Source organism: Caretta caretta, chromosome 5 (genome assembly GCF_965140235.1).
Source record: "Caretta caretta isolate rCarCar2 chromosome 5, rCarCar1.hap1, whole genome shotgun sequence".
Taxonomy (NCBI): Eukaryota; Metazoa; Chordata; order Testudines; family Cheloniidae; genus Caretta; species Caretta caretta.
In genome coordinates this window covers 113,566,754-114,143,469 of record NC_134210.1, presented here as the reverse complement: position 1 = coordinate 114,143,469, position 576,716 = coordinate 113,566,754, and the positions used below count along the sequence as shown (strand labels likewise).

General features: G+C 41.0%; 8 protein-coding genes, 1 long non-coding RNA gene and 2 pseudogenes across 17 annotated transcripts; 8 read left to right on the top strand and 3 right to left on the bottom strand.

The window, feature by feature from the left end:
* The first annotated feature begins 2,368 nt into the window (after positions 1-2,368).
* On the top strand, positions 2,369-2,953 carry LOC142072039 (interferon beta-like). Its single transcript, XM_075128256.1, has one exon. The coding sequence runs from the start codon at positions 2,378-2,380 to the stop codon at positions 2,951-2,953; it is 576 nt and encodes a 191-aa protein (XP_074984357.1). The 5' UTR covers positions 2,369-2,377.
* Positions 2,954-3,512: 559 nt separating this feature from the next.
* LOC142072038 (uncharacterized) lies at positions 3,513-4,889 on the bottom strand. The gene is made up of 2 exons (XR_012668316.1): positions 4,794-4,889; positions 3,513-4,252 (listed from the first exon to the last, which is right to left on the bottom strand). It is a non-coding gene; the product is annotated as an uncharacterized LOC142072038 (long non-coding RNA).
* A 14,565-nt stretch (positions 4,890-19,454) lies between these two features.
* On the top strand, positions 19,455-20,729 carry LOC142072037 (interferon beta-like). Its single transcript, XM_075128255.1, has 2 exons — positions 19,455-20,040; positions 20,686-20,729. The coding sequence occupies exons 1-2, from the start codon at positions 19,467-19,469 to the stop codon at positions 20,727-20,729; spliced, it is 618 nt and encodes a 205-aa protein (XP_074984356.1). The 5' UTR covers positions 19,455-19,466.
* A 5,128-nt stretch (positions 20,730-25,857) lies between these two features.
* On the top strand, positions 25,858-26,453 carry LOC125637407 (interferon beta-like; annotated as a pseudogene).
* A 24,003-nt stretch (positions 26,454-50,456) lies between these two features.
* On the top strand, positions 50,457-51,056 carry LOC125637194 (interferon epsilon-like). The gene has a single exon (XM_048851386.1). It carries the CDS (start codon positions 50,487-50,489, stop codon positions 51,054-51,056), a length of 570 nt encoding a protein of 189 aa, XP_048707343.1. The 5' UTR covers positions 50,457-50,486.
* Positions 51,057-77,659: 26,603 nt separating this feature from the next.
* Positions 77,660-79,511, top strand: LOC125637441 (interferon beta-like). The gene is given in 2 exon segments (XM_048851853.1): positions 77,660-77,753; positions 78,868-79,511. Coding segments are annotated over 2 exon segments (738 nt in total).
* Positions 79,512-96,146: 16,635 nt separating this feature from the next.
* Positions 96,147-97,248, top strand: LOC125637406 (interferon kappa-like). The gene has a single exon (XM_048851804.2). It carries the CDS (start codon positions 96,309-96,311, stop codon positions 96,870-96,872), a length of 564 nt encoding a protein of 187 aa, XP_048707761.1. The 5' UTR covers positions 96,147-96,308; the 3' UTR covers positions 96,873-97,248.
* Positions 97,249-101,031: 3,783 nt separating this feature from the next.
* On the top strand, positions 101,032-127,774 carry HACD4 (3-hydroxyacyl-CoA dehydratase 4). Of its 5 annotated transcripts, XM_048849370.2 has the most exons (8): positions 101,037-101,993; positions 103,489-103,516; positions 111,764-111,867; positions 112,644-112,771; positions 116,874-116,983; positions 120,790-120,896; positions 121,590-121,721; positions 123,115-127,774. In XM_048849370.2, exons 1-8 carry the CDS (start codon positions 101,771-101,773, stop codon positions 123,195-123,197), a joined length of 915 nt encoding a protein of 304 aa, XP_048705327.1. In that variant the 5' UTR covers positions 101,037-101,770; the 3' UTR covers positions 123,198-127,774. The 5 variants fall into 5 exon arrangements, with proteins under 5 accessions (XP_048705329.1, XP_048705331.1, XP_048705326.1 ...); XM_048849372.2 differs by lacking the exon at positions 121,590-121,721 and having other exon boundaries at positions 101,032-101,993; XM_048849374.2 differs by lacking the exons at positions 121,590-121,721; positions 123,115-127,774 and adding an exon at positions 121,084-121,583 and having other exon boundaries at positions 101,032-101,993.
* Positions 127,775-328,304, bottom strand: FOCAD (focadhesin). Of its 3 annotated transcripts, none has more exons than XM_048849366.2 (44): positions 328,197-328,304; positions 315,446-315,535; positions 312,202-312,276; positions 309,575-309,729; positions 302,879-302,983; positions 286,758-286,859; positions 282,352-282,556; positions 273,714-273,920; positions 272,269-272,356; positions 271,272-271,474; positions 265,564-265,821; positions 239,975-240,079; positions 239,456-239,557; positions 236,420-236,550; positions 233,878-234,004; positions 212,804-212,938; positions 210,018-210,068; positions 209,330-209,413; positions 207,224-207,353; positions 203,301-203,489; positions 202,710-202,831; positions 185,624-185,716; positions 182,243-182,331; positions 179,397-179,438; positions 175,917-176,025; positions 171,947-172,063; positions 169,335-169,573; positions 167,425-167,514; positions 159,875-160,022; positions 156,929-157,048; positions 152,807-152,929; positions 148,242-148,319; positions 147,764-147,835; positions 147,470-147,572; positions 144,945-145,025; positions 143,869-143,997; positions 140,796-140,911; positions 138,576-138,836; positions 137,677-137,766; positions 136,122-136,299; positions 133,528-133,625; positions 131,738-131,989; positions 129,208-129,283; positions 127,775-128,215 (listed from the first exon to the last, which is right to left on the bottom strand). In XM_048849366.2, exons 2-44 carry the CDS (start codon positions 315,500-315,502, stop codon positions 128,142-128,144), a joined length of 5,409 nt encoding a protein of 1,802 aa, XP_048705323.2. In that variant the 5' UTR covers positions 315,503-315,535; positions 328,197-328,304; the 3' UTR covers positions 127,775-128,141. The 3 variants fall into 3 exon arrangements, with proteins under 3 accessions (XP_048705323.2, XP_048705324.2, XP_048705325.2); XM_048849367.2 differs by lacking the exon at positions 328,197-328,304 and adding an exon at positions 328,084-328,182; XM_048849368.2 differs by lacking the exons at positions 309,575-309,729; positions 312,202-312,276; positions 315,446-315,535; positions 328,197-328,304 and adding an exon at positions 304,940-305,005.
* A 23,365-nt stretch (positions 328,305-351,669) lies between these two features.
* MLLT3 (MLLT3 super elongation complex subunit) lies at positions 351,670-575,808 on the top strand. 3 transcript variants are annotated; one of them, XM_048851068.2, is made up of 13 exons: positions 351,671-351,896; positions 352,168-352,233; positions 352,902-353,082; positions 485,115-485,197; positions 489,047-489,190; positions 502,795-502,917; positions 518,657-519,259; positions 547,447-547,525; positions 553,059-553,191; positions 557,454-557,553; positions 561,082-561,153; positions 562,575-562,646; positions 574,590-575,808. In XM_048851068.2, the coding sequence occupies exons 1-13, from the start codon at positions 351,885-351,887 to the stop codon at positions 574,719-574,721; spliced, it is 1,800 nt and encodes a 599-aa protein (XP_048707025.1). In that variant the 5' UTR covers positions 351,671-351,884; the 3' UTR covers positions 574,722-575,808. The 3 variants fall into 3 exon arrangements, with proteins under 3 accessions (XP_048707027.1, XP_048707025.1, XP_048707026.1); XM_048851070.2 differs by lacking the exon at positions 502,795-502,917 and having other exon boundaries at positions 351,670-351,896; XM_048851069.2 differs by lacking the exon at positions 352,168-352,233 and having other exon boundaries at positions 351,672-351,896.
* On the bottom strand, positions 400,474-400,727 carry LOC125637045 (small ribosomal subunit protein eS27-like; annotated as a pseudogene).
* Positions 575,809-576,716: the final 908 nt, after the last annotated feature.

Here is a 576,716-nt window from a genome sequence, read left to right as displayed (position 1 = left end):
AGTTCACTTTTATCCTTCCGCTGGCAGGCAGGAGGGGATACTCGCAGGTTTCTCCCCAGCCTTCATCATAGAAGCAGATGAGCCTGTGGCTTCTACACAGAACACTAGGTCTTTTCACACAGAGCTACTGAGTTTCTGCATCAGTTGTTGGGACCACTCAGAGCCCCGTTCTGGTCCCTGTCAGCCAGGTTCCATTACAGCCAGGAAACCAGGGCTTCCTTCAGACTGCAGTTGCCTCAGACACTCTCTGTAGGTGACATGGAGAGATGCACCCACCAGACCTGTAGTAGCACTGCCCCAGCTCAATGCGCGTCTGCTCGTTCCAGGCCCCACACGTGGATCATAACTGTATGGAGAACACCCCAAGAGGGAACTGGGAGCAAAAGCTTCTGACTCCACGGCACCTCATCTCACCCCACACACCCTTCCATGTGGCACAGGGAAGAGGCATAAGCAGAGGGCTCTACCCCTGCATGGATCCTCTGCAGCAGGCTCTGAGGCCCTTGTAACCAAGTTTTCTCAAATAATAGACTGGTTCTTTGCCTACTTGCTGCAGGGAAGATGGAAGTAGGGGTGCTGGGGTTGAGCAGCATCAAGTAATATTAGCAAGTGAATGCATGGTCTCCATTATATACAGTGTTTACAGTTTTGTTCACTGGCTTTCAGCAGCCATACAACAACAACTATTCAAGTACCCCTAAATTATTGTCACCATATAGATTTATTGAAAAAGATGATTTGGCTCCCCTGCCCCGCATTACCCTGTGATTACTTTGTTACCTTATCCTCTCCTAGTATTCATACTACAGTACTTATTTCCCTCTCTCCTCAACATCTTCTCTGGACTTCACCCTCGTGTGGGATAAACATCCCCAACACCCATGGAAAGTAATGCGAGAATAGGGAGCGTAGTGCATGGCAATCTGGGGGCTCTGGTAAGTCTGCTTTCTCTGCACTATTCAGAAACTTTCATGTCGCTGATGCAAGACTCTGATAGTTCTTATCAAAGTGCAGGAAGCCTTGGGAGACTCTAACCAAATTAATATGCACAGAAATGTTTTCATGGTTTATTCAGGTGATTCTTCCTTTCTAATTTCAGTGAAAATAGTTTTCTTTTTGGATGAAAACACATTTTCCTGCCATGATGGCAAAATCCAGCACAACAGTCTGTGCTTGGGGAAGAGAACCAGAAAATGAAATGTGACCACAGGAAACCAAGAGGCTAAATCAAAGCTGAAGAATTTCCCTGCCCACGCCAAGGGGAAAACAAAAAGTTAAGAGAAGGAACTAGCCAAAATGGTGAACACTGATTTTGATTTTTAAAAAATTCTTTGAATGACTACAACTCAGGGACATGCCTGTTAAATATACAAATCAGGACTTCTCTTACAAATCACCTCCTTCTGGCCCCACTGTAAATCACAATCATCCATGTGGGTACCTCTCTAGTATGTGTAACTAATTGCTCATCCTGTTTTACTAATTACCTTCCATTTTTCACCACTGTCAACCACTCAGAGTGACCAATAGGACAACATGTTCACACCATCTAACTGCATCGATTGCTCAGCTTCAGTATATACATTGAGATCTGGAAGTAAACAAAAAATGAAAAAAGGTTCCATTCTCTCAGAGCTCACTCTCTATCTCCTGTGTTTTCCTAGAAGGAAGATACCGATATTTGCTGGTGTCTTTATTAAGTGTATATTAAGTGTGCTTTTCAGGTTGCATGACTGAAGTTGAAATTTACCATTATTTTTGGGAGGCCTAACATAGGTGCTGCCATACCCCCTGGCTTGAAGTGGTTTCCTTCATATTCACGGTTTACAGTTTGGTTCAATGGCTCTCAACAGCCCCACTACACAAACTGTTCCAGCTCCCCTGAGGCCAACGCTTTCCTCCCACTTCCTCCAGGCCTCAAAACTTTAAATATACCTAAACTAGTTTTGTCTGTCAAATGCAGGAAGTGATGAATGAGAAAAGTGTAGGGTTTGATGAATTGGCGGTCTTCTCATTACCACTTCTGAAGTGTGGATGATCTTATTATATTAGATCTTTAAACTAATGCATCATGAAAAGCCTGTATGTATGTGGATCCAGCATAAGTGAAAGGGGTTTGGTCACTTTCACAACAATACAAAAAGGAGGAAGCGTGGTAAAAGAATCTAGAAAGCAGTGAATTATACAGAAAGAAAAAGACTGAAGCCTCCAGGAGGGAAAAACCTTTCAAAAAAACCAAAAAATGATGAAACAAAAATTTTGCAGCCAATTATTTAAAGTCAGAGACATGAAGGAAAAACACAGCAGTCTACATAAGACCCTCAACAAACTCCAGGCTCAAGGTTCCACACAAAGAAAAGAAGTGAAAGACATCGGCATGACCACCAGGTGTTTGCTGCACATTTGCCTCATACTGCTCTTCTCCACTGAAATCTCATCTTCGCTCTGTACCATGCTTCACTTCCAGCAGAACAAAGTGAACAAAGAGAGCCTGGAGCTTCTGGAGAAAGTGAGCGGAAATCTCCCCTCACAATGCATAAATGAAAGGGCAGCTTACAAACCCACCCAGGATGTCCTCCAACTCCCAGTGTCCCCGAAGGAGAATGCCAAGGTGGCAATTCAAGAGATCCTCCAAGAGATCTTCAACATCTTTAGCAAAAACCTCACTCAAAGTGCCTGGGATGCCACTTCCACAGTCAGGTTCCAAAATGGCCTTTACCAGCAAATTCAGCGGCTGGAGGCATGTTTGAGAGCACAGACAGAGAAGGGCTTAACCAACCCAGAAAGTCAGGACCTCCAGATCACCAGTCGGAGAGTGAAAAAATACTTTCAGGGGATAGATGCTTTCCTGAAAGAAAAGCAATACAGCCTGTGTGCCTGGGAGATCATTCGCGTGGAAATACCCAGATGTTTTGTACTGATTGACAAACTCACTCGAAGGCTGAGTAACTAAGGTACAGTACAAAACTTTTCCCTGGAGTAAATGAATTCACATTAAGGTAATTTATACAGCTGCACAGAGATAATGGATATTTTATAACTCTGCTTATATAGGGCCTGATCCTTCTTCTGTAGGATCAGTGGCCAAATCGCAACTGATTTCCATGGCAGCAGCTTTAGGCTCTTCCTGTCCTGTGCTGGAATTGGATTTTCAGTGACATGGATTTATTTTTTGGTGTTTCTACTATTATTTATTTTTGCACATCTTCATACTCTCTCACATATCAGTACTGTTGTGCAGTAGGGAATTGGCAGACCATGCAACAAAGTACACATATGTGGAATCCTTCGGCACCTCACCAGCACTTTGTGGTATGGGAGGGAAGGAAGTATCATTATCTGATGACCAAAGTACTCTGACTTCGACATACGTAGTGTGTTTCTACAATTATCAGCATGGCTATTTATTAATTTGTCCTCATGAGAACTATTTCTAGTATTCCAAGGTTTGAGAAGCTTCCTAGAGACATTTTAAAAAAATATGAACATACTAAAAGACTTGTGAGCTTACGTGTGGAAAAGATATTGTCATTTAATTTCTTGAGATCAATTCAGTGAAAATTATACTTTTTCCCTTTGTGTTGCAACTATTTCCGATTTCATTTCAGCTCCGGATGCTGCAACTACTGAGGTGAAGACAGACGGATGCAGTGGAATCCCTCCTCTCTGCACATTCTTCCCACAGTGACGTCTAACACTCCATAATGCTTGACGTATTACGCCGTACATTCACTCTCATGAAATTCCAACTGCACAAATTTCATTTTATGTGATAATATTCTGTTCATTTACTCAGTGTTTAAAATGCAAAATGAAGGATATTGATGCAAAAAAGTTACAAGACAATTAAGAATTATAAAAGAAAGGGTTGGACCTTAAACACTGTTGACATTGTGTGTTTGCACTATATTTCTATGGTTCATCTCTTATCTGTTCCAATCTCACCTCTGAACTGTAACATGCAGTATAACCACAGTATAACAGCATAACACATGTGAACTGGAACAGCTTCCAAACAAGCTCCCTGAGGCGGGAGTTCCATTCAGAGATTCCAACATAGACTCATCAGCCAGCTGGACATCTGGAGACAGGTTTGGTTGCAATGATGGAAAGCGGGACTCTTTTACAAGGAAGGAAGGATCTTCAGCTCACCAGGATGATGGTGAAGAGATACCAGTTCTTTCCTCTAGCAGACAAGCAGTTCAGCATCAGCGCTGGCAAGAGAATCCAAGTGGAATTACGCAGTTTTCAACTACAGGACAAAGTCACAAAGAAGTTTAGTTATTAAAAATACCAACCTTTTTCGAAGGACTAACTGAAATCAATGAACATTTTAGACATGATTTACAATGAGATGCAGTGGAATTTTAAAAGCTGTTGCGACTATTTATTCTATTTGTGCATTGTGGAAATAGTTTCAGATCATTTTATGATATTTGTAACAGGATATTTATATCAGTCGATTATTTATTGCTCTTATTTATATTTTATCGTAGATTAATTGGAATAAATTATTATCTTATACAAAATGGCAACAGAGTGGTAGTGATTTGGTTAAAAAAAAATCCAACCAAACACTCTATTATTGTTCAGCCTTAAAACCCCAAGTCCAGAAAGTACTTATGCACGTGACTTCTAGTATGTGACCCATCCTACTGGTGTTCATGCTTCCAGCTGGGAACATACTAAGATACAAGGATGAATCAGTGTGCAAGTTCACTGTACTTCCACAGGAAAAAAGGAGGTATAGAGTGATAATTAATCTTTCCATGATAACAAACCATGCACCACACCTGATCTCTGCCTCTTTTTCCTCTGCTACTTTTTCCTTGGTTATTTTCCCCGAGCAGATAACTTCTTGTTGTGGATGTTTGGTGGAGTAGATGTGCTGGAAGAGGCCAAACTACTGCTGGGAGCGGGTGCGGGGCAGGGGCGGGGAGGAGGCGGGGGAGAAGAGGGCACCAATCAAGACAGTATATACCTTCAAACACACACCAGTTAAGTTACCATTTAATTAGCTTGCCTATAACTCCATCAATCACGTTTGTGTGCCTTCACATACCACCTCCCCACAATACATTTACAAGCACCACCCCCGCCCATTAAGTGTGGGCTTCCATGAATGCTCATCATTTGTCTGTCCCACACACACATTCAGTTCCATCACTTTTGTGTGAGCACAGCACAGACAAAATTCATTCTTGAGTGCACACCACAAATAAAAGTCCATGTGAGTAATGAGAGTGGGAATAGGGCATTAGAATGAGGATTATCAAAGTTTCTCTGTCACCTCTAAAATGCAGCCCCCAGTTTGGGGGTGTCAAGGTTCCTTCCCAACTCTGAACTCTAGGGTACAGATGTGGGGACCTGCATGAAAGACCCCCTAAGCTTATTCTTACCAGTTTAGGTTAAAAACTTCCCCCCCAAAAAATATCCCCCCAAGCCCTACACCCGCTTTCCTGGGGAAGGCTTGATAAAAATCCTCACCAATTTACATAGGTGACCATAGACCCAAACCCTTGGATCTTAAGAACAAAGAAAAAGCAATCAGGATCTTAAAAGAAGAATTTTAATGAAAGGAACAGTAAAAGAATCACCTCTGTAAAATCAGGATGGTAAATACCTTACAGGGTCATCAGATTCAACAAACAGAGAATCCCTCTAGGCAAAACCTAAAGTTACAAAAATATACATTCCATTCAGCACAGCTTATTTACCAGCCATTTAAACAAAAGGAAATTGAATGCATTTCTAGCTAGATTGCTTCCTAACTTTTTACAGGAGTTCTGAAGAGCATTCCTGATCTGTTCCCGGCAAAAGCATCACACAGACAGACAGACAGACCCTTTGTTCCCCCCCACTCCAGCTTTGAAAGTAACTTATCTCCTCTTTGGTCATTTTGGTCAAGTGCCAGCAAGGTTATCCTAGCTTCTTAACCCTTTACAGGTGAAAGGGTTTTGCCTCTGGCCAGGAGGGATTTTATAGTTCTGTATACAGAAAGGTGGTTACCCTTCCCTTTATACTTATGACAGGGGGAATACATCAGTCAGTTACTATCCAGGAACAATACTGAATTCTTCGGAAAAAGTCTAACTGCCCCAAACCTATTGTGTGCCAGAGAGAAACCATTCCCATTCATGCCAGCAGACCTTGAATTAAAAAAGGGGCCATGCTGAGTGGAGAATTCAGTTGAGCTCTTTGACAATATCACCTGTATTATAAGGAGCAGCCAATCCCAGCTCGCATTTCTTAAAAGAGAGGAAAACTGTGTAAATATCCCCCACTGAAGTTCTCCCACATCCTTCCAATGGTGGGCAGGAAGGAGGAGGACCAGGTTGGACCCCAGCCTTCCTCATGGAAGTGGCTGTAATTCCATCTCCACACTCAGCAGAGTCTATGGTTTCTGCACTGATCAAAAAGGTCTCTCCAGACACAGATCTGCAGCATCTGTCTCAGCTCTGGTCCCATTAGATTCCCCGCCTCAGTCCTTTTCGTGCCAAAGAGTATTTTCAGAACTATGATCCACCTACACAAAACTTGGCGGAGAGGTGGACCCTCACTAGATCTGATGCCACCAGCAGGTTTATCACTATAAGAGCTGAGAAAGGAAAAGGAAAAAAAAATAGAAATCAGCTGTTGCCACCGGCTAAGTAAAAACCACGTGCAAAAACCTCGTAAGACACCAAAAATACAACCCTGTTCTTAAAAAGGGTAAATATTAAAAAAAAAAAGAGAGAGAGAGAGAGAAAGCTAATCACATCTTTCTAGACATTTCCTGATCTACGTAGATATCTGGGGGTTTCAAATTAGTAGTTTCTAGGTATGATACTGATGATATTTCATACCTGGCCCCAGGCTGCTGACAGCAGAGCTGCTGCCTTCTCGTACTCTCCAGCTGGGAGTACAGACAGACAGATAAAGGGAGAGTTTTTCCTCCATTTTAAGAAGTTCCAGCATGGTGAGCACTCACTTCCTTTCACTTATCCTTTGCAAAGAGACTTTTTACCCCTTTACAGGTAAAGCAAGAAGAGAACATCTGCTACGATGGATTTTACATCTAACTGGCTGTCCATAAAAGGGAGCTTCCTCCCACCTTCATTTAGCACAACAGCTTCACAAAACTTGCAGCCACCGGCCCCCCTCTGGCCTTGGGGCCACCGGTTAAGCCATAGACTCCTCCGCCTCCTGTAATCTAACATCTTGGAGATTCCAGCATGCCTGTCTCTCGCTCATCCCCCTTTGTTTTCCTGCACTCCAGTCAGTTACTGCAGGATTCTCTGTCCACGCGGTGCACTTTGATTCCAGTTGTCGCGGAGTCACTGTGTGATGCTCTGGAACTACTCCATACGAAGCCAGTCAGGACTCTGCGGGAGCATGCCTCCTCTCTTTGACCATAGTGTTTCCAGGGCAAGAAGCTTATACAGCTTCGACCTTCTTGGGTCTGACCTTTGAGCATTCAGCATCCCCTTTTCACACTGTGCGCTTCCTACAGTGAGTCCGCACAGGCGGGGTCCTGGGGAAGCGAAAGGGCCCTGTGCCCCAACTCCCTAGTCAGAGGTGACTCTTAGCCAGCGTTAACAGAAGGTTTAGTCGTCAACAGGAACACAGAGTAGAACGGAGCTTGCTATTACAGACATCGGTGACTTTCAGCCAAGTCCATCTTGGAAATCCTGAGCCAGACATTGTAGAGCTGTGCAAAAGGAGAGGGCTGCACGCTGGAATTGGAAAATTCACCAAGGCACAGCTGATTGCCCAGTTGGAAGAGAATGATCACGCTAAGTAGCCGGTTCCTGAGCCAGCTGGGGCCGCGAGAGAGGCTGGGAGCAGCCAGGCAGCCTCTGGGGTCATCCCAGCCACCGACCCAACCGGGGATGCGGGAGGGGCTGAAAGCAGCCAGGCAGCCCCAGGATCCACTTACCTGACCAGAAGGAGATCTTCCCGACCGAGTTCCCAGTTGGTGGAGCTGAGACGGTTGGAGTTGGAAATGGGACTGAAACTGCCTCCGTTTAAGGAAGGGGATGATACAGATGCCTTCCTCACTGCCTTTGAGAAGCCCTGCAGTGTGCACCAGGTTGGCTTGCAGACGGGCTTCGGCATCTGGCCCCCTTACTGGGTCCCAAAGCCATAGAGATGTTCAGCCAGATAGATGAGGTGGAAGCAGGGGACAATGAACTGTTCAAACAAGCCCTGCTGCGCACATTTGAGCTGACCCCGAGGCATACAGGAAAAGGTTCCGGAGTGTGCAGAAGACCCAGGGGATGACCTATCTGAAACTGGTCACGCTGATGGGGAAATACACCCACCAATCGGTAAATGGGGCCAGGGTCCAGACCAAGGAGGATGTGATTGAACTAATGGGGCTGGAGCGACGATATGAACTCTGTCCCCCTGATCTGAGGATGTGGTTCATGGACAAGAGGCTGAAGGACCTGCGCCATGCAGGGTAGCTGCCTGATGAGTTTGTAGACAGCAGGTTGGGATATGGAATGAAATCCCAGGGGGACAGGCCCACCAAGAGGATCAGCTGGACCTGAGGTGTAATTACTGTGGGCAGCGGGGCCCACAGATGGGCCCGGTGCCAACAGCTCAGGGACAGGATGAGCAAACTGAGCCCTCAAAGGGTTAACTGGGTGGGAGCCCAGCCGGAGGAGGGTCCCCCAGAAGTACCGCCGCAGGCTACTGTACCTGGCCCATGATGTCCCTCTCTCGGGACACCAGGGAATCCAGTGCAGCAAGCAGAGGCTGCTACAGTACTTTTACTGGCCCAGGATCTTTGATACCATCCACAAGTACTGCAGGTCCTGCGACCCCTGCCAGAGGGTGGGGAAGGCCCGGGACAAAAGGAAAGCAGCTTTGTGGCCCCTGCCCATCATAGAGGAGCCTCTCCAGAATGTGACCCTGGACATAGTGGGACCCCTCAGCAAAGCAACTCGGACAGGGAAAAAATACATCCTGATGGTGGTAGATTTCACTACTCCCTGTCCAGAGGCGGTGGCCTTGTCCTCTATCCAGGCAGACACTGTGGCAGATGCACTGCTGACTGTTTTCGGCAGAGTGGGGTTCCCCAAGGAGGTCCTTACAGACTAGGGCTCCAATTTCATGTCAACTCTGCTCCGGTGCTTGTGGGAGAGGCGTGGGATCTGACACACCTGGGCCTCAGCGTATCACCCTCGGTCCAACGGGCTGGTGAAGAGGTTCAATGAGACCCTAAAGATGATTCTGAAAACTGTTATGAACCAGCACCCACAGGACTGAGACAAGCATTTACCCCACCTGCTGTTCGCATACCGGCAAGTGCCCCAGGAATCAACTGGATTCTCTCCTTTCCAGTTCCTTTGTGGGTGGAGAGTGAGGGGACCCCTGGACTTGATGAAGGACGAATGGGAGGGAAAGGCCTCCCCAGATGGAAAAAATCAGCGGTGGAGTACGTACTGACTTTCCCAGAAAAGCTTGCTGAGCTCACGGACTTGACCAGGGAGAATTTAGCCAACGGAAGCAAAAAGACTGGTACAACCGCTCAGCGTGTGCCTGCTCCTATGCTACCGGGGACCAGGTGACGGTTCCCATTCCCTTGACAATGGACAAACTACAGGATGCCTGGGATGGGCCCTTGAAGGTCATCAGGCAGCTGAATGAGGTAAACTATGTAGTGAAACCCTTGCGGCCAGAGTCGGGCGCCGGCACAACAAGAGTCCATGAAAAGGTTACATTTCTTCTGGGACAATTAGATCCTCAAAAGCTGAACACATCTTTAATGAAACGTATTCAACACAAGAATGGCCATACTGGGTCAGACCAAAGGTCCATCTAGCCCAGTACCCTGTCTTCCAACAGTGGCCAATGCCAGGTGCTTCAGAGGGAATGGAGAGAACAGGTAATCATCACGTGATCCAACCCATCGCCCATTCCGAACTTCGGGCAAACAGAAGCAACCGACAATGTCCCTCTTCCCACCAGATTTTTCAATTTAAAGCGGATTCACCCAGTCCCTTAACTGTTGTCATAAAGACACACGTACATATGCTGGACATGGACATTAGAGAAGCAATCTGCGACAAATAAGTGGAACAAGTTTTACATTTCTACCTTTCTTGTATGACTCTCAGGGCCAAATGTTTAACAGACCTCCTGAAAGGCTTCCTCAACATTTGTAGGCAGATTTATTTGCAAGGCAAATTGGTCAGTTACATGTAGTTTCTGGATTTGCATAAGACTTGGTGCAAATGCCGAGGTTTGGCTCTAAAAGATCTGTTAGCTAGCACTCAAACAGGAAACTAAAACCTACTTCTAAAGCAGATAGCTAATTTATTTACTGGCTTTGAAAGATTGCCGCCACCTTTTCGATAGTCCTTCGTAAGTTCTTGTTCGTAAGTCCTTCCCAGAAGGTCACTAACAATAATATCCACTTTTATAAATAAAATATTTGCACACCAAGAAGGGACACCATCAAGGTGAGTTCTCCTAACTCCCTACAACAAGTTACCACGTCTATGTTAAATTGAGGGGAAAACAATCAGTAAAGAAACAGATTTTCGTTTTGTGCCTTTTCTAGTTTGGAGTTTATTTATTGTTCCAAGGCAGCACAATCTATGGAGAATTAAAAAACAACAACAACAACAACAAACAAAAAACCCCGACACATTTGGGCTAGGCCAGGAGCTAAGTAAATTCAAATCTTAGCAGCACAATTATTTATACGACTTACCAGCAATACTTACTCACCCAAAAAAGAAGTTTCAAGGAGGCAATCTTTGATTTCATTTTGTATGAAATTTCTTCCAAAGGACTTATGGAACATGGAAGCAAAGATTTCAAAAGTAAGTGCAACCTGGGGTGGGGAACCTCGCTGGGCTCAGCTACCCTTGCGCACCACTTCCTTGGGGCTCGTAGGGGAATCCAGTCTCAACCTCAATTCTGGGTTACAGCCTAAGGCCATGTACTGTACAGCTATGTCAAATCCTCTACCCATATTGCAGTTTTCCCTGCGCCATTTCCTTCCTCACCTCTTTACTTCCCTTCTAGGTCTTCCAATCTGTTCCTTGGTTATTCTGGGTGCCTCCCTGCTCACTCAAGACCCTGCAGGCACCTTCTGGGTGCCTCCCTGCTCACTCAAGACCCTGCAGGCACCTTCTGACTCCCAGCATTTTCTTTCCTCCAACCCTTCCTTAGCTGGGCCCACTCAGCAGTTAAACCTGGAATCACCTAATTTCTCTCAGGTGGGGCCCATTCTGGTATCAGGGCTGGCTTAGTCAGGGGCTCTCTATTAGTATCATCTCAGATACTCAGAAAGAAGCTTTTAATCTACTTAAGAGCCATTTGGTGTTATCCATCATCTATGACTTTAGGTCTTCCTGTGGGAAAGCCAACCACAGGTGGACAAAAGGAAGAAAAACACCACCAATACATCCCCACTTAAGCTCCCCCTTTTCATTCCACTAGCAGGCAGGAGGAAATGAAAGCTGGGGAAACTGATGACACGATGGCTTCTGCACAGAACACAAAATCTTTCCAAACAGTGCACCTGAGTGTCTGCATCACTTCTAGGGCTTTGTTAGATCTCCCTTCCAGTCCCTATCAGCGTGGTTCCATTACAGTCACCCTGTCAGGGCTGCCCCAAGCTGGAACAATGGCTGCTGGGGGTGTGAAACTTCAATAAGAGCGACCAAAAGCATGGTCTCATTCATATCCTGGGTTTGCAGTTTTGCTCATTTGCTTTCAGTACCCTGCAACGTCTTCCCCTGGGATTTCACCCTGCTGTGGAATACAGATGCCCAACACCCCTGGAAAGTCATGGGAGAATAGAGAGCAGAGCCCATTACAACCTGCGGGCTGCGGTAAGTCTGCTTTCTCTGCTTTGCAGGGTGTCACTCTCACACACACAGAAAGGAAGAAAGAAAGAAAGAAAGAAAGAAAGAAAGAAAGAAAGAAAGAAAGAAAGAAAGAAAAAGGAAATGTGGTAAAAGAACTAGAAAAAAGCAAGAAAAATTCTGAAACCTTCAAGAAGGAAAATCTTGTAAACAGAAAATGATCAAAGAAACATTCTCCAACCAATAATTAAATTCAGAGACAAAAAGGAAAGACACAGCAGTCTACGTAGGACCCTCAACGAACTCCAGGCTCAAGGTTCCACACAAAGCAAACAAGCGAAAAGACATCATCATGACCACCAGGTTTTTGCTGCACTTTTGCCTCATACTGTGAGTGAACAAAGAGAGCTTAGAGCTTCTGCAGAAAAGGAGCAGAAATTTCCCCTCACAATGCACAAATGAAAGGGCAACTTTCAAGCCCACCCAGGATATTGTCCAACTTTCAGTGGCCCAGAAGGAGAATGCCAAGGTGGTAATTCAAGAGATCCTCCAAGAGATCTTCAACATCTTTAGCAAAAACCTCACCCAAAGTGCCTGGGATGCCACTTCCATAGTCAGGTTCCAAAATGGCCTTTACCAGCAAATTCAGCGGCTGGAGGCATGTTTGAGAGCACAGATGGAGAAGGAATTAACCAACCTGGAAAGTCAGAACCTCCAGATCACCAGTCGGAGTGTGAAACAATACTTTCAGGGGATAGATGCTTTCCTGAAAGAAAAGCAATACAGCCTGTGTGCCTGGGAGATCATTCGCATGGAAATACCCAGATGTTTTGTACTGATTGACAAACTCACTCGACGGCTGAGTAACTAAGGTACAGTACAAATCCTTTCCTTGGAGTAAATGAATTAAACATTAGTGTCAATTATACAGTTGAACAGAGATGGCGGATATCTTATAACTCTGCTTATATAGGGCCTGATCCTTCTTCTACAGGGTCAATGGCCAAATCGCAACTGATTTCCTTGGCAGCAGCTTCAGGCTCTTCCTGTCCTGTACTGGAAATGGATTTGCAATTACATGGATTTATTTTTCTGTAAAAAGAAAAGGGGTACTTGTGGCACCTTAGAGACTAACCAATTTATTTGAGCATAAGGTTTCGTGAGCTACAGCTCATTTCATCGGATGCATCCGATGAAGTGAGCTGTAGCTCAAGAAAGGTTATGCTCAAATAAATTGGTTAGTCTCTAAGGTGCCACAAGCACTCGTTTTCTTTTTGCAAATACAGGCTAACACGGCTGTTACTCTGAAACCTGTCATTATTTTTCTGTGTTTCTACTGTCATTTAGGTTTGCCATTCTTCATAATCTCTCTCATATCAGGTGATGTTATGTATTGCATAATTGGCAGACCATGCAACAAAGTACGTATGTTTGGAATCCTTAGCCACCTCACCAGTACTTTGGTCATCAAATAATGATATCCCCAAAGTACTCTGACTTCTATACATGTAGTATGTTTCTATTATGAGTATGGTTGCTATTTATTAATCTGTCCTCATCCAATTCCACAGCTTGAGAAGTTTCCTAGAGACATTTATAAAAAATATGAACATAGCGTCAGACTCGTAAGATGATGAGGTGCAGAAAAGATGGACAATCATAAATTTTCTATTGTATTTTTTCCTTTGTGTTTCAACCAAATCTCATTTCACTCCAGCTGAGGATGCAGCGACTACAGAGGTTAAAACAGTTGGACAAAATTGTACCGTTCAGTGGATTCCGTCCTCTCTACTGATCCTTCCCACAGTGACGTCTAAGACTTCTCAGACTCCATAATACTTGACCTTGTATTATGCAATACACTCACTCAAAATATGTTTGCTCTATAGTTCAACTCTTCTCTGATCAAATCTTATCTCTGAACTGTAACATGCAGCTTAACCACAGTATAACAGCAAAACAAATGTGAACTGGAAAAACTTTCCAACAAAAAAGATGTGCATAATTTTCCTCTAATGTTGAAACGAAGAGAGACATTTCAGGTGGCTCCAAGAGGTTTTCAGGCCTCGAGTGTCCCTGAAGGGGAATGCCCAAGTGGCAATCCAGGAAATCTTCCAACATATTTCCTGCCGCTTTGGCAAAAATCTCTCTGAAACTACCTGAGGTGGGAGTTCCAGTCAGAGATTCCTACACAGACTCATCAGCAAGTTGGACATCTGGAGACGTTTGGCTGCAGCGATGGAAAATGGGACTCTCTGACCAGGAAGAAAGGACCAACAGTTTCCCAGGATGAACGTGAAGAGATAACAATTCTTTCATAAAAGACAAGCAGTTCAGCCTCTCTGCTAGCAGGAGAATCCATGCGGAATTACGGGGTTTTCAAATGTCGGATAAACTCACAAAGAAGTTTAGAAATTTAAATATCAACATTTTTAGAAGTACTAACTGAAATCAAGTAATAATTTTGACATGATTTAAAATCTGATGCAGTGGAATTTTAAAAGGTGGTGTTATATATCTTCTGAAAATATTTTCAGATCCGTTTACGATATTTGTAACAAGGCATTTATGTCAATCTATTATTTATTTATTGTTCTTATTTATGTATTTATCATAGATATTTGTTACTTACCAATGAATAATTATTTTATATAAAATGGCAACCTATACCAGTAATGATCTGAATAAAATACCGATTGAACCAAAAAGAAAGAAAAGGAGAATAAAAAAACCCTGTGATTGTTCAGCCTGAAAACCCCAATTCCAGAGAGTACTTATGCATGTGACTAACTTAAAGTAGGTGAGCCATCCCACTCATGTTAGTGCTTCCAGTTGGGAACATCCTTCAATACATTGATGAACCAGTGTCCCAATTTGAACTAATTCCATTTTAAAAATAATCGTTACAGAACGATAATTAGCCTTTCCATTCAAACAGACCACACACCACACCTGAATTCTCCCACCTTTTACTATTCTACTTTGTACCAGGTTACTTGTCCCCCCAAAAACTTGTCAATTTGGATGTTTGGTGTAGTAGACAGTTGTGTTGGAAGAGGCTAGATTGGTGCCCTTTCCTCCACTAAGCAAGAGTGCATGCACCCCTTAACACACACCAATTACATGTGAATAATGAGAGCAGGAATGGGGCATTCTGTATTAGAATTATCAAAGTTTCTCTTTGTCACCTCGAAAATACATTTCCCCATTGGGTGGAATGCATCAGTCAGTTACTGCCCACGAAAACTATGGAATTCTTCTGAAAAAGTCTAACAAACCCAAACCCATTCAGCTCTGGGGGAAAACTGTTCCCCTTCATTCCATCACACCTTTAATAAAAGAAGGGGAATGCTGAACGCAATGTTCAGCTGAGCTCTCACAATATCACCTGTATCATAAGGAGCAGCCATGCCTGTGGGAAAGCCCAGCTCACACTTCTTAAAAGAGAGGAAAAAAATGTTAATTTCTCTCTCTGAGATTCTCCCACATGCTTCCACTCAGGGGCAGGAAGAAGGAGGGGTGGGTTTGTCCGTAGACTTCCTCATGGAAGTGGCTGTTGTTCCATCTCCACACTCAGCAGATTCTATGGTTTCTGCACCGATCAAAAAGGTCTCTCCAGACACAGATCTGCAGCATCTCTCTCAGCTCTGGTCCCATTAGATTCTCTGCCCCCGTCTTTTCAGTGCCAAGTAGTATTTCCCAGGGCTGCTCCAGGCTGCATGCAGTTGCCCCAGACAACTTTTAAAGTGTCATTTTTGGGCAGCTGGATTAGGGTGACCAGATGTCCCGATTTTATCGGGACAGTCCCCATATTTGGAGCTTTGTCTTATTTAGGCGCCTATTACCCCCCACTTCGATTTTTTACACTTGCTGTCTGGTCACCCTAGCTGGGATATCAGCTGGGAAGTCTCTGAAGCTTGGCTTGGGCTTCCTCAGCAAGGGGAAGTATGCAACCCATGCCTGGTTGGTGTGGTGCTCTGTCACTCTCTATTGGCACCTGAACCATTTAGAGATTGAGGAGTCTGCTACAACCCTGGCTTAAGAGGCATTATCACATGTTCACACAGTCAAGGCTCATGCACTAAGGTTCAAATGTCCAAGGTTCAATCCTGCCTGCTGACAACTTCGGTCTGTCGGCGTTACAAGTGGGGGCTCATCCAACATGTCAGCTGGGTTGTCTTTGAAGCTCAGAATGTGCTTTAACATGTCCTCTCCCAGAAATATACCCAGAGGTGTTTACCTCTTCCAGGGGCCATGTAGTATGTGTAGATTATAATACGGAGACACTTTGCACAGGATTCTAACACACAATTGCTATTTACTTAATCACTCAGAAAATACAGAAAATGGAACAAAAATTCTGCAATTCCCTGTCTCAGTTTCCTCAACACACCAGGCCATTCTATGAGCCTGTATCAGAATCACTTGGGGTCATCCAACATCCTTCTATTGCAATGCATCACTTATATGCACAAAAACAGAGCATTCTCCTCCAGCTCACATAACCTGGCCTTGGCCAGTTCATCCCCTTCCTTCCTCTTGCCCAAATGTCCTGTGGGTCTTCCCCCTGGGATTTCTTTTAGAACCTTTGGGTTTTGTCATCTGCTTTTTGTTGACCTTCAGTAGCTTTCCACTCCTAACCCCCATTCTCCTTAACACCAACTTCACTCAACTGGTTTCCCAACTGGTTTCCCATTGTCCTCAGCCTAGTGAGTACCTTCTGGAGGTCCTGTCCAACCGGATGGATACACATAGAAAGAGGTTTCCTATGATGACAAAATTTCATGACAACAACTTCATAATATCACTTTAAAATTAACAAGTCTTACAGAGACTCCACCTCCTCCCCCCGGCCTCCACCTGACACACACACAGACACACACACACACACACACAAACAAATCAAGCCATATGACTCAGGCTTGTGAACACTCAAGTCAGCAATTCTATCCCCCAGTTTTCTGACCAGCTGGTGCCACCCCTCCACACCCTCCAAATCAGGCGTGTGTGCTCCTTGCCACCAACAACCAGTTTGGTGCACAGAATGGATTAAACTTTCAGTTATAACACCAACAATGCCTAAAAATTACCTAAACCCAACATTTAAAATTATAGTAATAAACCTGCTGGTGGCATCAGATCTAGTGAGGATCCTCCTCTCTACCAAGTTTGGTGTAGGTGGATAGTAGTTCTGAAGAGCTATCAGTCAACAGTAGCGCTGCCAACCACATAATTCAGCCACAGCCTGAACATTTGAGACTGATTCAACATTTATGAAAAATGTTTGGCCCTTTGTAAACATTTTCTGAAATATTTGTACGTGTGAGTTTTTGTTGGAAAAGAATATCTCTGTAGTCAGAAAGTATAAGAAACACTCATATAAATACATATTTTAAAGAGACTTTTTCCAGAGAAGTTTGTGCAGCCACCTGGAAAGCAGTTTTGAATTTGAAGGCAACCATCCCAGGAACAGACACAATAGCACTGACTCAGGTGAACCATCACACAGAACAAGCAGCAAATTATGAACAGCAAAGGGAAGAGATGTGGTGACAAGGTCCTGAGCAATCAGAGTGGAATGTGTATAAATCATTTGTCAAATCATTTTAAATAAATACATTGGCACATTCTGAATTTCTTTGCAGATTATTTGCAAATAGGAAAAGGGGCTAAACTAATCTCTTATTTCATATTCAAATTAAGCTGGCTGACACAGAAAAAAATAATTCCAATAAAATTTCCTGCTATTTTCACTAAAATTTAAATGGACAGGATTTCCTCAAATTCTAGCAAATATTTCAACCAGCTCAGTCTCCATCTAACCTTTCCCAGAAAACAAGCTCATTACTGATGAAAATATGCTGAGAGACTTTGTGTCTTTCCTCCCATAGCTTTCTTAATTTAACAGGAAAAGCTTAAATTCAGATTATTTAATTCCTCTCCTTCACATAACTATTATCTCCTGAAGCTTCAACTTGCCAGGAAATGCACACGCAGAACTCCCAGTGGAGTAAATGCAAGATTGGGGTGCAGCACCTCTGGTATGATTGGGTCCCTTATATGGTATACTTATGTACAATAAACTGCATTCTTTAAAGTGACATTTCCAAATCGTTTAGGCAAAACTCTAGATTATGATTTTAAAAAGTGCTTGAGGTGATGGGAGAGGGAGATGTAAAAGAAGTGACACGGAAAGAAATATGGTCATGTTTTCTTCTTTTCCTTCTTTAAAATTAATATGAAAACATTCCTTTTCAATTTTTGAGTTGAAAACCATTCCCCTTCACTGATGGAAACTCCAACATGACAGCCTAGTGCTATGGTGTAAAAAACAGAAAGTGAAACTTGCTACAGAAAGAAGGCTGCAAACTTCACTCATCAGACCACTTGAATTTCAATGTCCAAGCTCAGTGAAATGCACATTGAAAAAAGAATAAAGCTTGAATGGTGAAAAGGCAAACACATTTGAGAGTGACATTCATTTATGTCAGTCGCTCTAGCATATTTTTTACCAGCCACACAATCTTTTTGACAGGTTTCAGAGTAACAGCCGTGTTAGTCTGTATTCGCTAAAGGAAAAGGAGTACTTGTGGCACCTTAGAGACTAAATTGGTTCGTCTCTAAGGTGCCACAAGTACTCCTTTTCTTTTTACAATCTTTTTGGACAACTCCCTTCCATGTCACTACACTACATCACTGGGAACTACTCAGAACTGCCCGAGAAGACAGCATGTTCACACCCTTCAACTGTACCTGTTCCTTGGGCTTTTCACAACTGGTATCAGGTTCTTAAGTAAACCTCACAGTTTCTCAGTGCTCTCTGTCCATCCTCTGGTATTGGCCTACACACATGGTTTTTCATCTCTCATATTTCAGATGGCCAGGAAATTGCGAGAGATTAATAGAGACTTCTCTGGCCCCAATGTCCCACAGGAATTCTTTCCAGGCTTATCAAATATTAAGAGGTCCCTTTAGTACTACTCCCTCTCAAAGGCTGGAAGGAAGGAATGAGAGCCAGAGCATAGCAGGCTTTTCTGATTTTGAGTGCCACACCAGAAAGGGAAAGTTTTCCATCTGCTGGCAAAGTGAAGGAACAGCAGCTTTACACATCACTTCACCGCTGTTATTTGCAGAGTCTAGCAAAAAGAAGCTCTGCAGTAGTTCCCCCCATCTGCCAAAATTCACTGTTATCACTTAAAAGCATGGATAGTCTTGCTGATGTGACAGACATTCAGACCTGCCGAGCAGTGCTAAAAACAGGAACTTGGGAGCAAACAGACAGGTCCCTACTCTAACCTGTAACTGGATGACACTGTTCATCATCATATTCTTCTTACTCTTTACATTTTCGTTATCTAAGAGAGCAGGAGGGACCGAAGGAAAGAAATGTTGGGGTTCAGTAATATTAAAGTAGTTACCAACTGGGATTTGGTTCTTCGAATGACTTGTTCACTTCCACGAACTAAAAAGAAGGAAACCAAAAGTAAAAACCTCAAGCAGAAAAAACCTTGAAAAGTAGAAAGTGATGAAAGAAAAATCTTTTCCGACAGAATGCTTAAATTCAGAGACGGGATCGAAAACACAAAAGTTTACAGAAGACCTTGAACAGGCACCAGTTGCTCAAGTTCTACACAAACACAGGGAATCTAAGACATCATCATGATCAGCAGGAGTTTGCTGCAATTTTGCCTCGTGCTGCTCTTCTCCAGTGAAATCTCATGTCTGGACTGTAACAGGCTGCATGTTCTACAAACCAGAATGAACAGCGAGAGTTTAGAGCGTCTGGAGAAAATGGGTGGCAACTTTCCCTTCCAATGTCTAAATGAAGGGATAGCTTTCAAGCCCAGAGATATCCTCAAGCTCCGACTGTCCCACCAAGAGAATGCCAAGGTAGCCATCCAGCAGATCCTCCAAGAGCTCTTCCATATCTTTAACAACAATCTCACCCACGCTGCCTGGAATGGGACTTCCATAAAGGAATTCCAAAATGGACTTCACCAGCAGATTGAGAAGCTGGAGACGTGTTTGAGTGCTGAGATGGAAAAGGAGGTAACCTACCCAGGAAATGAGAGCCTCCTGCTCACCAGCCTCAAACTGAAGAGATACTTCCAGACAATAGACGATTTCCTGAAAGAAAAACAATACAGCTGGTGTGCCTGGGAGATCATCCGTGTGGAAATATCCAGATGTTTCCTCATGCTCGACAAACTCACCAAGAGACTTGAAAATGAAGGTACCATCTTTTCTTTTTTCCTAGAAAAACTCAAATAATATTATTTGAATAAAACAGCTGATGAAAGATGGGTGATAGGGTTATAACTCCTAATACGTCGGGCCCAATCTTTCTCCCATAGTAATTTTATGCATACAGCTATTTCAAACGCATGCTCAAATCTTTTCAGAGTAGCATATAATTTAGTGCTTCTCTACCACACACAATATTCTATATGAAAAATATACCAATATATCATAACTGCTAACTAAAGACAAAATATTGTTACGTGATAACTAACTATGCCAAATAGATCTTTGACCAGTAAGTGTCTAAGTTGGGGAAAAGAACAGTGAGAAGCCCCCTTTCAACAACTGCCTCGTTAGACAACATTCCAGTTAGGACACCAGAAAACGGGGGGTCTGTGTTCACACACTTCTATCCCATCAACTCATTTTGCACATAGGGACGGCCGAGGGTTCTTATTCTGCTTTTCTTTCTTTTGTTTACCGCTAAATTCAACAGCTTTAGTAACAACAAATTGTGACAAGATTTCAAGTGCACTAAGGCTCAGGATTTAGGATTTGACATCTGGTTAGAAAAAGATGGCCTCTATTTGGCATTTGAATCTCTCCATGTTTGAACCAGTCCCCTTTTTCATTCCAGCACGTGATGCTTCCAGTAATGATGCTATGAAAACAGCTGAATGAAACTGCACCTCCACTGGAGTCCTTCATCTCTAAACTGATTCTCAAATCAGCAGCTTTCGAGACTCCTATCAGTCCATCTTGAATTAAGCAAACTGCCAAACTTCAACTGCACTATTTATAGCCTTCTTGCCATTACCAAGACTGATTTATTCACATGAGAAAATGTAAAACAGAAGATTTTGCTGAAAATATTGCAGAAGACAGCATAGTATTTGAACCGAAGGAGAAAAACCTTACCTGAGCAAGGGGTAGACCTCAACCAGAAGAGGTGTGGCCTCAACCAGAAGAGGCCCAGCCTTTAAATCCCAGGTCTTTAAATCTCGGGCTACCAGCTGCAGAGGCGGCTGGGTGTCCCGGAGCTCGGGGGTGATTTAAAGGGCCTAGGGCTCCGTCCACCACTACCGCAGTGGAGCCCCGGCCCCTTTAAATCGACGACAGAGCCCCAGGGGCTCTCTGCTGCCTCCGCTACCCCGGGGCTTAAAAAATGGATTTTTAAAAGTGTCTTTATGTTAATCCATTTATATTTATTCACAATATTAATGTATTGTTTTTATTTATTTTTTCAGAGGTTTTATAATATTTATAAATAAATATTTATTTCTACAAAATAGCAACCTACAGCAGTAGTGATTTGTACTAATTAGATTTTTAAAAAAACAGAGACTCAATAAAAATCTTCTCTTGTTTTACCTTAAGACTCCAGTTCAGCAAAGGACTTGTAAACATTTGCCTAACTTTAAGTACACGAGCTTTCCTTTGACATAAGTGGTTAAACTTGACAACATGCTCAAGTACATTGTGAACATAAACCCTGATTTAGCAGTGACTCCATAAGAAAAATAGCTTGGGTAATTAGTTTGACCACTCCAACAGACCACACACCACAACCTCAACTCCGCAGCTTTTGTGTTTCTGCCCATTACCAGATTATTTTCACGCACAACATTTGTAGTTGCAGATATTTGGAGCAGTAGTTCATTGTGATGAAATGAAAGGGAGGATGGAGACACAGGTATTCTAAGGGGAAGACTTCAGGCTGTCGTGGTACAAAGTTGCTTGTCCCCTTCCTCCCCAATGAGATGTGTGTGAACTGTCAGGTTTCCATGTGCGCAGACTCCATATCTCCCCCACCACCACCATCAGGAAGGGTTATGTGGGTTTAATTTTTCCCCTCCACCAGTCAGGTTTGGGTACACTTGGCTCACAAACACCATCAAGCTTGTACATACCCAACCCCTCCTGTGAATCAGGCTTGTAAGCATCTGCTGCTGCTTCCCTTTGCTCTCCCCCGGGTGCTCCCAAAACAAGCGTATGTACTTAGGGACTGCATGTTGCACCAACAACCACCAGCTGGAGGAGCACAGTGCATCAAAATTTCAGTTGAGCTGTGAATGACTAAAAATTACCTGAAAGCAAAAAAACAAAAACAAAAACAAAAACCATCCATTGGAACAAATCATGTAAGGATCTCTTTGCCAAGTTCAGGTATGTAGATAGTATTTTTGAAGAGCTATTAGTTAGTCCCATCATTGTCTACCATTAATTTAAGCCACACTCTAAATCTGGAGATTTCTTATTTAAAAGTTTTTAAAGAAGTCAAACAACCACTACATTACATGTTCAAATAGTGAAAAAACAAAGTGTGTGTGAATTTTTACACTGATTGGAAGCCTGCCTTTGGGAAAAAAACCAGGAAGGTATGTCCCATTTCAAATCCCTTTTGTAACACAGTCCAAACTATGGTGTCTCTAGCAGGAGACTAAATTCTTCACAGTACCTAGTCAGCTGGGTAGTCTTTGACGCTCAGAATGTGCTTTAACATGTCCTCTACCAGAAATATACCCAGAGGTGTTTACCTCTTCCAGGGGCCATGTAGTACGTGTAGATTATAATATGGAGACACTTTGCACAGGATTCTAACACACTATTGCTATTTACTTAATCACTCAGAAAATACAGAAAATGGAACAAAAATTCTGCAATTCCCTGCCTCAGTTTCCTCAACACACCAGGCCATTCTATGAGCCTGTATCAGAATCACTTGGGGTCATCCAACATCCTTCTGTTGCAATGCATCACTTATATGCACAAAAACAGAGCATTCTCCTCCAGCTCACATAACCTGGCCTTGGCCAGTTCATCCCCTTCCTTCCTCTTGCCCAAATGTCCTGTGGGTCTTCCCCCTGGGATTTCTTTTAGAACCTTTGGGTTTTGTCATCTGCTCTTTGTTGACCTTCAGTAACTTTCCACTCCTAACCCCCATTCTCCTTAACACCAACTTCACTCAACTGGTTTCCCAACTGGTTTCCCATTGTCCTCAGCCTAGTGAGTACCTTCTGGAGGTCCTGTCCAACCGGATGGATACACACAGAAAGAGGTTTCCTATGATGATGAAATTTCATGACAACAACTTCATAATATCACTTTAAAATTAACAAGTCTTACAGAGACTCCACCTCCTCCCCCCGGCCTCCACCTGACACACACACAGACACACACACAAACAAATCAAGCCATATGACTCAGGCTTGTGAACACTCAAGTCAGCAATTCTATCCCCCAGTTTTCTGACCAGCTGGTGCCACCCCTCCACTCCCTCCAAATCAGGCGTGTGTGCTCCTTGCCACCAACAACCAGTTTGGTGCACAGAATGGATTAAACTTTCAGTTATAACACCAACAATGCCTAAAAATTACCTAAACCCAACATTTAAAATTATAGTAATAAACCTGCTGGTGGCATCAGATCTAGTGAGGATCCTCCTCTCTACCAAGTTTGGTGTAGGTGGATAGTAGTTCTGAAGAGCTATCAGTCAACAGTAGCGCTGCCAACCACATAATTCAGCCACAGCCTGAACATTTGAGACTGATTCAACATTTATGAAAAATGTTTGGCCCTTTGTAAACATTTTCTGAAATATTTGTACGTGTGAGTTTTTGTTGGAAAAGAATATCTCTGTAGTCAGAAAGTATAAGAAACACTCATATAAATACATATTTTAAAGAGACTTTTTCCAGAGAAGTTTGTGCAGCCACCTGGAAAGCAGTTTTGAATTTGAAGGCAACCATCCCAGGAACAGACACAATAGCGTTGACTCAGGTGAACCATCACACAGAACAAGCAGCAAATTATGAACAGCAAAGGGAAAAGATGTGGTGACAAGGTCCTGAGCAATCAGAGTGGAATGTGTATAAATCATTTGTCAAATCATTTTAAATAAATACATTGGCAAATTCTGAATTTCTTTGCAGATTATTTGCCTATTGGAAAAGGGGCTAAACTAATCTCTTATTTCATATTCAAATTAAGCTGGCTTATAAAGAAAAATATAATTCCAATAAAATTTCCTGCTATTTTCACTGAAATTTAAATGGACAGGATTTCATCAAATTCTAGCAAATATGTCAACCAGCTCAGTCTCCATCTAACTTTTCCCAGAAAACAGGTTCATTATGATGAAAATATGCTGAAAGACTATGTGTCTTTCCTCCCATCGCTTTCTTAATTTAATAGGAAAAGCTTAAATTCAGATTATTTAATTCCTCTCCTTCACATAACTATTATCTCCTGAAGCTTCAACTTGCCAGGAAATGCACACGCAGAACTCCCAGTGGAGTAAATGCAAGATTGGGGTGCAGCACCTCTGGTATGACTGGGTCCCTTATATGGTATACTTATGTACAATAAACTGCCTTCTTTACAGTGACGCTTCCAAATCGTTTAGGCAAAACTCTAGATTATGATTTTAAAAAGTGCTTGAGGTGATGGGAGAGGTAGATGTAAAAGAAGTGACACGAACAGAAATATGGTCATGTTTTCTTCTTTTCCTTCTTTAAAATTAATATGAAAACATTCCTTTTCAATTTTTGGGTTGAAAACCATTCCCCTTCACTGATGGAAACTCCAACATGACAGCCTAGTGCTATGGTATGAAAAACAGAAAGTGAAACTTGCTACAGGATGCAAACTTCACTCATCAGCCCACTTGAATTTCAATGCCCAAGCTCAGTGAAATGCACATTGAAAAAAGAATAAAGCTTGAATGGTGAAAAGGCAAACACATTTGAAAGTGACATTCATTTATGTCAGTCGCTCTAGCATATTTATTACCAGCCACACAATCTTTTTGGACAACTCCCTTCCATGTCACTACACTACATCATTAGGAACTACTCAGAACTGCCCGAGAAGACAGCATGTTCACACCCTTCAACTGTACCTGTTCCTTGGGCTTTTCACAACTGGTATCAGGTTCTAAAGTAAACCTCACAGTTTCTCAGTGCTCTCTGTCCATCCTCTGGTATTGGCCTACACACATGGTTTTTCATCTCTCATATTTCAAATGGCCAGGAAATTACGAGAGATTAATAGAGACTTCTCTGGCCCCAATCTCCCACAGGAATTCTTTCCAGGCTTATCAAATATTAAGAGGTCCCTGTAGTATTACTCCCTCTCAAAGGCTGGAAGGAAGGAATGAGACAGCCAGAGCATAGCAGGCTTTTCTGATTTTGAGTGCCACACCAGAAAGGGAAAGTTTTCCACCTGCTGGCAAAGTGAAGGAACAGCAGCTTTACACATCACTTCACTGCTGTTATTTGCAGAGTCTCGCAAAAAGAAGCTCTGCAGTAGTTCCCCCCATCTGCCAAAATTCATTGTTATCACTTAAAAGCATAGATAGTCTTGCTAATGTGACAGACATTCAGACCTGCCGAGCAGTGCTAACTACAGGAAATTGGGAGCAGACAGACAGGTCCCTACTCTAACCTGTAACTGGATGACACTGTTCATCATCATGTTCTTCTTACTCTTTATATTTTCATTATCTAAGAGGGCAGGGGGGACCGAAGGAAAGAAATGTTGGGGTTCAGTAATATTAAAGTAGTTACTAACTGTGATTTGGTTCTTCGAATGACTTGTTCGCTTCCACTAACTAAAAAGAAGGAAACCAAAAGTAAAAACCTCAAGCAGAAAAAACCTTGAAAAGTAGAAAGTGATGAAAGAAAAATCTTTTCCGACAGAATGCTTAAATTCAGAGACAGGGGTCGAAAACACAAAAATTTACAGAAGACCTTGAACAGACACCAGTTGCTCAAGTTCTACACAAACACAGGGAATCTAAGACATCATCATGATCAGCAGGAGTTTGCTGCAATTTTGCCTCGTGCTGCTCTTCTCCAGTGAAATCTCATGTCTGGACTGTAACAGGCTGCATGTTCTACAAATCAGAATGAACAGAGAGAGTTTAGAGCGTCTGGAGAAAATTGGTGGCAACTTTCCCTTCCAATGTCTAAATGAAAGGACAGCTTTCAAGCCCACAGATATCCTCAAGCTCCAACTGTCCCACCAAGAGAATGCCAAGGTAGCCATCCAGCAGATCCTCCAAGAGCTTTTCCATATCTTTAACAACAATCTCACCCAAGCTGCCTGGAATGGGACTTCCATAAAGGAATTCCAAAATGGACTTCACCAGCAGATTGAGAAGCTGGGGATGTGTTTGAGTGCTGAGAAGGGAATGGAGATAACCTACCCAGAAATGAGGACCTCCTGCTCACCAGCCTGAAACTGAAGAGATACTTCCAAATAATAGACAATTTCCTGAAAGAAAATTAATACAGCCGGTGTGCCTGGAAGATCATCCGTGCAGAAAGATCCAGATGTTTTCTAAATCTTGATGTACTGACAGATCGGCTTAAAAATGAAGATACCATTATTGTATTTTTCTAGGAAACTAAATCATATTATTTCAATAAAACAACTGAAGAGAGATGGATGGTAGTTTTATAACTTGCATTACGTAGGTCCCACTGTTTTTCCCATAGTAATTTCAGCTATTTCAAACTCATGTTAATAAAACTGTTTTAGAGTCGCATATAGTCTAGTGTTTTCGTACCACACACAATATTCCATTTGAAAAACATAGAAATATATCATAACTGCTTACTAATGACAAAATATCGTGAGTGATAACTCACCATAATGAATATAACTTTGCCCAGTAAGTGTCTTAACTGTGGAAAAGAACAGCGAGACGCCTCTCTTCAACAACTGCCTAGTAAGCCAACATTCCAGTCAGGACACCAGAAAACTGAGGGTCTGTCTCCACACATTTCAATCCCACCATTGAATTCTGCCAGTTACCTCTGCACCTAGGATGGTCAAGGGTACTTATTCTGGTTTTCTTTGTTCAGTTTACCCCTGCATTTCAACAGCTTTAGTTAAAAAAAAATTGTCACAAGATGATAAGTGCACTAAGGCTTAGTATTTATGATTTGACATCTGCTTAGAAAAACAGGGACTATATTTGATGAAGAGGGTATTCACCCACGAAAGCTTATGCCTCAATATGTCTGTTAGTCCACAAGGTGCCACAGGACTCTTTGCTGCAGGGACAATATTTGACATTTGAAACTGTGTATGTATGTTTGAATCATTCTCCTTTTTCATTCCAGCATCTGATACTTCAGGTGAGGATGTTATGAAACCTGCTGAGTGAAACGGCACCTCCACTGGAGTCCTTCGTCTCTCAGTGGATTCTACTAGCAGCACCTTTCCAGACTCTTATCAGTCTGCCCTGCACTAAACAAGGGACCAACTCCTACAGAACTCCAACTGCACAATTTATATACTTCTTGCCATGACCAGACTGGTTTACTCACATGAGAAAATGTAAAACAAACGATATTTCTGAAAATATGCCAGAAGACAACATAATATTTGAACCAAAGGAGAAAAACCTTATGATTTCCAAATCATTGATGTTACACATTTGCTCAGAATTTGCCTTGGGCTGCTCTTAAAAAGGAAATCTTACCTCTGAACTGTAACAGGCTTTGCTTCAGCATTACAGATGTGAACCAGGACAACTTCCGAACAAAACGGAAGGATAATTTTCCTATAAAGTCAGAAAGAAGAGAGAGACTTAATGTGGCCCCAAAAGTTTCTCAAGCCCAGAGAGACTTACAAAGAGACTGCCACTTTAGCCATTCAGGAGATCCTCCAACAGATTTCCTGCATCTCATACCACATTCTCTCCCTAGCTGCCTGGAATGACAGTCGCATTCAAAGATCCTAACATGGACTCATAAGAAAATGGAGCTGTTTCTCTGCAAGGATTAAAAAAAAAGAGCATCCCAATTTCTAGGTCATTTATAATTAGGGACACTTGAATTTTAAACTATTGCTAACCTATATTCTCTTCCTGCACTAAGAAAATTATTTTCAGACAATTTTACTGGATTTGTAACAATATTTTGATGTTGTTCAACTCCTATATATTTCTAATATTTATTTATTGCTCTTATTTATCATTTTTTAGAGATATTTTATATTTATAAATAAATATTTATTCATACCAAATAGCAACCTACCGCAGTAGTGATTTGTATTAATTAAATATTTTAAAAAGCAAACACCCAATAAAAATCTTCTCTTGTTCTGCCTGAAGACTCCAGTCAGCAAAGGACTTGTCAACATTTGCCTAACTTTAAGTACATAAGCCTCCCTTAACATCAGTGGTTAATGTTGAGAACCTGCTGAAATACATTGTGAATATAAACCATGATTCAGCATTGACTCCGTAAGAAAAATAGCTATGGTAATTTGTTTTACTACTCCAACAAATCACAACTTCAACTCTGCAGTTGTTGCATTTCTGCCTGTTACCAGATTATTTCCCCCCAATATTTGTAGTTGTGGGTGTTTGATGCAGTAGTTCATTGTGATGAAATAGGCTAGTTTGGTAAAGGCTAATGAAAGGGGTGTTGGAAAGACTGGGGTTCCAAGAGGGAGGCTGTTGTGATACAAAGTTGCTTGTCCCTCCCTCTCTCCCTTCCTCCCATTAATGAGATATGTGGGCAAATTGCCTCCCTATCAGTCAGGTTTCCAAGTGCCCAGACTCCCTATCTGCCACCAATCAGGCTTGCCGGGGCCTAATTTCCCCCCTTCATCAATCAGGCTAGGGTACACTTGGCTCACAAACAGCATCATGCTTACATGAAACTACCCTTCCTATCAGTCAGGTTTGTAAACGGCTGGTGCTGCACCCTTTTGCCCTTTCCCTGCTGGCCCAAAATCAAGCTTGTAAGGTCATGGACTGCATGTTCCACCACCAACCACCAGTTTATGAGCACTGTGCATAAAAATTTCAGTTGTGCTGTGAATAATGACTAAAAATTATCCTAAACCAAATAGTTAAAAATTAATTGAAAAAAACAAAAACAACACAAAACTAGCCATTGCACCTGACCTAGTGAGGATCTACCTCTCTGCCAAGTTTGCATCTGTAGATAGTAATTCTGAAGAACTGCTACTCAATTATAGCACTGCCTAGGACAGAGCCTAAATCTGAAGGTTTCTAATTAAAAAGTTATTAAGAGAAATCAAACAACCATTCCATTAAATGTTCAAAGAGTATGAAAACAAACTGTGTGTGAATTTTCACACTTATTGGCAACCTGCCTTTATGGGGAAAAACAGGAATGTATGCCCCATTGGAAATCCCTTCTCTAACACAACCCAAACGATGGAGCCACAATAGGAGCCTCTGTAAATTCCTTGAAGTCAACAGATGGAAACACTGCAGAAGCCTTTACTTGTCTTTATCTCAGGGGTTCTCAAACATTTCATGATGTGGGCCTAATCTTACCAAAATTGTTCTCTTGACCATTTCCCCTCCCATTCGAGATCAGGTAATACCTTCATGGCAGGTACACCAAATGCTTACAAAGAAAGGTAGTACTAGGAACACATTTATATACTTTGAGCTGTCTTTAACGGAAAGTGGGAACTGTCAGTTCTCTGAATACCACCATCCAGTACTCCATGTACCACCGTGGAATAATGAACCTCAGTCTGCGACCTGCTGATTTTGAGGCATGTAGAAAAAGTTAACTCTAAAACAAACGCCTATCATGTCTCGTGGTACAGGTTTTTTTCAGTAGCTGTGCCTATCAGCAGAAGAAGTTCTTTCCTGCCCAAGTCTCTCTGCCTTTATTCATTCTTTGGTGTAGTTGAAGCCTACAGTTTATCTTGGCAAAATACTATTAATGTGTAAATAATGAGAGCCAAAATAGACTGTATGAACAAGTCAAAGATTATAAATAGATTGGTTCACAACCTCCAAAATGTATCCCCCGTCTCCGGTGGAACACGACAGTCATATAGCACCTGGGAGCCATTCAAACTCTTCAGCAAAGTCTAACTACTTCATGACCCCTATAATGCAGAGTGGAACCTCCTGACATTCATTCTATCACACTGTTTTAGAGGTGTGCAATGCGGAAGAATCCATTTATCTACTTAAGAAGCCATTTGATGATTTCTATCATCTATGATTTTATGCCTTCCTGTGGGAAAGCCAACCACAGGGGGATAAAAAATGAGGAAAACGCTACTAACACATCCCCATTTAACCTCTCCCTTATCTTTCCACTGGCAGGCAGGAGGTTAGTCGCAGCATTCATTATGGAAACAGATGAGGCTACGGTTTCTGTACAAAACACCAGGTCTTTCCGCACAGAGCTCCCGAGTGTCTGCATCACCTGTTGGGACCTGTCAGACCCCCCTTCCAGTCGCTGTCAGCATGGCTCCAATACAGCCACCCTACCAGGGCTTCCTCAGACTGCTGTTGCAGCCTGTCATTTTTGTGCAGCTGGCATAGGGAGAGGCACCCACCAGGCCTGGACTAGCACTGCCCAAGCCCAATGTGGGTCTGCTCACGGCAGGCCCCACACATGGATCATAACTGTACGGAGAACAACCCAAGAAGGAACTATGTGCAAAAGCACCTGACTCCACGGCACCTCATCTCACCCCACACACACTTCCACGTGGCACAGGTAAGAGTCACATGCAGAGACTTTCCATTGTGCCGGGGTGGGGGAGGCTTGACCAGCACCAGCTGGGCCACAGGCCCCGCCCCCATTCACCCCTTCCCTCAAGGCCACACCCCTGTCCTGTCCCCACCCCACCTCTTTCCACCCCGGCTCCCTCCCTGCCCTGCGTCTTCCCACCCCATTCCACCCTTTCCCCCAAACATGCCGCATTCTTGCTCCTCCCGCTTCCCTGCCAGCCTCCTGCGTGCCGCGAAACAGTTGATTGCAGCGGGAAGGAAGGGCAGGGAGGGAGGGGGAAGTGCTGATAGGGGGGCTGACAGTGGGTCCTCAGCACCCACCATTTTTTCTCCCTGGGTGCTCCAGCCCCGGAGCACCCGCGGAGTCAGCACCTATGCCTGCATGGATCCTCTGCAGCAGGCTCTGAGGCCTTTTTAACTAATTTTCCTCAATTAATAAACTAGTTGTTTGCATACTTGCTTCAGGGTAGTTGGAACTAGGGGTGTGCAGCTTAAGGTAATATTAGCAATTAGTTTCCATCATAGACGGGGTTTACATTTTTGTTCAATGGCTTTCAGCACCCCCACTATAACAACTGTTCCAGCGCCCCTGAATTGCTGTTAACATGCAGATTTCTTGAAAGAGATGATCTGGCTTTCCCCATATTGGCCTGTGTTTACTTTGTCACCTTAGCCTCTCCTTCTAGTAGTCATATTACTTATTTCCCTCTCTCTTGTACATCTTTCCTTTGGACTTCACCCTGGTGTGGAATACACGTCCACAACACCCATGGAAAGTAATGCGAGAATGGGGAGCGTAGCCCATGGCAATCTGGGGGCTCTGGTAAGTCTGCTTTCTCTACTTCACAGAAACCTTCATGTAGTTGAAGCAAAACTCTGAAATTTCTTATAAAAGTGGAGAAAGACTCGGGAGACTCTAACCAAATTAATATGCACAGAAATGTTTTCATGGTTTCTTCATGTGATCTTTCTTTTTTAATGTCAATGAAAATAGTTTTCTTGTTGAATTAAAACACATTTCCCTGTCATGATGGAATCTGTAGCACAACAGTCTGTGCTAGGGCTTTAGAACCAGAAAATGAAATGTGGCCACAGGAAGCGAAGAGGGTTAAACTAACCAGACAAGTTTCCCTGCCCAAGCCGAGGGGAATGCAAAAGTTAAAAGACAAGGAACCAGCAAAAATGGTGAACACTGAATTTGATTTTTAAACTACCTCAAACCTATTCAGCGCTGGGGGGGTGGTCCTATTCCCATTCATTCCATCTGACCTTTAATAATAAAAGGGCCATGCTGAGCAGAGAATTCAGTTGAGCTCTTTGACAGTATCACCCATATCATAAGGAAGAGCCACACCATTGGGGAATCCCAGCTTGCATTTCCTAAAAGAGAGTTAAACTGTGTAAATATCCCCCACGTAGGTTGTCCCACATCCTTCCACTGGTGGGCAGAAGTAAGGAGGGGCGGGTTTGTCCCCAGTCTTCCTCATGGAAGTGGCTGTCGTTCCATCTCCACACTCAGCAGAGTCAGTGGTTTCTGTGCTGATCAAAAAGGTCTCTCCAGACACACAGATCTGCAGCATCTGTCTCAGCTCTGGTCCCATTAGACTTTCCCACCCCGCATCTTTTCAGTGCCAAGTAGTATGTTCCAGGGTGGCTGCAGGCTGCAATTGCCTCAGACAACCTTTTCATGTGTAATATTTGTGCAGCTGGTTAGTGAGATGCACCCTGCAGAGCTGCAATAGGACTGCCCCTACCCAATACAAGTCTGCTCTGTACAGGCCCCTGACACAGATCATAACCCTATGGAAAACAATCCATGGGGTCCCAGGAAAGAGGGATGGGTGAAGGCAGCAGACCCTACTCTACCTCAGCCCACATCACACACTCTTCCATGTGGAGCAGCTGAGATGCTCACACGCAGAGTTCTATCCCAGCATGAAGCCTCTGGGGCAGGTTCTGTGGCTTTTGTAACTAACTTTCCTCAGACACTGTATGACATCTGTGCCTATGTGCTGTGAACATACAGATATACTGAAACAGATTCTGTTCTTTCATTAGCCTGCATTTACTCTGCTACCTTGGTCTTTCCTGCTAGTATTCATATTATTTCACTAATTTCACTGTCTCTTCAGCATCCCTGGGACTTGCCCTTATTGTGTGATACGTACCCAAAACCTCCATGCTTGCTTTGTTTTATTTGCTTGGTAATCTGCTTTCCTAAGAACATAAGAATGGCCATACTGGGTCAGACTAAAGGTCCATCCAGCCCATGCACACCCCATGGCAGGACTGGGGCTCTGGCACATTAGATATACATGCTTTCTCTTCATAAACAAGCTAAGGGAATGTGGGCTAAATGAAATGACCGTAAGGTGGGTGCAAAACTGGTTAAAAAACTGTCCTCAAAGAGTAGTTATCAATGGTTTGCTGTCACCTGGAAGTACATATCTAGTTAGCAAAAAGAAAAGGAGTACTTGTGGCACCTTAGAGACTAACCAACAAGTACTCCTTTTCTTTTTGCGAATACAGACTAACACGGCTGTTACTCTGAAACATATCTAGTTAGGTCTTGCAGGAGTCTGTCCTGGGTCTAGTACTATGCACTATTTTCATTAATGACTTGAATAACAGAGTGGAGAATATGTTGATAAAATTTGCAGATGACACCAAGCTGGGAGGGGTTGCAAACACTTTGCAGGCCGCAATTAAAATTGAAAATGACTTTAATAAACTGGATAATCGGTCTAAGATCAGCAAGATGAAATTCAGTGGAGACAAGTGTAGTAACTAGATAAGCATCTCTTCTGCAGGAAAAGATCTGGGGGTTATAGTGGGATAACGAATTGCATATGAGACACCAAAGTCATGCAGTTGCAAAAAAGACAAATATTAACAGAAGTATCATATGTAAGATATGGGGGGTAATTGTTCTGCTTTATTCAGCACTGGTGAGGCCTCAGCAGGAGTATTGCATTCACTTTTCTTCAACAAAGTTTAAGAAAGACGTGAAGAAATTTGAGACAGTCAGGGGGAGAACATATGATAAAAGGCTTAGAAAACCTGACCTATAAGGAAAGGTTAAAAAACCAGATGTGACGTTACACCCCATATTCTTTATGGAAATATGCTTATGATATGGATATGGCATAACTGATATATTTTATGCAAGATGGGTCTTGTAAGGTATCATCGGAAAGGTTATGATTTACTGAATGTGATTATCCAATTGGTATGCATGTATCATTTCTGTATCTAAGGTTAGGAATATTGACGATGTAACAATTACAACTGTGTGTGTATTTGGGAGACACCCACCAGACAACAGGTCATCAGCCTCCATGGGCCATTAGGAAGAAACAATAAGACTTTGAAGATATTAATCTCTCTCCTTCCTGAGAGGCATCCTGGGACGTGGCTGTGACACTATTAGGTCAGGTGGTCCTGTCACCCAGTACAAAACACCATCTTGGACTTCTAGTAATTTTCCACTAAAAGGAGGGGGAGGTCAAGACTGGGAAATAAAAGATTCCTGCCTTATGTAAATCTTATTTAAGGTTGTGGTGTAAAGCAAACAGGACTCTTCTCCATTGCCTTCCTGCCCAAGAAGAAAGACTGCTGAAAGTACCCGAAGAGACAAAGGAACTGAGCGGTGGGAAAGGCAAGAGCTGAGTCCAGACAGAAGTCTAATCTGTGAAGAGAAATAACTGGAACTCTAAACTACAGAAACTCTGCAACTTGCCTAAAACAACATTTAGGGTGAGAAATTATTTCTTGAACCAATCTCTTTAAGACTTAAGCTTAGTATGCTTGCTTTGTTTTATTTGCTTGGTAATCTGCTTTGTTAAGAACATAAGAATGGCCATACTGGGTCAGACTAAAGGTCCATCCAGCCCAGTATCCTGTCTACCAACAGTGGCCAATGCCAGGTGCCCCAGAGGGAATGAACCTAACAGGTAATGATCTAATGATCTCCCTCCTGCCGTCCATCTCCAGCCTCTGACAAACAGAGTCTAGGGACACCATTCCTTACCCATCCTGGCTAATAGCCATTAATGGACTTAACCGCCATGAATTTATCCAGTTCTCTTTTAAACCCTGTTATAGTCCTAGCCTTCACAACCTCCTCAGGCAAGGAGTTCCACAGGTTCACTGTGCGCTCAGTGAAGAAGAACTTCCTTTTATTTGTTTTAAACCTGCTACCCATTAATTTCATTTGGTGGCCCCTAGTTCGTATATTATGGGAACAAGTAAATAACTTTTTCTTATTCACTTTCTCCACACCACTCATGATTTTAAATACCTCTATCATATCCCCCCTTAGTCTCCTCTTTTCCAAGCTGAAAAGTCCTAGCCTCTTTAATCTCTCCTCATATGGGACCCGTTCAAAACCCCTAATCATTTTAGTTGCCCTTTTCTGAATCTTTTCTAATGCCATCTTTTTTTTGAGATGAGGGGACCACATCTGTATGCAGTATTCAAGATATGGGCGTACCATGGATTTATATAAGGGCAATAAGATACTCTCCGTCTTATTCTCTATCCCTTTTTTAATGATTCCTAACATCCCATTTGCTTTTTTGACTGCCACTGCACATTGTGTGGACGTCTTCAGAGAACTATCCATGATGACTCCAAGATTGTTCTCCTGATTAGTAGTAGCTAAATTAGCCCCCATCATATTGTATGTATAATTGGGGTTATTTTTTCCAATGTGCATTGCTTTACATTTATCCACATTAAATTTCATTTGCCATTTTGTTGCCCAATCACTTAGTTTTGTGAGATCTTTTTGAAGTTCTTCACAGTCTGCTTTGGTCTTAACTATCTTGAGCAGTTTAGTATCGTCTGCAAACTTTGCCACCTCACTGTTTACCCCTTTCTCCAGATCATTTATGACTAAGTTGAATAGGATTGGTCCTAGGACTGACCCTTGGGGAACACCACCAGTTACCCCTCTCCATTCTGAAAATTTACCATTTATTCCTACCCTTTGTTCCCTGTCTTTTAACCAGTTCTCAATCCATGAAAGGATCTTCCCTCTTATCCCATGACAACTTAATTTACCTAAGAGCCTTTAGTGAGGGACCTTGTCAAAGGCTTTCTGGAAATCTAAGTACACTATGTCCGCTGGATCCCCCTTGTCCACATGTTTGTTGACCCCCTCAAAGAAGTCCAATAGATTAGTAAGACATGCTCTCCCTTTACAGAAGCCATGTTTACTTTTGCGCAACAATTTATGTTCTTCTGTGTATCTGACAATTTTATTCTTTACTATTGTTTCAACTAATTTGCCCGGTACTGACATTAGACTTACTGTAATCACCTCTAGAGCCCTTCTTAAATATTGGCGTTACATTAGCTATCTTCCAGTCATTGGGTACAGTAGGTGATTTAAAGGACAGGTTACAAACCATAGTTAACAGTTTCACAATTTCACATTTGAGTTCTTTCAGAACTCTTGGGTGAATGCCATCTGGTCCCTGTGACTTGTTACTATTAAGTTTCTCAATTAATTCCAAAACCTCTTCTAATGTCACTTCAATCTGTGACAATTCTTCAGATTTGTCACCTACAAAAGACCGCTCAGATTTGGGAATCTCCCTAACATCCTCAGCTGTGAAAACAGAAGCAAAGAATTCATTTAGTTTCTCCACAATTATTTTATCATTTTAAGTGCTCCTTTTGTATCTTGATCGTCAAGAGGCCCCACTGGTTCTTTAGCAGGCTTCCTGCTTCTGATGTACTTAAAAAACATTTTTGTATTACCTTTTGAGTTTTTGGCTAGCTGTTCTTCAAACTCCTTTTTCGCTTTTCTTATTACATTTTTACATTTAATTTGGCAGTGTTTATGCTCCTTTCTATTTACCTCACTAGGATCTGACTTCCACTTTTTAAAAGATGCCTTTTTATCTCTCACTGCTTCTTTTATGTGGTTGTTAAGCCACGGTGGCTCTTTTTTATTTCTTTTACTGTGTTTTTTAATTTGGGGTATACATTTAAGTTGAGCCTCTATTATGGTGTCTTTGAAAAGCGTCCATGCAGTTTGCAGGGATTTTACTCTAGTCACTGTACCTGTTAATTTCTGTTGAACTAACCTCCTCATTTTTGCATAGTTCCCCTTTCTGAAATTAAATGCCACAGTGTTGGGCTGTTGAGGTGTTCTTCCCACCACAGGAATGTTAAATGTTGTTATATTATGATCACTATTTCCAAGTGGTCCTGTTATAGTTACCTCTTGGACCAGATCCTGTGCTCCACTCAGGACTAGATTGAGCGTTGCCCCTTTTCTTGTGGGTTCCTCTACCAGCTACTCCAAGAAGCAGTTATTTAAAGTATCAAGAAATTTTGTCTCTGTATTTCATCCTGAGGTGACATGTACCCAGTCAATATGGGGATAATTGAAATCCCACACTATTATTGAGTTTTTTATTTTGATAGCCTCTCTAATCTCCCTTAGCATTTCATCGTCACTATTACTGTCCTGGTCAGGTGGTTGATAATAGATCCCTACTGTTATATTCTTATTAGAGCATGGAATTACTATCCATAGAGAGTCTATGGAACATGTGGATTCATTTAATATTTTTATTTCATTTGATTCTACATTTTCTTTCACATGTAGTGCTATTCCTCCCCCTGTCCTCCACACGACCTGTTCTGTCCTTCCGATATATTTTGTACCCCGGAATGTTTCTGTGATGCCTATTATATCAATATCCTCTTTAACATGAGGCACTCTAGTTCACCCATCTTATTCTAGCATTTGTGTACAAGCACTTTAAAAACTTGTCACTGTTTATTTGTCTGTCCTTTTCTGATGTGTCAGATTCTTTATGTGAATGTTTCTCATCTGATCTGGCCCATACTTTATTCTCTTCCATCCCCTCCTCCTGACTAAAACCTAGAGAATCTATATCAATAGACTCTCCTCCAAGAGAAGTCTCTGTCCGATCCACGTGTGCCTCTGCAGCAATCGGCTTTCCCCCATCTCTTAGTTTAAAAACTGCTCTGCAACCTTTTTAATGTTAAGTGCCAGCAGTCTGGATCCACTTTGGTTTAGGTGGAGCCCATCCTTCCTGTATAGGCTCCCCCTATCCCAAAAGTTTCCCCAGTTCCTAATAAATCTAAACCCCTCCTCTCTACACCATCGTCTCATTCACACATTGAGACTCTGAAGCTCTGCCTGCTTACTTGGCCCTGCGAGTGGAACTGGTAGCATTTCTGAGAATGCCACCATAGAGGTCCTGGATTTCAGTCTCTTTCCTAGCAGCCTAAATTTGGCCTCCAGGACGTCTCTCCTACCCTTCTCTATGTCATTGGTACCTACATGTACCACGACGACTGGCTCCTCCCCAGCACTACACATAAGTCTATCTAGATGCCTTGAGAGATCCGCAACCTTAGCACCAGGCAGGCAAGTCACCATATGCTTCTCCCGGTCATCACAAACCCAGCTATCTATGTTTCTAATGATCAAATCTCCCATTACTAACACCTGCCTTTTCCTAATGACTGGTGTTCCCTCTCCCGGAGAGGTAACCTCAGTGCGAGAGAATACCCCAACATCATCTGGAAGGAGGGTCCCAACTATGGGAAACTCTGTTCCCATTGACTGCTCTCCTTCTCTGGGCCTTTCATCCTCCTTAACAGCGCAGGGGCTGTCTGACCAGAAGTGGGACCGGAGGTGGGTTCTGTTTGCTATCCCTTATAATCGCTTAAAATCTGCCTTTTGTAGTTAAGAAATGTGTTTTGTTTATTATTAAACCCAGTTTGTGCAATTTTCTAACTTGGGGAGCAGTAAGTTGTGCATATCTTCCTCCACATTGAGGGAGGGGGTGAATTTATGAGCTTACAGTGTATAGATTTCTCTACAGCGCAAGACAATATTATTTTGGGTGTACTTTTCAGAGGGGAGCTGCACTTAAGTGCTGGGTGATTTCTTAGCTGAGTCTTGTCATAAAAAACTGTTTGCGGAATCTGTGTGATTCTACAGCTGGTGCGTCCCTACCTGTGTGTGTGCTGCCAAGGGCCAGAGAGCCTAATTCAGCAAAACAGGAAGAGGGAGCCCAGGCTAGTGGAGCAGGCAGGCTCAGTGAAATCCCAGCACATCAGGTGGCATCCCAGAAGGGGGTCTAACCCATCACACCAGGCTTATTTAGTCTTGGGGAAAGAAGACTGAGGGGTGACCTAGTAACAGTCTTCAAATATGTTATGGGTTATAAAGAGGATGGTGATAAATTTTCCTCTATGTCCACCAAAGTGAGGAGAAGAAGTTTTTGGCTTAATATGCAGCAAGGGACATTTAGGTTAGATATTGGAAAAAACTTTCTAAGTACAAGGATAGTTAAGCAGTGGACTAGGCTACCAAGAGAGGTTGTGGAATCCCCGTAATGGGAGGCTTTTAAGAACAAACAGGTTAGACAAATGACTGTCAGGGATGGTTAAGATATACTTGGTCTAGCCTCAGCACAGGAAGCTGGACTAGATCACTGGTTCTCAATTGGGGGTCATGAGCAGGTTTCAGAGGGGCCATCAAGCAGGGCCTCCATTAGACACACTGGGGCCCAGGGTAGAAAGCTGAAGCCCAGGGCCCGGAGCCCCATCACCGGGGCTGAAGCCAAAGCCTGAGCAATGTAGCTTCACGGGGGCTCCTGTGGCATGGGGCCCCAGGCAGTTGCCCTGCTTGCTACTCCCTAATGTCGGCCCTGGATTTTATACACAGAAAACCAGGTGGACCAGGGAGTTTTTATAGTGTGCTGGGGGGGGCTCAGAAAGTTAAAGGTCGAGAACCCCTGGACTAGATGACCTCTTGAGGTCCCTTCTAGCCCTATGATTCTTTAAAGAGTCCCTGTCAAATAGTTGAAGCAGAAATGTTGAATCTGTTAACAAGAAAGTGCATGGGGAGCCTGGGGGCTCTACCCAAATTAATATGAACAGAAACATTTTAATATTTTCTTTATGGGCATTTTCTAATTACAGTGAAAATAGTTTACTTTTTGGAGTAAAACACACTTCCCTGCAGTGATGGACATTCCAACACAATAGTCTTGTGCTAGGGCATGAGAACCAGAAAGTGAAATGTGACCACAGAAAGTTAAGAGGATTAAAGAAACCATAAGAATTTCCCTGTCCAAGCCAAGGGAAAGGCAAAAATTAAAAGACAAGGGACCAGCAGTAATGGTGAACACAAATCTGATTTTTTTTAAAAATTCTTTTAATTATTATGTTCCAGCAACACACATATTAAAAATACATAGTATGTCTTCGCTTCAAAACCTCCTTTTAATCACACTGTAAACCACATCCATCACTAATTGCATTGTATTTACAGATCTGTTGACAGTAAATGAAGGTTCCTTTTTCTCAGTGCCCAAGATAAAATGTTGATGCTGGAAAAAATTGTTAAGTGTACTCTTTAAACTGCATGAAATCTGAAAAGTGCAGTTTAATCAATATTTCCTGAGCTTTTACTCCCATAGTTACTCCTGGATTAAGCAACTTTAAATATACCTACACCATTTCCTTCTCTCAAATGAAGCAGGGTATGAAGGAGAATTACCGGTTGATAGGAGTCTTTTATGATTTTCACTGCCTATCCGGAAAGGGAACAGTTTCCTCCTGCTGATTAAGTGGATAAAGTATAGATTTACAAATAAAAGTATAGTTCAAAATGCATCTGTGCTCTTAAAATGAGATTGCGAAAAATATAATACTGTGGGGTCACGATGGTTAGTCACTAATTGCCTTTAGATGATATTTGATTAGTTTTTAGGTAAATAACCTTTTACCTGTCCGTTCAGCCTGGCATCTGAGAGACAAGGTAGTTTCTCTTTAACTTGTATAGCATCACCAATAATACTGACTTTACACACAACATTCTTGCCTTAGGAACACCAGTGATTATCTTAATGGGCTCACACAGATGAAACTAAGGTGTTTGCTGAATGTTTGCCTTGTACTGCTCTTCTCCACTGAAATCTCATCTCGGTTCTGTACCATGCTTCCCTTCCAGTAGAACAAAGTGAACAAAGAGAGCTTAGAGCTTCTTGTGGCGGTTCAATACAAGACAGGACACGGCTTTAGGCAAGCAAGCAGGCTGGTCTGCTGATGGGATTACCCCTGTCAGCTTTTCCACCTCTTTTATTTCTCTCCCGCCTGCGCATCACATACCCCAACCGACCGCAAAAGGCATCAACAAAGGAAATAATATGACTTTGATTAATATTCCTATTTACTAGCCTCTATCTACTACAATCTTTATTCTCAGGCCTTGAGCTTCGGCCGAGGAAGCTTCCCACGGCTGATGTCCTTATTTTGACTTCCCAGATGGTCCATGTTTTCATGGTCCATGTCCTTGGATAGAACAGAGCAATGTGTGCATTGCTCCTACACAACAGTCAGGGTGTGCCCTGACTGTTTCCAGGTGCATGAACGCTACATGAACCCTTCATCCCCCCCTTTTGTTATTATTATGCTCGGCCATCTCATGGTAGCCATCAATTTGCTTTTGTAAGTGATTCAACTCCCGGACAGACAAGGACATAACTCGGGGAGCCTACCAGGGCGGATCTCTGCAAAGCCTTAGCAAGGAGGGAATACATTGTATACAGCAGCAGCAAAATATAAGCCCAACAATTACAAACACAGCATAACCGAAAAGTTGTCGCAGCCATCCTAGAGAGGGCAGCCATCCTGTAAGCCAATTCCAAAAGCCCTCAAACCCCAGATCTTGGCGTATGTGTGCTGTAAGATTGGCCAATTCGGCCAGTCTAGTTTCTATGGAGCGACTATTATCAGTTAAATTAAAGCAACACATGTGCTGAAACGTGGAGCAGCCTAGATGGTGTTTCAGGAGCAAAAAATCAATGGCTGCTCTGTTATCCAAAATTGCATCCCTTAATTCGTGTTGCTCTGTGTTAAGTAGGGCAATTGCAGCAGTCAATTATACTGCTGAACAGAGATAGCCAATAACATTTCAAGTGTTATTAAATAGGACCCAGTCCTTCTACCACATAATTATTGGCCAAATTGCAACTGATATCCACTGCAGCAACATCAGGCTCTTCCCATTTTGTGCTGAAAATGGATTTGAAATTACATAGATTTGTAATAGCATTTGGAAGTATTTCTACTATTATTTATGTTTGCATGTTTGTAAACCACCCTATATGAGATGATCGTATGCAATGGCTAAATGGCAGAACATACAATAAATTGTATATATCCAGAACAGTTAGTCACCTCACCAGCACAATCAAATAATACTTACATTCTTCTACTTATGGAGTATGATTAAGTATTATTATAATTGCTATTTTTAAACATCATCACAAGAATTATTTCTCATATTGCCAGCCCTGAGACACTTCAGAGAGACATGTAAAAATATGAACAATCTGTCAGAAAACCAGTGATATTCTGTATAGGAAAGATATTTTCATTTAATTTGTTGAGGTTTTTAAAATTATGCCACATTCCTATGTGTTTGAACAATTCTCCTTTTCATTCCAGCTGATGCTACAACTTTGGATGTTGTTAAAACAGTTGAATCAAACTGCACTGTGCAATGGAATCCCTCCTCCATTGCCTCTTCCAGCAGTAACTTCTGAGACACCATAACTCTTGACCTTGCTCTGTGCAATTGACTCACTCTCTTACGAAATTCCAACTGCACGTTACATTTTATGTGATAATACTTTATCGGTTTACTCACTTTTTAAAATGCAGAATGAAGTATATTGGTAAGAAAAAGTCAGAAGACAAAGAAGCATTTTAAAAAGAAAGGAATGGATCATAAAATTTCTTAATTATTGCTGACATTAGGCGTTAGCTATATTTTTGCATTATATTGCTCTTCTCCACCAAAATTGCATCCCTGAACTGTAACACACTTCACTTCAGCGTCTCTGAAGACAAACATCTAGGTGGCAATCCAGGAACTCTTCCAACAGACTTTCTACATTTTTTGCAAAAATATCTCCCATGTTGGCTGTGATAGAAGCTCCAAAATGGACTCACCAAGAAGCTGAGCAGGAAGAGAAATGTTTGATTTCAATGATGGAAAGCGGGGTACCATTTTTAGGAAGTATGGCCCACAGCTACTGAGGCTGGAACTGTAGGGATACCAATTTTTTTGGAACAGACAAACAGTTTGCTTTCAGTGCTGGCTACAGAATCCAAGTGGAATTAAGACACCTTCAGAGTAGGAACTAACTCACAATAAGCTTTAGAAACTAACATATCAGCATTTTGTGAAGAACTGAAATGAGTAATTGGTCCAATATTGGATATTACCTCACACGCATTGTCTCTCTAATACCTTGGGACTGACATGGCTACAACAACACTGCATATAATTCCTTTATATGTTATTTAAAATGAAGTGCACTGGAATTTTTAATTATTGTTAATATTTATTCTCTTACTGTATTAGGAAAACATTTTCAGATCATTTTACTCGTTGTATAACAGTACTTATCTATTGGTCAATTTCTAGTTATTTATTTATGTTTTTATCAGAGATATTTTATCTTTATTAATTTTTACATAAAATTAAAGTATAATTTTACTTTTAAAATAGCAACTCATTATAACGGTGATTTCTACGAATTTTATTTTTACAAAAATGAACCAATAAAAACCCCATTATTGTTCTGCCTTAATATACCCATTCAACAACAGTATTTAAGCACATGCCTAACCTTAAGCATATGAACAGTCCCATTGAAGTCAGTGCTTAAAATTGTGAACATGCTTAAGTACATTGCCGAATCAGGACCTAAGTTCACTATGACTCCATGCATCATGACTTCAGCTCAGTGCCCCTTTTGCACTTCAGCCCTTTGCCTATTTATTTTTCCTCAAACACTAATAGCTGTGTGCGGTTGATGTTGAATTGTCATAACACAGATGCACAAGGGGGCTAAATTAAGGTTGCGTGGGCTACCCAAGTCTTACAATGTGTCGATTTCAAACCAGGATTAGAACACAATTTCCCTGTTTCCTGGTCCTTTACCAAATACACAAGTTTATGCTCTCGCCATAAAGTTGCCAACTTTAATAGTCTCTTCTCAATCTGTAAACTGTATGATTGAAACTGCTTTATAATCTTGCCTCTCAGAAATGTTTCTAATCTCTGCCATAAAACACAGTTATAAGAAGAGCAGATGAGCTTTGAGGACAGTGTGTCCTGGCAGGCACGCTGCCCTCAGTTCCCTCCTAGCCCTCCCAATAATATGTTTGCAGTTCAGAGTACTTACAGTTCCCCTGCCTGCAGTCCAATTTATTAACTCTTTAGGAAGTGTGGTCTACTTTGGCCCTTCAGGCCCAAGACTGTCCCTCTTAGAGTTTCCAATTTCACCCTGAACTCAGGGCTTAAAATTTCTGGTTCCCCCTCCAGTTACCTCTGAGCTAGGGAACCCCGCCATTCCCACTTTGGTCTACATTTCCCACAGAAGATAATATCCAGCATTAAAGTGCTCCTAGTACCATGCTGGACCTGGATTCAGTATTGACTTAGGGCCTAGTCCTCCAATTATTCAGGGTAGACTGATCAGGGTGTCCACATAAGAGTGTCACCTACTGGATCACCTGGACACTTCCTGAAGCTCCAGGGTATTTAAAAGGTCAGGACAAAGTGATGATGCCTTCTAGTCCATCCCCACCCATTTAGAAACACATTACAGGGTAGTAACTTTCAAGCTGTCTGAAACATTGACTTTCAACACCATGATGCCATGTGCCACAACTGTATTATCATGTAGAAATGCACAAGTTTGTCCAATCAGAAAAATATTCAAAAGATGAAATGATGATGATATCATTGTTATTTAGACAGTGGTTCTGAAACTTATTTGGTTGCTCCCCACCAGCTTTGTGTCTGTAGTTGTTTACACCCCCCCTCCTGCCACACAAGTACACATACTGATAACAAATATCAACATGCAACTCTCACTAATATTAAAAACAGTAAGTCATTGATTCAAACAGAGCCATTTAAGTATGTAGTAATGTCCATTTTAAGTGAGATACTGCTTACTGGCATTACACTGTTGTTACTAGTGTGACGGGTGTGCCTGTTTTTTGGAGCAGAGAAATTCCACAAATTGCACAAATGAGCAACGATGGATTGTAATAAGAGCAAAAGCAAAACTGTGATTGTGGTCCATGCTTACAATTACATGTGCACACCACATCGTAGCAAACGGATTAATGTACAGATGGCAATGACTTTGTATAATGCTGTGCAAGCTTAACAGAAATCCACCAAAATGCACAGTGCCAGCTCGAGTCAAATGCACAGCGCCATTTGAAGATCTGATATGTCTGGAGGAATCAGCTTTGCTCGTTATTCATCGGTGTGGGTAAAATGTGCCCAGTAAATTGTTTTTTTCCCTAAAGCTTCTCACGCCTCCCCAGAATATATTCCATACCTCCGCAGGGGGTGCTCCCCTCAGTTTGAGAACCTCTGATTTAGATAAAACCTTATATCTGGGAATTTCTAAGCCCTTTGCTAACTTATCTATGACTTATGTCAAATATTACTGTTCCCATCTTATAGATAAACTGTGGCTCTGAAAGTTTAACTGATTTGTAGAGTGACAGCCAGAATTAGGACTCAGAATCCCTGAGGCTAGGCTTTCAACCTAAATCAACCATGCTGGATATCTTTATTATACAATTCTAAATGTTTTATACTGGGCGGGGCTGCTACATACTTTACTAATGTCTTACTCAACAGAAAAACGTTACAATGAAATAGAAAAGGGCAAATATACTGACAGAGAGATGCAATAGCCTTGAAAACAACCAGAAATCACATTACATGAATTTTACCTTCAAAAGGGAAGACGTAAAACTACCAAACAGTTCCAAATGTATAGGCCTGGAAGGATTTCCCTGAATGGAGGGTTTCATGTTCCTTTCTTTATCAAACCACTACTCCAATTTTTATGATAAAATCTTGGCTCTTAATTACGAAACAACTTTGCTGTGCAGGTTCCCATTTACCTTGTTACTTATAAGAATTAATCTGGGACTGATTCTTCATAATGTCTAACTGTTTCATTATCAACATCTGTGCAAGGGAACCCTATTCCCACTCATTCAATTGTTCAGTGAACAGTACATACCCCACTGTGCAAGAGGCTACACTAGCTTCTTCCTTCCTGGGGACATCACTCATCTCTTGGCTCAGTTGGCCCCTCCTGTGAGAAAACACATCATAGGGGATCAAAAAGAGAGGAATACTCCACCAGCATTCCTCACACAGTTCCACTCAAATTGTTCCGTCAGGATTGGGGTGGTGGAGAGGTTTGCCCCATTTCCCATGGAACCAGCTTCTTTTCCCAAATTCAGAAAACTCTCTGGTTTCTGTGTAGAATGCAGGGAATGTTCAGGATCTCTGCACAGGTGCTCTTTGCTTTTGCCACTTTTCAGGAGCACAAGAGCCTCTGCTGGTCTCTAGTAGCTTAGCTCCATGACAGCCACACTACTAGGGTTCCATCAGGTGACAGATTCTCCTGGGATTTCCATTGAAGAATAATCTATGTCAGGCTGGTGGAAGGGCGATGTAGCCCATAGGATCCACCCTCAGCACAGTCCAGCCTAGTCCCTTCCCCCCTAACCTCCATATTTCTAATTCCATGCAGAACAATTTCTGCAACCCAGGAAAGGAGAGAATGATGCTCGAAGGCAGCCAACTCCATATGCCAATATTCCCACACACATATTCTCTCCCACTCCCCCCCCACCCCAAGGACAGATCAGAGTCACTGCCACAACACCCCCGCCAAGTATGGATCTTGGAAGCAAGAGCTGAGGGCTTTATAACTAACTAATTTTCCCCATGGAACCACACTACCGATATGCAAAAAGAAAAGGAGTACTTGTGGCACCTTAGAGACTAACAAATTTATTTGAGCATCAGCTTTCGTGAGCTACAGCTCACTTCATCGGATGCATTCAGTGGAAAATACAGTGGGGAGATTTATATACATAGAGAACATGAAACAATGGGTGTTACCATACATACTGTAACAAGAGAGTGATCACTTAAGGTGAGCTATTACCAGCAGGAGAGCGGGGTGGGGGAAGGGGAACCTTTTGTAGTGATAACCAACGTTCCACACAAAGATGGACTACAAGCCGTCAGGAACAGTATCGCCGATAATGTCATGGCAAACCTGGTGACTGAACTTTGTGACTTTGTCCTCACCCATAACTATTTCACATTTGGGGAAAATGTATACCTTCAAATCAGCGGCACTGCTATGGGTACCCGCATGGCCCCACAGTATGCCAACATTTTTATGGCTGACTTAGAACAACGCTTCCTCAGCTCTCGTCCCCTAATGCCCCTACTCTACTTGCGCTACATTGATGACATCATCATCATCTGGACCCATGGAAAAGAAGCCCTTGAGGAATTCCACCATGATTTCAACAATTTCCATCCCACCATCAACCTCAGCCTGGACCAGTCCACACAAGAGATCCACTTCCTGGACACTACGGTGCTAATAAGCGATGGTCACACAAACACCACCCTATACAGGAAACCTACTGACCGCTACATGCCTCCAGCTTTCATCCAGACCACACCACACGATCCATTGTCTACAGCCAAGCTCTATGAAACAACCGCATTTGCTCCAACCCCTCAGACAGAGACAAACACCTACAAGAGCTCTATCAAGCATTCTTACAACTACAATACCCACCTGCTGAAGTGAAGAAACAGATTGACAGAGCCAGAAGAGTACCCAGAAGTCACCTACTACAGGATGGGCCCAACAAAGAAAATAACAGAACGCCACTAGCCATCACCTTCAGCCCCCAACTAAAACCTCTCCAATGCATCATCAAGTATCTACAACCTATCCTGAAGGACGACCCATCACTCTCACAAATCTTGGGAGACAGGCCAGTCCTTGCTTACAGACAGCCCCCCAACCTGAAGCAAATACTCACCAGCAACCACACACCACACCACAGAACTGCTAACCCAGGAATCTATCCTTGCAACAAAGCCCGTTGCCAACTGTGTCCACATATCTATTCAGGGAACACCATCACAGGGCCTAATAACATCAGCCACACTATCAGAGGCTCATTCACCTGCACATCTACCAATGTAATATATGCCATCATGTGCCAGCAATGCCCCTCTGCCATGTACATTGGTCAAACTGGACAGTCTCTACGTAAAAGAATAAATGGACACAAATCAGACATCAAGAATTATAACATTCAAAAACCAGTTGGAGAACACTTCAATCTCTTTGGTCACTCGATTACAGACCCAAAAGTTGCAATTCTTCAACAAAAAAACTTCAAAAACAGACTCCAACGAGAGACTGCTGAATTGGAATTAATTTGCAAACTGGATACAGTTAATTTAGGCTTGAATAGAGACTGGGAGTGGATGGGTCATTACACAAAGTAAAACTATTTCCCCAAGTTTATTCTCCCCTCCACCCGCCACTGTTCCTCAGACTGTTCTTGTCAACTGCTGGAAATGGCCCACCTTGATTATAACTACAAAAGTTTCCCCCCCACCCCCGCTCTCCTGCTGGTAATAGCTCACCTTAAGTGATCACTCTCTTGTTACAGTGTGTATGGTAACACCCATTATTTCATGTTCTCTATGTATATAAATCTCCCCACTGTATTTTCCACTGAATGCATCCGATGAAGTGAGCTGTAGCTCATGAAAGCTTATGCTCAAATAAATTTGTTAGTCTCTAAGGTGCCACAAGTACTCCTTTTCTTTTTGCGAATACAGACTAACACGGCCGCTACTCTGAAAACTACCTATATGTTTACTCGCTTTTAATATACAGATTTATTAAAAGAGATTTCTCTTTACTTGCATGACTTTAATTTGTTACTAAGAGTTTCTAAACATTCATCCTTCTTAATTGGTTTCTCTCTTTTAATCATCCTCCTTTGGGGCTTGATCCTACTATGGGATATGCTATGCTTCCAGAAGTCCCACTGAAGATTGTGAGAGAATAAGGTACATAAATTCATGGCAACACTGGAAATCTGATAATTTAGATGCATACTCCAATGCTTTCATGTCTTGAAAGACACATTGCCAAACACTTAAGGCTTCAAATATAGATTATGTGAAAAGAATGTGCATATTGCTCCCAGGGGATTTACCCAAACCAATAAATATACATGTGGTCATGAGGTTTTTTTCCTTTTTTCATTTCAGTGAAAATAGCTTTCTTTTTTAGATTACAATAACCAAACCACTATCCTTTAGAGATGGAAACTCCAATGCACCAGCCTCAGGCTGTGACATATGGAGAAGAAAGTGAAGCTGACCAAAGGAATTTAATTCAATTAACTAGACCAGTCTACTTTACCAGTCCTTGCTGAGTGAAATGAAAAAGTTGAAAACCAATGATAAAAAGCATATATGGTGCAAAGTCAATTAGATTTTTAAAATAATGTCCTTTTTCGTAATATAGGTTGTTAATAAGAAAGTGAAAGGAAAGTAAACATTTTATCATGAAAACCCGCTTCTAGCCAAAATAGAAAATTCATCCGACCCAACCATATGGGTCTTCCTTTCTTTTACAAATCCACATACAGTTTTAAGTGAGGTTTTACTCTGAAAACTAAATCATTTTTTAAACAAAAAGCAGGACGGGTTCCATGTTTAGTGTATCTGACTCCATCTCCAACACTCTCAATTTTCAAATAGAAAAAATGTCTTAACATCCAGCAATGGAAAAGAATATAATAGCCAGCTGCCCCACCCACTTCCTCCTGTAGAAGCTGAGTCTCTGCAAGACTATTAGGAATAAAAGTCTAATTTTGGTCACTAGAATTCACATAACTTTGACAATTATAATTATTTGTTGCATCGCAATTACTCAAAAGTGGAAATTTTAACTAGTGTAAAGAAACTTTCTAAGTCTGGACTGTTGTAAATTGTAATTATCCCCAATGGAAAAAAATTAACTTTACAATTAAAAGAGGTTCCTAAGTAATTTAGAAACATGATTAGTTAAACTAGTGTGAAGAAGAAAAGAAAATATTATTGACTAATGTAAGTATTGGCAGAGACTCACAGACAAGTCCACAGGAGCATGCCGAGATTAGGTGTTCTATAGGATATATCATGAATATTATATGAAAAGAGGATTTTTGTTTCTCTTGGACTTGCTGTTATTATGCTACAGAAGACAGTTTTCTGTGTGTCTATGTGCTCTATGCATAGGTGTAGCATGCAGTGGAGGAGGCGATGGGGATGGATAGAAAAAAGGAACAATATTAAGAACACACTGTTCTGCCACATTTATGCATAAGCCTTCTGAGTCATTCTGGCCAGCAAAGGACTAGTCCTCGAGATCTGGCCCAAAACCTCTCCAAGTGTGTTTACTCTTCCATTATCAGTTTATGTACTCATTAAACTACTTTGATTAGTAAACATTAAAAGGAGTTCTGAATTACGGTTAGGAAGGGGTGGGGACAGATGGCCCTTTTACAAGGGATTTTCATGTCTTAGTACAGCTAACTGATCTATTTACAGTTTGGGAAATGTTTCAGATCAAATGGAAATTTGCTATAACAATAACACAAATAATACCAGATATTAGGCAACTTGTTATGCTTTTAATAATTTGCTCACTTTCTTTTAAAAAGGAAAGAAATGCTGAAAAGTACCAACTAACAAAAAAGTATTTAAAAAAAACCAGAAAAGTGAAAATAAAAAGCCCTAATTAGTGAATGGGAACCTTGAGATGCAGAAAGTGACGAAAGAAAAACTACAGAACACTTAAATTCAGAGACATGGGTAAAAATACAACACACCAGCCTATGAAAGTCATTGCACAACCTCCAGTCTTCCAGTCTCTACACACAAACAAGGAATCTAAGTCATCATCAGCATGATCACCCTGAGTTTCCTGCACATTTGCCTTGTCCTGCTCTTCTCCACCAAAACCTCATCTGTGGACAGTAACATGCTTCATTTCCAGCAAAACAAAGTGAACCAAGCTAGTTTACAGCTTCTGGAAAAAATGGGAGGACAATTTCCTGTGCAATGTCTAAATGAAAATTCAAACTTCATATCCCTCCAGAATGATCTCAGCTTCAGAGAGTTCCAGAAGGAGAATGTCATTGTGGCACTCCAGGAGATCCTCCAACAAATCTTCAACATCTTCAGCAAAAGTCAACTCCAAACTGCCTGGGATAGGAGTTCCATGGTTGCATTCCAAAATGGACTTCACCATCAAATTGAGCTGCTGAAGACATGGTTCAATGGAGAAAAAAAGATGGAGACCACCTACCCACAAAATGAGGACTTCACCAGACTGAAAGTGAAGAAATATTTTTGTGTGATAGACAATTTCCTGAAAGAAAAGCAATACAGCCTGTGTGCCTCTGAGATCATCCGTGAGGAAATGAGAAGATGTTTTCTGTTTATTGACCAACTCACAAAAAGACTTAAAAACTAAGGTATTTTACAAAACACTTTTTCTAGAGTAACTGAAATAATAGTTTTGGGGAAAAACAGGTAAAACATGCTATGCTTTCATTTAGAAACTATTCTATAGGTTCTGTTGTATCCTTTATTAGAGAATATCCTGTTTATACTGCTGATATACAAAAGTGATATATGCACCTCATATAATATATCCAGGGATATGACTTTGTTCAATAGATTGATGAAATGGACAGGGGAATAAAAACTGGCCTGCTCTAAACAAATACCAATCAAGATAACTTTCCACTCAAAACACCAGAAAATCCATCCCTTTTTATCCCATGCTATCTTTAGATCAAGGTCTTCTGCAGGGGAGGACAGGCAGAATTCCCTATCTGCTTTCACTGGCTCTGTTCACCTATAAAGTTTAACAGTTTTAGTAAAAACCTTTTGTAAAAAGAGTTTCTTTGTTAGGCTTACTGGAAGACAGCTTAGGACTTATGATACAGAGTCACCATCATTTTCTAAATATTTCACTATTGAAGTGCTGTGTTTGAACCATTTTCCTCTTTCATTGCAGCTCGTGATGGTGGGCACTTTTACTACTGACGTAATGAAATCAGCTGAATGAAACTGCACCCTATGCTGGAATCTTTTCTGTCTCAGTTGCTTCTTCTAATAGTTACTTTTACCAAGTTAAAAGTTTGTACCTTGAATTAAGCAGCCAACTCACCCAGATATATTTTATATATTAGGTTTTCTTACCTTAATGTTTTGCTCACTTTTTAAAATGCAATAAGTGGGATGCATCAAACTGCTTTAATTTACTCTCTTTCTCTACTGTGAAAATATTTTCAGATCATTTTTCTGGAATGGTCATAATTTATCCACAGGCCAACATTTATTTATTTATTTATACATGTACTTATTGCCCTTATTTATATTTATAAATAAAATTATTTTATTTGAACTATAAATCTATTACAGAAATGGTCTGAGTTAATTCCATTAAAATGATGGTATCTTAAAATATTTACATATTTACCATAACATTTACCTCAGAAGTGGTTTACTTTAAGTTCACAATTCCCTAGAAAATACCACCAATTGTGTGGTAATCAATCTTTCCATTATATGGCATGAATCTGCATCCCTTGTACTTCCAAACTACTATTGCCAGGAATTGACGTCTTAGATGTTCAGGACCAGGAGTGCAGGACCAGACCCTCATTGTTATCTCCTGATATTTACTGAATTTATTCCCACTCTACCTGTACACATCAGACACTGTGATTCTGAAGAGTCCAATAAGACTAGTTTTTTTTCTGAGATCCTTTCAAAATCAAGCCTGCATTTCATATAATAATAAAATATTTCTTAAATGAAGATGATGTAATAAGGATAAAATATTCATATAAATTATTGCTATTCATACCTTGAACTTATATAGAGCAGATGTCAGAGCATTTTATAACCAAATCCTTATGCCTTTATTTATGATAGTATTTCCATTAAAACAAAATCCAAAGTGAATTACTTCAGTGGGGTGGGAACAAGTCACCAGATGGCATTATTGAAGACAGACTTGCCTCTCCTTGGGCTCTCAGGCATTCTCAGCCATTTTTATAGTGTGGAAGAGGGTGTTTCATACTATTGAGATGTTTTGTACATTATGACAATGATTGTTTCAGGGACCAGCTTCCCTGCCATTAGTGATCATATTCACAGAAATCATAGAAATGTAGGAGTGGAGGGGGCCACAATAGGTCATCTAGTTCAGTCCCCCGCATTGAGGCAAGACTAAGTATTATCTAGACCAGTGGTCTCCAACCTTTCTTTGTGAATAGCATATTCCTATTCCCAGAAGACGGTGGCGGGCGCCAGACACCCCACCGCCGAAATGCCACTGAGAAGCGGCAGCGGCGAGAAGTGCAGCCGCCAAAATGCTGCAGAGAAACGGCAACGCTTCTCGGCGGCATTTCGGCACGTGGTTCTTCGGCGGTGGCACTGCGGTGGTGTGGTGTCCTGCGGGTGCCCACAACTTCCCTGGCGGGCGCCACTGCACCCACAGGCACCACATGGGGGACCCCTGATCTAGACCACCCCTGGCAGGTGTTTGTCTAACCTGTTCTTAAAAACCACAAACGACAGAGATTCCACAGCCTCCTTCGGGCTATGTAAACATGACAATTTAAGTCAGTATAAGTTATGTCGCTCGGGGGTGGGAGGAAGCCACTGCCCTGCGCTACGTAAATTATGCCGACTGAAGCGGCGACATAACGACTGCCGCTCGCGGTGGCTGGAGTAGTTAAGTGGACAGGACAGCTCTCTCCCGCTGGCGTAGAGCATCGGTGCTACAGCAACGCAGCTACGCCCTTGTACGCTGCGTAGTGCAGCGACAGCCTCAGCGACTTGTGCCAGTGCTTAACCACCCTGCCAGTTAGGAAGGTTTTTCCTGACGTCCAGCCTAAATCTCCCTTGCTGCCATTTAAGCCCATTGCTTCTTGTCCGATCCTCAGAGGTTAAGAGGAACAATTTTTTCTTCCTGCTCCTCGTAAAAACCTTTCACGTACTTGAAAACTGTTATCAGGTCCCCTCTCAGTCTTTTCTTCTCCAGACTAAACAAACCCATTTTTTTCTATCTTCCCTCATAGCTCATGTTTTCTAGACCACTTTTGTTGCTCTCCTCTGGGCTTTCTCTAATTTGTCCACATCTTTCCTGAAACGTGGTGTCCAGAACTGGACACAATACTCCAGTTGAGCCCTTATCAGTGCTGAGCAAAGTGGAAGAATTATTTCTCATGTCTTGCATAAAACAGTCCTGCTAATACAACCCAGAATGATGCTCACTTTTTTTGCTCTTGTTGACTCATCTTTAGTTTGTGATCCACTATAACCCCCAGATTCTTTTCTGTAGTATTCCTTCCTAGACAGTCATTTCCCATTTTGTATTTGTGCAATTGATTGTTCCTTCCTAAGTGTAATACTTTGCATTTGTCCTTATTGAATTTCATACCATTTAATTCAGACCATTTCTCCAGTTTGTCAAGATCATTTTTAATTCTAATCCTGTCCTCCAAAGCACTTGCAACCCCTCCCATCTTGGTAACATCTGCAAATTTTAAAAGTGTACTCTCTATGCCGTTATCCAAATCCTGTATTATTTTCCCAACAGATATCTGGGTAGTTGAAATCCCTCATCACCACTAAGTCCTGTGTTTTTGATGATTTTGTTAGGTGTTCAAAAATAGTCTCCTTTGCCTCTTCTTCTGTGTTAGGTGGTCTATAGTAGACCCCTACAATGACATCACCCTTGGTTTTTTTCCCCTTTTACCTTACTCAGAGAAGTTCAACAGGTCTGCCTCCCCCTTCTCTCTCAACCTCAGTGCAAAGTGTATACATATTTTATATACAAGGCAATGCTCCTTCTCTTTTCCCCTGCCTTTCCTTCTGAACAAGCTGTATCCTTCTGTACCAATATTCCAGTCATGTGAAGTATTCCACCAAGTTTCTGGTTCACCAAGGAATGGGAAGAGCATCTTTGGATATAGACTGGCTAATCTAGTGAGGCAGGCTTTAAACCACGTTCGATGGGGGCAGGAGACAAAAGCCCATAAGTAAGTCCAAACATGGAGACCTGGGTGAAGGGTCGGAATCTGGGGGGAACATGGGAAATTGCGGCATAAGCTGGGAGAGACAAGAGGGCATATAGAGGGGAAATCTAACAAACATCTTAGATGTCTGTATACTAATGCAAGTATGGGGAATAAACAGGAAGAACTAGAAATAGTAGTGAATAATCACAAATATGACATAACTGGCATCCCAGAAACTTGGTGGAATACTTCACATGACTGCCGACTCAGCAGTCCTTCTTCCCGAAACAGGATCCCATAGTTGAGGAAGCCAAAGCCCTGCTGGCAACACCATTCATGCAGCCATGTATTTACCTGCAGAATGTGTCTGTCTCGGCCCAGACCACTTCCCTTGACCTGCAGGTGGTCAATGAGAACCCCACCTGCACCCCCTGCTCCTTCACCCTCACTCCCAGAGACCTGTAGTCACTTCTGATCTTCTCAGGGTCATACCTTGCAATTAGTGCCTACATGGATAAGCAGCATGAGGTAGTAGTCAGAGGGCAAGACAATCCTCAGCAATCTTTCAGTAGCATCTTGGATACGAGCCTCAGGCAGGCAGCATGCCTCCCAGGATGCCAGGTCAGGCCCTTAGAAGGGAGTCACTAACTACCACCACCTTTTGTTTCCTCTTGGGAGTGGTGGCTGCGATCCTTCCAACCTTGGAGGCACATGGCTTCTCCTCCTTCACCTCTGGGGGTGATTTCTCATCCCTCGTTGCCAGGGCAGATTTTTTTTATCTCTGTGCATGGTGGATTGGGAATAGCGTGGAGTACTGCCTGCTGCCAGAAGTAACCAGCAGCCAGTTTCCTCCCTGTGAAGGAGCAGTTTCCTTCTCCCCTGCAAATACAGTGCTCTCCAGCTGGATTTTTTCTTCAAACTTGGAGGGCTCCATATGCATGTTTTTAATGATTTCCTCCTGTGCATGGATGCTCCTCAGCCTAGTCACCGCCTCCTCTAGCTCTCCCACTTGCCCCTGTAGCTCTCTGACCTGCCTCCTGAGAATTTTACCTGTAGGCACCTCTCACATTGAATGGTCCCTCCAATCTGGTTTTCTATTATAGGGAAATGCAGTCCACTGTCTGCAAATCCACAACAGGATCTGGGGAGAGGCATCCATATTATGGGTTGGGCTAAATTTCATTGACACTGGTGGGTGTATCAACCATCCTTCATTTGGGAAAAATGTAAGAAACAGCTAAGCTCTTTTATGCAACCAGACAGCTGAAAGAGCAGCCTCCATCTAAAACACAGGGACCGTCCAAAATAAAGGCTCATGTAAAGCATGCGGGAAGATGGGTTTAACTGGACATTGTTTTGTGAAGGTCTGTGTGTCAGTGAAAGAAAGGCACAAAGTCAAAAAAAGCTGAGGTAGATGTCACCATGGAAGCACCAGAAACAGCCACAGAGGCACTGGGAGCTTGGCCCCAAGAAGAAAGCTTGAAAATCTAAGTGCTGGCTAGAAAGGAACTTGGACCTGTTAGCAAAGAAACTGTATCTTGCTGTTTGACTCCTGTTGTGTTCAGGAAAACCGCACTTTGTACATTCTTTGTAAATAAGCAGAACTGCATCAAAAGTACCTGCTTTCATCGTCAATTTCTCCTCCTAACCTAAACAACCCACAGGACCCAGAATTTCAGCTAACCTTTTGGGTCAAAAATGGGTAATAGTATAATATCCCTGTGGCAACTACAGAAGATGTTTATATTGCCAAGTAAAATTAGGATAGCATGTATTTTTAACTGTTTGTAATATTCTAGACCATACAGAAACAAGGAGCTCCAGGACAATCTCACCTGACAGTTCTTCAGGGCCTGCCATCAAACATTCTACAGACCATAAGTGCTGGTGATCCAGAGACTACAGCATGTGAATCACTGTTATAGCTGCATTTACAAGGAGCTGGTTCTTTAGAGAAATGCTTATAGTTAGTTCTGGTGCAGTTCTTTCCAGAAATTGTGCATATCACCAATAAAAATCTGTTAATGTATAAATCTCTGACTAAATTAATTCTCGTATGTAGCTGCTGCACACAGATTATACACACACAAGCAAACAAACCAAGATAAAGACAACAGGATTTGGCCCTACCAAGTAAGAAAGGGATATGAAAGGAGGATTTTGCCACCCCCCCAAATTAGCCACTTTCATGAGGGAATACTCATTTGTTTAGTAGCATGCAGCAACACTAGAAATTAGTGCACAAGAGGAAGTGAAGAAAAATTCTGTATCTATATGAAACTGCAAGAAGAACATAATTGTACTGGAATATGAATAACTAAGTTGGAATTCAGCCAGGAAACTGGAATTAACACTCCTAAAATTCAGAAAAAATTTCCAGGTGTCTTCAATGACCACACTGCTCACGGTCTTTGTTTTACTTACATAAAAGAAAACGGCACCATTCAGCACCACAGTACCCCAACACCAAGATAGACAGGCATTCCATAATGACATGGGGCCTACTGCTGCAGCACCTAAGCAAGTAAAACTCTTACTAAAGTCAATGACGGATAAAGCCATTTATAGTGCCTGATCCAAAGTCAATTGAAGTTAATGGAAATTTTTCCGTTAACTCCACTGGGCTTTCCATCAGGCTCATAGACTGCAGGAATAGCTCCACACAAATTGCCATCTGCCACATTACAAACACTACTTCCTGAAGATTTTAGGTGCTCTTTGGAAGGTCAGGGGAAGTGGCAGTCATGTACAGTAGTAGCGATGTGATCCATCCCTGCCCAGCTAGTAGAATATTTCATAGTCTTGAAGTAACTTTCAGGCTGTATGAAAAGTCATCTCACACCACTGTCATGTGATGTGTCTTTGCTGTTTTATGTGGCAAAATCCAAGTTTGTCCTTTTAGTCAAATAAAGACACAGAGTGAAACTCTGGCCCCTTTGAAGTCAATAGCAAAACTGTCATTAACTCCAATAAGGCCAGGATTTCTCCCATGGTTATAGTAATTTGCATTTATGTAAGATCTTCCATCAGAAATCTCAACATGCTTTACAAAACATTAACAACATAAAAAGTTATGTTGCCATCTGAAAGATGGTGTCATTTTCTGAATGTGTATGAATCTAAATGTAGTCTTGACCCCTTAGAAGTATTCCTGATATCTCTGTGGCAGGCCAAAGAACAGACAAATAAAAGCCAGGCCTTTGGACTTCAAAATATATTTACCCTGTTAGGAGCTTTGTTTCAGTTTGCCCCAGCAAGTCACTCCCAATTATCCACACTCTTTTTAGAAACTGGTGCAGATCCTGCTTAGAGGCGTTTGCCTTTAAAACAATTATAGGCAAAATAAACTAAGACAAATGGGTTAAGTTGGGTACATTTTCAGGAAAAAAGCTCATCATCTTAACCAGCCTCCTTCCTGCTCTTCCTGAATGTGGGGGAAATCTGGGATATAAGGGAGTAGATAAAACCAGGGTGCTTCCCAGAGACCATGATGACAAATGGGCTGCTGTCTATATTTCCTAGCAACCCTGCTCCCAAAAAATCCTACATAGAGGCCAGCTGGGCACTGAGCCAATGCTGTCCCATGCTACTGAGGGAAGAAGTGAGTTCTGACACATACTGCTCATAGATTCTGGGCCCTGGTTGCCTGAACCTCAGTGACTGTATCCCCCATACCATATGCATGCCTGAAAAGGCAAAATCTAGAACGGAGAAATGCTGATCCAGGAGGATTTCCTCAAAAGCCAAGAGGGCTGCTACCCAATCAGACAGAGTTACAATGAAGTGGAATACAGCTGATATACTTACAGAGATGCAAGAGTCTGGAAAACAAGAAGCAATGTTCCTGAAGATTTGGAGACATCAGCAAAAGGGAAGTCATGGGAGAGCTCAGCAACTACAGATTTATAGGCCTGTAGTATATTGGACGCGCTCTTCTTCCTTTCTTTATCACGGAATCTACACTCTTTCCTCCAAACACCCTTTACCATTATGGGGAGTCTTGATTCCTGTCTGCAAAATAACTTTGCTGAGCTGGTTCCTGTTTACTTTGTTACTTTGTTCAGAGTTACAAGATGCAATTCAGTTGGGACTGATTCCTCCTGAGTGTCTGTCTACCTCATTATCCCTTCCAGTGCAGAAGGCAAAACATATCAATATTCATTCTGTTTTCTTCTAAAAAGCACATAGTCCAGTTTAGGAGCTTCTACACTAGTTTCTGCCTTTCTTTAAAAAAGATAAAGTTGAAAAATTCATTTAGCTCTTTGGCGATATCACTCATATTTTGGGCAGACCAGACTCTCCTTCGGAAAAAAATCCATAAGTGGGAGAAAAAAAGGAAAGAAATACTCTGCCAGGACCCCTCACTCAGCTCATCCCAAATTGCTCTGTCATTGCAGGGACAAGTCCATCCCCGTACTTGTGGATCCCCTGCTATCTGAATAAGTCACAGAGGATCTACAGAGTCTCTCTGCAGATTGAGTAAGGGTATGTCTACACTACGAAATTAGGTCAAATGTATAGAAGTCGGTTTTTTAGAAATCATTTTTAAATAGTTGATTGTGTGTGTCCCCACACAAAATGCTCTAAGTGCATTAAGTGCATTAACTCGGCGGAGTGCTTCCACAGTATCGAGGCTAGCATCGACTTCTGGAGCGTTGCACTGTGGGTAGCTATCCCACAGTTCCCGCAATCTCCACCGCCCATTGGAATTCTGGGTTGAGATCCCAATGCCTTAAGGGGCAAAAACATTGTTGCGGGCGGTTCTGGGTACATGTCATCAGGCCCTCTCTCCCTGCCTCCCTCCTTCCATGAAAGCAATGGCAGACAATCGTTTCGCGCCTTTTTTCCAGGGTTACCTGTGCAGATGCCATACCACGGAAAGCATGGAGCCCGCTCAGCTCACTGTCACCGTATGTCTCCTTGGTGCTGGCAGATGCACTACTGCATGGTTACACAGCAGCAGCTCATTGCCTTGTGGCAGCAGACGGTGCAATAGGCCCGATAATCATCGTCATCATGTCCTAGGTGCTCTTGGCTGCCTCGGGGGGGTCAGTCAGGAGCGCCTGGGCAGACATGGGCACAGAGACATAAATAGGAGTGACTCGACCAGGTCATTTTCTTTAGTCCTGCTGGCAGTCATATTGCACCATCTTCTGCCGAGCAGCCACGAGATGAGGATGGCTAGCAGTCCTACTGCACCGTCTGCTGCCAGCCAAAGATGTAAAAGATAGATGGAGTACATCAAAACAAGAAGTAGACCAGCTTTGTTTTGTATTCATTTGCTCCCCCTTCTCTCCCTCTCTCCCTCTGTGAAATCTACGGCCGACAATTGTTTCGGTGAGGTCTGTCAGGGGCACCTTGAAAAATCCTGCCTGGAATACCAGGGGGAAGGATAGCTCAGTTGGTTGAGCATTGGGCTGCTAAACCCAGGGTTTTGAGTTCAATCCTTGGGGGGGCCATTCTGCGTGACAGTTGATTTTGTTTCTCCTTGATGATCAACACCCCCTTTGTTGATTTTAATTCCCTGTAAGCCAACCCTGTAAGCCATGTCGTCAGTCGCCCCTCCATCAGGGCAACGGCAGACAATCGTTCTGCGCCTTTTTTCCACGCAGACGCCATACCACGGCAAGCATGGAGCCTGCTCAGATCACTTTGGCAATTAGGAGCACATTAAACACCACATGCATTATCCAGCAGTATATGCAGCACCAGATCCTGCCAAAGCGAAACCGGGTGAGTAGGCGACACCAGAGTAGCGATGAGAGTGATGAGGACATGGACACAGACTTCTCTCAAAGCACAGGCCCTGGCAATTTGGGCATCATGGTGGTAATGGGGCAGGTTCATGCCATGGAATGCTGATTCTGGGCCCGGGAAACAAGCACAGACTGGTGGGACCGCATAGTGTTGCAGGTCTGGGACGAATCCCAGTGGCTGCGAAACTTTCACATGCATAAGGGCACTTTCATGGAACTTTGTGACTTGCTTTCCCCTGCCCTGAAGTGCATGAATACCAAGATGAGAGCAGCCCTCACATTTGAAAAGCGAGTTGCGACAGCCCTGTGGAAGCTTGCAACGCCAGGCAGCTACCGGTCAGTCGGGAATCAGTTTGGAGTGGGCAAATCTACTGTGGGGGCTGCTGTGATGCAAGTAGCCAACGCAATCAAAGATCTGCTGATATCAAGGGTAGTGACCCTGGGAAATGTGCAGGTCATAGTGGATGGCTTTGCTGCAATGGGATTCCCTAACTGTGGTGGGGCCACAGATGGAACCCATATCCCTATCTTGGCACCGGAGCACCAAGCCAGCGAGTACATAAACCACAAGGGGTACTTTTCAATAGTGCTGCAAGCACTGGTGGATCAAAAGGGACGTTTCACCAGCATCAACATGGGATGGCCGGGAAAGGTACATGACGCTTGCATCTTCAGGAACTCTGGTCTGTTTCAAAAGCTGCAGGAAGGGACTTTCTTCCCAGACCAGAAAATAACCGTTGGGGATGTTGAAATGCCTATAGTTATCCTTGGGGACCCTGCCTACCCCTTAATGCCATGGCTCATGAAGCCGTACACAGGCAGCCTGGACAGTAGTCAGGAGCTGTTCAACTACAGGCTGAGCAAGTGCAGAATGGTGGTAGAATGTGCATTTGGACATTTAAAGGCACGCTGGTGCAGTTTACTGACTCGCTTAGACCTCAGCGAAACCAATATTCCCATTGTTATTACTGCTTTCTGTGCGCTCCACAGTATCTGTGAGAGTAAGATGGAGACGTTTATGGTGGGGGGGAGGTTGAGGCAAATTGCCTGGCCGCTGGTTACGCGCAGCCAGACACCAGGGTGGTTAGAAGAGCACAGGAGGGCGCGGTGCGCATCAGAGAAGCTTTGAAAACCAGTTTCATGACTGGCCAGGCTACAGTGTGAAAGTTCTGTTTGTTTTTCCTTGATGAAACCTCCCCCCTTGGTTCACTCTACTTCCCTGCAAGCTAACCACCCTCCTCTCCCCCCTTCAATCACAGCTTTCAGAGGGAATAAAGTAATTGTTGCTTCACATTCATGCATTCTTTATTAATTCATCACACAAATAGGGGGATAACTGCCAAGGTTGCCCGGGAGGGGTGGTGCAGGAGAGAAGCACCAGGAGGGGTGGTGGAGGAGGGAAGGACAAGGCCACACAGCACTTTAAAACTTATTGAATGCCAGCCTTCTGTTGCTTGGGCAATCCTCTGGGGTGGAGTGGCTGGGTGGCCGGAAGCCCCCCCACCATGTTCTTGGGTGTCTGGGTGAGGAGGCTATGGAACTTGGGGAGGAGGGTGGTTGGTTACACAGGGGCTGTAGCAGCGGTCTGTGCTCCAGCTGCCTTTCCTGCAGCTCAACCATATGCTGGACCATATTAGTTTGCTCCTCCAGCAGCCTCAGCTTTGAATCCTGCCTCCTGTCATCACACTGCTGCCACCTGTCAGCTTCAGCCCTCTCTTCAGCCCGCCACCTCTCCTCACATTCATTTTGTGCTTTCTTGCACTCTGACATTGTCTGCCTCCATGCATTCATCTGTGCTCTGCAGTGTGGGAGGACAGCATGAGCTCAGAGAACATTTCATCACGACTGCGTTTTTTTCGCCTTCTAATCTTCGCTAGCCTCTGGGAAGGAGAAGATACTGTGATCCTTGAAATACATGCAGCTGATGGAGGAAGAAAAAGGGACAGTGATATTTAAAAAGACACATTTTATAGAACAATGGGTACACTCTTTCACGGTAAACCTTGCTGTTAACATTACATACATAGCACATGTGCTTTCGTTACAAGGTCACATTTTGCCTCCCCCCACTGTGTGGCTAACCCCTCCCCCCTCCCCCCACTGTGTGGCTAACAGAGGGGAACATTTCTGTTCAGCCACAGGCAAACAGCCCAGCAGGAATGGGCACCTCTGAATGTCCCCTTAAGAAAAGCACCCTATTTCAACCAGGTGACCATGAATGATATCAGTCTCCTGAGGATAACACAGAGAGATAAAGAACGGATGTTGTTTGAATGCCAGCAAACATACGCTGCAATGCTTTGTTCTGCAATGATTGTCGACTACGTGCTACTGGCCTGGCGTGGTAAAGTGTCCTACCATGGTGGACGGAATAAGGCTACCCTCCCCAGAAAACTTTTGCAAAGGCTTTGGGAGTACATCCAGGAGAGCTATATGGAGATGTCCCTGGAGGATTTCCGCTCCATCCCCAGACACGTTAACAGACTTTTCCAGTAGCTGTACTGGCCGTGAATGCCAGGGCAAATTAATCATTAAACACGCTTGCTTTTAAACCATGTATACCATTTAAAAAGGTACACTCACCAGAGGTCCCTTCTCCGCCTGGTGGGTCCGGGAGGCAGCCTTGGGTGGGCCTGGGGGGGTACTGGCTCCAGGTTCAGTGTGAGAACCAGTTCCTGGCTGTCGGGAAAACTGGTTTCTCCACTTGCTTGCTGTGACCTATCTTCCTCGCCCCCAAAACCTGCTTCCATGTTGCCTCCATTTCCATTGAGGGAGTCAAAGCACGGGGTTGGGGTAGTGGTGGCTGAACACCCTAAAATGGCATGCAGCTCATCTTAGAAGCAGCGTGTTTGGGGCTCTGACCTGGAGTGGCCATTTGCCTCTCTGGTTTTCTGGTAGACTTGCCTCAGCTCCTTAAGTTTCATGAGGCACTGCTTCGGGTCCCTATTATGGCCTCCGTCCTTCATGCCCTGGGAGATTTTGACAAATGTTTTGGCATTTCGAAAACTGGAATGGAGTTCTGATAGCACGGATCCATCTCCCCATACAGCGATCAGATCCCGTACCTCCCATTTGGTCCATGCTGGAGCTCTTTTGCAATTCTGGGACTCCATCATGGTCACCTCTGCTGATGAGCTCTGCAATCACCTGCAACTTGCCATGCTGGCCAAACAGGAAATGAGATTCAAAAGTTCGCGGGCCTTTTCCTATCTACCTGGCCAGTGCATCTGAGTTGAGAGTGCTGTCCAGAGCGGTCGCAATGGAGCACTCTGGGATAGCTCCCAGAGGCCAATACTGTCGAATTGCGTCCACACTACCCCAAATTTGACCCGGCAAGGCCGATTTCAGTGTTAATCCCCTTGTCGGGGGTGGAGTAAAGAAATCGATTTTAAGAGCCCTTTAAGTCGAAAAAAAGGGCTTCGTCGTGTGGACGGGTGCAGGGTTAAATCGATTTAATGCTGCTAAATTCGACCTCAACTCCTAGTGTAGACCAGGCCTAAAAGAGTCAGTTCTGGGGAATGATGCTCTGTCCCTCTTCCAGATCCCTGGTAGAATAGCTCTGTTACATCCACAGTCTCCTCTAACTATCCCTAAGGCCTATCTTTAAGTGAAATCTGCATGGAGCTGATGAAGGAAAGATACAGCTCCAAGGATTTGCCCTGTGACTGTCTGACCCCACCCCCACATACCTACCTCAGGACCTGCACTAACTCTGATCCCAGTCCCATAAAGAACAATCCACAGGGTCCTGGAAATTAAGGATCTATGGGTCTTGAAGGCAAAATGGTTCTCTAACTAACATTTGCCAGTGAGCAGGGTAACTTCTGCGTCTGCTTGCTGTTAACATTCTGATTTATTCAAAGAGTGTGCTTTTACTTCTTTGAACCATTTTTATCTGATACTTTAGCCTTTCCCGTTAGTATTTTTACTTCTTAATTTGTTTGTTTATCTTAGTCATCCTCTCTTGCAATTCCATCCTGACATATGATAAACAACCAGAATAACTACTAATGGAAGATTTCAGTGCAGAGCCAATCACAGTGACTCATATTGTTTCATGAACATAAGCAGATTTATTTTCTTTAAAGAGACACTAATTTAGGGCTGTCTTTAGTTTCTGATAAAGGAAAGTGCATTGTGAGTCTGGGGGAATTACCCAAACTAATATGAATAGAAAGGTTGTCACGTTTTGTTCATGCCTTTTTGCTTTCTTAATTTTGTGGGGAAATGTTTTCTTTTTTTCTTCAATTAAAAGGTCTCTCTGCCCCCTGAAATGATTAAACTCCAACATACCAGACTGGTGTTAGAGCATGAAAATCAGAAAATGAAATTTGACAGCAGGAAGCAGATTAAAACAGACCAGTCCAGTTTCTCTGTCCAAACCAAGTAAAATCCAAAGTGTTAAAATAAAACAAAACAATAACATCACTAATATAGTATAAATGGTAAAAGTCAAAGTAGTTTATTAAAATATCTAAATGTTAATAATCTAGGGTAACAGTGGTAATGTATTTAAGGTTTTAAATATATACACAATATGATTTTATAATTATTTCCTTTTAAACATATTATAAAAGGCCCTGTGTCTAGACAGGCAAAACGGGTGTTTTTCAAATGTGTTAGCTGCACTCAGTTTAGCTTAACATGATTTAAAAACCCAGTCAAGACACAGGCTAACATTTGAAGCTGTTTTAGCTGTTTGGGTTGTTTTTTTTTAAAATCTAGTGGGGGAGACTCTGCTAATGCAAAGCCAGTTAACACTGTTTCAAATGCACTACTCTCCATCTTGACAGAACTCTTCAGTCATATTAAACTAACTCTATTGAGATAACAGCTGAAACACACATTTTGCCAATCAAGGTATGTTTTAAAAGACATGGGGTTCTCTCCCTCCTCAACATTTATTGATAATTGCATAATCCGTTTTATGAATTACTCCCCATGTACCATTTTTCAACAAGGAAAATTACACAGAACTGATGAGCAGTTCAAGACCTCCACATCCTCCAAATGTAACTGTTCTTTGGGTATAGGACTTTTTTTCAGGATTAGTCCTAGATATATGAGCAAGTTTTCCAGTATTATCTGTCAATACTCTCTTGATTCTCCTACAGAAGTGTTTCCCCACAATCTACACTTTTAAAATTCCTCAAAGAATATAGACAATGTCATGGTCACACAGACAAGAAAGACCACATCATCATTTTGATGCTGTCAGGACATTTTATGACTATATAGAGAAATGAGATCTGCAATATTACAACCATTTTCCCTACACATAATGTCATAACTTTGTCAGAAGGAAGCTTCTGTTGCGGTAGCAGACATTCCTACCTGCCTTAGAGTGACATCTGCAGATAGATAGTTCTGAGTTAACTGAAGAAGAGTAACACAGATTGGAATATTCCAGAGTCAGTGACAATTTTAATGTCAGATAGCTCAAGAAAGAAAAAGAAGCATTTTACCAGAAAACAGATCCCCAGTTCTCCAGTGGGACACTCAGCACTTATTTGTAACCAGGACAGGAATAGACATATTGAATTTTAGAACTGTGTTTTTTTATAGATAAAATACTTAATTTTTGAGTTGTTAAAAATGTGTATGTTATCTTTTCTTCTTGTACTCTGAGGTGTACATTGTTTCACCACTTGTGAATCATGCAGTTATTCCAAACCAATGCCTTTAAATGGTTTTCAACAGTAATAGAAACACCTTATAAAAACAGATATCCCAGGATGTAATTTGGCCTAATATTTTGATGGGGTATGGATGAGAACAAAGATGAACCCTTTTAAACAGTCTCCAATCAAGATGCCATTCCAGTCAGGATCCCAGAAACTTGAGAGAATATTCTATGCCTTTTAAAAATCTGCACTATATTTAAGGTGATAGCTTCTGCTGAGGCCTTATTTTGAAATTATTGGTAGCTTAAAATGTTTTGGTAAAATCATTTCTAACAGGACTAATTGGAGTAAAATTAATGCAAGAAGGATTAGGATTTATTTTCTCAAGCATACTTTAGAAAACATTTAATAGGGAACTACTCAGAAATTGACCATCTGAGTTTTAAAATATTTCCTCTTTTTCATTTATGCTTCTATTTCTGATTCAATGAAAACAGTGAAATGAAACTGATGTGGGCACTGGATGCGCTTGTTTTTCAGTTGCTTCTTCCCATAATTATTTCCATCAAGCTAAAATGTTATACCTTGAATTACACAGTAGTATCACCGTGCTATGAAAATGCCATCTGCATGTTATATTACTGTATTGCTTTGCCTAGTTTATTAAAATTAAATAAGAAGGATGTTGGTGAAAAAGTGCTAGAAAACAAGTTACTAAACAGAAGGGCAAAGTAATAAGCCTCATAAATATAAATCAATAAAGAAACATCAAAGAAAAACAACAGAGTCAAGAAAGATTTAACAAGCTCCAACCTTTACAGTTATTCACAAAGACAAGAACTGTAAGACATCTTGATCATTTCAGCAACTGTGTGTTTGCTGAAAGTTAGCCATATGCTACTTTTCCCCACTGAAATCTCATCTCCAGACTGTAACGTTTCGTTTCCAGCAAGACAATGTGAACCAAGACTGCTCTCAAGTTCTGATAATTTTAAAATGGGTGGGATTTTCTCAGCAATATCTAAACAGACTGACACACTCCATGTTCCCTCATGAGGTTCTAAAGCTTGAATAGTCCCAGAAAGAGAATGTTAAAGTGGCAATCCAAGAAATCCTTGAACTCATCTGGAACATCTAGAGGAGGAATCTCTCCCAAGCTGCCTGGGATGGGAGTTCACAACAGACATTCAAAAATGGACTTCACCCAGTAAACTGATCGGCTGTGGGCATGTTTGAGTAAAGAGATGGAGAAGGAGACAACCTGCTTAAGAAGCAAGGGCCTCCAGCTCACCAGAAAAATAAGATTTCCAAAGAATGAACTATTTCCAAAATAAAAGCAATACAGACCCTGTTCCTGAATGACAATTTGAGTAGAAATACGATACTTTCTATTTATTAACAAACTCACAGGAGGCTTAAAACTAAGGCAAATAAACATTTTGTCCAGACATAAATGAAACAAGCAATACCCTTTTATGCCTAAAGCTGTTCTAAAGGTAGTAGATTATAATTGTTAGTACTGTTAGTAAGCACTGTTAGTACATAATCTTTAAGTGCATTGTCAAACTATTTTCAGGTCATTTCACTGGATCTGTAGCGCTATTTATCAGACTAGTCAACCTTTATTTATAATATCAAACAAACAATTGTCTTATGTTGTGACAGGATCACTGGGGTGCAGCCTGGGACTGTGGAACAACTGTGCCCCCTTATCTCTCCGGCCTGGGTTGTCTCTCACAATGCTTTGCTAGTGACAAGCAACAAACCCCTCCAGGCACTATTGTCACATAGCACAACAGCGTGTTGAGCCCCACACCCAGCTAGAGTGCATGAATGCTCCCAGAGCCACTCATGAATCACACAGGGAAAGGCACCAGCCAGATCCCCCCAGCTCCCAGCCTTTTACCTCAGGAATGCACTGTCTTGCACTGCTCAAGATGAGAAGTGCAATTTTATTAATCGGTTCACCACTTCATCAATGGAAAGTGGATATACAGCAGCCTTTGCAAACCTGAGCAGATTTACCAACATTTCAGGCAAAATCACGGGTAAAGATAAACAGTAAAAGAAAAGGAGTACTTGTGGCACCTTAGAGACTAACCAATTTATTTGAGCATAAGCTTTCGTGAGCTACAGCTCACTTCATCAGATGCATAAAAGTGGAAAATGCAGTGAGGATGTTTTTATACACACAGACCATGAAAAAATGGGTGTTTTTCACTTTAAAAGGTTTTCTCTCCCCCCACCCCACTCTCCTGCTGGTAATAGCTTACCTAAAGTGATCACTTTCCTTACAGTGTGTATGATAATCAAGGTGGGCCATTTCCAGCACAAATACAGGTTTTCTCTCCCCCCACCCCACCCTCCTGCTGGTAATAGCTTACCTAAAGTGATCACTTTCCTTACAGTGTGTATGATAATCAAGGTGGGCCATTTCCAGCACAAATACAGGTTTTCTCTCCCCCCATCCCACTCTTCTGCTGGTAATAGCTTATCTAAAGTGATCACTCTCCTTACAATGTGTATGATAATCAAGGTGGGCCATTTCCAGCACAAATCCAGGGTTTAACAAGAATGTCTGAGGAACGGGGGAGAGGGGGTGTAGGAAAAAACAAGGGGAAATAGGTTACCTTGCATAATGACTTAGCCACTCCCAGTCTCTATTCAAGCCTAAGTTAATTGTATCCAATTTGCAAATGAATTCCAATTCAGCAGTCTCTCGCTGGAGTCTGGTTTTGAAGTTTTTCTGTTGTAATATCGCAACTTTCATGTCTGTAATCGCATGACCAGAGATTGAAGTGTTCTCCGACTGGTTTATGAATGTTATAATTCTTGACATCTGATTTGTGTCCATTTATTCTTTTATGTAGAGACTGTCCAGTTTGACCAATGTACATGGCAGAGGGGCATTGCTTGCACATGATGGCATATATCACACTGGTAGATGTGCAGGTGAACGAGCCTCTGACAGTGTGGCTGATGTTATTAGGCCCTGTGACGGTGTCCCCTGAATAGATATGTGGGCACAGTTGGCAACGGGCTTTGTTGCAAGGATAGGTTCCTGGGTTAGCGGTTCTGTTGTGTGGTATTTTGTTGCTGGTGAGTATTTGCTTCAGGTTGGGGGGGCTGTCTGTAAGCAAGGACTGGCCTGTCTCCCAAGATTTGTGAGAGTGATGGGTCGTCCTTCAGGATAGGTTGTAGATCCTTGATAATGCGTTGGAGAGGTTTTAGTTGGGGGCTGAAGGTGACGGCTAGTGGCGTTCTGTTTGTTAGGCCTGTCCTGTAGTAGGTGACTTCTGGGTACTCTTCTGGCTCTGTCAATCTGTTTCTTCACTTCAGCAGGTGGGTATTGTAGTTGTAAGAATGCTTGACAGAGATCTTGTAGGTGTTTGTCTCAGTCTGAGGGGTTGGAGCAAATGCGGTTGTATCTCAGAGCTTGGCTGTAGACAATGGACCCTGTGGAGTGGTCTGGGTGAAAGCTGGAGGCATGTAGGTAGGAATAGCGTTCAGTAGGTTTCCAGTATAGGGTGGTGTTTATGTGACCATCGCTTATTAGCACCGTAGTGTCCAGGAAGTGGATCTCTTGTGTGGACTGGTCCAGGCTGAGGTTGATGGTGGGATGGAAATTGTTGAAATCATGGTGGAATTCCTCAAGGGCTTCTTTTCCAGGGGTCCAGATGATGAAGATGTCATCAATATAGCACAAGTAGAGTAGGGGTATTAGGGGACGAGAGCTGAGGAAGCGTTGTTCTAAGTCAGCCATAAAAATGTTGGCATGCTGTGGGGCCATGCGGGTACCCATAGCAGTGCCGCTGATTTGAAGGTATACATTGTCCCCAAATGTGAAATAGTTATGGGTGAGGACAAAGTCACAAAGTTCAGCCACCAGGTTTGCCGTGACACTATCGGGGATAGTGTTCCTGACGGCTTGTAGTCCATCTTTGTGTGGAATGTTGGTGTAGAGGTCTTGTACATCCATAGTGGCCAGGATGGTATTTTCAGGAAGATCACCAATGGATTGTAGTTTCCTTAGGAAGTCAGTGGTGTCTCAAAGATAGCTGGGAGTGCTGGTAGCGTAGGGCCTGAGGAGGGAGTCTACATAGCCAGACAATCCTGCTGTCAGGGTGCCAATGCCTGAGATGATGGGGCGCCCAGGATTTCCAGGTTTATGGATCTTGGGTAGTAGATAGAATATCCCAGGTCGGGGTTCCAGGGGTGTTTCTGTGCAGATTTGATCTTGTGCTTTTTCAGGGAGTTTCTTGAGCAAGTTTATTGACTACAAAAGATAGGTTTTATGTGATTATAAGTGATAGGCAAAAAGTCAAAGTGGTTACCAAAAGATAATAAAACATAAGCATGGAGTCTAAATTCTCAACTCCATTAGACTGGGCAACATCTAGATTAAGCAGTTTTTCTCACCCCACTGGATATTGCAGTTCAGAGTACCCAGGATTCACCCTTGAAACCTGGGCCAGTCTCCTCTGTTGGAGTCTTCGGTCTTCTGAGTGTCCTTGCTGCTTGCAGCATAAGTGGAGGAAGGAGAAAAGGCCCAGCATGGGGCCCTTGTGTTCTTTTTTATACCCATAGTCATGTGCTTGGAGAACACAAGTCCAGGCATGTCTGGTGGGCATTGCTGAGTCACCAGGCAAGGTTAAGCAATTCCCCTGGTGTGGCCTTATGCAGGTGAGTCATTGAATTGTAACTCCCTTGCTGGACAATGGCTGTTGATGCTTGTTTGACACCCACCCGGGCATTGGTTACTTTTCTTACTGTTGTCTCTGGGGAGCTAATAGCTGGCCGATTCCCCAACTTACAGCATGTTTTACTGACAACCATAAAACACAATCTCATCACTTCATATGCATTAATGATGTACATATTTAGATGGAACAGTGGGTTTCAACAGATCATAACCTTTCCCATGATACCTTACAAGGCATGCTTTATATGCAATATCACAATTATATGTAAATGAGGAATATGGGGGTTACAGGTTTAGAATGTCACATATGTAATAAAGTATTTCTTCATAAAAACAGATGTCTACTACATAAGTGACTTGGATTAATTACTAATTTAACCTGAGACAAAACAGTTACTTGAGTTAATTACACATTTAGGCCCCAATCCTAAACTTTAAGCACATAAGCAGTCCACTGAACTAAATTATACTAAAGATATTCTCAAAATTAAGCACATGTGTAAAAACTTGCAGGACTGGGGTCTCACCATGTAAATTACCACAAAATGATCACATTTTCTTGCAATAAATGCATCGTGACTGCTCGGGGAAAAGAATCTAATCCTGTATTCCGTTTCACACCCCCAAACTCCTGTTGATTTTGAATTTTATGCAAAGAATCCATAAATAGGTCCATAGCGTTATCTTCTCATAACTGCACTATTGATTTTATCGCTGCTAAACTTGTACAAACGCAGATACTATGATTCTGAAGGGTGATTGCAGGGCAAGTTGTACCTCTTCCCCCTTTCTGGTCTTTCTGAGTACATCCCCCTCAAGTGTTCTGCCTCTTCCCTTAACCAGTCTCAGGGTGGAATCTGGCTTCCACTTAGATCAGGACCCACATACACTACCCTATGCATACCAATCACTTATCACCCTGTAGGTCCAAATGGCTTTTGGACATCTGTATTTCCTCCCTTCAGGAACCTGTGAACAGTGATATTGACCAACAGCCTTCTTAAGACAAAATATTTGTATGTAGCAGTTGTAATAAAACATTAGAGAAAAAGAGGATTTTAAAAACAGCTAAGAGCCATCACACATATCTAATATCATATAATCCTACCCTACCCTTCAAGCTAAATTAGATAAGTTTCACACAATGTACAGTCAATCTGTGGAACTCCTTGCCAGATGATGTTGTGAAGGTCATGACTATAACAGGGTTCAAAGAAGAACTAGATAAATTCATGGAGGATAGGTCCATCAGTGGCTATTAGCCAGGATGGGCAGGGATGGTGTCTATAGCCTCTGTTTGCCAGAAGCTGGGAATGGGTGACAGGGGATGGATCACTTGATGATTACCTGTTCTGTTCATTCTCTCTGGGGCACCTGGCATTGGCCAGTGTTGGAAGACAGGATATTGGGCTAGATGGACCTTTGCTCCGACACTGTGTGGCTATTCTTATGTTCCTCTTAAATTACAGGAATGAAAGGGAACCAACTTGCATTCTCCTAATGAGCCCAGATCCTTCTGTGACCTACCCTGGTCACCATTCACAGCGTTAACTGCAGTTCTTCTTATTTGTCCAGGCAAGCTGTGGGATGTCTTCCTCAAGAGTTAGCCCAGGCTTTTAACCAAAGTGACCCCTCACCACCCCCACTCCAATCTATCCATCCACACAGAGAACCCTTTCACCCAAGTTTAGTAGTACTTTCAACCTGAGTTAGCTGACCTAGCTAGGGGTGTGGTTCCTGGGTAGATCCCAGGTTCCACCTTTACTCAGACTGATAACCTACCCACTTTGCAGTGAGGATGCAGGCTAAATCACTAAAGTATTGCTAGTCCTCCAGTGCCTTCCTACAATTTCCCCTATGTGCTGAGACGGGGCAAGGCCAGATGGCTATAGAAAAGTAGTGGGAGATAGATGCATTAGCTCCAGGCTAAACAAATCCCTGGTACCAGGATAAGTGAAATGGCAGCTGCTCCAGGTCAATTAAGACACCTGGGGCCAATTAAGAATTTTCCAGAAGGCAGGGGGAAGGCTAGGTTGATTGGGACACCTGAAGCCAATCAGGGGCTGGCTGAAACTAGTTAACAGCCTCCCAGTCAGTCAGGTGGGCGCGCATGTCAGGAGCTGTGGGAGGAAGTTGTGCTGTTGGAGAGACTGAGTAGTACACACCATATCAGGCACGAGGAAGGAGGCCCTGAGGTAAGGGTGAAGTGGAGCTTGAGGAAGTGAGGGCTGCTGTGGGGGAAGTAGCCCAGGGAATTGTACATGTCATGTTTCTAAAAGGTCAGCTACCATAGCTGATACTATTAGGGTCCCTGGGCTGGAGCCCGGAGTAGAGGGTGGGCCCGGGCTCCCCCCTGCCACCTTTGCCCCCTGATTAATCACTGAGACTGGGAGACAACAGAGACGGTGCAAGGAAGGATAACTTCTCCTCACCTCCCTCGCTGGCTTATGATGAAAATGGCTCAGTAGACTGTGACCCTTGTCTCTAGAGAGAGAAGGGTTATGTGCAGGGTCACGGTGAGCCTCTGAGGCTAGCGAAATCTTCCAGAAAATGCGGGACCCATGGAGGCAAGGACAGAGTTTTGTCACAGTGCCCAGGACAGCCAAGTTCTCTCACAATTCACTAGGAAAGCATCATAGAACTGTTCATCTTACTGAAGCATAAAGAATCATGGGATATTTCCCCAGGAATCCTAGAAATACATAGGGTGGAATTTAGCACCAATGAGGAGACAATAATTTGTGTGTGGCTTTACAGCATGGCTGCACACACCTGGGCTAACTCTGCAGCTAAGACATACCCTGAGAGTCAATTTTCTCAGTCTGATCCACTCTGCTCAAAGACTTTGCTTGTGAAGGATAGGTTGGAAATGGAGAAATAGTTTGCAAATTCCTCTGCATCAAGGATAATCTTTTCCAGGATTGGCTGAAATAGGTATGCTTAAAGGTAACTTGTAGGGAATTGTTTGAATGAGACATTGATATTCATTAGGAAGAGGCCAAGTTATACTTTGTTCATCTTCACTAGCCAGGAGGGGCATAGATTTGATTCACAAGTGATGGGTTGGGCAAATTGCAGGTATTCCAGGGATCGATCAAGTCTAGTTTAAGGGACCTACATCATACTGGGCATTTGGGAGTAGGTCATGCACTAGTTTATTGTTTCCCTCTCACATTCTATAAAAAGTCATGTCTGATTTTGCCAGTCTTCTTTGCAAAGAAATAGGAGAGCTCATCACACGTGGAGAAGTCTGAGTCTGTGAGAGACTGAAGGCTATGGCATTATTTATGAGGAAAGAGGGTGGGCCAGGAAATGGAGGGTTTCCTATCTGGGACTATGATGGGATCCAAGAGGCTAATGGATAGGGGCCTGAATCAGCTGGAGCCCAGTAGCATTCTCTGGATACCTGAGGGAACCTATTAAATAAGGAAAGGGAAACTATCCAGTTCCTGAATAGTTATGAATTCTTGTTTGCTTTCAAACCCAGATGAACAGAAATTGTTTTCCTCCCTTGCTGGTGTTCTTATCTGCTGAAGGCCACCTCCTATTTAGGTTGATCATGCAGTTCAGTGTCTACAACAGCTCTTTTGGGTTACTTGGTGGTGCTTTTGCAATTGAGAAGGTTTTTTGGGCCTCTGTCAATGTGATATATAACTGATGCTGAGCCTTGTGATGTTATTGTCCATGAAAAGTGAATTCTTTCACCATGTCTCTTCAAATGTTCTGTTTTGTACTTCATTTGGTGGAGTCTGTCCATGAACCATGATGATACATGAAGGCAGAACAAGGGGAGCATGTGATGTGAGCTAGTGCCTCATTGGTTACAGGTAGTCTTTAATTGTAGTGTTTCCTCAAGCAGTCTCTACCTTGAAGTTATAACTGAGAGGATATTCTCCTAGGGTCCTGTGGTATTCCCATGCCCCTCAGGAACCAAAAGAGGACATGGTCTCCCATCATAGTAGCCAGTAAATATTACATTTCACTCCAGAACCCCTCCCCAGGTTATGTATGATAGCTTTTGTAATGAATCCTGAAATTCAACAAATTGATGCTATTTCAGACTAGAGGGGAGTTCCAGAGCCATTGGGCCCTCAAGGCCAATGCCCTACTGTACCCCTTCCATTGTTGTGAGGGGATCAAGCTCAAGCACTTTTACTTTGGCATGGAAAGACAGGCAATGTCTCAGGTAGGCAGATCCCTTTGGCCTTATAAAGAGGAACGTCTCCTAGGAAAGTTGCTGTTGCTGAAAGATTCCTCTCCACTCCCTAAAAAATTGCTATAATTGTGTATTTGTGTTTAATTGGAGGACCACTCTGTACTTTGTGTTGATGCTTCAGATAACTAGGCCTCTTTCCCAAAGAGGTTTTTCTTCTGTATCCCTCCTTCTCCCAAAAGTCTCCTGCTTGTGCAGAAGATTTTGGCAGTTGGCTTGGACAGAAGCCCTTTGTAAGTTTGCTGGGAACAGGAGACTCCAAAGACGACATTTGGTAAGCATCCTGACAGTGTGGTGAACTCCTCTGAGGAGATGGTAGTTTTAATTTGGTGAAGAATGACTGCAGCAGCTTAGCAATATCAGCCATATCTATAAATATTTTCCTCAAGAAATAGGTTACTTCTATGCCTATTTATTATATATATATATATATATATATATATATGGCCTTTAAGTTGCCACATTGGTGTTTTTTGTTGACATTACATTTCTTCATTTGTTTTAATTTTTTTTTTATCTGCACATATCACTTAAGCCATCCATGGGATATGCTCCTAGAGTGACCACTGAAGATAACGGGAGATTGTGGTGTATAGCCACAGACTGTGTTGGGTCCCTGATATATCAGATACAGTGAAATATCTTTGTACCCAATTTTAGACTGTTTAAATAAGCCATAGGTAGGATTTATTAATACTAACAAATGTAACAAGACAGACTTATTAACATTTATGAACAGAAATTAATTTAACATAAAAATATTAATTTAACAAATACTTTTTTTTTAATTAAAATCCTCCCCTTCAGTGATGGAAACTTCAACAAATCAGCATTGTGCTAGGACATGAAAACAGAAAGTGAAACAGCTCCAGGAAATGAGCCTAATCAAACAGATCTAGTTTCCCTGTCCAACACGTGTGAAATGTAAAACTGAAACATCCAGCATAAATAAAGAAAAGTAAATTAGGTCTTTAAAATGGTTAGTGTTGATCATCAAGGATGTAGTAGTAATACAAGTAATTTTTTTTAAATAGACAGTATGATTTACCACAACAAAGTCCTCTATATCTATTAAATATACTAATAAAAGACCCACACAGATGAATGGAGGTTATATTGTGATTTAATCTGTTGGATTCCTAAATTTTAAACTAGCCAAAAGGCAAAGCAAATTCATATTCTACAACTATACCTGGTCTTCAGGAACACAAATTTCTCAGGACTGGCATCTATTGCATTGATGAATGTTCCAGTTTCTCAATGTCCTCTGCAAATTGCTTCTTGCTTCCGTCTCAAGTTATAACTGTGCTTTTCAGTTTGCTGGAAACTGCATCTCTCGAGGTTAATATTTTTTGGAAGGTGGGAGTGGAGGGAATACTCATTCACTGACAAAGCTTCCTCCCCCACAAACAGGAGTCACTCATTGGATTACCACACTTGATATATCCCTATTTCTCTCTCTCTCTCTCTCTCTCTCAAATACAGGTAGTAATGGAAGTGAAGGATACAACATGTTACAATAGATTGCACAATAATATAACCAGAAAATCCTTTACTGTTTAAAAAGCAGTACTACCCTGAAAAGTGCTACTGTAAAAATGGCATTGTGTGAGTCCATGTTTGTTATGCCTTAATGGCTCCGTATCAAAGTGCTCAGTTTAAAAGATAAAATGTGTTTTCCCAATTGACAGTGCTGCAAAATCAGTCTGGGAGCCTTTGGGGTGAAAAGATTCCATAGGGCATATTGTTCCAGAACATTCCTTTCTTGAGTCCTGCACTTGAGAACTGGTCAATTTTAGTGATGTTAAACAAGCCAGAATAAAATCCAGCTTGCTCTTATAGCTGTGATTAACTCTGAAGAGTTATAGTAACAAAGTGGTAGGAAAATGTATGGTACTAAGGTGAGCACATGTGACAACACACAGGCTACATATTTCTTCAGTAAGATGATTGTAACTATGTGGCTTGTCCCTTAAGGGATAGAGGCATGGGGACAGCCAACCCTCATTATTGAAGAGACACCTGAGAGAGATCAGGTGATTCTATTATAAGAGCAGCAGGAAGTTATAGTGAGTTCAGGAAATGGCAAAGAATGAGAGAGATTCTAGCAGGGGTGCTTGGAAGTCAGAGCTAGAAATCTGATCTCCACCCAGGTAAGGCTTGGGAACAGTGATTGAATTGGAACCCAGCTCTGGGAAGGTGGGCTGAGGTCTCTGAATCTAAGGGGAGAAAGACATTAAATGGGGGTTGGGCCATGAGGGCCAAATGCTGTAAGGACTAATGAATTGGACTCTAGGAGGGCAATGTTTTAAGTTAACCTTGGACTGGGGAGTGGAGTTTAAAAGCCCCTGAAGAGGAGAAACTGAGGCAGGCTGCCTAAAGTGTGACCCTGGGCCATGAAGAAGTGGTCAGCTCTATGACAACAGGCCTTGTCAGCAGGATCTGTAACATCCCCTCCCTTCCATCAAGAAGGCCAACGGTGCAGCAACAGAGAGCACGATGAAGGAGATACTGCAGTCCCTGGTGTGACTATCTTCTTGAAACTCCTGCAGGATCAGCAGAGGCAGTAAGAAATACTGTGGTTAGCCCAGCAGAATCGGCAGCAGTGACAGGAGGCCCACCACCATCAGCAAGAGTAATGCCCAGGGCTTCTGTGTCCAGTGTAGGAAACCAGGACAAAAAGAGTTTGAATGTCCCAGGTGGTAGCCTGATTCCTGGCTGTGGTCAGGCCAGGAGCGGAGAAATGCTGATGGATGGACCGGAATGCTTTGTGCGTGGAAAGGCTGGGTACTCTTCTATGAAGAAGCAATTAGGGAGATTCCTCCTGAACAAGGGAGGTAATTCTCCAGCCAGAGAGGTCGAGAGCGCAGCAGATCCCAACTCCAAAACCAGTAGAGACAAAGGCCAAGGAGCACTTGAGGCATCAGCACGCCCACAGGCTAAAGGAATGCTAAGGTTTGCTGTGCAAATGTGCAAAGACCAGAGACATGGCATGAATGCAGACAGTCATGAGTAAACTGATTATACAGCATAAAAGTAACCCCCCTTTTATTACACAGTATGACATGAAAATAAGGGGGCATTAACTTCATGTTGTATAATCAGTTTACTCATGTCTGTCTGCATACATTTTAGTTAAGGAATGTCTTTCAGCACAGTAAAGGTTTTCCCCTCCAGTAATAACAGTCAGTTCAGGGTGAACAGACAATATTTCAGAAGCTTCCTTTCTAGCTGTCATGTGCCCACCATTACAATACTCCATTAGCCTGCTCTGAGCCCATTACATTTCCCTACATCTCTTGAGTGTGTTTGCTGTTGGGTAACCAGATGAAATTAAAAAGATAACTTTGAAAGCAAGTTAGTGTAATAGTGAGACTAATGATTGCATTTTCACTCTTTTCTGAACAAATAGTTGTGGGTTTAACTACTAACTGTATCTTTAGAAGAAGCAGATAAACCTTGGGAAACCTCTGAGGAGGCACTTGACTTAGAAACAGCAGTTTGTGTCTGCTTAGCTCATTGAATTAGTAACCATTACAGTAAGGATACCTCTATTCATATATAACACTTGTACAGGAGTGACAGTTACTACACAAGGTGGCTTTAAATTGAAGTGCAGTGACACATATGGCCCACTTCAACTCTAGATATTGGAATACCAGCAGATATTGTATCTAAAAATGAAAGGTCTAATTGAATAATTTCAGGACTGAAATGTGTAGAATGCCATAGTTAGTACATTATACATAACAGCATTTATATAATTAATGACAAACATGTATGCATTTATATTACAATCTTTGTAATTTGCTCACTTCCATAACAAAGGGAGAGTAGAAAAAGTACCAAAAATAAAGTAATTAGACAAAGTGCAAATAAGCCTCAAGAAGGGAAAACTTGAGATGCAGAAAATGATGAAAGAACTTCACCTACAGTGTATTTAAATCACAGACATGGATTAAAAATACTTCTCTGAAAGACACTGCATAAGCTCCTGTCTCCAGGACACTGCACACAGAGGCAGAGTAAAAGAAGACCTCATGACCACCATGTGTTTGCTGCACATTTGCCTTATGCTGCTGTTCTCCATTGAAATCTCTTCTTTGGACTGTAACATGCTTCACTTCCAGCAAAATAAAGTGAACATGGAAAGCTTAGAGCTTCTGAGCAAAATGGGTGGACAATTTCCTCTACAATGCCTAAATGAAAATAGGAACTTCAGGTTCCCCCAGAAAGCTCTCAGGCCTAGAGAGTCCCAGGAGAAGAATGCCAAGGTGGTAATCCAGGAGATCCTCCAGCAGATCTTCAATATCTTCAGCAAAAACCTCACGCAAGCTGCCTGGGACAGGAGTTCTGTAGAGACATTACAAAATGGACTTCACCAGCAAACTGAACAGCTAGAGACATGTTTGTATTCAGAGATGGAGAATGAGAAACTCCTGTTCCCCATGCTGAAACTGAAGAAATACTTCCAAAGAATCAGGGATTTCCTGAAGGAAAAACAATATAGCTTGTGCGCCTGGGAGACCATCCGCTTGGAAATGGGAAGATGTTTTTTTTTTGTTGACCAGCTGATAATAAGGCTTCAAAACTAAGGTAAGGTATAAATATTATCCTCAGAATAATTATTTCAACCCAAAAGGCATGCAGTGGAATTTAATATACAGTTACTCCTCACTTAAAAAAGTTGTCCCAGATAATGTTGTTACGTTGCTGATCAATTAGGGAACATGCTTGTTTAAAGTTGCACAATGCTCCCTTATAACATTGTTTGGCAGCTGCCTGCTTTGTCCAATGCTTGCAGAAAGAGCAGCCTGTTGGAGCTAGCAGGTGGAGGCTTGGAACTAGGGTGGACCAGCAGCCCCCCCATTAGCTCCCTGCTCCCGTAAGTTCCCTGTGTGGCAGCTGCCCAGCAGGCTACCAATTGTGGGCAGTTCAACTGTCCCTCCCCCACTGCCATGTGCGGCTGCTCCTGCCCTCTGCCTTGGAGCTGCTCCCTGGAGCCTCCTTCTTGCTGTGCAGGGGAGGGGTGCTAATGTCAGGGTGTCCCCCACCCCATGCTCCTTTACCCCATCCACAGAGCTGGGACAGAGGGGGACACAAGAGAGAGGGAGTTAGCTGGCAGCAGCTGCTATCTCAACTTGCTGATCTAATTAAAAAGACAATGTACTTAGAGTCGGGTCAGTGTCCTTAAAGGGACAATGTGCATCTCTCTCTCTCTCTCACACACACACAAGGTGTGTGTCTCTGTCTCTCTGCCAGTCTGTCTCTCCTCCCTCCATTCATGCTGCCTTGTAGCATGTGAGGCTACATAAACAACGTGTTAAATTTTGAGGGCTCAACGGACTGCTAGTTCATCATTTAGCAGTAAGACATTCCCTGGGAAATATTCCACCCTCTGACTCCACCATCTCAACCAAGCTTCACAATCATCATTGCTGTGTACAGTATTAAATTGTTTAAAACTTGTAGCGTATGTGTGTACACACACATAATGTCTTTTGTCTGGGAAAAATTTCTCTGCAAACTAACCCCCCCCCATTTACATTAATTATGGGGAACTTGGACTCGCTTAACAACATTTCACTTAAAGTAGCATTTTTCAGGAACATAACTACAACATTAAGTGAGGAGTTACTGTATTTAGGGTTCTCTTCCCATAGAGACCATTGGCTAAACTCTTTGACTTCAATAGTAGCAAGATCAGATGACTACCTTCCTTTACTGTGTAGGTGCTGTAAATTAATACCACTGGATTTGTAATGGTATGTCTATTTTTCTCTTTATAAGATGCCATGTAACAATAGGGTGACAATATCTAGGTGATACATTGTATTTCAGTCCCCTTGATAGCCTCACCTGAGCCCAGCCCACTAATCCATCTCTGCTGGTAATAGTTCAAATATTGCAAACCCCTAACTGCTGCCTTTACATATTTTTAAAAACTTGCCAAAAATGTTTCCTTCCCCTCCACCCTCAAATGTGTACTCTCCCCCCTCACTCCCCCAAAATACACTAGCTTGAAGCCCAAGGCAATAACCTTCAGTTCTGAACAGGTGACCGTTTTAAAGTCAGACATGATACAACCAATCAGAAATAGAAACTCAGTCAAGAGGTGTGGGAGTTTTAGCTTTTGTTTAAGTATCTAGTGATTTTGGTGCCCACCTTGACATTAAAAGGACTCAACTTTCAGAGACTGGGTGCTTGACACTTTCTGGCCAGAACCTTTATACCAGAAAAGGGAGATTCTAAGTTTTCAAATGTGGCACCGAGCATTTGCTTCTAACGCTGAGGGACTAGAATAGATTCTAAGTGTCCCTTTTTCCATTAAAAAGGATGAACTTTCAGTAATCCTTACAGACTTCAAAGTTCATAAGTTTTTCTGTGTGTTCTATACAGCTTTGCCACTCTCAGGAGGCACAAATCCCTTTTCACTTATGTCAAGGTTTCTCCCCCACTCTGAACTCTAGGGTACAGATGTGGGGACCTGCATGAAAAACCTCCTAAGCTTATCTTTACCAGCTTAGGTCAAAACTTCCCCAAGGTACAAAATATTCCACCCGTTGTCCTTGGACTGGCCGCTACCACCACCAAACTAATACTGGTTACTGGGGAAGAGCTGTTTGGACGCGTCCTTCCCCCCAAAATACTTCCCAAAACCTTGCACCCCACTTCCTGGACAAGGTTTGGTAAAAAGCCTCACCAATTTGCCTAGGTGATTACAGACCCAGACCCTTGGATCTTAAGAACAATGAACAATCCTCCCAACACTTGCACTCCCCCTTTCCTGGGAAATGTTGGATAAAAAGCCTCACCAATTTGCATAGGTGACCACCGACCCAAACCCTTGGATCTGAGAACAATGAAAAAGCATTCAGTTTTCTTACAAGAAGACTTTTAATAAAAATAGAAGTAAATAGAAATAAAGAAATCCCCCCTGTAAAATCAGGATGGTAGATATCTTACAGGGTAATTAGATTCAAAACATAGAGAACCCCTCTAGGCAAAACCTTAAGTTACAAAAAAGATACACAGACAGAAATAGTTATTCTATTCAGCACAATTCTTTTCTCAGCCATTTAAAGAAATCATAATCTAACACATACCTAGCTAGATTACTTACTAAAAGTTCTAAGACTCCATTCCTGGTCTATCCCCGGTAAAGACCAGCAAATAGACAGACTATAGACAGACACACAGACCCTTTGTTTCTCTCCCTCCCCCCAACTTTTGAAAGTATCTTGTCTCCTCATTGGTCATTTTGGTCAGGTGCCAGCGAGGTTACCTTTAGCTTCTTAACCCTTTACAGGTGAGAGGAGCTTTCCCCTGGCCAGGAGGGATTTCAAAGGGGTTTACCCTTCCCTTTATATTTATGACAACTTATATTTTTTGTTTATATAATCACACACACATAATATATCCAGGAATATAATTATTTCCTATAGGTTGAAGGTTTAGAGGGAGCATTTTCTCCTCTCCATTCCATCTTCCTCAACTTTGTTGCCCTAAACCAAGGGTGGGAAAACTACGGCCCATGGGTTGGATCCATACCGCAAGCCATTTAAAGCCAGCCCACGAGCTCTTGCTGGGGTGCCGGGTCAGGGGCCACACGACACCTAGGATCCAGAGCCGTGCCATGCCTAGGAGCTGGAGAAGGGATATGCCACTGCTTCCAGGAGCTGCTTGAGGTAAGCGCCGCTCGGAGCCCTGATCCCACCCCTGCTCTCCAAACCTCTCAATCCCAGCCAGAGCCCTCACCTCCTCCCATACCCCAACCCCAATTTTGTGAGCATTCATGGCCCGCCATACAATTTATATTTCCCAATGTGGCCCTCAGGCCAAAAAGTTTGACCACCCCGTCCTAAACAGAAGCGTCATCTTGAGTGAATATTCCATCCCCATATTGCATTATAACTAAATAAGTGACTCCTGTTAGAGAGGGAGTGAGGGGCAGGCTGAAAGGGACAAGCAGAATTTTTCTGTTCATGGCTATTCAGAGCCAATAAATCTTACTTTGCTCTGGTTTGTACACAAGAGCACCTTTAACTTCCAAACTTTCTTGCATTAATCTTAAAATAGATCAGGGTGGGCAAACTTTTTGGCCCAAGGGCCACATCTGGGTATGTAATTGTATGGCAGGCCATGAATGCTCACAAAATTGGGGATTGGGGTGTGGAAAGGGGTGAGGGCTCTCTCTGGGAGTGCAGGCTCTGGGGTGTGGCCAGAAATGAGGAGTTCAGGGTGCGGGATGGGACTCCAATCTGGGGCAGAGGGTTGGGGTGCAGGTGTGTGTGTGTAGGCTCTGGGATGGGACTGCAGATGAGGGTTGAGGGTGTAGGAGAGTGCTCCAGGCTGGGACCAAGGGGTTAGGAGAGCAGGAAGGGGATCAGGGCTGGGTCAGGGGGTTGGAGCATGGGAGGGGTTCAGGGGTGCAGGATCTGGGCGGCGCTTACCTCAAGCAGCTTCTGGAATCAGTGGCATGTCCCCGCTCCGGCTGTACCTCTGCATAGGAGCTGGAGGGGGGACATGCAGCTGCTTTAGGGAGCCACGGCACACACGGAGCAGGGCAAGCCCACAACCCTGCTCTCTGGCAGGAGATTGAGGGCCAGATTAAAACATCAGAAGGGCCGGATGTGGCCTCTGGGCCACAGTTTGCCAACCCCTGAGATAGATGCACATTTCTGAAAACATTTGTTAAAGATCCATTTAGAAACGGACTGTGTGTTTGAACTATTTCCCTCTTCATTCCAGCTTGGAATTATCAGTACTTCAGCTACAGATACAAATTCAACTGAATGAAATATTGTATACCAGAATCTCACATCTCAGTTGCCTCTTCCAAGTGAAAAGTTTCTGCCTTTTGAACGAAGCAACAGACTGAGATAACATGCACTCTACACATGTTCTGTATTCAGGGGTGAAAGTAACTTAAAGGACTTATGGAGTCCTGAACAGGGGGCGTGGCCTTGGCCAGAAGAGGCAAGGCCTTTAAATACCTGGGCCCTTTAAATCAAGATTTGAAGGCCCCAGGGCTCTGGCTACAGCTGGGAGCCCTGGGGACTTTAAATCACCCCCAGAGCTACCAGCTGCAGAGGCAGCTGGGAGCCCCGGGGCTCAGGGTTGATTTAAAGGGCCCCGGGCTCTGGCTGCTGCTACCACAGCGGAGCTCCGGGCTCTTTAAATCACTGCCAGAGCCCTGCCACTGCTACCCCGGGGCTCCAGCGGGGCTCAGGTGGCGCTTTAAAGGGCCCGGGGCTCCAGCCGCTGCAGGGAGCCCCAGGGGTACTTTAAAGGGCCTGAGGCTCCCTGCAGCAGCTGGAGCCCCAAGCCCTTTAAAGCATGGCTGGAGCCCTGCTGCCACTACTCTGGGGCTCTGACAGCAGGGTTCGAGGGGCGCTTTAAAGGGCCCAGGGCTCTGGCCGCTGTGTGGAGCCCGGGGCCCTTTAAAGTGCCAGCCTGGGGAAGCTGGTCTGGTCCAGTGTGGTGTACTGGCTCTTGCTGGTACGCCGGACCGGCTTACTTTCACCTCTGTCTGTATTATCAAATGTCACTTTCATGATATTTTGAAATGCTTTGTTCATTTAAAATTCATGGAAAAGGAAAATGATGGTGGTGCAGCAGGGAAACCACTTTGTTAAAAAAAAAGTTTTAAGACTTGGACATAAATCAATTCAGAGACATGGATGAAAAATATTGAGTCTGCAAAAGACTTTACAATCTGCAGTTTATTAACCGACAAGGAGTGTAATACTATATGTATACTATGATCTTGACAGCTATGTGTCTACTGCAAATGCTAAGATGACAGTCCAAGAGATCGCACATCAGATCTTCAGTGCCTTTAATAAAAATCTCACCCAAATTGCCTGGAACAGTAATTCCATAAAGACATGCCAAAATAAACATCATGGAGACCTGTTCAGATGCAGATTTGGAGGCAAAAAAATAGATTCAGGAAGTTTGTGAATCTAAAGCTTTACCCTGACACTGAAAGGGGAATAAAACGTTGCAAAGACCTATTTCCCAAAAGGTGAGCAATACAGCCTGCATGCCTGAGATTCTCCAAACAGAAACAAATGATCTGTTTAAGCCTTCTGATGATGTTGAGTAAAGTCTGATATAAAGATCAGGTCCTGGATCAAACAAAACAGTTTATACAAAGTTATTATCTAAAGAGTTGAGTTTTTAAAACAATTACTTGTGTTTCCTAAACTGAAAACACTTTGTAGCCATATTTATGTTTGAATCTTATCACACTATTTGTAAATAAATATTTTTATAATATAGAAAACTACTGCAGTTGTGATAGTTACTCCAAAGCAGCAGTGACGCCTGTTGATTTATGTATTTATCACACAATCATGTTACCTTGCAGCAAGTTCAGTGACTCTGATTCTGCATTCCTAGAACACCCAGGAAATTAAATGCAAGAGTGTACCAAACATGTTCCCATGTGATCATTGCCTTTGATTTATTCCCACTTGATTTACTAGTTGTTAGAATTCTGGGGACACGGCAGGGATTCATCTCTTGCTACTATCCTGTCAAAATAAATGAAAAGGGCCAAATCCCACTCATTAAACCATGAGGGATTTTAATGAGACTAGTCATTTAAATAAAATCGCTAGGATTAGGCCATAGCTAACTAGGAAACTATGGCTAGGATTTTAAAGAACTCTAATTTTAAAGAATATAGCAACACTATAAAACAATTTAGAAGAAGAAATTAGTGTTGGTATCTAATGGAAACTGCACGGGGGATTTGAGAATTAATTTGTTCAGGTGCTAGAATTAACATACCCTAGTGTAGGGTAGAAAGGGGTGTTGTATTCTTTCCCAAGGTCCCTTTGGGGCTTCTCTCATTAATTCTCCCCTTAACACCTTGTGAAGTGGGTTGTGCCTGGCACAGTCCAAACAACGTTTCAGATGTGATTTTAAATCAGCTGCCATTCCTGGCCACCAGCACAATCTTTTTAAAGTTTCCACTGCCTCCTCAAACCCGGGGTATCATGATGTTTCATGATGCCTTCCAGTCCTGGATCAGATTTTTGCAACTCTCGAATTCGCTCTCTGTGATCTATATCCAGCCCACTTCTTGTTATCACTGCTACAAGAACGCTCTCTTTTGGCTCCCAGGGCCATGGGGGTGCCTCTGTTGCAGCCTGCTTGGCCTCTGCATCAACCAGATTATTTTCTTTGCTGTGGGGTCCTGTTTTCTTATGTGCCTTTACCTTCACCACATTGATCCATGTAAAACGGTGACTGAGCTCCTCCACTTGTTTCCACCAGGTAGCATGCTTGGTTGTGGAGCCGTCTGTTGCCCTGACATGATTATCCACCCACCATCTCAGCATTAATGTGGCCCCACGAAATACATCATCTGAATCTACCACCACCCAACATTCTGGCTCAAATTTGGGATCCACTTCATTTAAAGCTGTTAGTAAGGCAGACAGTTCTGCCTTCTGAGCTGACCTTGCTTCTAGTGAGAAACCAACAGTGCTGACTGTCTCATTTCCTCTGATTCCCACAACAGCTAAGCCTGCAGTTTTATGTCCCCCCGATACCTACAACTTCCATCCAAAAACCATACCAGTGTCCCCTCCTTTATCTGGTTGGGGTTAGCCACGTGATGTTTTTTACCTGTTGGGTGTTGGGTTTTACCTGGGCTGACTTCATATTGGTGTGGGATGCCAGCCAGATGTAATCCGGCTACCCAGACTATGGGTTCCTTTAACACTTCTGCTTTAATGTTTTCTGCCTGTAGAGCCAGCAACCATTTGGCAATATGCTACCCACTCACTGGTCCCTGTAAGACAGTGTGCTTGTTTAACAGCCGCAGGGGGTCATGATGAGATTGGACTATTACTTTCTGCATTCCCAGGAGGTATTTGAATTTCCCTACCCCCAGTAGGTGCACAACAGCACCTTTTCACACCATCCCTACTTCAGTTCCATAGCACTCAAAAGCCGAGAGGCAAAGGCCACAGGTCGGTCCTTTGCTCCATAATCCTGTGTTAACGCACAATCAATGGTAGTGTCCGATACCAAAGGGTACAGATAAAAGAGTTTCTCCCCATCTGCGGGAGGCCAGCACTGGTGCACTGACCAGGTTTTCCTTTAGTACTCTCACTGCCTCAGTACACTCTTCTGACAACTCGCAAGTTGAGGCTCGGGTTAGGTCAAATAGAAGCTGGGCTATTTCTGCTTCATTGGCCACAAAATCTCTGCAAAATCCAATTAGACCCAGAAAACTTTGCAAACTTTTAAAATCCGTAGGCAGTAGCAGGGACTGGATCAATTTCCCTTTCCATCTGGGACACTTCCACTCCTAAGTAGGTCACTCTTGTCTGTCCCATCTGAGCCTTTTTCCCATTGACCTTCAACCCTGCTCTTGCCAAAGCTTGCAGGATCTGCTTGGTTAGTTTCCTATCTTCCTCCTCTGTCTCTGACATTAGCAACAGGTTGTCTACATATTGTATGCACCTTGCTGAATCCACCCCCTCCAGAGCCTGTCTCATGTATCTGTGAAAAATTGCAGGGGAGTTCCAATATCCCTGGGGTAGGACTGTCCAACAGAATTGTCTGCCATCCCATGTGAATGCAGTTTTATACTGACATGAGGTAGCTAGTGTTAGAGACCAAAACCCATCAGCTATGTCCAAAACAGAGAAAATTCGGAACTGAGGTCCAATACGGGCTTGCATTTCTGGGTATGCTGCCACTACTGAGGCTGGTGAATTGGCCAGAGGATTTAGTGCCCTGTCATCAACCGTGAGGTGCCATGTACTGTTGGGCTTTCTCACTGGCCACACAGCAGCATTACAAGGGGATGCAACCGCTCTAATCAATCCCCTCTGTTCCAATTCCCCAATCATTGCCCCCACCTCTGCCAATGCCTCCAGAGGAACAGGATATTGTTTCTGTGGGGGAGGGTCTCCTCCCTCTAGCAGTACCTCCATGCTGTCCCTATCACAATCCAGGTTATCTTTATCCCACACAGGGGTGTGTCCCTGCCGGGGGTGTTGGGAGGACATGTGCCGCTTTAATGGTCACAGTGGCTATCCCCATGGGAATGGTATAGCCCTGACCGTCCTGTGTCTGCCCCAGTAAACACACCCAATTGGCTAAATTCAGTATAAATCCCAGTTTGTGTAAATCTCCTTCCCCCAACAGATTAAGCATATCATTACAACCCCACATGATCTCCCCTTCCCCTTTAATTCCTTTAATCTGTCCCCACCTCAGGGTTAACTGTGTCTCCCCTCCCGTTGCCCCTACAATTGTCACAGTTCCTTCTGAGTGTCTCCCCTGCCCCCATGTGGTTAAACTGATGGCTGCTTCAGTGTCTATCAAAAAATCCCTCATGGGACTCCCTTCAATCAATCCCTGGAGCATGGGGCGACCAGATGTGTCCCGTCCTAAACTGAGAACATGGACAGGAAACCCCTTAGTCACAGCACCCACCTCTGTCCCTCCCACTGGTTCACAGTGGGGGCTGGGGGTCCTGGCACCGAACACATTCCTGTCTCCAAGCAAAATTGTGTGCCTGGCATTTCAGGCAGTCCCCGTCCCCTGGCCTCCAGGGCCACTTTCCCCCTGATCTGGTAAGATCCTGGATAGTAAGTTTAGCCTGCAGTCTCTGGATCTGTTGCTCTATAGCTGCCCACTTGTCCTTGACTACCCTACCCCACCCCCAAAGCCACAATCTCTCCCTCTACATCCTCCCCTCTGGGCTGACCCACCCCTTTCCACCTTGTACTGATCCCCCGCAGTAATAACATGGACTGGCTCTCCCGCCGATGCATCTGCCTCCACCCATCTGCCTGTTCCAGAAACTGGGGTAGCTGATTGGGAGAAAGTTCAGGGTGCTGCAACCTTAAATACCCCACGAACTGTGGATCGCTCAGCTCCAACCATTTCTCCAGCAATTCCACACACCTGCCCTGCTCCACACCCCCACCAGGTCCTGGTGCCCCTGCCTGGGGTATCACTCATGGACCATCCAGGGGATCCACCCAGCACCATGCCCATGCCTGCATGCGATTAAGTGTATCCCACCCTGTTTCCCGAGGGATTCTCTTCATCTTATTCATCCCCGCAGAATACACCCCAAACAACTGTTTTGCCACCTGTCCGGGGATTAGAAATGGGTGTGCCAATCCTGCCACATTGATTCCTAAGGTGCCCCGTCCCAAAAGACTATGCCATATGATCACCTGGTCCTCACGAGTTAGACCCTCTATCTCCCTGCCCACCTCCACTAGCCACAGCACAAACTGATCCCATTTATCCCGGGGTACCTTTCCCAAATGGCCCAGTACTGCCTCCCGGTCCTTCAGGGACAAGGGGCGGATTTCTGCCTGTTCTACTACTTGTGGGGCATGTTCCCCCGACCCCGCAATCGGGGCCACTATTCCTGCCTCCTGCAGTTCCTCCCGGGTAGCCTCTCTCGCAGGGACTATAAGTGTGGATCGCCAGCTTACAATGTCCACTGGCAGTGGTGCGTACAGTGTTTTTTCAGAGTAGAGTGGTGAAGGTGTCTCCTTCAGTTCCATTAGTCCATTGCCCCCATGTTTACATTGATACAATTCCTCCTCTAAGTCTCCTACTCTCCCCAGCAGTTCATCCCTCTCTCTCCGGATTGCCTCACAAGACTCCTCTGTCCGTGCATCATCCCGTGCCTTCAAATCCGCTACCTCTACCACCAACATGGATTTTTCTGTTAAAATCCATTGGTGATCCACAATCCCCTCCAAATCCTTAATGTGTTGGAGGAGATCGGCTTCCCTTTTTACCCAGTATGCCATCCCAGCACATAAACCTTGTAATACGATTCCCTTTTTCCTACACTCCTTTACCTTGGGGTCTCCTAAAACCTCCCCTATCTCCTTCTCAATCTCATCCCAGGTGAACCCCTTCACCTGGTATGGGTCCTGATTCTTCCTTATCCATTTGTTCAAAAAATCCATTACCTCAGCTTGCCAGAACCCGCAACTACCATCATGAGAATTCGCCATACCCTCCCTCCCCCCAAGCAGCTGCGTGGACTGTTGGGGTGGGGGACTTACAGGCTGCCAATCACCTATCCGATGCAATTCATCCAAGTCATGGCACCAAGATGTTAGGGAGCTTATTCCTTCACTCTCCCACTTTCCTGGTCCTTCTCGCATGACAGAGAGCAACAATACCCAAAGTGTGAAGGTGCAAACAATTTGATGTTTATTGGGGTGAACTTCGAGCAAGCTTAAATCCAAGTTCTTTTTTCCTTATTTTTGAATCCCAACTTACTTCCTGTTTGCCCCTAATTTAAATAGTAATATTCTCAGCTATACCTTAACCAATCCTTTTACTGAAATCTGCCTAACCAATCCTAACATACTGTAACATAATTCTCTAACCAATTATATCCCACTACCTTAATTAACTTACACCTAGCAAAATTAATTATACATCAGACAGAAACAATTAGAGAACCAGACAGATTAACAATAGAAAAGTGGGGGCCATAAAGATAAAACATACAGAAATGGGGGTTTCACAACCACAGCTATTGAGAAGTGATTTCTTGCCAGGCAGGATGCTATCAAACTAAGTTTTCTTTAACCATTTTTATCTGGAGGCGATAGGCATTATCAGGACAGGATTGTATTCCTAACAGCCCAATAGCACCTTCTTTCAATGTGACTAGTTTGGACTACGAGAGTGTGACCGTGCGCTTCCCAGCTTATGGCTGCCTCTGCTGCTTAGCCAAAGGCCTTAGCTTAAAAACAGGGTCTCAGACTGTCACAGCGAGAGAAGGTCCTTACACAAATTCTTTCTTTTATACCTTTATAACTAGCTAAGTGATAAACATATAGCTAAATTCTTAAAGTATAGGCTTTTACAGACAGGCCTATATCCTAACAGTGTTGAGTACCAAGAAACTATTGCAAAGAACACTAAAAATGTATAGGCTAGAAAGGTGGTCCCAAAACTATTTTTTTTTTGTTGTGCACCCCCTCCCTTGCCCGTAATGTAATCTGTGTGCTGCCCCTCCCCCTCGGAGCCAGGGTGAGAGGCTGGAGCTGGGGCCAGGAGCAGGGCTGAGGTAAAGGCTGAGTGCAGTGGGGATGCAGCTTATGCCAGGGCTGGGTGGCACTCCCCCTGCATCCCCTGTGGGGGCTGACCGAGGCCCTGCCACGCTCTCCTGAATGTTCCTCCATGCCACCCTCTGCTAACTAAGGTTGAGAGGTTCCTATTTAAAGGACAATTCTAAACTCTACATGCTTAGGTGGATTGCCTTGATGTTTGGGGTGTCTTCTCGGGTAGGGTTACTGATCCGGCTTTGGGGGTCAACGGAGCAAGGGAGTTCCCAAGATACAGCATTTCTTAAAGCTGACACATTCAACTTTTTTTTTTTTTTGGATGCACAGAACTGGGGCTCAAACTCTGGCTCTGATCATTCCCACTGCACAACCGATCCCAGTCATTCACCATTTACCCAGCAAGTGCACGGCTCCCACAGCCCGCCTTGGGACATTGAAAATGTGACTTTAAAAAGGTTTCCAGTTCAGGATTGGTGCATGGCAAATGGAGGGGGTATAACGGTCCACTTCACGTTGAATGATCCCTTGAAATGTGTTAACTACTTATGCTAAACAATCTGTTCAAACCTGGTATTTAACAGTGTCACTTTGACTTAGACCTTGTCTACACAGGCAAGTTTCTGCGCAGTAAAACAGCTTTCTGCAGCATAACTCCGGAGGCGAACACACCGCCAAGCCGCTTAGTGCGCAGAAACTGCACAGTCGCAGCACTGTAAAAAAAACCCATCCCGACGAGAGGTGTAGAGCTTTCTGCGCGGGGGATACAGCGCTGCGGTGCCAGTGAAGACACCCTTGTCAATTACAGCGCTGCAATTGGCCTGCGGGAGGTGTCCCACAATGCCTGTTCTCGCCTCTCTGGTCATCAGTTTGAATCTACTGCCCTGCCCTCAGGCGACCAACTGTCATCCCCACCCGTAAACTCCTTTGCAAATTTGAAAGTCACCTTCCTGTTTGCTCGGTGATGCGTGCAGTGGTCTCCTCGCATCTTTCCAGGTGGCCAGGCCTGCTCCATGCACCAGGCGATCCCTCGCTTGGAGCAATGCCGAGCTGCTGGACCTCACTGGCGCTTAGGGAGAGGCAGCCGTCCAATCCCAACTGCGCTCCAGCCCTAGGAATTATGATACCGTCAGACAGATTTCACGATACATGACAGAAAGGGGCCATGACCGGGACACGCTACAGTGCAGTGTCAAAGTGAAGGAGCTGCAGAAGGCCTACCACAAGGCACAGGAGGTAAACCACCGCTCTGGTGCTGTGCCCACAAGCTGCCGGTTCTACAAAGAGCTGGACGTGATACTCTGTGGTGACCCCACCTCCACTGTGAAGGCCGCTGTGGATACTTCGGTGGCTTGCGTGCCAGTCGAGAGTGAACCAAGCCAGGAGGAGGAAATCTTGGGACGAGGAGGGGGAGGGGGACCCAGAGGCAGAGGATGACTCAGAGATCAGAGGTACATGCATCCCAGAGCTCTTCTCTACCCTGGAGGAGTCTAGCCAGTCACAGCTGTCGGAGCTTGGCGAAGTGCAAACAGGAGAGGAGGCCCCTGGTAAGTGGCTTTGATTTTGGGAATCGCTGAACCGAGTTTTTGGGGGCAGAAAGGTTGCAGAAAGCAGGCTTGCATCTGTATGACGCACATACCACCACATGCGTGGTCAGAGAGGCGGAACAGGGTGTTGATTGACTCCCTCACTTCATGGGAATCTGCCTCAGAGATCTGCAGGAAACTCTCACGGAGATACTGGGCAATCCGCTGTGCAGGTTCTTTGGCAGAGCTGCTTTGTTTCTTGCCCCATTAAGGGTAACTTTCCCGTGCCACTCTGCCATCACTGGAGGATGGGGGTGGGCACCATTGCTGCACACAGGCGAGCCGCACAAGGGCCAAGGCGGATGCCGCTTTCTTGGAGAAGACCCTCCCTTGATTCCCTGCTCACCCTCAGCAGCAAGATATCACTCAACAATCATTCTGCACTTGCTCAACCTGTTGTTGAACCGCACCTTTCTGCTGTCAAGGTGCCCCATTGTGGGAAGGTGGAGGGGGTCAAGGAGCATCCTGGGTCCTGTCCCAATGCCCCATGATGCATTGCTTCGCTTCCCAGCAATCCCTGTGCTTCCATCCACATTTGGTGCCATCTTTCAACCGTTTGTGTACTGCACGCTCTGCCTCTTTGGTCTGCAGGAATGGATCCCACACTGTTGACCAGAATGCGGTTTGCTCTGACTAACCCGTCACGAGTGGCAGTGGAGTTATTCCTTAAACTGCAAAGGCAAGAGGAGTGTGACATTGATCTCGCCATGTGTAGTAGCTACGACACGAGATTGCTTGTGGCATTCACGGAGTTGCTAACCACAGTGGAAACCCACTTTTAGGCTCGGGAAACAAGCACTGAGTGCTGGAACCACATCGTCATGCATGTCTGGGATGATGAGCAGTGGCTGCAGAACTTTTGGATGAGGAAAGCCACATTAATGGGACCGTGTGAGGAGCTCACCCTAGCCCTGTGGCACAAGGACACAAGAATGAGAGCTGCCCTGCCATTGGAGAAGTGCATGGTGATTGCCCTGTGAAAGCTGGCTACTCCAGACTGCTACCGATCGGTCACTAACCAGTTCGGAGTGTGAAAGTCGACTGGTGGACTTGTGTTGATGGAAGTGTGCAGGGCCATTAATCGCATCCTGCTCCAAAAGACTGTGACTCTGGGCAACGTGCATGACATTGTGGATGGCTTTGCACAAATGGGCTTCCCTAACTGTGGAGGGGTGAAAGATGGCACGCGTATTCCAGTTCTGGCACCAGACCACCTAGCCACCGAGTACATTAAGGGGTATTTCTCTATGGTTCTCCAGGCGCTTGTAGATCACCGTGGGAGTTTCACAGACATTAACACAGGCTGGTCCGGAAAGGTGCGTGATGCACACATCTTTCAGAATACTAGCCTGTTCAGGAAGCTGCAAGCAGGGACTTTCTTCCCGGACAAGAAGATCACCGTAGGGGAAGTTGAAATGCCTATTGTGATTCTGGGAGACCCCATCTACCCTTAATGCCATGGCTTACGAAACTTCTGAAAACCAGGAAATACACAATTAAGGTACATGACAATGCAATCTTAACTCTTCCTCCCTCAAGCTGGCAATAGCCACTGAGAATTATCTGCATGCATTCCAGTTGTGTTCACTGTGTTACACCAAGATGCACTGAATAGTGAAAGGAAGTGCTAGATTTAGAGAGATTTACACTTTTTTCTTTTCACAGTCTATATGTGATGTTAAAAGACAACTCTTTCAGGGGCTTGGCTGGATTGAAATATCAGCTGCTATCACCTTTTCATTGATTCAACACTATAATGTCCTGGTAGCTTCTTCAGCTCATACACAATCTACCAATGCACATGTAGCAGGACTGTAAATCATCTTTAATTTTATGGTCATCTTCCTTTTGACTTTGTGACAAGAAAATTCTCAGAACATCATTGACATTAGAATTTTAACTCTTTTATTTAGCTCATTTGCTGAGATATTCCTTTAGTTCCCTCAGTATTTAATAGGAGTTGAAATATGTTTCAAATCACTCCTTTTTCTAAACAAAGCCTTTCAGCTTTAAAAGTCTTTCTAAACTTAAAAGATTTTTAAAACAGTCTTTAAACTTAAATGATCATCAAAGAAGACACTTTCTCTTAACAATTCTTAGAGAGGTGCTTTCTGTCTTTGATCATGGTGAGAAAGTTATTTAAGCGGTGTCTGATAACTAATTCCCCAGTTAATATAAATAATTTTATACTCGTGACTTCTTAGCCAATTACCAGGTAATTTGATTCTATATTGATACATAAAATCTCACTGTTCACATAATGATATCAGCAAGTTATTTTAGATGTTTTCATTTAAATACAAAACATTTGCAAATGAACATCACAAGGTGAGTCTATACCATATCGAACATTTAAGGAATAAACAAAGATTTTTGCTTTTAAGTGGAAATATGAGGTTAGAAGTAAAAAACTTCCCAACTATACATGTTTCCACTAAAGTTAAACAACTGAAGATTGAGTACTTATAAGAGAAATCATTCCCATTAAGAATATTTCTATAATTCTTTGGGTAGATTTAAAATTGAGATTTTTCTCTGTAAAGAATATAGTCATATTCCCTTAACAAGGGGAAATGACAGGCTGTTTCAGAAGACACTCTTCTTGATTGTTTGCTTTATAACCAAATAGTTTCCAAGATTAAAACACCACAACATTTAAATACAGCTCTCTAACATAATAGAGAATACTAAAGACCCGTGTAATACATCTTATGTAAAACTTGCCCTCTGACAGCAAGCTGTGCATGGATTCAAAACACATTGAGGGCCTACTCAAGAGGGCCTAAGCTGGCAAAACTTCCACTGAGGTCAATGGGAATTTACCTGCAGAAACAGACCTTCAGATAAGACTGTCCGTTTTTGCATTATTAAATACCACTCCTGAAGCTCTGAAGTGTTCTTTGAAAGCTTGAGGGAAAGATGAGCACTCTCCCTCATTCAAGAATCAAGCCAGTCCAACTCTGTTTGGCTAGTGAGAGGTGACCAGAAACTAGCACAGGAGAAAACAGAAAGAAAGGAAAACAGCAGAAGAAACCTAAAATTGAGCATTACTTATCAAGATCCTAATATCAATGACATTGCCACAAGCTTACTATACAAATTCCTAAACAGCAGCCCTCTCTGCTTTTCTATTCACACTTCCTCACATCAGATTAAACAAAGCAAAGGAGAACGGAAATATACCATTTTTACAGATGGGGAACTGAGGCAGAGACTGCTTAACTGAATTTCAGGAAAAGTAAGTCCTGCTAAATAGTGTTAAAAACTTTCCTGTCCCCACAGGGAAATGATAACATTATACATGTATTTAAACAAGCTCTTCTGGTGCTAAAATATTAAGAACTAATGAAATTTCCATAACAGATCTGGCACTTCTTTGAGACCTCTTTCAATATGGAGTAAATTTGCAATAGAGAATTGGCAGGAGTATGGACTAGATGACCTAAGGGGAGATACCGTATTTTAATTTTCTGATCAAAAGAAAAAGGAAAGTGGTACAAGACAATGAAGTCATTAAGCAGAAAGTGAAAGTGGTAAGTTTCAAAAACATTGGGGAAAATCCTTGAAAACCAAAAATGATGAAAGAAAACTTCTCCTAACGAATAATTAAGTTTATAGCTATGGAAGAAAAAGTCAGGCATCTACAAAAGACCTTCAAAACATTCCAGTGTGTCTGTCTGGATTTATACTCAGTTGAGAAGTGTAAGACATCATCATTATCATGACCACTTTTTGTTTGCTGCAAATTAGCCTTGTGCTGCTGTCCACCACCAAAATCTCAACTCTGGATTGTAATACTCTTCCCCTCCTGCACAGCAAAGCGATCCAGGGGAATTTACACCTTCTGAACAAAATGGGTCAACAATTTCCTGAGCAGTGTCAAAGTGAGAAAATGCACTTCAAGTTCCCTGAGCAGTTACTAAAGCTGAGACAGAAAGAGAATGCCAAGGTGGAAATCCAGGAGATCCTGCAACAGACCTTCTATGTCTTTACCAAAAATCTAACCTTAGCTGCCTGGGATGGAAGAGCTCTTGAAAGATTCCAAAATGGACTTAATCAGCAAATTGAGTATCTGGAAGCATGTTTGACAGAGAAGATGGAGAAGAAACAACCCTACTCAAGGAGTGAGGAAATCATTAGACTGAAACTGAAAAAGTACTTTCAAAAGATAGATAATTTTCTAAAAGACAAACAATACAGCCTGTGTTCCTGGGAGATCATCCGCCTGGAAATGAGGAGATGTCTTCAGTTTACTGACAAAATTATAAGAAGGCTTAGAAACTAAGGTATACACATTTTGATCTGAGAATCAGAAAAAAAAAAAAAGAATTCATTTATCTACCTTCATTGTGAAAATGCTTCTAGTTAAATTTCACTGGATTTCTATTACTATTTATATTGGCCAATTATGTATTGTTGCATTTAAATTATTGCAAAGAAATATTTTATTCATAAACAATAAAACTTTATTAAACAAATAATTGCACACTGACCATAAAATAACCCACATAATTTTCAGAAACTATGACTGCTTAGGGAAGTGGTAATTTTGTGGCAATTAACATTATTGCTGTAGTGTTCCCTTCTGAGAAAAGTGTGCTATTTATTTTCGTTCCCATTTCACCTGCCTACACAAGATCTCTTAATTCTGAAGCAACCACCAAGCCATGACCAGGAATCATGTAAATCAATTATTTGGATTAAAAATAAAATAATTGTATTTTTCTGCTATATTTGTTTAAATTATATTTTTGTTTAAAATAATTCATCACTCTTTCAAGATATGCTATTTCCAGTAATGTATCTGATATTAGAGGGGTAGCCATGTTAGTCTGGATCCGTAAAAGCAGCAAAGAGTCCTGTGGCACCTCAGAGACTAACAGACATATTGGAGCAGAAGCTTTCGTGGGTGAATACCCACTTCGTCGGATTTATTCACCCACGAAAGCTTATGCTCCAATACATCTGTTAGTTTATAAGGTGCCACAGGACTCTTTGCCGCTGTATCTGATATTGTGTCTGATTAATTTCAATGTTTGCTTTGTTCAAGGGTTCAAGTTATCCTCTAAGTGTTTGTCTACAGAGGGAAATTGACCAGAGCAGCATATGAGTGTCGATACGGGGAGCTATTCCAGCACACCTATCATGTTTTAAATTCATACCCTGCCTTATTTTCCCTGTGTAGACACACCTTAGGGCGATGTTAGCCAACTACACCTCTTAGTGCTCTGTGTGTGTCTTCAAGCTGGCTGCTGAAATCTCACACACCGCTACTCACACTGTTTAATTACTACTTAAAATTTTCTGTCCCTTACCCTTTGTTTGGAAGTGCAACCACTGGCAAGAGTTAGCCTTTGGTATTCCAACCACTGTTCCCTCTAAGCTGTGCGTGTGTGCGTGCGCACACAGATCCTAAACCCCGTGCACATGTGAAACACCGCACGCACAAAAATTTGCACAGATGAATTTTTTTGCACACACGGCCTGTCAAAAATTTGCACAGAAGAAATTTTTTGTGCACCTGGCCTGTCAAAAATTAGAGGGAACATTGATTCCAACATATTTTACACAAAAGCCGCATGGTCCTGAACATAATAATTACAAAGTAAACGAGTTCCTCAAAATGCTAAACTTACTAGGGGTGAAATCCTGGGCTCTGTTGAACTCAATGACAAATCTGCCATTGACTTATATGGGTCCAGAATTTACCCTTGTGTAAATATTCACTGATAATTCAATCAGCTTTAGCTCCTAGTTTTCCCCTCATAACTTGATGTGTGTTATTCAGGGGAAAGCACATCTTCAGCAGTTCAAGAAACCAGGATGCAAAGTTGTAATGGTAAAATTCAATCTGATAAAAGATCAAGGATAACAATGAAGACAATTTTCAGAGTAGGAGCCGTGTTAGTCTGTATCCGCAAAAAGAAAAGGAGTACTTGTGGCACCTTAGAGACTAACCAATTTATTTGAGCATAAGCTTTCGTGAGCTACAGCTCACTTCATCAGATGCATTCAGTGGAAAACAATGAAGACAATGATACTCCACAGCCATTAAGACAGTACAGGTGTCACAGGTCTCTTTGCAGGATGTACCTACTAACTTTTGTCCCTGATATCCAGTTGTGGATAAAAGCAAAAAGATCAAGAATCAGCTAAAAAGACTAAGGTCCAAGGACAGCAGATCTGAAACAGAAACATCACAAATGCAATGAAGTACAGAAGGAATCAGGATCTGGGAGAACAAAAAAGAAAGATTGAGGAAACAAAGCGAAGACAGAAACCCACCCTCTTTTTAATGAGACACTAGTCAAAATACGGTTTATAAAATTAACTTTCTTTGCTCATGTTACTAACAATACACTTTAATATTACAGCTGCAAGAATGTTTAAACACAAATGTATGTTTATTTCTATTGTTTGGCTACTTTGTGTACTTTTTGAAGCCTATACTATGAAAATCAGTTAGACAGTTTAACTTTCTGTTTCAGATACACTAGCATGCTGCTGCAACATAGTATGTTGACATCTCAATGGCAAATTTTATTGAAATGTAAAAGTTACATTAAAATGTTAAATGTTGGAACTCACAGTAATTATTAAAGGGCATATGATAAAACTACACAACAGTTTAAGAAAGGAAGTGAAGAATACGGTAAATATCCAACTGAAACTGGGGGGAGATTTAGGAAAGCTGAAAAGAATTACTTCAAAATTAATTTGTCCATTAACACACTTAGTCTCAAGAAAAGATGCATAGGATCTTTAATGACAGACTGCACACCACAGTACTTCCCAGCACCCTGCTGTGCATATTCTCAGTACAGGAGCTTGATTTTGTAGTTCTTAAGCAGGCAAAACTGCTTTTGACATCAATGGGAATGCATAAGGACTTCAGGAATGAGCCCTCTGATAGAAGTGTTATCTATGACATCATGTTATAAAGCACTGAGGTTGTTTCGAGGATTTCGCATTCAAGCATCAATCCAATCCAACCTTTCTCAGCTGGTGAGAAGTGACAGAATATTAGCACAGGGTCCTCTAATTATTCCATAAACTCTTAGCTCATTAAGCTTCTCTTTTCAGTTCCTAGTCAATCACTCTTATTTTTTGCAATGTAATCTCTGCTGACTACAAATGTATGGAAATTATTTCAATCAAAGCTATACTGTACAATGCAGAAACTATGTTACATTGGGCACTAGAGGGCAAAGTGAGATTATAGCTAAAATGCCACAGTAAAATCGTTCAGTGCCTTTAAGGCAGTAAGAATCACACGGGAATAGGAGGAAGTTTATTTTGCGTTACCGATTCCAGTCAATTTCCCTGAGCAGACATGACCAAGAGTTTTAGAATTTAGCCTGTTATGCCATCGCTGTTTTCTAAAATCTCTAAATTTTAGGCCCAATCCTGCAAACCCCCATGCCTGTGTGATGAACCTTACACACCTGAGTTGACCCATTGACAATAACAGAACTACTTACAGGCATAAGCCTTCGCAGCTCGGGCGCACCGATAGTGGGAGCCATAAGACTTCAACGGGGAGGCTCCCTAGATTAATGTTCACCCCAATAAAAAGGAGTCAGCAATTTCCTCATAGATGGAGGGGTGGGGCAGACTGTGTGTATGTATGTGTGACAGAGAAATTTCTGGCACCCCCTGAGTAGCAGTGCAAAGGTTTGGGAGACTTACCGGGGTGATGGAGGAGCTGAGGGAAGGGGAAGTAATTGTTGGGAAAGTACTAGGGAATGAACCTGCGGGTTTGTTGAGTGTGGGTGAGAGAAGTCTGGAACTTTTTTTGTTTTTTTGGCCGGGGGGGGGGGGGGGAGGAGATTGTTAGGGAGTTGTGGAGCCTCCCTCATGCAGACCCTGGCTGACCCCTAGCCTCTCCCATTCAGTCAGGCACATCTGCCCCTCTCCTCATGTGTCGCTGCACCCCTACACACCCCCTGTCCCCACACGGCCCTGCACCCCTCACTCCCATTCAGCCCCTGGCTCAATGTTGAAACCCACTAGCTCCCAGAGGTGCTGCAGCACCCCCTGGCTTGAAGTGGTTCCCATCCTATCAGGGTTTACAGCTTGATTCAATGGCTCTCAGCACCCCTGCCAGCTCCTGTGCCCCAGCCCAGTGTTCCCCCGATAGCCCTTCGGAACCCCAGTTTGTGTGACACCGCGCAGCAGCCCCGTGTGCCCCGCTCTGTCCCTCCCCATATCCCGAGTCTCCTCACCTGGCCCCCGGAGCAGCGCGCTGCGCCTCTGGCGGCTCCCGCCCCTCAGCCAGCGGCCCTCTCTTCGGGCGGCACCGTGGGCACAGCGGCCTCTGGCGGGGGAAAGGGGTAATTGCAAGAAACCTCTGTTCGGCGCCGGGGGGGCGGGGGAGGGGGCGAGTGTACCAGGAACCAAAGAAACAATAAAAGGGAAACGTCTGGGAGCTCCCGCCATTCCTCCGTTTGCTCTGGGGGCTGAGTTTACCTCGCGTAGGTCCAGCTGGTTAAAAGGAACCCCGCGTTGTGAACGCTTCTTACTAGCGTTCACTGTTCTGAGAACTCCCTCCAAATACCCCCATGGGGGCGGTCACCAATGCTGGGGGGGGGGGGGGGGTGCAAGCTGCCGTCTGCCGCTAAAGTCCAGCTAACCCCGCTGAAAGCAAGAACTCTTGAGAGACACCGGATGCAGGAGGCTCTTCTACATTAGGGCACCCGCTGGTTTAGCTGGGCAAGTCCCCGCTGCGAGGGGGAGGTCCTCTGGGTGCACTGCCCGGGGAGTAAGACCAGCTTCAGCGCGGAAGTCTGGTGGATGAAGCCGAACAAAACCAAAAGGGGGCTGGTGGGAGGGACGCTGGATGTTCACAGACAGCCAAGACAAATAGCTTCCTACGCCGGATCGGCCAGAGCCAGCCGAGGAGAACGAGGAATGACCACGTAAAAGACCCTGCAGAAAACGGCAAAAGCAAATAATCACCCAGCCATAGCGCTGACGGTAAAATGCCCCCGCAGCCCGGAAGCTCTCTAAGAGCCAGACCCCGCTTCGTGTCCCAGGAATGCGAACCTCCTAATGCAACCCCAATGACCGTACGCTTTCCCGGGGTGCCAGAACGTGGCTGCTTGTGCGGGACCCACAGAGCTAAAGAAGACTGCTGATTGGCCCTTGGAACAGCCTCTGGGGGCAGGGGGGCGGGATGGAAAGATGCGCCCCTTAAAGACCCACTCCGCCGCGCGCGGTTTTGCGGCTGAGTTGCGCGCTGGGGCTGCGAGGGCGTTAGCGCCGCACACACGTGCCCGCCGGAGTCCCTGCCCCAGGACGCCGCAGGCTGGAAGCTCCTTGGTTTCCGGGTGCGATTTAAGACTATATAAAGAGATTGGGGTCTTCACGAGCTCGGAGATCACCTGCCGTCGATCATCAAAGACACGTGAGCGAATAACCTCCAGGTGTATCTGCGGGAACAGTGTTCTTGCTGCGTGGGCTGCTGAGCCGCTGTAGAATTCCAGTTCCTGCCTTAGGTTTGCTGGAAGCTGAAGTTATTGCCCTTCAGGACGTGCCGCAAGGCTAATCTGTGCGCTCAGGCTGACAGTCTGAGAACATGAGTGCCTCAAGTTAGGCTCCTGTGTCCCTATTTAAAAGTAAATTTTAAATAAGTAGAAGTAGCCTGACTTCTTAGGGGTGCTGAATAGGCTCCATTCCTGTAGACCTCATTCATATTTGTAGGTGCTCAGCACTTCTGAAGAGCAAGCTCCTTTCCTAAATACGGATTTTTGAGTCCTAACTTCAGGCTCGAGTGTTGTTCCTTCCCCCTCCCCCGTCTCCTTTTCTGATTGGACGATATTCGTGGTTGCTTGAATGGGGCAACAAAAGGAGTTAGTGGGTTCTTGGATGAAATTTGGAAAGTTTGGTTTTAGGTCTCTCTCTGTTGGGGAAGGGGGTGGCTGTTAACTATGGCATATTGATACATGAGCAGGGTGGGGGATGGAACCATTTTAGAAAAAAAACAAAACTTTTCCCCACTGGATTTCAGAGTGTAATTGGCCAAATAACTAGCAACCTCAATCCTCTAACAAAACAAAGGTTTGCGTTCCAGAAGGGCTGAGCACTTGCAGGGAGGTGGTTGGTGGATAAATGTTTCAGGGGTAACTTTATTCAAAACCTCCACAGGCCTAAACAATGAATGGAGCATAGTTTTTGCATATATGTGTAAAAGGGTGAGAATCAAAGTGGAATCTATGGACCAGATCACCCTCTCCCATTAAAAGAGCCACAGGACATGGTGAATGCACAGCACCTCTGAAAAATCAGGTCATACATTTTCATTATCAGTGTCATTACATTCACCTTCCTCTTATCCTCTGTCTTTGTTAAATTTTTTCTTCATACTGCCAATTACTTACAAAGATCCAGCCTTGCTTCTGAGTCATTTGCTTTTGCTCTTACTGTCAATTGTAGTCCTAAGGTTTCTTATCTTGGCAGGCCAGAGGCTGTGTTGCTTCCTTTGTACTATAGCTTGAATACTGACTGTTTATAGTTTGTCTTCCTTGATAAGAAATATCTGGAAAACTTTTTGTGTATAAAACAAAAATGTTTTTTCAACTGCTAAAAATACCTAGAATTGTTTCCAATGGTTCACTGAAAAAATAATACTTATTTACTTTCCTAATACACAATGTTCTCCATTTAGCCACCTCCACCATTGGGTACAGCCCTGAACTCCTTATCTGGGCAAACTCCCACTGGCTCTTTTGCAGATTTTTTTTATTATTTTGAATATCTTAAATACACTTTTGCTGCTCCATAATAAAATTTACACCATTGCCTTAGTGATGAGATTGAGTCCTGTTGCAGCTTCACACACACATTAAAAGAGGGTTTGCTGTGCTGAAAGACCTTTTTTTTTTTTTTTTTTTTTTTTCTAGGCATCCACTGGGAAGCAAAAGAGCCCTGGTAAGAGTTAAGGAATTTAAAAGGAAAAAAAAATTAGATACTATTTAAAGGGTCCTCTGTTAGACACTGGATTTTTATTTTTATTTTATTTTTTTTAAAAAAGCTCCATTTAAAAAAAATACAAATTGACATTTTTCTATTGATTTTTAAAAATGAACTGTTGAAATTTATATTAGATTCAGCTTCTTAAATAGCAATTATAAACAATGCTTTATAGTGGTCAGCTCAAATGATAGCAGTTCTTTACTACATCATAAACTCAAGCAACTTCTGTGCAGCACTGATTTTTATACATGGATTAAGATCCATTATTGAAAAAGATTAGTGTTTATTCCAATGTAGGAGTACTTGGCTGTGTGGTGTTAAGTTCTTGATTAATATCCTGTGGTCTGAGGTGATGTTTCCCCAATTTTTCGCCCCAAATCCACATATGCCTACACAATGAATAAAACATAATGTGTTTGCATTTGTGTGTCAGAGGGGGAGTAGCAAAGTGCAATGTAAAGGTCAAATCACCTCCTCACATTGGGGAAAAAAGAGCAACAGGAGAGGGTAAAAAGAAAAGGAGTACTTGTGGCACCTTAGAGACTAACAAATTTATTTGAGCATAAGCTTTCATGAGCTACAGCTCACTTCATCGGATAAGTTAAGGTTAACTCCATGAGGTACCCCTTAGAGTTTTCTCTAGATCATTCCTTTGGAGAGTTTGGCTCCCAGAATCTCTTCCCTGGCTTCAGGTCCCCTGAACTTCCTCTAGCTTTCTGGTAGCCCTGCTCCGCCTGAGCTGTACAGGCAAGGACTCTTCCATCAGCCACCACTTCTCTTCTGATAGTCTTTTTATTTCACATGGACATGAATAAACACACATTTCTAGATGCGTTTTCCCCTTTCACCCAGGTATTCAGCCTTGCAGGATTGTTTCCATTAGGATAAGAAATTGATTATGAGTTAGGGATGTTCTCAGTGTAACTTTTTTTTAATTTACAAAAACTGAACACTGTCTTGTTTTCCTGAACACAGTAGAAACATAACGGCAGGCAGTTCCTTTGCTCGGAAATCCTCACAATCACTGCTTTAGTGAGCTCTTTGCTTTAGAAGCCCTGTCTCTCTGCTTCTTCTCACAGTCATGCTCACTTCTTCCCCTGGCTTTCCTCTGTCTCAAACACAGAGTGCAAACCAATATCCTGGCCCCTGCTTTTGCAATCAGGGAAACAGCTCAGTCCACATGGTTTAGCTCTTACCTGAAATATAGGGTATTTTCTTGGGCAGTAGCCTCTCCCCCCCCCCTCCTTTTTTGCAACTCCTATTGAGCCTGTAAGAGCAGTTGGCACATCCATTGGCTTTAATGAGGTCTATGATTGTCTTTGAATCCAAGATTCCCTTCATGGCAACCATTAGCACCTTTCAGCCCAGCATAAAGACTCAAAAAGTTTGCTTTAAGATGGTGAACGTTTTAATTTAGGGCCATATCCTGGAAAGGGTTGAGAGTCTCCTGCCATGGTCAGAAGTCAATGAGAGTTGAAGGTGCATAAGACTTGGCGAGTGGCACTCAGCACCTTGCCAGACTGGGCTCTTAATGTTTAGGGCTAGCCTGTGAGCCTCTTGCCCACACTGGTAAGCAGTTACTCACACAAGTAGTTCAACAAAATCAAGTGGGACTACTCATGTAACTGCTCACTACCGTAAACACGAGGCTCACAATCTGGCCCATAGTAATTTGTTTTGCCCTGACTTATGACAACCACGTTTTTTAGACTCCAGATACCAAGCCATAAAACTCAGATAACCCTCTCTGCAGAAGCAGAGAAGACCAGAGCAAGAGAAACCTTTTAAATATTCCAGTTAACTTTTTCTATTACCTGTTCCTCTACATCAAATTTATCTTTCCTAGTACAATGTCTGGTTGAAATAATCACTCTCACAAAGATTAAAAGAATGAGGCCCCCAAATAGAAGGTATTTAAGATTCAAAAGTACTTGTCAAATAAAAGTTTGGAAAGAGTTTATTTTTAAGCAATTACTTTGCTCACAGCTCTTGGGCTTTAGGGATTTGATTGTTTGTACAGTGCATTTAAAAATCACAACATAGAGATCTGTGTCTCTTCCTTTTGAGCGAGACTGTAACCTTATAATCTTTCCTGAGTGAAGGAGAGCGTACAGCTGCATGGCTCCAGGAGCAGCCAAGACAATGAGTCACAATTCCACTCCTGCCTTGGGGAGCAGCTAAGTTACTTCACCCCTTTTCATCCAGTGTTTTGCTCACTCTTTGCTGTGCAGCCAGTCAGCTACTCTTATTGGGGATGGAGGAAATGAGCCATGGTTCCTCCCACTCTCCACCCTTCACTTCCTCATTAACTACTCTGTGGGCAATGGCAAGGGAGTATCTGTATTCTCTTCCCCCACATTTTGAGTCACAATGTCACTGAATATCCTCTTGCTCTTGTACTATGAGGGAGGGGAACACATATTCCTTCCTTACCTTCTGTGGGCCATTAAATATTTTGTATATTTTTTTTGTCATGTTTCCCCTCTGATTTGTCTCCTCAGTTTGTCTTTACAATCTCTCTACATCTGTGAGCATTTCCATGCCCCAACCACTCCTGTTACCTCTTGCTTATCTGGCTGTAATTTTGCAATATTTATAAGTGGATAAGTCAGCTAAAACATTACAAAAATACAGGGTAAAGCATTGTAATAAGCTTCAAATTAAATTATATCAAACAAGATGAAATACGGGTATCTTAACTTCTGCAATGCCTCTGGATGGCCTCTAAAGTGATAAGTAATATAGTCTAATGGGAGACACATTCACTCTATTAATCTACTCCATCAGTGACAATGTAGATTGCTTTGTCCTGTGTCTCATTATGTGTATTCTTGCTACTTTGATATATTTTGTCATGTCTAGTTATTTAATATATTAATCTTCTAAATTATTTAAAATGCAAACATCTGGATTAAATAAATCAAACACACACCCAGCAAATCTTGTATATACAGGATTGCATCTGACCAAACATTTGCACATTTCCATACTATAGGCATAAAAAGTGCAGCTTCCATTTCTAGTGAAGTAACAGAAACAGCGTTATGTAGCATATTTATTTGCTTTGGAGTCACTTAGAGTCTGCTGAAAATTAAATACCATCACTTTATCTTTTCTATTTATGGATACTTGTTTAACTGTCTTCTGTATCACCCTATGCTCTTCTCCAGAATAATCTGCGTTTAATTTTGCATGCTTACTCTCAACTGGCCTTTGAAAATACCTCTTCTGACTAACTGCAAAAACTAGTGGAACTGAGTCCAGAGGCACTATTTGTAATAAGGCAAAAAACAGGCCTGAGGTAGTGCCTGCAGAAGAATGATAAAATGAATGAGGATCCCTTGAGTTAGTGGTTCCTTCCTTTTTACTAGGAAAGTGTCTACTTCTTTGCAGTGCTGCTTTCAGTGACGCTGGGGGGAGAAAGGAGGAGGGGTAACCTCCTAGAAAACAGCTGTTGCAGCTGTGACCAGAGAGGGAGAGACAGATGCAGCAGCAGTGACCATCTCCACACCAACTAGTAACTCTTGAGCAAAGGCAAAACCAGCAATTCAACCCATTCAACTGCAGAGAAGAGGGGAAGGTAAAGGGGGCAGGGATATGCATGCAGGAGGAAACATACTTTTGTGCTGGTTTTCAGCTGTTTGTCCTTGTTCCCTGCCTCCCTCAGTTGTAACGCTTGTGGGGGGTGGGGAGAGTTGAACTAGAAGCTCAGATCAGTAGGACAAAGGAAACAAGGGCAGCAGATGGGGTTTTCTACCAGATTTTTTTTTTATTTTTTTAAATCCTCACTCTTCGGTTTCCATGAGCTATTGCTTCATCGGTGTCTATTTTATTAAGTAGCAAGTGTTCCCTTGGGGGTGGTGTGGAACTGTATAGCTACTAACGGGGTACTGTTCAGCTCTTTAAGCTGTTCTGGGAGATTCCTCCCTTGGAACAGGAAGTGACCCTGGCCACAGTCTGTGCCAAAACCTACACAGGTTGTCATGATCTCTGTCCTTTGGATGTACTATTTAGTATCATAATGGAGAGAAGCCTTAAGAGCAGGGGTTCGCCAGAAAAAATTCACTCATGGCAGCCAGAAGACCTGGGCATTGGAAGCAGCAGGTGGGCCCCGGTTGCAGGGCAGACAGCCGAAGCCCCAGGGAGAGCGGGGCCGGGCAGTTGGGGCTGGCAGCCTGAGCCCTGCCCCCGTGAGCCAGCCGCCCAAACCACAGTGCTCTGCGCGGGGCTGGCAGCCCAAGCCCCAAGGAGAGCGGGGCAGGGCAGTTGGGGCTGGCAGCCTGAGCCTCGGTGGTCAGTGGGACCTGCAGCCTGATCTCAGTTGACCGGGGCTGTCAGCAGGGTCCAGCAGCAGGAGCCCTGTGGAGTGCAGAGGAAATTTAAACTTAAATCCCCAGAAATATTCATTTTTAGGAGGGGGTTCATGAGATTTCACAGCTTAGTCAAAGGGGTTCGCAGGCTGTTAATGTTTGGGAACCATTGCTCTAGAGGGTACAGTGGAGGTTTACAAGCCCACTGTCAGATGCAGACACCCAGGTGCTAATGGTGACAGTCATCACAGAAACACAATACTATTAGATAATAAGAGTAGTAGTAATATGTAGTTCTGTAATCATCCTATTTCTGAAAAAATCTGACTTTCCAAACTAAAGCTGTTACCATCTCACATTCTCGGCTGGACAACTAAAGCATAAGCAAGTATATGCTATCTGCCTGTATATTTTAGGAGGAAATAGGACACCCCCATTTTGCGAGTTATGCATGCTGAGGGAAAACAGAGATCTGTTATCTAATGCAGTCTCTCACTTTCCCAGACCTGTGGGTGTGCAAGAAAAAGCAAAGTTTTTCTTCTGAACAAGTTGGGATCCGCCACTGGGTCACAGCATCATAAAGGTTTCAATGTATTTATGCAAAGTAATAATTATAACATTATAAAAATTACAACTAAAGCACTAAGAAAAGGAGTTCTTGTGGCACCTTAGAGACTAACCAATTTATTTGAGCATGAGCTTTCGTGAGCTACAGCTCACTTCATCAGATGTATACCGTGGAAACTGCAGCAGACTTTATATACACACAGAGAATATGAAATATATGTGTGTATATAAAGTCTGCTGCAGTTTCCACGGTATACATCTGATGAAGTGAGCTGTAGCTCACGAAAGCTCATGCTCAGATAAATTGGTTAGTCTCTAAGGTGCCACAAGAACTCCTTTTCTTTTTGCGAATACAGACTAACACGGCTGTTCCTCTGAAAACTAAAGCACTGTCCATAATGAACTCAGTGGGCTGGGTTTGTTTGCAGTGATGCATATCACTCTGTCTCTCCATTCCATTCAATTCTCAAAACAGGCAGGGTATTGAAATGCATAATGTTCCTAAAGAACCTTTCATCTGAGGATCTTAAAAGCAGTTGACAATATTAAGGGATGTATTCTTAGATCACCCCTGTGAAGTAGAGAAGTATGTCACCCCCATTATACATATGGTGAAAGAAAGGTACAGTGAGCGTGTGTGACAGATGTAGGAATAGAACAGCTATCTCCAGACATCCCATCCTGTGCTTTATCCAGTAGGCCATGCTCCTAAGAATGCTGCAGGATCAGGCAATCCAATGTAAATGTGTATGGATTCCTGCTGTCAGCCCAAAAAAAGCAAGAAATCTAATTAAAGCCAAACACCTTTGACATTTTCCCTTTAAGTGGAAACAATGACAGTGGAGTTTTGCTTCAGGCCTGTGTAACAGGTTCCCTCTCAGAGCATTTATTTTTGCTCCTCAGACATAAAAGATGCTGCAACTCACATATAGGAAATATCATAGCAAAACAATTGGACTTTCTAATGTATTATTTTTCATTCCATTTAAATCCTCTTTCTTCCTCAACAGATTTCCCCTCTTCCCTCAAAGGCTCTGCATGGTAGGAACCTTCCATGGGTGAAGAGGGCTGGGTAAGACTCCTTTTGGAGCTCCTCAAAGACACTTCTTGCGTAGTGCCAGAAGTCCATGTGGAATGAAGAAAAGTACTTCCAACAAACAGCCTAAATGTGCTACTTACACTGTTCTTAGCCACTGCCAGCCTGGTGTAGGAAAGCCCCAGAGTCCAGTGTGGTCCCTCATAAGACAGTGTGGAATGCCATCCTCCAGGTCAACCCTTCACTTAAATAATGTTAAGCTCTCTTATTTTTGGGTACTGCAGTTAGTGCCTAACATTACGTATTGATGCCAGTTACAACATAGTCCCTAACACACTTACACGACTCATCAGGATGAGTTTTAAAACAAAACAACAGGTATATTGGCCAAACATAGAACACTAGCGCATAGTTAGTATTTATAAACATCCTCTTGGTTACCATTTGTTCTCACATAAGTGGTTTAAGAGTTCACATGCGCCAGATATTTGGCTGATGAAAGGTTCAGAGGAATATCCCAAAATTCTTGGAATAGTTTCAAACTATATTGAGGAAAATGCTACAAATTGTACATACGAGAGAGAGAATATATGAATTAAAAAGGATATAAACACAGTGCAAAGCCCAGGTACTATCATTAAACTGTGGTGGCTTTTGACTAAGCAATGGAGGATCTTGCCAGAACCTCTTAATATCTAACAACTTGTTCATACTTTTCCTATTGTTATAATATATGGATCCAGTTACTGGTTATTAATGGTACTTGACAGTAATGTTCATGTTCGGTGTAACTTATTTTTCCGTTTTAGGAATTTTTTTTCCTTAGTGCAGTAAGCTACACAACCCAGAGGATGTCAGCCACTATTAAATCCTGTAGGGTTTTAGTGATATCTATACATCCCTGTTGGCTTAATCTCTATTAAACAGTATAGGACTTTTCCATAAGGTGTTTGTACGAATGTATGTAATATGACAATGGGGGCTAGAACACTGGAGCACCTCAGAGTACTGGAAAATAGAAATAATACAATCAATTTATCTTTCTTCCTTCCTGGCTTGTGGGAGAAATAGCTTGATTGGCTGTTAGGTGTGAGAGAGGAAGACAGACATTACAAAGGGAAAGTCATGTCAAAGAGATGAGTTTGCACTTAATTCTGATCTAGGCCATTCAGTGTCTGGGTCATCCTTAGACGTTGCAGGAGCAAATTCCACAGTCTAGGTCCAGCTCCTGTGAGAGTTCGGTCTCCCATGCTCACAAAAATCCCACTGTTGGTTGACATTTACATGCTTCCAGTAAAACATAACCGTTGTGGAAGGCCCTGGTGATTGGAGAAGAGATCTTCCAGGCAACCAGGGTTTATCCCTTGTATATCAGGAGGGAGCGCCTGATTTGGACTCGATAGCTCGTGGGCAGATAGCAAGGAGAGCAAAACACTGGAGTGATATTCTCATGGTGGCCTGTTGGGCTGATTCGTTGTATATCAGTTGGAGCTTTATTCTGGCTGTGAGGGTTAATTCCTAGATATGAGTTGCAATAATCAAGCCTGGAGGACATGAATATGTTGATCACCATGCCAGATAATGGATGGTCCAGTAGGTAATGAACTAGTTTAGGACGGGGGAGACTTAGTTTAAGACCCTACTCTACCTTGGACTTTGTGTGACCTTAGGTAAATATCAAGGCTATGTCTACACTTGCACTTTTGTTGATAAAACTTTTGTTGGTCTGAGTGTGAAAAAACACAAGTTTAACTGACAAAAGTGCTGGCATGGACAGCGCTGTGTCGGTGGGAGACGCTCTCCTGCCAACATACCCACCGCCACTCCTGGGGGTGGTTTAATTATGCCAGCAGGAGAGCTCTCTCCCACCAGCATAAAGCAGCTACACGGGAGACTTTACAGCGGCGCAGCTGCAGTGTAGACCTAGCCGAATCTCTCTCTCTCAATTCCCCACATGTAAAATGAGAATAACAGAATTCCCCTACCTCACTAGGGTGCTGTGAGGATAAATACATGAAAGATTGTGAGGCACTCGGATACAGAAGTGATGACAGCCTTAAAAGCACCTTGGAGTGATTTATGAATGTCCACAAGGAAGGAGCATGATTTTCTGGCTATTGACATAGACACACTTCTTTAAAGTTTCAGCTCCTTTTCCTGGCAGTGGTAGACGTATTGTGTGTGTGGGCGGGGTATAATTTGCTTTGGGACACTGACACAGATAGTAACATAATACAAAGTAATGTATTGTGGGTTTGCATATTTACTTTACTGTTCCTGCCTTTACAGCTGTACAATGTACACTTATCTCTTCATCTATTATTTAATCCAATTCTGTGGACATTCCTGGATATTTACAAATATGACCATCAGGTTCTTGTCATTTGGGAAAGGTAAGACTCTTCATTTTACATTGCTTTATCATTTTACTTTAAAATCCCTAAACTGGACATAACAAACTTTGAACAAATGTAGGACTCTTTGTTACTGTGTCAAGTTATAATTTGTTAGATTGATAAAATACTGCATCTTTCAATGCAGATGACCATTGGATTGGTTGAACAAAACAATACTAATACATCTGCACTATTTTTATAGCTCTTGCTGCTATGCTGTCTCTCTTCTGCTAAGGACAATTAATATTCCATGGTATTTGATCTGACCTGCCTTAATATTTTGGAAGATAAGAGCTATATTTGGCCCTATGTTGACTGAAGTTCAGGGACAGAAAATAACTGACTTCAGAGTTAAAAATAAATGACAAATATTGGGAATACAAAGGACAAAGGTTTACACATAAACTATAAAGTCCAGGTAGCAGATATTTTATTAAACATCAAACCTTCCTCTATTGCAGAGGAATGTTTTTGAAACCAAATATCCAGGTCCTGCACAGATTTATTCAGTGGTCATTATAGCCACTTCACTTAAAAAAAAAAAAAAAAAAAAAAAAGTGTGTCAGATGTAGACTATCCCATGCCCTTCTTAGCTTCCCCACTACGTATACTACTTCCCAGACATTCATTCTGTGCTTGTCTGTTTCCAAAGGTCAGTGGCATGTGAACTTTACTTTTTGACACCTCAGTGGTCTTATCTGAGGCTTGGCATAGAAAGGATTCAGAGATTTAAATAATAGCACTGTGTTTTTTCTTCTTCCCTGCGGTTGTAGATTCTTTGGCCGATACCTTCTATTCTATAGGATTCGTAATGTGCCTTTGCCAGTCGTTGTCCATATTAGAGCTCCTGCACATTCTAGTTGGCATTGAAAAAAACTGTTTTCTCCCAAGGTTTTTACAGGTAAGTCAATTTATACTGCACCAAAGAATCCCTGTCTCTTTCTGATTGGATTTAACCTGAGCTGCAGTTGGTGACTAGGAGATACTTACAGGATAGAATTCCCCAGCATAATTCCTAATGTAACTTCCAGCAGCTCTAACTCGCTTCCTTGCCCCTTCCCTACAGTTAAGTGTATACTCGTCAGCAGACCAGCATGTTTGGTATCAGAATCCCCAAATGTATAATGGCAAAAGAAAAACAAACACAACGTAACCTACTGGGTGACCAGTAGAGCAGAATGAAGGGAAGACTTCCTTCATGGACAATTGAGTTCTTTCTGGAGCAGTGTTTATAGTCAGTAGGAGACTGGCTAATTCTGAGCGGTTGAATTCTCCCCACTTCCGTCCTGGAAGATAAGTATATCTCCTTGACTTCAATGAGAGACTCTTTTATTCAGGGTATTAAACAGCTTGGGGACCTGCTACTGTCTAAGGCTCTGAGGGACCACTAGGAGGTACTGTGTCAGGAGAAAAGAAAGGAGCTGGGCCATTAGGAGGTAGTCGGGGCACAAACCTCACCTTTAGTGAATTCCAACTGGCTCTGCTTTCCCCTTGCTGTGCTCAGCCTGCCTAGCTGCCAGTTCCTAACCAGTTCCCTAAGGCAGGAACGAGCAATGGGGAGGCACCACATACATAACCATGTGTGAGGAGGAACAGCAACTGGATTGCAAAGTGGTGGCTGAGAAACCCTTCCCAGCAGTTCAACAGGCTCAAGCTGCCTGAAGGAGGCACCGTTTGTTGGTGCTCATTGAGGGGAGGATCTCTTTTAGAGAGGGGTGGGCAGGGAGAGAGGAAGGGCTATGCCTGGGCTGGGTAGGAGGAAAAAGCAGTTCCTTTTTTTGACTAAAGGTCAAAAAGTTAGCACAATCACATGTCCAGACATATAATCAACTTACAAAAGGCTCCAGGGGTTGTGACATTTTATAGGAATTTAAGTGCATACCTTTTGTTGTGGGAGCAAAGAAAGAGGAGAAACCCGAACAATGTGCTCTGGCAGAGAACGAGAGAATTTTGTGTTATGTTCTCCTGGGAACTCTTATTCTCTGCTTTGGAGTTAACTTAAACTTGAGCTTTTGGTCTTCCTCTCTAAGAACTGAAAAGCCAGCAACTCCACACCTCCGATTCCTTAACAGGTGAATATTGATGAAACTGGTGCTACTGTCTGTGGTGCAAAGACAAGCACATTTAGTTGTGTTTTTAGTATTTTGGGTAACCCCCTCTTTTCAAATGATGCCCAGAATAGATGATGTATCTCTTTTGAAATCTGCATTTAAAAAAGGGATTGACTAATACAGATTTTTATCCTGAGTGCTGATTCTCAGGCATGGTGTCAAATGTAGAAAGTCATCAAAATGCAGCTAACTTTTAAATTGAAAATACAAATTCTTATAAGTCCACATGCTCCTATGCGCACACACACAAAAGTGTGCTGTCCAATGTATCCTGAGGCAAATGCACACACGCCTCATCTCTTAGAGAACAGCTATCTGCTAAGGCTAAGACTATTTATTGCACAGAGGTCAGTCTTGGCTGAGCTCACACGTTCTCTAGTACTGACATAGACTTTATTATGAATGGAATTTACGATGGAAGCTCAGAGCAGGAAAGCCAGCCTGAAGACACGATTCTATGACAATACAATTGCTGTGGATAAACCAGGTTAGATGGTAGTCATGGAAGAAATAACTGACAACTGGAGAGCTGCCACAGCCTCTGTAGACAATGGGCCAAAGGCTGCCTTTCACAGCACTCCCCCCTCCCCATCCTGTCAGGGAGAAGACTCTAATTACAGTAAAACTACTGTTTCCACTGTGCAAATTAGGCAAGCTATGGAGAGACCATGCAAGAAAACTCTGCACACTATGAATCACTGCAGTGCTCATCAGGGCAGCATGGAGAGGATTGCAGGTGGGGTCTCGGAACTGGGTAGGAATGGGTCAGGAAAGGATATGAGCAGGTATTATTTGTATTGTAGTTGGACTTAGGTTATGTCTTCACTGCAGAGTTAGTCCAGGCTCCTTCCTCCTGTCCACACAAAAAAAAAACCCAGCTCACTTGATGTTAATTTCAACCCAGGCAAGCTGGCGTGGTTGGGGGTATGGGTTAGAACCTGGGTGCTGCTTTCACTCAAGCTGGTAATCTGCCCACTTTGCAGTGAAGATACAGGTTAAATAACTCAAGTGTTGATACAGTTCTCCAATGCCTTCCCACAATTGCCCCCATGTGCCCGGAAGGACAGACAAATTACTCCACAATTCACTCTGAAAGAATCAGAGTGGATCACAAAGAACCATGGGATATGTTGCCAGAAGTCCGAGCACCACTCATGGGTGAGTGCAGCACTACTGAGGATGCACTTCACTAGAGTGTGGCTGTTCACACCTGAATTAGGCTAAGCCTGGGTACTGATTACTGTGACTAAGGACATACATTTAAAGGCCTCCTCCAGGGCAGTGTTCATGTATGCACACATGGTCCCTGTGCCAAAGAGCTTACCATATAAGATGAAAGACAAGTGGATATAAACAGATGGATGGGGGAGCACAAGGTAACCGTTAATGTTTATGGTAAGTGTAACAAGCAGCGATCACACCACATTGGTTGCCTGGCCATGGTGCTTTGTTCTCTACACAGCACAGCTGAGGTGAATTTTAAGGAGAGATTTGAATGTTTACAAAGAGGGATTGTGCAATCTATTTTGTCCTGATTGAATCTGATTTCTTGCTGTCTTGCTTACTCTTAAAATGGTCAAATTGTACTGTGGAAATTTGAGCTTGCGTACAGGACTGAGTGGATGCTGGAATGGGGTAACTGTGAGAGAGAGGAAATTCCACTTTGATCTTCATGTACTGAATGAGGACGAATGAAAAACAAAACCATACTGTTTACATTTTGTGAAATGACTGCACATGCTTCCTTTTCCCTTTTTAAGGACATGAAAAGACATGGTTTCTAGTGAAATTTTTTTAAGAGTATCAGGGCAAATACTTTACCATAGTCAATTAGGGATTGTAAGAGCGAGAACACAAAGCCACATGCAAACCCTCATTTACACATAAAGCAGAATTTTTTTTCTTTAAACAAACAAAAAAAACCCCTACTTTCTTCCCAATTTACTAAGGTACTAACTCTGTCAGCTGCTCTGTGTTGACAGATCCCTGAGAGCCTGTGAGGAACCCCATTGACTTAAGCAGGGTTGTTGCTGGCAGCTTTTTAGTTTAATAATTTCTGAAGGCTGCTCTGTTAGTCCCTTTCATCTTTGCTCCCTGGCTGAGACTGGAGTCTGATTCACTCCCCTCTAAGAGTTTACTTTGTGTTAACAACTGAAGGGAAAGATATGGCCAGAGAGCAAAGCTTAATCTGTGGCATACGTTAAAGATTTTCAAGAGGAGGAACTGGATCCAGCAGGGGGGGTTGTGTTCTGTTTCTAGATAACTAGGGGCTGGCAACAGGAAATCCGTTCTCGCATCAGTTTAATGAAGAATAAGACGATGCGTGGACATTCTGCTGTATCTGACAGATGTGGAAGAGCTTTGTTGTTAAAATTATAGTCTGTGCCCAGAGTTCCACACAGGAACTGGTAAATAAGATATAGAAAAAGTGTTGTACAGACATTCTATTCTAGTTACGCAGTGTTCTTTTCATGACTTCATAAGTGGGTAGATACTTTGCCCATTAAATAATTTAAATCTGTAAGAGTTAACAGAACAGATTGTGTGGGTCACTTGCTCAGCTGGTATGACGTCAGTGTAGCTATCTTGGTTTACACCAGCTGAGAATTTGTCCCTATATTTTAAACACTTTCAATGCAAGTATAATCCAGAGTGGATTAACGTCAGGCTTTTGGGAGGATTACACAGGCCTTCAGGATTTTTGTTACTGCTAAAGGCATGAATGCAGCCTGGGGACCTAAGCTGAAGGAAAGAACAGGGATGCCAGACTTAGTGTAATACACACTAGAGTGTCATGACATCCTTGTTGCTGAAGTGATCCAGAAGTCAGAGATACACAAACCATGCATATGAGTAGAAAGTCATTATTACTGTAATTTTTTTTCTTGTCAGATAACTGAGAGAATCATCATTTTATTTGTTATCACCAGTCAAGAAGAAGTTCAAGGGAAATATATTGTGTGCGTTTTATTTTTCCTTTGGAATTTACTGGATGTGATCAGGTAAGAAATCGGTCACCTCATAAAAGTAAAGCAAGCGCTTCTGTCACATGGAGCTATCCAAACCCAGTGCATGCCATCTGATTTTTTTCATTGTTTTGACCTCGGCAGAAACACATTTTTACGTTTTACACAAATGTTCATATTTGATAAGGCACCCTGGGGTTTCTAGAATAACTGGTGTATCAGTTAGGCAAACTGAAAACCTATTACCATATTACAAGAGTCAGCCCCTGCATTCAAGTTTTCTATTTCAAAAGATTTGACCTTTCTGACACCAGTTGAGAACAGCAGCCCAGCCTTTAAGGAAGGCCGTTCCCGAACGCTATCTCCAATACCTTTGCTTTGAGGTAAAAGCAACATCTCCTTTTTACAGCTCATGTAGGCCATGTCTACGCTACACGCTAGGGGGTGATTCCCTTGCTCACGTACACGTTCTCACAGCCGCTGTCCCTGGGCTAGCGTGAGTGGAAACGGCAGCAGCGCCACTGTAGCAGCAGCAGAGGTATGGCTGAGCCCGCACCCACCAGTTTCAGGCAGGTTTATACTGTGCATGGGTCAGCCATGCCTCTGTTGCTGCTGCCCATGCCCTTGGATACACAGCTATTTTTACTCATGCCAGCTCAATGAGAGCTACTGCAAATACATGTAAGTGAGCAGGGGGAAGACAGCCTTAGACACAAGACTTGTAGTACAGTAACTCACAACTGCAGGCCATTCATTAAGATTTTGATCGTTATATATCAAGTGGACAATGCATTTCAGACTGCAAAGAGACCTAGTTCTTGCCCCTGTGACCTGAAAGTTTAGGCTAGATAGGGCATATAAATGACACAGGGAGAAATCACAGTAGGCAAAGAGCATAGGAATAGAAAAAAGATTTACACAGCATGAAGTTACAGGTGACTTTCAATGGAATGTGTGTTAAGTCACTTACAATCCCACCCTGTTAGTTTTTGCATTGGACATAAAACTCACCCTGTGCAGGAACAATGTGCCTCTGTGGATTTCTGTTTGTTTTTTTTTAACTTACATCAAGGAAGACATGTAGGCTTAAGTGGCACTTAAGCAGTGTATAGCCCTTGCACCAGTTCTCTGCAAAGGGATGATTTTCACCTTGGATGGGTTTTTGTTCCATTATTTAAAATTCATTCATTTGTACTGAGATGACCTTGATGTCACTGGAGAGGTAGCTGAAAGATGTATGGTATGAAGAGAGCTGGAGAAGGAAGATGAATGGCATATGGGATCAAGATGTTTGTTCGGGTTCTAGGTGAATTTGTTTTAATTATTCATATCCCATTTTTTTAATTTTTAAAGATTCAAAGGTAAAATAAAACCCAATGAAAATGCACTCTTCAGCTAATGCGAAAAAGAAAACATCAGAAACAAAAAGCTCCAGCATAGAATTGTCAATATGTTATTATTTACTATAATCCTTAAAGACCAACTATTACAGTCAAAATAATGGCAACCATCGAGTATGCAAACGGATGAGACCTCCTACATAATATTGTCTCCAGCATAAATGTACGGTTCAAATAATAATGTAAAATGTTAGTATTGATTTAGAAATATTTTGAATCTAGTTTACTTTATAGTTCCTCCTTATCTATGGAGAACATATCTGTCTAGTTCCCTTTCCTTCGTTTGTTCACCATGGGGGTATGTGTGTAGATAGATAGATATAGACTTAATCAGATTTGTATCACAATCAGCCATCAGTAATGGATACATTAGCCCTGTCTGCTTGATTGTGTTAGACTCATTAAGTGTTCTGTTATGTCTTTGAGGCACAACTTCCTTGGGGGGTGATTGTTTAGGAGAAGTACCTGCTCCTTAAGAGAATTTCCTTCAACTATATTTTAAAACATACCAACAGAAAATTCACTGGAGACAAACCCCAGAAAAACAGCAGCTGTCAAAGGTTATATTTATTTTCAATGTTTCCCAGCCTCTAGGGAATACTTGCATTGTCTTTATTTACTGATTAGGGTTGAGCATCTGAGAAAGCATTATTTGAAATTACAGAATTCGGTGGCAGATTTTCTAGTGAGGTATAGTAGCTTTGTGCCACAGCACTGGTAGATCCAGCGGGCGTAGTGTGGGGAAGATCACACCAGCAAAAGGCGATGTTTTGGTGATAGAGCCAGGAGGAGGCTCTTCTTTCATACCTTAACAACCAGTTCTAGATACATTCTTAAAAGAGATGGAAGTTTTCTGAGCGTTAGAGCTAATGACACAGGGAGGGTGAATTCTACCTACCCCTACACATCTGATCTTTCTTGCTTATTACCAAGTGCACAGTCTGCGTTTTCTACTGTATTGCAGGTTTGCTTTAAAAAAAAAAAACTGGTGAAAAATAAAGGGAGAGAGGAGAAGGAACAGCACAGGTTTCCCTAACCTCTTTACCTTTCCATCAGGTGTACCACCCAGGATTTCACAGAAAGTTAATACTGGGGCCACTAGGAAGTTTGCTGAGGGCTGTGTTATCTGCCAGAAACAGTCCCAGCTAATGGTGGCTTAAACACTTTTTTTAAAGCGATCTACCGTAAGCATAGGCCTTTCAACTGACCAAAAATGTGATCAAACCAGTCTCAAATCTTCAGAAAGTTACTGGGTCACTCAGTTCAAAGAAGCTGGTAAGAATTAGACCACCTTGAGAGTCTAACAACCAGGAGTTCTGGATTCCCATTATGCATGATGACTGTTCGATTTCAGAGGAAATTGCTAATTACCCTATAGCCCTAGGACAGAAGTCTCCATTATGAAGCAGCAGGCATTCCACTTAACTGACAATCTACCAGTGTTCTGGAATTCTTGTGCTAGTACATAAACAATTTTCCATTTTACTCTTCTGAGATGGCCAAATCCTACTCCCAGACCCGACAGGGAGAGACAGGGAGACATACTGTTCTTAGAGTTCTTCCTCTAAGAAGCATTAGCCTGCATTTCTTGACACAAGGGGCCCTGTGGGCTTTTTTTTAACCGCCTACTAAAATCATCTGAGGATTCAAGGGTGTACATAATTGGGATATGGAGACTTATTGATGGGCCCTTTCTGAGAGGGCTGCTAGGTCCTTGGTGTTCTCCTGAGTCCCTATATCCACCTCAAAACTTTTTAGAACGACACCCATGTTGTGTAGTTACTGACTCTGACCCTCAGTTTTTTGCAGTGAAGATAAGGGAAATATTCCAGTGTGTATTTCTGGGCCCCATGATGGGGGGCTGCCCTCTTACTGAACACTAGTGCCATCTGTAACCATGGCAGTAATCCAACTTCTAGCCTGCTTCAATAATTTAGCAATAATAATATATGATCTAAAAACAACTATAATGGACTATATTCTAGTGTCCGTTACATGTATGAGCCTCCCATTGAAGTTACATGCATACCTGAAGCCCATTTCCTGACAAACCAATATGAAAGCACATTGGAAACTGGTTTGCATGAGAGCCTTCACGACCAGAAGCACAATATAGAATGCACCATATTATTATTGTTTTTATCTCCCCACCCTATGCCAGTGTCACAAATAAAAACTTTTCAGCAAGTTAGCTGTCTCTGGGTGCCGATGAGTTTGACACGAAATAAAATGGGTGCAATTTTTCTTTAACAAATGTCCAGCATTCCACCTGAATGGCTAAAACGATTAGAGTACAGGAATCTGGAATCCATCAGTTTCTCAAAATAGGTGACTGTTTTAAAGAGTAAGATGTTTATTCATTCCTATTTTATCAGAATTTGAAAAATAAACACAAGTTCTCCTCTCCCCCCCCCCCCCCCCGCCTTTTTTTTTTAATTCCAGATACACTTACTGCATGTTATCAGTGACAGGAACATACTATGAAGCTTTGACATGGCTGAACTACACACTATGGATTCCAGTATATCCCCTGTCAATTCTGGCTAAAGGTAAAAGGGAGGGAGTAGGCAGGAGGCAAATTACTTTTTTCTGAATCTCACTCAGTAGAATTTGATCATTTTGATGATCAGTGTTTTTGAGAAATAAGACACATTTAACCCCTTTACTCTTATCTACACACTTTTTCATCCTTTCCCCTTTCTCTGTTTCTTTATCTTTGTTTCTTGGTTTCTACAGGACAGTTCCTTTCTCCTGGAAAATTAACAATTTGTTAGTGCAACGAAAGCCACAGAACATCAACCTAGGATGCCGACACTTTTCTGCAGTCCTTCGTGTAGCTTAACTCTAGGCACCCAGTGCAAAGCGCAAAGCGAGCAAATGCACTGGTGCAGCTGACCATACTTGAAACCAACTTATGCATGGTACCATTGTGGCTTATAGCAGTTTACTGTATCTATACTAGGTGTGCACACTATACCTGTAGCTGAAAACCCCAGCAGTGATGAGGACTAAGTAAATATTTGCTAATCCTAGTTATCAAAATGATTACAACTTCAGTCTCAAGAAAATGAATTAAAAGTAAAGCCATGCATGCATGCCAAGTATAGTGTTTCATACAGATTACATTTCTCAAGATAAGGCAGTAGACCAAGACCCATTTTCATGCCTTAAATGTAGTTTTCTTAGAGATGGCCTTTCTCTATAACTCCAGATTTAAAAAACATCAAAACATTATTTTGCAGCATTTGCCATCTATGAATCACTGCCTTATTTTGAATCCTTCGGCACATACTCCACCAAGCTGCCATTTCCAGTTGCCTTATCGATCTGCTTCCCGTACATACTAAAAATGTACCTGGCAATGCTGTTTGTAGGTAAGATTTTCATCTCTTGTGAGCAGGATCTTAATGCCACTATGCTGGAATTCACAAACCTGAGGTGGCAAAAATCGAATCAATGAAAATTCTTTGTAAGCTGTGCCTTCTCCTAGTCAGTTCCCGCATTGACACCTGTGTGTTAAGCGGAAGTCTAGTTCATGTTGCTCAGGAGTTGACTGCTTGGAATTCCAGCATCCCATTTGGAAGTGAATTATCTGTTTCTAGAGAGAGGGAGTGTGGGGAAAAGAACTATTAAGAAAAAAGTGGATGGAAAATGCATATAGTGTGTTTGAGCCACCATCATTATAGATGTTAATTCAACATAAAGTCCTGAGTCAAGCTTTGATTCTGCTGCCATTTGTAGTCAATGGAAACCTTTCCACTTATTTCCAGTGGGCATTAGATCAGGCCCACAGTGTGTGTTCTTTTAAACTAGGTCTGACATCCTGTACTAAAACTCCTCAAGGCTGGAGGAGATTTGGAGCTAAATCCAAACTTCATAGCTTGTTCCCTCACTTACGGTTACTGTGGGTTGCAGCAAAACCCTGGATCCAAACAGGCCTGCGCTTTGGAGAAGTTTGCGTCTACATCTAACTTTCTGGCTGACCGCATCTGAACCCCCTCACATTTGGGTAAAGGGTGCTAATTTTTGTAGCATGTGCCCATCTGTTTTTAAAAAACTCATTGATCCTTTTAGATGAAGTACAGCGTTGGCTGGTTTATAAGGGATTCTTGTTCAATCCTCGACCAGTAAAATGAGGACATGAGTCATGATGGTGGCTGTGGGGTGGACCTGCTAATCTGAAAAAATATCTGTGTACATATGCATCAATGTAATGGCAATAACTGCAGTATTATAATTACCCTATATATAGTAGGTGTGCTTTAAGGGTTCCAGGAAAATGTTTCAGGACCTGCATTGGCTAGATTTATTTACTGAGGTCTCATAATTTAGTATGTGCATAGTCGTCTAGCCAAGCGAAGGCATCTTCAGTGGCATGATGCAGTTCTAGGCCACTGCTGAAGCTAGTCAGCGGGCATTCATCGACAATGTGCGTCGTGTGTTGCGGCACAGCGGCACAAAGGGCTGTCACGAAGGCCCCCGCAATACTGGTTGGCTGCACAGAGACCTTGCCTGGATCTGGCATTATATCTCATATAATGACAGATACCTAAAAATATAGTGTGGTTAGCTACAAGAATATAGAACCTGTCTGAAAAGCCTTACTCCTGTGGGTTTACTGAGACCACCCACAGGACCATTTGGGTCGATTGGACTCATCCCATTAGGGTTTTCAGGTGCAGGTCTAGGTCCACCTGTTCTTTCTAGGTGAATGCTGGCCCTTTTGGAGTCTGCTTCCCTGCACTTACATTTTATGTTTCAATTTAGGTATGTACTTCATCACCAGGTACCTCTGCTCAGAAAGGAAAGCTCACCTAGGAGCCAGCTACATGAAAGAGAAAAGGAGCTAAGTTGATATCTTGTCTCATAATGAGGAAAATTCTCTAGAACTATTATGCTAGCACATTGTGTGGAAATTTAGACTGAGATTTTCAGAAGTGATTAGTGATCTTATGTGCCCAACTTGGAGCACCTTAGAGGTTCCCAATTTATGAGGGCAGGTGCTCCACACTTTCTGAAAATGAGGTCTTTTAAGGCATCTCACATGGGGCACTCAAACATAAGCACCTCAAATCTCCCGTCACTTTTTAAAGTCTTGGCCTCAGAAGTTACTCTGTCTTTTTCGAACATAAAATGACAGGTTACAAACTGTGGCAAAAAATGTCAAATCATATCAGCATTTCCTATATTTTAATAATGGTTTCCTATTGCAGCAGTAGCATGTATTCTGCATTTTATATTAAAGTAAAATGTCAATGGTATTTTGTTAGTCTAACAGGTGAGATGATAATACAATGTAAATCAGATGTATGAATATCAAATTTGCTGGAACTGCAACAGATTATGAAGCAGAAGCTGCTGGTTCTGCGTTTTGCCACATTCACACAAATACCAACAGGTAAAACTGTTCACAGAAAACCCATCCTCCTCCTCCACTTGCCCCCACATTCTTAAAGTAAATGTAAGTGACACATGCAGTTACAGTGTCTATTCAATACAAGTCCTAGAGGGCATTTAACGTACAGAAGTAGAAGTTACGATTCTAATATATTTCCAGTAGACACTATTGAAGAATCAGTTTTTCTTACCGGTGACATCCAGATTATTTTGGAATTGAAGAAACAAGACAGACAGACACACTCACTCTTACTTTAACTCAAAGTGTGATATAGTCAGTCCAAAAAATACTCTGCCTTTAAAAATAAGACAATGGATTATATAAACTGTGGGCCAAATCCAAATTGTTTCACACATGAGAACTGTCCCATTGATGTTATTGATGTCAGTGAGGTTATTTGTGCAACAAAAGTAATTAGGATTTGGTCCCATGAGGTGGGAAACTACTTTTATATGAGAAGCAAGAAAATAGGATAGGTTTTCCTGGGGGATAAATTACTTTTCTGACTGCACAAGTTACTTGGAAATAACCATAGGCTGACTTGTTCCGCATTGGTACTATTTCCCACCACCCTTTGGGCTTGAAAAAATGAAGTGGATTAAAGAGTGAAATGAAAACACTTCTGGTCATGAAAATTCTCTTTCCTATTTAAGCCTCTGAAAAAGTGAAACTTAAGTAGGCTTCTGTCTTAAGACAACATTTGAATAACCAATGAGTGAAGAGCATTTCAAATTGATGATTTAGTGGCTCTAGGACAAGTCCAGAGCCACAGTCAGGCAGCTCAGCTGTATCTGAACTGCCCCTACCTGTGCTACCACGGCTATGCTGCTATTGATGCTTGAACTAGCTTGAGTACATGTGCATGATTAAAGGAATCATACTCCTAGCTCATACTGTAGACATAGCCTTAGATAAGTATATTTGTATGTTACCTGGGAGCAGTATACTAGACTGGGTACCATTAAACACTTTGCTTTTGCATCTAGGTATTATTGTGTATGTGGCTAACATACAGCACTTTTGGTCAGTAGATCTCAAAGCGCTTTAGAAAAGAGGTAAATATGGTGTTGCCTGCATTTAGGAAATAGAGTGAATATTGTTGTAATGTTATTTAGTTACAAAAGCAAACGTGATGTTTTTAACAATGATCATGTTATCTGCTGAAGGATGGATTTATGGGATCTGAGCAGGGGAGAATTCTCTCAGTGCAGGATCTGAGGAAGACAGAGGACCCTCTTAAGAATCCTGGGTAGCAGCTGTGCCTGGTGTGGGAAGGGAGTATCAGAGGCAGGGCTGTAGCATGTTACCCAGCAGAGAGTCCAGACAGCACAGTTAGCTGGGGACATGCTGCTGGAATGTTGACAGCCCACCTGAGACCACTTTAGCCTCTGGAGCAGTTCAGTTTCACAAGGGCTGAAAAGGTGGGTCAAAATGAACTTAGCACACCCCTGCCAACCCATTCCACAGGCTGGGAGCTCTGTGCTGTATCTCTTAGAAGCACAGCCCAGAATCTCACCTTATAAAGCATATCCTGAAAGAGTAAAATGATGGCTGATCCCTAACATTTGTTGAAAAATTATGATATTTTCCATTCTGTTTACATGGTATAGTCTGGTCAAAATTTTCAAACTCAGCTTCCTAAAGTAAGACGCTTTAAGTCTATGTTTCAGCACCCTAACAACTGGCTTATTTTTCAGCTGAACTTTGCACCCACTCCACCAAATGAAGAGAGGGAGTTGTAGGTATTGACTGCTTTTGAGAATCAAGCCATTCTTATATAGGGGTCTAAATCTGAACTTAAGCCAACTTTAGGCATTCAAAAATGAAATTGTTTGCTGAAGTTTGTTGGTGTAAAGTTACTGATCCACAAACCTATTGTAGTTGCTGGTGTTGGCAATTAGCTTTACCATTTAATTGACTGTTTTTACATTGAACCATACTTATGTGTAAAATCCCACCACTAATATTGTATTTCAGTTTGATACATTCATATTTACTTAGTGAACATTATTTTTAATCTGTGCAATTATTTTTTTAATTTTGAATTATAGCAAACCTATTTTAAAAAAATCTTTGGTTGAAAATATGGAAGTTACTACCAAACCTCATTTATCCGCACATGGGCACCTGGAGCATGTAAATGGCTTTCATTTTTATAGTGTGTATATCAGTCAACACTGATTCTGCACTAGCAGGGTGAAGATGTCGTGGGCCAGGTGTTCAAACTCATACTACGTTTGCAGCTGCAAAAAAGTGTGTTTAGTTAATCTCAAACTACTCAAAGAATTAACAGGCTGATTTGATGAATCATGCGCTCATGTTCTAGATCAGTGGTGCTCAAGCTGTGGCCTGCTTGTAGCCCAGTCAGCACACAACTGTGCCCCATGTGACATCCTCAGAGCCATATAGGTTGTGTGTGTGTGTGGATGCAGCCCACATAAACGGGATGAGAACCACTGGTCTAGATGGTTCTTAAGAATCACTACTGGCATGTTAATGGTAATACAAAGGCTACATCTACACTGTGCCCTAGGGGTGTGATTTCCAGCTCATGTACATGTACTTGCATTAGCTCTCATCAATAAGAATGAGAACGGCAGCAAGGCTTAGCCGCTTGAAACCCACGGGTACATGTACACAGTGTAGTGGAGCTATGCCACCATTGCTTATGCTGCCATAGCTACACTACTATTTATACTCGCACTAGCTCGATGAGAACTAATGTGAGTATGTGTACTTGAGCTGGGAATCACACCCCGAGGTCATAGTCTAGACACAGCCAAAATGAAAACACATATCTTGAGAATGCATATGTCTACTGCAATATAAAGCATACACAAGTACCATACCAGATTCTCACTGTTTAAAGGGTCTTGGTTAAAAGAGGCAAATAGCAGGCATAGAAGATTTATTCATTCACTTCAGCTGTTAAGAATACTTAACTGGGAATAGTAATAAGAGAATAAATATTCTAGTGTGGCATATTATGAAGATGAATACTTAACTGAGAAAACCACCATATATAGGATAGCTAAATTATACATGCTCAGACTAAGATCACTGCAGTAGACACTAGGGGCCAGTATGGGATTACTCAGTCAATTACTGGTGATGTTTACCCCAGTGCAGAGGGGGCTTCTTCAAGAACCTGAGCACCAATTAAGCTGCTCTTTAAGCTCCATCTTGTGTGGACCCTTGCATTGGGGTATATTTTTTCCTATTTAAGTTGGAGACATAGGCAGCTAAATTGTGAGGCACATGGGTTAAAGGTAAGTAGAGGGACCAGGCCAAAATAAGATTCAGAAAGGGGACTTATAAATGGGAGGGCACAGAGCCAGGAGGGTAACATTAGAAAAAAAGAAGAGGGAAATAAGATTTCAATAGCAGGAGAAATGAAGGCACTTAGAGGGAGGTGAGAAAATGTACTCCCCAATAAGAGTAGCTCCATATTCTTGCTGGGAAGAAAGGAGAAGTCCTATGTCCTCTCAGAGACACTAAGATGCTAAGGAGAGAACAGACCTGCCATCTTCCTTTTAAAATGGCAAAGGTAGAAAAGACCTGCTGTCCTCCCCCTGCTGAAAGTTGACGCTATCTCTGTAGCAGGGAAAGGGTGTTGTTGGAGTGGGAGATTTGAGGAGACGGAACATTCTGGAATGTAAGGGAGATGGGGTCATCTTAGGTTTTGAAAAGTATCCAAGCTTCTGGAAAATTATCAAGATCCCAATTTTCTGAGGCCCTGAATTGGAATATTCATGTTTAAATGAACCTGACATTCATCAAACTGTATCTAGCAATGCCCAGATCCCACGCTTACCTGGATAAGTGTCCCTGGTAAAATTGTTACAAGGTTAGCAACTATGCTACTATCACAAAAATAGCGTTGTTCATGATATAACAACAATGGATGATGAATGCTATAATATGGCAGGATCATAATGTTAACAAATTTTGTCAGTTGAAATTAAAGCTAATTTAAAAGCCAGAATAAAGAAATATGTCTTCTAATAAATACACTATGTCAAACAACAATTTTGCAAGATTTGTTTTTAATTTTTCCACCTATTCATATAAAGCTTTCTGCTGTCTGCAGCTTTCACTACACTATTTAAATACCTCTGAAAAAATTAAAATTTCTATCTCACATTCAAAATGTAGCCCAAAGCTTATCCTCATACCAGGGCAAGACAGCTCACACACAATAGAAGCTGGCCTACTGACCAGTCAAACCAAATGACTTTTCCTCTCTCTGAATCCCTGGGAAGAAAATCCCTTAATACTCAATAGTATAAAATTTCTCTGGAATGACACTTATTGATGACTGAACATTTCTTCTATTCACTTTTCTCTCAGTATTAAGGGCCGTTTCTTTATCAGATATGATGATGCTGTCTTGTGGCTACCAACCATAAGCCTTAGTCCATACTGCTTTCTTCTTGAACTCTGGTAGAAACCTCAAGGCCAGAAGTGTAGCTGAGAAAACAAGGACAAGCACATGATTATGTACAGACTGTATAGTAAAAGACAAGAATCACCTGTATCACAATTATTTCTATATTATTTTCACTGGCTGTTTGCAGGGTTCTGAAGAAGCTAGTACAAGGGGGATGGTATTTGAGCCGGGGTCTCCAGGTGCAACCACAATACAAAATAATAATAATAAATAAACTTTTCTCCCATCTCCTCCTCTTGCTAATAATCTCACCTCATTCCATGCTCTTCCCTGTTACTCCCTAAACCCCTTGATGCTTCCATATGAACGGCAGGACACCATGAAAGGGATTAGCTAAGGAAGTGTGTATAATTTCCAGCAAGGGCAGGTTGATCATATCACAATTTGCTCCTCCCGTGGGACCCAACCTGTTCATGGCCACTACAAACACTTCCCTGTCCCTGCAAAAGCATCCCCGGATGCACTCTGAAAAAGTTTAGGAAAATGGTTAGTCCTGAAGCCGTTTAATCTTTGACAGCCAGTTTAAAATTATTTAAGGCGACATTAACTGATTGGATTACTGGTCTTCTCACAACAATGACACACTAGGAAATGCAGAAGAAAGCTTGCACTAACACTTGAAATTTTTAAAAATATATATTTTTTGTAACTAACTTTCCTTAAAAACAACAACATGTACTCAAGCCATTGATGTGTGCCAGTAACCTTAACTGGACATTAACAAAGTTTTTAGCGTTCGACACTATTTTATGCTAAAACTGAGAGCAAAATATTATTCTGTCTGGATTTTCAGTTGCCTGGTGAGTGAGATAAAAGGAGGGATCAAACAATCTGAAAAAGGATTTAAAAAGAGAAGAATGTTTATTTGCCTGTGGAGGTTATCTTAAAGCCAATATGTAATTCTGTCATCAACGTGTTGTTAACCTACAAACATTTTGCTTCTTTAACAGACTAATGCTGTTTTCCTCTGCTGAAGGAAATACAGGAATAAACAATATCAGAAATACATTACCTTTCAACAAGTCTCTGGAGGATTCAGATAGCACTTCTTTAGGGCTCTCCATTATATTAAACAGCCAGTCAATAAACTAAGATTAAAATGAATAGCAGTTGTAAATTAAAAGAATGTCCATATCAGAACATCACAAATTCTGTCGGACCAGACTGGCTTAAGACATGCACCCTACTTAAGTTTAGCTACAGTATATTCGGACTGAATGGCAAATCCACCCACGTTAGAATTTGCCCATCACTGCATTACAACAGTCCATTAGTATTTCATTTAACACAACAGTACAGGAATTATCTGAGTGATTATCAAAGTTATTTATTTCTGCAGTATGAAAATGAGGCAAGCCCTTACTGTTGACTATTTCTATGATGATACTCATCTTTGATCAGTGAATTCCCAAGACATCATTTATTTGGTTGCTGGTGAACCTTGTTTATTCCTAGCACGGACATATAATATTCAGTGTCTTACTATTAAATCTATAAAGTAGTAACTAAGGTGTGGTGTAGAGAAAAAAATCAAATAGAAAATGAGAGTCACTATGTTTATATTTTTTCCAAAAATCATTGTTAAGCTATTAGAAATTGTTATGGATGTAAAACAGATTTAGAACTAGATTGCAGCTTAGAGCCAGCTTTCATGTCAGAGGGCAAAAGTTACTGTCTGATGTTAGATTTTATAATTATTTTTCAAAGGCTATTTGTTTGCACACCTGCTACTTAAGTTTTTAATCATCAGGCTTGGGTAGGATGGGACAGACATTTGGGCAAAAAAGGAGCAGCGAGCCATTTGGCTGACTTGATATTTTGTTTGCAAGGCATGCTGACGTTGTGGTTTGTAATACACAAAATTGCTAAAGAAAACAGTTAATAAAGTTCTGAACTTTACTCACGCAGAACACCAACTAAAATAGTGGACATGCAAAATAATAAAACAAAACACTGCAGAACTAGGGTGGATTGAGAGGAGTTGGAGAATCATAGTAATAAGAGATGGAAAACACGTTTTAGGTCACTCAGTGTATCTCCCCGTCAATGCAGAATTGGTCACTTAGTAAGTATTCAAATATTTGGTCCGGTCTAATTTTAAATATTCCATGCAATGCAGTTTCCACCATTTCCCTTGGAAGAATATTCCACAGCTTAATATAGCCTAGTACAACCTACTGTCACAAGATCTTGCCTGACTGAATTTTGCCTTCTGGGGACATTTCCCTTCATCCCATTATCCCCAGTTATACTACTTTGTAGCATAGCAAGCACAGTAAATAATTCATCTCCATATTTGATGTTTACACCTTTAAATATCTGCACTCATCCTCCTTTATCAGTCTGTAAGGGTATGTCTACATTGCAAAAAGAGACCTCAGCAGTGAATTTCAGAGCCTTGGGGAACTGACTCAGTCTCATAAGGCTCACACTACATGGCTAAAAAGAAGCAGTGTAGATGTTCTCACTCGGGCCAGCGCCTGGTCTCTGTAACCTGGCAAAGGGAATGGATCTCAGAGACTGGGCTCCAGCCTGCGCAAGAACATCTACATTGCTATTTTTAGCCCCATAGTGCTAGCCCAGTTGAACCAGCTAGAGTCAGTTGAACCTGGCTCTGAGACTAACTTCTGTGGGTTTTTTGGGGTTTTTTTGCACAGACATACCCTTAGCCAGACTTCCCAAAGTCAATGCCTTCAGCACCCAGATCATTTTTAATCACTTTTTATTTTTATTTATTTATTTTACTTTCCTCCAATTTTTGTTGTCTTTCTGGTAATGTCTGTTGCCTAGAGGAGAATACAATATTTCCGATATATCTGGGTAGTTTATTTTTTCAAGGCACAGACTCAAATGCTTTACGAAAACCTAATCACAAATTTGCACATTAATGGCCTAGTTCTGCATTCTTCACATCCTCCAAACTCTCACTTCAGTGGGAGTTTTGCACATGCAAAGAAGGCAAGATCCAGTCCTTAATGCATACATGTTTGTTTAAAATAATTAAATGTCAATGTACAGAGGTCACCATTTATATACATTACAGGAAACTCAAGTCAGATTTCCCAAATTAGGCACATAGAATCTCACGCACACACTTGTGCATACCTAATTTAGGCTTGCAAGTAAATGATGTGCACAATAAACTGTGGGGGGAAGGGAGAGATCGTCCACTGGTGTAAATTACACTAGCAGAGGATCTCCCCCTAAGTGTTTGCATGCCGAACTAGCCATAGGCAGGAGTAAGTACGCACATGCATGCGCCCCTCCCCCCTAAGTAAACCTACTTAATGTTAAACAACCAACCCTTAAAGAACACTTATCAACTTGCATCTTAAGGGCATGTTTTAAGTAAGTCATATCTGACTGCACTAAAGAAAAATGAGAGCTCAAGTCAGATGCAGTAGATACAGAGGAAAGAACAGCAGCCTCACATAAGACCTGAGCTGACTCCATTGAAAACTGAGGGTGATCTGTCACCCTCAGAAAGTGCTTAACATCTTGCATGATCAGGCCTTTAGAAAGTAAATTATGTGCAGCTTTACCTTTTGCGTTTGTTCTTTCCAAGGCTCTTTAGCCAGCAAAACCTGCACACTGTTTGGAAGGAGAGTAAGAGTCTCCTGCACAGAGAGCTTTTCAATTGGATGCTCGCCAAAATCATCTGCAGACAATTCTGGCAATACTTCTTTGTGTTTCCATGACGACCAGCTGGCACTGAGGCCAAGTAGTAGTGGTGTAGCATGGTCAGCCCAGGCAACCACAGAAGCTGCAAATATCCACAACAGGAAGTCTACAGCCTAAACAGGAAACAGACAAGTTTGGTTCATTAGTTAAATAATAAAGAAGAAAAAAAGTGTTACGACATCTTATTCTCCAGGATAAATCCTAGGCAACTGAATACTCAAACTTTAAAAGAGAAAGACTAAAGGCAGTTTAATGGTCTGGCTTTTGTAATTTAAAGTAGTACAACAGTATTTAAAAACTACAATCCTTAAAGCAAGGGAAGCAAATGGAAACAATTCTGAACCAGTCTTCTTTAGCAATGGACTTCTTCATTTTTTTTTATCTACACTGGAAAATAATGCTTTATGGACAGGCATTTCAATAAATCTGGCATCCTGTTCCATGCAGCAACCAACAGCTGATGCTCAAGGACAGGGGTGGGCAAATTTTTTGGCCTGAGGGCCATATCTTGGTATGGAAATTGTATGGTGGGCCATGAATGCTCACGAAATTGGGGTTGGGGTGCAGGAGGGGGTAAGGGCTCTGGCTGGGGGTAAGGGCTCTGGGGTGGGGCCAGAAATGAGTTCAGGGTGTGGGAGTAGGCTCCGGGCTGGGGCAGTGGGTTGGGGTGCAGGAGGAGGTCAGGGGTACAGGCTCCAGGCAGTGCTTACCTGAAGCAGCGGCATGTCCCTTCTCCAGCTCCTATGCGGAGGTCGGGCAGGTGGCTCTGCGCCCTGCCCTGTCCGCAGACACTGCCCCTGCAGCTCCCAATAGCTGCAGTTCCCGGCCAATGGGAGTTGTGGGGTGGTGCTTGGGGCGGGGACAACACAGGGAGCCCCCTGGCTTCCCTGAACATAGGAGCCAGAGGGGGGAAATGCTGCTGCTTCCGGGAGCCTCAGCACACGGGAGCAGCCTCCGACCCCGTTCTCTGGCTGGAGCAGGGCAAGCCCCAGACCCCACTCCCCAGCAGGAGCTCAAGGGCCGGTTTAAACCGGCTGGAGGGCCGGATGCAGCCCCCAGGCCGTAGTTTGCCCTCCTCTGCTCTAGGAGGATTAGCCACATGCTCACCTCCATACTGCACATGGCCAATAGTACTATAGTGTATTGGAATACTGTATAACAAGGGAGGAGGATCCTTTCTGAGCTCTGCAGCAATCAAGCAATGCCCCAAAGCATGAGATTTAAGTATCTTAGTAAGCATAACTACGAATAATATTGGTAGCCCTGAAACTGTCCAACCCTTGTAAAAAAAATGCAGCTGCAGTACTCTGAACTACTGGGACAATGAATGCCACAGATGAATTAACATACCGTAAAGGAGCTTTTTCCTTTTAACAGTTCTAAGTGTATAGAGTTCTACATGATATAGGTTCCTTTTATACTCCGTCATTGTTCTCACAGGTTAGTTGCTAGACTTACTTATTTAAAAGACTTCAAATATATGCCCTTATTTTAAAAACCTTTTGAGGACGATCAGTGATTTTCCTTATGGAGATAACAGGACATTATTCTAAAAGATAAAAAGTGAGGGAATACTTGTTCCTTGGAAAGGACAAATTACACTAGAAACCATTTTTTTCTGAAAGCTACATATTATTTTCACAGGATGTACCTCTTTAAAATCCACATTTTGTATAGATATTGACTTGTAAGCAACATTTCTGATATAGCCCATCAATTCTAACAGCCAGTCCATTCTTTTCAATACTCCTGTAAGAACAAGAATATTGTCTTATGTAAAATGATAGCAAATACTCCTTCTTTAAAAAGCAAGTACCAGGAACCACCATAGCAATCAAACAGCAGGCCAGGGGAGGAATAATAGCAACAATCATAACATTTAATTTTTGTGTGCCCATGCCAAAAGGCATATAGGCACCTTAATAATAACAGCTGAAACTCACATTATAACATAGACAATGTGGCTGTAACAATCCCTAAAGCTAGCAAACTAAAAACAATACATTGAAAAAGATAATGAAAAAATAATCTTTCATAATAATTCCATCCTGCAGATATCATTGATCTGCTCTGTGGACATCCCATATAGATTCCTGATTATGACGTTCCAACACTAACACAGAAGATCACCCCCCCAATCAAATAAATCTAGGCTTTGCGTCGAGTCCAGTGCATGTTGGGAAAGAATCTGGGGAGTATAAGAAGTGGTGTGTAAAACCTCTTCCAGTGCAGATTTGATCAATAAAATTAATACAGTAGCTATATGCTTAATCAACTAGTCTTAGTGCTTTAAGGAGCCTCCCAGTACCCAAGGGCATACCACCAGTGGTGAGCTGCCAAAATCTTAACAACCGGTTCCCTATAAAAAGTTCTGATTTAAGGGATGTGCCCCAATATGTATTTTTTGTATCAACAGGGTTACCATACATCTGTATTTTAAAAATTCCTCCCGGATGGCAATTTAAGAACCAAGAAGCCTGACCTGTCCGGGAAAATATGGATGTATGTTAACCCTGCCTAAAGTTCTTTTTTAAAAAGATGGGCCTGAACTAGAAATGAGCTCCATTTCACATGTGTGGGTCCCCGCCGCTCCCTGGGGGTGTGCTAGGGAGACCAGATGTCCCGATGTTATAGCGACAGTCCTGATTTTGGGGTCTTTTTCTTATATAGGCTCCTATTACCCCCCACCCCCTGTCCTGATTTTTCACACTTGCTGTCTGGTCACCCTAGGGTGTGCACATGTGTGGGTCCCAGCTGCTCCCTGCCCCCCTCATTGAAGCAGGTGTGCAGGGTTACTGCCCTGGGAACTGCAGGGCACCAGTGGATGTGGGGCCAGCTGCAGACAGGGGCGTGGGGCAGGGCTAGCTGGAGGCAGGGGGTGCAGGGCTGGCTGCGGGCAGGGCAGAGGGTGCGGGGGTGGCTGGAGACAGGGGCTGGTGCAGGCAGGGCAGGGGGTGCGGGGGTGGCTGGAGACGGGCTGGTGCGGGCAGGGCAGGGGGTGTGTGCAGCAGGGGCTGGCTGCAGGCAGGGGGTGCAGCAGGGGCTGGTGCGGGGGTGGCTGGAGACAGGGGCTAGCTGCAGGCAGGGGATGCGGGGGTGGCTGGAGGCTGGGCAGGGGGTGCGACAGGGGCTGGTTGCGGGCAGGGTGGTGGGTACTCATGGGGAGAGCAGCAGGATGCAGCCCAGGCCCAGCAGAGCAGCCGGGGACCCACCAGGCAGCATCGGGAGCCCCAGGGCCAGGGGAGCAGCAGCAGCAACAGGGCTCATGCCCAGGGCCAGGCAGCAGCCCACATGGCTCCCACAGCGCAGCGCCCCCGGCGGCCAGAGGAGGAATTACATCACTTCCCAGCCTGAGCCCATCAAAGCCTCAGCGCCCCCTGCAGGGAAGCGGGTTAACAACCGGTTCTAAAACTGCTTCAAAACTTAACAATCGGTTCACGCGAACCGGTGCAAACCGGCTCCAGCTCACCACTGCATACCACCATATAACTGTTCAGTATAACTATAAGATTCCTTCCCTATAACTGCCTCACTGAGTTTTTGTCAGAGCTACCAAGATCAATCACAGTCTTTTCATCAATCAGTCAGACCTGGCTAATCCAAAACACAGTCCTGCCTTCTTTATCCAAACAAAACACCAACCACTTTCCACGCGCAAATTGGGTGTGTACTCCATTCCTTCCTAGGTTGCCTCTTAGTTGCTCCTTTTATCATCTCCTGCTACTCTTAGTTTTGTGTCTTCTTTCATGCATCTCACTGCTTACATATTAAGTAGCCTCCCTTATTTCAATCAAATACAGCACTCTTGCAAATCCTTCAAACACAGAATACGTCTGAAGTCCTTTCCATTTAAACTCCTATCCATTTGTATTTGTATAAGTTAGGCTTTAAATTTTGGAGAGCAGTGACCTTGTATTTTGGTCGATAAAAATCCTCACATCCATTTATAATACTTCAGAAATACACCGGACCCTCACTAGATCGCGGGGTTCGGGATCCATGCAGGGTACCACGTTAATGTGGGGATCGCATTATAGCAGGAGTGCGTTACCATGGGTCCCAATTTAAATATTTAAATTTGGGATCCATCGCCATGACCGCACAATATGTGAATCCGCGCTCTAGCAAGGGTCCACTGTAATACATAACACACCTAGAAAGACTTGATTGGACCAAAACTTTTATTTAAAATAATTCGTGCAGATTCATTAAGCTTTTTCGCTTCTTCCTTCAGTGTGGCCTTACCTGTATTTTCATGGCTTACAATTCGGGCATGGTAGAAACTATGAAACAACATCCATGCCATAGTTTCTTTCTGCTGGCATCTTACCGCAATACCAATCACATCATTCAAGCTCAACAAACACAGTCGGCCTTGAGAAACTAAATACACTTTGATGAAAGTGGTCTTTTCTATATTGTTCTGCAAAAGCAACAAAAACTTGATTAAAGTAAAACATTCTTCCTGGGTGAGAACAGTAAAAGATACTACATGTCTCTGTATAGAGATGGGAGGAATCCTTCAATCATTAAGCCAGCTGATTTCTTTTTTTTTTGGGTGGGGGAGGTTAAATGAATTGGACAGGATACAGTATATAATACATATCACGTGGGGTCATATAATAGCACATGAAAGGGGGGAGGGATAGCTCAGTGGTTTGAGCATTGGCTTGTTAAACCCAGGGTTGTGAGTTCATTCCTTGATGGGGCCATTTAGGGTTCTGGGGCAAAAATTGGGGATTGGTCCTGCTTTGAGCAGGGGGTTCGACTAGATGACCTCCTGAGGTCCCTTCCAACCCTAATATTCTATGAAATGCACGTAAGTCAGTACAATCAGACCCTGCTTACACTTGTAAACAATGATTAGTGCTTATGGAAGGGATCAATGTGACAACCCTGGTGTAAGTCTTAGTTGCACAAAACAGGAATAACATGGACTGTAGCAATGCAGATTTTCTCATACTGCTTTTCCAGTGTGACTTCATCCTGATCCCAAGGGACTAACCTCGTAGTGAGAGGATAGTTCAGTTTCAAAGGCCTGTTTAAAATTTTTGGACTGCTCTCAGAGTCTGCCAGCAAGGGTACCATGGTGGTTATGTGATGTAGACACCCGCATATAAGGGGGCTTGATCTGAGATCACCAACTCATTCCACAGAGGTCAATTCATCACCAGATCTTAACTTTGGATCACTATCAATCTCAACTCTATTTGAGCAAGTGACCTGGAGTTGGAAAGCTCTATATTTCATTATCCTCCTCAGCCATACTGTCCACTATAAAATATTTTGAATGCATTTGAAATACTGTGTGGTAAATCTATAATAGCGGCAAGTGTGAAATCAAAAAATTGCAATACACTTTTTCAATTTTGCAACAGTGTCCAGGATACATCAACTCAGACACAGTGGGTTACAACATTGTATTTAGTATGTTTAAAGAATCAGATGGCCAGTGTATAGAAGGGGTTGGTCTTGTGGTTAAACCACTAGACTGGAATTCAGGAGACCTAGTTTCTGTTACTGACCCTGCTACAGACTTGTCTGAATTTGGGAAGTCATTTAGGGTTTGATTCAAAGCCCACTGAAGTCAATAGGAGTTTTTCCCATTACCTCAGTTTCCCATTTGTAAATTGAGGATAATGACATTACCACACAGAATTGATGTGAGGATACATTAATCAATATTTGAGAGGTGTTAAAATATTCTAGATGATGTATAAAACTGTACAGGTGAGTCTTCATCCCATACATAAACAAGTGTTGGGGAGAGATCTAGAAGCCTAGAATGAAACACGATTACCTTGGAGAACTGGGCAATCCGGTCAACCTCTGCATCGGCCATTTCTGAGAGGCATTTTGCTACCTCAATATACATCTCCATTTCACTTCTCTGGAAAAAGAAAAAAACGTGGATAACTGTATTTTAATATCATTAAAGTAATGAAGACACTAAGGGCCTTTTTATTCATTGGGATCATTTAATAAAGTTTCTAAGTAAAATGAAGCTGGAAAATATATCACTTATTTTGCATTTATGCTGGACTTGAATGTATTTAATTTGACTGTTTAACAAAAACAAGAAGTTGAAAACTTCTAAAGAAAAGTGCTTTTCCTTTTGTGTATTTTCTGTTTGTTGTCCTCAAGAAATTTGCCACTGTGAGAAATTTTCTGTCTAACATTGTTTTTTTCCCATGATTATTCTCTGCTTCCATTTCAACAATTATTTTACCTCAGTTCAAATTCTTTATTTTTTTTAAATTGCCTAATTATTTGTGAGGCAAAGTCCACTACAAATTACCATAATCTAAAGACAGGTTTCAGAGTAACAGCCGTGTTAGTCTGTATTCGCAAAAAGAAAAGGAGTACTTGTGGCACCTTAGAGACTAATTGGTTAGTCTCTAAGGTGCCACAAGTACTCCTTTTCTTTTTGCATAATCTAAAGAGTATCTGAAGAAATTTTCACCGGAATGGTATTAGAATATTTACCCAAAACGCCTGCTTCGAATTTTAAATCTAATGGCTCAGTGCAGATTTCATGAAAAAAAAAAAAAAGTTTTTGCCAACAGTAGAAAACTCAGGTAAACATCTTATAGTGGCTTTTTTATCTCTCCATCCAGCCTTGCTCCCTAAACCTTCCCTACCCTAAAAAACCAAAACCTTAAAATTCTGTACTAGAATGTGAATATTTACTTCTCTTACCTGAATCTTTTCTGGCAAAAGCTCAAATATTTTCTCTGCAGCCTGGCACAGAAGGCTCCAGCAGTATTGGGCAGGGCTTGGAAGTTTCATAGCCTGGCTGAGTCCTTGTAAGATGCTCTGGCAAAGCTCAGGATTTTTTGGGTGCTTCTTCGTTTCAAAATGCTGTACTAAAAACACTTCAATAAAAGTCTGTAGTTTGTCTTCTGCAACGTGTTTCATCCACAGGGGCAAAGTAGTAAAAAGATATTTCCTGGTTTTCATCTGAAGGGCAAATACAGGGCATTACTGGACATTGGTTTTGCTCAAAGTCTTTCCTACTACCTGAGATAATTAATACCATTATCTCACTATTCCTAAGGTGATTCCTTTTATTAAGTATAGGGAATATTACTAATATTGACAGGTTTCAGAGTAGCAGCCGTGTTAGTCTGTATCCGCAAAAAGAAAAGGAGGACGTGTGGCACCTGGAGTTGGAAAGCTCTATATTTCATTATCCTCATCAGTCACACTGTCCACTACAAAATATTTTGAATGCATTTGACATACTAACAAATTTATTTGAGCATAAGCTTTCGTGAGCATCCAATGAAGTGAACTGTAACTCACGAAAGCTTATGCTCAAATAAATTTGTTAGTCTCTAAGGTGCCACAAGTCCTCCTTTTCTTTTCAATAATATTGAGGTAACATTAACTAATTATTAGAGGCAAAATTGGAAAGTTTTAAATGGCTCTAGAGTACAGTACCCAGAACACAGAACTTAATCTTCCAGTATGATTTACAGCAGAAAGTAGAAGAGATTTACCAGTGACTCAAATAGTTTCTTTCTTCTTCTGTGCTAAAAAATTTGGACTCCACCTGCTCTTAGTTTTAGATCAAAACCTCCATTGTCCCTCAGCTATAGACAAAGCGTAAAATTTTTAAAAGTGCCGAAGTCACTGGGACTTGAGGCACTTTTGAATTTTTTTCATCCCAAATAACTATAGATGCTTCTCCCACTTCTTTATTATTATTATTTATTATTTGTATTACCATAGTGCTTAGGAACACTAGTTGAAGCAGTAATTTAATCCCTTGTGATCTGTTAAGTTTTCCTCAGGTTCTCTCACATACTGAGGATTGTGTCCTATCAGATAGACTACAACTTGGGCCTTCCAGCAGAACTCTTGACCCATGCAACGCAAAATGCACAACTCAGTACAATTCTTTGGCAGAGAAGTGCAGAAGCAGTGTACTTCAAACCTCTTGAAGGTTGCTTCTCAATTTTCAGGACGAGGCTAAATTCTCCGCTTCGTGGAGCTGAATGCACTGCCCTTGTGGCCTGCAGACTCTGCTGTGTTGAGAAATGAGAGGCTCAAACTCGAGTCTTCTCCTTGCCAATGACAAACCCCTTACCAAATCCCAAAACTTTTAACATCTTTACCAACTCAAATGGATTACCAATTCACTAAACCATGGAGAACTGGAGGATCATAGACTAAAATGAGCAGGATTTTCTTCTAATGATTCTGGGCCAGCTTCTCAGCTCAGTTCAGCTCCACTGAAGTCATCAGAGTGACATTATTGATCCTAGCTATGGTTGATGTGGAAGTTTGCAGGATTTCTAAAGCACTAATTTTATGTGTTGCTGGGGGCCTTGTAGCGCCCATACTGAATTTCCACAACTTGATTCCCACTTTTCATCTGAGGATAGCATGAATTTTGATGCTAACATAGATTACCCTTTCAACTGTATAAAGACTAATTTAGAGGAACAGAAAGGAAGGAAAGCAAGATGAATAACTGACATAAATAACAGGTTTCAGAGTAGCAGCCGTGTTAGTCTGTATCCTCAAAAAGAAAAGGAGGACTTGTGGCATCTTAGAGACTAACAAATTGATTTGCACATAAGCTTTCGTGAGCTACAGCTCACTTCATCGGATGCATTCAGTGGAAAATAAGTAAATAGATAGGTGATGGAAAGTCTCAAGTCTGCCTTGAGTTTGAAGTCTCTGTTATAAGTAATTTCAGAGAGCCATTAAAAGCCATTTGCTGATCTAACAAAACTTTTAGAAAATTCTGCACAAATGTCACTTTGTGTTTGGATGAAATGCAGGGCTGGAATAGTAAGCATGTAGGTGCACAGGATTAAGATGTGCTTTCCTGTGTAAGGAAGCTTGTACACAGAAAAGAGGACACAGAGTATTCATAAGCCTTCTGGACCGCAACGCTGATATACATACGCTAAGACTGTAGACTAGAGGTGGTACTACCCACATCCCCAAGAGCATTGCAGCATTCTGAGATGACTGAGCCTGGGTCACCGCAAGTTCAATACAAAGTTGCTGAATCTCTTCCCCTAAAGGAGAAGAAAGTGAATGGTTTACAATGCAATTCTTTTAACTTTCAATTTGTTCTCAGCCCATAATGCTGAAAAAATAAAAATGAAGGTAAACGTTTTTATTCTAGCAGAAATATGTTGTATTTTTTGTGACACCACTGGTAACATTTAGAGCAGACCTCTCTCTCTATTTATGTAACTTCATTACCCTTGGATGTGTCCAGAATCCAAGCATGTGGCATTCACTCAAATTTAATTGAGAAGAAAAGCATTAAAATGTGAACATGGAGAATAAAAAGAATCAATGTTCTTTGCTAAATGGAGAGAATAATCAAACTATTAAAGAACCCCGTGAAGGGGAACCAAGGATTGATATTCCTTTTTTGCTAAGCTCAGCCTGTTCTGCTCCATTTACATTCAGCATGCTGTGCACCAGTGTAAATGTCAACTTCACAGAACTACAGGTGAATCATTGTTATTGCTGTTGGAGCATGGGCACAGACATTCTTCTGGTCTGGGTGTAGGGGATCTTTCTAAAGAATAGAGTTCTTATGTTAGTTATTGAATTCGTAATTAGTGGGTCCTGTTCAGGCTCCCCAAAAATCTGAAATTGTCCGTCTCTTGATAAAGATAACCATACAAATCTGAAAAGAGTTTGCTTTGCACAATGGAATGGCTTTCATAACAGTTCATTCTATTGTAGCCGCACACGAAGGACAGGGATTTCAAATTTAATACTGACATTTAAAGTTAGACTCATAGATTTAAGATCAGAAGGGAACATTGTGATCATCTAGTCTGCCCTCCTGCACATTGCAGGCCACAGAACCTCACCCACCCACTCCTGAAATAGACCCCTACCCTCTGCCTGAGTTACTAAAGTCCTCAAATCATGCTTTTAATACTTCAAGTTACAGAGAATTCACCATTTATGCTAGTTTAAACCTGGAAGTGACTTGTGCCCCATGCTGCAGAGGAAGGCGAAACCCCCCCAGAGTCTCTGCCAATCTGACCCAGGAGAAAATTCCTTCCTGACCCCAAATATGGCGATCAGTTAGACCCTGAGCTTATGGGAAAGACCCACCAGGCAGATACCTAGGAAAGAATTCTCTGTAGTAACTCAGAGCCCTCCCCATCTAGTGTCCCATCACCAGCCGTTGGGAATTTTTGCTACTGGCAGTCACTGATGGGCCACATGCCATTTTAGGCAGTCCCATCATACCATCCCCTCCATAAATTTATCAAGCTTAGTCTTAATTCAACTTTGCTTTATATACATTTCCAGAATACTTGAAAGTGGAACCATTTGTTTTTTAATCTTATTTATTTGGGCCAAAATTTTCAGAAATGGGAGCCTAAAGTTCACTGTAATGGATGCTGTTGAGTAGTTTTACTTCTGAAATAAGGTTATTCACTTCAATGTCTAAATATGGATTTAGGAGCCTAACATTATGCTCGTGATTTTGAGAATCTGACATAGAAATTTAGCCTTTTTCTTTAGCATATTGTTTGGTACCCAATCCAGATTGCTACAAAAGTATTTGTGATTTGTAAGCATTCACCAAATAGTTTGGATTAATAATTTACAGACTGTCGATTGTTTGCAAACTGTTCACCCAAGCTATTTGTTATTCAGTAGTTGTGAGGTATGCCTATCCTAAATCACATAGTGTTGTTTCTGCTCCACGAATGCAGCACTGAACTTTTTAAAACAGGAAAATAATCTGCTTTTGTTATCAGTTTATGGATGAATAAATCATTCATGTTAGAACATGTGAAACTTTCAGGATTCATAACCATATTCACAAATACCCATCCCTCATTCAAATATTCATGAATAACTATTATTATGACTGAACTCAGTATGTATCACAAAAATATTCATGATCATGTTTCTTGAAAATTACTTCAGGGTTTCACATTTCCAGTTTGGACGTCAGGCTAAAATACAATTGCTCTGCTTTCTGCTTCTGTAGCCCAACATCAGCACTGCTCACGAACCATCCACTACTAATACAAAGGGGTATCTATTCACTTCTTCATGCATATATTTAACTTCCATAATTCTACTCAGGTACAATGACAAGAGTTTATACGTCAAAGACCAAGCAGTCTCAAACGAAGGAATGAAACAGATGCACTGTTCCTTCGAATTAAAACAAAGGAACTAAACGGATGCACTGTTTCTTCTGGAACTTCTATGGTTTACAATAACATGAAACTCCTCTTTCTTCGGTAAAAGAGGACACACAATTTTTCCCAGTGTGTTAAACAAGTTTCCACATTCAAAGCACCATTCAGATATTAGAGCAATATGGACAATTTGGTTCAATATGAGAAATACTCTTGCAAATTTCTCTTATATAACTTAAGAGAATTCATTGAAAGAACACATCATCAGGCAAAAATATCAACAAAACCTCCTATGATCTTTCTACATCTGGCAAGGGCTTTGCTTTCCACAATGACAGTTTCATAATTTCCAGAATTTTGGATTTAAGAGCACCTTGTAAATAAATAAAATGGCTAACAGCAAGAAATAAGTGCAGCCTCGCTATTACTGAGCCCTCCAAAGCCACACAATCTAAATCCAAGAGCAATTTTTATGGCAACTTCCAGCTTCTCCCTTACCGTGGACACTGACAAGTTTAGGTCCAGGTCCCAATGTTGCAGTTGGCTCCTATTACTAAAATGGGCCAAATCCCAAATCTGATCCAGAAACTCCTGAATTCTGGGGAATTTCAGATCTAGATCTGAACTTTGTGGCTCTGATTCTTCTCTAATTTGTTCCAGTATTGGAATTCCAATGTCCCCATGGGAATGTTTGCAAACATAAGCTCAGAAACAAAAAAATCATACTTCAGGGTGTATTAAATGCTCTACACTCTTGAGAGAACTCGAGTTTTACAGTATGATCTTTTGAACACAAGTCACATGAAAATGATCCAAAGGACTCATAAAATCATTAAACTTACCAAAGTTTAGTCTCATCAAAGGAGAAAGAACTGACGCCCAGTTGACAGGTGGATACTGGTAGCTTTCTCCAACTAAAGCTATAGGTGCCAAAGCTACTTTCACCAAGTGAGGGGGAATGGATTCAGGGCCTGCAACAGAACAACCAACTATCACTTGAATTTCATGATGAGCAAATCGGGTAAAATAACCAAAACAAGGAATATAAAAGCATAAGGCATGAATTTACAGTATTACATACTGGACTGAAAAACAATTTGTAATGAAAGACGAAGACATTATAAAAGCACCTAAAAATATTCTGTCGTTTGTATTGACTGCAATTGGCTGAATATGCTGCAAACTTTTTGGAATGCAGTTGTTGGATTATACAAAGAACGGTCTGCTAAAGAAGTCTTCTTCTGTCTCTGCTGAAGGGGAGCTAGTCTAAAATTAATTTTAGAAATAAAAATACTTTAAAATAATTTGTACTTCTACAGCAACTTCCATCCGAAACTCTCAAAGCACTTTACACACATTAATAAATTAAGCCTTACACCACTTCTCTGAGGTCAGTTATTATTGTCTTCATTTTACAGGCAGGGAAACTGATGCAGAGAGATTGCATGATTTATCCATATTCACACAGGAAATCAGCACCAGAATTCAGAACAGAGCAAAGCTTTCTGCCACCAGTTACCCTAGTTCCATCCAACAGACATCTACAATGCAAATTATAGCCGTCATTTAACTTCTACCCAAGCCCAAGTCGAAGGCTTTGTCTTTACTGCAAAGAAGGTGGGGGTTGTTTTTTTAAATGTCAAGATAGCTAACTCAATATAAAGTCCGACTGGAGTAAAGGGCTGGCCTCAACTAGCTATTCTGTAGAAAAAACTACCTTATCTTCACTCTGATTTTCTACACAAATTTAACAAGGTTCCAACATGGTTTATATTAAAATATTCTTCATTGAAATTTTTATTTTTAATATAATTCATTAGTGATTTTGTATAGGTTTTGACAGGTAAAAACATAGGTCAAATCACATTTGACAGAAGCAGCACATTTTCACATCATTATGGAATTTGCTCCATCTCACCTTTCTTTCCTCCTTCAATGGCAAAGTCAATAGCTGCCCTGATAAAGCTGTTTTCAGGCAAGTAGCTGAAGTCTGGAGGAACTGTGAAGACAAAAATTATGAAATAAGCCAGCAATTTGGCAGGACAAATAATAATTTCCAACTCCCTATACATTCAAAGGCAAAATGAGGTATTTATGAACTGATCCTCGGTTAACACACTGATAGTGACTATTTCTATTAGATCAAAAGACTGATGCAGATGTTATCACTGGCTTCCGCCCCACCCATCTTTCTTTCCATGTGAATTTAGTGTTGATGAAAGATGCTGGACTGCCAGCAATGAGGAACAGATTCATTCATTTGTCCACTAAAAAGCTATTGTGGTGTGTAAACTTCTCCCCACACCTCAGTTTATAGGGCTTTACCCTAACCTGTAGGGAACACTGCGAAGGATAACAACACAGGTTACACTCCATACCCACTAAGTCCTTGGCCTCTCTGCCAAGACTGCCACCAAGAGGATTGAGGGTTGTTTTTGTGGTGTGGCCATGTGTCCCTTCTTGATGCTACTGACTCATTTACAATTTGAGTCAGATTAAAACTAATGGCCTATATTTAGCTCCCTCTATTGAATTATATTTCATCAGTCACCTTGCCCTGCAATCATTTACCTGGTGGATTACTGGTGCAGTTATAATTGGTCACTCCAAACCATTAGGAGAAATTCACACCTGCACTGAGGGCCAGTAAAGAGTCTATGTACCATTTAAATCCCACTTTTGCTCTTTTATAGGCTTAAGTGGGACTTAAGTGATGCATAGCCCTCATGCTGACCCTCTGCACAGAGATTAATTTCATCCTTCGTGAATAGCTGTACTGGACTGCTTATGAAGACAGATTAGTTGTGCCTTTTAGCTAATCAGAGAATAGCTCACCTGTAGGAGTACAGTTATGAAAAATTAATCTCATTTATTGTCCTTTCTTTGTATTTGTTGGTTTTTAAACGTTTAAAATATTTAAGGGGAAAAGATGCTGAAATAAGAAGTCAGCAAAACTGGAAATCCAATTAGCTCTCAGAGCACAGTATAAATATTTCAGTTGCAAAACACAGTTCAAGGTCCTCCTGCACAAATCTAATTTTAAAACAATTATGAATTATTTTCTAGTTTTGAATTTACAACACAGAATTTTTTAAATTAATTTTAAAATACAGATTGGACTGGAAAAGTTTAGCTTGTGAGCTCTTACACTCTGATTCTGCAAGCAGAAACATGGGAAGAGACCCTTGCACTCAACACCACTGACTTTAATGACAGGTTTCAGAGTAGCAGCTGTGTTAGTCTGTATCCGCTATTATCAGCGGGAGAAAAAAAACTTTTGTAGTGATAATCAAGATGGCCCATTTAGACAGTTGACAAGAAGGTGTGAGGATACTTAACATGGGGAAATAGAATCAATATGTGTAATGACCCAGTCACTCCCAGTCTCTATTCAAACCCAAGTTAATGGTATCTAGTTTGCATATTAATTCAAGCTCAGCAGTTTCTCACTAGAGTCTGTTTTTGAAGCTTGTCTGTTGCAAAATTGCCACCCTTAAGTCTTTTACTGAGTGGCCAGAGAGGTTGAAGTGTTCTCCTACCGGTTTTTGAATGTTATGATTACTGATGTCAGATTTGTGTCCATTTATTCTTTTGCTGGCAAATACTCTCCAGCAACCACACAACAAAAACACTAACGCAGGAACCTATCCTTGCAACAAAGCCCAATGTCAGCTCTGTCCACATATTTGTTCAAGTGGCACCATCATAGGACCTAATCACATTAGCTCCATGAAGGGCTCGTTCACCTGCAGATCTACCAATGTGATACATGCCATCATGTGCCAGCAATGCCCCTCTGCCATGGCATGAGGGGCATTGCTGGCACATGATGGCATGTATCACATTGGTAGATCTGCAGGTGAACGAGCCCTTCATGGAGCTAATGTGATTAGGTCCTATGATGGTGCCACTTGAACAAATATGTGGACAGAGCTGACATTGGGCTTTGTTGCAAGGATAGGTTCCTGCGTTAGTGTTTTTGTTGTGTGGTTGCTGGAGAGTATTTGCCATCTTGATTATCACTACAAAAGTTTTTTTCTCCTGCTGATAATAGCTCATCTTAATTAATTAGCCTCTTACAGTTTGTATGGCAACTTCCACCTTCTCTGTATGTATATATATATATATATATCTTCTTACTATATGTTCCATTCTATGCATCCAATGAAGTGGGTTGTAGCCCACGAAAGCTTATGCTCTAATAAATTTGTTAGTCTCTAAGGTGCTACAAGTACTCCTGTTCTTTTCACTGACTTTAATGAGGCTCTGCATGGGTATAAGGATCTGATTGCATGTTACAACTTCCAAGTTCATGCCTTGGATTGTGAGCTTTTAGAGCCAAAGATCGTCTTTTCATTTTATGTGGCTGCAGTGTTCTAGCACAAGGGCCTCCCCCTAAAGCCTGTCATCTATTCTTAAACAACAACAACGGAAGCATCTTACCGGACGTTCTGTTCTGGGTGGAGGACAAACTGGATTGATGAAGGTGTCCTAAAAGCCAAGCTGCATTTGTTTGAAGACCAATCACCCCAGAAAAACTGACTATCTGTGAAGGCAATCATTGGACATGAATTTGTAGGCTAGTCTCATTATCTCTTCATTCCATGCTGCAACAGCAAGCTGGACACAAAAACAATGGTACTTTTTTTTTTTTTAAATTAAATCTGGATCCTCCACACGAGGTACTGTAGTACAGTTCACATCACACATTATTGGAGACAGACATGATCCTCTCACCTGCGTCAGGGTTCTGATGATTTCATTAAGTTTATTTTGAAACTGGGAGGACTGGATAGCCTCAGATTTCAGCTGCCAGGAAAAAATAAGCAAAACTATGTGAACATCTGAAGGAAAAGCAAAACAATGAAATGCATAATTGATGGTGGAGGAACAGGTTTAGCTCTCATACCCAACAAAAATTGTTGAAAGCAACCTAAGGACCAAATTTTCTTTTCAAAGATATTATTCTGACAGAGGAAATAAATGTTTGTACAATTAATTCAAAACTCTGCAGCAAACTGAATGTTTTGCTATTAAGTAAGCCTAGTTATTTAATTATTCAATGTATTAAACACCACCTCCCCCCCCAACAAAAAAAAAAATCCATTCTGATGTTATAGGTGCTCATAGAGATGTGATCCCATTCTTTTCCAGCCTGAATCTTTAACTTTGTTTCTAAAGGAAACACAAGTATCATGTGCTTATGTCTTTTTACCTGTATCATGGATGCTTCAGAACCCACCAATGCGACCAGTCCATTGACAGCAGCCAGACGCTGCATTGTGGGAGACCCCTATAAATCCAAGCAAAACCAACACATGACAAAGGGGTGGAAGGTGGCAAAACACTGAACAGCAAAGGCATTTTCCTCCAAGAAAAGACTTTCATTTTAATTCTGAACTATACAGACATACCTCTTCCCCAACACACTCATATGCTCGCCTCTGAGTGTGAGACCCAACTATGTTACCAAGGTTCTGAAATACATAGCATTTCTGGGACTTGCTCCTTTTCTCAAACAACAGTATATTTCTCATTGATGTAGCAAAGCTCATGCTCAAATAAATTGGTTAGTCTCTAAGGTGCCACAAGTACTCCTTTTCTTTTTGCATCTCCCACTACAGCATGTTCCAGTCTAACATCTTTGAAGTGCATCACCCATAAGAACATGCTGAGATGACAGAGTCTTTATACAGACTGTCAAAATTTTGTGTTGCTGTTATTAATATTTACCTTCAAATCCCATCTTGGAGAATTCATTTAGGATCTGCTTTTAAAATTACATTTCATATGTAATTTTTTGGCACAATGGGATAAATCATTACTACGGAATTGTAAGCATAATAAATGAATACATTTCACTCAATTTTCTATTCAGTTAAATGACAGTGATTAATGTTGCCTTCAGTAGGCCTAGAATTGTTCAGCTCCACCTACTACACTAAATGCAATCTAAGCATCACAGCGTAGCTTCAGTATTCACTGGGCATACAGATGGCAATTTACAGGCTGATAAAAGTAGAGCTAAAGCCATTTATTACTTAATGAAATATGCGCTTAGGGTAAACTTACAGTGAACAGCAAAACACAACAATTCCATTTGCCAGTCTAATTTTTGTTAAGTACCACCTTACTTCATAAGTAATCTCAATGTTAGTGTGACTACTCATGGACTAAGATACTACTCAATGTGAGTAAAGAATGCAGTTGAGCTCTCACAGACTATCTGGAATATTTTTGGTAGAGAGCTGTCTTACATTACCTTGTTGCTTATAAAAAAACCCAACAGTTAATAACCTTTCTGTAACTGATGTTCTTCAAGATGTCCATACCACGTTAGGTATGAGCATGCTGGGTGCACAGTCACCAGAGATTTTTCCCTCAGTGGTATCCATCGGGCTGGCTCTAGCGCCCTCTGGTGCACCAGTATAAGGAGCCAAGCCAGCTCCACGACCTCTGAGTTACCTCTTGCTGGCTAACTCCGACAGAGAGGCAGGAGGGTGGGTCGTGGAATGGACATGACCAACATATCTCAAAGAACAACAGTTACAGAAAAGTTATTAACCATTTTTTCTTCTTTGAATGCTTGCTCATGTCCATTCCACATTAGGTGCCTCCCAAGCAATAGCTTAGGAGTTAGGCTTACAGTTCATGGACATGCAGATTGCAATACTGCTCTACCAAACCCAGCATCATCTCTAGCCTGCTGGGTGATGGCATATGTTAGGATATAGATATGCAGGCCTGTCTGTAAAGGCCTATACTCTAAGAATTTAGGTGTATTCTGATCACTTAGCTAGTTATAGAGGTAAAAAAGAAAGAATCAAAATCACTGTCTGCCAGTGTAAGGGCCTTCTCTTACTGTGACAGTCTGAGGCCCTGTTCTTAGGCTAAGGCCTTTGGCTAAGCAGCAGAGGCAGCCAGAAGCTGGGAAGCCAACGGTCACATCCTCACATTCAAAACCAGTATAATTGAAATAAGGTGCTATTGGGCTGTTAGGAATACAATCCTGTCCTGATAGTGCCTATCACCTCCAGAGAAAGGGAAGTGCCTAGAAAATCTAAAAGGGAACTTAGGTTGATAGCATCCTGTCTGGCAAGAACTCACTTATCAATAGCTGGGATGTGAAATCCTCATTTCTGTGTTGTTCTATCATTGTAGTCCCCATTTCCCTATTGTTTGTCTGTATAACTCTGCCTGGTTCTGTGATTGTTTTTGTCTGCTTTATAATGAATTTTGCTGGGTGTAAACTAATTAAGGTGGTGGGATATAATTGGTTAAATAATCATGTTACAATATGTTAGGATTGGCTAGTTAAACTTCAGTAAAATGATAGGTTAAGGTATAGCTAAGCAGAACTCAAGTTTTACTATATAGTCTGCTGTCAATCAGGAAGTAAACGGGGGGGGGGGGGGAATGGGAACAGGGAACGGGGGTGGGGAAACTGGAATCATGTTTTGCTAACGGGGGGGAATGGGAACAGGGACACAGGTAAGGTTCTGTGGTGTCAGAGCTGGGAAGGGGGACACTAAGAAAGGAAACTGGAATCATCCTTGCTGGAAGTTCACCCCAATAAACATCGAATTGTTTGCATCTTTGCACTTTGAGTATTGTTGCTCTCTGTTCATGCGAGAAGGACCAGGGAAGTAAGTGCATGAAGGAATAAGCCCCCTAACAGCATAATAGGATGAAAAAGTATGCACTGACGACCAGGTCACAACCTTCCAGGAGAGGTATGACAAGGGGCACGATGTCAGCAGCTCAAAAGGAGGGCCTGAGAGTCTTGACAGGACCAGGTTTAGGTCCCACGGGGGAATGGGTTCGCGAATTTGCAGGTATAATCTCTCTAAGCCCTTGAAGAAGGAAATGGACATTTTGTGACAAAAAAAACAACTATCCTCCACCAGAGGGTGGAAGGCTGAGATGGCTGCTAGGTGTACCTTAAATAGATGAAATGGCTAGGCCCTGCTGTTTCAGAAGAAGCAGCATTGACTGGAGAGGTGATCTAGCAGGTCAGAGGTCTCGTTGGGAAGACCACATGGAGAAAATGCTTCCATTTGGCGGGGTAAGTCGCTCTAGTAGTGGCCACGTGCTCCCTTTTGCTCCCCAGCAATGAAACCACCGACTCTTGTACTGCAGGCAAAAGCAGTACCAATAGCTAAGGCTAAGTTTTTGTCATGATTACTTTTAGTAAAAGTTACGGACAGGTCACAGGCAATAAACAAAAATTCACAGAAGCCGTGACCTGTCTGTGACTTTTACTGTTGCGGCTCCCTGGTTTCCCCCCACCACCTTAGTGGCTGGGATCTGTGGGGTTCCCCCTCCACCCAGAGTGGCTGGGAGCTGTAGGGTGACTGTATTTCCCAAAGAGAAAATGGGACATCCGAGCCGCTTACCCGAGGCATCCCCATCCCCCGATGCGAGGCTGTCGCCCACTGCTTGTACCCTGAGGAGGGCCCCCTCAGGAGTCTGTCACTTGTCACTGGAACTTTGCAGGGTCCCCCTTGTCGCTTCTTGCTGCTAGCACCTGTCACTGGAACCCTGCCACTGGCTGTCAACTCCAGAGTCCTGCAGCCCTGGGGCTGAAGCAGAGAATGTCATGGAGGTCTCTGGAAGTCATGGATTCCGATTCTGTGACTTCCATGACCTCCGTGACACAAATGCAGCCTTACCGATAGTGCCAGAAGGTCCCTGGCTGCAATGAACGCCTCCAGAGTAGACAGTACCGTGATCCCACTGGTGCTGTATTGCCCCTCTGATGCCGAGGGATTGTCTGGGACTGGACTCAATGGAGCCTGCATATGAGGCCAACTCAATGGTGCCCCCCTCAGAGCGCGGGCAGAGGAGTGGCCTCACTCAGGCCGCACTCCACTGTGCTCCCCATGCTTGGCTCTCTTCAGAGTCCCCTCTTGGCCAGCTGAATCTTATGTTTTTTCTTTGGCACAGGTGAAGGAGAATGGTGCCAAGAGACTCCCACAGTGGGAGGAGCACTCCGCACCAACTCTGAGGTACTGGGTGCTGAGTGGGACCTTCTCGGCTCCAATGAGGGACTAAGTGCTGCCTCCATCAGGAGGGACTTCAACCTGGCCTCCTTGTTCTTCTTTGTATGGGACTTGAATTTCCGACAGAGGTCCCTGATGAGTCTCTCCCAGGCACTTCAGACAACTGGAGTGCGGGTCACTCGCAGGCATGGGTTGGCTGCAGGAGGCACAGGGTTTCGAACCTGGGGACTGAGGCATGCCCCAGCACCAGATGAAACTCCACTAACAGGGTGAGAAGCACCAACTAACTACCTACAACTAATCTACAACAGTCTAAACTGAGAAAATAAAGAACTAGGATAGAGAAACAAGGGAAAAGGACTAAACTAAGAGCACTGAGTAAGAGTTTGTCAAAGCAGGAGGAGCTGTTCCAGCGACCGTCATGGGCGGTAAGAAGGTTCTGAAAGGATGCAGAGACAGCAGGCTCCTTATATTGGTGCATGAGCACACAACAGCACAGGGCACTAGAGCCGGCCTGATGGATCCCACTGAGGAAAAAGTCTCCAGTGACCGTGCACACAGTGCATGTACACCTATCATGGAATGGACACGCGCAAGCATGCAAAGAAGAAAATTTTGCTTTTTCTTTAAACAGACTGCAGAGAGATTCTTGCTTCTAAACGTGAATCTAATTGCCCGCTCAAATAATTAAAACTATTCTTAACTATTTCCTTCTCCTTAATGAAATAAGCTCATTAGTAATTTTTTTTTTAAAAGGACAGACAGACAGCTCCTCTACCTCTGCAAGCACAATTTTCATCCAGGCAGGAAGCAGTCTGTTACTCAAATCTTCTGCTTTCCCATGTCCACAGACTGACAAACCGTGAACTATGCTACCCAATGCCAAAGCAAAACCGGATGTCTGCAGGAAACACAAGATGTCAAAAACACAGATTATAAAACAGCTTTCACAAAAGCCCATGTATTCCTTTTTTAAAAGAAAAACATCCCGCATTCTCCAGATGCAGTACTTCCTACTGATATGTTCATTAACACAAGCTACATCATCATTCAAAATAGCAGGTGCTTTTAAAACCAATAGTTGACTGAAACAAAGAGACAAAACTACAGGTATCAATTTCAGGAAATCGAATTATATGAAGCATCCAGTTTTACGATGTTGAGCCCTGTCATGTTGTAATCTACCAGTTTGATGCATGTCTATGTATACATATCAGGGAATGACGTTGCCCTCTAATGACTGGCTTGAAAAAAGGATAGAGACTGCTACTGCTATCAGTCAATGGACTTCTTTAGGTCAAGTGACAGATACCTGTTTTTTGAGAGCTGAAGAACAAGTGTTGTAGTTCAGAGAGATATTTAGGCCACCATCAGCAAAAGCTTAAGCACCTGCTTAAGTCAATGGCATCACGCGTGTACTTAAAATTAAGCATGTACGTAACTGTGCGTTATTTGCAACATATATATTTGTAACTATACCAGACAACATCAAGGCCTCCTTTGCCTTAACCTGGTGACGAGGAAGGAACTAGTGGAATGCAAATTAGTTAATAATGCAATTATTAGGACATCAGCACCTGTATAGACACTCATCATGATCAGAGTGGATTCTCATTACAAGTTTCTACTCCTTGATTCTGTGGGACAAAGTCCGTGCTTTAAGGCAGGGAATTCTCAACCTTCTTCAGTATGGATCATATTTTAATATCAACATTGTCTCCTAGACCAAATCCCCTCCCATTGACAGAATACCTACTTCACAATTACACAACACCCTTGTTGCAACTGCAGCAATTGTTTACATGAAACAGTGACATTAGGCAACAGCATGATGTATTTGTAGCTTCTTTAATGTGATTTAGCAGCTGGAAAAAAGAAGGAACTAGAATCACAGAATCATAGAATATCAGGGTTGGAAGGGTCATCTAGTCCAACCCCCTGCTCAAAGCAGAACCAATCCCCAACTAAATCATCCCAGCCAGGGCTTTGTCAAGCCTGACATTAGAAACCTCTAAGGAAGCAGATTCCACCACCTCCCTAGGTAACCCGTGACAGTGCTTCACCACGCTCCCAGTGAAAAAGTTTTTCCTAATATCCAACCTAAACCTCCCCCACTGCAACTGGAGACCATTACTCCTCATTCTGTCATCTGGTACCACTGAGAACAGTCTAGATCCATCCTCTTTGGAACCCCCTTTCTGGTAGTTGAAAGCAGCTATCAAATCCCCCCTCATTCTTCTCTTCTGTAGACTAAATAATCCCAGTTCCCTCAGCCTCTCCTCATAAGTCATGTGTTCCAGCCCCCTAATCATTTTTGTTGCCCTCCACTGGACTCTTTCCAATTTTTCCACATCCTTCTTGTAGAGTGGGGCCCAAAATTGGACATAGTATTCAAGATGAGGTCTCACCAATGTCGAATAGAGGGAAAGATCACGTCCCTCGATCTGCTGGCAATGCTCCTACTTATACAGCCCAAAATGCCGTTAGCCTTCTTGGCAACAAGGGCACACCGTTGACTCATATCCAGCTTCTTGTCCACTGTAACCCCTAGGTCCTTTTCTGCAGAACTGCTGCCTAGCTACTCGGTCCCTAGTCTGTAGCAGTGCATGGGATTCTTCCGTCCTAAGTGCAGGACTCTGCACTTGTCCTTGTTGAACTTCATCAGATTTCTTTTGGCCCAATCCTCTAATTTGTCTAGGTCCCTCTGTATCCTGTCCCTACCTTCCAGCGTATCTACCACTCCTCCCAGTTTACTGTCATCTGCAAACTTGCAGAGTGTGCAATCTACGCCATCCTTCAGATGGTTATTGAAGATATTGAACAAAACTAGCCCCAGAACCGACCCTTGGGGCGCTCTGCTTGATACTGGCTGCCAACTAGACATGGAGACATTGATCACTACCCGTTGAGCCCGATGATCTAGCCAGCTTTCTATCCACCTTATAGTCCATTCATCCAGTCCATACTACTTTAACTTGCTGGCAAGTTAGTATCACAGTATCATGACTAGTATGAATATGAAACTAGTTATATGAATATCATATGACTAGTATCATATGACCAGCCAGCTGTTTGCAGACCACCAGCAAGTGCCCCAGGGACTAAGATGCAGGAGTCTCTGTTTTCGAGGATGGTTTTCTGATGTGAAGAAAAAGGATTACAAAAGTAAATGTTGATTTGTCTCCCATTTCCAGATACATTTACTAGTCTGCTGATTATTGTGAACAGTCCTGTCAGCATTTCCTCTCGGTGACAGAACTTCTCTTTTCCCATTGGTAGAGATTGGCTCGACGAGGAGAAAGAAGCAGTGCTGAAACAAGGCTGTTGGAGCGAAGGGAGTCAAACTGTGACAGAAGGGCAGTCAAGGGATGCTGAAGTAACAAAAGAATGCTGTTTTGATCATCTGTTAGATGGAGATCCTAGAACAGGGATTCTCAAACTTCATTGCACCATGACCCCTTTCTGACAACAAAAATTACTACAGGACCCCAGGAAGGGGGAATCAAAGCCTGAGCCCAACCAAGCCCTGCCAGCCCAGGGCATGGGTGGGAGTAAAGCGAAAGCCCCATCTCCCCAGGCCAGGGGACCAAAGCCAAAGCCAAAGCCCAAGGGCTTCAGCCCCAGGCAGTGGGCCTGTAACCTGAGCCTTGCTGCCCAGGGCTGAAGCACTCGGGCTTGGGCCCCGGGCCCCAGCAAGTCTAAGCCAACCCTGGCAACCCCATGAAAATGAGGTCATGACCCACAGTTTGAGAATCGCTGTCCTAGAACACTGACTGTGTGGAAAGGGAAACCCTAGAAGAAGTTGTGGTTGAGACACCAAGCTATTAGGATTGTGTTTGTGATCAGCAGTATGGAGTCTACAGAAAGAGTAAAATATAATTAAGGCTAAGATTTTATCATGGATATTTTTAGTAACAGTCATGGACAGATCACGGGCAATAAAGAAAAATCAAGAAAAAAAGCCCCTGACCTGTCCTGACTTTTATTAAAAATATCAATGATAAAATGAGAAGGGACTGGGCAGCTGCGAGGTGGCTGGGATCTCTGGGGCCCCCACCACTGGTGGGGACTCAGAGTTCCAGGACCCTCTGCCACCAGTGGCAGAGGGGAGCTGTATGGTCCCCTTCCCAGTGGCAGGGAGCACTGTGGGGATCCTCCTGCCCTCCACGACAGCAGGGGAGCACTGCTGGGGGCCCCTTGCCCCCTGTGGCAGCAGGGGAGCTGCAGGGCTCCCCTTATCCTCCTGCAGTGGCCCCCCTGCCCTGCCACAGCAGCCGGGGAGCTGCTGGGGGTCTCCCCTGCTGCTGTGGCTGGCAAGGAGTTGCGGGGTACCTCCACTGCCCATGGCAGCTGAGAGCTTGGGGGCTCACTGCTTCAGGAGGCGGTGGGTACCTTACAGCTCCCTGCCACTGCAGGTGATGGGACCCTGCAGCTCCCAGCCCCCAGGGCTGAAGTCACAGAGTTCTTTGGAAGTCATGGATTCTGTGACTTCCTCGACCTCTGTGACAAAACTGTAGCCTTACCTATAATTCAAGAGAACCCAGAGAAAGGCTATTTCCCCAGTGAGAGAAGGTCTCAAGAACAGAACTAGGAAGAAGATATTAATTGGGAGGTTCAAGGTGCTGAGACACCCTGAAATCAAAATGTAAGCTTTTCCCTTAAACATGGTCAGCATATATAAATTCAGTTTTTGTCTCACCCTTTGGTCATGAACAGTTATAGGGAATATACATATCAAACAACTGGCCTTCATTGTACACTCCTCAAATCACACACTTTCAAACAAATACCCAAGAAATCAGGGAATTTCCATCTTATGCTGACATGGGTGCAGTGTTAAAGATACATAGGAAAAGAAACTAATATAATGAAAGAAAGCGGTCCAAACTGTGGATATAACCTGCTGATTATTTTCCGCTAATGTCCGCAACTTGTTCATGATCTCTTCAGCCTCCACTGCCTCTATGATTTTCATGCTGAAAGCACACACGCAGGAACAGGCAATGGAGTAGGAAAGGATCTGAATAAAGGGAAAGGGGGAAAATACAGGTAAAAAAAAAAAAAGACAGGTTAACATTTCCCAGGGTGGGAACACATAGGAAACACCTTTTAATGAATACTGTAGATATACACCAAGGCACCTCATTCCCCCACCCCACCCCAGATAATGAGTAATCCACCCCAAATGTATTCAAGGATACCTAATTCTAGGAAACAAGTGAAATAAATTGTGGATACAGTCATTTAGTATAGGAATAAGTCCACTGTAAAATAACCAGACCAATACAAGCTTTCCATGTGGTTTCCAATGTTGCTGCATGCTACATGTCAGGATTGTGATAACACTCAAATTTACAGTATCTGGCCATTAACGGACAAACAATCAAACATTAAAATTACACTACTAACTGATACTCCAAACCAAAGGAAATCTAATGTTGAGAGCTAAACATACGCCCTCAACCCAAACTTTTGTGCCCAGGTACTACAGATAGTAAGAGACGTACCTAGTATTTTGAAATATTTATGAATTCCTATATCTAAACCAAAGTAGTAAATTGTAATTGCTGCCTTAACTCTGGTCTCCTTTGCCTTTGTATATTTTATTCAATCCAGTGTTAGCACAATGCTTGTATTTATTGTCCGTCTGGAGACAGAGTTGTGACATTTAAAGAGCATCCTAAATTCTTCAGTGTTGTGAACAGAAACTTTACATAAGATTATAAGAGATGGGAGTCTAGGGCCCCCCGGGGGGGCCGCAAGCAGGTTTCAGGGGGTCTGTCAAGCAGGGTTGCTAGACTTGCTAGAACTCAGGGTGGAAAGTTAAAGCCCCACTGTGTGGGTCAGAAGCCCCACCACCTAGAGCTGAAGCCAAAGTCTGAGTAACTTAGCTTTGTGGGGCCCCTGTTGTGTGGTGCCTAGGGCAACTGCCTTGCTTGCTACTCCCTAATGCCTGCCCTGGTTTTTAATCTACTGGATATGCAGAAAAACAGTTGTGGGCCAGGAAGTTTTTATAGCATGTTGTGGGGGATCTCAGAAAGTAAAAAGTTGAGAACCCCTGGTCCCAGGCAATGCAGGATGCTGATGGCTTATGTATTTAAAAACATGCGGTGCTGTTCTGGCATAATTATAGTTACGGTAAAGAAGTTTTTTTACAATTATAAGCCTTATTTTCAGCTGTTTTTAATTTCCTAGAAAGATTCATCCTCTGGACTGATATTTTTCGTGCTTAAGTCCAAAACTACATGCTTAAAAATATTTTGGTAAAATTTTGTTTGACCTTCTACACACAGAGTCACATTTTTCAGTATGTGTAATCAGGAGATCACACAATGAAAGAAAATACTTTGAGGTTATACCACAATGTGCTGTGATCCCATCAGCTCTCAGATGCAGCAAGGTTGGACCAGGTCAGTACTTGGATGGGAGACCTCCAAAGAACACACTAGTGCAACAGGATACAATACTGATGAGTCAGGGATTAACCCTGTATGATGCAGGTGTGGAATGTTGAACATATTGGACAGGAATAAGACAGGGAGTGCAGAAACCTTCCTCACAAACACAAATGGTAAGCTACGGTCCCAACCACTTCTGGTCATCAAAGATTCCATGGCTTTTTTTGTAAGTGTAGTCATGTCCCAGTATCCTGGGCAAACTGTAACTGGCATAATTACATACCTTCTCCCTAAATTCCCTATGGAGTTTCAAATTGAAAAGAAGTATGCTTTACTTCTTATCCCAAAGTCTTTTGTAATGTTAAACAGCTGCTGCATGTCACTCCAGCAGTTGCTGCACTGAACCCTGTGTAAAATTTGTACATCAGTTAAGGTTCAGTAAAGCACTCTAGAATCAATGGGGATGAAACATTACTTTATAGCTATAAAACACTTCATTGCAAAATCCAAGAACTATAGAAGGCTAATCCACAACATATATTGACTACCAGCAAAAACTGAACTATATAAAAATATACCTTTATTTTAAAAAAGAAAAGAAACAAGTTTTAGTGCTGTACAAAAAAAGTAGAACTCTGTACTGATGGCTTATAAATCCCTTAGAAAAACAGGGGATTATGTAATTCAACTATTCAGCATGCAATGGGCTTAAATGTGACAGGAACAGGCTTTTTTTTAAATATAAGCACATGCTCTAATTTGCTCTCTCTCTCAGTCTCCATTACGGTTTCCCCAGTTTTGTCAGCCTCACTAATCAAGTTACATCTCAACTTGAATTGTAAACTCTTTGGGGCAGGGATGACATCTCATTTGTCTGTTAAGTGTCATGCATTTTGGCACTATATAAATAATGTTATGCTTAAACCCCACTCATCTGAGTTTTAAAACACTTGAAAACTGTTATAATGGGAAATGCTGACAAACTCTCAGCCACAGTAGCATTCCTTAGTGCTACAATCACAGGAGCAAGCAAAACGAACTTTCAAAGAAAGGAGCAGAGACCACTTTAAAGGAAGGGTTATCCTTGTTTATCAGTAACTTGCTTTGTGCTTTCTGGGAGACTATCCCTTGCAGCAAGGATACTACCTAAGAAGAGACAAAGTTTCTATCTAAAAATAGTTTGATGCATTATTTTTTTGTGCCGGTGCTGTATTAAATAAAAAACACAGAATCTCAAATAAGCTTTGTTTAATAAATATAAAGCTAGAATGTTATGATAAAAGAAAAACTAGAGGGCAAAGGTTCATGCATAAAAGAAACATACCTTGGAATTGTGTATCGTTAGTCTGGGATGTATGGCTATGTCTTCAGTAAAAATCAGTGTTACGGGTGGGGACAAAGGAAAGGTGGAGGGGATAGAAAGTTATGATTAAAAAAAAGAGTCCTACCTCCTGGAATGTTCTGCTTTGCTCTTCACTGTCATCCAGGTAGTTACAGAGTTTCCTCAGAGAGGCAGAGACATGAACCCGTGATTCTGTTTGGCTGCTGTGACTCATAAATGAAAGAACCAGTCCTACACCCAAGATGCATCCAGTGCTTAAAAAGAAGAGAAAACATAAAATGGATAGGTTTCAGAGTAGCAGCTGTGTTAGTCTGTATTCACAAAAAGAAAAGGAGTACTTGTGGCACCTTAGAGACAAACAAATTTATTTGAGCATAAGCTTTCGTGAGCTACAGTTCACTTCATCGGATGCATTCAGTGGAAAATACAGTGGGGAGATTTATATACATAGAAAACACGAAACAATGGGTGTTACCATACACACTGTAACAAGAGAGTGACCACTTAAGGTGAGCTGTTACCAGTAGGAGAGCGGGGTGGGGTGGGGTGGGGAGGAATTTTGTAGTGATAATCAAGGTGGGCCATTTCAAGCAGTTGACAAGAACGTCTGAGAAATAGTGGGGGGTTGGGGGGGGGGGGAATAAACATGGAGAAATAGTTTTACTTTGTGTAATGACCCATCCACTCCCAGTCGCTATTCAAGCCTAAGTTAATTGTTTCCAGTTTGCAAATTAATTCCAATTCAGCAGTCTCTTGTTGGAGTCTGTTTTTGAAGTTTTTTTGTTGAAGAATTGCCACTTTTAGGTGTAATCGAGTGACAAGAGAGATTGAAGTGTTTTCCAACTGGTTTTTGAATGTTATCATTCTTGATGTCTGATTTGTGTCCATTTATTCTTTTACGTAGAGACTGTCCAGTTTGACCAATGTACATGGCAGAGGGGCATTGCTGGCACATGATGGCATGTATCACATTTGTAGATATGCAGGTGAACGAGCTTCTGATAGAGTGGCTGATGTGATTAGGCCCTGTGATGGTGTCCCCTGAATAGATATGTGGGCACAGCTGGCAACAGGCTTTGTTGCAAGGATAGGTTCCTGGGTTAGTGGTTCTGTGGTGTGGTGTGTGGTTGCTGGTGAGTATTTGCTTCAGGTTGGGAGGCTGTCTGTAAGCAAGGACTGGCCTGTCTCCCAAGATCTGTGAAAGTGATGGGTCGTCCTTCAGGATAGGTTGTAGATCCCTGACGATGCGTTGGAGAGGTTTTAGTTGGGGGCTAAAGATGATGGCTAGTGGCGTTCTGTTATTTTCTTTGTTGGGCCCGTCCTGTAGTAGGTGACTTCTGGGTACTCTTCTGGCTCTGTCAATCTGTTTCTTCACTTCAGCAGGTGGGTATTGTAGTTGTAAGAATGCTTGATAGAGATCTTGTAGGTGTTTGTCTCTATCTGAGGAGTTGGAGCAAATGCGGTTGTAACGTAGAGCTTGGCTGTAGACAATGGATCATATGGTGTGGTCTGGATGAAAGCTGGAGGCATGTAGGTAGGAATAGCGTTCAGTAGGTTTCCGGTATAGGGTGGTGTTTATGTGACCATCGCTTATTAGCACCGTAGTGTCCAGGAAGTGGATCTCTTGTGTGGACTGGTCCAGGCTGAGGTTGATGGTGGGATGGAAATTGTTGAAATCATGGTGGAATTCCTCAAGGGCTTCTTTTCCAGGGGTCCAGATGATGAAGATGTCATCAATATAGCGCAAGTAGAGTAGGGACATTAGGGGACGAGAGCTGAGGAAGCGTTGTTCTAAGTCAGCCATGAAAATGTTGGCATACTGTGGGGCCATGCGGTACCCATAGCAGCACTGCTGATTTGAAGGTATACATTGTCCCCAAATGTGAAATAGTTATGGGTGAGGACAAAGTCACAAAGTTCAGCTACCAGGTTTGCAGTGACATTATCGGGGATACTGTTCCTGACAGCTTGTAGTCTTTGTGTGGAATGTTGGTGTAGAGGGCTTCTACATCCATAGTGGCCAGGATGGTGTTTTCAAGAAGATCACCGATGGATTGGGAAGAGTTAAGGAAGCCTAGGCTCCTTCTGGATCTATTTTTCAATACTACTCAGGATACTGAGCTGTAGAAACTCAATTTGAACCTATATGGCATTTCAACTGCATAGATACTACTACTGTGACTGATACCTAATCTCCTTAAAGGACTGCTCTCTCTCTCTTCCTCACAGACACACAGATAAGAGTTCATTGCCTCTAGAGATGGAGCACTCCCAGCTCTTATGCACATAATATACTATACTGATATCACTAGCAATATTAACTGTTAAAGTGAACAGTCAATGCAATGTGAAACAAGGAGGGCAGGAGTTCTGGGGACTCTTGTTAAAACTTAGGATATCCTGTTTAAAAAATAACTTCAAGAAATACTTTGGCATTATCTTTAAATATTTAACACTTTCCAACAGCAATTGGCAGTGGCTATAAGGATCAGAGACATTTTTTCCCAGTCTCTATCTACGCCTCAGAGGACAATGAAGATAACCCTCAGCAACAGATACTCCTAAATATCACTGGGATATATGAACTAATGAACAATTGGAAAATTAAATATTTAGAATTATCGCAAGTTATCATATATAAATTTTATATTATAATTTATCCATAAAATATGCAAAAATTAGAGACAAAGTTTGGCTAAAAGAAAAAATGTGTTAGATATAGTTAGATTTCCAACCACAATAATTTCCAGTGTAACAATGCTTTAAAAATTATTTACATTTCATAGGAGAGTGTAAGAGGAATAAAGTTTTGTGAGGAAAACAGTGAATTTATTAGTGATAATTCTTACTTCTCTTTTTTTAAATTGTGTCTATACGGTCATTAAAAACATACCAGTGAAAGTGCCACAGCATGCTCTATGGGATCTTACTGTAATATTTCTGACATAATGACAATAATGGTATTTTCTCTTCTTAGCAGAATAATTCAACCATATATAGTACTGTAGAATATATTGCTCCACAAAGTGCTTCACAAATAATTAATACAAAAATAAAAGTTAAAAGGGCCAATATTATGCATAAGGGCTAAATCCTGAAACCACTGATGTTAACAGGAATTTTTGCCATTGACTACAGTTGGACCAGCAATCTATAAGAAGGTTTAATGATGGAGCGCTGTACCGAAAATGTTTGAAACTTACCCTGTACTGCTGTCAAGCAGATATTTGATCATATTAAACATTTTGCAGAGGCAAATCAATTTATTGTGCACAGATGTTAGATGATTATTTGAATGGAGGCCATTTAATGCCTTGAAAATTTCAGATTTATCAGGCTCATTATTGCACATATACTGAACAGATAAGCATTAACATTCATCTTTTGCCCACAATCAAACTTTTTTGTCCTATCTTGTTTGTTCTTCAAGTAGTTGTAGACTAGTTCAGCTACACCATAGATCAATATAGTAACCAAACATTTGAAAGGCTCTATAAAAATATACCTTAAGGAAGGAAAATATATATTTGGTAAGCCACAAATACTACCACTTATTTGTGACTTATCTTGGCATACTTCAACATTTGGAGCGTACATAAACCAAAGAGAGGTCAAAGTTAACCCCATCTTCAACACACACTGTTTTTCTTAGGTTGAAAAGGAAAAAAATTCCCAAGCCAATACGTAATAAAACAAGGACGATATGTTGTTCAATATATTCGCTATCTGCATATTGTGTTGTAACAACTGGATGAAACTGGATGTTCTCTTTGGATTGGTTCTTTTCACCTTGCTTTCTCTGTGATCCTTGTAGAATTGAATTTGTTTAGAGAGATAATATATTCAATGTAAATTAGAACAAAAACATAAAAAGGCATTATATAACTATGAATGCAAACACATAGTGAACCTTCTGTGTGTCAATAATGTTGAGAGAGAGAGCCTAATGACTCTACTAGTGACTTAATCATTGAGTTATTTGTCAAAATCCCCCATTTTATATATATTTACACATACACATATACTCAACAGTAATGTGTGAGAATATAGGTTTCTAAACAATATTTATTTAATTCTCTATCTTAGGGTTTTATACCACCACACATCACTGTAGCACCTGAGCATCTTCCATGTAAAATCAATAGCAATACCAAAGTCCCTATCTGATTGCTTGGAGTGTCTGACATGTCTCTTTTTGGGGGGGCGGGGGGAGTAAAGTTTTTGGTTTTCTAAAATGTTATTAGGGTTCTTCCCCCCTTAAGGCTAATTTGTTTCAGGGTAGGATTTTTTGTATGTTTGGTTGGTTGTTTGGGTTTTTGGGTAAGAGGGAGTGTCAATACTGTGTCATTCTTATGGTGGCCTATTGGAAGAGAACGGTTTTGCAAGATTTTAAGTATTTTTTCTGTAATTTACGCAGACTTGCAGCTCTGTAATAGTACAATATGATGGTGTAAACAATCATTTGTTGGTTTAGTTGAACAGATGTTTTATAATATTCATGTAATCTTGTTGCTTATTATAATATTTATTGCTTATTTGAAATAGCTCCCTATCTTTTGGTTTTTTGCCTTAAAATACTAAAGAATTAGTACACTAACAAAAAATGCAAGAGAGAATTATCCTAATTAAACTGAACATCACAAATGTGAACAACACTATTATCAACATAGACAGTCAACGTATCAGTCAAAAGTGTACAGTGTTATGTGAACTCCAGTGTATGCAGTACACACTGCACTGAATTTTTCTATTAAATAGGCACACAAGGTGTCATAAATATAAAGGGAAGGGTAAACCCCTTTGAAATCCCTCCTGGCCAGGGGAAAGCTCCTCTCACCTGTAAAGGGTTAAGAAACTAAAGGTAACCTCGCTGGCACCTGACCAAAATGACCAATGAGGAGACAAGATACTTTCAAAAGCTGGGAGGAGGAAGAGAAACAAAGGGTCTGTGTCTGTCTGTATGCTGGGTCTTTGCCGGGGATAGACCAGGAATGGAATCTTAGAACTTTTAGTAAGTAATCTAGCTAGGTATGTGTTAGATTATGATTTCTTTAAATGGCTGAGAAAAGAATTGTGCTGAATAGAATAACTATTTCTGTCTGTGTATCTTTTTTGTAACTTAAGGTTTTGCCTAGAGGGGTTCTCTATGTTTTTGAATCTAATTACCCTGTAAGATATCTACCATCCTGATTTTACAGGGGGGATTTCTTTATTTCTATTTACTTTTATTTTTTATTAAAAGTCTTCTTGTAAAAACTGAATGCTTTTTCATTGTTCTCAGATCCAAGGGTTTGGGTCTGTGGTCACCTATGCAAATTGGTGAGGCTTTTTATCCAACATTTCCCAGGAAAGGGGGGTGCAAGTGTTGGGAGGATTGTTCATTGTTCTTAAGATCCAAGGGTCGGGGTCTGTAGTCACCTAGGCAAATTGGTGAGGCTTTTTACCAAACCTTGTCCAGGAAGTGGGGTGCAAGGTTTTGGGAAGTATTTTGGGGGGAAGGACGCGTCCAAACAGCTCTTCCCCAGTAACCAGTATTAGTTTGGTGGTGGTAGCGGCCAGTCCAAGGACAACGGGTGGAATATTTTGTACCTTGGGGAAGTTTTGACCTAAGTTGGTAAAGATAAGCTTAGGAGGTTTTTCATGCAGGTCCCCACATCTGTACCCTAGAGTTCAGAGTGGGGGAGGAACCTTGACAACACTGCACTGAATTTTTCTATTAAATAGGCACACAAGGAAAAAATCTGTAATGCTCTTTGATACATAGGATGTCTCACTGCATCTCCTAAATGGTGCATATAATGTATTAGTGGCAGGACTGAGCCACTAGTTTGCAAAAAAATTTATACAAACCAAAAGATCTACTGTGCAACAGTGAAAAAATATGGTAGTAAGTGATGTCTTTTCCACTAGATGGCAGTAAGATATAAGACATATCCTCTCCAAGCACATGGCAGCTCCAAGCAGCTAGAGATCTCTCAATAAAAGCTACACACCTTTTAAATCAGGCCAGCATGATGAATTTGCTCTTGGTGACTTATATCACCAGAAGCAACTCTCCCAGAAACATATTAAATAGAAGCAACTTTATTCCAACCACATTTAGAGGGAACATATGTTGGGTGTAAAACTGAACTTTTTCCTTATTTATGTAACATATTATATCTATTTGCAGACAGTTTGTAGCATATTTTTGATGGAACAGAACACCAGAGTATCTTCAGACAATCTCCAGCAGAAGAAGTCCAAATGAAATAAACATACTACTGAAGTCACATAGGCAAGAGTGTCTATGGTGCAAAATATAAAGGCTAAAGGAACCCACTTTAAAAACAGCTACTGTTTTAGCTGGACAAGAATCAATAGCAACTAAAGCCTAAAAATACTTCCTTGCTCAGTTTCAAGTTAAGGATTCACACTGCACACCAATTTTATAACTAGCTTAACACTCTTTCCCCCTCCACCCCCCCACTCGCTTTACACTTATATCAAACAGGGGAAAAAAGGCTTTAATCTTTCCTCTTCTCTTCTCCACTGTTTTGTGTTCTTCTGTCCGCCTCACGCTGGCAGGTGCGGGGGAGGGGAGGGACTATTTTGGCTGTTACTGTGAAGCTTTTATCTTAAGCAGCGGTGGGTATAACAATGTGATGCAGCTGATACAACTCCCTGTGCATTCTATGCCAGCCAAGGGCAGAGAAACTCAAATCAGAATCCAAACTAATCTTTCCAACTTCAGAGCCCAATGAAGTACAGCTGTGACCCCTCCTGGGCTTTTGAAGAAGTACAAAGGGGGAGGGGAAGAACAGAAATTGTTGCTCTGATGCCTTTGGTAACAGAAGAATCAACACAAGTGGTCATCATTACAAAGTTAACATTTACCTACAGTGATACCTGAGATATTGCAGATATTTCTCTGTTCCTAGAATAGAAAGTAACGATCATATCTGAGATGCCATTCTGTGGTACATGTTGATTGTTAAGTGGCAACTAATATACAGGAAATCCAGTATGCGGATACTTTTGGGCTTGCCTATGTTGGTAACTATGAATATTCTTCAACAATGTCTTGCCCTGCTGACATACTGCTGCTCCTCCCTTCAAGGAACCCGCAGCATATGACACACATTTGCCTCCCTTCATATTCTTCATGCCATCCACAGCTGTTAATTGAACAGACTGGCTCTCCCAGATAAAGGAGCCATGAGAGGCAGCTGCTCCTATGGCTCAGACTATATTGTGCACACATGCACATTCCAGTAATAGGCTCCAGAGCAGCAGCAGCAACTAGACTCCATTGAACATCTTGGCAGCTATCGAAGAACACAGAGGGGCACTTTCAAAAGTGTCTTTCATTAACGAACATGTGCAGGTAAGGTGCGCAACAATGCTCCACCTCAAATTGCTGCCACTGCCTGCTGCTCCATCGCCAATGAACAAGATAATTGAATTTTTAATCCTAACATGTATGTTAAAATGAGCACGGTAAGGGATTTAAAAGACACAAGACAGGTAGAAGTATTCAAGGACGGACAGGATCAGTCTCCTCATAGCAACAGGTTTGGGGTCCTAAATTCAGAATTTGTGGGTTGAAGCCCTAATGGACTATAAGAATGGTAAAAATCATAGTAAACACTGACATCAGTAATGGAATAAACCTACTTGTACTCCAGACTAGTGTCAAAGCAGCAATCTTCCAATGCATCAAGGGACTTCATTAGAAGTAAATTCATCTGTTGGCCAGATACATCACTACAGAAAAAAAAAAATAGAAAAGATACTGTTCAGCTCCTCAAGCTGCTTGTGATATTGGTAAGAATGAACTTGCCATTCAACACTGTTTTTTATTTGCTAAAAAAAAAATAGATTTCATACTACGTAAGTGCATGACTGTTCATTTTTTGTGCTTTCACACAAACACATGTACAGCTGAAGTCCACGAATCCACTTCAGCACCCACCACTGTTTCTAACTGGCTCAGTTGTAATGAGGCAGCACTCACACAGAAGCCTGAGACCTTTACTGCTAACACCAAAAAGGAAGAAAACCACAGTAGTACATGGCCCATAAAACTTGGCTGCAGCTGCACCTTTAATTTTTCACAGGCTTCACCTTTAATGTTTTCAGAGACTTAATTTTGTGGCTCACTCTTGAAAAGTTGCTCCCTCACCACCGGCACCACAAATGAAAAGCAAAATCCTTGGATCTTATTTGGAGAAAGAGGCCTGAACATCCTGAACTAACCCCCAAGGGATTTCTTGCTTACAGAATGTGCTGAAAATCCTCTTAAAGAGTAGGAAGGCTTTGGTGTAAATTATCTCTAGGTTCAACTTGAATAGTTTCCTAAGTCAGAGTTTGGTAGCTGAATTTAATACTATGACAAGCGAGAAAATTTGGTGGCAAAAAAGCAAAAACCGACCTGCCTTAATATGCAAGGAATTTTTAAAAAATGTCCTCTTGCTATTCTCCTTTAAAAAAAAAAAAAAGTCAAACTACAGTTTGACTATAGTCCCCTGGTACAGTGGGATGATCTAATCCTGTTTTCTCAGAAGGCTTTTATGGCTTATCTGTAGCTCAGTTGTCACTACTGACTAATTATCAAGAGGCAATGTATCCTCAAACTTTGCTGTAGGTTTTTAAAAAGCAGGGCAATCTTATTTTCCCATTATCCCCTTAGTACTGAATATCAGGGTAGCGCATGAATGCAAAATGCATTTTAGCCAAGGGAGTTGTTTTAGAAACCCTCAGCTTGAAGGGATAAAAATAATAGCTATGCCAGCAAGTCCTAAATCAAGTACCTGTATTTTACTATGGGTATAAGCAAACACAAACCCTAAAAGTCATGAAGTTAAAAACATCCATAGCCTAAGCTGAGTGCCTGAATTTCTTGGCAACATTCAGGAATCTGTGGCAATCATCTCGGAGAGTCTCCTTTCAACCTTGCACAGATATGCTGTAAGGTAACTTCTACCAAACAGTCCCTGAGAATGCTGTCGTCACCCCACAGAGTAATGATACACTTTCAAGAAGGTCCGTTATACTGGATACACACAGCTTTTAGAAAGTGGTGTGTTTCATGATGCAGCCAAGAGGTTTAGTATCAGGTGCAAGAAACCAGACATTCTTGTTGTATGTCAGACTTCTGCAGCATATAGCTTAACACAAACAGTGACAATCATGTTCTTACAATTGTGAATACCACCACACAATGATATAAATAAGGGAAGCTAATCCCCTTAACATTCTTTTTGTGGCTGTATCACTGAAGTGAGTCACACGAGCATCTTCACACCTACACAATTATGAAAACTAAAACGCATCATTAATCTTGAGGGTGTCATGCTGTATTTAAACAAGCACACCTAGCACAGTATGGCAACAATAACAGAGGAGGGGAAGAAGAAGAGATTAATCAAGAAATAAAAAAGATGTTTTAAGTAATCTTGCAAAAGACCTTGGGAATCATTAGACTACAAAATGTAAACACTTTATTCTGCAGAACTTAAATACCACATTACGGGAAGGGGAGGAAGTTAGTTATTTACACACCTGCTGTAGACTGTAATCCATACCTGACTTTTTCTTCACACAAACGTGAGATAAACATCCCCAAAGCAAGGCCTATGTGGATTTGAACAGCTTGAGACTCATCAGCATTTGGTTTCCCAGGTAACCTGGCAGTCAGTACACTCAGGACTTCCTCAACCTTCTCCTTGCAGGATACAATGAAAACTGGCACCAAGAGAGACAAAGCAGTGGCTGCACAGGAGCGAGCAATAGCACTGGCTGTGTTTTCACCAGAATAGGATTTCTAGGACACATTAAAAAAAAAAGATTTTTTTGTTCTTTTTTCCAATTTGCGAGGGAAAACAGTATTTTAGGAATATAAAAGTATACTGCATACAGTACTGTAATTGCATTTCTATTTGGGAGCATATAGTATTTCACGGCTTTGCCTCCAGCAACATTTCCTTTCCCCTCATAACCAGTTTAATAATATGGTAATTGAAAATATACATTCTAGAATGAAAATAAGATGAGTAAATATGGAATTAAAAACAAAGTGTGTGAGGGAAATAGGAATTCAATAGCTGGTCTGAGTATAAATACATTTATCTGTTTTCATAGTCAGCTTTCTTACTAAAATATTCAGCAAAGTGATCCAACTCATTTATGTGTCAATAAAAACAGGCATGCGATTCTGTAATTACACAAAGCCAGGAATTTATCAAGAAAAAAAAAAGCTGCTTTAGCGGCGGGGAAACATCAAGTCCAGGGTGGAGGAACATCAGCAGATCCTGCAAAATTTTTGGTGGAAAAGCTTCCCAGGAGATAGATTATTCATCACAAAGGCTTTAAATTCCTTTTCATTTTAAAAGCTGAAATCCCTGTAACTGCCTCTATTTACAAAGCTATAAATAAAAGCTGATTATACGCAATAGCCTACTATACGTGTATTAGCTTATATATAATTATGGGAAGAAAAAGAAAACTACTCAAATCAGAATGCCAGGTATCCTGTAGAGCAGTGATTTCTACAGGAGGCTTTGTCCTTTGAAATTTACAGACTGAGAAAGTAAAAACGTATTTTAAAATATATTGTATTTTTGGAAGAGGGAACTGCTGTGAATGAAGTCCCTGGGATCTGTCTCAAAAATACAATGTATTTTTAAATTGTACCACTTCTGGAGGCAGATGGTTTGGAAGACTGCAACATATTAACTCTAGTACCAACTGAGTCCCTGGATTTCCTTTGACCTTGGCAGTCTGGCATTATATTTGCAAGTGGTGTTAATATTGCACTGATTTTGGTTGTCTGGGCCCTCCCCCGGTAATGACAGAGGTCTAGGGTTGATATTAACTCTTTTAGATCTATCAGTCTTCAGTACTGTTGCCCTTGATGTTTTGTTGATGTGGCTAGATGCAACCGCCTTTTATGGATCAGTTCCTTAAGAAAGATTACAGAGAGAGTTTGTGTACAAATGCCCATTCACCATGAGCCACCTCTTGCATGAGGGACCTCTCACAGGAACCATTCTATTACGCCCCTTCTGTTCAGTCTATGTGAGGCCACTAGGGGAGACGGTGAGAGGGCTGGAGCTGCGGTTCCATCACATGGCTTACACCCCACTCTATGTTCCTCTCATCTAACCCAAGCTGTGTGGTTTCTTTGCTTTTCCTGCAGACTGGCCAAGACAGAAACATAGATAATGATGAGGTGGTTGAAGCTCAGATCAACTTGATATTATTAGGTAGATGGAAGAACTTAGAGAGGGACAGAAGTGGTGTCTTCCATGGGAAAGGAGTTTGCTCACCCTTTATCAATAATGCTCACTGTCATTCAGTGCCCTTGAAGGCTCCTCCTACAAGGTGTTCTACACAAGTATACCATTTTGAAGAGAAACTAGAAAGGAAGCTTTAGCTAATTCAGAATACAGCTGCAGTGTACTTAGCAGTGGTATCTGCACAGAACATATGACACCTGTTTCATGAAGACTACACTGGCTTCCAGTTCACCTCCAGATGCTATTCAAGGGGTTCAGGTTCATACTTTAGGTTCTAGTTATCAGTTTGAAATCAGAAAGGATGTTTCTGCTAATGGTCCCTAGATATGAGAGTTGAACAAGGCATTTTCAGGGGAAGGACCTTGACTGCATAACTCCCCATTCAGAGTCAGAGTTACACAACCTACAGAGCATGATTTAAGAGCCATGTTTTTACTCAAACTCAGAATTTTGATTTGTGGTGTGGTATGAGAATCTATTTAGGTTGATATGCTAACGTTTTATTGTTAAGTTTTCTACGTGCAGGTAGAAATGTTATGGAGGTTAGGGTTGTTGTTTATTTAAACTGCAAAATAACAGTAATAATAATAATAATAAAATAGATACCAATAACTGCTGAAACTCAAACAGAGAAGAAAATTCAAGAGAGAGTTGAAGGAAAAAAATCAGAGAAAAAATATACAAATAAGAAGCAAATTTGCTAAAAAATAAAATAAAGCCTTCTCATCCTCCCACATGTCTTTTTGCAAGAATTAATAGCATCAATAAAACCAAGATTAAACAATTATTTCATACAGTCATCGACATTAAGATCACTAAATCCAAATATCTATTCTCTTGCCCATAATAGTTACTGATTTAACCTCGTTCTCTATATGTTTTTATACTTCTAGATGTACCTGGTAGAACCATGGGAAAACTTGACCTTTAGCACGATAGCGACTGTTCACAATACTAAGGAGTGTTTCTATCACCATAGAAATCCAGTGTTTTGTGGGAAGAAAATCAGGTTCAGTCTACAGGAAATGAAAAATGACATAAGCCAATAAACATTAAATAACAGCTTCCAAATATTAATTCATTTCTATTCTTAAACCAGGCCACTATTCAAGGACAGAAGACAGATTCAGCAGCTGAGGTGCCAGCTATGAAGTATTTAGCTACTCAACAAGGGTCTAATTCTGCCACTCTTACTCACGAGTAGCACATTTTATTCCCACAAATCATTCCATGAAGTTGGCAGAATAAGGTATTATTCAATGACAGCAAAGATGGCTGAATCAGGCCTCAAACTAGCAGCAGTAGGGGAAAAAACCCACAGCCCTAAACTGTTATAACTCAATATGAGCAAGTAACTGGCTGTATCAATTCTCCTAGAGCAAGGCATAAATTAAATGTGGAAACAAAAATCATGGATGAAAACTTGAAAAATTTCAGCCTGAATGAACAGCATGATATTCTCCAAGGACACTACGGTTAAATATTTTGCTCTCTTGAAAAATGACATGGGATCTTTAATTTTACATGGATAGCCACTATATATGGGCAGACAGGACCACAACTTGTGTCTCAGTCAAAGGGCGTCTTTTCATATTTTGTTTAATGGTTTGTGCTGTAACAAGAATAGAATGTATTAAAACAACAGATGCACAAACAGAACATGCACACACAAAATAAACAGTAAACTGAGGTGTCGTGACACAGGAAGTGCAATTTACCAATGCAATAAATTATGCTTGGATTAACGTGTGCCATGTATGGATGGTACCTCTCACAATGCAGTCCCCTGACCCCATACCCTCAGTAGCAGGCTGTAATTTCCCTTCTGGAAATCAGTCCTAAAAAGACCTTTTCCCCTTGAGCCAGAAATAAAATGGGTAACAGACAATTTTCTCAGAAACAGGAGGCAGTATGTGCCTCAGTCATAACATTGTTAGCAAAATAGTAACAACAAATATTGTGTGCTTATGTAGTGCTTGCCACCTGGGTCTCTCAAGGTGCTTTACAAAATGAACAAATCCAGCCTTAAAATATGTCTGGGACACTGTACAACCAAAGAAACGGGCTCAGATAGACTGAAACTTGCCCAACGTCCCCTAAAGACTATGACAGAGCTAGAAATAGCACCCAGGGCAGAACAAAGATTATTATTCCACTTGAGAAAAGATGAAAAAACCTACCGTTTGGCATAGGAAATCACATGGCCCTATTTCTATATACCATGTTGTAACAAGTTAATTTAGTAGGTGTAAGTGAATAGTAGTTGTGGGTGTTCAGGATACAAATATTTTATGAATTCGCTTGATTGAATTTGTTCTCTGGCACCCCTTATGGAGAAGAACTTCATTCCATTTCCCAGCTGCACTATTTCTACTAACATGACCCAGGAACTTGCAGACAGAACATATGTCATTATATTTTTTGCTCATTAGCTTGATAAGATGTGTTTAAAACCATCGCTGAACAAACATACTGAGATACAGAGGTAGTTTCCCCCACAATTCAGAAGTCAGTTTTCTAAGGGGGCTATTTACTAATGCTTCCCTACTTGGTATCCTGGTAGAACTGACTGGACAGGCTCCTGAAGGTCACTCATATCAAAAATTCAGTATTGCCAACCCAAAAAGTGAAAACACTGTGAAATGATAAAATCACGGTTTTGGGGTCTGTTTTCTGATTTCTGAACTCTTCCTACCCATAATTATCTGTGGCAATTTACAGTGTTGCTAATTCTTACAAATTAATCACACACAATGCAATTTTTGTCCCTGTTTCATGAGATCTTGCTAGAGAATCCAACCAGCCATCGTGCTCGGCACTGCACAAACACATTCATAAGAGACTGCCCTTGCCCCAAAGAGCTTAAAATCTAGTGAAAAGAGATGGGAATGAGTTTGTGATATGGAACCTGGAGTGGGACGCACTCCATACCCCTCATACAGAAACTACCAAAACTTCCTCCAAGGCAGAGACCCTGGGGGTTTTTCACCTTCCTCGGCAGCGTGGGGCACGGGTCACTTGCTGGAGGATTCTCTGCACCTTGAAGACTTTAAACCACGATTTGAGGACTTCAATAGCTCAGATATAAGTTAGAGGGTTGTTACAGGAGTTGGTAGGTGAGATTCCGTGACCTGCATTGTGCAGGAGGTCAGACTCGACGATCATAATGGTCCCTTCTGACCTTAAAGTCTATGATTCTATGATTCCATTAGGTAGGAACAACTTTTAACTGCCACTGAGCTGGTCTAGAGTCAAACTGGTGACCCATAACTGAAAAGGCTCTATAGCTCTTTAGCTGTGTCCTCAGGTCCCTAATAAGTGCTAATGTCACACCTCTGAGAATAAGGCTTACTTTCTGGAAACATAAGTTGATTAAATCAAATTCAAGTTCCAGCCTTCTTTGGCACTTACACATGTAGGGGTCTTCAACACTTTGGCCACACAAGCAAAATCTCAAACACACACTACTGTAAATGCCCCACCCTGTTCTGACAGATGCTATTAACCAAAGTAAAAACACTAAAAATGCAAGAATGAAACAAATATTAACAGTGAGGCCAAATAACTGTGACAAAGATTGACCTAGCAGCAGGATACCACAGTAACCTAATGGAGACTGGTTTTCAGAAGAATCTTCAGGAAGTCAACAAGTTGAAAACCAGGTACATGGTGGAGAAAACAGGCAGAGTTTTCTGGCACTGGGGCAAGAATACTGGGAGACCACAATGTACCAAGTAAATCTTCATTCCTCTCACTCTTAAAGATATATATATATTCCACTTTAACCTCCTTAAGGCTTTGCATCATGACCCTGTTTTTCATCAATAAAAAGGCTGAATTACTGTCCCTCCAGAGCCTGTCAAAACTGTTACTGCCCTCGACAGAGTGGTCAGTGGAGAACAGTGTGTGGCATTCCCAGCTGCTGGGGCCCTTTACAGCTCTTCCAATCCATGCAGATCCAGTGGGAAGGTAATTAACATAAAACAGATTCAGACTACTAGTTTGTGGTATTTCTATTACACTGAAAAGTTGGGCATAATAATCCTACTTTTCACATTTAGCTACAATCCACATTTCCCTCTCCTCCTGGTTATATTTTCGGGTATATAAAGCAGCTTCTTGAGCCATACTATCTATAAATTTGTACTATTGTTATACTGGGAAATACCAGCAACTTGTCATCACTTTACCAGCTGAAAAATAGATCCATGTTAATAATGATCTTCAAGCAGAACGAGTGTTCTCCTTTCCTGACCAAATAATGAACCAAGGTTAAGGATTTGAGGTCAACATAAGAAGAATGCCAATGCCCATACTCTGCGGCAGAGGACACAATGACAAAAGTTGTGTGTGTAATTATTTATATACACAAATCACACATACTGTGGATATATCTATTTCTAAAACAAATGATATTTTCCATGTGTGAATTTAGAGCTCATGGCCAGTGCCAGATTGCCAGTCCCAGAAAGCGAAGTCCTCTATTGAGCTGCAGTACAGGTAGAGCACAGACAGTGGCAATGCAACCTCACTCAAAACATTTTATTAAATCTGATCTGGAGAAAGCAGGAGGGGGAGCCTCACTATCCACTGGATCTTTCTCTGCTCTGACAATACTGACAACAAATGTGTCAATTGTGACTTTGTGTGTGAGGAGGACACGGTCAGATTGAGACCACCAAACTCACTGCGCACAGAGCAGAGCTAGCAGATGGTCTCTACTGAGCAGGACTGGATATGAACGGCTGAGAGAGTGAGGGGTTCTGCATTCCTTTATCAGCTCTCCCAGCCATGCAACCTCCCAGTGCTTTTGTTTTGATTGTAAGTCACATTAAGATGACAAAACAGTGTTTCTAAGCTTTAACTCACCTCTGGTCCTACTTCAGTGTCTGAAGAAAGGCTATTTTCATATTTTGTCACAGCAACTGCAAGGCCAGTTAAAGCTAAGATAGAGTTTCCTTTCACCACTGGGCTGTCCCTATTGAAAAGAATAAACAGTAATTAACAAGACACAAGAGATCCAGAAAATGAAACACACTGTAATAATTGGGAAAGCACATGCCACCAGAGTCCTACATAGCAAATACCAACCTTTCAGCGAGATTCTCAAAGCTAACAACTATCTCAGATGGTTCACTGACCCAATGGAAGTGCCCCACATCTCACCCTCACATCACAGTGAGATGGGAGAGGAAACTAAGCTTACTGTTTCAATAGTTTTCTTTTTTCCCTCTTTGTCATCCTAAACCTAACACAAATGTGTGTATATGTATATGAGAGAGAGAGAGAGAGAGAGACTATTGTTGCATTCAAGTTACTAAAGAAAGTCTGTAGAAGCTAAATAGTCTGCCTCACACCATTTATATATTTTGCTTTTGCTGAAAAGATAAAATTCTTTCTACAGAATCATTTGTCTGATGATGGTACTTATCTTGCAAAAATCTTAACATGGCTGAGTCTAGCAGCCACACTCTTTCAAAAGCATGCAATGATTGGAGAGGTAGGTGCTTATTATAGTAGCAGCAGCAGCGGCATGTAAACACACATAACACGTACACAGCCACAAAACAGGTCTCAGTCTCACCTGGCTATAAACCTTTATGCAGCTAAGTGTTGTGTGGCATTCTTACCACAGAGCATTAAGATTTCATACAAATGTAATAAAGAAAAGTTCCAATATGTGCTAGCACAGAAATGCAACTCTTCCCTGGTACACAGATTGGAACACTCTCACAGCTGTGCACAGGAATTGCTGACAATGCTGGACAAATGTACGCTCCCTCAGTATTTTGTTATTTTAAAGTTTCTTGTTTATAAACATATCAGTTTCCAATAGCTGTGGAGTTTAGGTGCACGAGTGGCTTAGCCATACTCTTTCAGCATATACGGATCAGGCAGTGAAGCAGTAATCATGTCTGCAAGGTTAAAACGCATAAAAGATTCCTAAGTGCCAATGAAATTACAGGGAGAAAACCAGCACCAAGTCTTTTACCTTGTGAGACATCAGGTGCAACTGGAGTTATGACCAGCACTGACACTTTTAAATATGAATTATGCACTAAAGTCACTGTTAGGCACTTTTTGATCTATGCTCTGTGCTTGTGTATGTGGTGGAAATGAGGAAGAAGAAAACTGGGTTTTCATATCCAAGTTTTCCCATCAATTAAAATTTAGATTGCTATCCTCTTGATTTTGAAAATTGCTAGGGAACAGGTACTCTTGTGAGCCTTTCCTGCTAAATTCTTTTAGATGCTTTTTCTTAAGATTTTCCTAAAACAAAGACATTGGCGTTCAGTTTATGTCCAGAAAAGGGACTGCAAAGATAGGCTCCAAGTACTTCTCTGTCATCCTGTAGTCTACCTTTTAGGTATTATGTAGAATAGAATATGTGAAATACCATCATACTGGATGTTGATATAATGTACAGTAATGGTTAGATGAAGTATTCTACATTTCAGTTTCTGTTTTTACACACTGCATCACTGTATTGCATATCCAGAAAGACTGCTCAACTACTACTATAAATATGTACTACTCTGAAAGCTCAAATCCATTCTCCTTTCTTTAGAGATTTCTTTTTGCATCTGAAAATAGTTTTTTTGATAAGGCAGATGAGCGTCTTAATGGAATGTCACTGACTTTTCAGCTCTGGGACACTAAGTCCAGAGCATTCTGGATCAAAGATAGTTAAAATAATTTTTATTAGGTGGCTAGTTCATTTCTCAGAGTATTCTTCTTATGTTACCTTAAATCACTTCTGAATTTACTGATGGAGTCATTTATTTTTATGTCTACTGCTAGTGACAGTGGTTGCACTCTAAAATGCCTCAGCTGTTAGACACTTTTAAATTATCCCCACCTCACCTGGGTGCCTTAAATTCAAAAAAAACAATCCACTGTCATAGAACAAAATATCAGCCTGTCAGCATAAAGACCAACACCACAGACCCCCAAACCAGTAGGTTCTATGAGAAAAAACAAAAATGTTTCAAAAACTAGACCATTCTATCCTGGAATTTACTGAAGTTAGACTAGAAAAAAACACAAAACATAGCAAAAGCTCCAGCGGCATGGTCTGTCCATGGGAATCCCTGGAAGCTAGCCATGAAGAGAGTGTAACCCTAGGAACCAACAGTGAAAAGTTACCTAACGAACTAATTTGACCAGTGAACTATTTTCATAACAAAAACCTTGTACATTCTTTTTCAAGAAATTGGCTCTTGTTACTTAGAGCCAGGAAATGACATTCTGAGAGTTCATTATGTCTCTGTATTGTATCTTGCTCTTTATAGTAGTTACACAAAGGATTTCAACCTTTAGTTCTCTAACTTTTCATAGGCATTTAATGAGTAGCTAAAATATAGAGTTCAATTTTAATCAGTTCCTCTTCTTCATCCCATCCTCCATCCAGGAGTGAACTACCTGAAGGTGGATTGGAGGGAAACATATGGATGTGAACATTTCTAACAGCAGCATTCACCAAGAATAGCTGCATGGTTAAAGAGGCAAAAACCTTCAAAATCTTTACAGAAAATTTGAATATCTAGAACTGCCAGAACTTTGAATTTCCCAATATATTTAAAACTAATCTTCTCTGCAGCTCCAGCAGGTACCACCCACTGAATCAGCCTATGATAAATAGCACTGTGGTTCTATCACTGCTGCAATCTCCATGACAGAGCCTATGATTTTAAGAGTTATTTTCATCCAGATTAGTGGCTTTTGGCACTTCTGTCTGGTAGAGCACAAGAAGCTGTTATTCAGGTTAACCAACTGGAGGGCACAGTGAAGTGATGTCCATCAATGAAGTACATGTATGCAGGGAAGAAATCAAGCCACTAGCAACCATCCCTAAAGCCTTTCAGTGGTGTTTGAGGGTGGGACCAGAGTGTTCATTGCTAACCCAATGCCATGAGCTAACATGCCAGTGTCAGTCTGAAAACATATATCTGCATCTACCTTCAGGAGGGAGAGGGGTCTGGACACAAGCAGGAACCCTTAAGAGTGAGAGACAGTGGGTTAGCTTTGAAGAGGTGATGCTCCACCCTTGAGACAGCTGAGAGGAATAAAATGATAAAAAGAATGACTTAAGTAAAATCATCTGCCATACAAGATTGGACCACTAGTGCATAAAGTGGTATTCTGCCTTTTGAGCAGCCTATGCCTAATGCTTCGGATAATACACCTAGCCAACTGTACAATGCAGTACATGGAGGGAAAGCTCCTATCCTTATACTTGTGGCTATGAGTTGAAATCACATTAATAGGTAATATTGGCTTGCATCATCCACAGTGAAAAAAATCCAGAGGAAATAACTCTCTAGCCTCTAATAAAGGAACAATTCTTACTTTGAAGCACCCTTGATAACATCAGTCAGCATGTCTCTAACCCTGCAGGAGAGACAAAAAGTAAAGTTAGCACATTATACTTTACATTGCAGCATGAACTTGGCCATTTTCCCTCTAGTCCTCCAATTGACCACTCTATGTTAGCAAACATCACATCCAATACTTATTTTATAAAACTTAGTGTAAACTAGTAAAAACTGTCACATACCATCTTACATTTTTCACATCCTTAAATCCATTAAAGCTGTCCTCCAAAAAGGCTCTTATCTGATTTTATACCACATTGTGGAAAATACAAGTTCATGCAACAGCCATAAATCTGATCATCTAGCTATTGCAGATAGCTTTCCAGGTTGATGTTCTATGCCCCAGCCTAATAAAATGTAAATATTCTACAATGGAGAACTATAACAATTTATCCAACATTTATTATACTTCAGAACATAACTATGTGTGGTTAAGCTATCAGGTGGTGCAATAGTCTAAATGTATTGAAATGAAAGCTACAGGGTCATTTAGAATACATTCTATGTTACTGTGTTCAATTTACAACACATTATTTGACTTCATTTGTTTAGTTTTGCATTCATATCCAGAGGATGAGCTGCCATAAATCTTTTATACTGACAAGTTTTTTTTAATATATAAATCCCATACACCACAATTTAAAATATGAAGTAGTAAATCTTATCTAGGACTGTCATCCAACCCAAAAAGATATCTATCCTTCAATGAAATTTCTACAACACATAATAAAATGTTTGAAATTATAGCTATAAAACAAAGTGTACAGGTCACTCATACTTTAAAAAATAAAATCAATGTTTCATTTTAAGCACAATATTTGTTTTTGCACAGTCACTAAAAAAACCCACCTAAGTTGAAAGCATTTACACTGAATGGCATAACCATTAATGGAAAACTTCAATATAATGGTGCAAAAATGCATTAAAACAGTAAAATTCTGTATTGACCTCTCCACTGTAGCAAACGTCAAGGTTAGATTTCAGGATGGGCAATACTGATAAATACCTAATAGGTCCTCTGAGTGTTGGCCCCTCCTTTTATCCTAACCTGATCCTGTAAGGTGCACAGCACCCTCAAATCCCTTTTAAGTCAATGGGAACTGAGGGTATTCAGCACCTTGCAGGACTGAGCCCATGAGGAAGGGCCTGGAGAGACTCTTAACCTTACAACTGGGCACCCACTTCCTTTGCTGACTTAGCACTTACATCTGCACAAATTTAAACCAGTTTTTAAAAAATTGTTTAATTTAACAGTTGAGCAATTACAAACATTGGGGAGAGGAGGCTAAGGCAGATTTTGTTGGTCCTCTGACCTAAAAAGCAATTTTGCAAGAATGTCTTCTACTTCCACCCTAACTCAGAAGTTCTAGGAGAGCAGATGCTTTTCTCTTTATACCTATTGGGATACAGAGGATCAAATACAGTGCCATTGGCAAAAATCTCCTTCAAGAGAAGAGGGAATCAGGCCTATTTTACCTACCATATACTCAGTGCTTAGTTGAATAAAATAACTGAGAAATTACATTTTCCTTATTGAATATGACTTTATACCAACTCAACGTTTAATTTATTTTAAGGATCATCCTGACTGTGTGTATGTGAATGTGTACAAAAACATATAAAATACAGAGAGAGAGAGAGAAATAGAGACATCTATAATAAACATACATGACTAAATCTTCTGTTGTAAAAGCAACATAGCTCCATTGACTTCAATGGAACTAAACTAATATACACCAGCTGAAGATCTGGATGAGAGTACACGTCTTTAAAAACAAACAAACAAACACACACACACACACAAAAACACATCCTTAAGTTTTATAACGTACCGATCATCACAGTATCTGAGAATGCACCCCCAATCTCCCTTCTCCAAGACTGTCTTTACAAGAAATTAAGTACTTGTGGCACCTTAGAGACGAACAAATTTATTTGAGCATAAGCTTTCGTGAGCTACAGCTCACTTCATCGGATGCATGCAGTGGAAAATACAGTGGGGAGATTTTATGTACACAGAGAACACGAAACAATGGGTGTTACCTTTTGTAGTGATAATCAAGGTGGGCCATTTCCAGCAGTTGACGAGCACAAGTTCTTGTCAACTGCTGAAAAGGCCTACCTTGATTATCACTACAAAAGGTGGTGCTGTTTGTTTTTCTCTCCCCTGCTGGTAATAGCTCACCTTACCTGATCACTCTCCTTACAGTGTATATGGTAACACCCATTGTTTCATGTTCTCTGTGTATATAAAATCTCCCCACTGTATTTTCCACTGCATGCATCCGATGAAGTGAGCTGTAGCTCACGAAAACTTATGCTCAAATAAATTTGTTAGACTCTAAGGTGCCACAAGTACTCCTTTTCTTTTTGCGGATACAGACTAACACAGCTGCTACTCTGAAACCTGTGATTTTACAAGAAATGTAAGCCTTGACATGATATAAAGTCATACTCAATAAAGACAGCATAATTTTTGTCCCTGTTACTCAATTATGCACTGAGCAAAAGGTTTTCATATAACAGGATATAAAATAACTGCAGTTTTCAATTCCTTCCAGCTACTGTCACTACTGGATTCCATAAACTGCAAAGGGTTAGCTACCTGTAAATATAAGCAGCCTTACCTACACTCTCTTCTCTCCATCTTTTAAAAAATTAGAGCTCATATCTGTAAAATTAGAGATCATATCTGTTTTTTCTCATTAGCACTCATACTGATGATTAAACTTGCAACATTAAAGCCTTTGAAGTATCCCCGCCCTTTTGGCCCCTCACTTGCAGTTACAAGTGATGAGGAGCAGACAGTCATTCTCTTACCAGAGCCAGGCTGTAAATTGTTTGTACTGCACCTCTTCAGGATCCTCTTTTCCATGTTTTAACTGCATCTCCAGCTCTGCCTGTCTCCCCTGCAGAATCACAACATAAATCAGAAGGAGATCTTGCATGGGTAATAATCCTGAGATTTCTGTGGGGAACACTTGGGTAACAAATGTAAACTCTCCCTTGAGATCCATATCATGACTGGACCTAATTGTTCTTGATACTATATCCCATTGTAATATACAAGGTCTTAAGTGAAAGAACTGCAATTTTTGATTCTGGGAAGAGTGGAGTGGTTGCTACAGATGGAAATAATCGCTCCAGCTTCCTAATGATGGAAGGAATCTTATTCCCTTGTAACAAAGAAGGATTGACAAACTTGTATCCCACAGGGAAGAAGATTTGGAAACCAACTACCTCAAAGGTACAATCGCAGCAAAACCTATTGTTTTCTTAATGCATCATTTAAAGCAGAATTTCTCAACCTTTTACTTGCTATGACTGTCCTCTTTGCAATCCTTCATGCCAGTTCTACCTGTGCCTCAAAGGATGTGCTGTTGAACTTATCACAGTGGTTTATGGGATGCTTTTGTGATCTGAGAAGGACTGATTGGAAGGTGTTAAGCAAATCTGTTTAGTAGGAGACTGAGAATGGGGGTCTAGGTTTAGCTTCTACCCCCAAGGCAACCACTGATTTTATTAAGTCTTGATGGAAAAATATGAGAACAAGCACTGTTTTTCAAACATTCAACATCTTTACGTGGGATAATCATGAAAGCTTGAGAATACAAGAGAGTAATCTCTGCAAAACCCAAATGTCATTCACAAAATGTGAATCAGGGCTTGTCTACACAAAGAGTTAGTGCATGGCAAGCCACAGTGTGACTCTTCAGTGCACTAGCTTGCCACATACTAACTGACCATGTGGACTCTGCTGCTGCTGCGCACTAGAACTTCCACAGTGAGCTTAAAAGGGGAGTAGTCAAAGCACACCATGGAACTTCTAGTGCACAACAACAGAGTCCATAATATGTTCTGACCCACTTCCATTTCAAGAACACTGTGAAATTGTTAGTGTGTGGCAGCAAGGTCACATGGCCAGCTAGTTTGCTGTAGATTCACATTCTGTCTTACTATGCACTAAAACTCGATACACACAAGCACTAAGCCCAAATAAAGAAATCTCATCATAGTAGTTAGAGACAGGACCAGGAGTCAGGACTCCTATGTTCCATTCTCAGCTCTGCCACCGATTCTCTATGACCCAGATTCAGTAGAGCATCTAAACACATCCTTAACTTTAAGCACGTTCTTAAGCCCATTCCAATTTCACAAGGCACCTAAGCACGTGTTTGTACACATTGCTAAGTTCAGGCCTGTATGACCGTAGTCATGGTGGGTATATCTACACTGCAGCTGTGAGCGTGCCTCCCAGCCCCAATAAATAGACTCGAACTAGTGGGGCTTGAGCCAATGTACTAAAAATAGTGAAATGGACATTGCTGCACCAATGGAGGCTCAGGCTAGCCACTCGAGTGCAAGCTCACCTGACCCCCTGGGTCCGAGCTTGGGTGGCTAGCCTGAGTCTCCGCCAGCGCAGCAACGTTCACACTGCTATTTTTAGCACACTAGTCTGCTAGTAGAAGATTGTCTGCCTGGGCTGGAAGGCGCACTCCCAGCTACAGGGTAGATATATCTTTAAGGCTCAACCCTGCAAGGCACTTAAGCATGTACAAAGAATCATAGAATACAGGGTTGGAAGGGACCTCAGGAGGCCATCTACTCCAACGCCCTGCTCAAAGCAGGACCAATCCCCAATTTTTGCCCCAGATCCCTAAATGGCCCCCTCAAGGACTGAACTCTCAACCCTGGGTTTAGCAGGCCAATGCTCAAACCACTGAGCTATCCCTCCCTACATACTCTCAATGAAATCAATGGGACTTTCAGGTGCTTAAAGCAAAACACATACTTATGTGTTTTGCTAGATTGGGTATAGAGTGCTCAGCACCTTGCAGGACTGAGCCTTTAGGCTCTCTTTGCCTCAGTCCTCAATCTGTAAAATGGGTATATAACTCCCTCACTTACTCATAGGCATACTGAACTACTTATTTGTGTGACCTAACTAACTTATATTTGTAAAGTACTTTGACATCATCAGATGAAAAGTGCTACAGAAGCATAAGGTATAATTATTATTCTAGTATCTGAAAAGAGGAGCAAGTAAATACATGGGAGCAGACTTCAAAGGTACAATGGTATGCTTCAATGCTCTAGTAAATGACAGAAAATCCTAGAGGATTTCAGAAGCAGAGCTGGTAAAAGCTGTTCTTCTCACAAAATCTTAGTGTTCAAGGTAGACGGATGAAAGAGGAGGATAACAAAATATAGGCAACAAGTACCACTCTCTATCGTTAAGACCTAAATTACTATTTAAAAAGTAGGTTTGCTAGTTCTGTTTTGTAACAAAGCTGTGTTTAAATCTGACATTTTGCTGCTCACTAAAAAGTGATTTGCTTTGAAAATGGTATCTCTCAATGTGTATAAATTCTGTTACATTATCTCCCCAAAGAGGATACTTCCATGAAACCTTTTTTTTTTTGCTCAGACTGTGAAAGTGTCCAGTATCACTTGACATACATGGGGAGAAAACATGAATCATCCCTGATAGCAGGACAAAGCCAACTATACATTGCTTTTGACAGGGAAGCTATTTATTGCTACAATTTTATAGATTGGAACCTCTGTGGTCTGGAAATCAGGCTGCGTAATCTCACTGGAACAGATTCTCTGGTCAAATTTCCAGTACTTCCTGCTTTGGGGTGGGTCAGAAATACTGCCAGTATATTCTCTCTCTTTTTGTATGACAGCATTTCTCTTTCTAGTCCTGACTGAAACAAGGGAGTACAAAGAGAAAGGGGTGTGTGTGTGTGTGGAGAAAAAAGACTTATATGAAACATTTTTATTTTTTTTTGGAGGGGGAGCTCAGTTTTTTTTCTATCCACCACATTGCTCCACTCTCCAGTATTTTCATACAATTCCTTTCAGTAATGAATAATTGATTAAAATTCAAGGTCAGAGCCCAAATTCTAAAAGTGACACACAGTCTGAACCATTGACTCCAGTGGGACTCTGAACAGGAGTAAGGATAGGAGTGTCAATTCTTGAGCAAGAACCAGACCTGTGTGAAATTTGCCTTCATCAGACACTGGCTGTGGCTAAACTCTTATCAACCTTTAACTTGAAGACTTGCCTTATGTTTATTTAATTTTCTTGCATTCAAGTTAAAATGCAGAGTCTTTTTAAAAAAAGTTGATATTTGCAGGGAAGTCCTTGATGGTAAAACTCAAAATACACTAAACACCAAACAACTCAAATTACCTGTAAAACTGCATGGTATGTTCTACTCATAAATCCCAGCCAGCACTGAGGAAGAAGGAGAGAGCGGTGCCATTCAGAAGGCTGGATGCTAACCTGCATGACATACCAAACAGGACTTAAGTTATATTAGAATTAATTTAACAAGAATGTGATTTATTATGCTCAAATAAATTTGTTAGTCTCTAAGGTGCCACAAGTACTCCTTTTCTTTTTGCGAATACAGATTAACACGGCTGCTACTCTGAAACATATCCATCACTAGTATTTTAAGAATAAAGACATATGATTTTTTTTGTACTGTACTTAACAGTCCGAAGAAAAATAAAACACTAAAGCTAAAAATCTATCTAACTGAAGGGGTATTTGAAAGTTTTTGAATAGAATGGTATTAAGTTTAATGGGTCAAACTCTGCTTTCAACCACATAACTGAAATGCCACTGAATTCAATTACAATGCTTTACAAGCATAAGACAATATCCATATGCTCAGAAGAGTTTACAAATTAATGAGTTGATCCTACAAACAGCCAAGTACAATACTCACTGCTATGATTAGTTTACAGCAGCACTTAGATACTATGCTGATGGATGCTATTTCAATATTCAAATGCTACTGAATTGATAAATTGATCCCAGTGAGGTCAGTGCATTATTCACAGTAGGAAGCACTACACTTAGTAGCGTTGGCAGGTTTGGGCCCTAAACTAAACACACAACAAACAGGGGATGCAACAGAAAAGAGTGTGATTTAGTTCGTCTTTATTTGCAATTGTAGTTTGGCTTGACAGTTCCAAATTTGTTTTTTTCTTTAAATTCAAGTTCTATTTTAGAAGAGCTATGTTACACACAAGAACAAAAGTAAATGACAAAAACGGAGATTAGTTGTGTCAGGTTAATCAAAGTAGTGAGTTTTAAAGAGGGATGGAAGGTGAGGTTATTAGTCAAGATAGCTGCATTGGGGCAAAAGAGTAGATTTGGACCCAATTTTTATGGACAAGCATTTTTTTAAACAAAGGAATGTATCTATGAAATATTCTAGCTTTAAACTCAGACTGGAAATTTCACAGCTGAAATCAAGACAAGATAAGTGGTCTTAACAACATCTTCATTTTCTACCCATTGGTAAATTGGTATCCGGCTGTTCGTCTCCACAGAGCCTGCCTCTGTTAACCATTCATGCAGTTTAACAACAGTTTGTTTACTAAAGCTGTTGTACTGCACCAGAAAGTAGCAAGCTACACTGTAATGGGACTGCTCAAGTGTTTAGAACTAAGCGTATGCCTAAGTGCTTTGATGGATCAGAGCCTAAATTTACAGAATCATGAGCTCCAACCATAGGTGAAATATAGCAAAGAAAAATTCTTGCCAAAGAAACTGGAATAATTTAATTATGTTAGGGTATCATTGAAAGCAACTAAATATCAAGACCCAAAATCCACAAGGACCTCAAAATCTGTAACAGAAAAAAAACCTGACAAGATTTGGCAATACACAAATACAAGGTTCTGGAGTTTGAGTAATAAAAAATCCACTGACAAATGTATGCTTGCAGAAGATAAAGAAATGTTAACATTAAAGAATCAGAGTGCCCTCCACCCCTCCCCTCAATAGATTAAATGGTAGAAAAGAGTAACACATACATACACAAACACTAAGAGAAATAAAAATGAAGGATTGTTAATTATAAGATTAAGAGCTTTGAAAGCTTTTTTTTTTTTTTTTTAAGAGATTCTAATTATGGATAGTAAATGAGTATAGTTCAGGTAACATTTAGTCAAGACTTTGCCTGACCTGAGTGTGTTTTTGCCAATTCTTTTTGATACAGATTGCTGATTTGTTTAAATTTATATTGTTGCTGGCAAGATAAATAATGTATCATATTGGAAGTAGTAAGTAAGAGGTACTCAAACAAGTAATGATAATTAACCCTCCCACCTTTTTCTGGATGACACAGGATAACATGACCCAGAAACATCAAAACCAGCGGGAAAAATGCAGAAGTTGCATAACTGAAGCTTGGACATGAGTAATGTAAGGGTTACATAAAAAAAAAAACAAAACAAGTGATGATATGCTAAAAGCCAGCTGGATAAAGATTAAATAATTTGTAATATGAAGATTTATAAGGATCCAAGTGAACATGGGCTCAAACTGTAGAAGCACTGCACCAGAAACTGAAGGATGGGACTGAAGGACCAGACAAGGAGATCAGGGGAGGCGATGACGGCCATCATGGAAGGACTTCTCAGTGCTCTTTAATGTGGTAACTTGGGCCCATTTACCTATTCTGTCTTGTCTGTCATTATTTGTCTGTCTTAAATTTATGTCCAAACACTAAGGAATAATAATTCTGTCTGAAATTGTATAAATAAAGGCAAAAATTAATTAAGCCTAAATTGGGTTTACTTGTGACTCAGTTTCCCATCCTACATACCCAATCATCAAGACCCTTAGACTCCTCTGAATGACATTTTTAATAAAAATGAACGTTAAAGAAATTTTGGTTTGTTACAATTTACAAGTTTATAGAAATGAGTTTACTAAACAAGCAGATAAAATACTAAAAACTAAATATTTTTCTCTCTCTGTTTAGCACCTTAATTATAACAACATTTTATTAAAAGAAGATGGAGGCTCACAGTTTGATTCCCTCACTACCCCCTTTTCAACAGCAGTATTTTCAGGCCCACAACAAAAGCAAGCTCTGTAATTTAAATGACTGCTGTGCATTGTTATATCTCTCAATATTCCATGGTGGTCAGAAAAAATTAATTTTTGTTGTTGCTAGTGTCCAATTATGTCTACTGTCTGCCTTTACCAAAAACATAAAAAACTGTCATGACAGCCATTGGAGTCCACTGGAAACAAATTATTTAATATCAAAGGTTTCCAGGGTAATACATTTTTAATAAAGGAAAAAGAAACATGTCAGGTTGGGTGAGACGGGACATATTTCCATATCCACTTTTTAAGGTCTATACTTTTCACTTTTAAATTAAAAGAACATGCCAGATTCTCTGTTACACATACCACTCTCGTCATACCTAGTCTAAGGCCTACCTACAGTAAACAACGTTGTGAGGCTTAATCCCAGAAGGTTATTGCTATTCTTTCTGCTTACAGACTGTAGCCACTGCTCAACATGAAAAGCATTCCAAAGCTCTATGAACCCAAACACCTCCTTTCTACTATTAGCACATCCATTGGTCTTCTCCTTGCCTTTGGTATGGAAAGCATAACCGAGGTAAGTACCTGAGTTCAACATCATCACCACTTTTCTTCTCGCGTCCCTGAAGTTATCCTTGATTCTTTTGTATCTCCCTTGTCTTATGTCATTAGTTCCCTCATGGACTACAAAAAAGGGGATGTTATTCTTCATTTTTATTTCTTTTTTAGATCATTAAAAACAATGCCCACACAAAAGCTGAGTGTCTTGCCAATAATCGGACTTACAATAACCACTGGCAAAATTAATATTAAAACACAAATAAATTAACACCAACAGCCAGCAGTTTTAAATAACCAAATGGAGATAACAAAAGAGGAAAAACTCCAGAAAAGCCTCTGACCCCCAAAACATACCCTCATTCTTCCCCCAAACCCTAACAAAAACAATGCCCTACCTCAGTATTAATAAAGATGCTGTTTGCCTGTATTGTCACATCTCTGATCTTGTCCCTTCCTAATCAGAGGATCACCAATCAGTCTAGTTTATCTTTTCTTCTCCAGTGGCTCTCTTTAAATAATTATTTATTTTGAGTTCTGGCTTAGCTGATGTCTGTCTTTAGTCTCTTTTCAATATGATCCCCTTCAAATTCTTCATACAGAAAGAGAGAACAGCTATTTCCTTCCATGTTAATATTTTCTTCCATCATCTTCCTCCACCTTGATCTCATTTGTGGTCTCAGTCTGCTGCATCTTTGTGATTTATCCTGTTCAACTTCCCTGGTTCCCCCTAATTTCAACAGCAGTCCTTCCACCTTGTCTTCTAGTGTAGAAATCAGCTTATTTAGGCCTGCTTGATCCTGTGCTGATCGAAGCAAAAGGGGAAATCCAAACTGACTTAAATGAGAGTAAGAGCAGGCCTTTATAAATTTCCATGTTTTCATGGAGGAGGAACAGGAATGCTGTTCGTAATGTGCTTTGATATGTTTGAATCAAAAGCACTACTGAAGCATACAGAATTAATCAGCAGAATATAGTGCCTTGCAACTGTAAATCATCTTTCTGCATCAGCATCATGTCAGAGTTTTCTGAATAAAGTTGCTTGAAGAGTATTCAGTGAAAAAACCCCACCATATACTGGATTTTTTGCAAAAAAATCCGTGAAGCTGTCTTTGCTTTGTGGCTATATTCTGTATTTAAAAATATTCAGTATACATTACTTTGAATAACTCTCAGTCTCTGTTAAGAATCTGCAAGAGAGTCAGGGCTGATGTTCTTTACTCTTGCTCAGAAGTTGGACACTCAAGTCAAATGGCTTTGTTTCTGTTCCCTCGCTTGATGACCATAGCTTTTTATAAAGAGCCCTGGTGGATTTAATACACTCAACATTGGATGTACAATCCTGATGACCTCTGAAACACTGTGGACTTATAAGTACTAACAGGCCTGGATGATGTTGGATCAAACTAGAGCCCCAATACTAGAAAATTCTTTGTGAATCTGTAATTTTTGTATTCGACCATGGAACAGGTCTTTTGGAGCCCCTGCAAGAGATCATGGAGCTCTGCCACATCCTGCTCCAGTGGTGTTCTTAGGAGAAGGTCTGCCAAGCCAGGCAGCCTGATGTTTTGGAGGAGAATTCCAAGCTTAGATTCAGCAGCAGCTAAGGTAGACACTACCAGCAGGGAGCTAGCTAACTACATGCAGCTCAGTCTATTTAGGCTTAACACCTTAAAATAAGGGTGTTTTTTCTGTCAGATGAGACACAAAGAGGTTGTGCAAGGAGCTCTGGGAAAACACAGGAGGAGCTACTCTCTATGGATTTGTACTTTTCTGGGTTTGTATTTTTTTAGTTAAATATTTGTAAAAGTGAGAGGCAAGAATGCAGCTACAGAATTCCGTAAAACTGGTGTCAATTTGGGTAAAACCAGAAGTCATAAAATAAAACCCAAGCCAGAGAGGGGATTTGGATACATTTTCTCTCTCAGCATTTGCCTTCACCCTGCTATGGGCCATCCTTTGTCAATAGTGTTCGTTCATCCACTGCAAATACATAGGCAGCAGAGAGCACACGTGACATTTTATGAGAATAGCAAAATAAACCCTATTAATTTTGTACATTTCTTGGCAATATGCACTTAGGATATGCACTCAGACAAACACAAACACCTACAAGATCTCTATCAAGCGTTCTTACAATTACAATACCCACCTGCTGAAGAGAAGAAACAGATTAACAGAGCCAGAAGAGTACCCAGAAGTCACCTACAGGACAGGCCCAACAAGGAAAGTAACAGAATGCCACTAGCCGTCACCTTCAGCCCCCCAACTAAAACCTCTCTAGCGCATCAAAGATCTACAACCTATCCTGAAGAACGATCCCTCACTCTCACAGATCTTGGGAGACAGGCCAGTCCTTGCTTACAGACAGCCTCCCAACCTGAAGCAAATACTCACCAGCAACCACACACCACACCACAGAACCACTAATCCAGGAATCTATCCTTGCAACAAAGCCCATTGCCAACTCTGTCCACATATCTATTCAGGAGACACCAACATAGGGCCTAATCACATCAGCCACACTATCAGAGGCTCGTTCACCTGCACATATACCAATGTGATATAGGCCATCATGTGCCAGCAATGACCCTCTGCCATGTACATTGGCCAAACCGGACAGTCTCTACGCAAAAGAATAAATGGACACAAATCAGACGTCAAGAATTATAACGTTCAAAAACCAGTTGGAGAACACTTCAACCTCCCTGGACACTCAATTACAGACCTACAATTCACAACTATTCAACAAAATAACTTCAAAAACAGACTCAAATGAGAAACAGCAGAACTGGAATTAATCTGCAAACTGGACACCATTAAATTAGGCTTGAATAAAGACTGGGAGTGGATGAGTCATTACACTAACTAAAAACTATTTCCCCATGATAATTTTCCCCCTGTTGTTACTCACACCTTCTTGTCAACTGTTTGAAATGGGCCATCCTTATTATCACTACAAAAGTTTTTTTTTCTCCTGCTGATAATAGCCCACTTTAATCAATTGGTCTCGTATCTATCTATCTATCTATCTTCCTACTGTATTTTCCACTGCATGCATCTGATGAAGTGGGCTTTAGCCCAGAAAAGCTTATGCTCAAATAAATTTGTTAGTCTCTAAGGTGCCACAAGTACTCCTCATTCCTTCTTAGGATAATACTGTTACAATGGCTAATTTGAGGCCTAAAACTGTGATCATGTCACTTTAAAGAAAATATTAGGGATCCTGTTTACCTCAATAGAAACTCAGCTTAGCAGAGATTTGGGAGTCAGGAACCATGGGTACCACAGGTTGTGTGTGTGACCTTGAGCAAGTCACCTAGGCCTTAGTTTAACAAAGAACATGATCCCATGCCTAGCTTTAAGCACATGCTTAAGTGTCCTTCCTGAATGTGGATACTTTCCTGAATCAGAGACTAACTGCTTTTCTGAATAAGAACATACATAAGAACGTTCTTAAATCCAACTGAACTCATGGGGACCTACATAAATATTTTAATGCTTTACTGAACTAAGGCCTTAACTGTTTTGTGGCCCAGTTTCTCCATCAGTAAAATAGGGACTCTATTATTCCTAGGTAGAACTCTCTCTCTTTTTCTTTCTACATATTATATTTGGAAATAAACATCCAAAGGTAAGGCTGCAACGCCATCCATAATGCAGATTACTGAATATTGCTGCAGAAATGGGTCCCATACAGCTTAGTCCAACTGTAGGAACAGGGACTAAAAAGCACATAAATGGCACAATGTCTAGGCACAAAAGGGCACACGAGAACTAGTTTGGGCTATTGTTATGAATTTTCCCACCTTTATATATCCAAAATATAACTCCTAATGTTACAGGACATTAGGCTGCATAAACCCTTTTAATTATGTGATTATACTAAAACAAAACCAGCACAAAAATGAGCACAGGGTGATCTTCCCTGTGTTTCACAAAGACACATTTCATCATGGTACAACTGAAGAGCTTACTTAGATTGTAAATTTTTTGGAGTAGGGACTGTTTGTCATTATGTGTCTGTGCATGGTGCCTAAAGCATCATCATCATTTAGTATCTGTATTGTGATGGTGCCTAGGGGTAGAGTCCGGTGTGGGACTTTTTAAAATCCTGCTCCCATCCACTCCCGCTATTATGGCAGTGAGTCCTGCAGGACCTGTAGGATCCTAGTCCTGCTGCAGGGCTCCACAGTAGTCCCGCACAGGGCTCGATCTAGGAGCCCCAGTCATGGACCAGGACCTCATTGTGCTAGGTGCTGTACAAACACAACCAAAAGGTGGTCCCTGCTTCAAAGAACTTACAATCTAAGTGGGGCCCCAATCCTCACTGCAACTTGTAGCAATATCACAATACAAATAATCATAATAATAGATAATAATGCTAAAGAATTTGGTTCTAATAGGCCTTCTTTGTTTTAAAGACACTCCAGCAATCAGGAATTAAGATGCCACTGTTCACTATACTTTTGTACCAAAAGAAGACTGCTTTAGATACCATTTATATGTAACAAACACAGTCCACTTCATCTCCATTAAAGAAATAAAAGAACAGTAGCTGGATAAATGCTTAACAGCTTTAATGCATCTAACCCAAAGCATACATTTACAGAACCATCAAAACATATGGGCCATGATGTGAACATATGTGACTATTCCTACGGATTCATTTTCATAATAAAGACAAGTGAAGCCTAAAAGGGATTATTCCCTGTAAGCCCATCATAGATAATGACTCCAAACTGCTGAAACAGTAGCAGGTAATTATTGGCCAGTCTAGCCCAAGTGATAGCGATAAACTTTAAGAGATTTCTTGCACAATTCAAGCCCAGATGCATGGTGAGGTGGGCCCTTTAAAAATAATAAAGTAGACACACATGATTTAAATGACCTTTGATTAACGTGACTACAGTAACTCAAATGTTCTTTCAAAGGCACACTGCCAAGCTTCCTTTACCAAACAATAAAACAGTGCTCAAACACTTGCGGGGGGAGAGACAAGCTGCTCCTTCAAGTCACTAGCGACCAGTAAAGGGCAATACGATACTTCAAACACGCCACTGTTTATTGAAGGCATGTTCTGCTTCCCATGAGAAACCAGCTCAAATAATGTGCGGGAAAAAAATACCCCTGTATCTTAATCTACTCTTGTTGACAGATATTATACCTGCATCCAATGCCTTAGTGAGGATAGCATCTAGGAGACAAACAATAACAGCCTAGTCCCTTAAGATTTAATAGGAAATTACCATTGTGCTATTGTTATAGTGACATTTAAACTGCAGCTAAAAACAGTTGGTTTTTTTTAAACTTGTTTTTGTTTTATAGATACTTGAGCACATGGAACGATTTACATAATATTCTTCCTCCTCGGATACACAGCCTATACCTTTTTCTCAGATATGCACACACACACAGAGCAGAACCTCTTTAATCTATACATTGGATAAGTCTCACTACAAACTTGGTGGCCTCAAGCCCCACTTTTCATCACAAATTCGGAGCTTGGTTTTCAAAAAAACACACATGCAAAAATACAAATGTAATTACACAACTTATTTTCCACATACAATCACTGCAATCCCCCAAGTAAATATTCACAGTGGTGAGCCCAGAATAAGTCCCTAGAAAGTGACAAACCTGAGTGTGCCATTGTGGTCATTACACTGATAATCTCTAATCCTTAATCAATTAGATGACCACAGGGTGCTCTTTGGTTGATCTTTTCAATAAAGGATCAAATAAATTAGTATTTGCTGCCTCCAAATTAACCCTGATTTTAAGTCTTTTCAATAATGTTAGCTAAGGGCTGTGTCCTTGGAGGTTCTATAATGTGAGTAGCATGCTTCATAGGTTAGACTCTAAGCACTTGCTTTAGTAAAATACTACAGTTATTTTGAATAAGAGAGTCACATGACATAGAGAAAACAGAGAAAGTTCCTGGTAGAGTCCTGCAGCTTCCCAAATATCCACTTTATATCTGCAGATACAAATTTTGTATCCATGCAGGGCTCTATGTATATACTGTATGCTCTCCAGGGAAGAGACTGTCTATTACTCTGGGTTTGTACAGTCCCTAACATAATGTTTCCCTGTTCTTGCTTGGCCCCTGGGCACGACCATAATACGCACAAAATAATAATTATAGTATGCACATACACACAAATGATATGGCTTATATTTTGAAAAGTGACAAATGGCACCTCACTTTCATTGTGTGCATGTATTATACATATTGGTCCCTAAGGTATGGTCCATCCTGTGCAGTGAACGAGGCAGAAAAAATAGTATCTGATAATCTAATTAAAGACTGTATCATAATGCATACGCACAAAGAGGGCCTTAAGTTTGCACAGGCAAGGGAAGGTTACTCACCTTGTACAGTAACAGAGGATCTTCGAGATGTGTGTCCATGTGGATGCTCCACTTCACGTGTCGGTGCGTCCCAGCGCTGCTGATCACAGATTTATGTAGCACGGTTCTCACGGTGCTGTTGGTGCCGCATGTAGTGCACACAATCCGAGCCCTCCAGTTCCTTTTATACCGCAGAGTCCCTACTGAGAACTCTGAAGCAGAGGAGAGGAGGGCGGGTAGTGGAGCATCCGCGGGGACACACATCTCGAAGAACCTCGGTTACTGCACAAGGTGAGTAACCTTCCCTTCTTCGAGTGCTGTCCCTGTGGGTGCTCCAATTCAGGTGACTGTAGAGCAGTGCCTTTCAGAGAGATAGGGGGATTTCGGGTTCTTTTGAGTCATTGAAGTAAGCACTGAGAGGCCCACTGTGGTGTCAGCCCTGGAGACATGAGTGATTGCATAGTGCTCAGCAAACATGTGGATGAAGGCTCAAGGGACCACTTTACAAATCTCTAGTATTGCAACATTATTTAGGAATGCTACTGAAGTTGAAACTGATCAAGTAGAATGTGCTCTAATGTGTTCAGGTGGTTCTGTATTCCGGATACAATAGCACATCTGAATGCATGTGGAGATCCATTTAGACAATCTGAGTGGATATAGCATCTCCTTTCAAGCGCTCGGTAGTAGAGATGAAAAGTCTAGGGGATTTCCAGAAAGGTTTAGTCCTTTCAAGGTAAAACGCCAGCACATGCCTAACGTCCAATGTGTGCACGGTGGCCTCTGTTGGAGTCCCATGAGGCTTAGGGAAGAATGTAGGGAGATGGATTGGTTGGTTCATATACAAAGTTGAAGTTACTTTTTATAGGAATTTAGGGTGTGGATGTAGCATGACCTTGTCTTTGAAGAATACTGTGTTTGGAGGATCAGCTATGTGCGCCCCAATCTCGCTCACCCAGCTGGCAGAAGTAATAGTGACCAGAAAAGCCACTTTCATAGATAAATGTAGCAAGGAGCAGGTGGCTAATGGTTCAAACGGTGGTCTGGTGAGGCATTTCAGAACCAGGTTGAGGTCCCATGCCGGGGTACAACCCTGAACTTCTGGGTAAACGTTAAGGAGACTCTTGAGGGACTGTTGTGCTGAGACAGCAGATCCAGATGATGAGCGAGAGCTCACGGAGCGCATATTGCCATGTGCATCGGGTAAGGGTACCATGCTTGTTTGGGCCATGTCAAGACTATGAGGATAACCTTGGCCCTGTCTGTTCGCATCTTGTGTATCACACATGATATCAGCAGAATCAGTGGAAATGCACACGAGTTGCGCCTCCCATTTGATGAGGAAGGCGTCCCCCAGTGATCGTAGTCCCAGTCCCGCTCGCGTACAGAACGCTGCGCACGTGCGGTTCGTCGGGGATGCAAACAAGTCAATAATGGGAATGCCCCATTGAAGATTGATCTCAGAACCTTGCCATTCATGTACCATTTGTGGTCTTGGGAGAAGTACCTGCTGAGTGTGTCCGCCATCGCATTCTGATGGCTGGGTAGGTAGGATGCCGAGATGTTTATGTTGTGTTGTATGCACCAGTTCCATAGCTTCAGTGCATAGCGAGCGTGAACAAGCTCCTCCTTGGCGGCTGATGTAAAACATGCATTCAATATAGTCAGTCAGGATGCAAATGGACTTGTTCTTTATAGGAGGTAGGAAATGGCTGCAGGCATTGTGGACTGCATGTAGCGTTAGTAAGTTGATGTGTAACTGAGTCTCCACCGGAGACCAATTGCCTTGAATCGTGTGTTGATTCATATGTGTGCCCCAACCTATCAGTGAGGCATTTGTGGTGATCACAATCGATGGGGGTTCCTTTTGAAATGGGATGCCCATACAAACGTTTTGTGGTCTTGTCCACCATTGTAAAGAGTCCAGGACACTGGGTGATACTGTGAGTCATTTGTGTAGGCTGTATTTGCTGGGTATGTATACCATGCTTAACCAGCCTTGTAGGCACCGCATATGTAGTCTTGTGTATCATACCACGAATGTTGTAGCTGCCATGTGTCCTAGTAGTTGCAGGACAGTACGAGCCTATATTTGGGGGCTGGCTCATACCTTGGAGATAAGGTTTGTGAGAGTTGTGAATCCGGCTGGGGGCAGGGATGCCTTGGCTTCCATGGCATCGAGGTGTGCCCCGATCAAGTCCAGTTGTTCAACCGGGATTACAGTCCATTTCCATTCGTTTATTTGTAACCCTAGCTCCTGGAAGAGTGTAATAGTGGTCTGGACTGTGTCCATTGTTTCTTGTAGAGTTGGGCCTTTGAGAAGGCGATTGTCCAAGTTGGGGAAGTTCATAATTCCCTGTTTGAGTAGATGTGCCGCTACCACAGCTAGGCTTTTGGAGAAAACTCTTGGTGGAGTGGATAGGCCGAATTGTAGTACTCTGTACTGGAAGTGTTCCTGTCCTACCATGAAATGCAGAAATTTCCTGTGAGCAGGATGAATGGTGATATGGAAATAAGCATCTTGGAGGTGGAGGGCTGAAAACCTGTCCCCCTGTTGCAGTGCTGGGAGAATCGTGCCCAATGTGACGATTTTGAACTTTTGGGAGCGTACAAACTTGTTGAGCTTCCTTGGGTCCAGGATAGGTCTCCATCCCCCATTCTTCTTCTGGGTCAGGAAATAATGGGAGTAGAATCCCTTCCCTTTGAATTGTGATGGAACTCGTTGTAGAAGATGATCGACTTCTTGTCGTAACAGGTGATCGTGAGAATGGCCCCTGAAGGAGGACAGAGAAGAGGGTAGGGTAGGTGGTCGGGAGGTAAAGGGGATGGTATATCCCGACCTACTTCTAAAACACATTAGTCCGATGTTATTGAGGCCCAGATGTGATAAAAAGGGTGAAGCTGATGACCAAAAATTGGAGATGGGTCAGGCATAGGTGCTGTCTTGTGAGGGAAGTCAAACCCTCGACCAACTTCTCAAAATTGTGGTTTTGGAGGAGCCAATTGGGAAGTGGGTGCCTGTGACTGGGGTGTTTGTTGACACTGTGAGCGTTGCCGTTGACTGTTGTAAGGCTGATGTCGTTGCAGATTGCTAGATGATCCTCTAAGTCTCTGATACAGCTGGTACCTCCTTCTCTTCATAGGTGGGATATAAATCCCCAAAGTGTGGAGTGTGGCCCCAGAGTCCTTCATCGAATGAAACACCTCATAATTTTTTTTGAGAAAAGCTTTTCTCGATCGAAAGGTAGGTCTTCTACCTTTGTTTGGAGTTCCTTGGGTATACCCGCGGCCTGTAGCCAGGATGCCCAGCACATTACTACCACTGTGGCCGTGGTTCTGGCTGCCATATCCATGGTGTCTAGTGACGCCTGTAGGACTGTTTTGGCTATCAGATGACCCTCATTGATGATGGCTTGAAATTGTGCCTGTTTCTCCTCTGGGAGCTCTGCTGCGAACAAGCTACATTTGCTGTAGTTATCATAGTCATATTTTGCTAACAATGCAGAATAATTGGCCACTCTGAATTGTAGGATGCCTGAAGAGTACACTTTACGTCCAAACAGGTCTTGTGCTCTTTCTCTTGTGGTTTTGATTTAAGGAGTTGGGGGGCGAATGTGCAAAGAGAAAGTCTGCCCCTTTTGAGGGTACGTAGTACTTTCTATCCACTCTTTTGCACATTGGCAGTATTGAGGCTGGTGTCTGCCAAACAGTCTCTGCAGGATCCAAGATGGCATCGCTGATGGGAAGAGCGATTTTCGAGGTAGATGATGGTTGTAGTATTTGTATCAGGACGTGCTGTTTTGTCTGCACCTCCTCTAGCTGGATGTCCTGGCTGTGAGCGACCTGCTTAAACAGTCCTGAAATTGCTTGAAATTGTCCGCCGAAGCTGGTGGTGGGGGCATAATAGCCTCATCTGGGGAGGAAGGAGGATTGTGATCAGGAGACGTGGTTTCTTGGTCTGTGCCAGTTTCTGTGTCCTCTCCTACATCCTGAGCTTCTATGGGCTGCGGTGTGGGAGACACAGGGTTAGAGCAAAGTTTGCGTCTGTGCGCTGTGGAAGGCCTGGAATGTGGACTCCTGTAAGATGCCCAGGGTTCCTAATGTGCCCATGTCATGGAGAAGGCCATAGGGGGGTACATCCACTGTGATCCGCACCATGGTTGAGTCGTCTGGTGGTATCTTGGTCCTATATGGCTCCACGGTGTTCAGTGTGCTTTTGGTGAGGAGTGGTGTGGTGAGAAGGTGTTTTGCTCCTACACCTCCTCCTCGTCTTTGCTGGAAGATTGTGCAATGTCATGAGAGCTGTTAGGATCTTCTCTGTAACCTGTTTGGGAGCCCTCGGTACCAAATATCGGGGAGTGCAGTGCCAACGATATCACCAAGTCTTTCTGGTGTAGCAGAGACTGTGTTGGTGCCGATGTCTGGGCCACCGGTGCTGCAGGGTCAGCTCTCACCAGTGCTGGCATTGGTGCCATCCGATGCTGTGACTGTTTAGTTGGTGCTGACTTGTTTTTGTCCACCCATGCCGACTGCGCTGTCAGGAGACGCTCGGTGCCGAGTCCCGTGCCAGTGAACTTGGTGCCATGAAGGAGGCATGTCTTTGTCTGTGCCTGGACTCAGTCTCCTTCACTCAGACCTCAGTGGTGCCAGAGGTGCTGGAGCATCATAGGTGCTCACCTGAGCATAAGTTGGCACCGGGGGTAGTGATCTGGTAGGAGATTGCCTTTGTTTTCTCAGTGCTCTCTGAGGAGAAAAGTCTTTTTTGGTCTTTCAGAGGGTCTGTCTCCTTTCCCATTTGGTGGAGTTCCCAGAGAGGCAGTCTGCTTGTCTGACTCTGGTTGGAGGGATTTTTCCATTAAAATCATTTTTAGCCGCAGATCCCTTTCCCGTCAGGCTCTGGCTTTCAAATTGCTGCAGTAGGGGCATTTTGGGGGGATATGCCCCTCACCCAGACAGCTTACATATGAGTGCCTGTCTGAAACAGGCATAGCTTTGAGGCAGGAGCCGCACCATTTGAAGCCTGGAGAACCAGGCATCTTAACGGGTAACCATCCCCTGAGGGGAAGTAGTTAATGAAATAAAACTTTTTTTTTTTCAAATAAACTAACACTAACGCTAACTATAACTTTTTATCTAACTAACACTGCCCCAGAGCTCAGTCTTCAGCCGAGGACAGTTGAGAAGGAACTGGAGGGCTTGGGTCGTGCGCATGTTACATGCAGCACTGCAAGGCGACCTGCCCAGTCACTCCTATTGTAAATCTCCGATCAGCAGTGCTGGGACGCACCAACACCTGAAGTGGAACACCCACAGGAACAGCACTCGAAGAACTACCTTAATTAGGCATTGCCTAACTTTTGAGTGCTTAATTTTTCAACCTTAATGTTTTTAAAGTACTTTTTTATGGATGATTTCATAAGGTTTTTTAATAAAACAAACTGAAAAAAACAAAATCTATCATGTGACATCACACTGACATCCACAGGGGTCATCAGCAGGTTTGGACCAGTTAGATCCACTGAGCAGATGGCTGACACTTGAGCTAATGGAGTAACTCAGTGGTGACCAACCTTATTACACAGGAGGGCCACATAAACCTAAGCACAACCTTGTGTGGGCCACACACATTCTACTTATTGTAATAATATTTTAAAGTCACCACTATTGATTTATATTTTAAGTTCAGCTTGTTTTGTATGTATTTAGACATGTTTCTATGTACGCTATTCTTTATTTACACAGTTGTGTAAACTAAAATGATGTAAACATGACGACAAAATGCTAACGAATCGGCCATTAGTATACTGTGTTGAAGCAGGCCACAGGCCTTACGAAATGCTCTGGTGGGTCTTGTATTGCCCCTGGGCCATAGCTTGGTAATACTGTTCTGCTCCTGCAACTCAGGCTGGAGCATGCTCAGTGCAGGTGGATTTTTGGAGAATTTAGCTGCCAAACTAGCAGGTTTCTATGTGTGAACTGAGATTCTTCAGAGCCTTAAAACTTGGTCAATTTTTTATGGAATGTCCCTGACCAATTGGCAACACCCCCAGCCAAACTGCAAGCCCTGCCTCCAAACATGGAGGAGCTAGATCTGCTCAACAAACGGTTTAAGCATTCTTTAAAATATGAGCACATTTTTTTCCCCCAATCTCATTCTTTAGAAACAATTTTAGCTGAAACTTAAAAAAAAAAAAAAAAAATCAGCCTGACGCAAACACCTGGCATGGAAAATTTCAGCCAAAAGAGATGAAATTTGGTAAAGTTATAAACAACCGAAAACATGTTCTTGTAACAGAGAGTGTTGATCAGCCTTACCTATAGGTGGAGCTACCAACTTCACCTATAATTATAACTTCCAGTTATTTTTATGAGGGAGAATGGCTACTGCCAGTACAAAGGACAGAGGGAACAAGCATGGCAGTTCTGTCTTCTGAACCTTTATTTTGTGGTTGCATGAATAAAGAAACAGTTTTTGGCATTGTTCTGAAGGCACTTTTAAAATGTACATCTATCACTATATTGTTATCATTCCTAGAGGAGCTATTCTGGGCCCAGACTTAGATTTTTTACAAAAGATATTTTTATAATCATGTATGCTCTCCTGCTTGTCTAACACATGACAGAATAGATTTGTATAATTCTGACATTCTCATTTACGACCTGTGAAGAGAATCTTCACCCTAAGAAGCACATAATAAATCTCCCCAGGAATGCAAATTGATCATATTAACTCTTCTTTCTTTTATGAACTCAGAGAGACTCTAACACATGTCTGCTTGTGCTAGTAATGCTCAAACTGACATGAAAAATGGGAAACGAACGTTCATTTCCCAAGCTCCTGTCTAGCTACTTATTTGTTTTCCCAGTCTCTGCAGTTTCCAAAGATCAGTTTTCGTATCAACTGTAATGCCATAATTCTAAACTCCCTGTAAGATTTGATAACAAGCTCTTTCTTATTTTCTGTAATGATTAATTGGATGTTCATTTCTTGTACCTTTTCCAAAACCACACAAATTTAGATGTTACAGCTCCAGTTTACCAAAGTTCACTGCATAGGATCAGCCACATTAGCATAATATTCCAGGGAGTTGGAAACAATTAAAAGATATGCTGTGTTATTACTACTCTAACGAGGAGGCGGAGGTTACTCCCTATGGTGGAATCCCATAATTGTTGTTCAGACACACCAAAATACTAGAGCACTGTAGCCTGATTAGACACCACTATTGAGAGAAGGGGCAAAAGGAGAGTGTCAGTTTCAATTTACACCAACGATTTTCAGAGGGAGCATTTCAGCAAAGAGAGCATTTTATTAAATGTATTTACACGTTCTATTCATGTTAATTGTCCCTCACAGCAACTTTAGTTAATTATGGTGCATTAAAACATCACATAGCTTGTAGCTAGTATTTCCTAATTAAAAAAAGCAAATGTGACTCTGTGGGGAGCAGGGAGGAGAAAGCAGCACAACATTTCTGAAAAGGGAAGAAAAGCCGAGAATACTTACCTCATGAATGAGAGCTATTAACATCTGTTGGAAATTGCGCCCTCTGCTAGCCAGAAAACGACTGATAGGTTTGCCATCTTTGCCCATGTGGATTGGAAGGTCATAACATAACAACATGCCACCTTAAAAAAAACCCATATAAATGCATCAAGATAAAATACTGCTAAATAGGGCAAAAGAAAGAGTTTCATGCACAACAGCTGAATGCAAATTTTAAGAAAGATCATATTATGTTTTTAAAGTTACATTTTAAAATAAGAGTGATGCTGGCCAGCAGGGAAGAATATTCTGGAGTCACTTAATGATTCATACTTCCAATGCTGCTGGGTATTAGGACTCATCACTTACAGCAGGGGTCTCAAACATGCGGCCTGCTAAAATGCTGTCCTGAAAAAGTTTGGACTTAAGCATGTCCTGACATGCGGCCCGCTAAAATGCATGTACTAAAATCCTGTCCTGAAAAAGTTGGACTTAAGCACGTCCTGACAAGCTTTTCTGAATCAGGGCCAACACCACATTCAGAGAAAAACTACCATACATTTTGAAACATTAGTCCAGGGAGTGATGTGACCAATGGTAGGAGAAGCTCACCTGCAAGGCCAGGCTTCAGGCCTGGCTGCTTGTTCCTCTCATACATTTTCAGCATGAAGTTGGCAACCCCTGCTACGGTCTTTCCTTGATCCGAGCGCGTGGCCCCTCCTCTCAGTGCAGAATGATACACTCCGCGGGGCATGTTGGCCATCTCCTGTTTCACAAGTGACGCCACAAACTCTTCAAATGCTGGAGGAAGTGGGTAGAAGAAAAAAGTCAGGGGCTGAAGAGAGGCCAAAAAATCCCAACAAACCCAAAACCACAGCTTCAGGGCAGTTATGCTTAACAAAACTAGCAACTACACGTTCAGATGAAAGCTCCAAGGTCAGGGATTTAGAACGCCTGGCAAGTCTTCCTGACTCTATGTTCACCTCCACTCAAACTGCAGCTCAGGAAGCTCTGAATAAGTGATGTCAGATGCTCAAACTCAGAAGAAAAATAGCCTGAACTGTTCTCAGTGCTGTTGATCAATGTGGTCTTTGTTTGTTATGCCAATGACACAATGAAACTGAAAGAACGGACCGTCAGAAACTAAACTGACATTTACATTTGTCAATGTAAATAAAATGTTCCTCGTAAATGAGTTTTTTTCCTTATAGGCTTTTTCACCATAAAAAATAAACAACTGGTACTATAATTTCTCTAAACACAGTTGTAGGTACTGTTTATATGGTGGTACGCTCTCAAACTTGGGCTTTTTATGGTTTATCTGGGTTCAACAGTGTAAAGAAGTAATGCTATTGCTTGGTTGTGAAGTTAGATTACAGTAGCCCTTATGGTAGATGTGTGCAATGTTACTGCTTCCCAACATGAAGCCAACATTAGACCAGCACCTGGCAATGCTGATAGATTTAAGAGTCTGTTAGTGCTTTCATTATATGACCAAGTTTTAAAGATTTATAACAACTGTTTCACATTACTCTTGAAACTCTGGCGTATAAGTTCCCAAACCAGATGCAATGCTGGTTTCCTAGAAATTGGAGCACATATGGGTGGAAAGAGCATTTACCCACTCTTCTGAGATCCTGGCAATACCTGAGGTACCTTGGAACAAGTTAATGGAAAGACATCTTATCCTGGAACTTCCTTACTTTGGTCGTTTTCAGTTAGTACCCATTATTTTAGCAGCATTTCCTTCTTTTTAATTTCTTATTTCATTAACAGTATAAACATGAGAAAAAGACTGCAAAATGTCATAAAAGAGAGCCCTGTTTTAGAGATAAATATGTACCTAGGCATCTGCAGCTGGGTGTCTGTCCATGGCTACACAGTCTAATCATTATTGCAATGTCTCCCCATAGATTTCTTTAAATTCCAAGCTTTTTTAAAAAAACTGGTTATAACAAAGAACTTGTTGCTTTCAAAATGCCTATCAATGAGTTCACTATTTCTAATCACAATGGCAAATAAATGCACCTAATGATCCAGAATGCCAGGCATAAACCAAACAGAGAAACCTAGCTGAACTTCATGAAAGACCACCTGATTCTGAAGCAAATGATAATGCATCATACTTTAAGGGCTGGTACAAATCTGAAGAAAAACAGGCAACCACCACTGAAGGTATTATGAACCAAAATACTGACCTATCTTCTGTATATCCATCTACCATTGAATAAGAAAAAAAGGGATTCAACTGCTGTCCTTTAAAATGCACATATATCACATTGTGTCGTATGGGATGAACTTTTTTTTCTTTTTTAAAGGTACTCATTTCTAGACTGCATATGACACCCACCAAATAACAATCAAGGATTAAATGGGTTTACTGAAAATATGGATGCTTTGTGTGTGCAACTGTATTCTCTCTCTACTCCCATTGCTGGCTCTGTTTCTGTCCTACAGAAACAGAGCCAGCAATGGGAGTAGAGAGAGAATACAGTTTAGCAGCTGAAATTGACAGTGTTGCTGGGCCCCTAAGGAGCTCAGAGAAGTTTTCCCAATTTCTGTTTCCTTTGGCTCACACAAACGTAGATGCTAAGAGAGTAAAGGGGAAGTGTGGTGTGCTTCTGTTTCAGAAACTCTATGGGTTTATTAGTATTTTTCCTTTCAGCTGTGTAGCTGAGGTAACCCACGTGGATTTATTTGTGAGCAAAGACAGTTTTGTCCTCCAGAGCAGAGGAAGGCTCATGGAAAGATAATCCCACATTCAGCACGAACTCCACAAGAGAAACTGCCTTTTGATTGGAACTCTGGATTTTAGCTCCAGTTACCATAGGAATAAGAATTCATCTCTTCCAGAAGTAGCATATGGAGGCTAGGAAAGAATTTTCCCCACGAATAAGGGGAGCGGGGAGAGGAAGGTGAGAAGAGAAAGCTCTGAGTTAAGGGAATCATCCAGAGAAGCCCAAGGAGACTAGAGGTCTCAGCCAGAGATCATAAAAATCATCCTCTGGAAGCTCCAGTCAACATGATACCCATTAGCAAGGACATCAGGGAAAATAGGGACTGTTGGTCTAAACCTTCCCATGGGTTGCATCTTAGCCAGCAGCAAGGAAACTGTGAATGATCTTGGTAACATCTAACAGCTGTTCAATTAGACCCAGTTCTACAGCCTCACCCATACACAAGATTTAGTGGTCTCTGAAAGATTATCATTGCTTTGAGAGCCCAATATCTTACTCCATCACAAGAGTTGTTCATCCACGTCAATAACCCTGACTATTCTACAAATAGCCCTTTTCTACAAATTCTTACTTTCAGTTTTCCTAGCTTCCTGTTAAGCTAAACAATGTCACTCAGGGTGCACTTGCCCAGCTTTGTGTCTCTGACAGCAGACACTACTCTCCTTTGTTTAAATGGCTTACTTGGGGTTTCCCTGTGAAGTTTCCTAAGTGGACGAATGCCTTACATTCAGAGTGTGGAAAGTGCTTCCCCACATGGAAGCAGCATATATCCTCCACTCTGATACCTCCTGGAGAGTCCACACAGGTCCCAAGTCAACCCTGGTGAAAGGACCTGAGGACCAGACGATGGTATCCTTCCCCAGATGCATGTAGGAGAAGTTCCCATGAAAGAAATATTACAGAGAGATTCATTATTATTTATACTATGCTAGCATCTAGGGACCATATTCATATACTAGGACCCCACTGTGCTAGGAACTGTACAAACACATAAGAGACAGTCCCTGTCCTGAGAAGCTTACGGTCCAGTGACTGTTGCACTGCTGACTTTAGTGGACAGCTAGCATTAAAACTATAATCAAGTGAACATTTTAAAAATAAATGTTATTTTTAAGATGAATCAGTTGTACAGGTCTCAAAATGACCCTGTCAGCCATGGGAATATCTCTTTATACCTATTTAAGTCTCACTAATGCTTATCGTTACTCTTATTTTTCATATTCACACCTTTATTAATTATGTTTTATACTGCATAATATCTTAACATTGTTTACTTAATTATTTGACTGTTATTCAGAGCACTATGCACCCTCTTCGCAAATACATTACCTGAAAAAAATATCAAAGAGTATAATTACTTACATAAAGCAAATACATGTATAAATCCTGTAACTTTGTATTTCCTGCTGTTTTATTTTCATTCAAAATTCAGAATTGCCTTAAAATGTTGTCCTTCAGTTCTCTACGTTAGGCCTAAATCATAATTAGCGAACAAGTATTTGAAATATAGTAACTTGTAACCAATTATATAACTACAGAAAAGAGAAAATATGAATAGCATTTACAAGAAGAATTCTCAATTAACATCCTTGAAAACACCTTTATTCACTGCCAGGAGCTCTTAATGTTACTATTATTTAAATTGGTGAAGTGTTTTAGGATATAATTTTTATGGAAGATAAACAAAGTAAGGTCCCAACCCCACAAGTTTCTTCATGTAGGTAGAACTCTATACCCATACAGAGTCACTCAGATTCTAAAGCTGTATAGTAGCTTCCCCTTATGAAAGTGCTCTACCTGGCAAAACAGAAGGAAGAGTTAGAGACAACAGTTTGATATATGAAGAGCCAGGAACAGAAAGGTCCACCTCCTTCTCCTCCTCTTCATTTATGTCCATCTCTTCTGATGGACCAACTTCTGGTCTTGCCTGAAGGAGGACAAAGGCAGCAGTGAAACAAAACAAAAATAAATAAATATAGAAATAAACATTGCCTCTTAATCCATGTTTAGATTCAAGGTCCAGTGTGACAAAGATAAGGATCACTATTTCAGTAAGGAATGCCCTCCAGTTTAATGAATTTAAGTCCTGAAACTGATCAACTGAACGTCTTTCTTCTACCAGGCTGAAGAGTGTATGTAGATCACAATAGGCTTATAAAAGCAGTGAGCCATATAAAATTCCAAGATATCACTAGTGGTAAAAATAATCAAGGCATTTGTGGACTGAATGGCAGTACTTGTAGTACTACTGGGCCTTGAACTTGACTCTTTGTCTGACCCTTCTGTAACAATTCAGGAAAATAAAATGTTTTATTTTTGTATTGATATTCAACCTATAAAGCACATTTCTAATAGTAACAAGTATTTTTTCTTCTTTTCATTACACTAAAATCTGCAACGTATTTCTAACTGATTAAGCCTTTAAATAAACAAACCTACTAATCTTCTACATTTTCTGATGCAACATTATACCAGGTTCAATTACCAGGATATTGCCTATGTGCCAGCACTCAGAGATTTATTTATTATCACTCTAGCATTTAGAGATTTGTCCTTAATTTGTATCTTCTTCTTTTGTGACAAAATGCCTTCCCTTTTCATTTGTAGGTGTTCGCTAAGGGCTTGTCTCCACTACCGCTTAAGTTGATGTAAGTTATGCCGCTAAGGGGTGTGAAAACGAGTGACATAAATTACATCAACTTAAAGCAGTGTCCATACCATGGTATGTCTGCAGGAGACGCTCTCCTGACAACTTGGCTCCTGCCTCTCATTGAGGTGGAGTAATTATGCCAACAGAAATGTGCTCTCCCATCGGTATAGCGTGTCTTCACTGGACACGATGCAACTGCGCGGATGTAGCGCGGTAGTGTAGACTACCTCTGAGACAAGGTGGGTGAGGTAATCTCTCTTTTTGGACCAACTTCTGCTTGTGAGAGAGACAAGCTTTCGAGCTTACACAGAGCACTTCATCAGGTATTCACTGGACATTTCTTCAGAAGTTTCCATAAAGTATGGGCTCTTTTAAAAAAATCTGTTTATAACATTTTCATGATATACAGCCATAGCACCATATGGAGCCAATTTTGTAATATTGTAGGAAATCAAAACATACAGAAGTATTTACCAGAACCATAAAGTAGCAGTGATTACCCATTACTGCCTACACTCTCATATAGATGACCTTACATGTACTCTTCCACTGTGTATGTGTATTGAGTCAGGAATTTTTCAGGGTAAAATATAAGAGGAAACAGTCCTTTACATGTACATAAAACCATGAAACAAATAACAATTTTCTTTCCACCTGCCTCCCCCAAAAAGGAGGCAAAGTACCTTAAAAGTATATGGAACACAGGAAGGCAAGATTTTATCTTGATTCAAAACAAACACCTAGTACCTAAATGGACAAGTTTGTCTCAAAAATTGAAGCATTAACCATGAGCTCAGGGGATTATTACTTTGAGATACAACTTCCAACAGAGTCTCTCTCTCTAACTACTTCCCTATAATACAAAGCCTGGTCCAAAACGCTCTCAGAATAACAAAAGATACAAATCAAGAGCGCTCTCTCTCTCACCTGTGTAGCTCCACTTACTAATTAATGAAGTAATAAAAGCTGCCTTCTCTCTGATCACATAGGCATCACTGAACTGTTCAGTTAGCATTCTCCCTCTCAGGAGCTTATCCAGCACTCTCCTGGTAGCTGTGCCTTTTACTGAGGAGAAACAACCAGCTACATCCCTACATCCCTGGGTCATTTTGCCTCTGATTCTGCTGTTTATTACTTAATCTGGGATAGCAAACAAGTATTCCCCTCTTTTCATGTGGCTTTGCTCTTTACTTTTCCATTCATTTCTAAGGAAGTGGCACATACTCTCACCCTTTAAAGTACAAAATGTCTACCTGTTCGGGAAGATGAAGGATGGTGTGCTCTTCCGAACCAAATTCTGACAGAGATTTATATGCTGAAATTGCTACAATGGAATCCTAGGAAAAAAATATCACAAGCATAGAAGGCATTATTTCTGCATAGTGGAGACAGAACTCATTTGGTTATCCACTAAGCTAAGGGAGTTTATCCACTAACAGTTGAATGCTGAACTGTTTTATGAATGTCTTTGTTATATGTAACAAAGTCTCCTGTGAAGCATATACTCAATCCGTTATTTTCTGTACGCAATAAAGCACAATTGGGGGAAATCCACTATCAAAATCGACACCCTCGTTGGTAGTCTCAACAGAGAGGTCTATTATTAATGGAAACCCTCCTGCTCTAAGAGTGGACCCAACCAGGCCAAGGCTGAGACATAGAGGGGAAGCACAGGCAATGTGGGGAAGCTTCAACTGGTCTTGACTGCACTGTCCTGGCTCTGAGGAGAAGCAGAAAAAAATCTGTCCCCAAGGTTGTCAGTCTACCTCCCTCAGACACAGAGAGAGAGAGAGAGAACGAACTCAGCACTGACAGGCAAGGAAATATTGCAGAAAATAAATAAATGACACTGATACCAATATTTTCAAAGGGGGACGAGGGGAATCCTTAACATGTGCCCACTACCCACCTTAATTAACATTCTCCTGGCATCTCACTTACCTTGCTCTCAGTGTGGCTCCAAAGTGAGCTGACAACTTGGGCTTTAAATTTCTATTAAATTAAAAACAAATATTTAGTTATAGATAGCAACTGAATAGCCCCATGTACCTATTTCATTAAGTAATATGGACAAAACTGATACAAGGAGTTATGAGCAGTTATCAGCAACTGAAAATATACTGTACATTCAGCATTATGGATTTTTCACAGTGAGGCACTTAGATACCATGGAGATGGCTGCAGTAAAAACACCTAGATACTGTAGGTTAGATTAGCTCCATCTTTATAATACTTCAGGTGGTAGAAACTATTCTATAAAAATACAGTCCAAGGCTCCAGTATGTAGTGCCAGTGAATTCAATGCCTGCATTTGCAGGATGGGGGCTCTCATCTTTTAAAGTCCGTCTACATGGAAAAGCAAACAGAGAAAGGGAGTGTGTGCGCAAGCAAAAATAGTTTAGCAAAAAATGTCACTGCAGGAGACTCAGGGTGTATTTTCACACCTATCCTTTGATTTATTAGCCATGGGGTGGGCAAACTTTTTGGCCCAAGGGCCACATCTGGGTATGAAAATTGTATGGTGGGCCATGAATTCTTACAAAATTGGGGGTTGGGGTGCGGGAGGGGTGAGGGCTACGGCTGGGGGTACAGGCTCTGGGGTGGGACCCGAAATAAGTTCAGAGTGCGGGAGGGGGCTCCAGACTGGGGCAGGGGATTGGGGTGCGGGCTCCAGCTGGGGGTGTGGGCTCTGGGGTGTGGCTGGGTATGAGGGGTTGGGGGTGCAGGAGGGTACTCCAGGCTGGGACTGATGGGTTCGGAGGGGGATCTGGGCTGGGACAGGGGGCTGGGGTGTGGGAGGGGGGCAGGGGTCCAGGCCTCGTGCAGCGCTTACCTCAAACAGCTCCCTGGAAGCAGTGCCATGTCCCCCGTCTGGCTCCTATGTGGAGGCACGGCCAGGCAGCTCTGCGTGCTTCCCCATCCACAGGAGTCACCCCCACAGCTCCCATTGGCCTCAGTTCCCAGCCAACGGGAGCTACGGGGGTGGTGCTTGGTGCAGGGGTAGCATGCGGAGCCCCCTGGCTGCCTCTATGCGTAGGAGCCGGAGGGGGGACATGCTGCTGCTTCCGGGAGCTGCACAGAGCCACGGCACACACAGAGCAGGGCAAGCCCCCAACCCTGCTCCCTGGCTGGAGCGCCGGAGTGAGGTGAGCCCCAGATCCCGCTACCCAGCGGGAGCTTGAGGACCAGATTAAAACGTCTGAAGGGCCGGATGCAGCGTAGTTTGCCCACCCCTACATTAGCCTATTACATGGCTCAAAGTGCACTCAGACTTGTTTTGATGGGATGTAAAAGTTAATACAAGGAAAAAAACCATGATCAAACACAATGAAAGTAATAGTATAATTAAAAAAAAACCACCCTCCAACCTCAAAACCAAAGCCAAACACAGTGGATACTCCAAAGTAGGAGAAAAAGTGGAAAGGTTCTCTATGCAATGGCTAACAGTGAAAAAGAAAAGTAGGAAGAGAAAGAATTAAACAGATATCAAAGGGATGAGAGTTCTATTGTCTAGAGGCCACAACAGCAACAGTGCAATAACTTGCCAATATAAGGCATAACGATGGAACTTCTGCATTTGGAAAGAGATAGAAGCAAAGGAAAAGTTCTGATAAAAGCTTAGTTAAAAGGGCTGAGTAGTTACAAAAGCACAGGTGGCTTTCCATACACTGCTGAGTGGTGAAAATAAAATGTCAAAACACTTAATCTGGCAACCTGCCTGGGAATTATGCTTCTACGAAGGAAATGAGAGCCATCTCTTACAGACAAGCTATACCCACTACTGAGACATCTGTTTTCCCAGGGCTGTGGAGCGGATACAGCTCAGTGGCAGAACCAAAGCACTGTTCTGGGGTAGACGGCGCTAACAAGGTTTGTAGGGCAAGAGGTACACAACTGTATATCATCAACATACTGATTTCTCTGAGGTATTCCTAGGGCACCTATCACATTTGTATCCAACTGCAGTTGATACTACACCCCATATTCAATCCTCAGTGGACCTCTATGGCTATCCTGTTCTTCTCCACGCCCTGTCACAAAAAATTAGGATGAGCAAAGAGGCACACATGCATCTGGACAAAAGCCCAACCCTTCATTAATTCTTAAGTCTGTAGCCGCCATAAGACAAAACCACCCCTTGTGTCACGCAATTACCAGAGGGATATGGCTGCCAACCCCACATTCATTCATTCGTCACCTTGGGGGAAAAGCGGGAGGACGAAGCAATTGAAAACATTACTTCAAAAAAGCCCCAAAATTTTATTTGTACCACAAAGAGAACATACTCGACTACTTTCAGAGTAGCAGCCATGTTAGTCTGTATCCATAAAAAGAAAAGGAGTACTTGTGGCACCTTGGAGACTAACAAATTTATTAGAGCATAAGCTTTCATGAGCTACAGCCGGCTGTAGCTCACGAAAGCTTATGCTCTAATAAATTTGTTAGTCTCTAAGGTGCCACAAGTACTCCTATCCTTGACTACGTGTCCAGGACTCTGAGCCTCTGTTCAGCACTGAAGTGGTGGGAAGCTAACAGGTATGCACTTACCTTCCTCACAGGATTAAGTAGCTAATACTTGTAAAGCCCTTCAAAAACAAAGTGCTATTTAAATATAACGATACAGCTAATTATTAGTCAGGAGAGTGACTTGAAACATCCCTAAATGATCAGACACATTTAAAGCTGCCACTAAGAGAAGAAATACACTTTAGACCTGGGACACATACCTCATACTCATTTGTATTCACTTTTAATGAAGGAACCAGGGCGAACAATTCGTTCAGTGTTTTTAAAATGAGTGGACGGGTGTCACAGCTCAACTTTGGTGAGAGTGCATTCCACGTAGAGCGAATACAAACTACCTGCAAGGGGATAGGAATGCATCATTAACACTGGAGGTCTCAACTTACATTTCACAATATTCATTTCAGCACTTTTCTGCCGATCTATGCTGAAGCAGTAATTAATACAGGACACATTATAAATATGGCAAACATGTTAAGACTTCACTAATTAACAGTCTCACAGTACATTAAGCAACGTCATGTAACAGTAAATAACATCTCTCCAGATAATGCAGCTGTTTGAAATGTGTTATCTTTATGGAGGGAAGGCAAAAAATAACTTTTGCTTTCCAGAGCGCCCTGGACAAGCAGGAAGAGATCATGCTGGTGCACATGAACCAGCAAATTGCAGGATGTGTCACAACTACCCTACTTCATTTGTTTTAGTTAGCTTAAAATCAAGCTGAATGTGGGAGTGCTGCTAGCAGGCTGCAAGCAGGAGCAGCCACACTCCATCAGAGCTATGTACAACCGAATGCTTTTAAATCACTAAAGCCAACCAAATCTTGAGAAGTTTGCCGAACAGACAGAAGGGAAGAGAAAATACTGCTGGGGCCTAAAATCTTTCAAAAACCTAAAGTATCAAGGCAAAATAAGCATTAAAAAGTTTTTTTGAGCCACACCACAGTACAGATAAACTTCTCAGAACCAACTTGCTCCAGTGAAATAGAGAGCAGGCCAGAACCCTGAAAAACAACACTAACTCTGCTTTATGAGACAGTACCAACAGTATTTCCAACTGCAAGCTTTCAAAAATCATGAGAGTCAAGCACCCCAAAAATCTGAGATTGGCTTAAAAATCATGGGATTTATTTTAAATAATAAATTTGGGGGATGAGGAGGAAGAGTATATGCTTTCTGGCTTCTGAGTCCTTAGGATGAACTTGCTTCACCTTTTCAAAAACTTTTCTCTGCAACCAACAGGGCTGGAAACTTTCATTTAAAAAAAAAAAAAAAAGTAAGAGATTCTCATGCAATCTCTTGATTCTGATCACTGTGGCTTTCAGAGAAACACCAAACATTGTGATTTGGCAACATTGTTAACTAAATAAAATAAACTGCAGGCTTCTGTGCCATGTAAGGAATAGAAAATATACTGGAATACATGTCCATTTAGTTAACTAACGGAGGGGTGGAGGGGGTGGCAAGATAACAAGCACCTCTCAACCCCAGTGAATGTGAATGGAAGTTGAAAGCTTACAGCAACTTGCAGGATAGGGCACCTGGATTCAAAGGTCAGCACTTTTGAAAAGAGATTAGAAATCACTGAAAACCAAATACAAGCCAACGAGGGCAATAACACTTTAACAAAAAAGATCCTGACCCAATCTAATGTCTGCAGAAAGAAAAAAAGAAATGCCTGAGAATTAAGTTAGATTCTGAAATGTATTTTGTAATGAATTGGGGCTGTGTCTATACAACTTGTAAATTCAGAAGGATATTGTGAAGTTGTATTACGAAAAACTGCCGTATTATGAGTGCCTATATGTATGTGGATCCACCATTGCTGACAAGCCCTGTAGAAGCCCTGACAATACAACAGAATGCTTCTCTGGACTTACTGAACCTATTCAGGTGCAAACATCTGACAAGCCCTGTAGAAGCCCTGACAATACAACAGAATGCTTCTCTGGACTTACTGAACCTATTCAGGTGCAAACATCTCAGGACAATGGGTGAGCTACCTCTTTAGAAAATCAGTTTAGCAGCTGATTCTTCTGAAGGGAGGGGGGAAGGTAGGAATAGTGGAAACTTACTAGGAGTAGAAAGAGACCATGTGACCAGGAGGGATTTAAATAAAGAAACACACAGGAACAGGAGCCAGGCAGGAAGAGGAAGCATAGGGCAAGAGAGAACAAACTCTCTTACAGAGGCTGGGTAAAGAGTTCCAGGAGGGAGAGGTTCCCAGTATGTAGCAGCCTCATGGGGCAGGGGAGTTCTGCCTACTTTCCTGAGACCACATGGCCCCATGGACTCTGGACAACTACGGGACTCGGACCGCAGCCCAAAGAATGTCCTGGAGTGGTGAGGAAACAGAGGCAGGGGCATGCTGTGACAGAATACACCCGTGTGTTCAGACCCCACACACTACTGTAATAATCTTTATACAAAGTATGCCTTGTAAGGTATCATTTAAAAACCAAATTTGCTGATCAATACTACCATGGAAAATGTGAAATTATAAATTTAAGCTCAGATCATGACTAAAAGTATGTTTTCCAGAAAAGTTTGGGGAATGGCCAAACCAGGCCAAACCCACAGAGACAAACCATAAACTGACACAGTAACCAGGTGTAAACAAGGCTGATGGACCATTACCTGCGAAGTGGCCATTCTTTGGCAGGAAAGATGGCAGGGGCAAAAAAAACTACATCACAGCAAAGTAACAGCATGGAGTTCCCTTCCACACAGACTGCCTGTCGCCTTGCTCCCACTTGGAAATGCTTCTCAAAGAGGAGACAGGACTACAATAAGAAGGGATGACACCCAAAGGACCCTTTCGCCCCCCGCCCCCCCTTCGATTCACTATACCTAATGGACCAAGGAAGTAGCTGTTGCACTGAGGGAGGGATTGCGACCTTAGAAATGTGGTCAGTAACACATCTGGAGTATGTGGTGAGTAAACTTTGCTTTGAATTTAGTATCCTTTGTTAAGTAAGGCACGAGTAGCATTATATCTTCATTTTTCTTGTAACCATTTCTGACTTTGATGCCTCATTACTTGTACTCACTAAAAGTCTCTTTGTAGTTAATACACTTGTTTTATCTATTCAAATGTATTTAAACTGAAGTATCTGAATAACTATTTGTAATAAGATGGCATTGTAACTTGTATTGTGCAGGAGAGGACTAGGCTGTACAGGACATACATTTCTGAGGGAAGAATCTCAGATTGGCCATGTGCTTGGGTCACCCTGAAGTATAACCAAAGCTGGTGAGAGCCAGAGTGTAACCCAAGTGTGGCTGGCAGGCTGCAGTTACACACAGACATTGATTTAACTGGGAATTGGTCCTGCTTTGAGCAGGGGGTTGGACTAGATGACCTTCTGGGGTCCCTTCCAACCCTGATATTCTATGATTCTATGATTGAGGGTGTGGCTTGCACGCTGGAAGGCTGTTTGTGAGCAGCCCTGGGGAAACCACTTCAGCAAGGCATGTAAGGTACCCAAGGTTGCAGGGCAGGCGTGACACAGCTGCTCATTAGTCTAGATTATACCCTGGTATGTGTTTAGCATTTATAGTTTTGTATGATCTGAGCTTTACATGATTAAGTATAAGAGCATAAAAGTGTTTGTCTGTGCAAAGTGTACGTGTGTTGACAGCTTCACAACTGCTGTACACCCCTGAGAGAGTTATACTGAAACCAGAATCTTCACATTTTTGGTACAGAGTTCTGGCACAAGAGTGTGTTTAAGTAACTCAGGTATCTCAGGGATCAGCGCTGGTCCCAGTCCTAGGGCAGGTGGGCTGAGGAGCCCCATTTCCAAGAAGTGGTAGACGACAGTCAGTGCCCTGGCAGTGTGCCAGAGAGGCCAATGGCAGAACCAGTTCTGCAGCCTGCTGAGGTTCCAGAAGCTTAACATATCCCAGGGGATCCAGAGCACAAGGGCTTGGATTTCCCCTCACAACAGTCTCTGTGGGAGACCAGGGAAGGCTGCTTCTAGAATCCCTGACATACGAGTTCAAGGTATTTCTCAAGAAAAAACAAGAGAATAACAAGGAAAAGTTTTATATGAGGCCTTAAAAATGGATCTTAAAGTAAAGCCAGTTTGAAAGGAGAAATGTTACATACAGTATACCAACAAGCACAAATTCAACCAACATATGAGAAAGTGCAAGAATCACAGAATCCCTATCTGATAGCCAGGACCCAAACAAGATTTTTGTAACCCGGGAGACAATAATATGACATTATCTTACAATATATTTCTTTACACTTGAATGGTATTACTAGTTCCAAAGTGCTATTTTCATTTCATCCCTCTCAAATTTACTGTTTCATGATTAAAGTGAAAATGTTGATTTTTTTTGCCCTTATCAGATGTGTCTCTTGATGGTTACAAGAATTAAATCCAATAAAAACAAGAATTCAGTGTATTTAAAAATATATTTAGACCAACCACTGTATTACTAGACATGAGATTATTAACTCAATTTATCAAATCAATAGATGGTTAAATATCTCAGGGGAATTGTTTGGAAGATTGGCTTTGGAAACTTTTTATACTTCACTCCAAAAACATTTAGGCCCAGATTCAACAAGGTTTTTAGGCTTATGTTGAACTTTAAGTATGTGAGTAGTCTCACTGAATACATGACAACTTATAAACTTAAAATTATACATGATGGTTTTAAAACAGATTTCGGATTTAGATTTGTAAGGCACTATTAGTTACCTAATTCATTAAAAACAGATTTTAAACTGCATCTGTTTAGTTAATGGGTGCATCTCAAACTCATGCTAATAAAACTTTTACGTTATACCACCATGTATGAAAGGAAACGATGAGAACGGTGTAGTATTCAGGTTGATTTAAAATTTGAGCATACAGCTTTCATAAAGAATATTTAATGCAGACTTTCTAAATAAGGCGGCCATGAATGTTTCCTTGGCTTGGATTCACAGACAGCCATAGGTATGGTTTTGTTCCTACAGGGAAAGAAATCCAGTTCCTAAATAATTTGCCAATAATTATCATGGTACTTTCAAATCTACTTCCAGAAATTCAGGAGAGGTCCTTTTTTATTTTTATTTTTTTTTTTTTTAAATTTCATCCAATGCTCAATCCAACAAAGGAAGAATTTTATGAAAGCTTTGTGCTATGAAAACAGAGCTATCTGATCTTTTCCTAATAAGAGCTAGAAAACTGCTTTCACAATTAAAGAACTAAAGTCAGTGGTGCAAACCTGGCCTGTGTTGATAACTTGCCAAGAGTTGCACAGAATTTGCATATAATTTTACAGTTAAAAGAGGAAGGATGATCTCCTAGGTTACAGGACAGGTCTGGGAATTAGGAGATACCTGGGTTCTGTCTCATTTGAGACGTTGAGCAAATAAACCTTTCCATGCTTCAGTTTTTCCCAACTGTAAAATGGAGTAATTCGTACCTGCCTCACAGGTGCGTTGCACAGCTTAGCCAATGTTTATAAAGCAATTTGAGCTCTTCAGATGGAAGACACTCTAGAAGTGAAATGTATTATTGCTATGTAATTTTATCAGAGCTAAATGCACACATTTATTTTTCGTTTGTGCAGTGGACATAGTACTTTACAAATAAGATAAACAGAGAATGTGCTTTGAAGGCTGCAAGTGATGGCATAAAAATGAGAAAACTGGCACTGCTCCACTGAACCCAAAAATTCTTGATGTCCAGCTCTCTCCAATGTGCACACACACAGAGAATGCGGTTCCCGTCTGTTAGGTAAGCGTAGTATTTGTTTTTTTCAGAAGCAATTGCTGAATTAAGCAGTTATTTCAGTGACTGTGAAAACACTTTAGAGAACAATTTCAAATCTGTAAAGATGAAGCTTTTATGAATGCCTATTAAGTCCATTTTAGGAACAGGCATATCCACAAATATGTTTTTATGGTAACTAACATTGACAGCTACCGAAAAGTAATCTCACTACATGTTGAGTGAAAATGACAACCCTCTATCCCCATTTTCAAAAACACCATTCTTGAGAATTAGAAAGACCAATTCTACTTCAGTGTTTAAAAAGACAGAGAAATCTTCTAGGATTTGAAGAGGTACAACTTTATGTGCTGGTCATTTAGGAAATGAGGCATCTTGATTTATCATGTGGAGAAAAACAAATATACATTGTGGAGTCTCCTCAAGTACTGTAGTCCAGGAAAAGCACAAAACTAGTAAGTGCAGCAAAGTACACTTTCATGTTGACTTTCCTATGAATCATTTAAGCTCTCCAACTCCAGTAAACCATAACAGGGACAGTACTCTGAAAGCAGCTTCAATTTAGCATATAATTGAGTCACATTCATGTCCAATGGCAGATCACATGGAATGACCAGACATGTTATTTATGTTGTGTATTGAACTCCAAGACAGAACAAGGCAGCAAAGACTGAAAGAACTACAATATATAACAAATGTCTTCCTCTATCAACCAAGTGGATTATTTTTTTTGAGGGTATATATTGCTTCTTTGCTGTTTACCTGAAACTGTGTGTTGTAGCCCTCCATATAGTACTAGCTCACATTAAATATGCATAAAAGCCTCTGAAATACAAGTTAATCAGGAAGCTTGAGGTCTACAGTATCACTTATTCTACAGCATAGCCATGATACCAATATTAGCTGTGAAACAATACCCTATATTGTAGTAATCCCACAGAAGACAGAGCAATACCATGCATGCTTAACTTGCTTCCTAGAAAAATATTAATAAAATATGGTCCACACCATGCTACCTGGGATCAGTTTATTTCATACTGACTTGTGTTCTGATGCCCTGTACCAGCGATAGAAGGGTTCATAAGAGAATGTCAAACCCAAAAATCAATATGAAAACAAGATAAGAATTAAAAGCAAACTGAAAATCCTGTTTGGATTAACATGACACTTTTGGTATTTCCTTTGGAACAGTTCTGCCAGGACTAAAATCACAAAAACAAAGGAGGATTTGTATGGATTCGCGTAAGGACTCTAATAGCAACACTATACTTCTGCATGATTCTCCCAGGACAGATTTACCAGACAGACCATAATGGTTTGCAATAAGTACGGTAAATAAGTAGCTTAGAGTAAATGCCCTCTCAGCATTAGCATAGCTACCAAAATACACCTTGAGATAGCAGAACATAATGAACATTTCCTCTCAGTAAAAATATAACATAAAAGGGTTGAAGGTGCATGCAGAATGATGGCTAGTTTTCTGAACTCCATATAGTCAAAAATACTTTCAAGTATCATTCAGCTTTCTCAGTTTTGTTTTTAATCTTTGTTCATGTTTTTTCTGTTTGAGTTTTCTTGGTGACTGAAGAGATAGAGAGGAAGATGTGAGGAAAGTTAAGTTATATCTCCTTTCCTTCATTTACAAAGAGGATCTGTTTTATTCTGTATGAAAAAAGTGGCACACAGGATAAATAGGATGGAATATATAATCTAGCCCACTTGTGAGGGATTTGGAAGGGAAGTCTGCAGACAGTTCATAGAAGGCTGGGTCTTGAGCAGGTAATCTTAGCATATATCAGAGAACAAGCAAGCTGCATATAACAGAGAACAACACTGCAAGATAAAGAGATTCAGGATGCAGATCTTGAAGCAGGATGGCATCTCCATATTCTTAATTAAGAAATCTGAAGTTCTGCAAACTAAAAAAGATGTCTATCCTGGAGAACAGACTGAGTTGTGTTTCAAATCTCCCCTAAATGGAGATCCTCAAGGGCAGAAAGAAGGAAAGTCTTGCTACATTTCAGAATCATTTGAATTACTTATAAGTACCATTAACTCCTGCTGCATCCATCTTCCACCTTTCTGCAGAATGTCTGCAGTCTATTCCTCGGACATCCGTTTACCACTAGTGCCAGGACAAATGTAATTACTTGTGCAGCTATTTTTACTGTATCAAAATATGTAAAGCTATGACCCCAATAATTTTATCAGAATAAATATCTGAGACTGGAATCCACAGAAGGGGTTAACAGCCACTGCTGATACACTTTGAATCACTCTTGTAATGTAGACAAGCTCAAGCTTAGATCAGGCTGTGTTAACTGATATATACTTTGACCTGCTAAAGTGAAAAGGTGTTGCAAAGTGCCTACACTGGCAAAAAGGTGGTTTAGTCCGGGTTAGTCAACAAAGACACTCAACCCATTTTTCTAGTGCAGATGCACCCATTCATGGGCTTTAAATAGGGTTGCCAACTTCCTAATTGCACAAAATTGAACACCCTTGCCCCACCCCCTGCTCCACCCCTTCTCTGAGCTCCCGCCCTGTCCCAAGGCCCCCCCATCAATCCGGCCCCCTCCCCGGTCACTCACTCTCCCCCACCCTTATTCACTCGCTCATTTTCACCGGGCTGGGGAAGAGGGTTGGGGTGGAGGAGGGGGTGAGGGCTCTGGCTGTGGGGTTCAGGTTCTGGTCTGGGGCCAGAGTGCAGGAGGGGGCTCCAGGCTGGGGGGGTAAAGCCAAGGGGTTTGGAGTGTGGGAAAGGGCTCCGGAGGGGGTATGGGCTCTGGGCTAGGGGTGTGGGTTCTGGGGTGAGGCCAGAAATGAAGGGTTCAGGGTGCAAGAGGGGGCTCTGGGCTGGGGCAGAAGGTTGGGGTGTGGGAGGTGGTGTGTGGGGTGCAGGCTCCAGGAGGGAGTTTGGGTATGGGAGGGGTCTCCAGGCTGGGGTAGGGATGTGGGAAGGGATGCAGAAGGGTGCTCAAAGTTGGGGAAGGGGGTTGGAGCACAGGAGGGGGTGCTGGGAGTGAGCTCTGGGTGGCGTTTACCTCAGGGAGGCTCCCCAGAAGCAGCAACATGTTCCTTGGCTCCTAGGCATACGAGCGGCCAGGCGGCTCTGTGTGGTGGGCGCTGCCTCCACCTGCAGGTGCCGCCCCCGCAGCTCCCACTGGCTGTGGTTCCTGACCAATGGGAGCTGCGGGGCTGGCTGCCTAGGAGGGACATGTCGCCGCTTCCAGGAGCCGCATGGAGCCAGGTAGGGAGCCTGCCAGCCCAACCAACCGGACTTTTAACAGCCCAGGCAGTGGTGCTGACTGGAGCCACCAGGATCCCTTTTTGACTGGGTGTTCTGGTCGAAAACCGGACACCTGGCAACCATAGCTTTAAAGCTCATTGTCTACGTGTATTTTTTTAAAAAGGCAATTATTCTTGAGTAGTTAGCAGCTAACATCAGCATACTTTTATTTGTTGAACTCCAGTGAGCTTCTAGTCTTACAAACAGCTGACAAAAAGGGAATGCTAATGGCCTAGCACCCAGAATGTGAAGCCAAACCATACTGGGTAGTCAGAAGACAACGTGATAGAGCATGGGTGGTATGACTGATTTAGAACTGTCTTGTGACAATTTGCAATATTGTATGTTGGCTTGGTTTTGGGGGGATGAATTTATTGGGTTATCTCAACAACAACATTTGGAAAAAAAATGGCACAAAGGAATGGCACAAAAAAAGCCACCCCTCAGAAAGCACCTGACAGTTGTTCAGGGACAATATCAGTACCACAGACCCTTAGGACTCTGGCTTAGTCTCCTGCGGAGTCTACAGAAAGGACAAAGCCCAGGAACAGAGAAGAACAAAAGAGCGACAGAGATAGGGACTATAAAGAGAGATGGTGGTTGATCGGAGGAACCAGACTGAAACACCAGGACCCCCATGGATGTATCTAAAGAAGTTAGGCCTGCCTAGGTCGTGAGCAGAGAATAGTAAGCCTTGAGGTAAGATAGCCATGCTTTGCTCTATTGCTAAAATAATAATACTTTTGTTTTAAAGAGATTGTTGAATCATTGTATACCACTGGTCACAAGCTCTCAAAGGAAAGAGCCACAGCTGCCCAAACTCAATCAGTCCTGTGGTGTAATAAGGGTTGATACACAGGGTACCATAGTTCAGAGCTCAGTCTGTGACTGGCATATTTGCAAAATTCCACCTTGAGACAGAAACAAGGCCTGATATCTGAGGGAATGTGCACTTGTCACAGGGACAAGTGGTCTGAGGCTGAAAAGTTTTCCATAGCAGTTGATGATAGTTTGTGTTTGACACGATGCAATTACTCAGGAGAAATTTAACACAGAGCTGTTTTGCTGGAGCTCTGAATCCTGTGCTCTGCATCTGTGTAGCAAAACATTCTTTACCTATCTTCATGGATTAAATATTACTGTCCTTTCTTAAAAAAAAACACACCTATCAATTGTTGATTCATGTATTAGCTCTATGTATTCAACCCATTATGAAAAATGGATTTTAAAAGCCCTTCTTCTGGTTGAAGTTGAGGGTTACATCTATTGCAAACACAATGTGACCATAAAGGAATTATTTCATTAACATTTGTAGACTATTTTTTAAAATACTCGTAAGTGCATATTATTTCAGTTCTATTACAGTTTTCTAACCACATACCAACCACACAACTTCTAAATTTTGTAAGCATCTCTAACACACATTGCAAAAATCAAAATCTACTCTGCTCAACTGAATACGGCCATTAATGAAAAATATGCAAGCTGTGCTGCACAGTTTGTAATAAAGGTAAAAGAGAAGTATACACCACTAAATACAGGTGAAGAAAATGTAGGAAACCAACCTAACCATAAAACTTATACATGCTCAGTGAATTGTTTGGATACCAAGGAAACTAGCACCTGCTCATGTACATATGCATGATAAATACAATCTTTAATTACATGATCAAATCATTTATCAAACAATACAATACATGTAATGTTTGCAACACTTTTAGAGACACATGATCTCGTACACTACAGTAATTTCATTGTCATAAATACCCAAGTATCATCTAACTTTGACCTTGTTTGACTTCAACTATTCTGTATTTTAATTGTATTATCACCAACTACACATGTATGTTTAATTTAAAAGGGATATTTACTTCTTACTTTCACCAAATATTAGTGTTATACTGTCTTTACAATACTGTGAATCTGTACCTTCAGTTTTGCACAAGAATACCGTGCATAGAATTTACATTTGTACACCACTAATCTGAAATATATTGTTTTATGTCTAACGTCATAGACACAAGTCAACTGGAAACTGATTTTTTCCACAGGCTGACATAAAAATGCTTTGGGTTTCCTGGGGCTAAGTATTTGATTGCACTATATAGGTATAGTGTACTTACAGTAAGATTTATTAACTGAGCCTCATTGATACTGACAGTTATTGAAATATTTTACTTGTCAACTCACATGTGCCAGCTTATAATGCTTTTAACTATAGCTACTCTTAAAGTCAATAGGGCTACTCACATGCTAAGAGTTACAGAGAAGTTTAAGTATCTTGTTGAATCGGGGCTTTAGTGTATAGTATTCATGTAACTGAATATTGTAATGGAATGTTATGGCTTGCACAACACACAGCTCCATATACATACGTGCAGAGTCACCAGAAAAGTTGTATTAAGGAATAGTTTGAGAAATAAGGACACATAACTGAAAGCTGTATCATACTGCTTAGGACAAATGTGTCAAGATAAGGTTGTGTTCAATCTTGGCTTTAGTGAAACTTGTCTTCTAAGCACTTACCTTCACATTCACAGATATTTTTATATTCAATTTCCTAGGATTTTTAAAAGAAACAAAGGGGTTAGGGGACAAACCAAAAAAAGCCTCTAAAGGCAGTTTTGCTAGTGGAGCTTGGAGCTTCCTTTAACCCACGTAATACAACCCCAACTACCTGCAAGTTGAGGGGACACCCATAACTTTTAGATAAAAAGAAAAGGAGTACTTGTGGCACCTTAGAGACTAACCAATTTATTTGAGCATGAGCTTTCGTGAGCTACAGCTCACTTCATCAGATGTGTACCATCTGATGAAGTGAGCTGTAGCTCACGAAAGCTCATGCTCAAATAAATTGGTTAGTCTCTAAGGTGCCACAAGTACTCCTTTTCTTTTTGCAAATACAGACTAACACGGCTGTTCCTCTGAAACTTTTAGATAATTAAAGATTTGGATAATGGGCACACAGGTACCAGCCAGCTACTGGGCCAACACCCATGTTATTATAAATCAGTTAGCTTCCCAGAGTCTGCTGGCTACATAGCTCTACTCTTATGCAGCTTATAAGCTCAGCAAGACAGAAACTTCAAGTCCCGCTGAACTTAGAAATGTCAACAGGACTGAGTGGCACAAGCGCTCTCATCCTTGAGAGACAGAACAAGGATGCTCTTGCCTTTGATGGAGAGGCTCTCCCTTCCTCAGCATGTGGCACTTGGGAGTTCTGCTAAATACTGGATTCCTTTCAGTGGCTCAGTTAACTAGCCATGTATGCAACTAAATACCACATCTTAAATGTCAATGGAATTTTCTATTGCCAATGTTTTCCAAAATTAGAAAAGCACATACTACTCTAATGTCAGAGTCACCAGGCAGCCATCTGAGGCAGGAGCAGATGCAGGACGGAGCAGGGGCTCGCTAGCCTGGAAACAGGCACAGTTAGAACAGGAGAAGTCTGGAGCAAGGGTAGCTGGAGCCTTAGTAGGCTGCATCATGGCCAGTCATTGAAAATACTGGCAAAGGGAGTGTTCCTGGGCAGGTAGTGATGTTGAACAGACTGGAGAGACTGCTTCACTTAGGAGACTGACTACCTGCCCTGTGATCACCTGAATGGGTCCGGTTCCCTTCGTTTGACCCTTTGACCACACTCCCGTCCCTGTTATGTCATTAGTTGTCCCGGTCCTGTGGATCCTCCTCTTAGGCTGGGTGGGGGGGATCCTTTAGCAGTGGGCGGGCTTTGCCCATCCACTTCCCAGATCCCAATAGGATCACCTGAATGGGATCCTGCCTGTGGATGGCCTGAACCCTTGTTAATGGCATGGGGCCTATCACAAGACCTGCAGGTAATTGCTTCTGATACTTATCACATGCTCTGGCTCAGGGATGACTCATCTGGTTTAGGCAGGCTCAGAGGTATCACATCCAATAACTAATTAAAACACTATATCTTGAAATATGACTCAGTTATAGGGCTCCCATGACCATTCTATTTGGGCACATGTGCTGAATTCAAGCACCATTCCAAATTCAAAGTAACATGGCAACCCAAGGAAAGGCATAAACCTATATAAATACTCTTTATTCACTGAAATAGCATAGTTGCACAAACAATTATCATAGTCCGAGTCATGATATTCTTTCCAGCCCAGTGGTGTTAATTCAGATTATCATGCTTTGCAGCCATTGAGCCAGGCTCCTCTGCTGCTAACTGACAAAATTAAAACCTTCCCAGTGTCTGATTTGATCTTTTAAAGATCCCTCAGAGCTTCACTGAGATCCTGCAATTCACCCACACTACCCAGAACAGTGCTTGTATTCTGACACAGAACACCCGCAATAGAGTTTTCTAATTTAAAGCAGATGCTCCAATAAGGCACCAATCTATTAGCCCATTGAACTAATCATATCAGCTCAAGTATGAAAAGTGTCCATTTTGCCATGCTATAACCCAAAATACAGGAGCCACTTTTGTACACACATTTGAAAATCTCGCTCTCTGTGGAGAGGGGGTGGGGATGGGGGAGGAAAATCTGAAAATCATGATACTATTTCCAAAGCTCATGTAGTATTGTAATATTTCAAGAGCTATAACATTTAAGGACACAGTCTAATAAATGTACTAGACATCAAAAGCAACTAACCTTAAACATTTACTGCTGGGTATTTTATATGATTTTCCCTTGATATACTTTTAAAAAAATAATCCGTGTAGCAACAATGATTTTTATCCCTCCCTCCCCCCAAACAAGATAAAAAAGACAAACAAGGCAAAGAAACGCTCTACTTTGCATGCTTCACATATAAACAACATATTGCATACATGCGCACTTAATAGCCTGTTTCCACAGTTCAGATTGTTCTAGGACTTACAAGAAGTGACTTTTTTCCTGGTTTAAACTTCTTGCTGCTAGCAAGAGTACAATAAATATGATGTGTATGTCACAATAATGCAATAAAAAATAGGAGACAATTTAGAGCCCTACATGAGTTGTATCCATATATAACTTAAGAATAATGGAGAGAGGCAAATTCTTTGATGAAAATAAGTCACGCAGGTTCTACAAAAGAAGAGTACATTGGAAGAAGACTTCACAGCTTACAAATTACTGCTTTGTTTTGAGTCAGACTAGAATTTAGAATAGGTCTTGTCTGTTCACAAATACTCCTTGCCCCAGACCTCTGCTTGAGGAAAAGATGATGCAGTGAATTTTCTGACTGGGAAATGGCACCAAATAAAACATATGAATAGATCTAAAAAAGTAACACTGTTGAACCACACTATTAAAAGATCTCTGGAATGTAATAAATATAGAAGCTACAGTCTACTAAAAAACCTTACAGTACACAGCTGTGCACTCTGGCCAGCCATTTATGGGCTTCCAGCTACGCCTTCAAAATTCCATAATAAATTATTTTTATAACCCTTAAAAATGTTAAAATCTAGAATTCTGATTGGCTCCTTTTACAAGGAAATAATTCTCTAGAATTGTCCGACACAGCAGCAGCCCCACTGAAAATCATCCACCCCGTAGTGTTGTGAAGAAACAATGGTGGGTGCGAAGAGAAGGAAGAAGTACTTTGCTCTCCAAACACTTCATTTTTAAAAACTAAATAAATAAGTGGTTATAATAGCAATAACAACCTTGGCATGGCGCATTTCCGGAGGAATAGCTGACTGTGATAAACAGCCTGAGGTGAACTCTCTCTGCCGGTCATGAATCCCCAGGAAATGCCCTGTGCCTCAATAGTTATTGCTCAAGTGTACAATGCTTCTCTTTGAAAAAACAACACCCTCTAGGAACTGAGCGAGATGAAAGAGCTTTTCTTCATGATGCCGAGGCGCCTATTAATTTTTGCCGCAGCAGAATTGTTGCCGATTAGAAAAAGCATGTTCATAAATCCAGACTCTCTAATCTAAAGGCTTTTGGTGCAAATTCTTTGAACATTTGTTTTTGTCTTTATACTCGTTGGTTCTGTTTTTGTTTAGATTGACAGATCATTTCCATCTTGAAAAATTAGCAACCTTTATAATTTATGGGCTTTCAGGATTTCTGGTCAAGTCAGTTTTGTCTTTGCTTTTTTTAGTTTTAAAATGCATATCTCACTGTTGGACAGAACACTGCCTGGAAATAAATTTGCTGGAAAGGAAAGTTTTAGTTATTCAGACCTACTGATCACAAGGAGAGGAGCAGCACTGTGAGAGCATATTTTAATTAACTTTCTGTACTGAACTGGGGGAAGGGAGTGGGAGAAGAGAGGATGGCATTTTAAGTAAATTTACTCCCTGAGACAAATAACACATCCATTTATCGTGAGACCTCATGTGGCTGCTGGCACAATCAGTAGTAATGTGGTTATAAGAATGAACAGTTGGAGGGTTGTATCTCTGTCCCCCCTCCATTTCTCTGAATGCACCCCCCAAACTCTGGCCTCATGCTTTTACGCATCCTGGGATGGAATTCCACAATTCTTCCCACTCTTAGACCAGGCCTGGTGGCACAGTACCTGTATATCAACTATGCTTATCTAGAAAGAAGGGGAGAAGAATAGCTAAAGATAAGCCATGCCTCAGCGAACACTTGAGGGTTGTTACAGGACAATGGCAGAGCCATAGGCTCAGAGGAATCTGCCTTGACCTCCTACTTAACCTACCAAAATGGTTTTAATAAGGGAAAAAGCCTGAGAATTTACAAAAACAAAGGGACTCTGGATGGATTAAAAGGGGTACGCTTGCTCTCATGCTCTCTCTCAAAAGAGGGAGGGAGGAAGGGGAGGTAGTTGTTTGGGAAAACCAGACTGACACAGGCACCCGCTGGGGTGTCTGAAGATGCTAGGCCTGCCTAGGTCACCAGTATGGCAGGGCTTTAGGTAAGATACCAACTAAACGAAGTGGGTTTGGCACCTGCAGTTCTTCCCTTCAGGAGCCTGTGAGCAGTGATGGATACAGTGACCAGACAGCCTTCTTAAACCAAACTGTTGTTTATTCTCACAGTAGGAGTGAAGCAAAAGAGAAAAAGGATTTTAAAACAACAGTCTATATGCACATCTACCTTGCCTACAGCCCTACCATCATGTGATAGTTAGCTAGGAAGGCCTAGCTTCTTCAGACACCACAGCAGAAGCATGTGTCAGTCTGCTTCCCCTAAGGAGAGAGAGACTTTTTTAATCCAGACAGAATCTCTTTGTTCTCCTCAGTTCCCAAGCTTTTGCCCCAGTAGGCTCAGCAGGAGGTCAAGGCAAACTCGTTGGAACAACCCTCAAGTGTTTGCTGAGGCATGGCATATCTTAAGTTATTTTTCTCCCCTGCCTGCTTGTTTTTCCATACAGGCTACTATTAAACAAAACCGACATATTCATACGGTAAACATCCCAATAACCAAGTCAACATATAGCATTAGCATTCATAGGTTATTACAGAGCAGCTCTACATCCATCACAGTCACCATCTGAAATATTCAGATTATGCACTAAACTACAGCTCCTATTAGAACTTTTTCTAGAACACCCAACTACAGCAAAACCCATCAGACTTACCCTCCATTTCAAAGTGGTATAGTCATTCAGTAACTTAGAAAGTATTTACAGCTGTAGCAACTAAGAGCTATTTGCGAAAATAAAACTATATATGAACTCACAATGCATTGTGCATAATAAAAATGACCACTGCTGCTATATAAAAGTTGTGGACAGCTAAGCTGCAAGAATAACGTAAACAAAACCAACAAAATACACTTTGCACAATGCCCAAAAGTGAGCCAAAAACTTGGGCTTTGGTGAACCACCAAGAGGTTCAAGTACAAAGGCAGAAGTCTTGGGAGCAAGATCACACTCAATCGTAACTGCCATTGTAGGGGAGGTTCAGTCTCTCACAACAGGGTTTCAGACCATTATGGCTATGTTCGCCTTCATGATACAGCAGGTGCCTCACTAGTCTCATAAACTGAAAGTCCTATATTTGCATGTCAGAGAAGACTCTTTGTTGACTACTTAGACTGTTTTCTATTTAGTCTATGAGTTCTTAAGAGCTCTTACAATCTACAGGGGCTGTTAACATTTGTCTTATTATATGCATATAGAAAACTTAGCACACTGTTGCGTGAATAGAAATTGAAAATGTATAGAACCTTTTTCCAAATAAAAAGCCAAGTTTGTTGCAAATAATATTTAAAGAAATACAGTTTAATGTTTACCTTTGTTCTGAAAAAATGTTAAGCCCAAGAACTAATGGAGTTTAAGAAAAAAAAAAAACTTTCATAAAAAAATGGACTCCCCATTTAAAGCACACTGTTGAATTAAAAGTCAAATTGAAGCTAACTATATTTTTATTACTACTTATTATATTATAGAGACCATAAGTGTACTAGCTGCCTTGAAGTATAAAGAAGATATGGTCAGTCTTCATTGCTGTCCTTAGGAAATTACAAAATAAATTCAGATATGATGCGACAAAAAGAGTAACAGAATAACAGGGTTAGGAAAAGGATGGATGGGGCAAAAAAACAGGGTTACACCAATAAGACTGTGCAGTTACTCAACAAAAGCTAGTGCAAAGCATGGTGAAAACTATCATAGGGGAAGTAACAATGAACCAAATCTTTAGGTCGCCTAACAGTGAAAGAAGTAGGGATCTTAGGGACAAAAGAGTGTGTGATCATTAATTTGAGACTGTAGCATAATGTACACACATAACAAAGATGAATTAAGGTTGGCCATACTAACTTAATTCTGGTAATTCCTAACCTTGAAGTGCTTGACTTTTCAACCTCAATGACTATATTTTTACATACTTTTTGGTATGTGAGTTGAATGAGGAGAAGGTAGTGGGCTTGCACAAAGCAGAGAGACATTGGTGGGAGTAGCAGATGAATGCAGAATGGAGGCTGTCAAGCACCTCTTTAACCTTTCAAAAAGTCTCCAATTCCCACCAACCAGATGAATCAAAGTTCTCCATACTACTCGGGAGACATAGGCAGGTAGGATTTCCAGTCCCACACTCTTGCTTACTCATTCTGAGAGTGATAGGAATGCTGTGGATGGAGCACACTGCCCTGGGAGGGCTGCAATTGGAGTAAGGAGAAGAATGCACCTTGCATCTCTCACTAGCAACCCTTCTGGACAATTAAAGAATAGCATCTGTACTCCTGGCTGAAGGAGCTGAACATAACTAAAACATCAGTAGCTAGGAACATAAGACTAAGAAAAATACCTGAGTGGTGATGATGAATCAACAGGACTCAATAAAGGACACAAGGGAAATCTTAACCCAAGGGGAAAAAATTCAAACCACAATCTTAGTTTCTCCATGTATTAAGAGTAAAAAATGTTTAAACTTAGTTTTAATAGCCAAGTTATTAATGCACACTGTTTTAAGACTGTCCAACATTGCAATTTCCACTAAACATCCAATTCACTGGTTAGCATAATTTATCATCTGCATAATTTTTATTTCACTATACTGCTCCACTTTGCCAGTTCCCTTTTTTTGGTCAAAGACAGACGATAAATGTGGACTTGCAAAGCAAACAGCAAGAAACCACTTCCAGAAACAGCCTGGAAGAGGTTTTTAAAAAACAACAACTATGCTTAGCATTTTCATGCTTGAATCTTTCTTGGCCTGCCTACAACACTTTACACATGAAATCAATTAGAAACCAGGATAGATGGCCTCTCAGAAGTATGCTGGCTTCTGTTGAAATCATGCTGGCAAAAAAACAAAAGATTCGCCCACAATTAGTAAATGTGGCCTGGCAAGAACTACTTTGTATATTTCACAATTTTGACATGCAAGTCAGTGCATACTATAGATTCATTTAAAGGTCTCTGTTACACAAAAGCAAAAAGGAAGATTTAGCCTTCTTCATAAATCACCCAAATGCAAACCCAATGCTCTAAAAATTCATGTAAAAAATTCATGTACAGTGGTACCTACTTTATGTATACATGGCATACCAAACAATTATTACATCCAACTCAACTGAAAACTATTCTTCTGCAATTTTTAGACCAAAATATTAGTACTACCGCAAGTTTTATTATAAATTCACTTATACAGGAACTTTCACTTGAGCATCTCAAAAGGCTTTACAAACATTCATTAAAGATCAGACCACCTTCTTAAGGACTCAACAATGTTTTGCGCCAAAAGCCCACATACATAGTTGTGCCATTGGCTCAAGTGCAGACTAGGAAGCAGATTCTGAGTGTGCCTTATGCCTCTCCTGCAAGGGCACACAGGACAGGTCACAATCTCCACCTATCTCAGGACTACGGATCGAAAAGTTGGGACACAGAGAGGTTAAGTCACTTGCCCAAAATCACACTTTTAGTCAGTGGCAGAATGAGGGAAGAACCAAGAAACTCTGACTAACCACCAAATATTTAACCAGATGTTGGTTCTTAGCAGCAGCTTGGAGTCTCTTGTTTTATAAAGGTGTTTATTAATTAAATTGCATGCTGTGTCTCAAGTTTTGCTCTGGAGACCGACGTTTAAATACTAATTTGGGAAAAAACTGTTTTACCCTCATTCCAAAAAATGGTTGTCCATACCACTAACCCATACAAGAATTTTCTATGATATGCCCAAGGCACAGAATAATGTGATAGCAGGCCTGGTTCCCTAAGCCATGACACTCGTGTGAAGTTGATGAAACAAAGTAGTAAATCAGGCACACTAAGGCTATGGCTACACTAGAGAGCTTGCATCGGGGCAGCTGCACTGCTGTAATCTCTCTAGTATAGCCACTCTAAGCTGATGGGAGAGCTCTGCTGCCAACTTAATTAACCCACCCCCAATGAGCAGCAGCAGCTATGTCAGCAGGAGAAGCTCTCCGTCAACATAGCGCTATCCACACCGGTGCTTAGATCAGTGTAACTTATGTCACTCGGGGGGGTGGCTTATCCACACCCCTGAGTGACATAATTTCTTCCAACGTAAGTGGTAGTGCAGACATAGCCTAAGTGTCAGGACTTGAAGCAAAATTAGAACAGCGGTGAGAGGAAGATTTTAGTGTGCCACACAATGCTTATTTCCTTCCAGAAAAATAAGGCGCTCACTTTCAAGTACCTGGTGGTACCTTGGCCTACCATCTCTCACCAGTGGCATAACATCAGGAGTGCTTCCTTCTTCCCAAAGCAGCTCTTTGGGACAGCCTGTATGGGGCGGGGGGAACACATCTCACATACAGAGTCGCAGCTTGGGCATTGTTTTGAGACTCTCTATCCTGCATGGCCTAGCAGTATTCATAGCCCCTGCCTCCAAATCATAAGAGAGAAAATACAATCTAAAAATGCTAGTAAGGGGCAAGCTTGTTTAAAAAGTAATTTAGCCTAATGTTGAAAACGCATTGATAAAGTCAAAAAGGATGATACCCCACTTTAAAAGAAAAGTTTCAGAGTAACAGCCATGTTAGTCTGTATTTGCAAAAAGAAAAGGAGGACTTGTGGCACCTTAGAGACTAACCAATTTATTTGAGCATAAGCTTTCGTGAGCTACAGCTCACTTCATCGGATGCATACTTTCCACAGTATGCATCCGATGAAGTGAGCTGTAGCTCACGAAAGCTCATGCTCAGATAAATTGGTTAGTCTCTAAGGTGCCACAAGTACTCCTTTTCTTTTTAAAAGAAAACTCAGTGATCATTTTCTCTTTAACCAGATGTTGGTTCTCAGCAGCAGCGTGGAGTCTGTTGTTTTATAAAGATGTTTATTAATTAAATTGCAGGCTGCTGACATTATTATTTAACATATTGTGGTAGTGCTTAGAATCTTCAACCAGATCAGGGTTCCATTGTGCTAGGCTTAGTGCAAGCACATAGGAACTGACAGTCTCAGTCCAAAAGAGCTTACAGTCATAACAACATAATGAAAGACATACGTGCATGAGACAGTCAAAGGGACCAGGTTTAGAGACACAGGGTAACAACAATAATAGGATGTGTGCACTTCTTAGCCAATTAGGACCAAGCCACATCTAAAATGTGAAGGAAAAATCCTTGAGGCGACATCTGCCTGTTGATAGACAAAAGAGCTGTGAAGTGACTTAAAATTCCTGGCTCCTTGTTGGAGGGATATCACAGCAACTGATCAGGGAAACACTCAGATTAAATTTCCCAGTGAATAATTAATAAATAGGAAAAGATAAAAGTTTAATTTAACAGAAGGAAACATGGTACTATTCTACAGCAACGCCTGCTAGAAAATGGAAACGTGCAATGAAGAGCAGTACTCAAATAAAGGACAGTCCAAATTAACCTTACCTCAGCTTGGCAAAGTGCATGAAGACCTTGTAAAACTAAAGCAGCAGGTGTGGCTTGATCAGGTTTTGTGCATTCATTCAATACCTGGGAAATTGCAGCCAACATATCAGCTCCATGTTGATATGGCCTAGTGGAAAACAATATTACATGAAGGCAGAGTACTTTAAAAAATTCAGTTCCACCCCTCAAAGCTTCTTGACATGTAGAGAAATATTTCCAAGCACATATTCTTCTACACAGGACTGCTTCCTATTTAACACTTAATGACTATTTCTTTAAGCAACTTGGATAAATAAATCATCTGACTGGATGATGTAAGTACAGCATGTTTAGGCTTTCTAAGTTTTCTTTCTATAGCCTCTAAATCATTTCCACTGTGCTATCACAAATCCCATTTAAACTTTCAACTCTAATTATAGCATTCACTTGGCAGCGAATATTACAGTTACATTGAGACTTCTTTTATAACCCAGGTTTCAGATGCTCGTAACTTCCCCAAAAAAATTCTTTTGGCTGAAATAAACCATGATCAATATAAATCACACATTTTTCTACTCTAAAAAGAGTATGGTTTTTTTCTGTGCCTTCATAACTCAGACAGTACTGAATGTCACAAGAGGTATGAATCATCCCAGGTATGTGGTCTTCACACAAGACTAGTCTCCAGGTAGGTAAGTGGAAGTGGGAGAAAAGACCCCACAACACTTACAAGCAACTGAAAAAACTAGTTTTGCATGAACAAGGGAAAAACTACTTTAGGTTTAAAGACAATATTTTTAGGAGTATGGAATAATGTAACTATATAACACTAATGTTCATGGATTTTAAGGACACAAGCCATTACCTCATCTAGTCTGATCTCCAGCATAACACAGGCCACAGAATTTCACCCGGGGTATGTCTACACTACAGCGGAGAGGTGTGATTCCCATCGCAGGTAGACAGATGTGCACTAGGTCAGCTTGAGCTGGCACACTAAAAATAGCACCATGGAAAACGCAGCAGTGGCATAGGCTAGCCACCTGAGTCCAAGCCCACCCTGGGTCTGTGCTCAGGTAGACATACGCCCGGTTACCCCTGTTCTGAGCCCAATAACTTGTGTTTGACTACAGCATATTTTCCAGAAAGGCATCTGGTCTTGGACTGAAGACATCAAGGGAACCTAAAATTCACTTGGTAGTTTGTTCCAATGGTTAATCTCCCTCCCTGTTAAAAATGCGTGTTTTATTTCTAATCTGAATTTGTCTGGCTTTAGTTTCCAGCCATCAGTTCTTGTTATGCCTTTCTCTGCTACTTTAAATGTGTAGACTGAATTTCACATGGTTTAAGAATCTGAACAGAGAAAGTGGTTCAGCTCTGAAATGTGACTTTATAAAAATGGCATTGTGGAGGTTCTATGTTTGTATCTCAATAACTCTACATCAAATGGTCTCAATTTACAAATTAAAAACTGTCAGCCCTGCCATCAAAACCTGGAACCTGACAGTAAAAATGGGATCCCTCTGGCTTATGATGAAACACCAAGCTAAAGATTCTACAATCAGAATTTAGTTCATTATTTGATTGACAATGCATGAGCCAAAATAAAATCCATCTCACCCTCCAGAGATGTGCTGGCTCTTCAGTGCAACCAAGAATCAGAAGTACTAAAAACTTTTTTCAGTCAATAAAGTAAGCAGCTATGTCTCAAAATTTACATATGGAGTAGGAATGAATAAGAAGGAGCCTTTTTAATATAGTCACTCTTCAGTACATAACTCCCATGTACAGCGCTGATTATGCAGACATTAAAGTATACAGTTAAATTAGAACAGAGGGTTTTTTCCTTTAGAAAAAATAACAAATTAAATACAAAAACTTACATTAATATGTTAGGATTATAATTTTGTCCACTCAATCAGGAAATGCAGAAGTTATGGTCCTCAGAGTAAGCTCAACAAGTCAGACTGATTTGTGTGTGGATGGAAGGGGAGGTTGGGGTCAAACCTGAGATGGAGCCTGGCCTTAATATGCTGTGTAGACATAACTCCTGATGTCCAAGAGGACAGTTGGGGTGTCAGCTAGCTGCATGGCTCATTCATTTCCATATCTAAGACAACATTCAAACAGTGGTTCTATATCAGCATATTAACAGTGGACAAAACACAAAGTTGAATCCATGTGGTATGATTCTGGCTCTTCCATTGTGGACGCCAAGTAAATTTTGCACAAATGGGATGTCTCACTTAAACTCTGTCACAGAAAGGCCTGAAAAAGCAGAATTCCTTTGTAAACCCTGATAGGAAGCACTGTGTTTTATTTATATGTGCTTCCTATCAGGCCTTCATATAGTCCCATTCTGTTCATATTAAAAATACATGTATACACATTATACTTACTAGCTTCTGAAGTATTGCCTAAGACAATGTGTATTTATTACAGCCCCCATCAAAAACCATAAGCCCCTCAATTAAGGTAACAGGTTCATCAGAAGTGACCAGCACAGCTTTCCTTTAAACACCCTGCACCTTCTCTAAGTTGGATAACGAACACTCATTCTTACCTCTGCCTGCATATATCTCTGATGGAAGCAGCTTTAGCTATCACCTTTTCCCACAGAGTATCCTTCCCAATGGACAAAGAGGGCATATCGGACATTGCCATGAACCTCTGCAGTTCTGGGTAAACCCGATCCTAGAAAAAAAACATTTAATCTTTAAAATATATAAAGAAGTTTCTAAAAGTTGGTGACATGATTTTATGCTGCTAAAGCCTTTACACAGCTTCTAAAGGAACATTTACATTGCAAATCACATTGCATTTTGGTTCATCAGTGGAGAAGAATACTGTGCTGTGATTTAAGTGGCTTCTTTGCACAGAATCTATACATTTTTCCCCATAAACTAAAAAGTAATCTATTAACATGCAACCAAATAGAAACGACTTATCACTCATTGCGTAATGCATTGAAAGCATCAGAGTAAAGTAGTATAAATACATCTTTCATAAACAAAATTATTTCATAATTTCATTCCAAGACTCAATGAGATGCATAACAGGCTCCATGAAAGACCAACTGTAGATGCTGTTCAATACATCAGAATTAATAAATGCATCACTGACACAATTTGCTTTCCACAGCTAATAATCAGGCACTAGTATAATCAATCATTCAAAATTATGTACTTTCCCTACTAGGGGAAAGCATGTAAAACAATATCCACTGTAGTTTATCTTTGGGAGACTGTGTGACAAGCGGGAACCAGACACCTGTGACCGAAAGCAGCCCTGTATCCACACCCTACCCAACACTGCAATAATCTTTCTGCAAATATGCCTTGTGAAGTATCATTTGAAAACTAGTAACTTGCTCATCAAAATCATCATGATGAAATGTATGTAGCAACATTATAGGTAAATTCCCCTATATGATAATGTTTCCCTATATTCAAACCACACAGCCCTGACTAGGCAAAAGTTGTTAAGAATGTCGATCCTAAATAAAGGAATGTGCGTTTACCTCAATTTACACAAGTAGTAACTGGGTCTTTGAGACAACAAGAGAGGTAAATGGCAGGAGACAGGGCAAATCTGCATTTCAGCATAGTGGAGAAGAAAGAGCATGGAGCCACTTTCACCACCAGACTCCAGGATGCCTTCTTTACTGTTTGAATAAACTTGCTTTGAGGCGTAAGCCTCAGAATAATCCACTTCAAAGGGTGAGTGGCCCATCCACGTGAGGGGCAAAAATACCCAAAGGCATCTTTCCCAATCTCTCCCTCTATCTCTCCCTCTTTCACCTAAGGGGACAAAGGAACCAGCCCTTTGAGTTTGGGGGAGCTCCTGACCTGAGAACTTGATCAGCAATGTTGCTGAGAACCTGTGGAAAGGATTTTACCTTGAACCAAGCCTAGCTTGTTAAGTTTTAGCAACCAGAAAGCATTTTACCTTTAGTTCTCTTGTAACCATTTCTGACTTTAATACATTATACTTGTGCTCATTTAAAATCTCTCTGTCATTAAATAAACTTGTTTTTTTAATATAAACTAATCCAGTGCTGTGTTTAAACTAAATTGCTTGGTAACTCCATTTAATGTAGCAGAACTGTCAAATATTGACCGTTTACAAGGGCAATGAACCTATAATATCTGAGCTACCCAGGAGGGAGCTGGACAGAGCTGAACACATGTTTTTGCAAAAATTCGGGACTGGGAGGATGTTGTGGTCACCCTGGAAGTAGTAACCAAGGCTGGTGGAAGGCAGATTTTGGCTGGTGTGTTGCTGACAGGCTGCTGGAGTAAGAGTTGCTGGACCAAAGCTATAGCTATACACAGGCTTGTGACCCATGTGACCCATGCTGGTAGGCTGTTTGTGAGCGGCCCAGGCTTGGAGCTACACCAGGAAAGCATTGTGTGGCACCCCAGGTTGCAGAGCAGGCAGTGACAACCCCTCACTGGTGTGGATTGTACCCTGAAATGTGACAACATCCCAACGGGGAGAGGGTGTTGAACCCCCAAAGAATAAACAATAGAATCAACTGGTTGGATACAATGTTATTGATTATAAAATGTGTCAGGTACGGTCTTTTATGAAAGCTTGTAATGTTCTGAACATGATGGTCATTATGAGATATGCATATAAACTGTAGTAATGAATTTATGTAGTTGTGTAGATAAAAAAAACTATGCTCATAATTTGTGCTGCAACATTCAGCGCTTCCTCACAACAGGCAGGGAGGGGCTGCCTCCCCAACCAGACAAGATTTGCTCCAAGCACCAAACATTGTACAACCCAGGAAAAGGCAAATGATAGACCATTAAAATTAATGGAAAGGCATTGAAACTGAAAGAAAACCCCAGCCTTGGAAAAGTATGAAAGGAAGCAGTTTCCCCCACTCTGACGAACAAGAGAGAAAACAACAGGCCTTTTTAAAGCAAGCTTGTGTCGGAGGTTTGGCATCCAGAAACTGAACGCCAGTATCTACACGAGGTGCAGTCCTTTGAGTGCTGGATCCCCTCTATGACAGGGGCATGCTGAGAAGCTGTTAGAAGGCAATAGGTAACACTTATTAGAAAGGGGAATTTATCTAATATAGAAGTGCAAATCTTGAAGTTGCATCTTTATGTTTATTTTCTATGTAACTTATATGTGTTTGTTTACCTTGCTATTTCATCTTGAGTCCGTGATTTTTCTATGAAATTAACCTTTTGTTTCTTTTTACCCCAAGCAGATCTCTATTGTGTAAACTGTGTGTTGTGTATGTACCAAAGTGAATGGATAACTGGGGAGGGTTTCACTCCTTCGGGGGTGAAAAACCAGAGGGGGAAAGTCCAAGTGTCTGGTAGTTAAGAACTAGGCGTAGATAAACTTAGGGAGACTTGGGACCAGAAGTGTTGTTGAGGTCACCCTGCAAGGAATAACTAGGCTGGCGGAAGCCAGAGCGAGACTTTTATGTTTACAGGCTGGCTACTGGTGTCAAGGCTCTGAGCCATAGCAGCATGGCATTAAGCACCCAAACTTATAAGGCAGACAGTGAAAGAACCCTTTATTGGTATGGATGATTTCCAAAACATTACAGACTGCACAACTTTTTTCTAACCTGCTTCTCCCATAAGGACGTCATCAAGCGTAAAGTAATAGGTCTAAGCTTTGGCGTGCTCCCCAGCACCTGTATCACATGCAGAATCTGAGCGATGCAGACCTGAAAGAGATTTTTCACCACATGCATTTGTTATTTTAATATCGATGAACAAGGAGGTGCTTCATTTGTGTCAAATATCTCAAAGGCCACGGCAGCATCAAAAAGAAATGGGGAGTCATTTTCTAACAGATTTTGGTGCATAATGATCCTAAAAAACATTTTCATGAGATATACAAATACACTATAGATAGTTAAAGCACAATACATAATTCATCCCTTAAAATTAGTTGTCATATTCCCATCATAAATATTAAGTAACAAGTTATGCAGAAACTCACAAATCACTTATAATTTTAAGCAAGTTATGCATATCCATGTCTACATTCACTCATTCAATGTAACTAGTGACTTACTAATACAAAATTCCCTTTATTAAAAATCATTTTTGGATGAAGTATGATTTCTATTCATACTGACCTTGTGTACACCCAGAGAAGGCAAAGTATATAAAATGTCCCGGTACAAAAAAGGCTCCAGTGGCCTCCCCAACTTAAACATCAGAACTGGGATTAGATTTGGGACCTAAAATAAATGGAGAACATGTAATACATACAAACCCCACTTGTATGAAAGAAGCCAATTGTCATGACATGGTTAACAGACTATGTAAAGACCAAAAATAAATCCGAGTGAACATGCACCCCAACACTCTTCTTGCGTTAAAATAAGGGGAGTGGAATTAAAAAACTGACTCTTCGTAGGATTCATTTGGAGCTTTTTTTAGTTGCCCTCTTGGAACCTACAAGTCCTGTACCCTCAGCTGACTTAATGGGGAAAAAAATCAAACTATTGGCAATAAATGTTAGGCTAATAAAAACAGTAAGAATCACAAGCAACTCTTACACAGCCATTTTCATCCATAGATCTTTAAAAGACTTACACAGGTTGATGAGTGAATAAGTAGTAGATTAGCCTAATTTTACGGATGGTAAAATTGAATTACTGAGAGGTTAAATTATATGCTCACGGTCACATGGCAAGAAAGCAGCAAGAACTAAAGCCAAATTTCAATTCCCAGTCTCATGATCTAACCATTGGACAAGAATGCTCCTCAGCTACACCACCTCACTTCCAGAAGCAAAGCTTAGTTGAAAGCATAACCTTTGTTATACCGCATAGTACAACACTTCACACAGGTCAGTCTTGAAAACTTGCTGAGGCCTTAGAGTATTTAAAATATTCTTCATATTCAGAACGTAGAAGTATACGGAATACCGAAAATACGGAGGTGAGGGTAGCAATTTATTTAAATCAAAATTAGCAAGCTTAAGGGTCACCAGTTTATATTTCATTGTTTTCATAACAATTAACACAAATTTTCAGTCTTGTTGGGCACAAGTAAAAATTTAAAGTCTTCTCATTGTTTGCTTACAATAAAATGGCCTCAACCTCTTGAGTGCACAGATCTAGTGGAACCCATAGAAAAGTTCTCAATTTCTCTTTATCTAGCTTGAATAACAAATTGATTTTAGTTTGAAACTTTCATTCCAAACTTCCATTGAAAGAAACAGAAGATACATCAGAAAAATCCACATACCATGTCAATGAAGAAAAAACTGAAATTTGATTCTGTCATTCTACCAGAATTCTCATGACCCATGACCCTGTATCACAACTCTCAGCATGTATGAGTTTACAACATGATTTACTGCATTTTCAAATGTCTGGTAGCATTCTCTAAATATTGCCCCCACAAAGTGACAATGAAGAAAAAGGAATGTTACTTAACCCTAAGTTCCCCTTTCCTTCAGATATCAGATAAAATACTGTCTTATATTTAACCATAGGAGTTAGCCTTTCATGAAACAACCTGCATCAGGGGATCCCATCATTCTCCTAGAGCAGTAAGGCACGTTAGGAAATTCAGTATTTTGTAATATGTGGATTTGATTATTTCCAAGTCTTTTGGCTTTTAAACAATTATTTTCATTATACTGTCACTGGAGTACACAGAGCTCTCCATTTCGGTCTTAGTATTTGCTTCTTGAGTGGATCACTGTTCCAAATTTTCTCTTTTACCTAAAATTACTGTAACCTCAGAACTTTTTCAATGAACCCAAGATTGGACAATTTTGTTGGCCGGAAACATGAGGATAACCTGAAACCAAAACCTATACTTATTAGCAATGGGTAAATAGGCTCAGATAAAAGACAGAGCAGCCCTAACCCTAAATCCCTCAAAGTAGTAGTAAGTCAAACAGATCCCAAACCTCTCTGAAAAAAATTCAGTATGGTTTGGCCAACACTTTATGCATTCAAGATGTAGTGTTCTGTACTATGACTGCAGAATACTGCAGTAGTTTTCTCCTGGTACCTATCTACATCCCACAGTGTTCCACAACATGATAAAATCTCACAGCATACAAAAGACCCGTCCCAGCAAATGAAAGCCATTGATCTTGTAATGGGAAAAAGATTCTCTAGTGAGCGCTGGGATTTTATAATCTTCAGGTTGCAAATATCTATGTATTATCAGAGATGGTCCCAAACAAAAAATCCAGCAATTTGTTTTGCAAATTGCCACTATCTTTATAAATGGATCAAACCAAGCCACAGATCTGTACTTCCGCAATTTTTAAAGAATTTTAAAGCCAGCTCCAAATTTTTCATCTGGGGGCCTAGACTTAATATTTATAAACTTAATTTAAATTGAAAAACATCTCTTGTAGGCTTTCAAATTAGTTATTTGGAATCCCTTAGCAAAAATAGTCCCTTTTGTTAAGATTTTTCTCTCACAAAGTTTTTACTATTATTTCTGTCCCCCTACTTTTCAAGAAGATGACCCACCACCAATAAAGAAAGCAACTCTTAGATAAGTTAAGAGATAACAATAGCTCTGCTGTGAATGTAACAAAGGGTTTGTGATGCTATCATGTAGCAGAAACTATAAAGGAGTCTGAGAATTTAAGAAAATGCACGTTAAGAGTAGAATTTCACCCAAAGGGGCATTTTTAATGCAAGTTTCATAGTACACAGTTCTCTTTCTGATTGCTATGTCAATCTGAAAGTGTCCTTTTTTCCTCGCTCCTTGTTCTGTGCTTTCAATCTTCTGTAGAATTAATAAAGAAATTGGAGAGCTCTTCATTTTTGTAGGAATTGTGTTTTTAATAAAAAAATATTTTAATCTATGAAGAGGATGGCAGGGAAGAATGAAGCCAGAAAGGAAAAAGGAACAGGCGGAGGGAGGAAGTCAGGCAGATATCAAGCTTGAACTGTGTTGATTTGGGACAAACTAATTCTTTAGGCTCCATTTTCACATCCTCCCATTTAACATGCATGATAATTTCTTCTGTAAACAAGACTCTATATGGGCTATATCTTGAAAATCTGGTACTTTAGGTTAATTTTTACCCAAATGTTTAAATATTAAATTTTACTTTTAAATTTTAAGACACAGATGAATCTACTAAATAATTGCAAATAGAATAGCAATGTGGTAATGGATTAGTTTACAACGTCCTGGCCGCAACCCTTTAAAACAATATAGGACCTACTACATATACAAAATTAGAGGGGTGGATACATTAAGAGATGCTGTTAGATGGCTTGTTATCTCAGCTGGTGAATCACTGTGGCTGATCTGACTGGGCAAGAAACAGCACGTCAGTCTGGTTACTAATCCATGTAGTGAGGCTGAGTGGCCTCCCTCCGAGGGGAAGAGGGAGGGCCCACTACACTCCCCTTGGTGGGCAGGGCCTAGCCTGCCCTGTCCCTCTCGCCAGAAGTGCTGGGGCAGGGCCAAAAGTATAAGAGGAAGGCCATGTAGCACAGTTGGGGCAGAATCCCCAGAGGAGGACACTCCTGCTGTACTGCCGTGCCCAGGAGGGGAACCTACCCCCGGCTGTCCCATAGCCACAGAAGTGGGAGACCCCGATGAGGAGTGGCCGCGGTGTACCACAAGGAACCCAAGGAGCCCGGGAAGTGAGAGGTACCAAACTTGGAGAAGCAGGAAGTGGCCCGGGGCAGCCACGGAGCAGCTGGTTCCGGAGCCAGGTGTGGCTCAGTCGGCGTGTTGCGGCTGTATCCCCACTGACACAGGAGCAGCCAATCCTGCCTCTGCCAGGGCCCTGGTCCGGGACATGGTGGAGTAGGGTGGACCCGCTTCCCCCTGCCACCTTACCCCGGGGTGGCCAACTCCCTACACTGTGCAGGGAAGCTCCCGCTCCGAAGAAAGAGCCTCCCCTACCAGCTCCCTTATAGACTGTTGCTTTGCTGGCTGCCTGAGCCCCGCCCAGGCTAAAACCAGCCTTGAGACTGTTTGTTTGCAGGCAGTCTGAGCCTCCTCAAGCCCAAGCCTGCACCAGCTCCATAGACTGTGATTGCCTTGCTGGCGGCCAGAGCCCTTCCTGGCCGAAGCCAGCTCCCTGTAGCTGGTGGGGAGACAAGGTCCCTAGACTGTTCTGCAGCTTCCTGCCTTGGCCAGACAAGCCCAAAGGAAACCTGAATGAGTGGCCTCCCTCCGAGCGGGAGAACAAGGGTCCATTACAATCCAGATAAAACTAAGTCCCTGCCACCAAGCAGCCTCCAGCTCCAGATTACAACCAACTCAGTATTAACCTGTCTGGATGGGACATCAAGCAGATGGCAACTGTCAAATAATGGGGTAGCATCACAGGCTGGAGGATGCCTGAAAGATATGGACACTTGTACAGCAGCAGTTGTTGTGTTTTGGGCCCTTCAGCAGCTTCAGTGGGGATGTCGTGACAATAAGCTTGTTACAAAGCTGTGGATCCATAGATCCACACAGTTATACCAACTCTAATGTAAGTCAGTGAAACATGAGTGTTGAGGAAGACTGAAGTGCACCACAGTGACATTTTTGATTCTTGTCTTCATCAGCTGCTCCATATCAAATGGCAGGAGAAGATCAGAAATGAGGATAATTGAAACATAACCCAACAACTGCCTCCATCATCACTGGTTCAGTTTCAGTGGTGTTCCTGGTAAAGACATATTAGGATGGAAGACCAATGAAGCGTGAAACATGTTTGCTGCTAAATGGCTGGCGATCATGTGGTCTCCAAAAGCTTGAATATCCAGCTAGACCCCTTGAAGATCTAACTAGAGATTGATCTGGGTGGTGCATAATCTGCAAGGAGGCTACATCACTTTGGGAATTCCCGTGACGATGATGAAGCCCAAAACAGAGGATTTATAAAACTAGCAATTACAAAAGATATCAATAGAAATGTTTAATGCTTTTTAAAACGTTTCAATGCGACAATTTATTTATCTAAGTTATTACTATCATGCTTATCACCATAGCATCTGGGTTCTGAACAGATAATTTAGATTTGCAAACTCCTCTCCATGGCAGACTTCAAAGTGGATTCAGCTCTTTGCCTTTCTTAGGTGTTCTTCTAGGGTTTTTTCCTCCTCTCCCTATATTAATAACCCCGTTATGTTATGGTCAGAAGTAAGGACTAACTTCTAGCCTGCGTATCTGCTAGCTTAACCCCAGGCAGTCTAACAAGTGCCGTTGGGCCCCGTTTGAGCCTCTTGATTGGCCAAGATGCCTGACTGGTTGAGAGGATTAGCAGCTCTTCTCTTAAAATCAGCAGCAGGGCACTGGCTGCTCAAAGCATTTGCCCACTGCTGCGATAGCTCCTGCACCTGCTCATTCCCAGCATTGGTCCCACCCTGTGTTCCTGCCTTGTCTCACTCCAGGTAACCCAGTTGAGATTCCTGACTTTTGACCCTTGGCTTTGGCACCTGGCTTCTGAGTGGGGGTTCCCGACATCTGCTGACAGTACTAGGCTTGACTCCCACACCAAGCATTAGGCACAGACGCAGATGTGCCAGTCCCTAACAGTTATAGATGAAAGGCTTTGAAAAATCAATGAGCCTTGTAGTGCACTCCATAAACAGCAAGACTTTGGTTTCATTTGATATTCATTCCAAAAGTTGAGTCCTTAGGCAAAAATGCTCTATCTCCAGTACTCAGAAAACTTTGACCTAGTTAGCTGCACTGATCTGGAAGAGTGCAGCTGCCCAGAAGAGTCATAAATGGAATCTGATGTAGTATAGTCCTGATCCCTTGATAGCTTTGCAGATTAAGACCAAGGCATCAAACAAATTTATTTCACTTCTAATTCAGACATGAAATATTCATTACTTCTTATATAAGGGGACTATAAATCCCAACTTTACCAATATAGTCCTGGCTTCTCATATCATCATGAAACACCCTGATTTTGGTTTTGAAATTACAAAATGTTTGTTCAGGGCATCATATTATAGTGATCAGAACTTGCTCCATGTATAGCAGGAATAAAAAGTCCCATGGAACAACTGTTCAGTGTAATGAACAAAATTTGGAGAGAAAAGTCAAATGAGCAGATATTATCAAAGCTGTTCTTCTGTTCAAAATAAAGAAATATGCATGAGCCACCGCTGAGTCAGAAACTGGAGGTAGTAACACCAGCACTTGCATACATGCATACATATATAATTTTTAAAGTGCACTTTTGTCTTTTTATATGATTAGTTCACAACCTTATAACATGTTGTGCAAGTGTCCCAATTTTTTATTATGAAAATATGGTTGTTGTGAGAGACATAAATACTAATTTAGGGATAGACCTAAGTAGCTCATAGGCAGCTAAATAGCCCAGGACCTTGGGAAGAGTTTTGTGACCCTTGTAATTTTGAAAGAAAACCCAGCCTTATGATTTTTATTGGTTTTATTACAAATTAATGAAAAGACAAACTTAAAATCAATTAATATTCTTGCTAAAACTAACTATTACATATCTTACTAACTAATTAAGGATAAAACAGTACAACTGTAACTATAACAACTGGAATTGAGTTAACAAATCAAGCTGACAATATGGGATAAAATCAGCAACTGACTAAATCATTGGATGACCCCAATCAAGATTTAAATCATGACGTTAACATAACATGTAATCAATTCCTACACATATTAAACCTGAAGACCTAAGGAGGAGGCAAAGTCTACTTCTCAGCCTTATAAAGCAGTACTTAAACTCCTTCAAGGTCGCTATTACAAGGTGACATCTAGGATTAACTTCCCCTCCCTCCCCAATGTATCTAGAACTGCGATACAGAGTGACTAACCACATCTAACATTCCTTTTTAGGACAGAGTAGTTTCTGGAAACATTCTTTTATAACCCATGGTGACACAAAGTGATTTAGGATAGTATTTACTCAAAACTTGAACAAGCCTGTGCTATTTCTTAAACACTCACAAGCTCGCGCACACACACCCCGCACCTCTCTCTCTCTCACACACACACACACACACACACAGTGCTAGAGGGGGAAAAAATCAGGCATCCCTGCCAGATAGATTACCAAAAAAAAGAGGGGGGAAAAGGTTACTTTGAGAACAGGATGGCTCTATTGTAGTCTTGGTCTCCTCCTTCCTAGGGGAAGGAGAGGCAGAAGCCCTTCTTGGTATTGTGGTGCCCTGGAAGAATTGCACCTTCTTGCATATTTACCTGGATCTTTAAGGTTGTAATCCAGTTCACTCCTAGAAGCCTTCTGAGAAAATCAGGGGACCACAAGTCTCACAGTCCAATCCAGATTGAGAGTGAACAAGCTTGATGTTTGGCCAGCCTAGTAAATCCTCTCTCTCTCTTACTGGCAGACTTGTAACAATATATCTCACCAAACTGCAACACACATACTCCAAAAATGTGAAGCTCATGTGAACAACAAGAGATCACTCCACGGGTGCAGTTTTGGCCCCCCTTCTCTGTGGGGGTACAGATGGAACAATTCCTCTAAATCACTACAAATTTTGGATGTGATCAATGACCTACAAAGATCGTTATTATTTCTTACATCACTCATACTTCCATTCATTCATTTTCTCAGCATTTCTTAAAATAGTCTTTTTACTGGCAAAAAATTGAGAACTAAAATTTTACTTATCTGGATAAAGGGTTCTCTCTTAGCATAACAGCTTTCAGAGTTTATTAATACAAAACTTAAGGTAAGAAAAAATTAGGAGTGTGAAAACAAGAAAACCTGAACCTTCTTCTGGGATTTCACCATCCTCCATGAGTTGTCGAAAATAATTGTTAACAGTTCCAAGATCACATAATTGGTTGAAAAACCATACTCAGAGTATTTATCAATGGTTTGCTGTCAAATTGGGAGGACATATCTAATGGGGTCCCACAGAAGTCTGTTCTTGGTCTGATACCATTCAATATTTTCATTAACGTGGATAATAGAGTAAACAATGTGCTTACTCAATTAGCAAGACACTAAGGTCAGAGGATTTGCTAGCATTTTGGAGTACAGAATTAGAACTCAAAACAACCCTGACAAACTGGAGAATTGGTCTGAAATTGTCAAGATGAAATTCAAGAAAGGCAAGTGCAAAGCACTACACGTAAGAAGGAAAAATCAAATGCACATATATAAAATGGGGAATACTTGACTAGGCAGTAGTACAGCTGAAAAGGATCTGAGGTTTATAATGGATCAACAAATTAAATATGAGACAAAGTGATGTAGTTGCAAAAAAGGTTAATATGATTCTGTTTGGTTTTTTTAACACGACTGTCATATGCAAGACATGGGAGGTAACTCTCCCACTCTACTTGGACTGGTGAGGCCTCAGCTGGAACAGTGTGTCCAGTTTTGGGCAACACACTTTACGGAAGATTTGAACAAACTGGAGAGAGTCCAGAGCAGAACTACAAAAATGATCAAAGAAAACCTGACCTGTGAGGAAAGGTTTAAAAAACTGGGCATGTTTAGTCTTGAGAAAGGAAGACTGAGGGAGCAGAGGAGACCTGATAAGTCCTCAAATATATTATGGGCTGTTCCATAGATGACAGTGATCAATTGTTCCCCATGTCCATGGAAGGTAAGACAAGAAATAATGGCCTTAATCTGCAGCACGGGAGATTTAAGTTAGATATTAGGAAGAACTTTCTAAGTCTAGCTAAGCACTGAAATATGATTCCAAGAGAGGTTGTGGAATCCCTGTTATTGCAGGTTTTTTAAAAAAAGGTTCAACAAACACCTGTTGTGGTATACTAAATATACTTGGTCCCATTTCAGTGCAGGGGGCTGAATTAGATGAACTCTTCAGGTCCCTTCCAGTCCTACATTTCTATGATTCTATGAAAAATGAAGTTTATAAACTAAGCCGCACTCTAATAGGACCGTTTATCTCTTATCACCTTACACTTACAGATCCTGTTTTCTAGACAATAATAATAAGATATTCACTTCTAGTGATCAGACAATCTACATATTTTTTTTTTTTGGAGGGGGGGACTGAAAAATTCTTCAAAGTCAAAAATTTGTCTGGGTTTCTAACAATGATTTTTTTATAGTTTTGGCCCTCTTAGGTGAAATTAATGACAAGTGTATATCACTGCTTGAAAATGCAGCATTCTTTAAGCCAATCATGCCTCTCCTCCACCCCTTCGTTTCTTTTTGGTCTTAAGATGTCTTAGCTTTGTGATCAATTAAAAGCAGCAAATGTATTACTACCTCAATTATAAGAAAAAACAAGCAATGAAAAGATAGGTTACTCTAGAAATTAGACTGCTTCCACATGATTAATTGGGTCACAACACATATCCTATCCTTTTCACATATGTGATAATCTAAAGATTACATGTAGCAAGGAAATGAAGAAGAAGGGACATTATATACATACACAGTGTGGATGAGTTACATTTCCAGTGTTAACTTTTTGGAATGTCTTGACTTTTGACAGTTTAATTTTGTAACCAGAAAATTCCATCAAAACTAGACTTTTTTGCATTTAATTTTCTTGTTATGTAAAGAAGAAAAAAATTAGAGAGAAAGATCCTAGGTCCCGTGGCCTTGAGAGTTTACAAGATCCACTAGCTGTGACAACAGAGCTTGAAAGCTCCTTGATTTGATAAAAATTGCAGTCCTGCAGAGCTGAGAGTGAAATCCTGCCTTCACTGACATTAGTGGCAAAACTCCCTTTGACTTTAATGGGGCCAGGATTTCATCTATTGACTCTGCAGGCGTGCCACAGAAAGTGTTTGTGAAAATAAATCTTTGGGATGATACCAGGCCTGGACAATTTCAGCCACAAAGGGATTTGTTTGGGAAAGCTATGAAAAACTGAAAAAAGGAAATTCAGAACGGACATTTCCTCAGTCCCATCCTCTCTCTGCAGTGGTTAGCAGAAGCTGACTTTGAGATCGAGGGTCTGTATTACCTCATTATCTGATGTGTTCAATATCAGCTCATTATCTGTGTGGTCTGAATTTGAGAAGACTGCATGGTGTTCTGTAACAATTATTGTCCCCCATAGTAAATTATTTTTTTTGTTAGTAGCTGTTGAAATATTGTCTGAAGCTCTATGAGAAACATTAAGCACTTGCTAGTATCAGTTACACAATCCTCTATTGGTATTTCCTTTCGAACTTTTTACAGTTAAAAAACAACTTCACTATACATTGAGAGTTTAGAAAAACAAAATGCTTTAGTATCACAACCCCTCTCCCCTAATTTAATGGATAAACAAGAATGGCCTGGGTAACCGTCAAAGATAAATAAATATTAACTCTTCATCAGTTGTTGAACAGTTTTAAAAAGCCAACATGAAGATTCATTAGCTCTTAGTGCATATGAACATGCTCAGAAGGCGATGAATGTGTTGCCTAGCAACAGTGCATTTTACATCCCTCATCATCCCCAAAGATGGAGCAGTTGGGTCAAGCCTCTCATTAGCAACCCAACAAGGGTTTCCAGGGTTTTGTTATGTTTGTTTATTTTGGGTTTGTTTTAATTATTCTGTTTGAAAAAGATGTTCAAGCATCCCAACAGAACCTCTTTTAATAAGAAGTTTAAATATGCTACACAAAGATCTAACTGTAGCAAAAGCTGCTATTCCCCAAACCAACAGGATTTATGTGCACATTTACACGTCCTCTGCAATTTGGTGATTTATTTTTAAGCTACAAAACAATTAGCCTCTTTAAAAAATGATGCTTTGATTGACTGGAGGAAGGTGGGGGGGAAACAGAATCCATTATTCCCCCTTTCCTTTCTCCCTATCTGAATTTTTTAATGGATTTTTTCCCCAAACAGCTCCTTTGCTACAGCTGCTAATAAAATTCTCCTGAGATTAGCACAATAAAAAAAACTATACCCAAACAAAACAACACTTTACAAGGATTATGATCCACAATTAAAAAAATCCAATTCTCAATTTAACAACCTGGTTGTAGAACATTGACCTCGTATCAATGGCTCTTCATTCATGCCTCACTTTCTTAACCTAAATACAGATTGCATGGCAGAATTCATCTACCTTAATCATACAGTATTAGCGAGAGTAAGATCCTCTCATCACTGCAGACAAAAAGCAAATGGAACTGCAATGAGTTTTCTAGGTTTTACTTCAAAAGTTTACAACACTGGATTCATAGGACTAGCTTTTCCAGAGTTCACACTCCAACATTTCCCATGTAGGCATCTAAATGAAACGGCCAGTTTTTGAAAGAGTTCAGCACGGAGCAGTTTCCAGCGAGAACAGTGAGAGCTGCTGAATGCTGAGCACTCTTGGAAATCTGGTTACTTCATTTGGGTGCCCACATGAGTGGGGCTTTTTAATATTTCGGCCCATGTGGTTCTGAACACTTATGAGAATCTGGTCCATATGCTCTATAAAACTGCATGTGCTTCAGCATCCTAATAAACTTGTAGCAAACATCCCTCCAAGATTCTGTCCACAGAATGTATTGTAATATGTCAATTTCCCTAAAGCCATGCTCTGCTATTAACAGCAGCAGACTTAGAATAGTGCCATCGAGTATTACTTAAGACACTTTTCAGACAGCCACATCAAGTTCAATGGATTTTTACACATAGTTTCTAGATGAATAAGGAGAACATATTTTGCTTTTGGTCATCTTCCCCCTTTCACCCCCACTTTTTTCCCCCTCCGAAAGACAGGCAATAATGCATCGTTAGATGAATTTCCCAGAAGGGTGTCATTTACCACTAAAATATTTCATTCCAGCAGTTGAAAACCATAAAAGAGTGAATGTCCTCTAGAGCCTCATAATCCCCTAATAACGGTAATAGATCTTGTGTTATTATTCACAAGTGACCTCTCAGTCAGACGATTGGTTGGTTTCACACACAATGTAATAACAGTTTTTGCACAACAAGACAATTCATCTGATTAAAAGGACTGTATAAAGTCGTTCATGAACAGCATGTGTCAGTGCAGCTCAGTAATGATTTGATTTAAGACAGCCTGATAATATATGCACCGCTATTCATTCTTTGGCCTTTTAAAAAGATTTCATAGAATCATAGAATCATAGAATATCAGGGTTGGAAGGGACCCCAGAAGGTCATCTAGTCCAACCCCCTGCTCGAAGCAGGACCAATTCCAGTTAAATCATCCCAGCCAGGGCTTTGTCAAGCCTGACCTTAAAAACCTCTAAGGAAGGAGATTCTACCACCTCCCTAGGTAACGCATTCCAGTGTTTCACCACCCTCTTAGTGAAAAAGTTTTTCCTAATATCCAATCTAAACCTCCCCCACTGCAACTTGAGACCATTACTCCTTGTTCTGTCATCTGCTACCATTGAGAACAGTCTAGAGCCATCCTCTTTGGAACCCCCTTTCAGGTAGTTGAAAGCAGCTATCAAATCCCCCCTCATTCTTCTCTTCTGCAGGCTAAACAATCCCAGCTCCCTCAGCCTCTCCTCATAAGTCATGTGTTCTAGACCCCTAATCATTTTTGTTGCCCTTCGCTGGACTCCCTCCAATTTATCCACATCCTTCTTGTAGTGTGGGGCCCAAAACTGGACACAGTACTCCAGATGAGGCCTCACCAATGTCGAATAGAGGGGAATGATCACATCCCTCGATCTGCTCGCTTTGCCCCTACTTATACATCCCAAAATGCCATTGGCCTTCTTGGCAACAAGGGCACACTGCTGACTCATATCCAGCTTCTCGTCCACTGTCACCCCTAGGTCCTTTTCCGCAGAACTGCTGCCTAGCCATTCGGTCCCTAGTCTGTAGTGGTGCATTGGGTTCTTCCGTCCTAAGTGCAGGACCCTGCACTTATCCTTATTGAACCTCATCAGATTTCTTTTGGCCCAATCCTCCAATTTGTCTAGGTCCCTCTGTATCCTATCCCTCCCCTCCAGCGTATCTACCACTCCTCCCAGTTTAGTATCATCCGCAAATTTGCTGAGAGTGCAATCCACACCATCCTCCAGATCATTTATGAAGATATTGAACAAAACCGGCCCCAGGACCGACCCTTGGGGCACTCCACTTGATACCGGCTGCCAACTAGACATGGAGCCATTGATCACTACCCGTTGAGCCCGACAATCTAGCCAGCTTTCTACCCACCTTATAGTGCATTCATCCAGCCCATACTTCCTTAACTTGCTGACAAGAATACTGTGGGAGACCGTGTCAAAAGCTTTGCTAAAGTCAAGAAACAATACATCCACTGCTTTCCCTTCATCCACAGAACCATTTCTGGACTTTCTTCCAGAATGTTTCAGAACATTACTTCAACACTTTTCAGCTGGTAAGATATCTAAAAACTGATCAGATATAATCACTCATCTCGAACAATAAAACAGGCTTTCAGGCTTCTGCACTAGGGTAGGAGAAAAAACAGAAAAAGCAAAGAAAAAAGTGATCCATAGGCATTATGAAAAGAGAGGTGGAAAAGAGAGTGGTTATTGCAAAACTGGTTATTGCAATCATTTTTACTATGAAAATTTCTGCAATGCTCCATTAATTTATTATATATACTGTAGTGTCAGTGTCAAAAGGTATTTCAAGATTGAAATGGAAGACCTGTTTTTGAGCCCCAGTCACTCTCATGAAGTAGAGTTAAAATAAATGCAAAACCTAAGGAAGAGATGTAAAGTCTATGCAGCTAAATTCAAGCAATAAAGATAGGATTCTACTCAGAATCCTCTCCCTGATCCTCTTCCATCTTGCAGCACATCACTGCCACATACAGACTAGACCTGAATCATGAAGTATCTCTAGCTTTGCACTAATCATCAGCACCACAAAGCAGTGGAATTACATCAGCAGTAGAACCACTGATTATTGTGAATACTAAAACGGACTGCACAAAATTCCTCCTGTATCTTTTCTTACAGCTAGCTAGCTTTTTATACTGTATTCATCACCATGGCATTTGAGCACCTCCACAAACTCTTCTATGTCAAGAGTATCCCACCACTTTGCTCCATTCTGCATCTCTTCATTCAATTCTACCTATACACCAATCACTCTCTCTTCTGAATCCTAAGTCTTGTCAAAGCTCACTTAGACCTGTTCAGATCAGGGTTACGACGACATGATGCTAAGATCAGCAGCAGCAGCAGCCTGTCACCTATCTATAGTAGTCATCTAAATGTTTCTAACATCAGCGGAGCTGAAGAGTGTTAGTAATGGTTGCAAAATTTTGGAAAATGTCCCTAGTGTACTAGAGCTTTTGTCTCCTACTCCCACTCATAACTTTCAGACTGTCGTGCCTCCTCCTATTGCAGCACCACCTGTATCGTGATCAGTGGAACTGGAGTCAGAGGATCCATGTTCCCGGGTCGGGTGGGGGAGTATTACTGAGGAAACACTAGGAAAACACAGAATGTGAGGAGTGGGCAGGAAGCAATGCAGCCAATTGGACAGAGCAGTCTTCACGATTTATTAAAGTTCCACTTATTCAACTTACCCTGCATTCAGATTCACCCTGTACTAATGAAACACTGCCTCGGTGGTCTGGCTTCAGACTAGCTGCTACCTCACTCAGGGGCCAGTCGCCTTCCTGCTCTCTCCACCATGCGTGAGGTGCTGGTCACCCCAACCCATTAAGGACTCACTGCCATTCTCCAGCGCCTTTCAGGCCCTTCTTCCTGGACACCATTTTGAGAAGCTAAAACAAAACTCCAAAGTAACACTAAAAGCGCTGTTAGTAGAGGCTGCTAGGACTTAGGAGCCTTTCACTCTGCTCCAGGGGTAGTCACAGGAGCCAAAGTTCCTTTCTGCAGCCCTCTTCAACTGAGCTGTTTTAGCCCTTTAGAGGAAACACCTAGCCTCTTCCCAGCTGGATCTGATAACTGAACAGAGCAGATTGGCCCCAGGCCTCTGGCTTTTAAAGGGACAGGCTGCTCTTATACCTCCCTTACTTGGGAATAGCCTCTAATTAATGCACTGTGTGCCAACTTCCTCTGTCTCCTTCAGAGTTTTTGAGAAGAGAAGAGGAGAATGCATGGACATTCTACTTCTGTGCTTTAGCAATTTTTTTTTGTAATAAGCCTTTTCCCTACTCCTGCCCTCTGAGATCAGTTTATACTGAAACCAGCCACCTGTGACAATCTGGTCAATTTTCCCTGTAGCTAAAACAACCAAGGGTTTATCTGCCACTGAGGTTCTTCTTAGTGTATGCGCAACATGCCTCAGGTGGCACATGACCAGGAATCACCACCAAATCTGGTCTGTTGGTTGGATCCTTAGTCTCCGTGGCTTGGGCCAGGTACCAACGGGGAGTGCAATATGAACGCTGATCTATGCCCCCTTGCCACTGAGTTGAAAATGACTAATGGAACCCTGCAAAAAGGCCATTCTGATATCCTATGTTTTGGAGGCAAATGCAAGATCAATGCCTGGAATGTTCGACCATTGTCCAAAACAACTAAAGCTGTCACCCTTGTCAAGCTGTTGAAAAGCTGGAGTATGGACATCTGCACTTTATCTGAAGTGCGCTGGCCAGGACATGGTGAAAAGAAAGTTAAGGACCATATGTTTTGTCGAGGCTGGAGTGTCAGGTTGCTGATGGGTTGTATTTTTGCCTAATGCTCAATGAGCATTGCAGGGTTGGCAAGAGATTAATGAGCAACTTATCAGCATCTGATTCCATACCAGCTATGGGCATCTTACTTCCATCCCAGTGTGCAGACCCACAAACACCAAGGCCAATGATATGGCTGCAGATAATTTATTTTTTTAAACCAGCAGCTACAGTCAATCTGTAATGACACTAAGAAAAAGATATAACCCTGGGTTACTTCAAACCGCAGGTAGGAAACAAGGATACGTGAGCAAATACTCTTTGGAAGTTTGGTATTAGGCAGAAAAACAGGAATGGGTAGTGACCACTGGAATTTGAGTCTGTCACATGTCATGGTGATGCCTGACTCACTCTTCACAAGCAGACCTGATACAGCCCCAATGGTTTCCCTAAGGCTGTTGTCGATCATGTCCTCATTGGAGATCAACAGTATTAGTATGCTGAGGTACTGGTACTGAAATTCACACTGACCACTGGCTTCTGCTAACAAAAATGTGCCACCAACTTTGAAGACAGACAGTTAATAGGCCAAAATTAGTCCAATTCAACCAACATATTTTATTACAATCAAGCTATCAGATGGCTTTCTATTCTGAATTGCTTAAAGCCACTGAAGCATTGTCTTGTTAGCTCGTTTTGGTAAATCACAGTGGATGGTGGCCGATCTGGTCAGACAAGAAGCAGTGCACATTGATCTGGTTATTAATCTGGATAAAACTAAGTCCCTGGCCATTTTCATTTAGCAGTCTCCAGTCCCAGATTGCAAACAACTCAGTATTAACCTATCTGGATAGGACAGTGAGCAGATGGCAACTGTCAAATATATGAATAGCACCACAGACAGTACTGGAAGATGCTCAAAAGATGTGGATACTTGGATAGCAGCATCTGCTGCCACACTTTGGGCCCTTCAGAATTTGCCATGAGGCTGCAGATCTATAGGATCACAGATATACTAACTATTGTATGGAAGTGAAACATGGGTATGGAGGAAGACTCAAAAACATCAAAATGACATTTTCAGTTCTCATTGACTTCATTGGCTCCGCCATATCAAGTGGCGGGACAAGATCAGATCTGAGGATATTCAAAGTTGAACCCAGCAACTGCCTCCATCAGCACTGCTTTGGTTTCAGTGACTTTCTTGGTATGGACATATTAGAATGGAAGACCAACAAATTCTGATCTACGTATACCAAAGAATGTCACTATACATCCGGAGATCAGGTGTGCACCAAAAGCTTCATTGGCGCAACAAAATTATCAATCATGGACGTAAAATGAATGTACAGCTGGACCACCTTAAGCACCTTGCCAGAGGTCAATCCAGATGGTTCTCTGCATCAAGGAAGCCACATGCCTTTGCGATTTGCCATAATGAAGAAAAAAATCTCCCCACCCCTAGAATAAAGGCACCAAACCTCTACACACCATTTTGCTGGTTATATTCTTCACCTACTGTAAACTACCATATACATTTATGAAGACACATAGAATAGCTATCCCCAAAGCCACTTAGTTTCCCTAAAGATATTCTAAGTTACTGGCACGCATTCTTCGTAAAAGCTTGTTTGTATTCATATACCTGCCTTTCCCCCCACCAATATAGGTAGTCCAGAAAGTTCTTTGTTAACTACTTTCCTGTGAATGAAAAAGAAAAATGGCTATATTTTAATTTAGCAATTTCCATTTCCAAATTTCCTAATTATTAAACCCAAAACCCAAATTCTTTCTTCTTCCCTTCAGGTATCACTTATCAAGACTGTCTATGCAGAGCACTTAAAAATCCCACCTATTCAAACACTCAGGGCAAGCAGAAATTTTAACTGGGCAAGTGGAGCCAGGTAGCCAGTGGTGCTAATCTCCCGCACATCCAGGAAAGCACCAGTGGAAGAAGCACAGCCCTTTATAAAAAGAGATAGGGACTGAAGATTCATTTACCTGGGCAGGACAGAAGAAAGCCCTGGAGGGGGAGGGGAAATTGGAGGGGGAAGGGAGAGCATAGAATTCATTAACTAGGAAAGAGCCCAGGATTTACTAACTGGGAGATTATGTGGGGTGTACATATCAGAATTGGTTTTGATGTTTGGAAGGTAGAGTTGGCAGATTTGATTAACTGATGTAGTACGAAAGTTCAGGGATTATTTTACTTGGGAATGCAAAACTACTTAATGGATGGGGAGAACTGATTTTTATTTAGGAATGCAAAATGGATTAGTTGCTATACACCAGATGACTACCTCGCTTCCACGCTCAACCCTAGAAGCACTAGTAACACACTGGGAACGTGATTCCAGTGTTGTAGATGCATAGGATGGACTGTTTGGTCCAGTCAACCTGCTTTGAACCATTCCATGAAGCTGCTGTAGCAGCTCCTAGCTAGTCTCCCCTTCTGGCCCTTGGCAACTGAAAAGGGACTATGGCTAAAATATTCCTTGTCATGGTGACCCCCATGTCCCTTTGGCCCAATGAGCAGCCAGCATAAATGAGAACAGCCTCAGGACTGCTCTAATTTATGCCAGGCACTGGCCCGGAGGAAGATGGCCCCAGGACTGGGGAGGCGCAGTGGTGGTTTAGTTCCATCTTTGCTTCACTCCCCCAGCGCCACCTCTAGCTTGCACTCTGCACAGCTCAGCCAGACCAAACAATCTGGCCCACAGTCTGTAAAAGGCCTTGGGATCTTTTGGGATGAAAAGTGCTATATAAATGTACAATGGTATTATTATGCAACCCTCCATACAAAGCATTCGCAGCTCCCTGGCAGCACTCGTCTAGAGACCAACAGGGGATACATCCCCACAAAATTAAACACCACAGTATACTACTTGTTCCAAGTTTTAAAAGATTACCTACAAGAATGACAACTGTAATACTATTATGCGATACTTGTAAGAAGATACTTGAAGTAAGATATTTTACATTCTTTGCAGAATAGCATTTTAAAATTTACAATAATCTAAAACAAAAAGTCACTGTCTGCACAGTGCCTGTTTGCAGACCAAATCTGACCCAATTAGAGAACAACAAATAGTTATGGTTTGAGTTTCAGGTTTTATGTAGTAATTCCCAATCCATTTGGACCCACCAAAAGCTAATGTAATTTTAAACTTCGCTTCATCATTGTGATAGGTCACTGGAACTACTTGTATCCAAATATTCCACAATATTAGCAGAGGTTATTCCCCTAGCCAGGAGGGCCCTCCTACTTACAGTGAAGACAGACCACCTAATCTAATGTTTGATGCTGCCTCTGTCAATCTTTACTATATTAGCACACAAAAGCCTATCCTTAAGGTTTCGTCATACAGTAAGCAATTGCAAGACACTTCATATTAGAAGTTACAGTCTGGGTCAAATTCTGCTCTGCCACACCTCTATGAATCCGGTGTAACTCCACTGACTTGCATTTAAATTTCTCTCGGAATCTGTTAAATTGAAGTCAGTGAAGTTACTCCAGAATTACACCAGAATCACTGAGAGCAGAATCTGTCCATAGGCTTTCAACTCAACTCATTCTGCTTAGGTATTGCAGTCTGCAGATTTCTGTAGGTTAATATTCTCTCTCTTTCTTTTTAAATTATTTCTTTATTGAATTTTGAACAACCATATTAAAAGGTTAGAAAGTGAGGCATTAACATTCACTGTTTCAAGCTGTGGAACGTACTATTATTTATCACACACACAGCTCAGCTACAGAGCATCTAATTCAATCTGCTGCTATGTCATGTGCCCTATATTTAAATTTGTTAGTAAACACATGTACCAATCAGAGAGAGGATTATATGCTATTAGGGTTTGTTTTAAATGCTAAAACTTAACCCATGAATTGCCTTGCAAGAAGAAAACAGAGTTAATTACTATAAGGAGGAATGTAGTGTATTTCAATCAGCTCAGTTTCACCTTCAGGTACAATACTGCTTTAAATTTAGTTTGCTTTTGCTTAGCCTGCTCCTTCAATCTGGTTACATATTTCTGATTTAACTGAAGACCTACTTTGGAAATGGATTTCCATTTATTAGACAACTGTTGCCAAGAGAGGTATGTCAAGGAAGCAGACGTCAGCAATATAACCCCCTCCTCTGCTAAGCAAAATAATGCAACTGCCTTAAGAAACATACCCAAATACAATGTCCTATAAACTTATCCATCACCGCTGGCTTGAGACCACAATATTGTGTCTGGCCACCAACTTCTGTTGCCTATAAGTTTTACACTCTGCCACTGTTATCATTTTGATCAGCCATTCTCCCCTCACTTATATTACAGTTTTATATGCAATGTACACTATCCCAATATTATTGGTCAGTGCTTTTGTGCTGTTCCTAGCATGCCAGTTTTAAAACCACGTGTATGCTTCCTGGAGTGAAGCATTAGATTTTTTTTTGTTTTAAATGTGGCCTGATTCTGGTTAATACATCAAAGTTTTATTGTGTGAATAAAGTAAAAACATTTGCCCCATCTCTCCTGTAACTGATAGCTCATACGAGCCACAGAGGAATGAGGTTTGCCTCTCAAGCATAAGAATTGACCATGGAAGATAAAGAACCATCTGAACCCTAGTTATCAATAAAGGTCTTTTAGCTGACAATGTATTTCATATAAAAATTCTGAATCCATTATAGCTCACATTTTTAGATTAAAAGAAAGATTCTGTGATAAAAACCAGAGACCTTCTGCTAATAATAAATTCAACAATGAAACACTTTACAATTGAAATACCTGAGTTTTTCAAATCCAAAATGCATTTTTATAGCAGCAAATACGATGACCTGGGTTTATCCCATATTCTGATCCATGACTATGAGAATAATTTATAACAGACTGCCACTGGCACAGTGCACATTACAGTACAAATCTTTGTATTTCCCATTACTCAGCCTCAAAAGCAATTTTTATTCCCAACTGAAGACCTCAAGCAAAGGCATGCGAAGCCATTTGAGAAGGAAGGTTTAAAAAATTCCCAAAGTTCCCACTCTTCCCCAAAATAGTTTACATTTATCTGTATTGAATTAAGTATAAACAGTACAGTTTACAGTATAAACCTTCCTCAAAGAGACACCTGCAGACTGCAATTCCCACCAAGCAGCACCACCACCATGGTGGTGGAAATTGTCTAGTTAGAGTCACTTTGGGCTTTTGTGTCGCAAGTTGATGTTTTTTGGGTGCAAAAGACTTATCAGGAAAATAAGTCTTGGGCAGAGGTGGGCAAACTATGGCCCACAGGACTGTCCTGCTTGGCCCCTGAGCTCTCGGCCAGGGAGGCTAGCCCCCGGTCCCTCCCCCGCAGCCCTGCTGTACCACCAGCGCTCTGGTCCGCTGCTCCTGCTGGGCAGCAACCTCCTGCCACTCTGAGTGACTTGGTAAGGGGGGGGTGTTTCCATAAGGGGCAGGGGGTCCTGGGGGTCAGTCAGGGGACGGGGAGGTTGGAAAGGCATGGGAGTGCCAGGGGACTTGTCAGTGGCGGAGATGTAGATGGGATCTGGGCAGTCAGGGGACAGGGAGCAGGGGGAGTTCAATAGGGGTTGGGGTCCCGGGGGGGGGGCAGTAAGGTGACAAGAAGTGGGAGGGGTCAGATGGGGGGAGGGGCCAGACTGTTTGTGGAAGCACAGCCTTCCCTACCCCGGTCCTCCATACAGTTTTGCAACCCCGATGTGGCCCTCGGGCCAAAAAGTTTGCCCACCCCTGGTCTAGGGGTAGGATTTCCAAGTCATTGTTTTCCTTCCTCTGTATACTCAAGGTCTTTGCAACCAGGTATGACACAATCTAAGGGTGATATCTGAAAAAACAAAAAAGCAAGGGTATTTTACACTGAATTGTTAGACAAGGATATCTTTTAGGATTGGAGAGTGCAGGTGAGGGAAGCAATGGGAGTCCAGAGCCACGTGGCACAACAGAGGCAGATTCCAGCAGACCCTCTTGCCACAGCAATCTGAGGAGCCCCCTTTTGTCTAACACCACTAGTGTAAAGTTCTGACTAGCTTACGTCCTTTTTGTCTTTACTCTGTGATATGCAGCTGCTCTCTAGAAGGCAGAGAGGGATAGATATAACAGTTGAGAAGGACTACGAACCTGTTGTGGTGCAAGGGGCGGGAGTCACTGGCATGCAAAACTACAGTAAGAGACTACGAATGATTAACAAAGCAATCAGTTAGGGTGGAGCAAGATAGCTGGGAAAGAAAGAATGGTGCTTTGTTTTCTATGTTTCTCTTTCTCTCAATGGGACTACTCTGGTGCTAAAAGTTAAGAACATGCATAAATCTTTACAGGATTGGGGCCTTAGACTGTAAGCTCCTTGGGGAAGCCTGTGTTCTAATATCTGTTCAATATAGCACACAGCACACTGAACAAATAATAAAAATAATTATCAAATCAAAGAATCAAATCCTTGTCCAAAGGAATGCTGTCGGTTGGCATAACTGCTTCATGTTAAAATTTTCCTAACACTGCTTAGTCAGAGCTAGCCTGCAGACTACACAGCTTATTCTGGGAACTCTGCAAATACCAATTGCTGTCCAGTCTCTGTGCAAATAGTGTTAATTTGAATCTACAACTACCTGGAACTCTCTAGAATGAGACAATGATAGCTCAATGATAGCTGAATAAATTTTGTGCACAGCACGACTTAAGAACTTCAAATGATAATAAAATGAACAAAACATAGCACCTCCCTGTTTAATTCACACAAATGCATGGAAATACTACAAGGATGAAATATCATATAACTTCTTTCCACTCCCACTGATGGCTACATGGAGTTTGGAATGCACACTAGATGAGTTTGCTACAGACTGAGGTGAATATAACCCTTAACTTTGGTTTGCAATTTTGTCTACTTCTCTTTATTGCCATGTCTCTTGCTAATGTATTACACCCATCGTTTACTTCCAGACTTAATCAGCCTTATGGACATAGAAGTGGCAGCAAACTACCCCTCCATATGCACATAGATCTTTTTCAAAGCACTGTACGTGTGGGTTCCCTCTTGGTAGTCTGAGAGAAACCATGAGTAAAATGACTTCAGATGGTTATCCAATTCCTGGAACCTTAACTACATTGCAGAGCCATGCATCCAAAGGCCTTTTTGTTGATTTACACATAAATAATACATTTTATTCTTTTTTCACAGTAGCGAGCTTGCAGTTCATGTAAATTAACACATTCTACAGATTCTTCCATGCCCACACAATGCTCATAAACTTGATGAGTAACTCCAGAACAGGAGTTTGCAATCTTTTCCAGACTGAAAGCCATATTTTTTTTTAAATCTGTTGTCATACGTCTGAGAATGAAAGGGGTCAGCTAATATTTCCATGTGACCTGGCCAGCATATTTGAGGCCCAATACTTTTAAATCTGCCAAAAAATATAAATAAAAGGAATGTTTAAAAATGGGGGTTTGAAGTGATGTGTTTTTAAAATATATATATTTCAAAAAAAGGGATAGGAAAATTAAAAACAAAGGAAAAATCTCAAAAAACATGGCCAAACACAAATACAAAGCTACAAGGGGAAAAAAAGACATGAGCAAAAGAAAAATACCAAACTCAAAAGAATAAAAAAATCCAACAAAAAACAAAAAATATTTCATATGCCCTCCAAACCCATTGCATATGCAGCCCCCTCCACCTGACAGACACACACACACACAAACACAGAATAAGAGAAAGAGAAAAAGAAAAAGACATAAGCACAAAGAACACTGAGAAGAGAAAAAGAAAGGAAGATGAATAGTAGGAGTTCAATAGGCAACACAGTTCTAGTACCAGTACCAGAGGTACAGTTACCTCTGAAGGCACTGCATGATGGCCCTGATCAAGGAAAGCACTTAAGCATGTGCTCAAATGTTAGTACTCAAGTAGTCCCATTCAATTCAATGTGACTAAATGCTTCACTGGATCAGGACCAGAGCACCCAGCATCCTACAGAAACAACAAACCCATACTCCTCAAGCCACATGTTGCCAAATCCTGCTCTGAAGGACGTGCAAACTAACATTTGAAACAAAAGTCCATTTAAGAAATAGACAAATAAAGCTGGCCTTTATGTTACAGGAACATCTCAAACTTTTAAAGGACTCTCTCTTGCTTTCCAACAATATATCACCATCCAACATCTTGACAGATGAAAGGAGATGTGACAAAGTCGGTCTGTCAGTGGTGCTTAACAATGATATCAGAAAAGAGCCCAATGTGCGAGTGGCAAATCTTCCCACACTGCAGATTGAAGTTGAAGTGTATTCTGCTTCCTAGCTCGCCTGTGGGCCTCAGCCTCTGATGGCTCTCTGCAGTGACTGCACCAGTCTAAACCCAGCTTCTCCAAACTGAACTCCTGTGGGCAGGATTTTCCCATTTGTCAGTGAGAACACTGAATTTCTTGAGGCTTTGCTTGACCTTGTCACCGTAACAGAGTTTTGGCGTTCCTCCACGTCGTGTGCAGTTCTTAAGTTGTCCATAGAGCACAGCCTTCAGGAGATGATCGTGAGGCACGCACTCCATGTCTCCCAACCAGCAACATCTGTGAGCGTCCAGCATAGTCTGCATAGACTGTAGGCCAGTTCTGTCAAGGATCTCATTATTAGTGATTCATTGGTGCCAAGTAACTCCAAGCATTTTTCTAAGACAGCGGAGGTGGAAACTGTTCAATCTCTGCTCCTGCTTGGAGTACGCAACCCAGATTTCACAACTGTGAAGGAGGGTACTAAGGACACAAGCCTGATAAATAGACACCTTTTTGTTCAGGGTTAGCAACTTGTTGTTACAAAGACATGAGGTAAGTTTGCCAAAGGTAACTTAAGCTTTGCTGATTTTAGCATCAAGTTCCCTATCAAGGTTAAGTGAACTGGTAAGAATTGAGCCAAGAGAGCAGAAGTGATCCACGTTGTCCAACATAAAAATATGAATATTTTATAATCTACTGTATTGTCTTAGTATAATAACCCTGATTTAAATAATACATACATAGGACAATCTGCTGTTATGATTGCTAAATTATAAAGCCTAGTATCTATTTTTGTCTTTCAATTTATGCAGATATGTATATGGATATTGTGAAAAACCTGGCTTGAATTTAGAGGGAGTGAAGCAGATAAAAAGATAGCACAGACTATTCAGGTAATTTTGAAATGTAAGTCTACAGACATCAAGGGACTCTGAGATCATCATAGTAACCACAAGAGGGCTGTGATTTAGGAGGTCACGACAAGCCCAAAATGGCTTAGTAGACTTTTCTCAATTTTCTTGCATTGTATTCTTCGTATATATTGGGTAAGACTACAAATAAAAGTCATTTTTCTAACTTTGCACAGCTTACAACTAAAAAAAGAAGAGAAAAATAATCTAAAAAGGGAGATCATTACAAAAAAGTGAATGTGCTGAAGCATAAACACCATATAGTTTGAAAAACCTTTTTCTAATTAAAGTTTCCAAAGTTATCACAAGAATATGCTCAACACCATTTTGGACTTAGTCCCCAGAACATTCAAATAGACATATAGCTAAAAGCATATACTACTACTTTGCACTTTCATAACAGTTCCTATTAAAGGTCTCACAATGTTTCACAAACTTTAGTTAATCCTTACTACTTCCCCTGAGAGATTAGCCCTCTTTTACAGACTGGAAAAATTGCAGCACTACTGGCCCAAATTCACACAGCAAGTTGATGACAGAACCAGGAACAGAAGACATATCTCCCACGTCCTCATGATATGCTCTAAATATTAAACCAGTGAAAACAAAGGGCTTAATTCTCCATTATGTCACACCAATATTAGACTGGCATAACACCACTTCCAACACCGTAACACTTTAATAACAATGCTTTTATAGTTCCAGTGATTCACGACTTATAAACAGCAGATTCAAGACTACCACCACTATGCAGCCACCAGAATGAAAAAGTCACAACTCTCAGAACTCATTCTTGGAAAGAGGCTATTTTGGTTTATTTTTTAAAAATCTTATTTTATTGCATTCCACACCCTGAAAAACATTCCCGAAAAACTAAAAACTCTTCAGTTACTGCACAGCAGTAAAAGATCTCTCTCTTCACCAACATTAAATAAAAAAGGCTAGTGAGAGATTTTACACAGATACAAAGAGCACTTTAGGCACACCACCCATATGCACTCAATGAACACTGCTGGTGGAAACACAACAGAGCAATCCATTAATGGTCAGATTTTACCTGAGAGGAATCTGCCTTGGCTATGTCCACAGTAGCACTCAGTACTCCACGAAGACTCTCTCCATTTTCTTGAACCAGGAGGTAAGCAAGTAGAAGGAAAACGTGAGTGGGGACTTGATTCATAATAGGTAGCAGTGATTTAATGGAAGACAACCAGGCAGACACTGCAGACTTCTCTTTCATGTGCTCTAGGATCCTCCAGGTTGTATACAATAAATTGTACGTACTGGTTATAGGAAAGATGACCTTGCAGGATGACTGGAAAACACAAACAAATAAGCATTATGAATGGTTAAGTCCAAATCTTGAAAAACAAAAAAGTAACAAATCCAAATTTTGCCCGCCTAAACTTTTCATTTGAGATACCCTATTCCTTAAAGAAAAAAAATTAAATTAAATCATCACTAAATCTCTCTTTACTTGCTTGTCCATGGGTTCTGTCACTAAAGAGCAACATGATTCAAATTCACTGTTCTGAAGTTCCCCTCCCTGCTTAGCAGCAATCATCACTATTCCTGCTGGTAATTATGGCTCTATTTCCCAACTGAAGTGGAGAAAATGAAACTGGAGTATATTAAAAGTACCTTTTTCTGACAAAGTGCCTGCCATTTTGGAGACTGCCTCATGTTGCTTTAAACTGCCAGGTTATGAATTGAAAGAGAAAATGTAAATTACTCGTGACCTGTTATGCTTTGGTTTGCTTTTTTGCATTTCATCCAGCTTTGGACAATAATACTAAACTAAACACTGTTATTTTTTAGTTCTCATGTTCCAGCACAGGTGTGGTTGTGTAATATTTGGGTTGGAAATAACAGGGAAAGATTACAATCCCAAGAAGAATCTGTTAGATATTTCTTTTTTTAAATCACTGAAAAGTTTCAATGCATATTAGAGTTAATTAAAAGACAACACTAATTCAGAACCTAAACTACCTAACATTTTTTATTAAAACTGGATTCTCTTATAAAAGGAAATGTTTTCCAAGTGGTCTTCCACACCCAAATCTAGATTATAACTGAGAGGCAGCCTTAGTGGAGGAAGCATTTAGATGCAATACATTTTATATATGAAGGAAGGAATTTGAAAGGAGGTTTCCAGCTGGAAACTAGAAATTGACCCATAATTCAGACTCAGTCAGGGACAGGACCTGTTCACCCTTGAATTTCGAAGTGAAAGAGATATTCTGTATGAGCAGCCATAGCAGTTCTACATAAATCTTCACACCTTAACTTTAATCACATTGTTTAATGTAATGTAAATTTATTTTGATTAATGAGAACTATAATATCCCTGTACTTTAAATGACCTTTTTATAATAGCATTTAAATTAGAATTAACTCTTACTCCAATATTTATTCCATCAGTTATTGTATGCGAAAAATTCAACAACCTGCAACCCACTGTCCCTTTCTCGGATGAGATTACTTAGAGCCAAATTCTCCCCTCAGATGCACCCAGGGGTCTCCCATTTACTTCAGCTGTTGTCACAAAGGCTGATTTAAGATCAGAATGTGGCCTGATGAGGAAGTTCAGGATCAGTAGGTTCTATTGTTAGGGGCTTGATCCAGCAGGATATTGGCTTATTCAGCTCCCTCAGGCATCTGAAAATCAGGATCAGTCCCTAAGAGGTAATTTCACCATAGCTGAAACCAATACTAGAATTGAGGGGTATAGGTGGTTATACCCACACCTCAAATTTCTCACTACTGCAAGTTGAATAAAGGAAAATAAATGCTTTAAAAAAGCTGGAACACCCTAAGTGCTTTGTGGTTTAGAAAGGAAAAATATATAATCACTGCCATTCCAGTCTGAGGACTGCTCTGGACAGAAATCTAGCTGGGCAACTTCCACTGGAACTGTGCCAGCCCTAACAGAAAATATACCCCTTACTAGCAGAGGCCGATCAGTTTTGTTGTTGCATTTTTCAAAATATTTGAAAAAACAAAAAACAAAACCATAGTTCAGGAATGTTTTCTACTGAATCCGGTGATTCAGATACCGTTCTCTGGAGATATGTTTGTTTTCCTTACCATTAAACAGCAGGAACAGTAGTAACCTACACAGGCGTATAACATTCTCTCCCAATGACTTACTCCCTTTCTGACACATTGCTCTCTTGGGAAGAGAGGGGAGGGAGTCTCAGCATTTAATCGGAACAATTTCTGAAATGAACAATGAACTGTGGCGGTAATAATTTCTTCATAATAACTATATGCTGTGGAGCTGGAAAAATACAAGCCCTTACAGCACTTTATGTTACCATGATTCTCCTCCCCTCTAGAGAATCATGTCCCTTTCCCCTCCACATTTTTTGGGAGTGCAGGAGAACATTGTTTATTCACAGAAAATTTGCCAGCAAAGTTTAGTCATGGCTAGCATTAACATTCAGCAGCTCCGTATTTGTTTACTGCGCTCTGACAATGTATATTGAGGTCTGACAATGTGTTCCATGTTGCACTGTGCAAAGACTATGATGGGATGCCTGTCCCAAGGGTTTACAATCTCATTTAGACAGACAGTAGAGACACAGCATACATGTGCCAGTGCCTTTTACTAAATGAAGTAACTGTTCAGTTGTATGTCATAGTAGTGAAGGACATAACTAATGAAGATTCTTCTGTCTTAAGTGGTAAAGGCTTGTGCTGTCAGAGAAGGAGGATTCAAGTTGTAGCCCCATGTTGCTACGATTTGTGAGCAGCAAAGCAGAAGTCAAGTAGTTGTAAGTGCCCACAAACTGGTTACAATATACTAGGTGGGCAAAGAATCTTTTTTTATGTTTAGTATTGATTGATTGAAAAATTGTGTCTGCAGTGGCTCATTACTGAGGCTTCACTGAAAGAGAGAATTTATAGGAGTATGAATGGAGAGAGGATTCTGGTTCAGAGGGAACAACCCAGAAAAAGACTCAAAGAGGCACACGAGAGAAAGATAAATGGAGCTGGTAAAGTTGGGCAGAGGAAAGGGGGATTCTCTGATTGCAAGCCCTGGAGGCAGGGACTGTTATTTTTATACAGCATCTGCCACAGTGAAGTTCTAATTCTTATTGGGATCTCTGAGTATTAGGGCAGTCCATTTTTTAAATCACAGGAAGAAAGGAGAGCAGAATATCAGGCATGAGCAGAGTTAAGTAAAGCCTTGAGGGCCTGTACTAGGAACCTCACTGATACAAGAGGTGACGGTTGCCAGTTAAGGATCAAAGAGGGGATGGGATGTGATGTGATCTGGAAGGGAAAATGCTATTCACACAAACATTCTGAGTGGGCTGGAGGACACAAATTAGAAGCTCAGAGACCTAGCAAATTAGAGAAGTTGAGGCAAGAGATGAAGATGACACTGATAAGGGTTTTCCCTGTAGGAACAGAGCATAAAGCATGAAAAAGTACACATGTGGAAAGTCCATTGAAGATTATATTCTGTTAGAGATTTGACCCTGGTGCACAAATTCACCAAGCATGTGGGAACACTAAAAAAATCTACATTTCTGGTCCTAAAGTTAAGGAATATCATATCATCATGACACTATTTAAGTCCATAGTACATCTACACCTTGAATACTGCATGCAGTTCTGGTCATCCCATCTCAAAAAAGATATAGTAGAAATGGAAAAGGTACAGAGAAGGGCAACAAAAATGATTAGCTTCCATATGAGGAGAGATTAAAAAGACTGGACTGTTCAGCTTACAAAAGAGATGACTAGGGGGGAATATGATAGAGGACTATAAAATCATGAATAGTGTGGAGAAAGTAAGTGTTATTTACCCCTTGACATAACACAAGAACCAGGGTTGATCCAATGAAATTAACAGGCAGCAACTTTAAAACAAACAAGAAAGTAGTGCTTCTGCACACAACACAGTCAACCAGTGGAACCTGTTACCAGGGGATGTTGTGAAGGCCAGAACTATACATGGGTTCTAAAAAGAATGGGACAAGTTCATGGACGATAGACCTATCAATGGCCATTAGCAACCCTTTGCTCTGGATGTTCCTAAGCCTCTGAAAACCAGAGGCTGGGATTGGGGGGGGGGGGGGCGGGGGGATGGATTACTTGATAATTGCCCTGTTCTGTTCATTTCCTTTGAAGCATCTGGCACTGGCCACTGTCAGAAGACAGGATACTGGGCTAGATGGACCATTGGTCTGACTCAGTAGGGCCATTCTTATGGTTTTTAAAAGCTACAGGTTATCACACATCTCCATAGCTCATCAGCCAGTACAGTAACAAGGTTTCTGGAGCCTTGAGGAGAAAATCTTGGATACAAGTCCTTAAAACATGTCCCCTAGGAATATCTAGGGAGCTATCCTCTAGGATATATGGATATTAGATGCAGAAACCAGAAGAAATGGTACGTTTTGCTGTCTCAAATGCACCACCAACCTGACTAATCTCCAGAAACAGTTGAAAACAGCTGTAAAGAGGCAAATGGAGCCTAACTTCTACAGTGCTAAGGATGTGGCGGGCAGCTCTCACCTATCCGCAGAACATTTGGATGGAGATTTTCAAAAGAAGGCTGGATAAGTCATCTGTCTCGGATGATTTAGACAACAAATCCTGCATCTTGGCAGGGGGTTAGACTTGATGACCTTTGTGGTCCCTTCTAACCCTATGATTCTATGAACATACGGATGGAGTCTAGAGGAGAGCAACAATAATGACAAAGGATTTTGAAAACCTGACTCATGAGGAAAGGTTAAAAGAAACAGGCATGTTTAGTCTTGACAAAAGAATACTGAGGGTGGACCTGAAAACAGCAATCAGGTCTGTTAAGGGCTATTATAAAGAGGATGGTGGTCAGTTGCCCTCAATGTCCACGGAAGGTAGGACAAGAAGTAATAGGCTTAATCTACAGGAAGGGAGCTTTAGGTTAAATATCAGGAAAAACTTTCTAACTATAAGAGTAGCTAAGCACTGGAATAGGTTTCCAAGGGAGATGGTGGAAATCCTCAGCACTGGAAGTTTTTAAGAACAGGCTGGACAAATACTTGTCAGGGACGATCTAGGTTTACTTGGTCCTGTCTCAGTGCAGGAGGCTGAACTTGATAACTTCTCAAGGTCCCTTCCAGACCTACATTTCTATGATTCTGTGTGGGAGGGAGGGAGAGTTCTCAGGCTCAAGATCATGTATCAGTAAATAAGAGGGGAGCAACAAGTACGTACAAAAAGATTCCAAGATGATCAGTTGACACCATAATAGGTGGTACTTTTATGCCCCCTTTGCCTTTGTTCTCCCTCCCTTCCCCAACAAAGTGGAAAGAGAAGAAAAGAATGGTGGTTGATGAGACTATACTGTTACAAGGAAAGGGATGAATAAGAGTACCATAAGCAAGAGTCTGAAGGAGGCAAAAGTTTTGCGTTCTATTGAGCGCTGCTATTTGGCTAACAGCACAGGATGAAGATGTATTTATACCTTTACATCTGTATGAGCTGATATAAGGCTGTAAAAAAAAAAAAAAACAACCATACAAGTAGAAGCGATGCCCAAGAGCAAAATTAGTTTTTGCTGCCTTCCCAGTACTTCCCATTTTACTCATCTTTAATACACGTGTTGACAGTTTCCATGTCAAGTTTAAAAAGAACACAAACACACACATCACCTTTAGAAGTCTCGAATGTAAATTACTGCATGTAACAACGCAGAGAAACTGTTATATTCCCCCTAACCCAATCTGCCCCAAAAGAAGGGAAAAGCCTCAATTAAACCTTTACCAATTTCTTTTTATCCTTTATGCCCTCCTGCTGTACCATTTCCAAAAGATTTATAGCCAGCTGTTGCCTAGTGGGGTCAGAATCTTCCTCCGATATGCAGTCCTCAACTGCTGTTGAAGATAAGATCTGCAACACAGGCATCACCAAGATGATGGCTGTGGCTGGAATTTTCTGAGTTTCTGTACAGGAAAGGAGCTTGCAAGCTATTTGAGCAAGAGAAAAAAATTAGGTGGAAAAAAGAGTTATACTTTTCAGTATGACATACATATTTTCTAGCAAACACTCTGGTCAAGCACAGTAACAGTCCCCAAAAGAGTTGCAATATATATATACATTATACTGCCACAGTGCAAACTACTTTCCTGATAAGGACCACATCACCAAATTTACATTTCATGCCCTTTATACCAAGCCACCTGAGCACCTTACATTAATAAACACGGAAATGGAATAGAACAGAAACCCCTGCTTGTTAATGTATCAGCAGGAAAAGTCTATTCTCTATTACTAAACCAATAAGTCAAAAGCCCAGCCAAACAAATAAGCTATACGCTGTGCCCTCAAGATTGTCAAATGTGAGATGAGAAGAACTGTCAGAAGTAACAAAAAGAAAAGGAGTACTTGTGGCACCTTAGAGACTAACCAATTTATTTGAGCATGAGCTTTCGTGAGCTACAGCTCACCCTGTGCTAAGGCTATCCTGCTGCTGGCTAGAAAAATTTAAACCCCGATACAAAGGAAGAACAAGCCAGCAGATGCTAACATCCATGACAGGAAAAAGGAGGGGAGAAAAAAATCTGTTTTCGCCTTTGGCTCCACCAGATCAAACTTTTATTTTTAACAACAAAAAATTACAGCTTAATACAATGAGCATTCCAATCACTGCATCTAACCTCAAAGAAGACTGACTACAAAAAGAAAATGTCTTAAATTTAAGGAAACAAAACAAACAGGAAACCATGATCTTGGAAACTGGATATTCCAAGTAGAACTTTACCTAGGTTTAAGATAGGTTTCTGCTGACACGCTGGAGACTGTAGCAGAAGTAAACCTAATCCAATTATGGCCTGTTCAACTGGAAAGTCCTGAAGAGGCAGAAAAAAAAGTGTTGTTTGAAGACTTCAGTTTTGAGCCAGATTGGGTGTGAAATAAACAAACATATCAATATTGCATGCCTTTTTTATGCACACAGTATATACTGAACACAGTGTACCTGTTCAAACCTTGCAATTTAAAAGCAGCAACCTTTCAAAAAAGGTAATCAACTGGAAGCATGAGGTCCAATACAATTCAAGCCTTTTATTAAATAGCCACAAGATTCTGATTAGTTTCTCTATAATTTGGTTTAACCTATACTGGCCAGCTCCCTACACAACAGTCTACATTGAATCTAACCAGTCAGCACTAAAACATAGTAGTTGAGATATGGGGACTTCATAAATTTTAAATTTTCTGTTTTTTTAGTTTTGCAGCGAAGAAACAATAACAACAAAATTAAACCCAGGCTTCATATATCTACCATGAGCAAACACTATGGTAAAAGCCTTATTAGTTTAGATAAAACAGTTCAATGTCTATGTACTCGACATAGGCCTAGAAATCTTCAAAAATGGGTGCCTAAAATTAGGCTCCTAAAACCATATTCTAGGGACCTAAATAAGTACCTGGATGTCTAAAGTGCTAAGCATCCTCTGTTGGTGTCAGTAGGATCTTCTGGGTAATCTGCATTTTTTAAAAACCTGTGCTGGCAATTTTATCCATAATATACAAATTTCTGTGAAAATACTGGGCCTGAAGCAGTGAAATTCACAGACAGCGGCAATCTGAACTCTACAATGGTCAAACTCTGCTCCTAGATCATGTTTCTAATAGGGTGGAGCGATTTTCTCTAGGTAGCAAAAAACTTTTGTCACTTCAAAATAAAGCTACTTCAACATTAATAATGAAAAGTTATTTAGACTTCCAATACGCTAAAAGTTATTGTGAACTGTTTTAGACATATAGCCCAATCTTTTCAAAAATGCATTAGGCTCCTAAGGCTATATTTAGACACCGAAGGCTGAGATTTAAAAAACACCTATACAACTTAGGAGCACAAGTCCCAGTGATTTGAAACTGCAAACCCTGATTGAGGATTACAGCCTGATCAAAACATTTCAGATTTCTTAACTTGTAAAAATTCAATATATTGGAAGATGGTGCTTGTTGCAAATACAGGACATGTTATTTGCTTATGAATTTTCTATTAACTTTGTGTTGGTCTCACAGGGAGGATAATGAGAACCTTCGATTGACTTTTTCAGCACAGATGAGCATTTTAAACAAAGATTCTTAGCAAGAAAAAATAACTGCATATATAGATCCACTTTGAAAGACCACCTTTAAAATGGCAACAATCTTTCCATTTAATGTAGCTTTTTGTATCTTCTCCCAAATTCTTACCTCTTGCAAGAGCTCAACATTTTGCTCTATTAAGCAAATTGTAGATGAACATTCCCCTGTCACATTCAGACAAATCTCACAGAAGCACAGAATCTGCAGACAAAGCTGGGATAACTGGACTTTCCAAAAAACAGGGTACCGAAGCAGACTGCGGAATAATTCTTCTAGAAAGAACAATGCTTCCGTGATTTGTGGCAAGTCCTTTATCTGTCGAGAAAAAGAGATAGCTTACAACACATACACACACACTTTTTTATTTATTTTCCTTCTCCCTTACATGATGTGTGAAAGAGTTTCAATTTCTATAGCTGGCTCTAAGAGTTGTATAACTTTTTCATTGCGAACTTTTCTAAGAACCTTGCAAAAAACATATTCAGAGATAAACTACCAACCCAAACATTCTATGCCTGATGGCAGGATCAGCCTTGAAACAGACAAGCCTATCTGCAGTTTGAAACTCAGCAGTAAAATCAGACAGAAACTTAAAGAATTAACAAGCACTGCCCTTTTCCTTAAGAGGGACAACAGGCAGACATCCTTGGTTTTGGGTCCTTCATTCCTGATTTGCTACTGCATGCAATTCAGTTCCTGAGCTTCTCTGGGTTAGTGATTGCCAAATAGAACAAGTGGTGCAGAGGTTTTCTAATGCTGAAATTTTCTTATTATTGAGATTTTCCCCCCCCCATCACTTTTCTTATTATCTAATCTTGATTCCAACTTCAGTCTCCAGAGGTAGCAAGTCAGTATCTTATTCCCCTGAAGCACCAAGTAAGTTTATCTACAGAAAAAAATTGTATTCTAGTGTCTTGACCAAAAGTGTCATTCTATATTTGGAAGCAGTGCAGAAGAGGATTCAAATGGCAGGGTTTCTCAATAGGTTAATGTGTTAGATAGGAAAGATGTTCTGCTCTTGCAAATTCCAATTCCAACCAAACCCAGCTGTTCTAATCAAAATTCTGGAGCTGCTGTTATGAATAAGGTTTTGATCTCACCCACATTGGCATTTATTGCAAAGGATTAAGAACAATGAACCATCTGCTCTAATCAGGAGCCTTGTGTCTGCTGAATTCATCAAAAGGAAAGTCTGCAGGTGACCAGCTGAACCCTTCACCAGTGGTTGCCACCATAAGACAACAAAATGATTACGAAGCTTTCAGCATTTATGCAATACACAGTAGTAGGACTAAACGAGGGGCTAGATAAAGAAAGGATAAAAAGGGCTTGGGGATCGTAGAAGGAAGAAAGGACAGGTTATGAAAACAAGCTTATGAGTTCTTGGGCCAAAGATTTTCCTAGCTGCAGTGAAAGACACACTGTGGACAAGGGGACAGTGAAGAGAATGTTAAGCTTAGTATACATTTAAGAAAATATAAGTGATTTCTAGCAAAACAGAGTTTACTCCTATAGTTGTGTGTTTTGGTTTTTGGGGAATAAAGCAGGTTCATAACTATTTTTCTGAGAAGTTTTCTGTGTCCCTTTTGAAGTCTATTACCATCCTACAATCTTTAATGTGTTTATCTTCACTACACCTAATATTCCCATTTTGCAGACAGGAAACTAAGGCAGAAAGAGGCTACGGCCATGTCTACACTACAAAATTATTTATGTCATCATACAGTCACCACAGTTATTAAATTATTGTGTGTACACACTTGGCTCCTTGTGTTAGTGGTGCGTGTCCTCACGAGGAGCACTTGTATCAATTGTATTGTCAGTCTGGGGATTATGGGATGGCTCCTGAAAACCGGTAACAGTCAACATAAACAATGCAGTGTCTACACTGACACAGTGTCAATCCAATTATATTGACAGTGACTCTACACCACTCGGGGAGGGGGTGCTACTACGTAGGCACAGAGAGGCACTTACATGGGTGGGATCCAAATTTACGAGAAAACACTTCCACAGCTAGGTCGATGCAAGGCAGCTTACGTTGACCTAACCATGAAGCACAGACCAGACCTAAGGGAGTTGCCAAAGCTCTCCCAGGAAGTCTGTGATGAAGCAGGGAAGTCCCTCCCGCATCGCCTGAGTCTCAGGCTTGCAACCTAAACACTGGACCATTCTTCCCCTCTTCTCCTCAATGAGCTATGGCTGAGATTTTGAAAGAGGCCCAAGACAATTAGGCACCCTACTTTGCACTGAATTTCAGTGAGAGGTAGGCCCCTCTGACAATCCCAGCCTACACAGAGTACAGTTGTGCCTTCCAGTACACAGTCCCACTGGCTTCAGAGAATGTCACACTTACTCACGTAAGGGGAGAATTTGTGTTCTTATTAAAACACAAGAACTTTGTATACCCCATTTCACACTTTAAAACCAACCCATCCAATTTCAAGTGTTACGAGTTTTCTCAAGACAGTTTGTGATGTTAAGAACTGGCTGTAAAAAACGGTTACCTACCTTTCATAACTGTTATTCTTCAAGATGTTTTGCCCATGTTCATTACACTCTAGATATATGCGTGCCCACGTGCGCAGCCGTCTGAGATTTCTGCCTTAGCGGTACCAGTAGGGCCGGCTGTGGCGCCCCGTGGAGTACTGCACTCATGCCTTGGAATATCAAGCACCGCCGGCCCTACACCCTCTCTGTTCCTTCTTGCTGACAACTCCTACGGAGGGGCAGGAGGGCGGGAAATGGAATGATCATGAGCAACACATCTCGAAGAATAACAGTTACGAAAGGTAGGTAACCATTTTTTCTTCTTCGAATACTTGCTCCTGTCTATTCCATTCTAGGTGACTCACAAGCAGAATCAATGGAGGTGGGCTCGGAGTTCACAGTCTTGCAGCTTGCAGCACTGCTCTGCCAAAGCCAGCATCATCTTGACCCTGCTGAGTCACTGCATAGTGAGACGCGAAAGTGTAGACGGACGACCAGGTCGTGGCCCGACAGATCTCTTGGATCAGCACCTGCGCCAGGAAGGCTGATGATAATGCCTGCATCCTAGTTTAATGAGCTGTCACGATCGCCGGTGGGGACACCTTTGCCAGCTCATAGCAAAATCAGATATAGGCCGTGATCCAAGATGAGATTCTCTGGGCTGACACTGGGCAACCTTTCATCCTGTCAGTGACAGCAGGCTTTGGATAAAGGACTGGTAAGTAAATGTCTTGACCAGTGTGGAACTGGGAGATGACCTTGGGCAGAAAGGTAGGGTGCAGATGCAGCTATACTTGTCCTTATTGAAGACCATATTGGGTGGTTCCAACGTTAGCGTCCTGATCTCGGACACTCCACAGGTTGAAGTTATAGCGACCAAGAAGGAGACCTTCCAGGAGAAAGGCAGCAGGAAGCTACATCCTCTTGGACTGGTGGCTGGAAGGGTTCCAAGGGAGGACCCGTGAGCCTCGACAGCACAAGATTCAGGTCCCAAGAGAGGACCAGGTCCCAGACATGCGGGTAAAGGCACGCTAGACCTTTTAAGAAGTGCGCTATCATGGGATGGGAGAAGACCAAGTGGCCTTGAAACCAAGGGTGGAATGCCGAAATGGTCTCTAGGTGTACCTTGATCAAAGATGGCGACAGATCCTGAAGCTTAAGGTGCAATAAATAGTCCCAGATGTCCTGCAGCTGGGCCTCTTCCACACGAATGTGTCGGTCCGAGGCCCAACATGTGAACCGCTTCCACTTTGCCACATAGGTAGCCGTGGTGGATGGTTTTCTGCTGCCCAGCAAAACCTGTTGGACACCAGTGGAACACTCCTGTTCATTCATACTTAGCCATGCAGCAGCCAAGCCGTCAAGTGCAACGGTGCCAAGTTCAGGTGCAGCAGGTTGCCATGGTTCTGGGACAGCAGATCTGGCCAAAGAGGTAGCTGCAATGGGGTGGCTGCTGAGAGACTCAGCAGCATGGCGAACCAGTGTTGACAAGGCCACGCTGGGGCTATGAGGATAACAGACGTTCTGTCTTGTTTCACCTTCAGCAATACCTTGTGGATCAATGGTACGGGCGAGAAGGCGTACATCAGCGCTCCCGACCACAGAATCAGGAAGGCATCCAACAGGGAACCCTTGTCCCTGCCCCACAGACAACAGAACAGGTGACACTTTCTGTTATGCCTGGACGTAAATAGGTCCACCCTGGGAGTCCCCCACCTGCGAAAGATCAAGCAGACCACCGCCGGAGGAAGCGACCATTCGTGGTGATACAAGAAGGTCCTGCTGAGGTGATCTGCCAGGAAGTTCCTAGTTCTAGGCAGGTGGGCGGCCACCAGATAAATGGCATGCTACACACAAAAGTCCCAGAGGCTGAGCGTCTCCCGACAAAGGACCAAAAACCTAGCATCACCCTGCCTGTTCATGTAATACATCACGGCTGTACTGTCCCTCAGGACTTGAACCTTCCTGCCAAGTGGGGCAAGAACGCCTGGTAGGCCAGGAAATCTGCTCTGAGCTCCATGACGTTCATATGAAGAGCCAGATCACTGGGTAGCCGGTGAACCTGGGTGTTGAGCTCGCCCAGATGGGCTCCCCAGCCCAGGTCCGACACATCTGAGACCAGGGTAAGTGACGGAGATGGGGTCACAAAGGGAACCCCCTGGAGCACTGACTCGGGATCCAGCCACCAGTCCAAGAGGATGTAGCTCAGCACCATGACCACTCGGGCTAGGGCGTGCCTGGTGGGGATATAGACCAGGACAAGCCACGCCTGCAGAGGCCGTAGATGAAGTCAGGCATGGATGATCGCGTACGTGCACGTGGCCATATGGTCCATTAGTCAAAGGCACGCATGGGTTGTGGTGAGCGGATGGCTCTTTATGTGAGCAATCAAGTCTGACATGGCCTGGAAGCGCACTTTTGGAAGGAAGGCCCCACCTCGCATGGAGTTGAGAAATGCTCCGTTAAACTCTATACATTGGACTGGTGTTAATATGTCCAGCTCGTTGGACAGATGGACCGCACCAGATTGAGTCTATGTTGCACCTGCTCCCGAGACCTGCCCTTTTTGAGCCAGTCATCGAGATATGGGAAGATCGGGACCCTCCGACATCTCAGGTAAACCGCGACCAGCGCCACACATTTTGTGAAGACCCTGGTGGCCGAGGACAGGCCAAAGGGTAGCGCCGTGAATTGGAAGTGATGCCCAGCCACTATGAAACACAGGAAACGCATGTGGCCCGGCAGTATGGAGACATGAAAGTAAGTGTCCTTTAAGTTGAGAGTGGTGTACCAATCCCCCGGATCCAGGGAAGGAATGATGGAGGCCAGGGAGACCATGAGGAACTTCAACTTCTTGAGAGACTTGTTGAGGCCACGCAGGTCCAGGATGGCTCTGAGGCCCCCTTTGGCCTTCGGGATTAGGAAGTAGCGGGAGTAGAATCCTTTTTCTTCCATGTCCCAAGGAACATCCTCCACAGCCCCCAAGCCCAGGAGCTTCTTGACCTCTTGAACGATTGCTCTTGAGAAGGGTCCCTGAAGAGGGATAGGGAAATGAGGGAATGAAGGTGTGGGGGCAGGAAGGAGGGGTGCCCAAGAACTGCAGGGTATAATTCCAAGTCACTAGGTCCAGGACCCAGCGGTCCGACATAACCCGCAACCAGGCCAAGCGGTAGGGAGAGAGGCGGCTGAGGAAAAGGTGGGTAGGATCCGGTCAACTGAGTGGGGCATCGCTTCTGGCCCCCTGGGTGCTTGGCGGCCCCAGGCTGGGCTGGTAAACGTAAGGAAGAAGGGTGATGATGACCAAAATTAGCATCTCTTCTCATAGATCCCGGACGAGGCTGGCAGGGTCTTGGCAGTGGCAGTGGTCGGAAGGGCTTTCTGGCTGATTGTGGCGTGTGCATGCCCAACGAGCGAAGGGTAGCCCTCGTGTCCTTCAACCCATGCAGCCTGGCATCCGTCAGATCCGAGAACAGACCAACTCCATCAAAGGGGAGGTCCTGGATCGAGGCCTGCATCTCCTCGGAGAGGCTTGCTGTCTGGAGCCAGGAGCTGCTTTGCATGACCACCGCCGATGTAACCACCCTTGCTACCGAGTCTGACGCATCCTATGCCATCTGCAGAGAACATCTGGCTGCCGCAGTACCCTCCTCCACCACAGTGCCAAACTCTTGGGCCAGTCTCAGAGGGACGGATTCCTGGGACTTTCTGCAGCCGTCCTAGAGATTAAAACTGTACCAGCCCAGCAGGGCCTGATGGTTCGCCACCCAAAATTGCAGGCTGGCGGTTGAATAAATAAATAGTTTCTTAGCCTCTTTGTTTTTGGGAGTCGAGGAGGTGGGGACCTGTTTGTCTTTTTCATTGGTGGCAGATACAACCAGAGAACCTCAGGGTGGGTGGGTATAAAGGTATTCAAAACCTTTGGCCTGCACAAAGCACTTTTTCTCAGCCCGTTTTGAGGTGAGCGGAATGAAGAGGGCGGAGTCTGCCACAAGGCCGTGGCTATCTCGAGGATCATGTACAGGCAAGGCAACCCTGGTGGGCGTGAAGGCCGAGAGGACGTTGAAGAGAGCGTCCTCCTGCTCTGCCATTTCCTATACCTCGAGCCCCAAGTTCTCGGCCATATGCCGGAGAAGGGCTTGATGTTCCCTAAAGTCATCCAGCGGGCTAGCTCTGGAAGGTCCCAAGACTGCCTTGTCTGGGGATGACAAGGAAGACTGGACTGCCGGTGGGACTGCTGAGGTCTCAACCACCGTCATAGAAGGTGGCTTTGGGGTGGGCACAGGTTCCTCCACCCCGGCTTTCAGTACCGGGCCCAGTGCCAGTGGGGCCACCAACCAATGCTCCACCGCAGCCACCAAGGAGTGCTGCAAAGGAGGCATCGTCACAACCAGTATGCCTCATGCGCTTCAATAAGGCCACTGCGCTGGCCACTGGCCGTGTTGCCATTCTGGTGCCGGAGACAAGGGAGTGGGCTCCAGTGCCCAATCACACCGATGAGACCTTGACGATGGGCTGAACTGGCCCTCCGTACCAGAGGAACCACCTTCTGAAGACCAGGGAGGATCCGACAATGCCTGTGTTTGTTTACTGTGGGTCGTGGCTACCAACGACCATTGCACAGGTGTAACTGAACAATAACTGTACCGTGGAGAGCGGTTCCGGTGCTGGGGAGACCCGTGCTGCAGAGACCAGTACCAGGACGGGGAACTTTCCCACTGTGTTGGTGATCGGGCCTGATGCCTAGAGGATGATCATCAAGAGAGTGAGCAGTGCCAGGAATAGTAAGGGGAGCATCAACCCCGTGCCGGTGAGTAGCGCCGAGGGGATCTGGAAGTTTGCCTGGGCAATCAACAATGCGATTGGGATCTGCCCCTGGATTCCAGACACAGCGGAGAAGATCAACATCTTCTGTCCGGCAACGAGCACTGTTCTCCTGCTCCTGAGGGGTTTTAAGGGGGGGCTTGCCCTCGTGGGAAACCTTAGCCGGGTTCTGCAGCACCGGGGTCTTCATCGGAGCAGGTGGAGACCTGTGCTCTCTCTGTGCCTGGGGAGCCTGGGACGATGAAGGTGCAGGCAGGAGTGTGGGTCCCATACTGCTCCCAGGAGTCGGTGGCGGATCTTTAAGAGGGCTCGGAGCCCCAGCTGGGGAGGCATGATCACGTGGCCCCGGAGTAGCCTGACTGGCAGGCCCAGGTCCCTTGCCAAATGACCCCTGGGCCTTCTTGTTCAGTGCCAGGGAGCACTTCTTGGCTTCTTCTTCAGCCACAGCGAACAATGCCAGGAGGAGCTTGGTGCCAGTGAAGCACTGTGCATGGAGGCTGAGGCACTCGGTGCAACCTGTCTGGACGGCTTAGAAGCCGGGCAGAGGGCGGACTCCATTAGGATAGCCCTGAGACCGACATCCTGCTCCTTTTGGGTGCAGGGCTGAAAGTTTTTGCAGATCCAGCACCACTCCTTAACACGTGACTCCCCGAAGAACTTAAGGCAGCTGCCATTGGGGTCACTCGCAGGCATAGGCCTGCTGCAGTCTGAGCAGGGCTTAAACCTGGGAGACCAGGGCATGCTCTGCCTGGGGCAAAGTCCCACTTGGACTCTAACTGCTAACTAACACTTAACTATCAAATGCAAACTATGTACAATGGCTCTAAGGCGTGAAGTTCAGAATGGTAGAAACTGCTAGTGCTTGCTAAGCAATAAAGGCACTCCGACCGACCACCACAGGCGGTAAGAAGGAACTGAGAGGACACAGGGCCGGTGGTGCCTGATATACCGCCGAATGAGCGTGGCACTCCAGAGGATGCGACAGCCAGCCCTACGGGTACCGCTAAGGCAAATATCTCTGACGGACGTGCACGTGGATGCGTGCACACCTAGATGGAATCGACATGAGCAAACACTCGAAGAAGAACAGCAGATTGTGATTGGTTCAGGACAATAACATTCTGTCTCTCACATGCTGCTCTCCCAGCTTAAACTGTATATAAGGCCATCAGCATCATTAGTTACTATCACACACAACGCTTGTTTCCAGTTAGACCTTGCATGGTCAGATTTGATCTCTTAAAAAAATTATATTACCTTCCCCAAGAAAACCAGACTTATCAGTTCTGGATTTCCAAGCTGCTGATCAAATCTAGTTTGTGGGAGTTGGAATGCAGCACTGCATGTGAACACACAAAAGAGTAATACAATAACAAAGCTGCTTTAACTAAGTTTATTTGCAGAAGGCAGCGCCAAGCACTAAATTAACTTTTACCTGAAAATGTGGAATCAAGTCACAAAGCAGCTGAAGAATAAGGTGTTCTAGTGTAGAAGGTGCCTCTTTGTTCTCAGGACCATGTGGCTGAAGTAAGATTTTAAGTAGACCCATTCGCAGTTCCGCATTCTCCCCCAATTGGGACGGTTCACAATACAGGTATCTTAAAAATGGGGTCATTATACAGACGCATGAACTCTGTGCCCTGCATTTCAAAAATAAGTTTTCTGAGACCACTTACTAGTAAAAGTCAGCGAACAGTGAAACCCAAACAACATAACATTCACAGCCTCTATAGGTATCAACATTGTGCAGGATGTATACTAATTATGAGAAGACACCATGACAGTCATTGCTAAATCTCACAATAAGCAGTAACAATTTGATTTACTGGCACAGAACAATATAATGAGCTCTTGTATAGTAAAGGTGCAATTAAAGTGCATTGCCAATATACTTACTCTGTACTGCTGCATGAATAACACCTCACTTTATACTCTTAGATATTGCAATGGCATTTTATATTTGATTTTTTTCCTCAACAATTTAGAAAGCTGTTTTCTGTGCTAAATGTCATCATAGATATTGTTGTACCAAATTATGTGGTATCTGGATAATGTTGTTCAGAAATACAATTATAAAATCTGACTGTTCATCACTATAAATCAAACACAAAATAACTTATTGTTTGAAAGTTACCACACCAACAGTGATCAAAACAAAGTACTGCTTCAACAAGGGTTGCTGCCGGGCAAAGAGTGTATCACTGTACTGTTTTATTGGATTCACTTTGCTAGAAACTCACAACTACACATTTTAAAAAAATATCCAATTGTTGATCCATTTATGACTCATGGTCTCAAAACTGGGAATCACAATACTGGTTACAATGCCCAGATATTGTTAAATAATTAAGTACCTCCAGAAACCTTTCATCTTCTCCCATTCATGTCTTTAAAAAATCAGTAATACATCTGGATCACTATATTCTAGATCTAGGATTTTATGCTATAAAAGCCTTTGGATAAAAAGTGGCAGGAAGAACAACAGGATAAGTGGGTTCTTCCAAAGAATGCAGCTATTTTAAAAAAAAAATTAACCAGTTGTCGCTTCATATTCCCATTCATCACACAAAATACCTACTATACACCTAAATATATACTAAATACCATATAAAATAAAGTTTTTCTGGCACCCTCCAATGTCGCTGCAAATTTTATCATTGATTTCAGTGGGAGGATCAGGGCCATAATAATTATGCATTCAATCTAAACCCTACTGAAGTTAATCAGAATTTCTCCACTGACTTCCAAGTAATTTGAATCAGGACTCAACTCCCTGAGAGGTTATGAAAAGCTATCTGTGGCTTTCCCCTTCTGCATACATTTTAAAATACTCTATTATGATTTCAGTACTGGAAAATGCATGTATTCGTGACAGAACACATTCATTACTCAGGCATTACTCATTGACTTCAGTGAGAGTTTTGCCTCAGTAAAGATTGTGGGATTAGACCAAAAATGAAATACATTTTAAAATCTTCTGTAGTTATCTGCAAGAAACAAATTTTTTTATTTTAACTCATTATAAATCTCTAGCTCCAGCTCTAGGTGTTATTACAGTAGTTCAGAAAATTTCAAATAAAAACTTTCCCATGAAAAACAGAAAAACGTAATGTCAAATTTTCACAATGCCTCCCTGTTTTCTGAGCTCCTTGAATAACAACGGTCGTTAACATTTTAATAGATCAATAACAATTCCCAAACAGCCATACTATCTCCTCCAGTCACACCCACATCACCATCAGGTCATCCCCTGAGAGGGGGAAAAAAAAACAACTAAAACAAAACACTAAGACCCTGATTCTGCAAACTCTTATTCATCTACTCAACTTTATGTATGTGACTAGTCCTGCTGACTTCAGTAAGTGTATGCAGGATCACGCTTAAGGAAACAGACAGGCCTTATACCTTAAGAGTGAAATCCTGGTCCCACTGAAGTCAATGGGAGTTTTGCCATAGACTTCAATAAGGTCAAGGTTTCACACTTTTTCTGCTGCCCATTCAACAACAGATTATATCACATCCACTTATGACAGAATTCTTTATGAATAGTGAATTCCAGAATTGTAAAGTGACTGGAGGATCTGTCTTTCTAATATTTTGTTTTAAAATGAATCTACCTTTTTTAATTTGACATCAACTTAAAACTCAAACTTCTGTTTGAAGATTCCTTAACTTCTATCATTACAAGTAACACCTAAATTCATAAAGAGAATAAAGAGAAAAATATTTATATTGAAAAATATTTCTCTTACCCCAGTTGTCTACTTTATGAAACAGAGCACTATATATGTAGTTAATTTCACTGTATTACTACAGTCAGTTCCCCTGTTTGTGAGTCTTTCACAAAACAACAGAGAAAAGACATTTTTAAAAATATAGGGAAATATGTTTTGTAAAACTACAAAAAATGATCAGTAGCGCAGGGGCTGGTATAATACTTGATAGTGCTTTAAACTCATTTCTCAAGATTAGATTTCTATTTGACAGTGACCTTTTAGCTCTTCATGTATACGTAAATGGTATGGGTCTGTTTTTTTAAACAGACAATTTTTATAAAGGCGGCGGCTTTGCAATTCAATTTTTTAAATAAAAAAACAAGCATCTTCAAAAGCCACCATTTAAAATCGCTATCATTTAAACTTAACAGGAAAAATGGCTTGTAGCTATGGTACTAGGTTGCTGCACAATCCCAGAAGAAAAGCTCCCATTTTACTTGCAATGAAGTCATGTTGTATAAAAGATATTCATGGACCTTGTCATTGGACAGACTGTGCTGTTATACAGCTTTAGCCATTAAAATGTCAGCAATTGCCAAGTTATCACACAGTGACATTTGAGATTAACACAGTTTCCCCAGCCACATATTAGCAGGCACCTCTGATACTTCTGTGGTAATGCTTTGCAAATGTTGACTTTTAAATGGCCTTCTGTTCAGCATAGTCTTTCCCAAAAGAACAGAGTTGTAGTAAGAAAAATATCAACACTGAAGAAAGCAGAAAACTCCTAGAAACACATGAATTGCCACACCAGAACACACCAACTGTCCATCTATTCCAGTATCCTGTCTAACAGCAACAGTACCAGACGCCTCAAAGGAAAGTACCTGAAACCCACCGTGGACAATAACAGAGTAACCTGCCCATATGTATTCATGCCTCATTATTGGGCAGGTGGCTTAAGGGTTAATACTCCGACTTTTTACTTAGGTATTTAACATAGAGGATTTTCTCATTGCCCATGTAAATAGCTACTCTTTTTCTAAGTCTGCCTGAGCTCTTGGCCTCAATGACAATGTCATGGACAGCAAGTTCCACAGATTTATTATGTGTTGTGTAAAACAAAAACATAATTGCTATGATCAGATTTAAATGTGAATGAACTGAACATCCTCCTGTGCTTATGTTATGAGAAAGGTACATAGGAACTTCTGGTTTACCTTCTCTAAATCATTCACTATTTCGTTTAACTGATGTCCCAGCTTGTCTCCTTTCCAAACTAAGCAGTCCCAATCCTCCAAAATTTTGTATCCATTCAAAAGCCAACTGGCCAATTAACACAGGGAAATAATTTTTTGGTTGGTTTAGTGAACGGTTAGTGTTTCCATTAACATCCTCACTGTAGTGGATTTTCTGCCTGGGCTAGACCATTTCTGTGACAATCTTCCAAAGTTATATTTAATATTTGGTTTCATAACTACATGGTCTATAACAAAAGAGAATTAAATTTTTGAATTCAAAGTTTTCATCCAACAATGACCTTTTTTCAGAAACTACATTTTTAATGAAAAATTAGTGACTTTTTCAAATCAAAGGCATCATCTAAAACATCAAAATTGTTATCAAAAATTCAGATACCATTTCCACAGCATTTTGAATAACTTTTACAATAACTATTTTGATTAAGAACTTTAGCAATTTTAGATATTTAGAAATTTTCCAACACTCGGAAACAAAAAAACTTTGAAATACAATTTTTGGCTAAAAAATAACCATTTTTTCAACCAGCTCTAACTGACAGTATGTATTATTCGAAGAAATGTAAGAGTATGTCTACACAGCAAAGAAAAACCTGCAGCTGGCCCATGCCAGCCAGCTCAGGCTCGCGGGGCTGTTTCATTGCTGTGTAAAATTCCAGCCTCGGGCTGGAGCCTGGGCTCTGGGAACCCTCCACCCCATAGGGATTTTCTTTGCTGTTTAAACATACCCTAAGAGGGTTTTGCTGATCTTTTTTAAAAACATACAACCACGTACTTTACCCTGTAACTTCAGCAAGCACTTCTTTGTGGAATTAGTACGTGTTCTACAGATATAAACAAACAATTGAACTGTATTTGTTTTTTACCTCTCTGGACATTGCTGGAAAAATACTGTTATCTGCTGCAAGAGAACTGGCCAGCAATCAGGTCTGTTTTCAAGTACAGTGATCAGTGGATGAGGAGGATACCTGAAACACAGAGAAATCGTGTTTGGATCTGTAATGCAGGAGGCAAACATGTGAGGTAACTATCTTCAAGATAACAGCTGTAGATGTACAAAATTTAACCCCTGCCTTTACCAACTTCCTTCACGAGTTTCATCAAGATGCTATACATCGAACTAGTATAATTTTTGGGATCCCCTGGAAACAATATTCAAATGAACTGTTTTTAGATACAGATTTAGGCAAAGACTTTTTCCACAGAGTGCTTATAGTTAAATTAATATGCCCATAAATAGGTGCCTAAAAACCACGTAATTTATTTAAATACAGACAGATGGGGAGATTTTCAGAAACACACAGGTATGTTAGGTGCCTAACACTCATTGCTGTTCAGTGGGAGTTGGATGCCGAACTGCCCTTTGTGTCTTTGAAAGTCTCCCTCCACAATCTTGTCTTTAGGATCTCATATTTTAAATGCTTCGTCTTTATTGTCATAGAGCACCTTTCATACTTAAGGGATTCTTAAACACTGTCTAAAGCAATGGACTTGGATACAAGAAGTGCATCAACTGATTAACCCATAAAAGGAGCCATTATCTGCTCAACAATAAGCGTCACACATACTGCAGAATATTAAAACATATTTTATTACCAAGTAAAACAAAGGAGCTCACAATGTATGGGGGGTATTAAACCTCTCCCCAATTAAGGGGAGGCCTCCCCAAAATTAAGATACTAGCCCAAAATACTCTGAAATGCTTCAGGTACCTCAATAAGCTACAGATGACAAGACTAATTATTAAAGAAGAAAACATAAATCACTTAACACAAATAGGAGGGGAAAAATCTTTGGAATAATTATTTAAAGACAACAAAAAAAAGAGGAGGAGAGGAGGTATAAAGCACATAACCTATACCTATTAGCTTATAAGTAGTACCCAGACAAAAGTTCTGATCTGCACATCACCCAACTCTTTGGAGTCTTTCAACTACAGATACATCTCTTCAGCGGGAGAAGCTGCCCATAGTGGCTGGTCCACTGAAGCAGAAGTTGCAGCTTCTCAAACCTGGTCTTTAAAGTCTGCCACCACTTTTGCTGTTTGACATATTACCAGACCGGATGACTATTAGTGTATTAATATTTTTCTTTTTTCTCCAGCCCATAACAGGGTCTGTTTTCAAAGGGCCTTTGATGGCTGGAGAGTAAATGATTTTACAAAAAGAAAAGGAGTACTTGTGGCACCTTAGAGACTAACCAATTTATCTCTAAGGTGCCACAAGTACTCCTTTTCTTTTTGCGAATACAGACTAACACGGCTGCTACTCTGAAACCAATGATTTTACAGCCACCCATTCCCAGCAAAAACCAAAACACCCAGAGCCCACCTAAGCTTCCCAAAGGTGGCCAGCCCTTGAAATGGCTCTTTTGCAGAAGTGTTTGCTTTTTGGAGGTGTGCCTTCACCTACTGCAGGTTGCATATACTCTGTCTCCAGTCTGTCTGGAACAGCTGTCTCCATGGAGTCACCCCTGCACTGGCTCTGTTGTTGGTCTGCTCCACTTCTTTCTCCTCCTCCCATTACTAGCTTTTATAAATTTAGTTCCCTGTGGGACATTCATGCACCACCACCATCCTTCCCCACTTCCAGGCTCTCCTCTTTATTCCACATGCTTCGTGGATGCTGAAGTGTTCCCAATGCCAAGCAAGGGGATTTTAATTGTGGTCCAAGGCCAGCACACATCACTAAACCAGCTTGGAATCAGGAATCAAAGAGAAATCAGCTTTCATCTCCATGAAGGAGAAGTGGGTCCAGCTGCAAGAGGAGGGGCCTGCATATCATGTTCAGTATGTGTTCTCCTGCACCCTCTCTCGGACTACACACAAGGAAACAAGAGTATGGAAACAACTATCAGGGTAGATAACTGCCATATAGTGGTTGAGGAGGACACCACGAGAGGAACATGAGTGCACGGGTGATATTTTAGAACAGGGCAGGTCTACTTTCATTACAAGTGTCTGGATTGCTACTGTAGCTACTAAGCCACATTTACACAGCCAAGAGGTTGCAACTGTTTCGTTCTGATGCAGCCCTCTAGTCAACACCTTTGCCACCAGAACTAAACTATTACAATACACTGGGATATATCTACAACAGGTAAGTTTTGTGATACTCCACGTGACACATTTCTCACCAGGGAAAAATAGTCATGGATTTCTCCTGAGGGTGCCCCTCAGCAGTGGACAGGTATGTGAACAGGGGGAGGGATTGGAGACTGAAGCCTATCCCTTGCACCCTGCAGAAGCAAAATCAAAACCAGCTTTGGTGAGCACTGGGAGCCTGGATAAGCCAGTGGGGACAAACGTTATTGGAGGGAGTATGAAAAAATGTGGCATGGGAGCTTGTTTGTGGAGAGGGGAAAGGAATGGGAGCCTAAACATGAAATCCACCTGCGGAATTTTGGTGGCGGGGAGCTTGTTATGATGACAGTTGTTGGAAGTGGAGTGCAGCTCCCCAATCCTGCCCCAGCTCACCACTACCTGCTGCCCCTTCTGTTCTTAACCAGCCCTTTCCAGTTTCTGTTCCCAGTGCCTGCCCTTGCTCCTTCCACCCTGCTCTCACCAGGCCCATCCAAACCCCATTCTGCTCCTCACCGACTGCAAACAAGACAGACTGGTGCCACTGCTGCCAGCAAGGGGCACATTAAGAACACAGGACTGTCTCCCTGACCTCAATATTGACACCTGGTGCCATAATTTCCCCCCAGTGACCAACAAGGGAAGTTGCAGGAAAAGTCCTGCTGGAAACATGAGATTTAAACAGGGCTGCAGAAATGAATGAGAAGCAGGGAATGTGGGAGTGCACATCCAATACATGACACTTAGCAGTCTTGATAGGACTACATCTTAATTCTGGAAACTTGCAACTGGTCCAGAATTCTGCCCTCAGTTTGTTAAAGTGTTTCTCTTCACAAGCACATCAAGTCTATGCTCCAACATCGGCACTGGCTGCCAATTGTTCCTAGGTGGATCTTAGAGTGCTGGTTTTGAGCTATAAAGCACTAAATAACCTGAGACCTACCAAGCTAAGAGGCCACCTCTCTGCCCAGGAGATAATGCCATAGTCAGTGGGGGCGCCTGAGCTGGAGTTCCATTATACCTTCTGAATTCACTAGCCAACCCCCTTTCCACATAATTGCCCAAATTTTTCTAAACTTCTGGGTATGCTGCAGGCCCATCTTTCCTCTCTGGCCCATAAGGAGACTGGTGACGGGCAAGGCTGGCTAGCAGTGCATGGTGGACTCTGATGGAGACACTGTTAGGAAATTTAAATTAAGTTGTATTTCTGTTGTCAGGGTATTTGATGGAGTCTGTTTACCAGGATATTAGATGGAGTCTGTATTCTTTTTTTAAATAAATATTGTTAGGAGAGCCCAAGCCTGGGATGGTCTCTCATTGTAAAACACTAAAAATATAAACAAATTCAGACATTCTTACATTATTTCACATTACACAGAAATGTTTATGGCCTGATTTTCAGCAGTGCTGAGTAATCCCAGCTCCAAATGCAGCCCATGGTATATGCAGGAGTTCTGCACTTTGAAAAAACAAGGTATAATTTCTTTTCTCTATTATACATCATAGTTTGATTAAATAGTATGACGGTGCCTTCAGGCTGTCATTGAACTAGTGAGACCATACCCATATGCTGTAAATATGACCCTGAATACAAAAATGCTGTGCCCAGTAACACATTTCTGAAAAATAAACTAAAAGATACATTTTCTTAAAACAAAAGGAGGTGCTCCATATTATGGTACTTCATTCTCTCTGACCTTATTAGAATACTGGGTAACTGACTGGATTTCAGTTTACTTAAAGAGTAATAAATGTCACCATTATCCAAATGAAATGGCTGATGGGTTACATAAGCTGACTGCAGAATGATCTTTCATACCTAATGCTCCTTGTTTCTTTAGGAGTTTGTCAGAGGAAAGCTAACAGCCAAGAAAATTGCAAATATTATTGTCTCTACTCTAGTAAGAGGTTACAGTGGAACACGACTCCCTGAACTCTGCAGGCTTGGAGTTCAGCTCATACTGCATAACTGCAGGGTTTTTAAGATCTGCAATATCCTACTCTTAATAAAAATTCTGTGGCATCTAAAGTGAAAGCAAGTTCCAGTGTATTGTTTCTTGCCAAGAAAATGGATCCTGATCTGACTTGTGAGCACTATTTGCTATATAAGAGTGTTTGTGATGCAGCTGTATAAATGTCAGATTAATAATTTTATCATCATCATAAATTACTTGCATTTTGTTAACGTTCTTTAGGGTGCCCCCAAAAAGTTAGTGCTTGCTTGCTTCTGCAGATAGATAGAACCAGGCTGCTAAGCCTGGGAGTACATGTTAAAAAAGGTGTAAGGAGGCTGCAATACCCTCCATTGCATTTGGACATGAAGACAATTTTCCTCTTTAAACAAATATGATGGACTTCTCTGGAAAAATTTAGAATTGCAGATAGTAACTTACTGCCATTATATCTTTATAATCAGAAACTTTATCTAAGTACCACTTAACTCTGAAATATACAGTATGTGGCACAGGTACAACCACTACTGGACTACTGCATTCAGCTCTCCTCAATCCAAGAAGGATGTTGAAAAATTGGATTGGGGTCAGAGAAGAGCCACAAGAATGAGCAAAGGATTAGAAAACATGTCTTACAGAGAGCAACAGATCCTGTACACCTTGCATGCCAGGCTCCTTTCTTGTTCTATTGCCCTGAGTTCAGCTGTAAAAACAGAGTGGGCTCAAGAAATAATCAACAGTGACAAGTCTCTTTGGAGCAAGGAAGTTCATGTTAAAAAGACCATGACAATTCCACCATCTGGTCTCAAGAGTCTCATCTTACTCAACAGTACAGTAATCCTAGAATTGGACTGCGTACAGAACAGCAAACCAAGAACATCAAAGGTTCTATTGCTATTGTGTGTTAGGCAAACTAAGACTTACAGCCAGCAAACTATGACAGTTGGTGTGTTATATTTGGAGGAGAAACTCAACAACTAAAACAGAGGGATTTTAGTCCTGCTTTAACTGCAACACCCAATACAACTTTGAAATAAAGCTGCTACCCTTGCATCCCTAATTCATCTTAGAATGTACTTATCCATCCACTACTTATTTTGGTTTGATTTACTGTCAGTTTTGTAATTGGAGGACAAATGAAATGTAACGAGCAGATAGAAAGCATGTGGGACCAAAAGTCAGGAGATCTGCATCAGGAGATCAATGTCACAGAGAAAGTCTATGTCATGGCCAAGTCACTAAGTCTCTTGGGGGAGGTCCCGGACGACTGGAAAAAGGCTAATGTAGTGCTCATCTTTAAAAAAGGGAAGAAGGAGGATCCTGGGAACTACAGGTCAGTCAGCCTCACCTCAGTCCCTGGAAAAATCAGGGAGCAGGTCCTCAAGGAATCAATTCTGAAGCACTTAGAGGAGAAGAAAGTGATCAAGAACAGTCAGCATGGATTCACCAAGGGCAAGTCATGCCTGACTAATCTAATTGCCTTCTATGATGAGATAACTGGCTCTGTGGATGAGGGGAAAACAGTGGACATGTTATTCCTTGACTTTAGCAAAGCTTTTCATACGATCTCCCACAGTATTCTTGCCAGCAAGTTAAAGTAGTATCGGCTGGATGAATGGACTATAAGGTGAATAGACAGCTGGCTAGATCGTCAGGCTCAACAGGTAGTGATCAATGGCTCCATGTCTAGTTGGCAGTCGGTATCAAGTGGAGTGCCCCAAGGCTCGGTCCTGGGGCCGGTTTTGTTCAGTATCTTCATTAATGATCTGGAGGATGGCGTGGATTGCACCCTCAGCTAGTTTGCAGATGACACTAAACTGGGAGGAGTGGTAGATACGCTGGAGGGTAGGGATAGGATACAGAGGGACCTAGACAAATTAGAGGATTGGGCCAAAAGAAATCTGATGAAGTTCAACAAGGACAAGTGCAGAGTCCTGCACTTAGGACGGAAGAATCCCATGCACCGCTACAGACTAGGGACCGAATGGCTCAGCAGCAGTTCGGCAGAAAAGGACCTAGGGGTTACAGTGGACAAGAAACTGGATACGAGTCAACAGTGTGCCCCTGTTGCCAAGAAGGCAAACGGCATTTTGGGCTGTATAAATAAGGGCATTGCCAGCAGATCAAGGGACGTGATCGTTCCCCTCTATTGGACACTGGTGAGGCCTCATCTGGAGTAGTGTGTCCAGTTTTGGGCGCCACACTACAAGAAGGATGTGGAAAAACTGGAAAGCGTCCAGCGGAGGGCAACAAAAATGATTACTGGCCTGGAACACATGATTTAGGAGGAGAGGCTGAGGGAACTGGAATTGTTTAGTCTGCGAAAGAGAAGAATGAGGGGGGATTTGACAGCTGCTTTCAACCTGAAAGGGGGTTCCAAAGAGGATGGATCTAGACTGTTCTCAGTGGTACCAGATGACAGAATGAGGAGTAATGGTCTCAAGTTGCAGTGGGGGAGGTTTAGGTTGGATATTAGGAAAAACTTTTTCACTAGGAGGGTGGTGAAGCACTGGAATGCATTACCAAGGGAGGTGGTGGAATCTCCCTCCTTTGAGGTTTTTAAGGTCAGGCTTGACAAAGCCCTGGCTGGGATGATTTAGTTGGGGATTGGTCCTGCTTTGAGCAGGAGGTTGGACTAGATGACTCCTGAGGTCCCTTCCAACCGTGATATTCTATGATTCTATGTGCCTCAGTTTCTTCATCAATAAAACAGAAGTAATATCCACTTAGCAGGATGCTAGATTAATTAACGTTTGTAATGACTGAGCATGTTTTGTTCCTCAGATGGAGGCATTAGGTAAATGTAAAGTTTTATTATCAAGTTGCATAATGGCTGGACAGGGGTAGTAATCAGTGTTCACCACGAGTGACATTTCCATTTCTCTACTGTAGGTTTTGTATAGGTTTCCTCAGGATCTTTCTACATCCATGGCTGTAAAGCAACCAACTTCCAGGACATTAACTGTCATGCATACAGATACCAGAAGGAAAAAACCCTCGTACTAGCCTTGTAAATCTCAAGTCAACTGAACAAAATAGGTTTCCCTACTATGCCATCGAAAGCAATTCTCATGAATATACAGAACAGTGGGGAAAACAAAGTTTCTTCACTATCAAAAATGACAGCTGTTCAAATGTCAAGCTGGCTGATGTGATGGGATATTTGTAGGATGTTCAGAGAATTCCTATTGATATGGATGTAATGAAAAATGACCAATGGTACATGCCTTGCCCAGGTTTGGCCCCAGATTTTTAGGGACCTAACAGAAGTAAAGGGCATAACTCCACCCTCTCCCTTCCTTGCCTGTAACTGTTTCCCATACACACACATCCCTGTGCAGACCCACAATACACCCACCCTGTCTAACTCCTTCCTTCCTGCACCCCCTTTTAGTGAAGTTCTTTGGTCCCAGTGACTTCCTTAGATGGACTGGGAGGGCAACATACAGTGCTGAAATGCAAGTTTCCAAAGGGTAGTGTGAAAGGCGAGTTAGAAATTAATTCCCTATGCTGGCATTAATCAGACAGGATCACAAACCCGGGAATATGAGATGACTCTCTCACTGTCAGATTAGGTATATGATTTACATGATGTGGAGCCTCTGAAAAAGCAGGGCTGTGTACATTCTGGCCTAAGGCAGCTGCATATTCAATTATATTTTAAATACATTTTCTTCTAATTAGGTAAAATAATTAGTCTTCGTTAAGTTCCTGATCTTGCTTCTACCAGGTCTTGTTTCTATACTGAAGCCAATGGGGCCCTCAAGGACTAATGGTATGCCAGGAATCAGGTTATAAAGTTAAGCTGGTTTCAAGTCAGAACACAGAAAACATTTTAAATTTAGAAGGATTCTGATTCTGTGGGCTCTTAAAGGTCAGACATCTGGACCAAATTTCATCAAATTAAAAACAGAATAAAATATTGTGGTCAATCAGAGTGATTTTAAAATGAAACATGAAAAGATTCAGCCCCAAATAATTCAACTTGGAAAAGTTATAAATAGTAGAAAAGACCGGTTGCGGGTGGAAATCTCTTTTCAATCTTAAATTCAGCTTTGCTAGCAAAGTGCTGTAACATCTGCACTTTAACTGAAAAAATGAAAATGCAATGTTCTTGATCCTATTGGGAGGAACCTAGGATAAGGCAAGACATGCAACCAGCTCCAACTATCCAAGTGTAAATACATCCATCTAAAGACAATCAAAGATTAGTCTTATGGTAGGCAACAATGAAATCAAAAGTTATTTGTAACCTTTAGGTCACCTCAACCCTTTTGTTACATCTTTGAACATAGGAGATCTACAATTCAATTTACGTCATAAATTCAGTGACGGACAGATTGCTTTTTCTGTTCGAGGAAACAATGTTGCATTCACCATGAATTGACATGTATGCAGCTGTGATTCTGACTCTTTCAGAAACAAAGCACAGCACTTTACTACATCAAATATGCATTTTAAAAGCTTTTTTCTACCTGTTCTGAATTTTTATTTCAGACTGCTGATTGGAAGGGATGGGGGGGAACAGCTTTTCAACATTTTAACACAATAAAAACAAAAATGGTGAATAGTTATGGAAAATACAGAAGAGTCAAATCATTCACTGAAAAGAAATTAAGGAGGCTAAGGAGGAAAAAAAGTATCAGAAAGTACTGACACATACAACGATAAATAAGCTCTTTCATTGTTTCCACCCCAGGCTTTTTAAGACGACTTGCAAAAGTGACATTGATCTCAAAATTTTATAGCCAATTTCTTTCCTCTATTCTGTTGACTTTGCTGCTGAAATTCTGTTCCACTTAATTTTAAAATATTCTTTTTATATTGAACACCCTTTAATATTGAACACCCTTACTATTACTGCACTTTCCCCAGTCTCATAAGGTTTAGCAGCGATCTGGTGAAATATAAATCAAACAGAATAAACCCACAATGAAAAAAATTATTTTATTTGTGTTTATTTATTTATTCAAGTTTATTTAGTGGTCAGAAAACTAGACTGTATACATCCATCCAAGATAAGCTATATAAACTCGGGCCAGTGAGCCATCTGGCTGCAATATGAGATGCACAATATATAAAGCTTGATAAACTTTCAAAATGTGTTATCACCACAGGTGTTCTCTCAATCCCAAGAATAATAAAATTACTCTTAAATACACCCTTCATGCATTTATATATCCTAGCTTTATCATACAGGTTACCAATACAGAAATACAAATTGTTCATTTCCATAACAAAAACATGAAACACTTAAATTTTGTTGTAAGCTATTCCAAAGAATATATATCTTAGATTCTGATGTACATTTGCACTTACAGTGAAACATTCACAAATAGGGATGTAATCAGTCATTAGATACATGGGAAAGATGTATTTCTATCTAAATCAGTGGTCACCAACTAGTCAATCATGATCGACTGGTCGACCCTGGAGACTCTCCAAGTCAATCGCAATCTCTGGTGGTGCAGCAGGGCCTGCCCCAGCCCCACACCATAACCAGAAGCAGCCAGCATGCCCCGTGGGAGGAGTAGCGGTCTCCGTGCGCTGCTCCTCTCTGCAAGCACCTCCCCCGCAGCTCCCATTGGCTGGGAACGGGGAACTGTGGCCAATGGGAGCTCCGGGGGCAGTGCGAGGGGCCACAGGGAGACTTTGGCCCCTTCCGGGAGCAGCATGGGGCTGGGGCAGGCAGGGAGCCTGCCTTAGCGCCACTGCACCACCAACTGGGAGCTGCCCAAGGTAAGTGCCGCCTGGCGGAAGCCCTCACTCCAACCCCCGTCCTGGAGCCGGCATCCCATACCCCTTCCTTCACTCCATACCTCCTGCCCCAGCCCTGACCATCTCAGAGCCAGCACCCCATACCCCCCTCCTGCACCCTAACACTCCACCCCCGCCCAGAGTCCCCTCCTGCACCCAATCTCCCTCCCAGAGTCTACTTGCCTCACCCCCTCCTGCACCACAACCCTCTGACACAGACCAGAGCCCGCAACCCCTCCCAAACCCCAACCTCCTGCCCCAGCACGGTGAAAGTGAGTGAGGGGGGGAGAGTAAGCGACAGAGGCGGGGGGATGGAGTGAGCGGGGCGGGGTCTCATGGAAGGAGCGGGGTAGATCCTGGGTTGCCCTTAAATTCAAAAAGTGATCTTGGGGGTAAAAAGGTTGGAGACCACTGATCCACATTGACAACGTCTACAACGCTGCCCCAAAAAATCCTCACCTGCCACTAAAATTCATCCATTCAGGCCTGAGTTAACATATAGGTTTTACAATATGACCTGAAAGTCATCAAAACCAGGCTCTGTTTCAGAATTGAAGGCCCTCCACGGGGAATGCCTGATCCCAGACCATGGACATGCCAATCTAGGACATCCAACTAAAGTGCCAAAGCCGATTCCAATTTATGAACTGTTGAACAGTGCTGAGCATCCTGAAGCGCCAACTGATTTTAAAGTCAAAACACATACTTAAGCATTTTAAATATGGACTATGAACTTTAAGCACCTTTAAAAAAAAAATCTTTGCTTTGGTCTTTATCCATCATCAGAAGGACTTCATTGACCAAAGAGACTAGTGAAGTCTACATAATCATGTTTAAAACCATACTGAAAAGGGTCAAGGAACTCCTAACTCCAATACCGGAGGGAAGGGTAGGGTATAAAAATTTAAGTACTTACATTTTATCATGGAGATCAAATGAACAGCTTTTATGCATCTGTCAGAATACGGATGTTAAGGACAGTGCAGCATACCTAATCCTGCCTCAGCACAGGGCAGGTTAGGGGAGAAGGGGGACTAGATGATTTCTTGAGGTCCCTTCCAACCCTACATGTCTAGGATTCTATGATTTAAAAACAGAAAAATCTCATTCATTTTTCTTTCATCTGTTTCAGGAGAAACAGGCTGATTAGTTTATAGCAGTAGACTAGACTATAGGAAATTAATAGAGCCATAGCTACATTGCCACAACCTCCCTAATAATTTTCCTCAAAAGACGACAAAATTGGAGACAAAGAAATAATTGGTGAGAGTGTCAAACGTTAAAGAAACAAAAAACAAAAACAATTGCAAGACATCAGGATCTTCAATTTCCTTCTAAGAATTCTTCATTGTGTGATGTTACCACAATAGATAGGCCATAATAAGTTGGTTTTAGTCAATAGAAAATATCACTAAGCCCTAAAGTTTATTTAACCTGTACTATAATTTTTAAAAGATGCCAGAAAAGATGACAATAATTGTTTATTTCACATTTTGGTGCTTCATCAATCCTCCAATGATTTTTGCATACCTGACAGCGCACTACATGAATATTGTTAAAATAAGGTTACCCACCAGGAGTTATTGGATACACTCTCACTTTTCTTTAGGAAAGAAAGTCTTGTGACAGTTTCACATTAACCTCAAGTGCAACACAGTAGTTACAAGCTGGAAATATAGTATAGGAGTTGATAAAATTGTGCAACTAAAAATGTAACCTGACAAGTCTTTGAATTTTTTTTAAAAAGCGTTTGTTCCTCATGTACAGAAGGGCTTTAAGCCAAAACCCAGAATCTCAACACACTGAACTCCTATGTATTCAAAATTTAGATCCATTTTTTTCCATTTGAATCTACCTCTTCAAGAAATTAACCAGCAGCAACAAAAGCCTGCTGCAATACACTGGCTGAGTCTACAAGACTTGATTTGTCATGATGCCTAGTTTCAGTTCTTAATTAGTTTAAACAGCTTTAAAATTACTGTTAAACATCACCTTCCACACTCTGTCAGCACCTATAATTCTTTGGAAGTCCTTCTCTCCCCTGAGGAGAGGGAGGCTCTACATTCTTGTAGCAGTTCTAACCATCCCATCTCACACAAATGTACATCATCATAATTTTAGCCAAAGAGGTTTCAGAGCTGGACAACACCACTATAGCTGGCTAGGGACAAAGAAACTGGGAATTAAGTGTTCTCCATCTGCATACAAAAATCCTAACTACTGCTAAGCTGCTAATTAATTTTCCAAAGTTCAGCCACATCTATCCCTATATAGCTCTCTCCTGATGAAAACTACTATGTCAACAGCTTTCTTTCTTGGTCATAAAAAGGAGTTTCCATAGTATTATGGGATTTTACAAAACCAAGATCCATGTCTGGGAAAGCAGATATAGTGGTGGCCACTAGCAAGTCAACATTTACTCAGTGTTACTATAGAGCTAGCTGAAATCTTAAAGCATTTCCCTGTGCTAATATTACAGCATTGCAGATACCTCTGTGTAGTAATTTTGGGGACATATGGACTATTTTTATGTGCCACCCAATTTATCAAGAGAAGGAGATAGAAAGGAAACATAATTTGATAGAAAAAACAAAGCTGTGTCCAGCGGTTTAGGGTCACAAGTGAGAGAAAGGCCATCTAGTTTCTATTCAGCTAATCATCACTAAAGGGGATCTCACCATAGTATCCAGGTGCATAATAAAGTTTCAGTGTATTCACACACACAAATTAGGACCAAAACGCTCCCCACACTGCGTTCTTGATATCTGTTTTCCTAGGTGGGATCAGTTTGATGATAGACTTCAAAGAGCCCAATGCCTGGCCAGCCACAGTTCAGTTTTACTACTAAGGGAAGTCCTGCGCAAAGAAGGCTTGGCACTGTATTCTAAAAGCAGCAAGACTTGGTCACAGATCTCCAGTGGTAAGTGATTCCATGACCTAGGAGCTTCCATCAAAAATGCCCAGTCCCAGGTTAACTGGAGTTTCCCCTAAGATGATCAGTCTCAGCTTCACCATCTCTGTTGATTGTAGTTGTTGTGACATGTCATGGAGAGAGAGATGGGCTGAGAGATATTCCACTTCTAGCATATTCAAGGTTTTAAAATATCATCACCAAGACCTTGAAATAATTCCAGAATTATATTAGGAGCTACTGAAGACTGCTGAGCACTGAAGCCATAAACTTGTTTATATGCCCTACTGATGAGATGAGATGTTATTTAATATATCAACTGCAGTGTGATACCCTCGGACCCCAATACTCACCACTGTCAATTAGGATATGTTTTGTACAACGGATGCCTTGTGAGGTATCATTCTAACTGTCTTGATCTGCTAGACAGTAATATCTCATTGGATTGTATGTGCTATCATCGTATGTGAAGCTATGAAGTTTGGCTATGTATGTGTTACTGAAACATGTTGTGAGGTTGAAAACACCCACAAGCAGCCTTTCAGGTACAACAGTAAAAACGCCAAACAATGTTAATGGCTTATCGAGGAAATGCACACAAGCACAAGGATTAGCCCAGGAAATGTGTACAACAGAAACCTCTCAGAGATAGCACTACAGAATGGGAACTGTTTGACCCAGGTCACAGCAAAAGAGCTTTCTAGCAAGTGGAAAAAAGACATAAAAGGGGGACAATGACATCATGATGGGACTTCACTCTCCCTACAACAACACACCTGGAAACACCTGAGGGGCAAGGACTGAACTGTGGGAAGTGATGGTCCCAGGCTAGAGGGATTTCTAGCCTGTGTATGAAAACCTGGAAAACCCAAGCTGCAGAGCCAAGGCAGCTTGTGCCTTAGGAAACTGCCAGCCTGTTTGTCACACAGGGTGAGAATTTGCTAATTCATATCCTACCTATCTAGTGTGTTGAGCTCAGTTTGCGGTTTTGTTTATTTACTAAGGTAATCTGCTTTGATCTGTTTGCCATCACTTATAATCACTTAAAATCTATCCTTTTGTATTTAATAAATTTGCTTTTGTTTTGTCTAAAATCAGTGTGTGGAAATTATAACTTGGGGCAGAAAGCTGTTGCATATCTCTCTCCACATTGAGGGAGGGGGCGAATTTTATGAGCTTACGCTGTACAATTCCTTGTGCAGTGCAAGATGGTATAATTCTGGTTTTACACTCCAGAGGGGGGAGCATGCCTTAGCAACTGGGAGATGCCTTAGCTGAGCTTTCCCATTCAGAGCTGATCTCAGCACCTGTGTGAAGCTGCAGCTGGGTGTGTCCCTATCTATGTGTATGCTGGTGAAAGAGCAAGTCTGGAGAGCTTTGCAACTTATCACAGCACCACAGTGGGAAAGGGAGCCCAGGCTGATGGGCCAGGCAGGCTCAGCGGTACTCCAGTTCCGGGTGGAACCCTGGGGGGAACCTGTCATATGCAGCTTCTAGCCTTTGCCATCAGACCCAGACAAAAATATGCTGCAGTAGGCCAACCAATAAGTGACAACTGTGTTATGACTGTGATAACATTTCAATATTCTGGCTATATGAAAGTGCAAAACAACAACAAAAATCACTCTAGTATTGCTGCTATCTAGACCATCTGGAACAGCTGATGAACCAACAGGTCCCCTAGACCAGTGGTTCTCAAAACCGGTCCGCCGCTTGTTCAGGGAAAGCCCCTGGCGGGCCGGACTGGTTTGTTTACCTGCCGTGTCCGCAGGTTCAGCCGATCACGGCTCCCACTGGCCGCGATTCGCCGCTCCAGGCCAATGGGAGCTGTGGGAAGCGGTGCGGGCCAGGGGACACGCTGGCCGCCCTTCCCGCAGCCCCCATTGGCCTGGAGCGGCGAACCGCAATCAGTGGGAGCCGCGATCGGCCGAACCTGCAGAAGCGGCAGGTAAACAAACTGGTCCGGCCCGCCAGGGGCTTTCCCTGAACAAGCGGCGAACCGGCTTTGAGGACCACTGCCCTAGACTGCAAACGTGAGTAACAAAAGGCAGGTATCAGAGAGGAAGGTATCAATTCCAACACTTCTTCTGGTTGCTTCACCCAGAACCACTTCCTTCTTAGCTGTACTGACCATTTTTTCTAATCTAACTTCCAGTGGTACAACTGGATGGACTGGGTAAACATCTTTCTTGTAGTAAGAAGGACCCTCAAAATTATTCTCTCTCTCTCACAGGTAAACTACAGTCCAGGTATGAAAATCTATGTGGTCTAAGTGAATCAGTGTCATCTGATGACTAACATTTAAAATGGCATAAGACTCTTCTGTACCCCATAGCTATGTTACATGGGCATTACCACTGGGATCCTGATTCATCACCACTTCAGACAGTTACGTTCTGCCAACCTAGATTTCCCGGTAATTTCAACTATTTCACAGCATTCTTCACTTCGTATCCTACCACTGTCACATGTTGGCAAGAAAGGAAATTTTCCTCTGGTCAAGAGGAAGGTGCAGACTAAAAGTGCTTTGGGAATCTGAAAGACTCTATATATGTAAAGTATTGTTGCAAAACTCACCAAGAGAGCACTATGTTGCCTGGAAAACAATTATTCACTTATTACAAAATTAAATATAACAAAATAACATAACCCTGATAAATAGCATTGTATATGAATTTAAACAAATGGCAAAAGCTCTATAGTTACCATAAAAAAAATCCAGTTTTTGTCAATCATATTATTACACCTTAATGGCAGCAAGCATTTTATGCATGTATCAGAAAAGCTGAGTCTTGGTAAAGGCTCTAGTAACTGCATGCAACTATTATTATTGTGGGACCATATTCCAGGGGCTCTACAGATCCCCAGTTCTGGCAGCACTACAGCACACAGATGCTAGCTCTATATCTTTTGTGGACTAGTGAGTATAAAATGAGTATCTCTTTAGGATTCTCTCCCAGGCATCCAATGTCTCCTCTTTTAAGTACCTCCTATTCTTTCAGGGATTACTATGCATTTCTTCCATTAAGCTCAGTCAAGTCTTCTATTCTGCTTTCTCCATTTAAAGGAAGGGGCTGATGTTATTGAAACATTTTGACCAAGGGTTGAAACCTTTGCTTTTAGGATGACTACTACTCATTAGCTAATGTAAATTCTCCTTTAGCCCCAGTGGCAGAATGACTGTTTTTTTTTGTATCAGAGGGTTAGTAAATACTTATATGTGCAAGTTTTTGTCATTTCAAAACAATGATTATTAAAACACATACACTCCGCACGCATGAAGCTCACCTGACTGCATACAAATCCCGAACAGCTTCATCTCCACTTTTTCCCACCGTAATGGCCTGCATCTGTAGTAATTTCCCAATAATTTTTACCAAACCATGTACATTTCTGTTGAAACACAATGAATATATAACGTTATCATCATCTAAAGGACAGTGGATTGATTGACTCTTCCATGAGAAGTATGATCTAGCTATCCAAGCACAAAACTGAGATCTCAGATCTCCTGAGTTCTACTCCCTGAGCTGACAGTTACTGCCTCGAAGGCAAGTCACTTAACCTATGAGCAAAATAGAGATATTACCTACCTATAATCGAGATCAATAACAGATAACAGATCAATCCATGTCTGTGAAGCAGTTTGAAGATGAAAACCCTTCCAAATGCACTAATTTACTATTACTAATTTACTCTAATGCAGTATTTTTATCATATTAAAACCAACACAGGTTCCTGACTGCAAGAATAAAAAAGGTAAATATGCACAGATTTTACCATGCAACTCTGATTATCAAGTGTCATGCATCTAAATCCCCCACACTGAAAATTAACTACAAAGAGAATCTCAGGACAATGGGTTTGCTCTTCTGACTTTTGACTGGAGCAGTAAGGGGGCCCTTCCATGAAATTGCTTTATCTCCTTCTTCCCACCTTACCTCATTTACTATTCATGAAAACCTACGAGCAGCAATAGGATTTCTGGAAGTTTTATAGGATTCCCTATAATCTTCAAAAGCCTCTTGAGAGGCTCTAACAGAAGCCAATGCAGTCCAGACAGAGGAAAAACAAATACACTGGCTGGGCAATCAGAAATTTTTGCTAGACCATGATTTCAATAGCCCATTGGCGGAGTTCTGCAGAGGGGCAGTCCTGAGTGTTTTGTTTACTTCTTTGTAATTAATACCTTGTAATTAATTTTTTGTTCCAGAGCTTCCAAAACCAGAACATACTAGGAACAACCTGATTCCACCTCAGGTAAATAGCATGAATTTTAAGTCCTTGGTTAAAATAAAGTAGAGGAGAAAAAGATGCCATTATTTTTAAAAATGAATAAGCAACACTTCAGGGTGCTCTAAATACACCTTAAAAGCTTCGCATTGGGTTTGACCCAACTTTATTTCAGTTATTACAAAATGAGTACATATCCACTGGCAGAAAGAGAAGGGATAGCAACTCATTACATGAATGAAAAGCCTAACAGAAAGAGAAAAGGAATAAAATGACATTAAGACATGGGGAGAAATTCCTTTAAACAACAAATGGGGTGGGCAGGAAAAGAAAACCAACAGCCACACATTTTATGATGGTCTTTCTCCTTTTTTCACTGGGAGCAGTATATCTAAGCAAGTCACTTAATCTGTATCTCAATTTCCCAGTCTGTGAAATACAAACCAGTAGAAGCACCTAATCATCAGGCAGATTTAGCTCATTTGATTCTGATCACATTTATACAGTGCTCATGCATAGCTCTCAAAGGTGCCTTGAAGAAGGCAAGTAAACACTACTATTCTTATTTTACAGATGTGGAAACTGAGGTACAGTAACATGAAGTGACTTGTACCAGGAACATTATGCTCTACACTTGCTACTGTAAATTGGCTCTTAATGGACCTTTGCACATCAGTTTCATTGACACCCACAGGACTTGCGTACACAAGAAAATTGAACATATATAGCTATCTATTTAACTAAATCGGTACATCTTTCTCATGTTGGCAAGACCTCAAAACATAATCAGCCTCCACTGATGGGATAATACAACTTATCTTACAGGGAATTTATGGGCTTGATTAATATATACAAAGGCTTTGAGATTCATCAATAAAAGGAGTTATATTAAGGACAAACTATCATCATCTCTACAGTGCAATAATCCTAAATCCATGTCATTCCGAAGAAGAAATCAGAAACATGCAAAATCACTTGATTGCTACATCTTTATTATTTTCATCAACACGGACAACCATTTCAAAATGAATGCTCAGCATAAGTTTATACAACAATTGGTGGGAGTCACTGGCATGAGGTTCTAAAATTTCAGACTCTCCAGAGTGGATTCCTTACCCAAGAATTTACACTGATCTCCAAGATGCAAAGTACAGGGAGTAGTCCATCTCTTCCCACAGATGTGTCTTCTGCACTCCTGCAAAAGGTACTATTAAACGTTGCGCAGTTCATTATTGATAGACTGCTGTTGCTAGGTTTGGTATTTTGGTTTGGTTTTGTTTTTTTTTTTAAAGTAAATGGTCCAGTTCTAAGATGTTTGTAATCATTAAAATTACAGGCTGTCATGACTCCTCAGCATCAAAACATTGAAAACCTTACTGTAGGAGAGGTTACAGCTTTATTCACAATCCTGTTGCCAGGCAACAGAAAGAGATGACTGCAGTAGGCTTCTGGAAGTTGGTATACTAGCTGGCAGATATGGGGTGGAGGGAGGGTCAATTTTTGGAACGTTTGGCCTTAGGGAAAATTCAGCATGGTTAACTTACTAACGCATAAAGAACAGGAGTACTTGTGGCACCTCAGAGACTAACTAATTTATTAGAGCATAAGCTTTTGTGGGCTACAGCCCACTTCATCAGCTGCATAGAATGGAACATATAGTAAGTGTGTGTATATATATATATATATACACACACACACACACACAGAACGAGGAAGTTGCCATACAAATTGTAAGAGGCTAATTAATTAAGATGAGCTATTATCAGCAGGAGAAAAAAAAACTTTTGTAGTGATAATCAAGATGGCCCATTTAGACAGTTGACAATAAGGTGTGACAATACTTAACATGGGGAAATAGATTCAATATGTGTAATGACCCAGCCACTCCCAGTCTCTATTCAAACCCAAGTTAATAGTATCTAGTTTGCATATTAATTCAAGCTCAGCAGTTTCTCATTGGAAGCTTTTGAAGCTGTTTTTGAAGCTTTTCTATTGCAAAATTGCCACCCTTAAATCTTTTACTGAGTGGCCAGAGAGGTTGAAGTGTTCTCCTACAGGTTTCTGAATGTTAGGATTCCTGATATCAGATTTGTGTCCATTTATTCTTTTGCGTAGAGACTGTCCGGTTTGGCCAATGTACATGGCAGAAGGGCATTGCTGGCACATGATGGCATATATCACATTGGTAGATGTGCAGGTGAACGAGCCTCTGGTGTCTAATGCATGCCATTCAATCAAAGAAGAGTAACTATGAAGTGATTGAGCAAAACAAAACAGCAAGCCTCACTCTTCATAACAAAATATCAACAATATCCAGTCCTAGCACCCACCTGGAATTGGGGGAGGGACGTGTGTTAGGATGTGTATGTAACTGATGAACTAAGCCAAAAGATCTCCTCACTAAATTATGCAAGGAGGAAGGTTCTGTTCTCACTGTCTGCATTAATCCTAATGTGAGAAAAATCATTTAAAAGACTTTTCCTCTGCAAACAAGTGTTTATTTACAATAATTTCCAAAATATGTAACAATAATGGCAAAGATTCATAGACTTTAAGGCCAGAAGGGACCATTATGATCATCTAGTCTGACCTCCTGCACTATACAAGCCATCGAATTTCATCCATTATTGGGGCAGATCCTCAGATGGTGTAAATTAATGCAACTCCACTGAAGTTAATGGAGCTATGACAATTTGCACCAGTTAAGGAGCTGCGCCATTGTCTTTATGCTGAGAAACAGGGCATGGAAGCCTGCGATAACAAATATTCCTTGTAAGAGTGATATTCTTAGGAAAGTTAAAGATACTTCAAAACAGTCCATGAAGTAAATATTATCTTTTTCTAAATAGTACTATGTAATATCAAAGGGTCTAATTCCTAATGATTGTTCTGTGAAGCATTAATCAGTCTCTCTCAAGAGTGTTTTCTAAAGAAAAAACTGCCCGTTTTAGATTTCTATGTAAAAAGTGCTGTTAAAAAACCCCATGAGATGAAATTCCATAGGAGTATTCTGTAAGGGAGGTAGTCTTAAAGGATCAGAGGAAATCAGCAGAGCTTTAAAACTGACTGACGAGGAAACTTATGGGGAAGCGAGGATGATAATTTGAATGTGAAATGATTAGGTGTCACATGCAAAATATTAAATCATGTGAGCTCTGGAGTGCCATCCCAGAATACAGGTTGTCCTTCATGGCATATGAAATAGGTAGCACAGCAGAAAGATGAGCAGGTATGCTAAACTCCCCGCCAAGGTCATTGTAGAACAGGGGTTCTCGAACTGGGGGTCATTACCCCTCAGGGGATCACGAGGTTATTATGTGGGGGATCGCGAGTTGTCAGCTTATGCCCCCAAATCACGCTTTGTCTCCAACATTTATAATAGTGTTAAACATTAAAAAAAAAAAAATTATAAGGGGGGTCGCACTGAGAGGTTTTCTGTGTGAAAGGGGTCACCAATGCAAAAGTTTGACAACCACTGTTGTAGAAGATGCAGAGAGTTGCTGAGGGCAGAACGTAGTCTTCTCCACTGTCACAACACACACCTGCTTTAAACAGAAGTGGAAGGAGCCCAGCAGTTTTAATGACCTTTCTGCTGTGCTGCCACTGACTGTCAACTTCGTATTTACATGCCTTTAAAGACACAGTGCACTCAAGCCCCACAACAAATCTGAATAAAAAACTGGCAGGGAACAGGATGAAGGAACGGCTTGCCATGGTCCTGGGAGGGTCAAAAAGAGATTAATGTTAAAATGAACCAGGATGAAAAGGCTAGGTTCAGTCATTACTCCCTGTGGCTGAAAACATTTTAAACCCATATACCCCTTGTGGTTCGGCAAAACATATACTGTTTTGCAAATCATAGTGGATGTGGTTTGAATTCTTGGAGTCAGAGGGAAAATGTAAAAATATACTAGATTTTTATATATTATATGGGTTTCATGGGTAAACTGCCAACATAGCCAGTGGTTAACATATCAATCATCTGAGATACAAGTCACAGGCATGGATCTGTTTCACAGGCAGGGTGAACAGAGTGGTGTGAAAACGATAGCACAGTTAAAGTCGTTTGAAATACCCTAACTCAACTTTCTCACACATTTGTTTTTAACGTTAACCTTGACTTTGAATGTCCTGGTTTACACACATTTTCTAAAGTACAAAATTTGATTACAATTATATTCTCCTTAAATTATTACTACTGTAGCAAACTCACAGCCATATAGGAATTTCACAGTTGTCACTAGCCTGCTAACCACAACTAATGAAAACTTCATAGCAGCAGCAGGGATAGGACTGAGATCCTCATGCTCCAAAAGCACACCTACGGCTTATTAGCTATGACACATAGCTGAACTGTTCTGCTTCTATCCTGTAGAGGGCAACATGTGCACACACTAGCCAGTTTCCTGCAATACAGATTTACAATACTTTTGTCCGGGAATTCCAATCAAAATATTGTAAACCTGGTCTAAAGCAGGCATCCTCGTAGCAAGTTTTCAGAGTAATCTGATTTTGAATTATCTGCTGGGAATGACTGAAATGTAATTTTTAAAAACAAAACTGCATTTTTTTTAAATCAGCTGAATTACTCAAAAATGGTTCAGCTGAGTTTACACGAACTTAAAATCACCTTTGGCTGAAGTTAAGCACAAGAAATTTCATCCTAGACCTAATTTAGTGAAAGTTAGAAGGGGTTGGTTACAAATATGTTTTGAATGGCATAGTTCCTGCAACCTTGACTATGGGGTCACTACCATGACCCCATAATACAGCACAGGTGTAGCATCAATTAGCAGCTCTGAGCAAGAAAATATACTAGTGTTTTCTATGCAGAAAGGTTTAGTGCTAAAAACCAAACACTTGCCATAAGTCAGCAGACAGAATAGTATCTCACTGAGTTTGGCAATGCGACTTTAGTCTCCTTCGTAAGAAGACTAACAAAATACATCTTCAAACATTATTACACTCATGTACTTGACTACATTCACATGTTTTTATGTGTAGGCTTTTTATGATGCTCAGCAGTATAATATCTATGCACTACACAACACATTTATCCCCGAACACCCTTGAGAGATGTTAAGTGTTATTATTCCCATTTTACAGAGGAAGTAACACAATGAGGTTAATTGATTTGCCCTTAGTTGCACAGTGAATCTGCAGCAGCACTGGGACCAGAAACCAGCTCTCCTGCATCCCCATCAATATTTTCAGACAAGATCCTAAACATTCCAGTGGGACTATTCACATACACAAAATTACTCTCATACATGAAATAAATGGGACTACCCACATGGGTCAAATTACATATGAGCGTTATTGTTTGCAGAACTGCTGCATTAGACATCTCTAAGAAAAAACCTGTCAGATATCCCTTTCCTTGTTTTCTACCCTACCTTGACCTCATCCTGGTTTGTAGTTCCCACATCAAGAAATCACGTCTTTGCAATTGTTTTTCCTACTTTTAATTAATCTGTTTATTAAAATGCTACAAGACATGCGGATTCTCTATATTTGAAATTCAGTTGAATAAAAGCTGAAATGGGAGGGGAAAGTACGTGTGCTATGTTTAATTAGATGGTGATTAAAAAAACATCAGTCTTTTTACATCAATAAGCAAGGCTCCAAACCTGCAGAGTCTTACTATGGGCTCAACTTTATGCACTGAAGTCCCAATAAATCCGTGCAACTACTTCAAGTGCATAAAGTACTCACAAACAAAAGGCCCCAAATACTGTAAATGAATGTTACCTGGCAGAGGGAATCAGGTTGAGAGCTGTATTGAGAACATAACTGAACTCTGCATAATCCTGTGCAACAAGGGCCACCAGGCCTTCGCAGCAGGCCATCCGCACAACCACATTCTCACTGCAGCACTTCTCCCAGAGCAAGTTCAAAGCAGGAGTCTGAAATAAAAAGCATGGGGAACAAGCATTTAGGATGCTGACAGAAGTTAAATACTGTTCACTCTAAGTATTCTATTAGACAAAACCCTGCCTGAAATCCTTTTCCCAGAGCTGCAGCTTAAAGTAGAGAGTAGGTGAAACTAAGATCAGGTTCTCTGCTTTCTTTGGGCATTTCTGTATTTAGTAAACACAAAGGCAAGACAAAACCAACCAAACCTCTGTTATCCAATGAAGCTGCCAAAGCAGGTCATTTATAAAAATCTCTTACTTTCTGTTAAAAAACACACAAAAACGTCAAACTTCAAAGCAACATTGCCATGTTAATGTCTTAAACATTTTCCTTACCTACGTTATTACTACTACCTTAGATTACTAAATCTGAAAGTTTTGACAGTCTGAGATACTTTTTGCTACCAATGCAGTTTGTTTTCCCATGAGAAATTTCAAATTAATAATCTCTGTTCAAAATTTATTGTTGGAAGCAATATTTTCCCATGAAAAGTTTCAGTTCGGTTCCCAGGCGGGGGCCATGGACAGGTTCCATTATGGATAAGGAGGGAGTGGGGGGAAATGATGGAAAAAGTTTGGGGACCACTGCTTTAAGAATTGCTGCATTTCCAAATGCCTGAATTTGCTATAGACAGGCAATAATCCCTCTGTAGAACTGAAGTGACTTAAAATTCTTTCAACCTTAAGCAAAATGTGTTCTTAACCTGGAGTTGTGAATACAGGGAAGCTTGATCCAAAATCCACTGACTTCATTGTGTTATGAATCAGGCCCTTTGTTATTTTCATGCTACACATCTGTTAATTGGTTGATTTACTATTTGATTTGTGAGCAGAGATACAAGGATAACACATGTTTTTAAACTCTAACAAATCAACACTCTGAAACCTTTACAATGAGAACACGGAATATGTAACTAGAACTATCCTTATAGTTAGAAAGTTTTCCTAATACTTAACCCTTGCTGCAAATTAAATCCACTGCTTCTCGTCCTATCTTCAGCAGACCTGGAGAACAACTAATCACCATCCTCTGTAATAGCCCTTAACATATTTGAAGACTTACCAGGTCCTCCCTCAGTCTTCATTTCTCAGGATTAAACATACCCAGTTTTTTCAACCTTTCCTCATAGGTCAGGTTTTCTAAACCTTTTGTTACTTCTGCTGCTCTCCTCTGGACTCTCTCAAATTTGTCCATATCTTTCATAAAAGGAGGCCTCACCAGTGCCAAGCAGAGCAGGACAATTACCTCCCATATCTTGCATATGACACCTTGGCTAATAAACCCAGAATTATATTAGCCATTTTCACAACAGCATCAGATTGCTGACTCATATTTAATTTCTGATCCAGATCCTTTTCACCAGTATTACTGCCTAAACAACTATCCCCCGTTTTGTAGTTGGGCATTTGATTTTTCGTTCCTGCGTGTCCTTTATTGCATTTCATCTCGTTGATTTCAGACCAATTCTCCATTTTGAATTCTAATCCTGTCCTCCAAAGTGCTTGTAACTCCTCCCATCTTGGTGTAATCCATAAATTATATATACACATTCCTAAGAAGTGCCAAGCACACAGTACTCACGCTGGGGCACTGTTTACACTGGCGCTTTACAGTGCTGCAACTTGCTGCGCTCAGGGGGGTGTTTTTTCACACCCCGAGCAAGAAAGTTGCAGCACTGTTAATTGCCAGTGTAGACAAACTCTGAAACATTTTAGTCATTCAAGAACTTCAAAACAAAAAACAAAAAAACGAGACTTAGTATGCCTGATATCTTAAAGGAAAACACATAAAACCCCACCTTTTTAAATTATATCTTTCAGGTCTTTATCTATCCAAAAACAAACAAAGCCACAAAACCATTCCTTCCTTCTCCCCTTTTACAGGTCACCTTTAGAGAAAAGGAAATGCCAACCCTGAGCCCTCTCCTATGGTGCTCTGTGACACACATCATGACTGGCATTTTCTACGCCACTCAACTAACAAAGGTTGGACAAACTGAAAAGTAAATTATGGCCTTGAGTCACGTTGTCTCATAAGGAAATATGAACCCTAATTTTCTAATACAAAAGGACACATTTAGCTACAGAGATTTGAAATTAAATATGTCCTGCAATTTTAACTCTGAGATCTAACTTGCAAGATTTTAACATACAAACAGTTCATTAGCATCAATGAAATTCTCGTCTGCAGTGACACAAATTTTAGAATACAAAACTGTCATCAGCCTGAGTCTAGCAGCCAATTAAACATTATCACTCTATTGTCAGTTACTATTAGCCACTGGGTCTCAAAATGGAAAAAAAAGTTACCCTTCAGATCACAGAGATTTACTATCTCCAGCTGTATGCTCTGAAGCATAACACAGTATTTGCAACTTTATTAAACATGAACCAGAGAATATGGGAGACCACAGAAAAAGCTTAGAATCTGATGTAGGAGAGAAGCTGAAAACAAATACAGACCTGGTTAGTAGACTGACTGATCTTGTCGACTAAAACATTTTCTTTGAGCACTGCAGCAATAAGATGTCCCACCGCCTACAAAAGACAGAAGTAATTAAAATATGCAACGAAAGAAGCACTCTGCACTATTGTTTAGAAAGGAGACCAAGATCAAAGCTGCAGCTGCACTGCTAGGACAGCCGAAGAACTTGTTAATGCAACATCTGGATAAAAAGAGATGCCAAACAACAATTTGTTAGAGAAGTTGAAATATATCATAGAACCACCAAACTCCAGCGATATCACCTTGTACTATTATCCTATCAGAAACTAACCTCAGTAGAGTTCTGCATAGACATGAGGGTCCGTCCACATGGAACAACTTGCATGTTTAAGACGTAAACCCTAACCAGGCCTAAGCAGAAGTTGTTGATACTTTAGAACATCAGCTCTAACAACAGACACGTATACAGCTCTGTTTGTCCACAGATCTCGAAGTGTTTTACAGACACACCATTATACACCCCCACCCAGACAGGTGAGGAAACTGAGGCAAGGGGCTATTAAGTGACTTGCTCAAAGTCACACAGCAAATTAGTGGCAGAGCTGGGAACAGGGCCATAGCCTCCTGACTTCCAGCCCTAAATGAGGCCCACTGCTTCTAAAAGTCACACTGCACAGAGTAGTTAAAGCCAAGTATGCTTAGATACCTTTAACCCTTGTATTCAACTTAAGTTGTATCTTTTGTAGAGATGGGCTCATGAAACAAATTCATATCTGAATTTCAAAAACCTCCGAAGTTCAGGGATTATTCAGATCTGGCATTTTGTTTATATCCATTACAATAATAAGGTTCATTAGTAAAATTTAGAAAGAGGGCTGAGATTTTAATTTAATGGAAGATGTGTCGAAGTCCCCTAGACTGCTTGAAATTCTCAATTCCAGCTCAGATTTTAAACAACTGCACATGTACAGGTGTTTGGAGCCACAGTTTTGGCTCATATCTAATTCTTTGCTCTTTCTTGTTTCATTTGTGTTGCTGTCTCGAAACAGAAAGCCTTTGTGAGAGATCCTTTCACAATAAAAATATAAAGATGCTTAGGAGTATTACTGTATCCAAAAGAACAGCCGAATTTATTTATCACTGGCTAGGGCAGATCATTCGTGTCTGAGAGGAAAAACTGGGATGCCAACTAAAAGAAAAAATAGCACGTCTATTTCATTAGTGTGTAAAGAAATGATGAAGGAACAGGAATGCAGATTGTTTTAAACATTTCCAAGCTCCCTCTTCCTTCTTTTATAGTTTAATTACATCTTCCTTCAGACACTAGTTGATAGCATGCCATGATTTTATAAATGTAAACCAGCAATAATACTTCTAGTTAACAGTTCACATTTCCAGAAAACACAACCGCAAATTATAACCAGTTCACTCTATCCAACATTACAAGGAGGAGGTTATTAATTCACTGTTTTAAGTATTTTAACATGTTTTAACAAAAAAAGAAAAAAATAGATGGGTTATTATCTGTGTGTCTAGTTATTATGTAAACCAAGAGAGAGAATGGCAAAAAGTCAGATATCTAAGATTTTCTATGGAGAGCCCCACACTAGTTAACTGCTTAGATCTGCATGACACTGTCCTGATGGACTTCAGTGAGCCTTCTGTTCATCTCTTTCCTGATTATAAGCAGCTGTTCTTCAGATATACATTCACCACCCCATCCTTACAGACACTCTGGTTAGGGTGGGAAAGCTTCATCAATAGAGGGCTTTGCAGTGTACAATAAAGGTGGTAATACTCTGGGATCAACCTAGCCTCCTCTGGGACATCATTTCACAGGCAAACCGCCTTGACCAAGAACATTGCCCTCACATCTTTATCCTGAGCTTTGTAAGCCACATTGTCCCAGAGTGCAGATTTCGGGGGGGGGGGGGGGGCAAAGTGGGAGCTAGTGGAGTAATCAAAGCACAAACACAAAACTAGTGACCTTAAAAGATAACCACCCACGGCAATGGATAGCAGGAGAGAATGCCAAATCTCACTGTTTCAAAGGAGTACATGCTACAAAGAACTAGCCAGGATACTGTCCTTTTCCTGAAGGAATCTGATACTGGTTTATCAAGTGGTTCAAAGCGTCAGGGTCCTGTTTGACTTCTCATTCGGTCTCAGTGATCTGGTTTCATCAGTGATGAAAAATACTTTCCTTCTACCTCCAGCTTTTTTGGAAACTCCACCCATTCCCACAACACAAGGATCTAGCCACACTGCTCTACATACATCTTCGACAGACAGGATTTACTAGTAAATCAGTGTAGCTGGGGCTAAATGTGGAAGCAATGCAAAGGCTCCAAGTTATACAGACTGCATTCACAGTGACCTGTCCTGTTGAGGAAGAAGGTTGCCACAAAAATTATGAGTTTTGCATGGCATTTCAATTTTTAAGGCAGAGCAGCAGGAAGAAGAGAAAAGCAAAGGGAAAGGTGGAAGCTGGTTATAGGTTTAATGGTCTGTGCAGCTAAATACAGTATGGATATATTCTTTTTTTTTTTTAATGACTGAAAAATAATCATAGGTTTAGAGACGACATATTTTTATCCATATTCTATTATTCTTCTCTGACCCATTAAAAATAATGGGCATAGGGATACATTTTTATTTGCGTGATGAGATTCCAACTCTATCGCTGTGAGTTGGTTTATGGCTGTGACATCATAAGAGAGGCTTAGCCAGCCAATCAGAATGTAACTTTCAACAGTCAGCACCCTCAGCCATTCTCTGATGGGTGCAGCTGCTCTTTACTGGCTGCTCCATCTTGCCAGGTGTGTGTAGCAAGGATCTGTTTTTAGTAGGTGGTAGCTTAAATATTCCCAAGGACTTCCAGAGCTACAAGGCATCCACAAGGGTCAAACTCTGTCAAGGCAGTCGGGTGGTTAATGCCATCCAGCCTCATTTAGAGTTTGCAGACTTGGAGAGTTCCTGTCATATTCAGTTGATCTATTCTGCAAAGTAAGATGAGAGCTCTTTGCAGCGGTGGGTGAATGGGTTTGATGTTTGGATTGTGCAGTCAGGCTGATTAGCCAATGTTTATTATATGAGAAAGCTCTGCTGGCTTTGATTTTACAGCTATAATGGCAGAGGGGGGAAATGTTCTTTTTGTCTCTTTACTGCAGGGGTGCAGAAGGCTTTGTGGAAAGGTATGTGTATAAAATGAAAAGTTCTGAATGTGACAATTCACCAGGTTAGTATTAAAAAGTTAATTACCTGTGACTGAATAAGCGTGTTAGGAAATTCTAGCCGCTTCTTGATATCGTCTGACATTTCTGGTTCTTTCACATGATATTAATTTAGGTTCTGCAACACAGATTAAAAATATGCTGTTTAGGACTAGGAAAGAAGGCATATTACACACGAGGAATAAACAGTACTAAAGATGTATTACATTGCACTTAGACAGCAAGATCTAAGGATCACTTAGGATTACAAGCATCGACCATAAGTAGGTTTATTTGTAGGGCCCTACAAATTCATGACCGTGAAAAATGCATCAGAGCCCGCGAAAACTGGTCTCCCCTGTGAAATCTGCTGGGGAGGGGCAGGGCTAGGGCGCCCCAGCCACGGCTCCTACCATGCACCAGACTCCAGCTGCTAGTCCTGGCATGGCTGGGGAGGGATGTGATTTCCTCTTCCCCTGCAGGGGCCACTCATGGGGCTAATTCAAACCAACCTCTGGGAACCTCCCACAGCTGCAGGCAGCTCCACAACCCCGCCACGTTTCCTGCCCCATCATTCCCCAGCCACGGGAGGAGGGGTCATAAGAACGGCCTACTAGGTCAGACCAAAGGTCCATCTAGCCCAGTATCCTGTCTTCCAACAGTGGCCAATGCCAGGTGCCCCAGAGGGAATGAACAGGTAATCACAAAGTGATCCATCCCCTGTCACTCATTCCTAGCTTCTGGCAAACAGAAGCTAGGGATACCACCGCTGTGGGGGGGCACTGTTATCAGCTCCTCCACTGCAAAGCGCAGCCCCAGCTGGCACCGCTCCACAGCTGCCCAAGGCTTGCAGTTGGGGGGGGGGACAATGCCGCCCCCTGGCTCCCAAACTGCTGCCCATGTTAAAAAGAGGGGGGCATGGCTCCCAGTCTCCCCAGTTCTGGCACTGGTGGCCCCCTACTTCTACAAAGGTTCCGGCACCCTTGCCATTGCCCCCCATGAGGCCAGTCCCACCTTCCCAAAAAGTAATGACCCCCCCATACCATGAAACCCTCATATCTGCACTGCCTTCTGCTCTCCGGTTGCCCAACTCTGAAGACAGTACTTCCATCAGCAGCAGTGCAGAAATAAGAGTGGTAATACCACAACCCTTCTACAATAGCCTTGCAACACCACCACACCGCTCAATCCTCTTTTAGGCTGGGACCCCCATAGTTATAACACTGTGAAATTTCACATGTAAATATCTCAAACCATGAGATTGAGGATTTTTAAAAGCCTATGACCGTGAAATTGACCAAAATGGACCATGAACTTGGTCGGATTCTATTCATTTGACACGAGGTAAGAAGCAGCACAAGGTTAAGTAACTATCCCAAGGTCACATGAATGGATAGAGTGAGTAACTGAGGCAAGATGTCCCAGGTCTCTATCCCCTGGATGAACTACAATGTAGTTACCTGCAGACTAATCCTTGATGTGTCATCATCACAAGCATCTGCATGTTGCAAAGCCCCAAAGGTCCTGATCCTGAGAAGTGCTGAGCACTTACCACTCTTGCAATGAGAAGTGTAGCTGCTCAGCAACTCTCAGAATCAGGCCATGTCTGTGAAGTGAATTTCTGTCGAAGATACTTATATGGCTCCCACTACTGTAGTATCTGTACCTCACAATTTTTAATGTATTCTTCTTCACAATACCCCATGTGAAGGGTGGAGATCTAGTATCCTACACTGCCAAAAAATGTATTCTTTTTCCAAAATGTGAGTATAAAACCCATTGGTGATCTTAGGACCCCAAGCAGGGAAAGTAACTGAAAGGAGGGGCACACTAGAAAAATCAACAGAAGAATGCAGCACTATAATCACTGCCGAGCTGCAGATACAGAAATAACAAAATGAGGCTTTGTCTACACTGCCCCGTACAGTCACTGCATACTTTGAAGGTAACAGTTACACCAAACTTGTGAAAAATCACCCCCCTGAGCGCAGCAAGTTTGAATGCTTTAAAGCACTAGTGTGGACTGACTCTGAGTGCTGGGAGCCGCGCTTCCAGCGCTTGGAGCTATTCCCCTCGTGGAGGTGGATTACCAGGAGCACTGGGAGACCTCTCTCCCAGTGCTCACACGTGACCACACTCACACTTCAAAGTGCTGCCATGGGAGCACTTTGAAGTTTCTAGTGTAGACGTAGCTTCTGTCGTCTCTTTTCCAGACTAAACAAATGCAATTTTTTCAATCTTCCCTCATAGGTCATGTTTTCTAGACCTTTAATCATTTTTGTTGCTCTTCTCTGGACTTTCTCCAATTTGTCCACATATTTCCTGAAATGTGGAGCCCAGAACTGGACACAATACTCCAGTTGAGGGCTAATCAGCACAGACTAAAGCGGAAGAATTACTTCTCATGTCTTGCTTACAACAGTCCTGCTAATACATCCCAAAGATGTTCGCTTTTTTTTTTTTTTTTGCGCAACAGTGTGACACTGTTGACTCATATTTAGCTTGTGGTCCACTATGACACCCAGATCCCTTTCCGCAGTACTCCTTCCTAGCCAGTTATTTTCCATTTTGTATGTGTGGAACTGATTGTTCCTTCCTAAGTGGAGTACTTTGCATTTGTCCTTATTGAATTTCATCCTATTTACTTCAGACCAGTTCTCCAGTTTGTCCAGATCATTTTGAATTTTAATCCTATCCTCCAAAGCACTTGCAACCCCTCCCAGCTTGGTATCGTCCGCAAACTTTGTAAGTGTATTCTCCATACCATTATCTGAATCACTGATGAAGATATTGAACAGAACCGGACCCAGAACTGACCCCTACAGGACCCCACTCTTATGCCCTTCCAATATGACTGTGAACCACTGATAACTACTCTCTGGGGAATGGTTTTCCAAACAATTTTGCACCCACCTTTTAGTAGCTCCATCTAGGTTGCATTTCCCTAGTTTGTTTATGAGAAGGTCATGCGAGACAATATCAAAAACTTTACTAAAGTCAAGATGTAGTGCCCCAACAGTACAACATAAGGTCAAACGTTTCTTTAAATAACAAGTTTGGCTGCAGGATCATCAATCCATGCACTGTTGATTTCAAAAAGGGACATCTCAGAATGAACCAAATTGAATAGTTACTTATGGCTATTTGAACATTTGTTTTCTGAATCCTCCAACTATAGGCTATTTATTCACAGCATCCTTTTACATTTAAAAAGAAAAAACAATTCAAATAATTTCTCACCTAAGACAGACACATTTAGATTTTGTTTTAAAAATGTATAAAATATTCTTAAGAAATTGTTTATATCTTAAAAAATAATTTTGATTTGTTTTTCGAATGGACCAAGCCAGGTTGAGCTCCCAAACACAATAGCAACATTGTGCCAGTGCACAAGAACCAGAACTTGAAAATAATTAGAATCTGACTTGCCTTGGCTCACCATTCAAAATGAAGTGTGAACAGTATAAATATCAAGCAATAAGTTTGGATCCAGTTTAATAATATGTCCTTTGTAACACAGGAACAGATTAAAAAAAAAAATCTAGTGTGCACTGAAATTTTAAAAAATAATTCTACATGTGCAAAAGCACTCATACAAAAAAATATATATATGCACATGTTTCAGATCTGTGCTTCACGACACATGGATGGCCCATTCCTGCCTCTACTGAAATCTATGAGAATTTCTCTACTGATTTTGACTGGAGCAGAATCAGGCCCTGGCGCCTGTTATGTCTTACGGTACAACTCACAATAGAAGGAGAATCACATCCACCAATCACAGGATAATTGTTACAACCTCAATTAACGCAAACCCCGTTAGCTAAATCAGGGTCATGTCTCCCAGTATTTGAGAGTTACATTTCTACAAACTTACTCACAAGAGTAATTCATTAACTTCAATGGAACTATTGTGAGAGTAAGGACTATTTAGATCAGCGTTTCCAGTATTAAATCCCTATTGTATAAAAATACATTTTATTTTATTGCACAAAGCAGATATTCATTCATACGGCAGATCAACAGAGGAACTAGTCTTGCAGACAGATTCATTTCTGACTACAACTTGTCAGTGAGCTACTTTTTATTATTCACGTTAAAAAGAAGTAACAATACAGGATCATTAAAAGTGTTGAATCTTCTACACACAACTGGAATCAGATGTCCCAGTTTATAGATAAACCAGAAGTCTATTATTTGACGTAAGCAACTATTGCCTTTTCTACAATAACCCTCCAACGTAGTATGTCTTCCACTGTAGTAAGTATTTTGTGAATCTATCAGTGACATTAAATGTACAACGTATGAACTAGGCAAGTATTTATACATTTTAGGTCAAATTGCTCATCCATCATCTTCAATGGGAGTCATGAGAACAAGGGCAGCAATATTTCCCCCTCATGCACTCTGCATTAACTTTTACAGCAGTAAAGGTGAAATGTAAGCATGCACTTAAGTGCTTTTCAGAATCAGGGAATTAGACCTGAATATAAACTCACTGAGACCCAGATTCCTTATTCATGTGTGTCTGTAAACAGTGCTTTGCACATTCTGGGCACTATCAGAATACAAATAGCGATGCAAGGGGATAATTGAACGCCACACTAGAATGAAGTAGAAAGCAACATTCTTTCCAGTTACGGACAGATACTTCCATTAATTCAGTTTTGAAGTTTGTTCTAGCAAGCCACTAGATCAGTGGTGAATAACCTCTCAGTGGCCGCGGTTTGCCATTCCTGGACAATGGGAGCTGCGGGAAGCAGCGCGGGCCGCAGGGACATACTGGCCGCCACTTCCCGCAGCTCCCATTGACTGGGAATGGTGAACCACGGCCACTGGGAGCTGCGAGCGGCCGTGCCAATGTAAACAAACAGGGTAATCTGCTGGCGGGCCGCAAGACAGTTTGTTTACATTGGCATGGCCGCCCACAGCTCCCAATGGCCGTGGTTCGCCTTTCCCAGTCAATGGGAGCTGCGGGAAGTGGCGGCCAGCATGTCCCTGCGGCCGGCGCTGCTTCCCGCAGCTCCCATTGTCCAGGAATGGCAAACCGCGGCCACTGAGAGCTGTGGGCGGCTGTGCTAATGTAAACAAACTGTCTCGCGGCCTGCCAGCAGATTACCCTGATGGCTCATGTGTGCCCCAGGAGCCACAGTTTGCCCACCACTGAACTAGATCAAAGAAACTTTGCTGCAGCTGCACCCAGATTACAGTACAATACTACCTTAAATTTCAATGATACCTTGCGTTGCACAAATACAGCAATCAACTCCCTACAACTGAAAGGCAGCCTCCTCTGAGACAGAAAGCAGGATCAGTGTAATACCACGTAGTAAAACTACTCATCGTGCAGATGAATTGGAACAATCTCATATCTGATAGAAACTACATTTTGGTCTCCTAAATATGCGTTTATCTTCTCCACCTGGAATTTGGTTATGAAAGCAATCTGTCACTCCTAAACTTGCAAAAAATTTTCAAAAAGTAGAAATGGTCAATCTGACTTATAACCCATCTGAAATAGAGTCCCCTATGCAAGATGCTAAGAGCGTCTGTTCAGTAATAACTTGAAAAGATGAGTGCCATCTATGTAGATCTCATTTCAGCAAAGCACAAACACATGCTTCGCTTTAAGTCCCTTCCAATTCAGCAAAGCACTTAAAGAGGCGCAAAAGAGCTCTTCTCTTAAAAAAAATACCAGAAATAGAAATATCTGATAGTAAGGATGAAACATTTTTTGGCAAAGCTTAAATATAGTATTATAAATAGAAAAAGTAAAATAAAATATTCCAGTCAGAAATTCTCAAAGAGAGATTTTTCAAAGGCACAAAGGGCATCTAGATATATGCTCAAGTCCCATTTGTGCTTTGACTATTTTCCCCTTAGCCACGTATGTACGGCTATTCAGTTTTGAGGAAAGCTTCATATTCTCCAAACACACAGCAGTATGTTTTCACATTTGCCCATCCATGCAAAGTGCATCAGAACGAAGACTATTAATCCCCAGAACACTAAACTGACTGGAGCATTATTTACATTTACAGGCCTAACACTGGTTTAAATACGTATTATAGACAGCATTACTGAAGTTCTATTAAACTTTTACTCTCATGGGAAGGTTGAGTGGAAGAGGTTTCAGACAACAGTCACTGAAGTTAAGGCCCATTAAAAGGAGAGCCTAAGCACAGCCTTATGCAGGCAAACCTCCAATCATGCAGCCAACCCATTCACATCCTGACTTTCAGTATGTTAATTTATTCCATTTCTGGTCTTCCCATGTACAGATAATGCCACATATGGTGGAAACATTGTGACAATCATTTGATGGACCTCTCTGGGGCCTATGCAATGTGAGACAGAAGGATGGAGAGTGAAGGCAAAGTCTAGGAACAGAAGCAGAGCTTCGAGCAGTTTAACTTCTAAAGGTAGGTGACCTCATACTGGAATTTATACAATACACACATACTTTCCTTCTGCGTATAGATCACTAACATTACTATGCGCTTTTTGCTTAAAAATAAGTCATCTACCAATACTGCAGTCATTCAAACTAAACCATTGACCTCAAGGGGCCAATGAACATGAAAAAATATACAGTGTCCTTGTAAGTCCCTTCCCTTAGTGTGCAAAAAAGAGAAAAAGAAATTGTGCTACCATTCACAAGGCTGAGTTCAAGTATGTTTTCATTTCAGTCATTTTCTTATCCAACTGCACTGACTTCATGAAAATTGCACCTGTTGAGTCAAAACTGAGCCAATCAGAAAGAAGTCAAAAGAACCAATGTTTGTTGTGTTTCTACTTCAGTTTACAAAACAACCTTAGTTTAATACTTAATTCAAAGCCATTTGTTGACATAATTTTAAAAATGCAGCCACTAAAATACACTGTACTGTCCCAAACACTGCCTTATTCTATGATGCCAAAGCCAATGTTGTCCCTTATTCCAACTGGGAACCCCAAGGTACTTTGTGGTTAAGCAGCAACTATGTGCATCAGAGTTATTTTGCATACTCACCTGCTAGTCAAGAGGGCATACTGCAGCCAGGGCGTGATGGCAACTCTCAAGCTACAGAACAGTTGCACTGCCACTGCATGGCCTAGGGAAAGGATTTCCTCCCACTCACACATCACTTTAGCACAGGGATTCATCAGCATTTTCATAGCATGTACCTTATTCCACAGAAAGATTGACTCATAGACTAACTCCCCTCCCCTTTTGGAGCATACGGAGCACTTCCTCCCCCTTTCCCAATAATGTAACAGCCACATGGCAACTATAGCAATTGCTTATATGGACAAGTAACATTAGAAAAGTATTTAATATATTTTTCCTTGTTTCCACATTAGAACACAGCTAGAGAGCCAGCACCATGTGAGCCGTCAGGTTTCTATGAACCAACAAGTGCTTTGCAAACCACTATGAAACACAGTTCAAGAACCTCTGCCCTAACACACATTCCAGGTTCTCAGACTGTGCACTGGGGGGAGGATTTGGCCTCAAACAAATAAGAAATGATCAAGTTGTTTCAATCTTTAAAATGCCATGAATGCTATGTAATTTACTATCCTACCACATCAGATGCTGAACTCTTGCATAGGTAATATTTTATAAAATGCCAAAGAAAATAGAGCAGTAGTCCTTTAAAACAAATCCACCTCACTCCCAGTAGGTTTCAGAGTAACAGCCGTGTTAGTCTGTATTCGCAAAAAGAAAAGGAGTACTTGTGGCACCTTAGAGACTAACCAATTTATTTCAGCATAAGCTTTCGTGAGCTACAGCTCACTTCATCGGATGCATACTGTGGAAACTGCAGAAGACATTATATACACAGAGACCATGAAACAATACCTCCTCCCAACCCACTCTCCTGCTGGTAATAGCTTATCTAAAGTGATCACTCTCCTTACAATAAGAAAAGGAGTACTTGTGGCATCTTAGAGACTAACCAATTTATTTGAGCATGAGCTTTCGTGAGCTACAGCTCACTTCATCGGATGCATACCGTGGAAACTGCAGAAGACATTATATACACACAGACACCATGAAACAATACCTCCTCCCGCCCCACTGTCCTGCTGGTAATAGCTTATCTAAAGTGATCATCAAGTTGGGCCATTTCCAGCACAAATCCAGGTTTTCTCACCCTTCGCCCCCCCCCCCCCGCACACAAACTCACTGGTAATTAATTACCAGCAGGAGAGTGAGTTGGGGGGGGGGGGAGGGTGAGAAAACCTGGATTTGTGCTGGAAATGGCCCAACTTGATGATCACTTTAGATAAGCTATTACCAGCAGGACAGTGGGGCGGGAGGAGGTATTGTTTCATGGTGTCTGTGTGTATATAATGTCTTCTGCAGTTTCCACGGTATGCATCCGATGAAGTGAGCTGTAGCTCACGAAAGCTCATGCTCAAATAAATTGGTTAGTCTCTAAGATGCCACAAGTACTCCTTTTCTTATTGTAAGGAGAGTGATCACTTTAGATAAGCTATTACCAGCAGGAGAGTGGGGTGGGAGGAGGTATTGTTTCATGGTCTCTGTGTATATAATGTCTTCTGCAGTTTCCACAGTATGCATCCGATGAAGTGAGCTGTAGCTCACGAAAGCTTATGCTCAAATAAATTGGTTAGTCTCTAAGGTGCCACAAGTACTCCTTTTCTTTTCACTCCCAATAAAAATTCAGACTGAGCTGGAAGTTATTTTCCCCCCATGCTTTTCTTCCAGAAAATAGAAGCAAAAGTGCCATCATATTTTTCACAGGAAGACAATTATTCCCCTTCCCAATACTATTATAATACTAGGTAATTTTAAATAATTGGCATTCATTTACTAAATAAAAGCAGGGAAAGAAGTTTAGACCCAAAATTGTTTGTCTCAGTTTGGACACATGGGGCACTAAATACACCCTCAAGCCTCCTAAGTGGTAGGTCAGCAGCCTGCCTTGTTAGCAGTAAGTAATTAAATTTCAATTGTCCTGACTGGGTTTTTGTTTGTCCTCAGCTACTGGACAATAAGATTTTTCCTAGTCTGATGTGTGTAAAGTGCCTCTTCACCAATCAAGCAGCTAAAGAGCAGAATAAAAAGAAAACTCACAAGAGCAAAGGATAAATAAAGAACACAAGCTATAGGAAAGACTCCTCTATTTGTTTTTCCTAACAACGCCAACTTGCATGAGAAGTATCCTGATACATAATACATCAACAAATTGGTAAAGCTGTGAGGGATGGCCAAGACTAGGTCAATTCTAACAGAAAGGACAGTTCTGCCATCCAGACCTAGGACTTGTATTGTGACAGTTTGCAGAAAAATAAGTAAAAAAACCACCACAGTATGTAAGTTAAACCAGACTAAATGACATCACAGAAAACATTCTATTTGGATCATTCCAAAGTAGTTCCTATACTCCTCCTCATACTGCTTTCTACTTACTGGGAGCATTTGAATGAAATCAGAATCAAGGTCTTTGTTTCTTAAAGGTTCAGTCCTGCATTCTTTAAGCAACAGGAAGTCCAATTTGACTTCCAAATAGGGTGACCAGACAGCAAGTGTGAAAAATCAGGATGGGGGGATAATAGGGGCCTATAAAAGACAAAACCCCCTATATCGTGATTGTCCCTATAAAATCGGGACATCTGGTCACCCTACTTCCAAAGAAGTTATAGGTCTACTCTACAATAATGACAATGATTTGTTCCACTGAGTCACTGACAAAACCATCAACCTGAAAAGTAGTCAATCTAAAAATAAATTAGTTTAAAGTAGTTTTGGATACTACATAGGCACCTGAGTTCTTCCAGCCTATTTGTGATCCTAGAAAAAATTTCAAAAATGGGAAAATGTGATTGTATCTTCTGTTCCTGTGAGCAAGACCACATCTCAACCCCCCCAAAACACACACACACGAAGAAAACCAGGGAAAATGACTGTACACACTACATGTTATCAAATGCACAAAATAAACATAATAGAAAAATTAGAGAAACGACTCTTTCCTAATCCTTTGCAGTTATAGTGATCTCAGGTGATTCTTGAAAAAGTGAACCCATTCTTGTTATAAATAAGATTCGTAAATTTACAGTATCCCTTTAATTACCAATATAGGCAGAATAAAATCATTTTACACAGTTAAAAAATGAATCATGCTTTGTTGAGCTAAAGCAGCATTCCATTAGCCATTAACAGTATAGGGAAGGGGTAGTCATTAAGCGGACCACGGGCCAAATCCAGACCATCAGATGCTTTTGAATGGACCACGAAATCTTTATTTTTTTACTTATTATCATTATTGTTATTATTTCTGTATTATTTTCTCTTGAGTTTGGACCTTGACTGTATCTTGTCCAAGAAATCTGGACCTTGACAAAAAATAATTGATTTCCCTTGGTATAGGGCCATACCTCACAGCTGAACTAGTGTCAGTCACACTATCACACTCCAAAAATCCAACCCTTAGACATGCTAGGGAAACACTTGGCCAGCTGGTGGGGGCGGGGAGAGTGCGGAGCACAAAGGTGGCTTTAGAGCATTCTTACTGATCCCCAATCCTAGGGGTGGCCAAGGGCTGTACAAAATTGTGCCCATCTGTTTAAGGCTTTAAAAAAAATTAGTGCTTTAAAAAAATATTGCAAGTGGGAATTCCCCAAGAATGCAAGTGTGTTCCAGCCACATCCCTCTTCGGTATGAAGACTCCCTATGCTAAAGGGCCTGTGGGTGTGAGGAGCGAAGAGACACTATGCTAGTTCTATGACAGGGATGAATTCTTATACTAGGGAAATCCCCAGGTAGCTAGTTTAAACTGGTTTACCAGCAGAGGAGCACAAAGCAGCCAGATCACAGTGGAGGATCCAACTATAAGTCTCAGTCATGGTTTCTTTCACACACAGTGCTGAACATATTTTTTTATCCTGTCTACACTTCAGTTAAGGCATTTTCAACTCCAGCTGAATGGGACCCATTATTGAGAGCATTTAACAGGTTGACTTCTTAGGCTGTGTCTACACTGCCACTTCCAGCACTAAAACTTCTGTCGTTCAGGGGTGTGAAAAAACACACCCCTGAGTGACAAAAGTTTTATCACTGAAAAGCGCCAGTCTAGACAGTGCTTTATCGCCGGGAGCGATAAAGCTACCACCCCTTGTTCAGGGTGTTGGGGGTTTTTTTTAAATCACCAGGAAAGCTCTCCCCCGGCGATAAAGCATGTCTACACTGCCGCGGTTGCACTGTAATGTGGGTAGTGTAGACATACTCTTAGAATACAGAGGTTAAAAGTTTATCTGCTCCTACCACCCACTCCTCACTCCAAGTCACAATCACAATTCTATGTCAGAATTGCTATGGAAATGACTATATCACAAATACAAGAGTAGGATGGAGAATAAGTAACAGGAACAAGTGAATTTTTCAAAAAACAAAGAGGTCCCATGTCCACAGCAATACAAATTGAGAGGGAAAAATGCAGAAAACATTGTGAATGATCAGATTTATTTATAAATTTGTAGAATGCTTTTAATGGCTCAAAGAAAAGGAGTACTTGTGGCACCTTAGAGACTAACCAATTTATTTGAGCATAAGCTTTCATGAACTACAGCTCACTTCATCGGATGCAACAAATGGGTTAGTCTCTAAGGTGCCACAAGTACTCCTTTTCTTTTTGTGAATACAGACTAACACGGCTGTTACTCTGAAACCTGTCTTTAATGGCTCACTGTGTTTCCCACAGCAGCTATTAGATTGACAATAGTCCTGACTTTGACAGCCTGCCCTGAAAAGGGCAGTGGGGCGGGAAGAGAGGACTACAGCATCAGAAAGGCTTAGAGAACAGGTAGGATTGTCAACCCTCCAGGTTTGGCCTGGAGTCTCCTGGAACTGGCATCGATCTCCCGCTGACTACTGAAAGCAATCCAGGAGCTTTTAATAGGATATTTAAAGAAAATGACATTATGTCATGTTGGGGGAAAAAATCTCCCAGAACAACTTCAGGCAGAGTTGGGAACTCTAGAGTCACAGGGAGTAGTAATACTTTCTACTTGTTAGGCTGAATGTGCATTATTCGTATGACAGAGAGTTTGCAAAAACCGGATTTGCAACCCAGGCCTGTGAGATGGGGTGCTCACTCTCAACTCCCACTGAAATCAACAGGACTTGAGGCCTCAAGGCAGCTGTTCAGGCTAGGGCACTCACTCGGATGCAACCCCCTTGCTTGAGTGGTGTCTACGGATGCGGCCACCTGAAGGAGGAAGACGGCACGCAGCAAACTCTATCCTCCGCAGCCCGAGAGGCTTTTAGACCCGCACACACACACACACACACACGCCCGGAGTGTGTGTGTGTGGGGGGGGGGGCTCGCCCCAATCCTAACGGGAGAAAAACAGCCCTGCTGCTGGTGCACCTCGATGTTTACAAAGGCGCTCCCACAGCGGGGGGGCCGCGGGTGGGGCGCTGTCCTTCTCCAGCCCCCCCCAGTCAGAGCCGCCGGCGGGGGCAGCTACCCCCCGTATCCCTGACACCGAGCACTTCTGCGCCCACTGCGACGCCTCCGGGGCTCTGTTTCCAGGGCAGACGTTCGCACAGCCCAGAGGACGCCCCAGACCCAGCCCGCATCACGGGCTCGAAAGCGGGGCGATGCGTCCGTTCCAGGCGCCTCGCCGCCCTGCCCAGCGCAGCCTGGCGGCCCCCCGGCCTACGCGGCTGACCTGCCGGGCCTTAGCAACGCCGCAGCCGCCGGCGCTCCAACGGACACCGCCCAGCGGGCTGAGAGAGGGCAGCCGTTCCCCCCGCATTCTGGAAACCCCACTGCGCCGCTTACCTGACTTAGCCACCCGCCCCGCAAGCTGCAGCTACGTTCCCCGCCCACGTGCCACCGGGGCGTTACGCAGCCGCGTCAATTCCCTCCCCCAGCTGCCGGGCAAAGGAGAGACTGTAGCGTGAGATTGTGCTCCCTGGGCGCGAGGCCGCCGACCAGAGATCCCAACATGCGCACTTGCAGCCATGAAGCCGCTGCCCTCGCTCTGCCCTCACCCTCTGATCCAGCGCAAAAGAGACAGCGCCCAGGGCAGTGTGTCTCTGTACTGCTGCTGAAAGCAAAACCAAGAGTTGGTCTAGCCCAGAGCACGCGGCATGTCCCGTGCTCTCCACTGCCGCACCGGTGTGCCTTGTGTTGTTATTAGAGGTTCAGGGCCAACTTCTGTTGTTCACACTCTTGCAACCCCACTGATTTTGATGGATTTGACAGGTGTTACCAAGAATAGAATTTAGTCCATCTCTAATCTAAAAATAAGTCTCTGCCTGACCATAAAGTTTGGGTCCAGATCCAAAATGTGGGAGCATTTGAATTAACAGTTTTGCATTGGTCCATTATGGAGATGTGAGCTGACCACAATGTGCAGAGCTGGATGCAAACTTTCCCAAAGTCTGGATTGTTTGGAACCAGGTTTTTGGTTCAGGACCCTCAGGTAAAACATACTAAAAAAAAAAAGTTATTTTTATAAAATTTTCACAAAATAAAACAACCCTGAAATTAATTTCTATAAGGTTCAAAAGTTTACAGAAGGATCTGTTCCTATATAACAAACATTTTGGAAGGGATATTAAACTTTCAGGGAGAAAACCAATCTCTTTTGGAGGTCAGGATAAAATCTGATGTGGGCAGATTATCTGCTGGGTTCTTAGAGCTTCCACTGGAGCATCCAGTACTGGCCACAATTGATTTGGAGGGTTTGAACATCTGACCTCTGGGGGAATCAAATTCAGGGGCAGTTTAAGAACTGAGATCAGAGGAGGGGGTGGGGAAGCATCACTATCTCTGCCAGCAACCATGGCCCCGTGCTGTAAAAGAGGGGTCTTACTGGCCACTGTTGGAGACAAGGCTAGATGAGTATCCCTGGTTGAGAACTACTGCTCTACATAATGGGACATGCCTGCCCTCAGCTCAGAATCTTCCAGAAAGCAGTGTCTGTTGGGGCCATTTACACTCCTGCTTCACCTAGGGTTCTGAGAGTATAAATTGGGGAGTGGCCCCCAACAGCCACTGTGTTCTTGTGACTGTTGAAGATGCTGTGAACTCAAAGCTCACTTGGTATCCTTGCACCTTCCTCATTGTTTTTTTTTTTTTTAATTATTATTATTTTTTCCCACCTGTGACCATTTTCACTCCTGGACTTACAACAACCTGCTGCTGCATCCCCAGTCAGGTGCAGAAGACAAAGGATTTAGTTGGTTGTCACTCTCTTCAGGAGGGCACCTCCTGCAACAGTCTGGCTCCGCAACAATAGGCAAGTGACTGGTAGAAAATCAGAACAATGGTCCCGGCTCAGGATTTCCTTCCCTCAGGGAGGTTGTGGCAGGCTGCAGTCCATTCCTAACCCTAGCCAGGCTTCTCTCACAGAATGAGAACTGGAGGTGTGCTCTCCCTCTCACCCAGCACCCAACTGAAATGGACTCTCCCCCCTTTTTGGCCCCCCTCTCCAAGTCTGACCCCTAATGCAGGTACACTGGATTGGGGCTGGCTGAGCCCACAGCAGCTCGTTAACCCTTTTCTGGCTGGTGAGGGGTGTGTATACTCCATCACACTGCCCATTAATTGGTTAGTTTTTCATTTTTTCCTTTTAAAACAAACCAAAGGAAATGGTATCTCCATGTTGCAGACACCCTAGTCAAAGGAGTCCAGTGCTGAAAGTCTGGCACTGTCTGCTCCAAAGAACACTTGCCATGAAGGCTTTCTCCCAGGTGTAAGTGACTTGAGATCCCTGGGTTTGTCCGAGTTTGTCCCTTTGTACTGTTTTGGTGCTGATGGCCTGGCCCTGTCTATGCTAAGAAGCATTTTGCTTCCATAGGCTGCTCATCAGGGTGGTTTTATGTCTGGTATAAGAGACTTTGGTTCCTCAGGGTTGACTGAGTCCAGTGCCAAGGGCCCAACTTTGCCATTTTCAAGGTCCTGGATATCATCCAGGTTGACCAGATGCAGCGCCAAGGGCATGGCACCATCAAAGAGAGGGGCAAGATAACCCAGAAGATCCTTTCATATTAAGGGCCTGTAGATTGCATCAGAAACCCAGGTCTTGCCTGAGTCAAAGGAGAGCTCTTCTGCATAGAGCCCTGTTTAGTGAGCTCAGGTCTCTGGGATCAAGGGTCTTGCTTTTGATTGTGAGGGCCTTCTTGGTTGGAGATCTTCCAAGAACTGGTCCTCAGAACAGGGTTGTATTGTCTGTGGTTCCATGAAGGGTCACAATAAATGAAGCCTTTTTACTCAGCAAAAAGGAAGTCACTGGAGTCCTTAGAATCCTGACTGCCGAGCCATAATTGGGGTGGTTCATGCGCTACACTAAAGCAGCTACAAGCTTTGCTGGGCAATCCACTTTCACTTACTCCAATTTAAATCAAATTCGCTACTCTGAGAGTAGACCTGAGATGGTCCTCTACCGGTTTTAACTTGGTCTGTCTAATGCACTTGAAACAGTACAAGTTGTCTTTGAATTCTGTTAGGGTGGAGTGGGCTACCAAATCAGTTCACCAACCTCCAATACATAGAACAACAGCTTTTGTTAACCCTAGAGTAATCTACTTTAAGAAAACTCCCACTTTTGTACCCGGAGAACTCTGTTTCAGGTGGGAGGATAAGGGGAGGTTAATGACCCTGACCAATCAGTTCTTAGGAAGAGTCCAAGTTTGTGCATGAGTAGTTGCTTATTCCACAAGTGTGAATGTGCAGAGCCAACGATCTCAAAGTATTACAGTTACTAGTACCTTCTTCTTACAGCTTTTGTAAAGCACTTTGACATTTTTCTGTTAAAAGATGGTATGTAAATACAAATCATTCAGGAGCAGCCACTGAAAATGAAAATCTCATTTCTTAAACAGAGTTCCATCTAAACTAGGAAGTATTGTAGCTTAAAAAAAATAAGGACTGGAATAAGGAACCTCAAAGTTAACAATGTATTACATAAAGAAAAGGAGTACTTGTGGCACCTTAGAGACTAACCAATTTATTTGAGCATGAGCTTTCGTGAGCTACAGCTCACTTCATCGGATGCATACCGTGGAAACTACAGCAGACTTTATATATACACAGAGAATATGAAACAATACCTCCTCCCACCCCACTGTCCTGCTGGTAATAGCTTATCTAAAGTGATCATCAGGTGGGCCATTTCCAGCACAAATCCAGGTTTTCTCACCCTCCACCCCCCCACACAAATTCACTCTCCTGCTGGTGCTAGCCCATCCAAAGTGACAACTCTTTACATAATCAAGTCGGGCTATTTCCTGCACAAATCCAGGTTTTCTCACATCCCCCCCACCCCCATACACACACAAACTCACTCTCCTGCTGGTAATAGCTCATCCAAACTGACCACTCTCCAAGTTTAAATCCAAGTTAAACCAGAACGTATTACATGATTCATGATTACATGATTCAATAGCAGTAAACCCTGCCATGTTTAAAAACAATATTTATTTAAAATCTCTTAGTTCTGGTAATAAAAATAAGTTTAGCAAATGCGGCTTGTCAGCTATAACATTAACCATCACTACTAAGATTAAGGCTGATTTAAACCACAGTTTTTTAGATGCAGCTGCTTTCACCACGAATAATACTAGGCTATACAGGGGCCTTACTTCACACACAAAACTTCCATAGGCTTCAGTGCCAGTTCTGTGTGTGGAATGATGACAAGATTGGGCCCTAGGTCCCTGATACTGGGAAGTGATATGTATCTCAGCACCCTCTGACGTCAGTGTAAGTTGAGGTTTCTTAGCACTTCCCAGGAGGCATTCAGTAGGTCAAAGTATTGGGCCTGAAATCTCTTAAAGAATGTGATCCTGCAATGGTTACACATATAAAAATTCCCATTGACTTTAGTGGGAGTTAAGCATTCATAGGGACTTCAGAGTTGTGTATAATTTCCAAAGTCTCTACCACATAGGGTCCTAGATATAAATTTATTAAACTGAATGGTTAGTATATTTTTCAAATATAATCTGGGACAATATAAAAATGTGGAAAATCCTAGCAAAAGGTCAACTCACACACTACTTGAACACCCCAAACTCTCATTGGCTGCAGTGAGAGGCTGGGCTAGACAAGGAATGCAAAATTAGGCCCAAAATTTCTGGAAGTTTTCTCCAAAACAGCAAAATGTGGTAGATTGAGAACCAACTATATATGCAAATACAATTCCTATTGAAGTCAAGGCCATGCATTCTAGAGAAGAATTTGGATCGAGATGTCAGAAGTGGTCCCTTTTTAGTTAGTTTTGTGGATACTGTATGTTTGGTAGGAATACAAATATAGGAACATCGAAATATGGGCTAAATCACCCTTTTCCTTGCACAGTCACAAAGAAAAAAATAGGTATATTTTTTTTCCACAGCCTTGAGGCCTTAGTAAACACTAGATCTTCTCCCTTCTTGGGTGAGTGATTTACAGGTCTGGATAGGGTTAGGGAGTGTAACGGTAACCTGTGAGTGACTGGATATTGTTTCTGTCATAGATCAGGACTCGGAATATATAACCCTTGTTATCCTGACCTTTGTCATGTGACCGGGGCCAAGAAATAAAATCTCAGAGCTCAGTCTTCAATACCCTGATGAGCTCACACTTGGTGCCATTTGGAGGAACATTGAAGCAAGGGAGGCTCTAGGACACCCATATACCTCCCCACATCCTGGGCTGGCTAGGTGGTTGAATCATCCCCTGGCAGAAGTTAGAGAAACCAGAGGGCTGCTCCCTTCTGACAGCGCAGTTACTTCTAGAATTATGCTGCCACTGGTTCTCTCTCTCCCAGCTACACATATTACAAATTTGAAGAGTCATAGAATCACAATTATTGCTGACATTGGCAGTATTAACTTCCACTGGAAATGCTGTGGGTTTACCAGGAGATGATGCTGCATGGAGTGACTGTACCTGACATCACCCTCTTCCTTTTGGTTAGGTTTTCCACCAAAAACCCACAGATCTTCCACCACATAGTGTTCATGAGTAAGGGGCATACTCCATGGACTTGGGGGAAGGGGAATGGTGCCTCTTTTAGGTTCTAATTCCCTTTGCCTGCCATACTGGCTAGTATTTCTTCCACTACTATCCCTTCAGTGTCTGAGCTTGGAGAGGATGATGTGACCATATGTTGCTATCTATATCTGTATTACTAACCTCAAAGATTTCCTGAATTTGATATACAAGTTAAGGGTACTCGAAACAAAAATGTCTTAGGTATACAGTATATTAATGTATGGTTGATTAACAATAATTATTTTGTATTTAAGATGGAGGGCTACATTTTCAAGCGTCAATGCCTGAGTTATACATTCAGACTGAATAATGGGACAGGAAAATCAGCCCAAAAGTGTGCAATTACCTCATGTGTGGACAATATGGAAAATCTGGGCTCAGTGTGGTGTGTAAACCATTTGAACATTTGGCTTGTAGGGGCACAGTCCAAGTGGCTGGGATGCATGCTCAGGATCACCATGTGGGTTGAGGAGAGAAAGAATCCTCCCTGCTCCAAGTACACAGAGAAGCAGCAGACAGTAGCTCTTTTACCTGCTCTATAGCGGAGCTGGAGAGAATAGGGGAGAATGGCTGGTGAAGCTGTCTAGGCATATTTACCAGCCCAGTGCATGGTTTACCTTCCAGTATTTTTAACCTCCACATGCTGGAGTGCAGGGAGCCCTTATGCCACAAAACTCTGCATCATGTAGTGGATGCAGAGCCTCATCAGAGGGTCCCCAAATTCTGCCTTCCCCTGTTATTACAAGTTTCATTGAGTCAGAGCTCTCCACAGTAGTGAAGCATTTGTCTCACACAATGACTAGAAATAGGCGTTTTGGTTTTGGACAAACTGGTGTAAATGTGAAAACATTTACATAATCTAAACTGTTCTGAAGATAATACTTAAAGATGAGTAAAGTGTTCACATATCTGGTGCTATATTGTTTTTGTTTAACAAAGAGCCAATAAGACAGTAGTGAATTGATCTGCAGTGAGAAACTACCTTCACAAACAGAAGGGCTGAACATTGTCTGAACCTAAGCCTGTGAAATGATGAGCACTTTCGGTCCCCATTCACATTAATGGGTATTCAGTGCATCATGGAATCAGGCCCTTTATTTGTTCAAATTAAATCAGTGGTTCTCAGACTTTTGTACTGGTGACCTCTTTCACATAGCAAGCCTCTTATAAATTAAGAACACTTTTAACACCATTATAAACTCTGGAGGCAAAGTGGGATTTGGGGTGGAGGCTGACAGCTCGTGACCCCCCATGTAATAATCTTGTGACCCCCTGAGGGGTTCTGACCCCCAGTTTGAGAAACCCTGAATTAAATCCTTCATACTGCACAGCAAAGTCCAGGCAGTGACTTCATATCCACTCATTCTGTGTTGATTTTATTTACCTGCAGATTTTATTTTCCCTGAATATAGTTAATCCATGCTTGATTTGTCCATGTACCTGGGTAACCAATCTGACTGCATTTATGCATTGCTGAGCTGTTAATTTGATTTAATTTTTGAGCACATAAAAATGGAGATTGCAAACAGATTTGGATTGGTGAGCCATGTCTACGTATAAAATAATGGAATCCCAGGAAGGTTTTAATATCACAAGGGTTTTTTTTCTTTATTCTAAGATTCATTCTCCTTGAAAACTGTCATCAGTCTTGCACGTTCCTACACCACAAACTCCCACTGACTTCAGGTGGAGTTCTGAGAATAGAATTACTGAAGAATTGGGCTCCAAGTGACATGGTTTCATATCCATGGCTTAAGGATCCTAGCATTGGATTCTTATTTGAAACCAACCTTTTTAGGTTCTCCCAACGTTAATTACAAAAAAGGGCTTTCATTATCTGGTCAAACATTCTGGGTAACATAATACAAAAACTGTGGGAAAAGTCTTCAGCTGGTGTGACTCAGGGTGGTTCAGTTGAAGTCAATAGAGGATCTGACCCTATATCTTTTTCTGTAGCCTTAGATGTGTAAAGCTGGTATTTTTTTATTACTACCTGTGTGTGTTCATGTTATAGGACTTGTTCTAAAAGACCTGAGAATCTTTCCGTTTACTTTAATAAGCTTAGATTAGGTCCCTCATGTGTGTGAGCAACAGGGCACAGTTAAAGTTGGTGATTGGACTGAGGGATAACAATAATATTTAATGGTTATCTTTGAAGCATTTTTACAAACATTAACTAAAGTAGTATTATCCACATTTTACAGATGAGGAAACAGAGTCAGAGACCTTAAGTAACTTGCCAAGACCTACTGTGAATCTACAGTAAAAGAAAGCTAGAATTAGAAATGTGGGCGTTCTCATCCCTCAGACATGAACTCAGATCATGCCTCCCTGGATATTCTTGGGTTGGTGTTGGAAATCTAACAGAGAATTTGCTGACTTTTTGTGTTTAAAGTTTCAGCTGTTATGTAGCATTAACAACATTTTTTTGCAGGAGGAAGACTTTTTAGAAATGGAAGTGTGTGTGTGCTTCACAGCTACATAATGCAAATAACATCAGAATTTTCTCCAAAATTTCAAAGAAGTTCAACCTCTTGGTCCCAAAGGATCTTTCAGAAAAAAAGTTTAAGAAGTTGAACACTACGGCTGTGTCTACACTACGGACCTAACAGCAGCACAGCTGTACCACTGCAGCTGTGCCGCTGTATGGTCTCATGTCTAGCTGCTCTATGCTGCTAGGAAAGAGCGCTCCTGCCAGCATAATTAAACCAATGAGCAGCAGTAGCTATGTCGGCAGGAGAGATATTCAAAACAATGGGTCAAATCCAACCTACCGATTGTGCATATATGCAAAATCAGGAAGCCACACAGCTCCTTTCTACCTATTCTGCGCTGCCCCCAAATCTGCAGAGGGTCTGGAGCTACAGAGAAGGCATTTCAGTGGGATGTTTTCCATATGTTTTAGCAATTATGGTCCTAATGTGTCTATCCCACCTCTCACACATTATTATTTCTGCACCTGGCAGACACAATCTGCAGAGAAGGGTAATAATTGGGATTGTAGCCTATCTGAATATGGGCTCACAGTAATGCAGCTTTGGCTCATGTCCAAACCAGAAACACTTAGGGCCTATATTTGGTCCTCTGTGAACAAAACTGGAATAGAATAGTTCTATCAACACTACTGCAGCTCAGACTCTGAACCTCTTGCAATATTTTGTCCATTAAGAATATGGCACAGTGGAAAAAATCCCATTACTTGGTATTTCACTATTAAGAAAAATATTCTCTAAGACAATTCCACTAAAAATGTATTAGGTCATAAAGGCCAAGGGACCCAAAACAATTCTGCTAGAGTCATTATAGCTTTCCTTTTAGCGCTATCAAAAATTGCCTTGATTTTGCTAGTAAGTATACACTGTGATACTTCAGTCTAAATTCAGTGTCACTATAACATGTCACCGATGTAATTCACAGAGTGGGCAATAAAGGCATGAAAAGTAACTTCTGCGCATATACAGTGGTTAGTTTTCAAATATTAATGATAATCTAACATCATTGATCCCAAAGTAAATTACAAATAGGCAGAGGACAAGCAACTTGCCTGGGGCATTGCAACTGGAAAGAAAAAAGAAGTAAACAAGAAATGGAAAAAGGAAGAGGGAGGAAGAGTGCAGATATGAGCAAAGAAATACTACAGCTCTTGGTTATAATACCTTAGAGCTCAAGCATCATCACTTCTATGGAGAGCCACAAAGTTGTGGAATGATGTCCTAATATTCTATTACAAAGTTTGTGGCATAGTATTGCATCCTTGTGACTTGGACTGAATTAAATTTCAAGTTTCAATGGATAGCCAAATTTCAGTCAAAGTTCAGATATCTGGCTTCAAATGGACACTTTTTATATCATAAGAGGATGCACCCATGGGATGAATTTTTGACCCCATTGACTTCATTAGGGGCAGAATTTCAAGCCTGGGACCTGCCTCATGGCTTCTTCCCTCTTCTTCATAGTTGTCTCTGATGGCAACCCAGGATGGATGAGGGAAGGGTAATGAAGAGTCTTTGATCCGTTCCTGAAGCACTAACTATTAAACACTTATCCTCTCCTCCTGCTTATGGCTATTTCATGTCAGAATCTCCCACTGTTATTTCTTTCCTCACCTCTGATTGACAGAGCGCCACCTTCCTCATAGCCTGTGTCCATTCTCATTCTGTTCCCACAACCTTCTCCGTATCAGACCTCACCACTTCTAGTTTAAGAAACTGAAATTAGGAAGTCTGAAATACTGTCAAATGTATTTATAAAGCCAAATCCTGCCCTCCATTACTTCAACTGCTAGTGAAGTTTCTTTAGCAAACACTTGCTTACATTCCTTGCTTTTGCGATCTGTATTTTCAAATGACCATTTCAGCACAATCTGCAAAACTTTCTCGAAAAAGGCCGATAGGAATATATAATCATGTAGGCTTATTTTATTATCGTAAACCTCACAGTTAATAACACAAACAAAAGAGCAATCTGAGTAATGTTTCTGACTTTTCCAAAGTACCTTCATCCATTTCAGATTCTAAAAACCACATTGCTAATCAAAATATTAAAAGTAAAAAAAGACTTTTTTCACCATATATTTAAATGCCAAAAAGTCTATAAAAATGGGAAATGACCCCTTTAATTAAGAATGCAGGTTCCATACTGGAATTTCTATATACCTACTTACTCTAAAGTAGAGGTTTATTGGCAGTGGTGTTTTTCATAATACGTGATAATGACAGTAGCATCATATTAACTCCTTCTGAAAATCCATTTCTTCCATGATGTTTACAAGAAGTGAGTTTAGAATGATTATGAAAAAGGCTATATATCTTTATTTGGACACCCAAATCCCAAAGGGGGAATTCAATCGCAAAGTGGCTTTCAAAGTCCCACCCAAAATATTTTCAAAAAGAAAAGGAGTACTTTTGGCACCTTAGAGACTAACCAATTTATTTGAGCATAAGCTTTCGTGAGCTACAGCTCACTTCATCGGTTGCATCCGATGAAGTGAGCTGTAGCTCACGAAAGCTTATGCTCAAATAAATTGGTTAGTCTCTAAGGTGCCACAAGTTCTCCTTTTCTTTTTGCGAATACAGACTAACACGGCTGTTACTCTGAAACCAAAATATTTTGTAGCTTTAATTTCTTATATCTAATCACATATAAATATGAAGCTCTGGATGACCCAGCAGCCTGTCTGCTGTGGGTGTTTCATTTAGATTACAATGGTTTGGGGGCAGTGACGGTCTTTATTTTTGTCTATTTGACAGTGATGAGCATATTGCCAATGTTGCACAAAAGCAAATAATACTAATAATTAAAATACAGTAAATAAAGTGATATTTGCTTGAAAAGAGGAAGAATTGTCTAGTGGTTAGTGTACTCACAGAGACCTTTGTAGACCATGTTCAAATCTCTCCTCCACCACAGACCATGGGCAGATCACTTAATCTCTCTGTGCCTGTTTTCCCCATTTGTAACCACAGAGGGGTTGGGAGGATAAATGCATTAAAGAGATGGTGAGGGGCATATAAGTACCTAAGATAGATATATTGAGATACAAGGTTGACTAAAATCCTGTTGCACCAAGTAATCAAATATAATATATGTAACTGCTAATTATCACTGATCAGACACTGTCTTCTTTCTGGTGCTTCATTGTGTTTCCTTTAACTTTCTAGGTATGTCTATTAGTTAATATGTTCTCCTAGAGCAAGGAGGATGTAGGAGAGGAATTGTGCCTCTGTGGAGTGTCTCTGAGCAGAATGTACCCTGGGGCTACTCTTGAATTGCTGCAGCTTGTGCTCAACTCCTTGCTCAGAACTCTGCTCAGCATCACAATCTAGCCCTATAGTTTTATTTAGTAAAATGCAAATTATGTAAATGACAAGCTCTTTGGGTCAGGGACCATCTTTTTATTCTGTGTTTGTAGAGTGCCTAGCGTATTGGGGCCCTGGTTCATGACTGGGGCTCCTAGGCACTACCACAAAACAATAATAATAAAAATAATTAATGGGGGTAACTTCCACCTCCAGGTACACTGTGCAACCCCACTGGAGCAAAGGGATGTCATCTTGACATTGTCTGTTTAAAACATAAAGCGGGCATTCTTACAATTGCTTTGTAAACCTTTGTGAGGTTCACCTCTATTTAAATTAAAGGTACCTAATTCACAGTTCAAGCTACATGGGGTTAGAACTGCTGAGCTTTACAGTCCTGCTGCTCACATTCCACCCTCTGCTTCTCAGACAGCTCATCTCAGAGCAGTATACATTTACACTTTTGTAAATTCCAAATGAAGAAGCCAGACAGAAGGGAGGAAAACGTTGTCTCTGACGGTGTAAGGATTCCAAGAATCAGAACAACGTCTTGTGATTCTTTTCCTTCCAGGAGCAACGCAGCCTAATTAGATTCCACAGAGTTTGCCAGCAGATTGGGGCAGCATTTGAATAATAGACACAAATAAGAAAATGTGACTTCTGTGAAATGTGAGTGAACACGTGTCTTTATCACAAACACTACCACCATCATTAGCCCAAGTGAGAATTGTCATTTCATCCACATCAAGGAGGTGCACTGGCAGGAGAACCTTTTATTTAGGGCTTCTTCCCATGCCCCATTGAAGTTAATAGGACTCTCCATTGACTTCAGTGGGCATTAGTTCAGGTCCTTAGACTTCAGTCCTGCAAAGATTTTGTACATGAGTTCTTTAAACATGAAAGCACCATTAGTGTCAATTAAGTCATTGGGGCTACTTATGTGTTTAAAGTTTCTCATGCATAAGTTTTAGCAGGATCGGGGCCTTCATTTTAATGATTCAAGCTCCCACTGAAGTCAGTGAAAGTTTACCTGAGTAAACAGGATTTGACCATTGATATGTGAGGCTTAAAACTACAAAGTATGTGTACCTTTCAGGGTCCAACTCTGCAATACATCACTCACGTGTAGTCCTTACTCATACAAATAGTTCCATTGACATAAGGGAGACCAATAACACGAGAAAGGACTACTCACAAGAGTAAGTTTTCTAGTGAAAACCATTTATTCATTGAGAAAAGCTATTCAATAACACTAAGTTTAGTTTAGTTGCCACGCCTTTATTTTTCTCTTCAGTCACAACTGCTTTCTGGCCTTCTTAGATTCCTATTTCCAATGATGTTCTTCAGAGATCTTTTAGAACAATATTTCTGTCATCTTATTTTTCTGTGGCACATTTAAATAACTGTTCTTTTTACTCGATCTCAAATTTTGCATTCTGGGATCCTCTATATTTTCATTCACTACTGAATCAATCACTTTCCATTACTGGGACTAACATAAATTGAACTACATTTGGAGATGAAAAGCATTTCTTTGGCCCATCTCTCCCATCTTCTGAAAAAAGCCCACCAGGTCAAACCTGAAGAGTTTCTGCTAAATGTTTCCCTTTAGTTATCAGCTCATGGAGCCCTGTGCAAGAGGTAGAATGGGAGGACTCTAAACCCGGCCTGCCTGTGAGTCTGCACTCCCAAGGCAGATTCCACACATCCCAGATGTACCCACAAGGGAGCTGCCACGTCAGAAATATTGCCCCGCTCCTCCTTTTCCTCATCCTGGCACCCCAAATTCCTTAGGACCAGTGCTCTCTTTTGGCATCTCTCCTCACCACTGTTCAGAACCACTCTCTCCAAGAAGGATGCAGATGCAGCACAGGAATGAATGGCGCTCTGATTACTCATTACCATTGTTATTTATGTAGTAACTTAGGCATTTATGGCACTTAACAGACAAATACAATTGATAGACTCCTGCTCTGTGCAGTTTCAAATCTGAATCTGAAGTTACATGGTGAGGGATGACAAAGAAAAGGAGCCTGGGGTATTGGAGAATGAGTTATAATAGGGAAAAGCAATGAGATCATGCTTGTTACATTTGTATCTTGTTAGCTCCAATGTTTTATTTTAATACATTAATATATGGAAAAGTGCCTGGAATTAAAGTCATGTGGTGGCAGAAAGTCTTCTGACAGGAAATCCAGCATGCGTCGAAGGGTGCATACCATTAGGAGTAGTGTAAACTGAGTGCAGCTGCTCTGCCTCTCTGCTCCCAAAGTCTACTGGGTTCCATGGACCACACAGAGCTGAAATCTCTGGGACAGAGAGGAATCTGTATGCTGCAGAGCTACCATTCCCCTTCCAACAGTTTGCGGAGTATTTCCACCCCATATTATTCTGCTTTGCCCCCCTCCGTGCCTTCATAAAATTACCTTCAGCTCTCTTGTACTGCAGTGATTCCAAACAGGCTCCCAAACATCCATATGTTGAACAGTCTTGCTTTACAGCTTTCTCATGTGTAAATGCAGCTATTTTCCATTCTCATGATTCATGTTTAAATTTCTGACTTTGGCCTTTCTAAACTCTGAGGCCCTGATCCTGCAAACACGTAGCATATATTCATCAACTCTTGCAATGGTTTTTGAATCCAACATTTGACAGATATTTTTCATTCATTGTTCTTTGTCCAATCTCTTTCTCCTTCCTATGTTGTTTTTTGTTATCTGTTTCTACCTGTTTCATTGACTTTTCCTTTTCTTAGGGCCAAATTCTATTTTCTGTAGGCCTAATTCTGGGTTTCCAGTTTGGCTTTATGCCCATGTAATGCCACAAAGTCATATTCTTCTCTGTGTTCTAGTCCTTTTGTGCTGCTCCAGTGGTGCTGGAAAGCACCTGGGGCTGGCCAGCTGAGAATTCCTCCAGTAGAGGGGAGCTTTTACCTGGAGAGAGACAGTGTACCCAGCCCATGTGACGTCCCCCAACAAAGCCCTGGCACAGGAGGAATGTAGAGCCTGTGGCAAGAGCACACTGCACTCCAATTATCTTCAGCTGGTGTACAGTTCCATATGGAACAGTGTTAGCTGGCACAAATTTAGAGAAGCCTCAAGACAGCTCTAACCTAGAGCAGGACAGGAAATGGGCTGGCATGATGGCAATCAGGGAGCTGTATCCAGCTCCTTCACAGGCTCTCTCCAGCACTGAGGAGATTTTCATGTAGAAAAGAATCAGGGATATTGACTTCAATGGAGTTAATCTTTATTAACTTCAGCACAAGTGTGATCGGAATCAGGCCCAGCTATAGTGGTATAAACGTAGAGTCACTCCTTTGGATTCAGATATTTCACTGGCTTAACTCAGAGCAGAATTTGACCCTGCATTCCTTTATTTGTTTTACAAGACTATTTCCTCTAGGGACTATAGCATCGTGAGGAAACCAAAAACGAAATACTTCCTTGTAGGTCTCTCAACAAGACTTTCCACTCTGAACAGGTTTCCTTATATGTCCCTAGAGTCCTCTAAAGTTTTTATTTTTTTACCATCCATACTGTGTTATCGTACGTAGCTACGACTTCCTTTTGAATTTATCTGTTGTCCTTTCTCCCACCTAGTGAAGTGGTTGGTGGTGAGTTATAAACCATTTTATATTGTTTTCTAAAATATCCAAATATCACTTGTAAAGGTCTTTGCCGACTAAAGTGCTCATTTTCTATTTTACTCATGATTAGAAGCGGTCAAGCCAATAAAACTTCTAAACAAGCCCATAGCCTGGCCCAGGCTACTTGGCTTTAGATCAGTGGGTGTAAATGTAGGTAATTCAAGGAAGAGCCAAACCTCTTAGAATATTTTGCCATTATTTCCTGGCAGGCAGAATGACATTTCATAGCAATATACAGATATTCTTTTTTTACGATCACATCTTTAGGTTCAGTTTGTTTTGGCTCATAAGTCAGACCAGTGTCTTAGGTCTGTAATCAAAATATCTAGATTGCAATAAGACCCACTACATGATTTTAAATATAGGCTGTATAAAGGAGTTAAAGATGTAAAATTATGGAAAAATTCAGTGTTGTTATACCTTTAAAAGCAATTTCACATTCCTTTAAGTGCCAGAATTAACTACTGTATTGTATCAGGGGACTGACCCCTTCCAGGGTAGTAAAGACTGTGGCTCATAAGAATGGCCACCCTCGTTCAGAATGGTCTACCTAGCTCAGTATCCTGTCTTCTAAAAGTGGCCAATGCCAGGTGCTTCGGAGGGAATGAACAGAACAGGCAATTGTTGAGTGATCCATCCTCTGTTGTGCTCTCTCAGCTTATGGCAGTCAGAGGCTAGGGACACCCCAGAGCATAGGGTTGCACCCCTGACCACATGGGCTAATAGCCATTGATGGGTCAGTCAGCCCTGTACCATGGTGTGTCACTTTAAAGTTCCTGGGGCTTCTTGAGTGGACAAACGCCAAAGAAAAGGCAGAGACAGGTACTGGAAGAGAGGAAGATGTCCTGCGGAAATAGTGTTCCGGGAAATCTATGCTACTGTTTCTTTAAGGGCCTAGGACCAGAAGCCTTGTAGTGCAGGGCAGGGCTCCCCTCTCTCCCAGCATTTCAGGGCTCCTAAAGAACTCAGTTCTAGGGTAGTTCAGAAAAGTCCTCTCCTGAAGGTCCAATTTATCAAGTCCTCAGGTACATACTGGCCCTCTAGGCCCTAACCCTAATTCAGGGTCTCTCTCCAGGTATTCCAAAAATAACCAAGTCTTTCAAATAGAACACAATCTCACACAGTATTTATCCCACTTTCAAGTGGGCACAGTCCCTCTTCCCAGAGGGACTGACTTTTTGCTTTCTTCCACCTGTTGCCTGAAGTTTGCCCTCCTCCTCCAGTTTTCTCATATGATGACCCCCCCCTACTAACTCTGAGTCCCACAGTAGCCTTTTTTCTGTTCCCTACAGTGTTTACAGACATAGCTGTAATTTTTTGGGCTTTCTCCCTTCTGTGTAACTTCCTGCTCCTTTTATACTGGCATCACCTGATTCCTCTCAAGTGGAATTCATTCTGTAATCAGGGTTGGCTTAACTCCAGGCTCTGCAGCCCCTGGGGCAAACCACCTTGTTACAGTATCTTTTAAAGGGACCTCATAAAGAGAATTATTTCACTGATACCCATTAAAAATTAGTGGGTATTTCAATTACTGCTTTCCCAATGACCCACACCCTTACTTCAGCTCATTCTCTGCAGCAACCCAAGCTGGCCTTGACAGAAGACACACAACATCAGAACCACTGGAAATAAAGCTCACTGCTCTTCAAGTGAAACATTGTACTCAGATTTCTTTTTACCTCTCTGTTGTTTCTACAGGTGGAAATTAAAGATCCCATGGGTCTTTTCAAAAAGGGTAGGGGATATCCCCTGTGTCTTGGCCACACTGCCTCTTTTAGTAAACAGGTTCAGATATCCCAGACTGTGTGGAAGCTATTGTTGAATGCCTAATAGCTGGTCTGTTTGCCTATACAGTCATTGCATTACCAGAATCCAATTCATTATCTTGTAAAGTGACTTGCATATAATTAAAAGGTGCTGTATAAGTCTACATTCTAAGTCTAATAAAGCAAAAAATACCAAAGGCATCATAAAACAAGAAGCAGACAAAACTACCATTAACATGGTTAGAGTTTTATGGCCTTCAGGAAAAATTCCATCTGATTCAGATGTGACTTGAACTCCTTACTAGTGAACTTCAGTGAAACAGCTAGCATAGGCACAGTCTTTTTAGAGCAGAAACAACTCTTTTTTTCCTTGTGCGATTTATTCTATTTTATAATATACATTTGTTGTGACCGTGCCAGACCTCAAGAACCCTCACTATTAAGAAAATGAATATGGGAAAGAGAAGGGAAAACTCAAAACCTCGCACTGTAGGCATTTGAAAAAAACGTGGGTGAATAACTTTACGTACTTACAAATATATTAGGTCTAGAAATAAGTCTTCGTAGGTCACATACTGCAAAGCGTTCAGCTCCTTAACAGAGGTATTGAGGGCCCTCCAGTCAGATCCTCACCCCTTATTTCTTATTGTAGTCAATGAATAGTGAATGCTTTCTGTACATCTCAGGATCAGGCCTTCTGTGACCTCCCATTGAATCCATAGTTACAGACAGCTTTTGCTTTTATGTGGAAGGAGAATCCATCAGTCTAAACGTACCTAAAGCAACAATCATAATCATTAATAATAGTTTCCAAAACAAATGTGGGGAGACTAATTCAAGATATTTTGGGGATGGAGAGAGGGCCAGGGGAGGTTGGCAAGAAGAACATCAACAAATAATGTCTTTTCTTTTCATTACTTTGTTTTTCTGCCTTTTTTCTATCCAGCCAGAAGAACATAGTATGGGTCACACAAAATATGTCTATTATATATTTTTCCTATTTAGTCTAATAATATGAACAATTTGTTTATTTAGTCCTTATATGCTCTCCAAAAAGTGACGATAAATGCATTATAGGGATAAAGGTGCCCACTACCACTTCAGTGGTGTTGCAGAGTAGCACATATATTTTTCACAACGTCAAACAATTATGTAAACAAGGAAGAAAACTACAAACAGGCAGCCAAGATTTCTGAAGAGTTGCCCAGAAATACAGAAAGATGCTGTAAATTAATTTACCTTCTAGCTTGCAAGATTTATTGAGTACAGAAGTTCAAATATAATAGAATTTTAAGCTGCAAATATTCACCTGTAAGTTTACTTAATAAAATAATGTCTGTTTCTACTTCATGTATTCTTTTGACACAGTACATATAATCCCCTACATATTTTAGGGCCCCGTACTGTATTCCTGAAGTTAATTGGAGTTTTGGGTTCACGAGAAATGCAAGATTGGGCTCTTAGGGCTTGATCCTACAGCCATAACTTATGAGAGTAGTCCCTTCAGAAAAGTATCCTTCTTTAGGACAGTACCTACGCACATTTCTTACATGTTCCCAGTGATGTCAGTGGGAACTTCAGGTGCTAACTGACTCTGAACATTAAACCACATATTTAGGTCCTTAAATACCAATTTAGGTGTCTAAATGTAGTTTAAAATTGTGGACTTACTAATTAACCACATTAATGTGTGCTCTCACTATCAAGAAAATTTCAAGATGTAATGAATTAAATTTGATCATTTTACACTTTTTTTAAAGTAATGACATTTAAGATGAAGCTTTTCATCATACAGTGGTTGTTAAAAACACTGTACATGTACTGCATTAAGAATGGGTTTGGATATCAAGAAGCTGTATGAGTCTTTTTCTTCATTGAAAATTGTTTTTTTCATAAGATTGCAGTGAGGCTTACCAGCAATGTGTATTCAGTTACTAATTGGAGGTGAAGCAAAGGGAAGGAAGGGAAATTATTAATCTGCTTAAATACTACAACCAGCGTATTAGTGGAGAGTTCGTTAGTGCTTTGAGTAATGGACTAATAGTCAAGCAAGATTTTTAAACCTTACTGGTTAATATGGACAGCTCAGTTTTTGGGTGCCCAACTCAAGACACTCTATAAAGGAGCTGTGTGCCCCTTCTCTGAAAATCAGGCTTTACAAGGTGTTTCAAATTGACCATCCAAGAATTGAGGCACCCAAAATCACTCATCACTTTGGAAGATTTTGACCAAGACTCCTAAATCCTATTCCCAGCTTTGCAACTGTATTAAGGTGTAGCTTTGAGAAAGTCATAACCTATGTGCCTCACTTCACCCCATTGTAAAATAACCCAGAGTATTATTACAGTATATATTATTGTTATTTATTGAGAGCAGAATATGTACTCAGCCCTGTACAAACATAGAAGATGACATAGGAATCAAACCTACAAGGACCTGTAGGTGGAATCCACAAAGCTTCTTAGGCACCTAAACCCAGATTTAAGCCCCAGGATCCCATTTTTAGGTGCCCAAGTCCCCCCCATGAAATGCACAAAACTGCTGAACCCCGTAGGTACCTAAACTCACTCAGTGCTTACAAGGGGTTTGGTGAAAGAGTGAGTGGAGCAGGAGAACTTGACCAAGGGTATCTTGCTCTATCCCTGGTGCTCTATCCCTGGATGAGAGTCATTCCTACTCTTTCATTATTTATCCAGAGTGGAACAGCTTCAACAGGAGAGACTGAGAAAGCCCCACGTCCGACTATCCCATAGCTGAGTGATTGGAGTTCCCTTGTGGGAGAAGTGGAAGACCCCCTGTTCAAATTCTTTCTCCCTCTCTGGCAAAGAGGGGGCAACTGAACCTCGGTCTACCACGTCCAGGGTGAGCACTCTGGTCTCAAAGTTATAAAGTGGGAACCACCACCTCTTCCCCAAGCTGTTTTGTGTGGAGTGAGGCAGGCACTTAACTCACTCACGCAAGAAATTACATAGGCACCTAAGCCAGGAGCGGGGTTCCTGGTCATGGATCACTAGCAGAGCTAAGTGCCTATCTCTGAGAAAGGGGTTGGGGCCACTGTACCCTCTAAGCTGTGCATGTGTGCGCATGCACACAGATCTTAAACCCCGCGCACATGGCGAAACACCGCGTGCACAAAAATTTGCACAGAAGCACAACAATTTGCACAGAAGAAAATTTTTGCGCACACAGCCTGTCAAAAATTTGCACAGAAGAAATTTTTTGCACACACGGCCTGTCAAAAATTAGAGGGAACGTTGGCTGGGGCTTAGTACTTTGGCATCTCCCATTGGCTACATTAGGCAGGGAGCTGCCTAGCATGCTGGCTTTGTGGATCCCAGTCTAAGGCACCTATCTCTTCCCATTCATTGTTTAGGGAGCCTAGGCACCTAACTTGGCTTTTTGGATAGAAGAGGTGTTCCTGAAATTTTTCTAGGCTCCTAAAAGTTAGCCATTGTGATGCTCAGCATTGCAACTCCTAAATCCCTTCATCGATTCCACCCTGTGTGTCTTCTGGGAGGTGCTAAGTGCCTCCAACTCCCATGAAAACAATTGAGGTACTTAGCATTTTGGAGGAGATGCTGAACACCATGTAGAATAAGACCCTGTCCCAAAAGATCTTACAGTCTCTAGGACCCTAAGCTGGCAAACTGCTCTGTTCAGGTGAACCATTGTACTTATGCAAAGCCTCATTGAATTAATTGGCCGAGGGATTCTTACTCATATGAGCAAGCATTACTCATCTGAGTAGTCCCTTTGTCTTCACTGGGACTTCTTGTAAGGGTTACTATCATGATACGCAGGATGCAGAATTAGACACTCTACCAACATCAGTGGGAGTTCTATCCATGATGGCTTGCTAGATCCAGCCCTACAGACAATATAGAATAGACGTATAAGACAATCTAAAGTTCAAATGGTTCAATTTTCAAAAAACATATGTATAGTTGATGGGTAAATGTTATTATATTATTCTCCATATTGTGGTTTGTTCTATTTAAAAAATTTCTAGTTCCTTCTTGACTCTTGATTAGTTAGCACTGGTTTTACTATTTCATTTTTTACAGCTAAAAGATCTTATAGGCACATTTTAGAATGAAGCTAGCAAAAGTGGTGTTTTTTACTTATCCTTCTAAATGTAGGTGAAAAAACCCCCTAATTTAAAATAATGGATATAAAAATATATAATTCAGCTACTTGTTTCAACATGATGTTGATTGTACTGGTAAATTTAGCTGAATTAGTTGTAAAATATTGTTAATGATATGCATATGAGTAACTCAGGTCGAATATAGAGGAGAATACAACGGGTCTGGGATTATTTAGTTCTTTTTGAAGAGGTCAAGTGAGGACGTCAGTTCAAGGACACATTGCGCCATCTGCTGGTAATATCTATAGTTTCCAGAGAGGATATTTCAAACTGGCTTTAAGTACAGTTCATTAAAAATACCAGCCCGTAAGGGTTTGATTTTTATTATTATTGACATAATCAGCTGAAATTATCATTACTAAAACAGGATAATTTAGTACTTTATATGTGACAAAAATATTATTCGTGTAGACTTAGAAGGTACTCAGCAAACATAATAAAGCACTGTGACCCAGAAGCTCACTGTAAATCAAGTGTCTAATTTCTGGTTGCCATATTTCTGTGCTGTGAGCAAGCATTTTCTATTATATATGCTATAGAAAGGATCTAAAGTTTTTAAAGTAATGTTTTCAACCAATTAGTAGGTGATGTAAACAGTATTTAAATAAACTTAAATCCTATGTTCTTTCTACTACCCATCACTATTTGTGATACTCGTTCAATTAATGCATGTTTAGCATATTTCCTTGCTTTGTTTGCTAAAAGGGCTTTTATAGTCTGTAAATTATAGTTCTCCAGAAATATTAGGTTGTTTGAATAGCCAGGATGGAAGCTTGGGCTTTGAAAATTCCATCTTTTTAATATATTCTTATGGTGTATTTAACATATGGTGTATTTAACATATTGTTTATTTTCATTATAGATCTTCTAGAGGGTGAGGCCTAATACAGCCCATCAATGGAAAAGGTGAACATCTTTTTTTTCGAATATATTGTAATTTGAAAAATGTAAAGAGACACTCAGGCTCAAAAATCGTATTTAAAACCAACATGTTTGATACCTATATTACAAATAATACTGCAGGGCCTGATCCAGCAAACAGCTATCCACCTAAATACCTTTATTCAGGTAAGTAGCCCCAGACTTCAAAAGGGCTATTGGCCTGAATAAAGTTAATCAAGTGTGTAGTTTTTGAAGGACAGGACCCCAGGTTGTTAAAACTGAAATGATTAAACTTAAACTTTTGCTTTTTGCTGCTTATTTACTTTTTACCTTTCTTTCAATTTAGGCAAAGAAAAGAGACTAGTGAGTTTCCATTTTGTTCATAGTCATTTTCTAGTCAATTTCATTTCCACGTTTTTATACACTATGCTTTCAGACACTAAGTTTAGGTGGAAAATATCATAGGTTCTGATTTTTTTTTAAAAAGTGAAAAAGAACCCACGGAAACATTTCTAGCTAATTCTAAAAAACTTTGTAACGTCTGAATTTTGCCCCAAATTTTACTGGAGAGTATCTTTCAAAATACTTACTTGTGATTTCCCTGTTAAGAAACAGAGCGCTGTTGGGCTGATAAAATTTGACGTTGGAGTAAAATTTCTTGTTTACTGGAGTAAAAGTTACAAGACTCTAAGGATGGGCAGGTTTGACAAAAAGCATATAACCTGAATGAGATCAACGAGTCTCCCTGACTTTAAGGGTGGAAAGGGGCTTTAGAGATTACGGAAGCTTTGCTGTTATTTTGCCAACTCTAGAAAACTGTTTTCTCCTTTCTTCACTCCCACCAAAATAGGGATAAACCGTTCTACTTTTACTCCACTCAATCGCTTATTGTGCTTCCTGACTGCTACAGTGTGGTAATGGTTATCTGATCTCTTTCTTGAAATGAAATAATGCCATCCCCCCATGCCGGTTCTCCTGACATCGATCAGATAATAACTAGAACTGAACATTTGTGTCAGCAGAGCTTGGGGAGCAACTAGTTGTTTGTCACTCAGGAATTTAACCAGATTAGTACTCTTATATGGATTATATTCGCTGTTACTAAAGCGCATAAAGGTCGTAATCCAATTTATACACATTGCAGTACGTATTAACGTTATTTGCTATTTTAAGTCTGCTAGTTGCATCATGTGTTTGTAAGCGGGTTAATACTAGTTCTTCTGATGCAATCCAACAGACTCCAAAATGCAAACACGTTTTCAGCCCCGATACCTCTTAGAAACTGACAACTTCTAGTAAATTTCTACCATAAAGGCACTTAGGATACACTTTTAAGTAACTGCTGCAGACAGATCCTCACTCAGTCCTAAGGATCACTCTTTTTGAAAGACTCCTTACAGTTAGCTGCGTGTTTCATTAAGATACTTAACAAAAATCACTCATCATTTTTAACCCGCCTTCATTCATTTCGTCTCCACACAAGCTTTGTAAATGCGATTTCAAGTTATTTTATGCCGTCTTTTGTGTTCATTTGAAAAATACTTTGCAAAAGTTAAGGTTTTGGTTTTCTTAATTTCCTCTTTCTTCTCTCTCCTTGTAAAAAGGATCCCTCTAAAATTCCCAGACAAACTCAAGCAGCTCCCCTCCGTCGTGCAGTCCCCCTCCTCATGCCCTGCTTTACTGCTGGGGGCTAAGGCTCTAGACATTGGTTACATTCCAGTAGTTTTAATCCGGTTTTTATTGTCAGACCTGAGTCGTTTACTCGGGGTTGGATGGTGGGTTCCCCCCTCCTCTTTCCCCTCAGTAACCTGTTACTTTAAGTAATGCATTTGGGTTGTGATGGCAATGATCTGACTGTGAGGGCGGGCGGCCGGCCGGAGGGGTTAGTGATTTAGTTACTCTGTTTGATTGGCTCTTTCTACCTCTCTCTCTAGGCTCTCCCTCTTTTCCTCCCTCCCTCCTTTGCACAGTGTTATGTCTGTCTCAGTGTCAGGCTTGAGGTGCAGGGCGCATGCTCTAGTATCTCAGCCCCAGCCGCTGGAGCTGCTGCTGGGGGCTCAGTTTAATAAGAGAGAGAGAGAGACAGGGACAGGGTGGGAAAAGACAGAAACAGAATGTCCGCCATCTACCCTCCTCTCCTGTACGCACTCTCCATCACAGCGGCTTCTTCATGAATTAGCGCTAAGGGGGTGGGGTGGGGGACAAAAGTACATACCCCAGCAAACCCCAGGGCCCCCAGGCATGGCCAGTTCGGTAAGTACATACAATCCCCCGCTCTCCCCTCCCTTTCTTCTCCTCCTCCTTCTCCTCCTCCTCCACCCTGCGCTGCCCAGACACCGTTTAGTGCTTCCAATTAGAGAAAGGTTGGTGTGTTGGGGATTTTTTTTTAAGTGTGTGGCTTTTTCCTCTCGCCCGCTCTCCCTCCCACCCTCCTCTCTTTGCAATTGCATGAAGCACACACACATCTAGAGAGAGAGGGAGAGAGGCGGTGGAGGCGAATAATAACCCAGCCATATTTCTGCAGCCGCAGCAGCCGGGGAGCAGTGAGTACAGTACAGGGGACTCAGCGCAGGAGGCGCCGCTTAGGATGGTGCGTTCTCTCCGGCGTGGCTCTGACAGCCAGCGGCACCCCAGTAACTTTACCTTTATGCATGCATGTGTGTCTGCAGAACCAGCTGTTAGCGTGTGTCCCCCGCTCCCCTCGACCCCCTGGACTGTAGCACTGGCAGCCGCTGGCATTTTTGTTTATGCATGGAGGAGGAGGAGTATTTTTGTTTTACTCCCCCCCCCCCCGCCGTTCCCCTTGCACATCTTGCCTTATTTTTTTTTTAATTTGATGCCCATGCGATCTGGATTTAAATGCCTTGGAGTTTCGTCCCTTGCTACGGATATGCAATTTCAGGAGCAATCCACCTCCAAATGAGACTTTCTATTATAAAGCATTATGGGGTGCCCCCCCCGTTTTCTTTGCCTTGGAAATACTGCCCCTGCTCGTGTTCATGTGTGTCCATTGTATTTGTGTTGGGGCTCTGTCTTTCTTTGAGGCTGCATTCCGTTACAACCCGAGCCGATCGCTTCTTCGTCTTTCCTGTGGTGTGAATGCACGTTTAAGTGTCTGGGGTGGCTTCCCTCCCCCATCCCCTTGTGCTATGGCTATTTTCTTTGTGTATTTTGTTATTCGTGCTGCCCTAAAGCTGAGTGTGATCCTTCGCCTTCCTGCTCATTGTTGCCTCTCTCTCTCTCTCTCTCTCTCGCCAGTGTGCCGTTCAGGTGAAACTGGAGCTGGGGCACCGAGCCCAGGTTAGGAAGAAACCCACCGTGGAGGGGTTTACCCACGACTGGATGGTGTTTGTTAGAGGACCCGAGCACAGTAACATTCAGCACTTTGTGGAGAAAGTCGTCTTTCACTTGCATGAAAGCTTCCCTAGGCCAAAAAGAGGTAGGGCTCGAATACAAAAGTGGCTTGATAAATATGGATTTAATGTGTTTGCGTAAGGGGAGAGAGAAACACTCGCCTTGCAAGTCTTGCTTTACATGTATTCTCTGAGCGCTGGCAGGCGGCGACCGCTGCTGCAAAGAATTACAAGCCGGCCTCCTGGCGTCTCAGAAATCGTTGCATGCAAAGGACCATCAGGTGTACTGTATTTTTCTTTCCCGAAACGAGAACTCCCTAATCCCTCTGGCTGAGCTGGGAGTTAAGCAGCTGATGCATTTGTTGCGTGTTCAGGTGGGGAAACAAAAGCAGCATTTGTGCTGTCTCTCACAGTCAAGGGATTGGCATCTAGGCACTGTTTTATCCATGTGATTTATTTCTGCCTTTCCCCCTTGTCTTGCAATGACTCTGAGTTGCTGCCGCAATCATCTTTAATCTCTGCCGCCTGTGACTTTGCACTGGGCAAAGCTTGCATGAGGTCTTGTGTTCGACAGCATCCTCATGCCTTGTTTTACTTTTGAATGGTGTCAGAATCTCTCATACCCTACCTTGTGAATCGATAGTGTAGAGTGGTATATTTTGTGCTACATGTTGCATTCTGTTTCTAGATCTACATTTCTCTTTAGTGTAGTAAGTACATGGGCTGGAGGAAAGTATCTGTATGCCTTGCTGGTGAATGTTGATATTGATATGACTTCTTAGTATGGACTTCTGTTTTTACTGGTTATGCCACCTATTGGGGTTTTGTTTTGTTATTGAGTTTGCATAATCATTAGCACCCATCTTTCTTATTTTTAAGTACTATAGGACCTTTTTTAAAAGGGGGTGGTACTACTTAATTTTTGTTAATGGAGATTTAAAAATCTTTTTTCTTCAATTTTGATTCTTTTGCTCTCAAAGCGGCTGTCTGATTGTTTTAGTTGGATTAGTGGTGGTAACAGTACAAATGTAATAAGGTGCTTTGTTTGTGTGCAGGTTTATTTATCTAAGTAGACACAATGGTTAGTAGTTATCTCCCATTTGATCTGTAATCTTTATTGGCATCTAGAACTCCTGCAGTTCCTTAGAACAACATCATAATAAATCCATTCTGCTTAGAGCTATGTGGGAATTATTGAACATACAGAGAGTGAATAAAGAGAGGAAGCAATCAGTGTCGAGTTTAGAGGTAGCAAAGCTCTTGTTTTAACATGTATACTTGTGTTAATGCTTTTCACTTATCAAACATTAAGTTATCAATTTCTTCTTTACACTGAGTTTGGAGGATTGGGAGTCGGTAGGAAATAGTATTTAGATTGCTATGATTCTCTTCCCAGGTGGAAACTAACAGTTCCCTTTCATCCATCATTCAATCTAATTTATATTCACATCCCTAAAACAGTCATGCAGTGCACTCTGTCAGGTCCTAACTACAGTATTGTACAAGACTGTGCATAATACAATTTTCAGTGATTTTCATACATCTGTGCTATACTGTCAGCAAAATAATTCCCTATAAGAAAACGTGGATTTCTCACAGTTTCCCATCTTCTTTTTGCATTTATTACTGACTGATATGCACAAAAAGGCAATTTATTTAAAGAAATATTAATTTGCATGAGAAACTTGGTGAAGGAGTGAGAGCTGTCTAGGGAGTCTAAACAGTTTAGGTAACTTTTTCTGCATACTATGAACAGATTGTTAACCTGAAATCAATGGTAGAAAGTGCTTTTCATATCTTAGAGCTATATCTACACCATAGTGGTGTTCTGTGAAACACTCTGCCTTTATTCCCCAAGCTAATGACTTTCTGTCCAGCTTGAGGGAACATGACTCTGTAGCCCAGACCTGGGGATTGTTGTTAGGTGTGGTATGGAGCTAGTTTAACTGTAATATATTTTTAGGACTTTGCAAGTGAAAGATGGATGGTTGTTTTGTTGAGTATGCTGGGCTGCAGAGTTACGTTATACAGCTATTTAAACCATTGTTTTAAAGTGTTTATTTTGGAATTTTATTTGTATGTGTTTTTATGATGTGACAAGTGCTGGGAAAAGCGCCAGCTTACATAGCCCGGGAGAGGACTTGTCATATTGTAATTACACATGACTCAGATTGTAAGAGACCATTCTGTTTATTGGGAACAGTTAGTTGTAATTTCAGTCTATGCTGAACATCTCTCACTTCTGGGATTCGTTTTGACACCTCAAAAATCTCCTAGTCATTTCAGACCTTATAAGTCAGAGTGGGAAGATTAGCGTCAGGCTATTAAGGATACTTTAAGTTTGTACCCAACATTTACTCTGTTAAAAACCTTAGAAAAGAGTTTGTTCTTATGTGTCCCTTGTGATTTAGTGGATGGAAAAGTGTTATGTTATTTTTTGTAATCTATAGTGATGGCTAATTCTTCTGCAAAAAGTTGTTCTGACTTTTTGATCATCTACATTAATAGTTTTATTTAACCACAGATGGTCTTCACCATGATAACCAAAATATTTTATCATAATGCTTTTGCTTCCAATCAGATGTCAGGCACTTTCTCTATCACGGTCTTTAAAGTTGCAATCTTTTATTGATTATTTTGTGTAAAAACTAGGCTTGGCAGAATTTTTTTCTTTGAATAATTTTAATGGATATAACTGATTGTTTATTTAAAAATTCTTTATGGATTTAAATTTTCACAGTGGTGCAGAATTTTGGAGGAATCAGACAATATTTAATAACACTAGATGCTGAGATTCAAAAAGTTAAGGCTTTATGACCATTAAAACACATTGTCAACATTGCATTTCAAAATATCAACATAAATATCCTTAAATCAAACTACATTCTGAAGCAAAAAATGATGGAAAAATATTTCATCGATCTGTGTGTGTAATGAAATGATGTTTTTATTGATACTTATGGATAAAACACCTAATTGTGCCAAGCCTAAAGATAATTTATCAAACAGAAACATGTGATAGCTTGTCAGACAAACAAAATTCTGGGATTAGGAGGAGGGAAGTAGATGTACAGCACAAATCAAAGCAACATGTCATTACTTTGGCTTGTTATAACATTATTCCTTAGTTTTTGATAGATTATATTAGTATATTTGGTTCCATGGAATCATGCTGAAAATGGCTGCTTTAACAGGAATGATCGTAGCTAGTAGCAAAAGTTAAATTTGTTAAGACTATTTGCAGAGCTGTCATATCATTTTGAAAATAATAATTGGACATGCTATGATAGATTTCATTTAGTTTGTAATGTGTTGCTACTACTTGGTCACTTTTACTTATTGCAGTTTAAAGTGGAGCATTAAAAAGGAATATCTTTGTAAAGAAAACTTTTCTGAAACTAGAAGGCACTCTACTGAAAATGGCATGTTTACATGAACAACTTATAATAGGTAAACTATCAAAGCTCTGTGTACAGCTCTATTATTACACATTGCCTTTTGACAGTTCGACTTCATTGGTGATATTATAACTAGTAAGGGTTGGGCAACTTACAAAAATGAAGGTGTGTTGAGGTCGTATGTACTTAACCTACATTCTTTTAATGGGAGCCGAATGTACAGATAGAGGGATGTGTGTACCCCAAAGTTCCACTGGTTTAATTAATGTGAAGGTCTAGCTATGAGCATAGTGTAGTTCTTGGATGGTTTGTTTTAAAACATTCAATGAGGTCACTCCAGTGTGCCTTATAAACCTTCTTTCTTTTATTCAGTTTCCCCCCTTTTAGCACAGACCTCCTTGCTGTCCTTTCATGCACTCACTGCTGTTGGGGTGAGATTGGCTTTTCTGCAGTTGCTGCCATCTACAACATCTACCCCTCTCCACCTCAAAAGGCGCACCCTCACCATTTTAAATGAAATCTCCCCTTAAAGCCTAACTTCGCAGTAACTTTTATTCCTGTTGTTGGCCTTATGATTGAATAATTTATTTATTGTACGATGTATTATGCTGTCGCTTTCAATGACTTTCTCTCTATACTTCTTTCTGTTTAAATGGCCTGATGCTACCCCTTTACTCACATGAATAATCCCATTGAAAACAATGGAACTACTTGTGTCATTAAGGAGGGTAGACTCAAGTCCAGACTTTGTGTTTTGGGATACAGTTTGCACGAAAGAGGCTTTTAAAATAGTGGCATTATTACTTCAATGTAATAATGCAAATAAATACAGTTATTAGTTCTTGGATAATTTATAGTTCAAGACACCAAAAGCCTGACTCTTAAAAGAATTTGGAGCTACCATGTAATGTGCAGAACTTATTGATTAATTACAAAACAGACAACACTTCTTTCTTCAGATAAATGAGAAGATGCTAGTTAATGTGGAGGCACAATATTTAAAAGAATGTCAATGGAATTGAATCTTGTCACAGGCTCAGTTTCCTGTTGCTGTATAAACACCAAGATTATCTACAAAGGACAAGCTGTTGATCCTCTGATCATATTAGGTAGCTTTATTTCTATTACACCAAATGATTTATGAAATGTTTCATTTTTTTTCCTGTTGCATGTTGATTCACTAGCATAACCGTTGGTAATTTTTTTACTGTTGGCTTGCTGTACTTCTCTTGGGTAAGAGAAAAGATATATTGAGTGCTTCAGCTGAGTTTTATTCAAGTACAGTTTACAAAAATGTTTTTGTAGTAGCATGAATCTAATGGTCCCGTATGTTGGTGACAATTGGGTGGCACAATGCCATTGTAACAGAAAATCCGATATTTTTCTGGCAATGAGCTTTTATCTTACAGCTAGGATATTTTATTAACTAGTGGTGTGTTTTTGTTTTTGCCAGAGAAACTATACCAGCTGATTTTTTTTTCTTTCTTCCTTTGGGTAGAGGGAGAGAGATTGTGTGGGTATGAGGCTTCTTGCACACTGGAATATTTCATGTTGTAAAAGATAGCTAGCTGTTCACTTTGCTATGTATGGAAAGAATAAAGCAACATTACTTAAAATATATAAAAGTATTATAGGAACATGTTTGAAAGAGGTGGTGATCTACCTGTAGGGCAGATCTGCTTAAAAGTGTGGTGAATTTAATGCCCATATTTGTGTTAACATGTGAGCAGTGTGGTACATTCTAAATAATCCATCTAGAAGATTTATGTTTTCCCAGCTTTGCTTGATTATGTCAAGGTATCAATTAGTTTTGTGTAAAACTTTGTCTGATTGTATACTTACTTAATTAACATGAATTCTTGAACAAAGAAAGGGTTCCATTGCAGTGAAAGCTTTCCTTCCATTTTATGCCATGTTTTTTCCTGTTGTATTTCCCCAGTCCAGATAAGCAGCTGTTTAAATGAACAGTCAGTCACCTTAAGAGACTCACTGTGACTGATCACAAGGGTGTTTTATGTTCTGATTGTGTTTCTTCTTCCTTACAGGACTAAATTCTACAGTCCTTATTTCATACTTGGACAAAACTCCCATTGATTTCAAAGGGAGCTTTGCCTCAGTAAAGACTACAGTATTTGACCCCTAGTGAAGTAAGGATCTTTCAGAATTGGAAATGTGGGACTAAAGACTAATCTTTGAGATGTGGGGCATGCTGGGTGTTGATTATGGAACTGGCTGTTGTGCATGTCTGCACAAACATAGTAGCTGACTTCAATTCTAACAAGTCATGGTATGTGGTGACACATGCTGCACAACTGAAATCCAGTCTGCCCTAAAGCTTCAGTGTTCAATAATGTGGCTGTAGATTTTCTGTCCCAAATTACATTGGAGCTGTCCCTCAATTCATATGTGAACTAAACAGGAAACCCCTGGAGGCAGTATGTTTTTGGGTAAGTCTAAATGTCCAGTTGATCATCATACTTCAAAAAAATCTGACTATCTCTTACCTGTGTTACTAATGCTACTTTGGATGAGTAAAACAGACTTTTTTTTTTTTAAAAAAATATCAGTTGTCATTCTTCATGCTGCTTGCTCTTTGCCATTCATCTAGTATGCATAAGGGAAATAGGCTGGTTTAGTTTCACTTTCTTGCTCTTGAATTCCTTTTCTCACAAAATTGCATTGGTTTAACTAAATCCGTTTCTAAATTTACATGATCAGATCAGTGCAATTTCAATGTGTCGACCACACTTTATATGCTGTCTCAAGCAATATTTATGTTGCGGTCAGTTAAAAGGAATGTTTAAAACGACAATGTAACCAGTTTTGTTTTAATTTAATCTTTCATCAAAGCACATCTTATATTACATTTTGTAACACTCTTTAATGACCTAGGTTTGGGCTTTTAAAAATGCTTGACAGTATTCCCTTAACTGCGGTATTCTAAAACATTCACCATAAGTATCTATAAAATAGAAAAACCATCAATACAATAACTTAGTGGAGTAAACGCAATGCTGTTGAAAATGTAGACATTTTTTCTTGTTACTAGCTGTGTGTGTTTGTGTCTGTGTAGAAGGTGGCTCATGTAACTTATGCTATGAACTATTTGGGTCTCTTTCCTCCTCAAACTTACTACATGGACCAGTTACCTGCATGTATTGGCTCCAACACAGAGTCAGACTGTACTAGGGAGCTTGGCTGCTGTGTGACATGTTCTCTCCAGAAATATTAAAACTTGAAAGTTAGAGGCATGGTGTCATCTCCATCCCACCAATCTCTTATTTTTATTGTTTTTACCTTCTGGGGATTAAAAAAATCAGAGGCCTGCTCCTCCTCCTTTTAAAATTAGTGGCAGAACACCTGTTGACATAAAGGAGCAAGTTCTTAGTGATGAGAGGGAAAAGGATTGGGACCTAGGAAACCTTATTTGCTGTACTAGTATCTGGAGTCTGGCTTCTATTTACCTTGTGTATTACCTGCTCTAATACAAATAGAGAATTAACTACTAGTTTCTTCAGTATGTAGCAGGACTTCTTCTACTTGGACCAGCAAATTGTGGCTGCATTTTTTCACCTTATAACTGAACTGAACCCATCAATACATTGGAGGTTTTTGTAATTTTTGAAGGGGAGATTTCTTTCTGTCTTGTTCTTCTTCTAAAATGTGATGCTGGTAAAATATGAGACTTGTGGCCCTCAGAGCAAATATTATCCTTTTTATCAGCAGAATAGTTACAGCATCAGCGGTAGAATTGGCCACCAATGGATTTCAACTGTAGTCTGAAAGGACCAGCTCTAGTGTCAAGAGGGCAATTCAGTTTGTGTCATCCAGAATACCTTGAGGTTAAAAATCATTAATGCACTTCCACTTATCTGACATAGCTGTATAACATGGAGAGTACAACATTGTCTAAAATTGTCTTCTAATGCCATCTAACGTACCGAAAGAGAGTATCATAATCTTTTGGAAATTATAATGGAGTTTCATAGATTACTGCATTAAATTCACCATATTGAAACTTCATTTCTCATGCTTATAGTGAATTATAACTGCATCTTCTTCTTTTATAGTATATATAAATCCACATCAGAAAACCATTTTTTAAGAGCCATTTTCAAGTTTTTGGCATTGCCACTTCACGCTAAGTTTTCATATTCCCCAGCAATGTCCAAGTTTTACTTAAATACACAGTCCATTAAGCTTTTAACTGCAGGATTGAACAGTGTATTTCTGTGCTGTTGGTACAAATTGAAATGGAACATCAATCGATAAACTATACCTGATCAGAATGTAGCATTCTATGCATCAGGTAACATCGAAGTTTCCATCTGGCAGAAATAACTGGCGCCTTTCACAGCGACAAACTGGCTCTATGACAACAGATTTACGTTAAAGGTACATTAACTGTGGAACTTGAACTGAAATAAAGAAACTTAAATACAGGACTGAAATGTGCTCCTTGTTCTTAGATTTTCTTAAAATGTCTCAGTTATTAGTTTTGTCTGCAATACCTCAGTGCAAGTCATATTAAAGATTAAGTTCTGGTAGTAGTACTGTGGAGTGTGGCTTGTGTGAGGTTTTTGGCATGATTTCCTTGTGCTATGTTTTTTTTTCTTCCACATAGAATGTTCCATTGAGATTAGATGTTTATTCAAAGAGATTGGACACCAGGATATGGCATATTTCTGCTATGCAGTTAATCTGATCCCAGTCAAAATTGCTGGTGATAAATCCCAATTCAATCTAGATACTCAACTGACATTTCTTAAGTTGGCTGAAGATAAAAGAATGTATCATATGGAAGTTTTGGGGAGATCTTGCTATGTCATTAGCTTATCCATTTCATACCAACTAATCTCAGTGGAAATGTGTTGTACCTGCTGAGTAGCATTTCAGTGTGAATATAATATTTCCAGTCTTAAAAATCCTGTAATTTTTGGAAGAGCTGGCTGGGCTTATACTAGATATGTAAATGTTCTGGTGATAACAGGAGGGAAAATGAAACAAACTTGAGATAGTATGATACATGAGACAATGGGCATACTGCACCTCATTTGCTTTAAAGGGATACAAAATACTTAGGTTCATCACATGTGAAACTGACTTCTTTAAGCTTATGAAAACAATTTATCAGAATTCTAACAATCCTTTGAGAGTGAAATTCTTTAGTGTTCATGCAGGTGGATTGATTATATGATTAGTGGTGTCTCTCTCTTTTTTTTTTTTTTTCCCCACCTCAGGGAAAAATACTAGATGCAAAAGAAATCTCAGAATGCACAAGTTGACTAATGCAGGATATAACTAGGTAGCCTGCACTAGGAATAATGTATTGTGTGGCTGTTTAGTTTCTTTTCTTTTCTCTGCATCAGTCCATTTCAGTCTTTAAATATTGGTCAGTGGTATTACTTGGGATTTGGGTAATCAGTTCACTGGCACAATGATGTGCAATAAGATTTTATTTTCAGGTGCTGGGGCGCTGTTGGAATAAACAGTGCGCTGTCTCTTAGCGGAATTAATGGGCAAAGTCTGATAGAAGTTAAACTTGTACCTCTAACAAGAAAGAAATAACACGTCTTGGGGATGACTGAGCGGATGGAGAAAACACATACATTTTGGATTCATGCTTTTCATACAAGTATTAGTGAGATGCTAAGTTTTGACTACATGCATTTTATAAGTAATTTAAAGAAGTTAGCTGAATGTTTACATGTTCCAGTAGATAGGGTGTATTTATGTTTAGTTTCTGTTCAACCATTTTTTTTATCTTCTCTAATAATTCAGCGGTATGTAAACCACAGAGAAATGAAAATATAATATATATACGTGTTTTTTAAGTCATGGTATTTTACATGCTGACTGCATTTGGAAAAAAGTGTGCTTCCGGTTTGTAAAACATCAATTGGGTTCTTGTTTAATATATTGTAAAACCATTTCCTAATGTATTGATGTTGTAACTGAGGCTGTGTTTTGCTGTACTATGCATTGTGACTAAAGAAGGGAAAAAGAGGAGTATGGAAATGTGGTTTATATGATTACTCCTAGCTGTATGTGGCCATCTATTTGACAACGAGTTTTGTCATATTTCAGTCACATAGTCCTGTATGTGTCATAAAGGTTTGAGGATATAGTACACTAATTTCAAAAGGCATGCAGGCTTCAGAGTATTGAAAATTCTGAGTATTGATTGATTTGACATAAAAGTATCTTTTGGTACCTTGCCAAAAAATCCTTTACTCTCATTTGGTGATATGGGGAGGGGATTCTGTTTACTACTAATTAGAAATTGCAGTAATGTTTGTAATATGATGTCATTCCCCCATATAGTGTTAATGCTTAACTATTTCCGCTACTTGCCAACAAAGGACTGCATCTTACTATTGATCTTAAATGGAACTCCCACTGCTTCCACCAAGGAGTTAAGATATGTTTCTTCAAATTTCCTAGTGAAATCTGGGTGGTTGGTGGAAGTGTTCTGTTTTAATATCAATAGCAGGCTGTGGCCCTAAATATCTTTAACTTCAACAATTTCAGGTAAGTGATTGACTTGTATCGAATGAAAACTATTCTATGTCATGGAAGCATATAAATAGACTTATTTTTCTTACTCTATAATTTTATACAAGCAAGTATAACTTTGGACAGTGTGAATTTTTGTATAGCCTCACACTTATAAGGATAGAACAGTGAGACAAGCGTGTTGATTTTTCAAATTATTATGAGGGTAGAGACACCAGGGAGAAAACACCAGCTTTGTTACATGCAAGAAGTGAACAAAAAACATCTTTGTTGGTAGTGGATAGATATTGCCATTCACTGTTAAGATACTGAACAGCTTGTATTAAGCCTAAATGCACTGTTTGAATCTGCTAATACAAGGGCTGGCACGAAAATCTCAGTTCAGTCAGTGAGTTAGTTATCCATTATGCTCTTGTTTTGAGCAGAAGTTGTAGGAGCATAGTGTATCTCTGTGAAACAAGGGCTGAAAGACAAGGTGATCTGCATTTGTAGACTTGTAAAGGAAATCTAAATCTTCGTTATATGCTTGTGTGGAGACATTACTTTAGCTCTCGTATGCTAAGTCAGGAGGGCAAATGATCCAAAAAGAATAATCTTGAAATTGGTTAGGAAGAAAAACTACTTGACTCTGTGGGCTGGAGGCCAGCAAATATGGTGTTTTCATTGAGTGCATGGGAAACAAGGAAAGCTTAGAATTTAAAGAAAGTGTTCACTACTCCAGAAAAAAGAGGCCTCCTTTAAGCGCTCGTCCTCCATAGAGTTCTGTTTTAGGAATTTGAAGTAATTTTATTTTTAAAAACATGCCGATGACTCATTGAAGTCATTTTGAGATTAATTATTGGACCTGGTTTTTAAAGGTATCTTCAAATGTTTTATCCCAGTTTGGTTCAAATTTAAAAATAGATGTTGTACCGAAGCATTTGGTAAGGCCCTTTACAGAATGCTTTCACTGTAAATGAAGCAATAACATGTTGTACACAAAACCCATGTCAGTTTGGTCATACTTGTTGCACTTTACTTTATGGAAAACAAATACATTTAAAACTCATACATAATTTTTGCTGTGCACCCCACTTCACACTTAGGGCATTGTTAATTTCAGTGTGTGGCTTTGTTTGGTCTGTACTAATACCTTCTTTCAGGATGTACAGCAGTGACTCATATTATGAATGTTGGTACTGGGCAATATGTAATTGTACAAAAGAGAGAGTACTCTACTCTATGTTGAAGCAAATATAGAGACATTAGGGAGCTTTTATCAGATCAGTTACACCCAAATTCAGGTCCCTAAAACCGGACTTTTCTGAATTATTTCTAAAATGTTTTCCTTAACATTTGTGTATAAAGTGGTTTATATTTAAAGGAATAACATGGTCCTCCAGTGTTGGCAAGCTTGCTAGTATGAGAACCAGAAAGTGAAACTTATTAGAAACTGACTATAATTAAGTGGAAACTAACAAGTCTTGTTTTCATTATCCAAGCTGAACCTGATACAAGATAAACAGTGAAGTGCAAACTAGACTTAAAAATTCCTTCAGCTTAAGAGAAATGTTACTAGTAGCACAGGTAAGAGTCTAACATTTTTCATAGTTTTTTTTCCCCCCTCCCTCCCCAATTATCTAATTGACAGTCTTCCTTGGCACACTCAAATTGGAGGCCTTCTCTGGTGTTAAGAATCTGCATCTGTGATGGGTCCAGATGCCACTGTGTGTGTTGTCTCCCTTCTGATCCCATGGGGATTTTGTTTACAAATTAGTACATCTTGAGGATTCCTCACCACCAATGAACACCACCTTGATTGGGGCTATAGGGCAGTAGCAGGTGAAAGAATTGTTGTCAGCATCTGTCTTTCAGAACCATTCTCAGCAAAGGACCTGTGGTGGAAGGGGGAGAAGCAGCTGCGGAGACATCAATCTAAAAGAATTTCTGAGATCCTGGAAGCGAAGTCCTGCAAGGGCCTTGGTTGTTGCACTTTCTGCTTGAAAACTAAAAGAATAGGCAAAGCTTAAAGCTGCATTCCTATCTTGAAGCTAGTTCTAGAAGTAATGCACTAGGTAATGCCCATGTCATTACTTCATAAAAATTACAGATAGCCTTTGGTCATCTCAAAATAGCTAGTGATAGGAATCTGGAACAATTTACAGTTTGTCCAGTAATAGTGTTTCATTCCTGGAAGGCATGTGTGTATCTCTTAGTGAAAATACTACTAGTCATTTGTAAAGCAGAAGGACTTGTTTTCTTTCTTGGGTTTTAGTTATATTTATTAAAGAAGCAATATTATTTTAAAGAGAGTTTCCAGCAAGTTTTTTTTATTCCCTCTGCTCCCCAGTATAGCTTAAATTCAAAATATTGAAATGTCCTTTAATATGCTAAAGTTTACTACTCTACTATAATTAATGTCGCTGTTCTTAAAGTTGATAGACACCACTGTTTTTCCTATGTCATAAAATACCTGCAAGCTTAAAACTTGTTATAAGCATTTTTGGTAGCTGAAGTGTAAGAAAAACATTTTGGCATGTTAAGCCTATGTTAAGTTTTTGCTTACTCTCTTTAACCATTCTTTTATTTCAATAAATGTGCAGAGTATCCTACAGATTCCTCTTAAATTCAGCAAGAGTTTAGGAGTGAGATTTCTGGGCCCACTGAAGTCAATGGGAGTTCTACCAGTTACTCAAAATGGATTCAGGATTTCAACCCAGTTCTGCAAATTCAGAGTCTGATCCTACAAACACTTCCTACTGTGACTACTCACAGTAGGAAGTACTGTGCACCAAAGCATGTGTTACCAGGACTGGGATAATAGAGAATGCGCTGAAAGGAATAACCTGTTTTACATCCTCTTATTTATCCCAAGTATAGTTCATTTAAAAAAAAAAAGTCTGTTTACAGATTGAGGGGTAAGGTTTCTTTTCATGTAGTTTTCCATGTCAGTAGGGCCCTTTCTCTAGTTTGGAAATATGCAAATAAAATATATTTTAAAATTTGTTCTCATAACTTTTGGGAATGATTCTGCACTGCCATGCCAGTGCAAATCATGGAAGTCAATGGCATTACAACTAGCCCTTTTGCCCAACGCATTTCCTTTCGTAGCTTATTTTAGCCTTCAGTATTTATTTAGCATTATTAATATTTTACACTTCTTAAAAGCTCATTACCTGTTTTCAGTATTAAAGATACTGCCTTCAACTACCTGTTGCACAGTAAAAATTGGTATGAATAAAAATGCTTGTATGCAATAAAAGAATACAATCCAATACTCTTAATGCCTTTGATAGTCTTGTGTAAATCCACTAAACAGACCTGTCAGTTACTCCAGATCAGATCAAGTAATCCAGATAAAGTCATACTGAACTGTGGGCACCCAAATTTGAAAGTGTTGACTAGTCTTTTAAGAATGTAAATTGGATCCCTATAAAAGGGGAAAAAATATACCCACAGTATAGAATAGCAGGGCTCTTGGAGCATTCTGTGTTGATGCAAACAAAAACTTACAGTGGTAGTGAATTGTGATCTGGCTTCACTTTTGTGTTAGCTTTCCATAGCTATGATGTATAAATGGCAATGGTTTAGGAAACTTAAAAAGCTTGCATTAACATTTATACAGTGATCATTACATTTATTTTGTATTACAAACATTTTTTTTTGGTGAATGTCTGGTCATTGCATACTGGAAAAAAAATTGGTTTTCACATATGGGACTCTTCTGTGGACAAAGTAAATGACGCTGAAGACCATATGTGAGAATAAAAGTTAATACTTGACAAAAATTAGCTTGTTAAATAGACGGGCTATGGAATCATTTTGTTCTTGTTATCCATTCTGTTGGCTAGCAATTAAATAGAAACTGTCTGGTTTCTGTGGAACAGTACTGCATTAGATCACTTCCTTTTTTTGCAAAAAGAAAAGGAATACTTGTGGCACCTTAGAGACTAACCAATTTATTTGAGCATAAGCTTTTGTGAGCTACAGCTCACTTCATCAGATGCTCACGAAAGTTTATGCTCAAATAAATTGGTTAGTCTCTAAGGTGCCACAAGTACTCCTTTTCTTTTTGCGAATACAGAAACACGGCTGCTACTCTGAAACCTTCCTTTTTTGGGAATTTTTGGTATTTTAGTTAAAGGCACAGTTAAACCACTACTGTAGATTCTTCTAGTTTATAACAAAAGAAAGAGTTTAACTTGACTATTTACTTTTTCAGAGAGAGTGGCTCGGATAGGTGTTTCTTTTCATGTTAATGCTTGAACTGAAAGTTGGCAGGAATTATAACACCATAATCTATATGTGGATATGAACTTGGAATGCAGAAGTACAGAATTGTTTGTTGTGTAGTTTTTCAGTTATTACTCCAAATTATATCAGAACTTGTGCTTTTTTTTTTATATAAATAGCTTAAACCTGGGAACTTGTCTATTTTCATGTCTAGACAAATAGTTATTTTAAGTCTTGTTTTAGTTGCTTCCTTTACGGCCTGTCTTGCCATCGAGATACAACACTAATTCCTTGATTCAAATCTAAATTAGTCTTTGTTCCTTGAACTTAATCTTTCCCTGTGTGTGTGCGCCCACAATACACCATTAAAATCTTAAAATCAAACTATATAACATATAGCTATTTTAGTACTATATTATTGTTTTCATGCCTATTGTAGTAAGTTTAGAAAAACAAAAGACTAATTTTTTTTGGCTTGAACAAGATGTGATTTTGGAATCTCCTGCTGTGATTAGATCAGTGTGTTTGCCTCAAGGCTTCAGTCATTTAATCTAAACTCAGACTCTACTGAAAATTTTTGGCATATTCTCTGTTTGAAAATAATACTATTTATAAATGAAGACTGGCATCTGTATCCCTGCATGAAAAACACTGCAGCAAATTAGAGGTGTTTAAGACAGTCATGTAATCCGGCACTGAAGATAAGTTTTTCAGTGGCTTCTTTTCTTTCAGACAACAACAGTTGTTCATTTTCTTAACTTTTTTTGTTAATCTAAAATAATTGGTCTATAAGTTTCAATGATACGCCAGTTCCACTCATAAAGCTACTATGAGAGCACAAAGATTTATTGCATATTAAGGGCACAATGAGTACTAAAAAACTTTCCAGCTATAGGCAGCTGTACAATCGTTATAGTTTTTGAAACTCTTTTCTTGCCAAACTAAGTCAAGAATAGTAGGCTCCAGATAAAGTATGTAAAAGCCTAGCTAATCCTTAGATGAGTTACTTCAAAAGTTCCACAAGGGAATAAAATCAGTAAAAAGAATGGATTAAATGTTATGTTTCCATTTTTGTCTTACATTTACAAAACCTTAAAATGAATCTCCAGGTTTTGCCCATTTTTAAAAAGAAAATTAAGGATTCTGCTTTGGGGGCGTTAATCTTAAGAAGTTTGCATTAGCTTTATTTGGGAGCTGTGTTATCAGTTCAGTGTGCATGTGTGTTCGGGGGGCGGGAATTGTTCACCCAAGAAACAGAAATTGTGGACAAGTATTTGAACTGGTAGTTTGGGTTAAATAGAATATTAACTATGTGAACACACAACAACTGTTTAATTAGATGATAAATTGATAGCACATGTCCAACTTTTTATCTAGTGGAGGGGGTAATTTGTCAGAAGTTTGGGGTAGGAAAAGGGACAGAACCCGAGTAGTTTTTTGTGTGTGTGATTTTGGTTTATTTCTGTTTGACTGTGTAGGAATTAGAACGTTTTATCTTCCCTGTTTGTTTGTCTGAAGTTTTTTAGCAGTGCCCCAAGGCAAGTGGAGGATGGCTTTGAAGCCCTGCAGGCAAGCTGGGATATCAAAGGGCTACAGGAATTCAGCATTAATTGTTTTATGGCTTGCCAGAAATCAGACCTATTTGTATAGGTAGCACACAAAATAGCTGTGATTTGACAATTTGGTGCCATTTATATCCACCATAAAAAGAGAAAAGAAAGTTAAAGGGGCATTTTGGAAACAGGAACTAAGCTGTAAATGCAAATTGCTTCACCGTTTTCTCAAAGGAACAAAAAGGAAGCAGGGTTTAGGATTTTTTTTATTGAAGCTAAATTAACAAGGATCCTGTCTGCTCTAAGAATATTTAATACTGTACTGACACTGTGAAATTGCACAGGAATTGTTTGTTCCTTTAGAACAAACTTATCAGATCCCCAAAATGTACTAAAAACTAAAATAATCTGTATTGAATGTCAGAATAGGAAATACCTGCTGCTATGTTGGTTTATGGTCTAGCATGATCTGAATGCTGTCACTTCTAGTGACTTTTGAACCGGAATTCTACATTTGCCATAGAGTTTCAGCAAGATGCCTTTCAGGTGATTGCAAAAGGTTCAATAATTATTGTGGGTTATTGTTCACTTTGTATTTATGACTTGTGATTAGACTTTCAAATTTGCATAGGTATGGAATATTTTTGCAATTATTCAGGTAAGGGCCTCATACTAGCCATCTTGAAAATGCGTTGGTTCCCCACAATGTGGTTTGTGGGTGTTGTGTGGCACTTGAGTGCTCTACTAAGCCCTTGGTGACCATAACTCATTTGAATTTGCCATGCTTTTCAGCTAGCTGTGCTGGATATTCTGGACATGAAAAATGTGTTGTGTGGTCCTGCTAGGGCCCAGAATGAAGTGGGGGAGAAGTGCATTCACTGGGATGCTGGATCAGATGCTTACGGCAATGGCAGCAATGCTGCTGGAGCACACTCTCTTCATCCAAAAGCAGTTCCAGAGAAAAATTGAAATAGCAGGGGTATGAGTAGCAGAATGGGTTATGTGTTTAAAAGGCGATGGCGATGGGAGAGAATGGAACAATTGCAGGTGTGGAAAACTGTGACTGTCAGCAGAGATATTGACCATCGTAAATCCAGAATGGAAAGCTTTCGTTCATTTGCATCACACTAGCACCCAGATGCACAAAATCAGGACCCCACTGTGCTAAATGGTGTACGTACTATACATCTAGTAATAGTCCCTGCTCCAAAGACAAAATAGACTGGACAGAGGACAGGCAACAGGATGTGTTATGCCCACTTTACAGATGGAAATCTGAGACACAGAGAAATGACTTGCTCAAGGTCCCATAACAAGTCTGGGGAAGAGCCAGGAACTGAACCCAGATCTCCTGATTGCTAAACCAGTGCCTTAACCATAAGATCATCCTTCCTTTCCAGTCCAACCTTTTCCCCTTTAAAGGTTTTTCCTATAGATTAGACAATTTTGACTTGTATTCCCTCAGGTCTCTCTGTTTCTTAAAGTGTTGATATCTGCTGAATGCTAATATCTCGCTAACCATCTAATGGATGTCATTGAGATCTGTCTGAGCTCTAAGCCTTTTTCAAGGGTGCCTAATGGAGTTGAGAATCCAGCTCCTATTGACTTTCAGTAGGAGTTGAGCACCCAGTTCCTGATATGTGTCTTTGAAAAGCTCTGCTTAAACCACAACTAAACATCAGATCCAAACAGTTAAAAAAACTTGTTTTGTTGTGACTTCTATCTCCGGAGAGTCTAACATCTACAGTTTCGTAATCTCTAAAAGTTCTGATAATTTACCTTACATAGAAATACAGTAGTCGGAGAGAATATGTCGTCTGCTTATCCCAAACTATTTATTAATTTGGTTGTATTTTACATCACTGTTTCAGTACTTCATATTTGGAAGAATGTGAGTTCTTGGAGGTATGATACTAGAGTTTGTAAACAAATGGATCAGATGACTATGCTAGACCATTGGGGGCGTACAAAGGGGGGGCTGTTTGTCTAAGGCCCTCTTACCAAGAGACTCTGGCTTTTAGCAAGCCACTTGTACAAGATTTGTCTTATTTATTAAAGAATCAAATCCTAGAACAACATGCACAACCCTATCAAAGGGCTATACTCAAAAAATGTCCATGGATTGGAGGGGCAGGTCCCCAGTTGCAACCTAGCTACTAACTAGTGTGGAACCATTCCATGGCTTTTACTGCTGACTACAGAAAAGAGTGTCAAACTTGACCTACAACTTCCCTACATAAGGTCACATGCCTGCCACTCCCCTGTTCCAACCACGGTCTCTCCTCCTCTTTCCCCACTGCATTTCTACATAGAAAGCTACCGGGAAGCTTGCCTCTACAGAGGACCAAGATGGACTTTCCACTTGGTAGCCCTCTGGTCCTTCTGCCCCCAATACAACAGAAACATGACATTTCTGTTGCATCTTGGGTTCTACATACCTGTGAAGGAAGCTGAAGGATTTAGTCTTCATTTGTTTGCATACACTATATCTTGAACTTGCTCACAAGATGTAGTTCTTAAGGATGCAGTCAGTGTTTCAGTTTTTATGTTTAGTCTTGTTTTAATAATACCTTAGGTCAAAATATAAATCTTTTCCCTTACTAGTTACCTTGTTTATGCCATTTGTTAAAATGTTGTTGCAATGTTGCTGTTAAAATGCTTCTATTTATTTCCTGTGTGAAATTCACAGCAAAATAAAATTCCATTCCTTTTAAACATTTATAAAGAGAGTCTGCAAGGCACAAAAATAGATCCAGATCGTGGGCTTACACACCAAACCATGCACACAGTCAACTTTGTTAGAATAACAAGTACTGTGGTTTCTCTTATTTCACTAAAAACATTTTAAAATTGATTTTTGTAGAGGATGGAATGATTTTTGCAACAATAATCATCTCTTTAATTTTTGGGTCAGAAGACCCTGTAGAACGGGTTTGTAGCACTTTGACCAGGCAGCTTTACTGTTACTTCCAATGCATCTAGATGAGGATAATTAATTAATTACTTTGAGCTCTAGCGCTGTCCAGCTCTGGCAAGCTTCATGAATACTGGGTTCCCACACTCATTATGTACAGTTATTGGAAGACTCTATCACACATTCAGGATTTTAGTGGAGTTTCACACTGGCATTGCTGTTATCTACTATGGCCTGATTCTCTAAACCTTATTTGCCTCGACTAACTGTGACTCATACCACATTTTGACTTAACTTCAGTGGGACTGCATTCTTGAATAAGTGCTATTGAACATGAGTAAGGGTTGCAGAATCTGGTCTCGTATTTGAGAGGTTCAAAAACCTCCGTAATAACTGTAAAATTAAAAAATCACAAGGGATGTTTGAGCAAGCATTTGCATGGTATGCAATCAAAAATTTTCTACAGCTGCTTATTAAAATAGTGTGTGCATCTGTGATGAGGAAAGGGAAGTCATTTTAACATTTAACTTCTTGTTAATGAAATGTTATGCTTATCACTTGAAGCAAATAGCCATTAGCAAACATGATGTGTTGTCCTGTGTACAATGGGAACTGAGTATAATATTTTCCGATGTGTTGCATTTGATTTCCAGATAATGAGATAAACGTCTTTTCTCAAATTGGCTGCTGAACGTTCTCTTCGCTCCATAGATTGAAGAAGGTTGGCAACTGTTTCAGCTTCAGCTGCCTCACTTAATTTCTCTTCTGCATTGTACAAATCATAGGAATATAAGTCTCTTTGACTGCCAGCTAGGCTACTAGAACAAGGCATGTGGCATCACTCCAGGAAACTTGATTGTCCAGCTAAATGATGGTTTAAAGGGAAACTGTTGAGGGTGGCTGGCCCAAACCTGACCTACTTTTTCATATATCTGTTTGTGATATCCATGTAATTCTGTGTTAGTTTTCTTCTTCCAAACAAAACCTATAATACTCCTTCATTTAATCCCTTTTTATTTAAGGGAGTTAAAAAAACAACCACCACTTTTCCTTCAGCCCAACACTTGCAATGGTTTGCAGTGTTGCTTGTAAGTAAGTACATGTTGGTAATGAGAACTTTAAAAAACAAAAAGTGCTCAAATGGGGTTATCTAAACAGAATAAAAACTATTTGAAAAATAGGCTGACATCTGTCTTTGTTCTGTACTTGTTTAAAATTAGTAGTATTTCCACTACTGTCATAGACAAAGGATCTCTTTTCTTTTACCACAGACATGGGCTGTTGTAGTGACAGTCATGAATCTCTTGACATGCTTCTGACACTGGTGAACAGTTAGTTCAGAGATTTCACTTGGCAGAGTGGGACACTGATAGCTATGGTCACCATTTGCATCACTTTCTGAAGCGCTGCTGAGCGTATTGCAGTCTCTTAGTGACTAGGAAATCAAAAGTCCGCCTGCGTTGACATTGGAATTTGTATAAGATAAGAGAGAACATGGTAGCACTAATTCTTTTTCTATACAGACTTAGCACATTCTTATATATTCATGTGGGCATTTAAGTAAAGGGGAACTCAATTCAATTTTTAGTTGAGCTGTAGTAGGTTTTTTGTTTTGTTAAATCTTTAAACGCTTTCTTCAAAAGTCTGTCTCAAAGGTTAAACATAAGAGGCTAACACTGACTCATGCCACTTCAAATGTTTTACTGCCAGAAGTACAGAGCACCACTAGTTCTCTTTACAGAGGAATTAATTCAGACGAAGGCTAAATTGGCTGTTTGCTTTCCAATAAAAGTTCTCAACTTGGGAGTAGTTCTCATTTCATAAAATGAAATAAAAATATTTACATTTATCTTTATTGCTAGTTTAGTTTAGCATGTGCTGCTTTTTGCTTCTTAACTTCTTCTATAATTCCATATTTGGTAGGATTTGAAATTAAGGGGACGTCCATAACTACTCCAAGGCTTGAAAATTCCACTCGCTCCTAAGTTCTTCCTGAGTAAGGAGAATGTCTTACACCAGCAAACCCTGCCAAATCTAAGCAATTGTTTAAAAAAAATATTTTTTTTTAGCTAGTATGGTGGTGAGGAGAATCTCCAATATGTGAAGAGAGTATAAACAGATGCATTGCCATTTTCCTGAGTCTGCAGATAGATGATTCCAGCGTCTCTGCTGCTGCTTACAGACCTGCCAGGCAGGAGCATAGTTAAATTTACAAGACTGACCAGTTTCACAGCTGTTATTCAGAGCCCTTCTGGGAACCAGTGATGCTGTCCAGAAGCATGTCAGTCTCATGCTGCTGCTGAACAAAACTATGAACAGCAGCTGAGGTAGGCATGGGAATTATTCACAGCAGAGAGAGACTTAAACAGAAAGCTGGGGGGAGGGATAGAGCAATGGAAACACTCCTTTCTGTCACAACAGCCTGAAGACTGGAGGAAAAAGAGAGCTGCCTCTCCATCTTCCCAGCAGTTGGGATGAGGGAACTTCGTATTTATCAGACTAAAAGATGGAGCCCTAGGAGGGGTCACATGATAGCACCAGATATGAAATCCTAGCAGCTGGAAAGCTGAGCTGTTCACTGGGACGTTGTTCCTGGACTTCACTAGTGAACATAAGAATGGCCATACTGTGTCAGACCAAAGGTCCATCCAGCCCAGTATCCTGTCTACTGACAGTGGCCAATGCCAGGTGCCCTAGAGGGAGTGAACCTAACAGGTAATGATCAAGTGATCTCTCTCCTGCCATCCATCTCCACCCTCTGACAAACAGAGGCTAGGGACACCATTCCTTACCCATCCTGGCTAATAGCCATTAATGGACTAAACCTCCATGAATTTATCCAGTTCTCTTTTAAACCCTGTTATAGTCCTAGCCTTCACCACCTCCTCAGGCAAGGAGTTCCACAGGTTGACTGTGCGCTGTGTGAAGAAGAACTTCCTTTTATTTGTTTTAAACTTGCTGCCCATTAAATATGGAGGCCCTCCTGACACTCCCATCTACCTCCATGCCAGGAGAGTTATCTCTTTGGCTCGTGGGCATCAAAACCACTTTTCAAGTTCTGGCTATTGCTATAAGTACTCAGTTTAATATCTGGCATTGTGCCAGTGAAAAGTAAAACTGACTGGGTAAAAAAATGTTGTCCATGCCAACTCATTTGACCAAAAGATTCAGCAATTGACTATCCTAGTATGCTTCTCAGTCTACTAATTCAGAGACATTGGGTATGTCTACACAGGAAAGAAAAACCCGTGGCTGGGCCATGCCAGCCAACTTTGGCTCACGGAGTTCTGGCTGCAGGACCGTTTCACTGCTGTGTAGACTTCCAGGCTTAGGCTGGAGAGGCTGCAGCCTGGGCTCTAGGACCCTGCGCAGTGGGAGGATCCCAGAGTTTGGGCTCCAGCCCAAGCCTGGAAGTTTGCACAGCAGTGAAACAACCTCACAGCCTGAGCTCTCCTGGCCCGAGTCAGCTGGCACGGGCCAGCCCCGGGTTTTTCTTTGCTGTGTACAGGTACCCATTGTGGCCTCTTCGACTCTAGGTAAACTGGGATGCATAATTCACCACCGGTGCAGCAACATGAGTAGGTGTAACAGTAGAGGCTGTAGTGCAGACAGGACCCAGGCGTTATCCACATTGTATCGTTAATGCTACTTTGAGCAGCATGAGCCTGATTCTCAAATTCAGAACCAGGGACCAGAGTTTCCCATACCCAAATCTGACACTCCAAAACATACACAAGAGCTAACCTCTCTTGATGGGTCTTCCCCCCCCCCCAGTCCAGCTATTGCCCTGAGAACCCAGATATTGTGTACCTGTTAGATCAGCCACAACTAAATACGGTGCTAATGTGTTAATTCCTAAAACAGTACAAAGTGAAGGTGGTGGAGGATGCTGAGTCCTGCAGGTCGTTCCTCTCATCACTTCTTGCCCAACTTGGATTTTTCTTTGAATCTCTCCTTTCCCCAGCTGGCTTCAGGAATGATATCCCAGTAGGGCTGCTAGGTTAGTAGGTATATGAGCTTTTGATGAAGATGGGTACCCCCCCCATCTATAAATTGGTGTAATTGATACTGTACGTCCCACCTTAGAATGATTCTTCATGCCCTTTTCCTATTTAATTATTTTTTCTCCCCTCCCATATCTGGAAACAGTCTCCAGGGAACTTTGGGTCATTTTTGCTACTTTCGCAAGATGGCAAGGAAGCGAGCAACAAATATACCAGAGCAGCTTCTGTGTGATTTATGAGAGGGCATAATCCTGCAGTGTCGCCAGACTAATGACTAGACATGCATATGCAATGGGCAAACCAATTTACAGACAAGGTATAATTGCCCTGTTTGTCACTATTGCAGTCCTAGTCAGTGAGGTGACGACATCTTGTTTCTGCTATGATCGTGGTCCACAAAGTCCAATGCTTTTACTTGTCATTCAGTTTCTCATTGCCATATCTTTGCTTATAAATAAATGTGAGCTCTTTTTTTAAAGTGCCTGACCTCCCTTTATTTTGCATTACTACCTTTTTCCGTGTCTTTTGAAGATCATTAATTTGTTCTTTCACTGACTCAACAGCATGTGAAAAATCGAGTCACTCTGTGCTGTTGCTACTATCCAGTCTATTTTCTCTGCAGTGAGGATGGCAGCCATCTGCTGTAAGTGTTGATTGGTAGGACAATCTACTGCTTTGTTCTGATGATGGGTCTCGGGTACTGAAGTTCCTAAGGAAGAGAGTATGTGATTATCAGGAGAGAGTCTAGAGCTGTGAAAGGGCTATGGTGACATAAGGAAAAGTTTAAGAGTGTTGCAAAGATATAGCGTCTGGAGACATTTTTATCTGGGGAAGCCAAGGGAGGAGAAGGAACTCAAAGGTTCCAGTCTGACAGTTTCTCAGACAAAATGGCCAAATTACAAGCTTCATCTCATGCTCACATTAGTATGGGATGCAGGCAGAAGGTTTCTGTCTATTGAAAGGTTCAATTAAAAGGGTTTTAATTCAAAGCATGGTCTATGATGTCAACTACTTAAAACTGTTGCCCCCACAGTTTGCTATATCTGATAGAATATCTTTCAGAGTTTCTTTGACCTCTGTTATTCATGTATCGCCATTTGCAGAATCCATTTGTAATATGACTGTTTACTAAGAGGTTATAAAAATTACACCGCCACCACCATCCTCTTAGAGAATTATGAGGAACTCTCGTTTTGGAAGAGCACAGTGTAGCATTGAAAGTAGGTCAGTTAGGCCATTCCAAAATCAAAGAATTGTAATACCAATAACAAATACCACATTACAGAATACTCAGGCAAACTGCATAAAATAAGAATTCAAATGAAAAGAGAGAGAGAGTGGAGATAGACAGGTTTACTGAATTAAAATGATGTGGTGATTTGGTTAGTTCACATACACCTTTCTGTGGTTGAAATTTTAACGTTTTACTACTCCCAAGTATTGTAGCATCAGTGAATTTTTAAGAGAGATTTGAATGAGTTAAGAAAGGTTGCGTTTTTTTCCCCAGGACCAGTGTCCTTATCCTGTTCACACTTTTTAAATACTGGAACAAAACATTATCTTTCTTCCAGCCTTTTGGAATGTTTCCAATGTTCCAGTCTTATTTGAAAATCAACATCAATGGTCCAGACAGCTCCTCATTCAACTCGTTTAAAACTTTTAGATGCAGGCTATCCTGTCCTGCTGATTTTTAAAAATGTCTAACAGTTGTTTAACATCTTCTTTAGTTACTTTAGAATGGAAACTTTTTTTTTAATCATATGTGACTGCATCTGGCTTTTTTCTTGAAATTCAGAACAGAAATATTTATTGAACTTTTCTGCATTATTGTTGGTAATTCTACCATTTCCATCTAGTCATATATCATTACCGTTGTTATGATTCTTTGTTCCTAATACAATACTTAAACTCCTTATTGTCCTTTAACGCTGGCCATAAATGTGCCCTTTTGTATTCATTATCTGTTTTGTACAGTTCATAGTTTCTAATTTAGATTCATTACTATCAACTATCCCTATCTGACATTTATTATATTTGTTTTATAGCTGCTTTCAGTTTTCTTCTAGAAGGAAAGCCAGATTGGTGTTTTAGCCAGGGTTGCCTTTTTTCTCAATTTTGGCTCTTTGGGCATCTCTTAAATATTCTGTAAAAGTTCCCAATTATCATTCATATTTTTTGTTCACATTCTTTCTTTCAGCTCAGTTGGCTCATAATTGTTTTCCAGTTTGTAAAATTGGCCCCTTTGAATGACCAAGTATATATGATTGATTTGGACATTGAACTATTTGCACATCACAAATGTTATCAAATGCTGATCTCTTGTACCTAAGCTACCACTAATCTTTAGTTCTGAGATCAATTCCTCTTTAAGACCTGTCAAGATTAGTCTAATATAGAATTCCTTTGTGTTGTGTCAAACACTTCTAGAATTAGAAAATAGTCATTGGTAATAATTAGAAATGTACAATATAGGCCATACTTGCAGGATTGGGGACTCTATTTTAGGTTGCTGTGACTCTTATTCATGGTGGATAATCAGCAGAACACGAGCTTCCAGTACAATGTAAGAACGTAAGAGCTGCCATAGTGGGTCAGACCATGGTTCATCTTGCCCAATAGCCTGTTTCTGACAGTAACCCATACCAGAGCTTCAGGGGAAGTGTACAGAACTGGGCAATTATGGTGTGATCCACTCCCAGCTGGTGGTCAGATATTTAGGGTTGCCCTGAACATGGGAGTTGCAGCCCTGACCATTTTGATCAATAGCCATTAATGGACCTAGCTTCCATGAACTTATCCAGTTCTTTTTTTGAACGGAGTTATACTTTTGGCCATCACAACATCCTGTGGCAATGAGTTCCACAGGTTAGTTGTGCATTATGTGAAAAAGTACTTTCTTTTGTTTGTATTAAACTTGCTGCCTTTCTTTGTGTGATACCTGGTTTTTGAACTGTGTGAAAGGTCAATACCATGTCTCTATTAATTTTTTCCACACCACACATGATTTTATAGACATCTATCATTATCTCCTCTCCCTCTTAGTTGTCTCTTGTCTAAGTGGAACAGTCCTAATCCTTTTAGTCTCTCTCGTGGAAGTTGTTCCATACCTCTGATCACCTTTGTTGCCTTTCTCTGCACCTTTTCCAGTTCTGCTGTATCCTTTTTGAGATGAGGTAACCAGAACTGGACACAGTATTCAGTATCTGTAGGTGTACTACAGACTTAAGTCATGGCATTATGATACTTTCTGTCTTGTTTTCAGTCCAGTTCCTAAAAGTACCTAACATACCGTTATTCTTTGTGACCGCTTCCACGCACTTGAGCCTAAGTTTTCAGAGAGCTATCCACAGTGACTTCAAGCTCTTTCTTAGGTGGTAACAGATAATTTAGATCCCATCATTGTTTGTGTATATATAGTTGGGATTATTTTTTCCAATGTACATTACTTCGCACTTATCAAAATTTGAATTTCATCAGCCATATTGTTGCCCAGTCACCCAGTTTTGTGAGATTTCTCAGTCAGCTTTGGACTTGCCTATCTTCAAGTAATTTTGTGTTGTCTGAAGACTTTGCCACGTCGCTATTCACCCCGCCCCCTTTTCCAGATTATTAATGAATATGATGAGCAGCATGGGTTCCAGTACAGAACCTTGGGGGACCCTCCTTTCTATTGTGAAAACTGACCATTTATATCGACCTTTTTGTTCATTTATTTGTCAACCAGTTACTAAGCTGTAAGAGAACCTTCCCTCTTATCCTGTGGCTACTTCGTTTCCTTAAGAGACTTCGGTAAGGAAGCTTGTCAAGGCTTTTGGAAATCCAGAATTTTGCTATATCAACTGGATCACCTTTATCTAAATGTTTGTTGACTCCCTTAAACAGTTCTAATAGATTGGTGAGGCATGTTTTCCCTTTACAAAAGCCATGTTGACTCTTTCCCAGAAAATCATGTTTATCTAGGTGTCTTATAATTCTGTTCTTTACTATAATTTCTAACAATTTGCCTTGTACTGAAGTTAGGCTCACAAGCCTATAATTGCCAGGATCTCTTCTAGAGCCTGTTTTATAAATCCGTCTTATATTAGCTACTTTCCAGTCACCAGGTAGGGTATATTTCAGTGACAGATTACATACTACAGTTAGTAGGTCTGCACTTCCATATTTGAGTTCCTTCAGAACTTTTCGGGGAATACCATCTGGTTCTGGTGACTTCTTGTTTCGTGTATCAATTTGTTCTAAAAATCTCTTCTATTGACACATCAATTTGGGACATTACTTCAGATTTACCACCCAAAAAAGCATAGCTCTGATGTGGGTATCTCCCACATCTCTGCAGTGAAGATGGATGCAAAGAATTCATTTAGCTCTCTGCAATGACCATGTCTTCCTTGAGTGCTTCTTTAACACTTTGATTGTCTAGTGGCCCCACTGCCTGTTTGGCAAGCTTCCTGCATCTTGTGTAACAAAAACTGTTTTTTACTGTTAGTTTTTGCATCTTTAGCAAGTTGCTTCTCAATTTTTTTTCTTGTCCTGCTTTATATTTTTACATTTTACTTGCCAGAGTTTCTGCTTCTTTCTGTTTTCCTCAGCAGGGTTTGACTTCCAAATTTTAAAAGATACCATTTTGTCTCTAACAGCCTCCAGTACTTGCTATTTAGTCATGGTGGCATTCATTTGCTCCTCCTACTGTCTTTTTTTTTTTGAGTTGGGGTATATATTTAGGGTGAACCTCTGTTAGGTGTTTTTAATTAGTTTCTAAGCTGCTTGCAAGCATTTTAGCCTTATGATTGCTCTTTTTCATTTCCATCTAACTAGTTTCCTCGTTTTTGTATAGTTCCCCCTTTTAAAGTTAAATGTTATTGTGGTGTTGTTTTTTTTTTTTTGTATTCCCCCCCCCCCCCCTTGCAAGGACACTAAATTGAATTACATTAATGAGTGCTGCACTTAAGACTAAATAATAAATTGCCTCTCCCCTTAAGGGGTCTAGGACTAGCTTCTCCCAAAACAGTCATTTATGGTGTCTAGAAACTTTACCTCTGTATCCCATCCTGAGGTGACATGTACACAGTCGATATGGGGATAGTTGAAATCCCCCATTATTATTGGGTTTTTATGGTTTTGTAGCCTCTCTACCCTCCTTTAGTATTTCACAATCACTGACTCTGTCCTGGTCAGGTGGTTAATAGTATATTCTTACTGCTATATTCTTCTTACTCAAACATAGAATGTCTATCCATAGAGATTCTGTAGTACAGTTTGAGTCACTTAAGATTTTCAACTTATTTGACTGACTGACTTTCTTTGTTTAACATTTTTATGGCAACTGATAACAAGGGCTAATATGATCACTGCATGCATAAATGAGAGTATTGAATAGGAGTAGGGAGGTTATATTACCTCTTTATTTTGCACGGGTGCCATTGCTGCTGGAATAATGTGTCCATTTCTGTTGTCCACAATTCAAGGATTTTGGAAAAATTGGAGGGAGCTCAGAGCAGAGCCACAACAATCAGCAAAGGAAAACGTGGCTTAGAAAGACCAAAAATTTTCAATCAAAAGTGGAAGTTTTTTCTAAAAGAGATACTCTGGTTCAAACAGGAATTAATTCGGGGAAATCCTGTGGAAGTCTCGGGGAAGTCCTGTGTTTACATAGCAAGTCAGACAAGATGATCACAATGGTTCCTTCTGGCCTTTAAAATCTATGAAGGGTGATTTAGCAGTTCAGTGGAAGTACAAGGTCAGTACTTGATCCTGATGTTTCCATATACCCTCACACTTGTAAGGGAAAGCAAACTGTATTTATCTGTAGCAGAAAGCCAGTGTGGAGGGAGGATGAGGAAGATAGTAGATGGAAGCTCTGCAGTAGAGATGTGAGTGGTTGGGTGGGTTTAACATTAATAAAGTGAAAGTTGTTTTATCCGGCATGTTGGAGGGATTGGTGGGTGTGTGCGTGTGCCAATAAGTGAAAAATGCCAGTTAACTAAGAGGGAGGGAGTTTGGGTGTGGGGCTGGGGATTGGGGCACAGGAGGAGGTGTGGGGTGCAGGCTCTGGGAGGGAGTTTGGGTGCGGGAGAGGGCTCGGGGCAGCTGATTGGGGCACAGGAGAGGGTGTATGGTGCCAGATCTGGGGGGGGCTCACCTTGGGCGGCTCCCTGCAAGCGGCAACCTGTCCTGGCTGCTCCAAGGATGAGGCGTGGCAGGCGGTTCTGCCCGAAGGCACTGCCCCGACAGCTCCCATTGGCTGCGGTTCCCAGCCAATGGGAGCTGCGGAGCTAGCACTCTGGGTGGGGGCAGTGCGCAGAGCCATCTGCTGCACCTCCACCTTGGAGCAGCTGGGACAGGTTGCTGTTTGTGGGGAGCTGCCCAAAGTGAGGACACCCCAGATCCGGCGCCCCACACCCCCTCTCACACCCAAACTTCCACCCACAGCCTGTGTTCCGCACTCATTCTCGCACCCTAACTCCCTGCCAGCCCCGTGCCAACCAGACTATAAACTGGAATTTCAATGAAGATCAGAAATCCTGTTTTATAGAGTTTTCCGGTTGGTGAAGTGCCGGATAAAACAGCTTTCACTGTACTATTTTTCCTTACTTCAGTAAAGTTCCTTGTTCTGTGTTTGGAGAAATTGCAACTTTCTGTGATTCTTTGTCATAGGGCACAAATAAAGATAAGTAACAAGGATAGGGTAAAATAAGATACATTTGTCAATATACTCTAACAGTGAAGTGTCAGGGATAAATGAAATGGATGTAAGCAAACAGGAATGACATATGATACCAAACTAAGAGATACAGATTGGGTTGCCAGGTGTCTGGTTTTCGACCAGAATGCCCAGCCGAAAAGGGACCCTGGTGGCTCCAGTCAGCACAGCTGACTGGGTCACTAGAAGTCTGTTTGGTCATAGCCCCAGTGGGGAAGGCAGGCTCCATGCCTGGCTCCACACAGCTCCTGGGAAGTGGCCGGCATGTCCCTCGGGGTCCTAGGTGGAGGGGCAGTCAGGTGTGTCCACGCACTGCAGGAATTGCCACAAGCGCCGGCTCTGCAGCTCCCATTGGCCGGGAGCTATGGACAATGGTTGATGTGGAGGCGGTGCCCGTGGGCAAGGGCAGCATGTGGAGCCCCCTAGCTGCCCCTTTGCCTAGGAGCTGGAGGGACATGGAGCCGCATGAGGTCAGCGCTTCCCAGAGATTTCACCCCAACTTCCTTCCCCAGCTTGGAATCCCCTCCCACACTCAAACTCCCTCCCGAAGCCTGCACTCCACACCTCCTCCCACACTCCAAACCCTTCGGCCCCTGCCCCACCCCAGAGCCCACACCCCCAGTCGAGTCCTCATCCCCGCCCACACACGAATCCCCTGCCCCAGCCTGGAGCCCCCTCCCACAATTCAAACCCCACAGCCCCCATCCCAGAGCCCCCTCCTACCTCTTCCTCAGCTTGGTGAAAGTGAGCGAGGGTCGGGGAGAGCGAGCAATGGAGGGAGGGGATATGGAGAAAGTGGGGGCAGGGCCTTGGAGAAGCTGCAGGGCAAGGGTGTTCTGTTTTCTACAGTTATGAAGTTGGCAATCCTAGTTACAGCATATACAGGATTCCCTAGAGCTAATATAAATTTGGTATGAAAATGTGAACTATAATACTATCTTTCAAGAGCATGGGGAAAAAAATTAGCTCACCACAATTTAAATTGCTGTAAGTATTATTCCATGGAAGTTCAGCTCTGCTCATTCTCTCTGATATTCATTCCTTGTCTTAGAGTCAGGAGACTGTTTTCCATCTTGCCTGGGAATGGCCTAATAGCTAAGGCGGAATAAAATACAGGAGACCTTGGTTCTATTCCTGGCTCTATCACTGGCCTGCTCTGCTGTCTTGCACCCTTCCTTATTTTCTATAAAATAAGGATAATAATTCCTGACTTCAAAGTAAGGTGCTTTGAGATATATAAATATGAATGCAAAGCATTGTCTAAGAGGCTACGTCATGGTAGAATTATTACTCTTTTGTACAGGAGATCAGAGTAAATGATGGATGTACTGGTTCCGTCTGGCCTTAAATTCTGACTCTCTCTATGAATTGTTTCAGGAGTGATGTACACTAGACTCTCCGGAGGTGTTTCTGACTTGTAGGTTGCCAAACACATTCCCAGCATTAAATGTCTTTGTAGGTTGTGGAAAACACTGTTTTATTCCCTATGTATAACTACTACCATGTCAGTAAATCTGTTTTTTCCCCTAGCCTAGCTACAACATGGTTCCAATTTATAGTGCAGATTTAACCTTAATCCTATATATATAATACAACCAAGTTTTAAAGACTTACCCGGACAAAGATTGTCGGAAACAAACGAGGCATAGGAATTACCGTGTTTGAGCAGATTAGTGGTTCACCTAGTCCAGTACTCGCTCATAGACAACAGCTAAATACCATTTGCTTCAAAGGAGGGTACAAGAAATCCTGCAGCAACTAGTTATGGGATAACCTGTCCCCAGGGAGTTTTTCCTTAACACCCAGTAGTTAGAGGCTGGCTTAAACTCAACATGCTTTTCAGGTTTATCTCTATTCTAAACCGGATGTAAAAATAATAATTTAAAAACAAAACATTAAGATATGTCTTGATTTTAAATAATAATTTAACCCCCTTACTAATTTTCCATTACTTTCTTCCCTTTTTATAATAAATTGCTGAAGTGGATGTTTTGTACTTATTTCTTTAGCTTCCTAATTGCTAATAGAATTTTGGCTTTTTCATAGAGATTTTTTTCAGCTAAGAAGTTTTATATTAAAAATGCTTATCTACGAGGAAAAAGTCAAGTTGAGGACCTCTTTATTCTCCTTACGGTGAGAAGAACACAAAGTCAAATGTAAAATAGATAAAACAAAAAGCTCATGCTATACAGGATGAATAAAAATTAATGCCAAAAATCCTTTTAAAATGTAAATGCACTTTTCTTCCTAAAAATAAATAAATTTTGATATTGTGACCAATTATATTAAGGCCAAAACTTACTATAATCTATTAAAATCATTTATATTAAAGCAATATATGTTTGCTGATTAAGTCAAAATCAAAAGACTGGTGGAAGTCACTGGCTAAGCACCTGGAACCAGTGTGTGGTGTGGAGTGCTAAACCAGCTTTTGACAGCAGCATCCCCTTCTGCAGGAGCAGAGAGAATATTTCTTCATTTCAGTTTATTCAACAAGTTCAGCTCAATGATTAATTCATTCAAAGCTGAGGAAACCGATTGGGAGTTGAAAAAAGCAGGAAAGCTTGGTTTCCTTTTTCATTCTATGAATAAAAATGAGGGGTAAGACAATGAGATCTGCTAGTTCTACATTCTTGAAGGTCATGGTGACCAATCATCAGTTTAGTTCACTAATTATAGCTAATACTTTATTTGATCAGGTTTAAATGTAAAACATATTTGACTAAACTTTTTATGTATTCAGCATATTTAAGTAACTTTATTTAAATATTTTAAAATGTTGTTTTGTGCATTTTAACTGAATTCCAATTTCCATTCAAATGCATCTTGACACTAATCACAAATAAAAAAAATTAATCTAGAAAATATGAAATGTCAGTCACTGCTTTTTAACATAAAGTAAATATTAAGCTGAATAAATGAGTTATACTATATAATTGCTCAAATAAATGTGTATTCTCAAGGTTAGCAAGAAGTACCAAATTTAGTTTAAAGGTTATATCTGGTTGCAAATCAACATGTTTTAATTGTGACCAAACAATGAGAACCTGCTTTTCGTAAGGGAAAATAACTGAAACTTACAAATACAAAACAAAATTAAAATCAGTGATTTAACTCAGGGTTTCCTGCTTTCTGATTTGAATCAATCTACCCTGGTGCTATGTATGCAATTAACATTACCTTCCAACACCTTGAACTTCCACAAGTCCAGAGGGCTGAAATGCCTTGACTGGGCTATTACATCATCAGGATTTGAAATCAATCCTAAGATTATGTCTGCACGTCAAGCCGGGGCTGTGATTCCCAGCTTGAGAGACATACTTGTACTAGGACCGATCAGGCTAGTGTGCTAAAAACATAGTGTAGCCGGAGCTGTGTAGGCAGCCAGAGGGTCTACCCACCACCAATATATGCCCATTTGAGATGTTAGGCCTGTACTTGGGGCAGCTAGCCGCTCCTACCACAGCAGGTACACTCTGTTTTTTAATGTGAGTATGTCTCCTCGAATTGGGAATTGCACTCCCAACTGTAAGCGTAGACATACCCTACAGACTTGTCTACGTGGTGGGGTAATGCATGCTGTGGGGGTGAGATTTCTAAAGCATATTAATTGGTCATGTAGATCCTACTGGAAAGCATTAAAAGTTCACTAGTGTGCTTTAACATAGTTCTGTTTAGTGTGCACCGTCGGGGCTACATGGACTGGTTAGAGCTCAGCACGTTAGTGTGCTTTAGAAATCACACCCCTGCAGAGCATGTTGCCTCAAGTAGACAACCCCTAAGTATCTTGGGTGCTTTAGAAAATCTCATCCTTGGCTAGGTTCGCCAGGCGTCTGGTTTTCAACTGGAACTCTCGGTCAAAAAGGGGCCCTGGTGGCTCTGGTCAGCACTACAGTCCAGTTGGCTGCAGTGGCCAGCTCTGCGTAGCTCCCAGGCACAGGAGTGGCCAGGGAGGCTCCATGCCGTGCCCCAAGCGTTGGCTGGGAACCATGGCCAATGGGAGCTGCGGGAGTGGTGCCTGCAGATGGAGGCAGCACGCGGAGCCCCCTGCGCCTACGAGCCAGAGAGACATGCTGTTTGCTTCCGGGAGTGCACCTGAAGTCAGCACTACCCGGTGCCTGCACCTCATACCTCCCACACACACCAACCCCCTGCCCCAGCCCTAAGCCCTCTCCCACCCCCAAACTCTCTCCTAGAGCCTGCATCCTGGATCCCGGGACATCCTGCACTCCAACCCCCTGCCCCAGCTTGGAACACCCTCCTGCACCCAAACTCCCTCCCACAGCCCATCCCCTCCTGCACCCAAACTTGCTGCCCCAGCTCAGAGTCTCCTCCTGCACCCCAAACCCCTCATCCCCGGGCCCAGCCCAGAGCCCCCTCCCATATGCCAAACCTCTCAGCCCCAACCCAGAGTCCCCTCCTGCACCCCAAGCCCTTCGTCCCCAGAGCCCTCACCCCCAGCTGGAGCCCTCATCTCCCCTCTCCCGCACCCCAACCCTCTGACCCAGTCTGGTGAGGATGAGCAATTGAGCCAGGGTGGGCAAAAGCGAGCAATGGATGGAGCGGGGATGGAGTGAGAAGGGGCAGGGCATCAGGGAAGTGGCAGGGCAAGGATGTTTGGTTTTCTGCAATCAGAAAGTTGGCAACCTTACCCTTAAGTGTTAAATATGGACTTAAAAACCTAACATTAGGCTCCTATTTTGAAAAACATGATCTCTGTGTATTAAAAAAAATCACAATAACTTTAATGTATTGAAAATCTAAATATTTTTTTCATTAACACAGTAATTTATAAATCATCAAACACCGAGAGGGAAATTATTTTATAAAAGTAAAATTTTAATTTCTAATGCTACAAATGCTTTAGCACCTGAGTGGGCTCCTTGAAGTCACATGAGTGAAGTTAGATACCTGCTTCAGTGTTTGCGGAATCAGGGTGTTCATTTTTGGGGGTCTATAACCGTTTTATAAAAAATTCAAATAAGAAACTCTATCAGTAGGGTATTTTAAAAATGAACAACACTTACAGTTTAGTTCGTTATGAATTTTAATTTGAAGTTTCAATTGCACGAATTTTCAGAGTAGCGTTTACTGATTTAAATCAATGATTTGTTTTTAATGAAGCAATTTAAAACAATGCATCCTGCTTCCAAAACTTTTGTTTGTTTTTTAGTATTTTCTATTATAATGTTTCAGTAGTGCACAGTTGTCTACAAGTGCAAGACATTTTATTTTATAAAATTCCTCCGTGTGTAAATTTTGATTAACAGTTTCCTGCTGCCCAAAATGGGGAAACTATATTGGACACTTACCACATAGCATGTAACTTTTGAGCACAGGACATGGCTCGCCTGCTCTCTCACGCTTTTTCCAAGAGGGCTGACTTTTAAGCCACTTAGCCTATTTTTATATTCTTGAGTTAGTCATTGTAATGTTCTAACTTTTAAAAAACCAAATCCTATATCTATTAATATGTCATAGGTACATTTTTATAAAATTAACAAACTACAGGGACTTTATGAAAGATATTCTGCCAAGATAATACAGGTAACCCTGGTATTCAACTTGGTTTGTGATATAGATGACAGAACTAGGCAGTAATAAAATTAATCTATTTTAAACATACTTGCTGACGTACTGATGCACATATTATAACTTAAATCAAAATAAACTGGATGCTTGAAGCTGTTAAATTTCAAAATGAAATGTAATAGGTGTATAGGAATGTAACACATGCTCAGCGAGTGGAGAAATGCACAGAAAGAGGCATCACATTTTATCAGTAGGAGCTGCACAGAGTTGTGTTAAACTCTCAAATTATATTGTTTTAGGCATTAGGTTTCAAACTGAGGTCTGATTCAACAGTTCTTGCAGATAAAAAGTACAATAAAACTATTCTTAGGAAAACAACATTTAATGAATTCCAGTGCCACAGTAAGAGCTGCATGGTCATGGCACTTCTGAACCCCTATTTGTGTGTGTGTGTGTGTGTGTGTGAGAGAGAGAGAGAGAGAGAGTATGAATCTGAGCTCTCTGCAAAATGAGTCAGCTGTAAAGGCTTTCTGAAGGGCTAAGCTTGCAGGTCTCTGTTTTGCCTCTTGGGCAGTCGGGAGTTATGATCCATGAAAAAGGAAGCTTCTGAACACAGCACTGTGGAAGTTCTCTCTTTCTTACTGCATCCCTCTGTAGAGTATTTAAAGAGTCTGTTGCCTCAGCAAAATATGTTTTTCCAACCCCCCAAAACCATTTTTTTTTTCTAATTGGGACTGTTGATTAATCGCAGTTAACTCACGTGATTAACTAAAAAAAAATTAATCATGATTAAAAAAGGAGATTAATAGCAGTTTTAAACACAGTGTTAAACAATAGAATACCAATGGAAATGTATTTATAAATATTTTTGGATTTTTTTTTTTTACATTTTCAAATATATTGATTTCAGTTACAACACAGAATACAAAGTGTACAGTGCTCACTTCATAATTTTATTACAAATATTTGCACTGTAAAAATGATAAAAGAAATATAATTTTTCAGTTCACCTCAAACAAGTACTGTAGTGCAATCTCTTTATCGTGAAAGTGCACCTTACAAAATGTAGATTTTGTTGGGGGGTTTACATAACTGCATTCAATAACAAAACAATGTAAAACTTTAGAGCCTACAAGTCCACTCAGTCCTACCTCTTGTTCAGCCAATCGCTCAAACAAACAAGTCTGTTTACATTTGCATGAGATGCTGCTGCCCACTTCTTCATTTAAAATGTCATCTGAAAGTGAAAACTGGCACTGTTATAGCTGATGTCACAAGATATTTATGTGCCAGATGTGTTAAAGATTCAAATGTCCCTTCATGCTTCAACCACCATTCCAGAGGATATGTGTCCATGATGACGACGGGTTGTGCTCTATAACAATCCAAAGCAGTGCAGACTGATGCATGTTCATTTTCATTATCTGAGTGAGATGCCACCAGCAGAAGGTTAATTTTCTTTTTTGGTGGTTCGGGTTCTGTAGTTTCCGTATCAGAGTGTTGCTCTTTTAAGAATTCTGAAAGCATGCTCCACAGCCTGTCCCTCTCAGATTTTGGAAGGCACTTCAGATTCTTAAACCTTGTGTTGAGTGCTGTAGCTATCTTTAGAAATTTCACATTGGTACCTTCTTTGCATTTTGTCAAATCTGCAATGAAAGTGTTCCTAAAATGAACATGTGCTGGGTCATCATCTGAGACTGCATGAAATATATGGTAGAATGCGGGTAAAATAGCAGGAAATATACAGTTCTCCCCAAAGGAGTTCAGTCATATATTTAATTAATGCATTATTTTTTTAACGAGCATCATCAGCATGGAAGCATGTCCTCTATAATGGTGGCGGAAGCATGAAGGGGCATACGAAAGTTTAGCGCATCTGGCATGTAAATACCTTGCAATACCAGCTACAAAAGTGCCATGTTCTCACTTTTAGGTGACATTGTAAATAAGAAGCAGACAGCATTATCTCCCGTAAATGTTAAAAACTTGTTTGAGTGATTGGCTGAAGAAGAGGTAGGACTGAGTGGACTTGTAGGCTCTAAAGTTTTACTTTAGTTTGTTTCTGAATGCAGTTATTTAACCAAAAAAATCTACATTTGTAAGTTGCACTTTCACGATAAAGAGATTGCACGACCGTACTTGTCTGCGGTGAATTGAAAAATGCTATTTCTTTTGTTTTTACGATGCAAATGTTTGTAATAAAAATAATATAAAGTGAGCACTGTACACTTTTGTATTCTGTGTTGTAATTGAAATCATTATATTTGAAAATGTAGAAAAACATGCAAAATATTTAAATGGTTTTCTATTATTGTTCAACAGCACGATTAATCTTTTTAATCGCTTGACAGCCCTATTTTTTACTCATTTCTTTGGCACTGTGCTGAAGGGCACTGCATCTGGGTTGATCTTCCTGCTATAATTACTTACGTTGAAGAGCCACTCTGCAGGTCTTTCCATTTCTTGGCAGGTAGCTTACTTCTGAGAACCAGTTAGAGTACTTCTTCAAGAGCCAAAACATGGCAGTGGGGTTAAGACCATATCCTTTTAAATAGGCACATACCAGAAGGCTATTTTTCTGCCCTGCTTTCCCATTCCCCAGTGTAATTTGGGGCTGGGATGGTTGATGTGTGTGTTTGTTTTTTTTATAACTCAAATAGTATGTTTTATCCAAGGACCTTAGACCACTTTACAAAGGCAGATAACTATTCTCTCCATTTTACAGAAATTAAGATAAAGTAAATTGCACAAGGCCCTACAGCAAGTGTGTGGCAAAGCCAGGACTAGAATCCAGGTGTCCTAACTCTCACTCCCCTGTTCTAACTACTAGGCCTCATTGCATCATTGAAACAAATATGTATACATGCTTACCTCTGTATATTGTATTCAAAGAATATTTAACATAAGTGTCAGTGAGGATTCTTCATTGTAAGCTGATATACTTAGTCACAGATATCCAAAAAGCCAAACCATATGTCAGTGGTTCTCAATCTTTTTGGCTTCAGGATCCATTTAATTGCTTGTGGTGACCCAGTAAATTGGGGTGTATATGAGAGAGAGCGGGGTAGGGTTCTGGGGGATGAGAGGTCAGGTGGGGAGGATTGAATCCTGCCTCTGAAGGGGTGGGATGCCCTGTGGGCAGGGGGGAGGGTCGTGTCCTACTGGAAGGGGGTGGGAGGCCCTGGGGTGGGAGGTTGCAGAGCATGTCCTGCACTCACCCAACAGCAGTGGCTCCTGCAGCTCCAGACCCTTGGGACTGGATTAGCTCGGCTTCCCACTCCAGGCATTGCAACCTTGGGGGTCACAGCACCACTCAGGTTTGGCCCTGCCATGACAGAGGGGAGCTGTTTCAAATCTGAGTGGCACTGCAACCCTGTGCACCAGGTCACAACACCTGGAGCAGGAAGCTGAGCTCAGCCTGCTCCGTGGGGCAAGAGCTACTGAAAGACCCACTGTAAAGTTTTAGCAACCCAATTTTGGGTCATGACCCACAGGTTGAGAAACTCTGCCATATACAACTGAATATATCTGATCCCTTTCTCTTGGAAAGATCTCTTTCCCTAAATTAGATCACTCAAAACAAAGTATCAGTGGAAATGGTAAGACCTTTTTCTCCAATAAAGAGCACCAATTTGGATATCTGTGGTTTATGGTTTATGCTCTTTGACTGTTGGTCAGTCAGCTATTTGGTATCATAACTAGTCACGTGAATCATCTGACTTGTTAAGTATGTCTTAGTGTAAACTGACACAACAGTTCTCTCAAAGTGAGTGGGGGGGGGGGGGGGGAAAGCCTGGACAGATGTCTGATGAGCAGAAACTCAATTTACAGGTGAAAATTTTCTTTTTTTGTAAGTTACTACTTCTGGTGTGTGGAAGTACTGACATATATCATAAGGTTCTTATAAGAAAAACACTCCTTACTTTTTTTCATAATTGAAAATAAAAGCAACCTAGAGCCAGAGTCTTCTAGGCTTGGGTTGCAGATGGACATAGAGTAGGGGATGCAAGCCACCTTTCTATTGTCCTACATCCTTAGCTTCCTTCAAGGCAGTCTGGCCAGAAGGCTAATGGTTAGATCACAAAGAATCTGGCAACCCAAGTGGTAGAGAATGTTAGTAGTTGTCTTTTTATTGGTGGTGAGGACGCTTCAGAGTTCCTCATAAGCCGGGGGCTGCTGTCTAAATCAATCCATTCAATCCCCCAAATTTCCTCCACCAAATTAGATGGTAGTATTAGAATGTATTGTGAGAAGGTTCTTTTGAATTTCTGCACATGGTTTCAGAAGGATACATGTTTGATTGTTATAACTATGTTGCGACAGCTGCTTACCGTGGTGATTATAATCATCATCTTGCATTTTGTTCCCTGTGTTGGTTGGTTGTATCCATCTATTGTCTGACATCTTTGTACTTGGGATTGTAAACTGTTTTGGGACAGCAACCATCTTTTGTTATGTTTTGTACAGCACCTTGTGAAAAGGGGCATGGGCTTCCAGACACTACTGCTGTACAAATAATAATTTGAATAACTGGATATCGTAGCTTGCTGTTGCTTCTTTTGTTATAGCTGGCTTTTTGTTGAACGGTAAGGATGCTAGATCATGTGGTGCTTACATCCAAAAGCATGAAACCCTTCACGAACTTACTGATTGCAAAAATGATACAGGGAATGAATTTAATTGCTAAGAAGTGGAGCTGTCTTTTGGGTGAAACACACTGTTTCACAGCAAAGATCAAGACGTTACAAGTTTAGGACAAGAAGTAAAGATGTGTGTTTGTATTAAATTGAAGTTCAGATGGAAGTTAGATAGGCAAACTTCAATTGCTGGCATTGGAATTTGCCCAGGACAAACAGAATAATATCCCTACTCTTTCAAAACGTGCCAGTCACGCAGTTCACCTTAAAACCTTTATATGGTACTATCGCCACCACCATGATGTAATGAGATGTTAACAGACAACAGAATCTAGTGGTGTAAATGGGCTACTGGCTAGTTTCATTTAGGACTAACATACTGGTTTTTTTTTGTTTGCTTCACAAATAGTTATTCATCACAGTGGTTAAAACTGCTATAAGATTTTAGGGTTTTTTTTTTTTTAAATTACTGCATCTACTATTCAGTGAGATACCAACAGAATTCTGTTAGCTGGCAAGCCCTTTCTCATGTAAGAGAAGACATCTAACAAAATCTCTTTTCTGTCTCCACTTGCATAGTTCTTGGGCTTGACCTTGAGAAACTTAATTAGCAGGTTAGAAATATGTGAAGGTTTTCAACTTCCCTGTCTAACAAAATACAAGACTAGTAATGCAACTTTAAAAGTACAGCGTATATTGTTCTTTTAACCTTTGTCAGTGATTTTGATAGTTATGCAGCTCCTCCCTCATATTATTAAACTTTTGTAATGCAGTTATTTATGGAAACTGTGTGTGTATAAAAAAAAAAAAAGTACATAGGAACTGAATGGATAGCTCAGGCATAGGGTAAGACTGATATAGAGACTTAGATTTTTAGCTCTGTGGTTCAAGCCTGGTCCAGGTCTGTTGCGATCTAACGCTGTTGTTTTCTGATGCTTTCTAATGGCTTATGTGAAACTAGTTAGTGGTTTCAGCCTAGTGGCTATGTCACAAAAATCTAATTGATAACTGTCCTCTATGTTGGCAGCCCTACTGTGCAAAGACTCAATGGGTATGAGACTAAACTCTTCCCAGGAGGTGCCTTTTCAGATGTTGAGGCACATTGGTGGGGAAAGCCCATGTTGTACCTGCTCTGCGGATAAACGGAGGAGTTCAGTCTATTGGGCTGTTAGGTACTCTACATGTAAATTCTCTTTAAAATAATGCATAAATTCCAAAGTTGTGCATTTACATAGTGCTGCACTTTTTACATCAACATCTATCACATGGACCATACTTCTCCTTGATATTATGCAGGATTGTCTAGGATTTTACACGTATGGGCCAAGAAATGCTTACAGGTTAAGATCATAACTGTTAGTATTTGCTGTTAAAGTTAACCGAGGAGGCTCTTACTGGGAATGGCAGATTAGAGGCCCCAAATGGGGGACAGTGGGGAAATCCTTTGTTAGGGAGCTGGAGGCTGAAGTAGAATTAAATTGAGACAGGGAGATGAAAAGTGAAGAAACAATATACTGTCAGTTTTGAATCCTAAATATAAGGAGTGGGTACGTCCTTCCCCAGACAGTGTTTGGAAAATAGCTGTCAGGAGGTAACATTTTAACAATACATAAGACATCTTTCCCACTCTGTTTTTCCTACCTTAAGTCAGTTGATTGAAGGCCTCCCTTTTGTTTCTGTGGCATCCTGACGCAGAAATCAATTTTCCAGGAGGCAGTGGTTCCTTGAAAGTGTGCTCTCTCGCTCTCACAGGAAAAGAAAATGTCTCCCGCCAGGACTTATTTTCTTCTTCTCAGTGATGGGTGAAGTTGAAATACTTCAGTGAAAGTAAATCAGATTTGAAATTGCTTTGGTGATTTCAACAGCAGACTCAGCAATTCAACCTCATGAGGGAACTAAACCATATTAAGGGCCTTCTGTAGATGCAGCATCTTCAACAGTTGCTTGTCCTGCTTGTGATTAAATGCAACCCTGGGGACCTGCAGAAATGGCTTGAACAAGAGGCAGTCACCACCTTCAGTGGAGGAGGAAACACTAGATTCACCACAGTTTTTCCTTTTTGACATAAATTGTCTTGTTGAACTTATCCTCTTCAGTTCAATGTCAGGTGATGCAGCCTGATAAGAGAAGAAGGAAACTAAGGTTTCTGATGGGGACTGACTCTCTCTCTCTCTCTCTCTCGCTCTCGCATGAAGGAGCGTTTCATCCTTTTTGATAGCCTGAATAGATTTGAAACAAGTTCTTTCCTATTTGACTTGGAAAATAATATGCAGGGTTCCCTATATTAAGCCTTTAATCCCTTCTTAAAATTAATAAACTGTTGCTTTGCAGCAAATTCAACACGTGTAGAGTGGGATGGTTAGAGGATTGACAACTCTTGCCTCACAAAGTAAGAAGAAATTTGTCAATGTATCATGATACTTGGAAAGTTGGTTACTTATTGCTCTGAGTTTGTTCACTGGAAAAAACAATATAGTAAAATTGTGGTGTAAGAGTAACAAAGACGTTTATCTATGAATAAGCTCCAGTCTGATATGTTCTAGTGGCACACTTTAAAGGTCAGAGTCAGTTTAATGTTTAACTCTTCCTTTTCTAGCCATTTGGGAGCCAAAGAACTTAATAAATATGAAACTTACCAAGAAATATCTGGAAGATTTGGCATCATATGATGAAAGAAGTATTGGTTATTAATGTTGACTGTTCTCATATTTAAAGAATTTAAATGCAAAGAATTTTGATGTTGAACTTTAATGAAATAATCTGAATATTTAGCCTTATGTAAGAATTCCCCTTACTCTTCATCTCTACCCTTGCATTGATGACTATTTTGGGGTTACTAGCTTGATACTTACTAATGCCTGACTTCTCCCTCCTCAGGCATTTTTGATGTGATTATCATTTGCAGCTGTGGCTATAGGTAGTATTTTAAAATCTGTTTTTTAAAATTTTTTTCTATTTTTGAAGACTGGCAACAGATACATCCTTAAAACATTTTCGTATTCTAAAACGATAACACAGGTGATGGAACTTGGCTTTGTTCCGAAAAGACAGAGTTTAGTGCGCTGCTGTGATTCTTGCTGGCTTTCTTTTTTAGTGGTTTCTGAAATAGGAAGAGTTCTTCATTCTTTAGGTTTTCATGTTAAATGACCTTGTGGGATAACTGAACTTAAAAGAGTAAGGGAGGCTTCTGGGAGACTGTCTTGTCCTGTCCTTGATCCCTCATCTCTAAGCCAATTGGAACAAATTTTCTGAGAGCTAAATCCTGGTTTCATTGAAATCTCTGGTCCATCAATAGCTATTAGCCAAGATGGTCAGGGGTGCAACCCCATGCTCTGGGTTTCCCTAAGTTTCGGACTGCCAGAAGCTCAGACTAGATGACGGGATGGATCACTTGATAATTGCCCTGTTCTGTTCATTCCCTCATCTGGTGCTGTCAGAAGACAGGATATTGGGCTAGATGGACCATTGGTCTCACCCTGTATGGCCATTCTTATGTTCATGGTAAAGCTCCCACTGTCTCCTGTGTAACTAGGTTTTGGCCTTAAATAAGAGAGAATCTTCTAGTTTACGGAGAAAGCTGATTTGCCAGATACAAGTGTATTGAAGCCCATGTGACCTGATGAACTTAGTCATTTAAAATTCTCTGACAAAAAGATGTATGGTACAGTTAGGGCTGAGTACGTTGCCCTTTAAAATGACATTCACATAATGTCACTTAAGAAACATATATTGTAAATTCTGGAAACTAAGTAAATTCTTATTTTTAATTTCCTATCGCTTAACAGTAATTCTGCTTCCTTGTTTTCACTCACCCTCCACCAAGCCCTTACCCTTCAGTATTAGAAATGTAAGTACAACCACTGTAGAATATATTAATTTGAACAATATGCTCCTCAATTGTATGATGACAGAGTATGCACATAAACATCTTGGGCAAGTCATTTTGCTTCTGGATGGCTGTTTTCTTTTCTACTCTGTGTGTGTCTTGCTGCTTGTAAGCTCCTTGTGGCACAGATTGTCTCTTAGTGATCTTAATTGGGCCCTCTTGATACTCCCATAATACAAGTAATTCTTCTTTTCCAACCTGTATAAGCTATACCATGAGGCTGTCTGCTACATATTGGGAAGTTGCCAAGGCATTTTCTTCTAAAAGTTGTTAAGGCAAAGTTACAATAAAACATTAACATACTATATTGTACATAATTCATTACTTATTCAGGATCAGATTAAAATTCAAAGAACCTGGATAAGGACTTTGACTTGCTGGCTGGGGAGCTGCCCTCCTTTGAGTATGCTAAAAAGGGCGATATCAGACTTCTTCTTAGTACTTCTCTTGTGTACATACTTGGTGAGAGAGCTTTTCCATTGCAAGGACAGTCCATATTCGCCTATCTCACAATTCCATAGGAGAAATCTCATTCTTCCAATAACATGCAGCATTTTTGAATCTTTTTAATAATTTCCTCCCAAAATTGTATAATTCCTGGACGCAGCCACCACATGTGCAATTATGTTCCCCATTCTCTCAACCCCTCCCAACAGAATGCATCTCTAGTAGCAAAAAATATGATGGATCTTAATTGGAGTCAAATGGCATCGAGACAGCAATTTATAAAAAAATTTCTTCATGAGCTACACAAATTGAAGATGTATACCCCTTTTCCCACATAGTGATCCACTCATCCAGGTCAGTTTCTTTAACCAAATCCCTCTTCCATCTTTTCATTTGGGTTATTTTCTCATCAACATCTTTTCAATCAAAATTATGTATATAGTAGAGATTAAACTTTTTGTTCTAGCTTGCTCCTGGGTCAACTGCTCAAATGTGATTAAAAGTCTAGATAGTCAACTTGTATCCAGATTTCACAATAAAATGTTTGATCTGTAAATATTGAAAATATGGAATCTTTATATTATTTATAATATTACATATCTTTTGGTATGATTTCAAATTAGGACCCAGGGACAGCTGTCCAAATGGAGTAATCTCAGCTCTTACCCACAATGAATAGTCACTTGGATATTTCCTAGGGATAAATTCCTGATTATTAATGAAAGTGTCTAAGGAAGAGGGCCTCAGTGACAGGAATTTAAAAAAAAATGTCCAGAGCTGGTAAGATGGTCTGGATGAATAGGTGACTTATTTAAAAAAAAAAATTTTTTTTTTGGTGACCTAAATTTCTTTTTAACTTACTTTCTCTATATAACTATATTTGGGTTCCAGTCTTGTTTGAGTTTTCTCCTGTGTTTGGATGGCCTGTTAACCCAATTGATCACATCATTTTAATTGTTAGGAAAAGTTTAGAAAACCTGAGCTATGAGGAAAGGTTAAAGCAACTGGATATGTTTAGTCTTGAGAAAGGAAGAATGAGGGGGAACCTGATAAGTCTTCAAATATAGTAAGATTTTCTATAAAGAGGATGGTGATCAACTTCTCCATATCCTCTGAAGTGAGGACAAGAAGTAATGGGCTTAATCTGCAGCAAGGAAGATTTAAATTTGATATTAGGAAGAACTTTCTACAACAATAAGGGAGTTAAGCACCACAACAGACTTCCAAGAGAAATTATGGAATCCTCTCATTAGAGGTTTTTAAGACTAGATTGGACAAATACCTTTCAGGAATGGTCTAGGTTTCTTTGGTCCTGCCTGAGCACAGAAGGCTGGACTTAATGACTTCTTGAGGTCCCTTCCAGCCGTATATGTCTATGATTCTGTAATAATAAGCCAAATTAGGGTACAGTAGTCCACCCCACTCTGTAGGCTTAAACAGAAACTTAGAACTCTGTTTTTTATCTTTCCATATGAATTTTAATAGCACATTCTGCCATGTTTTTAATTTCATGTCAAAGATACCACCAGGGATGCATTGAAACAAGACACTACCCTCTCTAGCCAAGATATTTCATATTTGTTCCATTCCTTCAACTCTCTTGTTGTTTTATTCCACAGCAGAGGGTAATCTGGCTGTAAAAAGATTTGTTTCTTCATAATATTTATTCCTAACTAGTTTAAAGATTCCTTTGCCCATGCACATTTATTTAGCTGACAAAAGTTCTGTTTTGACTCTTTTGGGAATATTAATTCCTAAAATTTCAGATTTATCTTAGTTTATTTTGCAGTCTGAAACCTGCCCAAATTCCCAAATCAATTGTTCTATAATTTTTAACGAGGCTTCTGGATCCTGCAACTATAACAAGACATGGTCAGCATACAAAACTATTTTGTGTTCTGATCTATAAGTAGTTTTGATCTCCTTTACCCAAGGGGCTGTTTCTCACATTTATTGTAAATGGCTCCATTGCCAAAGCAAACAGGGATAAGGGGCAACCTTGTCTCATACACCTAGACAAATTAAAAGGAGGGGATTGATGACTATATTAATCCAAGATGACACTTTAGAATGAGTATACAGGCCAGCATGCCCATAGAAAACTGATTTCCAAAGCCAAACCCTACCGAAATCTCTCTGAGGTATTCCCGCTCCTGCTGGTCAATGGCTTGTTCAGCATCCAGATAAAGCAGTGCACTGGAAGAATTGTTAGAATTAACATTATTGATCAAATTTGGAGTTTTTCTGATATTATCAGATAGATGCCTGCTAACAATGAACCCAGATTGGTCAGGATGAACAAATTTGGGCAAGATGGTGCTCAGTCTGTTTGCTAGTACCTATGCATAAATTTTAGCATCCATGTCATTGAAGAAATAGGTCTGTATGATGAACAACTGGTAAGATCTTTTTCTTCAGGAGTGGCCACAATTTTTGCCTTTCTCCATAAATCTGGAATGTTGTTTCCATGCAATATACCGTTTAACAATTGGGTTAAAATGGGGATCAACACTTGTTTTAGAGCTCTATAATACTCTCAAAATAACCCATTGGGACCTGGAACTTTATTGGATTTTAAATTCTTTATTACAACTTCAACTTCCTCGGCAGCCATTTGCCTATCAAGAGCTGCCAGATCCAGCTCTGAGAGCTGAGGTGGTTTCACACGTCTCAAATATCTATTTATGAGTTCAGGATTTGGATGTTCTGATGGTGTACAAAGTATTTAAAAAGCCAGGGCATTTTTCTGATTCTGGGAGCTGTGCTGCATAGGACTGGTCTCCAAGTGGTGCAGAGCTGATTGCTGATAACCACCTGTGTGGTACCAACACAGACCAACTGGGCAGAGGAATAGGAGATGCACTGGGTAAGTTTAATTCTCATTGGGTTGTCGCATGATCTGGTAACTGACCTGAGGAAAGGAGAGGAACAGGTTATGTGATACCTGATGTATAAGGAGGCTGCTGAGCAGAGCTCTTTCACTTACCCTCTCCCTCTTCCCACTCTTCCACAAATACTCTGAGGTCTGTATAAAGGGGATATGGTATAGGCAGGATCTCTGAGTTCTTCAAATGTATGTCAGACTTCCCACTCCTAGAGGGTGAATGATGTAATCAAAATGGAGCTTCTAGCCCATATAGGAATGATGGCCAAGGCAGACTAGGCTTTCTGACTAGTAGCGGGGTGGTGGAGGACAGGAGGGTGTTTGCTCTTTGGCTGTGTGAAAGGAACACAGTATCAGAGATAACATCACTTCACCGATAGTGGGAAGTGGTATGATTACATGTTACAATGCATGTCTGGTACCAGGATAAAAAAAAGACTGATAAACAACCCTTGCTCCCTTAAGGAAGTCTATGCTTTACTCTGATGCATTACTTCCTTGCCTTTATTCATCTATGAAGCAAAGCTTGAAGCACTCTAGTCTTACACAGTTTTTTTTTTAATTAATTTATTTTATTTTATCCAAAATTTATTGACCGTCAGATGGGTGAGGCTACAGGGACAGTATGAAAGTCATGTTCTCCCCTCACGTTCTAGAGACGTGTTTAAAGCCCTCTCTTCACATCTTGATACTTAATGTTGCTCTGTGGCTGAATCCCATGCTCTTGAACCATCTGTATTTGTCTGTGCAGCCAAATGCGCAGGTAGTCCCACCCATCTCAGACACACTTTAGTTTAGTGTTGCTTTCGTCTGAAGAAGCATCCTTCTGTAAGCCTTGCCTGTGCTCCAGTGGGCTGGCACAACACAGTTGAGCAGCCAACACACAGAGCTACAGTCTGAGCATGGCTGAATACAGTGGTGATTTTATACAACTTGGACACTTCACATCCATGAAATAGGAGTTTGGACTCTGGACCAGACGCCGCCGCTTGTGTTTCCGTTTCTCCTCCTCGGGGGAGGGATGCAGCAGGTCTTTCGCCAGAGGCATGTTCGTGCGGAGGCAGCACAGTTGGTAGGCAAATAAATTTGCCATGGCACTTTGAGAGATCATGGGCTCTGTGTCGTTACTGTGTGTCTATAATTGTTAGCTTTTGGATATTCTTATCAAGGCTGAACAAAGGGAGAAGAATTTGGAGTGGGTGTGAAGTTTTCTCTGGAAGAATAGTAAAACAACAAACGTTAGGTAGGAAAGGGGAGAGATGATAGGCCAGGAATTGTTACATTCTAGGCTAGTTTTCCAGCTGGCCTAAGTGCTGGGCAACTTACTAACTACCTAGGAAATAGATGGTGATCATAGATAAAGGAACTAGGGCTGTCAAGTGATTAAAAAAATTAATCACGATTAATTGTGCGATTAAACAATAATAGAACACCATTTATTTAAATATTTCTGGATGTTTTCTACATTTTCAAATATATTTTAATTTTAAACAGAATACAAAGTGTACAGTGCTCACTTTATATTTTTTATTACAAATATTTGCACTGTATAAAACAAAAGAAATAGTATTTTTCAATTCACCTCATGCAAGTACTCTAGTGCAATCTCTTTATCGTGAAAGTTGAACTTACAAATGTAGAATTATGTACAAAAAATAACTGCATTCAAAATAAAACAATGAGCCTACAAGTCCAGTCAATCCTATTTCTTCTTCAGCCAATTGCTCAGACAAACAAGATTGTTTACTTTTGCAGGAGATAACGCTGCCTGTTTCTTGTTCATAATGTCACCTGAAAGTGAGAACAGGCATTCTCATGGCACTGTTGTAGGTGGCGTCACAAGATATTTACATGCCAGTTGCGCTAAAGATTCATATGTCCCTTCATGCTTCAACCACCATTCCAGAGGACATGCGTCCATGCTGATAATGGGTTCTGCTCGATAACAATCCAAAGCAGTGCAGACCAACATGTTCATTTTTATTATCTGAGTCAGATGACATCAGCAGAAGGTTGATTTTTGTTTTTTGATGGTTTGGGTTCTGTAGTTTTTGCTTCGGAGTTGCTCTTTTAAGACTTCTGAAAGCATGATCCATACTTTGTCCTTCTCAGATTTTGGAAGGCACTTCAGATTCTTAAACCTTGGATCGAGTGCTGTAGCTATCTTTAGAAATCTCACATTGGTACCTTCTTTGCATTTTGTCAAATCTGCAGCAAAAGTGTTCTTAAAATGAACAACGTGTGCTGAGTCCTCATCTGAGACTTCTATAACATGAATTATATGGCAGAATGCGGGTAAAACAGAGCTGGAGACATACAATTCTCCCCCCAAGGAGTCCAGTCATAAATTTAATCATTATCTTTTTAACAAGTGTCATCAGCATGGAAGCAAGTCCTCTGGAATGGTGGTTGAAGAATGAAGGGGCATATGAATTTTTAGCACAGCTGGTACGTAAATACCTTGCAATGCCAGCTAAAAAAGTGCCATGCGAATGCCTGTTCTTACTTTCTGGTGACATTGTAAATAAGAAGTGGGCAGCATTAGCTCCCGTAAATGTAAACAAACTTGTTTGTCTTGGTGATTGGCTGAATGGGAAGTAGGACTCAGTGGACTTGTAGGCTCTAAAATTTTGCATTGTTTTGTTTTTGAGTGCAGTTATGTAACAAAAAAAATCTACATGTGTAAATTGCACTTTCATAATAAAGAGATTGCACTTCCGTACTTGTATGAGGTGAACTGAAAAATACAATTTCTTTTATCATTTTTAGAGTGCAAATATTTGCAATAAAAATAATATAAGGTGATCCGTGTACACTTTGCATTCTGTGTTGTAATTAAAATCAATATATTTGAAAATGTAGAAAAACATCAAAAAACATTTATTAAACTTCAATTGGTATTCTGTTGTTTAACAGTGTGATTGAAACTGCGATTAATCGTGTTTAATTTAATTAAGATTAATTTTTTTGAGTTAATTGTGTGAGTTAACTGCGATTAATCGACAGTCCTAAAGGGAACCCGTGAGTTTTTGTTTTTGGGGTTTAATTTTACTTGCCAGACTTAGAGGAATTTTTTGTACACATTCTTTCTGATTTGTTGTGTTCTATCTTTCTGTTTGGCTCAACAGGTTTTGTTGGTGTATGAGTGGCAGGAGCAGAACTTTAATCACAGTAGTAGCCCCTTAATCACTAGCGGGTGTGGAGAAGGGGGTTTGCTGATGTATTCCCCTTTAATGTATTTATTGAAAGATAGCAACCAAAATAGTCTCAGGCTCTCAGATCAGAATATTTGTGAACCTATGTATCTGAGAGTATATTTTAAAAAACTCATTAATGTAAAGTGGCATAATGTTCAAAATAGTTTTAGCTTTCTTCCAAAGCAAGAACGTGGAAAAGTCTCCAAATGACCTGAAGGTTAGTGGCGGGTGGGTGGAGTTTTATTAATTTATTTATTTTTGGCAATAGTTTTAATTTTCGTAATTTACTTTACAAAGTTTTCATTTCAAAAAGATCTTTTGAAATACTCTCCTCCTTTTCCATTGAGATTGGCACTTTAGTGCAACAAGAGAAAAGGCATGTGGAACAGACCGCTTTGCTAAATAAAGGTCAAGTACAGCTTGCAGCTGTAGCCTTTCTTTATTCTCTGTCTATAGGCTAGAGTTATATATACAAGGTTCTAGGTGGAGGGATGTCAAAACAAAAACAAACAGAAAAACTAACCTCGCAGCAGGCTTTTAGACTTAACAAAAGCAAAGATGCTGTGTGGGGACAGACTGAGAACCACAGACTATGGAACCTAGAGGAAGCGTGAATTCAAATGCAAGTGAATCAACACTGCTGCTTCCATGCAAGCTTTCCTTGTATTCTGCAGACAGCTGTCTTCATGCTTATAATGGTGCCTAAAGTACAGTTATACTTAGCACATATACAGCACTTTCCACGCGTAGATCCGTTTGATGCAAAAGTGGCAAAGCTCATTTTATAAATGAGGAAACTGAAGCACAATTGCACAGCAAGTCAGTGGTACAGAAGATAGAGCGAGACTCAAGTTCTGTTGATTTTTTTGTTTTAATTTGCAATAGCTGTGGCATATGTGTACTTGAACACAGAAGCTGCATGTGTATGTTTTGTGTACTGTAGTGTGGTTGGATGATCAGTATTGACCAATAGATAGTTTGACTGAATGCATTGATTCTGAGCATAGATGTCAGGGAAAAACATTAATTTGGGAAAACAAGATCAGATAATTAACAAACCAGGGTGAAATCCTTGTCCCATTGAAGCTAATAGAATAACTGAGTTAAATGTGGCCAGGATTTCACCCTGGATCATCTTCTTTGGTAGCTGTCTTGAATATAGATTAAGATGGTAAAAGTTGCCTGGTTGGCAGAAATGAGACCAAGATGGCCCCACCAACTTGTGAACATGTTGACTCCCCAGCCTATCTCAGTCCTGACTAGCAATGGCTCTTGTTTACATTCCTGTTGCCGGACTGTAAATATTTCTTTGAAGCTTGTGTGATGTGGACCAGTGTCTACAATGAACTAAGAGTTTGGAACCATGACACTTACTAGTTGCAATCAATGTAAAGGTTTGAATCTGAGTTTTAGAGGTGAAAGGCTAGTTCAGTTAAAACTCTGCATCACTTTAGTCTTCAGAATAATGTTTGTATGACTCCTTCCTGATAGAGTGGGGCAGGTCACCCAGACCCCTAGTCTTACAAATAACCTCTCCACAGTAAGTTAAAAACTTAAACCTACAAATACTTTCTTTGTGTTGTTTTTGGCTAATCTTAATACAGGCAGTAGGAGCAGAACAGCTTTATTTTTTTTCTGAAGCATAAGGGGAACCCATGAAGTAGCAGCCTTTGTTTAGTTCCTGCCAGTGTCAATTACTTAAATTTGCATCCTTTCATTTAGTCTGGTTGAAAAACTATGGAAAGTCTATAGATTATAAAAGTGTATAATTGTATCCATTAATGCAGTGTATTTCAGGATAGAGGAGAAAAGTTACTTGTCTTAGTTCTAAATTGACTTTCTGTTGCTATTTCATATTTGTACTATTGATTTTTGCGATATGGATATTCATTGGATAGTTCTGCAAATTAAAGTCACTGATATGCCTGTCCCTGGAATCTACTGACTGATTTCATCTAGTGACTTTTTCTGTTGCACAACAGTCATTTACTTGATAATACCATAAATTGATGTGACACCAACCCATACAGGAGCCTCAGCAGTGGGGATCAAAACTGGGACCTTTCAAGCTTAATCATAGACTCACAGGACTGGAAGGGACCTCAAGAGGTCATCTAGTCCAGTCCCCTCATGGCAGGACTAAGTATTATCTAGACTATCCCTGACAGGTGTTTGTCTAACCTGCTCTTAAAAAAATCTCCAAAGATGGAGATTCCACAGCCTCCCTATGCAATATATTCCAGTGCTTAACCACCCTGACAGTAAGGAAGTTTTTCCTAATGTCCAACCTAAACCGCCCTTGGTGCAATTTAAGCCCGTTGCTTCTTATCCTATCTTTAGAGGTTAGAGAACAATTTACCATCCTCCTCCTTGTAATAACCTTTTATGCACTTGAAAACTGTTGCCACATCTCCCCTCAGTCTTCTCTTCTCCAGACTAAACAAAACCCAATTTTTTTCAGCCTTCCCTTCTAGGTCATGTTGTCTAGACCTTTAATCATGTTTGTTGCTCTTCTCTGGACTTTTTCCAGTTTGTCCACAGTTTTCCTGAAATGTGGCATCCAAAACTGGACACAATAGTTCAGTTGAGGCCTAATCAGCATGATATAGAGCGGATGAAATACTACTTGTGTTTTGCTTACAATACTCCTACTAATACACCGGACCCTCGCTAGAACGTGCATCTATATAACGCAAATTCGGATATAACGCGTTTGCGGCCATGGATCCCAAATTTAAGTACAGTACATTTTTTTTGAGTTTTAAGTGACCTTGGTGTTCATTACCTTATTGTTCTTGCAAGATCGTTGGACACATATACTGTATCACAGTCTGACGAGGAATTCGACTTCGAGGGATTTACAGAGGAGAAAGTTGGAAGAACAGACATGGAGTGGATGCAGGAGCTGTCCCAGCAACTGTTTGGGCTTGGGGTAACTGTTCTGCCACAAAATATTGAGTACTGGATAAGAGGTGACGATGAAGCAGAAGAATTTTGTCCCATTGCTGAAAGTCTAACGGATGACCAAATTCTTCAGGCAGCATGACCAAACAACATTCCAGAAGCTGAAGAATTGGCCTTCGCCGTGGAAGAAGAGGAAGATGAAGTGGATGTCGTTCCAGTGTCAACTGCGACTGTAGCTGGCTTAGAGACTGCTTTGAGATGGTTTGAGACGCAAGACGTTGAGCCTATAAAATTATGCAGCTATGTAGTCTCTTGCAGTTTGCTAAGAGGAAGCAGCATAGCAGCAAGAAGCAAAAGCAACTCCCTGACTTTTTAAAGAAAAACTAGACTAGTTTATTGTAATGTGTACTTTAAATCTCTAATAAAGCAACACTTTTTTTCTTGTTTATTGTTTCCTTCAAGTAGGAGTTTATTTTCTAAGGTTTTCTATACTTTATGGATGTGAAGGTAATTAGCGCTACAAAAATTTCTATATACATATTTATATATACAGTGTATATAAATTTCTCTATGGCATTCCATACGCAAAGATGGAAGTTCATGGTGCCTGAAAGCACATAAAGCATTTAACCGAATTCATTAAAATTGCTTCCGTTTCAAAACGCAATTTCCACTGACGCCCGTGGTGGGTACTGTATCTAGTAGACTCGTTTTTCGTGTCAGTTCCAGGTTTTGATGCTATCGTTAGCCCACTATAACCTGCAAATACACAACTACATATACCTGTTCTGAAATTTTGGTCACAAAAATATAATTTCATTTTAATGCAGTCCCTGCTATAGCGTGGTACTTGGCATGGATCCCAAATCTCGTGTTCTAGCGAGGCTCAGGTGTATATCCCAGAATGATGTTTTCTTTCTTTCTTTTTTTTTTTTTTTTAAAACAGTGTTACGCTATTGACTCACATTTAGCTTGTGGTCCACTATGACCCCCAGATTACTTTCTACTGCACTCCTTCCTAAGCAATCATTTCCCATTTTGTATGTGTGCTACTGATCCTTCCTTCCTAAATGGAGTACTTTGCATTTGTCCTAATTGAATTTCATCCTATTTACTTCAGACCACTTCTCCAGATTGTCCAGATCATTTTGAATTTTAATCCTATCCTCCAAAGCACTTGTAACCCTTCCCATCTTGGTATCATCTGAAACTTTATATGTGTACTCTCTATGCCATTATGTAAATCCTTGATGAAGATATTGAACAGAACCAGACCCAGAACGGATCCCTGTGGGATCCCACTTCTTATTCCCTTCCAGCCTGACTGTGAACCACTGATAACTACTCTCTGCAAATGGTTTTCCAACCAGTTATGCACCCACCTTATAGTAGCTCCGTCTGGATTGTATTTCCCTAGTTTGTTTAATGCATGAGCTTCATCTACTGCATCAGCTAAAAGACACTTATGTCTTAGTGAAGGCTGGAGGAGGCTCATCAATCTCTAGGAGGCCTAGCCACCACTAGAGGGGAACAGAGTGCCATTCTGAGCAGAGGTACATTAATTAATTTTATTGAATGTCAAATCTGAAATTAAAACAATGCCTGCACATAACCTCTCTGTGCCTTGGCAATAATTACACTTAAAATAGCCTCCAACAGCATTAATAACCCCTATTGCTGTTCAAAATGTTTGTCGAATAGTGTGAAGCAGGTTTCAGGCAAACAGAAATAAAATATTTTTTATTGTTGTGGAATTGTTCAGACAAGGTTATCCCCATCTTTGTTAGCAATTGACCATTTTCAAACCCAGATAAAGCGGGTTCTGGGGTGTCATTCTTAACCCCTATTACTGTCAACAGTATATCATTTCCTTTTTTCTGTGTAGAAAGGATTAAAGGTGGAGATTCTCAGCAGGTGTAAATCGGCATCACTCCATTGAAGTCAGTGGAACACTGTGTGAGTTTACATCAGTTGAGAATCTGACTCCTCCCTTTTTGTTCAGAAAGGAGCAGCCGCAGATTTGCATGGCTATGGTGTAGCTGTAGTGGCAAGTAGAATGGCTTTGCATCTTGAACAGTCTGTTGCAAGTCGTCTTTCTTCTTTATTCAGCAAACACATTAGAAAATGTACCAGACCTCTTGGAATTGAGATGCGCAGCATACCTTCTGCAATGGGTGCTGAAAATGATTTGGCCTTACCTAGGTTTGTGACCAACGTTTTTTTTTACTGTTAACAATGGATTCTCTCCTTCTACATGTTGTCAACAATAGGTCATTTTTCCCAGTTGACGTAGACACTAAATTGCTACTTAAATCTCAACTTTTTCTTTAAACTGCCTTACTCTCATCCCCTCTGGTGATGCAGCCTTATTGGCTGATTGAGTTTTAAAAAATATCTTCCTCACATGGTAGTTTTCGTTTAGATGAGGGCTTGCACACACACATGCTGCTTTTAATGTACAAGAACATGTTGTTGAGGTGAGTTTGGGAGAGGTTACTCTACTGCTGATATGCCACCTGGCAAGTCCTGGCTAGTACCAATAACAAATCTTAGGGCATGCCTACGCTGTAGTTAAAAACCCACAGCTGGCTCATGCCTGCTGACTCTCGCTTGGGTTAAGGGGCTGTTTAATTGCAGTGTAATCATTCGCGCTTCGGCTCTCGGACTCTGTGTGGTGGGAGGGTCCCAGAGCTCGGACTGCAGTCCAAGCCCAAATGTCTACACTTCAATTAAACTGCTCCTTCGCCTGAGCTCTGCAAGCCTGAATCAGCTGGCACGGGCCAGGCTCAAGTGTCTAATTGCAGTGTAGACATCCCCTTAGAGCTTTGCATATGAACTATGTTAAAGCATTTATTCTGGAAGGTAATCTCTTCATTCTGGTATTGTAGAACTTTGTGTGTGTCAAGGGGTTCAAGTAAATAGATGTTGGTGAAAGATCAGGTTCTGTGCAGGTTTTCAGAGTTAAATAATTGGATAATGAAGCTCACTGAGTGTCAAAAAATCTTTCTCCATTTCCCCTACACCCGTGAATATGGTTTCATGGTTCTTTTGACTTGGTTCTCAGCTGTAGTTTCTATAATGTCCAAATCTATTTACAATTTATATTAAATAGCAATTTATATTAAATAGCTAAATCTATCTAAATTTAGAATTCTTACTCTGGTGTATTCACTGTAGCTGCAGGGGGCACCGACTTGTTAAGCCAGTCTTTGCAAAGTTGACAAAGGGAACATGGAGGTCTTGTCCACTAAATGCTGGTGAGTTGATAGGCTTGAATCTTGTGCATTTGGAAAACAACATGCATAATACAATATTTTGTATAAAGAATTGTGAATCACTATGAATTTTGGTACATATTATAGCATTTGATAGATCTCACTGAATATGATTACATACTACTTATGGCCACAAATTATTGCTGTGCAAATTCCAGTTTAGAAATTGATGGTATTCTTACATTCCTATTACATTTGAACTCTGCACCATGAGAATCTCACTGTACTGCTGTCAAGGTTCCTCCCCCACTCTGAACTCTAGGGTACAGATGTGGGGACCTGCATGAAAAACCTCCTAAGCTTATCTTTACCAGCTTAGGTCAAAACTTCCCCAAGGTACAAAATATTACACCCGTTATCCTTGGAATGGCCGCTACCACCACCAAACTAATACTGGTTACTGGGGAAGAGCTGTTTGGACGCGTCTTTCCCCCCAAAATACTTCCCAAAACCTTGCACCCCACTTCCTGGACAAGGTTTGGTAAAAAGCCTCACCAATTTGTCTAGGTGACTACAGACCCAGACCCTTGGATCTTAAGAACAATGAACAATCCTCCCAACACTTGTACCCCCCCTCTCCTGGGAAATGTTGGATAAAAAGCCTCACCAATTTGCATAGGTGACCACGGACCCAAACCCTTGGATCTGAGAACAATGAAAAAGCATTCAGTTTTTTACAAGAAGACTTTTAATAAAAAATAGAAGTAAATAGAAATAAAGAAATCCCCCCTGTAAAATCAGGATGGTAGATATCTTACAGGGTAATTAGATTCCAAAACATAGAGAACCCCTCTAGGCAAAACCTTAAGTTACAAAAAAGATACACAGACAGAAATAGTTATTCTATTCAGCACAATGCTTTTCTCAGCCATTTAAAGAAATCATAATCTAACACATACCTAGCTAGATTACTTACTAAAAGTTCTAAGACTCCATTCCTGTTCTGTCCCTGGCAAAGACCAGCATACAGACAGACCCAGACCCTTTGTTTCTCTCCCTCCTCCCAGCTTTTGAAAGTATCTTGTCTCCTCATTGGTCATTTTGGTCAGGTGCCAGCGAGGTTACCTTTAGCTTCTTAACCCTTTACAGGTGAGAGGAGCTTTCCCCTGGCCAGGAGGGATTTCAAAGGGGTTTACCCTTCCCTTTATATTTATGACAACTGCTAAAGTACTTGGGGTACTAATGTGCTACAAGATCACTGACTGCAGGCTGCTCCTGTATGAAAAAAGGTTTGTTCCGTAATTACTTAGCATTAGGGCTGTCAAGCAATAAAAAAAATTAATTGCGATTAATCGTGCTGTTAAACAATAATAGAATACCATTTATTTAAATATATTTGGATGTTTTCTACATTTTCAAGTATATTAATTTCAATTACAACACAGAATACAAAGAGTATAGTTCTCACTTTATATTTAATTTTGATTACAAATATCTGCATTGTAAAAAACAAAAATCATATTTTTCAATTCATGTAATATAAGTATTGTAGTGCAATCTCTTTAGCATGAAAGTTGAACTTACAAATGTAGAATTATATACAAAAAAAGGCACTCAGAAACAAAACAATGTAAAACTTTAGAGCCTGCAAGTCAACTCAGTCCTACTTCTTGTTCAGCCAATTGCTCAAACAAGTTTGTTTACCTTTGCCGGAGATAATGATGCCTGCTTCTTGTTTACATCACTTGAAAGCGAGAACAGGCGTTCGCATGGCACTGTTATAGCCAGAGTCATAAGATATTTACATGCTAGTTGCGCTAAAGATTCATAGGTCCCTTCATGCTTCAACCACCCTTCCAGAGGACGTGTCCATGCTGTTGATAGGTTCTGCTCGGTTACCAACCAAAGCAGTGCAGACAGACGCATGTTCATTTTCATCATCTGAGTCAGATGCCACCAGCAGAAGGTTGATTTGCTTTTTTGGTGGTTTGGGTTCTTTAGTTTCTGCATCAGAGTGTTGCTCTTTTAAGACTTCTGAAATCAAGCTCCACACCTCATCCCCTCAGATTTTGGAAGGCACTTAAGATTCTTAAACCTTGTGTCGAGTGCTGTAGCTGTCTTTAGAAATCTCAGATTGATACCTGTTTTGCATTTTGTCTAACTTGCAGTGGAAGTGTTCTTAAAGTGAACAACATATGCTGCATCATCATACAAGACTGCTATAACATGAAATATATGGCAGAATGGGGTAAAAGAGAACAGGAGACATTCAATTCTCCCCCCAAGGAGTTCAATCACAAATTTAATTAATGCATTATTTTTTTAACAAGCATCATCAGCATAGAAACAAATCCTCTGGAATGGTGGTTGAAGCATGAAGGGGCATACGAATGTTTAGCATATTGTTGTATCAACCAGGCAAGGTACTAACAAGCTTCAGAGGACTTTATTTTCTAAGTGGAAACCTCTTTACCAAGCTGCTGCTGCACCCTCTGTAGCTTTCTCCCAGCCTCTCAACTACTCCCCCCTCCTTCCTGTTTCCTGTCCTTTCAGACTCCCAACAGCCAGTGCTCCCAATTCTAATAATTACAAGCAACATCTAAACAGCACATTTCCTCCTCTCTGAAGAAACTCTCCCAATTAAAATAAACATTATTGTTCTAACCACAGGAACAAATATGAAACAAGACACTATTCTGTTGGCAGAAATATTACACTGAAAGCACTGTAGATACTACATAATATAGTCTCTAGTCCAGACAGGTGGTCGTCTGGGTCTGACAGGCTATCTCTCAAGCCCCGATTCCAGTGCAATGTCTTGTTGTGTTGGTACTACGGTGAAGTCATCCAATGCAGACTGGGTGTTGGCATAATCTCCTCTTGGTGCATAGGCAGGTGCAAGATAAGGAGCATTCCATACCTGCCCATCAGAAAATAGATAGGTGTAAGGTCCCTTCTTCTCTGATTTTAAGAGGAACTGTGAATTTATGGTCCCCTTTGCGTAAAATTCCAGGTCTTCGTATTCTAACTAAGGAACCACACTCAAACTTTGGTTTCTTAGCACCCCGCCGCTTGTCTGTGAAAGCCTTAGACTTTGCTTGGCTCTGTTCAACTGTTTTTCTCACATCATCCTTGTTTGGGGCATCAGGTCGTGCCTTTAACAATCCAGCAATGTTCAGTTTAGTTTTTATCTGTTTCCCATGCAGTAACTGTGTGGGTGATCTTTGCGTTGTGGCATGTTGTGTAGCCTGGTATGCTTGCAAGACATCAGTAGTGAAGGGTATCCACAATCGCCCTTCCAGTTTAGCCATTTGCAAACTCTCTTTCAAACTTCTGTTAAACCGTTCGATTTCCCCATTGGCTTGAGGGTAATATAGGGATGACCTTCTGTGTAAAATGTTCCTTTGTACTAGAAAAGTTTCAAACTCCAGGGAAGTAAATTGACTACTATTATGTGAAACCAGTTCTTTGGGGTTACCTTCCCTGCTAAAAACTGAAGAGAGGAACTTAATTACTCTAGCAGAAGAGATTTGCGATGTAAACACTACCTCAGGCCATTTACTGAAATAGTCTATTAAAGTGATGGCATAACGGCAGTCACTTGGAGCAGTATCAAAGGGTCCTACAATGTCAATCGCCATGTTTTCCCATGCAGATTCAGGAAGAGGAACAGGCTGTAATGGAGGGGTACATGTCACTGCTGTCTTACCATGCATTTGGCAAGTGACACAGGATTTTGAGTGCTTCAGTTTGAGAGTCCATCCCTGGCCACCAATAGAGATCCTGTAGTTGTTGTTTGGTTCGGACAATTCCTTGATGAGTATTATGTGCCACGTGTATGAGTTTTGACTGTAATTCTTCTGCACAAAGAGCCAGTGTGTACCTCGTAACACACAGCCATCAAACAAAGAAAGTTCATCCCGAACTCTGAAATAAGGCAGCAAAACTGGGTCAAGGTTTTTAGGGTGACTAGGCCATCTCTTTGTCAGAAATTCCTATAGTTTTTGTTGAATTGGACACGCTCAACAAGCAGCTTGAAATTATTCTCTTGTAACTGCAGTGAGAGTGCTTGTAATAAGCGCAACCACTACATCCTCATCCTCTGGTGGACCATCTGGTGAAGGCAAAGGCAGGCGAGAAAGGCAATCGGTGACCACATTTCGGTTTCCAGGCTTATATTCCAGTTCATAATTGAAAGAGAGTAGTCTTGCAGACCATCTAGCAACACGGTATCCTGCTCTTCCCAGTCCTTTCGTGGTGAGCAACATTGTCAAAGGGCTGTGGTCTGTGTGCAACTTGAATGTGTGGCCCCACAGGTAAGTTCTCCATTTTTCAGTAGCACAGACACAAGCAAGTGCTGCTTTTTCGACTGTAAAATATTTTCTCTCAGCATTACTTAGTGTCCTTGAAGCAAATGCAACAGTCCTCTCTGTGTTGTCCTCATGCAGTTGTGTGAGAACAGCCCCAAGTCCATAATCGGAAGCATCAGTAGTTACAATTGTAGGCAATGCAGGATTGAATAGTGCAAGTACTGGACTATGTACAATCAAGTCTTTCACAGTTTCGAAACTAGCTCGTGCATCCGTTGTCCACACGAAGGTTGAACTTCTCCGTAGTAATTCCCGTAACGGTTCAATGACAGAAGCATAATTGGGAATGAATTTTGCATACCAGGAGGTAAGACCCAAGAAGGAATGTAAGGTTTGCAAATCTGTTGGAGGAGGAGCATTTGAAATTGCCAGGATATGATCTGGATCGGGTTTTAGTCCAGCCTGTGAAATTGTATACCCCAGAAAGGAGAGTTCAGTTTGTCTAAATTTGCATTTGGACCTATTGAGCTGGAGGCCTGCTGTGCTGACGCAGTTTAGTATAGACTGCAGGTTATTGTCATGCTCCTCAGAAGTATTTCCAAACAAGATAATATCATCCAGATAGCACTGAACTCCATGTTGATTCTTCAGAATCAATGACATCATTTTTTGAAAGGCACTTGGGGCAGATGCGAGACCGTACGGAACACATTTAAAACAAAATAGTCCCTCGTGTGTAATAAATGCTGTGAGGTCTCTGCTATCTTCAAGCAACATAACCTGGTGGTATGCGCTCTGCAAATCAAGAGTAGAAAACATCTTTGCTCCACGGAGTTCTGCAAATACTTCTTCTACGTGAGGAAGAGGATGGCTGTCAATCACAATAGCTTTATTTGGCTCCCATAAGTCCACACAAAGGAGAATGCCTCCACCCTTCTTCTGCTTCACTACTGTAGGTAAAAAGAAAAGGAGTACCAGTGGCACCTTCGAGACTAACCAATTTATTTGAGCATAAGCTTTCATGAGCTACAGCTCACTTCATCGGAAGCTCATGAAAGCTTATGCTCAAATAAATTGGTTAGTCTCTAAGGTGCCACTAGTACTCCTTTTCTTTTTGAGAATACAGACTGCTACTCTGAAACTATTATAGGTGAAACCCATTCCGAGGAGTCTATCTCTTCAATAATGTCCTTTTGAACAATTTTTCTAAGTTCCTCTGAAACAGCTTCCCTGACTGAAAATGGTAAACGCCGTAACTTCTGTCGTATAGGCATCACATTGTTCCGCATTTTAACTTTATGCAGAAACCCATAAGCACAACCGAGTTTCTCCCCGACCTGGTGTTGGGTCCCAGCTGAAACTGGTGTGTGTACCGCAAGAGTGCTTTGCTGAGGAAGATCAATTCGTCCATTAACTACCCTGAGATTTAAAGCCAATAAATCTCTGCCAAGGATAGGAGTGTCTTTGTGGACAATGTAGAACTCTGCAGTTATACAGCAATCACGAAAAGTAACTATTGCTGGCAGGCAGTCATGTACTGGAATATGGTTTTTCAAATAGCACACCGAGTGAAGTTTGGGCTCAGTAAGAGGCACATCTTTAAAGTAATGCAGCTAGATGGAATCAGGTAGTATAGAGACTGCTGAGCCAGTGTCCAACATTATCTGAATAGAGTGTGATTTGCCTGAGGGTATGGTGGAAATGTTTACAGTGCACTTTATCTGTTCTGGAATATGTGCGGTAGTGATTTTGTCCATGCTCAGCACAGTAACATCTGGTATTGTAACTGCATGCACCTGTTGATTGAACTGGCTACGGCGACATACTTTAGCAAAATGTCCAATCTTTTTGCAACGATTGCACTGAGCTACTTTTGCTGGACATCCTGTGTAGCTTGCAAGGTGTTGTGGGGATCCACAGCGAAAGCATGCTTTTGCTATATTTTTAATTTGCTGATTCAGTGGTTTTTCATTAGTTTTCCTCTTGCAATTGCGTGTCTGCAGTAGTAGTGAACTTTTCTGCAAAGGAGTCACAGCCTGGACTGTGCCTCCTGTATCCATGCTCATTATTTTAGCTTCAGCTGTAGCTGACTCAATCTGAGTAGCAATGGTTATTGCTTTTTCTAGTGTAAGTTGTGGTTCTAGAAGTAAGCGTTCTCCTCCATGAAGTATGGTTGTTTTCTCAATGAGCTGGTCTCTAATCATCTCATCTGCCATATTCCCAAAGTCACAAGTTACAATCAGACTCCTCAGGGAAGCAATATACTGCATTATAGTTTCCCCTGGTTTCTGCTCATGCTGGCGAAATCTGTAGCGATTAGCTACTACATTCACTTTTGGCACAAAAAAAATTCTTTAATGCAGTGAGTGCAGTCTCATATTTATCATCTGCAAGGGGAAAAGTGTAAAATATACGCTGCCCTTATGCTCCAAGGTAGTGGATTAGCAGAGCAGGCTTTCTTACTTCAGAAATCTCTGTAGTACTGATTACAAGCAGATAAGTCTCAAACATATGGATCCAGGTAGTAAAAGCAATTGGAGGCTCACCTGGGCTTTGCAGAAAGGGTGCAGGTGGGTTCAGAGGCAGAAGATCCATCCTCGTTGCCAAAATGTTGTATCGACCAGGGAAGGTACTAACAAGCTTCAACAGGACTTTATTTTCAAAGTGGAAACCTCTTTACCAAGCTCCTGCTGCACTCTCTGTAGCTCTCTCACAGCCTCTCAACTCCTCCCCCCTCCTTCCTGTTTCCTGTCCTTTCAGACTCCCAACAGCCAGTGCTCTCAATTCTAATAATTACAAGCAACATCTAAACACCACACATATCTGGCGCATCAGTATCTCGCAATGCGGGCTACAACAGTGCCAAGCGGATGTTTGTTCTCACTTCCAGGTGACATTGTAAATAAGAAGTGGGCAGTGTTATCTCCCTGTAAGTGTAAACAAACTTGTTTCTGGTTTCAGAGGAACAGCCGTGTTAGTCTGTATTCGCAAAAAGAAAAGGAGTACTTGTGGCACCTTAGAGACTAACCAATTTATTTGAGCATGAGCTTTCGTGAGCCACAGCGATTGGCTGAACAAGAAATAGGACTGAGTGGATTTGTAGGCTCCAAAAGTTTTACATTGTTTTATTTTTGAGTGCAGTTATGTAACAACAAAATCTACATTTGCAAGTTGCGGTTTCATGATAAACAGATTGCACTACAGTACTTGTATGAGGTGAATTGAAATTGAATTCTTTTATCATTTTTAGAGTGCAAATATTTGCAATAAAAATAATATAAAGTGAGCAGTGTACACTTTGTATTCTGTGTTGTAATTGAAATCAATATATTTGAAAATGTAGAAAAAATCCAAAAATATTTAATAAATTTCAGTTGATATTCTATTGTTTCATAGTGCATAGTTCACAGATTAAAACTGTGTCCATTATTAGATAACACAATGTGATTCTGGGAATGGCTTTATAAAAGTCTGTAAAAGTCCGTCTATTTAAAAACAATATTACTGGCAAAATAACTATTAGGTAATTCAAACTTAATTTCTCTTTTTATTTGCTTGCCCTTATATTTTTATTGTGACTTATATAAAGGCTTAGCAGAAATTTTTAATATAATCTTGATGGATAATATCAATCTTTATTCTGAAGCTTTTTTATTGTCATCTATTTAAACTTTAACAGTTTTTTGTGGAAATTCATGGGGGGGTCAGACAATTTATTCAATGACATTAAGATTCAAAAAATTAAAGCTTTATAGCTATTACAACACAAATTGTCAACATCGTATGTCAAAATATATAAATTAAATATCCTTAAATCAAAGTCTAGAGTCTAAGTTTTCAAGCAGCATTTTTCTTATTTTGCATATATGTAAATTTCAGTTGTTATTGATGGAAACTTGTTGGTTTGTGTGTGTGGGGAAATCAACATTTATTGACATTTACTGATAAAAATCTTATCCTTCCAAGCCTACTTATATAATGGGTGAGAGTTCCCGCTGTTTAGGACATGTGAAGCTGCTATGTCTAGACACAGTGGAAATAGCTCACTAGCTTTGCCCTTCTCTGTACAGTTTTGTCAGTGCTGTCCGCTTACTTCTTTTGGATGCGAGGCCTCTGTTTTTGTGTGAGGAGGTTATAAAACTTCCTCCATCTTTTACAAGCCCTGTTTTGATGGTTCTGCCTCATGTGTATGATTCCTTTTGGTCAATGCTGGAGGTATTTCTGTTGAGTCTCTCTCTGTTGCTTAATTCGATGGGGGTTGAGCTGTGCAGTGTACTTTCTCCTCTCTTGGATAAGGGTGCTGTTTCTACAGCACAACCAGGTACTATTGGACATGGGAGAAAGAGAGTAGGGCCAGCCTCAGTGCTGTGAACACTTAAGGATATACTTACCTTTATGGACCGTGAATTTACTGAGTTTAATAGGAGCTGCTGAGTGCATAACACTTGAAAATCTGTCACTCTTCATTGGTATACCTGAGGTTCTACACCATGTGCGTATAGGGGAGCTTGGCTCATTTTGTGTGTGTGCTTCATATTGACTGCTACTAGTAGGGTGAAATGGCAAAAGACTCTTCTTGCCTGAATTATAAATCATTACTGCCTCATTAGCAGTGAGTTCAGAATTCTTTAATTCTTTGATGAAGTCTTAATGTGCTAAATGCTCTTTAATTAGAGAGAGGCCCAATCCACAAAGCTGATACAAATTTTCTGAAATTTTAGGGCTGTATAGAGCTAGGGATTTGGCTCAGACCATCTAGTTGCCATTTTAGGGTCTCACAATGCTCAGGAGTCTAGATCAGTTTGATCAGGACTTTTCTTGCTAGTGGAGTGTCCCATTATACTCTTCTTGGAAGAAAAAGTGTCCCTTCCTTTAAAGGGACAGTGATCTGGAAATCTATTCAATTTTAAAAAAAAGTTTTTAAGGTTCCTTTTAGATACTACATGCACCACTATGTTCCTCTTTTTTTTTTTTTTAATTTTGTTTACGGTTTCCTAGTTTTTACATTCTCTTCTCTGTTGCTGTGTGAAAGATGCATACAAACAGGGATAATAGTGAAAATGACTGAACACAGTAAAACTGCAAAACACCTTTTATTACCTTCTAATCTGTTTTATAGTAATTTTTGGTGTTCTTGTAACAGTAGTAGGCAAAATGGTTTTGAATACTTAAATCAAAATAAAGCTTGCAGAAAAAAATGATTAGGAATAAAACTAGAATCATTTGCAATTAATGTATAGAACATCAAGACTGCTGCTTCTGGTATTACTTTTTCTTTTGGTATGCAATATATGTACCAGAACTATCCCTGTCATTCAGGAGACATCCTTCTTGTGGTCTAAGAGGTACTAATATGCTAGTATGTTTCAGTTTATACTTCTGTATATTTGATTGGAATTCCTTGTCTGGCACTTATCTGTATTTTTCCAGTATAGCTCTTGAGAAAGTTCTGAGCTGCCACATTAAGCTTTGCATGCCCTTATTTTTTGTTTCACTTTTAAGCCAGCGCTTGTTTCTTTGGGTGACTTACTTAAGACTTATTTAGTTCACAACTGCGCTGATCATAGATGTAATGCACTATTGACATGAGCATTTTAAAACTGAGTTTCAACAACTGTTTCAGAAGGTTGTGCAGGATGATGGTGAGTGACATAATTTGTTACAACTTGTAGGCTGGTTGTACACCAGCCATTATGAGCTCTGTTACATAATAGAGAACAGAGGTCTAAAAAGAAATGCCGGCTGAGAAGATTTTCAAAGGAGAGCTGAAAGCAATACTGTACAGGAAATTAAATCATTGGGCAAGGAAGTGGAATTGGGCTGATTGCAGTCATTAATGTCCCTGTAATGAGGGGCATATAAGGAATGTTACTCAGCAACTAATGTGGTGCCAATTAAATAAGGTAATGTGGAATTTCAAACAAACCACTAGCACTTGTACCTGAGGGGAAGTGTGAGGAGGGGGGTTCTTGTGAGGTAGGAATTAATTGTCGCATTCTAAGGAAAGCAAAATGGTCTAACCAGCTCCCTGTGAAAACTGTTTATATGATGAAGCTTGTAATATAAAAAGTGCAATAAATCTAGAGAAGTACGTTATTGAAGAGTATCTGAGAATTATTTACATTTCAGCTGAAAGGATTTTTGGGCAAGATGACTTGAGTCACATAAAGTTTCAGAAAGTAAATATGGTGCTGATTCTTTAACTTTTAGAACTAAATCTTTTTTGATGTTGTAGTTCAGCGAGTTAAACACAACCATCGACTAACACTGAAATGTTAGATTTACATGGCAAACTGGAATAATCCCTGGCTGCTTGGACTTAAATTGTTCACCTTTCACATCTAAAAGTTAATTAAATCTTTTCTTCTTCCATGTCCCCCTCTTTTTTTGTAGTGTAATTAAAATAGAGGCACATGAATGAAACACTTCAATCTTCACAGTAAAAGCTTAATGTACCATTCAAATTCATAATGTGCAAATTCTAAAAATAGCATTATATTGAGATGACTAGTTTTTATTTTTTTTAATTTTTGGTAATGTTAGAAGAATTTCCAAAAAGGGGAGGGGGAAAGCGTAGGCAAAAGGGAATGCTGTTAACAATAGCACAGAGGACAGGGCTATCTATTTCTTAAGTTGTCAGAACAATTTTGTTTCTAACATGCTTCTCAACAGGAGAAGGGGAATTTGATGGTTGTGTAGACTTGTTAAAAATGTATATTTTAAGGAATCTGCTCAATGTTAAGAAATAACTTTTGGGTGCTCCATAACCCGCAATAGCTTGGTGTCTCACCATGCCTATTTGGGAATATTTATGCCAAGCCAGTTTACTTTGGTTTATTTTGAGATGAGGTGGGAGGGCTTGACCCTTATTGAAAAGTAGAATGAGATGGTTAATTGTTTTTTCTTATGCTTATTTTAGACTTTAAATTGAGTGACTTCTCATTTTGTGATTGGTTTGCATGTGTGTATGTGGGGGACTATGTGGCAATATTACTGACTCGTTGTTTTTAAAGGCTGTTTACTGAATGCGGAAGCCTACTGCAGGAGTATCAGTGCAGGAGATATTATAACCATGGAGTGAGCTGTAAATTGCTTTAAATAAAGCAGTTTATTTTTTGAGACTAAAATAGCTTTTTATTTCCCTAGAGGGAAATTTTTGCAAGAGTAAGGATTTCAGGTTTTGTAAATGCTGCTATCCTTTTCAAAAAAGTTGTTCTAAATGTTTTTGTCTCTTTAAGTTTTAAGATACCTTAAACACTAGCGATGGTTGAACCTTTTTGATTGAAATTTATTTTCTGGTGAAACAAGTTTAATCAGAAGTTTTGAAAGAAAATGTCTTTTACTGACAAACTACTAAATGGAATGAAAATGTTTGTTATAAATTGATATTTATAATTGAATTCCACTAGGTTTGAGAGCAGCATGTTCTTATTACTATGTACCTAGTATAATCCTCTTCTCTTGTATGTTTGTTTCTGTAAGATTCTGTTAACTAGGGGAAGTTTAGTAAAATATGCTCTGTATGTGTGTATGATATATAATGTGTGTGTATTCCTGTACAGATAAAACACTGAAGTTAACTTGGAGATACCTAACTCAGTTTTAAAGGGTGTGTAGGTGGATTTGTGACATCAGAGATAACAGCTGCTCATCATACAACTCACTTCAGTTAATTTGCATAAAGCTATATTTAAAGTGCTGTTAAAGTGGCTTCCCCCCATTTAAAATAAGGCTGGGAAGTGGGAGGACATGGCAACACCTGGAGCTTACTCCCGTAACCATGGAGCCTTGCTGATGTTTTTCTTAATTATGTTTTTTCTTTATCCTTTGGTGACTTCTGATGGTACACTGTGGTGGGGATTTCTTTTTGTCATTGCTTTTGTTATTGGAGGCCTCTTGTTTTCTTTCAATTGACTTGAGAAACTCTTAAAATTGATCTGACTTGCTATCCAAGAAGACGACAAAGCAATCTAACCTCTAAATATAACAAAGAAGAAAAAGAAAGGGACTGTTGCCAGATTTTTATCCTTGATAGCAGTATTGGGAATTAATTTCAAGGTAAGTATAAAAGCATATCTTGGACAGTGACTCCCTCAGTGAGGAAGGTTAGTATTTTTCGATTTAAGAAAGGGATAATTCCCAAAACCTGCCAACTGAAATCCTGGTAAGAAAAGAGGGAAGGTCATAGATGTTGAGTCATGAGTACTGATCAGTCTCACTAAAACAGTGGCCTAAGCTACAGCTCTGATGCTGTACCCTTGTTCACTTTCTAGTTTTAGAGATGTTTTTTTTTCCCCTTAAGGTTAAATGAGACTAATGTTGTGGGATAGTCATCAAAACCTTGCTGGTTCATTCGTTGTTTTTCTCCAGTAATGATGTCTGCTAAGAAATCTAGTAAGCGACTGATTTATGGCTATTTGAAAGGATTCCGAGTTGAACTTGATTTGCTTTCTAAGTTCTGAACTGATACTACATTGCTAATATTATAAGGGTATTGATATTACTTCTTCAGAAAGGCTATCATGTCTACATTATTCTGATTTTTTTTTCTTTGAAATTTTGTGAATTTCTGCACAAGGCTCTGGTTTTAGCAAGTTCTTAAACATATGACTAACTTTAAGCTTGGGAATAGTCCCTGTACCTTGTTGAATATGGGCTTAGTTTACTAATGCCTTTATAAAACTTCTCTTCCCCTCCCCACTTGCATATTGTTGCAAAACCTACAGTTTATTACACAGTTCTTTGACCTTTTCCGTCTTGTTGTACCTCTTGTCATTGAAGTAATGTAGACTCTGTGTAACATTGCATCCCCGTTCTTGTCTAGTTGGACAGTGTGTGTTTGGTATAATATGTTTTGAATTATTTTTAATATCTCCCCCCACTTATTTCACAGTTATGAGGTCACAATCAGTCATGAGGTGTGATACTGTAGATAGAAGTGACCTATTTTTCCTTTAGCGGACAATGAGATGTTTGATGTATTGATCTCAAAGAAATATTATATACTGGACAGTTTGTATGAACTATATTAATGTCCATTTGCATGTCTGCAAACATAAACACGTTAAAAATCTGCTTTATGTTGCAATACATATTTATATCTATATAAAATATTACAGCTAAAAGATCTTTCTCTCTTGACAACCACTGGTCTAACACTCACATGTGTTTTTCCTCTGTCAGAAGATATCTGTGGATCTGCAAAAGGGGGAAATGTATTTCCCTGTAATCTTCACAAACCCCAAAGACGCATTTTATGGATCCTGAGCCATTTTTGATGATGGTCTGTATCTCTCCAAATCCTACTCTTTTTCCTGGCGGCACAAATCTTAAAGGTGCCATGCTACTGTTGGCTACCTGCCCTTTGGGTGCATTCACACCACTCCCTTTTTGAGGTGGGTAGAAATCATGGAGAATAGAGTGGTTGCCTCCCAGCTTGTCCATTCCCCTTGAATATGCACAGGTCCCCCCCAAACATACATGATTCTTGTGGAAAGCAATAGTGGGCTTGGAGTGGGTTGTGGGGGGAAGGGGAATTATGGCTCTTAGACTCAGCTGCCCTTTTCCAAATGTACTGGCTATCCCTGACCAATATTTGTGCTCTTTTGAGCCACTCACCAGGAAGGATCTGTATGTTTCAAAAAAACTCAAATACTGCTTTTCAGTTCCATGTTTATTTTAATGCTTATAACTAGAGTAATTTCTTCTAATAACTAAAGTAATTTATGTACACATATAGCTAAAATGTGTACATAAAATCCAATGCAGATGATGATTAATAAAATCTCTCAGTATAAACCCTAGTGACTTTATAGCAGTGGTGGGCAAACTGTGGCCCATCAGGGTAATCCTCTGGCAGGCTGCCACACAGTATGTTTACATTTGCATAGCTGCCCAATGGCCGCCGTTCCTGGCCAATGGGAGCCGCAGGAAACAGCACGAGCCGTAGGGACGTGCTGGCCACCACCTCCTGCAGCTCCCATTGGCTGGGAACAACGAACCGTGGCCGCGGGGAGCTGCAGGCAACAGTGCAAAGGTAAACAAACTGTCTGGTGGCCTGCGAGCGTATTACTCTAATGGGCCACAGGTTGCCCACCACTGCACTATAGTCTTGTGCTTATAATGTTACCACTGTCAAATAAATGTTGGTTAGAATTTATTGTACGTAAGTATCTCTTACTTTTTTTTCCATTGTAACAAGTCATCTGAAGGAAGCTTAAATTTTACATTTTAACTGCAAATAGCTAAAATACATCTTAGACCATTCTAAAAATTAATTATTTTGGGGTATAGCTATATTCAGAGTCTTGACTTAATGCTTGTGTTGATTTCATTGTTGTGATTGCAGGCCTTTAGATAAATCCATCCATGTAACAGCTGCTAATCATAGTAATAGGTAGAAAAGTGACCCAGGGTAAACTCTTTGACCCTTATTTTGTATAGTGCTTAGTTATCCTGGTGACTGAATGTTTTATAAATACATAGAAACACACAAATGTTGCTTTCAAATTAATTTTGCTTTAAAGAAAGAGGGTAGATCAGTATAGCATGGAAAGTAAACATTGGTGTGGTCAGGCAAAATGAAAAGCTGTTGTTTGTTCACCAACATGTAACATTGTGTAGTCTAGGGGACGGGCAGTTCTTTCCCCATCTATAACTCCCCTATTTGATTTGTAAACCAGGTCCCTTTCAGCCAGATCAGAGATGTGATCGAATTAATCCTACCAGTAGATGCAGAATGTAAAATGAAAACTCTTTTGACTTTAGCGAATCAGCCCCTTTTTATAGGAATGGTAATCTCCTTAGTTGGTCAACTGCTTACCAAGAAATACATTTGATTACATTAGAGAGTGAGTTTCATACCTAACCAACACAACAAAAACAGACTGGGATATCTAGGGCAGTAGACGGGGGCGGGGAGGGGGAACGAGTAAAATGCCATTTCAGAAAAAAAAAATTTGGGATGAATGCACTGCTTAGCTTGGAGGTCAGGCTCTTTAAAAACACAGCAGCAAAGCCTCACTTATCACTGTGCGTTACTCTCGAAGAAACGAGAAGTCAAGGGATTGACATGGTGGGACCCAAAGCCAAATAGCTGTATGGTATATGTCAAATGCGTGTTGATAGTTTCATTTGGAACTAGAGGAGCTCACACAAGCAGCAACGCATCTATGAAGCATGGTCAGAATGTTCATTTGTTTACATGAGAAGACTGCCTGGTAACACTCTTGTTTTCTAACATCAGTAATGTGCACTCAGGCTCTCTCTCTCTCTCATAGGTTTATTGCCCACATTTCTTACACCCCAATTTTAATGTAACCCTTTCTGTCCCCTCATTCACTGGCAATCTGAAGAAAAGCTCAACTGAAGACATAAAGGGTAGAAAGGTAGTTCAGAAAGGAAACTCAAGGGAGCAGCTACAATCATCAGAGAAAAATTAATACTAAACAGAAGACAGTATATCAGCTTGATGAGAGGAATAAAACTTAAGGTTGAATAATAAAGCAGTGGGAAAACTAGAGTTTGGTTGAAGTGAATCAAGAAACTTCTACTGTAAAGGTCTGAAACTTCTTCATCTTAGCTGCTCTTGTCTCTTTTGCTGGTGAGCTATCCTGACTTCTTTTGCCTCTCATTTTTGGAAGTAGTACACGTCTGTCTGATGCATGAGCATGTAGCAGCAAGTAAAAAGATATGAGTGAAGAGTTTTCTAAATGTTGTCCTGTATTGGGAAGAAAAAGCCTTCAAATATTGATGAACCATGCGATTGTCTTTTATTCTCTCTCTTGCTCTCTCTGACAGACTTGCAGATAAAACTCTTGTCCGTGACCACAGGATGATTTCTAATTCTACAGAGTTTCAGTAGATATGCAACACAAATTTAGATGACTGATTGAGGTGGACTGGGGCAGATTGGGAAAAGGATGAGCATTTCACCCAATTGAAGGCGAAACCTGGCTTGTCATACAAGATAAGGATTTATGCAATGGGAAGATAAGAAGGAACAGTTAGATAATTGTGGTTCTGAATTGTGTGCAGAGTACCTATTTTAATTGTACAACTAAGAATTGTGTTTGTCTCTTCGGACTCAGATGTGTCAATACAGATGACAGCCATAGAAGCACAAGTACTTGCTAGCCCAAAAACAGATTAGAGAGAGAGAGAGACCCTGTAGTTCACAACAGAATACCAAAGGTCTTGCCTTGATTAAATAGTAAGTGGCCACAAGGAATTTTTCAGAAGTGAATTTTGGAGGGTAGCATTTAAACTGGAATAATAATAATAATAATAAAGAGCTATTGGATAATAGTCTGAAAGGGATGAAAGCTTTTACTGTTGCTTTAAAAAGTCTAAAAATCCTGCAAAAATGATTTTGAAATGAAATGTACCAAAACTAATTTAGAGAGAGAGAGAAGCATGTGTTTTTAGTGACCTTGGGACTGAGCAGGCTTGCTTTAGGGATTTGACAGGAATGGTTTTGCAGACCAGAGAAATAAAAAGCATGTGTAGTAAGGATACAGTTACATTTGATAGCTGGAATGAAAACAAGAGCTTTAGCTTTCATTTAAAACTTCTGTACATTTTTTAGCAACAAAAATTGTGTTTGTCATTTGTTTGCCAAACTTGTAAATGTTTAATGTCCAGGCACCTCCTCTTCCCCCATCTGCTCCCTTGATTTATGATGAGGAAAGGTTATCCTCTTAGAAAGTGATGTGAAAGTACCTACTGTACTGACAGAACAGACAGCAGTGCAATAGCTAATAGCACATGGCCTCTCTGTTGGTAGCCTGATGGAGGTCTTGCTTTGTTTAGTTCAAAACTGTTTATACTGGTTGCATCAGCTGGGATTTTCTTCTGATGGAAAAGCTTGGTAACTTTCCATAAAGAATTTCCTACCACGTAAAAGTAACAGGGAGTACTCATTCATAGGTCCTTGTTCACAATAATTTACATAGACAAAACGAAAACCAAAAGTTAAAAGAAATTAATTGTATTGAAAGCTGTGTTCTGGGCAGGGTGGATTTGATTTAAATCAATTTGATTTAAATCACTGTTCAGGAAGACTCAATTTAATCATGGTTTTCTACATAAAAGTGCATTCTTGTTGGTTGTTATAACCTTAATACATATTCCTCACAACTCAGAGATAGATGTAGGTTTCATTTTTAGAAGGTACACACTATACATTTTTAAACAGTGATTTATTTTGAAATCTTTTCAGATTAGTTTTACAGCTATATCAGAAAATGAATGATTTTTTTTGGTTATTTCATTTACCAAAGGTAATTGAAGCAGATAGTTCACCTCCCAATGACTTTATAAATATCTCCAATTCAACAGGTTAATCATTAATATTTGGAGGATATTTTTGCCATGCTGTATTAGGAGAACATCACCAGACAGACATTTAAATTGTTTTATTTAGCACTTAGTGATAACTAAGAAGTCTTTTTGTTCCCCTTACATTAATCAAAGACCGTTGTCTCTGCCTCAAGAGCCAGGAAGACTTCCTGGGAGTGCAGGTTCTGTCCACCAATCTGATTGTTAAATGGTCTTCTCCTCCACTTGTTTAGCTTGATGGGTTTGTTTACCTTGCTTGTGAATATACTTCCATTGTCCTCTGACAGTAATCAAGCCAGTCAGACAGGTAAATACACATTCCTGTGCCTAGGGCAGGTTGCATTTCATCCTCTGCTTCCAAAACGCTTTTTCAGAACATATTCCCAGCACAGATCTATAACTCTTTTGCACCCAACCCATACGTACATCACAGTGATTTTTCAGGATCAGCGATTGACATATGATACGTTACATAACCTTTGTTGAGTTACGACAACAGTGTGTTGGGGCAGTGAGTGTGTCAGTTGGCCTTGAGGGGCTCTCAGGGTCACACCACCCCTCTTAAAATGCTTCAGGAGGGTCAGCCACTACAGGCTAAACTGTAGACAGTGGGTGAGAATCCACTTTCCTGGACATGGCATCTGCCACTTTATTTTCTTTCACATTATGTACAATGTGATATTTGAAGTGATATTCTTGGAATGTCCTGCTCAACTGCAGGTGTTGGAATTAGTGCCCTTGGTTTTGGGTAACCAGACTAATGGAAAATGGTGAGTTTGTACCCAAACTTTCTATGTATTTGCCCATATACTCGCATAACACACTTTCTCTGACAGAGTAATTCTATTTGGTGAGTGCGGTTTTGTTTTTGTTTTTTTTAAACTCAAGAATACAGTAGGGTGCTTTTTATTACTTTCTCCGACTGCATTAAAGCTGCACCTAAAGCAATGTCTAATGCATCGATATGTAGTTCAAATGTTCTGTAGAACATAGAGCTTGGGGTGAGGATGGGCACAAATAACGAGAACAGGAGGAGAGAGCCATCTTCTATAATATACCCATTCAACCATTTACTATATTATACTGTCCACTGTGTTCACAAGTCTCTGGGGTTATGATATCAGACCAAGTACCTGACTCTAACTCTCATGGTGCAGAATTCTACCAGAACCCCTCAACTAAAGTATTGTTGCATTTAATTGGATGGGCTACTTTATCCTTAACACTGACAATCTTTAACAGATTTACATCATGTTTCTATAGTGCTTGTCGTTCTATAATAATTTAATAATTGCAAAAAAAAGTTCATGCAGTGTAAGGTTGTATAATTACATTTACAGGCTCTTTGTGGTTGCAAGTTAGAGCCAAGAGCAGCATTAACTCAGCCATGTACATCCTTTATGACATAAAACAGGTTATAAAACAAATAGTAAGCTATTAACTAGAAAAACAGGACTAGAAGGTGCTACATACATAGAAGGCAGCCAAAAGAACGTTCCCTTTTTGTATTTCAACACTGTAGGCTATTATAAATGTGTAAATTTAAAGTTTTATTAACACAGGTATTTCTGCATCCTGTTTTTTGATTTAAGATATGAGAAAACGGTCTGATTTGTACTATGACTTAAATATTCCCAATTAGCTTTGAATTTCATGTTTTGTTAAAGTGAATGTACTAAATGAGGTGTGGCTTCCCACTTTTGCTATTGTTTAAGTTCTCCTATCTCTCAGGATAAGTAGAATTTTCTTTTGTGTTTTTGGTGTGGGGCAGTGTATTTCAATGGGGACACTTAGTCTTTCAGATGCAGGCTGTATGTGTGTCAAACTGGATAGAACAGAGGTGGGCAAACTGCGGCCCGTGGGCCGGAGCCATTTTAAGCCAGCCCGTGAGCTCCTGCTGAGGAGCAGGGTCTGGGGCTTGTCCCGCTCCAGCCTGGGAGCAGGGTCGGGGGCTGCACCATGCGGCTCCTGGAAGCCGCAGCATGGCCCCACTCCAGTGAGAGCTGCAGAAATGGTGCCTGCAGGTGGGGCAGCATGCAGAGCCACCTGATTGTGCCTCCGCCTAGGAGCCAGAGAAAGGACATGCTGCTGCTTCCTAGAGCTGCTTGAGGTAAGAGCTGCTGGGACACCACACCCCTGAGCCTCTCCCCATGCCCCAACTCCCTGACCCGGCCCTGATCCCCCTCCAAACCCCTCAATCTCAGCCTGGGGCACCCTCCTGCACCCCAAACCCTTCATCCCCAGCCCCACCTCAGAGCCCGCACCCCTTCCTGCACCCCTGCCCCAGCCCTCATCCCCCCCTCTCACCCTCCGAGCCACTCAGTCCCAGCCCAGAGCACACTTCTACACCCTGAACTCCTCATCCCCCGCCCCACCCCATACCCAGATTCCCCACCCTAGCCCGGAGCCCCCTCCCACACTCTGAACTTCTCATTTCTAGCCCCACCCCACCTGCACCCCAACCCCAATTTTGTGAGCATTCATGGCCCACCATACAATTTCTTTTCCCAGATGTGGCCCTTGGGCCAAAAAGTTTGCCCACACCTGGGGTAGAGATGTTTGCATTGATTTTGCAAAGGGGGAGGGTTTCCTTTTAAGTTACATAAGAACATGAGAATGATGTTACTGGGTCAGACCAATTGTCCATCTAGCCTAGTATCCTGTCTTCTGATAGTGGCCAGTGCCAAATGCTTCAGAGGGAATGAACAGAACAGGGCAATTTATTGACTGGTCCACCCCCAGCTTCTAGCAGTCAGAGTTTTAGGCATACCCGGGGGATGGGGATATGTCCCTGTCCTTCTCGGCTAATAGCCATTGGTGGACCTATCCTCCATGAATTTATCTAATTCTTTTTGGAGCCAGATTATAGTTTTGAGTTTCACAATGTCCCCTGGCAGTGAGTTCTACAGGTTGACTGCGTTGAGTGAAGAAGTACTTCCTTTTGTTTGTTTTAAACCTGCCTGTCTGTTAAGTTCATTGGGTGACCCCTGGGTCTTGTGTTTATGTAAAGGGATAAATAACACTTCTCTGTTAACCTCCAACTATTCATGATTTTATAGATCTGTATCATATCCCTTCTTAATTGTCTCTTGCCCAAGATGTCTCTTGCCCAAGATGAGCAGTCCCAGTCTTTTTACTCTCTCCTCATCTGGATGCTGTTCCATCCCCCTCATCACTTTTATTGCCCTTCCCCATGCTTTTTCTCATTCTACTATATCTTTTTTGAAATGGGGTTACCAGAACTGCATGCAGTATTCAAGGTGTCGGTGTACCATAGATTTATGTAGTATGATGATGATATTTTCTGTCTAATCTATCCCTTTCCTAGTGGTTTCTAACATTGTTAGCTTTTTTGACTGCTGCTGCGTATTGAGCAGACGTTTTAAGAGAACTATCCACAATGATGCCAAGATTTCTTTTCTGAGTGGTAACAGCTCATTTAGAACCCATCATTTTGTATGTATAGTTGGGATTATGCTTTCCAATGAGCATTACTTTGCATTTATCAACATTGAATTTCATCTGCCATTTTGTTGCCCTGTCACCCAGTTTTGTGAGATCCCTTTGTAACTCTTCACAGTTGGCTTTGGATTTAACTATCTTGAGTAATTTAGTATTTTCTGCAAACTTTGCCACCTCACTATTTATCCCTTTTCCCAGATCATTTATTAATACGTTGAACAGCACCGGTCCCTCTGCAGATCCATGGGGGAATCCCTCTATTTACCTCTCCACTGTGGACACTTACCACTTTTTTCTACCCTTTGTTTCCTATCTACAGAAAACCTTAACAGATGCTCTGCTGCTGTAAGCTCTCTAGTGTAGCCATAGCCAAAGTTTCCTTTCTCACTCAACAGGAGCGGTAACAAAGATGTTGCAGGCTTAATTATGTCCATGCAGCTTTGCTGGTGGCTAATAGGGATGTAACTGAGAGTCGAATTTACATCCCTATTGGAGGGAAGGGGTTGCCCAGTGGCTTGAGCATTGGCCTGCTAAATCCAGGGTTGTGAGTTCAATCCTTGATGGGGCCATTTAGGGATCTGGGGCAAAAATTGGGGATTGGTCCTGCTTTGAGCAGGGGGTTGGACTAGATGACCTCCTGAGGTCCCTTCCAACCCTGATATTCTGTGATTCTATGAATTTGGCTTGAGGTATTTTTAAGGGATGCTGAATTTAAAATCATACTTCTAAAGTTTTTATCTACAGTTGTAACAAGTAGCACCTAAAATTACTATAACTGAAAGAGTCTGGGGAGGAGGGAATATATCTTTCTCTAGTTCTTCAGTTTCATTACTATGTTAATCTGACAGTAACTTGTATATTGCTAATTTCACTGTTTCTCTTGAATAGTCAGTTATTTTCTTCTGTGCCTGTGGGTTTTAACAGAGCGAAAAGGGAGAGGGGAAAAAATGATTGTAAAACTACATAAATTGGCGGGGGCCACAGGGAAAGTGTAGAACGTGAAGCTACTTTTGAAATCCCATTTATTTAAAAATGGCGTTAAAACTGTTGTTCTTTTGTTTTTTGTGATGAAGCATGAGCCAGAAAACTCATTGCTTTTGAAAGCCCAGATTGAGTATGAAGGACTGGCGGTTAGAAAAAATGTATTTTTATTTGTATACTGAACAAATTTTAATGTACATATTCTAGATGCATGATCTAGAACCCCACAGTGGCATTTTGCAGTTACTTCAAAGCCAAACCAGGTAGGTAGGATTGAAATGTACATATTATTTAAAAAGAGAGAAGAGAGGGAGAGAGGTGATCGATGGGATGAGAGAGGTGTGATCTAGTGGCCCTCATAAGACTAGGAGTCAGGATCACCAGAGTCCTATTCCTAGTTCTGACTCCTCCCTGGGAGGAATTTGATTTTCTTGACTTGTTTAAATATTATTCCAGTTTTACAGATGGAGAAATACACGCAGAGAAATGATCTACTACACAAGTATGTTCAAGGTTGGTCTTTGGAAATAAACAACTCTGTGTACCGAGGACCAGATTTCCAGAGGTGCTGAGCACCCACATCTCCCACTGAATTCAGTGAGAGGCACAGTTGCTCAGCACCTCTTAGAATCAGATATTATACGTGCAAAGGTTTACAGTTGTGGTAGATGACCTCTTTTACAGTAGAGGAGAGTATTAAAGTGACACGAACTGAAATATTCCATTTTAAAATTATGTATATTTAAAATCTCTGTCCCATGAAAAACTTCTCTGTCTTCTAACTTTTTTTATTTTGCTCCCAAAATGTGCTGTTTTGATACGTAAACCTGTCTTGCTTGTGTTTTTTCAGACACTTGTAAATGACAACCTGTAGTCTGGGAGCATAATGTAGTAAAATCTCATTCCATAGGCAAGTTAATAATAGAAGGATAAGGGAGGTACCATTTGATTCATAAAAATCTACAGAATCATAAGTTCAATGGTTTCACTCTCTCTGCTGTGCCGGGGGGACTTGCTGCCCTCCCAGCTCCAGGTCCTCGAGTTGATAGCAAGGTTGATAATACAGTGTGGTTGGAAATGGGTTGAGCTGGGTATCATTTTAAAGCCCTTTCTCCCATGAACACAATGATACCATATAAGACAAACCTAGAACAGTTATGTAGATATATATTTGATAAAGTATTTAAAAATCAGTGGTTTTTAAAAAATTATTCTTTAACATAGGGATGCACTGCTTACATAAAAAAGACATTGATCCTGGCTAATCCTAGGGAAGTTAACCTTGACAAGTATGGCTGAAAACATTTATTCACCAGTCACTTCCATCAAAGGCACCACTGCTAAACATGTTGCCACACTGATCTTCATCCATGCTACACTCGCACTTCTCTGTACAAGGCAGGCTGGTAGCCAAACATCTGCAGGGTAAGGAGCAGCTGGTCTTTGCATATGAGCATTTGATTAGCTGAAGGATTGATTAGTGAGCACATGGTATTTCACACACAACTGGTGTGATCATTCCTCTTCCAAGACCTGTTCATGCCTATTAGGGGAGGGGAGGGTTGGATATGCTTGATCATCCTGGAGCCATTCCATTGCTTGATAATTTGCCTTTCTGATAGCAAGTATAAATGCACTCCTTGCCGGTGGCAATTTTTCTCCATTTGTCTGCTTCTTGGAAAACATCCACCAGTGTAGCTCTGCAAGTGTCATAATGTTGGTCTTCGAATGGTAAACTCAGCATATGAACACCTCCAGTACATTTGTGACCTTATCAGTGACTGTCTCAGCCATTCTGAGTACGGTACTTCCAGAGTGAGGAGAGAGTTTTCAGAGGCTGAATCAAATGCCTCCTGGTAAGATAATGTTGTCTTTTCAGCCAACTTTTCAGGAGTGTGGTATCCTGAAAAAGCATGAAAACCTGACAGTGCAGTTGATGGATAGGAACACATCTCTGAGGATATAATTTTAGTGTCAGCTTCCTCATGGGAACTATGAAGAAACTCCACTGAACAGTGTGCAGGCAGCAGCTTCATTATGCCATGAGACTGCAGAATTCTTCAAACAATTCTTCAGATCCTGGAGCATTTTTCCTGCAAGGTATGTGATTAACTCATCCTGTGTGCAAATATGAGATGGTAGCTTCTTCATTGTGACACTGGAGATGTTTTTGGAGTTAATGATTTTGAATTGGACAGGAGCAAAACCATGGAGTCTCTTCTTTCTGGTAACGTTTTTAATTGATTCCTCTGCATACATGTCAGACACAAAGTGAACTTTTCCCTAGGTAGAGTATTTTCTTCTTTGAGTGCTTGCTTACGTAGATTCCATTGTAGGTATGCGTGCGCCCACGTGTGCGGCCTTCGGAGACTTTTGCCTTAATGATACCCGTAGGGCCGGCTGTGGTGCCCTCTGGAGTCCCGCACTCATGGCACGGTATATCAGGCGCCCCTGCCCTGCTCCCTCTCAGTTCCTTCTTACCGCCCATGGTTGTCAGTTGGAGTGCCTCTGTCCCTTGCTTTTCAAGTGGTCAGCAGTTTCTTGTCTAGTTTAGCTTTGTGCTTTACCTGTAAATAGTTTTAATTGTTATTAGTTAGTTGTTAAGTACCTGTTAAGTGTTTAGTTCGATAGTGTCCCAGCAGGGATTTTGCCCCTCGTGGGGCATACCTCGCTGTCTGGGTTTTAAGACCTGCTCGTTGTGTAACAGGCCAATGCCTGTTAGCGATCCGCACAAGAGTTGTCTACAGTGTCTCGGGGAAAGCCATATAAAGGAGCGTTATCGCATCTGCCAGAACTTTCATCCGCGGACACAAAGATAGTGCGACATATGTCTCAGGGCACTCCTGAAGCAGGTTGCCCTGTGCCCAGCTTCGGAGCCGGTGTGGCCCAAACCGGCCCCCAGCGCTTCAACTTCGGTGCGTAGTGCACCTCTGGCACTGGGGTCCTTCCGGCACCGATCCCCATCGCCGAAGAAAAAGACTAAGAAGGTGGCACCAGCCAAGCCTGACCCAAGGGGCTTTGGGCAAAGGACCCTGATTGGGCCTCTTGCCCAATTCGGACCCACTAAAGAGCTCGGCCGTGTGGAGTTCCTCCCACCGTAAGGACCTGCCACCAACTCTGGTGAGCGGTAAAGGGACTAGGCCGATGGCACAGCTGACCTCCTCTGAAGGCCCGGCCCCAGGAGAACTGAAATCACCTCTGCCGCATCCAAAACTGCATGCGGCAAAGGAACCAGCTATGGCTCCCCATGAGGGCAAGCCCGCTGGCAAGGCCTTGCACAAGTTAGGCGAGTTGCAATGGTCTCCAGAGCCAAGACAGAGCCCTAGGTCGCCACGTTCTTGGTCTCTATGCTAACCCAGGTCTCTGGCCCCCATGCTGACCTAGGTCTCCAGCCCGTTGTTACGAGCCGTCAGAACTGTGCTCCCAATCCCCCTCGTCGCGCCAATGCTCGCCCAAGCATCTTCAATCTCCCTGGCACTGGTCCTCGTCCAGCTGTCGGTCGCCATCACTGAGACCTCGAGGGTGATCCCCGGCATGGTGCCGCTCCTCCTATCTTCATCACCAGTCAGATTGTTCCTATCACCAGTCTCCAGAGGTGACAGTGAGCTGTCAGACTCAAGCCTCCACAGTCCTGCCCTGGTCACTGGAGGGGGATGACTTCTCGGGCTCAGAGACACAATTCAGCCCCTCGCACAGACAGCGTGATTGGGCTCTGGAGGGCACATCAGTGACTTTGGCACTGGCCTGGCAGCAGAGCCAGTGGCCATATTGGAATGCATGGGGAGTTCCTGTCATGCCGGTGCCCCACTCCTGCCAACCCTCGGTCACAATGTCAGACAAACCACAGGCAGCACCCCCGTTACCTGCAGCACCGGCCTCGGTGCAGGATGTCCTGGCAACCGCCTTGGATGAGGAGTTGGTACCCACCCCAAGGCCGCCCTCCCTGGCGGGTGAGGACACCTCTGGACCTTCCCTGGTCGTCCATTCATCCTCATTCTCCCTGGGTGAGGTGGTGGCAGGGCCTTCTAGAACTAGCCCACCAAACGATTTCTGTGAGCATCAGGCACTGCTCCGCAGGGTGGTGGCTAACTTGGGTCTCGAGGCCGAGGAGATGGAGGAACAGATGGACACATTATTTAATGTGCTTTCCACGTCCATCCTAGCCCAGGTTATGCTCCCAGTACACGAAGGGGTCTTGAATATTGCCAAAACCATCTGGCAAACTCCGTCCTCCATTCCCCCCCCATCTCAAAAAGGGTGGAAAAGAAGTACTTTGTTCGCATGAAAGGGTTCAAATACTTATACACTCATCTGCCAGAGGGGTCGTTGGTTGTGTCGTCGGCCAATGAACGGAACAAACAGGAGCCCACCAGTTCTACCCCTAAGAACAAAGAGGCAAAGAGACTGGATTTGTTTGGTCAAAAGATTTATTCTATGACCAGCCTCCAGTTTCAGGTGGCTAACCACCAGGCCTTCCTGTAGGGGCAGGATTTTAGAATTGCACTATAAGAATTAATGTTTAATTTGATTTCATCCTGCTAGCCACCCCATTTGAATAGCAGAAAGGAATGACCGTCTGGGACTATGAGATTCTGTTTTCCCATATGCATTACAAATTGGGCCCTCTTTAGTTCTTTGTTTTAAGGTTCAGTTCGTACGAGATAGGATTCTGTATTGTGTCTATGTTAAGTAGATTAGAGGAACACTGAAGGCCTGGGTCTCAAAGTAAATTGTCTTGGTTATTGATTGTAAAACTTAGCAAGGTTTAATTTGCAATGCCTTTTTGCTAGATATAAAATACTACTGTTTGTATTCTCAAAGTCTCTTTAAGAGACCTCTTGTTTTGTGAATAAGAAATGCATGCATCAGGAAAAGATAAGGTGTGAAGGCCATTGTTTACCAGATGGTCAAGAAAGGAGGAGCGAAGACTCTTATTGAGATTTGTTGATGCCAAAGAACCATCAATGCTTGAGGAAGGGCAAATTGACAACCCTGAGGTGAAGGCTGGCATCCCTAAGGACAATTGATTAAATCGAAACCAGGACAGGATGACCCTCTCAGTGGTGTTTTGGAATGTTAACACCAATCAAGGAGTAACTGGTCAGAAAATGACACGGCAAAATCCATAGACTTCAGCAGAGGAAAAAAAGACTCCAAGAGCAGGGTTCTTTGCCATGGGACTTTGGGTTCATCTTGTCACACTCCAGGAGCATCGGATTGCGACCGACCGAGCCCTTCTCCCCTCTGCGAGCAATCTGGCTGGCCACTAGATTGATCCAGACTCTGGACTGGTAACTATAAACATCAACTGGCAGGACTGTGTGTATGTCTGAGATTGAAAAGCATATGCTAACTGTTGTATTCTTAATAAATGCAGCGTGCTGCCTTCTTCCCTATAAAGATCCCGTGTACTACTTATAAATATAACACTCCTGGGATGCTACAATTTTAACTTGTGGGACTCTCTCTGCAAGTTGAAGGACTCCATGTCCCAGGAGGTGGCCCAGGAGTTCGCAGCCCTGGTGGACAAAGGGATCACAGTGGCCCAGTCCTCCCTCCAGATGGCCTGGGACATGACCAATTCAGCTGCCCGAGTGGTCATCTCGGCCGTTGTCATGAGGCACAGTTCCTGGCTTCAGACGACCAGCCTGTCCCAGGAGATGCAGGTCTCTATCCAGGACCTTCTGTTTGACGGGGTTGGCCTGTTCTCTGACCAAACAGATGCGCGTCTCCATGACCTAAAGAACACAAGGGCAACCCTCCCCTCCCTAGGGATGCACACGACTCAGTTGTCAGGCAGCTGTTCCAGCCTCCTCTGCCATCTAGGCAGTGGCAGCGGCCTACAAGGAAAAGGAACACTGAGTTCAACTGCCGGTGCCCTTCGTCGTCCCAATCTCCTGTGCAGCCTGGCCCAGCAAAACACCAGGGGGGCCAGAAGCGCTCATTTTGAAGGTGCACTCGGGAGTGGCGCACCAGCCAACTGCCTGGATCCCTCCCACCCCTGCCTTGACCACCTGTTGCCTTACCGCTCAGCCTGGTCGCAGGTTACCTCAGACCGTTGGGTCTTGGACATAGTGGCTCGGGGCTACACCCTGCAATTTTTGGCCACCCTTCCTTCCCGCTCCCCCTTCCCTGTCCCTCTTCAGGGCCCCTTCTCACGAGTGGCTCCTCATTCAGGAGGTCAAGAACCTCTTACATCTGGGGGCTGTGGAGGAGGTTCCTCTGGATCTGCAAGGAAGAGGATTCTATGCCTGATACTTCCTAATCCTGAAGGCAAAAGTGGGGCTGAGACCCATCCTGGACCTGCGGGTCCTCAACAAGTTTCTCATGAAGTTGAAGTTCCGCAAGGTATCCCTGGTCTCCGTCATCCCTTCTCTGGATCTGGACTGGTACGCCACTCTTGACTTAAAAGGCGCTTACTTTCATGTCTCTATCTTCCAGGGTCACAAATGGTTCCTGAACTTTATCATGGCAGGGCGCCACTTGCAGTTTACGGTGCTGCCCTTTGGCCTGTCCTTGCCTCGCACAGCGTGTTCACAAAGTGTGTGGCGCCGGTGGCGGCTTACCTGAGGCATCGAGGGGTCCAAATCTTCCCATATCTTGATAATTGGCTCATCCAGGTAAAGTCTCCGGAGCAGGTCCAGAGGAGCCTCGATCTGGTGCATTCCACCTGCAGCGATCTAGGTCGCCTAATAAACATGGAAACATCCATGTTAACCCCAGTTCAACGCATAGAGTTCATCGCAGCGGTTCTCGACTCCGTGCGAACCAGGGCCTTCCTGCCGGAAGCGTGCTTTCAAGCCATGTCGGACTTGATCAACCACGTACAGAACCAGCCGCTCACCACGGCTCACACGTGTCTGCTATGCTGATGGGCTTCTGCTGGCAGCAGTTACACTGTACCTTGTGTAGTGCCAAGTGCAAGCCTGACCATATTGGAATGTATTTTTCTCTTGAAATGGTGTGATGTGGGTGTCCGGACATATGTCTTCTTGAGGGTACATCTTATGTCTCTGCAGCGGAGCTGAACTTAATTTTTTTCCCTCTAATTTTTTCCCCTCATCCCACTTTTGCACAATAACCAAGTGAGGTCAAGGTCAGTGAAAGTAGAAAACTCTATTATAGTCAATTTAACTGCTGTTTCTTTAAAACAGACATCAGTAGGAAAGTAAGTGCATGAAGTCAGGAAGCTTTTTCCAGGAAAGACCTTTGCTGGTCCAGATAGCACTTGAGGCTGGGACTGGTCCCCATTAATACACTCCTGAAGCAGACTATAACAGTAGCATGAAGGGTACTTTTGTCATCTGTTGTATCTTCAAGGAAGTCCCAAGTTATTAGCTGCACAAAATATAAACCTACCCTTGCTGAGGTCTGGGGGAATGTAAAATGCTTCATTCAGTTCCATGCAGTGAAGAACTTTGCTCACACTTGCAGTCTCTAAATAGAGTACTTTGTTGTAGTTAGTGGAGGAGCCAATTCTGTACATAAGTTGCAGGAGGAATTTGCAATGGATTTTGGAATGAATTGTTAAACCAACAGCCACCTGTACTGGTACATTATTCACGTGCCACACAGTTGTTCATAGATGTGTTAGAATCCTGCTTTTCACTCAACCACTCGAACATGAGGTTTGCAGTAAAATGGCAGCTTAGTACTCCACTTGCATATTTCATACTTGCTGGTGCTGAAGTCACTGTGACCATGGCTGGACCACATAAAGAAGTAGTACAGATCACACACAGTATTATTTTTTTCAGGTTTGGCATCAGCATCAGGTTTGGCATCAGCTATGGATCTCTGAAACTCCCACCTACTGCAGGACAAAATGCTTTTCCATAAAAAAAATTTAGCAGCTAACAACAAAGTCGTCATATTATCATTGACATCAGCACTTTCTTCTACTTTTGCTAGTGCCATTTTTTCTTCAGCTTCAAAGGATAGGTGCTGATTCATTTCTGCAGATAGGATAGATTCATTTCTGCAGGTAGGCTCCACCTAACCAAGAGAGGGAAGAGCATCTTCGCAAGCAGACTGGCTAACCTAGTGAGGAGGGCTTTAAACTAGGCTCACCAGGGGAAGGAGACCAAAGCCCTAAGGTAAGTGGGGAAGTGGGATACTGGGAGGAAGCACGGGCAGGAGAGTGCAGGAGGGGAGGGCTCTTGCCTCATACTGAGAAAGAGGCACGATCAGCAAATTACCTTAAGTGCCTATACACAAATGCAAGAAGCCTCCCTCTGTAGCATGGGGCCCAGGTCACTTGCTGGAGGATTCTCTGCTCCTTGAAGTCTTTAAACCACGATTTGAGGACTTCAATAGCTCAGACATAGGTGAGAGGTTTTTCACAGGAGTGGGTGGGTGAGATTCTGTGGCCTGCGTTGTGCAGGAGGTCGGACTAAATGATCATAATGGTCCCTTCTGACCTTAGTATCTATGAAACTATAAGCCTGGGAAACAAGCAGGGAGAATTGGAAGTCCTGACACAGTCAAGGAATTATGATGTGATTGGAATACAGAGACTTGGTGGGATAACTCACATGACTGGAGTACTGTCATGGATGGATATATACTGTTCAGGAAGGACAGGCAGGGCAGAAAAGGTGGGGGAATTGCATTGTATGTAAGGGAGCAGTATGACTGCTCAGAGCTCCGGTATGAAACTGCAGAAAAACCTGAGAGTCTCTGGATTAAGTTGAGAAGTGTGAGCAACAAGGGTGATGTCGTGGTGGGAGTCTGCTATTGACCACCAGACCAGGAGGATGAAGTGGACAAGACTTTCTTCCAGCAACTAATGGAAGTTACTAGATCGCAGGCCCTGGTTCTCATGGGAGACTTCAATCACCCTGATATCTGCTGGGAGAGCAATACAGCGGTGCAGAGACAATCCAAGAAGTTTTTGGAAAGCGTAGGGGACAATTTCCTGGTGCAAGTGCTGGAGGAACCAACTAGGGGCAGAGCTCTTCTTGACCTGCTGCTCACAAACTGGGAAGAATTAGTAGGGGAACCAGGCAGTGATCATGAGATGGTCGAGTTCAGGATCCTGAAACAAGGAAGAAAGGAGAGCAGCAGAATACGGACCCTGGACTTCAGAAAAGCAGACTTTGAGTCCCTCAGGGAACTGATGGGCAGGATCCCCTGAGAGAATAACATGAGGGGGAAAGGAGTCCAGGAGAACTGTTTGTATTTTAAAGAATCCTTATTGAGGTTACAGGAAGAAACCATCCCGATGTGTAGAAAGAATAGTAAATATGGCAGGCGACCAGCTTGGCTTAACAGTGAATTCCTTGCTGATCTTAAACACAAAAAAGAAGCTTCCAAGAAGTGTAAGATTGGACGAATGACCAGGGAGGAGTATAAAAATACTGCTCAGGCATGCAGGAGTGAAATCAGAAGGCCAAATCACACCTGGAGTTGCAGCTAGCAAGAGATGTTAAGAGTAACAAGGAGAAAGTCAAGGAAAGTCCCTTACTGAATGAGGGAGGGAACCTAGTGACAGAGGATGAGGAAAAAGCTAATGTACTCAATGCTTTTTTTGCCTCTGTATTCACGAACAAGGTCAGCTCCCAGACTGCTGCGCTGGGCAGCACAGCATGGGGAGGAGGCGACCAGCCCTCTGTGGAGAAAGAAGTGGTTCAGGACTATTTAGAAAAGCTGGATGAGCACAAGTCCATGGGGCCGGATGCGCTGCATCCGAGAGTGCTAAAGGAGTTGGCGGATGTGATTACAGAGCCATTGGCCATTATCTTTAAAAGCTCATGGCGAATGGGGGAGGTCCCGGACGTCTGGAAAAAGGCTAATGTAGTGCCAATCTTCAAAAAAGGGAAGAAGGAGGATCCTGGGAATTACAGGTCAGTCAGCCTCACCTCAATCCCTGGAAAAATCATGGAGCAGGTCCTCAAGGAATCCATTCTGAAGCACTTAGAGGAGAGGAAAGTGATCAGAAACAGTCAGCATGGATTCACCAAGGGCAAGTTATGCTTCTATGATGAGATAACTGGCTCTGTGGATGAGGGGAAAGCAGTGGACGTGTTATTCCTTGACTTTAGCAAAGCTTTTGACACAGTCTCCCACAGTATTCTTGCCAGCAAGTTAAAGAAGTATGGATTGGATGAATGGACTATAAGGTGGATAGAAAGTTGGCTAGATCATCAGGTTCAAAGGGTAGTGATCAATGGTTCCATGTTTAGTTGGCAGTTGTTTCTTGACTTTAGCAAAGCTTTTGACACGGTCTCCCACAGTATTCTTGTCAGCAAGTTAAAGAAGTATGGGCTGGATGAATGCACTATAAGGTGGGTAGAAAGTTGGCTAGATTGTCGGGCTCAACGGGTAGTGATCAATGGCTCCATGTCTAGTTGGCAGCCGGTGTCAAGTGGAGTGCCCCAGGGGTCGGTCCTGGGGCCGATTTTGTTCAATATCTTCATAAATGATCTGGAGGATGGTGTGGATTGCACTCTCAGCTAGTTTGCAGATGACACTAAACAGGGAGGAGTGGTAGATGCGTTGGAGGGTAGGGCTAGGATACAGAGGGACCTAGACAAATTAGAGGATTGGGCCAAAAGAAATCTGATGAGGTTCAACAAGGACAAGTGCAGAGTCCTGCACTTAGGACGGAAGAATCCCACGCAGTGCTACAGACTAGGACTGAATGGATAGGCAGCAGTACTGCAGAAAAGGACCTAGGGGTGACAGTGGACGAGAAGCTGGATATGAGTCAACAGTGTGCCCTTGTTGCCAAGAAGGCCAATGGCATTTTGGGCTGTGTAAGTAGGAGCATTGCCAGCAGATTGAGGGACGTGATCGATATTGGTGAGGCCTCATCTGGAGTAGTGTGTCCAGTTTTGGGCCCCACACTACAAGAAGGATGTGGAAAAATTGGAAAGCATCCAGCGGAGGGCAACAAAAATGATTAGGGGACTGGAACACATGTCTTATGCGGAGAGGTTGAGGGAACTGGGATTGTTTCATATGCGGAAGAGAAGAATGAGGGGGGATTTGATAGCTGCTTTCAACTACCTGAGAAGTGGTTCCAAAGAGGATGGATCTAGACTGTTCTCAGTGGTACCAGATGACAGAATGAGGAGTAATGGTCTCAAGTTGCAGTGGGGGAGAATTAGGTTGGATATTAGGAAAAACTTTTTCACTGGGAGCGTGGTGAATCACTGTCACGGGTTACTGGGGGAGGTGGTGGAATCTACTTCCTTCGAGGTTTTTAATGTCAGGCTCGACAAAGCCCTGGCTGGGATGATTTAGTTGGGGCTTGGTCCTGCTTTGAGCAGGGGGTTGGACCTCCTGAGGTCCCTTCCAACCCTGATATTCTGTGAGTCTATGATGGCTAAAAACTATATCTGTATCTCTGTTCATCTTCAATAAGTTCTTTTAAGACCTGTTCTGCTAAGCATTTGTTCCTCTTCAATCCCATTCAAAGCACATATTTCTCTGTACTTAGCTGCTGCATTGGCCATTGCCACCATTTTCCCATCCATTAGCGCCTCAAGTTGAGTTGCACAGTTTGCAGTAATAAAATCCGTGTTTGTTGCAGTTGCTTTTACCTTTCGATGCAATGTATCACATACGTTGTTGGTGCAGCGCTCAGTTTGATACACGATGTTGTATGTGTGGGCGTCTTGGGTCAATGCACCCACTTAACTTTACTTTCCATGCAACATTCTCACTACGAGAGACTACTTCGTATAGTTACTTACTAGTCTCACATGTTGCGACTGTGCTTAATGGATGTCTTCAGGCTTCTGGCTTACCACAAAAGAAGCAAGTGTTCTTCTCAAAACTCGTATCATTGGACCTAGTATAAAGCAAGTCTTGCCCACAGCTGGCACTTGTCCAGGCATCTTCAACTTTTTCCTGATGCTTAATGTATTTCTTCTCCAACCTTGCCCAGTTCAGTTTATGGGTACATGTATAGTGACACTTAGTGATGTGTTTAACCAGGTCCTCCATGGTGGTATTCTCCAAAGATTCAGCTACTGTCTGATATTCTTTGTCTTTCCATTGATGCCTAAAAATGATCAAGACCAAAGTAAACATAACAATCTTGTAATGAAGTACTTCGGGGTTGTAGTTAATTATATAATGTATATTCTATAACTATGCACATATTTAGGGCCCTACCAAATTCACGGTCCATTTTGGTCAATTTCATGGTCAGAGGATTTTAAAAACCATAAATTTCAGGATTTCAGCTATTTAGATCTGAAATTTCAGGATGCTGTAATTGTAGGGGTCCTGACCCCAAAAGGAATTGTGGGGGCGCCTCAAGGTTATTGTAGAGGGTATAGTGGTGTTGCCATCCATACTTCTGTGCTACTTCTGGTGGCAGGGTGCTGCCTTCAGAGCTGGGCGCCTGGCCTGCATCCACTGCTCTTCGGCCGCACAGCTCTGAAGGCCGCACAGAAGTAAGGGGTGGCAATACCACAACCCCCCCCTAAAATAACCTTGTGACCCCCTCCCCCCCACTTCCTTTTAGACCAGGATCCCAATTTGAGAAACGCTGGTCTCCCCTGTGAAATCTGTATAGTATAGGCTAAAAGCGCACACAACCCAGATTTCAGGGGGGGAGACTAGATTTCATAGTCTGTGGCATGTTTTTCATGGCCATGAATTTGGTAGGGCCCTACACATACTGTTTCTGGATGGATTCCAGTAATTTCTGGTTGGATTCTGAGATCTTAACCAGTGCCTCATTGCTACTCTTTTTGCATAACAAACAAAGCTGATAATCGATACCACTGAACCGCTTTTTCGCTGCTGATGGCATATCAACTTGAAGTACTCCTTCCATTTATGTTACAGATTACTGTTCTAAAAAAATCAGGTATCATGTTCTGAGCTTTAACTGATAACAATAACACAGTGCTGTCAAATTGTGGCCTTGAACTAACTTTGTGAGGGCTGCATGTTTGTCAAGCCTATGTTAACATGTAATTTAAAAACATTGATTTTTATTTAAATATTTTCTCAAATATACATCTACATCATTGTTCTAGGTTTATCAGGTTTGATAACATTGTGTTCATGGGAGAAAGAGCTTTTGAACGATACCCAACTTGACCCATTTTTGACTATTGTATGATCAAAACTTCTACTAACCAGAGGGCCTGGAGCTGGGTGCAAGGGGAGCAGTGAGTCCCCCACCACCACAGAGTGACACCATTGAAATTATGTTTCTGTAGACTTTTATGAATCACATGACACCTCCTTTCCCTTTCTATCATTAACTTGCCCACAGAATTGCATGTGCTCCCTGACTACGCAGAATGTGGATGTGGTGCTTAACCTCCAAGCCGGAGGTGCTGCCACGTGTCGGGCTTAGTCAGAAAGAGCTGCTAGGGAAAATATAAAGATGATCAGGCTCAAAGCACCTGTACTTGAGTCCAGAGAGGAATAATTGGGATGAAAGCTTTCGACGCCAGCCCCATGCTCTGAGGTGGAGGAAGAAAAGGAAACTCATAGTAATCTCTTCGGGCATGGTAAAAAAAAATCTGTGGGGTTGGGATGCCCCTAGTGGCTAAGGAAGCCCTCTCCTTCCCCTTTATACCCAAAAAGGGAGAAAAATGGGATCGTGGTATATCTAACATCTTTTGCCACATTCACTTCTCTAGTACTGCTACACTCCCCACACACTGGCCCAATAGAGTGAATGGGGAGAAAGGCACACGCTTCCAGAGCAGTGTATGAACCTCTTGATGTCACCAAGCTCGTGTGTGCACATAGCAAGTATCAGGATGTTTCAGTGAACCCTCACCGTTTGCATGGGCTTTGGCTTCTGAAAATTAATTGTAAAGCTGGAGAATGTTACAAACGTCACTTGAAAACCAATTCCATACCAAAGTTTCCAAGATGTTAGCAACAAAGCTGATGTGGGGAAATTACTTCTAAAAACATGATTTTTGCCCCCCCCAAGTGGACTGTGCCCATTAAACGTCCCATCCCTACCACTGAGCTCGCTCCCAGGGCAGAGCAACAATGACGATGACAGTACTGAAACCAGCCGCTTTCTAATTTTATATAACAAAAGAATAAAACTACATAGGATAAACTGTAGGATTGAAAGCTGCAAGAGATTAGGATAAGCGGAGAGAGCAGCTTTTCTTATTTCAACAAATCAGTCAGCTCTTCTCCCATATTCCAGGATGGAAATTCTGTTTAGTAGGGAGCATTTATGATATAGTTTGACCTTCTTATTGTCTGTACTGCTTATTTTATCCCTGTAGTAATGTTGATGTCTTGATTACAAACCAGATCATTTCTGAAAGCGTGTCATAATCACTGGAATTATGAATGCGGCAGTGATCCTAGCTAAATCAGAAAGGAAAACATTTGCTACCCTGTTACCTAAGGGGATGTCTTTTGCTTTGTGTTTTGTATACTCTGGTTTTTGAGGCTGTGAGCACCACTGCGTTGTTCTGTTGTCAGAACCTTGTAATGCAGCCTGTAAACGACAGTTAAATTGACACAATCAGGTCTTGTTGTTGGGTGAACAATTGCATGTGAATACATATGGCAAAATTTCAAACAGAACATCTCACTTATCCAGACTGCCATTCTGAACCATACTTTGTGGCAGATGACTGTGCTTCATTAATATGCTCTAAGCATTTTACAAGTGCAAAACAATTAAAATAACTACTGCCAATTACACAAAACAATTAGTTTTGAATTACATGGAGCAAGCTTCTTGAGTATGAGGTATTCTCTTCATAAAAGTAAGAAAGATTTTGTTTACTAGAAAGTGGTTAACTACTGCTTTAATTTTCAGTTAATCAAATTAGTTTTCTTCTTCTAGATTTTTGGCTATAGGCTGCTTCCACAGATATTTTTTTTCCCCCCTGCATCTGTTTACCATATGCTGGATAAAACCTAGTCTACAGTGAAGTCAAGATAACTTTATTCTACATGGATGATATTCACCATAACGCAGAAAGCCTGCGCCAAGCCATAAGTGCCACTTCTGCCCCATGAGGCAGAGTCTCGACTGCTGTAAATTGTCATAGCTCCATTGTCTTCAATAGAACTATGACAGATTATGCCATCTGAGGAGAGGCCCCCTATGTGCTTTTATGTGGTATGGGGCCTTTTGTGGGTCCTCTCCACTGGGCTGAATTTCAGTTTGCAATATAAATATTGCACAGTAGAGGACAAAACTGAAATGTCCTGATCTCGTGTGCAAGGCCCTATATGATGCATCAAAAGTTGAAGGAGCTCATTCACTTTTAGGAAAATACAGTTTGCTAGAAAGACTCTTGTAGCAGTGAGGTGAGCTATAGATGGAGACCGGCAACTAGTTTTTCATTGGCACAAAATTGCCATCATCTGAATTCTGTATTCAAACTAGTGACTATAGAGCAAGACAGTACTGTCATTAGAAATCTACAGAGCCATCCCATCCTGAATAGAGCACTAAAAATGCTGTAAAGATGGCATCTTGCCAGCATTCCGTATGCTGAGAACTGTGTGTGGTGTATAAAAATGTGTACGTACACATCTAGTTTCTGTGAATGCATGTATATACATGTTAAAATAGAGCCACTTTTCAGTGTTACAATCTTGTACAAATTGATTGTACATCTCTTGTTTTATTTGATGTCTTTCTTAAAGCCCCAGCTGCTGGAGCCAAGTGATTGTTTCCCTTTTCTTTTCTTAAACTAAATTTCTAGTCCTCATTTTGGGAGAAAAGCTGGAATACATGAAGCAAGTGAAGCATCTATCTATCTATATCTGTATATAGAGAGGGACTTTACAAATGTTTTTGGGGGGCCGAAACTATGATTTTGAACAGTTTGGGTTGGCAGTGCTGTTTCTATATTTAGGGTTGCATTGAAAGTAGCCCTTGAAGTTGGTACAGAACTTCTTTCTTCTGTATGAATAATACAGTGAATTCTCTCCAATTGTACAGAACTTACTTTTAGAGAATGAAATTTGTGTATTTTCAAGTGGATTGGTACTGTCGTTTTTAAATGACCCCTTTGTGGGGTGGTTTCGTGTGTGTGTGTGTGTGTGTGTGTGTTCTGACCTTTCTTATTCCTCTAGGAAATGCATTTGATTTTAGAGACTTGAAAATTGATAGATTAACTACTAGATTGTAGCAAAATCTGACAGTCTACTTTTGAACTTCGTTACTATTTTTATGTATTAGACTTAACATTTTCAATCAAAGAGTATGTTGCAGTGATTGCTATCAATATTACATCGAGTATAATTTATCACCAAGTGTTAGTCCAGAATCTAAAATTCCATTACATTAAATTAAAAAAAAAGTTTTTAGTGTGCTTGGTTGAAAGCCTTGAAGTGTAGGCAAACCAATACAGAAAAAAATTATATATTTGTTAACATTTGCTTTGTGTTATAATAGGAGTTCAGAAAATGTGAAAGTGACTGGGAGGAACCACTCTGGGAGGTATTAAGACCTAGTGGATAGACTACTGGACTGAGACTTGGGAGATTTGGTTTTTTTCTACTGGCTTTGACTGGGTTGCCTTGGACAAGTCACATTGCCTCTCTGTGCCTCAGTTTCCCCATGTGTAAAATGGGGATAATGATACTGACCTCCCTTTGTAAAGTGTTTTGAGATCTACACATTCTTTCATTTTATTATTATTTTCTTGTCTTGAATAGTAGTAGCATGAAGTAGTCTCTCTCATGGTAACCTGAACATCAATATGGTAGTTTTTCACTTTTAGGATGATGTTTATACTGGAGTATCCTGAAGTCCTTATCAAATATTGGTCAGTTGGTTTTATGCTTATCCCTCTTCTCCCTATAGCATTATACAATGCATGGTATGTACACCAGAAGAGAGTCAATATTTTAAGCCAAGTGTTGGTTGAATTTATAGTGCTAGGGAATTGATATGTTTTGGAAAAGTTGGTATTTGTCCGTTAATTTGTTCTTTTGTTTACATTGCATAAGACATTTATGTTGTTAAAAACTAATTGTGTTCCTGTGGGGTCTAGGCATAGGCTCATGGCAGCTCTTTATGTAGTGCTGTGGTAACTTAAAATGAATATTCTTCAGTAGATTTTTCATTCAGTCAGCTTTCTCAGATGAATAAGAGTTTTAGACTCAAAACTCTGTTTGCTTATTATTTGATTACAAAATGTAAGGTTTTTTTTTTTTTTAAAAGATTAACTGGAGTTCAAGTCTTGGACTATGAATTTGACAGATCAATCAGAGACTATAACAGGTCAGTCATTTTAAGTCTTTTTGGAAATGTAATTATTTCCAACCATGACTTCCGTGTTGCATTATTTCGTTAGGCACCTTCTACAGAAATGCACCAGCTTTCTCCAGCTTCTTGCAATTACAAATCAGTTTGGTCACTGTGATATCTTTTAAGAAATATTTAATCATTTCTGGGTGGTGGTCTTTTTAATGTAAAATAGTCTTTCCTCCTCATGATGTGATTTTTGCGTAGACTTGAAAACCTGTATTTCTATATAGAATTGGAACCTGTTTTCCCTTTTATTGATTCATTTTACATGTATATCATATTGCTAAAATAATGGTAATTCAGAAGTGTTAGATTTACCAGTCTCCTGAAACTTGCCTTCACTGTGAATGCTAGTTAGATAGAACAGTGATTGTACATTTTTTTTAACAAGAATCAAATTTAAGAAATTCACTCACCCTGAACTGAGGGGTGAGGGATTAGAAAGCCACACAACTTCTGAGTCCAAATCCAGTGTAGGCAGCTCTTAACTTTTTTTAGTAGTAACTGGATTGTGTGTTTTCGTGATCTGATTTTGTAGCCTTCCCCCCCCCCCCATCACCACAAATAAGACACAAAAGGTAAATCAGAACTATAAATGTTGTATTGAACACCATTAGATATTAGTTGTAAGGCAGTTGGAATATGAACATACTTAAATGAGGTATGAGAAACAGGAGATTCGGATAATGTAATTATTGAAGTAAATAAGAGATTTCACACAGAAATGCTCACATTACTGGTCTTTTAGTCAGATTACTTCACTTATGTTTCTTTACCTCAACCAATACTGGGTGTTCTTTACAAAAAATTTTTTTTCAATATTCAGTAATTCCTGCTATGATTCCAGTTTTAATGTATCTTTTGCAGTTATGTCTAATGTACAATGAAGTTTCATTTAGAATGGAACAGATACAATATCTATTTCTCATAGATTCCTCGATTATTGATATTATAGTGGCGTCTAGAGGCCTCAACTAAGATCAGGATCCCATTGCACTAGACATAAAGACATAGTAAGAGACAGTCCCTGCCCCAAAGAGCTCACAATTTAAATAGACAAGACAGATGGTGGGAGGAAAAACAGAGGCACAGAGAAGTGAAGTGATTAGCCCAATGTCATCCAGCAGCAGAGCCAGGAACAGAACCCAGCTTTTCTGTTCCCTTGGTCAGGGTCTTGTCCACTGGACCTTGTCATGGAGGCTTTTAAAGGCTGTCTCTCTGTTTAGTTTCTACTTGCTGCCAGGAAATTTTGGTCGGACATCTCTTTTCAGGCTTTCGGGTTCTCCAAGGTGCTATTCAAAAATTTCCTCCTTTACTATTAATTTAAATTTTTTTCTCAACAAGAGGTTTAATTTTTTTTTAAGGCAAAAGTACGATTTTTCTTTTAAATAATTGTAGCATTCCACATATTCATATCTCTGATATTCTTGCTGTAACCTACATATCCTTGGTATAATAAGCATTAGGGGAATAAGACAAAAATTGTCATAAATTGTTGACACTTTTAACACTGTATTAGTTTTACTATTGTCTTAGACATAGTTCTATGTAAAGGCAAAAAAGAGGGGGTGGGGTCTGAGTTGAATGGGAGGCTTGTATATGAGGGGAAATAAAGATCTATGGACCATTTAGTTTGAAAAGATGAGGGATGATTAGGATGTATGAAATGGTCTGACAATTCAAATCAGCTGGTCCTAGTTACCATTCTCTATGATACGAAAGCAAGAAAGTACACATTTAAGAGACTTGTTCCTATTGCAAAGTAAAATGACTTGTCAAAACGTCAGACATTGATTGCCAACAGAAACAGTGTACTGAATTGGATCATTGGTCTGTTCTAATATATTCTTAATATAGCTTGCCCTTCTGCAGCTATGTAGATTAGACAGTAGCATTAAAAATTGTTTGTCAGTAAACCACTTGGGGAACACAGGAGGAGCAGATATGTTCAGTGTCCAGGTGCCGTTCTACAGAGACATTGTTTTAACCATAGACTAACCTCTTGAGCCTTAAAGTTAATGTCTCATTCAGTTTTCTTAATAGTTAATTTATTACACCAGCTGACTCTACCAAGGAAGAAAATGTAGGTGCCAAAGAAATTTTGGCAAGTCAGGGCAGCTACTAATCTCTGGGAATTTCATCCTGACACACATGGTACGTATTAGGGGCTCCTGGGGGAAAATTGTAGTTTATTGATGTGAAGGAAGAAACACAGCATAATTCACAAAATGATCAGACTGTCTGTAAATGCTTTATTAAAAGAAATCTTACTGTAAAATGAGAAAAGAAAACAAGCAGGTCAAATTCCATAGCCCTAGATGTACTGAGCTCTAGATTACAATGTAAAGGGTTATATATAGGGCCCTACCAAATTCACGGCTGTGAAAAATGTGTCACCGACCGTGAAATCTGGTCTCCACTGTGAAATCTGGTCTTTTTGTGTGCTTTTACCCTATACTATACAGATTTCATGGGGGGAGACCAGTGTTTCTCAAACTGAGGGTCCCAATACAAAAGAGTAACAGTGGGGTCATAAGATGATTGTGCGGGGGTTGCAGTATTTCCACCCTTACTTCTGTGCTGCCTTCAGAGTTGGGTGGACAGAGAGCGGCGGCTGCTGGCCAGGTGCCCAGCTCTGAAGGCAGCGCCCCGCCAGCCGCAGCGCAGAAGTAAGGGTGGCGACTCCATACCAAGCCACCTTACTTCTGCGTTGCTGTCTTCAGAGAGAGGTGGGCGTCCAGGGGCCCACCTCTGAAGGCAGCAGTGCAGAAATAAGGGTGCAATACCATACTGTGCCATTCTTACGTATGTGTTGCTGCTGGTGGTGGCTCTGCCTTCAGAGCTGGGCTCCCGGTCAGCAGCTGCCACTTTCCTGCTGCCCAACTCTGAAGGCAGCGCCGCCGCCAGTTGCAATGCAGAAGTAAATGTGGAAATATGGTGACCTCCCTACAATAACTTTATGACCCTCCTCCCCCAAAACACCCTCTTTTGGGTCAGGATCCGCACAGTTACAACACCATGAAATTTCAGATTTAAATATCTGAAATCATGAAATTTACTATTTTTAAAATTCTATGACCGTGAAATTGACCAAAATGGACCACAAATTGGGTATGGCTCTAGTTATATATGGGTCCTGACCAGCAGGGTTGACATGAAGTTTTTAAGGAAACCCTTTCTTCTCACTCCTTAAAACTTGGGATCTGATAGGCTTCACCACTTTTCCCTCCATCCTTATGTTGGGTAAATCAGCTCCACTCTGAATTTGTTTAGTTTCAATTTCCAGCCGTTGGATTGTGTTGTACCTTTCTCTGCAGCACTCAAGGACATCAATGTTTGGAACCAATCTTGCCATTTATTTCCCATTATGTGCCGTAGATATCGTAGGTGGAATTGGTCCAGGTGTTTTATGTGGCATTGATAAGTAGTCCATGCATGGCAGCCGTACACGAGTGATGGTGGTGGTGATGGTGGTGGTGATGGTGCAGTAAACCTCAATTTTTGTTTTCATTCTGACACCGTGTTCATTCCAGAGATACCACTGAAGTTTTACGAGGGCGTTGCTGGCTGCTCCAATGCACTTGGTTATGTTGTCATTCATTGCATCTCATGAAACAACACTACCTAGGTAGCAAAATTTGTCAACACCTTGAGTGGTACTTCGTTAATGGACGGAACTTGGAGTAGTTGCAGTACTTCACAAATACAGGAGTGAAAATTATCTGTTTAAGTATCTGTGCTGAAATTGTATGTGAAGGTCTCCGCCAGTTCACTTGTGTACTGACATAGGAGACTATAAACCTCCTTCATATCCATGAAAAGAGTCCGTAAGGAGGCAGAGTTGAAACCCTATGTAACTTGCTAATATATTTCACAGGCTAGTGGCTTCAGAAGAAAGTTGTTAGAGTTTGACTGATTTTCTTTGCTGTAGTGATGTAAATATAAAACTTATCTAATTTATCAAAGCTATGTAATTACTACCGGTAACTGATAGTCTTATGAAATCTAATTCTCAAAATTAATTCTGATCAGTTTGGATGTGAACACTCATGGATTGAAAACTGTCTTGAAGGACCATAAACACAAAGTGTCACGGTAAATGGGGAAGTATATCATGTTGAGCGGGAGGTGTTCAGAGGATTATCTAGGGGATCTGTGTTAGGTTGTGTTTTATTTAACACCCTCATTAATGTAGAAAAAGGAATAAACAGCTTGCTAATGAAATTGCAAATGATGCTAAATTGGGAGGAGCTGTAAACTAACAGGCAACAGTACAAAGGTTCTCTGTGTGATTAAGAAACGAGCAAAAAATAACAAAATGAGATCCAGCTTGGATAAATGCAAGCTAATGCATATATAATCCAAAATAGAGATTTGATTGGAGGAGGAAGCCAAGAAAAGTGCAATGCTGAAAGACTTGGGAAAGGAGGTCATAAAGGTTAGCAAATTTGACAGTTTGTAGCGAATACAGAAGCAGAAACAGCTGCTGCAGTTTGGGAGAGCATATGAAGAGGAATTGCAAAACTGAGCTGGGAGAAACGTCCCTCTCTATGGCTGTGGTAAAACTGGACTTGGATTATTATGTTCAGTTCGGGGCACCTCATTACTGGGGTTATTGTCATATTGGAGTAGGCTCACAGAAGAGCTACGAAGATTGAGGGACTGACTTATGGAAATCAATTTGTGACCAAGATTTTAAGAAATGGGTGCATAAATTGAAGCTCTGAAATCCATATCAATGCACCTGAATAAAATAGGCTGATTCTTCCTAAGCGCTCAGCATTCAGCAACTTCTGTTGAGTATCTGTCAGATTCCTAAGAACTGGCAGCAACAATAGTGAACAGTTAAAGTATATTGAGAATGGGACTTTGTCAAGTGTTAGGGTGTTGACCACAGCAGTCTAGCCAAATTCTAATGTGAATAATATCTTTCTTCCTACCTGCACCATATCTTTATTGTCCCTGAGAGGCTTGGACCCCAGTTTTACACTGGACTGTGTCCAATATATGGCACCTTCCAACAATCCAGTGCTCCCCCACAATGCTCTGTATCTGTGACAAAGTGCAAGGGAAGGGTGTTACCTACTGAATCTTCAGCACCACATCCTAAAGAATTCAAGTGTCCAGTGGGATCCTTGAAGGATCAGGTCCTATGTAAGTAATGGACAGGAATAACCTGAGCAGACAAGAGTCCAAACGACATTAATTTCTTTGTAGTATATTAAGGATAGTCTGAACATGTGCAAAGTTCTGATGAACTGATAGAAACTTGACTGTTCCTGTTGTTAGCTCTTTTTATATTGTAGTTAATGTTTTTAATTCAGGATCTTTAACACATTGACTGCTTTTCAAAATATGTGGTGCTGTTTATAGTAAATGTTGGTTTCCCAGGTGTTAGAATGGAGAATCGATGGCGAGGACCTGTTTGTGGAACACTTTGCATATCTTCCTGCAAGTGAATAGTTTCACTAGGTGTCATGGAATGTTCAGACCAGTATTTCCATTCTCGGATGTTGCTAGCATGTCAGTTTTGTCTAATGTATTTAAGTTCTCTGCATGTGGTAGGCCCCCTTACTCCAGCTGTAATAACTTCTGTAGCTCTTCGCTGGACTGCTGTTGTTACATATCTTTAGAGATGAGACCAAAATAACAAAATATTCAAGTGGATGATAAGCCACCATTTACATGGCAGCATAATAATTCCTGTAGTATTCATTAACCATTAGTGATATATTATCACATCATGTTTATTTCCCCTTACTACTGTCGCTGTCCATATTAATGCCCATATCTACCGTGAGTTTCTGAAATGATTTAACAAAGTATATGTTCAAGTAGTGTTCTGTGCTTGTGTATAGCTACATTAAATAAGCTCACAAATTTGAGTATGCGGTTAATGTGATTGACATTTTAATGGACATATTTATGAAAGGCAGCTAAAATAATTCCTCCTTTTTCCTAAAATTAGAGTAGCCAGTATTTCTGAGTGTGTAGCCTCTCTTGCAAATTTTGATTTTTTTAATATTGAACACTATAGCTGCAACTCAGAATTTAGAGAAATTAACAATTTATGCATACCCTCTACTAAATGTTGTTATAAAGCTCCTCCAGATTTTCCCCATGGCATTTGAAAAGAGGTACACATTGTGTGAGGGGAATACAGGACAGTTTAGTTTAGAATGTACTTTGAAGTTATATCAAGGGCATCTAGAGCATATGGATCGGCATCCTTTTGGTGATTTTACGTAAATGTAAATAAACAATGTTTAATCTATGGTTTTGCTATTACAGTGGAAGTTTTCACGTCACAATCTCATTTTAATACTTTTCAGTTATATTCTTGGTGTTACTGCTCCTGATTATTTTTTAAGAAACGATGAATTGATAAAACTCTCTGAGTAGTCAAGTGATTCAGGGCAATTACATTACATTGTAAATCAGAAAATATATAAAAAACTGAAGTAGCCACTCATCCAGTCTTCTGGATCCACATCAGAAGTCTATTATTTTTATGTTCAGAAGCAGGTTATTCTGCTAATTGATATGTTCTTAAATGGATGGTACTATATTTTTATTTCTTCCTACAGTAGGTATTACATATGTCTCCAAATTGTTTTCATTTGCCATTGCCTTGTCCAGTTTAGTTCTGTTAGCTCTTCTAGATTTCTTCAGAATCCTTTTTAGTTGAGACTAACCTAAGTAGTTTTGTTTTGTCAAAAAAATTTGCCACTTGACTCATGCCCTACTTCCAGGTCATTAACGAATATACTGAATAGCCCCAACTCCAACATTTCCAACTCCAAATATCATTAGTCGGTTCTCCAAGAATCATACAATTTTTTTTAAAGGGTGGTTCTGGTGTTTGAGCTTATAAGGTAAATTCAGACATGTAGAAGAAATGCTGGATTTGTACTATGTTATACTCATCTAGGTGCCTTAAAATTGTTTTCTCTAATGACTGTTAGTTTATTTTTCCTGGTTCTGAAGTTATCAAGAAAGAGTGTTTTGTGTTGTAGTTAAAGGCACTAGATTAGAACTCTAGACATTTTGATTTACTTTCCTGGCTCCTTCACGGACTTCCTGTGTGATCTTGGGCAAGTCTATTAATGTCAGTGCCTCACTTCTCCATCTGTAAAATGGGTGTGCTCTGTTTCTTTTCTCCTGCTCTGTCTAAGCCTTTCTCCTTAGATTTTAAGCTCTTTGGGCCAACGACTATGACTAATATGTGTTTATGCCTAGCACAATGGGGCCCTGTGTTGGTTTGGTCTCTAGATATTTCCTTAAATACAGGTAGTTGAGGAAATTATTATTTTCTGGAAAAAACGGTGTTTTAAATTTTTTTCTATTAAAAACTTCTTTTTAACCAAAGCTCTTTTTTTGTATGTATTTACTTAATTTTTGCTTTTGTGAAAAAATATCTTGCAAAAATTTCCCATTACTCAAAAAGTCATTTTTTGTCCGGGAAGAAGTTTTCACTGAAAGTTTTTGGCCAGCTCTAACTGTAGCACAATGTGGAAGTTTAAGATGTCCGTTTCATAATCTTTTCTGACCATAACTAGAATTTAAAGATTAACATGCATATTAAACAGTTAGGAATCTTTGAGATACCTAACTAATCATCTCATTGTAAAATAAGTCCAATGAGTGTTACAAGATGGGAATGACTGGGAACAGTAGTTTTGCATGGTATTTTAAAATATATTTGGACTGGCAATACCAGACCACTGGTATCTTTTTCCTTTCTTACTGTTTTGAACTTACAATTCACCCTTAAGGAACTTTCTATTTAAATATGTACTACTTGACCCTCTGTAATATTATAATCAAAAATTGAAGTGATTAGAGGTAGTCTCTAATAAAAGGCTTTTATTATGGTTTAAATTAGCTTTTGTGTATATACAGGGATAGTAGTCTACCTGCAGGTGACTTAATCGTGTAACTTGTTGTTCTCAGCTCTTTTGTGTTTCTAAGTATTATGAATTATTTATATGAATGTGAATTAATAATTTGAATTATTACTGAAATACAGTGCAGTGGCATACAACCAAGAGAACATTTTACTTTGAGTTTCTAGCTCATGTGAATGAAGTTTTAGTATTAACAGAAATGACTTGCTGAAAACTATAGTGGAAATTCAGTGTTAGGACCATTTCCCTCCCCCAACCCATCCCCCATCCAGTTGATAATTCTCCTTCTCTGAACCCTTAGGCTTTCGGCCCCTCTGTTGTACTCCAAATGGAATGCTTTATTGGTTTCATTTCAAGTTTTCTTAGCTTGAATATCTGAGATTTCCATGGCTTCAGTTTTATTATTGTTAGCATTTTCTTTGTGTTTTATATTGGATTATGTGTGGTTTTTTTTTTCTTTAACACTTGCCCAGCATGAGATCGAAAGGCAGACACATTTCTAACACAGTGACCTTCTCTCACTGGAGTAAGAAGGCTTTTTTGTTTTCCATTACTCTCAGAAGGCAACTGGGGTTATGATGCAGTTCTTCTGTTGGGGAGGTAAGGGGGAAAATGGGCCAAACACACACAAGCATACCTTGTTTGTGTTCTACTCTCCTCCACTTAGTCGCTATGAATAGGGGATGTGTGCTTTAACTCTCCACTTCTTCAAAATATGTAAGAACGGCCATATTGGGTCAGACTAATGGACCATCTAGCCCCGTATCCTGTCTTCAAACAGTGGCCAATGCTGGGTGCTTCAGAGGGAATGAACAGAACATGCAATCATCAAGGGATTCATCCCCTGTCATCCAGTCCCAGCTTCTGTCAGTCAGAGGCTAGGGGTTCCCATAGAGTATGGGGTGGCATCCTTGATCATCTTGTCTCATAGCCATTGATGGATCTACCCTCCATGAAATTCTATTTTTTTTTTTAAACCAGTTATACTTTTGGCTTGGCAATGAGTTCCACTTGTTGTTTGTGCGTTGTGTGAAGAAGTGCTTCCTTTTGTTTGTTTAAAAACTGCTGCCTGTTAATTTCATTGGGTGACCCTGGTTCTTGTGTTTATATGAAGGGGTAAATAACACTTCTTTATTGACTTGCTTCTCACCATTCATGATTTTATAGACCTCTATCCTATCCACCAAATTCACCAGAATAATTTAAGTATACATTAGGTGAAATTACTTTACTTTACTTTGTGAAGGAGTTGATAACAACCCTGCTCCCACTCCACTTCAAAAGCAGTTTGTCTTAAAGCAACTAAGTCTTCTGTCCTGCAGCTGCTCCCTGAGGATAGGGTCCATAGCCAATGAGGAGCCTGATGGAGGTTAGTCATGGGCACAGGAATCTGTCTGGGAAGAACAGGATCATATTCTAAGTGGCAGCTTGCCAGAATCATTGGGTAGTAAGCATGTTTGGGTTGGGGAGAAAGGCATTCTTATGTAAAAACAAACCAACAAAACCAGTGTATGCAGGAGCTGGACACTCAGAAACTTGAGTCTTCTATTTTGGCCTTGCCTGATGCTTATCTGCTTTCATTTAAATAAATAGTCAGTGAGAACATCTTGAATTTAAAAACAAACATCAAACTGTGTCTGGAACAGAACTTTGTTTATAAAACCTTAGATTGGTGGAAAGAATTGTTGTCCTTCCAACAAACAGAGAGTGAGTCATGAAGCCTGACTTGAGTTTTACTCTGATTTGGCTAGCCTTGCTTAGCAAAGCATCTCTTTTAACTCAGTACTAGAGTGTATACATGCTGTTGTGAGCAGACTTTCTCCAAAATGTGTTTGTGTCAATACTATATCTACTAGGATTGTTTGTACCTTAGGCCAGGAACTTAATGTATGGATCTTAGAATACTTTGGCAGGTACATATTGTTGTTTTCACTACTTTGGGGCCAGTTCCTATAAAGCGCTGAGTGTCCTCTTCTCCCATTGATATGGGAACCTTTATTAGTTAGGTTATAAGAGATGCCTTAAATTCAAGTCTAGTGTTGAAATATATCATAGTATATTTATGAGCTGGCAGTCTTTAACCTTTTAGATGTAGATATAATAGGGAATGCTTTCAAACTTGGCTGCCTGTAACGTTAGATGCTCACATTTGTCTATATGTGTTTATAATGTGTGAATATATTATAGATACTTTTAAAAACTGTTTTTGACATTTCTACCCGATGGGCCTATTGTCTTACCCCCTATATTAAATATTATTACTTTTTTTAAAAAAAAAAAAAAAGCCAAGGTACTGAAATATTATCATTAAAAATAAAAGATTACAGAGTTTCAAAGTAGCACATAAATATGTCAGATTTGAAGTCCAAATTCAGATCACGAGAGCAAAAGTTCGCCCGAAGAGTCTAAATTTTATTGATTTAAGAAACAGCTGTTAAGTGGAGTAAAATATTATATTCATATTTGTCTGTGTATTTAACCACCGCTACAGATCTACTGTATGTTTTACAATTAGAGTTTGGAGAAATAAGAAGTCCAGTCACTGGACTTCAGCAGTGGTATTTAAAAGCTGCACATATAACCTTTTGGGAACATCTTGTATGCTAGGATGAAATGTTATATTTTCCTTTGATTTAATTTTTTTTCAAAAGTATTGCAAAAGATACTTTAATTTCAGAAAGCTCTCTGGCTTGAGACTCAATTAACTCTGGGAATTTCTATGCTAGATTGAACTGGTGTATTGCCAGCTGTGTGTAGTTTTGTGAATGTAAACTGATTGGGTTGTTCAGCTTGAATTTTGGTAACAGGAATTGATGAAGTGAAGACTTTCTGTTCCTACACAGTATTTTAAGTAATTAGGCTGCTGGTGGACTCAGAAGAGTGATGTGATATGCTGACAAATATTGTCTCATTGTTTCCTTTTAGTCCTCCATCTGTCTGTAGAAAATAAGAGGAAATAGATGCCAGATGAAATATACAGAGAGGGGTGTGATGGGTTGCCTCCTCTGCCAGGGTTCCACCTGATGTACTGGGATCCCGCCTGGTCCACCAGACTGGGCTCCCTCACCCTGTCCTGCTGCACACACACACAGGTAGGGATACATGCAGCTGCATGGGAAGACTTTTTCAGCTTGGGATTGCCAGTACTTAAGTGCATACCTCCTTTGGGGGTGCAAACCCTAAATTGTATTGTCTTGCGCTGCACAGAAAACTGTATAGCGTAAGCTCATGAAATTCACTCCCTCCCTCAATGTGAAGGAAGATATGCACAGCCTTTTGTTCCCCCCTCCCCCAATTATGAATTGCACAAACTGGATTTTAGAAAACAAAACAAGTTTATTAATTACAAAGGATAAATGTTAAGTGATTATAAGGGATAACAAACAGATCAAAGCAGATTACTGAGCAAATAAAACAAAACATGCAAACTAAGCTTAATACACTAAATTAACTGGTTAATAGTAGCAAATTGTCACCCTAAGTGTTGTTTTATGCAGCTTGCAGCGTTTCTTGAAAGCAAACTGCACTGCTTGCAGCTTTGATCTCCAGGTATTCTTTTCACAGGCTTGCCACTAGACCTTTCTCACCGGGGCTCAGTCCTGGCACTCCCCACAGTTTAGGTCCTTTGTTTCTTCAGGTGTTTTCAGCAGTCTTCCTTCTTGGGCGGAGAGGCATTGGAGAAGAACCAAGATAAACTCACTTCCCAGCCTTAAATAGGATTTGCATATGGTGGGAATCATTTGTTTCCCAGTTTGACCCCCAACCCCTCTTAATAGAAAAACATTAGAAGTCCAAGATGGTGTCTCATAGCAGGTGACATGATCACCTGACCCTGCAGTGTCAAAGCAGCATCCCAAGAAACTTCTCAGGAATGAGGGAGATTAGCATCTTCAAAGTCCTGTTGTCCTTCCTAATGGCCCATCCAGGCTAATTGCAAATTGTAAATAGAGTTATAATTGTTACATATTCAATATTCCTAACTTCAAATACAGAAATGATACATGCATACAAAGAGGATAATAATATTCATTAAATCATAACATTTCCAGTGATACCTCACATGACACTAAAACATATCTTAGTTATGCCATATCATAAGCATATTCATAAGCGTAACTTATGATATGATAAGTTATTCATATCATAAGCATATCTTTATGAAGAATATGGGGATGGGGTCACACAGGGAAACCAGATGATGATATTAATATTGGAAAAGAATTAGGTGGTGAATTCATAATCAGAAGGATTCCTGTTAAGATTGCAGAAGAGTTTACTAAGTCTTTAAAGTTTTTGTAGTGAAACTTGTGTATAGTATCAATACAATAGCAGGTATCATTTTAAAGCAGTGATATTTGCTAAGGTCTTGTCTATATTCAAAGTTTCACCTCTTTAACTTGAAATTGGTTTAAGAACTGATTTAGTTAAAAAGCAGTTCCAAACATAGTGTGGATGCTGGATTCAATTTAAACCAGCCTTATATTGATTTAGCTTAAGTAAATTCCTTATTGTATTGAATTAAATTAAATTGGTATAACAAGGTTGAAATTGAATTAAGAATGCACATACTTTGTTTGGCACTGGATTAACTAAATTGTTTTAAAATCACAACTTTAGTTAAACCACTGCAATTTTGAATAGAAACAAGTCCTTATTTCTGTCCAGGGGCCAAATTCTACTTTAGGGGTTCAGCCATTTTTGTGGCTATTTTGCCATGTGATCTCAACCACCTCCTGTTTGACTATTAGCCTATTTTATAAATTGAGGAGTAATTTTATAGGGACAGATGAAAAACACTGTTGAAGGACTGCATGGAGGCAGTGGTCCTGTCCTGGAAACATTTTAAATATCTGCTGTATATTCAGTGCATTCCAAAGGCAGAGAGTTTGCGCCTCATGATCAGGGATCCTAGTTTTCCATGATTAAATCCCCCCCAAATTCTCTGATTAAAAAACTTTAAAATCTTCATTTTTCTGTGTTTGAAATTAAATGCTGAACTTTAGTTTCCCTAGCCATAATAGGGAGCCCTGCTGCCTGGGACTGACAGCCCGAGCCCTGTCAGTAGAGTAGTGTTTAGTTCTTCCCTCATGGGGGAGAGGGAAATACTCCCCTCAGGGGCATGCCTGGCTCCCCAGGCTTTAAATGCTGCCTGGAGGCTTTCAATATCAGTTTCAGTTGGACACTCTCACTGTGTTGGCTGCTTTGGTGAAGCACACGTGCCCCAAGCTTAAACTGCTGCTCATGGAGAAGTGTCTCTGCCCGGTGTTTGAGCCAGAAGTACGGACACCCCTCGGACACAGTTCACCAACTCTCACAGGGGCTCTTCTTTGTCTGTGACTCACGCGACAGACCACCCAACTGAAAAGATGGTTATGAAGCATACACTGTCCCCAGTGGCTCAGGAACCAACCAAAAAAAAAATGGCTTTCCCCAAACAAAGAGACCTCGTCGGTACTGACAGGCTCTACAGCTGAGATGATAGGACCTTCTGGTATTGTGGGTACCGTGAGAGCTAAAGACTCCAAGAGAGCTAGCTCCTATGTAGGCACCAAGGGGAAACAGAAACCCCATGTCTTGGCACCGGTAGAGCCGTCCTGGCACTAGGCATCAGGCACATCAAAGCAACTGCAGCCTATGCTGCCACCTCCTGTCAGTATAGCGCAATTGCCAAGTGCACCCTTACAGACAATTGCTCCATGCAAACTGGCACCACAACAATTTTTCCTTCCCTGAAACCTTATGGCAGTCGTGGGAGCTGTGGGAAGTGGTGGCCAGCACGTCCCTGCAGCCCGTGCCGCTTCCTGCAGCTCCCGTTGGCCGGGAACAGCGAACCGCGGCCACTGGGAGCAGCAGGCGGCTGTGCAAATGTAAACAAACTGTCTGGCGGCCCGCCAGCAGATTACCCTGACGGGCCACAGGTTGCCCACCACTACCTTATGGTGTCCTTGACACCTGACTCTCCTATTCTGAGCACTGAGCTCACCACTGCACGGTCGGTACTGAGCTGCCCCACCACTTCACTATCATCTGCTCCCCCATTTTTGACATACCCCTCACAACTACTCTTCTCCCACCCGTGAAATGATCAATCTGGCCCTGCTACACAAGGGATACTATACAGGGGCCAAGAACAACAGTGGTACAAACACCCTTGGATGGCTCCGATGCCCTTTCCTCCACAGTGGAAGTATTGGGCCCCATGGATGGCATATCCCCCTCATCACCTAAAACCTCTAGCCCACACAGGGAGGGTACAGAGCAGTCACCTGTGCCGTCGGTACTGGGTATTGCCATCTGAGTACCCTGAAGAGATGACGGGAGAACAGGAAGAAATCTCTGACGAGGATGTCGAACCAACAACCTATTTTTCTTCTTTTGTCCTGGACTACACCATCATGCCCCCTCCTCATAACGCGTGGGACAACTTTACACATTGCCAGGGTGTCTATAGGAGAGTTGCAGATTCCCTTGACATCTCCCTGGAGGAAGTGTAGGAGACACGACATAAGCTTGACATTCTGAAAACATCGGCATCATCCAAAATCGCTTTATCCATGAATGATGCAAGCATGGAACCTGTCAAACACCTGTAAAACACACCTGGCAGCTTAATTGAATATGTTTTTAGTAGGGCTGTCGATTAATTGCAGTTAACTCACATAATTAACTGTGATTAAAAAATATTAATTGCACTGTTAAACATAGAATGCCAATTGAAATTTATTAAATATTTTGATGTTTTTCTACATTTTCAAATATATTAATTTCTAGTACAACACAGAATACAAAGTGTACAGTGCTCACTTTATATTATTATTTTTGACAGATATTTGCACTGTAAAAATGATAAACAAAAGAAATAGTATTTTTCACTTCACCTCATACAAGTATCATAGTGCAATCTCTTTATCGTGAAAGTGTAACTTACAAACGTAGATTTTTTTCTTGTTTTGTTTGAGTGCAGTTATGTAACAACAATGTAAAACTTCAGAGCCTAAAGTCCACTCAGTCCTACTTCTTGTTCAGCCAATCGCTAAGACAAACAAGTTTGTCTACATTTATGGGAGATACTGCTGCCTGCTTATTATTTATAATGTCACCTGAAAGTTAGAACATGTGTTCGCATGACACTTTTGTAGCTGGTGTTGCAAGGTATTTATGTGCCAGATATTCTAAACATTAGTATACCCCTTCATGCTTCGACCACCATTCCAGAGGACATGCTTCCATGCTGATGATACTCATTAAAAATAATGAATTAATTAAATTTGTGACTGAACTCTTTGGGGGAGAATTGTATGTCTCTTGCTCTGTTTTACATGCATATTGCCATATATTTCCTGTTATAGCAGTCTTGGATGATAACCCAGCACATATTGATCATTTTAAGAACACTTTCACTGCAGATTTGACAAAATGCAAAGAAGGTACCAATGTGAGATTTCTAAAGATAGTTATGGCACTAGACCCAAGGTTTAAGAATCTGAAGTTCCTTCCAAAATCTGAGAGGGAAGAGGTGTGGAACATGCTTTCAGAAGTCTTAAAAGACTTAAAAGATTCTGATGTGGAAACTACAGAACCTGAACCACCAAAAAAGAAAATCAACCATCTGCTGGTGGCTTCTGACTCAAATCATGAAAATGAACATGTTGGTCTGTTCTGCTTTGTATCGTTATTGAGCAGAACCTGTCAGCTTGGACGCATGTCCCCTGGAATGGTGGTTGAAGCATGAAGGGACATATGGATCTTTAGTGCATCTGGCACATAAATATTTTGACGCTGGCTACAACAGTGCTATGTGAATGCCTGTTCTCGCTTTCAGGTGACATAAACAAGAAGTGGGCAGCATTATCTCCTGCAAATTGTAACCAAACTTACTTGTATAAGCGATTGGCTATAGTAGGACTGAGTGGAATTGTAGGCTCTAAAGTTTGACATTGTTTTATTTTTGACCGCAGTTATTTTTTTGTACATAATTCTACATTTGTAAGTTCAATTTTCATAATAAAGAGATTGCACTGCAGTACTTGTATTAGGTGAATTGAAAAATACTATTTCTTTTGTTTTTTACAGTGAAATATTTGTAATAAAAATAAATATAAAGTGAGCACTTTTCATTTTGTATTCTGTGTGTAACTGAAATCTATATATTTGAAAATGTAGAAAACATCCAAGAATATTTAAATAAATGGTATTCTATTATTGTTTAACAGCGCAATTTTTAACCGCTTGACAGCCCCGGTTTTTAGCCCTCTTTTTCAGGATCTGCCTCTTGTATATTAGTATATTCTGTTGTTTTCTCAGTTAGTTGCATAGAAGAATCACAAAAGGTTAGTTTGTGTTCTAGTTTGATTACACACATAAATCAGTGTCTTGTGCTATTCTAAAGTTACATTCAATAGACTTAATTTTAATTGATTAAAATGCAAACAACTTACTGATGAGATTTTTAAAAGCTGGAACTGGGGAAACAAAGCCTACATGAACTTCATGACTAAAAGCCAACTATTTTTGTAGACTACTTCAGCCAAAATCTAGCAAAACGTGTATGTGAATTCTACTCTCTCTTTATTGTGGTTCTGGTACTAATTATCTGCAGATTATCATGTTTGCAGAAAATGTAGTACTCAGCAGGTGTGTGCGTTTTTTTACTTTATTTTTTTTAATTCCTGTCTAGAGCAAAAGGAAAATGATGAAAATCGCTACTTAGCATCAGATTATATGGCACATCAGCCAAGATTTTTTTTTTTTTTAAAAATCATACACATTTTACCTTAAAATGCCTTATACACAGAAGCAGCTTTATGTTTTAGGCAAAAATCATATGTTGTTCCACTGGATGCAGATTATCAGTGGCATAAGATGAGTGTCACAGGAAAGTAGGTTATTGCTAAATTTCAATCATTGATTTACTCATAGCACATCCAAAAAGAGAAATGTGGTTTGAGTAAACTATAGTGCTTCAAAACCAGGACTGTTTCAGTTTATGTATTCAGATTTAAGGTGAATAAACCTTCTGTCTGTATGGCTCCTTTTTTGTTCATGATACCCCGATAAATGCTACATTTTTCTTCTCTTTGACCAAAGAAAATGTCCGTTACCTGAATACTGTACTTGTTTTGGTCATCACCTGCATACCAAAGCTCCTAACGTCCACATAGAGTTTATGTTCACATTCTGGTCATCGTAGAATAGACTTGATCAGAGATTTCAAATTTGTAATTCAGGATACTTGTAGTTATACAACTTTATACCGTTCCCTTACTCATGCAAGTAATGCTGAATGAGGAAGAATTAGGCCTTGAATCCTTGTGTACACCCTGTGTAAACAATTGTCTCCGCATTAACTGCACTCTCATGTTGTCTTACGCACATATGATATTCATATCGATGTTGAATTTAAGTTATCTACAAAGCTTAGGATAGTGTTGTTGAATACCAATGCCATTCATGATCAGATGGGAAAGTATAGAATATGCTAGAAAAAATAATTAATTCTTCTTCTTTTCTTCATCCCCATCCTCCCATTGCCAAATTGACTACAAAATTTGGTACGGCATTTATTTTTTCTTGAGCTACTTTAACCTCCGTCCAGATGGTTGTTAGTTAAACAACTGGAAAAATCTACGAACGTTTGTGCCTTTTATTATAAGGAAAGAAACAATTTAATTTTACTTACAATCCATCTGCAAGAAGCTGTTTCCTATTGGCCTAAATTTGCTTATACAGCCTCCTATGTGCAGGTGTCAAAGGATAATAAGTGTGTGCAATTGGTACTGTGCCTTTAAGGTAAGGGCAGAATGGCAATATGATAGATAAGTAATGTAGTGGGGGGTTGGTTGCCAGTGTACTATGAAGACATGACAGCTCCTTTTATACAGCTTTCCTAATGTTCCCTCTGAGGGGCATGTTAATTTCATCATTCAAATCATGAACTCTGAGTTCATGTCAACGGGCATTTTAATTTTGTGACACTTCCTTGGAGATCTGCCCAACACTGGTATCTCCATTTCTGAGGTTTTAGGCAGCTTATTACATTCTGATTCATGGAAAGGTCTTTTGCTTCTTTCTTCTGTCGGTAGAAGAACACTATGATTGGGTCCAGCAGGTACTGGTGCTTTGCAAAACTTGACTTGCTCTTCTGGGACTATTCTATTTTGTATGGGTGTATAAAATAGCAGTTGGTTTTAGCATTATCAGTTATTATGGTGAAGAGTGGGTAAATAGTAGTTTTTGGGTCTGGGCTAGTAAACTTTTATGGTAGTTGTCCCAGGCTGGAATACTGACATGGGGCCTGATGTGACTACCATTAATGTCAGTGGAAAGCCTTGCATTGACTTTGTTATGAGGTGGATTGGACCCCTGGTGAGGGGTGAGGGGCTTTCTTCCAATTTTTGTTTCACAGTCCTGGATTTGGAGTGGACATATCTAACCAGCACTCAGGACTTCAGTAAGCAGATTTTATTTTTCTTCTCTGTGACTTTTCCCACAGCAGGGGAATTGGTTCTGAGACATTGAAGGACTGCTGTGAAATGGAAAATTTCTGATATAACTTCAAAGGTGTAGCCTGTACTCAGTAGAATTAAATGTGAGTACAAATAAAAGGAAAAGTGTTTACAAATTTTTAGGGCCGTCAGTTAATTGCAGTTAACTCATGCGATTAATTTTTTGAGCTAATCACGATTAAAAAAATTTACCATGATTCATCACTATTTTAATCACACTGTTAAACAATAGAATACCAATTGAAATTTATTAAATATGTTGGATGATTATCTACATTTTCATATATATTGTATTCTGTGTTGTAATTGACATCAAAGTATATATTATTGTTTATCATTTTACATGCAAATATTTGTAAACAATAGCAATAGTATTTTTCAGTTCACCTCATACATGTACTGTAGTACAGTCTCTTTGTTGTGAAAGTACAACTTACAAATGTAGATTTTTTTTTGTTACATAACTGCACTCAAATACAAAACAATGTAAAACTTCAGAACCTACAAGTCCACTCAGTCGTACTTCTTGTTCAGATAATCTCTAAGACAAACAAGTTTGTTTACATTTATGGGAGATAATGTTGCCCTATTCTTATTTATAGGGTCACCAGAAAGTGAGAATAAGCGTTGCATGGCAATTTTTTAGCTGGCATTGCAAGGTATTTACGTGCCAGATATGCTAAACATTCATATGCTCCTTCATGCTTCGGCCACCATTACAGAGAACATGCTTCCATGCTAATGATGCTCATTAAAAAATGTGTTAATTACATTTGTGACTGAACTCCTTGGGGGGAGAGTTGTTTGTCTCCTGCTCTGTTTTTCCTGCATTCTGCCATATATTTCCTGTTATAGCAGCCTCAGATGATGGCCCAGCACATGTTGATCATTTTAAGAACACTTTCACTGCAGATTTGACAAAACTCAAAGAAGGTACCAATGTAAGATTTCTAAAGATAGCTACTGCACTCGACCCAAGGTTTAAGAATCTGAAATGCCTTCCAAAATCTGAGAGGGACAGGCTGTGGAGCATGCTTTCAGAAATCTTAAAAGAGCATCACTCCGATGCGGAAACTACAGAATCCTAACTACCAAAAAAAAAAAACCCAAACAAAAAAAAACAACCTTCTGCTGGTGGCATCTGACTCAGATAATGAAAATGAACTTGCATCGGTCCGCACTGCTTTCGTTTGTTATCAAGCAGAAACAGTCATCAGCTTGGACGCATGTCCCCTGGAATGGTGGTTGAAGCATGAAGGAGCATATGAATGTTTAGCACATCTGGCACGTAAGTACCTTGCAATGCCAGCTACAAAATTGCCATGCGAACGCTTGTTCTCACTTTTTTCCACTATATTTTTATAGCAGGATAGTTAACATATGAGAACTATTCTTTGGTGAAGGTATAGCCTAACTAAGATTGCAGGGTTAAACTCTGGACGGAAGAAAATGCCAGAGTTAAGGTTGCCCTTGAAATATTAACTTTTCCCCTTTTATACATATGCATTAAAATACATACAATATCACACAATTTCCCTACAACCTTAGATACCCATCTTGTAGTACTGAGTAATTATTTGGGCATGCCAGAAAGTCTGTGGAAATACATGAAAATACTCAGTAAAACTGTACTTACAAAACATAGATATTAGTGTGTGTGCCATATAGAGCAATACTGAAAATTAATTCTATTAAAATTGGCGTTTATAGGCCATCTGAGTTCACAGCTATGTTAACTTTGTGGTTACCCTCCTTATCTTCTAAATTGCTTGTAACAGAGGCTGTATAATGCATGGGTGCTGACAATCATTAAAACCCATAACTAGCTTACAGAAAATTTGCTCTATAAAATGCCAAATCAATAAAGATATATTGAACATTGGTTTATGTATAAAACAATGAAAATGTTACAAGCTACTAGATGTGACACTAAGGATGTAGGAAAATTGCCATTGTAGTTGAGAAATAGGTATGATTGCATAATTCAAGATTGATTGCAATCTGTATACACAAGAAAACAGAACTAAGCTTTAAACATGTGTGAGTTTTAAATTGGCATTTCCTGACTATTGTATGCTTAACTGTGGAAAAATTAACACCATTTTTCGTTTGAAATTATAATTTTGGTTTTAAATGTAGTGTGTAATTGTTGACTGCTTACTCTGTGGGTCTTGTAACAACATTTAACTAATAAACACTGTAATCAGAGCTGTGATGATATTGTCATAGTATTTTTGTATGAAAGAATGTTTTGGCATGACTGAATTCTCTTTGGGTTGTTTAAAAGCAACATGTAAATAAGTTTCCATTTGAGGAAGCACAGTACCTACGGGAAAAGGGTTGGTAGAGCATGGGGAATGTATAAAGTTTTCCTCAATGGCAGAAGGTACACATGGGTCAGAATATAGCTATACAAACAGTAGAACATATTTACTTCACCAAGGGGCCCAAAGCCAAAGTAGCAGGGTTGGTTACAGAGTAGCATGGCCAAGGAGCTGCAGTGGAGCACCATTTGAAGCTTGGAGCGGAGCTCTCATGGCAAAGGGGGGGGATAGGACACATGTACACTGCTGACTTTCCCTTTGGAGTGAATCCCAGCTCTTGCTGGTGGAGTTTCCTTTAATGCAGATAGCAAATGGAGAAGGGTTAATCGGTAACCAAAGCACCTGGATTACATGAAGTGTTAGGAAGATCTGTGTCCGTGTAAGAAAAGTGTTTCTCTAAAACAATTCTAAAACTTTTTTTTTTTCAGAATATGTAGGAGACACCGAATACACGATGGCATGGCTTATCCAGGTTTTATTAGTATTTGTCTGGGATGACTTCCATAACTCAAACGTGACTTCACCATTTGTGAGTGATGCACCCCTCCCAAGCTCACATCCAGGAAGCCTGTAAAGTGTACTGAGCCATCATGAGGGAGAGTGAGTTCATGTTGTGTGCATTCCAGGAATTAGCCTTTTTTAACCATTTTTTCCAAGAGAACCACTGCCTTTCTTTTCAGCATAGTCTATTGCAGGTATTTTTTTTCTCAAATCAGTTATGTTCATGTAGCTGTAAAATACTCTTCTGTGTTTCTTTTTCATTTTCTCCTGTAACTTGAAATTTTCCTGTGTAATAGGAGTCTTGTTACCCTAGTGAAGACCAAGCTACGCAAGACTTTACTATACAATTTAGAATGATAAGGGGAGTAAGGAAAACAATACTGTTCACAAGTAAGTGAAATGTTGTTGGACACCCGTTGGGAAAGAAACTTTTTGGTTAGCCTTTTGACTCTCCAAGAGTATGGACAGGAGGCTTACATCACACAGATCTTTCAAGATACTTGTTGAGGATGTATGTATCTCTTAGTGGGTGTAGGGCTGCTTCTGTGAACTCTCAGGACATAGGACACGACAGTCTGGAAACAATTCTGTCTGTGTCTGCAGTGGATTAAAGTCAATGGTAATAGGGACTATACTGGATACTAAATCCATTCAACATAATTTTGGAGCACTAATTGGTATTAATACTTACTCTGAAACTTATTTTGTATCTTTTGTGTATTCATGACAGAGGAATGTGTATTCGTAAGAACACTGGTGGTTTTTTTAGCTCCAGTTCAACAGTCCATTTTTTAGTATTCAGAATGCACATGGTGTTTCTTTGAATGGCAAAGTCTGTAAGGTAGAGGGTGTGTGTGTGTGTGGGAAGTGTGAAATGACTGAAGTAAAATTAATCTCACGTTAGAACTAGAAAATTAATGGTTATAAGTGGTAGCTACATGCTGTGCTAACTCAAAACTGTTTTGTTTTTATTTCCTTTGTCTCTCTCTCCAAAGGCTCCATTATCAGTCTTTATTCTTCATGACTTTTTAACAGTCACTGCTAACCAACAATGCTAACAGCTGTAGGTTCTTACTTGATTCCAGTCAGTTTCTCAGGTTTAGGTTAATGTCCTATGCAGTGTATAAGAATGTGTATAAACACAAGCAGAAGTCCATTGGCTTTCAGGTTTTGGAGGAGAGAAGGAGAAAAATCCAAGAAGTAAAACCGAACACATTTATATAAGCAATAGGAGGCCCATTGGTCCTGAGGAATAGGACCCAGTGGTAGAGGGCCAGAACCCATTTTTTTTCCCTTTTTTTTTTAAGGGGTTGCAGTCTTGACTTGCTGTGTGACCTTGGGAAAGTCATTATATTGAGGTTTTCAATGGCACTTCAGGGAGTTAGGCACTCAAGTCCTATTGGAAATGGGCTTCAAAATCCCAGTCTAAGCCTCTTTGTTCCTTAGTTTCCTTATCTATAAAATGACTATTATGACATTTACTTTTGTTAAAGTTCTTAGATTTCTACAAATGGAAAGTGCTGTAGAAGTGCCAGCTGATATTTATTCATTTACAAGTTGACTATAATTTTATTACTGCAATTTACTGGAAAAATGTTGCATTGATTGACAGGAGCTATATTTTCTTTTGCTTTGAAGAGCATTACAAGAACATTTACCAATAGTAAACTACAATGCCGATAGGTGCAGATAAAGAAAGAAGCTGTTCAGGACCAGCTTCTCCAGCATAGTCAACACAAAATTTCTGATTTTTTTTTTTTAACTCTTCCAAAATTCAGTAGAGTTACCATGCTTTGAGTTGTGCTTTCACGTAATAAGACAGTCACAATTTTAAAAAAAATCTGTTATCCCACATTTGCAATATAGCAGTAACTGAGATACTGGAGTGATTTTCTATGGTAAGTATAGTTAAGAATGAAATATTTCAGATATCACTCTTTGGGTGGATGTTGACTTTTTAATGGTGATCAATGTACTTTGCATAATTAATTACACCACAGTAAAGATTTCAGGGCAGTTACTGTTATAACAATCCCTGACTTCATTTGCTGATATCTTCTCAAAGAATTCCTCTTTGGGGCTGAAAATTCTATGCCTGTTATGTGCTCACAGGTGAACTTGTGTGCATTAAATTTGAGGAAAAGCCCTTAGTTCCTTTTCTGGTTTAAGGAAAAGTTGTACAAGTTGTTATTTTCTTACATTCTAAATGAGATTGTAGGCACTTGTTGTTTGGATTGGGTTACGACAAGAACATGTAATTAGTTCTCAACTAGGAGTGTGTGCTTTATGCTTGAAAAACTTTGCATTTGATCTCACTTGATTGAATAAAGCTCAGGGTGATTTTTGAATATTTCCTACTGAATACGTGTAATGGAAAATTTTTAAGTCATAAAGTATGTAATTCAGTCTAGAGGCACTGCATATGTGTACAGATGCACACTTCTCAAAACAGGCTAAGGCAGCAATCTGAATTCTTCAGACTGCTGCCTTTCCACCAGGATCCTCTATCTAGCTCTCCAGCCTCATATTTCCCTGGTCCTTTTCCCCCTTGGTGTTTTTTATTTTATTTTATTTTATTTTATTTTAAATATATAATCCTTAGATCAAGTTTCCCAAACTTCTCAAATCTAGATTATAAATTCTTTAGTTTATGGACTCCCACTAGTTCTTCATACAGCCCATAGCACAACAGGGCCCTATATTGGTTGGGTCTATTTCACATATTGCACATGTATAGTTTTCCTTGTTTTTTTATTAACTGGATAGCTTATAATATACCTGGATATGTTAATCTCTATACTTTAAATATATGCCAGAAAATAAATGAGATAATGTGCTGTTTAGCAGTGTTAATTTCGTCATAGAAACAGTTTCCTGTTTTTTTAAATGACTGCACTGCTCTAATATCCTGCAGAAATTGTTGTTGTTGTTTTTAAAAAAAAATATAATTATGCCACAATACAGTGGTTGTCCCCCTGTCCCATGTCCACTCATGCCAGACCTCCACAAATTCCCACTGTGTTTGCCCTTTTGGTCTGTATTTGCTAATTTTTCTTTCCTGTCATGTTATGTCTATTTGTTTTCCTTTGGAGCTTTTCTTTTCTGTTTTTTTTTCTTTTTTTTCTTTTTTGGTCATTCTTGTTTTTGGTGGCTTTCCAAGTTCCTGCCATTCCCAGATAATTCCACATTCCCATTCTCCCACTCTCCAGAATGTTCTAGGTACGGTTTGAGCATTGATCAGGCTAAACTGCATGTGCACTTGCAGGAGAGCTGAGTACTGTGGGAACCTCTGAAAAACTAAATGAGAAGCTTGTGCCCATAGAGTGCTGGCTGAGCCTGTATACAGGATCTGCTCCTGCCAGCAGCTATATTAATGGCTTCCACAGGAGCAGGGCAGGAAATAGGGTGGCTTTCAAGGAGCTCACTTGCAACACTACTGTCCCTGTACATGTAGAGTCATGCAACTTTCCTTGCTCTGTTCCTTTGTTCAACAGCTCGCGCACTCTCCAGCCCTCTTCCTTCCCCAGTATAATTCTCCTTGACTTTAATGTCAATCCTCCAGGTTGGAGAGAGACAGAAATAACATTTTGTGATGGAATGTGTGTTTGTAAACCCATCACCCTAAGTTTCAATGAAACCTGTAAGTGTAGCAGATTTTGTTTTCAGAGCTGTAACATGAAATGTTGACAAGTTACTATTCTTCTTCAAGCACCTGCCCCTCTGTGTGTTCCACTATAGAGATGCATACAATCCATGTGCCTGACCCTGGAGAATTCTTGAAAACAGTGTCTGTTGGTCTGCTCCTATGAGCCTGTTCCCCTCATGCTCTGTACCAAATGTGCAAAAGGGCTGGGCTGGCTAACCTCCTCTTCAGTTCCTGTTTATCACAGCATAGCCTGAGCTGGAACCTCCAGTGTCCGGAGATTCTCCTTTCTCTTCAGCCTTCTTATCTTCAAACCTGTAAATATTTCACAATTTGTTAGTTTTATCTAAATTACTTAAAATTCCTAGATTTTTAAGGATAAATTACCTCAGCAGGACAAGGTTTAATGTCAGGCCTTTATTGATGAAGGCAAGCTGGTGGCCAGAACTTCACTGCAATCTGAGGTCATTACATACTACATTGAGCTCAGTGGCCATTGTCATGCACTGGGAATCATGGCCACATTCTTTAGGAGTTTCCCAGGGTGGTCCAGAACACCGTAGCGGGACTTGCTCTTTGACAAGACCACCCTTTTCAATGAAAAGACTGAGTCTTTGCTCTCAATAAAAGACTCTGCTCTCTGACTACATATACACCAGCCCCTAAGAGGAAATACCACAAACATGCCTACAAACCAAGGCCTATGCCTCAACCATTTTACCATCAGCAATCCTATGAACTGCTTCGCAAAAGACAGAGGGTGCAAAAGTCAAAATACCTTAAACCTTCCACGTCAACCCAATATCATTCTCTAGGAAAGAGGCACTTTGGACTGGATACTCAGGAGTTGCAAAACACTGTTAATGCTATTTCCACCCAAAACTCTGTACTCTGGTGGCCATTTAGCATTCTTTTCCCACAACTGAAGAGAAATAACAACAGACAAGTGCATGCTGGATATCATCCATGCTGGATATCCCATTGAGTTTCTCTCCCTATCTCCTCCAAAAACCCCTTCCCAGTCACCATTCAGAGGCCATTCTCACAAGGAGAGTCTCCTCCAGGAGGTAGAATCTCTCCTCCACTGGGGAGTGAGAGTGGGTGCCTATTCAGCATCAAGGGAAAAGGGTTCTATTTGAAATATTTCCTAGTTCCCCAAAAGAAGGAAGGGTGGAAACCCATTTTTGGCCTGTGATGACTTGTTTTTATTCACAAACTAAAATTCCTATGGTTACACTGGCATTGCTAATACTATCCCTGGAAAAGAAAGTTCACAGCTCTCGATATGAAAGATGTGTATTTTCACATGGACATTCACCCTCCCCATTGAAAATTCCTCAGGTTTATGGTGGTCCGTCACCACTATCAGTACTTCATTTGGTCTAGTAATTGTACTTTGATCTTCACCAAAGTGTTTCTAGTAGCAGCAGGAAAGTTCAAATGGAGCAGCTCCACTTTCTTCAGATATTTAGGCAATTGGTTTCTTGTTGGCAGGCTATGTTTAGAAGCCCTTGTATTAACCATGTCCCTGCTTCATCTTCTATCATACCTAGGAGTCTGTGTGAATATGGAAAAGTCTATCTTCACCCCAAGACAAACTATCGAATTTATAGGAGCTACTCTAGACTCAGTCAGGGTGAGGGCTTATCACCTGATCGACAGATTTCATGCCATATGCAATCTGATGCACCAATTCCTATGTACCAGTTAAACCCAACATGAGCACAGTTGCCAACTTTCACATGGTAAATAAGCACCCCGACTTTCACAATAAGTCAAAAATCAAGCTAATCACATTTCAAAACAAGGCCAAAACAAACCAGTCCCTAAGAACCCCAAAACTCTGTGACTAGATTTCCCTCGGCGTGCAGTCTGGGATTGTGGCGGGCCCGCTGTGCACCCCTTACTCTCTCCCTCTCCTTCCCCTGCTTGTCCCCCTTTACCCGTGCTTGCCGGGAGCTGATTTTAAAAAAAAAATAGTAACAAGCTGCTACAAGCCAAAAACTAGCCAACAAGCAACTCACAAGCCAATCAAGCCAAAACAAGCCCAATTTCTGTGGATTTTTTCCCATGGGTTTGGCACGTCTGAGCATGAACGGTGACAGTTCCCACCAGAATGGGGCCTCACTAATTTGGTGGAAATATCTTGGATTAGTCTGTGTGGGTGTTCCACCTCCCACACTCAACAAGGCAGTAATTACGGATGCCTCCCTGCTTGTCCGGGGAGCCCACATAGACAATCACATGATGATTCAAGACAAGCCCTTGAATGCCCCAAGAGACCAGAATGCATGTAAATCTTCTGGAACTTCCGCCTGTCCTTGAACGTTGCCTTCCTCATTGCCATCACCTCAGCCAGAAGAGTAGGTGAACTTGGGGCCCTAAAGGCTGATCTACCGTACACAATATTTCATAAGGACAAATATCTCTACAACTACACTGAAAATTTATTCCTAAAATAGCTGTGGAATTTCATATAAACCAATCAGTTCACTTACTTGTATTTTTTTTCGGAAGACCCATGGCTCTAGCGAGGAGAGGAGACTTCATTCCTTCAACGTGCGATGAGCATTGGCATTTTACCTGTAAAGAACAAAACTGATCAAACAGGCATTTGGATTGTTCGTTGCCATAGCAAAATGAGTCTAAAGTCAAGCTGTCCCATCTCAGAGTGTCTCTAAGTGGATATCTGGCTGTATCTTACTCCATCAATTCACACAGCTTCCTCCCTCATATTGGGTAAGGACAGAAGTGGCCTTACTGGCATTAGGTATTCTTTCTTAACAGTTGCAGGGCAGCTACGTGGAATTCCATCCACGCATTTCTGAGACATTAGCCTTGGTCCAGGACTCCTCCACTGCCCTTTGGGGCAGTGGTTCAACAAATAGTTATACCATCTGCATCCTTGCAACCCCCTCCCCTCTGAGTGCCGCTTGTCTGTCAGTCACAGTAGAATATACATAGGGACAGGGGTGCTGGAAAATTTGTATAGGGCGGGTGCTGAGAGCCATTGAACAAAACTGTAAACACTCCATGTGATGGAATCCATTTCAAGCCAGGGGGCGCGGCAGCACTCTTAGTTCCAGAACCTATGCAAAGGGACCAGCAATCGAAAAAGAATGGGAAGTTACTTACCTTATTCCCAATGGAGTTTGTTGAAGTGTGTGGTCCCTATCTGTATTCCACTACCTGCCCTCCTCCTTCCTTGCTTCAGATCTTGGCAAGATTTGCAGTAGAGAGGGAACCGAAGAAGTGATTGGTCTGCTCCTCCCTTATATCCTTGGTGCTGAGCAGGAGGAGAGCAGAGGTGCAGGCATGGACCAATGGACACAGCTTGCAAGATCATTCCAGTATCAGGTGTGTGGACCACATGCACATCCACATTGGAATACAGATCGGGACAACAGATCTCGAAGAACTCCAGTTACAGTAAGATAAGTATCTTCCCTTTCAGCACTGCTAACTGCTTTGTAAATCTAAGAAAATAAATATCTGAGGGGAAGAAAGAGGAAAATATTTATACTGAAGGTATTTCCTGGACCACTTAGCTGCACAAGAAGAAGCTGACATGGCATATATGAGAAATGAGACCTCCGTGCATTTCACTTAATGGGAGCTTGAGACTTCAGTGCCAGCCAATCTATTCTCATACATGAAATGTTTCTATATTGCATCATTTCCATTTGGGTAAATCTTACTGCTTAACCTCTCCCTCTTCTTGTAAATGGTTTTCAGTCTTCTGTCTCCACAACTGCATGGTCAAAGCTCATTAGAGTATTACAAGTAAAACCCAGTGGTGCTGGAACATTTTTAATAGTGGGGGTGCTGAAAGCCAGCCCACTAACCCCCTCCCCCCGCGAGCTGAAGCTTTCAGCACCCCCACTATTAAAAATGTTCCAGCGCCAGTGGATTTTACTTGTAGTACTCTAATGAGCCAGCAGCCAGGACCCTGGGTGCACAGGGCTGGCAGCCTGGAGTCTGGGGGTGCTGCAGCACCTCTCACACCCCTAGTTCCTGTGCCTGTCGTAAAACCTCACTCCTAGCCTGACTTTCCAGGGGCAGGGAGGAAGAGTAGGGCTCATGTAACCTGCATTCAGGAGGTGTCAGTACGTATTATTTTAACAAGTGAATGCCCTTAACTAAGACTATTGTGTTTAAATTTTCGAAAGCTTCTTCAGAATGTAAAAGTTCTTGGTTTTAAAAGAGAACACTCGTATGCTGTTAATACTATGTGTAATGTGCAATACTGTCTTTGGCTGTTTTTCAAATAAATGGCTGAGTTTGACGCTTAAAAAGATCCCTATGTCTGAAACTCCCCACTTTGTTTTGCTCTATCTTAGGGTATGTCTGCGCTATGAAATTGGGTTGAATTTATAGAAGTCGGTTTTGTAGAAAGCGTTTTTATACAGTCGATTGTGTGTCCCTACACACATGCTCTAAGTGCATGTAGTCGGTGGAGTGTCCACAGTACTGAGGCAACAGTCGACTTCCAGAGCGTTGCACTGTGGGTAGCTATCCCACAGTTCCCGCAGTCTCTGCCGCCCATTTGAATTCTGGGTAGAAATCCCAGTGCCTGATGGGGCTAAAACATTGTTGCTCGTGGTTCTGGGTACATATCGTCAGGTCCCCCTTCCCTTCCTCCTTCTGTGAAAGCAAGGGCAGACAATCGTTTTGCGCCTTTTTTCTTGACTTACCTGTGCAGATGCGATACCACGGCAAGCATGGAGCCCGCTCAGCTAACCTTCACCGTATGTCTCCTGGATGCTGGCAGACGTGGTACTGCTTTGCTACACAGCAGCAGTTTATTGCCTTTTGGCAGCAGACAGTGCAGTATGACTGGTAGCCATCGTTGATGTAGTCCTGGGTGCTCTTTTAACCGACCTCGATGAGGTCGGGGCGCCTGGGCAAACATGGGAGTGACTCAGCCAGGTCATTTCCTTTTTAAGTTTCGTCTCATGGCGATTGAGTCCTACCGGCAGTGCACTGTCTTTTAATCAGCAGCCAGGAGATGACGATAGCCAACAGTCATACTGCACTGTCTTCTGCCGAGCACTCAGGACATGACAATGGCTAGCAGTCGTACTGCACAATCTGCTACCAGCAAGATGTATAAAGATAGATGAAGTGGCTCAAAACAAGAAATAGACCAGATTTGTTTTGTATTCATTTTCTCCTCCCTCCCTCCGTGAAATCAACGGCCTGCTAAACCCAGTTTTGAGTTCTAACCTTGAGGTTTTGAGCTCTATCCTTGAGGGGACCATTCAGTTTCTCGCAAAGCCACCCCCTTTGTTGATTTTAATACCCTGTAAGCCAACCCTGTAAGCCATGTCGTCAGTCACCCCTCCCTCCACCAGGGCAACGGCAGACAATTGTTTCACGCCTTTTTTCTGTGCAGACGCCATACCACGGCAAGCATGGAGCCTGCTCAGATCACTTTGGCAATTAGGAGCACATTAAACACCACACACATTATCCAGCAGCATATGCAGCACCAGAACCTGGCAAAGCGAAACCAGGGGAGTAGGCGACGTCAGCACAGTGACGAGAGTGATGAGGACATGGACACAGACTTCTCTCAAAGCATGAGCCCTGGCAGTGTGGGCATCATGGTGCTAATGGGGCAGGTTCATGCGGTGGAACGCTGATTCCGGGCTCGGGAAACTAGCACAGACTGGTGGGACCGCATAGTGTTGCAGGTCTGGGACGATTCCCAGTGGCTGTGAAACTTTCGCATGCATAAGGGCACTTTCATGGAACTTTGTGACTTGCTTTCCCCTGCCCTGAGGCGCAATAATACCAAGATGAGAGCAGCCCTCACAGTTGAGAGGTGAGTGGCAATAGCCCTGTGGAAGCTTGCAACGCCAGGCAGTTACCGGTCAGTCGGGAATCAATTTGGAGTGGGCAAATCTACTGTGGGGGCTGCTGTGATGCAAGTAGCCCACGCAATCAAAGATCTGCTGATATCAAGGGTAGTGACCTTGGGAAATGTGCAGGTCATAGTGGATGGCTTTGCTGCAATGGGCTTCCCTAACTGTGGTGGGGCCACAGATGGAACCCATATCCCTATCTTGGCACCGGAGCACCAAGCCAGCGAGTACATAAACCACAAGGGGTACTTTTTAATAGTGCTGCAAGCACTGGTGGATCAAAAGGGACGTTTCACCAACATCAACGTAGGATGGCCGGGAAAGGTACATGACGCTTGCATCTTCAGGAACTCTGGTCTGTTTCAAAAGCTGCAGGAAGGGACTTTCTTCCCAGACCAGAAAATAACCGTTGGGGATGTTGAAATACCTATAGTTATCCTTGGGGACCCAGCCTTCCCCTTAATGCCATGGCTCATGAAGCCGTACACAGGCAGCCTGGACAGTAGTCAGGAGCTGTTCAACTACAGGCTGAGCAAGTGCAGAATGGTGGTAGAATGTGCATTTGGACGTTTAAAGGCACGCTGGCGCAGTTTACTGAATCGGTTAGACCTCAGCGAAACCAATATTCCCATTGTTGTTACTGCTTGCTGTGCGCTCCACAATATCTGTGAGAGTAAGGGGGAGACATTTATGGCGGGGTGGGAGGTTGAGGCAAATTGCCTGGCTGCTGGTTACGCACAGCCGGACACCAGGGTGGTTAGAAGAGCACAGGAGGGCGTGGTGCGCATCAGAGAAGCTTTGAAAACCAGTTTGATGACTGGCCAGGCTACAGTGTGAAAGTTCTGTTGGTTTCTCCTTGATGAACCCCCCCCCCCCGCCCCTTGGTTCACTCTACTTCCCTGTAAGCTAACCACCCTCCCCTCCTCCCTTTGATCACCACTTGCAGAGGGAATAAAGTCATTGTTGCTTCACATTCATGCATTCTTTATTAATTCATCACACAAATAGGGATAACTACCAAGGTAGCCCAGGAGGGGTGGTGGAGGAGGGAAGGACAAGGCCACACAGCACTTTAAAACTTACTGAATGCCAGCCTTCTGTTGCTTGGGCAATCCTCTGGGGTGGAGTGGCTGGGTGGCCAGAGGCCCCCACATCGCGTTCTTGGGCTTCTGGGTGAGGAGGCTATGGAACTTGAGGAGGAGGAGGGCGGTTGGTTACACAGGGGCTGTAGCAGCGGTCTGTGCTCCAGCTGCCTTTCCTGCAGCTCAACCATACGCTGGAGCATATTAGTTTGATCCTCCAGCAGCCTCAGCATTGAATCCTGTCTCCTCTCATCACACTGCCGCCACCTTTCAGCTTCAGCCCTCTCTTCAGCCCGCCACCTCTCCTTCCAGTCATTTTGTGCTTTCCTGCACTCTGACATTGTCTGCCTCCACACATTCGTCTGTGCTCTGTCAGTGTGGGAGGACAGCATGAGCTCAGAGAACATTTCATCACAAGTGCGTTTTTTTTCGCCTTCTAATCTTCGCTAGCCTCTGGGAAGGAGAAGATACTGTGATCCTTGAAACACATGCAGCTGGTCGAGGAAAAAAAAAGGGACAGTAGTATTTAAAAAGACACATTTTCTAGAACAATGGCTACACTCTTTCACAGTAAACCTTGCTGTTAACATTACATACATAGCACATGTGCTTTCGTTCCAAGGTCGCATTTTGCCTCCCCCCAGTGCGTGGCTCGCCCCTCCCCCCCTCGCCGTGGCTAACAGCGGGGAACATTTCTATTCAGCCACAGGCAAACAGCCCAGCAGGAATGGGCACCTGTGAATGTCCCCTTAAGAAAAGCACCCTATTTCAACCTGGTGACCATGAATGATACCACTCTCCTGAGGATAACACAGAGAGATAAAGAACGGATGTTTGAATGCCAGCAAACATACACGGCAATGCTTTGTTCTACAATGATTCCTGAGTACGTGCTACTGGCCTGGAGTGGTAAAGTGTCCTACCATGGTGGATGGAATAAGGCTGCCCTCCCCAGAAACTTTTTTCACAGGCTTTGGGAGGACATCCAGGAGAGCCACGAATGCCAGGGCAAATTCATCATTAAACATGCTTGCTTTTAAACCATGTATAGTATTTTAAAAGGTACACTCACCAGAGGTCCCTTCTCTGCCTGGCGGGTCCGGGAGGTAGTCTTGGGTGGGTTTGGTGGGTGCTGGCTCCAGGTCCAGGGTGAGAAACAGTTCCTGGCTGTCAGGAAAACTGGTTTCTCTGCTTGCTTGCTGTGAGCTATCTACAACCTCATCATCATCATCTTCCTCGTCCCCAAAAACTGCTTCTGTGTTGCCTCCATCTCCATTGAAGGAGTCAAACAACACGGCTGGGGTAGTGGTGGCTGAACACCCTAAAATGGCATGCAGCTCATCATAGAAGCGGCACATTTGGGGCTCGGACCCGGAGCGGCCGTTCACCTCTCTGGTTTTCTGGTAGGCTTGCCTCAGCTCCTTAAATTTCACGCGGCACTGCTTCGGGTCCCTGTTATGGCCTCTGTCCTTCATGCCCTAGGAGATTTTGACAAATGTTTTGGCATTTCGAAAACTGGAACGTAGTTCTGATAGCACGGATTCCTCTCCCCATACAGTGATCAGATCCCGTATCTCCCATTCAGTCCATGCTGGAGCTCTTTTGTGATTCTGGGACTCCATCATGGTCACCTGTGCTCATGAGCTCTGCATGGTCACCTCTGCTGAAAAGCTCTGCACTCACCTGGAGCTTGCCATGCTGGCCAAACAGGAAATGAGATTCAAAAGTTCGCGGGCCTTTTCCTGTCTACCTGGCCAGTGCATCTGAGTTGAGAGTGCTGCCCAGAGTGGTCACAATGGAGCACTTTGGGATAGCTCACGGAGGCCAATACCTTCTAATTGTGTCCACAGTACCCCAAAGTCGACCCAGCAAGGCTGATTTCAGCGCTAATCCCCTTGTCGGGGGTGGAGTAAGGAAATCGATTTTAAGAGCCCTTTAAGTCGAAAAAAGGGCTTTGCCGTGTGGACGGGTGCAGGGTTAAATTGATTTAAGGCTGCTAAATTCGACCTCAACTCCTAGTGTAGACCAGGGCTTACTTAACCCTCTCCTTCAAACCCCTTCTTAAAATGCACTTCTTTCAAGAGACTTTCATGAGCTGTAATTTCTCCTCTTTCCTGCCAAGAAAATGGAAAGACATTTTAAATAATGATTGGAGGGGGAAAAAAACCATGTAACTAACATAGCACATACGAAACATTAGGTTGTGTTCATGCTGCTTTTCCTGCCACCTTTTCCTACATCCTTGGTTTATATGATGTAAACTACATATCAGTGCAACAGCCTGTCACCAGGGGGAAGTGGTGGTGCACAGAATCTTCCTCGCTTCTGCACAAAGTCTGATCCAAGGGCTGCACAGGGCTAACAGCGCTATAGCCATCCCAAAGGGGAGGGCCAGAAGGAGGAACTATGGCCCTATCGCCCTCGGCACAAAGCTTGCCTGGCCGCAGCGGGGGGAACACACCTACTATACTCACTTTAGCATGTAGTAGCAGCCACACTCACTGTGCAAGCTGGAGAGTTGTGGCAGGTTTTGTAGCACCTGAATACCTGCTAGCACCTTAAATGTATGGTATTACCTTGTCTCTATGGATTGTAATTAATTTGGGGCAGGCAACTTGTCTCTCTCTGATATGTCTGTAAAGTGCACTGTGCACTGTTGTTGGTTTTTATTAGTAGTACATACAGCATCTGTGGTAAAAATGTTTCCTTTTCACATATATAACAGGGTCTGTTATAAACTATGGCTTATGAGCCACATGTGGCTCTTTTACCATTAAAGTGTGGCTCACAGAGCTCCCTCTTCCCCCTCATTCTCCACCTACCAGACTGGGTCGGGGGAGTTCGGGACCTCTGCCTTGTGGTGGAGTAGGGGCTTCTGCCCAGCGAGGAGGAGGTTCTCGGGGCTTCTGCCCTGCAGGGCGCACCTACCAGGGCTCGGGGTTTCAACAGGAGCAGAGTTGAAGCCTTGAGCCTTGGAAGGTACCTCTCATGGGGCGGAAGCCTCAAGCCCGAGCAGGAATGCCCTGGCTCTCAAACTTCTGAAGATTGTCATGTGGAAGGTCAGTAAGTTTGGCCACCATGGTATATAAGGTCATTCACTTCATATAACATACCTTTTACAATGCAACCTCCTAGCAATACCAAATGAGCTCTTATAGTGCAGCAGATACTAACTTATCTGGGGAATTACTATACACAGGTTCAATCTGTCAGCTAACACTGATATAACAAGACCAGATGGTCCAGAGAAGTCATGTGTTCACATTAGTTCCACCAGTCATCCACAGAGGATCTGGCAATCTCCTATCATGTCACTGAGATGATAGCACACAGGACATTAGCTTGTACAAACATTGAAGTAATATTAAGGAACTGGCTTAACACCTCTGAAGAGTTAAGGTTTCCCTAGATCTCTCAGCTTAGTGTGATCTTGTATCATGTCATTTACTCTGCAATGCTTTAGCACAGCTAAACAGGGGGAAGAAGAGGGCTGGGTTCTGAATCTCCTGACCTTTTTGAAAAGGTCAGGGCTAGAGTTTGACTTGAGTTGAGAGTTTTGGTCCCAAGGCTCATGTTTAAAGCTGCTGGAGTTGCACACAACTAAAAGTACATGTACTACATCGGGGGAAAATGTAGGGGGGAAATGTTATCTCGGTATACTGGCGTTGTAAATCTTATCCTATGATAGAAGTCCTCACTCTACAGTGTACAGTTTGTATGTACTGCTCTAATACCGTAACATAATTCACCATTCCTGAGACTACCAAAGCCTACTGTATGCCAGAATACCATGGCTTTTCAGCATGTGGCAGATTTTGGTTTAACTGGGATACAGTAATACATGAATTATCAGAGAGTCGCTCTACCGTCTTTGAAAGGATGTTTCACAAACTCCACCATGGTGGATTGATTTAAATCAAGGCAATTTAATTAATGATTTAAATAAACTGTTTTAATCAACTTTCCATTTGTACTTCAGTTATTTTTTAAAGAAAGGTGCATTCTCATTTGTCAATATAGCTATTTTAAAGCAATTATAGAGCTTAATATATTTAGATACTTATTAACTGTACATCAAATGTTTTAGAAAATGGTGAATGATATACTGCTTATTTACTAGATAATTAATATTTTGCTCATGATTTGTGTCAAACTATATTAGGATGATAATTGGAATTTAGTTAAACATAAACAGTATATAACATATATTTTTAGTAATCAAAACAATCTTAAATGTTTTGGATACATAAATTTCAATGTTTTTCCATGAGCTGGAGAATAATTTTGCATGGTGGATGGAGTCATATTCATAATTTGAGAACTGAGCTAATCAGAGCTCATGTAGGGAAAAGCTATAAAATAGGAGTCTGAGACCACCCTGATGGGCTCAGTGGATGATCCTGGTGAGATGCATGATAGTGTATCCTGGAATCAGAGGCTGGATCCCGATGCCTTTGGTGACTTTGCCAGTCTCTTACACCCAGAAGCACAGCCTTTGGGTCCTCCATTGTATCAAGCCCTTAACACAGTTCATGACCTATTGTGCCATATTTATAAAACTTGATCTCAAAACTTACTAACTCTTTCTTTATATAAAAAAGCAAACTTTAACTTGAAGTTTTTGATAAGAGGCTCATGGATTCAACATATTTATTTTTCGTTAAATGTTTTAAGAGGTGACAATATGTTTAGGCCTTAACATATTTTGAATTGAATTCAGTTTTAATTTTAAATACATTTTTCTTTTTAGAAATAACCTATTATAATTTACATTACAAAATAAAAAATCTGATTTAAATACAAAAAATCAATCAATTCTCATGCACCCTGAACTCAACAGAGGGAAGTAAAAAACAAAAGAAAACTGTGACCAACTCTGTACCTACATGTCTAAATGAAATGCTCATTCTAATTTTGCCATCGTCTGTAAACTACTAATGACCCTTGGTATTAAACAGATCTTCTTTTTTTGTTTCAGTGTGTAAAGATCCACCTTACAAAGTTGAAGAATCTGGGTATGCTGGTTTCATTTTGCCAATTGAGGTTTACTTCAAAAACAAGGTATGTAATCTGATACTGTTTCACTTTCTGCAAAAAAAAATTAATATGCAAATTATTTGATAGTTTGCATTTTAATTCACAAATCACAAAAAACTTGTTAAATACCATCATAAAAACTTACTACAAGCTCTAAAAATTATGGCTAATTTGAATGACAGAATAGGGTTAGCACAGTGATTTGTGAAGATTGCTCTGTGAAATTAGGATTACCTGAGAAAAACCGATAACTAGCCTTTGTCAGAAATTGACCGGTTTTTTAGGAAGTTTTTAAAATGGTACTTGAGCTTAAAAAAAGAAGCCGATTTTGATGCTTTTTTTACAATGGTCCCATTGTTCTAATTAATATTACCAATTTGTGTCATTAGTTTACTTTTTGATCTTCAAAGGGAACCTTTTTATACCATATCCCCTCTGGAAAATTTTTTTAGTGTAATGTGAATATTGATAATTTTGAACTCAACATTACCAGGGGCACAGTTAAAAATAGAGTTTTTGCCATTCCACAAAGATTTCAGTATTGTGGTTTCTCCCAGTATAATTTCAGATAGATACTTTGTTTTCTGCAGGTATTTAAGGTAGTTAACAGTAAGATTTTAATTAAATACATGAAAGGGACCCTATAACTAATAACTTTTCAGATAAACAAGAATAGGATTGGGGGTGGGGGGGGGGTTGGAATGGAGAGGAAGAATCAAAGTTCTATAGCTTCTTGAATTTAGTGTAAAGTATCACAGTATTTCAAGTTGCATACGTATGACCGTTCAACGTGGTTTGGTGGAGCTGCTGTTGTAAATGAAACACACAAACAGTATTTGTAGCTTATCTTGTAATACCAAATTCACCAAAATGTAGTTTGACATACTGGCTTGAAACAGAAACACGCATTTATATATTTTGGGTACATCTCTATGTTTTTAGAATTTTAAATAAGACTAGTGCACTAAAAAAAACCCTTGCGTAGCCAAAGTATTCATTGAAACCTGCTCACTTAAAATGTGGTTTAGATAAGTGCAATGCTTTTAAGTAGGCACTACAATGTTCTGTTCTTTTCCATGGAAAGTTCTGCAAAGTTACAGTACGTGATTTTTTCTGCTCATCCTATTTTAGGATTTGCTCAGGTATCTTTTAGGTTGTTGCTTTTGAATAGTAGGTGTTGAATGATAAGATTTGCAATGTTCCCTGTATCAATCTGTGGAGTGTAGGGCTTACTCTGCCTCACCTGATAGCAGAGAAAGAAATAGAATTGATTTAGTGAATTAACTGTCTTTTTGGTGCATTTTTGTGCATTTGTCTCCTTTAGGGAGCAGCTTGGTTCATTCCAGGATATCTGACTTTATTATAGAAAAGCAGTTCATTTTCTGGGTCTTTAAGCCCCATCCGTTCAGAGTTCAGCCCAAAACCGGGGACTCAAAGTCAGAAGACAGTGATTCATTGAAGCATCTCTACAGAGGCTTCCCGCCCGACATTTCTTTTTTTGTTTTCCACCCAGACTTTTGGCTGCCTTTGCTGAATATGGAGGCCTTCAAGTCATAGGAGCTCTCCAGCAGGAATTGTGGCATGTACTGAAATCAAGGACAAGGCTCCAATGATTACAACTCACCTCACTCTCAAGCAACATTTGGAATTGGGAATTTGCAAACGTCCCTCACCCCCGTTTTGGTGCCATGGAAATCAAGAAGCAGCAGTTGGACTGTGGGTCAGCCAGTTCTTCGCACAGATGCAGCATCAAAACCCTTCCTGGAGTCAATAGCACACAAAGGGAAAAAGACACAAAAATAGGGCCAGCTCTAATTCGTGAAGGTCTCTTCATCCAAAATATTACCTTCTCCTGGCTCAGCTACTCTTCCTCCCCCAAGCTGCTTCACAGGGATTCCAGTACAGAGAAAGAGGGGATAGATTGGAGGAGGAAGAGGAGACAGATGATCATCACTCATTCAAGGTAGACAACTTTTCCATTTCTGATTCCGAAGGTGTCCAAGGTATATGTAGACAAGAAAGGGGTGCAGGAAGCCATCTGCTCTGGACCTTGGACTCTAAGAATTACAGTATTCCTGTTCCTGAGACTAAAAAGGAATTGGTAGAAAATCCAATATGCTCTTCCCTCTGACAGAAAACATATTCAAAGCTTTAAGGAATCGCAGGAATGCAGAGAAGCGTATGGCATATTCAGCTGCAATGAGGGTGCAGTAAACAGCAATTGAGAAATGTACAGTAGTCCCTTAAAAAGTGCTTTTAGATCCAAGGTTTAACTACATTGAAAAATGAACTTTCATTTTTAAAAAGGGTATATGAGCCAACTAGAGGAGTTAAAATGAGTTTCAGTGTATTCCACCCTCCTGTCAGGGCTGCCATTAAATAATGGCTGTAGCTTTTAGGGATGCTTCTTACAGTAAATTTCTGCCTTGAAGTGACAAGCTTTGGTCATCAAATGTTCAGCAAAATTCTTTGAAGACTCCAGTTTGTTCACTTCTTCAATTTGGGCTTATATAGCACACCTGCAGGTACCAACTGAATGGCCAGGGGAATGGTGTGGCTCTGTCCAAATAGTTTGGGGAATAATTTACATAATTTTTCCCAGGAAACCATATATTAGCCTTTCTATGTCTTCATCTGTGGTACATTTCAATATGGTCAATCAAGCTACTGGTTCATCTAAAGGGGACTGCTCTCCTCTGTCTGTCTTCAAAAACAAGCTACTGCAGGCTGCTTATCCCAGTTCCTTTTCCTGGGTCACTGCTTCAAGTTCAGAGATAAAGCAGCTTTGAGGACTTAACCTGACTTTGTTTAAAATCTTTGTTTTGAATATTTTTTTTACTGTAATTAAGATTTTCAAGCTTCCTGCTGTCCACATCCTTTGAATCCTGAGGAGTCAAAAGTAAATACTTTTTCAATATGATTTAAGCACCCGAAGTGTGCTTGCCACCGAACGAGACCGAAATACAGCACTCCCTCTGAGTAGCTTATGATCAAAAAGACATGCTGGATGTATGCTGAAACTGTGTTATACTTGGGAGAGCTAAGGACTCTTATAAATCTGACAGCTTATATTTCTCTTACTAGTACTCTGTCTTATGTGACCATTGTTTGGCAACTTGTGTTGTACAACTGGCAGGCATAGCGAGTTGAGTGATGTCCATTGTTGTCTTCTCTTAAGACTTGCTCTTGTGGAGCAGTTGCCCCATTTGCGGCTTCCAAGAGAGAAATATACAAGGATAGTTGTAAATCTACAACATGCTTAATTGATGCCTTGTCCTGGTATTACAGATTGGAGTCTAGTCATTGATATTAGTAACCTTATTGGTGGAGGAGCTTTCCAAGTGATAAAGCATTGGTGATTCCATGTCATGTGTGGCTTTACCCCCCTTTTACTCCCTATATTGGTACAGGGAACATGGGAAAAAGCTATATGTCATTACTACCTGAACATATCATTCCTTACTACAGTAGCAAGAGCAAGATATTTTATTTTGTGGTGGAATGTTTGGAAATCTAGTTGATTAGTCTGGATCCTGAGTGATGAGGTCACATCAGTAGTGACAAGGAACAAAATGAGCAGAGATATTACACAGGAGTATGTAGGCTGTCACAGTTTTATTCCTGTTAATTTTTTTTTTTTTTTTACTGCTTATGAAGAAGAATCCACTCCAGGTTACTACAGAGGATCTTACATAAATATTAACTGTTGCTGCAAGCTTTATGCCACTAGTTTTAATATAAAAGAACAGTACAAATGTCGTAACATTCATTTTAATTAACACCTTTTTTATATAACTCTTTTACGTAGCACTTGTTTTCAAGCTAATTATTTGTGGTGGTAGATTTTTCTATTTGGTTATTTTCAACCCTCAGGAAGAACCGAAGAAAGTCCGCTTTGACTATGACTTATTCCTGCACCTTGAAGGCCACCCACCTGTAAACCACCTCCGCTGCGAAAAGCTCACATTCAACAACCCAACCGAAGAATTCAGAAGAAAGTTGCTGAAGGCTGGAGGGGTGAGTCCCACGCCCATGCTGAAAGTCATCACATTAAAGAACTTGCTACTTATTGCTGGTGCACTGAGTGTAATAAAAGTTGCTTTGAGAGTAAAATTAAGTGGCATATGTGAGTGATTAGTTTATTGCCTATTGTTTGAGGTGGAACAAGTAAGCAGACTTTTTTTGACTGACTGACTGACTGACCTAGGCCAAAGTACACTATTAGTTAATGGTGTCTTTCGCTGTCTTTAAGGTTAAAGTCTTCACATTTATTTCTGCAAAGGCAATAAGGAAATTAAGTTAATGAATGAAACTGCTTTATGTGGGCCTCCTGAAGTTGAAATGCAGGATACAAACTGTGGTGAGATCAAGTAACACAAAGTTAAACTTTGTTTAAAAAATTGTGATTATAGTGTTTGGAAAATTAAGTGGACCAAGTGCAGAAATGATATGTAAGGCAGCATGAATTAGACTCCCTTACCCTCAGACTGCTTTATATCTACTTATACCTTCTCTTCTGATTTGTAAGAGAAACAAAGTTGGTGTAAGTTACACAGAAGGAGCCAGAAGACAATGTATGAAGGTGTAAGTTACACCAACTTAGGGTTTGTCTATGACCCTGCAGGTAAGACTTGGAGGGTGTGAAATGCAGCATCTGCTAGCATGCTGTACTGGAACTCCCTTGTGTGGAAGCTGCAGGTGCTAACTGAACGGTACCTAGTTAGAGGACTACATTAACCCAAACAGCATCATCCACATGGGGGAGTTACAGCGCAGCATGCTGGTATGTGCCATAGTCCAAATTGTGGGACTATGTAGAAGTAGCTTTAGACTTCTTTCCATGTCGGTTGAATGGGTGTTAGTAGGCTTAAGACAGTCTGTTGGTGTAAGAGGGACAAACTTACATCACATGTATGAATGTTAACATCTTCAGAGGAAAGTGCCTCACTGTTTTGGTGTGTGTTTATATGAGGGAGAGGTTTATGTTTATACATTGAGTAGTCATAAGTAAATAAAAGGATTATTCTTATTTGGCTTATGTAGGGGGTCTTCGAAAAAAGAACAGGTCTTGTACAAATGTATACAGTCTCAAAAAGAAAGGGATGGATCAATGGATAAAAACGGTTTGTGACAGTAACTAGAACTAGTTAGAAAGCAAGTAGTCATGGTCTGAAGCTGAAGACAGGACTAGTTTGATAAGTATTTCAGGTAAAATGCCTTAGCTTAATAGGATCTTTGAAAATAAAACATGAAGTTTAAGTGGTGTGCATAAATTGGACGAGGGAGCTAGATATGTTTCTGGAGAAGAGAATAAGTCTGTTGCTATAGTAGCCCTGTGTGGATATAGAAAGACGAGCTACATTTAACTTTGACTTGCATTTACTAGAATTAGAAGGGAAGCCCTGGATGGGCTTATTTCTGGCTTTTTAAAATGTGCTTACAGATAAAAGACCAAACAATATTTGAAAAGTCCCTTTTTTAATACTTAGCTTATTGTATATCAGTCCAGGCTTCACTGGAAAAGTTAGTCCTGCTATTGTAGGGTAACCTGAATGTACACTTCCTAACAGTTTTAGTGTTTTTTTTTAAAAAAAACAACGCACAGATCGTGTTGACTATCTTGCTACTATTTATTTGTTTTTCAGCTGGACAAGAAGTGTCTAACAACTTAGATTTGATTATAAATGACTTAACTTTGTGCAGTGCCGCATTTATCCCTCTTTTCTGTATACATCATTATCTGTTTATTGTGCATCATTTTCTCTTGCTATTTGGAGAAGACAAACCAACCATCATTGTCTTTTCTCTCTCACCTCCCTCATTACCGGCAGTGAACAAGTTACCTGTATCTGAGGCTACTAGTCTTTCGTACTTCCCTCTGTTAATTATCTCTTTGCTGGTGGTCTATATCTAATCAATTCAGTACAGAAAATGCAATAAGGTCTTGTCCATTCAGTAGTTAAATTACACCTGAAGGACTAAAAGTCCTCATTGACCTCCAGTACTGGAGGATCCATTTTATTTTTTACTAATTTAATTCTCCCTACTCTTCGGGACTGAGGTAGGAACACTGAAAATCTGCCCCTCTCCTCCACCCTGAAAAGTGACTGAATAGACAACTGACTGAATCTGAGGTGTAGCACTGCTAACGCAAGTAATACACTTCAGATCAAGATGAGCATTTTCAGGGCAATTAATTTAGGAGTGCTTTCACCATCATTCCCCTTATGTGGAAGCCCAAACCATGAATAGTCCTGCATGTGCTTCTCGCAAGTCAAATGAAGCTGCTTCAGGAAATCTAAACTGGAGGCCTAGTGATTTATGTCTCTAGTTGGCAACATTTAAGACAAAGTAGAGTTATTCTCCTTCAAGATGAGTGGTGCGCTTTAAATGTAAAATACGGTGTTTTCTTTTTCGAAGTAAAAGATGGACTCAAAAAACTCTCCCAAATTGAGAACCTTTTGATTAGTTTTTTTTTTAATAGTTGTATGGAGAATGTTTATTTTCTTTCCAAAACTCAAGTCCTGCATTTGTGTCCTGTGTGCAAACAGGATGGGAAATATATTACTACAGTACATCCACTTTCCTGAAAATTATACTGTTCTTCCTTTTATGGTCCTCTTGATTCTGAACGATTACTGTTCAAATCCCATTTTGGAATATTCCCTTCCAAATGATAAGCTTGACTCCAAATGCTCATCTTCTCTCTAGGGAGGAGGTGGGGTCAGGGAGAGAGAGGAGTTAGACTGTATCTTCCCTACATCGTAAAGATGAAGGGCAGGCTGTGTTGTAGGCACTATCCTAGTACACATGCTTTGAAAATACATTGAGGCTTTTTCTTTAGACATGAGAAACAAACACAGAGGAGAACTATTTGCATTTGCCAAGCCTGTTTTCAGACAGTGGGAAAATACTGGACTCCACCAAGAAGACCAACCTGGAATAACTTGAAGTCATGCCATATTTCAATAACCGCAGTCTCCTGCCTAACACTGCATTTAGTGTCATCAAAGTTGAAGCACAAAATGTGTCCTAAATCACCATAAGTTAGAGGATCCTAAGATTCAGCTGATTCTGTGCAGCTGATTTCCTTTCCATTCTGAGAATTATTTTCTCCATTATCACGAAAAAGATAAGGTGTAATTTGGCCTTGCAACTGATATTTCTCTAATCAAGAAATTTAAGGAGAACATTTGTTCCAAACAATTGTACAAAGGTCATGTCCAATTTACAAGTCTTTTCTCAAAGCTTGGTTTCTGCAGGAGGACATTTTCTACACAGAAATCCCTTCAGAAATAACTTTGTCCATCTCCATCTTCCAATTTGATTTAAATTAATCTCTGGATTTTCGAATCTATATGGAGGGGGAATGGATCTGCAGGAGCAGGTTTTAACATATCCTTGCATGAATATTCACAATTTCTGGTGGCATGCAGTCCATCTCTTTCTTTAAAGATGCTGTCCCAGATCAAGTAGCATTTCTCGCAGAACCAGGAATTAGCTATGAAAAAGTCAACCTGAAACTTTGTCCTTGTTTTTTCTTAAGTAGAGTACAGTAATGATGTGGCAGGATTGATTGGCAGGGAGCAGTGGCAACCAGTTGGTCTTGCCTTATATACATAAGCAATGTGCCTCATCAACCTGGCTGTAGATCAAATCCCAGAGGACAAAAAAACAGTTTCCATTGAAGAAAACTCCTCTTGTATTTGAATGAAAACTCTGACGTGGACCTCTTTCTGACCCAAAGCCAATAGTTGTGACAACAGTAAGTATAACCCTACCTCCTAGAGACCTCTCACTCTAGACAGAGAACAATTATCTGGGTGCAAAGTTTGGCTCACTTTTCCCTTCATTCTGTGGGTAAAGAAGGTTCATTTGATTCCAGTCCACTGTTTATTTTCTGTCAAAAATACCATTTTTAACACAAAGATTAGAAGTGGTATCTCATATGTTTAAGTCAGTAGCAAGAAGTTAATTTGGAGGACTCTAACTGATAGGTAACAGTTAAATTGGATTTTTGCCTCTGAAAATCCCAGTCTTCCTCGGACGTACCACCTGTTTCAATGACATTGCAAACAACTGCCTTGTGAGTTTTGTAGGAAAACACAGGAAAAATATTTTCAGTTCATGTTAAGACAGCAATATAATACAGCCCTGTCTGCCATCTATACAAAAATGAATGTTTGTACGGTTTGCAATTGTGTAATTAATACTTTTGACTTTTTGGAAAGGGACTCCAAATCCATCAGTTCTTCCCTTAACTACAGTATACAGACAGCCCTTGGAGATCAGCCATCATAACTTACAAAAACAGTCCAATTTATAACATTTTAGGAGAATTATTACAAATATGTGTGGTTACTAATGATGTGGTTTGAGGTTTTAGATCAAGAGGTTGCAAGGAGTAGGTTGCTGTTAATCAGTGCAGCAAATAACTCTCTTGGAAACAGATGCTTTTCTTTTTGTCTGTGCTGACTCTGAACTAATTTCAGAAGTGCAAGTTGCTCCTATGGCAAAAACCTCTGTCCCCATACCCATGGATAGACAGCTGATCTTCTAATGAGTAGAAGGAAGAAATAAAAATGTGCATCTTGGGGAGTGGTACTTTAAACAAGGGACCTGTACGTTGTCAGAAAAGTGACCTTTCTTAAAGACGTCATCGTTAAAGTTCAGCGTTTGCCAATATTCATCATATACTTATCACTTAGTGCTATCTGAGATTACAATCGGTCCCTATATTTTGAACAAGTCGTGGTTGACAGATGTTTCTTAATTGCTTCTACTGCATTAAGTATATATTCTGAATCTCCTGTAAATCTACTGTAATGAAAACCAAGCTTTTTTCCCTTGTGATTCTCATGTACTAGTTGGGGAAGCTGGAGCCTCTCCAGGACCAACGTTAGGTATAGTGTTCCTTTAGCCAAAGGATTATCTTTAATCTTTTGCTCTGCATGATTTAAGTCATTGAATTGAGTTTATTTAAACTATATGATTAGCATTTGCTTTAGCGTCCAACACATAGCTTAGAAGATCCGAGAGCTTTAATTCCCCTTTACAGGAATGGTGGTTGAATGTTGGGGCACATTTTTTTTTCTTGTTCATTTTAGTTCATATCAAGTCTGTCTCAGTACTTCTGACCTTAAGTTATCTTAACTGTTGAAAATATGAGCTTATTGGGTCTAGGGTGGAGTTTTAAAAGGGTTGATCCTTGTTCAACTTTGCTTTCATTGACTTTGGTGGGAGAAAAGTTAGGCCAACACTGAGTGCTTTTCAAAATCCCACCTTTAGAGTTTAACTTTTTAGGGTATTTCAAAATAAACCAAGTTAAATATCAGTGCTGTCTCTTTTGAAATTTGAGGCACTGATCGGGTTTTGGTTCCTTCACTTCAGAAGCAATGCATTCTCATTGTGCTGCAAAGCCAGCACCCGATCCATAAACAAAAAAATGAAAGGAAAAACGTAGGGTATGTTTTCACTTCAGGGATTACCCAGGTTTGGCTAGCTGGGGTGGAGCTTCACCACTGCAAACTCCTACCCATGCTAGACCCATGTAGCTGCGTCCACACTAATGTACTTTAACCAGAGTGCTGAGCTGGTCTTTCAATGGGCTATCACATGGTTCTTAGCACTACACTACGCTGCACTGCTCTATGAATTCATTCTTATTGTATTATGGGAGAACTTGTCTGTCCTCCTTGAGCCTCTGTGCAGAACTGCTCTTAACTCACCAGCTCAGTAAATTTAACCATCGGTGGCAAAGCATGGATCCTACTCTGGATGATGAACTGTTCCAGCTGTTAATGCAAGTCACATTTCAGGCAAAGGAAAAAGAAGGCAGGTGCAGGACATGAAATATGAGGGAGGGCACTTCTGCAGTCCCTTGTCACCTTGAAAAGGTGATGGCATGCCTTGCTAAGGAGATCAAGCAGGCTACATGCATACGTGGAGCAGTTAGAGACAGCTGATGGCGATAATAGCTATGAAATCCCCCTGTGTTGACCAGCAGTTCTAGAGCGGGACCACAAGCAAAGCATGGTGGGGCTACATCATCATGCAGTCCTGGGATGAGCAGCAGTGGGCCTAGAACTTTGGCATGAGGAAAGTGACCTTTGTGGAGCTGTGTGAGGAGCTTGCCCTGGCCTATCAACACCAGGACATGCAGGTGAGAGACCCGACTAGTCCAGAAGCAGGTTGCTATTACTATCTGGAAGCTGGCTACTCCATATTGCTACAGATCAGTGGTTAGTCGGTTTCGAGTTCTCTAATCAACTGTCAGTACTGTGGTGATAGAGGTTTGCAAGGTAATTTATTGCAGTGGTTTGCCTATGGGTAGTGAAGACTTAGTGTCCCTGACATAATTTTGGTCTTTGAGAGAATGGACTTCCTGAACTATATTGGAGCCATCAATGGCACTTGTGCCTGTAGTCTGCTCCTACTTCCCCAATGGTGCACGTGAATATGTAAACTGGAATGGATACTACTCACTCATTATGCAGCCCTTGGTCAACCACAGAAACTGGTTCATAAACACTTATGTGGGATTCATGGGCAAGATACGTGATGCCAGCATATTTTGGAGATCAGTTGGTTTCAAACTGGGATAAGCTGGGACTTTATTCCCACTCAGTAATGTGGATATCAGTGGGGTGTCTGGGACCAATGTAGTTGGTTTTTGGAAGACCCAGCCTGTCCTCCGTTGGTTTGGCTTATGAGCTCCACTCTGGTGTGAGAGGACAGGGAAGAAGAAAGATAATTAAATACTGAGCAGTTGCAGGATGATGGTAGACTGCATTTGGTGACTGAGGACAAGATGGTGCTGCCTGCAGAATTGTTAAGATGCCAGTGTATATAATGCCTTTCACTGTGGGCGTGCTGTGCACTGCACAACATAATTGTAAGGAGGAGAGGGAGAATATTCACCAGGGAGTGCGTTGATTGTGCTTGTTTATGGACCCAGAAGAGAAGTGCATCTCTGTTAACTGGGGCTTGGATCCAGGATGGCAAGCTATTTAAGGGATGGGCCCACAAGACACATCTTTGCTTTGCAGGAAGAATGATCATAATAGGGAGGTGAGTAGAGCACTGAAGCACTGTTTCACCAGTTTTACAATCAATTGTATGTGGCATTAATCTGAAACTTCATTAAAAGCTTTGCTTTTAAATTACCATCTCTATATTGTTTGCTAAGCACTCGTATATCAAGGCCTTTAGCTGCAGAAATCATTTATTAGCAGTTAGCAGCATGGGTAGCCCAAGTGCCCCAGTGTAAATAGACAAGATAAAATTAACAATTTCTTTTTAAAAATTAATGTCACATATAGAAGAATGGAAATGCCCATGTGCTGCATTCTTGTTCTTCTTCTCTTGTTGATGCACGGGGCAGAACTGGTAATCTACCCACATATGCTTCTCTCCAGGAACTGCATTGAATGGTTCATTTTCACATCCAGAATTGGGCATCATTCAGTGCAGGATAGGGTAGCAGAGAGGAGAGGTCACTGGGACAGGGACTGGTATCAAGGCTGGCATTTTTTTGCTGCCTGCTGGCCTTCATGGCTAACAGCCACTCCATCATCTACCTATGTTGCTGCTGTTCTTCCTGCTGCAGCTGCATTCCTGTTCCTTCATGGCAACATAATCTGCTTCCATCTTCTCCCTATCCAGCATCCTCTCAGCTGTAGCCAGGAGGAGGTCCTACTCTAGGAGCTGGTCCAAACTGCTGGCAAAGACCTTGTGTATCTCCTCTAGCAGCTCATCTCTCACCTTTTTTCTTTTTCCCCAGAGGGTCTTGCACCAGTCACTGACAGTCAGTGGCATCCTGGGGGTGGGAGAATGGGTGGGTGCCCTGTCTCAGCTAGGTTAGATGGCTCTATAAAGCAATAACACACAACAGTATTTTTCTGTCCAGTGGGGAGTGGGAGGGGAGAAAACATTTCTCCTTTAATTTTCTGCATCACAACAGTGGGAACAATTGCCAGTTTTATTTTGATGTAGGCTCAATTTCTCTACATTTCTCTGCACTAATACTGCCGTGACCTGATTATATAGTTATTTTAAAAAAAACAGAACACCTCAAAAACCTGTAATTGGCATTTGTGGGGGTTGAGTGTGGAGGGGGAACAGGCCAAGAACCTTGTGGTCTTAACATTGTTCAGGCAGTGGTGGCATTAGAAGATGTCACCTTGCTGGAAATTAAAGATTGGAAGAGGGAACACCTATTCCAGGCCTCTTCTGTGCCATGGAGATCTTTCATCATCTGGTGGCTGATGTGGAGGTTAATTCCTGGAGGAGTCTAGTGATATATAAAAATGGTAATGGCAAGTGTTCTCTGCCGAGAAACCTCACTGACCATTTTGAGTTTCTTTTTATTTATGGCAAGTTCTTCTGCATTATACCCCTAGATCAGATTAAAATTTGGGCATATATAAACAGGAGCTGAACTAGGAGGCAGCTCTAGAATCACAGGTGTACTTGTCTACCCCTTGGCCTTTCCACATCCTGCCCATCCACTGGTGATAGCCCTCCATTGACTCTGTAGTACTGAGAGACTTTGCAAGCAATCTGGAGTTAATACCATTCCAGGTCATGCAGTGTTCTTAATATCTACCCTGCCTCTGAAAATGCTTTAATGATAGCGTCCGTGTGAGAAAAAGAACCCAGCAAAATACATATGCTTTTGCTGCCTGCGTTCCTGCCTTTGTGGGCTTTGCTCTGCTTATGCTAATAGTGACTGCTTTGCATGCATGCAGCAGCGGGTACTGCAGGAAATCATGTTTATTTTTAATTTTTATCCCCCCTGCTTGGAGTCCATCTTTGATTTCACGTGGCTTGATGGGTGAGGAGTGGGGAAAGGAAAGGAAGGGGGATCAGGTCAAATGGAGCTTCTTCCACCTTCAACTGAAGCCTGGCAGGCAAAGCCCGACCCACGGCACGTAATATCATTAATGAGGTTGGTCTACCCCCATGCGCACGCACACCAACCAAGCCTTTCTTTAAGATATCCTGGGAGTATGGCTCAAGAAAGTTCTCCATGTGCTCCAGTGCAGTTGACTGCATGGGGCTCAGCATATACTCTATGTTCTCTGCCCCTGGTTCCTGCTGTAGCTGGTCCTTTTATCTCCTCTTCCTAATCCAGGAGTACGTTCAGCAGGAAAGTGGGATGAGTGCTGTCAGCAGTGCCGAGAACCTCATCAAACTCTTCGTAGAACAGGCAAGTTTAAGGCAATTTGCTGGTTGTGGAGTTGTGATCCTGGACCTTCTTATATGCAGTCTTCAAAGTTTTGATGTTTCTCCCTGCATTGAGAGGCCTTCCACTGAATTTCTTCTGCTGTCAAATTCTTGGAGATTTCCTCTTAGAACAGCTGATCTTGGTTACATCTCTCCAAATCATGGGTCTTCGTGATCTCACACCAGAGGTTCATCAGAACCTTGGTGTCAGCATCTGGGCAGCTGGCACCACATTGGAAAGAGGATTTCTCAGACTGTGTGAGAATGCTGTGAAAGCACAGCAGAAATGTAGTAGGCCTGCATGGGGTTTAAAGGCTGATTTCACCATATAAACTTGTAGGTGAGTTCCAATGCAAAAGAGGGGAGTAGGTAGAGGGCAAGAAATACGACCCAGGTGGAATGGTGGGAAGGCAGTGAAGGAGTGTCAGCACTCCTTGATTAGTCTGTATCCTCACTGCAAAGTAAGCAGATTGCCAGCCCAGGTTGAGGCAAAACCCTATATCAAGCCTATATCCTCAGCTATATATGTTAGTGCAGGCTTAAAGTACCCTCAAGCCTGGGACAAAGGATGTTCTGTGTGAACGTTGGGGAGCCAGGGACAACATTCATGCTACAGCCTGAGCTAACTCAGCAGTGAAGACATACCCTCAATGGCTATGGGATTTCAAGGTGTTTTCAAAAGGAAGTGGTCATAAATGTTCAGCATAGTGGTTTTCCCCACTAAGTAAAGGGCACCATATTTTAAGTAGCCCTTCAGCTGAACCCTAGCCCTGTCTCCTTGCTTAATTTAAGCTTCAAGGAAATGTGCTAAGTTTCAAAAGAAAGTGTTCACAGCCTAAACTTTTTCTTAAAGTTATGTCTTAGCTAGCAAGACCAATGTTATAGAAGGGGACTCGGAGGATGAAAATGATGGTAGAGGTTTGGTTTTGTTTTGTTTTAAACTCTGGGTCTGAGGAGGACAAGTGGCCTGAGGATCAGAAAATTCCTCTTCTCACATTAATTGAATGGGCAGATAGGGAAATGTTTTTTATTTTAGTAGCCAAGAAATGAAGTGTACATTGGAGACTTTATTTTGCTACTGTCAGGTTTACAGAACCTAAGTAGAAGCTTGAGCTGTATTTGGCCTACTGCACGCATTGTCCACCCACTGAGCAGAATTCTGCCACTGTTCATGGTGGTTAATAATGAAATAACAAGCTTTGGAGTATAGGTATTAAATTGACCTCACGGTGCTCACTTTTAGGAAAATCTACATTTTACTTGCGAAATCAATATTGGATTTGCTCAGTTTCTATGTGGAATACTGGAATGTTTCAAGTTACCTTTCTGAACATAACTTTGTGTTTTACAACCAAATCAAACATTAAGCATGGCATTTTCAGAAATGCTCAGCATTGGCTATTTCTGCTCCCACTAAGGGTAATGGAGTCTTACCATTAACTTCAACGGGAGCAGAGCTAGGCCAGCTGTCAGGATAGGATTTTCAAAAGTACTAATTGTATTAAGAAAAAGTGCATGAAAAGCATCATATGGGGTCACAGAGTAAGACGTGGCATTCTATTCCTAATTCTTGTTCTTTTGCTTTTTACCTTTTCTATTACTGATTGTGAACTTTTTTTAGAAAAAATACTGTTTCACATCAAGCTGGGCATCAAGCAAGCAGTTGTTGCACGTAACAATTCTCAACTGACTTCTAACTTCTCTCCTGTTGATATTTCCTCATTCTGTCTGAACCTCCACTATGTTCCAATGCCTCTGGAGATGCTGGGCATCACCTTCTGCATCGACTTCCTTTAAATAGTTTTCAGAATGGAGATAAGTGGATAAAACATCAGTGTCAAGAGATGGTGGTTTGAGCAGTGGCTAAACCACAGTACATTATATTTTGGTTGAGTAGAATTGTTATCCTTTAGGGAAGAACTGGTGGCTTCCATTCCAATGATAGAGTTCTTTGGCACTGTGTGGGTTTTTTTGTTTTTATATATATTTTTATTTTCAAGCTCTGATGGGTACACTTTCAGTTCTTAGTGCCCACTACCCTCATTCCCTAATAGCCAGCTGTGTCAAGGAGTAACAAACTCCGTAATAGTGAATGAGCTCATGCCTACTCATGTCCTCTCGTGAAGATGACCTGATGCTAGCACAAATGAAATTCCCCAGAAAGAAGGATATTTGCTTATAATGTTGTAATGTGGACTCTGATTCAAAAGAGAGAACTTGAATTAACCATGCTCTTTGCAAACCTGACCAGCTCCACTGGGTGGTGTATCGTAGAGGCAAAGTGTGTTTTCTGTGCCTTTACTACAGCGCTGAGATATAGGTGCACACAGATTTAATGGAGACTTCTCATCCTTGCATCCAGTCACCTTTTATGGCACCTCCAACCTCCTTCCTTGAATTTTGTCTAGCTGAGTTCAGCTGCAAACTTTGGTGAGCTCTGGTTAAAGAATGTCTGTCAGAAGAGCGTAAAAGTCAGCCATTTAAGTTGAGTTGAATTAAATTATTAATTGATCCCACCTGACCACCCAGAATATACCTTCAAGAGAGTGGTTGCTTTGTGAGAGCACCATCTTCTGGCATTGCCCTGGTTTAGGAGCCTGGGATGTTGAACCAGTGTATCAGGGAGTTACTTTGTTAGATGTCCTTTGGCTAAACCTGAGCTCCTGTTTTGCCAGGTGGTGGTCTGATTATAGCACTGTGGGGAGTGTGATACAAATTCAGGTAGAAGACAAAATTAACTATAATTGTGCTTTCTTTGTAGTCAGCTGGATAAAGTAATTGGCTATCAGGATATCTGGATAGATTTTAAAAAAACCTATCAAACATGAGGAATTATCTGTGTGGCTTTGCGATCCTGCATCATACTCAGTTCCTCCATGCCACCCATTTGGGGGATTCTAACAGCAATGCAGAAGGGCACTCAGGGCTCAAAGATGTATCCCAGGTGTACCTACATGGGATAGTTTACCACAGAAAACAAAAACCATCCTCAAAGGACTGATTAGGGCTTTGCTTCCAAAAGAACTGAAATGTCCTTATAATTCTATGTCATCCTGGCATTCTTGAACTTGTAGCCTGATAAGTTACTACAATTAAGAAATTGTTTATTGGGGTGCAACATGCACTTGTCACAAAAAACAGGCCCTTTTCAGGTGGCTATTTAGAGTTAATTAAGAAGATGAAATTGGTGAAGCACACAAACTTTGATCTTTAGTTAATACAGACAAATGTAATTGAAATTATAGAAAAAATCAGTATACATAAGTATAAAAATAATAAGGTAAGTAAAGGGGTTTCCTGCAGGGTTAATACTTACAATGTTACCTTGTGCATACTTATAACCTGGTGGATACCTTTAGAAGCAAAGCTGGAAGAAAAAGTAAGTGGAGATCACCCCAAGACGAGAGCTTTCCACCCAGTTGTTCCATGTAGTCCCCTCCATGTCCCAGTGACAGGATGGATAACCACATCTTTTCTACGCTTTTTTCCCATTCCACCCATCTATGTTCAGTACCATATTTGTAAGGTTTCAGCCCCAGCCTGGGTGTAGTATTCCAACTAGCCATAGTTAAAGTTCTGACCCTTAACACCTCATTTGCGTCAATTAGTGTCCCAATAGTTTTGATACATCAATGCAGTTAGCTCCATAGTTGCTTCATTGCAAAAGTACCTTAAGATGCTGCCATATGTTTGGTTGGTTGGTTTACCTATTTATCATACAATGCTTAGCAAATAGATTACATGTTACCCAATAATATATACCCTCCAAGATGAGGCCAGATGTCAGTAGTCAGCATGGATGCATCTTGCCTGAGTGACTAGGAAGATGGATTCTCTCCCTTAAAGGATTTTAGAGCCAAGCCACTTAACTCTTTCAGGTACTAAATTTAACCAGCATCAGTTTCATCATCCATATATTTTCCATCATAGTGCTTTATTCAATAGTCAAGTCTCCTGAAAGACTGATTCACATTTTATATTGCTTACTGGGATGGCAATAAGTGCAGACCTTTCTGCCTCAAGTAGAATAAACTGATTTCTTTCAAAAGTGTTGAATGTTATAGAGAACATGGAATTGGGGGTACAAATTGGGTTTTAATCCAAACCAAAAGAGACATCAGATCTTTTTCATCAGGTTTACGTATGAAAAATACTCACTCTAGCAGAATAAACTTTTCAGGTTTTTAAAGGGGTTTTTTGTGTGTGTGCAGATTTTTCCATATTGGCCTGGAGGATGGGAATTTTTTAAAATAATCCAGCACCTATAGAGGAAAACAAGATTGCATTTTATATTGGAGATTTTGCAGTATCTCCATTCCCAAAATGATTGCTAATTCCTGACATAGTATTTTATAATATTTGACCAGTACATTAATTTCCCTCTCTCATAACAGATCATGGTAATGTCAGATGGCACATCAGTCCCTTCGGGACAGAGCCTTCATCTCCCCAACCTTCCCAGTAACTACTCCCTGTCTTCTTCTGAAGTGAAGAAGAAATCATCTCATGGGCCAAAGGTGAGACCTGTTTTGATGTGAGAAATTGAGGTGGTAGTGCAAATCTGGAAATCAATTTCTAAAATTTATTCCTTGATGTTGCACAATAACCTAGCAGATGCAATGTTACAGGCACTTCACTGAAGTGATTTTACTGACTTGCTACTTTAAAAGTAGTGCAGAACTCATAAGGGTGGGAGAACAATCAATGGTTAAGATATTTACATTGTATATTTCACTTAAAAGAGAACGGTATTGCTTTTTTCTCTTCCCAATATTTGAAAGAACTCTATCTCATCACTGTTGCAAAATATACCACAGAACATTTACTAGCATACTTTCAAATACTGAAACAAATTTATTAAATGTAACAATTTAAATAATTAAAACAAATTTACATGCATCAAAATAAATGGGCGAAGTGCATCTTGTGATGTGATGACCTTGGGGTTTTTGAATTATATTTATTCTTTTACTTGCTGTTTCACAATCGGAGATCTGTCATCTGTCTCCAGGTCATCAGTGTGAATAAGTGAAGCTAATAAACAGTAAAAGTAATACTTTTCCTCCTGTACTAGAAACATGATTATTTCAATGAGCCATCTGAAAAATGTAGATTAACATGTTCAAAGTAGCAGAGAATTTCTTCAGATGACTTAAGTAAATTGGGAATAAACTGCATTTTAGGATTTTTTTCAAACAAACAAAAAACATCCACCTGCTTCATGACGCAATCAATGTATAAGTATCCTCTCTATCCTGGTTGCTTTTCTTTGTTCAGTATTTTATTGTTTTGGGTTTGGGTTTCCTTTGTTGCTTGATGCCGTTTTAAAGCACGCTCTTTGACCTTATTGGCACCTGATTTTGTATGCCATAAGAATACTATTATTGCTTATCACTTTCATACAATGAAAATGTGTGCAGTTCTGTTCCCTAGGTAAAATGTCAGCACCCATACCTGTGTATCAATAGGCACTGAACCAATGAGTCCCTGACACAGAAATGAAATTGCTAATTGCACATGTTGGTAACATACAAAATAGATTGTAATTAAAAAGGAAACACAGAAGCAAGTGGTCTATCTATTTATTGTGTTTATATGGCCCTCATTACCATGGTATTTGAGCACCTCACTATCTTTAATGTAATTACCCTACAACACCCCTCTAAGGTAGGGAAGTGCTATTATCTCCATTTTACAGAATGGGAACTGTAGCTCAGAGATTTAACTTGCTCCAGTCATACAGGGAGTCAGTGCCAAAGTAGAGAATTGAATCCAGTCTTCCCAAATCCTAGGTTAGAGTCCTAACTACTGGGTTGTCCTTCCTCTTTTTTCTGTATCTGTGTAACCCACACACCTCCTTGGGTGTGGTATTCTGTCCCATCTAATGGCACCGAGACCACTTAAAAAGAGAGAGATAAAATGAGTCTGCTCTACAGCCTTAGCTAACAGCCAGTTGCCTTTTTAGCTCATGCAGTAGAGGCTCATGCACCAAGCTCTAGGGGCCCCTGGTTAGATCACGCCTGCCAATGACTGGGGTCTGTCAGCGTTACATCTGCATCTTGAGTGCTTCACTGTACAGGATGCTTTTCAATAATTTGTTAAAAGGAAGGGCAGGAAGGCACTTGACAAATGGTAATTGTGAGGTTGTTCTAAAAGAAAGTCATGGAATTAAAGAAAGTCCAGTGTCTTACTACAGAAAATAATTGATTTAGCTGGCAAATATATTCAGGTTTTTGATTCCTCCCAAAGATGTTAAGTCAATATTTTTTAAGGTATCTTCCAGTCCACTATGACCATACTATGAACAGGGCCTTTCTAGTTTTGAACCTCTACAATTTCTTATACAAGGTTCAGTCCACAGTACACAAATATTGATGCTTTGCCTTTTAAAACAACTTTACATGTGGTGATTGTTCAAAAGTGCATTGGCATGTGAAGGTGCATCTGCACAATTGTCTCTTCATGTATGCTGCCTTGTATGTTATATTGTATTGATCTTTGCAATCTGGCTGTAAATGTATCTAGCCATTTTGGTAGATATGGAACAGGTAATTGAGTCTTTGCAATAGAAAAGGCCCATGTTCACTGACTTGTTGCTTCAGGAGCTCTACCTTACTTATTGCCCCTGCGGATACAGTTACCAGCAGTGAGTTTCTAACCACATGGCAGTGGAATGGTTAGATACAATAGGCGATACAAGATTAGATATAGAGTCATACAGCAATGGAGGTTTCCATTCCATATCTGTGAAACTGTTGTAAAGGAATGACTATGAGTTATCTGATTACTTAATTAGGGCATGTAACAGTAATAGTGTCTGATTTAAATCATTGTTTTAATTTTAGCCATAGGTACCTAGCTATTCCTTTTCTCCTTTGTCAGAGATCCAGAGAGATAAAATATCAATAAATTATCACTATAAACCCTCACTAAGGAGCGTGGCATGCCAGAGCCATGGGGATAGTCCTCTAATTAATCACTTTCTTTTTTGCTCAGTTTTAACTGATGTTCGCTGCAATGTTTAGTGGTGGAAAGAGTCATTGTATCAGTACATTGCATTACTTGCCAGTGGGAAGGATAATTCAGCCATCTCCCCTCAGAAACAGCCTTGTCTCCTCCCAGCCTCACATACAACATAGACAGCAGTATTACTCTGTGCTCATGGCAACAGGTACAAATATCAGAAAAAATATGCTCCAAGGCGTTGCCTTATTTAGGCTTATTGCTTGTGTTTGGAGGAATGGACATGTAATGTAATCGTAGCCCGGTTACTATTAAAATGTTGTGTATTCTTCTATGGTAACATGCTGTAAATTGAAATCCACTTCTTTTGGGAATTTTTTAAGCCCCAACTTGTTGAGGAGTAGTATTTACTTAGGGCAAGACCCGCAACTGGTGTAAATTAGAGTTACTTCATCAACTTCAGTGTAGCTTCCTTATTGGTGTGAACAGAGTGTACAAGTGAGCAAATGTAACTTTTTACAGCACTCTCTAAAGTTGCAGTTAAAGATTATTGAATGGCTCTTTTAGTCTATATTTCATGGGTAGGGTTTTCAGGTTTCAGTTTAGATTTACAGATGTAGGGTACTATTGAAATTGACAATGGGTCTTAACTGTAAATATTTAAACCAAGAAGTCCAAGAATGTTAGCTTCCCACTCACTGACTTCAGACTGTTATACAGTACTCCTAGTTAGGTTTATTCAAGGAAGAATTGCACAGCTCACGGGCAGTACCCTGTGAGTGCAAAGAAAAGAAGAAAAATGGATATTGTTGGCTAAATGTTCACTTGTCCAAAATCAGAAGGGACTAATTGGTAATACAGAACCATCACACTTGGCTTACTCTAACATATTCTTCTGAAATACGGATTCAAAAACATGGGTGTCTGTATCGCCTTACATAATTTAATGTGATAAACATGATGTAGCCAAGGGGTTTTGGTGAAGAAATAAGTTTCTTGTCTTTAACATTCTTTAAGGTGTACGTTTTCAAGGACTCTGGATACTTTGGGAATATATAAATATCCCAAGTGACATGTTAAATCAGGGCTAGTAATAATTATATTACTTAAGTGTGTTGTACTGATTTTTTCATTTAATTTTTTTAAATATGCAAAATATACAGGGACAGTGTCTAGTACTATACAACCACATTTTAATCTATTTTATAATTATCTGATGTGGAGAGTCCTTTGGAATCAGTCTATCAGTCACCGAGTAATGCCATTTACTTTCTAAGAGCAGTAGCCATTAAATTCCTCGCCTACAGAAAAACAGTGTCTTGTGCTCCCCCTGCTGGCTCTTTGACTACAGTGAGCTAACTCCAAAATGTTTTTCTGTTTTTCTGCCATTGCTGGTTACAATACAATCTGCCAGATGGATCAGACCTCGTTGAAAGCTTTAGGAGAAAGAGGGCTGTAATGTCTGAGAAATGAACAATCAGTAGGGGAAAATACTTTTTAGGGAAAAAACTACAAATTGTAGTGAATAAAACAGGGCAGGGGACACTAAAATATTAAGTTTCCCTCCGAAGAAGGAATTGTCTCCCCTCTTACCTTCTGCTGTATGATTTGTTAGCGCATTCTCTCTGCTGTACACCAAAACCTTTCCAAATTGATTGATACTGTGAAGCAAGATTCAAAAATGGAATATTTACATTAAAAGCTCAGTATTACAAAATGGCAGAAGTCATTTTTAACTTGAATTTCTGAAACTAAGCAACTACTCCATCTGACATACATTTGCCTCCCGTGAGCCTAAATTCAGGAGGCAAATTTGTGAGGCTAACTCCCTGTTCTTACCTTAATGCTTCCAGATTATTTGGAGACAGCTATGAAATATGAAGTAATGACTTTATTACACCTAGAAATAAAATGTGTGTTATGACCACTTGTTTTAATTTCTAGACAAAACATAGAATGCACTAGTTTAGGTTGGCAGTGCCGCTATAGCCAGTTTAATGACTAAATGAACCAAAATTGCTACAGTTGCTAACTACCTTCATCGTATCTGCTACTTGAGTTCTTTGAAAACATTTTCATAGGAAGGCACTTGCCTTCTGGCACTTATTTAACCAAACTGGGAGATTACGTTTTGCAACATGAAGTCCTGATGTGCCTTTGCATGGGAACCAACAGTTGTTTTAGATCCTCCATTTTCCCCATGTCTTTGCTTTATAATCCCAGTGGTGATTAAGTCTCTAGGCGCTTTCTCTTTTATTGACTGCCACAGTCTGTACGTTATGAAAAGTACTTCCTGACTGTATCATGCTCTCCCAAACGTTTCTTTTACAGGTCTGTTACTCCTGCTATATCAAGGGGATTATGTTTCTTGCAGAAATATGTGTACTTCTGTTTAATTTACTTGGGTATTTTAACAAGCATGTAATCTCTATATTAATTATCCTTTTGATGTTTGTCATACAAGATACCAAAGAAAGTATAGAATGATTCACTTGGGTTGTTTCAACTAGATATTTGACAGATAGGCAAAGGTAAACTGTGGTATGTAAATACATTATCAGCCAATAATCCACAATCTAAATGTTACAATCATCACTTGAAAGAAAGGTTTAGTTGGCGTGTCACTTTCAGCAACAGAATCTGTCACTCACTTTTATTGTTTGCAGTGTTTCTTAGGGTGGAGAGAAAATCAAATGCTTCAGAGCACTTCGTTTAAAAAAAAATACAAGGAAATAAATTAAAAAATACATTCTTGTTTGCACTAAGATCTATACAGCACAGAGTATAGGTGAACTTTCATGTATCTCTATCAGTATGCCCAGTTATTTAATTAATTCTCATACGTTAATTGAATGTGATGAATGAAAATACTACTGTTTCGCATTACATTTCGTGCCTCCCATGCTGTTTTCTTCCAGCTGTTGTTGAGTCATGTAGAGTGATTACACAAGGGGTGGAGGTTGAGAAGAATGTATTCACTTAGGTGACAGTGAATCTCTGAGTTATAGTGAGGGGCTGTCCTAGTGGTTGATGAAGTAATTCTTTACATGCATGAATGTGGAGACGAATTCATCCACGGCGAGCATAATGTTGATACCATGGTTTCAATAAGCACATCAATTTCCTGGATTTAGAAGATAATTTTAAATTGGGGACTTGTTTCTTTTAAAAACCCAAGGAGGGCTGCTGGGCCGGGTTTCCATACTACTTAATCCTTCAACTCTCCAAGACCTATTTCACAGCTGTCAAGGAAAGATCCAGGGTCAAGCCCTGTTGCTTTGCAGTGTAGATGCAGCCTTACAGGACTCATGCTCTGGCGGTCTGCCAAAAGTAATCACAATCCCACAGGCTGACTTTCTTTGTCTTCTGGTTAGTCAAGTTTGGTGGACAGTCAAGTTTTTCCACACTGCACCACCAACAAAGGGCTAGAGCAGCCACATTTTGAGAGAGTGCTAGAAAGTCTGAATTATAGTTGGTTGGACTCAGGCCTTGTCTACACTACAGGGGGAGATTGATCCAAGTTACACAATTTCAGCTACATGAATAAAGTAGCTGAAGTCGACATAGAATCATAGAATATCAGGGTTGGAAGGGACCTCAGGAAGGTCCTCTAGGCCAACCCCCTGCTCAAAGCAGGACCAATCCCCAACTAAATCATCCCAGCCAGGGCTTTGTCAAGCCTGACCTTAAAAACTTCTAAGGAAGGAGATTCTACCACCTCCCTAGGTAACGCATTCCAGTGTTTCACCACCCTCCCAGTGAAAAAGTTTTTCCTAATATCCAACCTAAACCTCCCCCACTGCAACTTGAGACCATTACTCCTTGTCCTGTCCTCTTCTACCACTGAGAATAGTCTAGAACCATCCTCTCTGGAACCCCCTTTCAGGTAGTTGAAAGCAGCTATCAAATCCCCCCTCATTCTTCTCTTCTGCAGACTAAACAATCCCAATTCCCTCAGCCTCTCCTCATAAGTCATGTGTTCCAGACCCCTAATCATTTTTGTTGCCCTTCGCTGGACTCTCTCCAATTTATCCACATCCTTCTTGTAGTGTGGGGCCCAAAACTGGACACAGTACTCCAGATGAGGCCTCACCAACGTCGAATAGAGGGGAACAATCACGTCCCTCTATCTGCTCGCTATGCCCTTATTTATACATCCCAAAATGCCATTGGCCTTCTTGGCAACAAGGGCACACTGTTGACTCATATCCAGCTTCTTGTCCACTGTCACCCCTAGGTCCTTTTCTGCAGAACTGCTGCCTAGCCATTCGGTCCCTAGTCTGTAGCTGTGCGTTGGGTTCTTCCGTCCTAAGTGCAGGACCCTGCACTTATCCTTATTGAACCTCATCAGATTTCTTTTGGCCCAATCCTCCAATTTGTCTAGGTCCCTCTGTATCCTATCCCTGCTCTCCAGCGTATCTACCACTCCTCCCAGTTTAGTATCATCCGCAAATTTGCTGAGAGTGCAATCCACACCATCCTCCAGATCATTTATGAAGATATTGAACAAAACCGGCCCCAGGACCGACCCCTGGGGCACTCCACTTGACACCGGCTGCCCACTAGACATGGAGCCATTGATCGCTACCCGTTGAGCCCGACAGTCTAGCCAACTTTCTACCCACCTTACAGTGCGTTCATCCAGCCCATACTTCTTTAACTTGCTGACAAGAATACTGTGGGAGACCGTGTCAAAAGCTTTGCTAAAGTCAAGAAACAATACATCCACTGCTTTCCCTTCATCCACAGAACCAGTAATCTCATCATAGAAGGCGATTAGATTAGTCAGGCATGACCTTCCCTTGGTGAATCCATGCTGACTGTTCCTGATCACTTTCCTCTCATGTAAGTGCTTCAGGATTGATTCCTTGAGGACCTGCTCCATGATTTTTCCGGGGACTGAGGTGAGGCTGACTGGCCTGTAGTTCCCAGGATCCTCCTCCTTCCCTTTTTTAAAGATTGGCACTACATTAACCTTTTTCCAGTCATCTGGGACTTCCCCTGTTCGCCACGAGTTTTCAAAGATAATGGCCAATGGCTCTGCAATCACAGCCGCCAATTCCTTTAGCACTCTCGGATGCCATCTGGCCCCATGGACTTGTGCATGTCCATCTTTTCTAAATAGTCCCTAACCACCTCTTTCTTCACAGAGGGCTGGCCATCTATTCCCCATGTTGTGATGCCCAGCGCAGCAGTCTGGGAGCTGTCCTTGTTAGTGAAGACAGAGGCAAAAAAAGCATTGAGCACATTAGCTTTACTTAATTTTACTTACTTAAATTTACTTGGACATACTTAAATTTACTTACTGTGGGGTCCACACTACGCTATGTCGGTAGGAGACATTCTCCCGTCGACTCCTCTTGCACTTCTTGTTCGGTCGAGAGTCCGGTCTACACTTACCAGGGAGTCGATGGGAGAGTGGTCTGCGGTTGATTTAGCAGGTCTTCACTAGATCCGCTAAATCGACTGTCGATGCATTGATCACCATGTGTTGATCCCCCGGTAAGTGTAGACAAGCCCTTAGACTCACATAATGCAGCCTAGATGCTGGAACCCAGGTTGGGACCTAGGGTTCAGCAATTCCTAAACTTCAGTAACAAATGTGTGTAGATGCTCAAGCCTTAGGTTAACAAACAAAGGGTGCTGTACCTTGAGTTCTACTAATCCTGGGCTGACATTGCAATGTAGGAATTACCCTATAGCTCCGTTATTAGGGCACTCAGCTGAGATGTGGGAGATCCAGATTCAGGTCCCTGTTCTCTCTGATTCAGACCAGAAAAAAGACAGATTTTGAAACCTTTTCCATGAAATGGAATTCTTGTTTTCCAGACACCCCTACTGAGGACATTACCCTGGCCCTTGGTTGGCCAAGACATGAAAGAACACAACTAAGAATAAAGAAAAGGAGTACTTGTGGCTCCTTAGAGACTAACCAATTTATTTGAGCATAAGCTTTCGTGAGCTACAGCTCACTTCATCGGATGCATCTGATGAAGTGAGCTGTAGCTCACGAAAGCTTATGCTCAAAAAAATTGGTTAGTCTCTAAGGTGCCACAAGTACTCCTTTTCTTTTTGCGAATACAGACTAACACGGCTGTTACTCTGACAACTAAGAATCCGACTTTGGCCTTCCACATGGACTATAAAAACATCACTAGTCACTAGATCTTGCCTTTGGGGTTTGTTTTACATAGAACTTAAACCTTACATATGCACACACTTCAAAACTCCAGGAAAATGGTCTTGACTAAAATCAGGAATGATTAATGTTTTTGTTTTTGTTTTAATTAGTGGCATGGGAAGTGGGGAAGTGCTTTACCTTCAAACATTCAAATGTCAGCATTTAAGAGGAGTAGTAGATTTTATTTACTGCTTAGTGTTTAAAGGCACTCATCTTTCATTAGTATGCCACAAGTACACGCCCTCAAATAGATAAAAGGTTGTGATGAGGAGGAGGGAGAAAAATTATTGTTCTTAACCTCTGAGGACAGGACAAGAAGCAATGGGCTTAAATTGCAGCAGGGGAGGTTTAGGTTGGACATTAGGAAAAAATTCCTAACTGTCAGGGTGGTTAAGCACTGAAATAAATTACCTAGGGAGGTTGTGGACTCTCCATCATTGGAAATTTGTAAGACCAGGTTAGACAAACGCCTGTCAAGGATGGTCTAGAATGATAATACTTAGTCCTGCCACGAGTGCTGGGGACTGGACTAGATGACCTCTCGAGGTCCTTTCCAGTTATATGATTAGTGGAGTGCATATTAATTTGATGGATGAATCGGGAAGTTTCAAAATCTGTCTAATATATTTAAAATACTAGTGTGATTTAGACCCACAGTGAGAATGCATTCAAGGAGAACAGTCTTCTCAGCTAGACTACTGAATTTCCTATCTCAGCCGCATTTCATTTATGGTTGGTAGAGCTGGGCAGAGGCCAGATTTTTCCATTGTGTAGGAAATTGATTAGATTTTGAGGAATTGGCATTTTCCAGTGGAAAAATATTCCATCAGAAAATTTTTAACCTGCTCTAATGTTTTGATTCCTTACTGTTGGCTCTGAAGACCTGGCAATACCAGTTTTGTTTTTAAATATATACCCATGAAAAATGTCTGTCTTGTGGGTCAGTCTCTGATTGTTCCCCATCCCCAAGTTTCTTCTCAGGCTTTTGGAGTTTGTTTATTTGTTTTCTGGTGTTATGGTGGCTGCTGTGTTTATGCATGTACTAGTACTGTATTTTTGACATATTGTTTGAGGAAAGCTCTGGATAGGTTTCTTTAAAATGTCACAAAACTAAATAAAATATTTTAAGTAACAAAAATACAAACATTAAAACCAAAACAATTAACTGTTCCTCTTCCCCTTACATCTAGGGAAAGGGGAGGAAGAGAGAGGTTGTGATTTCATAGTTCTAATATTTGGAAGACATTACAGTTTGTCTACTTAGCCCCAGGTTCAGACTACGGGGGGATGAATAGCAGTGCACACCAAAATGCTATGTTGTAACTCCCCTGTGTGGATGCTGCGGGCGCAAATTGAAAGATAATCTAGTTTGTCTTTAACGTATTCATTTTCAAAGAGGACTACGTTAATGTGAACTAGGAATCTAAGTTCACACCTGCAGCATCCACATGGGGGAGTTAGAGTGCAGCACTTCGGTGCACACTTCTGTTCACACCCCATAGTCCAAACTGTGGGGCAGTGTAGACATAGTCTCAGCTCCTACACTGATGAGCACAGCCTAAACATCTAAATTAGACAAGTTCTGAAGAGTTTTCTGCCAGTGTCTTGCTAATTAGATAACAAGTATAGCTGCACAGCACAACATGTGTACCCTGCTCTAACATCCCATCTAACTGTCACAAGTTCTATTTGAAAGGCCATCTCTGTTTTCAGATCAGTTCTACAAACTATATTTTTAAAATTAGTCAACCTCAATAGAGGTTGTGTGTTACTGTGACCCTAGTTTGCTCATTGCATTTCTCATGTTCTGCTGCTGTCACATTCTGAATTGTGGTTACTCCAACAGCAGTTCCCAAAAGTTAAATGTTTCCCTCTTCCTCATTGTAAACATGTGGCAGTGTAAGGCAGCCAAATAAACCACAGCTACAGATAGGCAGGAGGGTTCCCACCCCCATCGCCGGGAAACTCCCTCCCAAAAAAACAGATGCTTATCAGCACAGAATGGTGAATGAACATCAACTGACGAAAAACAAGGTAGTTATATAGTTAAGTGCATAATTTTTATATACGTGATATAAAGATCAGGGAATTGTAGATGTATCAGTTCCAGGTTTAACTGCACTTCTGCTCTCTCAAGAGTACCGTATGGGGCAGGAACTCACATTCCTCTCCCTCCAGAATAGTGTGTTAGGGTTGTGTTTATTCCAACAGGTCTGATCTTACTTTAGTGCCTGCTATTCTGCTGTCTCCCAAGGGCTTTGACAGTGTTTACCAGCGACCAGTCAGCTTTCATGAAGCACAGTTCATTTATTTAGAACAAAAGCATTACAGAGAAAATATACAATTAAACAATAAATGGTCTACATCCATGTTAAACGTACCAGGCGTTGCCCATCTTCCATATGGAGACCATGGTAGGTTTCAAAAATCCTTCAAACTCTTATAGCAGGGTTTTGTCCTCTTGGTTAAAGTCTCATGTCAGCTTGTGGATCAAGTGAGGGTCACAGAATCAGTTCAGGCTGACACTTCATACAGTGAGGGGTCTTTTTTTCCCCAGTCCTTCTGAAACAGATAAAACCAGTCAATGCTTCAAAGGGCTGGGTAGCTTTATAACCAGCACAGTGACTTTGCATTAATAAACCCCAAGGGATTCCCAGTTCCCCAAAACCACCCAGAGCCAGGAAGATAAAGACCTAGAACGTTTATCGATACGAAAGTCTTTGAATATTCCATGTGCCCCACAGGATCTGACATATCCAAATATAATAGTCTTTGAAGTTTCCATGCTTCTAGGGTTTCAGATCTATTGCTTCTTCCCATTAGAAGAGAGAGACGTTAACTCCTTCCTTCATCCTGGTGATTATGGGGGGGAGGGGAACGGAGTGTCTCATTCTTTCCTTTGAAAAAAAACAGACATTTCCCAGTTCTCCGCAGCAGGTACGTCATCTGCTTGGCAACTTGAATGGGGCTTGAGTGAACACTAATTCAACCAAATTAAGGCCAAAGCCTCAGCTCTCCCTTTCACTTTGAGGTAGTTCCCATTCTCAGCAACAAAATTTTCTTTACAACACTTATACTGTTCTAATTGGCAAATATGCACCAGACTCTACATATAGGTCTTATTTAACAAGCTCTCCTTGACTTCCAAAATTTCAAAAAGATTTTAAGGATCTTTTTAAAATATTTTGTTTACTGAGATATCACTGGCTACATTGGTCTCCACTCCTGAGTCAAACCAAGCTAATATTACAAACCACACTATCTTTCACCCCACCAAGTGGACTTAGTGATAAATGGTCGCTTAGACCAAAATCACAAATACTGAGGTTGTTTCCAGTCCTAACAGACCAGTCACTTACCCCAGATTAATTTGTATCTGAGATCACACACCAAAGAGAACACCTGTTGCCATTTCTATAATGAACTAATTAGAGTTTATTTACTAGGGGAAATAAAATTATTTATTTACAGATTAAAGCAAGCATATATACACAAGTGAGTTATCTATGATTCCCAAAGGTGACAGAGATGTGGTAATCTGTCTATTCAAGGCTCTGCCTCAGTTGAGACTCTCTAGCCCTGTGAGAGTTCAAACAGAAAAGAGATGAAAAATCTTCATGTCAGCTATTTTTGTTTCCATCTTCTATCATTAAAACCGATGGGACAAGGCCCTCTGCACATACTTCTCTATGGATGGATGACGCAATGAACAAATCTTTTGTCTTTTATAATTTCCCATTTAATTTCTGATAGTCCTCCTGGATGGATGGTGGGGGAGGGGGAATGATTCCCGTGGCTGGGTTCACAAGTTCAGAACAAACATTTTCAAAGCTACAAACCAAAATGTACATATTTCTTTATAGCATGGAATATAGACATTATGAATGAGATGAATGCATGCAGCAATTTACAGGCATCTGATAGTCTAAACATTAAATACATTCTTATATGACTAATACCTATTTTGAACAAAACTAACCTATAGGTGAGCTGGTTTCGTTTCCAGCCATGAGGTGGTCAGTTTTTAGCTAATGCCTATGGCCTTAGCCAGAGCTGGCATTTGGTTTACCAGCGTTACAATTAGCATTACAAATATTTTTTTATAGCAATAAGTTTAAATATCTGACCATCAAAATAGGGAGAAAGCTCCCTAAACAGGTTAAACACAGAAATTTAGTTGGCATAATTCAACTAAGGTTGAATAACCACATATTACAAATTTTGCCATACATTAATTTATGAAATTCACTGTTGCTGGATATTGTTGAAGTAACTTGCTTAGGAAGATTGAAAGAAGAATTAGATGCTTGGTAAGAACAGTGCTGGCAGTTACAGTCGTGTGGAAAAAAAATTAGGATGATCAGTTCTCATGCTATAGGGTGAACACTTCTTGAGATAGACGACAGTTAGAGAAACCTTACACGCACACACACCATGCTATTGTGTTGCACAGTGGCTAAGAAGAAAAGGAGTTTACTTGTGGCACCTTAGAGACTAACCAATTTATTTGAAAAAAGAAAAGGAGTACTTGTGGCACCTTAGAGACTAACCAATTTATTTGAGCATGAGCTTTCGTGAGCCACAGCTCACTTCATCAGATGTGTACCGTGGAAAAGATGTACACTTCATCAGATGTGTACCCAGGAAAGGGGGGGTGCAAGTGTTGGGAGGATTGTTCATTGTTCTTAAGATCCAAGGGTCTGGGTCTGTAGTCACCTAGGCAAATTGGTGAGGCTTTTTACCAAACCTTGTCCAGGAAGTGGGGTGCAAGGTTTTGGGGAAGTATTTTGGGGGGGAAAGACGCGTCCAAACAGCTCTTCCCCAGTAACCAGTATTAGTTTGGTGGTGGTAGCGGCCATTCCAAGGATAACGGGTGTAATATTTTGTACCTTGGGGAAGTTTTGACCTAAGCTGGTAAAGATAAGCTTAGGGGGTTTTTTCATGCAGGTCCCCACATCTGTACCCTAGAGTTCAGAGTGGGGGAGGAACCTTGGTGAGCTGTGGCTCACGAAAGCTCATGCTCAAATAAATTGGTTAGTCTCTAAGGTGCCACAAGTACTCCTTTTCTTTTTGCGAATACAGACTAACACGGCTGTTCCTCTGAAACCAATTTATTTGAGCATAAGCTTTCGTGAGCTACAGCTCATTTCATCAGATGCATTCAGTAATGCATCCGATGAAGTGAGCTGTAGCTCATGAAAGGTTATGCTCAAATAAATTGGTTAGTCTCTAGGGTGCCACAAGTAAACTCCTTTTCTTTTTGCGAATACAGACTAACACGGCTGCTACTCCGAAACAGTGGCTAAGGTGCTCTGTTTTCCCCTCTTTTACTGAGAAAATTGATGGAGATCACTGCTTGAGACAGTATACTCAAGTACAATATTTGGGTCATTGTGCTGTTCCAGTAATTCTTCTGTTCGTGAGCTAGATGATCCTACTGATTTAATTCACTGCTTGTCATCTGGGTTCTCTTGTTGCTTTCTAAGCAAAAGAAAAGAGTACTATAGTATGTTGGAATGGTTGTTCATGTCGTGAGTAAATGAATCCTATTTGTGCATGCACTATTTTACATCATAATTTTATGACCCCCAAATTACAGTATTTTGTAGATTTTATTGTTTGTTTGCACACCCAAAACTTCCCTTGGTTCCATGAAGTTCTAAAATTCTTTTGAATTTCTATGCCATTTTCGACTTTTATTTTTGCCATGGAGAAAGGAAATTCTCTGGCAGTTTGAGAACTGTATGCAGTCACTTGAATTGTATACATTTCTTCATCAAAATGTGTTTAACATTTAGGAATATTTGAATAAAAATATATTTAAGATATTATTATGTAATCAACCTATAGGAAAATAATTAGCCTTACTTTGAGCATATGTTACTTGTTGGAAATTGGGTTTTGTTCTTTCAGAATTACTAGTTCAGTAAAAATAAACTTGTTTCTGGGGATAACTACCATAAGCATTTGGTGTTAACATCTCTGGAATGAATGATTTTTCAGAGGTTCTTAGTGCTCTATCTATGTGAGTGGCTGGTGAGGTCAGCACCTTTTGAAAATCAGGCCAGGAACGATGGGGTCAGATCATATGTAATAAGAAGTCCCAGAAATAGCATTTTTAGTGGTTCAAAATGTGGTTCCCTTACTGTTGGTACCGCTTGAAAGATGGTGGCTCCACCATGTGTTTGGCCTTTGAGATTTTTCCAATGGCAAATTTGGGCGAAGAATCACATTGTCTACCATATCTGCCATTTGCTTGTCTGGTAGGACTACTTAAACATTAGAACTGCTCAAAAGCGAATGCCATTATCAGAGATGGAATTAAAAACATAAGGAAATACCCAACATAAACAAAACCCAGGAAAAAGTAAACAGCAGTATGAGAAAATGGACCCAGGTTAAAGGTTTCCCTCCCCTAGCACAGTCTACTCTACAGCTCTTTTTCCACACCATGAGTTTGAAGCAAAGAGGACTTCATTTAAATATTGGGTATCCAGGTGGGTTTTAGGAATTATCTATGAATTTATCGTTCTGTATGAGAAATGAACTGTGGAAAGAGTTGGGGAGGACATAAGATCTTGCCTGAAATGTTGTGGTTGCAACATGCGTCCGACCCTCGCATGGTTGTAGTTGTGCTATGAAGTACAGGTGGCTGACCTGCCTTGTTGTCATAACTGTTTTGCTTTTCACACTTGACATTTCCTCTTAGAAAGTCCTGAACTTCTTTTTTTTTTGTGCTCTTCTCCTTTGTACTACTTAAACCCAACTTTGTTCAGAAGTTAAAATTGTCCTAACTACCTGCCAAACAATTTAGAGGAGCGTTCTGCAGTGTCTTAGATGCTCTTATTGCACTATAACTCACTGAAAAGGTCCACCTTTTACAACCACTGAGGTACTGTATTCATCTTTAAAATAAATCAGCTATGTGTTTCTTAAGATAAGATTGCCAATTTTTTAAAAGGGGGAACATAGAAGAATTGTTTTAACCTATGAATGTGTTCTTAAAGTGAACAAATTCTACAGTTTGTAATCCATGTGTGTAGGTTAAATCTTGCGCTCATACTGTTTTTTGTCTTTGTTTTAAATCTCCTCTGTGCTTATCCTTGTTGCAGGACCCCAATAAGAATATAAACACAAACAGCAGCAGCAGTAGTAACAGTTTTTCAAAGCCCCATAAATTAACAAAGGAGCACAAGGAAAAACCGTCTAAAGACTCAAAAGAACATAAAAGTGCCTTCAAAGAACCTTCCAGGGAACACAACAAATCTTCCAAAGAATCCTCTAAGAAACCCAAAGAAAACAAACCACTGAAAGATGAAAAAATTGTTCCTAAGATGGCCTTCAAGGAACCCAAACCCATGTCCAAGGAGCCAAAATCTGAAAATAGCATCCTTACTATAACAGGTGGACAGCAGCAAGAAAAGAAGGCCCCTACAAAAAGGGCCCCCACTACAGATTCTGAGGAACTTACTGCCAAAAAAAGGAAAAAAAGTAGTTCGGAGGCTTTATTTCGAAGTTTTTCTAGTGCTCCCTCCCTGATACTTACTTGTTCTGCTGACAAAAAACAAATAAGGGATAAATCTCAGCTTAAGATGGGGAAGGTCAAACTGGAAAGTGAGACACTGGAGAAGAAAAAAGCAACTTTACCACCATTTGATGATATTGTGGATCCCAATGATTCTGACATGGAAGAAAACATGTCCTCCAAATCTGAAGTAAGTGTGTCTTGTTTTTGTTTCCATGTTTTGGGTTGTGTTCTGTATTTTTCTTCCTTGTTTTTATTTCTTTCAGGCAACTTTGTTATATCTGTGGATTCTAAATGGGCTTTTAGATCTTTTGTAAATTGTGCAAAATCATAGATGTTAACTATTGACTATTTGAATGTTCAGATGTTTTGGTTGTATTTTCATTTGGCTCATCAATCTGTTGACATTATAGATTGTTTACTTGCTTTATGGGAAATGTCTGGAATTAACAATGCCCTATCAATTTATTCCCCTTCCAAAGAAACTAATTTCACCTTTTGTGAAAGATTGGGTTGTAAGGGTTTTTTCATGCTCTGTGATGAGGATTTGTATTAAGAGGCAAAAAAAAACCTCTGTGGTTGGTTCTATTAGTTACTAAGATATGAATAAAATATTAGTTCTATTAGTTACTGAGATGGGAATAAAAGAAATGTTAAAGAATAATAGCTGCCCATATGCTGTTTTCAGAGGGCAAGTGTATGGTGCAGTAATCTACGCACATGCCCTTCTACAAATAACAATGTTGAGAACACTCGCGTCCTGATTAAAGCACAGCTTTTTGTAACCGATTTTTTTTTCCTCCATGGGGAAAATAGCTCTATAATGAGCCACTGAAGATTGTTGTGTTTTCACTGAAAGGATATTGCTATAAGAAGTTATATAATAGTGTTATATAACAGTACTAGAGAGACAGCCACTTCAGTATCAATAGGCATTCCTGGGTTGGGGTAGAGGGAATGGTAACTACTAGTGCTCCTCTTCTTACCTTCTACCACTCCCAAAAGTGCAGAAATCGTTGCTTCTTGCTAGCTTTTGTTTGCACTCTTGCATGATACTTGAGTTATAGCACTTGGGCCACTAGAGAGCTGTTGGTAGTAAATATTTATATTCCAGCAGCACCCGGAAACCACAATCAGAATCAGAGGGAGATGTTGAGGGAGACTAAGTCTCTGCCCCAAAGAGTTTACATAGTGACAACAGAAGTAACATACAAAGACTGGGTAGGGAGGGAGACAATTAAATATATACATTTTATATATGCAGTATATTGGTATATTTCTATATTCATATTTGCAACCTAGTTTTTTTTTAGTTTTTTTTTAATTACAGAAATAGCAGTATTTTCCAACTGCCCTGAGTCTTGCCATTTAACACTGGCTACTTTCTTGTAGTTGTCACAGCTGAAGTTGGCCTGGAGAAGGGATTAAAAGGAGGAATGATCAGATCACATATCAAGGAGAACAATCCACACGTAACGGGTGGTGTTGAAGTAAGGATGAAGATGTTTGTGGGAATGAGCAGACAAGTGGGTGGTCACGGTTGGTGTCTTTGGCTGAAGAGAATGGCTGTGAGTAACAAAAACAAGTGGATAAGGTCAGAGGGACAGAGTCTGAAGGGTCTTGAAGGTCCGGCAGAGAAACTTGAACTTGATATAGTGGAAGAAGCAGAGCCAGTGGAGGGATTTAAAGAGGGCAGTGGTTGGAGAGACTGTCTTCAGTAGCGTCATTTGATATGGACCAGAGAGTGAACTGAGTGTTGAGGAGGAGGTTACAGTAATCAAAGCAGGAGATAAAAGTTTCATCTGTGGGCAGGGAGGATAGGAAGGATATTATGGAAGAAGCAGCAGTAAGATTTGGAAACAGCCTAGATATATGGGGTGAGAAAGAGAGAGAGAGTCAAAGATGACTCCAAACTTACAGTCTTGAGAGACCGGAAGAATGACACTGTTGTCAACAGTGACCCAGAAGAGGGCTCTGGAGGAAAGATAGGGAAGTTCCATTTTGGCCAAGCAAAGCTGAAGTTGAGTGGAAGGCATCCAGAAGGTAATGGCGAGACAGCTGAGATGTGGCTATAGCGACAAAGATTGGGAGTGAAAAAACAACTTTGTGAGTGACTTATGTTTTCGCTTTTTAAAAGCTGATGAATATGAACTGCTGCAGTAATTCATGGATTTATTTACATGGAATCATTTGTATTAGATGTGAAGTGGATTTATATGCTCACCACAATGAAGGGGTGTTTTTTGGTTACAGTTAGCCATATATTAGTCGCCGGTTACTTTGTTTTAAAATGATATGCCAGTTGGTTTATATACTGATAATTTATGGACATTTGGGTATCTTTTGCTTGTCAAAGAGTTTGGAATCATATAACCTATATCATCCCCAGAATTGTACATTAACATCTCTAGAAACTCCAAAATGGAAGGAAGACAAGTAAATCATAGCAAACTTTTAGCTGTTCAATACAGCTCAAAGCATGAGCTATTTTTTGTTGTTGGCTGTATTTTTATATTTGGTGAATGGGAATAAATCTTTTTTTTTTTTTTTTCCTAAGAGACAGGGCATGGCAAGTGTAATTATTAGCGTCTGAGAGTACTGTACAGCAGTTTCGTGGTAACTCTGTACACTTGAGTCCATTGGTAATGCTCGTGGCCAGGATAGCATGATTAATATATATGATCTTCGTGAAGATTTGGTGTCCATGCTTTCTTGGTGGGGAGTGGGCAGGAGAGCACTGCTCAGATGAACTGATAAAGAAGAGGTCTAGTAGTCTGACTCATTTTGAAGTGTCTGAGGCAATCCGTTTGTTTTGTGCTTTCCAGTGAGAGGAGATAATGCTGGAATATTTCTGCACGTAAATAGTTAGGCCACCATTTATAAAGTATTTATGTTTCTGATCCCAGATTAGTGATGTGCTGTCAAAACTCCAAAAAGGAGCATCCTCAAAAACTGTCTATGTCAACTGCTGCTTTGTGTTACCGTCCATGGGCAAAATACGACCCAAGTCCCAATTTCTCGGCCAAAATCCATTAGTCCTTTCTCCCGCTACCACCCAAACCCCTAGCCATTCGTCCTTCAACCTTTGACCCACCACTCTTGAACCCATTCCCTAGCATCGTATAGAGGATCCTAAATAATCCTTCCAGCTAGTAGATGTTCTACAGCAGTAGGAGTGGTGGTGGCAGGCGGGTTGTCCCGCAGCTTATCTGTAGGGTGGTTGGTTGGCTGAGTAGTGGATTGTCTTCACCTCACTATCTGAGAGGGAAGAGCTCTGTAAACGGAGGAAAGGAGAAGAGAGAGGAGAAAGAAGAGCTTCCCCTTTGCTCTCCCTTACTCTAGCACTGTTCCTTTTGGTTTTTGAGATAGGCCAGTGTCCCCTGAGTGCTAGCGGTTTTCCCTTGCATTACATTGTTTTTGTTTTTACACTTCTGAAATGCTTATGTGCATGTCTGGATTTTTGTATGCCTCTAACATGTATAGTATAGTGATCCAACAAGAACTAGGGGTCACCAAACGAAATTAATAGGCAGCAGGTTTGAAACAAACAAAAGGAAGTATTTTTTCATACAATGCATAGTCAACCTGTGGAACTCCTTGCCAGAGGATGTTGTAAAGGCCAAGACTATAACAGGGTTCAAAAAAGAACTGGATAAATTCATGGAGGATAGGTCCATCAACGGATATTAGCCAAGATGGGCAGGGATGGTGTCCCTAGCCTCTGTTAGCCAGAAGCTGGGAATGGGTGATAAGGAATGGATCCCTTGATGGTTACCTGTTCTGTTCATTCCCTCTAGGGCACCTGGCATTGGCCGCTGTCAGAAGATACTGGGATAGATGGATCTTTGGTCTGACCCAGTATGGCCCTTCTTATGTAATTCTCATTCTATTTAGGATGTTTGTATAATTTTTTCTAATAGATATTTGAAGAAATAAAATGTTAATTAGTTTAGAGTAGGAGAAATGAGAGATAATTGCAAAATCCAAGCAGAAACCATTTTTTTAAAAAAGGGTTCCTTAATCTATCCTGAATTATTTTCAAGGATCATTCCTCTTTAGAAGAAAACTAACCTAGAACGGTGAAGTGACCTAAGAGTAATTTTTTTTAAAAAAAAAAAAAAGCTGGGTATTTTTTCTGAAAACTTTTGCCTAGCTTGCACACTCATCTGTTTATAAATGCAAATTGCCTCCTGAGATGAGTTTTAATTAATTCTCTTAGCAGACTTGATCTGTGATAGCATCTTCTATGGGGAGATGGGTGGAGGCAGGGAGAGGGGAATTAAAATACTCCCTAAAGGTTGTAGAGGAATCTCAGTGGATATCGGCACTGTGTGTAGGGGTGGAGGTGCTGGTTAGTGTGGAAAGGAACTCTTCAAACCACCCGAGTAGAATTTTTATTTTAACTCTCCTTCTAGCCTGTTGAATGCCTCCTCTGCCCCACCCTATTCATAGCCCTGTTTAAACTGTGTGCAACTGGCAATAAATATCCCCCTGTGGAGGCATCAGCTTTTGATTTTCAGGGGATGGAAGCTTGTCACAAGCAGAGAAGGTCTTTATTTTATCTCTAAAGTGGCGTTTTAATGACTGTTCCCCTAGTGCGTGCAAAGGCTGTAAAACTTGGAAGGTACATAGTTGAACAGAATCCTCTTTATAGCATGTCACTGGCAATGTTACAGCTATGGTTGAGATGGCATTTTCATGCTAAATCCTTGTTGCCAGTGACTTCATAACTTTCTGAAAAAAAATTACCCGTAAGGCTGAAATTTCTCATGCTTGTTGTCAGCCTTGAGGTGAATTAATTTTAACATGTTAAGAGAAGATGCAGCATTGTTAAGACAGCAGTTACCTAGAGCTTCACAGATAAACTGAAATCATTTCAAAAGTTCAAATTCTGCAGGCATAAGCCTTTACTTCGGGCACGTAGCATTATTATTTGACTCTTCAGTCAGTCGGTTTTCCATTTTTCCCCGTAAGAGAAGAATTTAAGGCAAAAAGGAAGGCTACTGCAACACGAGTTGGGATTGTAAAGGTACAGAAATCAAGGAAATGTGTGCTACTTCGGGAGCTCTATAGCCCAATTTATGTAGAATGGGAACTGGGGATTTCTGACACTATTATGAGCATTTAGAGTTTATGGTGCTTAATGATTCTTAATGTGTGTTCTGTAACTTAGCTGCTGTGATCCTACTGCATCTGCCATTCTTCAGTATCCCACTTAAAATCCACAGGTGCCTTTGCTTTTGATACAAAGTAGGATTCCATGATGCAAGCACCATTTGCAGTGCTGTTTATCACTCGTCAGTGATTGCAGGAGAACACACGGGGGATACCCAGACGTTGAATTAAAATAAAACTGAAATTCAGACTTAGAGGTCTATAGGCTACTATTGTTCACTGCCCATGGCAGCTAGTGGTGCCCTTTCAAAGGGAAACTCCAGAAGCAGAGCTGGCTGTTCTGAGCGCCTGTTCAAGTCAGAAGTGGCAGTAGTAGGTTGTCATGAAATAGATTGGCCTTCATTGTGAGAGGAAGAAATAATAAGATGTGAAGGATGTCCAAAACCTCACACCAGCCATACAAGTGCAAAGGAAGTTTCCCATCGGGTTGGTTTTTATGGACTGGTATTAGGTCAGCCAGTTATATGTACCATTGCAACCCAGAACTCCAACCAGTGACCCCATACCCCTTACAAAAACGTTGTACTTTTCTGGTAAAAGGCTTTGTGAGTCTGGAAACTACAAGCCTGTGAGTCTTACTTCAATAATAGGTAAATTAGCTGAAGGAGCCATTAAAGATAGATGTCTGATATATACCTATCTAATCTTAAGGTTATTTTTATAATGCCCATGCTAAACGACCATGTCATGATAGGAATAAAACATGTTTTCCTGTAAATTAAAGTTATGTGTCTCTGATGCATTAGAATTCTTTTCAGCAGGTCAACTATATGGAGTGTAAAGAAATACCGATGGACATAATTTATTTCAGTTTTCAAAAAGCCTTTCACAACAGGCTAATAAGGAGATTAAGTAGTCATGTGGTGAGAGGTAAAGTTCCACCATTGACTAGGAACTGGCTAAGAAACAGAAAACAAAGACTAAGACAAAACTGTCAGCATTTTAAAAATGGAGAGATATTAATAAATGGGAGTTTGCCGAACAGAGGCAAGTGTGTGAGCAACAGGATGGCTTATGAAATTCAGTGTAGGCAAATAGAAGGCTATGCTTGAAGAAACCATTTGAATGATTCATATACGTTAATGGGTTCTAAACTAATTATGACTACTAAGGAAAAGAACTAGATATCTTTGTGAAAAGCTCAATGAAGAGCATTTGTTCTATTTACAGTGATGGTCAAAAAGATCAAATAAGATGTTATGTTGTACTAAGGGGATAGACAACAGCAGTAATGAAAATATTATAATACTATTACTGTACGTAAATGAATTATATGCCCTCAGCTTGAACACTGTGTTCAGTTCTGGCCATGTTTCAAGAAATGAACCAACCCATAACTTCCTGAAGCTAGAAAGATACTTCTCCAATGGGCATGGTGAGACTATAATTTCTTGGTCAAATATTTTCTCACTTCTGTAACTGATTTACTCTCTGTGGTGTAGTTAGGTTTGATGTACAATTTACAGTTTTATGACAAAGAGACAGTTCTTCATAAACATTGATTGAGTATATATTTTCAATAGTCACTTAAATGTTTTTTCCTTAAGTCGCTTTTTTTTACAACTTGAATTAGATATCAGAGTACAGATCAATTTCTAGAATTCAACGACAGTGATACAAGTGTCAGATCACCAAAACAACAATAACTTTTTGAATAAAGCTATAATCTGTTAGTTACCAAAGGACATATTTATTCTAGTTTCAGATGCTTTTTTATGCTTTAAGTGAAATATTGCAGTTCACACACAGTGTGAAGTAGTGTCAGTAATTATTAGTAATCAATATATTAATTATTCAACTGAGAAATTTTGTGAAGGTGTAACCTTGCCTTTGTGGGTCATAACTGAGAGAGCCAAATTCAGGACAAACTGCTGAGAAATAGGGCAAACACAACCCAAAACTGGTGGTTATTCTCCCATGAGATTTACCATACAAGCAACTAAAGTAAATTCTGTCTCACCATGCTAGCTAACAAGATGTCATAAAAGCAGTTTCCTTCTGTAATTCAGTCCTTATATTACCCCCCAGAACACTAGACTTTAGAGATGAGTGATTCTTTACAACCAGTCTCATCAAATAAAAGGTTCTTCAGATCCCAAAGGACCAGCCATACACCCAGGTCAATATATAACTCAGATCTTACCCAAAAATCACGCTGATGCCAATCCTTTAGTATCTAAAATGTAAAGTTTTATTTATCAAAAGGGAAAGAAAGAAAGAAAGAAAGAAAGAAAGAAAGAAAGGTGAGAGTTAAAATTGGTTAAAGGAATTAAATACATACAATAATTGCAAAGTTCTTGGTTCAGACTTGTAGCAGTGATGGAATAATCAATTTTGACTATCCTGACACCAGCCCAGTCTCTCATCCTATTTTAGAGCATCCTGATGTTGCTGTAAGTTATGTCTGGATGTTCATGGCCCCAGGGGGCTGATTTGGCAGGCAGATAATTGCGGGAGAGCAGTGGTGCTCTGCTCATGCTCTGTTTTTTCCTCCCTGCTTATGTCCCCTATTCAATGGACTGGGATATATATATATATCAGTATATAAGACAATAGATGTGCCTACATTGCATACTTCTTTTGGTGGCATGTAGAGTACATACCCTCTTAGAATGGGTATAAATAGTGGTGTAGACAGTGAGGCATTGCTTAAGCGACTACAGTAACGGCAGACCGGAAGCCTGTGGGTATGTAACTTACAAATTTTTCCACAGACCAAGCAGAGCTTCTCCCATCCACACTGCTGCTGCTAGCAGTGCAGTGTCCCACTGCCTCCCTGCTGCTGGAGCCTTTCCCTGCTCCAGGAAGAGACTCTGGCAATGGGGAAGCAGTGCGGAAAGGCTCCTGCAGTGGGAAGCTGCTGAAGCTTTTCCCTGCTGCGTTCCCTCTGCCAGAGCCTTTCACTGACACCAGTGTTTATGCACCACAGTGTGGACGCAGCTTGCTTTTCGCTACTGGCTATGCATACCCCACACACCGCTGATATTGGAGTGTAGTATAGATGATGCCCGTGAGAGCTGTGTGTGTTCTTTATTTCTAAAAATCAGACTATGCATTTAGGTACCTAGCTTTAGGCATCCAAACTTGAGATTTTACCTCTTATCTTTTGTGATGTGCGACTGTACGTGACATTTAGTTCTTTTGCCTACTGTCCATTTGAGGGGCAGAGATGGAGTTTTCTCCACATTACTTATGTCTGCCGACATCTAATTCGGCCTGTGGAGTGTCTTTAAAACTTCATGTTTGAATACACAGCCAAGGCAGTTTATCAATGCCTTGTAGGTGACTGAGAAAGTTAGATAGTGCTATACTCTGATTTTCTGTGGTCAACACCCATTTTGAGTGTCAAATACCATGATAAAATTAAAGTTGGGGGGAAAAAAGCTGTCGATCCAGCCACATCTTTGGTTGGTGATGAGCACCCTGCACATATTTAATTATTTCTCTGCCCATGACCTATAGACTGTTCGTGTATGTGGTGACTTTTCTGTTAGCTGTGATGTATACTGCATCATTTGACATATTTTTGTTCCGTTTCTCTATTTGCTTACTCTTGCTTGTTGGCAAGAGTCAAATATTTTAATCTGAGCTCCTCTGTTGGCTGTATCACTTTCCAAATGTGTCATTGTTTTAAATAGGTTAAACATTAGCATTAGCAGCAGACTTGCTGTTCACTATACTGTAGGTCTTTTAAAAGACCCAGTAACATTTATATGAGCTAACAAAGCTATCCAGAAGCCCTTGTATATTGAGACAGTTGGAAATCCCACACGTGGGCCAGGGAATTATTTTACTGGCTTCGGTATGAAGAGTGCAAGGCATCAAGGGAAGGGAGGAGAAGGGACATATAAGATTTATAGCTTTATTGAGGCAGAGGGAGACTAGCACAGTCCACTTGAAAACTCCAACGACTTTTATCTTTGTTTTTTGTTTAACAACAACTTTGAGAAAAAATTCAATGACAGGATGTTTGAGCTGAAGAAAATTCTGCCTGCCTGCTTCCTATATGGGATAGTGCAGCAGCACGATAACAAAGTACTTGACCTTCTTGTTTTCGCTGTCTGTGGAATCATGAAATATAGTGACATTCTCATAATATTTACGTGAACTGCTAACTGTTGTGTGAAATGGAGAAATATGAAGTCTTGGATCTATGTGAAATGTTTCCTCAGGCTAGAGCTGCCTGTTCTGAGTGGAGTAACACCGGAGAAGAGGATGCTGTGGCACTTCTTACTGGTTTGTCACCAGTTTCTTAGGTATAACAGAGAAAACTAGCATCTGGCTTTAAAGAAAACTATTACAGAGGAATTATAGAAACAAAGATCAGAAAAATAAGCACATGCTTAGGAGTGCCAGTTGACATTCTTAATCCAACTTTTGTTTAAATCCCAGCTCCATTGACTTGAATGGAATTTACCTCACTTATGCCAGTAAAAGTGAGAGCAGAATTTGACCCTGGATGTTAACGAAAATGCATATAGCGCTGTTATATATATATGATTGTTATGCTCCCCTGACTTTGCAACACATTCTATGTATCCTCTTTGCCTTCTGTGTCTTTGTATATATCCCTGCAATTAATACAACATTATTAGTATTAGTTTTTTTGGCATCCTAAAGCCTACGAAAATGCCAACTCAGCAGAAGTGCGTTAATCCATAAAAGTGTGAAGGAATGGTATTTAATGCACTGCATTGTGTGTGGTAGCAAGCCCAGACAGTAGGATAGTGAAGAACTTCAGTTATTAAATTGCAGAATACTTGATAGCTATTTAAATTACATTTCTCTCTAGAAAAAAAAATTGTAAACTGTCTTACAGGAAGTCCATTGCAGACAATGAATCTACAGTAGTGAATATGGTTTTGTATTAAATTAACTGCTTGCATATCTTAAAGTAGTCTTAAAAGTTTACCCCCATTAGTACCCTTTAAAAGTTAACCATAAAATGCCACTTTACATCTGGCATAAGATCTATTAATTTGGCCATTAAGAATGTGCAAGAATATTTTTAAAACCCCCATGGTCTTGTAAAATTTCCAGGCTCTTATTAGCTGAAAAATCCTACCTTCTGCCAGGGCTTGGAGCCAAGGTAAGATCTTTTAGCTGATAACGTTTAGCGTTTGAAGTAACAATAATGAAGTAGAAGTCCCTATGGAATTTTCAACTTGTTATTCATTTGAAATAAGCTGTGGGAGCTGCAGGGGGAAGATTATTTTTAAAGCACAGTTTTAATTTGTTGCTGCAGGTTAGACTGTGTTACAACTTTGACTAATTTTCGGACAAAATATTGAAAAGCCAATGAGCTTTGTGGTTTTGTGCTCCTTGTGTTTGTATGAGACCTTTCTCTGTGTGAACTCTGGCTCCTGAGCAAGCTAGCTTCCACAGCCAGTGGTTCAGTGGCGCTTCAGAAAATCTCTTTCCTGTTAGATATTTTAGTCCCAGTTTCGCATTTACTCATGGATTTAAAAAAATACTAAAATACTCCAGTTGCATTTTATACACAAGCACCCGGAAGCCACTGTTATGGAGTCATTTGCCCACTGTACTCCTGTGCTGACGGTATTAAACTCTAGGCTCAAATAGGTGGACATGGTGGCCCTACAAGTGAAATATAAGCACGTTTGGTCAGTGTTTCTCTGTGGGAACAATGAGGCCCCTCAGAGGAGTGGGTGAAGCAATTAGGACTTGGATACCATGCTGATGGGCCTGGCATAAGACCCTGAGTGGGGTACTGTAGCAGTGCACTTTCAGATGGCTATACTAAGTGTATTTTGTTATTTTTCCGTTTATAACAGAAGCTGTGTTGGCTGTCCTCATTGAAATAGGCTGCACACAACAGCCCTCCTTATTGTAGTAAGACATCTACAGTGCATAGCACTGGTTTTTTAATAAATGAAAAAAATTAAACGTACAAGAGTACAAAATAACATGCATCTCCTTGTCTGCCACTTGAAGAAAGCTTGAACTCTTACGTATACCAGCAATTCTCAAACTGTGGTCATTGAGTCACTAGTAACTCATGTTTGCAGATGCATGAAGCCCCAATTCTTCACATCCCAGAACACAATTTCACCCTTAACTAAGCAATCCAATCTCTCTCTTGTGCCACTGTTTTCTGTAATTTACACTGTACATGCTGCATACCTGGACTATTAATTTGATAAGAAATCTCTTAGAAAAGCAGGGTCCAATGCTGCAAAGTTGCTGAACATCATTTGATTCAGTGGGAGCTGAGTATGGTGAGTACTTCCCAGGAGGTGCTCATATCCTTTCGGGATTGGACCCTAAAGATGTAGTATACCAGACTCTTTAATTAAAATAATATAAAAATAAGACTAAAATTTTAAGCAGGTTGGGACCTGGATGGATGACCACCTATAAATACCTGGTACTCTAGCCTTGCTGCCTTTCTGTAAGAGCAATAGCTGCTCTCAATGATTTTAATATTTGATGGCTTTGACAACAACTCCTCTTCGCAGGCCTCAATAAATGTTGCTTCTGATGTGTGCACACACACACATGTGCGCGTGGACACACACTCGGCTTTCAGTTACAAAAGACCTTGTTTCAGTTCCTTCCTGGAATGGATTTCTCACAAATTATTTCATGTTTACTGTATGTTCTGTTTGTTAGATATTCTTTTGGAGCTGTCCACATCAGTCTTTGTAATTTTTGTGTTCTTGCCAAAATCCACTTATGCATTAGCAGTCTTTAATTACAGTCACTTTAATTTTAACCATTGTGCATTAACCTGTTCTGGAAGTTGTAAGATGAATTACTGTTGAACCAGGAAGGTGAGAAAAGCTCAGTGAAAAGCTCTACTGTGGTAGTAACTTTGTATGTAAGACAGAGATGGTGGTTGTTACAATAATTGTTCTGTAATCCCTTGTTGGTTTATACAAATTTGAAAAAAACTTAAAAGAAAATTATTTTAAAATATCTGAAAAAAAATTGGTGTGACCAGCTTAAAATGTTAATCACATGAAAGTCAGAAAGTTCAGTGAAAAGAAAAGGAGGACTTGTGGCACCTTAGAGACTAACATTTATTAGAGCATAAACTTTCGTGAGCTACAGCTCACTTCATCAGATGCATGCAGTGGAAAATACAGTGGGGAGATTTATATACACAGAGAACATGAAACAATGGGTGTTATCATACACACTGTAACCAGAGAGTGATCAGGTAAGGGGAGCTATGACCAGCAGGGGAGCAGGGGGCGGAGGGGGGGAAACCATTCTCACAGGAAAAATCATGTGTTACATTATTGCTCAACATTACTCAATGTAAAATACTGGTAAGCAAATAATACAATCTAATATAAAATTAGTGTTTTAGGCCTCAGTGCTGCAAACACTTTATGCAGATGCTTTAATTTATTCAGAAGTGTAATTATATTCCCATCAATAGGATTACTTGTGCATAAAGTCAAACCCCTGCAGAAAGGCATTGCTGGATTGGGGCCTTATTTTTTATATTTCAGCCTTATAAAATTCTATTAATCCATTAGCCTGCAGCAAGTAAATGTTTTACATGAGTACGTTCAAGATCAGTGTTTTCATTGTGTCATTCTGTTGTGGCAAAGGACAGGCTATTGTACTTTTTGTCTGGGCTGGTAAATTCATGACAGTTTTGTCAGGCTGATATAATTATAGATGCACGTACTACAGGGTTCTGTGATCATGTGAGATTGTGATTTTTGAATTTCACGATGTGTATTGGATTAGTATATATTTTCTGTTTGCTGTGGACCAGATAGAAGGCTTTGTATAACCAAACTATTGTTCCACCCTTCGGCACACAGTCATTTTTAGTAGTAGCCTCTTGCATCTAAAATAGTTTGCTATATTCCAGATTTTTAATGTACTTTCACTCTTTATGTACAAAATCAAAGTTACTGTTGTTTTCTTTGGCTAGATTTGTACATTTTACCTACAGTTCTCCTGAAGATTCGTTGTCAAACGCCCCCAGATATTCATTAGATTAATTTGCATAACATTTCCCATTCAGAAGCTTGTAATCTAGCCTGATGATTAAAATGAATTTTCCACAACACAGTGTACATATAATTTAATTGAATGTTAAACTTAAAACTGAGTAATCACGTCAAGTTGTATTTTATTGGACAGAATACAGAAAGGATTAGTCAAGCACATTACAAATGCTTAAATATCATGTATGTTAACTTAGTTATAAGTTATTTCCTGCTGATCAGATAATGCCATTAAAAATCCTGCAGCATTCTGGTAACTGTTTAAATGTGATATAGTATCTTAGGAATGTTGGGGAATCCTGTCCTAATTGGTAAAAAAGTGTTTTATTTTCCTCATGGAATGTTACAGTAGGAATGGTTATGAAGATGACCAAATTTTGAACTGAAGGATTGGATGGTGGGGACAGATGAATATATGGTGGATATTTTTAGGAAGCTAGGAAGGTACACATTGGGGAGGGGAGTTTGAGGGGTGGGGAAAATGGGGCTTGTTCCCCTCTCGCAGCATCAGAGCAAGGCTAAGGCTGGCTCACAAAGAAAAACAAAACAAAAAAAAGCACCTCACCCTGTGGAAGGCAGGTTTTGTAAATCTGACCATGAGGCGACTTGAATAGCCTTCAGAAACTGAGTGATTTTCCAGTGTCTTTCATTTGTTCCCTCAAAGATCATAGAAGATTAGGGTTGGAAGAGACCTCAGGAGGTCATCTAGTCCAAACCCCTGCTTAAAGCAGGACCAACTCCAACTAAACCCCAACCACCCTCCTTGGGCTGGGTCCAGAGGAAGTTAGGATAACCACACGTAATAGGCATAGGGGTGGGTGGTAGTGATCACTGAGTTGCTTGTGCACTAAGCTAACCTGATCTGTCATGAGGCCAATCCACAGGCAAGTGTGGATTTTAATTCCCTTGTCTAATTAATGGCATCTCATACTACAGCACATTATTTTGAGGTGAAACCATTATTTAGGTGCATACAGATTTGCTGATCTAGCTTGCTTGTGTGTGACTCTGGAGGGCCATGGTATTTGCTGACTAATGCTGATTTATTTTTGAACTCCTCCTCAATGTTTCAACTGTTGAACAGAGGTGTAGCAGAGCAGCACTAGCCCTTTAGGGGGAAATTATTATATGTAATTTATTGCATCAAGGATTTTTTGCATGCTGTTAATTTTGGGGGCATATATTAGAATCTTTGTGAAGATGCTGCTTGCCATATTAAGCCATAAACCACTTGGCAAATTGACAGAAATGAGAGTGACTGCTACAACATGCAATGTCATACTGTAGTGTTAGGAGGTAGGGAGGTATGGATCTAGGAATTTACACTTCTCATCTGAGTCTGTTTTAAAAAATCTGCAAAACTTCTTTCTCACTCTGAGCTACATCTGAAGAGAATGATTAAAGGAGACAGATAATGTATCCCACTATCATGGAAAGAGCTGGGTTTTTTGCTGAAGTGAAGGGATATCTTTTCTAATACCTTACTATCATATGAGAAGATTTTTCACATATCTGAGGATAATAGAAAGCAGGGACTGTAGTAACTGAATCAGTGGCCCTGGCATTCATTACCTCTATCAGAAAGCCATTGACTGACTGAGATTCCATCCCTGTTTCACCTTTTTTTGATGATGGTGAATGGGGTTTCAGGACAGAAGTAAATCCCAAATCTCTGCTTCTTTCTGTGAACTCATTTTAGTCATTACCAGGAATAATGGTAATATTTTTAAATGATTAGTATGATCAGCTGCGGAAATATTGTTTAAACCAGGCCAGAAAAAAGAAATGGACATTGAAAGTGCAGTATTTTAATTTCTTACTTTTCATTGTATGAATAGTCTTTCCATTACCAGTGTTGATTTAATGAAATTCAGTTAATGTAGTGTAACTCGGGATTTAAATCATATGATCCCCATGCATGTGCACCTTCTACGATAGGACTGAAATCTCTACAGTGGCTAGGATTGTCAAATGAAAACCCATGGTCTGAAGATTCTAGATAGCAACAGTAGGATCTTAGAGTTTCACAAGTTCAAGGAGGGGGACTGTAAGGGAAATATACACTCCATAGTGGTGTTGGTGAGTTACTTTTGCTTTGGCAGTAAATCATTACAAGTACAGTAGATAATTGCAAGTAAAACTTTACAATTTTAGGCAAAGAATATGGTTTGTAGATTTGATGGCTCTACTTGATTTATTAGTGCCAGATCCTCTGAATACAATAAAATACAAGATTGATATTCACTGGGAATATAATACATGGAAAGAAATCTTAATTTACCAGTGTTAGTAATAACACAATTACCTCAGACATCTGTAATTAGATTAGATTTGTATTACACAAAGTTGTAGTGGCTTGGGCCTAACTTAATTTAAATGTAACCAGAAATACTGAGATTTGTTTTGTGAAAGAAAATTGTTTTCTTTAGTTTAAATAGTTTCATGATAGCAACTTCCTAGTCATGGTGTAGAGGCCTCATAATGGATTTAATTTACTACATGGGAAGTTCTGCTACCACCAAACTGACCTCATAATGTAAGAAATCTACCTTGCAATCCTAAATTTGAAATGGAATGACAGGGAGCTTTCAAACAAGGGTTATTTTTCATGGTACCTAATCTTAGTGTGGTATGTGAAATAGGTAAGATTACAGAACAAAACTGCCTGAGCCATTAATGGTAAAGAATTGTGAAGAGGAGACAGCCATCTGTTTTGTGTTTTTTCTTGAAGACTAAGCATAGTTCACATTATATGAATAACTGTGTATACATAAAGTGCAAATCTTTGGTGAAAACCATTACACAAGAACATATTAGTACTAACATAGAACAAGTGCTTACTTAGGTGTTTAGATACTACAGTGATAGGTGTGTTAGAAATATCTAAAAGACAAAACTGTGTGTAGTACACTATTGCCAACCGCAAGCATCCAAAAATCATGCATCAGGCCCCTGCAAAAATCACGAAATTTGAAAATTGTTCTAATCTTTGTTTTCTAGTTTTCAGTCCTTTAAAGTACACTTGGGTCTTGTACAACAATCAAGCTTTTCCCTTAGGATGTCATTCACCTGATGTAGATCTCAGCCACAAGGTTATGCACACAACAGAAACCTAGCAGTTTGTGCTGGGTTCACTGAAGAGCCCTCTTCTACGACTGGTTTCAGAGTGGTAGCCACGTTAGTCTGTATCGGCAAAAACAATGAGGAGTCCTTGTGGCACCTTAGAGACTAACAAATTTATTAGGGCATAAGCTTTCGATGATTTAACTGGGAATTGGTCCTGCTTCGAGCAGGGGGTTGGACTAGATGACCTTCTGGGGTCCCTTCCAACCCTTATATTCTATGATTCTTTCATGGGCTAGAAACCACTTCATCAGATGCATGGACTGGAAAATACAGGAGCAGGTATAAATACATGAAAGGATGGGGGTTGCCTTACCAAGTGTGAGGTCAGTCTAATGAGATAAATCAATTAACAGCAGGATACCAAGGGAGGAAAAATAACTTTTGAAGTGGTACAGGGAGCAGATGGAGGGGATTAAAAAGGGCCACAAGATCTAAGCTGCCATGGATCCAGTGTGCCCAAAAGCCCAGCTGAGAGAAAGCAGAAGTGCAATAGCTAGAACAAAAGCCATAATAATGGCTTTATGTGCATTCAGATGGATCTTAGAAGTGTTTTTAGTATTCTTATGTTAATTACGGGTAACACCACCTCAAAGCTGAGGTAGTTTACAACTACTACCCTGCTATCAAATCTAACGCTCTATCATAGATTCACTTATACATGTATTGCTGTGTGATGCTTCATCAGTGCATGGGAGGGAAGCTGTCGCTGTCTCTCTTGTATCCCTTGTATCGCTCTCTCTGCATGGATGAGCAGAATGTGGCACTATAGAGAGCTAGCTTGAGGAGGGAAAAAAAGGCAACTATGGACCTGCGAGAGTCATTCTGGCTTCCCATCAGTGAATTCTTGCTGCAGTTCTCTGCTCTAGCCCTTAGCTTTTATATTTAGTCCTTATCTGTCCCTAGAGAAGAGAGCAGAAAATGTGAAAGAATTGACAAGTAGGCTGGAACTCTAGTATCATCAAACCCCAGTGTTCAAAAGCATGAGACAGATGTTAAAATTGGTTGGACTGGCTTAAACATTGTAAATTAAACATTTGTTTTTGTTTCCCTTCTGCTTTGTTAGCCTTTAGGGGAGCCACTCGATACCCCAGATTTGTGTGTGGTCATTTCAGGTTCTAAATTAACCTTAAAGGCACACAGACAAATGCATATTGGCTGCTTAGGAATCATAAAAGATCAGGGTTGGAAGAGACCTCATGTGTTAGAAATATCTAAAAGACAAAACTGTCCATCTAGTCCAACCCCTGCTCAAAGCAGGACCAACCCCAACTAAATTATCCCAGCCAGGGCTTTGTCAAGCTGGGCCTTAAAAACCTCTAAGGATGGAGATTCCACCACCTCCCTAGGTAAACCATTCCAGTGCTTCACCACCCTCCTAGTGAAATAGTTTTTCCTAATATCCAACCTAGACCTCCCCCACTGCAACTTAAGACCATTGCACCTTGTTCTGTCATTTGCCACCACTGAGAATAGCTGAGCTCCATCCTCTTTGGACCCCCCCCCCCCCGTTCAGGAAGTCGAAGGCTGCTATTAAATCCCCACTTATTCTTCTCTTCTGCAGACTAAATAAACCCAGTTCCCTCAGCCTCTCCTCATAAGTCATACGCCCCAGCCCCCTAATCATTGTTGTTGCCGTCCACGGGACTCTCTCCAATTTGTTCACATCCTTTCTGTAGTGGGGGGCCCAAAACTGGATGCAGTACTCCAGATGTGGCCTCACCAGTGCCAAATAGAGGGGAATAATCACTTCCCTCGATCTGCTGGCAATGCTCCTATTAATGCAGCCCAATATGCCGTTAGCCTTCTTGGTAACAAGGGTACACTATTGACTCATATCCAGCTTCTCATCCACTGTAATCCCCAGGTCCTTTTCTGCAGAACTGCAGCCGAGCCATTCGGTCCCCAGCCTGTAGCAGTGCATGGGATTTTTCCTTCCCAAGTGCAGGACTCTGCACTTGTCCTTGTTGAATCTCATCATATTTCTTTTGGCCCAATCCTCCAATTTGTCTAGGTCACTCTGGACCCTATCCCTACCCTCCAGCCTATCTACCTCTCCCTCCAGCTTAGTGTCATCTGCGAACTTGCTGAGGGTGCAATTAATTCCATCATACCGATCATTGATAAAGATATTGAACAAAACCGACCCCATGACCGACCTCTGGGGCACTCCGTTTGATAACAGCTGCCAACTAGACCTTGAGCCATTGATCACTACCCATTGAGCCCTACGATCTAGCCAGTTTTCTATCTACCTTGTATTCCATTCATCCAATCCATACTTTTTTAACTTGCTGGCAAGACCATATCAAAAGCTTTGCTAAAGTCAAGATATATCACTCCATTAATTTTTTCCTAGTTTCTAAGGTGGGGGAGCTGCCTTTTTTTCCCTCTGTGTCTATTTCCTTTATTGTCCCTGTCCCCACCCCACTCACATTTCTCTACATGTTTCCTTCAGGGTCCTTGTCCTATTCTGTAACATCTGCTTCATTCCTCCTTACCAGGGCACTACATTCTTTTGCAACATACCTTCCAGTCTCCTGTCCAGTTTCCAATCCTTAAATCATGTGGGGTGGCAGTCTTCGCTGAGGGCAGTCTGTATTCAGTCCTATACGAAAACAATGGGAAACAGCCATCTTTATTAGGTCATTGTCATTTCTACTTGCAAAATTGTAAGCAATGGTAGTCATCCTAATTGCAGGCAAATGGGCGTAAATCCCCTCAGACTAGTGAGGGGTGATGGCCACTTTTAGAGAGGGGGAAAAAATTCAGAATTGCTGCGTGCAGTGAGAAGTTTCGGGAGGCTTTAGACAAAAACAACAAAAACCATACCTAAAATCATGAGGCATGCCATATCATAAGAGCTGTCAACAATAGAATTCCTTTCTGGTTTCTGAACTAATTGCATGTGTGTGCTAAATTTTCTAGTTTTGTCCAGCTCCCCAGATTTGGAAAATGTCTTAGTATCGTTATACAGTGGAATCCTTTAACTGTACATGCAATGTTGCCACACACATTTTGTCAGGACAATATCGAGCAGCAATTTATGAGTTTTCCAAGGATACCTCCAAAGGCATACCTGTACAAAGATTATTATAATAGTGTGCAAGGGTGAATACAGAGTTAGACTATCACAGGTACTCTTTAATTACATAATCACATACTATTTTTCTACAACCCTCCTCTCTCCCCCCCCCCCCCCGCTCATTCAGTGCACAGGGTTGCCTGTGCTCACTGAATGAGTAGTTTATTCAATATTCCTTTTTTATCCTCCTTATTCATGTGTGCCTGATTTATTATTTACAGCATGCCAGTACAATACTGATTTACTGCACTGATTACAGAATTATTAATTTCCTCATGAGCTTTGCTATGGTGCTCTTATCATAGTATTTTAGTTCTTTACAAACATTAATAAAGTTATCTTCACAACAATCTGTGAGGTGAGGCAGAATTATCTCCATTTTACACATGCTGAATTGAGGCACAGAGCTTACAACCAAAATTATCGGAAGTGTCAATTTTGAGTGCCCAATTCAAGCCACCTAGGGCCTGACTTTTCAGAGTACTTCATATTTTATAGTACATATTTATGTTAAGAGCAAAGCTTCTGTTGAACTCAGTTGCAGTAAGGTATCAGCATTTCTGCAAATCACACTCCAGGTGTCTGAAGATGGGTACCCAGAAAATGAGGAATACACAGGGTGGAGAGGGTGAAGAGTCCCAGATCTCAGGCTTCTGCCTGAGCCCAAAGATCGACACAGCAATTTTTAGAACCACGAATCTGACTCTGCTGGCCTAGGTCAGTCATAGCTGTGCCACAAGGCTTTTATCCCCATGTTGACATACCCATAGTGGCCATTTGTGAAACCTGTGATGTAATTTGCCCAGCATCACGTATGATCTCTGTGGAAGAGGCAGGGATAGAATCTGGTTCTGCAGGGTAGCATTAAAAAGTCTTAACTTGAAAAGCAGACTCTCTTCTTGCAATCCCTCACCCCTTTCATTACATGCCTTCTAACTTTATGCAACAAATGAGGCAGAGGTTCTACAGACAATCATTTTCTTCCCTGCACAACCCTGATTCATCCCCAGACACCTGTCCACCCAGGCACTGAATAAAGCAGCGGTCCTGTGGGAAAGATAGTATGTAATCATGTAATTATAGACTGTATCATGATGTATACACACACGGGGGGAGGGGGGGAATTAAATTTGCACAGAAAAACTTAATTCAGGCATTTTCTAACTTGTGTGCCTTTGACTTTGTAACCTTAACATTCTTTCAACTTGTTTTTTTCTTAATTGTATAACAAGAATATACATGTACATACTTTCCCTTTATTTCAAATAGCATATCTAAATCTAAGTGAGGGTGGCACTTGACCTATATAATAACATACAGTGGATGCATGCATTAGCACAGTATGGTACTTTGAACACTCATTGATGATCTTCATTTATGTGGTTGTTAGGACTAGGATTTCTAATTTGGCATAACTCTCTAGTATGAGCCCATCATTTTACAGTATCTGGTGAAAACAAATCCTGTGTCTTGAAAATGTGAGTTCCTTTACCAAATATTTCAAGGGAAAAAAATGCCTGAAGTAAGTTGAAATACAATAGGTCTACTCAAGATCCAGAATAATCTTATTCTAAATAAACTTTTCTCTTTGTAAAAAAAGTAATAAAACAATTTGAATTGAAGTTCAGTGATGCTTGCGGAGAGTAATATGTTTGGTGTTTGATTTGTTGCAAAAAAAAAGTAAGGTTATAAGTGTACATATAATAGTGTCAGATAGGAACCCAGGTTTTAAGCAGTCTGTGAGGACGTTTGCTTTTGATGTGTTTGATCTGGGTGGATGGACTGGGAGTCCAGATTATATATTTGCTGTCATTTAGATAGCTGCTTTAAACTAATTAAAAAAAATTTCTCTCCCTTTCTCCACTCTCCCCCCTATCTTTTTCCTACCCCTGGAGAAAGGGACAGAGAAATCTAACTTTAGCAGTCATTGTTTAACTTGCTGATGGCAAAAGCATGTTTTGCAGGACTGCTACTGTTCTTAAACACTGCTTCATTAAACTGTTCACACCAGGTGGGCTAAAAAGTTTGGTTTAATATCTTTAAATTCAGGATTCAGAAATAATGTATTCAAGGCTTCTTACATATTAACTACTGAAGCAATTACCTTACTTTCATTAGCCTCTTACTAAATGGGCCGATTTTGCATGCTGGGTCACAGCTTACAACATAAACAATGTCTATCATGATGAAAGCAAGTCCTTCTTGTAGGATAAGGACCCTGATGCTGGTGTGAAGGCCCTAGTTAAGTGTTTTATACAATTACTGTATGTGTGGTAGGAAATTAACTATAGATTTGATTTGCGTAAAATTATAGTTCCTAAATATTCAAGCATGTGCTCAATAATAACTATTTATATTGCTGTGTCATCTGGAGGCCTCAATTGGGGATAGATCCTGCTGTGCCAGGGTCTGTACACACACATAGTGAAAAATCTTCCTCTGCTTCAAAAAGAGTTTACAATCCTAAATATCTAAATCTAAAAAAAATTAACGAGAGAGAGAAAGAGAATGAATTATTGGGTCCAATCCTGTTCCCATTTAACTTAGTGGCAAATCTCCCTTCGATTTTGTGGGAGCAGGATTACAGTGTTGCTAAATCTCATGATTTTATCATGAGTCTCATTACAGTTGATGTTTTTATTAAAGCTCCAGGTTTTGGAGACAGATAATTGTAAGAGAATTTCAGCTTTCATTAAAACATTTTTTTAGCCCTGATAAGAGACACTTGAAAATTTGATACAAGTGCACCCTAAAAGCTGAGAAACCAGAAGGCAAATAAAAAGAACCCACAGTATTACTACTTATGTCTCATGTTTTGGGGGCCTGCTTCGTGATGTTTTACTGCATGGAACTGAATCCTTTGTCTTTTGGGGCACTCTGCTGCTCTCCTAAATCGGTTTGTTCTTGTCACCGTGTCACTCTTCTCCCAATACCTCTTCCCTTCGCAAGGATGAGCTTGTTACAAGCTGGTGGTTTGAGTCAGTACCTGCTGAGGAGTTATACAATACTTTGCAAGAGGGATCTTAGTTTAGTGTTGCATTGGTAAAATAGCATGCTGATGAGGGGCATGCTTGTATTGTGGTCAGGATTTTTATCCAACATTGTTAGTCTGCCATTTTATCTTAGGAACAGTGGAGGGCATATTGCATGAGATGTGCATTAGTTCTACTTGACACTGCACCAGCAGCTGTAGACAATTTTAAAATTAAATGCATATATTTCAATTTGGGAATACACATACCACTTTCAGAGCTCTTGGCATCTATTGTAATATTCTCTGGCAGAAAATATGGTCCTGGATTAGCAATAAAATTAACTTTCCCATTGTATTTTTCTTACTGTGTTTTTTTTTAAATTTACTAGTGTAGATTAGGGGAAAGATGCGTCGTTTATTCACATGGATAATGCATTAGCATTCAGAAATAATAGTGTAGTTCACAATATAAGGCTTCTGGGGGTTGTGCATGAACTACTGTAGCAAAATAAAAACTGCTATTTTAGTTTGATTTTTTTTCATACCTCATTGGTTTTTCCTCACTTAATTTTGTAACTCTTAATTTTAACTAATTTAATTTAATTGCTGCTCTAAAGTAATTTTTTTTCATTCTTCAGTCCTCATTATTTTGTTACAATAGTTAAATATTTCCATTTCTATCTGAACGGTTTCAATTCCCACCTCACACTAATGGTGTGGCCACCTGAAGACAAATTTTTTAAAATTATTACCTAGTAAATTTTCTATCCCATCTATATTAATTTAAGATTTATTTCTGATGCAAGTGCTACTTGGGAACATAAGGTTATCAAGCTTGGGCAATGTATGCTCAACTCAATTCAGATTTATATTCATATGGTAACATGGAGATCTTTTACTATATATAGGCCTTATTACTGCACACACACACACACACTTAGGATGCAAACTCCTCCCCTTGAGTTGACTCTCATTTCATTGTGTGCAACGTTGATGCTTCCTCCCTTGAGCAAGGTTGAAATGGAAGGTTGGTTGCTAGCAGGGGAGGTAATGGAGCATCGACTTCCTCTCTCTGCAATGAGAGAGCCAGCATAGGAGCAGAAGGAGAGCTGAATTCTATTACACATGTGCAGTGGTATTTAGTAGCCAAAAGTGAGAAGAACAGCTAAAAATTCAGTCCCTGCTGACAAAGATCCAGGCCAGAAAGCAAAAAGATGGGACTGTCCTGTCTACATCAGGACTGTTAGCAAATATGAAAAAAAACACACACAAAAATGTTGATTTATAGCAGTTTACCCTAGGAAGTAGTAAACGATATCCCTCCTGCTGTCCCCCGACCCCCAAATCCTTTGTTAAAGGGAGTCTGGCAGAGGCGAAAATTACATGTCCTAAAACAGTTTCTTGAAGTACTGTCTTTCTGAGATGCTATCTGCTAAAGAAATTATCAAGGAAGTAATATTAATCTATAAACTATTTCAAGTAGGTACATGTTTCAACATTCATAGTACAAGGAAAACACAAATATTTTTAGATCATTACGCATAAACCAAACACTACCTTTTATAAAAATTAAAACAAAGGCCAAAAATCCCCAAATCCAACAACACTAACTGTAATTGTTCCCTTTGTGACAAAGTTCCTCCTCCTGTGGAGGTGGGTCCTGTGCTTATTGGCGGATTTGCTCACCTCAGAGATTCACGACAGCCCTCAGTTTGGCCACTTCTGCTAGTGGCTCAAACCTGCCGTTCACTCAGCTAACCTCATCACTTGCCATCATGGGAAAAAGGAAGGAGAACAATCCCCGCAGTCTCTGCTGATCCACCATGTGGGTCGGGGAACAACCCAGAGACCTTTCCCTCTGGTGGAACCCACAGTCCAGGTTGACTCCTCCTGTGTCTGATCAGGAGTTGGGAGGTTTGGGGGGAAACCGGGCCAGCCCTCTACTCTGGATTCCAGCCCAGGTCCCTGTGGACTGCAGCTGTCTAGAGTGCCTCCTGGAACAGCTGCGCAACACTGCAACTCTCTGGGCTACTTCCCCAGGGTCTCCTCCCAACACTTTTATCCTTACCATAGGATCTTCCTCCTGGTGTCTGATAATGCTTGTACTCCTCAGTCCTCCAGCAGTATGCTTTCTCACTCTCAGCTCCTCGCAAGCATGCCACAAATTGAAGTGAGGTCTTTTTTAAACTCAGGTGCCCTGATTAGCCAGCCTGCCCTAATTGATTCTAGCAGCTTCTTAACTGGTTCCAGGTGTCTTAATTAACCTGCCTGCTGGAATTTGTTCCAGCAAGTTCCTTCTTGATCTGGAACTGCCCCCGTTACCTTACCCAGGGAAAATGGACCTGCTTAATCTGAGACCAATATATCTCCTGTAGCCATCTGGCCTGACACTGTCACACCTATCTGGTAAAAAAAACCCAGACATTTTATTGTATATCTATAGTGTATTTTATAAACTAGTATTTCTACAAAGCCAATGCGACAATGAAACCTTGACAGAAAATTCTCAAAGGTGGTTTATTTCACACGCCTGTGCTGTATAATGTTAACAGGTGAGTTTGCCTGAAATGTCCTCTGTAGATCAGAAATAAATTGATATTGTACTGCTTTTAAACAGAAAGAAACTGTTATGACTGAAATAGAATGATTTAGAGCTGGTTGAAAAAAAAGGGACGCATTTCATAACAACTTTTGCAAAAATTGCTCCTTTTATTTTTTGGTCATACAGTTTCAAAACTCAGAATTTTTCAATCCGCTCTAATAATGGAGCCAGTCTCCCCTGTGCATCAGTATGAGAGAAGTTGAGGGAGAGGGGGAAAGACTGGCTAAGTGTGTAATAAATCATGTTGGGTCATTGCACTAATGAACCGTTTGGGTCCGAATCCTCATTAGCTTGTCTGCAGAAAGAGAAAACTAGTAAAACAGGGAAAGGACATATCAGGGAACCTGTCTGCCGGTACTGTCCTGAGCTTCCATTGTTGAAGGACATCCTTTAAGCTAATTTCAGACCCATAAAAAAAAATCTATTTGGTGATTAGTAACCAGTGGATAAAAGCAGAGAGCCCAAGTGAATAAAGGCCATAAATACCAAAGTCCTTGGGATAACAGCCTATAAAAGTGTCAAAAAGCGTTGCTTAAGTGACAAAAGATAGCCTCTGGTAACAAGAAGTGTTAGCCCACTCGACACAAATCCATATTCATGCATGGAAGACATATTTTCAGTTTCTTCTACAATGCAAACTTTTCCTGCAAATAATATTAATATTTACATTAAAAGCAACTCTTCCTCCTCGACCCTCTGGGATTTTCAGAACCATTAAAGCTAACTTCTAGTTTCCAGAAGTTAATATTCAACATTTATGCTAATCTCTCTCTCTCATGGAATAAGTGACTAGAGAGGACAGATGAAGCAAAGAATGTTAATGAGCTCAAGGTGGCGTTATGAAACATTTAAAAGGAAAAGACAAGTGTGTGTTAAGACATCTTGTACTCAATGGCTTTTCCCTATTCCTACAGTTTAAGATTTCTCAAAACTATTTTATTATGTGGCATAATTTTGGTTATAGCAGATTAATATTGTATCTCTTAACACAAGAAAAGTATTAAAGTGAATTTACAAACCACACATCAGTTTGCTCCTGAGGCCTGATCCTCTAGATGCTTACTGATGGTAGTATTTGCCAATTGCCACTACAATCAGTTCCATTAAAGTCAATTTGAACTGTTGGCAGTGGTAAGCATTATATCTTGTAGTGTTGGTAGGGCTAGCCTTTTACCTTAAGTAATCATTTGTGTGGTGTTATCCAAAAATGAAAACAGTGAACTTTTAGCATCCTTAAACACACCTAACAGTATGTGACATATTTTTGCCAGGGTTTACAGATTTCAAAAATATTATAAATCAAATATTGGTACGTGACTGGGATCTGATTTAAAATGGAAGCTTAGAATTTGTGGTTGAGTCCATCTAAATTACAATTTCTGTGTGAAAATTATAGTAGCTGACAACACATATGACAACCTGTTGAAACCAGTTGTCAGCAAGTAACTTTGTTGTCAAAAGCAGAAATTGACAGATAAAGGAAACCCTTAGAGTAACTTGTAAAGCCTCTCTAGGCAAGAGGCTAAAATTTGTTTTGAAATTGTTGATATATTTACCATTTGGATTGACCATTTTTGTTCCTTATTGATGTAGTCTTGGACCAAAATGTTTGGTTTGTATTGTTAGATCATACTGTGTAGTTAAAGACCTTCATTTTAATATTTGAATGGCTTGCCAGGCATTTTTTAAAAAGGGAAAATAGTATTTTCATGCCATTTCATGACTGAGTGCTTCTTTCAACAGTTCTCTTATTTTGGGGGGAGTGGGTGTGGGGCTGTATATCTACAGGTCTGATTCTGTGAACACTTACCCATGCATGAATAATCCTACTCATATGAATAGTCCCATTTAGTTCTTGACGACTTCTGCACTTACTTGACTCACTCGAATAAAGTTTGTAAGTTTTTGGAGGATCCGGCCCAAAGTTTGTATTTCGATTGTTTAACTGAGAACTCTAGATGTCATTCATTTGAGAGGAACAGATGTTACTTTTTTCCCCAAACATTATTGGAAAAAGAGAAATGTTCCTTTGCCCAAATAGGCATCTTTTTGATTGTGAGAAAAGGCGGTAAAAGGCTATAAATCTGCCTTCTCATTATGAAGGGCAACAATAGATTGATTTATGACAAAAAGGCAACTGTTGGGCTTATGTAAGCTGTATGCATAAAAATGCCAGTTAGCTCTGAGCTTTAGAATGGCTAGATATTCTTGCTGTTATTTTTGACAAGGATTTAGTGCTATATTAATCAGAGGGGAAAGTATATAGCCAAAAAGAGTTGGAAAATTTCTCTGTTAACGCATCATAATGATGCAGTTACATACATCTTAAAGACTGGGGAGGTTTTGTTTTTTAATAATAGGATTTAAAATTCCATCCAAGTTATCATATTTTTAGTGGGGCATTTTTCTCTTCATGTTGTTGGAGGATTTTAGCCTCTCCTTTAGCTTTCTCTGCTGTCTTGTATTTGTTTCGGATGCTTGCTTGTTCTTATATTTTTAGGCATTGAGACAAGAAGCCATAGAAAGTTGTGGTGGGAGAGGTCAGGTCAGGGTGGTTGCAAAATAGTGGTAAACAGGCATGAGGACTCAATAGGAGACTCGTATACCATTATGGCAAAAAATGTATAGATTTTAATATGGATGAAACTGATCAGGTTCTACAGAAAATATTCTAAGGCTTTTACAGAATTAATAGAAAATTATATACTCTCTCTATAGAATTCTGTTGCAAGGTCATAATTCTCTATTGAATGCTAAAAGTTGGTTTTAACAATCCTTTACAAAGGTGTTCTAATGAAATCTATACCGTTAGAAAAATTAAACCCTTTTAGTTCAACCCTTATTAAAGTCTGTAGGGTTTTTCCATAAGGGTAAAGTGTTGTGCTGAGGAGAAACCCAATGGGAGCAGAAAAAAATATATTATAAAATAATATATCCTTTGGTGATGGTAAAAAAAAATTGTCCTAGGCTTTTTCTGTTTGTCATCTAGCCTGCTTTACTTGGGTCCCTTCTGCCTCCTAGAGTCCTAGTCATGATTTACTAGGAAAACATTGCAACTAAAATTGGATAAGCCTGCATTATATCATTAGGTCTGTTGCATTATAAAGTCATTTGAGCCCATGTGTTGTATAACTTCTCAAATTAGGGCATGGGTAGCTTATTGTATAGAGTATTGGTTTTGTGAAACAAAGCTTTTGTATATGACCTGTAACAGTGTGTATGTTTTGTATGCAGAGTAATTTGTACACCTTCTGGCTCTCTAACACCATGAAATGGTTAGGAAATAATTATCACTGTGAATATCATCTGTTTAGTGGCATTTTTCCTTGCAGAGAAGTGCATGAAGCAGTAAACTGTGCTCTTTTGTTGTTGTTAAAGTTTGGAGCAAATGTATTTACTACTATGTGTTTGTGTTTGTTTTTTTAAGTCTGAACAGCCTAGCCCTGCCAGTTCAAGCTCAAGTTCCAGCTCCAGTTTTACACCATCTCAGAACAGCAGACAACAAGGTACCAAACAAGGAAAAGAAATTGAGAAAAGTGTGCAATGAAGGGGCCAACCAGTAACATGACTGATGGAATCTCATTACCACTTTTCTGCTGTCTTTTTCACAGTCTGAAGTAGTGAATTAGCCTCTGTTCTGCTTCATCCTTTTTCTTCAAAGTGTATGTGAACATGATTATAACATGTAAGAAGCAGAAAGAAAACAAATCTATGTTTTCGTTCAGAAGAGAATGGTTATTTATTTGTTACATAGCACCAAGAAACATGCTAGATACTTTACAGACGCTAGATCCTAAAGATCTTGCAGTCGTAATCTTGCAGAAGGATCAGTAGATCCTTATTCCTTCATGGAGCCCCACATGAGTTAATCGGACTTCATGGAGGGAATAAGGGTCTGTATTTGTGGATCCCTTTGAAGAATCATGAGACAAGAGTCCAATCCAATGAGTTGCTGAGCATTTCTGTCTACTCTTTGCCGCCCTTGTGTGCTCATGCACACACACAGTGAATTTATTAAGAGTTGGATAGCACTTAGCACCTCAAGGGGTTAGGCCCTTAAACTTTCCAAATGAGAAATTTACTTTTAAAAATAATCTGACATGGAGAACATTATTGTTAGTCTTTAAGGACACATTTAGATTTTTCTGGCTAATAATTTTGGCTCCCTCAGAACTCGGTAAAGAAATGTAAGTTTCTGCCAGGAGAGCCTGCCAAACCAGTTTTTATATAAATCAATTGAGATTCATAAGAGCTATTAAACCACTTAGTTCCTGTTTGGCTTTTTTCCTTGACTTTGTCAAATTGTACAACTGATATGTTCTTGATCAGCTTGGCTTTTTTTTTAAAGCAGGAAGCTTTTGACTGATTAAAATTGAATTTGTTTCAGTGTGTGCATTTATATTCCTCAGACTTATTTTTTTTCTTTAAAATGGAATAGATTAGTACCCCAGAGAGAGAATTCTTTTTAAAAAGCAAATCTAAACAGAAGGCATGTCTGTCAGAGTTTTATGAAGGTGACTGTTACGGATTGGCTCTGTGTTCGGACAGCGATGTTTCCAGTGTGTTATAACTATCTTTAGAGCACAAAAGCAAGGGGTAAAATAGGCTGCTGTTGCATCCCCAGCATCAGGCGCTTGGCTTGTAACTAAGGCTGTGCAAAACCTTTTATACTGAATCCCACCGGTATTCACAGAAACCTCAGGGGTGGTATATGTGGGCTGCCCCATTACCCCCACCAAGAGCCCTGGGCGTTTTCCTTACCTCTTTGATGTCTTTTCAAGGAGGGAACCTGGTGGTCTATCACTTTCCTCTCCTCCTAACACCTTTAGGAGGATGTGCTTTGGCCCCTTCCACCTTGTGAGGGGTACATGGGAGGTTGCACAGATTTTCCAATTCTGAACCTTTTGCAGAATAAGTGGCAGCCCTTCTTTCTCCCCCTCCCACCACCAGGTGTGTGGTCACAGCAGTAAGTGCCACTAGTTGCTCCTCTGTTCTGGGAATTTCCTGTTAATGAATGCATCTTCCAGTCTGCTATAGTGTAAGCGTCTGTCTATTGGGGATGGAGGATGGGATATGGTGTGGCAGTCTGTCTTGTGCCTCTGGAGATGCCAAAGGTGGAGTTATGTCTGTGTGTTTGCTGTGGGAGGGCTTTCTACATAGGAGAGAGGAATAAGCCAGCTGGCTGCCCTGTGAAGGGCCAGAGAGAGGGCCATCTAATTTCCCCCAGAAGACATCCGGAGGAGTAGCGGATAAGATGCCCCTATGCTGCTCATACTTGGGTACATATAGTTGCATGTACAGAGAAGACGACACTTAAAGGTAAAGGGGTAGCTTAGGCTTGTTACAGAAGCAGACTGTGTGGTGAGGACAACTCACTGGTTTAATTTTTTACTTCACTTTGGGTTCAAACTAACACAAAACTCTAAGAAGGACTAGTGAAGCCAAATAGGGTCAAAGGAGGGGCAAGATGTTTAGAGTGGCCTACAGTCTTCTGCCAAAATAAGATATAATTATGGTACCTCCAGGCACTTTAACTGGTAAATGTTGGTTTTTAATGCTGCCCTGTGTGTGAGATTAAATATTTGTACATTTATATTGTTAAATTTGAATTCAATATTTTTAACCTATTGTTGCCCCTCTTGCTTTTGTTCTTCCTCTTTGTTCCTTTCCTCCTTCTTATAGACTCTAAGGTCAGAAGGGACCATTGTGATAATCTAGTCAGACCTCCTGCACACTGTATGCCACAGAACCTCACCCACTCACTCCTGAAATAGATCCCTAACCTCTAGCTGAGTTACTGAAGTCCTCAAATCATGATTTAGAGACTTCAAGTTGCAGATAATTCACCATTTACACTAGTTTAAACCTGCAAGTAACCCGTGCCCCATGCTGCAGAGGTGGGTGAACAACCCCAAGGGTGTCTGCCAATCTAACCAGGGGGGAAATTCCTTTCTGACCCCAACTATGGTGATCAGTTAGACCCTGAGCATGTGGGCAAGACCCAGCAGGCAGAAAGAATTCTCTGTAGTAACTCAGAGCCCTCTCCATCTAGTATCCCGTCTCCAGCCACTGGGAATTTTTGCTACTGGCCGTCACTGATGGGACATATGCCATCATTCCATCCCCTCCATAAACTTATTGAGCTCAGTCTTGAAGCCAGTTAGATTTTTGTCCCCACTGCTCCCCTTGGAAGGCTGTTCCAGAACTTCACTCCTCTAATGGTTAGAAACCTTTGCCTAATTTCAAGCCTAAACTTGTTGATGGCCAATTTATATCCATTTGTTCTTGTGTTCACGTTGTCACTTAAATACTAGGGAGGGACAGGAGGTGTTTAAGTTATCTCTTTGGTGTATTTATAGAGAGAAAACATATCTCCCCTCAGCCTTCTTTTGGTTAAGCTAAACAAGCCAAGCTCTTTTAGTCTCCTCTCATAAGGTAGGTTTTCCATTCCTCGGATCATTCTAGTAGCCCTTCTCCGCACCTGTTCCAGTTTGAATTAATTTTTTATAAACATGGGAGACCAGAAATATAGACAGTATTCCAGATGAGGTCTCACCAGTGCCTTGTATAATGGTACTAACACTTCCTTGTCTCTACTGGAAATACCTAACCTGATGTATCCTGGGACTGCATTAGCCTTTTTTACAACTGTATCACATTGACATCTCATAGTCATGCTATGATCAACCAATACACCCAGGTCTGTCTCCTCTTCTGTGGCTTCCAAGTGATAAGTGCCCAGCTTATAGCAAAAACTCTTGTTGTTAGTCCCTAAGTGCATGACCTTGTACTTTGCACTATTACATTTCATCCCATTTCTATTACTCCAGTTTACAAGGTCACCTTGAGATCTTCTTGTCTGATATTCTGGTCCTCCTTCATATTGGCAATATCTCCCAACTTTGTGTCATCCACAAATTTTATTAGAGCACACTTTTTGTGCCAAGGTTAATAATTAAAATGTTAAATAAGTTTGATCCCAAGACCAGTCCCTGAGGAACTCCATTAGTAACCTCCCTCCACACTGACAGTTACCCTTTCAATCTGACCCATCGTTGTCTCCCCTTTAACCAGTTCCTTGTCCGCCTTTCAACAGCTTTCATCCTATGTCTGTCTATTTTTGCTTCGTTTCTGAATGTTGATACTTCCCTTTTTTCTCTCTCTTCCTCTACCACTTATCCAGTCTTTTGTTCAGTTTCTTTTGTTTTCTTGTCTTCTTCCTCCCCCTTAATCTCTCCTTCCTTATTTCTAGCTCTCTTCAAATGCAGCCTCTTTCTTATAGTTTCTCCTTAATTCCCTTCTTTGACTCTTTCACTCATTCTCTTCTGCTGTCCTGTCTCTATGCCATTCATTCCCCATGCAGAGCAATAGGCGTGAAGGCAGTTGGCCAGAAGGAATCTCTTCTAGCAGACTGGAACTGATCAGTCTGTTTCCTGTCCCCATGGTGGTGCTGCAGGTGACCTTCTCCCCTGGCAAGGAATTCACCACTATCTTCCACATCCACTTATTAGAAGTCAAGGATGGGAGTCCTCTCCTGGCCTGTGCAGTGTCTCAGCCGGCAGTCTGTTGCTATTAGAATTGCCTGTCCTGTGGTCTGTGCCCATATCTGATGCATGAGGCATATGCCCATCAGCCCCATGTTATGGGCTTCTCCAAGCAGACCTCAGGGTATGCAAATACAGAACAGAACCCACTGAATTCAATTTGCCTAAACAAATCTTGCACAGCCTTACTTGTAAACCATTTTAAATATAGGTCTTAAAACCAGTAAGCACTGTTAACGCTGGACAAAGACACTCTGGGTGCCTCTGCTGTCATCCCTGTCAGAATTGAAATAATTTACATCAAAGTCCCCTACCTAGGGGAAGTATAGTCTCATTGTTAAACCATGGTCCCGAAACTGTGAGTGAACTTTACCTACGTTACAAGAGTATTGTGATCCTTAATTTATTAATGATAGCAAAGGACTTTGAGATTCTTGTGTTGAAGGCGCCATAAAAATGTAGTAATCATAAACTATTACCAGTATAGAAATATAACTACTGCCACCACTACTCCTGCCATTCCTGAATGCCCTCTATGTTCTCGAATATGATGTGATCTAGAATCAAACACTGTGGTTTGAGTCACTTCCTTCAGCCTCCCCAGCCTTAGCCATGCTCCTTTTAAGCAGCTGTCCTCTTTCATATTTCGCACGTGTTAAACATGCAGCTTTGCGTAACCACCTTTTATAGCAAAATAAATAAAAGGTACAATGAAAGAACTAAATCCTAAATTAATTTTTATAGAGTCTTAGGGAGAACTAGGCTGAGCACCTCAAATTAATTCAAGAGAAAAGATAGACCAGTGTTGCATGGGATTGACATGCTTCTTACAGATGAATGCTAGCAAAGTGCTTGCTTGACCTGAAATTGACCTTGAAATAAAAGGAACAGCTTTATCTAAATAGATCAAAAACAGGCAGACAAAGACTGCCTTGGCCAGAACAAGTTACAATCAGAATGCTTTATTAAACTCTGCTTTTCAATACATGGATTAACCTAACAAATGTACTATTACCAATATGTCTCTGTAGAACTTTATTGATAGAGAAGAACATTTGAGAAAGAGGGAAGGGGGGAAGGCTAGCAGCTTATAAGTATCTCATTTATAATAACAAAAATAGAACACTCAATTTTTCTTAAATTAAAACATACAGTGGGGAATATTTGGTGTGAAAATATTTTGCTTCAGCTACATTCCAGGGGGCCAGCCTGTAAACACTTAGACACATGGGTCACTTTACTGTGATGAGTCAGCCCATTGAAGTCAACAGGAGTGCTTGCGTGAGTAAATGATTCATTTGCAAGTGTTTGCAGCATAAGTCTCTAGTGCATTACTTCATTTGTTTAATGCTTAAAAGTCTTCCCCCACCTCTAACACTTCGGATTTTTTTTCCTTTGTAAAACTGCATAATAGGCTGATGTGTTTGGAACATTGCAAAGTGAATTGGAATTCCAGTTGTTGATTTGTGTCTGTTTTGTCATTTCTGTTGGTCAGGTCCCTTGAGGTCTATAATGAAAGATCTGCATTCTGATGATAATGAAGATGAATCAGATGAAGCAGATGAGAATGAGAATGACTCTGAAATGGAGAGACCTGTGAATACTCGTGGAGGAAGTAGAGGTCGCAGGTGAGTATCTTGTAACTGCAAACAACTTGAAGCCTGAGGTGGTATGATAGCAGTAGTTACAACAGATTAATTTTTTTTTAAAGCTGAATAGCTTAAGCTCAATAAACAGAGAGGCAATTTTTTCAATTTCTACAAAAAGCATTCATATGCGGTGCCACTTTTAAACTATCAAATCAGATGCTTCCAGACGTGAGCTGCTTCTACACAAAACCCTTTGGTCAGTTTGCACCTGATTCTCCTCTAACTTTCACTGGCTTTACACTCTTGTGACTCTGTTAGGTAGTTTTTGATTCACCTTGGTGTAAGTGAGAGCAGAATCAGGTCCTCCATGCGCAAAGTGTTCTGTACCCCAGCTACAAGTTAACCCACAAATCTTGTGATTGACATATATAAAGCTGTCAGAGTTCATTGTTTTAGAGGGAATTGTCTAAGCAGTTTACATGGTGTCCAGTGCATGCAGGATGTATTGCAAGCCCTAGTCCCAAAAATGATGAGGTTTCTGGCCTGATTTTTTATTATCTGTTCTGCATCCCGACTGTGACTTCAGTATGACATAACTAATGAGAAATTCATCATACATTTTAAAGCTGTTGCCATATGTCATTGAAAATCATGTACAAGGTGGAACAGGGGCTCTCAAACTTTTTCATAGCGGGTAGATACCTCATCTTAAAGAGGTTCTTGTGTACTTCTTTTCCTATCCTTCATGATCACATAACACCTGAGTATTAATCTGAGCAGTTGCTTACGTGGAAGAATAATATTAGGAAAGTATTAAATGTATTTTAGCTGTCTCTCTAATGCAGTTTATCATCTGGAATCAAGGAGAAAAGCAGGCCCTATGAACAGCCACCATTCTACAGATATCACTTTGAGAACCTCCGAGTTGGAAGATTAGTGTTAAATATACTTTATAAGACACTTTTTGTCTCATCTGTCTCCAGCTGTAGAGGGGTTTTTTGTTTGTTTGGGAGTGTTAGTGTTCCTAAATAAAACTTTGCAAAACTTAAGACAAATAGAAATGTTTCTCAGTTTTTTAAAACTAAGTTGATAACTTTTTAAAAAAACAAGTAAACATTCCCCTCCATGCAGTGTTTACAGCCTAGGCTTTGCAGCATTGTGAATGAGCATAAGAAACAGAAGGTAAAGTTGATCATTTAGCCCTGGCCTCTCCAAGATAGTGAACTATTAAATTGTAACCCTGTTATGCATGGAGAGAGATTTTTTAAGACGTTTGTAATGACTTAAAAAAATCTAGTAGATATGATTTTTCTTTTCCTCCAAATCCTGTATGTTTCTACTCATGATAATAAGAGAGCCTAGCTTTATGGTGAAGAGATTTAAAAAGACAATTTTTTTTTAAACCTGAAATGTTGAAACATCTCTAAAATAGTTTTTTCTGTAAAACATGGCATATGCAAATAATGCAATGGTGTGGCTTATAGCTTTTGTTGACAATTTTACTTTTACCCAGAACTTCATTGAAAAAAACCCAAATCTTTTATTCTGTTTGTTCAAACTAGAAAATGGCTTATTGTTTTTGATGTTTAAATAAAACAAAATAGGTTTCATCTTCTGGGATTTAAAAAGAGGGACAACAGTTGAGTAATAGTTAAACACATCTGTCCTCCTTTCCCCAAAATTCCTCCCATTTGGGTCTTTGGGAGAGACTTTGGGAGAGATTGTGTTTCAATTTGCCTGCCACAGGAACAGGGAAGAGGTCCCAGGAGAGCCATCCATCAGGCTCTTGCGGGCTTCCCTTTTTTATTGATTGGGCAGTCATTGTCTGCCCGGTCTCCCCTAATCTCCTTGCTGAATTTTCTATTCTTTCCAATTGCCACTCTTCTAAGTAGTCAGAGTACTTTCTGATAACCAGTAGAACAGTCAGTTGGTAGCCTCAGATTCTCTCCCCAGTCAGCAAAGGAAAGATACATGTGTTTAAAGGTGGGAGGAAGAACCTCCATCAACAACCTCCCTAACTCACTTGTTGGTGACTAAGATGGCTTTTCACAGGTCTAACATCTGCATCAATATAGGATCAGACTGAAGAGGGTTTGGGGGATCCAGCCCCAAGTCTGGATTCATTGTTGTCAGTGAATTGCAGGAATGAGTTTCCCAAAGAGTCTTCCAAACTGCTACTCCTGGGGGCATTCTGTGCCAAAAAATGAAAAAATTCTGCACACAATATTTTAAAATTCAGCAAATTTTATTTGTCAAAATATATACATAATCACAGCCAGTTCCAATTATTTTGGTAATTTATTTCAAAATACTTGTCAGCAAGTATGTCTGTAATACAGAACACACAAAAATTCCCCCCAGGAGTAGAGTTAAAGAAACCCCTATGACAACCCAGTTCCTGTTTCTCTGCCCCCTTCCCCGCCCGAGCCCAGCTGGGGGACCAGACACCCACAACCCTTCCCCGACCAGAGCCCACCTGTGGGTCCCCCCCCAGCCAAAACACCCGAACCCCTTCCTCCCCAGAGCCCAACCGTGGGGCTCCCCCAGCCCCGATACCCGCACCCTCTCTCCCCTCCAGAGCCCAGCTGTGGGGCGCCCCCAGCCCAGACACCCATCCCCCTCCCCCACAGAGCCCAGGAATCCAGAGGGAGAAACAGCCTGATGCTTGGTCCCAGGCTTGCACCGAGTTTCCTGCGCTGCCCTCTCCTTCCCTCAGGAAGTGCTGGGAACTGCATCTGCCAGGAACCCTCTAGGCCCTCCCCCCGCCTCCCCAGCAGTGTCTTCTATGTGTAAGCTGGCTCTGCGGAGTCCAGTGACCCCTAGTGGTGGCCAGTAGCACTGTGGGCCATTTCCATGGGGGAAAGGAAATTCTGTGTGTGCACAATGTTAATTTCTGCAAAATTCTGCATTGCGCAGGGGTGCAGAATTACCCCCCCCCCGGAGTAAACTGCAAAGGAAGCCCATAGATTATTAGTGGGGTATAACTTAATAAGGCAGCTGAAAATTAATAAAATTGAATGTATGCAAAATTCAAATGGTCAGCAGTGATAGTGTATAGAAAATGAACTACAGTAAAACCTCAGAGTTACAAACACATAGGGAATGGAGGTTGTTTGTAACTCTGAACAAAACGTTATGGTTGTTCTTTCAAAAGTTTACAGCTGAACATTGACTTAATACAGCATTGAAACTGCACTATGCAGAAGACAAATGCTGCTTTCCATTTATATTATTAGTAGTTTATGTTTAACACAGTACTGTATTTGCCTTTTTTCCCCCATCTCTGCTGCTGCCTGATTGCGTACTTCTGGTTCCAAATGAAGTGTGTGGCTGACTGGTCAGTTCGTAACTCTGAGGTTCTACTGTATTCCTCTTATGTGCAACTTTTTCCCTCCAAATGTCCAATTTCAATCCATCTGTCTCTTAGAGGAAAAACCATCTGTCTTTACAATGCTTACAGTTTGTAAGTTAATGGGAAACAGACCTTTGCAGGGTTATTGCACGGTAATTCATAGAACCTCATTCCTCTTGCTTTTGAGTCTTATGACTTCGGGGTATAGGATAAAAGGATACAGATAGGATCCCAACAAAGTCGATTATGTTGGTAGTTGCCATGTTTGTGATGCATTAGACCAGTAAGTTCTGAGAACTGACATTGAGAAAGAAAAAGCTCCTAAGAATCTTCAAACTCCCACAGTGTCAGTGTATGTTATTGTGTGTTATGCTGAGCATTGGAGTGGAAAAAGTGCTTTGTCGATCAGAAAAAAGAATATAATAAAATTATTTTCTGATGAACTTATTATATTGTGGATGTCTTAATTAACTTTTAGTGAAGCACTTATAGAAGCAGGAAGTATGCAAGCTTGGAAGGTTATGGAAGGAAGGAAGAGTAGCTGAGGGGAATTCACATTTTGTTCTTTAAAATGTTTTAGGAATTTGTTCTTCCTGCCCACAATTTCCAGGGGGGTCTGCAATTGGGACACTTGCCTCATTGAGATTCTGTTTACTAGTGACAACTATTAACTAAACAATGTAGCACTTCAGTCATTGAGGTGAAGGATCTATGTGAGGGCAGCTATTCCACTTCTCCATAGTACACCGTTCTTATTCCACTGGTGACTTCTGCTTGTGTGCCTGCCCTTTACTGACAGCACAGCTGCACTTTCAAAATTCCAATAACTAATGACAGCTTGTGTAGCAAAGAACATTCTCAGTGTCCCACCTACAAGTGTGATCTAGGAGCGGCAGTGTGTTCAGCCTTTGTTTTTATATCTGATTTCTGTGGCTCTCTTTTTCCTCAGGGTTAGTCTAAGTGACGGTAGTGACAGTGACAGCAGTTCAGCTTCCTCACCGCTACATCATGAACCTCCACCACCTTTATTAAAAACCAACAACAATCAGGTACAGTGAGGTTCCCTACATACAAGAGTGGTGTATCTGCACTAACAGCTTTGGAGCCAGCCCTGTGCCCTTGATTGCTTTAATTTTCAGACTAAGTAAATAATTTTCTTTTACCCTGAGCGTGAATATATTTGGCTAAACAAATATTCTCTGTAAAGCAGAAGAGCAATGTGTTTGGCAGTATTCTGAGGAAGACAACACTTTTGTGTATATTAAGTCATACTATTGTAAAAGGTAAACTTGTTATGACCTGGCTGTACAGTAGCAGTCCTACTCTCTTGGTGTTACTTTTGCGTCACATGTAATCAGGATTTTTGTTTTATTCAGTCTTCATCTCAAAGTTGTAATCAACCATATTAGATAAAGCATTTTGTTATATTTATAGTAAATAATGCTTAGCACTGTCGAAATAGTAGCTAGTCTTTGTAGCACTGTTGAGATCGGTAAGTAGCGTTATCCCATCTGGCAGGTGTAGAAACTGAAAGGGAAGTTAACTGACCCAAATCTACACAATGAGTCAGTAGCAAACAAAGATTAGAACTCAGGAGGTCCTCATACCTAATCTGTTAGATCACAGCATCTTTTTAAATTAATGGAGTTTTTATAACACATAAGCATACTACAATGTATGCATTTGCTATTATCTTTAAAGCAATTGACATTCACAATGTATAAAGATATATAACTAAAGTCATTTATATACTTGTGTTTGGTGACAAAACAGAACATAAATCTACTGCAGATGAAACTTGGTCACACTCTAAACTCTCATATAAGTTAAATGAGAATAAGTACATGTTTATAGTGGCAATGCAGATAAAATGGATCCACGGTTTTAATAAAAAAAATTTAACTTGTGTGTTACAGATGAGCCTAGACAGCACTTCCTTCAGGAAAATGAATTCTTTTTCCTGACATAAATAATATACCATCCATTCCTTTTCCAATAACACATAAGTGTATCTTTGCTAACAGCAATATGTGAATAATTTGTTTATATCAATTAAATTAGGATATGCTGCAGAAAAGGAGACATGCTCTGTGTTTAGCAGGAACACCTGTAATAACAATAAAGAAGTCCATGTGATTTCACAGTCAGTGAGTATTAATAGGATCAATCAAAAATTCTCCAATTATTTTAAAATTGATTTCTACATGAACTTTGGAGAGAGAGCACTTTTACAAACATACATAAAGTGACATTTCCATTTCCTTTCAGCTATCACTTAATTATGGGCAATCTTCCTTTGGAGACTGGAGTGCAAGAAAAATGAATTATCTTTTTATAGGGATAACCAAAGCTGGTTGCTTTTTGAAAATCTCACCTGGTTTTTGCAGGGAAATAATAACTGTATCTTTCTCTCTCACTAGGCACAATCCATTTGGCCACTGTCTCTCATGCCATGCCTGTCTACTCCAGTGAGCACCATAAACTCCCATGTGCTCATTTGGTTTCTCCAAACAGCATGGAGTATTTAAGGAGATACCAATTGGAAGTGAATAGCTCACTATCTTAAAGCATTCACACACTGTCTTAACAGATGAGGTAGAAAGTATACTTTGGGGAATGGTCAGGGCTACCTGTACTAGAATTCCAATTGTGTTAGTCAGAACCATATTTAAACATGGTTCTTGCCAGCAAGGTACTGCCATGATCTTCCTGACTGGTATAAACAGGTCTGTATTACAAAATAGGTTCACAGTACAGAACCATACTGTTACAGATTAGGGAAAACACTACCCTGTACAGATTAGTGAATGAAAGAATCAGTTTCAGGCAGGTTTGAGCGTTACAAACACTGAGTTAATATGAGCCTTTGTAGAAGCGTTCTCTAACCTGTATAGTGACACATCTCATCCAAACTAGGGTGCTTCGGATATTGGAGAGAATGACCTACGGCATGTGGGGAAGCTACTGGATTTCAATAGCCACATTTGGCAGATTATAAGTGAGCAACTCCTTCAAGCTTTATCTGTGTCCCAGGCTAGTGAAATCATATGAAAACCATTTCTGATGTTAGGGCTATCATGTATCAAAATTTCATCACTCCTAGGTAAACTGATAAAAGCTTTTTCCCTTTAAAAATAAACAAATACAAGAAAAACAAAAAACAAAGGAATACCTGAAAAGCCTGGCATTTTGCCCAGAAGCATTCACATTTTGTCAAGACAAGATTTATCTTCCTCCACCCCAAACTGCAATAGCCCTGGGCTTGTTAAATCTAAGAATTATTTTCAGGTGAGCTTCATGTGTTGCAATTCTGGGCACGTACCACCCTTTCTAAAATAAACAGTTAGTTAGGATAAAACAGACCTATAGTCTTCTTGTCTGTGTTGGAAAGTAGCTGACAGTTCTCTCTCTCTCTTTCTCTCTCTCTCTCTCTCTCTCATTTATAAGGTCTCAATCACCCTAGGTAACAGCTAGTGGGATCTGTGGGGACTATGGAAGTTGGGGGAGATACTAGGAGTTGGTGGGAACTGATGAAAGGCCCATGTTGGGGCATAAGGGTATCAAAAAATCTTCATTTTTAACAAGCCCTGACTGAGTAATTTTCATTTTGAAGTTGGTGTTATGTTATGATAACCCAGCACGTTGTTAGGGCAAACTGTGCTACTGGAGAGATATTCTTTGTGATGAGGTGTTAAACAGCAAACCTAATGATTTGTGACCATTAAACAGCCCATGACACTTTTCACAGCAACTGGCCACACTCCAAACTAGGTAATAATAATCTGATTACGTAAACTCAGTTTCAAATGGAAAAAAATCCCATTCCTCACATCTGTCCTAAAACTGTCATGTAGTAGCATTGTGTACTCTTGACTATTTGACACATCCTTTACCTAGAGGTGACTAAATTTCAGCATTTGATGAAGAGACACGGGTATATAATATAACTCTATAGGCCCAAGTTTGTAAAGTAGCTTGTAATCATACTGGATGAAAGGTACTATGTCAATGCGTGATCATTATCTTTGATTAAACACTCTTTTTGCACAATTGCAGCTCGTCCAAACACTAGATTAGCTACATTTCAAAAACTGTATCCTTCAGAAAAGGCAGACAACAATAAAGATAATAAGAAAACATATTAATCATACTGCACATTAAATGCATGTAGTCTTTACCAAGGAGGTAGGGTTTGCCTCAGCACTCTGCATATATTCAAAAATTTAGACCTCTTAACCTGCCAAGGTTCAAATGAAGACCATACAAAAAACAGTGCAGGAAACTTTAAAATGATATAGAATCAATTTATTTAGTATCAGTATTACTCTTATAACCATCTCTTCATGATTCAGCATTTTGTGATGTAAGTTACTTCTAAAAAAAAGAAGATTGAGTAGCTTTGTTAGGTCAAAGATTCTGAAGGGTTATTTGCAAGGTTTGGTTGTGGTTTCCTGCAGATATTTTTATATTCTTTGTTTTTATGTAACAGCATTTTTTAAATGTTTTCTTAATTTTTTAAAATTCATACAGCCCAAAGATGCACTTAATACTTGCAGCATTTTCTGTTTCTTTTCCAGATTCTAGAAGTGAAAAGTCCAATAAAACAAAGTAAATCTGATAAACAAATAAAGAATGGTGATTGTGATAAGGTAAATATGAGTGTGATGGCAATAAAGTATTTAGAAAGCCACATTAAGTTATTATATTTTCTCTTCTACATCCCTTTTACAGTATTATTTTTGTTACAAAACAGAAAACTCACTGGTTAGTATATCTCTGCTCTGAGTGTTTCTTAAATACAGCAGTGTGCTTTTCTCTTTTTCTCTTTGTAAGCATTGTCCCCTCAAAGCTTTGGCAAATTTAGCTGGGTGGGGATCTACCACCTATTGTTTGTTTTATGTATACAGCACCACAAATATGCATAGCGCTTTATAGAAGAAATAAAAGACTGTTCCCACGCTAAAGATCTTACAATATAAGTCTCAGGCAATCAATAGAAATATTTTACAGAATCCTTTCCAAGGGCTGGTGTTCACTGGAAAATGAGAGTGTGATATAACACATTAACTAGCATTACACTAAGCATACATTAGCATACAGAGGGATTATCGTGCTTAAATTTGTCAGCTGGCCATGGTTAAGTGCATTCTAACATGGGTTTTAATGTTGTGTTAGTTAACATAGCGTAATCTCCCAGTGTGTGCCCCAAAATGGTTTAGAATTTACGAGTAGTAACCTCGTTGTGCTACCACGAGTCTGAGACTCCTAATTTGGTTTCCCATTCCCAGATTGTCTCTGACCTAGAACGTAGCACTGCTTTGTTAGACCAGCAGTTCTCAGTCTTTTCCATCCCATGATCATGTGTTACAATGGGGAAAAAAAGTAACCATGAAAAAGAGGAAGGATGATTATGACCCTCTGCCCCCTCCCCCTCAGACCAGTTTTCAACTCCCTTGGAAGCTGTGACCTCCAGGTTTGGTACCCATGTGTTACTTCATAAATGCTAGTGGGCAGCCATAGATGAGATGAGATGTAAATGAGTTTTATTGTGGTAGGGAGTAGAAGGATTTGCCCCTAATGTGAATTAGTGTTTAAGTTCCAAGAGAGTTGGGGGGGAGTTTGATCCCCTCTGAATAACCAGCTCACTTTTTCTTACACGTGCCTTCATGCATCTTAAAACCTCCTGCCCATTATTCAACTTGCTCTTCAGGATTCAGTGGCTCATCAATTTCAAAAATGGCCCTTGGTGATAGAATGCAAACTTCTGTCATACTGGAGAACAAACAGGATTTTGTGAAATTCTTTTAAATATCTGATATAGTGAAATTACTTCAAAGGCCTGTTAAAGTTTTTCAGCATTATGAAGTAAAAAGGTTTAACTGGTGGTTGCTTGGATCACATACTGATTAGTTGGTTGGAGTTAAATGTTTAGTTCCCTTGCCAAACCAAAGAGAACAAGTCAAATGAGAATACAAATGCTGTTGTAAATACTCTGTACTAAATCTGGAGTTTGTGGAAATACACAACTATTCCTTAACAGGTTCTTTGTTGGGGGGGGGATTGTTTTCAGGCATATCTCGATGAACTAGTAGAGCTCCACAGAAGATTAATGACATTGAGGGAAAGGCATGTACTGCAACAGGTGAGGAGAGCTCTTGTGCAGTATCAGAGTGCTCAGCAAAGTCAAGAAGCCAAATCTGTTCTTCCTCTTTTAACCTAAAGCTTTATAATCTGACTTCAGAGTTCTCAGGCCTGAGACTGCATAATATATTGCCTATTAAGAATGTTAATATGACCTAAAGAACTATATTACACACATTTTTTATTCCATTGCCACATACGAGCACACTTTTGAGTTGGAATCGATCCCCTTGAGTTTTCCAGATTTATTGAGAGATATAAAAATGGTGCTTATTTGAGCTAAATGTTGTCACTAATTTACAATATTGATCAGTACATTTCTCAAGCCGCTGATTCATGAAAATTGGACACAGGCCAATAAAATATGATCTGTGGGAGGGCAAAATGAATAGAAATATTGCACAATTGGGCAAGAATCCTGTTTATTTTTTGGAAAACCATGATGAAATCCTTGGTGAAAAGCAAGTAAATACAGTTTCTAAGAGTAATCATGAAAACAAATGTCACTTTATGGTAAAACACAGTATATTCATTACTTAATCTTCCTCAGTCATGGGAGACAATTGATTACTTTGGTGTAAACTAGTTGGTCAGAACTAAAAAAGCTTCAAATTCTCTGATAGCATTATATAGTGGTAAGAAATGACTTACATTATATTCTCTCTGCATTCAGTGATCTCGGCATTGTCAGGTACTGTTGGATTACAAATGGATGAAACAAGAGATGAAACAATTCACATTATTAACAAAGCAGAAGTAATTGTAGTACAGATGGCTTTATTATGTTTACAGCAATTAGATACCACAGTGATAGGCACTTTATTGAGATTTTTACCACTTCCAATTGATTGCAATCACTCAGTAAATTTCTCAACACTTGCATAATAATAACAAAATACTTTACAGACCTTCAGCATTAATCCATGAGTGCATATTTGCTCACACATTCTTTTGTGACTGATCATCAGAAAGTAGTGCAAGTTCAGTATAACATAGAAGATCTCAGATTTGGATATTTCTAGTTAAACAGGACCCCGGCTGACTGTGTCAAATTTAATTTCTAAGTTTATTCTTGTCCAAGTTTAGTATGTCTTTAACATATTGTTGTTTCCAATCACACTTTGCCGCTAGCGTTCATTGCTCTTCATTTGCCAATTGAAGGAGCTTCTCTCACCAAGAAAAAATGGTGCGAAAGACCAACTCCAGAAGGGCTTGCATAACTCATCACAGCATAGGACCTAGGGGGCTGGAAGTGGCAAGTGAAAAATTTTTTAAACCACCTTTAAAACCGTCAACACAAATAGGAGACGGAGGTGAAAGTAAGCCAAAAAAATAAATAGGGAAATGGGTAGGATAGTCCAAGTTGTGTCAGTAATTTTACTGTTTCTCTTCTTGGCCTAATGGTGTTAAAGTTTCTTATGGAGGTGAGTTTTCTGTCATTGGTGGAAAGATGGTGGTTTAAGTCATGGAAGCACCTTTCGTGTCTGATATTGGAGCATCACTGGTGTTGGAGAGGTTACTTGCTTTGATTCCTCACTCCCTTGTTAGAAAACCAGGATGGGGACCCTCTGAAGAGTGACAGAATTTAAATGGGGATCCTCAACTTCCCATTCTGACTACGAAGAGTAAAGAAATGTAAAAACAAAACCCCATGAATTATGAACTGACTTCAAGATTCTCCAGGGCAAATGTTGTTTTATACTAATTGACAGGTTTCAGAGTAACAGCCGTGTTAGTCTGTCTTTGCAAAAAGAAAAGGAGTACTTGTGGCACCTAACCAATTTGGTTAGTCTCTAAGGTGCCACAAGTACTCCTTTTCTTTATACTAATTGAGTTTCTCAGAGGATTGAAAGCACTCATTCTTTGACCTTTGCTTCATAATGCATGTGAAGAGTGTGATTATGATACCATAATGCATGTCTCAACCTGGCTTAGTGCCTGATGAACTCCTGTTATAAAAGTTAGGTTTATTAAGTACCAATAGTATCCTTGTGAGATCGTTGTTCTACAGATCCTGTCCCTGAGCTGTGAATGTGCCCCAGGCTGTTAGTACAGGTCCAATGAAAGTTGAATTTATGGAAGGGTTATTCAGGCCAAGACAGCGGTAAAATGTTATTTTGCTGATGTAGCTAGGAGTTGTAAAATATTGGCCACAAAAGGCTTCTGCCATCCAATTAAACTAGAAAAAAGAGCAAGAGTAGTTATGCATTTTCTATGTTAGCAAACCCTCTCTGACACCAGGACTTATTTATAGTAGTAACTTCATATAGAAAAATCTCTTAATGCCTTGATTGTTGGTAACAGGACTTTACCGTTAAAGAAGCCTTTGATCGGTCCATATTATAGAGGAGCAGAGGAGGAAATATGGGAGAGAGAAACCGGAGTCTGTCTATGTAGGGTTTTAAAAATGAGGGCAGTTTTGAAGTGGAACCTAGGATGGAATTGAAGGACTATGGAGAGAGATTGGAGAAACACAAGGAAGAGGGTACAAGACGGGAAGCCTCCTGATTCATACTGAGAAAGTGGGGCAATCAGCTAGTTATCTTAGGTGCATGTACATGAACACAAGAAGCCTGGGAAACAAGCAGGAAGAATTGGAAGTCCCTGCACAATGAAGGAACTATGACGTGACTGGAATAACAGAAACTTGATGCGGCAATTCACATGGCTGGAGCACTGCCATGGATGGGTATAAACTGTTCAGGAAGGAAAGGTACGGGGAGAAACGTGGAGGAGTTGCATTGTATGTAAGAGAGTGGTATGATTGCTCAGAGCTCCAGTTTGAAACTGGAGAAAAGCCTGTTGAGAGTCTTTGGGTTAAGTTTAGAGGCAAGAGCAACAAGGGTAATGTCGTGGTTTGTGTGTGCTATAGACCACCGGATCAGAAGGATGAGGTAGATGAGGCTGTCTTCAGACAACTAACTGAAGTTTCCAGATCACAGGCCGTGGTACTAATGGGGGGTTTCAATCACCCAGACATGTGCTGGGAGAACAATATAGCAATGCACAGACAATCCAGGAAGTGTTTGGAGTGTGTTGGGGACAACTTCCTGGTACAAGTGCTGGAACAACTGACTAGGGGCCGTGCTCCTCTTGACCTGCTGCTTACAAACGGGGAAGAATTGGTAGGGGAAGTAGAAGTGGGTGGCAATCTAGGCAGCAGTGACTATGAGATGGTTGAGATCAGGATCCTCACAAAAGGAAGAAAGGAGAGTAGCAAAATACGGACCTTGGACTTCAGAAAAGCAGACTTTGACTCCCTTAGGGAACTGATGGATCCCCTGGGAAGTTAATATGAGGGGGCAAGGAGTCCAGAAGAGCTGTCTGTATTTTAAAGAAGCCTTATGGAGGGCGCAGGAACAAACCATCCCAAAGTGCAGAAAGAATAGCAAATATGGCAGGCAACCAGCTTGACTTAACAGTGAAATCTTCGGTGAGCTTAAACTCAAAAAGGAAGCTTACAAGAAGTGGAAATTTGGACAGATGACTAGGGAGGAGTATAAAAGTATTACTCGAGCATGCAGGGGTGTAATCAGGAAGGCCAAGGCACAATTGGAGTTGCAGCTAGCAAGGGATGTGAAGGGTAACAAGAAGGGTTTCTACATATGTTAGCAACAAGAAGAAGGTCAGGGAAAGTGTGGGACCTTTACTGAATGGGGGAGGCAACATAGTGACAGATGATGTGGAAAAAGCTACAGTACTCAATGCTTTTTTTTGCCTCAGACTTCACAGACAAGGTCAGCTCCCAGGCTGCTGCACTGGGCAACACAGTATGGGGAGGAGGTGAGCAGCCCTCAGTGGTGAAAGAACAGGTTAAGGACTATTTAGAAAAGCTGGATGTGCACAAGTCCATGGGTCCAGATCTAATGCATCCAAGGATGCTGAGGGAGTTGGCTGATGTGAATGCAGAGCCATTGGCCATTATGTTTGAAAATTCGTGGTGATTGGGGGAGGTCCCAGACATTGGAAAAAGACAAATATAGTGCCCATATTTTAAAAAGGGAAGAAAGAGAACCTGGGGAACTACAGACTGGTCAGCCTCACTTCAGTCCCTGGCAAAATCATGGAGCAGGTCCTCAAGGAATCCATTTTGAAGCACTTGGAGAAGAGGAAGGTGATCAGGAACAGTCAACATGGATTCACCAAGGGCAAGTCATGCCCGACCAACCTGATTGCCTTCTATGATGAGATAACTGGATCTGTGGATATGGGGAAAGCGGTGAATGTGATATATCTTGACTTTAGCAAAGCTTTTGATACGTTCTCCCACAGTATTGTTGCCAGCAAGTTAAAAAAGTATGGTTTGGATGAATGGACTCTAAGGTGGATAGAAAGCTGTCTAGATTGTCGGGCTCAATGGGTAGTGATCAATAGCTCAAGGTCCAGTTGGCAGCTGGTATCAAGCGAAGTGCTCCAGGAGTCAGTCCTGGGGCTTGTTTTGTTCAACATCTTCATCAAGGATCTGTATGATGGGATGGATTGCACTGTCAGCAAGTTTGTGGATGACACTAAGCTGGGGGGAGAGGTAGATATGCTGGAGGGTAGGGATAGAGTCCAGAGTGACCTAGACAAATTGGAGGATTGGGCCAAAAGAAATCTGATGAGGTTCAACAAGGACAAGTGCAGAGTCCTGCACTTAGGAAGGAAGAATCCCATGCACTGCTGCAGGCTGGGAACCGACAGGCTGAGCAGCAGTTCTGCAGAAAAGGACCTGGGGATTACAGTGGATGAGAAGCTGGATATGAGTCAGCAGTGTGCCCTCATTGCCAAGAAGGCCAACGGCATATTGGACTGTATTAGTAGGAGCATTGCCAGCAGATCGAGGGAAGTGATTATTCCCGTGTATTCAGCACGGGTGAGGCCACACCTGGAGTACTGCGTCCAGTTTTGGTCCCAACACTACAGAAGGGATGTGGACAAATTGGAGAGAGTCCAGCAGAGGGCAATGAAAATGATTAGGGAGCTCGGGCGTATGACTTATGAGGAGAGGCAACTGGGCTTATTTAGTCTGCAGAAGAGAAGAGTGAGGGGGGATTTGATAGCGGCCTTCAACTACCTGAAGGGGGGTTCCAAAGAGGATGGAGCTCAGCTGTTCTCAGTGGTGGCAGATGACAGAACAAGAAGCAATGGTCTCAAGTTGCAGTGGGGGAGGTCTAGGTTGGATATTAGGAAACACTGTTTCACTAGGAGGGTGGTGAAGCACTGTAATGGATTATCTAGTGAGATGGTGGAATCTCTATCCTTAGAGGTTTTTAAGGCCCAGCTTGACAAAGCCCTGTCTGGGATGATTTAGTTGGTGTTGGCCCTGCTTTGAGCAGGGAATTAGACTAGATGACCTCCTGAGGTGTCTTCCAACCCTAATCTTCTGTGATTCTTTGGGAGGAGGTTATGGTCTCTTTTGGTATACAGGAGAGCAAGCAGCAGTATTCTGCATGTGATAGTCTGAAGAGCAGGGACATAAAGGGGTTGCAAGTCAGAGGAAGAAGAAATGAAAGCATAGATCAGGACTTTAGCGGGGTTAAAGTTGAAGCAGATATACTTGTAGGCCATGCTGAATATCTGATGAGAGATGTAGCCTTGCAGAATTGAGGACTATGGAAGGAGGAGGAAAGTTTTGCAGTCTTACTTGTTACCAAGTCGATGCATGGTGATGGCAAAAAGGAGTTCTCAGCTGAAGAACAAAGGAAGAAAGATGTAGCTGGTCGAGGATGCTGCTCTTGCCCAAGAGAAGCAATTCTCTGAGAGACAATTAGTTGAAGGAAGCTGAGTTGAGTCCACAAGTTTGGGGGAGGGAGAGCAGACAAGAGTATTATTATATGACATTATAGATGTCAAATTATACATATTTGAGTAATATCAATGTAAAGGTGGTAGTTAAGGCTAAAGGTACCTATGAAGTGGCCAAGAGGGAGACTGTAGATGCAAAAGATTAGATGACCAAGAACTGGGACACATGGGAAATCTATTTACTAGTATTTGTGTATGGGGGTGGGGGAAGGTGGGAGGGCGTGCTACCAGATAGAAATTACAACAAAAATCACATTTAAAAAAAAATCTTCCCCATTTTCTCTTCTAGGGAATATGTATGATAAATGGAAGGGATTGAGATTTCTTCTAATAATGCAACAGCTTTTATGCAATTAGAAGTAAAACAGCAGCAGATTAAGTTAGCCATTTACCAGTACTCAAGCTTACATCTCGACCAATGGATTCATACTTAGTCACCATGGGTGAAATCCTGACCCCATTGAAGTCACTGGGAATTTTGCCATCAAATTCAATGGGCCAGGATTTCACCGCATGCGTTTAGGCGCAAGGGGGCACATCCTCCACTCATGTAAGCTGTCATAGTTCTGTCAAAGTCAAGGGCTTTTCCAAAACACTGAGCACCATTGGGTATGTCTACACAGTCCATGGGAGCGAGCCTTCCAGCGTGGGTTAACAGACTCAGGCTAGTGGGCCTTGAGGTCTAGAAATAGCTGTTTAGACAGCGCTTTCAAGCTCTGGCTCGGGCTGGAGCTTGGGCTCTGAAGCCTAGGGATGGGGAGTGATCAATGGAAATCACACGTGCTCAGCACCACTGAAAAACAAGCCATTCATTTAGGTATCTAAATACAGATTTAGGTGCTTAATTTCAGGAAGCACCCAAGTTTTGAAAATATGGACATCTGAGGGAAGCTTGCAAATCTGGGAACTATCAAATGGTTTAAAACCCTCCATACATCGAAAATGGGTTTGTCATTTGCACTCTAGTCCCCTCATGCAGACATGCTCATTTTCTTGTTTAAGACAGATAAATTGTTGTGGCATGATGGATGGTGATAAAACTGAGCTGGAGCAACATTGTGTAAACAAAATTGTACATTAAGGCAGAAAAGCAAAGCTCACAAATGGGATATTTTTGGACTTTGCTGCCTGGATACTTGAAATAAAACGTTTTAATGTTGTGTTTCTAACATTATAACTGTCAGGCTTCCTGGCAACTAATCTAAACCTTTATTCTTTTTCTAGTATTTTTGAATAGTATAAGGATGTGTGTGCTAATATTATAAGTCATGAACACTACTCTCGTTGGCAGGCACTCAAGAACTCCAAAATTTTAGAAGCTTTTCATAGAACTGTCGGGGTCTATCCTGATGTATTTTTGTACATCCCTTAAAACTTTTGGGGTTCATTTCACTCTGATTTATCAGGTGTCCTTGACACAGTGGATATATTTCTTGAGACCAGGATGAGGGATAGGGTTAAAATGTTTATATGACTTAGTCTGGGGCTTAAAAAGCCTGGAGTAGATACTGCTCAATAAAAGAGGTTTTTAATCTCATTTTTAAAGTGTATTGTGTTTCTTAAAAATGCATCTGTTAACACTCCTAAGTGTTTTTATATTTCAAAATCAAGTATATTGTTATGGAAGTTAGCGAAGGGTACTGTTCTGACACAGTATCACAGGGAAACATATTAAACAGAATTCTTCTAAGGAGGGTTACCACTCACCTTCCCCAATGTACATAAACTTGATTACCAGCTAGTTGTTGTATTTGGAGACGATGCATTAGTGATGTGGATTACATTCCTAACTTTACAAAAGGAGGCTGGATTTCTTCCCATGTTCCTGTCACAAGAGAGGACTGAGGACTCTCTAAAAGAGAGAAGTTTCCACATATCACAGTTTTTTGCTGTCTGGTATCTAGTATTTTGCTTCATCATTTAAAATTTTGCTCTGAATTTCAGTGTAGGACCTGAGGAGATGGGAGAGGTTGTGGGTGGGTAGGTTGTTAATGATAAAATGGATAGATGAAGTAGAAAGTATTAGATTAAAAGTCCCAAAAAACTGAAAAAACTGAAGCTGAGAGGCACAGCTTTAAATGAAGTGCTGATAAACCAGAATCAATTCCAGGGGCAGTATCTGAACTTGGATTTTCGGTGTTCAGAGTTCTGGTCTAATTTAAATCCAAACTGAACCTTTTTCCCCACCTGGGGAAAAAGAATTTGTGTAGTTAGAAAGAGCAGTTTTAATTCTGAGAGGCATTCTTCTCTCTCACTTTTACCTTGTTTCCAAATGGTGCAGTCCAATCCTCCAATTCACAACCCCACTCCACATTATTTCATTTAGCATTAGTGTTGTAAGCCTCTTCCTCTCTGGTACAGGGAGAAAGAACCATTTCTTGAAAAAATAAAAATGGGAGGAGAAACTAAACAAATGTTGTCTTTGGACTAGTCACTGCTTTATTTTTTAAAATAAGTTATTTACATTGCACTACAACTATTGTATTTTTTACCAGGTTTGTCATTCTAATCTATATTCTGTCCATCATTTGTAATCGGAGTGTTTTCCTTCTACTGTTGGAAAAGGAACAACAATTTAGATAGCGTGCTCAAAAACAAAATAAGGCACCTATAACAACAGATTGTTTCATATAGGGATGGGTCAGAATCCATTATCTAACCTCACGAAAGCTTGCAGGTTTTAAATAAAAGAGCTCTCCTACACTGCAATGAAACACCCGCAGCTGGCCCATATCAGCTGACTCAGGCTCAAGGGGCTTGGGCTGCAGGGCTTTACAATTGCAGTGTAGCTGTTTAGGCCATATGCCCATCGTAATTGTGTGGAAACGTATTTTAATACAGCATAGCGTAATGTGGACAGTATGATGCAAAGTTTTAGTGAAACTGATAGATGTTTGTCTGAATAAAATTTAAACGGGCTGTAATCTAAAATTCAGAAAGAGTAACTTACCTAAGTCTCATACTAAATTGGTAAAATTCAACATCAAATCAAAAGTAGAACTGCATGTGCAGAAAATGTTTGTTACAGCAGTACCCAGAGCTTCTAATCAGGATCATGGCCCCATTGTTCTACATGGTTTACAAATGCATACAAAAGCAGAGTCCCTTGCCCATAAGAGCTTACAGGCTAAGAAACAATTTACATAAATATCTCCAGTCTTGATCTATCCAGCATTTAAAGAAATCTCCTTAACAGTTGCCCATATAAAAAAAATTCTACACAAATATCCACATTTTCAAGATAAGCAACGTCTTGAATATTTTTATAGTGTCAAATGTACCAACATTTTTTTTTCATTTTTTAAGTTCATTAGTCTTGTAAAGCGGGGAGCTAAATTCACCTATATACTCTTTGCTCATGCTGTAGGTTCCAAAATCCCCTCACATCTGTAATATTTGACAGTTGCATTTGCAGAGTGGTTAAATGATATTGTGCCAAGAAGTTTCAAGTGCATTTGAAACTCTTGGGGAAATAGACATTTGAACTGAACCTTTTTCTTTCAATATACTAAACAAAGGGGTTATTTTTCCTCTTCCTCAGAAAATGAAATATATGTTTCTGTTTGCTCCTTTTCTGCTTCCTCTCATCCTAAAACTGAGTGTGAAGGCTTTTTCTCTATAAAATCCATAAACCACTATTTATTACACTATTGGGTTGCCAAGCACAATCCAGTTGGCCAAGACAGAGTTGTAAGACCTCAGTAATGCTGCTGTAGAAATTCATTCTGTAAGCGTGACAATTGTGTGTGTTCTTTTCAAGGAAAGCCATAGCCACAGTTTAATTACCAGTCATCTCACTGTTTAGGAAATGAGTCGTGAGAATTAACTCTAAAGCGGAAGATGAAGTTTCTTTAGACAAATCAGAAGTTTCTTATACTTAGTGGCATTGACTTTTAAAAAGATCCAACTCAGAAAAGCTAGGGTTGTAATGCTTGAAGTCAGGGAATGAAAAACAATCTAGTTGAAAAAGGGCTAACTCCTAAACAATGGAACAAATCCTGTGCAACAAGGATTTGCTCCATATAACTTGATTCTTGGGCTGGGATAAGGAATTCTCTACCCCAACTAAATGAGCTGTGTATAGCTTGGGTCTGGCTAAACATGTGGAATGGACATGACAAATGAGCATTTCTAAATTCCCAGACAGATAGAAATGGAAAGAATGTGGAGAGAAGTAGCGGTCCTCTCTGCTCCCTCTGTGACTTTATTCCAGATAATCCATGTGATTGTAGATTCACTGGCATTGCAGCTGCCATGGTACCACATCTCCCTCAGTGTGCCAGCTGAAAGAGGTGCCTTGGGGTTCTGCCTAATGGAAAGCAGGTGCATGTGGAGTCTGATTCCATGAGCTATCACTTGCCCCTTCCTCACTGTCAACATTTAACAAATAATGGTATTGCTCTCCTAAGTGTGACTAGTTTGTCTAGATACACGCCATATAGCATACATTTATTCAGAGTTAAATTTTATAGAAAATCAGCTTTCAGCATAACTGCTCCTTCCAGATATAAATGATCTTTTATGCAGGCTATGTCTATGCTGGCAATTGAATGACAAAACCTTTGTCTTTCAGAGGTGTTAACCCCCCCCTCCCCCCGCCATACCCGAAAGACAAAAGTTTTGTTGCGACAAGTGCCGCTATGAACAGTGCATTGTCAGCAGGAGCGCTCTCCTGCCGACAACGCAAACGCCGCTCGTTGGGGGTAGAAGGTTTTTTTTTGCTAGGAGAGCCGACAAACAGTGGCTACACTGCACGACTTTTAGCAGCACAGCTGTGACGACACAGCCATGTCGCTAAAAGCTGTGTAGTGTAGACGTAGCCTTAGTGTGAAATGAACTAGCTCACGTATGTCCTTCACCATTCCTGGCGGGGCCCGCCGCCCCTCTTCTGGCTGGACATGTTTGAACACTAGGTAATCTGACCAATATGTTGCATCACCAGCTAAAGGAGTTTCCCCTTTTCTTCTTGAGTAGATTAGATTAGTTTGTGGTTTAACTTTAACACCTGTTTTGCTTTAAAATATATCATACTTGATGCAGAGTTGTTAATCCAAAAGATGTAGTGGATATTCCTGGAATTAACAATTGATGCAAGATCTGTTGAGATTTCCACTGTAACTGAATTTGTGTTTTTGTGAAGTTTTGTTTTAAACTGGGGTAACTATTTTGTAAGGATTGTTCCCTTCCTCCAAGAGTTTACGGGATCCCAACAGTCATCAAAGGCCAAATATTACATAACAAGCTTGATAACATTATCAAAGTGTCCGGTAAACCAGACCATGGATGGGAAAACAGACACCAAACATACATAAGACGTTTTATAAACAGATCTGTTATTATTTTTTATTAGGTGCCCCTAGGTGGACATGGGCTCCATTATGCTAGGTGCTGTTCAAACACACAAAAAGACTGTCTCTGTCCCAAACAGTTTACAATCTACTACTAGTCGATTTAAATATACACAGATATGTAATTAGCTTTAATGTAAGTATATTTATTGCAGTAGCTTACGACAGTGCCTCTTTCCTTCTCTTTTACCATTTTGTCTTAGCCTGTGGTACTCAATTTCTGTCTTGTAAAATCCTTTGACCTTGTTTTCCTCTTTAAAGGTAAACATATTACAAATATTTGTACTTGCAAAAGGTTTAATACCAATCATGTCCTGTAATAACAGAATTCCTAGCTATGAGCCAGATAAATGCACTGGGCAAAAATTTTAGCTCCATGCCTCCCAAAGACTTTTAAAAATAATTAGTTAGCAATTTGTGAAAGGCTTTTAAGATTTAAAAAAAAAAACCTCTTCGCAGTGCTAATAATTATTGTTAAGTGTTAATTCCAGCTGGAAGTAGCTGGCGTTTGGCCTTAGTTTTGGATACCCTTATTTGTTATGTTCTGGGGGAACAAACAGGTGTAGTTTGAATTAAGATTCTGTTTTGTCAAAGCTATTAGAACTTCAGGGGAGGGATGGAAGGGGAATTTAACATAAAAGGTTCTGATTTTGTTCCATTTGTTATTTTGGAATTGTGGTCTTGTGGACTTGTTCATATTCATTACACAGTAATACTTTAGTAGGAGCATTCAATTGTGCAGTACATCCTAAAAATATGAAAAGGATGGGATTTTCACCTAAATATTCTTTTTCTCTTTCTCCTCCCAGATCGTAAACCTTATAGAAGAAACTGGACACTTTCATATCACAAACACAACCTTTGACTTTGACCTTTGCTCACTGGACAAAACCACAGTCCGTAAACTACAGAGTTACCTGGAAACATCTGGAACATCCTGAGGATACAGCATCTGGCTGCATCAAAAACTGTTTTTTAAATAAAACATTCAAAGTGATGCAACCAAAATGGAAAAAAATAAACCAACCCTCTTCAGCTTTATTTTTCTTTAAAGCCAGTCATCATCTCTTGATAAAGGAGAGGAAAAGTGACAAGACTCAGAGGATCGCTCTTCTCACCAAGGAAATGTTCTGGAAGAGTTAGCCTGGATAGCCTTGAAAAAAAACCACACAAAAAACCACAAAAAAACTTGTTCTTAATGAATGTGTATGGTATCATGTATCTCTCTGTGGTGTTCCAGTCCACAAGACGAATGCATGTTCAACACACTGCCTTATTACATAACTGATCTATTTATTATTGCATACATATATTCTAAAGTCATTGAGGGAATGACACTACCAGATGTTACAAGTACTCGGTTTCCCTGTATGCTCCTTTGATGCAGCACCATCACAAGCCTAGTAACCTTACTCATGTTAAAATGCCACTTATTGCTGACTTTCTCTAGTCACTTAAAACACTATAGTCTTGTTTCCACTTCTGCAGTTCCAGGAAACAAGGTACGAAGTGGGGGACCAAAAAGTGGCCCTAATATTTGTCTCCAGTCTGCCACAGTGGGTTGGACCACAGGTCCTTGGTTCTATCCATTTATTGATCTTAGACCATGGTAAAAAATGCACCAAATAGGATCCTGTGACTTGCTGTCTAGCCTTAGTCAATAAACCAGTAGAACTTGTAACAAAAAAGTGTTACTGTGTACTGTTCTGAATCCAGCATTGTTTGTCATCAACATTCTTGTGTCTGTTTTAATGTTATAATATTAGATATATATAAAAGTGAAGGTGTTCTACAGGATCACCATAAAAGGAAGAATACTGGTCCTGTTTTCTAAGGAAATGTTGTAGAAAATTCTTAATTTGGAGCTATTTATTACTGCGAGTTTCAATACTCTTCTGCTGCCAGTATGTGACATACCTTTACCATAAAAACTGTTGGCATAGTATTTTTGTTTGTTCATATAGTACATGGTCTGCTTACACTTTTTTTTTACATCTGATAAATTAAAATCCTTTCTTTGAAAAAATATCTTCGTCGTTATACAGTGACATGTTGGAATATATATATATATATATATATATATGTGTGTGTGTGTGTATGTGTATATATATATATATATATATATATAAATAAAATGTGTGGTTATAGGTTCCAAATTTCAGTACCTGTTGAATAATCTGCTTGCGTTTCCAGAAGGATTTCTTGTCTGTGAAAACAAATGTTCTTCCATGTACACTTCCTTAAAATGAGGACTATTTCACATACCTGTGCAATCCAGAGAATTTACAAATAGTTTAAAATCAATGATCTGTGATCTCATTATGGTGATTTAATTATGAAACAGTCACCTCTTTATGGGAAATTAAACTCTTGACCCTGATGAAAAGAGAATGCAATTAAGAAATACTTCTGGATCCGAAGGTTTGTTCAGCCTTAAGAAAACGTGTTTGCAGAGAGGCCAGTATATTTCCCATGTATGCTTATATGCCAGATGTAGTATATTCATACACAGTTGAACAACGGTAGTATCTGTATGTTTTATTGTTTCATGTACATGGTTTTGTGCAGTACAGTGAAACTAGATTCCTGCTGGGGTTATTTCTTCATATTCAAATGGGAATTATTAACACTGTTTCTTTAAGTCCAAAGAAAGTCGTATATTTTATTTTGGGGTTTTTTCAGTTTTTTAAATTTAAAATGTTGTTTAACCATACTCCCATGGAAGGTCTCTTTCAGGCTTCCAAAAGAACAAGTGTACTTTTTTCAGTAATGTTATGACTCTTATTGACGATTGGCATGAAACATACTTGAAGCGTTATGTTGTTAAGTCCACGTCTCAATGTGCAATTGTTGGGGAAAACGTCTTTAAAAATCATTTTGACATTGGGAGGATGATGATGGGAGGGTGGGGGAGGCATGTTGGGGGGGGGGGTGGT

Excerpts from the sequence above, each read along its gene's own strand:
- LOC142072039 (XM_075128256.1), top strand. The coding sequence starts at position 2,378 with ATGACCACCAGGTGTTTGCTGCACATTTGCCTCATACTGCTCTTCTCC.
- LOC142072037 (XM_075128255.1), top strand. The coding sequence starts at position 19,467 with ATGATCAGCAGGAGTTTGCTGCAATTTTGCCTCGTGCTGCTCTTCTCC. Across the intron at positions 20,041-20,685 it reads CAAGAGACTTGAAAATGAAG|CACGTGATGCTTCCAGTAAT; the intron begins GTACCATCTTTT and ends TTTTCATTCCAG.
- LOC125637194 (XM_048851386.1), top strand. The coding sequence starts at position 50,487 with ATGATCACCCTGAGTTTCCTGCACATTTGCCTTGTCCTGCTCTTCTCC.
- LOC125637406 (XM_048851804.2), top strand. The coding sequence starts at position 96,309 with ATGACCACTTTTTGTTTGCTGCAAATTAGCCTTGTGCTGCTGTCCACC.
- HACD4 (XM_048849369.2), top strand. The coding sequence starts at position 101,771 with ATGCGCCCCTTAAAGACCCACTCCGCCGCGCGCGGTTTTGCGGCTGAG. Across the intron at positions 111,868-112,643 it reads GTTCTTGTCATTTGGGAAAG|ATTCTTTGGCCGATACCTTC; the intron begins GTAAGACTCTTC and ends CTGCGGTTGTAG. Across the intron at positions 112,772-116,873 it reads TTCTCCCAAGGTTTTTACAG|ATAACTGAGAGAATCATCAT; the intron begins GTAAGTCAATTT and ends TTTTCTTGTCAG.
- FOCAD (XM_048849366.2), bottom strand. The coding sequence starts at position 315,502 with ATGTCAGACGATATCAAGAAGCGGCTAGAATTTCCTAACACGCTTATT. Across the intron at positions 169,574-171,946 it reads TTTTCCCATGGTTCTACCAG|AAATCCTATTCTGGTGAAAA; the intron begins GTACATCTAGAA and ends AATGTGTCCTAG. Across the intron at positions 140,912-143,868 it reads TTTGATGAGACTAAACTTTG|GGGAAGAGATTCAGCAACTT; the intron begins GTAAGTTTAATG and ends CTTCTCCTTTAG.
- MLLT3 (XM_048851068.2), top strand. Across the intron at positions 353,083-485,114 it reads CTTCCCTAGGCCAAAAAGAG|TGTGTAAAGATCCACCTTAC; the intron begins GTAGGGCTCGAA and ends TTTTTGTTTCAG. Across the intron at positions 561,154-562,574 it reads AGAATGGTGATTGTGATAAG|GCATATCTCGATGAACTAGT; the intron begins GTAAATATGAGT and ends GATTGTTTTCAG.